The sequence below is a fragment of the Rhamphochromis longiceps genome, linkage group LG15 (assembly GCF_057381845.1).
Source record: "Rhamphochromis longiceps isolate RC_006_pf linkage group LG15, R_longiceps_female_GT1.1, whole genome shotgun sequence".
Classification (NCBI taxonomy): domain Eukaryota; kingdom Metazoa; phylum Chordata; class Actinopteri; order Cichliformes; family Cichlidae; genus Rhamphochromis; species Rhamphochromis longiceps.
In genome coordinates, this window is record NC_140571.1 from 31852054 (window position 1) to 32428769 (window position 576716).

General features: G+C 42.0%; 9 protein-coding genes, 2 long non-coding RNA genes and 2 pseudogenes across 17 annotated transcripts in view; 5 read left to right on the forward strand and 8 right to left on the reverse strand.

The window, feature by feature from the left end:
• The first annotated feature begins 5367 nt into the window (after positions 1 to 5367).
• cnih3 (cornichon family AMPA receptor auxiliary protein 3) lies at positions 5368 to 151423 on the forward strand. Of its 2 annotated transcripts, XM_085381894.1 has the most exons (7): positions 5368 to 5906; positions 44358 to 44426; positions 64453 to 64500; positions 114946 to 115058; positions 122083 to 122226; positions 122845 to 122900; positions 149908 to 151423. In XM_085381894.1, the coding sequence occupies exons 1-6, from the start codon at positions 5829 to 5831 to the stop codon at positions 122870 to 122872; spliced, it is 480 nt and encodes a 159-aa protein (XP_085238020.1). In that variant the 5' UTR covers positions 5368 to 5828; the 3' UTR covers positions 122873 to 122900; positions 149908 to 151423. The 2 variants fall into 2 exon arrangements, with proteins under 2 accessions (XP_085238020.1, XP_085238022.1); XM_085381896.1 differs by lacking the exon at positions 122845 to 122900.
• On the reverse strand, positions 42019 to 279796 carry LOC146652936 (uncharacterized). The gene is made up of 3 exons (XR_014907560.1): positions 279711 to 279796; positions 42881 to 43088; positions 42019 to 42261 (listed from the first exon to the last, which is right to left on the reverse strand). It is a non-coding gene; the product is annotated as an uncharacterized LOC146652936 (long non-coding RNA).
• LOC146652937 (zinc finger MYM-type protein 1-like) lies at positions 227503 to 231652 on the reverse strand. Its single transcript, XM_085383210.1, has one exon. The coding sequence runs from the start codon at positions 229957 to 229959 to the stop codon at positions 227557 to 227559; it is 2403 nt and encodes an 800-aa protein (XP_085239336.1). The 5' UTR covers positions 229960 to 231652; the 3' UTR covers positions 227503 to 227556.
• A 33988-nt stretch (positions 279797 to 313784) lies between the features above and the next one.
• LOC146652938 (histone H1-like) lies at positions 313785 to 316968 on the reverse strand (annotated as a pseudogene).
• Positions 316969 to 342762: 25794 nt separating this feature from the next.
• Positions 342763 to 347958, reverse strand: LOC146652939 (uncharacterized). Its single transcript, XM_085383408.1, has 7 exons — positions 347754 to 347958; positions 345090 to 345278; positions 344772 to 344956; positions 344421 to 344677; positions 343500 to 343620; positions 343140 to 343275; positions 342763 to 343033 (listed from the first exon to the last, which is right to left on the reverse strand). The coding sequence occupies exons 1-7, from the start codon at positions 347767 to 347769 to the stop codon at positions 342843 to 342845; spliced, it is 1095 nt and encodes a 364-aa protein (XP_085239534.1). The 5' UTR covers positions 347770 to 347958; the 3' UTR covers positions 342763 to 342842.
• A 13135-nt stretch (positions 347959 to 361093) lies between these two features.
• On the forward strand, positions 361094 to 364956 carry LOC146652940 (uncharacterized). Its single transcript, XR_014907572.1, has 3 exons — positions 361094 to 361244; positions 362370 to 362504; positions 363788 to 364956. It is a non-coding gene; the product is annotated as an uncharacterized LOC146652940 (long non-coding RNA).
• Positions 364957 to 394684: 29728 nt separating this feature from the next.
• rpl7l1 (ribosomal protein L7-like 1) lies at positions 394685 to 398664 on the forward strand. Its single transcript, XM_085382582.1, has 6 exons — positions 394685 to 394948; positions 395560 to 395668; positions 395802 to 395962; positions 396040 to 396177; positions 396268 to 396377; positions 398019 to 398664. Exons 1-6 carry the CDS (start codon positions 394824 to 394826, stop codon positions 398225 to 398227), a joined length of 852 nt encoding a protein of 283 aa, XP_085238708.1. The 5' UTR covers positions 394685 to 394823; the 3' UTR covers positions 398228 to 398664.
• Positions 398665 to 401884: 3220 nt separating this feature from the next.
• slc5a6a (solute carrier family 5 member 6a) lies at positions 401885 to 427016 on the forward strand. The gene is made up of 18 exons (XM_085381452.1): positions 401885 to 401991; positions 409113 to 409214; positions 410616 to 410858; positions 410969 to 411190; positions 411824 to 411889; positions 412903 to 412954; positions 413055 to 413122; positions 413363 to 413517; positions 413832 to 413972; positions 414079 to 414208; positions 414331 to 414419; positions 417384 to 417496; positions 418212 to 418279; positions 418536 to 418622; positions 418838 to 419007; positions 419173 to 419276; positions 420939 to 421060; positions 421146 to 427016. The coding sequence occupies exons 3-18, from the start codon at positions 410733 to 410735 to the stop codon at positions 421353 to 421355; spliced, it is 1923 nt and encodes a 640-aa protein (XP_085237578.1). The 5' UTR covers positions 401885 to 401991; positions 409113 to 409214; positions 410616 to 410732; the 3' UTR covers positions 421356 to 427016.
• Positions 427017 to 429131: 2115 nt separating this feature from the next.
• LOC146652943 (uncharacterized) lies at positions 429132 to 434516 on the forward strand (annotated as a pseudogene).
• A 3407-nt stretch (positions 434517 to 437923) lies between these two features.
• LOC146652944 (transcription factor 24-like) lies at positions 437924 to 441935 on the reverse strand. Its single transcript, XM_085382544.1, has 4 exons — positions 439943 to 441935; positions 439159 to 439314; positions 438870 to 439031; positions 437924 to 438407 (listed from the first exon to the last, which is right to left on the reverse strand). Exons 1-4 carry the CDS (start codon positions 440108 to 440110, stop codon positions 438279 to 438281), a joined length of 615 nt encoding a protein of 204 aa, XP_085238670.1. The 5' UTR covers positions 440111 to 441935; the 3' UTR covers positions 437924 to 438278.
• Positions 441936 to 442212: 277 nt separating this feature from the next.
• ephx1 (epoxide hydrolase 1, microsomal (xenobiotic)) lies at positions 442213 to 451706 on the reverse strand. 2 transcript variants are annotated; one of them, XR_014907629.1, is made up of 10 exons: positions 451525 to 451706; positions 446960 to 447151; positions 446673 to 446853; positions 446382 to 446600; positions 445474 to 445603; positions 445047 to 445261; positions 444758 to 444866; positions 444219 to 444341; positions 443747 to 444017; positions 442213 to 442683 (listed from the first exon to the last, which is right to left on the reverse strand). XR_014907629.1 is itself a non-coding variant. In XM_085382543.1 (9 exons), the coding sequence occupies exons 2-9, from the start codon at positions 447140 to 447142 to the stop codon at positions 443807 to 443809; spliced, it is 1371 nt and encodes a 456-aa protein (XP_085238669.1). In that variant the 5' UTR covers positions 447143 to 447151; positions 451525 to 451706; the 3' UTR covers positions 442214 to 443806. The 2 variants fall into 2 exon arrangements, 1 of the variants encoding a protein (XP_085238669.1); XM_085382543.1 differs by having other exon boundaries at positions 442214 to 444017.
• Positions 451707 to 452679: 973 nt separating this feature from the next.
• Positions 452680 to 471309, reverse strand: lbr (lamin B receptor). The gene is made up of 14 exons (XM_085381664.1): positions 471165 to 471309; positions 466401 to 466575; positions 465695 to 465910; positions 459748 to 459831; positions 458812 to 458998; positions 458415 to 458611; positions 458235 to 458289; positions 457790 to 457984; positions 457586 to 457689; positions 456573 to 456698; positions 456284 to 456452; positions 456101 to 456181; positions 455566 to 455688; positions 452680 to 454587 (listed from the first exon to the last, which is right to left on the reverse strand). The coding sequence occupies exons 2-14, from the start codon at positions 466569 to 466571 to the stop codon at positions 454427 to 454429; spliced, it is 1869 nt and encodes a 622-aa protein (XP_085237790.1). The 5' UTR covers positions 466572 to 466575; positions 471165 to 471309; the 3' UTR covers positions 452680 to 454426.
• Positions 471310 to 473984: 2675 nt separating this feature from the next.
• Positions 473985 to 576716, reverse strand: part of enah (ENAH actin regulator) — a 146392-nt gene continuing 43660 nt past the window's right edge. The window contains exons 1-15 of one of the 5 annotated variants that reach the window (XM_085383112.1): positions 571905 to 572075; positions 542436 to 542601; positions 537035 to 537212; positions 513052 to 513124; positions 495605 to 495951; positions 489149 to 489958; positions 486746 to 487080; positions 486082 to 486215; positions 485863 to 485911; positions 483915 to 483966; positions 483680 to 483746; positions 482608 to 482655; positions 480004 to 480088; positions 479152 to 479209; positions 473985 to 478540 (exon numbers count right to left, since the gene is read on the reverse strand). In XM_085383112.1, the coding sequence (XP_085239238.1) occupies positions 478503 to 478540; positions 479152 to 479209; positions 480004 to 480088; positions 482608 to 482655; positions 483680 to 483746; positions 483915 to 483966; positions 485863 to 485911; positions 486082 to 486215; positions 486746 to 487080; positions 489149 to 489958; positions 495605 to 495951; positions 513052 to 513124; positions 537035 to 537212; positions 542436 to 542601; positions 571905 to 571918 (2454 nt within the window). In that variant the 5' untranslated portion in view covers positions 571919 to 572075 and the 3' untranslated portion in view covers positions 473985 to 478502. Of the gene's footprint in view, positions 478541 to 479151; positions 479210 to 480003; positions 480089 to 482607; positions 482656 to 483679; positions 483747 to 483914; positions 483967 to 485862; positions 485912 to 486081; positions 486216 to 486745; positions 487081 to 489148; positions 489959 to 495604; positions 495952 to 513051; positions 513125 to 537034; positions 537213 to 542435; positions 542602 to 561837; positions 562049 to 571904; positions 572076 to 576716 lie in introns of those variants that run through there. The other 4 variants (XM_085383116.1, XM_085383113.1, XM_085383114.1 and 1 more) reach the window with 4 other exon arrangements.

A 576716-nucleotide genomic window follows, 5' to 3' on the forward strand; every position in this document is an offset into this window, starting at 1 on the left:
CACTTGCAATGCTAATTAACCGCATACATCTGTCCAAAAAACAAAACCGTTTTATTGTATTTTCGTACCATATTAACATTTAATGTCTTAAACACTTTCTTAAATACAAACAGGGTGTGTACCCTGTGTTAGCTGGGATGGGCTCCAGCCCCCCGGTGACCCTGATAAGGATAAGCAGAACAGAATGGATGGATAGAAATATGCAACTTAAACTGAGGTATAAAATAAAATGCTCTTTACTCTAGTTTTATTTTGGGATGCTTTCTTACATTAAACGAGTTCTGAGAGTGTTTTATCTGCTCAGTGAAGTAGGTTTGGTGTGTGTTCATGTGAATGTGTATCTGTATCTGTATTTGAATGTGTGTTTAATAAGCGTGCTAGTGAATGAGTGTCAGCATGTCGTTGTAAGCCTTAAAGAGCATGTGGGTTTTACTGGCCTATGTGTATTTTTATTGGCCTGCAAAAAAGCTTTTATTTTAAGATTTTCAATAATTAATATGATTTAATGTATTTTTATATTATTTTACTTTAAATCTAAAAATAGGGTTACAAAAGTGATCTACTACACCCCATGCCCCCCTTTAGACTCAGACCTGGTTATTGTGCTTGCAGGTATCACTGCAATTAAAAGCTGTCACCTTCAGCAAGCTGCCTAATTTTAGCACTGTGTCAGACTTAGGCTACGTTCACACTGCAGGTCTTAATGCTCAATTCCGATTTTTTGATCAAATCCGATTTTTTGTCTGCTCGTTCACACTACAAATAAAATGCGACAGCAAACGCGCTCTAGTGTGAACCCTCAAAGCGGCCCGCATGCGCAAAAGAAGATGTCACACACAACGCGCTCTGTTTGGACCCAGAGCAAACAATATTGTTTGACTGATGGCCCTTAATATAAAGACTTCGGACTTTACGTTTCCCAATTTTTGCTTTAAGTTATTTTGTTATTTACATAATAATGTAAATAACCTAATAATTATCCTTATTGCTGTTTTAGAGAGCGGTACTTCAAAGGATAGTTGCAGATTTCTGTCAGAATCTGCAGATTATACAGTACAAATAAAATGTTCACGTTTATCCAACGTTGTCTTCCCAACAGTTTCACTGACATCTACACTGGATGGCCAGGAAGCGTTCGCGATGTCTTCTCGGGCGCTTTTCCGGTGCTGATAATTGGCGTCTGTCTTGTGTCAGTGACGTAAAAGACGGATTTAATGCGACTTGACCGTTCAAACAGCAGTCGCTTTCTAAAACATCGGATATGTATCGGATTCAGTACCACATACGAAAGGCTACGTTCACACTGCAGGCGAAAGCGCATCAAATCCGATTTTTTTTTTTACCCTATATGCGACCCATATCCGATCATGGTATGGCAGTGTGAACGGCACAAATCCGATATTTTCAAATCCGATCTGAGTCACTTTGGCTACGTTCACACTGCACGTGTTAATGCTCAATTCCGATTTTTTGATCAAATCCGATTTTTTTGTCTGCTTGTTCACACTACAAATAAAATGCGACAGCAAACGCTCTAAGCGGCCCGCATGCGCAAAAGAAGATGTCACACACAACACTCTCTGTTTAGACCCAGAGCAAACAATATTGTTTGACTGATGGCCCTTAATATAAAGACTTCGGACTTTACGTTTCCCAATTTTTGCTTTAAGTTACTTTGTTATTTACATAATAATGTAGATAACCTAATAATTATCCTTATTGCTGTTTTAGAGGAGCAGTGCTTCAAAGGATAGTTGCAGATTTCTGTCAGAATCTGCAGATTATACAGTACAAATAAAATGTTCATGTTTCTCCAACGTTGTCTTCCCAACAGTTTCACTGACATCTACACTGGATGGCCAGGAAGCGTTCGCGATGTCTTCTCTGGAGCTGATAATTGGCGTCTGTCTTGTGTCAGTGACGTAAAAGACGGATTTAATGCAACATGACCGTTCAAACAGCAGTTGATTTCTAAAACATCGGATATGTATCGGATTCAGTACCACATGCGGAAGTGACCCAGATCGGATTTGAAAATATCGTATTTGTGCCGTTCACACTGTCATACTATGATCGGATATGGGTCGCATAGGGTCAAAAAATCGGATTTGATGCGCTTTTGCCTGCAGTGTGAACGTAGCCTTTCATATGTGGTACTGAATCCGATACATATCCGATGTTTTAGAAAGCGACTGCTGTTTGAATGGCCATGTCGCATTAAATCCGTCTTTTACGTCACTGACACAAGACAGACGCCAATTATCAGTGCCAGAGAAGCGCCCGAGAAGACATCGCGAACGCTTCCTGGCCATCTAGTGTAGATGTTAGTGAAACTATTGGGAAGACAACGTGAACATTTTATTTGTACTGTATAATCTGCAGATTCTGACAAATATCTGCAACTATTCTTTGAAGCACCGCTCCTCTCTAAAATAGCAATAAGGATAATTATCAGGTTATCTACATTATTATGTAAATAACAATGTTAAGATATTCATTGTGTGTACTCATGTTGTACAGTGTTTAACTGCATTTTGGTTACTGTGGTTTAACAGAGACAGTATTTTAGTTGTCACCACAAGGAGGCACTGTTTCATTGTAAGCGCACGGATGCTGCGTCATCACGCCCCTAAGAAAAAAAAAGTATACCACAACGAAAATGGTACCCATGAGGAAAGTTTTGCCGCGTGTTGATGTGGAATAAAGTTCCCAAAATATTAAGGACATTTTTGCCTCCGTCGTCATTTTCCTTCGAGTTGATCGCTGTCGATGCTGCAATACTCAACAAACAAAATAACTTAAAGCAAAAATTGGGACACGTAAAGTCCGAAGTCTTTATATTAAGGGCCATCAGTCAAACAATATTGTTTGCTCTGGATCTAAACAGAGCGCGTTGTGTGTGACGTCTTCTTTTGCGCATGCGGGCCGCTTTGAGCGTTCACACTAGAGCACGTTTGCTGTCGCATTTTATTTGTAGTGTGAACAAGCAGACAAAAAAATCGGATTTGATCAAAAATCGGAATTGAGCATTAAGACCTGCAGTGTGAACGTAGCCTAAGTTAACACCTCATCTGCTTATTATTTATGTGGCCTTGCTTCTGCAGCTTTACTTTTGCTGTATAAAACAAACGATGGATGCAGCAGCTAAAAAGTTCACTTTTCATCATGAATTTGTTGATCATGTGGTTTGATGCCAGAAAAAAACATTTTTCACTCCACCTGAGCTCACCTTTTCAGCAACAGCTCCGCCTCTTCACTCTTTTGCAGGGCATGCAGGCACCGCCTCCACGCTAAACCATGACAGCATCATACTCACTGCTGATGTTGTGTTATCAGCGTTTTTGTTAAAAATGGAGGCTGCATTGTCTTAATATTGTAGTACATTGTATTAACATGTGTGCTTCTAAACACATTTCTATTGCAGGTCTACTTTTAGTCACACATATGGGTGAAGTGCTTGCATTTAAATGGTAAAGTCAGAGAGCCACAGAGCATGCGTTAAACAAAGCATCAACACAAAGAATTTGCACTGATGATTTTTTTTTAAATTAAAAGCTCGTCCCAGCTCACTGATGCCTAGTGGTTGACAGGCTCAAGCTCAAGCACACTTATGCTTACACTTATGTAAGAAGACAACGGTCCAAAACACACTAGCAAATCCACCTGTGAATGGCGCAAAACCACCAAAATGAAGGTTCTGGTGTGACCAAGTGCTCCAAAAGGCATCAAAGCCACAAACACAGAAGCAAGAGCTTTGCTAGAGTGGCCATTAGAGGAACTGGAGATTTTGGGACTCCCCATTTGGCTTCATTTTTCAGGTTATTTTTTTTAATGCTTGATTGGAACCTTTCAAACAAAGATGCCACAAAGACCCAAGGTTTCACAGCAGTACATTGCATTATAATGAGATCGATTTTAATGTTGTGGCTGATTGGCCGATGGCTCAGTCCACTGTATCACTGGCTGATGTGCAGACTTCTCTCGGTGCGCTCCCGCCTGTCTTAACCAGTCGTGGCAGATGACTGTCCCTCCCTGAGCCTGGGTCCTGTTAAAAATGAGTTTTTCCTTCCCACTGCCACCATGTCCTTGCTCATGGAGGGTAAAATGATTGCTGGGGTTTTCCCTGTATTATTGTAGGGTCTCTAGGCACTTGCTTCAAGGCACTTCATATTTTAAGCCTTGAAGCAAGTGCCTTGTTGTGATTTGATGCTATATACATTGAATTGGACTGAATTTGTCAGTGTGAGTACTCAGCAGAGAGTACAACTGGTACAGACACAAACCATGATAACATGCAAGTCATCACCCAGTCACAGCCATTCTGTGCCAGACTGAGTTTAACACTTGCGTATAAAGGAGCTGTGAACACTCACATTCTTCAGCATGTGAACACACACCTGTGACAAATTAAACCATGATATCATTTTTCAAAAAGATTAAAATCAACACTGAAACTTACAAAAATGAAAACTAACTCTCAGCATTGGACCTTATCAAACATTACAATGTGATTTTGCTAAAAACAACTCAGAGAGCACACACCTGTTGTTTGCTTGCTCTCTGGACTTTTGGCTATTTGTCTGTGGCTTTAATAAATGAAGAAAAAAATAACGGATAACCCAAACAGCTGGATTCAACAATGGTTAACAGTCAGTCTGTTTTCTCAATATTATTATTAATATTTTTGCAGAGCAGCAGACAGCAAAATACCTGGTTGAGGGTTTTTTTCCCCATTAGGATTTAAAGCTTGCATTCTATAAAGGAGCCAGACGGTGGGGTTAGTCTCACAGTTTATCAGTTCTGCAGGCTGTGGCCTCATTAGTTTCTTTACGATAGAAATGACTTGTGATTTCAAATTAATTGATCATTTTAGACATTTATATTTTCACTATTACATGTGTTTGCATGTATTTATGTACATGTGTGCATGAGTCAGTACTTGCTTTAATAATGTGCACATTTTCTTTTTCTCTAAAGACCGTCCACGACATGAAGATGTTTTGCTCCTGTCCTTTTGTTTGCTGGTATGTATATCTGGTTGCAGCACTTAGCTGGTTACAGACTTGGTCGAAGGACAAAAATACTCTCACAAACACACAGCCAAACAAGAGCTAACAATTCACAGCGGTCACAAGTATTTAGCAAACAAAAAACGATGTGTATGTGTTTGTATGTGTGTTTGTGAGTGTGCGGAGAGGAATCTGCAAGCACACGCGCGCACGTGCACGCACACCGGGTGCTGCTCTTTTAAATCCACCTGTTCACAGCTCTTCCCTGCGCGCTCCGCTCGCTTCTGCTGATAGGTCTGTCAGGGTGAGAGCAGCGTTTATTGCCGCCTGTGTGCTGTGCACTGTGGCAGGGCTCTTCTCTAACAGCAGCTCAGCGCAGAGGCCGCAGCAGCAGGGCTCCTCCTGCCGCCGCTGAATGGATTACCTACTTATTCACCTTCCCCGAGTGGCTCTGCGTGGACACCTCCTCGTCTCGGCGCCTTTCTGTGATTTCTATGCTCACCGGGACTGCGACCACTGATCATGCACTGATTTGCGAGCAGCTCTGACTTCGGAGTCGCCTCGCTGCTGCTGGTGCTGCTGGGTGGACGCACAGCTGATCAGCCGGAGAGGGGCTTTCTGCAACAAATTGTTGCAAACATTGTGAGGGGCGAAGTCATGGTGCCAGCACCGCCTCGGCTTTCTATGGCACTGTGAGAACTTTCTTTTCATACACCCCTTGCCCCTCTTTCTTCTTCCCCCTTGCCTCTCTTTTGTTTTAGATGTTTGGCTGCAGGATCGTGCTTCCTCGGGAAATTATCCACGTTTCCCTTTTCAATTATGTTCACGTTTGCTGCCTTCTGCTACATGCTGTCTCTGGTCCTCTGTGTGTCCCTGATTTTCTTCGCAATATGGCATGTAAGTACCTTACACTGGGTATCACTGGATGTATTTTTTTTTTTTTTTGGGGGGGGGCTCTTCTTACTCGTTGTTGATGGCAAGGTGTGTGAGTGTATACTGAACTCGCAGGTGTACGTAACAGTGCTAGTTGGCTTTAGCTTTAGTTTACAATGTGAATTTAAAAATTTCCAGACTTTACACATCCCCAGCGACCCAGTTTCACACACACAGAAAGTGCCTGCATCCCTGTGCAGCATCCTCCAGATCAATTAAGCACACTTCCCTTCCAGATCAATTAGGGAATCTTGTAGAACGTTATCTCTCTCTCTTCTCATCTTCCTGCTCTCTTCATATCATTTTAATCAAGCATCGGATCAGCTACACACCAGTGCCAATATGGCTGACTGCATTGTGATATTTGAATAATCTTATTAGTTGCTCCCTGAGCAACATGTAGGGCCTTGTATAAAGACAGATTTGGGTCAGGTCTTCCAGCCTTTTGCCCCGGGTCTGTCTTTTACATAGACCTGATGCACTTGGGGTGACTGATCCTCTGGCAATTCCAGCTAATAGTTGGTGTGTCTGTCTGTCAGACAATGACCCATGTGTCAGCAGAAATAAAGAGTCCTAGACAGTAAGGGTACAGACACACGTAGTAGCACAATTAAAACTAAGTGATCATGCTGAAAACACCTTTATGATTCCTCACAAATGAAGTGTACTCCCCCGTTTGAAGTAGATGTCATGGTGGCAGAAACAGGAGCCAAGTGAAACAAAGCAAATGTATGTGATGTAGGATGTCATGATATACATGCAAAAGAAAAAAAAAAGGGTTCTATCGCTTTTATAGAATGCTTTCATCAGAGATATTGTTTAAAGCAAAAACAGAATTGTGTGACATTTTAGGTATTTAAACAAAGTTTTTAAAGGATCATAATGGACAGAAATGTACTCTCGTATCCTTCCTACATAGTGCATTTCATACTGGGCGAGGTACCCAGGCTTTGCCTGAATATCCACCAGGTCACCAGCGAACCACTTAGATGTTGGCTTATGGTTGGACTGCAATTTGGCAGTTTTTACAGCACTTCAATTGTTCCACATTTTGTCATGTTACAAACGTATTTCAAAACTGGTTAAATATTTACATACATGTTATATTTAGGGGGCTTTAACAAGAATTTCAAGGAAACGTTATTACTTTTTCATAATGGGGTATTATGACATTATATCATTCAGCTGAAATTATAATTTAACTATGCCTTAGGAACACATGATCTCACTAAAGACAGAAAAGACTAACACCGATGTAGCAACCAGACCCCATAGTGTGTCAGTTAGTGAAATTCAGTTTCTTCCGGTGAAGTAAATAAGTTCATTTTCTTTCAGCTTTGAAGTAAACAACTAAAGCATCTACCAATGTCAGTTTTTTCTACCAATAGGTTATTGCTGAGTGACATTCAGTGCCCTCCATAATGCTTGGGTCAAAGACACAAGTTTTGTAGTTTTGCCTCTGTCCACAGCAACAGTGGACTGTAAATCAACTATCAATATGTGTTTGAAATGCAGGCTGTCAGTTTTGATTAAGCGGGTTTTACAACGTAATGCATGAACAGTTTCAGAGATGCAGCCATTTTTTTAATGAGCAGAACCCAAATTTCACAGGCTCAAAACTGATGAGAGGCTAATATAAACATAAAGATTAAATGTAAAGACTTTGATACTCAGATGAAAAAAAACTTGCTGTCAAAGTCTCCCTGAAGTCTAGAAACCACGGACGTCACCAAAATGTGATGTTTCTTCGTCTTTACATTGGAGGGTTACCTACACACCTGTCAGCTCCTGGGTGATGTGCAGCACACAAACTGCTTTATATGTGACTTCAAAGAACTAAGATATTTCTAGTTTTTCTTGTGTATAGATCGGGAGTGTCAAACATATGGCCCCAGCGGCAAGAATTGGCCCAATAAAGACACCAGTCCGGTTCACTTGATGGCTTTGGAAAATGTGAACTGTATTTTCACGAATTTTGTAACTTTTCTGAATGATTGAAAACCATAGTAATTAACTAATTGATAAAAAATAAATGACAGAAAAGTTCCTTCTTTTTTACCATCCAATACAGAAATTTCTGAAAAAGGTGAAAGATATAGATGTCTGATATACTAGACCATAGATGTCTTCATTTACTTCAGCATTTCTTTGTCTTGTAGAAAAACTGACATGTGATATTTGATATTGCATTTCATTTTACATTGAGACATTTCAGGGATGTGAGGGTTCTCAGTCATCCAGGTCATGGTAATCTAAGGAGCTTGGAAAGAAAAGCAACTGGACTTCTTTAAGTTTCTTGAAGATGTTTCTCCTCTCATCCGAGAAGCTTCTTCAGTTCTAAGACCAAATGGTGGAGAGTCCCGGGTATTTAAACCTAGTGGGAGTTGTCCCTTGGGAGGCCTCCAAAAGTTGATCCTGTTCATCCGGACGTAGCGTTTTGTGGGAGAAATGTTTCGTCACTCATCCAAGTGACTTCTTCAGTCTCAGGTGACTACAGGTTTCCCCAATCTTATAAACAGTACATTTTTGAGAATTTGCATAATTAAAATTAAAGAACTGACCTCCCAGTCCATTGTTCCTCCACTGGGCTGGTTTCAGTCATTATGCAAATGTACTGTTTATAAGATTGGGGAAAACTGCAGTCAGCTGAGACTGAAGAAGTCACTTGGGTGAGTGACGAAACGTTTCTCGCACAAAACGCTACGTCCAGATGAACGGAATCAACTTTTGGAGATTTACTTACCTGGATGATTGAGCATGCATCAAGACGTCCCTTGGGAGGGTTGTTGACTTCGGTAGTGGGCCTCAAACTATCATGTGACTTATTGAGATCACCTGATGCAAGATGTGAGTGGGCGTTAAGGCGTCTGGGAAGGGATCTCAAAACTGGATTATAGATGGTAGACAGTTGGAGTCGAAAGCCACCGCCTTTGTTCAAAGATGGTCGTTCACAGTGGACATAGATGGCTTCTTTCACTCCTCTTTCAAACCATCTCTGCCCAAAATGTGAACATTGGCATCCTCAAAAGAGTGACCTTTGTCCTTTAGATGCAGATGGTCAGCTGAGTCTTGTCCTGTCCAGGGGGCTCTTCTATGTTGTGCCATGCATTTATGAAGTTGCTGTTTGGTCTGTCCAATGTAGAGGTCTGAGAATTCCTACCTGCACTGTACAGCATACACTATGTTGTTAAGTTTGCGTTTGGTAGTTTTGTCTTTGGGATGAACCAGTTTTTGTCTGAGTGTGTGGCTGGGTCTGAAGTACACTGGGATCTTGTGCTTGGAGAGGACTCCTGATTTCTCTGACAAATCTGCTACATAAGGGATGACAATATTGTTCTGTTTGTCTGTAGTTGGTGTCTGACCTTCTTTTCTGTGCATCTTTGCTGATTTCATGAAGGCCCAATTACGATGATCACATGTTCTTTTCTTAGAGCTTTCTTTACATGTGTGTTCCCTCTTTTTCCCTTCTGGCTTAGAGGGAACATTTTCTGCCCATTGTTGTAGGGTCCTGATTACTTCAAGTTTGTGTTCCAGAGGGTGGTGGGAGTCAAAGAGGAGATACTGGCCCGAGTGCGTGCAGGCTTCCTGTAAACTCCAGTGTTGAAGTTTCCATTCTCCTCAACAGTCCAAATATTCGCTGGTGAACTTTATGTTTCTATCCACTGAGTGTATGTGAGCAGTGAAGGCTTCTACTTCTTGGGTTTTGATATTGACCCAAGTGTCATCTTTAAAAGAGCCAAGAGCTTTACTTTCCACTTTCTTCATGTTCCTACAAGGCTGGCTACTATACGTGACCCTGGGGAGCCCATGGCACATCCATGTTTTTGCCTGCAGAAACCCTTTATTATAAAGCTCTCTAAAGCTATATGCATATGCAACTGCAGAGCTGTCACTTTCTGCCACGCCACAAAAACACATCATTAGTACTTAGAAACATTAAAAAGGTCTACAGAGGGACACGATCCACAACACATCCTTCAGTGTGTTGCCTGCGATGTAAATTCTGCACCAGTGAAAAGAAAGATCACAATTCAACATTTGCGTTCAGCAATAATAATCCAGTCGAAGCCTGCCTTATTGTGCATTCTGCTTAAGGAGGCAGAAACAGTGTGGAGATGCCTCCTCCAATAATTCCCCATTCACATTGCCATACAGACTTGCAGGATAATAAGCTGGGGCTCCATACTGTGAGGAAACATAATTAGGAAAAGGCTGTGCAGTGTGGGGAGTTGCTGAGCCAAAGCTGCATGTTAACACCAGCCACCTGCCAAAATGCTAGGGAAATTTGGCTCAAACTCTTCCTTCACTTCTATCAATCATTTTGGCAGGTGGCCATCTCTCAGTCTGTCTTTGTTTTTCAAGTTCTCATCTGGTTTCAAAGACAAAAGAGAAAAAAAATACTGAACCCTGGTGCCACAGTTGCTGCTTGGCCAAAAGGTTAGTTTTTAAAGCCCCGAGCAGCAGTGCATTGTTAAAAAGAGCAAGCATGCTGAGTCAAACTACCCAGGGTCAAATCAGGCTATAAATAAAACAAGCTAGTGTAAATGAACAGATAAAGACAGAGGCTGTGAAGCAGCCCATACATAAAGTACAATGAAAAGGGAAATAAAATAAGAAGTGAAACACTACAGACTCTGTCAACAGATAACACAAGTGATACACAGCAAATCCTGCATGTCCAAATTAAATCTGTCAGATTTGATTTCAACACTATTAAAGTGTCTATATGGGTCCACACCAGAGAGTGTTAATTTAACTCTTTTTGGAGAGTTGGTACGTTAACTCTGATTTAGTGTTAAACACCAAATCTGTCTGGAGTTGATAATTTAACACTTACTAATGCTAACTAGGTGTTAAGAGTTTATATATTAACTCTCAAAGAGTATTTTAGTTTAACTATGTAAGAGTTATCTTCTAATTAATTCTAAAAAGCCGGAATTTTACTGTTCTGAACTTCAAGAAATTTCTTTTGTAAATAAACATTTACTAAAAAGACACAATGATTTTTGAAAAACATTTATTCTGAACTGTGCACCAAAATTTCAAAACATTTTCTGAAAGATGACAATGTACATGTTCTCACTTTCATTAGAATTTTGTTTATCAAAAGGTCTGACATAGGTGAGCTGGTAAATGCAAATAACAGCATTCTCATCACTTTTTTCTTCAATACAATATGCATGTCCTTTATTCATCACTTTGTGGAACTTCAACGCACTTCTGCTCTCCCCCATATTCCATCTTCACAAGCATATGCTATGTGGAGATTGAATAAAAATTAGTTGACACTAATTAATGGCACAAGTAATCCAGTAATCAATTGCAGCACAGTAAAAAAAAAAAAAAAAAAAAAGCAATCCTCTTTGAGCCATTACTTGTGTAAAGTATTTTCCCAAAAGACAAGGACACAGGCAACAGGTAATACTGAACTAAATGTAAAACCTCAACCTTTTTAATTTTTACCTAAACCGTGTGCACAAAACTCTGGAGGGATCTAAATGTTAACGTAGAACCCAGTCAGGACATCTGCTACTGCTGTTTGCTCGTTTTTTTGTTTTTATGGGAGATCATTTTCAGGCTTCAAGTAACACCATTATACCAACATTTCACATTCTAGACATTGTTTTAGGTGTATTTGACCAAAAATTTGACTGAAAATTCACATGCAAGCTTTTTTTCAAGGCTGTGGTATTTGCCTGCAAACAATACCTTTCAGCTAGCTAAAACAGAATATTATGCTATCACCGAGCAACATGGCTAATGCCTTTCACACAGCTTTGTCTCAACTCTAAAGAGCCACAGAAGTAAAAGCTAATAATAATCGAAACAATCTTTGAAAAAATGACTTACCAAGCATGGCAAACAACTCAAATATGTAGAGCAAAATGTTCAGAAACGGTTTCACTTCAGCTTTGATTGGAGCCTATGGTGCCGGGGGCGGAGTCTGTGAATTTACTCTATTGGTGTCATCGCCCCTGTAGGAGTTCAGAGTTAAGAGGTCAAGAGTTAATGTTTCCATTGTAACACCTCCAGATTTGACATAGAAACACTCATTTTTAACACTCGATTTTAACTACTATCATTTTACACCTCAGAGTTACATTAAAAGAATGTGACTCTACTTAGAGTAAAATTAACTCTACTTTTGCAAGAAGACTACTAACACAAAAACATTTAACACTTTTGAATTTGCTGTGTAGAAGTAGACAGAAGTCGGTGACAAATAGCTGCACACAGATGGACTTCTGTCATTAATTGGCCAGTAAAGTCAGAGCTAATTAGTTATATCTACTCTAGTCATTCACAGGTGCTGATAAGTGCTCTTCCATTCACTCTCATTTATATTCATACTAAGTTACTCTGTAACATCTGTGTAAGTAAAAAAAAAAAGACAAAAAAAGACATGATGGCTATCTTTGGAATATCTATTATTATTAGTCACCTTCGTCTCCATGGCCATCTGTGGACTCACCGTTCGCTAAATTAAAGAGGTAATGAAGAAGGAACAGGTCCTGCCTGTGCAAAATTCTATTAAAACCGGTGTGAGACAAAGACACATATTGTTGACAGGTTTGTTAGATCACTGTTCCATTAATCAGACTGTATAAGTGCTTCATTGATTGGAGGTAACTCTATGAAATCACCCAATAACTGCACTGAAATACAAGAGCACTTAGAGCATGCAACTCCCCCCCCCCCCCCCCCCCAGAGTATGTTTTTTTTTTTTTTTTTTTTTAAATTATATTTTTATTACGATATGATGAAGTCAGCCTGTGATGTTGACATTGTGACATTGACTAAATAAAAAAAAAAAGTGATACAGCTCTCTCCATGCTCTTTAATGCATTTCTCAATTTTGTTTCTTGAATGTCTTTTAAAACTTTGACTTTGGGCGCTAACAATGGATGTCAAAGGTCGATCGCTTAGCCAACCTAGGTACTCATGTCCCCCAAGGGCTAGTATAAAGTTATGCAGCTTGAAGACAATCCATAAAAAAAATGTTGGTAGTATAAAGTTTTTCTGATTTTTACATTCGGTGAAAACAAGTTGAAAATGATATCTCGAAAACTTTGGACGCTAGACTGCTAACAAACTGACAAATAAACCCCTCCCATGGGGGGGGGGGGGGGGGGGGGTGTAACTGTAATGCAAATCGTGTCGGGTTCGTAGCCGAGAACTAGCTTTACTGTGTTGTCTGGGTCAACTTTGCTAGTGAGAGACAAAGAGGCTCCAATGGAACTTATTGTTTTGGAGGAAAACACGAAAAAAGTGTACAGTCGACTCTTAATAGCCTACAACTGGGCTCCTCAGGCACTCTTTTAGGCTGCAGTGGTTATTATTATATCCTACAACTGGGCTCCTGCAATGTCCCATTGCAGTTATCTACTTTCTTTGATGCTATTTTGCACCTATTCTCCAGCCAGTAGTACTTTTGTGTCTTTGGCAGTTGTTTTCTCATCTTTAACGGAGTATTTACCCTTTTTTTTTCACCTCCTCTATGTCACATGTCTTTCTCATTGTTGGACTGAGATGAAGAAATGTTAAATGTTACCATACATGTCCTATGGCCTCCTTAAAGAAGTGCTAAAGTTAAGCTGTTAACCAAGAGGTGATGAGTTTTATCCCACATGTGGGAGCTTTGATTTGCTTTTGTTCAGTTTAGTTTCATTTTGCTTGATGTTGTAAGTGTAAAAGCATGTTACCTGATCAGTCACAGTTTTTCAATGTATTTCAAGCTGGATCCTCAGTTTGGATGTTTCTTTTCTTAAACTTTGAGCTACCTTGCATGTGTTGACGCTCACACAGGTTTAATTATGTAATTTTAGTTAAATGTAATTATTAATTAAATACAATCATTCCCACAATTTTTTACTCCTGTTTGAAGGCTATGGCACATTTAATAAGAGTCAGAAACACACACTCAAAAAAATGCATTTGTCTATTTGGAATAACATATTTTTCTACTGATAATAAGTAGATTCCATTATTCTTGTTGCTGTGGGGCATAATGACATTTAGAACTGCTCACATCAAACCGCAATCAAACTGTTTCTCACATAAAATGTAACTCCACAGTTACCTATGGGAGCACTCACTGAAGTGATTATGAAGCCATTTTAATTAAAATACAAGGTGAACTGCAAGCTCCACTCTGCTTGAGCGACTCTCCTCCCATGTAACAGCAGCCCCTAATGAGTCATTAAAGCCTGAAACAGGCCAGGCGCTCCCTTGGTGCACCTTTGATAGATGGGAAAGCCCTGTGGTGCAGATATGATGGAGAGGTTACCCGGCAGTATTGCAAAGGTTGGAATGTCAAACTAACATCATTTTCCCCTCTCACTTAGGGTTTCTACTAAATTACAGCAGTTTAGTTTATTTGTGTGTGTAGCTGTCGAAGCACCAGGGACCCACCAGAGGCTCATAGTTTACTGTTTGCAGTAATTTCATTCATTTTGTCAACACTTTTTTGACAGAAGTACCCTTTATAACAATTTAACTGTAGTTGTATGGTAGCATAATTAGTGGAAAAATTAAAATGTTAGTAGGCATGATCATCAGTAATAAAAACATACTTCAGGATGTCAAGTAGAAGGGGAGAGTAGATACACATAATCAGTTTTCCATGACCTGGCATGGCCTGTAAATTTGTTGACTAGCTTTCCCTTAATGTAAGAGGCACAACAAAAATATATGTTGCAACTCTGTAAAACATCTATAAAATAATTGGGGTTTTTTTATTATACACTTCGTTGATAAAAAATAGAGGCCCTATTAGATTTAAAATTAAATATAAGCACAAAAATGGCCTCCATGTTTTAAGCTGTTTTCAGTCTAGTGCCAGCTAAAGCTAACCCCGTTCTGGTTAAGTAAGTATGTAACATTGATTTATAAAGCACAGTTAAACACAGCTTTCATTGTCCAAGTGCTGTAGAATGTTTACATATTTACACACAGTTATGTAAATACATTTAAAAAGTAATAAGTATAAGTAGAGAATACAGAATTAAGACATAATGACAAAACCAGAGGACAGCAGAGGATAAACAAAGCTACAGATATAACGATAAAGAGAGATTGGTGGGCTGGAAAGGCCAGAGAGTAAAGGCAAGCATTGAGCCTAGACTAAAAGCAGAGGTCTCTGGTGGTCCAATAGCAGCACATGCTTATGTCAAGTCGTAGCTAATTCTGCACCCACGGAGCAGCGACTGCAAAGGCTCTGACACAATTTTGTTTGAAAATGTAAGAGATTTTTGCAAGTGGATCTGAGAGACCTGAGCACTACAGTACGACGAAGTTTAGAGCAGCCAGCCTTTCTTTGTGTTATCTGGCTCAACAAAACCTGAAACCCAGATGGAGAGAACCGATATCACTATGGTGGTTATCAACTTTCTCTGATAAGCCAGGCTTTCTGCTCCAGACTCTGTGTACGCACATAAACATAGAGGGGTTTCACAAGTCATATAATTCTTCTTCTTGAATAAAGCTTACTCTAGTCAGAGGCGTTCAATTCAATTCAATTCATTTATATAGCGCCGAATCACAACAAAAGTCGCCTCAAGGCGCTTCATAGATACAGAGAAAAAACCAACAATCATATGACCCCCTATGAGCAAGCACTTTGGCAACAGTGGGAAGGAAAAAATCCCTTTTAACAGGAAGAAACCTCCGGCAGAACCAGGCTCAGGGAGGGGCAGCCATCTGCTGCGACCGGTTGGGGTGAGAGAAGGAAGACAGGATAAAAGACATGCTGTGGAAGAGAGAGGTTAATAACAGATAAGATTCAATGCAGAGAGGTCTATTAATACATAGTGAATGAGAAAGGTGACTGGAAAGGAAAAACTCAATGCATCATGGGAATCCCCCGGCAGCCTACGTCTATTGCAGCATAACTAAGGGAGGATTCAGGGTCACCTGGTCCAGCCCTAACTATATGCTTTAGCAAAAAGGAAAGTTTTAAGCCTAATATTGAAAGTAGAGATAGTGTCTGTCTCCCGAATCCAAACTGGAAGCTAGTTCTACAGAAGAGGGGCCTGAAAACTGAAGGCTCTCCCTCCCATTCTACTTTTAAATACTCTAGGAACAACAAGTAGGCCTGCAGAGCGAGAGCAAAGTGCTCTAATAGGGTGATATGGTATTACAAGGTCATTAAGATAAGAGGGGACTGATTATTTAAGACAGTGTATGTGAGGAGCAGGATTTTGAATTCAATTCTGGATTTAACAGGAAGCCAGTGAAGGGAAGCCAAAACAGGAGAAATATGCTCTCTCTTTCTAGTCCCTGTCAGTACTCTTGCTGCAGCATTTTGGATTAGCTGAAGGCTTTTCAGTGAGTTTTTTGGACATCCTGATAATAATGAATTACAGTAGTCCAGCCTGGAAGTAATAAATGCATGAACTAGTTTTTCAGCGTCACTCTGAGACAGGATATTTCTAATTTTAGAGATGTTGCGCAAATGGAAGAACGCAGTCTTACATATTTGTTTAATATGTGCGTTGAAGGACATATCCTGGTCAAAAATGACTCCAAGGTTCCTCACAGTGTTACTGGAGGCCAAGGTAATGCCATCCAGAGTAAGAATCTGGTTAGATACCATATTTCTAAGCTTTTCAGGGCCGAGTACAATAACCTCAGTTTTATCTGAATTAAGAAGCAGAAAGTTAGCGGCCATCCAGCTCTTTGTCTTTAAGACATTCCTGCAGTTTAACTAATTTGTGTGTGTTATCTGGCTTCATGGATAGATAGAGCTGGGTGTCATCTATGTCATGTATAATGTAAACAGAATTGGTCCTAGCACTGAACCCTGTGGAACTCCATAATTAACCTCAGTGTGTGAAGAGGACTCTCCATTTACATGCACAAATTGGAGTCTATTAGATAGATATGATACAAACCACTGCAGTGCAGTACCTGTAATACCTACAGCATGTTCTAATCTCTCTAATAGGATATTATGGTCAACAGTATTGAATGCTGCACTAAGGTGTAGCAGGACATGCACAGAGATGAGTCCACTGTCAGAGGCCATAAGAAGATCATTTGTAACCTTCACTAAAGCTGTTTCTCTGCTGTGATGAGCTCTGAAACCTGACTGAAACTCTTCAAATAAGCCATTCATCTGCAGATGATCAGTTAGCTGTTTGACAACTACTCTTTCAAGGATTCTTGATATGAAAGGAAGGTTGGAGATTGGCCTATAATTAGCTAAGACTGCTGGGTCTAGAGATGGCTTTTTGAGTAAAGGTTTAACTACAGCCAGCTTGAAGGCCTGTGGTACATACAGTGGGGCAAAAAAGTATTTAGTCAGCCACCGATTGTGCAAGTTCCCCCACCTAAAATGATGACAGAGGTCAGTAATTTGCACTTCAACTGTGAGAGACAGAATGTGAAAAAAAAAAATCCATGAATCCACATGGTAGGATTTGTAAAGAATTTATTCGTAAATCAGGGTGGAAAATAAGTATTTGGTCAATAACAAAAATACAACTCAATACTTTGTAACATAACCTTTGTTGGCAATAACAGAGGTCAAACGTTTACTATAGGTCTTTACCAGGTTTGCACACACAGTAGCTGGTATTTTGGCCCATTCCTCCATGCAGATCTTCTCGAGAGCAATGATGTTTTGGGGCTGTCGCCGAGCAACACGGACTTTCAACTCCCGCCACAGATTTTCTATGGGGTTGAGGTCTGGAGACTGGCTAGGCCTCTCCAGGACTTTCAAATGCTTCTTACGGAGCCACTCCTTTGTTGCCCGGGCGGTGTGTTTTGGATCATTGTCATGTTGGAAGACCCAGCCTCGTTTCATCTTCAAAGTTCTCACTGATGGAAGGAGGTTTTGGCTCAAAATCTCACGATACATGGCCCCATTCATTCTGTCCTTAACACGGATCAGTCGTCCTGTCCCCTTGGCAGAAAAACAGCCCCATAGCATGATGTTTCCACCCCCATGCTTCACAGTAGGTATGGTGTTCTTGGGATGCAACTCAGTATTCTTCTTCCTCCAAACACGACGAGTTGAGTTTATACCAAAAAGTTCTACTTTGGTTTCATCTGACCACATGACATTCTCCCAATCCTCTGCTGTATCATCCATGTGCTCTCTGGCAAACTTCAGACGGGCCTGGACATGCACTGGCTTCAGCAGCGGAACACGTCTGGCACTGCGGGATTTGATTCCCTGCCGTTGTAGTGTGTTACTGATGGTGACCTTTGTTACTTTGGTCCCAGCTCTCTGCAGGTCATTCACCAGGTCCCCCCGTGTGGTTCTGGGATCTTTGCTCACTGTTCTCATGATCATTTTGACCCCACGGGATGAGATCTTGCGTGGAGCCCCAGATCGAGGGAGATTATCAGTGGTCTTGTATGTCTTCCATTTTCTGATGATTGCTCCCACAGTTGATTTTTTTCACACCAAGCTGCTTGCCTATTGTAGATTCACTCTTCCCAGTCTGGTGCAGGTCTACAATACTTTTCCTGGTGTCCTTCGAAAGCTCTTTGGTCTTGGCCATGGCGGAGTTTGGAGTCTGACTGTTTGCGGCTGTGGACAGGTGTCTTTTATACAGATGATGAGTTCAAACAGGTGCCATTCATACAGGTAACGAGTGGGGGACAGAAAAGCTTCTTACAGAGGACGTTACAGGTCTGTGAGAGCCAGAGATTTTCCTTGTTTGAGGTGACCAAATACTTATTCGTAAATTAGGGTGGAAAATAAATTCTTTACAAATCCTACCATGTGAATTCATGGATTTTTTTTTTCACATTCTGTCTCTCACAGTTGAAGTGTACCTCTGGTGCAAATTACTGACCTCTGTCATCATTTTAAGTGGGGGAACTTGCACAATCGGTGGCTGACTAAATACTTTTTTGCCCCACTGTAACCGATTATTAGAGATAGGTTCGAAGAATTAATTAATGGCAGGACTTCTTTGAGCAGTTTTGTAGGAATGGGTTCTAAAAGACACGATGGTTTGGAGGAAGTAATTATTGAAGTTCACTCAGAAAGATCAATTGGAGAAAAAGACTCTAACTTAACATCAATGGTACTAAGAGTAGCTGTAGATAATATTACATCTGTGGGATGATTATTGGTAATTTTTCTCTAATGATAAAAATTTTATTTGTGAAGAAGTTCATGAAGTCATTACTAGTTAACATTAAAAGGGATGGTTGGCTCAAAACAGCTCTGACTTTTTGTCAGCCTGGCTACAGTGCTGAAGAGAAACCTGGGGTTGTTCTTATTTTCTTCAATCAGTGATGAATAGTAAGATGTTCTGGCTTTGCGGAGGGCTTTCTTATAAAGCAGCAAACTATTTCTCCAGGCTAAATGATGATCCTCTAAATTTGTGACATGCCATTTCCTCTCCACATTACGAGTCATCTGCTTTAGGGTACGTGTTTGAGAATTATACCACGGAGTCAGGTACTTCTGATTAGAGACCTTAGTTTTCACCGGAGCTTCAGTATCCAGAGTCGTACGTAGTGAGGAGGTGAAATTATTAACAAGATAATCGACCTCTGTTGGGGTAGCGTTCAGGTAGCTGCTCTGCTCTGTGTTGGTACAGGGCGTTGTCAGAGAATGATTATGATGATTCTAAATTGATAAAGAACACAAAAAAAGACAGTTGCAAAAAGAAAGATTCATGCTGCACAATATTCCTGGTAATTTAGGGTAATCCAACAAACAGTTTGTTTCATTTAGCATTTTTACTAAGGTAGAGCTTAATAATTTGCACATACAAAACATATTCCCCCAGCAGAGAATTAAAACATGCTGTAAAAAAAAAAATCAAAAAAAATCAATGAAAACAACGGGTTTCCAGATTATTTTAAATCGAGACTTGGAACATAACCTGCTCCAGCTAGGTACAGTGTTTTTGTATATAGTAAATAGTATATACTATGATTGCTCCATTCCTTGCTTTATTTCTTTTTTTTCTTTTCTAAGTTGCTTTGTCTTTATCTTGTAAAAAGAGTAACTTGACCTGGAAAGCTCTGTACAAGAATTCCAATGTGCATAGACTGTTGGTCCTGTGCGTAAATGGCAAATAAAAAAATCTTGAATCTTACTGTATGTGTTTGGCTAATTTCAAAGCAAGCTCGACATAGCTCGCCAAGCCATTAATCTTACTTCATAGTACACACCCCTGGGAGCTGAATGTAAACATAGAACACAGCTAATATAAGAACTTTAAAAACAAGCAGTAAAATCTTTACTGGTCTTAACCATCCAAATGTTTTTTTTCTGAACATAGGCTACTACCTTTTTTTTCCTGTTATAAATTTGAGTAAATGTCCCTATTGCCAGTCTTGGCACACAGTGCCGGCAATAAGTCGGACTCGTGATGGGCTCCGCCAGGGCTGCCCTTTGTCTCCGGTTCTGTTCATAATTTTTATGGACAGGATTTCTAGGCGCAGCCAAGTGGCGGAGGGCTTTCGCTTTGGTGGCCTCAGAATCTCATCTCTGATTTTTGCAGATGATTTGGTTCTGTTGGCTTCATCGGGTGAGGGCCTCCAGCTCGCACTGGAGCGGTTCGCAGCCGAGTGTGAAGCAGCGGGAATGAGGATCAGCACCTCCAAATCTGAGGCCATGGTTCTCAGCCGGAAAAGGGTGGAGTGCCCACTCCGGGTCGGGGATGAGTTCCTGCCCCAAGTGGAGGAGTTCAAGTATCTCGGGGTCTTGTTCGCGAGTGATGGGAGAAGGGAGCCGGAGATCGACAGACGGATTGGGGCTGCAGCTGCAGTAATGCGGACGCTGCACCGGTCCGTCGTGGTGAAGAGGGAGCTGAGTGTAAAAGCGAAGCTCTCAATTTACCGGTCGATCTACGTCCCTACCCTCACCTATGGCCACGAGCTGTGGGTAGTGACCGAAAGAACGAGATCGCGGATACAAGCGGCAGAAATGAGCTTCCTCCGAAGGGTGGCTGGCCTCTCCCTTAGAGATAGGGTGAGAAGTTCGGCCATCCGGGAGGGGCTCAGAGTAGAGCAGCTGCTGCTCCACATCGAAAGGAGCCAGCTGAGGTGGTTCGGGCATCTGACAAGGATGCCCCCTGGGCGCCTCCTGGGTGAGGTGTTCCAGGCATGTCCCACTGGGAGGAGGCCCCGGGGCAGACCCAGGACACGCTGGAGAGATTATATCTCTCGGCTGGCCTGGGAACGCCTTGGTATTCCCCCGGACAAGCTGGAGGAGGTGGCTGGGGAGAGGGAGGTCTGGGCCTCTTTGCTTAGGCTGCTGCCCCCGCGACCCGGCCCCGGACAAAGCGGATGAAAATGGATGGATGGATGGAATTTGAGTAAATTATAAATCTTGTCCCACTGAAAGAAATGAGAGTGATCTGTAATTTTCAGCATAGGTTCACTTCCACTGTGAGACACAGAATGTAAAGTGTAAAATGTGAAGAAGTCCAGGATATCGCATTGTAATTTATTTGTATATTGGTGCAGAAAATAAGTATTTGGTCAATAACAAAAGTTCACCTCAATGCTTTGTAATGTAACCTTGGTTGGCAATGACAGAGGTCAGATGTTTCCTGTAGGTCTTTGCCAGGTTTGAACACATTGTAGCTGGTATTTTGGCCCATTCTTCCATGCAGATCTGCTCAAGAGCTGATGTTTTGGGGCTGTCGGACTTTCAACTCCCTCCACAGATTCTCTGTTGGATTGAGGTCTGGCTAGGCCACTCTAGAACCTTGAAATGCTCTTTACGTAGCCACTCTTTCGTTGGCCAGGTGGTGTGTTTGGGATCATTGTCATGCTGGAAGATCCAGCAACATTTCATCTTCAATGCTCTCACTGATGGAAGGAGGTTTTTGCCCAAAATCTCACGATACATGGCCCCACTCATCCTTTCCTTAATATGGATCAGTTGTCCTGTCCCCTTTGCAGAAAAGCAGCCCCAAAACATGTTTCCACTTCCATGCTTCACAGTGAGTATGATGTTCTTGGGCTGCAACTCAGCATTCTTCCCCCTCCAAACATGGTGAGTGACGTTTATACCAAAGACTGACTATTTTGGTCTCATCTGACAATCCTCCTCTGAATCATCCAGTTGGTCTCTGGCAAACTTTAGATGGGCCAGGACATGTACTGGCTTAAGCAGGGGGACGTTTCGAGTGCTGCAGGATTTAAATCCATGACCATGTAGTGTGCTACTAATAGTAAAATTGTTATTGTGGTCTCAGCTCTCTTTAGGTCACTGGCCAGTTCCGCCCGTGTAGTTCTGGGCTGTTTCCTCACCGTTCTCAAGATCATTTGTACCCCACGAGGTGACATCTTGCATGGAGCCCCAGGTCAAGGGAGATTTTCTGTGGTTTTGTATTTATTCCATTTTCTCATAATTGCTTGCCTATAGGAGATTGGATCATCTCAGTCTTGTGTACAATCTTGCCCATGGTGTCCTTAGACTGCTCTCTGGTCTTGGCCATGGCGGAGTTTGGAGTCTGACTGTCTGAAGGTGTGGACAGGTGTATTTTATACAGATGATGAGTTCATACAGAAGTCATTAATACAGGTAACGAGTGGAAGATAGAGCTTCTTAAAGAAGTAGTAACAGTTCTGTGAGGGCCAGAATTCTTGCTTGTTTGTAGGCGCTAAATACTTATTTTCTGCACCATTCTACAAATAAATTCTTTAAAATCTTGGATTTCTTTTTTTTTTTACATTCTGTCTCTCACAGTTGAAGTGAACCTAGACTAAAAATTACAGACCTCTCATCTTTTTCAGTGGGACAACTTGCACAATCAGTGGCTACCAAATACTTTTTTGCCCCACTGGGTGATTCCAAAGCAAACCATGATGAAGCTGACTGTCATAGACTTAACGCTGCACAGTTGAATATTTAAGGGTGTCCTCCTGTAGGTCAACGCACCCCTGGCAGTGATGGAGGAATGTGTTTATTTCTATAACCCATTATACTTTTCACACTTAGCCTTCTGATAGCTATTTTTTTTTTTTTTTTTTTTTTTTTTAAAAACTGCCTCACACAAAGAGAATACTTGTTGAAGAAAAAGGTGACACTACACATCAGAGTTTCATGCACACTTCAGGATGGATTTGGAGGGGAGCAGATCAGCTAACAGTGCGCTTTTACCGCTGCACTGGATTACACTGAGATTTTGACAAGTACAGGGCATTCACAGGTTTAACAGGTGTTGCGTGAATAATTGTTCACACTGAAGAGCCACAATACACCCTCATCTGTGACTGTCCCTATGGTGTTCAACTGATGGAGCAAAACAATTAGCTTTTGGGGGAAGCTGCAGGAAGGAGAGAGTAGCTAATGGTGTTGGACAGAGTAGAAATGAAATGCACCGAGAAGAGAGGGTTTGTTTTACTTTCTCTGGATTAAATTGTGGGAAATTAGATTTTCAAGTGACAGGTTTATCTGTAGACACAGATGTTTTAATGTAGAGGGAAAAAAAGTGGAAATGATATCTGGCCAACTTTGGTTCTCCATGAAGCCCAAGCTTGTTCTACTGATCTGTAATACCCCTTGTCACGTGGCCGGGTGGCCGGTACTGAACAGGACTCAGGTGCAGAAACCCAGAGCGGAGACAGCAGATGATGCAACAATTTATTAGGTTTAAGTGCAAGAGAAAAACGTGGCAAAGACAAAAAAAACAGCGAGACGTGGAGTCTTGGTGCGGCGTGGCCTGGGGAACGTGGCTATGGCGAGGGAATGAGGCCTGAGATGCGGAACGGAGCTGAGTGGGGAACAGTCACACTGAAGGAAGAGGATATAGGAGTTAGGTAGGTAGTGAAGGCAGCTCTGCAGTGGCCAGTTGTAAGAGCAGCAATTCTTACTTGCAGTTAGGGACCTGGAGTGTTGAGAGGGGGGTGATGAAGATCCAGGGGAGGCTGAGTGGCGTGGAAAAGCTGGCCTGAGATCCGGGGCTTCAGATGGAGTGTGATGGCAGGAGGGCAGGCAGGTGAGGCACAGAGAGATTTCCAGAATGATTACTAGGTATCCTGAGTCCAGAGGTGGAGTGTGAGCCAAGGTGGATACAGCAACTGTAGCACAAGAGAGTCGTGTTAACAGGATGAATCACAGCAAGAACTTAACGTATACGGCCTGTTACCAACATGTGTTGATGACGAACTGGCAGTGAATGAACATCAACGTGTGGTTTAAATCCCTCTGGCTTGATTACCTGCAATAGGCTCCAGGTGTGCGGGAGCTGGAGTTGGCCCTGCCCAGGGGCGGATCCCAGGTCAGTTCAGGAGCCTTATGGAAATTCCAGCCACCCACCGCAGACCATGACACCCCTGACATGTACGTCACACGTTTGCTGGAGGATGCATTGGTAAAATCTTTTGAGGAAAGGGCCATAACACCACCGGAAGATTAATGGAAGGGGGATGAGGCAAAGTCTAATGAAGGATATAGGATATATAATGAAATACACAATGAAGGACTGACAAAGAAGATGAGGCCAGTCAAACACAAAAGCCCAATTCAGCTGCTGGTCAGGTGACTGGGGCAAAATTAATCTAAGACATGAAAAGAAAGGAAAATGGCAGATGCAAAGCAGTGAGCAGGTAGCAATGCAGATCAAAAGGAAACAAGGTTAATAAAATGAAAGTTCTTTGTTGAAAAGATTGAGTGTCCTATAGTGAGGGGGTGGGGGAGAGGGCTATCAAGCTCTACTAGAAGACAAGTGTGACAGCACTGGAGACAAAATGCAGAAATAGATCATTATTTCCCTCTTGAGACAAAATAGACAAATTCAGCCACAGTAAGTAAAGCGTTTTGTTATACGGCTGACACTTGACATTCACATTAACTTCCAATAGATAAGTTGTCTTAATCAGAAGCACGCTCTTTTGGCTGTTCCGCTCTTGACAAGCGGTTCCCACAGCAAATACTTGGATAGTTTTTTTGTTTGTCATCATATTTGACTCGGTGTAATGGCTTACGAAGGTGTGAAATGGTGAATTGTAGTATTAACAAAGACGTAAACTTGCAAACTCCGAACAATGAACAATTTGTCACATTTGCATTAGATCATGCAAATTTGACTTACCTGCTTGAGGGCCGGTGTCCCTGCAGGTTTTAAACGTGTTCTTGAACCAACACAGCTGATTTAAATGGCTAAATTAGCTCCTCAACATGTCCTGAAGTTCTCCAGAGGCCTGGTAACAAACTAATCATGTGATTCAGGTGTGTTGACCCAAGGTGAGATCTAAAACCTGCAGGACACCGTAATCTGTGCATGTTAGCTACTCAAATAACATGGAGGAAGCTGAATGAAAAAGCTACTGGAATTAGTCATTTGCTAGATGTCAAGCAGCTTTTTTTCCTGTGTGATTAGGAACGCAGTGTAGGCATGGTGTTTCTTTAAAACATTTTTATGACTTGGAAGGCTTCTAACTTTGAGGAAAAATATCTTGAACAAATTGTTAGAGTGATTTTTTATTTTTTGATTCATTGAGCACCAAAGAGCCTGGCAAGCTTGAATTGCTGAACCAGCAAGTGTTCATAAAGTACTCACGATTTAAACAGTAGTTCCACAATGGATTTTTGAATGGACAGCTCTATGGACAGCAGTCTTACCTAGGATGCCAATAATTAATTTTAAGACAGGGGAAACAAAAAGGCTCCATGCCAGAGAGTGAAGTAGACTGAGGGTATGGCTGAGTAGTCCAAAAAATAAAAAAAAATTATGCCCTACTTTCCTCCACTTCACTTTATAACATTTACATTGTTCGAACTATGAAGGAAGATTTAGCAAAAGGACAGAGAATCCAGCCACATTTACTCCTTAACAATGTCATGGCAGAGGCCACTACAGTATTTAGAAGATGTACTGCAAGATGTGCGTTTTATTGTGCACAAAGGTTTGGGAAGAGAATATTCGACTACAAATTGCCCTACAATTAGTCAAAAAAAAAATGGCATGTCGTATTTTGCACCTAATATGATTGTATTGCATTGAGTGGAAGAGATGTTAGCAGAACGAGTTTTGCATAGATGGATGGCTTAAAGCTGTGACTGCAGTGCCAAACCTGACAAAAAAAGTCAACAGTAATTTCGGATAATCCTAAAAGCTGGCAATAACTTACCACAGTGGACATTACTAATACAAATTAAAATGCAGAGAACCTGAAACACAACAATTAAAAAGTTAGTTAATATCACCTGTTACGTTCCCCTGAGGGGTCTAGGCGGTGAGGGGGAAGTAACAAAAAGTGTCCAGGTCAGAAAAAGGAGTCAAGGAGGCATAAAGGTTAAATTACAGAGTTTCTATTAATACTAACTAAAAGAGACGGACAAGCCACTATTACCGTTTAAAGAAACAAACAAAACTCAAGCATTAGTCAATAAAGTACAAAGTAAGCCAAAAAGAGTGCAGCTCTCTAGCTGAAAACCACACTAATGGCACTCTTGTACAGAGCTCACCTGTCCCTGGGCTTAAATACTTTTAATTACTGACGAGAGTCAGCTGCACAAAAGACAAAAGGTGGCAGCTAAGGCAGGAGAGATGGTCGAACACGCCCACACAGACAACTTCAGGAGGCGGCCCTGCTAGGGCCGTAACACACCCATAATTATGACTTATAGAGCTTGCATAAATATATTGTAAAAAGACTGGTTCTTGAATTAGCACTTTTCTACTCTGAGCACTTTATACAACTTGTTACACTCCAGTGGATGTATCAGGGAACAACATGGGGTTAGTATCTTGTCCAAGGATATTTGGCATGCAGACTGGAGCAGACGGGGATTGAACCACCAACCTTCCGATTAGGCGGTGCCCTCCTCTCTTACGCTACAACCACCCTTCAAACTGTTCATGGTCTTTTTATGAACTGATTCAGATGCAGATTACATTACAGGTTACTGTTTTATTACATATTATATTTTGAACATCGTGAAAACATCTTAAAATTTGCCTCAATTTGGAAGCTATTGGCATTCACTATGACCTTTCTCAACTGCTGAGCTCATCATCCAAATGATTACAGGTTGTGTACATTTCACTTAGAGTTTAGCACAGGCTCCAGTAAATTGGACAAATGAGGATTTTTTTCATGTTTAATGTGCCTTGGCACAACATCACACTGAAAAACTGCATAGGATGATACCATTGATTGTAATCTTAATGAAGCAAACAGTCAGCATGGTTTTCAGGCATCAGGAACCTAAGGCTAATAGAGGTTGTGTTCAGTATATAGCTGGGCTGCTCAGAATCGATCTGTCTGTTCATTAACCCCTGCTGGCTCCTCATCCATCATCCTGACTCCACTGTGTCTGTTGTTCCACTACACAGTGCCTGCTTTGGAGGATTTCAGGGGTGATCCTCGCCCTGCCTCCTTTTTCATTCCATGTCCTTTCTTTTTGGTTTTATTGGCACTTCTCTATTTAAAAAAATTTAGGTAGTCGGTAGTGTGAGGTTTTAAAAGTGTGCAATTTTAACAGTAGACTTTCTTCTTTCATTGTTTTTCTTTGTTACTCATTTGCTGTGTCAGTGATGATGTTACAGGAGCCTGGTGGCAATTTCACACAACCCACAGTACACGTCCCATGACATTATGAAAGTCTTATATGTAGTCTTGATTAGCGATGATCAGGTTTCCACAGTTTTTTGACTGTTTCCTTAAACGATCCTCTGGAGAGACTGCTTTAAACATCAAAGGAATCATCATCTCTTTGTGGGTATGTTTAGTTTGTGAATATTTCTCTGGGCAAAGTGATCACAGTTGACAAGGTAAAGTCTCTGAGGGCTTGTTGACTTGTACTGATTTTTCTTTCATGAAAAAGGAAAAAAAATCACTGCTGTGCATACTGTAATGTGTAACAGGTATTTAATTTCTTAATGGGTTTATTTTTAAAACTCAGCTCACTTATTCTTCAGATCACAGGGTTGCACAGCAAGTATGTTTTTGGAGGGGACTACCAAATGGAGCCTTACTGCTGACAAGTTGTAACTGGTACTCATAATTTTCATGTTATATTTCCACTGAATTAAAAAAAGAATTAACAGGTACATACAGTGGGGCAAAAAAGTATTTAGTCAGCCACCGATTGTGCAAGTTCCCCCACCTAAAATGATAACAGAGGTCAGTAATTTGCACCAGAGGTACACTTCAACTGTGAGAGACAGAATGTGAAAAAAAAATCCATGAATCCACATGGTAGGATTTGTAAAGAATTTATTCGTAAATCAGGGTGGAAAATAAGTATTTGGTCAATAACAAAAATACAACTCAATACTTTGTAACATAACCTTTGTTGGCAATAACAGAGGTCAAACGTTTACTATAGGTCTTTACCAGGTTTGCACACACAGTAGCTGGTATTTTGGCCCATTCCTCCATGCAGATCTTCTCGAGAGCAGTGATGTTTTGGGGCTGTCGCCGAGCAACACGGACTTTCAACTCCCGCCACAGATTTTCTATGGGGTTGAGGTCTGGAGACTGGCTAGGCCACTCCAGGACTTTCAAATGCTTCTTACAGAGCCACTCCTTTGTTGCCCGGGCGGTGTGTTTTGGATCATTGTCATGTTGGAAGACCCAGCCTCGTTTCATCTTCAAAGTTCTCACTGATGGAAGGAGGTTTTGGCTCAAAATCTCACGATACATGGCCCCATTCATTCTGTCCTTAACACAGATCAGTCCTCCTGTCCCCTTGGCAGAAAAACAGCCCCATAGCATGATGTTTCCACCCCCATGCTTCACAGTAGGTATGGTGTTCTTGGGATGCAACTCAGTATTCTTCTTCCTCCAAACACGACGAGTTGAGTTTATACCAAAAAGTTCTACGTTGGTGTCATCTGACCACATGACATTCTCCCAATCCTCTGCTGTATCATCCATGTGCTCTCTGGCAAACTTCAGACGGGCCTGGACATGCACTGGCTTCAGCAGCGGTACATGTCTGGCACTGCGGGATTTGATTCCCTGCCGTTGTAGTGTGTTACTGATGGTGACCTTTGTTACTTTGGTCCCAGCTCTCTGCAGGTCATTCACCAGGTCCCCCCGTGTGGTTCTGGGATCTTTGCTCACCGTTCTCATGATCATTTTGACCCCACGGGATGAGATCTTGCGTGGAGCCCCAGATCGAGGGAGATTATCAGTGGTCTTGTATGTCTTCCATTTTCTGATGATTGCTCCCACAGTTGATTTTTTCACACCAAGCTGCTTGCCTATTGTAGATTCACTCTTCCCAGTCTGGTGCAGGTCTACAATACTTTTCCTGGTGTCCTTCGAAAGCTCTTTGGCCTTGGCCATGGCGGAGTTTGGAGTCTGACTGTTTGAGGCTGTGGACAGGTGTCTTTTATACAGATGATGAGTTCAAACAGGTGCCATTCATACAGGTGGGGGACAGAAAAGCTTCTTACAGAAGACGTTACAGGTCTGTGAGAGCCAGAGATTTTCCTTGTTTGAGGTGACCAAATACTTATTTTCCACCCTGATTTACGAATAAATTCTTTACAAATCCTACCATGGGAATTCATGGATTTTTTTTTCACATTCTGTCTCTCACAGTTGAAGTGTACCTCTGGTGCAAATTACTGACCTCTGTCATCATTTTAAGTGGGGGAACTTGCACAATCGGTGGCTGACTAAATACTTTTTTGCCCCACTGTATTGGACAGCTGAGGCCAACACTACCCATACTGCTGAGCTTACCTCATACCTGTATTGGTACTCTTACGTTAAAGAAAGAAAAATCCACAATGGTCACTGAAATAACTGCTAAAAGTTAGCTAATGAAAATCAGACATTGCTTTTGAATTGTGGTTCAATAGAATTAAAATTATAGTACCCTTAACTTAATATTTCTTTTGCTGTCTGTCAGTGTGACTTCTGCACATGTCGTCAGATTTCCTGGCCTACTCCTTATGAGTAAACTGCTCTAGCTGTTTCAGGTTTAAAAGGTGCTTTCTCCAGACTACATGTTTCATGTTATAGTCAGATTTAGATCAGAGCTCATAGAAAAGAATTTAACCAACAATTTTGCCCATGTGCGTGTAAGGGGTTGTAAAATGATATTAAAAAAATAAAATGGAAAAGCCTGAAAGTAATCTCACAGGGAGAGCTTGCATAAACGCGGACCTAGCTCATATATAATATGAGGGCGAAAGGAGTGAAGTTTGGACATCAGTTTGGAAAGTCTGAAGTGGTGGTATGATGTACGTAGCCTACAAACATTAGTTGTATTGATAATGAGTTTTTAAGTTTTTTGCTTCTGTTTTGCTTTTTTGTTTTAGGTTTTAGTAGTTTTTTTTTAGTCTTTATAGTATTACGGTAGTAGCAGCATTGATTTTGAGGAAAACGACAACCAGAAATTATGCTAGCGTGAGTGTGCTGGCCTCACACTCAGAAGTTTTCTTGTTTCATGGAGCACAGAAAAGGAAATTGAGGTACTAAGGTGTTGTTGGCCAATGTGCAACCTAAACCTTATCACTATGACTTTTGTAACCCTATACAGATTCATCAATACAGAACAATACAACAATACAGAACGCATAGAAAAAGCATAATAGGTCAATTTTAGACACAAGTTTTTTAATGTTGTGTACTGACATGTAATTTTCAAAAGGATTTGCAGCCCTGTATTGAATGGCATGGTACAATTTGTTTAGTAAACCTGCCTCTCAGGTATATGCTTCTTTGGTGGCCTCTGCTTTATGGGTGTGACACAATAAAAAACCTTTGCAGTAGTGGCTCAATAACAGCCTGTAAGGCCAAGAAAGCAAGTGTTGCTGGAATCAGTGTTGCCATGGTAATATGAACCCTGCGAGTGGCAAAAAGATATTATTATTACAATTTCAATGAGCCTGCAATTACGTCAGATTCCTTGAACTATTCAAATAGTGTGGCCACACATGTGGTTTAATGTAAACAAATGGATACAATATATGTTTCATAACTATCACACGTGCAGTTCGTTTGCTTTTGGCACCTTGTAGAAAGTCCTGACAAGTGAACTGTGCATAAATAACAACACGCTGGTAGAAATGGTTAAAAAGGAAAAACTCAATTTCATTTGATCTCTTCAAAGTAAGGTGTGGTCGAGTGCAAATATGAGGCCACAGGGCATCAACAAAACTGACTTTTCCAGCTGTCTTGCCATGCCAAGGTGTTCAGTTCAGATACCGGCCCACTGGCTCAAGTGGTAGAAACTGTAACACACTGAGAGTTCAAAGTACCTAAAGTGTTATTCTGCAGGTGGGGAAAGCCCTATGTTTTGGTGCATCAGGGCAGTCGCACAAAATAGCTAACTTAATGAGCTTAATAAGTCACTTAATAGGTTCTATTAAGACATTTTTAATTTATTTTCTCTGTGGACAGGGTGTGGTCACCTGACCTGTGCTGGTTCTGAGGTTTATTTCTCTTTGCAGATTTAGCAACTATTTTCTAAAATGCACAGTGTTACATGATGTAGCAAGCCTGCTACTAAACTACTGCTACTGCTATTAAAGTACATCATAACTTTAAATTCAAAGTGATGGCTCCTACCAAAGTCTTCTAGAAGCACGTCCTGTTAGTTAGCAGCCATATTGATATCCTTCCGGTAACTTTTTTTGGACAGTTACTAAACTAAACTTTCATAACAATTGTTAATCGAACATAAATGACTGCATGACTGAACTTTGGATGCATGATAACTTTATTGAAAGTTCAGCAGTGAGAAGAAGAAAAAACAGGATGTGCACTGTATGGGTTGTCAGCAAAATTGATACTCAGATATTAATTAATAGTAAAAATCAACAATACTAAATTAAGATAATCATTTGCTATGGTATTGATAGCAACAGTGCCCTGTTTGCCTCCTCTTGCTGATAACTTTACACAGCAATGCGATGAAGAAAGCAAGGCCCACTGATCTTCCTCTCTCTAACAGCTAAAGTACTTAGCATTCATAACAGTTTAGGCGAAATTTCAGAGGTCAGTAAAGCTACTGAAACAGTTATCATAAATGTTGACCTATCCAGCATGCACTACAAGCAATTACCCGAAAGCCATATTAGCCATCTGGTATCAATAACTTAGCAACTAGGAGATGAAAAGTATAGTTGGGTAAACTGTGAATAATTATTGCAGAGCTGAAAGAGTCATGGATGGAACGTCTTTGTACAACTATTTAATAAAATGTGGTTCTTATTTTGTTGTAGCCATCAACAAGGTCAGTTTTAAAATGCAGGCAGTAACGGTTTCAATTTTACAGTGTTCTTTTAGAACTTCTTTATTTTAGTATAACTTATACCAACTTAACCCAAAGTTTATTCTTTACTTTTCCATTAATCGTATAGTTGTGTGAGGTATTGTGTTGTTTGTTGTACCCTTTTGTTTTTTGTTAGGTTCTGAAATCTGTTGTACCCTGCACAATCTGTAATGAAACTATCTAAATAATTTGTAAAACAAATTAAAACCTCCAGACTTGACATTAATCTTCTTTTTTTTAAAGTCATATTTAGGGAAATTTAGTTGAAAACGAGTTAAATTAACAAGTAAACAGTTAATTCTTTTGAGATATGATTTCTTCACCATTACTTCTTTTGCAGGATAGGGTTAAAATTTTCCATGTAGCATTGGATTCAGTATTGAGTATTTCCCTGGGTATTATTATTGAGTTTTAAATTCCAGCAAAGTCTGCTTGCGTATCGATCCCGCTTATCAGTTCCACTTGCACTTCCACTGCTGTACTACTTCTAAGAAAAGTGTTCCGTATAATATGTGTAATCACTATTTGTTTTGAGTGACGACCCCAGCACTGATGCCTACAAAGAGAGGAAATACCCCCGACATGCACAAAGATTTGACCACAGCATGCAAATAATTAGCATGAATGTCATATCTTTGACATGCTACTTAGCAACAGTGGTGTCTTCAAAGTGGAGCCAATGAGAATCGATAAGAGAATTGATAATGAATCAAATCAATGCATTATATCGATAATGGAATCGATAAATTCTTATTAGTTCGTATCACTAGTGATAATTCTAGTCGACTAACAGAACTACAGTGGGGCAAAAAAGTATTTAGTCAGCCACCGATTGTGCAAGTTCTCCCACTTAAAATGATGACAGAGGTCAGTAATTTGCACCAGAGGTACACTTCAACTGTGAGAGACAGAATGTGAAAAAAAATCCATGAATCCACATGGTAGGATTTGTAAAGAATTTATTCGTAAATCAGGGTGGAAAATAAGTATTTGGTCAATAACAAAAATACAACTCAATACTTTGTAACATAACCTTTGTTGGCAATAACAGAGGTCAAACGTTTACTATAGGTCTTTACCAGGTTTGCACACACAGTAGCTGGTATTTTGGCCCATTCCTCCATGCAGATCTTCTTGAGAGCAGTGATGTTTTGGGGCTGTCGCTGAGCAACACGGACTTTCAACTCCCGCCACAGATTTTCTATGGGGTTAAGGTCTGGAGACTGGCTAGGCCACTCCAGGACTTTCAAATGCTTCTTACGGAGCCACTCCTTTGTTGCCCGGGCGGTGTGTTTTGGATCATTGTCATGTTGGAAGACCCAGCCTCGTTTCATCTTCAAAGTTCTCACTGATGGAAGGAGGTTTTGGCTCAAAATCTCACGATACATGGCCCCATTCATTCTGTCCTTAACACAGATCAGTCCTCCTGTCCCCTTGGCAGAAAAACAGCCCCATAGCATGATGTTTCCACCCCCATGCTTCACAGTAGGTATGGTGTTCTTGGGATGCAACTCAGTATTCTTCTTCCTCCAAACACGACGAGTTGAGTTTATACCAAAAAGTTCTACTTTGGTTTCATCTGACCACATGACATTCTCCCAATCCTCTGCTGGATCATCCATGTGCTCTCTGGCAAACTTCAGACGGGCCTGGACATGCACTGGCTTCAGCAGCGGAACACATCTGGCACTGCGGGATTTGATTCCCTGCCGTTGTAGTGTGTTACTGATGGTGACCTTTGTTACTTTGGTCCCAGCTCTCTGCAGGTCATTCACCAGGTCCCCCCGTGTGGTTCTGGGATCTTTGCTCACCGTTCTCATGATCATTTTGACCCCACGGGATGAGATCTTGCGTGGAGCCCCAGATCGAGGGAGATTATCAGTGGTCTTGTATGTCTTCCATTTTCTGATGATTGCTCCCACAGTTGATTTTTTCACACCAAGCTGCTTGCCTATTGTAGATTCACTCTTCCCAGTCTGGTGCAGGTCTACAATACTTTTCCTGGTGTCCTTCGAAAGCTGTTTGGTCTTGGCCATGGCGGAGTTTGGAGTCTGACTGTTTGCGGCTGTGGACAGGTGTCTTTTATACAGATGATGAGTTCAAACAGGTGCCATTCATACAGGTAACGAGTGGGGGACAGAAAAGCTTCTTACAGAGGACGTTACAGGTCTGTGAGAGCCAGAGATTTTCCTTGTTCGAGGTGACCAAATACTTATTTTCCACCCTGATTTACGAATAAATTCTTTACAAATCCTACCATGTGAATTCATGGATTTTTTTTTCACATTCTGTCTCTCACAGTTGAAGTGTACCTCTGGTGCAAATTACTGACCTCTGTCATCATTTTAAGTGGGGGAACTTGCACAATCGGTGGCTGACTAAATACTTTTTTGCCCCACTGTATGTGGCTGCAGCATACCAAAAATGAGCTAGCTTGACAATATTTGTTACTGAACTAGGGCTGTTCGATTGTTACACCCCGGCCTAGGCAACCGGCGTGCAACTTCCACAAAAATAATCCCAAGACGAGATTTAAAGCAAGATACGACATTTATTTACATCACCAAACACAAGGCGCCAAACTATTTACAACGGGGGGGGGGGATCGCGACCATGACATACAGAAACACAGGGCTTAAATACATAGAAGGAGCAATTAGGGAATGGACCACAGGAGGGATACACAGCTGGGGCAAATAAGACCTGACGAGACAAGGAAACGTAATCTGAACACTAAGATAACACAGACTTTCAAAGTAAAACAGGAAACACATAACAGTCACGCCAAAACAAAACGCCTAAAACAATACACTGCCAACGCCGAACCGTAACATACCCCCCCACCCAAAAAAACAATCATTTAAAACATACAACCCCAACGAAAAATGTTTGTTCCATGTCCAGCCCATATGGCACCGGCCGCCGTCCCGCAGGCGACGCTGATGGCTGGACGGGTCCTCCAGTGGAAACGGAAAACTGGAGCGGGCCCTCGGATCCTCCAGCGAAGACAGACGAAAGGCTGGAGCGGTCCCACGGGTCCTCCAGCGAAGACAGACACGCAGCCCACCAGCTGCAAACACGGACACGCAGCCCACCAGCTGCAAACACAGACACGCAGCCCACCAGCTGCAGAAGGCTGGAGCGGTCCCACGGATCCTCCAGCGAAGACAAACGAAGACTGGAGCGGTTCCCCGGACCCTCCAGCGACGGCGGATGAAGGCTGGAGCGGTCCCTCGGATCCTCCAGCGAAGACAAACGAAGACTGGAGCGGTACCCCGGACCCTCCAGCGACGGCGGATGAAGGCTGGAGCGGTCCCTCGGACCCTCCAGCGTCGGCGGATGAAGGCTGGAGCGGTCCCTCGGACCCTCCAGCAAAGACAGACGGCTGAAGCGGTCCCCCCCTCGGACCCACCAGCGACGGCGGACGGCTTAAGCGGTCCACGGACCCCCCAGCGACTGGACGAGCCCCCATATGTTACACCCCGGCCTAGGCAACCGGCGTGCAACTTCCACAAAAATAATCCCAAGACGAGATTTAAAGCAAGATACGACATTTATTTACATCACCAAACACAAGGCGCCAAACTATTTACAACGGGGGGGGGAAGATCGCGACCATGACATACAGAAACACAGGGCTTAAATACATAGAAGGAGCAATTAGGGAATGGACCACAGGAGGGATACACAGCTGGGGCAAATAAGACCTGACGAGACAAGGAAACGTAAACTGAACACTAAGATAACACAGACTTTCAAAGTAAAACAGGAAACACATAACAGTCACGCCAAAACAAAACGCCTAAAACAATACACTGCCAACGCCGAACCGTAACATCGATATAACGATGTATATCGGATGACGATATAAAAACGTCTATCATTTCATTTTACGCTATCGTTTGTTTCGTGGTGTCGCTAAATAAACTGTTCATGGCAATATTTTTTCATCGTTTTGATGGCCACTGTAGTGGCTATATTAATTTCTTAAAGTTCTCTCATTCTCTTATATTTAATATAACCACACTACGGACGGACAAGCGCCTGTTTTTATGCGTGGTTGTTAGCAACAACGACGTTAAAACCATCGTGTGTCCGGTTGTTTATTCTCCACATAAACCTTTCACAATAAAGCTCAAGATCCTGTTGAGACTTTTCAAAATAAACTGAATCACACGAAAGAGTCTGCAGAGTATTTACGGATGAGAAGCAATAAAGAGCTGTCAGGTGCTAAAAAATAAACCTTAGACTCAAACGTTAGAACAGGCTTTTCCCCGCAGCACGCTGTGTTATAAATACTCACAAAGGAAATGGCAGCCATTACAACTTATGTCTAAAAATGCATCCTTTAATGCATCCGTTAAAACATTCAACTCCAGGTACACAACACCCAGCTGGAAACACTTCACGCAAGTCGAGCTGTCCGAGATTCACAGAATTTACAGAAAACGTTAAAACTTTGTGATTTATATCGTTATCGGGATGATAGATGTCTTATATCGGGATATGAGATTTTGGTCATATCGCACAGCCCGATACTGAACTGCCTATCTGATTTAAATTCACATTAACTGGTGCCAGAAGGCCTTTTTGGATTGTTGCAGCACACTTTAACCATTGCTTGTTTGTTACCTGTTAGCAACCACCGTTTCATATTTCTGTTATTACTGATTTTTGTTGTTTCTAAAATGAACGGCTACATGGTAGAATTAAAGCATGTTTTTGGTCGGGCATAACTGAAATTGCAAATTTAATTTGGCAAACAAATTAGGCTAAATAAACATTTTTTTTGCTCTCTTTCCCAGGAAAGACACACACAGCATGGTGTCAGTCTCTTAGTCGCAATGAAAGACACTGGAGAGTTTGGCATGGCAAAAGAAGAGCGGAGGGTGCCAGTTTGGCTGTTTTTGCCAGCCAACCCTAACTTCAAAGCACTCTGTTACAGTGAACATCCACATCAAAATAAAACTGGATTTGCAAAAACACAGCATGCAGTCACTGCAAAGGAATCACCCTTCGAGCATGTGACAAATTTGAGATTTGGTTGTGTAGTCTGCAGCTCAGGGGCAGATGTTTGTGTCTGATCATGACTGAGCAGTCTGAGATAAAGGGGGTGGAATTCTGTTTTCTGGTGTGTTTTCCCTTAAAGTTTCAGAACAGTCGATAGTAAAAATAAGCTCAGTCTTGAAATGTGGAATTTGATGCTCTGACTCTTTTGTCCAATGTTGTGGCTTGTATCAATAATAATAATAATGGATTGCATTTATATAGCGCTTTTTGGGACCCCTCAAAGCGCTTTACAATACCACTATTCATTCACTCTCACACACTGGTGAAGGCAAGCTACAGTAGTAGCCACAGCTGCCCTGGGGCAGACTGACAGAAGCGAGGCTGCCATCGGCCCCTCACCAGTAGGTGGCAGGTGAAGTGTCTTGCCGAAGGACACAACGACCAAGACTGTCCGAGCCGGGGCTCGAACCGGCAACCTTCCAATTACAAAGCGAACACCCAACTCTTCAGCCACAATCGCCCCTTTTATCAATGACAGTTTTGCTATATGACTAACAAAATTTGGCTTTACTGCTAAAATAAGTTTGTTAGGAGAAGAAACCAAAGCAGCCGTACTGGTTTTGGTATCTGTAATCCAAGCAAACAGAGCTTTGGTTTGGGTTCTTGCTCTGATCTTTTGCCTCACTCAAAGCCCTTTTTGCCCCTGAGTTGCTTCAGGAGAAGGTACTCAGTAAACAAAGTCCAAGCAATTTAAGCTTTCTTTGAAAGTTGCCACTTCACAAGGGTTCTTCTGCTGTCTTGCTCCAAACCCATGCCTCAGGCTTCTTTGCCTCAGGGCAAGTTGTTCTATCCAGGTTTGCTTCAGCAAATGACAGTGCTATCCTTTCTTCAGATGTTGAAGTTTTCATAAATTGCTTCTTCTCAAATGCCCAAACTGTTTACCTTGAATGACCCAGCCAGGAGCTATTTTCTCCTCTTAAACCGGCACACAAAACCTTCTAACGTGGTAAACGTAGGATTCGCTGAAGGAGTACAAGAGGTGAAACTCCAGATTTACAGCTCAGTCTAAGTTATATTTGACTGTACCTGCAGGTTAAAACTGAAAGATTTATATCATAGATACAAGCTACCAAAGTAAGTTCTCTTTGTAGTGTGGTTGAGGTCGCCTTGAAACGTTTGGTTTCATATAGTTTCTTTTTTAAACTAAATACATAAAACCAAGTGATTATTCAACATAGTGATCAACATCTCTGAAATTTGTTGTGAAATGATTTGCTGCACCAGAACCTCATTTGCTCTCCATTGAAATGTTTTTTTTTTTTTGTTTGTTTTTTTAAATCTGGCCTGTGCCGGTGTTTGAAAACCATTGAACCATCGATTCCAGGCAATTTGGACATATGATAGGACACTGGTTGGACACATCTCCAGAGGATTCAAAAAGAAGGAGAGTGCAAGGCACATCTGATAATGGAGGCAATGATAAGCACTTTATTAATATGAATGTGAATGGGTGGCTATGGCTCGTTGTGTACAAGTGTTTTGAGCACTCGGTAAGAATAGAAAAGCACTATATAACAGTCTGTTTGCTATATTGCTTTCAATTCAACCCCTTCCTGAATAAGAGGCGTTAAATTATATTTTGCATACAACCCTCTGATTTCTGGTGCATCTACCGGGTTTTTATTCTGTGAATTATCATCTAAGGATGACATGCACTCAGAACATCGAGTGTTTCTTCTCATATCGTGCTCATAAAAATGCATAGGTGATAATTTTCTGCTGCATGATGTGTAGTCTCTGTGGAAGAGTACATACTGTGCTTGGATTGATGTGTGTGTGTGTGTGTGTGTCCTCCATGAGGAACAGCCTGGGGGAAGCTAACGTGCTGTAACAGACCAAGGCAATGAGCCACAAACACTGTTAGGATCCACTGGGAAATAACATGTAAAGCACTGCCTTTCAGTGTGTGGGAGAGCCCAGGGAAATAACTAAGATTGGTGTGAACCTCTGTCATCACTGTTAATTCCCCGTACACACATTCACATGTGCAAACACATATGAAACTGCTTCATTGGTCTCTTGCTCATATAACATATAATGCATTGATAGTATTTTTATACTACACACACAGAAATCCAATTTTACTGACTCTGCACACACACACACACACACACACACACACACACACACACACACACACACACACACACACACTTGTTTTCATATCTTAGTGACCATATCTACAGGGTGGGCCATTTATATGGATACACCGTAATAAAATGGGAATGGTTGGTGATATTAAAGTCCTGTTTGTGGCAGATTAGTATATGTGACGGGGCACATTCCACTAGATGGGTGGTGACCATGGTGGCCATTTAGAAGTCGGCCATCTTGGATACAACTTTTGTTTTTTCAATAGGAAGAGGGCCATCTGACACATCAAACTTATTGCTAATGTCACAAGAAAAACAATGGTGCGCTTGGTTTCAACGTAACTTTATTCTTTCATGAGTTATTTACAAGTTTCTGACCACAGAAATGCCAGCACAGGCATCCAGTATCTGTAGTTTCAGGTGCTGCACATCTCGTATCTTCACACCATAGACAATTGCCTTCAGATGACTCCAAAGATAAAAGTCTAAGGGGGTCAGATTGGGAGACCTTGGGGGCCATTCAACTGGCCCACGACGACAAATCCAACTGTTCATCTAGGAATGCTCGGACTGGGCACCCATAATATGGTGGTGCACCATCTTGCTGGAAAAACTCAGGGAACGTGCCAGCTTCAGTGCATAAAGAGGGAAACACATCATCATGTAGCAATTTCAAATATCCAGTGGCCTTGAGGTTGAGCCTTGAGAATGGACCCACTATCGTACCCCATATACCACACCAAACAGCACTTTTGTTGTTCTAACAGTCTTGGAGGGATCCATCCAATGTGGGTTAGTGTCAGACCAATAGCGGTGGTTTTGTTTGTTAACTTTGCCATTCACATAAAAGTTTGTCTCATCACTGAACAAAATCTTCTGCGTGAACTGAGGGTCCTGTTCCAATTTTTGTTTTGCCCATTCTGCAAATTCTGTGCGCCGATCTGGGTCATCCTCGTTGAGATTCTGCAGTAGCTGGAGTTTGTAAGGGTGCAATTTGTGAGTAGCTAATATCCGCCGAAGGGATGTTCGACTAATGCCCCTCTCCAGTGACATGTGGCGAGTGCTATGCTGTGGGCTCTTGCTGAATAAAGCTAGGACAGCCACTGATGTTTCTTCATTAGTGACAGTTTTCTTGCGTCCACATTTTGGCAAATCCAACACTGAACCAGTTTCCCGAAATTTAGCAAGCAGTTTGCTAACTGTAGCAGGGGAGATGGGTGGTCTCGTAGGGTGTCTTGCATTGAAATCTACTGCAATGACCTGGTTACTGCGTTCACCAGATATCAACACAATTTCGATCGGCTCCTCACATGTTAAACTCTTCGACGTGTCAATGGCTGTGAAAAAAGAGAAACTTGTAAATAACTCATGAAAGAATAAGGTTACGTTGAAACCAAGCACAACATTGTTTTTCTTGTGACACTACCAGTAAGTTTGATTTGTCAGATGGCCCTCTTCTTAGTGAAAAAACAAAAGTTGTATCCAAGATGGCCGACTTCTAAATGGCCACCATGGTCACCACCCATCTTGAGGAGTGTGCCCCATCACATATACTAATGTGCCACAAATAGGCCTTTAATATCACCAACCATTCCCATTTTATTACGGTGTATCCATATAAATGGCCCACCCTGTACTTAACATAATGCTTTCCTTAACGGCTAACTCATCAAATTTGAATACCTAACCCTAACTCTTAGCCTAAACCTAACCATAAACTAACTTACACTAAAACCACATTTTCAGTCTCCAAAATTCTTTCAAACTCTTGAGGACGAGCATTTTGTCCCCATAAGGCACTGTTGGTCCCCAGTAGTAGCATTCCAAGTTTTGGTCCTCACAAAAATATCTAAACGTGGCACGCACACACTGATATGTGTGCTGTTGGTGTTCTCACAACTCACAGCTCTCCCATGATATACACGCACTGGAGACACAGAGTATCTCATGGATACACTGAGAAATACACTAATCTTTTCCAGCACTGTCACTTTAGCTCTCTCATTGCCTCATGAGGCCCAGCTAGTCAAGCAGTGGCATCTGTCTTTGTAGTGCAATTGCTTCCACTGCAACACAAAACACCAATTGAACTGTTGCATCGTTTTTTACTGCTATTCATCAATAGCATTGTTATCACTAAGAACTAAACTAAGACCTACAGTGCAGTGGTGGGTGAATGGCTTGATGTCACTTGTGGGTAGATCTGATTAATTATGGCAGATTGTGTGAATGATGATGAAGTTGAAGTGTTGTTTTCAAATGGCAGATGATGTAATACTCCAAACCCATACAAAATGTTTTATATTTCATTACAGTGTGTAAAATCTCACCACTTGATGTCAGTAGATTTCAGATTGCAGTCACCTGAGCTCTGTTTTCTTACCCTCCCAATTCAATTGCATAATCATTGCTACACAGCAAATCCAGCATGTCCAAATTAACACTGTTGGATTTGATTTCAACACTATTAAAGTGTCTATATGGGTCCACACCAGAGAGTGTTAATTTAACTCTTTTTGGAGAGTTGGTACGTTAACTCTGATTTAGTGTTAAACACCAAATCTGTCTGGAGTTGATAATTTAACACTTGGTGTTAAGAGTTTATATATTAACTCTCAAAGAGTATTTTAGTTTAACTACGTAAGAGTTATCTTCTAATTCATTCTAAAAAGCGGGAATTTTACTGTTCTGAACTTCTAGAAATTTCTTTTGGAAATAAACATTTACTAAAAAGATGCAATGGTTTTTGAAAAACATTTATTCTGAACTGTGCACCACAATTTCAAAACATTTTCTGAAAGATGTAACAGTATACATGTTCTCACTTTCATTAGAATTTTGTTTATCAAAAGGTCTGACATGGTAAATGCAAATAACAGCATTCTCATCACTTATTTCTTCAATACAATATGCATGTCCTTCATTCATCCCTTTGTGGAACTTCAACGCACTTCTGCTCTCCCCCATATTCCATCTTCACAAGCATATCCTGTGCGGAGATTGAATAAAAATTAGTTGACACTAATTAATGGCACAAATAATCCAGTAATCAATTGCAGCACAGTAAAAAAAAAAAAAGAAAAAAAAAAAAAAGGAATCCTCTTTGAGCCATTACTTGTGTAAAGTATTTTTCCAAAAGACAAGGACACAGGCAACAGGTAATACTGAACTAAATGTAAAACCTCAACCTTTTTGATTTTTACCTAAACCGTGTGCACAAAACTCTGGAGGGATCTATGCTAACGTAGAACCCAGTCAGGACGTCTGCTACTGCTGTTTGCTCGTGTGTTTTTTTTTTTGTTTTTTGTTTTTTTTTGGGCGATCGGTTTCAGGCTTCAAGTAGCACCATTATACCAACATTTCACATTCTACACATTGTTTTAGGTGTATTTGACCAAAAGTTTGACTGAAAATTCACATGCAAGCTTTTTCTCAAGGCTGTGGTATTTGCCCGCAAACAATACCTTTCAGCTAGCTAAAACAGAATGTTATGCTATCACCGAGCAACATGGCTAATGCCTTTCACACAGCTTTGTCTCAACTCCAAAGAGCCACAGAAGTAAAAGCTCATAATAATAATTGAAACAATCTTTGAAAAAATGACTTACCAAGCATGGCAAACAACTCAAATATGTAGAGCAAAATGTTCTGAAACGGCTTCACTTCAGCTTCGATTGGAGCCGTGCTGGGGGCGGAGTCTGTGAATTTACTCTATTGGTGTCATAGCCCCTCTAGGAGTTCAGAGTTAAGAGGTCAAGAGTTAATGTTTCCATTGTAACACCTCCAGATTTGACAGAGAAACACTCATTTTTAACACTCGATTTTAACTACTATCATTTTACACCTCAGAGTTACATTAAAAGAATGTGACTCTGCTTAGAGTAAAATTAACTATACTTTTGCAAGAAGACTATTAACACCAAAACATTTAACACTTTTGAATTTGCTGTGTACGGTGGCTGCTGTAGGACAAATAACTCTGTTGTGAGTTTAGACTTTCAGTCTGCTGTTTACCTCAACTGTCAATATGTGTCCATGTCTATTAACTCTGGAGGAGGCTGTAAATTTTGGTGAAAGGGTCTGATACGGGTTGATAAGTTAGTGTAGCTCACTTCTATGTTTTTCCTGGTAGCGGCAGTTACCATTTGTTAGGTCCAGTTAGTATCTGTTAGTTGATGTTAGCCTCTGTTAGGTGCTGTTAGCTGACATTAGTACAACTTTCTTTGAAGTGGATCAAAATTGTTGATCTTGGACACTTAGCGAATAATCTCTCCCACAGTGTGAGAATGTAATCAAACTGTTTGTCAGAGGGAAAGACACTGAGCTACTACTCATGGATGGATGGATGGATGGATCAATAATGGCTCTTAGTAAAAGCAACTTGGAGAGAGATGAGGTTTTAAAGTACAGAATATAATCTCCATGTCAAATGCTTTTCTGGCATTGCAGCAAGTTGACTAGTTTGTTCAGCAAATGAAACATCAAACTGCAGACATGTTGTCCTTACATAATTCAGATGGATTTTAAACATAAGTGGACTAATTTGCCTAATCTGTGAGGTTTTAGACCACGTGGAAATGCAGTCATCCAGTGAGCTGAAGACATTTTCAGGTCCTCTGTCTGTGTGCGTGAGAAACAAGGTTCAGGACTGAAAGTTCAAAGTATTTTTGGTGGAAATGTACTTGTATAGTCCTTGGTTGCTGAAGATATGAATCTCTCTACCTCGCTCTATCTGTCTGAAAAGCAATAGTGCTTTATGGTGAAGCAGACTAAAGAGATGTAAATCTTTGAACTCATACACTTTTCTTTACATTTTTTTTTCATTGTATTTGGAAAGTACTTATGATTTATATGGTTATGATTATGGATTATGATTATGGTTATGATTAATTTTACTTATTTAGCATAAAGCAAAGACAGTCTAATAACATTGGCACTCTGCAGCTCAGCTCGGTACATAAATCTACACTGCAGGCTGTTTCTGTGAAATAATGATGTTCTTTCAAAGTGAGAAATGTTGCTCTTTACAGTCCCTCTATCTTACTTGTTATACAGTGATCATTTCTTTCCCTCTCTTTGTGTCAGATAACAGCTTTTGATGAGCTTCAGGCAGATTTCAAGGTGCCAATCGATCAGGGCAACCCACTCCATGCGGTAGGTCTGCTTTCCCTGTTCATTTTTATTCATACACCCTTCTTTTACAGATTTCTTTTCATGATTATCTTACTGTCTGTGTGTTGCGTTATGAGAAAAAATGGAAAGTCCCGTATAATGCAAAAACATTGCAAGAAGTGGTTCTCAGTCTTTCCCAGTATATTTTGACTGTTTCTTCTCTGTTTCTCTTTCCATTAATTTCAAATCAAGCAGTTGGCAACATTCTAGTTTTGTATGCCGTCCTCTTCTCACTTCCTGGCTGACAAGCAGACTCCTATTATAAGACTGCAGGCCCAAGTGTTAAGTATGAATGACTCATCTTTTACAAAAAAACAACCTTGAATATGGTTATAAATAAAATCGAAGTGACAAGCCACAAACATAGGTAAATGTGGCCCGCCAATGATGATTTTAACAATGCAAGCCATTTCTAAACTGTCAACTCTAAATCCTCAACCCTAGATGTTTAATACAAGCTCATTGCTAGACACATGTCTATGGCAATATTTGCTGACTCACAATTATAAGAGGGATGCTAATCAAACTATATAGCTTGTGACATCATTACCTAAGCTTTCAACTGATTTCAAATGATTCTTCACCTTCCACTAACATGAAGCAATAATTCAGAGTAAAAAGCAACTGAAATATATATAAGCAAGGGTTTATTTTTAATCATGAAGGAAAATAAATGCAAGTAAATTTCACTTGACCATATTCCACTAAATGTAATGACTTTGCACTTATGTAACAAATTTGTGGAGTTTTTTTATGTAACAAAATCAGTCAAGTCAGCATTTGAGGCAGAAATTTATTTGAGTGTAACTTTTTGGTTTTTGTTCAAAAATATTTTCTTTCTTTACTGCAGGACTTTTGTAAGTTGTGGGAGATACTATCACAGCTTAATAGATTAAAGTTCCTGCTGAATCATTTAGAAATATGATGTACATTTCAGCTGAATATGTGATTTTTTTTTTTTTTTTAAAGCATGCAGAGACATCACTAAATTGTGTAATCGGCAGTTCTGATCTGGAAGCCCTTTCAGCAGGGCAGCATCATTTATCAGAGTTTTCCACAAGCAGCTTAACTTCAACCTTCCAAAGATGCAAAACATTGACAACCATTTTCTACACTTTACAAGTAAAGTTCAGATCTGTTGGTTGAGATTCTAAAAAAGATTTTTGTGATACTATTTATTTCAAAGAGGCTTTTTCGGTGCTCTGATAGCAGTTTAACGTGCTGGCATTATGGCGCATTAGTACACTCTGCTAACGTTTCCATAAAAATAACAAAGGCAATCTTTTAACTCAGAAAAAGTCTTACAATAATAAATTATTGTTGTCACATTAATGCTTTTACAAAAGACTACAGTAGAGTCTTGTGTAAAAATTATGAATAGAGGCTCATAATAATAGAAAAAAGTTAATACACAAAATATATAAATGTACACAATTTACATTTAAAATAAAAACAATAGAGAACAGAACCACAATAAATAACGTGAAAAATTTGCACTTTCTTCGTTTCAGCTGACCGTGAAAGTCTTTAATGTGCATGGCTCTTATTTGTGCGAATCTCTTTTTTCCTGCCCTCAGTTTTATTATTACTGCAGATCCACCTTAGTTTTTGAGCAGAAGTTAAACGGGTAAAGATCAGACGAGATGACAACAACTTATTATGTTAAAGAAGAGCAGAAAATATTCAATTCAATTTTATTTATATAGCACCAGTATCAATAGTCCCAGTATTTGCCTCAAGGTAGTTTGTATTTTAAGGTAAAGACCCAACAATAACAGAGGTAAAACCCACTTGGTGACAGTGGGAAGAAAAAAACTCCCTTTTGACAGGAAGAAACCTCCGGCATGACCAGACTCAGGGAGGGACAGCCATCACAATGGGCTGGCGGTTAGGGGAGGAAGACAGGAAAAGACAAGAATTACTAGTGACTAAATGCAGAGTGGTGTTTAAACACATGATCCCAAGAAGTGTTACCAAAGATATTGTAGTGTAAAAGAAGATGCCAGAGAAGTTCAGCTTAGTCTTTTAATTGCATCAGCTCACTTGGGCACCATGTGGCATTTTAGCAAATTAAATATGGAAAACTACATGCCAAAACTTACTGTTACAGCAATCGCAAAATATCTCCAAACTACTGATAGCTTTAATTTAAAACTGAACTGAATAGATGAGACTTTTACTGTTACTGATAGAAATCTTGCTTTTTGAGTGTGATGTGCTCTCCACATTTCAGACTGGTTCTTCCCTCATGAGAACCGAGGAGACACAAAGATACGAAGCTGCAAGCCAATCCCTGACAATGTTTGAAACTAATTGATTTGACTGTAAACATTAACTGTTTTGGACTTTTGGACTAACACACACAAAAAGAGCTTGAAGTTGGTCCAATCCCAAGATTAAAGATCACAAAGGTCATACACTTCCTGACTTGAGACTGACGTGTGCAGACAAGACATCTATGTTAACCTTTATGGCTTTCATTCTTCTACAAATGTGCCGCGTTTGAATTTTGTTACTGCAATGCTGTGATTAAAGGGGATCATTTTTTACATCCACATATATGCAGAAAATTATAGGCAGGAATAAAATCTCATGTAGGGCAACATATATTCAAAACATAGCCCTTTCGGATTTAGTTATATGGGTAAGAGTTTTAGGAACTCAGCGCCCAGCAGAAGCTTTACGATTGGTTGGTTTGTATAAATTTCTTTTTTTAAATCTAATTCATTCCCTTCTCTTTCTTCTTCCTCCCAAACATAAAATTATTCAGTGTTACCACTCCCAAAAGCAATCAGGAGACGTTGCAGAGAAAGATGTTCTTCGGGGTTGGTTAGCGTGGGAAACCTACTCTCGGTGAAATTGTTTCAGGATCAGTTCCAGGGCTCTAAACCCCTCTCCCCAGAGTATTCTGAGCTTTTACAGTTGGCTCTTAATAATGCACACTGCTATAGCACCAGCAGTGAGCCTGAAGGTGACATTGACTTAAAAGCTCTGGACTGTATAGCTTCTTAGGACTATTGACTTCTATACGTACATGCTTGGGGATGGGTGTCAGAAGCAGGGAGAAAAAGTTGCAGAAAGAGCAAGACTTCCGAAAAAAATTGCAAACTGGGTGAAAGAGTTTGAGATGGAAGCTGGTAGACAGAAAAGGGGAGAAATGGCTGAATGAGGATTTCGTAAGAGGCAAATGAAAAGGACTCTTCAGATTGAAAGGCATTTTCAAAACTCTGAAAACAGTGCATTAGACCAGATTTCCCCGCTCAGTACCACTTTCATATTTTGTCATATTTGCATATCATTATGCAATGCTGAACGTATCAAAGAAACCAGCGAGGGAATGGGTACAAAAGGTTCCATCTAATTTTCTCTTCCATTTTCCTTTCTTCTCTCACTCTCCCACATTTCCTTAACCCATCCCTCCCCCATTCTCCTCCTCCTTACATGAAACGCATCACTGCAGTCAATATTAACATGAAAATGTGGCCTTGAATTGCATGATTTCTTTCCAAAATACACATTCATTAAAGGCATTGTTAAAGTTCTGGCTACTCGTAAAAGTTTTTACGGTGAGTTCAACTTGATGTTTTAGTTTTCTGCTGGGTTCCCAGGGGCCTTGAAAATCTTAGAAATTTTGGGGGAACGGGAAAACCTCAGAACAGATTGTAAGAAAATAAAGCAACTCTCTCAAAATTACATTTAATTGATTAAGTCAGGAAATGCATAAAAGGAGGGGATGAGTGGAAGTGGGTTGCAAAGTGGGTATTCAACTCTTTTCAGGATAAAGTGTGTTAAAGAGCCACTGTATGACATCTGGTGCTTTCTTTTTCTTTCTTTCTGTGTGTGTAGTGTGTGTATTAATTTCTTTCTGGGGACCAAAAATTGGAGGTTTACGATACTTGTGGGGACCAACAGCCGTTATGGGTGACTAAGATCCCAGTCCCCACAAGTTTGAAGGCATTTTTGAGACTCAAAATGTTGTTTGAGTGTCAAAGTATCAGTTAGGTTATGGTTAGGTTAGAGTTAGGGAAAGCATTATATCAATGAGATGTCCCCACAAGGATATAGTGTGAGTGTGCACACTAATAAATTTAACTAGGCCATGTAAGCCTTAACTGAAAGGTTGAAATTACAATAAGACACAATACAAATTTTACTGAATAACTTACACAGTACACATAAATGTTTTGTTTTTTTCATTAAAAGGACTAAGAATACCAAATTTCCTACATATTTTGCACACATCTTGGTTTTTGGTATACAATAAGAAAACATTCTCTCATTTACCTTTCTGGCAGTTTGATGGTTTCATTCTGAACAGCCACACTTTTCCCTCCATCTCTCTAACACACACACGGCCTCTTACTGAAACTGTCCATGTGATCTGTCTCTCCCTAACTTTTGCATAATATCTCTCAGTTTTCTTTTCCTCCTTCCGCTCTATCTGTCTCCATCTTTCTTGCTTGAAACCAGCAAGTCTAATTAGCAGTTGCTGTCAGCCTGCTCCCTGAGGGAGGAACCTCACACTGGGCACATTCTTCATGCAGACACATGGTCAGGTGCTATCTCTCGGCATCACTGTCTATCCATCCCTGCTGCACAGTAAACTTTATGTAAAAGTTGCTCTCTTGTTGTTTCCCCTCTAACTGCCACACACACACACACACACACACACACACACACACACACACACACACACACTCAAATATGGAGTAGCAATCTGGGAAACTTGGAGGAATAAATTTATGAAAAATGTCACATCACATGGAGGAATGGCTTTTACCCATAAAACATATGGACTGTTTTTTACTGGAGGGTTTCTAAAGTTTTTTTTTCCAGAATTTGTATGTGTGTTTTTATCATTTTATGGCTGTTTTTCAATCAGGATAGCTTGTGAAAATGGAAGACCAGAATTAGGATTTTATTGAATTAGCTGACCTGCAGACAGCTGAGACTGAAGAAGTCACTTGTATGAGCGATGAAAAGTTTCTCCACTGAAAACGTTATGTCCAGATGAACAGAATTAACATTTTTGGAATACTAGTTCAGATCAAAGAAATAATTGGCTCAACAGATCTTTGGTCAAGGAAAACAGGAACAACCCTGGAGTCAGTGACAAATAGTAAGATGTCCTGGCTTTGTGGAGGGCTTTTTTTTTTTTTTTTAGAGAGTAACAAACTATTTTAAATAGAGATCAAATAGGTCAAATAGAGATCTTTTAAATCTTTTACTGCATTGTGCAAGAACTCCATGTGAGAAAGCATTTTCAAGTAAGGATCAAGTTAATGTGGGCCTACAGCGGTGTCAATTAATATGGGTATTTTCAGATGTTGCTTTATTGTACAGTCCCAACAACAAACCTGAATGCGCAAGTTGCAAGTTTTTTGGCATGATAAAAAACCTCTTGCAGGCAATGCTTCGATGGGTATTCAGAGTCAAAGCAACATCCACATGAATGCCAGAGCAGAACACTACATTGTAAAGATTTAATGTTCACTGGAGTACATATTATCACACAAGAACATACTCTGTTCTACACAATCCTAAAAAACAGCTTGCTTTGCAATTACTGTTAGGAGTTCACACATTTCAGTGGTGCGCACACTGATGCACACAAACACAGATGTCCTGTGAGGAAAACACATTTTACTATTCATTACATTGTTGCCTTAAGTGGAATTTCCTCCCTGTGGCCTCTGATGCCTATATGACTGACTATAGTGAGGCTCCTTGTGCCACCATATTCCCATCCACTATTATAAAGGGAATAACCTGTAGCCAGTGGCACTGATAAAATTGTCTGAGTTGACATCAGAGTGATAAGTGAGAAGAAAGATGACAAAAAGAGAAACTGGGATTTTGTGGCTTTTGAGTGTTTCCAATATTCATTTTTTGCTCAGCGTCAGCATCACACCTAGCATGCAGGCAAAACTGATGACAGCTTCTATAGCCTCTTCAGACTTCTTTAAATGCTACCGCAAGCCATCCAACACTTTCTCTCCGTTGCCTGTCACCTTTAGACACCTAGTGACAGGCAGAATTTAAACATTATGAACAAACTTCATCAGTTTATTAAGTGTACGCTAGGCAGGTCCTTTTAACATCCTTCAGGCTACAAGAAAACCATTTTAGGGTGTGGTAAAGTCATGGTTAGAAACTAGAAGATGTTCCCTTTAAGTATGAAAAATAGGTGAATAATACATATAAATGGGTAGCTGTGATGTAACTAGGACCCTTATGCTAAACAGGTCACTGGTGACCAGTGTTGGGTAAGTTACTTTAAAATAGTAACTTAGTTACATTACTAGTTACGTCTCTCAAAAGTAACTCAGTTACTTCAAGTTACTCGTTACTTTCAAAGTAACTAGTTACTAGGGAAAGTAACTTTGGTTTTACTCAGAATTCTCTTGTTAATGTGTTGCTTCCGTAACTGGATATCCAGCCAGATTGCCAGTCTTCTAGCTTGCTTACATGCCACAAGTGCACTGTGCCACCTACCAATAGAAAGGAAAAGATAATGTGCATATTTCCACAAGAGAAATCCCATGCCTGGACCGCCATTGACTGCTGCCATGATTCTAGCCTACGTCACAGTGTCACGTGCGCCTTTTACATCCAACACAAAAACTGCAGTCGTGGTGCTTTTGATTGTACTCAGAACTCGGAAATTCTGCCTTCTGAATAGGAAGATGTAGGTAACAACAGATGAGCTGCATACAGGGCTGGACTGGGACAACAAAATCGTCCCGGACATTTTGACTAGAGACTGGCCCACCATTATAGGAAAAATCATAAAGCCTTTGAATAAAAACAAACACTGTTGTGACAGTGATGCACACTGTTCTGATGGTATATATGCATTAATCTATCAATCGTTTGTTGTAAGATTCAGATAATTCTTTTTTAAAAGCTAGACATTTTAAATGAGAATAAGAAAGAAAAGTATTTCTTTGTGCCCACCTCTCCCTGTTAATGCCCTACCTGGCCCCCCTGGCAAAACTTTGCTAGATCCGCACCTGCACAGTTACCAGCTGTCAGCTACCTAAAAAAGGATCCTGGGGTTATTTGTCTCTCAGAAACAGTTCATAACTTCCCTTCAACTCATTCATGTCAGCTAAAAGGTAAACCTGTTTCTCCATCACCTGTTCAGCTCTGATGATTCAGTAAGGACATCTCCTGGTTTCATCGTCATGTTTCCCTCTCATCAGATGTACAGTGGGGCAAAAAAGTATTTAGTCAGCCACCGATTGTGCAAGTTCCCCCACTTAAAATGATGACAGAGGTCAGTAATTTGCACCAGAGGTACACTTCAACTGTGAGAGACAGAATGTGAAAAAAAAATCCATGAATCCACATGGTAGGATTTGTAAAGAATTTATTCGTAAATCAGGGTGGAAAATAAGTATTTGGTCAATAACAAAAATACAACTCAATACTTTGTAACATAACCTTTGTTGGCAATAACAGAGGTCAAACGTTTACTATAGGTCTTTACCAGGTTTGCACACACAGTAGCTGGTATTTTGGCCCATTCCTCCATGCAGATCTTCTCGAGAGCAGTGATGTTTTGGGGCTGTCGCCGAGCAACACGGACTTTCAACTCCCGCCACAGATTTTCTATGGGGTTGAGGTCTGGAGACTGGCTAGGCCACTCCAGGACTTTCAAATGCTTCTTACGGAGCCACTCCTTTGTTGCCCGGGCGGTGTGTTTTGGATCATTGTCATGTTGGAAGACCCAGCCTCGTTTCATCTTCAAAGTTCTCACTGATGGAAGGAGGTTTTGGCTCAAAATCTCACGATACATGGCCCCATTCATTCTGTCCTTAACACGGATCAGTTGTCCTGTCCCCTTGGCAGAAAAACAGCCCCATAGCATGATGTTTCCACCCCAATGCTTCACAGTAGGTATGGTGTTCTTGGGATGCAACTCAGTATTCTTCTTCCTCCAAACACGACGAGTTGAGTTTATACCAAAAAGTTCTACTTTGGTTTCATCTGACCACATGACATTCTCCCAATCCTCTGCTGTATCATCCATGTGCTCTCTGGCAAACTTCAGACGGGCCTGGACATGCACTGGCTTCAGCAGCGGAACACGTCTGGCACTGCGGGATTTGATTCCCTGCGGTTGTAGTGTGTTACTGATGGTGACCTTTGTTACTTTGGTCCCAGCTCTCTGCAGGTCATTCACCAGGTCCCCCCGTGTGGTTCTGGGATCTTTGCTCACCGTTCTCATGATCATTTTGACCCCACGGGATGAGATCTTGCGTGGAGCCCCAGATCGAGGGAGATTATCAGTGGTCTTGTATGTCTTCCATTTTCTGATAATTGCTCCCACAGTTGATTTTTTTCACACCAAGCTGCTTGCCTATTGTAGATTCACTCTTCCCAGTCTGGTGCAGGTCTACAATACTTTTCCTGGTGTCCTTCGAAAGCTCTTTGGTCTTGGCCATGGCGGCGTTTGGAGTCTGACTGTTTGAGGCTGTGGACAGGTGTCTTTTATACAGATGATGAGTTCAAACAGGTGCCATTCATACAGGTAACGAGTGGGGGACAGAAAAGCTTCTTACAGAAGACGTTACAGGTCTGTGAGAGCCAGAGATTTTCCTTGTTTGAGGTGACCAAATACTTATTTTCCACCCTAATTTACGAATAAATTCTTTACAAATCCTACCATGTGAATTCATGGATTTTTTTTTCACATTCTGTCTCTCACAGTTGAAGTGTACCTCTGGTGCAAATTACTGACCTCTGTCATCATTTTAAGTGGGGGAACTTCCATAATCGGTGGCTGACTAAATACTTTTTTGCCCCACTGTACAAACCCATATCATGACCAGCAGCTTTTTTGCAGCTGTGGCTCCAGCAAACATCAGCTGATACTAGAAATTAATATTAAATAAATTCTAACAACAGCTGATCAAGCTTAAACGTGCTGCTGTTGTTTAGCGCGACATCCGCTGGTTTCCTCTTTCGGCGCAAAGTGGGCGATAAATAAACAACAGAGAAAAGCCGATCAGCTGATCATTGATCAGTTTTCATGATTGAAGTAGAAACGGGAGAGGGAGGGGGAGAATGAAAGAAGAAGAGGCAGCTGTGCAGCAAAGACACAGAATAACTCCAGCTTTGTGCCTTTTTCATTGTAGCTGAATTACGGGACAAACTGTTCCTTTTCACCTCAATAAGAAACGCGTAATATTTTCTCTGAATACCAGACGGGACGGTTGGCAACTCTAATAACTTATGAACAAAATAAAGTTCAACATCATTAACTTCATAGCACCCACCCAGCTGTATAGAAACTCCGTCATGCTAGCTAGTACGCAGTACGGAAAAAGTCAGAATAACGAAAATAAACTCCACCTAAACTTGGTTTATATCTGACCCAGATAGACTGCAGGTCATAACTTCTTACCCGAAGTTCAGTTCACACTTGGACCGGCGGCCGCCTCGGGTCTCTTTTCCTTCTGCGTCCCCTTTCCTTCATCCACCTGCTGGCCTCCACCACTTGCTAATGTTACTGAATCTGTGGAACCTCCGCGATAGCCACCACATGAAGTAACGAGTAACGAGCCTATCTAAATCCCAGTAACGACTAACGCGTTCCTGATTTTGGCATAATAACTAGTTACCGTACTCGTTACCACAATAATAACGTAGTTACTGTAACGCGTTACTTAATAACGCGTTAGTCCCAACACTGCCGGTGACCTTAAACTGCTCTGCCTCTTAAAATGAAGGTAACTTTAATTTCCCCACTCCATCTATCCCTCTCCAACCCACTCTCCCCTTCTTTTTCATTTCCTGTTTATACTTCCATGCTGCTCGCTTGCTTGTCAACCAAAGTAACATTTCAAAGAGGCATCAGCCTAATTGCTTGCAAATGAGTAGACAGTTGTGGGGGGGTGGGGGGTGCACACATACACACATTACTGAACATATAATAGCAGAATATATTTGTCTTTCACACCCGGCAGGAGATGAAGGCAAGGGGAGACGGTGCAGAAGTGAATTGGACTGGTCCCTGATGAGATGCTCAGTTCCGGACATTAGCAGTGGAGATAATTGGCTATCAGACAGAGTCCGTCATGGCTGCTGTGGCTTGTTTATGTCAGGAAGATAGGACTATGTGCAACTGTCTCTAAGTCTAGTGATTGAGGTCACATCAGAGGACAGAGGGAGAGTTCAAATTGTCTGTTAATATAAATTCTTACCAAGAACTTTTCAGCATATCCTCAGAGTTAAAGTTCCCTCAGCTAAAACATCTTTATCTTATATTTTAAATTTCTAAATTAATTTTCTATAATCTCTATATCTCTATATAAAATGTAATTTATATTTAAAGTTTCCTTTAAATCCTTTAAAAAGTAGATTCCTCCATGCTTTTGCCTGTATCTGGAAGATAACACACTACTACCATAGACGGTGGTGATACTGTATCTAGAAGCGATTTCCTAACCACCATTAACCTGTTAACGTCCACCAGTGGACTTTGCAATCAACTGGGATTTTGTCTCATCCAGGCAACTTACGGCATTTTCAGTATTATGGAAAGGTAAGTTGTAGTGCAGATGTATTTGAGAGCAGGTTACGTTCAAGATTAGAGATCAGCAGGTATCAAATTATCACCAACCAGTCCTCCGGAATATAGTGTCATCATTCCTGGAAGATCCCTCAGACCCTCGTTGTCCAGGAGGGTCTAAAGTCCTGGCGTTTATTTGATAAGCATCAGTGAGTAATCTAGATTCTTAGACACAACTTTATTCATTTCTTAGCATCTCAGCATTTCTCAGAAGTATAGATGGAAAGTTTCATTACAAGTTTCATCAATCTGCAGTAAACTAACACTACAAATTGTGGATGAATTTCAGAATAATATTCCTGAATGTAAAAATATGAACACTCTGAATATCTTGGCATTGACATGGAGTCATGTAAGGTTAAAACAAACTCAGCCCTAACCCTCACCTCGTTACTGTTGATCTCATGGATGTTAAGAGCCTGAAAGGGACATGGCTGAAAATCACTATTGGATGACCGTAATCTTCATGTTAGGGATGCACTGATACCAATACCGGTATCTGGTATCAATACCACATTTTCTAAAGTACTCGTACTCGTTAAAAGTCCCCCGATACCGAGGACCGATACCATGGTCTGAGACCTGTCTATGTTTGAGCGGCATGTAAGGGGTTAATCACAGGCACCGAGTGCCCGCCCCCAGGCCCTGAGTGCCCGCCCCGGCTGCAGCTCAGAGCGGGGAGAAAGCGAGGCGAGACATATCAGCTGTGTGGAATTATTTCAAAGTGAACGAAGACGCGAAAACAAAGGCGGACTGCAAATTGTGCTCAGCGAAATTGTCCAGAGGAGGCTCTAAAGGTAGCGCATTTAACACAAGCAATTTAATCAAGCACCTAAAATCCCAACACAACAACGAGTACAAAGAGTTTACCCACGCTTATTTACCCACGCTTTTTAGCACAGAGGAGCATAGCTGATGCTATAGCAGTGGGACGGAAAATAGTTGGGCATTTTAAACATTCCACCTTAGCCTACTCCCGCCTTGAGGACATTCAGGGACAGCTCAACCAGCCAATAAAGAGACTGCAGCAGGATGTACAGATGCGCTGGAACAGCACGTATTACATACTCCAGTCCCTCATTGAGCAAAAGCGAGTGCACGAACTCCCTGGCTGTATCCCAATTCAGGGTCTGCAGCCTTAAAGTACGCAGCCTCAACGATCCTCAAGGGCCGCGTACTTAAAGACCGCTAAGGCCGGAAGTGCGAGGCTTGTGAAATGGGACGGTCTAGCCTCCGTTGCGCTGCCCAGGTTGCCTAGCAACCATGATATTAACAGCTGGAAACGTTTCATACAGCTTTATTTGACAGAAATGAAGGAGAAAATCATTTGTTCATTTGTTTGTTTGTTTCTACATGAGCTTTGATCATTCTCTGTAAGATTAAGGTCAGCTATTGAACGGCGTATATTTTAAAGTAAAGGCTTTAAAACCAAGTTTGTACAAACGTCATTAATGTCACATAACTTTGCCGACATGTGGCCAACAGTAATGTTTTAATGTTCTTCGTTATTAAACATTTGCACATAAATAAGTGACATAATATTCAGTACTTACTTAAAGTTTACTCTTCGGGCGACCCTGTCCACCGTTTTTTTTCAGCAAAATTATCCACACCCACCGCCGTGCTATGCATTCTGGGATATGTTGGGTCACGAAGTCTACACCGCCACGTTCTTAAAATTCAGGGAAATGAAGGACGCATTTGAGGGCCGCATTTCGAGCAGCCTTCGAATTGGGACAGCCTTCGTCGCGTCGCGGTGACGTAATCGGCCTTGAAATGTGGCCTTTAAGGCTGCAGACCCTGAATTGGGATACAGCCCCTGACTATCTCACCGCTCACCAATGGGCTCTTATGGAGACGACTGTTGCCATCCTCGCCCCCTTTGAGGAACTAACTAAAAAAGTGAGCAGCTACGACGCACTAGCCTCTGATGTCATCCCAGCTGTGACTGTGCTAGTGAGACTTCTAAACAGAGAAACAGACAAACAAATTTAAAATTAAATTTTGTTTTTTTTATAATTATTTATTCTGTAATATTTTGCATAGAAAATGCTTTTCATTTTAAATAAATGTTCTTAATTCCAAACTGGTCCCTTGTTTGTTTATTTGTTGTTAAATTATAGGACTAAAGCTGTTACCTGCAAATTTAGATCATGTTTTTATTAAGTAATCAGTATCGGCGAGTACTGAAATGCAAGTACTCGTACTCGTTTCCAAAAAAGTGGTATCGGTGCATCCCTACTTCATGTCCTCACCCAGCACTGCATTATTGATAGGAATGATTCTGTCATGGAAATCACTGCATGGACTCAGGATCACTTCCAAAGTCATTTACCATGCCATCGACAAGTATGTGTTAAAGTTCCATCAAGCAAAGAAAAACCTATTGGTGAACATGATCCAGAAACATCACCATCTTCTCTGTGCCAAAGCTCATATAAACGGGTTTGAGGCAAAGTGCAAACATTTCTGTGGTTCACAAGAATCAAAATGTAAAATTCGTTTTCAAATACAAGGATTTTCCTCCAAACTATGAGGGAGAGCAATCAGTTTGTTAGCAGTGTTCAGTTCAAAAGCCTCCATCACTGATGTTATGGGGATGCATTAGTGCCAATAGAACTGCCAGCTTGCACATCTGGAGGGCACATCAATGCTGAAAGGCATATACAGTTTTTAGAGCAATATGCTCCCATGCAGATCTTTTTGGGGAAAGGCTTGCGTATTTCAGCAAGATAATGACAAAGACCTAGACACGTTAAATGGACTGATTCTTATAAAGCACTTCAGCACTTGAAGTGCTTTATACAACTTGTTTCATTCATCCATGCTTTTTCTAAGTACTTTCTATCTAACATTCACACATATTCATAATCTGATGGATGCATCGGAGAGCAACTTGGGGTTAGTATCTTGCCCAAGGATATGTGGGGATCAAACCACCAACCTTCCAATCAGTGGATCTCCTCAGCTGCAGCCACTCCAGAATTGTTGATCTTTTAATTTCCAGAATCAGATGGATGTTAAATTCTCACCCCAACCAGTCGCAGCAGATGACCACCCCTCCCTGAGCCTGGTTCTGCCAGAGGTTTCTTCCTTTTAAAAGGGAGTTTCTCCTTCCCACTGTTGCCAAAGTGCTTGCTCATAGAGTGTTGTATGATTGATGGGTTTTTCTCTGTATGTATTATTGTAGGGTCTACCTTATAAAGCGCCTTGAGGCAACTGTTGTTGTGATTTGGCGCTGTAAATAAAATTGATTGAAATTGAATTGAATTAAATTGATGAGCAGATTGTGGAGAGTTTTTCAAGGAGTAGTCAAATAATTATGAGTATAAACAGCATCTATCTATAGAGGTAAAGTCCCATTAATCTTGGGAATGAGGTTCTTAACACCTAAATGCTATAAAGAGATACAATGGCCACCTTCATTTTCCCACCATGTTTTATTTATGTCCTACACTCTCATCTCTCGCTGTTCTTGCAGTGGTGTTACCTCAGAGCTGTTTGCAGCCTCCAACCCAGGAACCTCTGGTTTCATTATTTACAGCGCAGACATAAATTAATCATTTTCCTGAAGGAACCTCTGTTGCAGTCTGTACTTCTTAAAAATAATAATCAAATATTCATTTTACATCCTCATCAGTTGTAGGAATTGAGTATGTGAGTATTTATTACAAAGCGTGCTGCGGGGAAAAGCCTGTTCTAACGTTTGAGTCTAAGGTTTATTTTTCAACAGGATCTTGAGCTTTATTGTGAAAGGTTTATGTGGAAAATAAACAACCGGACACGCGATGGTTTTACCGTCATTATTGCTAACGACAACGCATAAAAAATCCGTAGTGTGGTTATATAAAATATAAGAGAAAGAGAGAACTTTAAGAAATTAATATAGCCACTACAGTGACCATCAAAACGATGAAAAAATATTGCCGTAAACAGTTTATTTTGCGACACCACGAAACAAACGATAGCGTAAAATGAAACGATAGACTTTTTTTATATCGTCATCCGATATATATCCTTATATCGAACAGCCCTAGTATGAAACCAATTACAGACTAGGGCATTGCCAAAGTTTTAGTGTCAAGAAGGTAGCTAAGTCCTGGCACTGGACAGCAATAGTTACGTCAAATATCTCATAACACAGAATTTTTTTACATGTTGATATGATGTTGATACATATGAGATATCACTGGCATATTTTAAGTATATGGAGCTCATGTCAGAGTGACTTGCTTAATGAAATGGGAAACTGGATTAATACATAAAATAGCACTGAACCTGGTAAATTACCAACAAATCTAGCTACAGTGATTTCACTCTTCTGAATGAAAGATGGCGCCGGTGAGGTCAGCTGCTGTCACGACTGCTCCGACCACTTTTTCTTTGTCTTTGTTTTTTAAGTTAGTTTTCAGCATTTCTAAATCGGCAAAATCATCACCATTGGGTACATTAGGTATGACAGTGACACTCTTGTTTCTATTGGTATACAATGTACTCACAATTAGAAGTTTTTAACTCCGGATCCGAGCTGGCCGAGTGAGATCTTGAGGGAGAACAAAGGGAAGCGGCGGCGGCCTAGAGGGAAGCGAGCCGGCGTCAGGAACAGGCTGAGAGCTCGTGCACACCGCACACCTCTGCCTGGCATCCTGCTCGCCAACGTCCAGTCACTGGAGAACAAGCTTGACGACCTCAGGGCCAGGGTAAAGTTCCAGAGAGACATTCGGGACTGCAATCTCCTCTGCTTCACCGAGACATGGCTGAACCCAGCGGTGCCGGACCACGCCATCCAGCCGGCCAAGTTCTTCTCGGTTCACCTCATGGACAGGACACGGGACGTTGTTCCTCTCACACGCTCCTGCACACCAAATATGGAACTACTGTCCATCATGTGTCGTTCTTTTTATCTACCTCGGGAATTTACATCGGTCATTATAAGTGCCGTTTATATTCCACCACAAGCGGACACGGTCACCGCCTTATGCGAGCTGCATGAGGCACTCACACAGCACCAGACACAACACCGGGACGCTGCGCTTATTGTGACGGGGGACTTTAATAGCGCCAACCTCAAACGCGCAGCGCCGAACTTTTATCAACACATCACCTGCCCCACCAGAGGTGTAAGGACACTGGACCACTGCTACACTACGGTCAAGGACGGCTACAAGGCACAATCCCGCCCTCCGTTTGGCAAATCTGATCATGCCGCCATCTTCCTCATGCCAAAATACAAACAAAGGCTGAAACAGGAAGTTCCGGTTCAGAGGAAGGTCGCGTGCTGGACGGATCAATCGGTGGCCGCGTTACAGGACGCACTCGATGACGCAGACTGGGGCATGTTCAGAAACAGCTCCGATGATGATGTCAATGTGTTTACGGAAGCGGTTGTGGGATTCATCGGGAAACTAGCAGATGATACCGTGGAGACAAAGACTATCACAACGTTTCCCAACCAGAAGCCGTGGGTAGATATCCAACATCTCTTTATCTCAGTCGGTGATCCCCACATGCTTCAAAGAGTCCATCATTGTTCCTGTCCCGAAGAAACCCCACCCTGCTTCTCTCAATGACTATCGCCCTGTAGCCCTCACCTCAGTAGTGATGAAGTGCTTTGAACGCCTGGTCAGAGACTTCATCATTTCTTCACTACTAGACACACTGGACCCACTACAGTTCGCTTACCGTCCAAATCGTTCCACAGACGATGCCATCTCTCATCTCCTCCACACATCACTCACTCACTTGGACACTAGAAGGGGGAATTATGTTAAAATGCTCTTCATAGACTACAGCTCTGCATTTAACACCATAATTCCCTCCACACTCACCACCAAGCTGGAGCATCTGGGACTCAGCTCATCTATGTGTCAGTGGATCTCCAACTTCCTAACTGGCAGACCACAGGCAGTAAGGATGGGCGGACATGTCTCAGCCTCGACCACTCTCAGCACTGGCGCCCCCCAGGGGTGTGTTCTGAGCCCCCTGATGTACTCTTTGTACACATATGACTGTGTGGCCACTACCAGCTCCACCACCATCATCAAGTTTGCTGACGACACTGTCGTGGTGGGCCTGATCTCTGATAACAACGAGACGGCCTACCTGAAGGATATTAGGAATCTGGAGAACTGGTGCCAGAGGAACAACCTCCTTCTAAACGTCAGTAAGACAAAGGAGCTGATAGTGGACTTCAGCACTAAGCAGGAGAGGAACTACCAGACCCCCGTCATCAACAAGTGCCCAGTGGAGAGAGTGGAAAGCTTCAAATACTTCGGACTTCACATCACGCAGGACCTGTCATGGTCCTGTCACATCAACACCATGGTGAAAAAGGCCCGTCAGCGTCTCTACCACCTCAGACGCCTGAGAGACTTCCAACTGCCCTCCAAGGTGCTCAGGAACTTTTACTCGTGCACCATAGAGAGCATCCTGGCGGGAAACATCTTAACCTGGTTCGGGAACAGCACCATGCAGGACAGACGAGCTCTACAGAGGGTTGTGCGGTCAGCTGAACGCACCATCCGCTCCGAGCTCCCTGACCTGCACTCAATCTACAGCAGGCGGTGCTGGACCAAGGCCAGGAAGATGGTGAAGGACCTCAGCCATCCCAACAACAGACTGTTCTCTCTGTTGAGGTCAGGAAAGAGATTCCGCTCCCTGAAGACCAACACAGAGAGACTGAAGAGGAGCTTCTTCCCGCAGGCGATACGGTCTCTCAATCACACCACCACACAATACTGACCCACACATATAGTTCTTACACACACACTGGACATTCTGGACATTGTTTTCACTTCATCACTTAAATCACTTTAAGCATATTTGCACTGCACAAGACATAATGTGGATTGCACAACACTGGTTAATACTTGTACAGCTGCTGTTATTGTGTGTGTGTATATATATATATTTATTTATATTTCTTCATACATTCTTATATAGTTCTATATTGTGTATTTTGTTGTACAGTTATTTTATTTTCAACTTTAATTTATATATTTTATCTTATTCTTTCCCAGTTAAATTTACCCTTCATTCTAATTTGTGTTGTACAGTTATTTCATTTTTAACCTTAATTTATATTTTATTCCTTCCTAGTTAAATTTACCCTTTTTAATTTTTCATATTTATTTCCTATCTTATTCATAGCTTTTTCCTTTTTTGTTTTCTTTAGGTCACGAGCAGTTGTCCAAGCATTTCACTACATATCGTACTGTGTATCACTGTGTACGTGACAAATAAAATTTGAATTTGAATTTGAATTTGTTCATTGACTATATTCTAATAATAAGCAATTCATAATAACAATAAGAATTCTATTAATAATGTTGTTGTTACTAATGATAAGCTCAAGTTCTGAACTAAAATTACATTCACAAAATGAAACTCCAACATTTCAAACAAATTACAGTGAATATAAGAATCAAAGTTAAGCCTCGGGCTGAATACAAATCATATTTCATGGTGTTGCTGTGTGTTTGAAATAACTCACCGCCAGAACGGACAGAAGCCACTTCTCACTGCCTCTGTGCGCGCGCGCACACAGCATCTTGTCTCTCTAAGCCTATGTCTTTCCAATGAGAGCCTTCTTCTGTCTCTGACACAGACACACACACACACACACACACAGGGAAGGGTTCTCGCTGACACATTTTTGCAGAAAAATCTAATTCATGTGCTCTCCGCCTGCAGTAAGCATTAAAAAATGTGGTATAAAAAATGTGCAGGTAGGTTAAAAACCGCAAAGGGCTTAAATTTAGGTCAAACTATGCTGTAAACAGATGCAGAGACTGCCCGTGGCTTTCAGTATGTGAGGAAGGATGACAATAAGCAGCGCTGCAGAGCAATGTTCATAAACTCTGTATTCATAGGCACCCGAGTGTGTTTTCACTCCAGTTATTTCAGCTCATTTTCATGCATTTTATTACCGTTTTTCTTATGTGGTAACTAAATATCGGTTCAGCTTTTGACATGCTACCTTTGATGTTCTGCACGTGGATAAATAATTTTTCATATACTTCATCATTCCCACAGAGCCTCTGTTGTTGACATTTGCAGACGGTATATGAGGCGCACAGATAAACTCAAAATGACTGTCCACAAGCACAAGCGGGCTGACACTCGGGTCAATACATGATTTATAAGCAGTCGGTATTTTGCATTGCTCCCCTGTGGACTTGCAGCACCGCCAGTCAAATGCAGGTTGCATCATCCATAGGAATTGATTAATATTTGATCATGATGTTAAAAGCAGTGGTGAAATAGCTGCTTTTAGAGTCAGCATTGTGGTGAGTGCTGATTTAAGCATCTTGCAGCTTAATATACAAGCTGAGAACACTCAAATATTAAAACTTATATAAACAAGTAGCAGCCACCATTAATGCTGGGAAAAAGCTCCACAAATCAGCTATGTATGAATGAATAACTTTCTCTATCAATGTGGAGAAAAAATGACCATAGTGCAGGAGAACGTGATCTCCAGACTATATGTTTCCTGTTGTTCAACTGGGTACAAATTCAAATGTTTTCAGAATTTATATGTTACCCACCACTACCACGTATCACAGGAGCATCAACTGAAGCCAAAATGCACAGACTTCGCCCAGTTCTTCTAGGGTGGATACCAAAGTCAAATAAAAGACATAATTTGTCCACTATATCCAGGACTGCCCTGGGATCTTCTCCCAGTTTTACATGACTGAAACACATGAGAGCTTCCAGAAGACATTCTGCTTTCGATTTGGGGGATCAGTGACTCTCCTCTGATCCTGAATGAGTGAGTTATATACTCTTAAGGTAAGGCTAGATGGAGGAAGCAATTAGAAATAAGTGAATTGAAAACTTTGTCTTCAGCTCTCTCTTCAACATAAGAGCTAAATTCATTGACCAATAATTTTCTCCAACAGATTTTTCTGTAGAAGGAAAATGAGCACATCTTAATTCAGTCATCCGTCCATCCTCTTCCGCTTATCCAATTCAGGGTCGTGGGCTGGGCTGGAGCCTATCACAGCTGTGATAAGGCAAGAGGCAGGGTACACCCTGGAAAGACTGTCAGTCTGTCACAGGGCTAACACAGATGGGCCATTTAGAATAACCAGTTAACCTAACCCCTAACTGCAGTCCAAAGACTTTAGGGGGAAGCTGCAGTACCTGGAGAAAACCCAGACAGACAAACAAGAACATGCAAACTCAACACAGAAAGTCCCTAATGGACCTTCTTGCTCTGAGGGAACAGTGCTAATCACCACGCCACCATGCTTCCCCACATTATCTTAAATTCTGTGCAGTAGCAAAATTGGGATAACCATTGATTTTTCACCTTCAGCACTGGCTCTCAAAAGAAGTGCAACTTAACAGTGCAAGGACAAATGTGCAGTATTTCTGTAGTTTCGTCTTTCATCATAACTTTTCCGTTTGCTCCTCTTACAGAGGGAGAGACTGCGAAACATCGAGAGGATCTGCAACCTGCTGAGGAAGGTAAGCAGTGAACAACAATTTTCATTCATCTTGTGCAAGTCCTATACATGGTCAGAAACAAAGCAGATTGGAGACTGGTAGGGAAGTGCACAGAATAAGAGGGAAAGAAGAAATGCATCTTGTAGTGAAAATTCCGTTTTCAGGTGACATCTGATACAATGTATCCAGAAAGCTTTCACAGCACTTGACTTGTTCCACATTTTTTTCACGTAACAGCTTTATTCCAAAATGGAATCAGTTCATTTTCCCAAAAAAATCAACACACAATACCCCCTGGGATGATCTGATATCCTCGTGTTGGTGTTGTTCCCAGACCATCATGAAAATGTTGTTCCAGGTTCAACATTGCAAGTGACCAATCACATTGTTGTGACGTTATTCCTTTGCGCGCCAAGCCATTCGTGCATTTATGAAATTCCAATGTTGCAAGGACAATATTAATTCTGCTTACTGTTTATTAAAGGGTTACGGTTAGGGTTAGGGTCAGGGTCCGTTGATCGGTGGACAGAGGCGGTTTCATGCAGCTTAAGTACAGTTTTTTGTTTTACGCTAGTTTTTCCCGAAGTCGCAAAAGTATGACGTCACAGCATTCTGATTGGTTACTTGCAATGTTGATCCTGGAACAACATTTAGTATGATGATCTGGGAACAACACCAACATGAGGATATCAGATCAGCCATACCCCCTGATGACACATTGAAAAACCTTTGCTTGAAATTCTTACATATTTATTGAAAATAGAAAGCAAAAATAAATTGTGTACATAAGTATTCAAAGCCTTTGCCATGACACTCAAAACCAAGGGTGTCGAACTCCAGGCCTCGAGGGCCAGTGTCCTGCAGGTTTTACATATCACCCTGGATCGCAACACCTGAATCAAATAATTAGTTCATTACCAGGCCTCTGGAGAACTTCAAGACATGCTGAAGAGGTCATTTAGCAATTTGTATCAGCTGTGTTGGATCAAGGACACATCTAAAACCTGCAGGACACCGGCCCTTGAGGCCTGGAGTTTAACACCTGTGCTCTAAACTACGCTCAGGTACATCCTGTTTCCACCAATCATCTGTCAGATTTTTCTACAACTTCATGGATGTCCACATGTGATAAATTCAGCAGATTGGAATATATTTGGGAAGCCACACACCTGCCTATCTGTTGTCCCATAGTCGCCAGTGCCTGTCAGAGCATGTATATAATATATTTTTTGGTTTCCAGGGTTGTGCATCACTGTTTTACAGGTTTTAAATGAATTTTTCAATTTGAACAAGGATGCTTTGTTTATTATCTTTCCTCGCAATGTACTGAAATCAAATGGTAGACACACATTGAAAGGTTCTGCATTGTGTTTTGCAGAGCTGTGCTGTCTGTTTCAGGTTTTGTGTGCCTTGAGGGCTCAGTATGAGGTTGAGAGAACTCCTCCCAGCTTCAGTTTGGCATCTGTTTCTCCCTCCACCTCTCTGAAACGCAAACCACATACTGTTTGAACTTGTGCATGCAAGCGTGTGTTTGTGCATATGTTTGTGTCATGCTGGAGGTTCACTGGCTGAACAGCTGATCTTGATCATCATTGTTGTTAACTCCAGCACCCAGCTCCTGCACTAGTCCCCGGAGAGGACATTTTCCCCTACAGATCATATGCTGAGATGGATAAACACACTGACATACTTACACAGACATCCAGACATGCTGTGCTTGGAGCTGTGACATACTGTGCAGGTAACAGTGAAGGTTGCTGGACACCATAGGCTGTTTAAAAAAATGGATGTAGCTTGTGGAACTAAAAGGGATAGCAGGGGATTTATATGTTGCAGTTGCAAAAACAAGTGTAGTTGTATAGAATGACCTTAGTACAACACTTTTCCTTAGTCACTGTTATTTATTTATCCTGTTAAATAACTGCATATTTTATAAATTCCGATTGTCAAATTCAGTATTGTCAATTAATTTCCAGAAGGACAATAAACCAGTGGTATGCTGTATAGGGCAGGCTTATTCTATGGTTTAAAAGCCGCTACTGTTAAATCACACATTGTCCCTTTTTGTATATAAATATATAAATCTTAATCTTGCTAGGATTTTGTTATGATAGCATAGTAACAATAAAGACTGTTGAATCTTCAGTCTTAAGGTGGAAACTCTATAAAAGGGGTTGTTTTTAACTAAATCCAATGCCTACACTGCCATTAGTGACCTTGGTGCATGATAAAAAAGTCATGAATCATAGTATAAAGCCTTTAAAGGCCACAGAGGCCTAATACAAACAGAGATATCCACCTCAAAAAAGTGGTAAAATCCATAGATTAACAAATGTATTTAATCTGTCAATACATTAATCACCATTTTGTCTAACCATTATTCAGCATATGAGGTGACTGACGATTATGCACTGGCTAGTGAACTAAAGCAAAGAGAAGCAGCAGGAGAGGAAATTCCTGCCAAGTGCCTCAGGCGACAGCTTCTGATTTCATACATTCAGACAGAATCACACATTATGAGTTACACGCTTTTAGAAACTATATTTCACTGTCTTGCATACTGTGCCTGTCAGCATGATTGCCTAAGGTCCTGATGCATGAGGATCTGCTGCATTGTGGTGCTTTTTAAATCCTTTTTTGAGAGCTCTTCTTTCCCCTTCGAAAACTGTTCAGTTCACACCGACTGGCACGCTCACAGCATGTTGGTCCTGACTGATTTGGCTAAAAGCTTTGGCTGTATTTCTTTATGTTGGCATATGCACTTGGCAGTTTTCACTGCACACATTCACAAGCAGGCACATGGACACGTGCCATTTTTGTTCTCAATGGAGTGTGTTGTGTTTGATGGGTTTTGGATGACTGGAAACCCATGCAGATGACAATAGCTTGAGGGGATGTACTGTGTTCTTGTGTGTGTGTGTGTGTGTGTGTGTGTGTGTGTGTGTGTGTGTGTGTGTGTGTGTGTGTGTGTGTGTGTGTGTGTGTGTGTGTGTGTGTGTGTGTGTGTGTGTGTGGTGTTCATTAGATGTGCTTTCTTGCGGCTTGAAGCCACTGCGTTGTCACAGCAACTGAGCAAACCTGAGCGTACTCATTAGTGCTCTTCCTTTATTTTTGGGTCTGTCTTGGGCCTTTCTTCTCTCTCTCCTCTATTTTAACATTATTCTACCTTTCTCTTTTTTATCCCTCTCACTCTAGCCTCTCCATCTCTCCTAGTCCACAGATTCACAAGTGTAATAATGAGAGAATGAGTGAGGTATTGCCGAATCAGCAAAGGCAATTTTTTCAATCCCTCTAGTAGGTACTCATCATAAATTAAGATAGTTTACAAATATCCAGGAATAGCTAATGCTATCAACACAATCAGAAGAAATAATGAATGTGATGTATTCCAAAAAAAGCCCTGCATTCAGTTTTTGAGATTGGCTCAAAATTTTATAATTAGTTGTCACATGATGGAACAGATTCTATGTAATACCAATTTTGTTGGAGCACAAGACACGATGACGATGGAAAAGCAGATGGGGAATGACAGAGATATCCTAGTCAATGGGGAAGTTAAGAAAGGAAAGTGTTGGAAAATGACTTACTGCCATCAGCAAAACCTCTCTGATAGAACGTTTGCTCGGAAGCAACGAAAGCAGGACCAAATGACTAAACTCTACAATAGTGTTCACCCCGGAGACAGCTCTTAAAGCAAAGGAATAAATGATGAAAATAAGCTGTTCTAGACTGTAAAGACTGTTAATGCTAATGTTTGCCATGTGCTGATATATACTGACAGTGGAAAAATTCCTACCAGAGGAGCGGTTAAACTAAATAGCTGTGAAAGGGATGCGTTGGATTGGCCTTTACTTGGAGATTATGTATCGGAATTTCGGGAGCGCGACCACGCCTCCAAACACACCTTTACCTACTAAAACACTCTCAAACCTAAAATGAGGACGTGGGCCCAGCTAGTGAACTACTTTAATGTTATGATGTTGTGACTATGATGCTAGCTGTATGGTAGAGCTAGACAAACAGGTAGCGGTAGCTGGTTTATGTATAAATACAGTGAATGATTGAAAGAGAGAAAAGGGGGCTTTATTTTGCACTCACAGAGTGAAGAGAAAGGTTACACCAGCGCTCTGAGTCACTGCGAACTGTGTGCACACAGAGAAATGGATTAACTCCACTGTATTTAATTAGTGAACTTAATTGGACAGATCACCAAAAGAGGCAAAACTGTTTTTCTTATTATTGTGGCAACACTTTTTTGACAAATATTTTATGCATATTTTTATCATTTATTTTACACACATATAATGAAAACAATGCAATGATTTTCAAATCTTACAAATGCATATTTTATTCTTATGTTTAAACTGAGGAAAATATTACCAAATATTTCAGTAATTGATACTAGGAAGAAACATTTACAAATTGTGGAACAATTTCAGAATAATGGCAGACAAGCGAATGCTTTTGGCAACATAGTGTATATTTTTACACAGCGTCCCAACTTTTATGGATTTGGGGTTGTTTAAAGTCAAATGATGCTGATTTAGGTTAGCAATACATCATTAAACAGGAATAGCACATATATATTACATATTGTTGTTGTCTAAAAGCCTAGTGTTGAGGCATCTGGTGTTGGATTATAAAGGTGTCATTAATAACAAAGACTTTTCCTGTACTTAAGCTGAGTTCATCTACATGTTCTACGGAATGCCTAAAAAAGCTGTATTCGGACAACTGGAAGAAAATAACTACCCAGTCAGGAGCAAACTTACTAAAAAGCTTCAGAGTTCAAATTGAGAGAATTGAATAAATAGGCGTCATGATAGGGTAATGGCTGGTGTAGACACAGCATGTTTTGTTTTGTTTTGTTTTGTTTTTTTAAAGTACAAGTATGTATGTTTTCTTTTACATGTGAATGCATAGCACACATAAACCACTGCATATTATTCTTGAAGAAGTGACTGTGCCAGAGCTCACTCATAATGACATCCAGTCTATGCAAAAGCACTCTCTAAAGCCACCAATATTTATCTCTATCACTAAAATGGTGAGCTGTCTGCAAGAACTCTGCATGTTATTGGGTTGAAGGTATTTGTAGAGTAGTTCCTTTGGCTAAGTTGCCACAAGCCATTTGTGCTTATTAGCATATTGTAGGTTAAATACCAGAGGCAACTTTCCATAAGAGTCAATCAGTCAGTGGTCTAACAAAGGAATGATGGCACTTATTTGCCTATTGCAGTCTACTGACATCCTGTCTGTATTAACATGACTCACCAAGCTGCTTCACATAGAATAACTCAAAACTGAGACTGTGATGATTTAAATGGTTTGGACTTGATGAAAGTTAACCCACAGTCTAACAGACACGGATACATGAAGCCAGTATAGCCGCGTCTGTACACACATAGTAACACATAACACATAACATACTTGTTACTGTCTGTTAATCTAAACTGCAATAAAAGCATTAAGTAGTTCATTTCTTGGCTGATAAGGTTAAAAGCAGATACAGTCAGTCTTTCTGTCCCTTCAAATTGTATCATTGGTCTCCAATGATTTCCTTTACTGGAAAATACAAAAACTATTTTAAAGGGCATTCAAAACTTCACTTCACAATGTCTTCGTTCTAAATAGATTAATGTCATCATTACTGTGATATCAGCAGCACAAAATGTGGACAAATCTCCCAAATAGTACCCAGTCCTGTCTGTGCTAAAATCTGCTTTGGCCTCCAACTACCAATACTCAAGGTCTGGGACAGGCGGGTCTGGGTTTTTCAGAAACTGCTGATCTACTAGGATTTTCCCACACAACTAACTGGGGTCCAAAAAAGACCAGTCTGAAAAATGTGTACAACTTCACATATATTTAAAGTTTAGCTTAGTTTTAAACTGCCTCAGCATGTGATGACCAACAGAGACATATGGGGAAATTAATAAAGAAAGAAAAATTATGCAACTGCCATACGCTAAACAAGTCCAAGCAACAACAATGCCATCCAGTCTTCTGCAGAAGAAAAACACTGTAAGTACAGGGCAGCACTGCAGAAACAGTGTAAGTTCCTTGTCAGTCACAATAATGAGCTTATATGCAAAATGCAGAGCTTCCTGCATCCCACACACTTTCACCGGGAAGGAAGATTGGGGAGGTGGAGAGAAGGGTGGAGACCTGGATGGGAAGGAAGTAAGAGATAAGAGGAAGAAAACAATTTAGCATAATAGCACTTGCCTTTATGCTGGAAAGAGTCAAGATTTCACAACTTTGTTTTGTATTTTTCTCTGTTATAATTAGATAGAATATTCCACATTTGTATTTGGTATTCAACAATTGTAAATCAATCTAGCTTTGTTAATGTTATACATATGACAGCTGGTAGATTTTGAAAGGTTCAACCCATTAAAAAAATAATTATTACTTCCTTTAATATGGCTAGGATTGGCCAACCATCCATCGGTCTTCTTCCGGCCTCCGGTCTTATTTGGGGCAGCAGTCGCAGGGGCAGCAGTCTAAGCAGAGAAGCCCAGACCTCCCTCTCCCCAGCCACCTCCAAAGCATTCCCAGGCCAGCCAAGAGATATAATTTCTCCAGCAGGTCCAGGGTCTGCCCCGGGGCCTCCTCCCGGTGGAACATGCCCCGAACACCTCACCCAGGAGGCGTCCAGGAAGCATCCTTGTCAGATGCCTGAACCACCTCAACTGGCTCCTTTCAATGTGTAGGAGCGGCAGCTCTACTCTGAGCCCCTCCCAAATAGCTGAACTTCACACCTTATCTCTAAGGGAGAATCCAGCCAGCCACCCTTCGGAGGAAGCTAATTTCTGCTGGTTGTATCCATGATCTTGTTCTGTAAAATTTGGCAAACTTTGGCATTTCTGAGAATGCACTGGTATAACAATTCTTATGCCAGTGCATTTTCAGAATTGTCATTTAGGATAATGTTTGTTTTGTTTTGTTTTTGTTTCCTTTGCATTTCTTCCATTTTGCTTCTCAGCCTTTATTTTAGAACTATTTCACTGTATCAAGTCCTGTTGTTATTTGGATCATATGCATTGGTAGGATACTGGATTGAACGACAGTAGCTAAAAGTTCATATGAATGTATTCCAAGAACCACAACAAGTTGCCTGTGAACTGTGGTTTTCTTTCTGTTTATAACTAATCAGAATAGATCAACCTCACAAGCAAATTTATGAGGGTTGTTAGATATTTACAGAACCTGCTGGCACCAAAAATGTATTGCAATTAAAAAATGGATCTGATTTATTTGTTTATTTTTCCCCCCAAAGTGATAAATATTGACATTTGGGGAGAAAAAAAACAGAACATTTCTTCAGAAATCTTTAATTCCGTCTTAGTTTGATTCCTCCACTGAGTCAAACATGGTAGCAAAATTCTTTCATGAGGTACAACCTCGATTCAATCATCTGTCCATCCGAATGCAGCTTGTAGACCTTTTCCATTCATCCTTCCATACGTACATAAGAATGCAGTTCTCTTACAAAGAACCTTTCCCAAACCACAGCACAAGGTTTCTGTAAATGGCATGGAAAGCAGGATTTCCAAACTGGAACACTGCAGACTTACTCTCAACAAGAATATCAACTCTGCCTGTCACCCTGCTGAAAGTTAACTCACTGTGGATTCAAGCCCAAGGCAGAACAGCACTCAATGCATTGGGAATATTTATTAAATAATCATGGGGGTTGCTTGGTTAACTGTTTTGCAGGCATATGGTGGGGCAGTAAGTTTCCATCTGCCGAATGAAACAAGATACATTAGTAGTTCTGCACATTTGCAAGTTATATGGAATGCAGGTTTGCCTTTTCTTCTTTTAAAGTTAAATTACTGTTTTCCCAGTCAAGCTGATAAGACGGCATGTGTCCATGAAGCCAGTTACATATTACTGATACATATATCGTGCAGTATGTGGCAGGTATAGAAAATCAGAACACTGGTTATTTAATTTGTCAAAAAAGTTCAAAGTAATGGATGGTGTTTGGTTGTAAACGGCATTGTGTTAATGTGTGACCAATCCCAGATTGTGTGCTAATAAAGGGTACTAGTGTCATTTAAGTTTGAATATGGTTCTAGCCATATTCAAACTGAACTAGCAACTTAAAAATTTTGGGAACATTTTTAAAATTAAAACCCAATGAGATCCTTTGTCACGGTTAGCGATGCAAATTGTGTGGAAATAGGAGTGACAGGACCCAAGTGCAGATACACGAAGATGAGGTGGGTTAAACAAAAAGCAAGACTTTATTGTTGGCTGCAAAAACACTTTCATTGTGAAAGGACTCTTTAATCTACCTACTGTACAAAAGGCTAGCAGAAAGCTGGGTTGTAATGTTGTAGAGCTTGTCATTTCATACAGACATGTGGATGCCCTTTGGCTTGCTGTAGTTTTCTTTATCTTAGTTGAGAAATAATATTTCTAGCCTAATATTTCAGAAACCAACTGAAATACTGCAAACTTGTTTTGGCATTCAGCACAATTATCAGTAACTTTTATGTCAGTTAGTACAACTATGTTAGCAAATCTATTTGCATGCTTGATTGAAATATTCTCATCCCTATATTTTACACAGGAAAGGAACTCAAAGTACATATGCAACAAGGTAAATTGCAAAAATCTACGCGTTCCCACCTCTTGCATGCCATCCTGTCATCACGCTGTCTTTGTAGATACAGACAGTACTCTTTTTATGCCAAAACCCAGTTTGCTCATCACGTTAGCAAATCTGGCCACTGATTAAAGTTTGTAACAGTTACTTTGACTGTCGTGATAAATGAATGATCTAAAAACTAACTAACCTCCCATCCAAATCTTCTTTTTTACACCATAACTATTCCTAATGAAATGATATTTTTTGCACTTCCTATAGAGTACAATTTACATTGGGTCCTCTTTCACGTTGACTTTCCCACACCTTGAAGACTGGTCCTAATATGTCCAAGTAATATAAAATGGGATTTTCATAGATCAATAATCTCATCTCTACTTGCCTTCCTTCTCTTCTACATGTTACTGATGTCTAGGTAAAGCTTGCTCCGCGTTCGAGTTAGGAAATGGTGATGCAGAGAAACTGGATAAGGAGTAATGAAGCTAGAACCAATGTGTGCTTCTAATGTTGCTTTTGAAGTTTACAATGCCTTTCTTCTTCACTTACTTTGACTCAGTCACTGTCCCTCATGCAGGTGACATCCATCTCCACATCTCACACTTGCCCTCCTTTGCTTTTGTACTCCTACACAATTTTGTGAGTATATATAAATATATACACGGCATGAAAGTCAGCATCTGTGTACACAGGTGCTGTAATCTGTGTGATGTCTGTTGTGTGGCCACTAAGGGCCTGTCCTGCATACTCAGATAAAACTCTCAAGTTTGTCAAGAGACTGAACACAAAGCAGCGATAGGTGCACTGCACTTATCTGTTTCTCGGATTCTAGACAGATAGGCAGAATTCTGAATTTACCAATAATCATTCAGAAATGCACATTTTGTATATCAAAAAAAGCAACTGCTCATGTAACTGCTAATTTCATTGACACTCCAACTGGTCATCCCTATTATGACTGGTTTAATTTTACGGTGTCTGATTTCACTTAAACTTTCTCTAGAAAACAAAACAAAAAAAGACCATTTCATGTACATGTGTAATAGTTTTGCTTGTGCCAACACGCTGTGATGAACAGTGTTGGGGAATACATGTACCAGCGTATTTAAAATACAAAATATGAGTAACTGTATTCTGTTACAGTTACAGTTTAAATAGGTGGTAATCAGAATACAGTTACTTTGTTGTAATAAATAGAATACACGGCGGTCATTTGATAATACGTTGTGTTTCGGAGTTTGGAAAAATAGCTAAATTATATAATGTCATTTTATGGCATTTTGTGCACTTCTGAAAAAGAAGTTGAAAAAAGAATAAAAATATTAGATCCAAAACTGTAAATGAAAGGGAAAAATCCCCCCAAAAAAGCAGAACATCTTCAGTGATTCTTAATTACATTTAGCTAATTACACCACTTTATGTTAAACCTTTACCCTGTGCTGCGGTGCCAGCTTTTTATTCTAACAGCAAAAGCTGGTTGTCAAAAGTTTCATCCATGATGCCGAGTGTAATTCTCTGGGTTACTCAGCTGTGTGCACATAACCCAACATGTAGTTTAGTAGGAAGAGCTGTCACTGTTTGAATATGTGTGAAAATGACCTTCTGCTTTTGAACAGCGAACCATGGTGGGAAATAACCTAACACTGACAGCATCCTGGATGCTGCTGCTGCTGCCTAGAAAACAGTTGTATTGTTTATACTGTATTCAGTGAAGATGGTACAGGTAGCCACTCACTGTCTAACAGCATGTTTACAGAAAAGCTGCCCTGTATATGTTTAGTCAGTCATACAGTAATATTACAGCAACAGTCACATACCAACTCGTTTTGTCTGCACGTATGAGCTTTTGCCTTGTAACTGTTACATTCATACATTCAGACTCCTTTGCCAACATCTGCTATAGCAGATGTGTTATTCTGTGTGATCATGCGGGGAGTGAGTTTCTCTACGCTTATATGTCCTCAAGCAAGACACTGAATGCCTTTCATGTCCAGCTCTGTTGCCGCCACTGACTTTTGATAGAGGAAAAAAAATCCTAACTAGGGTCCAAGAGAGCAACATTATCATTATGTGCGATTTGTAGTTAATTTGCTCCCTTAATGACACAGTGCTTCAGATCAGGGCCAAGGCATTCAGTGACAGAGGTTTAGCTGCATTACTGTTTCACCATGCTACAATCCCAAGGCTGATTTAAACAGCAACATATTCATAGTCATTTAAAGTCAGAAGTAAGGGTGCTGCTAGAATATGCGGGCCATTTGAAACAATGTTTCTCTGGGCTCTGGTTAATTACTGTAATTTGAAGATCCCAGTCGAATCTTTATTGGTCGTCTTCTTCAGCTGGCTCCTATAATCATTATCATGTTTTACCCAAATAGCAACAGCAGTGGACTCAAAGAGTGGTGACTATGTTCACCAATTCCACTGTGATAATGCCGTGCTTAAACCTTCACATTGGTTGGATGGTCATAGACTCTGACACTCTGAAAATACAGTGACAGACAAACAGATTAGTGCAGCGTCTGCAGTATTATAAGTGCTAACATTCACTTATGGTGAGGGGCGCTACGAATGATAGCAAAGCTGCCGGTCTACTGGTCAATCTACATTCCCACCCTTAACTATGGTCACAAGCTGTGGTGGTGATCTAAAGAATGAGGTTATAGGTAGATGGAGCGGAAATGAGCTTCCTCTAAAGGGCTTTCCCACAGAGATAAGTTAAGGAGCTCTGTCATTCAAAAAGGGATCAGAGTCAAGCCAGTACAGAGTCCTTCATATTGAACTGAGACAGTTGGGATGGTTTGGGCACTGGGATTGTCAGATATAAATGTTTTAGTCATGTCCAACTGGAAGGAGGATGGCTGGGAAAGGGAGGTTTGGGGATCTCTCCCCCGGTCAACTGGACCCAGTTAAGAGGCAAAATATGGATGGATAGAAGTAACAATATCACTGCACAGTTGGGATAATAGTAGAACTTTTGCTGTGACTGCACGGTTAGAAATATGCCTTAAAAACAGGTGTTTCACTTTTAAATGCCCTAACATCCCCTTTCCTGCATTAAGTAGTATCGTCAACAACAACCAGCATAACTTTTTCCAATATATGACAGGGTATAATCAGGTCTGCCAAAGTCGAGGGTGTGCAGAGAAAAGAGTGGGAGAGGAGGACTCATTAACTTGTCAGAGAGTCTTTGAATCATGGAGCAAAGAGACTAGGCGGGGGGGAGGGAGAGAGTAATGACTAGAAGCACTGACACTGTGAGGAAGCCCATTGCTTCCACACAAATTCCAGAATATTTCAATCAACAGAAAATTCTCACTGAAATGTTACCAGGAATTCTGTTCATATGGATGATGCCACCACAGTTTGCCTCCAATATAAATGTTTAGTGCGAGTTTAAGAAGCGATGCCATTTTAATTTTAAGGTAAATATTTATTGTCATTCCACTAATACTGTGCAGTGAAATGCTAGCTAGTACTAGCTTTAAGAACTAAACCGGGGTTTTAATGTAAAGAAACGGCATTAAACTTATTTATAGTTTGAGGGCCACACAAGGAATAATAACCTTTATTTTCTTTTAAGCATATCCCTACATTTTTCCTACAAGTAAATTCTGTTTCGGCCATTTTCACTAGACACCCTTATCCAAGAAGGCCCTGCCAGGGTTGAACAGGCCCCGGAGTGTCCCACTGGTTTATGTTAAATTGTTATTTCTCTTCTTCTTTCTTCTGTTTCGTTTTCTACAGTTTATTTTCTTCTATCTCTTCACTGCAACTAAGAAATTATACTTACCTCTTTAAAATTTATGGTGCCTCACTTCTTCAAAGGGATAGAAAAGGTGATAAAGAGAAGTAAGACAAAAGGGACAATATAGAGAGCAGAGAGGAAAGCCGGAAGGGGGGCGCCCGATCTGGCTTCCCACACCTCTCCGCCGGATCGGGCTGTACACTCTACCTCCCCACTGCCTGCCAGAAAAGGAAAAAAGAGCAGAGGGGAGAAGAGCAGAACATTTTTCTTTTCTTTTCTTTCATTGCTCCTTTTGGTTTCACTACCATGAGGTTAACTGCACAGTCCCCAGGAGGCCCTGAGACAGCTGTGTCACTCAAGCAGCGAAATTTCTAATGTTATGTTTTACCCTTTTGACGCCCCCTGTTGAGGCAGGTCCACCACGGGTTGCTCAATCTTGAGTGTGTGTTTTGTGGTTAGCTGACTGCCTTATCTGCCCAAGTGATGTCAGCCCTTTTTAGCCATAGTCAGTAACTGGTCCTCTCAGCAGTGTTAGCTAATTCTCTTATAACCTGCCGTTGTGCCTTTCCTCTGATCCCAATCTCTCTAAGCAGTTTTGCTATTGTACTGGCAACAAAGCCCACTTCTACAGGGCGCACCTTGATCTTCCAGCCTCTGTCCTCTGCCTCAGCGGACAAGTTGGCATACCGCAGCTTCTTACGCTCAAATTCTTCCACAATTGCTTCCTCCCATGGTACCGTCAACTCAATGACGTACACAAGTTTTTGGACATTAGACCAAAGGACAAGGTCGCAGAGTAGTTGTTACGATCTCTGTGGGAAAAATTAGCCTCTGATCCAAGTCCACTTGCATCTGCCAATCTCTGGCAACCTTCAGCGGGCCCAGGTCCAGGGTTGAGGGGGCTTGCCCTCGGCTTGTCTCCCTCCCGGACAAATGTTGATGAAAACTGACGCTCCTCTTGGTTCTTTTGCACTCAACTTTCTTGGCTAGACACCTGTGGACCTGGTTGTGTCTCCATGTGTATCTGCCCTGAGGCTAGTCCTACAACCAACCAAGATGTGCTTGAGTGTCCATGCCCGCTGTACACAGCGGGCATGGACATTTGGGAAGTCTGAGGCGCTTCTTACCGTAGGAGCTCACTAGCTTCTCTAGTCGATTGGCACGATTGAGTGAAACCTCGTACATTGTCAATGGTCTGGGCAATAACCCAAACTGGAAGCACCAGAGCTTCAGTTTCCCTGGGAGTGCTGTGTTGTTAATCCACTTGAGGTCATTAGCCAAGTTGTTCTTGGTTGTTCTACTTGCCATGTATCATTGAGGTCTGCATTATAACACCGTCTCAAGCTCTTTATGGGCTTCTCTAAGATTGTTGGAATTGGTTCTCCACTGATATAGAATTGCTCAGCTATCAATTTTCCTTTAATGATGGAGATGCTGCGAGATTTACTTGGCTTAAACTCCATTCTTGCCCATTCGATGTTTTCCTGGAGCTTCTGTAGCAATCCCCAGTACATGGTTTTGTTGTTGTAATGATGGCCATGTCATCCATGTAGGCTCTAATGGGAGGAAGACGAAAGCCACTCTTGAGTCTCTCACCTCCCACTACCCACCGGGATGCCTGCATGACCAACTCCATTGCCATGATAAATGACAGAGGGGAAATCGTGTAGCCTACCATAACTCCAATTCCCAGTTGCTGCCAGGCTGTGGTGGTGTTCTCAGCTGTAACACAAACCTGTAAATCCCAAAGTAGGTCTTGACCAGACCTGTGATGTGGTTTGGTATGCTGAAATAGTTGAAGGCCATCCACAAGATCTCGTGCGTAACTGACCCAAAGGCATTGCCAAGGTCTAAAAAGGCAACATGAAGGTCTTTGTTCTTTCTTGGCAGTGTAAATCTGGTGCCAGATGACGCTGGCATGCTCAAGACTTCCTGAGAAGAAGTAGATAGTCTTTGGGCCAAGACACTGAAGATCTTCCTCTACATTCAGCAGGCTGATCTGGCGAAACTGGCTGATGGATAAGGAGTTCTTCTCCTTAGGGAATATACCAGAATACCTCCTGCTTTTCGCCAAGCCTTTGGAATCACTCCTTTCTGCCACAGTACTTTCATCAGCATCCACAGGTATTTGAAGATTCGTGGGGTGTTTTTATAGAGCCATTAAGTCCTGGGGCCGATGCTCCTCTTGCCTGCTTCACTACCTTCTCCACTTCACTCCATGTAGGTGGTCTTGTGTCCATTTGGTGTTCAGGTGCCTGGATAGGTGGCATATCACTCGGAATAGTAACTGGCTCATGCCTCTGATCCTCAGAGTAAGTTTTCCTCAGATGACCTTCCAGGTCTTTTATGGGCATTTTGAGGCACCCGCTCTTTTCTTCGACAAAAGGGCCCTTAATAAAGTTCTATGGGTTGCTGAAGAACAGGGTCCTTGTCCGTTCTTTTTTCTTAAGTTGTCATTTGAGGTGTTCTTTTTTTCGTAGCTTAGTAAGTTGTTGCTTTATTCTATAGGGCAGGGCAGTAAGTCCCTCCCTTTCTGTCTCATAGGCCCTCCTCCACTGTTTCATCAGTTGTCTTCTCTCTTTCACTAATCTGTCAATTTTCTGCTGTCTCCTGGACTTTAAGTGGCTTAAAGGGCCTTCTGCTGTCTCTGAGTCTTGCTCTTTACCTCAAACCACTCGGCCCCATAGCTGTAGATGATGGTTCCCAGGTTCTATAACTTCCTTTGAACTGGACCCTTTTGTTGATCTACAGGGTGGGCCATTTATATGGATACACCGTAATAAAATGGGAATGGTTGGTGATATTAAAGTCCTGTTTGTGGCACATTAGTATATGTGAGGGGGCAAACTCCTCAAGATGGTAGGTGACCATGGTGGCCATTTAGAAGTTGGCAATTTTGGATACAACCTTTGTTTTTTCAATAGGAAGAGGGCCATGTGACACATCAAACTTATTGGTAATGTCACAAGAAAAACAATGTTGTGCTTGGTTTCAACGTAACTTTATTCTTTCATGAGTTATTTACAAGTTTCTCTTTGTTCACAGCCATTGACATGTCGAAGAGGTTAACATGTGAGGAGCCGATCGAAATTGTGTTGATAATCTGGTGAACGCAGTAACCGGGTCATTGCAGCCAATTTCAATGCAAAACACCGTACAAGACCACCCATCTCCCATGCTACAGTTAGCAAACTGCTTGCTAAGTTTCGGGAAACTGGTTCAGTGTTGGATTTGCCAAAATGTGGACGCAAGAAAACTCACTCAGAAATCAGAAATCAGAAATCAGAAAGGGGTTTATTGCCAAATGTTGAGCAGGTTTACAACATTAGGAAATTGCTGCGGTGCTTCAGTGCAAACATAGTGTCATAAATAGCACTTAAATAGACATGAAAAAATAAAAGTAGGAATAAGAATTAAAAGTGCTACGTAGAAAGATATGTGCATGAGATATACATGAGATATATACATGAGAATAAGAATTAAGAGTGCTACGTAGATAGATATATACATGAGTGCAGGTGGTGATCAGTGCCAAACATGGAATGATGCAGTGACACAGCGTAGGGTCATGTGTTAGTGGCGGGGACAGTCATATGGTTATTGTTCATGTGTCCAACAGCAGAGGGGAAGAAACTGTTCTTATGGCGAGAGGTTCTGGTGCGAATGGACCGGAGCCTCCTGCCTGAGGGTAGCAGGTCAAACAGACACTAATGAAGAAACATCAGTGGCTGTCCTAGTTTATTCAGCAAGAGCCCACAGTGTATCACTCGCCGCATGTCACTGGAGAGTGGCATTATTTGAACATCCCTTCGGCGGATATTAGCTACTCACAAATGGCACCCTTACAAACTCCATCTACTGCAGCATCTCAATGAGGATGACCCAGATCGGCGCACAGAATTTGCAGAATGGGCAAAACAAAAATTGGAACAGAACCCTCAGTTCACGCAGAAGATTTTATTCAGTGATGAGACAAACTTTTATGTGAATGGTGAAGTTAACAAACAAAACCACCGCTATTGGTCTGACACTAACCCACATTGGATGGATCCCTCCAAGACTGTTGGAACAACAAAAGTGATGTTTGGTGTGGTATATGGGGTACAACGATAGTGGGTCCATTCTTCATCAATGGGAACCTCAAGGCCACTGGATATTTGAAATTGCTCTCTTTATGCACTGAAGCTGGCACGTTCCCTGAGTTTTTCCAGCAAGATGGTGCACCACCATATTATGGGTGCCAGGTCCGAGCATTCCTAGATGAACAGTTTCCTGGAAAGTGGATTTGTCATCGTGGGCCAGTTGAATGGCCCCCAAGGTCTCCCAATCTGACCCCCCTAGACTTTTATCTTTGGGGTCATCTGAAGGCAATTGTCAATGGTGTGAAGATATGACATGTGCAGCACCTGAAACTACAGATACTGGATGCTTGTGCTGGCATTTCTCCTGCGGTGTTGCTATCAGTGTGTGAAGAGTGGGAGAAGAGGGTTGCATTGACAATCCAACACAATGGACAGCACATTGAACACATTTTATAAGTGGTCAGAAACTTGTAAATAACTCATGAAAGAAAAAAGTTACGTTGAAACCAAGCGCACCATTGTTTTTCTTGTGACATTACCGATAAGTTTGATGTGTCACATGGCCCTCTTCCTATTGAAAAAACAAAAGTTGTATCCAAGATGGCCGACTTCTAAATGGCCACCATGGTCACCAACCATCTTGAGGAGTCTGCCCCCTCACATACAGGGAGTGCAGAATTATTAGGCAAGTTGTATTTTTGAGGAATAATTTTATTATTGAACAACAACCATGTTCTCAATGAACCCAAAAAACTCATTAATATCAAAGCTGAATGTTTTTGGAAGTAGTTTTTAGTTTGTTTTTAGTTTTAGCTGTTTTAGGGGGATATCTGTGTGTGCAGGTGACTATTACTGTGCATAATTATTAGGCAACTTAACAAAAAACAAATATATACCCATTACAATTATTTATTTTTACCAGTGAAACCAATATAACATCTCCACATTCACAAATATACATTTCTGACATTCAAAAACAAAACAAAAACAAATCAGCGACCAATATAGCCACCTTTCTTTGCAAGGACACTCAAAAGCCTGCCATCCATGGATTCTGTCAGTGTTTTGATCTGTTCACCATCAACATTGCGTGCAGCAGCAACCACAGCCTCCCAGACACTGTTCAGAGAGGTGTACTGTTTTCCCTCCTTGTAAATCTCACATTTGATGATGGACCACAGGTTCTCAATGGGGTGACTTCTTTTATACCCTTTCTTGCCAGCCACGCTGTGGAGTACTTGGACGCCTGTGATGGAGCATTGTCCTGCATGAAAATCATGTTTTTCTTGAAGGATGCAGACTTCTTCCTGTACCACTGTGTAACCCAGTGTTAAAAACGGGATTAAAAGTATAAATAAATATTGATAAAAACAAAGTTAATTATAATAAATACTGATAAAAAGCATGTAAACATAAGTTTAATTAATATGTACATATGTATATGTAATGTATAAATGGTGTGGGGGCAGGACTTAGTCCTGTAGAGTGTGTTTGTCAGATCCACTGAGCGACCAATCATTGGCCGGTCTGACCCTCCCCCAGTCTGTGCGCTGCTCAGACACCTGTGTGTGCCTTCGTGTGCCAGTCAGATACGCCAGAGACACAGACGGTGAAAGATCAGTTTACCCGTGCGACGAAGAAGCTAGCTGGATAGTGAAAGTCCTTTTTTCGGCGAGAATAATAAGAGTGATACTGTATTCCAGAGGCCGTGAGCCAACGTGAGCACTGTGAAGCCCCGTGTAGCATTTGTTGCTTCGCATGGTCAGGTTTTTCCCTTTGCTTATTTGGATTGGATTGGTTTTGAGGACCTGAGAAGAATCGAGGATCCCTTTTCCAGTACTGGATGGCGAGCCCAGCCCAAAGAGCCGGATGAACTGGTAGATTGTAACCCGACTGGTTACAAACACACTGAGTGACTCGTGAACATTGAAAGACTGAAATTGACTTTAAAAAAAGACATAAAAGACAATATATCCTTAGGTCGACTATTTGTGGGGTTTATTTCATTTTATTTTGTTTTCAAGAAGAGCGCTCTACTTTTGTTAAATGTGCACAACTTTAATAATTGTTAATAAATGCAATTGTGTTTTCTGCACCTACTGTGTACAAGTCCTCTGTTGTCATACACCCTTGGCTCCTACGAATCTAGAACCTGTCTGATCTGGTCCATATTTCCCTTCTGTCCTTGTACTGTGGTTAAAGGTAACTATACTGCCGTACTACATGCAAAGAAGGCAAGAAGTAGCACTAACAGGTCTAGTATTGCACCACCAGTGTTACAACTGCTTGAAGAAGGTGTCTTCCAGAAACTGGCAGTAGGACTGGGAGTTGAGCTTGACTCCATCCTCAACCCGAAAAGGCCCCACAAGCTCATCTTTGATGATACCAGCCCAAACCAGTACTCCACCTCCACCTTGCTGGCATTTGAGTCGGACTGGAGCTCTCTGCCCTTTACCAATCCAGCCACGGGCCCATCCATCTGGCCCATCAAGACTCACTCTCATTTCATCAGTCCATAAAACCTTAGAAAAATCAGTCTTGAGATATTTCTTGGCTCAGTCTTGACGTTTCAGCTTGTGTGTCTTGTTCAGTGGTGATCGTCTTTCAGCCTTTCTTACCTTGGCCATGTCTCTGAGTATTGCACACCTTGTGCTTTTTGGGCACTCCAGTGATGTTGCAGCTCTGAAATATGGCCAAACTGGTGGCAAGTGGCATCTTGGCAGCTGCACACTTGACTTTTCTCAGTTCATGGGCAGTTATTTTGCGCCTTGGTTTTTCCACACGCTTCTTGCGACCCTGTTGACTATTTTGAATGAAACGTTTGATTGTTCGATGATCACGCTTCAGAAGCTTTGCAATTTTGAGACTGCTGCATCCATCTGCAAGATATCTCACTATTTTTGACTTTTCTGAGCCTGTCAAGTCCTTCTTTTGACCCATTTTGCCAAAGGAAAGGACCTTGCCTAATAATCATGCACACCTGATATAGGGTGTTGATGTCATTTGACCACACCCCTTCTCATTACAGAGATGCACATCACCTAATATGCTTAATTGGTAGTAGGCTTTCGAGCCTATACAGCTTGGAGTAAGACAACATGCATGAAGAGGATGATGTGGACAAAACACTCATTTGCCTAATAATTCTGCACTCCCTGTATACTAATGTGCCACAAACAGGACTTTAATATCACCAACCATTCCCATATAAATGGCCCACCCTGTAGTATAAGAGCCAGTTCCGAGTCAATGGTTTCCTACTCTCTTTTCTCACTGGATCTGGGCCACAGAATCTGATCTTTCCTACCTTCCATCTTCCTTTCCCTTGCTGGTAGTGGTTGGCTAGACTCAGTGTTGGAATATTCTGTCAGCTGTTTCTGGATGGGCTCTGGGCTGGAACATGGTGTTGATTGTGGCTGGCTTACATCTATACAAGAATGTGTTGCTAGCTGTTGGTGGCTAAACTCCAAGCTAGGGGCTGATACTAAACAGCTGGACCCTGAGCTAGAATCTAATATTGGATGTGGCTGGCTAAGCTCTAGACTGAGAACTGATGCTGGCTGGATTTGATTGAGTTCCATGTAGGCTTATTGTTTTTGTAAACATGTGGCCTGTCACATGTTTACAAATGTTTACATAATTACCGTATTTCCCGGACTACAAAGCGCACCTGAATATTAGCCGCACAAGCTAAAATCAGGGGAAAATCCTGTTTTGTACATAGATTAGCCGCACCTGACCAAAAGCCGCAGGTGTTTCAATGTTGACTTATCATATGTAAGAGAATATGCACAAAGGGAATTGTCAGGAAAGAGATGGCTGTTTGGAGACACACCCCTTTTATTAATATTTTGAAAAACAAGTTATGGGTACATATTTGCACATGTAGTACATAACAGTAACCTACAGCACACCAGAAAAATAGATTCGGACTACCTTTTAGGCTCAGGTGCAGTGACACAGCTTTAACAAGAAGAAAAGTCAGTCATTCACCACCATCTTTCTCTTCTTCCTGCGCACTAAAACCACCAAAGTCCTCTTCTCCAGTTTCGGATACAAACAGGCTCAGGATGGCTTCGTCATCCACTCTCCGCTTCCCTCCTTCGTTGTCACTTTCAAAACCAAAGAAATCCTCATTGTCAGTGTCGGAGTCCTCATCTCCATCATGCAGCAGTCCAGCCCTTCAAAATCCGGTGGTGATCGTGGATGTTTTCACACTTTTCCACGCTGTCAGAATCCACCGGTGGAGTTGGGCATAACTTGCTTTTCGCAAGTTTATCGCCGCTCATCGTCCACGCCTCCCGCTGAACGCGTAGCGCTACTTTGAAGTTTGTTTTTCGCGCTACTTCGTATGGCACTACGTTGCCTGGCGGACGGACATGTGACTAACATACCACTCTTGAACCCCGATCCTTCCGCCAGGCAACGTAGTGCCGTACAACAGCGGAACAAACAAAACAAATCGTCTTACGATATGACAAAAATCATGGACAATTCATAGAAAAGCCGCACCTGACTAAAAGCCGCAGGGTTCAAAGCTTGTGCAAAAAGTAGCGGCTTATAGCCCGACAATTACGGTAATTGTTTGAGCAAATACAAAAGCAATTTATATGCTTGTTAGTGAAACATAGTAGGACATTCACATAAAACATTTCACACCCTTTTCCAGCTCATTCATCATTTTTGTCCACATGTCCTTGCTTTTACTTCCTGTCACTACAGCATAACTAACATTGATAAAGTGGAACTGTGTAGTTAGTTTTATTCCGAGCCCACATTTTGACATTTGTCAAAATGACATATGTTTGGTAGCAAAAAATAAAAGTGTGAATATCCAGTCTCATCTACTGCTGAATAAATGTTCACGCAATCATTTTCTGCAGTATCAGTATAATTGAAATTCACTAAATCCATTTTGCAGTGATGAGTAAAAACATAAAATATGAGGAAATTATTTTAAAAAAAACTTTCGATCGTTGTATCAACACCATATGTGTCTGTGTGTGACTTATGAAAGACAAAAAAAAATCTTTACAACTTGAACACTCAGCCATTTTTTATTACAACATGCCAGATATTGAATATGCTTTAAGTTACATACTAAGAAAATCACTGCTGTTGTCTGAAAAGAAAACAGAGAGGCTTGGATTTATTGTAGTTTCCAAGATATTTGGTAGTATTTCCAAGAAAATCCAATCCTTTTTTTCATAGGGAAATCTCAAAATGACAAGCAGTAATTGGAATAAACAGATGTTTTTTTTCTCTATGTGCAGTTTTGTCTCAATGACCATTTTAATTTTTGTTCCAGCCGAAGGCAATATCGCATATGTCGCGAGTCTCAAAACTCCACCCGAGTATATGAGGGTTTTTAGAATATACAGAGGCCTGGGGCAGCTGTTCCTTGCCAACTCATGCAGAAGGAGAATTTCATCAACTCAGTTGCAGAAAGACTTCCAATTTCCTGCCTATCATTCCTGCCCTTGGGGTTAAAGGGCATCAGCAGAATACTGTAGTGGGCTCAGTTTATTTAAGCTGAATAAGAGCACACTTTGATGTTTCAGCTCAAGGGGAAGTGGACTCTCAGCAGTCCAGCACTCCATGAAAGCAGTTCTTGGGTTGGTCTGTCATAGTCTTGTCCTTATATTAATGATATCAGTATAAATAGTATCAATAATTTAGATTTAGTAATTCATCCAAGAGCATGTGTTTTAGATTAAAAGAAATGTATGCTGTATTGTAATGTTTCCCTTGCATTGTGATTATGCTTATATTCATGGATGATGGGATCATTTCTAAATAAAATTTGATTCTGTGCCCACCCAGTGTGTATATTTCGTCTTTAAGTGATGATGTATGAACTCCAAACTACTCTGCGTTTATTAAGGCTGTTGTGTTTTTAACATGTTTTAATGGTTTATATCTTGTATTTAATCTGAACAAGCCCTAAAAACAGTCCGTGATCACTGTCGGCCTCCCTCGGTTTTTATTACCGCTATTCATTTTAAAGCTCAGTTTTTAAAACCTTACGATGTAACTACAGCCCAGCAGCAGTATATTAATGACTAACCTCATATTGTGGCTGTATTATCTCAGTTGTTCTCCTGACTGAAGTTTGGTCTGTTTACAGCATCCTGCCATGCAATTGCATTTGTCCTTAACCTCACGTTAACTTTTATCAAGTGGAAAAAAGTTAGCGTGCATCCTCCAGCTTCACTGTATTTATTTTATGCTAACCATAGCTGTGTAGCTAGCCACCACGTAGCACATCATTATATACCAGCTAGTCCAACTTCAGTAACCCTACAAACGTCACTGCTGTTTAGTTTTCTGTCTTCATTTATGTCTGAAGTGATACTAGAGCTGTATGTTTAAAATTTTTCAGAAATCCCTCAGTCAGAACATGGTATATTATGTTTAGATGGAAACTAGCAAGCTAACTCCCTGTTAACTTCTAACTCCGTTAAACTTCATAAATTGTGTTTTCATGGATGCCTGGACGTTAAACTTAGACAGTTTGTAACTCAGTGATGCCGCAGTGTTCATTTGACTTTGGGACCTGAAGTGGAGTTTGGACCCAGAAATGGTTAATGATATCAGAATTAAAGACCAGATAGTGTTGCAGTTACATCTGTCTTTATCATGTTTTCAATTCCTACTCATTTTGTTAATTTCAGAAGTTTGATTTCTCTTTGTATATTATTTGTTTTGTTTTTGTTTTTTTGTTTTCTGTATTTACACTTTTCTGGTTCACCTTTATATGCATTTAATTAAATCCCTACCAGCTGTTTAATATCAGCCAAATTGTCCTCTTGTGTTTATCTGTTATTACTGTTGTACTGTTTTCTGTCTGAAACCATTGACTCGGGTCTCTAAGTTAATTTCCTTCTTTCATTCTGCTGCTACAGTTTTATCTAATTTCATCATTAAATAGCCTGGCATAGCTTTTTTGGCCTAACTGACACAATAGCCACTTATTTTTTCACATACACTAGGGGATGCTAAAGTAAGAAGCTCGAAATATGACATGTAAAAGCTTTCATTTAAATAACCTGCTGGCTTTTAGCAGGCATTTCACATCTTAAGTTTAATTTACCAAATACAACTGCTAACTAGACCAGATAAAGGTTAGTGATAGTACATCCCCACCTAACAGGAGCGTTCTGAATATGGCTTTAATAATCTGAAATCGGTTTGAGAAGCTAAAATGATCCATGCAGGTCTCTGCTACATGGCATCTCACAGGGATATGAATCATTTAAAGTTAGTAAAAATATACACATTTATTTGCCAAACTTAATTACAGTTCCTTTCTCTTTTTTTTTCTTTTTTCTTTTTGCCTGTCCCGTTTGGCTCTTTTGCCATCAGAATTGTTGTCTAAAGGCAAAGAAAGATGCCCAACGGATTTACTTTACCAAATTGACCATCCCAGCCTTGCCGTAATGGTCCATTTGATTCACCTTTTATTGTTTATTTTATTTTCACTTACTGAATACGGGACAGACTTGACTGGGGGAAAGAAGGGGAGAAAGAAAGAGGGAAAGAGAAACAGCTGAGAAGAGGGACGGGGGAGAAGGGCAAAAAAACAAAAACCAACAGAATGAGCAGAAAAAAAAAAGAAAAAAATGCATATATCAATCACCTGGATCACCTGCTGAGAAAGAAAAAAGAAAACAAGCAGAAGAGAACAAGAGTAATAGAATAAACAACATCACAATGATATATGGGAATATGACAGTAAATACTAAATATTAAACATTATTGTGCAGCACATAAGATCAACAGAACACAGTGTGCTTTGAGGTAGGAGCCAAAAAGGGTGTAGTTTGTGGGTGTGATCACCCGTGTGTACACCTGTGAGCATGGACGCGGTTGTTTTTTTGTTTTTTTTTAAAGGTTCCTTCATGTAATGATCTGCTAGAGGGTGTGGGGGGGCCACAGCCCCGTCCTCCAGGGCATGAAGCAGGTATGGAGGAGATCAAAACTCCAGACATCCAGAGGCCCCCAGAACACAAGAGACCAAGGAAGACCAACAGAGGGGCAGCCGCGCCACTGTCCCAGAAAGAGCTGAGGAGAGTCTCAGATGAGGGCTCACTCAGCAGCCGCGGAGCAGAAGCCAGGGGGAGTTGCAGTGACGCGCCCGTGAGCTCCGCCGGCAGCCAGCCGTGCCTGAGTGACCGAGCCCCAGGCTGAGAGGCCGGGGGCACCCCACCTCCGAAGTGGCCAGAGCGAGCCCCAGGCTCCAGGCCCCGATAAGCGGCCGCCAAGGAGTGAGCCGGTGTGTACCTGGACGCCCATCCCCGGACACAAAGAACCACCAATGCACCGATGTCTGAGGGAGTCCGCCACTGGCAGGGGACTTCCCCTGCCAGTGGCGGACTCCCTCAGACATCGGTGCATTGGTGGTTCTTGGTAGGGGGAGATAGGCCTCCAAACCTTGGAGGGCCTAAGATGTCCCCAGAGAGGTGGCGCCTGACACCCAACCTGACATATAGACACAGACATACAGGCACACACAGATACAAACATCCATTCCCACCCTCATGCTCTCATATGCACTTACTCCACACTCAACCAACGTGGAGACAGACATAAAGAGACGCTGTACACACGATCACACTCCCCAAGCGTACTCTACAAACCGGGTCTAGGTACCCTTGCCCCTGGAGGGGGGAACTGCACCCAGACCCAGGTGGTGTTACCCTTTTCCCTGCGGTGGGGGGAGGCAGACCGCCCCGACTCCGCAGCAGCAGGGAGGCCCCATACTCCAGACCGCAGTCGGACGGCCAACTCCTCCTCCTAGCCCCCCCGCTCCAGCAGGTTGCAGAGAATGGGGGTGAGAGAAGACTCCAAACCTCCCTCCACCTGCTCATTGTAGTGTTGATGCATGTGTGTTCTAAGGTGCATTTAAAACCCAGGAGGGCATGGAGCTACCTGCCAGAGAGCAGCAGGTAAGCGCATGGTCCCTCCTGCTAGCCCTCAATGTCTACGTGTATTTAAAATTGAAAGGTGGGCAAGGACGCCAGGGGTGGGGTGTACACCCTGATGGTACTTTGGATTCCGTGTATCGTGCCCACCCCCAAGATCCTATATGTATGTGTAATGAGAGTGTGAGTAATGTGAATGTCTAACTTGTGGGATAAAATTGAGGCAGAGGCAGCCAGAAGGGGACAGAGGGGGGGAGGGGGGGTAGCCTCCTCTGCACCCTGGTGACATACCCCTACTCCAAGGTCCTGCATGTGTGGGTGGTTGTGGTGGAGCGGGAAGAGGGAGGCAGCTGGAGATGGGGAGGGAAGGAAGGGATGGGCAAGTGACCCCTCCCTGGGGCCAGCTCCCCCGCTGACCCCAGTAGGCACCCCCATACTCCGCGACCCGCCAGGAAAAGGGGGCCCAGGCCCATCCAGACCGGGGCCCAGTGCAGCAGCGCCTCCCGGCCCCACAGAGCCCGGGACAGTCCACCCAACCCCACCACAGAGAAAACTGCACCCACCCCACCATCCACTCATCTTCCAGACTACATAAGACAATAAACACCCAGGCTGAGATCTTCCTCCACCTCTCCTGTATCTCCCCCTCCTGCAGAGAGAGCTCCTGAGGAGAGGAAAGCAAGATGCAAGATGTGACAATCTTCCCCACCAGTTGAAGAGCCCCCCAGGTGGCTCGATGCACCGGCGGCACCCTGCTCCAGGGCTGGGCCCCCATGCACCCACCCGCCCACAACCCCGGCAACACACCAACCAGGACCCAAGCCCCCGAGGCCCGGCCCGGGCCCCAGCCCAGAGACGGAGCACCCCCAGAACCTCACGCCCATCCCGGCCCACCCCCACTAGGTGATGGAACTGATCAAAGGAGCCCAGAGCAATTGATCTGATGTGGTGGCAGAGGCTGTATCAAGACTAATGTAATCGAATAGATAATTTCTATATTGGTTAGAATTAAGATTGTTTTTATTTTTCCAGTTCATGAGGACTGTTTTCTTGGCTATGCATAGGGCAGTGAAAACCATATGGGCGATATTCTTTTCTGAAGTGACATTATCTAAGCTGCCCAACAAACACACTAAGGGGGAAGTTGGAATGTTACATTTCAGACACTTCGATAAGTCTTCACATATCTCGCGCCAAAACTTCTGAACTGGTGGACAGAACCAAAGAGCGTGGATATAATTGTCCGGTGAATTGGTTTGGCAGTGTGAGCAGTTGTTGGTAGACGTAAAGCCCATCTTGAACATCCGATGACCTGTATAGTGCACTCTATGTAATATTTTGTATTGAATTAATTGAAGACTGGGATTTCTAATTAGATTAAAGGTTTTTAAGCAAATCTGAGACCAGAAGTTTAGGTCTAAGTTAACTGATAAATCCGCTTCCCATTTTGCAATAGGAAGTGATATTGATTCATCTGTTTTAGAAAGCATTCTGTATATTTTGGATAGTAATTTGGGGGTTTTAAGAGTAAGAAATTGAACCACACTTGGTGGTGTTTGTAGTTCAACTTGACCCGGTTTAAATTTCTTTTTTACTATGGATTTAATTTGTTGATATTCTAAAAATCTTTTCTTGTTGATCCCATATTGTGTAACTAGTCCGTCAAATGAAATAAATTCTGTTCCTTCTAGTATATGTTCTAAATATTTGATTCCTTTACCACTCCAATCTGAAAAGTTTATCATATTATTGTTTTGTAATATGTCAGGGTTGTTCCAGATAGGTGTACGTTTGCATGGGATTAATGAAGACGCTGTCAATTTTAGAAACTCCCACCATGCTGTCAGAGAAGAGCTGATGTTGATGCTTTTAAAGCATTCATGTCGTTGGATGTTTGAGCTGATAAATGGTAGGTCTGAGATCTCTAGATTATTGCAAAGTGCTTGTTCTACATCTAGCCAAGGTTCATCTAAGAGGGTATGTTTTAGCCATCCTGAGATAAACTGAAGCCTGTTGGCTAAGAAGTAGTGCTGAAAGTTAGGCAGTTCTAGTCCTCCTTTATCCTTGGTCTTTTGTAGTGTTTTTAAGCTTATACGTGGGGGTTTATTTTTCCAAAGGAATTTGGACATACATGAATCTAGAGATCTGAACCAATCTTGTGGCGGTTTAGTTGGGATCATTGAGAATAAATAATTTATTTTTGGTAAGACCATCATTTTTATAGCGGCAACCCTTCCCATGAGTGATATGGGTAGACATGTCCATCTAGCCAGATCATCTTCTACCTTCTCTAAAAGTGGGATATGGTTTAATTTAGTTAGATCTGCAAGCTTGGGAGAAACATTAATACCTAAATATTTTATATTTCCTGATTGCAGGGGTGTAGAAGAGGAATTATGGAGGGAGCAATTAATCGGTAGAACTGTAGATTTTGACCAGTTAATTGAGTAATCTGATATTCTTGCAAAAGAGTTTATCAATTCAATCACCCCAGAGATATTGGTTTGTGAATTTTGGAGAAAGAGTAACACATTATCCGCATAAAGGCTGATTTTATGTTCCACGTTCTTGCATTTTATGCCCTTAATTACTGAATTCTGTCTAATTGCTGCTGCTGCTAGTGGTTCAATAAAAATTGCAAACAGTGAAGGGGAGAGTGGGCATCCCTGCCTGGTGCCCCTCAAGAGACAGAAGCTGGAGGATGTCTGGTCATTTGTTCTAACACAAGCTGTTGGGGAATTATATAATATTTTTAACTGGTTTATGAAAGAGGATCCAAAACCAAATTTGTGTAAAGTTGCAAATAGAAATTTCCAGTTAACTCTGTCAAATGCTTTTTCTGCGTCTAAAGAGAATATTGTAGTTTCTAGGTTTTTACTGTATGAGTAGTCTATCAAATTAAGTAATCTACGTGTATTTGTTGATGAGTGCCTACCTTTTATGAAACCAGTTTGGTCAGGATGAATTAAGAGGGGGGTTATTTTCTCCAGTCTCTTTGAGAGAGCTTTGCAGATTATTTTAAGGTCTACGTTTATAAGGGATATTGGACGATAGCTTGAGGGATATACAGGGTCTTTGCCTGGTTTTAGCAGGAGATTAATGTTTGCAGAATTCATATTTGATGGAAGTCTGCCCTTTTCTTTAATTTCCACCAACGTTCTGTAGAAAACTGGTGCTAGAATCGACCAGAATTCTTTGTAGAATTCTGCAGGAAAGCCATCTGGACCTGGAGCCTTATTATTGGGCATACTTATCAGGGCTTCCTGGAATTCACTTGGTGTCAGTGGTGAATCCAGTGCCATTGCTTGAGTATCCAATAATTTTGGAAGAGTTATGTTGTCCAAAAACTGATCAATTTCTTTTTTAGATGGGTTTATTTGTGGTGAATACAACGTTTTATAGAAATCCCTGAAAATGTTGTTTATTTGTATCGGATCATATATTGTGTTCCCAGATGAATCTTGAACAGCACATATAGTTGTTTTTTCTTTATTTATTTTTAGCTGGTTTGCTAGAAGTTGACCGGATTTATTACTATGTTCATAATTTTGTAGGCGTAGTCTTTGTACTAAGAATTTTGTTTTTTTATCAATTATCTCATTTAATTCTAGTTTTGTTTTGCGTATTTTGTTCAATGTTTCCTGATCTTGGTGGGACGCATAGGCTTCTTCTAGTGATTTGATGTTTTTTTCTAATTCCTGAATATTTTTGTTTTCTTTTTTCTTTTTATGTGATGAGAAATAAATTATTTTACCTCTCATCACAGCTTTCCCTGCTTCCCATAGAACAGAAGCTGATGTTTCGGGAGTGTCATTATAGTCCAAATATGAAGTCCACTCTTTTTTAAAATATTTAATAAAGTCTTCATCTTTAAGTAGTGATATATTAAATCTCCAGTTTTTTCTTGGCGTAGTATTATTCTTGTGCATTAGTGTTAAAGATACAGGACCATGATCGCTGACAGCTATAGGGTGAATCTCAGTGTCTGAAATGTCGTTCAGCAGTGAGCTGCTGACCAAAAAATTATCCAGACGAGAGTAGGAGTGATGGACATGTGAGAAAAAAGTATATTCCTTACTGGTGGGGTGAAGGGAGCGCCATGCATCGCAAAGACCAAAGTCGCTCATATACTGTTTGATTATATTTGTGGACTGCCAATTACGCTGAGTTCCCGCTGTATTGAGCCTATCCATGTCTTCATTTAGTCCAATGTTGAGGTCGCCTCCAAGAACAAGTGTGCCATCTAAGTGTTCAGAGAGTGCACTGAAAAAACCGTGAAAGAATGAGGGATCATCAACATTTGGACCATATACACTTGCAATACATAGCTTTTTATCAAGTATAGATAGTTTAATGATTAAGAATCTGCCCTCTGGATCTATAACTGTATCGAGTACTGTGAAATTAATATTTTTATGTATTAAAATTGCTACTCCCCTTTGTCTAGAATTATAACAAGCTGAGAACACATTAGGAAACTCAGGTGTTTTAAGTTAATTCGAACCTCTAAGAGGTCTGTGGGTCTCTTGTAAAAGGACAACATCTGCCTGTAGTTTTTTGAGTTGGTTAAATATTTTTAACCTCTTTACTCTGGAGCCAGCTCCATTTATATTCCATGTAATGAACCTCAGTGTACCCATAGATGTTTGTGTATAACTAGGGATGTATGCTGTGTGCGTCACTTAGACAGGTGGAGAGAATACATCACTTGTTCATAAATAAAGAGAAGGAGAGAGAGAAAAAATGTGTGGCGAGATGCTCCCTGAGTCTGACTTTGTGTATGCATAGTTACTAATATGAGTAGGCTTGGCTTAAGTGTGTGTATCCTAAACGACTGTGTGCGCTGTCTGACTGAAGTAAATGTGCTGCCGTTGTGCTTCACGGAGACATGGCTGTCCCCCACCGTGCCGGACCAGGCCGTAACTCCGTCGGATTCATTCTTTGTGCTCCGCGCGGACAGAACGGCAGAGTCAAACAAAACCAAAGGTGGGGGAGTGTGTTTCATGGTAAACAGAAAGTGGTGTGATGCCAGGAGCATTTCTACTCTCTCCAGCGGCTGCTCGCCACATCTGGAGTTCCTGAGCATTAAGTGCCGCCCTTTCTATCTGCCCCGTGAGTTCACCTCGGTCATCGCCACGGCGGCCTACATCCCACCCCAAGCGGACACAGGTATGGCTTTGTCCGAATTACATGATGTGCTGAGCTCGCTTCAAAACAAGGACCCGGGCGCAGCCCTCATTGTAGCAGGAGACTTTAACAAAGCGAACCTCAGACAAGTCATGCCAAACTTTTACCAGCATGTCTCGTGTCCAACGAGAGGGGATCGAATTTTGGATCACTGCTACACGCCATACAAGCAGGGCTACAAAGCTGTCTCACACCCGGCTTTTGGGAAGTCTGACCACAACGCCATCTTCCTCATCCCCCAGTATAAACAAAGCATACGGAGGGAAGAAGTAACCACGAGGGAGGTAAAACGGTGGACTGCCCAATCAGAAGCTACGCTACAGGACGCACTCAACGACGTCGACTGGGACATGTTCAGAGCATGCGCAGTTGACATCAACGAGTTTACGGAAGTAGCAGTATGCTTCGTCAATATGCTAGCGGAGGAGATTATCCCCACTGCGAGAGTCACCACATTCCCAAACCAGAAACCGTGGATGGACAGATCGATCCGCACTGCAGTAAACGCCAGGACCGCCTCCTACAACGCGGGTCTCGCCACTGGCGATATGAGCGCCTACAAAGCGGCCTCATACGGCGTGCGGCCCGCGGTGAGAGATGCCAAACGCCGGTACCGGGAACGTGTGGAGTCCCACTTCCACCAGGGCGACACACGGAGTATGTGGCACAGACTACGCACCATTACGGACTACAAAGCCAGGGACACTGCGCTGATCAACGGTGACTCTGCATTCACCAACGAGCTGAATCAGTTCTACGCCCGTTTCGAGGTTAGCCAGGTGGCTAATGCTATCTACCGCCTGACTACCGAGGACAGTGACGTCATCAGCGAGAGACCGGTGACCAGCATCGCGGAGCATGACGTCCGAGCGGCACTGAGGAGAGTGAACACAAGGAAAGCGGCGGGGCCAGACGGCATCACCGGCCGTCTGCTGCGCTGCTGTGCTGACCAGCTAGCAGGTGTGTTCACTTACATATTCAACGAGTCCCTGGCGAAGTCTGTGGTCCCCACATGCTTCAAAAGATCCACCATCATCCCTGTGCCCAAGAACAGCAAACCCTCATCCCTGAACGATTACCGGCCAGTTGCACTGACCTCGGTAGTAATGAAGGTGTTTGAGAGGCTGCTGAAGAACATCATCTCCTCCTCCATCCCAGACACCACAGATCCGCTGCAGTTTTCCTACAGATCCAACAGATCCACAGAGGATGCCATCGCCCACGTCCTACACACCACTCTCAGCCATGTGGACAAGAAACAGGGTAACTATGTGCGAATGCTGTTTGTTGATTACAGTTCAGCGTTTAACACAATAGTGCCCTGCAGACTGTTCACAAAGCTGAGGGATCTGGGACTTAACAGCTGTCTGTGTGCATGGGTGTTGGACTTCCTCACTGGCAGAACTCAGGTGGTGAGGGTGGGCAGGTGCTTCTCCAACAGCATCACCATCAACACAGGAGCACCTCAGGGATGTGTCCTCTCGCCACTGCTCTACTCCCTCTACACTTCAGACTGTGTGGCCACCCATGGCTCCAACACCATTGTGAAGTTTGCTGACGACACAGTGGTGTTGGGTGCCCTCTCCAACAACAATGAGACGGCCTACATGGATGAAGTGAAGAATCTGGCATCGTGGTGCCAGGACAACCACCTCCAGCTGAACGTCAGCAAGACCAAGGAGCTGGTGGTGGACTTCAGAAGGGGACAGCACAGAGACTACAAGCCCATTATCATCAATGGAGCTCCAGCGGAGAGGGTGCAGTCCTTCAAGTATCTTGGTGTCCACATCTCCTCAGACCTGACATGGGCTGCCCACATTCAGGTCCAGACCAAAAAGGCTAGGCAGCGCCTGTATCACCTACGACAACTGAGGAAGTTCAGGGTCTCTCCAAAGATCCTCAGGATTTTCTATACAGGCGCTGTGGAGAGCATCCTCAAACAGAACATGACATCGTGGTTTGGGAACAGCTGTGTGAAGGACCAAAAAGCTCTCCAGAGAGTGATCCGTACAGCAGAACGCTGCTGCAGGATTGCTCTCCCCCCGCTTCAGGACACCTACACCAGGAGATGCCGGACTAGAGCAGCGCAGATACTGAAGGACCCGTCCCATCCTGGCAACAAACTGTTCCAACTTCTGCAATCTGGTAGAAGGTTCCACATCTTCCGGGCAAGGACAGAGAGACTCAAGAGGAGCTTCTATCCCCAAGCCATCCGTGCCCTAAACACACACACCCGCCCTCTCACATCATCTATAATTGACTGAGTCAGGACTCTTCCAGACACTAAACCAAGGCACAATGTACATTTCAATTCCTTTAATTTTAAATATGTTTATATTGTCTATCCTGTAAAATAGTCAGATGTCTATTCATATTAATGTACAGAATTCACCTGCTTGCTGCTACTACTGCACATTCACCCAATGTATATACTACATATATATATATATATAATTTTTTTCCTCTACACCCCCCCCCCCCCCCAATTTTTTTGCACATGTTGAGGAGCGTGTCAGGCTACATTTCACTGTGTGTTATACTTGTATAACTATGCATGTGACAAATAAAGAACCTTAACCTTACCCTTAACCTTGAGCGCATGGTGCGTATGTGTCGAAATAAAGGATGTTTGTGGATGAGTGTCGAAGCAGGTGATTGAGGCAGTGAAAGGAATAAAGAAAGAAACCAAGGACAGGGGTGAGCAGCATAAAACCAAGAGGGGGAAAAGAGAGAAAAAAAAACGTGAAGAAAAAAAACAAAAACAAAACATAAACATTCCAATTAAATCACTGACGGAGAGTGACGGTGTTAATTCTGCTATGAAATCACACTTTAAGATGCGATTTGATACTGGTAAGTTAAACAGATGTTAATGCAAGTTAGTGTGAGTGGATAGGGAAATGGTGTAGCTGATTCTTATCTGGTGTGAGGTTAATACAGCCACGGAGTGATGTTGGGGTCTCGGTGGAGCTGTCCGTCCACGTACAGCCGGTCCACAGCGATGACAGCGCGGGAGCCCTTCTGGATGAAGCCGCGTCGGATTGGGAAGAGTACCCTGCATCGTTGGGGAACTGGTCGTTCACACTGAAGTCCGTTCCTTTTAATACCCTGCCGCGGCTTTTCACATGTTGCTTTTGTTTGAAGTGGCCGAATTTGGCCACGATAGGACATGGTCTCCCGGCAGCGCCCGAATGGGGCCGAGGCGATGTACCCGATCGAAGACGATGTTCTTCACAGTGTCCTCCGGCAGCTTCAGGTGGGTTTTGATGAAGCTTTTTACCGTGGTCTCCGCATCCTCTCCAGCGGCTTCTGGAATACCAGAAAATACAAGATTATCACGCATGCTACGAGCTTGTAGATCGATAACTGTTTCTTTTATTTTTTTATTTTCTCTATTGAGCTGGGTAACATTATCTGTGAGACATTTCACCGACTCCCTTAGCATGGCATTTTCAGCAGCAAGCGTTTCCACCTGCTGCTGGCTGTACTCCAGGGATTCTCGCAAGCATTTAAATTCTCGGTGAAGAATCTCCACCAAGGACAGCCTTGCGTCGAAACTGGACAATCGCTTGTCGATTGACTCCAGTATGTCAGCAATATCTTTGCCGGCTGGCGATGTTGAGCCGGGGGAATCTGCTGGGCGTTGTCTTTTCGACGACGGCGTCTCAGGTTTGGCCGGGGAAGCTGCACACTGGGTCTTCTTCATCACGAGATCCTGAAAGCACTGATCAATATAATCTTGGAGAGCCTCTAAACTCTCCTCGTTGTTCTCCAGGGTGTTGGAGATTATTTAGACAAATAGTGTTAGTTATAAGACAATTGATAAGTGTATTTGGTAATACTGAAGCTTAAATGAATTTGTTCAAATCTAAACTACCATTTGCTTTAATTTTCCGCCAAAATCTCCGGCGTCTGACGTCAGTTACAACATGAGTCGCTTACCTTGTCCGTCACTTCCGTCACCTCAGTATTCTTCTTCCTCCAAACACGACGAGTTGAGTTTATACCAAAAAATTCTACTTTGGTTTCATCTGACCACATGACATTCTCCCAATCCTCTGCTGTATCATCCATGTGCTCTCTGGCAAACTTCAGACGGGCCTGGACATGCACTGGCTTCAGCAGCGGAACACGTCTGGCACTGCGGGATTTGATTCCCTGCCGTTGTAGTGTGTTACTGATGGTGACCTTTGTTACTTTGGTCCCAGCTCTCTGCAGGTCATTCACCAGGTCCCCCCGTGTGGTTCTGGGATCTTTGCTCACCGTTCTCATGATCATTTTGACCCCACGGGATGAGATCTTGCGTGGAGCCCCAGATCGAGGGAGATTATCAGTGGTCTTGTATGTCTTCCATTTTCTGATGATTGCTCCCACAGTTGATTTTTTCACACCAAGCTGCTTGCCTATTGTAGATTCACTCTTCCCAGTCTGGTGCAGGTCTACAATACTTTTCCTGGTGTCCTTCGAAAGCTCTTTGGTCTTGGCCATGGCGGCGTTTGGAGTCTGACTGTTTGAGGCTGTGGACAGGTGTCTTTTATACAGATGATGAGTTCAAACAGGTGCCATTCATACAGGTAACGAGTGGGGGACAGAAAAGCTTCTTACAGAAGACGTTACAGGTCTGTGAGAGCCAGAGATTTTCCTTGTTTGAGGTGACCAAATACTTATTTTCCACCCTAATTTACGAATAAATTTTTTACAAATCCTACCATGTGAATTCATCGATTTTTTTTTCACATTCTGTCTCTCACAGTTGAAGTGTACCTCTGGTGCAAATTACTGACCACTGTCATCGTTTTAAGTGGGGGAACTTGCACAATCGGTGGCTGACTAAATACTTTTTTGCCCCACTGTAATGCTGCTGAATGTAGCAGATTGAAGAAGGATAAGGCCATATGTTTCTCAGTTGGCAAGACAGCTCCTGTACATCTGTGGTTTTCATCTACAGTCAGCTTGCTCCATGCAGACAGGGCAGCAAGGAATCATGCCTGGATCATCAAGTTACAAGTTATTTAGACAACTTTGTTGGAAAACCAGGCTTTTAAGAATCAGAAAGCCTGATTCTTATGTCTTTAAGACAACCCAACCCATATATATATATATATATATATGTGAAGGTAACAGTGGTCCCCGTGGTAATCGGAGCACTAGGTGCGGTGACTCCCAAGCTAGGCGAGTGGCTCCAGCAGATCCCAGGAACAACATCGGAGATCTCTGTCCAGAAGAGCGCAGTCCTGGGAACAGCTAAGATACTGCGCAGGACCCTCAAGCTCCCAGGCCTCTGGTAGAGGACCCGAGCTTGAAGGATAAACCGCCCGCAGGGGCGTGCTGGGTGTTTTTTTTTTTTTTTTTATATTAGGGGTGCAACGATACACAAAATTCACGGTTCGGTTCGATATTTTTTCGATACAAAAAAAATGTTCATGCCTTTTTAATTTGTCATTTATTAAAATTATAAATATACAGTATATTTTAACTCAAAAGTACAGTTTTTAAATTTAACCCTAACCCTTGTGCGTGTTTTTTATTTTGACAGCGAATGCGCACCTGCGGACCACTTATGTGCACCCCTGGTTATATAGCTCATCATATTGCAGCCACAAAAATTATTTTGTCCATGAAACCATAAAGCTGCACTTTCTTTTTGCCTTAAAGTCTGATTTGTCATAACTTCTCCATTTTGTGGTAAGCTTTTCTTTGGCTGTCACTTCTTCACCCTGACCTGTCTGATTTGGCTCAGCAGAACTAAAATATATATCCTGCTGCTTTTACACACACACTCACATAACGCTCAGCGATTCTCTGCCCGATCAACCTCTCACATGTTTAAGCTTGCTGCGGGAGATTTCACTTGTCATGTTTGCATAGTAAGCTAACGATTAATAAGACGATGTCAGAGGAATTGGTGCACAAATTATCATGACTCACCAATCAGTACTGTCGCTCTCTATACACAGTTCGCGCGATTGCAAAGTGAAAGCAAAAAAACAAGCGCAAATTCAAACGCAATTTCAATATGTCACATATTGACAGTGGCTCACCGATGCCAATGACATAATTACCCAGCTACATTTCCGAAAGAATGCAAAAGCATTGACATATATTTTTCCTTCCTACAATAGCCCTACGGGCAGGGCAGAGATAGATTTTGGTAGCCTGACTGGAAAAATCACTAACCCCAGGACGTCGGGCTAGCGATATTGCGAGCCCTGTATCTGATTGAGGAATCACTCATCTTTGGAAAAGAGAGTTTATTACAGAGAAATGTCTCTTTCCAAAATAAAACCTATACTATACGCTTCTTCTGGGCTATATTCTCAGCAGCATATTAACCATATCAGGTCCCCATAAGGAGAATCATGTGCTAATGGCTGTCTAAATGACTCGGATAAAGTTAGTAGCATGCATGCTTGTTGTTTAGTCCATGACGCGCTTACCTTCAGGGTCATTCGTCACATGAAAACCAAAATAATTCCGAACGCCAGTTCTGAATGAGGGTGGGGGAGGTTCAATTTGCCATGTTGCAAGGAGAGCTTAACTTCTGTCTCACTAGCTTGCCCTGAGCTAAGTAAATCTGCTCCGCCTAGGCTGCACTGTCGAGCGCAGATCCACTGAGCGCTCAACACAGACAGCATCATCAGAAGGAAAGTTGATAAAATAAATTAAAAGTTTTGTATTGTTCTATACATATGTGTACCGAACCGAAAGCACTGTATTAAACGGTTCAATATTGATACGAGTATCGTTGCACCCCTAATATATATATATATATATATATATATATATATATATATATATATGTGTGTATATTAGTTAAAAGTCCGCTTGTTTACTCTACCTGTTTAGACTACGTTACCCATGATGCACCTCTGTATTGTACTTCCAGTTGGTGTTCAGTGCGGTTCTCCACAGTTGAGAGGTGTGTTGGCGGAGTAACGTATTTACTTGCATTCCTGTGTGAGTTAATACTGTGTGCGTGCTTACCATGTGAGTATTGTAAGATGAGAGTGATGCTTGTTTAACTTTATCTGTGTTATTTGTTAAGTAAGAAGCTAGTCCCGCTGCTATTGCTAAGATGTGTTTTTTTGGCCTATTACAGGCAGCCTTGGTTTCAGCCCAGATTTCATTTCATATATAACTTACTGTCAAGCATTGTAGTTGTAGGTGGATGTAACTTTTTACTATGGTTATTATCTGAATAGTTGTAAGTTGTAGACGTCCTGTTTGCCTATGTATATATGGGCCGGCAATTCAGTTATGGTCTTAGGGTCCCATCTAGTGGCCATATGGTTATGGCAGATTGTATAACATTAAGCTGGAAACCCACAGTATGGTATAAGTAGTATATGGTTATCCATAGTGGTTAATACACCTATTTGTTCTTTCTGTTTACAGATGACCACAAACACATACACACACTCACACCCCTTTTACCTACATACCAACGCTGTTCATCCTGTTGATGCCATCTGCCACCTCCTTATTAAAGTTATTTGAACTACATCACTGTGGAGTACCATTCCTTCTGTCCGAGGACGACTCAGTTGAAGCGTGATTGGCAATCAGTGCAAACATATATTACATATATATAGAGAGAGAGAGCAGGCCGATATGACCAAAAATATTTATCATGATATACGTTTGAAAATTTGTGATATAACTGACGATATATTGACACTAGACAAAATACTTTACATCTCCACAACTTTATTAGTGCAAAAAAAGCCCCGTCAATGTATTTTCACTTAAACAAGCAGCTGTTTTATATGTGCATTAAAGTTATATAAAAATTTAACAGTGCAAATGCAAATTCCTTGCTGACAGTTTAACCAAAAGGCATTTCCAGTGGAAATTGGCCGACATATCCTCAGCATAACCATGTATAATATCCACAAAACTTAAAAAGAGGTTATGCACACACAGTACAATAGGGGGCGACCGTGGAACAGGGGGTTGGGAAGCGCATCTCTAACCGGAAGGTCGCTTCGCTTCTGTCAGTCTGCCCCAGGGCAGCTGTGGCTACAACTGTAGCTTGCCTCCACCAGTGTGTGAATGCGAGAGTGAATGAATAGTGGCATTGTAAAGCACTTTGGGTGCCTTGAAAAGTGCTATATAAATCCAATCCATTTTTATTATTATTATTATTATTATTATTATTAATACGGTAATATTATGTTGAAGCACAGTATGTATCACTCCGCGAGGTTCCTGCCTACCATAGCCATAATCTATCAAGCGGTGGGGGTTCATAGCTTAGCAAAGTCGTACTAAAACATTTGACAGATTTTCAAGCACCGTGTACCACATAAAATCGTTTCGAGGTCAGTAAACACAACCAGAATTCCTTGATAAGGCACACGGGATTATATGGGACACTGTCAATTTTCAGAAAAATCAAAGGATTGATTTTAAGTGTGCCGTATTTTCCAAAAAACATGGTAATAACGACGGCCCGCTAGCATGCTCTACCAAAAATAGTGCTTTGTTGTGTATCTGACGGACGAAAGCTAAACCAGCTCCACACCACTGAAGTTGCAGCATTTTTACAAACCAATTCTGGTTCATCCGTTTCATTCAACAATCCGCTTTCACCCTTCTCATTCTCCATCGCCGCCATGTGCGCATGTGCGTTTTACCCATATTCTATCACGATATTTCATTTTCTTATCTTTGCCCAACATTATACCGGTATTACCGTGAACGGTATGATATGGCCCAGCCCTATGTGTGTGTGTGTGTGTATATATATATATATATATATATATATATATATATATATATACACAACACCCAGCACGCCCCTGCGGGCGGTTTATCCTTCAAGCTCGGGTCCTCTACCAGAGGCCTGGGAGCTTGAGGGTCCTACGCAGTATCTTAGCTGTTCCCAGGACTGCGCTCTTCTGGACAGAGATCTCCAATGTTATTCCCGGGATCTGCTGGAGCCACTCGCCTAGCTTGGGAGTCACCGCAGTGCTCCGATTACCACGGGGACCACCATTACCTTCACCCTCCACATCCTCTCGAGCCCTTGGTATTTCTCCAGCTTCTCGTGTTCCTTCTTCCTGATATTGCTGTCATTCGGAACCGCTACATCGATCACTACGGCCGTCTTCTTCTGTTTGTCTACCACCACTATGTTGGTTAGCCACCACCATTTTGTCCGTTTGTATCTGGAAGTCCCACAGGATCTTAGCTCGGTCATTCTCCACCACCCTTGGGGGCATCTCCCATTTTGACCTCGGGACTTCCAGGTTATACTCGGCACAGATGTTCCTGTACACTATGCCGGCCACTTGGTTAAGGCGTTCCATGTATGCCTTGCCTGCTAGCATCTTGCACCTTGCTGTTATGTGCTGGATTGTCTCTGGGGCATCTTTACACAGCCTGCACCTGGGGTCTTGCCTGGTGTGATAGACCCCAGCCTCTATGGATCTTGTACTCAGAGCTTGTTCTTGTGCTGCCATGATTAGTGCCTCTGTGCTGTCTTTCAGTCCAGCTTTGTCCAGCCACTGGTAGGATTTCTGGATATCAGCCACCTCCTCTATCTGCCGGTGGTACATACCGTGCAGGGGCCTGTCCTTCCATGATGGTTCCTCGTCTCCTTCCTCTTTCTTGGGTTTCTGCTGCCTGAGGTATTCACTGAGCACTCGGTCAGTTGGGGCCATCTTCCCAATGTATTCTTGGATGTTCGTTGTCTCATCCTGGACTGTGGTGCTGACACTCACCAGTCCCCGGCCCCCTTCTTTCCGCTTAGCGTACAGCCTCAGGGTGCTGGACTTGGGGTGAAACCCTCCATGCATGGTAAGGAGCTTTCTTGTCTTTATGTCAGTGGCTTCTATCTCCTCCTTTGGCCAGCCTATTACCCCAGCAGGGTACCTGATCACGGGCAGGGCGTACGTGTTGATGGCCCGGATCTTGTTCTTGCCATTCAGCTGACTCCTTAGGACTTGCCTGACCCTCTGCAGGTACTTGGTGGTTGCAGCTTTTCTAGCGGCCTCTTCATGGTTCCCATTCGCCTGCGGGATCCCCAGGTACTTGTAACTGTCCTCTATGTCTGCAATGTTGCCTTCTGGTAGTTCAATCCCCTCAGTTCTGACTACCTTCCCTCTCTTTGTTACCATCCGATTACACTTCTCCAGTCCGAACGACATTCCAATGTCATCGCTGTATAGCCTGGTAGTGTGGATCAGTGAATCGATGTCTCGTTCACTCTTGGCATACAGCTTGATGTCATCCATGTACAGGAGGTGGCTGACAACTGCTCTGTTCCGGAGTCGGTATCCGTAGCCAGTCTTGTTAATGATCTCACTGAGGGGGTTCAGGCCTATGCAGAACAGCAGTGGGGACAGAGCATACATATATATATATATATATATATATGTGTGTGTGTGTGTGTGTGTGTGTGTGTGTGTGTGTGTGTGCCTTAATGAAAATATGAAAAGGACCCTTCACATTAAAACTTTGCTCTCACGTAGGCCAACCTTACATTGACTGGAAAATGAAGGAGCGTGTGTGTCTGTGTGTTTTCAGAATAATATATGCTTATTTTTTTCTATTTGCTTCTTGGATGGGCCGCCAACTTTACTATACTATACTATATGGTCATATTCCGAAAATGGCATCTGGATAATCCAACCCAGCTGAACATGGGTCTCTTTATCATAGTTCAGTGTTATGGAAGCAGTTTTATGCCACAATTGTGGTTTTATTACATATTGTGCAACAGTAGAGAGGGAGAACGAGAGCTTGCAGAGATGATTCGGCACTGTTCATGCAAGCTTTTTCGTACTGGTTTCATCATATGAATCCAGGAATGAATGCATCTGGACTGGAGAACATCTCTATGGATTGTATTGTGAGGAAAACAATAAAAGTGTAAATTTCTTCAATGAGGAGTCAGAAATGGCCCTGTTCTTACATAGCACTTTTCTACTCTACCTGAGCACTCAAAACACTTTACTCAACATGTCTCATTCACACAAGCGCTTTTTTAATGCTTTTTCTGTGTGAGTGCTTTACATCTAACAATCACACACTGATGGAAGCATGAGAGAGTAACTTGGGGTTATTATCCTGCCTTCATGCAAACTGGGGCAATCAGGGATTGAGCCATCAACCTTTATCATTAGTTATATATTATGCACTACCTCCAGAGCTACAGCCACCCCACTGTACAAGTGCCCCAAGTGGTCACAAATGAATAAGCTACTGTTAAGTAGAATTTGTACTATTTCACCATTCAAAAATGTATACATAGTTATGTAGGTTTGTAGAGAAACTGATTACTGTGCCCTTGTTTTGGAAAGTACAGTATATGAGCTGTTGTAGTACAAATTGAGCTGTGTTTATTCAAAAATTTAATGTGTCCTACTAAAAATCCCAAATATGTCATGAATGACAAAAAGCAGCATAAAAGGTAGCTGGGGGAAGTAAATGGTTACCTTTGTGTTCTGCATTAAAATGAAATATCAAAAATATTTAATAATAAATATCACTAATTAAAAGAGTTTTGGTTAATTAAGAAATGGTTTTAGCCATTTCCCCTGTTTCAGTTTCCATAGCTGCATACTGTCTTCCGTGATCCCTTGGTGTAGACTGCCTGAGAGTCTGTTCACTGTTCCACTAAATCTGATAACCCTTTTGATATGATCATGGTTCTGTATCACTCCTTTCATTCTGTTTCTGAAGATGGAAGTGTAGCTCTTGGCTCCCCTAATCTCTGTCCCCATTAAACATTTTACTAATGAGTTTCTGCCTCTAATCTCTAGATTCAATGAACATTATGTATTTTGTAAATTATGGTGCCCATCAGTATTGAAGCTCTTTACCTCACAGTGGAAAGCATCTTGAAGCAACTGTTATTGTAATTTGATTGTGTAAAAAATAAACCTGTATTGGATTGGCTTTAAAGCATGCCCTTCTGGATGATAAAGTAGAGTGTGTTTTATTGTGCCATTATTGCATGCTATTCCATGCTCATGATGACTGACTTTAAAAAGCTAACATGGCAACAGCTAAATCTTTCTGCTTCAGTCTTTTTGCTAACAGATGGGTGTTGCTACGGTGGCTACATCCATCTTTTATATAAAGTCAAATATCAAAGAGTGAAACAGAGCAAAAACAATATAAGAATGTGATATGGTGAAAGTAACATCAGAGTCAGGAGCTGTTTTCAACCCACCTACCTAGATCAGATGGTTGAACTCAGTCACCGCATCAAATTCCAGTCAGTGAGTAAATCCCCGCATTGAAGTGCACTGTTCTGTGTGCTTTCAGACAGTCTGCTCAGCATAGTCAGGCGGGTGACAAACTAGGCGTCAGCATGACTGAGGTGATATGAAGAGTGGTGATACTTGCTCAGCTTCATCGTTTCCCTCTCGTTCTCATGTCTTTTATCCTCTGATTTATTTCCCTTATTAGCTGTGAGTATTGCTCTGTGACCTGGCATTCTTACCCTGCATCCCTCAGTGGGACTGCCTGAAAAGACAGATTTTCTAAAAGCTGTTGTGAGCGAGCACACTCCATGGCAGGTGGCCTCACTAATTGGACAAGGAGAGGTTGAGGGCGAGTTTGAGAGAGCCCTGACAGGCTCCACTTGGGTTCTGAAAGAAGCGTGGGCAGGAGTTTGCATTTACCACATTGGATGGCAAAATGCAGTAAGGCGTCTGGGAGCTATTTGCCTCGGCGTAGGGGTAATGAGAGGGAAATGGCGCCTGTAAGAAAATAGGCTGTTTTCCGGACAAAGTGACAGTGGATGGAAATACAATGGATGGAGACACAAGATGAATGTGTTTCTTACAAATGTCCACTCTAATATAATGACATCATGAGGTCTTGTTAAGGCCCTGGGCCACCACATTGTATCAGAGCAGAGTTTCAGCTTCTCTCCACCTTGTCATGGTTTCTCCAAGTTTCTTAAACCAGAGAAGAGCGGCTCGCCATTCTTCCCAAAGATATTTGGTAATTTGATGTGAACAGTGAACTCATAGGTGTTTTGATTCATTCTCATCAAAGCATTTACTGACAGTTGTACCCTGGGAATGGGTGCCATTTTAAGAGACCACTCCCAATCAGAATAGTAATGATTCATCACAGGATAAAGATCATTGATTAGTATTGATTTGCAGTAATACTTACTTCTAAGAGGACAAGTACAATACAGAAAATAATGCAGAAATAAACAGCTGGAGCGATGGCAAGAACTACCACTACCACCTTTGCTATAATACTCGTATCACAACCTACAACATAGTTTATCACCACGACTAAGTAGTGGTGTTCACTCAAGTGGTGTCTTTACGAAAAGTTGTTCATGTGCTGGAAAGTTAATAAATAAAATCCAATTGTTTCCCCTTTTTCAATTTAACATTAGCATTTGGTGGCCAGCGTGTTAACTTTTCCCTGATTTTTAGGTCCTCATTTTTAGGTCTGTTACTAATTAGCTGACATAAACTAATGTAAGTCTATTGGCCACAATCAACCAACTAACCCACTGATATAAGATGGCACTTGTTTTAAAAACTTTAAGCCCTTATATCCTAAATCCAGCTCCACAGACAGAGTTACATCACTGTTAGTTTTTGAGAGCAGGGCTCCATGATGTAACTTTGCCTTTATACATGTAGTGTTTCACGTCCACTTTAAGGCTACGTCAACACATACCCGGGTATTTTTGAAAATGCAGATTTTTCTATGCGTTTGCACCTTTCGTCCACACGTAAACGGCGTTTTTGGTCACTGAAAACTGAGATTTTTAAAAACTCCGGCCAGGGTGGATATTTTTGAAAACTCAGTTTTTGCATTTACGTGTGGACGAGAAAAACGGAGAAAACGGAGAAAACGCAGCGTCAAAGGTGTGCACCTTTTTTGACGTCACACTGTGCGCCACGTTATTGTTTCGGTGAAATGAATTTCTACAATTCTGTTACTGTTAATTGTATTCTCTGCAGTGTTTAAATGCTTACATATACACACACAGTTACTGTCCCTCCACACGACTCGGTTCTGCTTCTATACCCCATCCTTGTTTACTATTTCCCACCGAGGCTTCTAGACTTCTGATTGGCCAACATTTCTACAGGTTAGGAATATATCACCACCTGTTGCTTTGGCATGTTCCTAGCAGCGTTTTCCTTCATTTCAGCGTTTACGTGTGGACGGGATTATTTTTTAAAACGAAAACGGAAAATCTCAGTTTTCAAAAATACCCGTGTACGTGTGGACGTAGCCTAAAGCTTTACAAAAAAACCCCGCTAACTGTGATTATTCCTATGATATTTTTCTATCATTCTTTTTTAATCCCTTGATTCTTTTACACAATCAATATAACACAAGGGTCGGCAACCCTGGGCACGCGTGCCACAGCCGGCACGCGTGCCCAGGGTTGCCGACTGGGTTAACTGATGGCATGCACGACACGCAGTGAATTAATCTGAGAAGGTGCATTAAAAAATAAATGACCGGGCCAGCGTTGCACATCGCAAATTAGCTCACATAGACACATTAGTTATGCCGCTTCTTGATGACGATATCTTAGCTAACAACCCCAACTACCAGATTCAACTTGTAATTGGCTAAAAATAACATAGCCTACCGATGAGAGGGATGTTGCTAGCTGGCAGTTTTTTCAAGCGACGTTGAAATTTCTACATTCCGGCCTTCAAATGCTTCAGGAGCTGTCCGCTCAGCGCAGCATCAGCACCACGGAAATACACTGATACATCCGTAGACTCGAGACTGATCAAACCAGAAAGCTTTAATGAGCAGCTGGGTTTGTCTCACATTAACTGGCTGGACAAAGAAGACATCAAAATGCAGCTGATTGAACTGAAAAGCTCGACTCTGTGGGGGTCAAAGTTTACAGAACTACGAACACAGCTGGAATCCATAGCTGTGCGTGTTCATGGAACTTGCCTTTTCACCTGCTGGACATCACTACCTGACAAGTTTAACTGTCTTCAGAACATTGCAGAGGCCTTATTGACAGTACTTGGCTCTACATATCTGTGTGAGCAGATTTTCTCTCACATGAGTGTACTCAGGTAGCCGTCTGAATGCTGGACACTCGGAGACCTGTGTCTCTGAGTGGGAGACCAGAGATCACATTAACACGTGTATCCCTGTATTAACAAACATGCCATATTAGCCCAGTTTATTTTTCTTATCATTGTTGTGAGGAGACCATAAATAGCATTTGCATTTTCTGTTGTACAGTTAATTTGCTGTTATGAAGTTGCTATGGATAAAAAAGTGTCTTTTTTTGTTTCAGAATAGCTGATAACTATTCACTGATAGCTGCCAACATCTGCGAACAAATATAATTCTATAAAGCTGTTCTATATAGTGTGTAACTGTTAATATAGAGCGTTATTAAATGTATTGCTAATGCAATCATATGGCACATTGACTTCTGAGGAAATTTTAGATGGCACTCATCATCAGAAAGGTTGCCTACCCCTGATATAACACAATCTTTTTTCGTGGCAATTTAACCAGTTTTCTTGTGGTTCAGCAACCCTAATTTAACAGTCATTCAGTACTGACTGTTAGAAAATAAGACTGACACCTACAGAGAAAGCATGCTAAATCCTCTTTATGTATAGCTACATAGATAAATAGATAACTGTCGCTTTGATACTAGAAAAAATGTGATCAATCTGAGTTAATTTAGATCATCCTCATCCTATGTTTTTACAAGTATGTGAGGGATACTGGAGCTAAGGATAACTGAGAAATGAAAATCACACGGTTTATAATTATACATTCTGGGGGAGGTTTAGCTGAGTGGTAACTTCAAGGAGTGTAATTTCTGATGCAACTCTATAAAGCTGTTTTTAAACTTTCTAAATATGATGTAAATGCTGCAGCAAATTATGATGAATTCTTGACATACTAATTCAATCCAATGCAGTAGCTTTGCATATACATAGATATTCTATGTATGTATATGTATATATAGAAAACAAACTTCGAAACCAGTGGGTGGCATCATGATGGCTAAGCATTTTGAACCTTGACATTTTCTGTTAGGGTTTTTTGGCGCTAGAAGCAGCCTTATTAGTAACAGTGGGCGGATTTATCAGTGAACTCTAGGGAGCTTGACTAAGAAGCTTGCTAGTGCAATCATTCATAAACTGTACAGTTGCAGTGCACTGTCAACAAACACTTGCTAAATCGTTGCTTAATAGGAACTGTGCAAATACTACGATAGCATTCTTGCACACTGCAGCACAAATGTATTGGACAGGTTAGCAGCTCCAGTTAGTGGAAGGTGAGGCCTAGCAAACAGCTAGCAGCTACAGTTTCCTGTTTAAGGACACCTGTGAAACAAAGTGTCTACACACTGAACTCCAGTAATACAAGAAAAAAATCAATCAACATACAACATATAGTTGACATGAAAGGCAACACTTCCAATATCCAGGCTAAACAAGACTACAAACGTGCTTTTTTTATGCTGTAAACCAGGGGTCCCCAATCCCAGTCCACAAGGGCCGGTGTCCCTGCAGGTTTTAGATCTCACCCTGGGTCAACACGCCTGAATCACATGATTAGTTCATTACCAGGCCTCTGGAGAACTTCAAGAGGTCATTTAGCCATTTACATCAGCTGTGATGGATCAAGCACACATCTAAAACCTGCAGGGACACCGGCCCTTGCGGACTGGGATTGGGGACCCCTGCTGTAAACATTTCGAAATGGGAATCCATGGTGACTGACTCACTATTGGTGACAACTTCAAGTGGCAATCAGAAGAAGTGCAATCCTTGGCAGCTCCACAATGGCTTCATGTTTCAGCCCTGGAGACGGATGCTTGGTTGGACATGTGTTACAGGGGTGTTGTTTCCTACCAATGGTAATGTCACATATTGCATCTTCAACTTGTGCCTGTTATATTTTAGTCACAGCAATAAACATGTTCGTGCATTTGTGTATCCATTAAGTGTCATAGTACAAATGTCATGAGTGCTCTCTGCTCGGTGTGGAGGAAGCTCTACAAAGTGTTCACATGGGGGTAAAATCTAGAGCCCCATGTGAAGACTGACAAACAATGGATCAGATGGTTGTAAGGGTGGCCCCTGGGCTCCACAGCTAGAGAAACAGATCTCCAGTCCCTGCCAGGCAGTCCCAGATGGGTTTTCAGTCAACACATACACAGACACACAGAGCTTCATAAAGATATAGTTTGATACCCATTAGCATGTAATTTGATTGCATATGCTCCAACACACACATTTTTTTTATATGTGTATGTGAAGACATCCGATGGCTGATGAATAATGTGTTCTCAAGCGTACCCTAATGTTAACCATCACAACTCTATATCTGAACCCTAATTCTAAACAAAACTCAACCCTTGAGTGCATAGCGAACACAAAAATGGTGGCAATAGTCTTGATTTTTTTTTTTTTCAATTCAATTCAGTTTTATTTAAACAGCACTGAATCACAACCTCAGTCGCCTCCAGGCACTTTATATTGTATGGTAGACCCTACAATAATATATATACAGAGAGTGAGCAAGCACTTCGGCGACACAGGGAAGGAAAAACTCCCTCTGTGATATGGGTCAGTGTGTAGTTCATAATCCTCACTGAGGCATACAAACAAACTCTTTCTGTATTGTGAACACATTCACTGAATTCAAATTAATCACAGCAGAGTTGCCAACACTTTATAATGGGTTTAATAATTATCGCTATTTGCATTTCTCGTTATTTTTCTGCATTTCCATTCTGAGCCATGAAATAAATTATAAATCTGTAACAGATTCATGTATGTGGTTGCAGTAATGGCAATCTCAGTAGTAAGCTCTATGCACTTATGATTGTGAAAAAGCAGAAGCTACCATCACAGCAGGAAGCTCTACAGAGTTGTCATTGCTTCCCTTTCTGACATTGGCCCAGAGGGGATTTCTGTCTCTGGTTGGAATTGAACCAACTACCTTTTATTTGTAATGCAAATGGGTAAACCACTATACTATGTGGTCACCAAGTTGGATGTGACAGCACACAATAAAAAAAATAGTAGTTTATTAGGATGACAAATTCCTAAACAGCTGTTCATACAAATATAGCTGACTCCTCAGCTGACCTTGACGAAGTAGTTTGTGATCAGACCATTTGATTTAACTCTTTTGTTTGTCTGAATGCCCATTTGTAAGAATGTAAACAGATGCTGCAGTGCCTGGTTGCTGTTTTTTTTTTTCAGCTGTAGACGTTAGAAGGTCAACTAAATGTGTGTTGTCACCTGAAACAATTTTTGTGCAGTTTTTTAAGAATGTCGCCACTTTAGCAGCCAACAGGGTGTTCTAGTAAGAAAAAGAAATTAAAAACAAACAGACCAAAGAAAAGACTTGTTCACACTATCATGGCTACTGGTTTCTAGTGGGATTCCCCCAGTAGAAAAATCTGAGTTTTATACTTAGTTGCCAACCTTCTCCAGAAAGAGAGCTCTTTCTTAAGTTTGATCCCAAACAAATCTTCCAGCATGTAGAACGCCCTCCTGATGTTACCTGTAGTTTTCCTCTTGTGGTCAAATTCCTGTTTGCCCAGATATTTACACATTTGTACGCACAAAAAAACATTTAAATACCTTTGAGAGTATTCAGAATTACACATAATATATTTTATACATTTGTTCTGAGTTTACTCTTGTTTTACAATTTTGCGACCAGTGTCACACCATTAAACAAGGCCTTTAGGTACATTAAAATCCTTTTAAACATTGAGAGAACAGGAAAAAAGTTTTAAGTGCTTAGTTTTCCTGCGTGTCTTCTGCGCTGATGGATTGTGTTTATACTGTCATCTGTGCTGTCAACCAACATGAATTAAGGATTTGAACAAGAGGGCTGCTGTTCAGCTCAGTGTCACTCTTTGTATTTTAATATGTTGTTATCCCAGGTGGGAGCGGAGCGTGTGTGTGTCTGTGTTGTTGTCAATGTACAACATGAATGCTGCATTGGCATGTGCGTTGTGCGTTGTGTGGAGCATCCCTTCCCAATGTGTGAACTCGAATCAATATATTTAGGTTTTGTCTTAGCAGCATATTTCTGGTCTCCTGCACTTAAAGAGCTATTCAATGGAAATGTGTTTCTCCTTTATTAGGAAACGTGTAGCAGTCTGAATAATGCATCCTGAACACTGCCTCTTTATGGCAGCGTACTGAGCAATGTTCAAGGCCAGGCGGTTTTGAATTCATCGCCCTGTATGCTGTTAAATATACATGAAAAGTGAAGTGGCTTTCTTTGTGAATTATATTTCGTAAAGTGGTAAAAAGCTGCCACTGATTTCAGTGGACAAAAATACTGGGTATTCAGGTGTTCACAGGGATTTGCATGACAAGCAATTTTAGCCATGCTGATTGCACGCCAACTCCTTTGGCAGGCAAATATATATCTGTTTAGTTTGACCTAAAGTAACTTAAGTAACTGAACCACAAAAAGCAAAGGATAAATAAAGATACTTTGACATGTTAATATTTAAAAGGAAATTTATATGTATTTCAATATTTAACAATTATGACAATAACAATAACAACGAAGCTCTGCCATCACTATGAAATAACCATTATGACGCAAAGCTCTCCGTATTATGAATTGGGGGAATTGCATATAAGCAGATTTTTAATGGGTAAATATATGTTGGGTTAGGGTTTAAATGCTAACAATGAAGTGTTTTCCTGCACTGTTGGGAATTAAAATGATAATGTGGCATCTGCTCACCAACTGCCATTGTGTTTAATTAGATATAGTTCTGGACTATCACTCAGTCCTTGTCTTAAAGCAAATGCCACTCACCCAATATCTGATAACAATGGTGCCAAATAATGCAACAAGGAGACATAAGCCTGCTGAAAAGGTCTTTAACTTTAGCAATCGATTTTTCTCCTATTTCTCTCTGTCCTGTAGCTGGTGCTGCCAGAGTACTCCATCCATGTGTTGTTCTGCATCATGTTCCTGTGTGCTCAGGAGTGGCTGACTGTGGGCCTCAACATTCCCCTGCTCTTCTACAACACGTGGAGGTAACTATCCAATCCATCGTCCCGTGTGTATCTGTGTGAATGTGTACACTTTGCCCTGATTTTTCAGATGGCATCTTATTGGCTAAGGTTGTTTTGACCCAAAGACATTTGCATTAAAAGATGAGGCTTATGATTCAGATATTTTATTTTATTTATAAGAAAATCTGTTAGCAAGAGACTCAAGCAATGAATTTTTCACCTAACATATACAATATACAGTATGTAGCCAGACATTAATGTTTTATTTCAGCACTATTTGAAGTGAATCCCTTATCCTGCTGTTATAAATACTTACTACTGCACAATATATGTATAAATCCTGAGATGGAAACAGTAACCAACAGATGTACTTTTTCTGTCATTTGAGCAAAATTTCTCTGTAAACTACTTATACCGAGCCTTTAAAGAGAACTAAATAAATGATAATTGTATTGCGCAATAGTGGCAATACAACATGAATAAAAATGCTACTTAATGCTATAAACCTCTTTTATGTTAATGCACAATTTTCAACCATTGCTTAAGAAGAAGTCTTATAGTTTACCACTTTAATTCTACAACCCTTTTTTCTGTCTGGATGTACTCAAAGTACTTCTCTGTAGATGTCTTTGTGAAGCGTTTGGGCAGTTTTAAATCTCCTATCTAACGAATGTCATAAAATCTATAACTTTGCTTTAATGGTCACCAGGGATATTAAAAAAATACATATACAGGGTTTTCAAAACCTGACTGCTTATTAACAGCTCAGTACAGAGCGCCAGTTCATCCTACCAGAGCCGAATAAATGCCATGCAAATTCACATTACGAATACATTTATCCAAGAAAAATTAAAAGTAAACTTACCTCTTATTATTATGGTAAGGAATGATAGCAAGTAGATGTGGCCTTGACCACACAGTTAAAACTACCTTGAACCACAACCCCATACCCCAAAAATCTTAAACAACAGTCAAACAGTTAACAATGATCTGAAACCAAATCGTGTTCTGTTGTTTGACTTTTGTGGTAATCACAGTTTGTCTATAATGAACGCCACATTCAAAAATAAGAGTATTCATAAGTGCACGTGGCACCAGGAGAACCTAAGCTTAAGGTTAATGATCGAGTTTGTAATTGTATTATCAGATCTTCACGCGTATGTTCTAGACACGTGAGTGAAGAGAGGAGCAGAGGTGTCAGCTGCAGGGGAGAATACTGGACAGGACTGACACATCCAGATGTGAATAGTGAGGATGTGCTGGCCCCGGTCTGCAGGATCTTCAACTCCCACCTCTGATAGAACTTTGAAAGCATTCTGACAGAAGCTTGGTACGTTGAGTCTGAATGGACCATCTTCAGCACCTCTATTGCAGAGGTGACTTGAGGCTGTATGTTATGCTCCATGTTTTGGCTGTAATCTCCAGATGGTGGATACTGGAGGTGAAGAGAGCTGTCAAGCTGGAGAAGTGGTCCTGTTGAGCATGGCAACTTATGTGATTCCAGAGTGCAGCTCAAGGCAAAAACTCCAGTTAGGCACTAGCTCAGGGAAGGGGAAGGAGCTCCCTATCCACACTGTATACAGTAGGAATGGGACTCTGCTAACCTCAACCTCAAGAACATAGTCAAATGATTGAAGAAATACTTGAGCATCTCTTCAATCCCGCTGGCACTCCTTCGTAGTGGAAGCAGAGTGTGGAGACGAAGAAGCTGATTCACCCTTCACTGGAGGTGAAGTCACTGATGCAGTTAATCAACTCCTTGGTGGATGAACTCCCAAGGTGAATGAGATTAACCCTGAGTTTCCCAAGGCTCTGGATGTTGTGAACTGTCAGGGCGGACACCCCTCTGCAACACTGTGTGGATGGTGCCTCTGGATTGGCAGACTGAGGTGGTGGTTCCCCTCTTCAAGAAGGGGGATTGGAGAGCATGTTTCAACTTTAAGTGTATCATACTTCTCAGCTTGACTGGGAAAGTCTATGCTAGGGTACAGGTGAGGAGAGTCCATCTGTTAGTTGAACCAGCAATTCTGGAAGAACAATGCATGCTGGTCATTAAACACTGCACCAGTTCTTAATCCTGTGTAGGATATTTCAGGGTGCTTGGGAGTTTGCCTAACCAGTTTATATGTGTTTTGTGGAGAATGCATAAAACTGTGTCCCCCATGGTGTCCTGAGGGAGTCACAGGAGTATGGCTACAGGCTAGCCGATCCCTGTTCAACCATGGCCAGAGCTATAGCTGTATTGCCAGCAATAAGTTGGACTGCTGGAAATTGGACTGCTCTCTGTCACTAATTCTATTCATAATTTCTGTGTATGGAACTTCTAAACACAGAAAATGAGTGAAAGGAGTCTGGTTCAGTAATCACAGTGGTCATATCTGTGCTTTATCGATGAGATGGTTATGTTGGTTTCGTTGAGCAATGACCTCCAACTTGCACTGGGGCTATTTCTGGCCTGAGATTTGTGGCCAAAAAACGGCTTTGTGCTCCCTTTTTCTTGGACCACATTAAACACTCTCCTGATGATTTTATCGACTCAGTTGCTAGTTTAAGTCATTGATAAAACAGCATGATTTTTAAGGGTAATTGTGAGTGTAAGAAAAGAGGGTAAACCAAGGTATGCTGATTGGCTAGTGACCGTCACAAATTTTTAGAGATGGCTAGTATGGGACTTCACAAATTAGTGGATAACATAATGCTTGCTACGTTCAGATTTTCTATTTTCTTTCTATTTTAGTCCATGGTTAAATACTGCTTTTTGCAGCACACTTCAGAACCCTCACTTCATCACCTGAACAGAGTTTAATAGTCAGAAATGAAAAATCATGTTATACCGTGATACCATGATATTGCCTAAGCATAATTGACCATATTTTTGAGGACATCGGTTTTGTATAAGCAAATCCATATTTGTTGCAAGTACATTTTTCTTTGCTTTTCAAGACTCTTAAATGCAGAGTCTAAAAGATGAGTCACCACTCAGTGATTTTCATGTTTCCTTTGCTGCTCCCTCTTATCTGTTGTCATTTTTGTTGCTGGTCCTCCCGCTGGTTAGTGGGATAGAAATGGACTGCTGGCAGCATCATTGGTTCAAGCTCGTGTGCTCAGCTGGTTGACGTTACAGAAGAAAGGAGGAAAGAAGAGAAAACATTTTGCTATCTCATTAACTGCAGAGTTTGCAGATGCCCACCAGCTACTGATGTGTGAGCTGAAAGATGAGTAGACAGGGAAAGGAAGATGGGGAGAAAGTAGGGATTGGCAGGAAGTAGAACAGAGAAAGTGAGTGAGTGATGGGTGAAAGATCAATTATTGACAGGGTGATTCAGAGGAGAGTGAGGGATGGCGAGAGGACAGTAGGCTGTGGATGGGGGAGTGAATGTATTAATAACTACTGTAATGAGATTTCTCATAAAAACAGCTGATAGTAAGCTATTTACCAATACTTAAAGATGGCTTGGAACAGTTAACCATGTCATGGTTAACTTTCATGTCAGGTAGTTTCAAGTTTCTTTTGAGATTCTCACAAAACCTAATTAGTCTATCTAAATTCTAAAATCTTGGATCTTATTCTAGTCACGTGGTTGGAGAATTACAAATTTTCAACATTTGCAATTTAACCCCCAGAAAGCGTAAAGTATTTAGCTAGGATCTTGGACTGAGTCTGTAGAGAGAAAAGAAATAACTGGAGAAGGTTTAATTTTGTAACAAATAATCTTCAAATGTCAGAATTCTTGTAACTTAGTTGAAATAATCTGTAGGACTGCCTGTCTACTTTTCAAATTATCCTTTGGATGTTAAAGTCACAGTACAAAAGTAGATCTACATATGCTACAAGGAACATTAAGGCCTCGGTAGAGCAACCGTAATTACATACAGCCTGCAGTGATGTAACTGACAACTTGTCCATTCGTGAGGGATATTTTCTTGATTATTTAAAAACTAGTTTAGCATGCAATAATATCAATGTAGGGAGTTGTAGAGGGAATTCCAAGACAGCCTGGCCACTGTAGTGTTGTTGTTAAAATTCTTTGCTTGCCAGCTGAATCCTTCCCAAAGAGTGTGTCTGTGTGTGTGAGTTAGAGAGCAAGCGAGAGAGTGCTGTTTGTTATGTGTGAACAAAATTATTAACACCAAACATCTCTATGTCTAGCATAAAGGAAGAAGTGTGTCTCAAATGTTTTCATGTCTCATCTGTCACCTTTACTCGAGGGACTTCCATTTATTATTCAATTATTAATGATATTTTTAGTATGTAAATTAGCTATTTAGTAGACTCTTAATGATTACCCAGACATGTTCACCTCATCCTCAGTAATGTATAGTTGGGACATTACTGAACCCTTGTGTGGTGCTCATTTTCAAATGCATTGTTGAATATTTCATATATGCATGACATATCAGCAAACATATGTAAATATGTGAATTTACAATGTAATTCATTTTTGACACCTAAATGTACAACCATCTCAGAGCTGTAAATGGCAAATATACATGGATTACCATAAAGTATGAACATAAGCCATCTGTTAGCTTTGGTTCGAAGCAGAAATACCAGTTAAATGGTAAATGGCCTGTATTTGTATAGCGCTTTTCTAGTCCCTAAGGACCCCAAAGCGCTTTACACATCCAGTCATCCACCCATTCACACACAGGTGATGGCAAGCTACATTGTAGCCACAGCCACCCTGGGGCGCACTGACAGAGACGAGGCTGCTGGACACTGGCGCCACCGGGCCCTCTGACCACCACCAGTAGACAAAGGCTGAAGTGTCTTGCCCAAGGACACAACGACCGAGACTGTCCAAGCCAGGGCTCGAACTGGCAACCTTCCAATTACAAGGCGAACTCCCAACTCTTGAGCCACATAATGATGGCAGCTTCCTGGTTGGACTTCATTTCCCATTAAATCCTGCAAAACACAGCAGGAGACAGAAAAATAACCTGAAGCCAACTCTCTTATTGCAACTGGTCTGGTGCATTGTTACACAGCACTCCATGTTACAGATTGCTGTGCATTTATATCAGTTCTGGTGTCGTTTAAGGGAAAATTACCCCATCGACAATGTGCATCAGTAATAGCTCTCCCTTAAAGCAACAGGCAGCAATTCCTTACTCGTGTCTCGTTTCCTGTATAGAATATTTTTTCCATGTCATAATTTGAACAGCAATCCTGAAGTAGGTCTCACTGGAAAGCTCCAGGAAACATCTTACAATTCCCCTATCACACTAAGTTTTGTGTTCTGATTACACTGCACATCTTCTTTGTACATAGCTTTAAGGAAGAGAACTGTTAGTGTTCACAAGTATTGGTTATGTTAAAAGCACAGCATTGGGATGTGTAGATGTTGGGTTGAATTTTCTCTTTATTTTGTGAATCAGTCAGTAGGTCTCAGTTGAAGAAAGGAAAAATTAGTGGAAAATTCATATTAAAGTTTATATATTTAATCTATCTTAAACCAACCTATGTATCCATCCATCCATTCGCTTCCGCTTATCCTTTTCAGGGTCGCGGGGGGCGCTGAAGCCTATCCCAGCTGTCATAGGGCGAGAGGCGGGGTACACCCTGGACAGGTCGCCAGTCTGTCGCAGGGCTAACACACAGGGACAGACAACCATTCGCACTCACATTCATTCGCACATTCACACCTAGTGACAATTTGGATTATCCAATTAACCTATCCCCACAAGCTGCATGTCTTTGGACGGTGGGAGGAAGCCGGAGTACCCGGAGGGAACCCACGCAAACACGGGGAGAACATGCAAACTCCACACAGAAAGACCCCGGCCTGATGTTGGAATTGAACTCAGGACCTTCTTGCTGTGCGGCAACAGTGCTAACCACCGTGCCACCGTGCTGCCATATATTTAATCTACTGCTATTGAATTTGTTGTTAGCTTAATGAGCTACAGTAACTGAGTTGAAAAACCCCAGCCCTGATACTTTTAGAAGTGCATAACAGACCTGGGTGAAAATATATTTGGATATCTATTCAAATATGATGTCATATTTTGCTCATTTGTTGAAAATGGGAATTCCTGCAAGATAAGTCAAATTTCCTGGGATATTTCCAGAGTCAAGTAGCTGCTAAACCTTGCCTCCCTTTCACAGCTAGCACTGCTTTCCTACAATAATATGTAAAAATGTAACACTATTAATAACAGATAGTAAATCAAGGTCAGATTTCTTCCCAGCGTAGAGTGATTAGGAACATCCGTTTAAGCTTTCGTCAATGTTGTTAACTATCACGTCATAGCAGATCATTGTTTTCTAGCTAGCTTATTAGCATTAACACTAGTTAGCATTCTTTATTGAATTATTAGGTGCTGGACTATCATGTATCAGCTCTGCCATATCTATAAAAAAAAATCATCTTTTATTTCTATATGAATCACACTGGAAATGCTCACTCTGAGGCCGTTTAAAAATTACCAAATGGCAAAATACATGACTTTTGAAGCAGTAGTGGTTTTGACTTCCTCAGTAGATAATTTGCACATTTGTTAAAATTCTCTTAATGTTTTCTTCAAAAAACTTTGGATGCTAGCTGTATAAACTCATTTATAAATGTGTTTTACTTTGAGGATCTTATTATTTAACTCCAGCATTAAAAAGAGAAAAAATGCGACCAGTAAATAACTCTGACCCATCATGCTCGACTAGTTTCTAATCTTTTAGGTACCTTTTGATAAATGCCTTGATTTTTAAAGGTTGTGAGCAAGCTAGAATGTATCATTTGCTGCTAATAGGGCAGATAAATTCCTAACGCTTGACAGGTTTTTCATAGCTAGAATTAATTGTTAAACCATGAGCAATCACTATGAAGGGGAAAGGTTTATCAAAAGATTTGTTTCCATCAACATATTCAACTGCAATTTCACCCACGTCTTCTGCATGATGGTGTACCTCAAAACTCATCATGCCATCTTTTTCCATGCTGTCTTCTCCTCCACTTCCACCCATCATCTCTCCCACATGTCCCACCCCTTCTCACGTGGTCTGGAATGGGTCAACTACCCGTGGTGTGGTCTTTGCCCTCTGTGGTAGGTACTTCCATTCCCCAACGGACACTAAGGAGCTGCTGTACGACCCAGCGTCCGTGATGAATGGCGACACACTCAAGTTCTGCCTGAAGGAGGCCTGGTGCAAGCTGTCCTTCTTCGTCCTTTCCTTCTTCTACTATCTCTACTGGTGAGCACAGGGCAGGTGGTATGGGGAGATAATTGGATTACATGTAAATAGATTGCATTAATCTAATTACAACACATAAATAAGCAGTAAAACTGAACTGAAGCTACTTTTTAAAAAAGCTTGGGGAGAAAAGGATCAGTTGATGAGGTGTTTGACTTCCGCCCAGACTAAACATCAGCAGGTCATGTAACATTGGTTTGATTTCCCAACTGATGAAGCAATGTGAGTGCAAATCACTGAATAAAGTAACCATTTCTCCAGCAATCACATGCAACTCCCTGTACTCATATGACTTTGTGAAGTCCAGTTTGCCATGTCAGGCTAGTAATACTGCTAATGCATGTGATGTTAAGAGAATTTGATTCTTTACTTCACTGACAAGCACCACAATAATGCTGTGTGTAGCTGATGGGTAAAACTACTACATACTGGTTCAAATGTTGTTTGTGTGCAACAAGATAATTGATAATATTGATGATATATTCACATGTCTATTGTTGTATAATTTGTCTGCCATGTCCTGATGTTACTGCTAAAATCAATTTTCTTGTTCATGTCTAACGATGCTGTTATTATTAACCACGGATTCTTGTTCCATGTGTCATGTGGGTGCTGCAGTGTGTGGAACCTGGAAATATCCCTCTAATAGGTCTTATCAGTGGAAACACTTAAAGGTACAATCCTTATATTTTTTGATATTTCATTCTATGGTAGTATATTGAGGCAGAACAGCATTGTTGAGAAGAAATCTTGACCATATGACCACCCCAGTATTTGCCCTTTTCTCAATCTTGATATGTTGGACTGTGAATGGCTGTTGTGGTTATATGGATTTGATGATTTTGACCAGACTACATAAATTTTTCCAGTTCTAGTTATAGAACTCAGAAGACGGTTTTCGATGACAACTAAAGAAGGATTGCAACTTTAACATGGAGCTGCTCTTGTATGTGTGTGATAATGTCGCAACTTAACATTGCAGTAAGGTCCTCATCCTGTTGAAAAATGCCATTTATGTATCTGCTTGGGGTATAAATACTTTGCTAACAGCAATGTTTATCTCAGCAATACCACACAGGTAGAAAAGCAACATCATGAGAGTGTTGAACTTAGACTCTCGCACAAAATCCTGATGTTTGTTTTTGAGAATGGCTGCAATTACTCAACATATTTTAGAGATATGAGGCGATACTTATTGTCCTTAAATTTCCAAACACATTGAGCTATTTAAACACAGTCTATTTAAAGTTTCAATACATGACCAATGGGTAAATGTATACCACAGGCATGTGATTAATTGGATTAAGGACGTGTGCAGCATTTTGCCAATGCAGGCTTAATTTGGGAGAAATTATTAAATATCACTTCTTGCCCTTCCTGCCCTAATGCAGGACACATGGCATGAACCTAGTTATATCCAATAAGAAAAAGCTAATCTCAAAATTTTTTCAGTTTTAAAATATATCCAAGATCACAAAGGCAGTTGGATTGTAATGCATTCCCTCCTGGCATGAAAAAGAAAAAGAGCTAATGTGTTACGCTCACATGTATCCCATTCATTTTCATACCAGAGCCTACATCAGTCAGTAGATGGAGTAACTTGTGTGGAAGGTTCAACCAACAGAGGTTGTCTTTATTAAATAATATTACAGTATAGGGACAAACATTTATAGCAAAATTGGTTGGCTATCAAAAATGTATCATCATTTTTAAAATAACTGAATTAGGTGCCTATTGTTATAAAGACAGTGTTCATCTTAAAGTTTAATCATCTTGCTTTTTCATCTCACTTCATCCTGTCCTGTTCTAGCTCATATTGGACTGATCTGCAGCAGCAGCAGGTATTCTACAATACAAGGTGATGGTGGATTCACTTTCAAATCTAAAGCCAAAGACATATTGAAGAGAATTTGTCCTTGCCTCTTTTCCGCCCAAGATTTTTTGTGTGATTTCTGTAGCGACTTGCTGACCTTTATGATCCTCCCTGTTTCTACACTCTTGATCAAGGGTCCAAGGATTAAACAGTTTGTTTGTTACAGCATCAGGAAGTTCTGCTGAAAGCAAAGCAAGCCAAATTTGAGTAGGTTCAATCCGGTTGCATTTGGGTAAAATGCTACCCCTTTCCCAATGGCTAGCCTAAGAGGGAATGTATGAGGGAGAAATCTGTTACTATATTTTGAATGGCACTGGCTTATTAGAAATCAAATTGCACAAATTATGCGTCAACCAAAAGAATAAAACCTCACGAAACTATTACATTAATTTGTTTAAGTCCCCAGTACAACAACGGATTCTTGAGGCTAATAAAGTTTCCACATCTTCATGCCTACAAGGTGAGTGCGTGTAACATAAATTCATTGTCAATTAGATGAGTAGCAATTCTGAAACGGAGACTTTTTTCAGCCCTTTTGTAGTTACAAAAAAGAAGGGCTGGTGTTAACTGGTCAACAGCCTTAACAGTGGCATGTAACACTCTATAAGCAGGACTTATACAATGTTACAAAATTTATTTTTTCCACTTAAAATAGGATTTAAACACACAAAACCATCCAAGGAAGGTTTTATCTCCTCATTATGACTTATGAATCTCAAAATTACCAGAAAAAAAGGACATACTCTCCTTTTAAACAAATGCCATAAATATCTGGCAACTGAGAAGACTGCTGGACTTTTGGGTGAAGAATCTTGTCTCATTCTGGTCCAATATCATATTCTAGCTGCTCAACAGCCCTGTGTCTTCTTTGTTGTATTTTTCACATCATGATACCCCAAATGTTTTCAACTGGTTGACAACCTAGATTGTAGGCAGGCTAGTTCAGCAACCGACTCTTCTGTTGTAATAGACCCAGTATTGTGTTTACCATTGTCTTGCTGGGATTTGCAAGGCCTATACATAATCTTGAGAAATTTTCACAAATATGAACTAAAAAGTGCAAAACTCATGTTGAAACACTGTCTTAAACTAAGCAGGGGATTAACTTGAACTGACATCAATAATGAGAACATCAATAATATTATTTTGATCTTGCAATTTTTTTCTTGTTATGTGAGGTTTGAATTTTATCAAATAAAGCTTCATTTTTTTTCCATTTAGAGCTCTTGCTACATACTTGTAGTACTGTAGCGCTAAAGCTGATGACTGGAAGGTCAATGTGGCCCGTTGAAAGGATGGCCCTTGCAACAGAAATCACACTTCAGCTTTGTTTTAATGATTAAAAATAACAAATTCAAAGAGTAAACTCTAATGTTATATAACTATAGTGATGGTCTGCATAAAGAATTCATGAGGTTGAATTGAAAGTGAAACAGCCTGAAACCAGATCTGTGCAGCTTGTACCTGTTTCCGCGACCCTACTTTCTCCACTGCTCCCCAAACCCATTCTACTTTTTTTTTTTTTTTTTTTTTTTTTTTGCCTGTCCCGTTTGGCTCTTTTGCCATCAGAATTGTTGTCTAAAGGCAAAGAAAGATGCCCAACGGATTTACTTTACCAAATTGACCATCCCAGCCTTGCCGTAATGGTCCATTTGATTCACCTTTTATTGTTTATTTTATTTTCACTTACTGAATACGGGACAGACTTGACTGGGGGAAAGAAGGGGAGAAAGAAAGAGGGAAAGAGAAACAGCTGAGAAGAGGGACGGGGGAGAAGGGCAAAAGACAAAAACCAACAGAACGGGCAGAGGAAAAAAAATGCATATATCAATCACCTGGGTCACCTGCTGAGAAAGAAAAAAGAAAACAAGCAGAAGAGAACAAGAGTAATAGAATAAACAACATCACAATGATATATGGGAATATGACAGTAAATACTAAATATTAAACATTATTGTGCAGCACATAAGATCAACAGAACACAGTGTGCTTTGAGGTAGGAGCCAAAAAGGGTGTAGTTTGTGGGTGTGATCACCCGTGTGTACACCTGTGAGCATGGACGCGCTTGTTTTTTGTTTTTTAAAAGGTTCCTTCATGTAATAATCTGCTAGAGGGTGTGGGGGGGCCACAGTCCCGTCCTTCAGGGCATGAAGCAGGTATGGAGGAGATCAAAACTCCAGACATCCAGAGGCCCCCAGAACACAAGAGACCAAGGAAGACCAACAGAGGGGCAGCTGCGCCACTGTCCCAGAAAGAGCTGAGGAGAGTCCCAGATGAGGGCTCACCCAGCAGCCGCGGAGCAGAAGCCAGGGGGAGTTGCAGTGACGCGCCCGTGAGCTCCGCCGGCAGCCAGCCGCGCCTGAGTGACCTGGGGGCACCCCACCTCCGAAGTGGCCCGAGCGAGCCCCAGGCTCCAGGCCCCGATAAGCGGCCGCCAAGGAGTGAGCCGGTGTGTACCTGGACGCCCACCCCCGGACACAAAGAACCACCAATGCACCGATGTCCGAGGGGGACCGCCACTGGCAGGGGAAGTGGTGGTAGGGGGAGATAGGCCTCCATACCTTGGAGGGCCTGAGATGTCCCCAGAGAGGTGGCGCCTGACACCCAACCTGATATATAGACACAGACATACAGGCACACACAGATACAAACATCCATTTCCACCCTCATGCTCTCATATGCACTTACTCCACACTCAACCAACGTGGAGACAGACATAAAGAGACGTTGTACACACGATCACACTCCCCAAGCGTACTCTACAAACCGGGTCTAGGTGCCCTTGCCCCTGGAGGGGGGAACTGCACCCAGACCCAGGTGGTGTTACCCTTTTCCCTACGGTGGGGGGAGGCAGACCGCCCCGACTCTGCAGCAGCAGGAAGGCCCCACACTCCAGACCGCAGTCGGACGGCCAACTCCTCCTCCTAGCCCCCCCGCTCCAGCAGGTCGCAGAGAATGGGGGTGAGAGAAGACTCCAAACCTCCCTCCACCCGCTCATTGTAGTGTTGATGCATGTGTGTTCTAAGGTGCATTTAAAACCCAGGAGGGGTTGGAGCTACCTGCCAGAGAGCAGCAGGTAAGCGCATGGTCCCTCCTGCTAGCCCTCAATGTCTACGTGTATTTAAAATTGAGAGGTGGGCAACGATGCCAGGGGTGGGGTGTACACCCTGATGGTACTTTGGACTCCGTGTATCGTGCCCACCCCCAAGATCCTATATGTATGTGTAATGAGAGTGTGAGTAATGTGAATGTCTAAGTTGCGGGATAAAATTGAGGCAGAGGCAGCCAGAAGGGGACAGGGGGGGGGGGGGGGGGGGGGGGGGGTAGCCTCCTCTGCACCCTGGTGACATACCCCTACTCCAAGGTCCTGCATGTGTGGGTGGTTGTGGTGGAGCGGGAAGAGGGAGGCAGCTGGAGATGGGGAGGGAAGGAAGGGAGGGGCAAGTGACCCTTCCCTGGGGCCAGCTCCCCCGCTGACCCCAGTAGGCACCCCATACTCCGCGACCCGCCAGGGAAAGGGGGCCCAGGCCCATCCAGACCGGGGCCCAGCGCAGCAGCGCCTCCCGGCCCCACAGAGCCCGGGACAGTCCTCCCAACCCCACCACAGAGAAAACTGCACCCACCCCACCATCCACTCATCTTCCAGACTACATAAGACAATAAACACCCAGGCTGAGATCTTCCTCCACCTCTCCTGTATCTCCCCCTCCTGCAGAGGGAGCTCCTGAAGAGAGGAAAGCTCCTGCAAGATGTGACAATCTCCCCCACCAGTTGAAGAGCCCCCCAGGTGGCTCGATGCACCGGCGGCACCCCGCTCCAGGGCTGGGCCCCCATGCACCCACCCGCCCACAACCCCGGCAACACACCAACCAGGACCCAAGCCCCCGAGGCCCGGTCCAGGTCCCAGCCCAGAGACGGAGCGCCCCCAGAACCTCACGCCCATCCCGGACCCACCCAGGGGCAGCCAGGCTACCAGGTCAGTAACCCACGTCCGTCAGCACAGACCCTCCCCTAGCCCCGCTGTACGCAGCCGCGAGGAAACAGTCACCTGAGAGCCAACAGAGCCCCTAACGGGACATGACCGCTACCCCGGGTTGAGCCCCCCAAGGAAGATGCCTCCGGGGAACCCCCCGACGCCCTAAGCATGTCCCTACCCCCACACCAATCACAACAGTGAAGGCGGGACCAGACTATGACCCCCCACCCCCACTAGGTGATGGAGCTGATCAAAGGAGCCCAGAGCAATTGATCTGATGTGGTGGCAGAGGCTGTATCAAGACTAATGTAATCTAATAGATAATTTCTATATTGGTTAGAATTAAGATTATTTTTATTTTTCCAGTTCATGAGGACTGTTTTCTTGGCTATGCATAGGGCAGTGAAAACCATATGGGCGATATTGTTTTCTGAAGTGACATTATCTAAGCTGCCCAACAAACACACTAAGGGGGAAGTTGGAATGTTACATTTCAGACACTTCGATAAGTCTTCACATATCTCGCGCCAAAACTTCTGAACTGGTGGACAGAACCAAAGAGCGTGGATATAATTGTCCGGTGAATTGGTTTGGCAGTGTGAGCAGTTGTTGGTAGACGTAAAGCCCATCTTGAACATCCGATGACCTGTATAGTGCACTCTATGTAATATTTTGTATTGAATTAATTGAAGACTGGGATTTCTAATTAGATTAAAGGTTTTTAAGCAAATCTGAGACCAAAAGTTTAGGTCTAAGTTAACTGATAAATCCGCTTCCCATTTTCAGAATCAGAATCAGAATCAGAATGGGGTTTATTGCCAAATGTTGAGCAGGTTTACAACATTAGGAAATTGCTCCCTTCCTTCCCTCCCCATCTCCAGCTGCCTCCCTCTTCCCGCTCCACCACAACCACCCACACATGCAGGACCTTGGAGTAGGGGTATGTCACCAGGGTGCAGAGGAGGCTACCCCCCCCCCCCCCCCCCCCTCTGTCCCCTTCTGGCTGCCTCTGCCTCAATTGCAATAGGAAGTGATATTGATTCATCTGTTTTAGAAAGCATTCTGTATATTTTGGATAGTAATTTGGGGGTTTTAAGAGTAAGAAATTGAACCACACTTGGTGGTGTTTGTAGTTCAACTTGACCCGGTTTAAATTTCTTTTTTACTATGGATTTAATTTGTTGATATTCTAAAAATCTTTTCTTGTTGATCCCATATTGTGTAACTAGTCCGTCAAATGAAATAAATTCTGTTCCTTCTAGTATATGTTCTAAATATTTGATTCCTTTACCACTCCAATCTGAAAAGTTTATCATATTATTGTTTTGTAATATGTCAGGGTTGTTCCAGATAGGTGTACGTTTGCATGGGATTAATGAAGACGCTGTCAATTTTAGAAACTCCCACCATGCTGTCAGAGAAGCACTGATGTTGATGCTTTTAAAGCATTCATGTCGTTGGATGTTTGAGCTGATAAATGGTAGGTCTGAGATCTCTAGATTATTGCAAAGTGCTTGTTCTACATCTAGCCAAGGTTCATCTAAGAGGGTATGTTTTAGCCATCCTGAGATAAACTGAAGCCTGTTGGCTAAGAAGTAGTGCTGAAAGTTAGGCAGTTCTAGTCCTCCTTTATCCTTGGTCTTTTGTAGTGTTTTTAAGCTTATACGTGGGGGTTTATTTTTCCAAAGGAATTTGGACATACATGAATCTAGAGATCTGAACCAATCTTGTGGCGGTTTAGTTGGGATCATTGAGAATAAATAATTTATTTTTGGTAAGACCATCATTTTTATAGCGGCAACCCTTCCCATGAGTGATATGGGTAGACATTTCCATCTAGCCAGATCATCTTCTACCTTCTTTAAAAGTGGGATATGGTTTAATTTAGTTAGATCTGCAAGCTTGGGAGAAACATTAATACCTAAATATTTTATATTTCCTGATTGCAGTGGTGTAGAAGAGGAATTATGGAGGGAGCAATTAATCGGTAGAACTGTAGATTTTGACCAGTTAATTGAGTAATCTGATATTCTTGCAAAAGAGTTTATCAATTCAATCACCCCAGAGATATTGGTTTGTGAATTTTGGAGAAAGAGTAACACATCATCCGCATAAAGGCTGATTTTATGTTCCACGTTCTTGCATTTTATGCCCTTAATTACTGAATTCTGTCTAATTGCTGCTGCTAGTGGTTCAATAAAAATTGCAAACAGTGAAGGGGAGAGTGGGCATCCCTGCCTGGTGCCCCTCAAGAGACAGAAGCTGGAGGATGTCTGGTCATTTGTTCTAACACAAGCTGTTGGGGAATTATATAATATTTTTAACCAGTTTATGAAAGAGGATCCAAAACCAAATTTGTGTAAAGTTGCAAATAGAAATTTCCAGTTAACTCTGTCGAATGCTTTTTCTGCGTCTAAAGAGAATATTGTAGTTTCTAGGTTTTTACTGTATGAGTAGTCTATCAAATTAAGTAATCTACATGTATTTGTTGATGAGTGCCTACCTTTTATGAAACCAGTTTGGTCAGGATGAATTAAGAGGGGGGTTATTTTCTCCAGTCTCTTTGAGAGAGCTTTGCAGATTATTTTAAGGTCTACGTTTATAAGGGATATTGGACGATAGCTTGAGGGATATACAGGGTCTTTGCCTGGTTTTAGCAGGAGATTAATGTTTGCAGAATTCATATTTGATGGAAGTCTGCCCTTTTCTTTAATTTCCACCAACGTTCTGTAGAAAACTGGTGCTAGAATCGACCAGAATTCTTTGTAGAATTCTGCAGGAAAGCCGTCTGGACCTGGAGCCTTATTATTGGGCATACTTATCTATCAGGGCTTCTTGGAGTTCACCTGGTGTCAGTGGTGAATCCAGTGCCATTGCTTGAGTGTCCAATAATTTTGGAAGAGTTATGTTGTCCAAAAACTGGTCAATTTCTTTTTTAGATGGGTTTATTTGTGGTGAATACAACGTTTTATAGAAATCCCTGAAAATGTTGTTTATTTGTATCGGATCATATATTGTGTTCCCAGATGAATCTTGAACAGCACATATAGTTGTTTTTTCTCTATTTATTTTTAGCTGGTTTGCTAGAAATTGACCGGATTTATTACCATGTTCATAATTTTGTAGGCGTAGTCTTTGTACTAAGAATTTTGTTTTTTTATCAATTATCTCATTTAATTCTAGTTTTGTTTTGCGTATTTTGTTCAATGTTTCCTGATCTTGGCGGGACGCGTAGGCTTCTTCTAGTGATTTGATGTTTTTTTCTAATTCCTGAATATTTTTGTTTTCTTTTTTCTTTTTATGTGATGAGAAAGAAATTATTTTACCTCTCATCACAGCTTTCCCTGCTTCCCATAGAACAGAAGCTGATGTTTCGGGAGTGTCATTATAGTCCAAATATGAAGTCCACTCTTTTTTAAAATATTTAATAAAGTCTTCATCTTTAAGTAGTGATATATTAAATCTCCAGTTTTTTCTTGGCGTAGTATTATTCTTGTGCATTAGCGTTAAAGATACAGGACCATGATCGCTGACAACTATAGGATGAATCTCAGTGTCTGAAATGTCGTTCAGCAGTGAGCTGCTGACCAAAAAATAATCCAGACGAGAGTAGGAGTGATGGACATGTGAGAAAAAAGTATATTCCTTACTGGTGGGGTGAAGGGAGCGCCATGCATCGCAAAGACCAAAGTCGCTCATATACTGTTTGATTATATTTGTGGACTGCCAATTACGCTGAGTTCCCGCTGTATTGAGCCTATCCATGTCTTCATTTAGTCCAAGGTTGAGGTCGCCTCCAAGAACAAGTGTGCCATCTAAGTGTTCAGAGAGTGCACTGAAAAAACCGTGAAAGAATGAGGGATCATCAACATTTGGACCATATACACTTGCAATACATAGCTTTTTATCAAGTATAGATAGTTTAATGATTAAGAATCTGCCCTCTGGATCTATAACTGTATCGAGTACTGTGAAATTAATATTTTTATGTATTAAAATTGCTACTCCCCTTTGTCTAGAATTATAACAAGCTGAGAACACATTAGGAAACTCAGGTGTTTTAAGTTCATTCGAACCTCTAAGAGGTCTGTGGGTCTCTTGTAAAAGGACAACATCTGCCTGTAGTTTTTTGAGTTGGTTAAATATTTTTAACCTCTTTACTCTGGAGCCAGCTCCATTTATATTCCATGTAATGAACCTCAGTGTACCCATAGATGTTTGTGTATAACTAGGGATGTATGCTGTGTGCGTCGCTTAGCCAGGTGGAGAGAATACGTCACTTGTTCATAAATAAAGAGAAGGAGAGAGAGAAAAAATGTGTGGCGAGATGCTCCGTGGGTCTGACTTTGTGTATGCATAGTTACTAATATGAGTAGGCTTGGCTTAAGTGTGTGTATCCTAAACGACTGTGTGCGCTGTCTGACTGATGTAAATGTGCTGCCGTTGAGCGCATGGTGCGTATGTGTCGAAATAAAGGATGTTTGTGGATGAGTGTCGAAGCAGGTGATCGAGGCAGTGAAAGGAATAAAGAAAGAAACCAAGGACAGGGGTGAGCAGCATAAAACCAAGAGGGGGGGGGGGGAGAGGAGAAAAAAAAACAAGAAGAAAAAAAACAAAACAAAAAGTAAACATTCCAATTAAATCACTGACGGAGAGTGACGGTGTTGATTCTGCTATGAAATCACACTTTAAGATGCGATTTGATACTGGTAAGTTAAACAGATGTTAATGCAAGTTAGTGTGTGTGGATAGGGAAATGGTGTAGCTGATTCTTATCTGGTGTGAGGTTAATACAGCCACGGAGTGATGTTGGGGTCTCGGTGGAGCTGTCCGTCCACGTACAGCCGGTCCACAGCGATGACAGCGCGGGAGCCCTTCTGGATGAAGCAGCGTCAGATTGGGAAGAGGACCCTGCGTCGTTCCAAGATCTCTTTGGGGAACTGGTCGTTCACGCTGAAGTCCGTTCCTTTTAATTCCCTGCCGCGGCTTTTCACGTGTTGCTTTTGTTTGAAGTGGCCGAATTTGGCCACGATAGGACGTGGTCTCCCGGCCGTAGCCCGAATGGGGCCGAGGCGATGTACCCGATCGAAGACGATGTTCTTCACAGTGTCCTCCGGCAGCTTCAGGTGGGTTTTGATGAAGCTTTTTACCATGGTCTCCGCGTCCTCTCCAGCGGCTTCTGGAATACCAGAAAATACAAGATTATCACGCATGCTACGAGCTTGTAGATCGATAACTGTTTCTTTTATTTTTTTTATTTTCTCTATTGAGCTGGGTAACATTATCTGTGAGACATTTCACCGACTCCCTTAGCGTGGCATTTTCAGCAGCAAGCGTTTCCACCTGCTGCTGGCTGTACTCCAGGGATTCTCGCAAGCATTTAAATTCTCGGTGAAGAATCTCCACCAAGGACAGCCTTGCGTCGAAACTGGACAATCGCTTGTCGATTGACTCCAATATGTCGGCAATATCTTTGCCGGCTGGCGATGTTGAGCCGGGGGAATCTGCCGGGCGTTGTCTTTTCGACGACGGCGTCTCAGGTTTGGCCGGGGAAGCTGCACACGGGGTCTTCTTCATCACGAGATCCTGAAAGCACTGATCAATATAATCTTGGAGAGTCTCTAAACTCTCCCCGTTGTTCTCCAGGGTGTTGGAGATTATTTAGACAAATAGTGTTAGTTATAAGACAATTGATAAGTGTATTTGGTAATGCTGAAGCTTAAATGAATTTGTTCAAATCTAAACTACCATTTGCTTTAATTTTCCGCCAAAATCTCCGGCGTCTGACGTCAGTTACAACATGAGTCGCTTACCTTGTCCGTCACTTCCGTCACTTACCTCCTCTCCTCCTCATGTCTGAGAATTTTATCAAATAAAGCTTCATTTTTTTTCCATTTAGAGCTCTTGCTACATACTTGTAGTACTGTAGCGCTAAAGCTGATGACTGGAAGGTCAATGTGGCCCGTTGAAAGTATGGCCCTTGCAACAGAAATCACACTTCAGCTTTGTTTTAATGATTAAAACTAACAAATTCAAAGAGTAAACTCTAATGTTATATAACTATAGTGATGGTCTGCATAAAGAATTCATGAGGTTGAATTGAAAGTGAAACAGCCTGAAACCAGATCTGTGCAGCTTGTACCTGTTTCCGCGACCCTACTTTCTCCACTGCTCCCCAAACCCATTCTACTTTTAAATACTCTAGGAACAACAAGTAGGCCTGCATTGCGAGAGCGAAGTGCTCTAATAGGGTGATATGATACCACAAGGTTCTTAAGATAAGATGGGGCCTGATTATTTAAGACCTTGTATGTGAGGAGCAGGATTTTGAATTCAATTCTGGATGTAACAGGGAGCCAATGAAGGGAAGCCGACACAGGAGAAATATGCTCTCTCTTTCTTTTTTTTTTCTTTTTTTTAATTCATATTTTGGATGGACAGAAACATTAACAAATATACAACTAGAATAATCATACTGTCAGTTCTCTGTCCGTTCCTTAACAACAACCAACAAATAAGGACTAACAATAACTAAGACAAACAGACAAAAAAACAAACAAAAAAAAACAAACAACACCAGGAGAAACAAAATAATATACCGCCTCCTGGGAAACATCAGCAAAAACAAAAGCAATGGGGGCAAAACACCCGGGTGCCTAAAAACAAAACATAACCTTGACCACTGATGACATTAGACAATTTATTCCCTCTACTGACTTTCAAAGTAAAAAAAAAAAAAGACAACAAAAATACCAACGACACAAACCCCCCCCCCCAAAAGAACATTTATCACAATATCTAGGAGACATTGTCGATGTACAACAAAAAAGGACCCCAGACCTGCTCAAAAATATCTTCTCTCCCCTTAATTCTGTATATAACCCGTTCATATGATGCCATCTTAGACATTTGTTCAGTCCATTCCCTGAGAGAACAGGGGCTGGATGACTTCCAGTGCCTCAGTATTATCCTGCATCCTGTTATGAAAGCCAGACGCATCCACAGTCTCTGTTTTTTTGAAAGGATATTATTGTCAGGTAGCAGGCCCAGGACACATACAGCTGGAGATTTAGAAAGATTAAGTTTAAAAATATCATTCACCAAGTTAATGATCCCGTCCCACAAATAATCATTTTTCCGACATGTGTACAACATATGAACTAGAGTCCCAGCTTCCTCCTGACATTTCCAACAGGTGTCATTATCCACAAGCTTCAGCCTGACTAATTTACTGGGAGTACAGTAATTTCTGTGAAGCAACTTGTACTGGATAAGTTGAGACTGTGTTTCAGGTGAGCAAACATACCATGATGAAACCAGCGTCTTCCAACTGTCCTCTAAAATCTGGATACCCAGATCCTTCTCCCAACACTGCCTCAGTCCCCCCAAATTGGGAGAGTGTGCCTCTCTGAAGATCCCATAGAATTTGGATGCCCTGATTCTATTAATGCCAGGGGCTGCAAACATCTTCTGAATACTAGATGGAGGGTCTGGATTATTATTCAAAATGGTTTTAATACAGTGTCTTATTTGAAAAAACCTCCAAATTTCCCTTGGATCCAGATTAAATTCTCGTCTGATTTCTGCAAACGATTTCATGCCAGTCTGCCCAAATAAATCCCCCACCTGATTGATACCTGTCCTAGCCCAAGCCTCCCACCAGACCGGTTTCTTACCAATTAATATTTTCTTATTATACCAGATAGAGGCTCTAGCGGTAAGATAAGGGCTAATGTTGGTATATTGGTGAGCTCTAAACCAGGTCTCTTGCATGAAAGCCAATACTGGATCTTTAAACGGTACTGGTCTTCCCTTCTGAGTAAGGAAGGCCTCTAAAGACGAAGGAGCCACAAGACTTTCCTCAATCGCAACCCATGATGGAGAGGGAGAAAGCATAATGATACCAGACCATCTTGGACAATGCCAACCCGCCACTCTCTTTAGCAGCATATAATTTGGACCGATTAAAAGATGGCTTTTTGCCTGCCCACACAAAACCCTCCACACATGTATTATAAAGCTTTAGCAAATTATGTAACATGTGAAGAAAGTACTGAAGTTTAGGGGCAATAATCATCTTCACCAAATTAATTCTGCCCAAAAGGGACAGATTTATTTTAACCCAATTCTGCAACAGCGGACGAATGTTTTGAATCACTGGGGAGATGTTTACTTGCATTATGTTGTCTAAACCAGGGGTCAGTTTAATCCCTAAGTAAGTCAAACCCTCGGGCATCCACTTGAAATGCCATGAGCTCCTCATAACTGGCGGACACAGTTTAGAAATGGGCATAACTTCCGACTTAGACCAATTTATGGTGTAGCCAGAGATTACAGAAAAGGAATCAATAATTGAGGAAATTGCAGGAATGGCCTGTTCTGGGTTACTTGAGATCAGTAAAATGTCATCTGCATACAAAAAAGTTTTATGTTCTTCTTGACCCATATCCACCCCCCTAATTTTCTTACATTCACGTAATGCAATAGCCAAAGGCTCCAAAAACAGGGCGAAAATGAGAGGTGATAAGGGTGAATCTTGTCTAGTACCCCGACTTAACGAAAAGGAGGGTGACATTATCCCATTGGTAGTAACTGTAGCCATTGGATCTGTGTATACCACCTGAATCCACTGCCTAAAAAAGGGACCAAAACCGAATCTCTTCAACGTATAAAACAGAAAGGGATATTCAACTTTATCAAAGGCCTTCTCTGCAACTAAGGAGAACGCGACGACAGGGTCTAAATTAGTCCTGCTCTTCCAGAATATGTGCAATAACCTACGTAGATTATCTGCAGAACTTCTGTTTTTCACAAAACCGACCTGATCCCTATGCACCAAATACGGAAGAACTTTCTCAAGCCTAAAAGCTAGTATCTTAGAAATAATTTTTTCGTCCACATTAATTAATGAAATTGGGCAATAATTCCCACAATACTGTGGGTCTTTCCCTTTTTTATGTAATAACGTGATCACTGCCGATCGCATACTAAATGGTAGTCTCCCTCTTTGAAACGCATCTTGATATACCGACAGTAGTCTTGGAGCTAATTCGCCCACGAACACCTTATAAAAATCTGATGGAAATCCATCGTTGCCTGGAGATTTGCCCAATCTAAGACTTCCAATTGCCTGCTTAACTTCAGTTAGTGTAATCTTACCTTCTAATACAGTTCTTTGATCTTCAGACAGGCTGGGAATTTTAATAGAAGAGAAGAAATCTGACAGCCTCTGTTCCTCCACCAATCCATTAGAGGTGTAAAGCTCCTGATAAAATTTAGTAAAAGTATCATTAATTTCTTTTTTACTGGTGGTCAACTTATTATTATTACTAGGAACAAAAATAGATGGTATAAGGTTGCTAGATTTTATCTGCTTAACCCTGTGTGCCAACATTTTACCTGTTCTCTCCCCTTGTTCAAAATACTTCTGATTTAGACAAAACATTGCATATTCCGCTTTTTTCTCCAGTATAGAATAGAATAGAATAGAATAGCCTTTATTGTCATTGTACAGAGTACAACGAAATTGGAGTGCCACTCCCTTGGTGCAAGTTTCAATAATAAATATAAATGTAAAATATAAAAAGTACAAAAAAAACAATCGTAAGTACTCAAACAATAGTATGTACAATATATACAGGATAGCAGCATTAATATAATGACAGTATGAATAGCAGCATAATATAATGACAGTGACGGTATGGAATAGGTTCAATTGTTTTTGTGCTTATTTACTACGGTGATAGCTCTGGGAAAGAAGCTATCCCTGAATCTGTTTGTCCTGGTTTTATGTGACCTGTACCGTCGGCCTGACGGTAATAGTTCAAACAGTTGGTTGCTGGGGTGAGAGTGGTCCTTGATGATATTGCCAGCTCTGCTGAGGTACCGAGAGTTTGCAGTGACCTCCAGGCTGGGCAGAGAGCAGCCAGTGATCTTCTGGGCTGTGTTGATGATCCTCTGCAGTACTTTCCTGTCTGCAGCTGAGCACCCTGCATACCATGTTGTTATGCCGTATGTTAGGATGCTCTCTATGGTGGCTCTGTAAAATGTCACCAGCAGCCTCTCCTCCAGGTTGTTCCTCCTGAGCACTCTCAGAAAGTGGAGACGCTGCTGGGCCTTTTTAACCACCGCTGTAGTATTTGCAGTCCAGGAGAGGTCATCAGATATCTGCACGCCCAGAAACCTCATGGAGTGTACCCTCTCCACACAGCTCCCGTGAATGTAAAGTGGGGCCGGGTCTGCTCTGCCCTTCCTGAAGTCCAAGATAAGTTCTTTAGTTTTCGTGGTGTTCAGTTGGAGGTTGTTAACTGAACACCACTCAGTCAGTCTGTTGACCTCATCTCTGTAGTCCGACTCATCCCCCCTTGAGATGAGTCCAACCACTGTGGTGTCATCCGCGAACTTTATGATGGTGTTTGAGAGATGGGTAGGGGAGCAGTCGGAGAGCGTAAACAGGAGGGGACTCAAAACACATCCTTGTGGAGACCCGGTGCTGAGTGTGATGGTGCTGGACCGGTGGGGGCCGAGTCTGACAGACTGTGGTCTATTTGTCAGGAAGTCCTTGATCCAGAGGCAGATGGGGGTGGAGAGTCCCAGGTGAGACAGTTTCTGGACCAGGATCTCCGGGATGATATGATTGAATGCTGAGCTGAAGTCCAGAAAGAGCATTCTCACATAGCTTCCTCGGTGCTCCAGGTGACTCAGCGCAGTGTGGAGCGCTATGGTGATAGCGTCCTCGGTGGAACGATTTGTCCTGTAGGCAAATTGGTGGGGGTCCAGAGTGGGAGGCAGACCGGCCCTGATGTGCTGACAGACCAGTCTCTCAAAGCACTTCATCACTACAGGCGTAAGTGCAACAGGCCTGTAGTCATTTGGGCTGGCCACAGCTGTCTTCTTGGCGATGGGGATGATGGTGGAGGTTTTGAGGCAGGGCGGGACGGTGTTTGATGACAAGGAAAGGTTGAATATTTTAGTGAAGACTCCGGTCAGTTCGTCAGCACATGCTCTGAGAACCTTTCCATGTATTCCATCAGGACCTGCCGCCTTCCTGGGATTCACTGACCTTAGAACACACCTCACTTGGTGCTCCCTAAGTGTTAGTGTGCCAGTGCTGGGGGCGGGTGGAAGTGGTGTGGCAGCTGAGGGCTTGGTCGTCTCAAAGCGGGCGAAGAAACGGTTTAGATCCTCAGCCAGTGAGGCATCAGTCCTAGATGTTGCCTGGTTATTGCTTCTGTAGTTGGTAATGTGATTGATCCCCTGCCACATTTTTCTGGGGTCGTTGTCAGCAAAGTGATCTTCAATCCTCCTCCTATAGGCAGCCTTAGCTTTCCTGATGCCTCTACTCAGGTCTGCCCTGGCCGCCCTATACGCAGCCCTGTCCCCTGACTTGAAGGCAGTGTTGCGGCTTTTTAGGAGGGATTGCACTTCGCTATTCATCCAGGGTTTTTGATTTGGAAACACCCTGACCCTTTTGTTGACGGTGACATTGTCAACACAGTTCCTGATGTACGAGAGTACAGTGTCCGTGTACTCCTGGAGGTTGTGGCTGGAGAATAAATCCCATACAGTTGTTGAGAAGCAGTCCTGCAGTTGAGAAAGGGCTCCTTCAGGCCAGGTTTTTATTGTCTTTGTCTGGGGCTTTGTTTTTCTCAGCAGGGGGGTGTAGGTGGGGGTGAGGGACATGCAGAGGTGGTCAGATCCAGCCAGGTGGGGGAGGGGTGTCGCTCTGAAAGCATGCCTGATGTTTGAATAGACATGGTCCAAAGTGTGTTCTCCTCTCGTAGCAAAGTCCACAAACTGGACAAATTTAGGAAGCACAGTCTTTAGGCACGCTTTGTTAAAGTCGCCGGCGACAATAAAAACCCCATCGGGGTGGGCAAGCTGTTGTTTGTTTATGGTGTTGAGCAAGAGGCTGAGAGCCGTGCTAACGTTAGCATCCGGCGGTATATAAACAGCTATCACAATAACTACTGTAAACTCCCTCGGGATGTAAAAAGGTCTGCACGAGACTGCCAGAACCTCCAAATCAGGAGAACAGTGTGTGTGAATGATCCTGCTGTTACAACACCACTCGTTATGCACGTAAACACATAGCCCCCCTCCTCTGCTTTTACCTGAGTTGCTGTTTCTGTCATGCCAGTGTAGCGTGCGGCCTGCTAACTCGACTGCAGCGTCGGGAATCAGCGGGTGAAGCCACGTCTCTGTAATAAGAATAATGCTGCAGTTACGTGCAAAGCTTGTGTTGGCTATCTGTAGCTCCAATTCGTCAAGTTTGTGGGTGATGGATCTGGCGTTCGATAGGAAAAGGCTCGGAAGTGCTGGCCGGTGTGGATGTTTGCGTAGCCTAGCGTCTGAGCCCGACCGGCATCCCCTCTTCTGCTTTCTTTCCCTCCGTCGCCTTCTACGCTTGCTGGGCGGGCAGACCATCCACGGTTACCCTGGCGGTCTCGCTATCTCCACCAGGATGTTGTGTGTTCGCTGATAGTCGCCAGAAACAGACAAACTATATTTAAAACCTAGGTCAGTTAGGTTCTGGCGACTGTAAGAGATGGCGGCGTTGCAAACATTCAAAAATATCCACATTAAAAGTAAAAACGAGCACCAAACTGGAGAGCTAAGAGCCGCTGCACCCGTGCGCGCCGCCATCTTGTCATTAGTATACTATTCATCTCAAAATTAAATTTAATTAATTTGTTCCATAAATCCCTCTCTGGGTGCAGCATGTGTTGTTTTTCAAGCTCCTTGATATCCTGTTCCAGCTTCATCAGCTTGTCCCTCTCAACTTTTTTAATCAAGGAGCAATACTGGATAAGGCGCCCCCTCAAATAGGCCTTAAAAGCGTCCCAGGTCATTCCAACGTCATCAATAGAGCCCTCATTGTGCAACCAAAACTCCTTTATCATTTCCCTTATACATTCACAATGACCCTTATTCTTCAATAATGAGTTATTCAAATGCCACCTAGGTGACGGTTTAATATTATCACTACCAGAAAGAACAAGGTCAATGGGAGCATGATCCGAAACAGCAATATTACCAATAGAGGACCCAATAGTTTGACTTACCAGAGAACGGGACACCAAGAAATAGTCTATCCTGGAGTAGGTTGAGTGAGGATGTGAAAAAAAAGTATAATCTCTTTCTTGAGGATGAAGAAGTCTCCATATATCTACCAGGCTCAATTCCTCTGACATCACGTCCACCGCAACATTTACTGAGTCCTTACTTAGTCCAGTACAGGAGGATTTATTCAACAATACATCCCTGACCCGGTTAAAATCTCCCCCAATTACAATATTTGTATTACCTATAGTCCGCACAATGTTACAGACTTCATGAAAAAATTGTGGCTGAGGAGAATTGGGAGCATATATGTTGACCAATGTCATTTTCCGCCCCTGTAAACATGCATCCAAAACCACCCATCTACCCTCCTAATCTGTATAATGCTTAAAAACCTGAAAATCCAAGTTTCTTCTGATCAATATGACCACCCCTCTTTTTCTAGCAGAAAATGCACTAAAATAAACTTGCGCCACCCAATCTCTTTTAAGCTTTAATGATTCCGCCTCATCGAGATGGGTCTCCTGAATCAGGGCTATGTCTGTCTTTTTCTGCTTCAAGTATGTGAGGATTTTCTTCCTTTTAATAACATTATGACAACCCGCTATATTCCACAACATTATTTTATATAACTCCATAACACAACGCGAGCCAAGTTATTGTACAGATTTATCCAGAAGAAAATCCCATTTACCCATATAACAAATCTTAAAGCCAGTTACATGAGACAACCCAGTGGTCCAAAAAATAGGTCTATACAGGACAGTTGGCACCATACCATCAAAATGAACAACAAAACAAAACACAGTTAAAAAAAAAAAAAGAAAGAAAAAGAGAAGAAAAAAAAACACCATGAAATCGTTGGTCCGTGGCACTCAAAAATCCCATAATGGCATCCCTCCTCACGTCCCCCCCCCCCCCCCCCCAAACAAAAAAACCCTCACAGAAGTAAACTAACCCTTAGCTTATAAAATCCTCTTAAGTTACATCACCCGGAATGTTAGCCGAATCCAGGCCGCTCAGAAATTGCTTAGCCTCTGCTGGGTTGGAAAACTGATGATACTGGTTATCCACTGAAAAAGTCATAACAGCCGGAAAGCGAAGGGAATAGCCAATATTGCACTGTTGCAGCAAGCGGCGCGCCTCGTCAAACTTCCGGCGTTTTTCTTGTACCTCCTGTGCATAATCCTGGAAAAAAACAAACTCTCATGCCTTTCCAAATGATCTGCTTCTTTTTTCTGGCAGCCGCCAGTACGGACATCTTGGCTTTATCCCATAGGAAGCGAACAATGATGTGTCTCGGTCTGGAATCCGCAGCTGGCTTCGGAGGTGCTGGCCCCACCCGATGGATTCTATCTATTTCGTAGTAATCTCCCATCTCAATGTCCAGAGCCTCAGACAACAGATGCTTCACGCAATCCTCAAGATTACGGCCTTCGGTTCCGTCTCTAATACCCGATATTCTAATATTCTGGCGCTGTGAGAAACCCTCGAGCACCGTTACTTTTTCCTGCAGCCGCTGGTTCTGTATCTTCAAGTTCTTACTTATTGAGCTAGCTTTAGCCTCTTCATCCTCCAAACGAGAAATTCTTGTCTCTGTTTCGTCCACCCTCGCGCCTAGGCTATTCCCAGCTTCCTTGAGAGACTCAATTCCACCTTTCACCGTCGTCATATCTTGTGCTACCTGCTCAAGCAGAGATCTTATAGAAGTCAGCTCGGCCGCCACACCATCTTGGGAAGGACACCTGGCATCCACACCATCAGGTGTCTCCGCCATAGTAGTTAGCGAAGTAGCCTGAGTGTTGTGTGTTTTCCCTCGCGGCATAGTCGGATCGTTGCGTCTAAAGTAATGACTCTTCTGCCTCCTTCCACAGAATTTGCCAGGGCTGACCCAAAGTAAGACAAATGACCGGCTCTAACTTATTTTTAACAAGGTTTAGGGGGGGTGGAGTGCGCGCCTCCAACTTATGCTGCCATCTTGGGCGGGCGTACCACGTGACTCGGTCTCTCTTTCTAGTCCCTGTCAGTACTCTTGCTGCAGCATTTTGGATTAGCTGAAGGCTTTTTAGGGAGTTTTTAGGACATCCTGATAATAATGAATTACAGTAGTCCAGCCTGGAAGTAATAAATGCATGAACTAGTTTTTCAGCATCACTCTGAGACAGGATATTTCTAATTTTAGAGATGTTGCACAAATGGAAGAAAGCAGTCTTACATATTTGTTTAATATGTGCATTGAAGGACATGTCTTGGTCAAAAATGACTCCAAGGTTCCTCACAGTATTACTGGAGGCCAAGGTAATGCCATCCAGAGTAAGAATCTGGATAGATACCATATTTCTAAGATTTTCAGGGCCAAGTAAAATAACCTCAGTTTTATCTGAATTAAGAAGCAGAAAGTTAGCGGCCATCCAGGTCTTTATGTCTTTAAGACATTCCTGCAGTTTAACTAATTGGTGTGTGTCATCTGGCTTCATGGACAGATAGAACTGGGTGTCATCTGCATAGCAGTGAAAATGTATGCTATGTTTTCTAATGATACTGCGTAAGGGAAGCATGTATAATGTAAACAGAATTGGTCCTAGCACTGAACCCTGTGGAACACCATAATTGACCTTAGTGTGTGAAGAGGACTCTCCATTTACATGCACAAATTGGAGTCTATTAGATAGATATGATACAAACCACTGCAGTGCAGTACCTGTAATACCTACAGCATGTTCTAATCGCTCTAATAGGATATTATGGTCGACAGTATCGAACGCTGCACTAAGGTCTAGCAGGACAAGCACAGAGATGAGTCCACTGTCAGAGGCCATAAGAAGATCATTTGTAACCTTCACTAAAGCTGTTTCTGTGCTGTGATGAACTCTGAAACCTGACTGAAACTCTTCAAATAAACCATTCCTCTGCAGATGATCTGTTAGCTGTTTGACAACTATTCTTTCAAGGATTTTTGATATGAAAGGAAGGTTGGAGATTGGCCTGTAATTAGCTAAGACTGCTGGGTCTAGAGATGGCTTTTTAAGTAAAGCTTTAACTACAGCCAGCTTGAAGGCCTGTGGTACATAGTCAATTATTAGAGATAGGTTGATCATATTTAAGATTGAAGGATTAATTAATGGCAGGTTTGTAGGAGTTTTATAGGACCCACATCTGTTACTATATTACTATATTAACCCTTAATACAGAGAATATACTGAAAATTTACCACAGATGATGTAACACTCCATTATCTGCAGGACTGCAGATGAGCAGAAACTACATATTGTATTTTTTTTTACTGTGTTAGCTACTGGGGTGATATTTGAGGTTGGGGAAACAAACTACATTTCAATGAAGCAGAAGCAAAACATGTTAATTCACATTTATGTCACAATGTTCAATGAATTGTACCTGCCAGTGGACTAGAACTGATTTGATGTTTGCTGCTGTGATGTCTTTGCTATTCGGTAGCAAATATCATTAGAACCGACTGCTGAAAACTAACTGATACCATTCTCAGTCGACTTTTTGACCTCCTGTTATGCTAGAGAGAGGCATGACATGCTATGTAACCTAAACATGTTTTTAGCTTGATCTTACCTTATAACTGAACCCACAAGAGTGTACTCATGAAAGCACATACACCAACAGTTATATATTACTGTTGGAAAATAAATAAATAAGTAACCTTTATGATGTAACAATGCTATAATAATGGCTTGTTTGGGCTTTGTGCGCAGAAATGTTGAGAGGGTTGAGAAGGAAACTTAGAGTAGTAGAGTTGTCACAATACCAGAATTTCAAACTTAATATTGGTACTTTTTTTCATATCGCAGCTAAACTTTTGACCTCATCCTGCAACAAGAGAAGTAATGGCAAAGAAGCCATTTTTTGAAAAAGATAAGTTAATTTTCCACGAATTTTCAAAATTATAAATTAGATCAATTATCTGTGACATTTTTATCTGTAATGTATCTTACCTTCAGAATATCTAATAAGTAATAACTAATAAAGAAATGAAACAACACAATACATAACACATTTAAATCATAGAAATTTTTGTAGTAGAAAAGCATTATGAAAAAGTTAAAAATGAACTTTTGTGGTATTAGTTATGCTAAAATAAAGAAGATATTTTAAAAATGGTTTTACTAAAAATCAATTTTAGTATTGATTAATATCTCAGTATGGATTTTTTTCTGACAGCCCTAGTTGGAACAATAGGGTTAAAGGTCATAGGTCAAAGAAACAATGATTATTGGTTTGAATTGTGAAACAAAAAGTGGTCTTTCATATTGTTGATGTTTTCTTGACGCCATCCATCGATCCCAACCTCCTCATTTTATTGACTTGGCACATAGCTAAATCTACTGACTTCCCTGTCACACTAAATTTTCACAGCAAGAAAAAAGATGTGTTTTGTTGCTAAAACAGTTAATGGTAAAATGTAACTGTGGGTCATAATAGGTTGCTACAAAAATTACCTCTGGGGTCACCTGTTAAGTAGTTCAGTCATGTTGTGCATATGAATAAAGTATTGCAGCTATTTGTAATGAGCTTGGCGTGAGATCTCTGTTTCAATATTATTATAAAACTGTCCTTAGGATATGCAAACCTGCTCTACACTCTAATTAGACTCAGACTAATTGGACATTAACTTGTTAACACACATTGTTCCTGTCTAATAAGGCGTCTTTCAAAGGGCACATGTTCACCGCTAATTCAGTTTATATTATAAATGTCCAATTAATTGGGCATTTATAATACAAGTCCACCTCTCCTGGCATATGCACGGTAGCATATGCCAACAGCAAGTGTTAGACTCTTATTATTCTTCCTATTCTTTAGCTCAGTGTTTTCCATACTTTTGGAATCATGGCCCATATTTCACATTAGAAAAATCACACGGCACACCACCAAACAAAACCACCAGGTATAGCAGAAGTGGCCTGGTTTGTCCCCAGTATACCTTTTTTGCTTTCTTCTGACCACTACTCCTACTAGGGCCTTCATCTGGGTCGAAATTTGCTCCAGGACCCAGGTCCGATTGACTACTTTTTTTTATTCAAATATTCATCTATTGCTATTAAGTGCTGCGTTGTTTCACTCACAAGCATGACTATTATGTATTTTCTTTCCATCTTCTTCTGTTTTACTGGCAGTTAGCAACCAATTTAATTAGAGCAGCTAGTAGTACTGCCCCCTAGTAGAAGAGAATGTAATTGTTCTGCCCATTACTCACGTTGATCGCTTAGAGTACTAATCAAGCGGAACCAGATAATCTTCCATGGCACACCTGATCATTTCTCGGCACAGTGGTTGGGAAACACTGCTCTAGGCACAAACCATAGGCTATATGTAAAAGTTAGATGTAGCAGCCAATTGGTTTCTGAACATTGATGTTGTTTTTTGATCCAAAGTTACCATTTTTAGATTAGATTAGAATGCTTAGTGATCAGTTATCAAGTTTGGTAAGCTACTTATATCCAGATGGTGTATAGCACAATGACTGGAACAAAAACTGGAAGGATGCCCACGGACAGGGAACTGGGGGTATGTAATGACCGTCCATGGAATATGCGTGAAAATTCATGTGAAATCACTTTTAGCACGGAAGATTTGCCCCCCAGGAATTAAACTTATTTTAACTTTGAGGCAAGAAATAAAAATGGGAGAAAGAAAATACGAGTGATAATGCACAAGATAATGTGATAATGCACTACAAACTACAGCTACCCTTAATTCTGATCCTAAATAAATCCAAGTGAATGATATAGGGTAAATTTTCGCCCAGTCTACAATAGTTCCAAAGGGCAAAACAGTTTTTGTATTCGAGGCTGTAAACATATAATGCTGTAAAACTGGGCATTTTAACATGGTAGTCGTATGGGGATTCCCACCTGTTAGAGGAACACAGTTTCTGACACTCCAGCATTGGCTTCATTTCTCAGCTCTGGAGTTTCCAGATTGATTTAAATGTATAAAAAAATATTTGGGATGTAACTGTAAATCTATCATCCAAAAACACATATGTGAGCAGCTACAAATATAAAAGGTCATATTTTATCATTTACATTATGTTCAGTTTACATCTACTTTGGGTGTGAAAGGGAAAGACCTGTAATTGAAAGAGCTAAAAGTGTAAATATTAATAATGAAGCCAGTTCTCAGAGGTTTTAACAGGAGGAAGTTGGTAACTATTAAAGAGGAGAAATGAGGCCTTTCACGTTTGATATCTGTTCCTGTCTCTCGTTTTCTCTGAATCACTTTTTTCTCTCTCTGTCCACGGGTATTCATGAGTCAATTTAGCACACTTGCCTGCTTTTCACCACTAGAGATTAACAGAGGTGTCGAGAGCTGGCAAAGACTTCTGAGATGAACACAAATGTTTCAAGTTGTTCGTTACTGTCAACAAAGTGCTGATCTGTTCTTGTCAAGTCACAGCTCAATGAGACAAGTGTCAAACCCCCCGATCTGTGATTTGTGCTGCTGTTATGTCATTCAGCCCTTCTTTATTCTCTCTCTTTTCTCTAGGTAAACACAACAGAGCGTTTCTTCTTTGTGGTCAAATGAGGCCATAGTGCTGTATCTGCTCTACATTTGGTCACAAGCTCATCAGTGTTGTTAGCTGACTTACAGAAAAACTTTGGTGCAATCACTTTGCCACTTTCTTGCAAATGTGTGTTTGACAGCTTCTTTGTCCCATCCTCATTGCATTACATGATGCTCATTGGCTTCTGTTTTGTTTTTGTTTTGTTTTTTTATTTTGCATCCAGTGGCAACTTTTTTGCTGGCTTTTGGGAAATAATAAAAAACATGCCAGGAAGGATAGTTGTTTTTACATTTTTAGGTCATGGTAAAAACCTAAAAATGTGAATTTGTGATATTTACTGCAAAGCATTATGTTATTACTGCATTCAAGAAGCGTTTTGTCAAACATGTATCCCCTCCTTTTAAAGACAAGCTACTTTTTTCAGTTTGAAATAAATAAATATGTGTTCTTGTATTTCTGTCTGTGAGATATACTTTAATTCCATTTTTCTTAAAGGTTATGTGATGGTAGTTGAAAGACAAAAAAAACGCCCAAACCACAGAATATGATATTCTTACATAGCATGAATATACATATGTATTTTTGCTATTATTTCATTATTAAGGTTAAACATCACTAATTATCACTAAATGTGTTGTGTTGGTCTCAAACCGATGCACAAATTTTAATGAAACACAAACTGGAGGTCTCACTGGGATTTGGATGAATGCTAATATATTTTGGCCAGTTAGCACTACTAATTGCGTCATGACATATCAACCCTATTTCCTGGACCTACACTGCAAAAAGCTTTCGCCTTTTTAAGAAACTCCTAAATTTGTCAATTTTTCTTTGAAAATGGGTCCTCCAAAAAGTATTCAGTTGTCATTCTAGCCATGTGTAGCTTTTTATTAGCACTATTCAAGTATAGCACAGCTTTGAGCTAAGTTTTAGAGACTCATTGTACACAAGAGCATTCAGGTTCGTTGTCTCTGGACAGCAAATATTTAACACTTCAAAAAGACAACCACTCTCAGGCAAAGTCTAATTTCACTGGGACCTTTAAGATCAAGACTTTTTCATAACCAGTTATCTAAAGCACAATTGTATTTGTTTATATTAGCCTACTCAGAGCTTTGTAGCTACCCATGTAATACCAGCTAGCCCAAAATCACAAACCTCCTAAACATTGTTGGTATTTAGTTTTCCATCTTTGTTTTAATCCAAAGTTCAAGATTTCAGCCAGAATATTGTTCTTGATCTTTAGATGTCTACCCTGTTTTCCATGCTGGTATTTTCTAACTCCATTAAACCTGTTAAATCCCCATCGTATGAATACCTGGACATAAGTCTTTCTGGAGAGAACAGTCATCCTTATATAGTTTTTTTAGTTGAAATAATAAGGACGTCATACTTAAAGTGGATAAAAAGACTGATAACCATAGAAAGTATAGAAGGTGGACGTAGCTACTGTGACATCATCCAGTTTCTGAAGTCATATTTTGAAGCTTCATGATTAACATTTTCACCATCAGTATCTTGGTTTACAAAAAACAAATGTGGCAAGAGGGGTAGGCATGGCTAAACACAGGCTACTATCTACTCATTTAGACAGTAGCAATAGACAGTGGTTTCGTTCCTTATCCAACTATGATTGACTAAGCCCATAAACTCAGGAAGAAACATTGAAACAACAAAAATCATCTAATGGCATTAGCTAGTCAGACAGTAGTAAAGAGTCTGTCATTGACTTGCATCTTTTTAGGTCCTTTTTAGTGTACATTAAATTGAAAAAGAACTGTTATTTTGCCCTTAAACATTCAAAAGTCAGAAGACGAAATTAAGAGATTGATAAAACATTTATGGTCAGTTGAGTTGGTCTTCTTTAGATGTTTGAGATTTTGGTGAAAAAAGTTCAGGTAACTGAAAAGAAGACTAGAAAAGGTACCTTTGGTCACAAATAAACACACTCTTTCTCCTTAACTCAGACAAACAACCAAAATAATTCAAATTGTATCCAAAAGCAGCAGAGTAAGCTGTAAGAAAAAAGAATTAAGAATTAGTGGTCTCGCTTAATAAACCCTCACACACTGGAATGCTGGAATACTGAATAATTCCAAAACAAGAAATTAGATCATTTCAATATTTATGAAAGTTTCCTGTTTGCCTGCCTGTTTAATCACAAACATGATGACTCACTTCCTATTTCTTCCTGTCCTTTTTCTTCCTCTTCTTCTTCCTCTTGTGTTTCAGTATGATCTACTCCTTGGTTACCTCATAACAACTGATTATCAACAACTGGGGAGAAACAGGAACACCTTTCGAGGCATTTGATACGACAGGACTAAAGAACACTAAAAGACAATACATTTCAAAGTAGAATAACAAAAACCTTTTTTTCCCTTGTTGCTGTGAAGCCAAACATCGAACATACACGTGGTTGAAGCTTGTTTTCTGCTTCATACCCAAAAGAAGAAAGGACATGCTTTATCCTCAACTGTATATAAAAATTGAAAACTAAATCTACTGTTTACAGTTTGACTCCTCATAGCGAGACCCAAGTTAATCACTGCCTGGCCAATGTTTGTACCACACACACAAATACAAACATACACAAACACAAACAGCCACAGCCTCCTCTGGAGTGCTACTGTACTTGCTGTACGGTAACGGCGATGGTAGCCCAGAGGACGAAGAGCACAGTATTGCACAGTTTGTCTCAGGCACAGCATGGTGAAGCACTGTCAGGCCCAGCACAACTCACCGAACCCTCAGTCACTCCTCTTCGATGCCTCACCAACTGTAGCTTCACCGGTGAGCTCAGGACGAGGGATAGATGAACGGATCACACTGTACAGAAAAGAGAGATGAGTTCTTGCAGGTGGGGTTTTGGGGGAGTTGAGCAGGAGCACACGCGGTCTGTACGTAGCCTGTGGGATTTTCTTTCAAACATACGTGAATGGCTTTTGTGATGTGTGCATTTTGGTGTATTCTTTAAACAAAGGCATTTCAAATTGATCTTCAGCAAACGTATTCTCTTTACAGCAATGCCTTCTTAGTGTCGTCCTAGTGTTGTTCTATTGTGTAAACTTTTCGAAAACTCAAGCTAACAACTGAAACCTGGCGAAGCTTTGATAGGAGCACACATTCTTTACACAATTAGTGTCTTCAATCTTGCACAATGTGCTCAATATTTGGCTATATTAGAGAACATTTATTATGGTCTATCCACACAGGTGACGGTCTTCCAACATGTAAAGAACCTTTCAGCCCTATTTGAAGATAGGGAAACAATGTGAATCTTTTCTAGCTCTCTTTACACCTTGGACCAAAATATTGTATTTTTTTCATTTGGATTTATTTATTTTGTGACTGCTCATTTCCATGCTTTATTTTAAACATCAATTTCCAATGTAACTAATGCCAGGAGCAAACAAAGCAGAAGATGGGAAAGGTGCCTGATATTAATTGGGTTTTTCTCCCTGGTTCGAATGAAAGCAACTGTAGCAAATGATGTTGGCAAGAGGTTGTGAAGAGGCTGTCATGAATCACCAGAATTAATTCAGCAGGGCAGGTGGTTGAACCTGCATCATCCATGTGTAGCACAGTTTTCTAACTATTAAGAAACTCGTTAAACCTTCCCCACCATCTTTGCTTGATGAGCTTCACTTTGTAAAGTGGCAGCAGCAAAGAGCAGATAGGAATGCCCCGTTCTTGTTGTTTTCTCTTCTTCTAAGTCAAGCGTTTTCTAACGTAACCTGTATGTATGTGACCAACCAAGTTGAATTTAGATATTGTTTATGAAATAAAGTATTTTAAAATCTAAAGACTCAGTCATTGTACTTAAAGTGTTTTCAATGTTTCAGTGTTTTCAAATATTATTTCAAACATAATTTCTGTGGCATCCTCTCTGCATCATGTTACATTTGGCATATTGATTTAGCCTCGTTGCATCGGGACAGGAATCCCACCCCAGTTTGATCACCCAAATGAAAACCTTCTATCAGAAAAACAATAATACAGAGAAATTCACTTGATTTGTTCTGGTTTATGAAAATATACCATTTTACCTTCTGACTATACCAAAACTCAGTTATAACCCTAGATATGTCACTGGTAACCATTGAGGGATTTAACCATCTCATGCCTATTTTGGCTGCCTCCACTGCGAGTGTGTAAGCAGCAGATGATTTGCTCCCTGTCGCTAGCAACCTCCTGTGTCAAACCAATCCTCCACACGTCATCTTTCACAAATCTATGAATCTTCCTCCTCATTTAACATCCTTTATCTACTATCTCACCTTTGCACATGTCCAATCCGTCTGAGCCCTGCCTCTCCATCCACTTAGTTCACTTCAAATGAAAATCGTAACATTTCATAATTTCATCAGTGCCATCTCCAACCCATACATTATAGCAGGTCTCACTAGCATCTTATAAACCTTCTTTTTCACTCTTGCTGCTATGCTTCTATCACCAATCACCCCTGACACTTGTCTCCATCCACTCACACTGCCTACAGTCTCTGTAGGCAGTGTCTTAACCTCTCTTCTAACCTGTCCGGTGGTCAACCCTAGGTACTTCAACTCATCCACCTTTACTGACTCTACTCGTTGCATCTTTGCTGTTACACCTGTCTCCCTCTCATTCACACGCATGTATTCTGTCTTGCTCCTACTGACTTTCTTTCCTCTTCTTTCCAGGGCATACCTCCACCTCTCCAGGCTCTCGTCCACCTGCTCGTCCACTCTCTCTACAGATCAGTATCATTTGCATCATGTTACACAGAGACACCTGTCTGAATTTATCTGCCTTATTTGCATCATCACTGCAAATAAGAAAGGCTTAGACCTGATCCCTGATGTAATTCCATCTCCATTTTGACTGTTACTCCAGCTACACACCTCACCGCAATCTCTTTGCCCTCATACATGTCATGCACCACCCTCACATACATATCTGCCACGCCTGAACTGCTCATGCGGTACAACTGTTCCTCTCTTGGCTTATGCTTAGTTGGATCAAATTCAAATTCAAATTTTATTTGTCACACACACACAACCATACGCAGTATGACATGGGGGTGAAATGCTTGTAGCTGTACAATGCCCGACCATTAAATGACAGAAGAAAAGTTTTACAATATTTACAATTTACAGTTTACTACAAAAATTTACAAATTAACTTAGGAATTTACAGTAAAGAATGTGCAAATAGCAGAAGAGATTATAAAGATAAGGATTATAAATTATAGGAATTATAGGATTATAGGAAATGTGTGGTGGTGCGTGTGGTGACGTGTGTGAGAGTCCAGTCTTATAGTGACGTGCTTGGGAGAGTCCAGTCCTACACCTGGTTCAGGCCCCGAATAGCCTGGGGGATGCACAAACACTCAGTCCTTCTGATATTTTCTATACTTCTCCATCAATACTCTTGAAGAAAACATCACATCTGTTCAGATTATCAACATGAAGCCACACAAATGCTCAACAATCATCACCTCTCTGCTCAACCTAGATTCAGCAACTTTGCCATGGTCATGGTATCATGACTTTTTCCCTCTTGCTACAGCTCTGCACTTCACCCTTTACCTGAATTTCAGGAGTGGAACCACACCTCCATAGATACCTCTTCTGGCCAGGGAGCTGCCTCCAGTCCCCTCTCAGGCCTTCCCCAAGCCTCAATTCATGCTAACATCATCTGTCATCATCTACTAGAAATGCTGTCAAATTTAAATGAGGATGTGTCCCAGCTAGTGGATGTTGTTAAAAATTGGCACTTGATGCTTGTTATTCATCTGTTCATTCTCCAGGGTTGAGGAACAATTTTGTCAAAACCTCCACCGACTCTCTCCTTGACACCTTAATACTTCCATGGGTATGTCATCTGGACTATCTGCCTTATCATTCTTCCTAATCCTCTGCACTTCCTGATTTGTCTCCTCTGTCTCATTTGCTTTATTCAGCTCTTGATGAATACTATTCCTCCCATCTTCTCAACACAAATTTCCCTTTTTATCTTTAGTCACCCTAACCTGCTGCACATCCTTTCCATCTTAACATCTATGCCTAGCTAATCAGCCCACACATACATATATAAGCCTTATTCTTTGCTACACATCACTTTCCTGTACACCTCCCACCAGGCTTGTCTCTTTTCGTTATCTCCCCGACTATCCCATGTGTTCTTTGCTAACGTCTTCATTTGAATACTGTCCTGCACTTCCTCATTTCACCACACCAGTCTCGTTCTCCTCGAACCTCTTCCCAGAGAATACAACAAACACCTTCCCAGTAGTTTCCCTCGCCATTTGTGATGTAGTTTCGCACTCATCTGATAACTCTCCCTTAAAACCCAGAGACTGTCTGGGGTTTCTCCTGAACTCTGTGCAGCATTTTTCCTTCTCCAAGTTTCACCAAGTTCTCCAAGGTTTTTCCTTGCCACATCCTTTTTGCAAAATCCACTACACTCTGTCGTTCTGCATTTCTCTCCTTAACACCAAACTCACCCAACACCACCTTATCACCTACGTATCCATTAAAAGTATGCTTCAATCACCATTCTCTCCTGCCTGGGGACGCATCACTTCATTAAGCTTACTCTAGAATTATTCTTGCTTTGGCATCCAACCTGTGGGGCATGCACACCAACAACTTTCAGTATAACTCCTTTGATTTCCAGCTTCAAACAACTGATCCCGTCTTACAGTCTCTTCACCTTCACAACACTATTCACATACTTCTTTTTCCAGATTATCACTACTTCATTTTTTCCTTTCTATATACACCACGGTAGAACAGCTTAAATCGACCTCCAGTGCTCCTGACCTTGCTTCCCTTTCACCTGGTGTCTTGTACACAATATATCTACCTTCCCTCTCTCTATAATATTAGACAGCTTTCTCCCTTTAGCAGTCATAGTTCCTATATTTAAAGTCCCTACTCTCACCTACTTGCACACCTGGGATAGGCTCCAGTGCCCCCCGCGACCCTGAAAAGGATAAGCGGAAGCGAATGGATGGATATTTATTTCCTATCTTATTCATAGCCTTTTTTTTTTAGGTCACGAGCAGTTGTCTAAGCACTTTACTGCATATCGTACTGTGTATGACTGTGTACGTGACAAATAAAATTTGAATTTGAATTTGAATTTTATTCAGGGAATAGCAGAAGGGGTACACTGGCTTATGTGAGTGTGTCCCAGGCTGGGTTCACAGGAGATACTTGATATATTTTCTTTTTCTACTGAAAATAATAATAATATTTTAAAAAAAATGTTGAAGTCAGCAATATCCTCCTTCCCAGTAAAATCTCTGGCACGTAACTATAAAACAAACTGTTTCTGGCATCTTGCTGCGGTAAACCACCCCCTTCATCAAAGAAACACTGTGAGCACCTTAACATATAACAGCACAAACAAGGAAAGAAAATATTTAATTAAGATGCATATACATTAAGGTGATACATTTATTCACCAGAGAGAATTAAGGAGTGTTTAAGTCATTTAACAGTAAAATTCTGGTGTCCCAAGCACCTCAACACTTTACACATTTATATCCACTACTCATGCTCACACATTCTTTTGTTGGTCACTTGAGAACAGTTCAGTGTTTTCTATTAGGGAGCATGTAACAATTACTTTTCACAACTCACTAATCTTTCTATTTTTTCATTAATTCACTCGTTTTTCCCTGACCACATTTTAAAGAGGAAAAGACAAGAACCTTGTTGTACGGAGTGATAACTTATTTAATATTTAATTTCCTGCATTTAAATAAGAAAAAGGTGCAGTGCAACAATACTCAAGACAAAGGTACTCTGTTTTTGTTGCCAAGGGAAAAAAGGGAAAAAAATGTCCAATATTGGTATCATTTGTGACATGAAACCAATGCATATCCCATAAATGGCTTGGCCAGGAATGTATTATTTGATGCCCTGGGAATAGCAACAACCTCAATAAACAGGGTACTATCAAAATCTGAGACCAAGTTGTAAAAATCCAAAGCCTTAGTTAACTTATACTAAATCTCAGATTCAAGGTCATCTTCTCAGGATCATTTCAGTACAGCTGTGATCCCTCAGTAGAAGTTCTGCTGTTTCACTAATTGGTCAGACATTTTTCACATTTCACATTTTTCCTTAGCAGCTGCTGCCTGCCAGCATGTCACCAACCACTCTCTAGGCGTTTATAACTAAATAGATATAGTTTAGATAGATCTATTGTGTCTTGGTTCTGCTCCAGGTGTACCGCCTCACGTTGTCCCTTTCATTGTGGAAGGGTAACTATATGTGTGTAGCCAGATACCCTTCAGAGGAAACCAAAAATAACAAACCATGAATTATAAACAGTGTTAATCTGTTCTCTCTCTTAAAGAATAAATCCAACTCATTCATTGAGAATATTAATAAAGAATTGTTATTCTAGATGCTCAGACAGAAAAAGGACTGGATTAATTAGGATATTGCATGGGGACGTTAGTCCATTGTGAACCCTGTTACAGCACTATACGTGTTTCTGCCAAAAGTAAGAAGAAGAAAAATGAGCCTTGTGACGTCTACCAGCAGGTGTTCTATTATAGCCTTTCAATTCTGGAAACTACCCAAGACTAAATAATATTCACTGTTGTCTTTTACAATCACAGCCAAATAATGTTCTGTGAGTTGGCAACCTAATCCTTCTTCATGAATGATTTTTTGATGGTGTTACCTAATGACTCTTCAAGGATTGCTATAACCATTTTGAGGATTACGGTGTCCTGGGATTGTAGCATACCTTTAGCATATTTTGTTGCTTTAGATATTTCAGACTTGACTCACCTCTAAAACATTTCTAAGCAGTGTGCAATGTGCACACCAGCAGTGTGCTGGTGTCTAAAGGCTCCAGCAGTAGTGGCTTTCTTTGAACCAAAACTAGTTTAGTTTAGTTGCTAAGGTGAATATTTTTTCAGAATCAGAATCAGAATATTTTATTAATCCCTAGGGAAAATATGTGGGTTACAGTTGCTCCAGTACAGTAATATTAAGAAAAACAGAAACAAAAAACAAAAACAGACTAGACTGTTAGCAATACAATATGTTAAGATATTAGGAATAGTACAATATATACAAATCACCAAATAATAACATTTGATAATTTGATAATAGTAATAATTTACATTAAGTCTAAGTAAAGGTTGTTGTCATTGAAGGCAAACTGTTGACTTGCCTAGAATTACATGTGTATCTGCTGATATAGAGGTCATATTTTCTTTTCTTTTTTTTTTCTCCTCAAGGTTTCTTCCTGTTAAAAGGGAGTTTTTTCTTCCCACTGTTGCCAAAGTGCCTGCTCATAGGGGGTCATATCATTGTTGGGATCTATTCTGTAGTCAAAGGAGCTTGCAAAGAAAAGCGTCTGGACTTCTTTAAGTTGCTTGAAGACGTTTCACCTCTCATCCGAGAAGCTTCTTCAGTTCTAAGGTCAAATGGTGGAGAGTCCCAGATATAAACCTCCTTTGACTACGATGACCTGGATGACTGAGAACCTTCACAGACAAGCAACTCTTTACTTTTTAAACGATACCTACAGAAAATACAGAAAAGCTGATTAGGAAGGAAGTGAGTGGTGGCTAATTTTATATGTGAAATACAGACAGTAAGCAGGAGAAAGCCTGCCACATGTAATCAGAAATGTCAGCATTCAGAGAATCCATAAGACATGCAGATTTATTTTAATCTGTGTTTAGAATAAGTCTGCATCATATTTAACATGTAGAAAGAGTCTGGAGATTTGACCTGTTAGAAATAAAAAATATAATTTTTCTTCAGTGTACACACAGTCAACTGCACGTGGAATAACCTATGTATCAGCAGGGGTTTTGTGGGTAATGCATTTTGACAGGATTGCACATTGTGAAGCACATATGGCAATGACAAACTGCCCATCCAGCTCTGCAGGACAGTACAACAGCCACCTCCACCTACCTTTCCTCTGAGTCTGAGGATAAAGCTATCACAGGAGGAGGTAGTGAGCAAAAAAGGTGAAGGATGTGCAGAGAAAGAAAAGAAAAGAAAAACAACAACAGAGGAAAATTGTGTGACTAGATGGAAAACAAGAGTCCACCTCCCAGGGGTGTGTTCAGATGATATAACTGTTAAAAGGTAATTCAGGGGCAAAGTGGCTGAGTCAGAGAACAGCATTCAAAGAACAACAAAAGCTGACTCAAATGCTTTTATACAAAAATTCACAATGCTAGTTAGCACCGTTGGGTTGGAGACATTTCTTAGGAAGCAGAAAAGGCTGAACTGCATTTTACAAGTATGAACAGTCCTTCTCTTCTTTTTCATCTGTTATCTGAACAAGTGGCACTAGAGTGAGAGTAAGCATAATATGGTCAACAGATATTGATCTAGCCAAGGACCAGTCAGAATCCTTTCTTAGTACAAATGGCATCTATTCATTCAAAATTCTTCTGGAGGATGGGCTCAACACTTGACAGCCAGCTCAATAATGGTTTCGGGGGTTAATTCTGCAGGTCACTTGAAGTCCCATCTGCACAAAACTTAAATACATAGACTCCAGTGGAGTCACTCCACTCATGGACATAGTTCCAGTGCTTCTGTTTTGTCCGTCCTTTTCCATGTGTGTTTTGTTCCAGTAGCTCAGCTCTCAATGCTATATGCTGGATCCCCAGCATCTGAAGCATAGCTCATTAAGCAAGCCGGCGTCCTTATTGGTAGAGTTTTATTTAGTCCCTCAATTTGGGTGGCTGTAACTCAGGAGGTACAGCATTTCATCTGCTTGTGGGAAGGTTTGCGGTTCGATCCCTGTCTACTGGGCGTGGTCTGCTGGGGCGGCAGCATCTCTGCTGGGGACAGGAAGAGACTGAACAGGGTGATCCGAAGGGCCAGCTCTGTTCTAGGATGCCCTCTGGACCCAGTGGAGGTGGTGAGTGACAGGAGAACGGCGGCTAAGCTGTCATCCCTGATGGACAACATCTCCCACCCCATGCAGCAGACTGTGACAGCACTGAGCAGCTCCTTCAGTGGGAGACTGCGGCACCCACGGTGTGGGACGGAGAGTTTTCGCAGGTCTTTCCTCCCCACTGCTGTCAGACTCCATAATAAAGACTTTAACTGATCAAGCGCACACATCCATACATATGCAATAATACTAAGTGCAATAATCCTTTCTGTCATCGTTGTATTTTTACTCAGTTGTATATAGTATTTGTATTTGTATTCTATTTTTATCTTATTGTATATTTATTTTATTCTACTGTATATAGTATTTTATTTTATTCTATTCTGTACAGTTGTGTACTGTATTTATTCTTATTGTATTCTAATTTTTGCCTCATAACTCTTGCACTGTCCACTTCCTGCTGTGACAAAACAAATTTCCCACGTGTGGGACTAATAAAGGTTATCTTATCTTATCTTATCTTACTCCAGCCAAAGTATCCTTGTGTCAGCCGGTGATCAGCTGATCACGGGGCCGGGTTTAAAAGAGAGACGTCACCCACCTGTTCGCCCCTCAGACATCGTTCTCTTCATGTCAGGAGCTCCGAAACCTTGCCGACATCAGTCGCCGCCTGATTCAGCAACTGTGAGTGTTTTTCCTCTCGACTCTTTTTCTCATCCCGGCTCCGCTCGCTCTCCGTCTGTAACGCCAGTTCCGAAGCCCCGCTTCATGCACTGATCGTTACTAGAATAACTGCGTGTCTGTTCCAACCCACCGCTAGCCTTCGCTGCGTTTGGGTCTGGCCAGCACGCCACACGGGTACGCCGAATTACTGTGTGTAATCCGCCCGATCGTGACAGGATGTCACAGCAGAATTCGAATGGCGGAACAGCGGAATTCGAACGGCTGAAAGCCGAAGTATTATATCTTCACGGTGTGGTAGATCGGATGAGCACAAAGATGGAGTCTCTCACCGAAACTGTCCTCCAACTTTCCTCTTCCGTCACCTCGCTGCAACATCAGCCAGCGCCGGTGAGCGCTGAGCCCCGGATCGGACTACCAGATAAGTGGAACGGAGTAGACGGCCGGCCGGATGGGTTGCTCGCCACCTTAGACATGCTGTTTGAATGTCAACCCACTAAATACGCCACCGCCCGTGCAAAAGTTGCAATGTTAACCTCTCTCTTGTCTGGCCAGGCTCAGGAATGGGCCGCGGCTCTCTACAACAATAAATCTGCAGCGTGTAATGACTATGCCCTGTTTGTGGAGGAGTTAAAAAAGACTTTTGTTCCCCCGAGCAGTGAAGTGGAAGTGGAGTCACAGCTGCTTCATTTACGCCAGGGCAGTCGACCCGTCTGTTACTTTGCCTCCCAATTCCGTACCCTGGCCGGTAAGCTAAAATGGGGAGATGCTTCTCTACGCTCCATTTTTCTGGAGGGACTGGCTGATTACATCCGAGATGAGATGGCCGGCCGTGAGGCCCCAAAGACTTTGGATGAGGCCGTGGACCTCGCCCTGAAGATCGACCAACGAGTGATGTCGCGGCCACGCCACACCCCTCGGGCCTTCAAACCCTTCCAGCCTCAGAGGGCCATGTCTTCGCAGCCTCCTCCCCCCTCTGGAGGAGCTGCTGCTAGCCCAAGCAGTACATCCAGCGAGGAGCCCATGCAGCTGGGTGGGCTCCCCAAGAAGGAGAAAGCGAGACGCTGGCGTGAGGGTCTCTGTGCCTACTGTGGATCAGCTCGACACCGTCGTCCCCAGTGCCCACTACGTCCGGGAAACGACGACACCAGGTAGACTGCGGGGGAGTCCCACCTGGCCCTTCGCACTCCTCTGACCCCTCGCGTTTTCTGTTACCAGTATTATTTCACCTGAAACACCAACAGTTCTCATCTGAAGCCCTCCTGGACACCGGAGCCACTGAGAACTTCATCGACCAAAAACTAGCATCCCGACTTTCCGTTAACTCCTGTTGATCGATTTCTCCCGGTGACCTCAGTAGATGGGCGACCCCTCCAACCCTACCCGATCCAGTTCCAGACCCAGCCGGTTTGCATGCCTATTGGGGATCACCAGGAGGAGATCCGGTTTCTAGTAGTCTCGGCCACGTCCTCTCCTCTCATCCTTGGATACCCCTGGTTCCGTCAACATGACCCCCACGTCTCCTGGTCTTCCTGCCAAATCCTGGATTGGGGTCCCCAGTGTTCTCTCTCGGACCAAAAAGGACTCTAAGTCAGAAGAGGCCTCTCTTCCGGAGCCCATTGATCTGGATAAGATCCCTCCGGCTTACCACGACCTATCTGAGGTCTTCAGTAAGAGGCGAGCCTCTACCCTACCTCCTCATCGCTCCTACGACATGGCCATTGAGCTCCTCCCGGGAGCGGTCCCTCCCCGTGGTCGCCTGTTCTCTCTGTCTCCCGCAGAGAATAAGGCCACGGAGGAGTACGTCGCTGAGGCTCTCCAACAGGGCTTTATTCGCCCTTCTACCTCTCCTGCTGCTGCTGGGTTCTTCTTTGTCAAGAAGAAGGATGGCGGGCTCCGCCCTTGCATAGATTATCGGGGCTTGAACAAAGTCACCATCAAGAACCACCATCCTCTTCCTCTGCTATCCAACGCACTCGATTCCCTCTCCCAGGCCTGCATCTTCACCAAACTGGACCTGCGCAGCGCCTACAATTTGGTGCGCGTCAGGGAAGGGGACGAATGGAAGACGGCCTTCATCACCCCTAACGGGCACTGGGAGTACCTGGTGATGCCCTTCGGCCTCTGCAACAGCCCTGCTGTCTTCCAACATCTGATCAACAATGTCTTGCGGGATATGCTAGGCCGGTGGGCGTTTGCTTATCTAGACAACATCTTGATCTACTCCCGCACCGAAGTGGACCATATCCGCCATGTGAGGGCCGTGCTGAGCAGGCTGCTCAAGTACCAGCTGTTCTGCAAACTGGAGAAGTGCGCTTTCCATCAGCGGTCCACCACCTTCCTAGGCTTCACCATCTCCTCCGAGGGCCTGACCATGGACCCGCAAAAGGTCCAAGCCATGACCCAGTGGCCTCAGCCCTCCAGCCTTAAGCAACTACAGAGCTTCCTTTGCTTTGCCAATTTCTATCGGCGCTTTATCCGTAATTTCAGCGCCGTTGTCGCCCCACTGACATCCCTCACCAAACCAGCTAACCTGCCTAAACCCTTCTGCCTCTCTCCAGGTGCAAAACAGGCATTCCGAGACCTTATCCACCGGTTCACTACGGGCCCCGTCCTGCTCCACCCTGATCCTGCCAGAGATTTCGTGGTGGAGGTGGATGCCTCTGATGTTGGCGCTGGCGCTGTCCTTTCTCAACACGGCCCGGATGGAAAACTGCACCCATGCTGCTATTTCTCAAGGAAATTTTCTCCCACGCAGCAACGCTACGGTGTCGGCGACCGAGAACTCCTGACCATTAAGTGGGCCTTAGAAGAGTGGCGGCATTGGCTCCTGGGAGCGAAAGACCCTTTTCTGATCTGGACTGATCATCAGAACCTGATCCATATTCGTTCTGCCAAGCAGCTCAACCCAAGGCAGACCCGTTGGGCCTTATTCTTTGAGCCTTACAATTTCCACCTCGCCTACCGCCCTGGTTCCAAGAACGCTAAGGCAGACGCTCTCTCCAGGCAGTTCGCCCAGGATGGCCTCACGTCAGACCCGAGTCCTATCCTACCTTCTTGTTGCTTCGCTGCCCCCTTTCGGTGGCCCCTGGAGGACTCCATCCGGGATGCCCTGACCGCCGAACTGCCTCCGCCTGACACCCCTGCTGGGAGGCTCTATGTACCATCCCGGTGCCGTCAGGAGGCCTTGCTCTGGGCTCACTCCTCCCCGCTCTCTGGTCACCCGGGGCCTGACAGGACCCTCCAACTCCTCCGTCGTGCCTTCTGGTGGCCCTCCATGACTCGGGACGTCCGTGAGTTCGTTTCCGCCTGTGACACCTGTGCTCGGGCCAAGTCTACCTCCGCCCTCTCCCTGTGCTGGGATGTCCCTGGTCCCATGTTGGCCTTGACTTCGTTACCGGCCTCCCATCCGTGGATGGTCTTGACACCATCCTCACCTTTGTAGACCGGTTTTCAAAGGCGGTGCACCTGGTCGCTCTGTCCGGCCTCCCTTCCGCTAAACGGACGGCCGAGCTCTTCTTGGACCATGTCGTCCGGCTTCACGGGTTCCCCAAGGACATAGTCTCGGACAGGGGGCCCCAGTTCACTGCCAGGTTCTGGAAAGCCTTTTGCCGCCTGATCGGTGCGTCTCCCAGCCTCTCATCCGGCTATCACCCTCAGACTAACGGGCAGGTTGAACGGACCAATCAATAGCTGGGGCGCTTCCTGAGGTGCTTTGTCTCCGCCCAACCGTCGCTTTGGCCTCGTTACCTGTTGTGGGCTGAGCTGTCTCATAACCTTCACGTCTCTTCTGCCACCGGTCTCTCGCCCTTTGAAGTCTGCCATGGTTTTCATCCTCCTATCTTCAGCCATCAGGAGGCGGAGGTCGACGTGCCTGCTGCTGAACGGATGGTCCGTCGCTGTCGTCAGGCCTGGATCAAGGCGCGAGCTGCCATTTCCCGAGCCAACGCTCTGTACACCAAGCAGCATCGTCGCCGCCACCGCCCGGGTCATCCTTTTCAGTCGGGGGATTGCGTCTGGCTCTCCACAAGGCACCTGCGGCTCCGCACCGAGTCCAGGAAGCTCACTCCCCGGTTCGTTGGCCCGTACAAGATCACTGCCCGGCTCAACCCCGTGACTTATTGGAGGTGGTGAGTGACAGGAGAATGGCGGCTAAGCTGTCATCCCTGATGGACAACATCTCCCACCCCATGCAGCAGACTGTGACAGCACTGAGCAGCTCCTTCAGTGGGAGACTGCGGCACCCACGGTGTGGGACGGAGAGATTTCGCAGGTCTTTCCTCCCCACTGCTGTCAGACTCCATAATAAAGACTTTAACTGATCAAGCACACACATCCATACATATGCAATAATACTAAGTGCAATAATCCTTTCTGTCATCGTTGTATTTTTACTCAGTTGTATATAGTATTTGTATTTGTATTCTATTTTTATCTTATTGTATATTTATTTTATTCTACTGTATATAGTATTTTATTTTATTCTATTCTGTACAGTTGTGTACTGTATTTATTCTTATTGTATTCTAATTTTTGCCTCATAACTTTTGCACTGTCCACTCCTGCTGTGACAAAACAAATTTCCCACGTGTGGGACTAATAAAGGTTATCTTATCTTATCTTATCTTATCTTATCTTATTGTCTTCGGCTTCCGCCCGCCATGAAGGTCCATCCGATTTTCCACGTCTCGCAGCTTAAACGGCGCGTTACTTCCCCGCTGGCGCCCCCCTCCCCGGCCCCGCCCCCGCCCAGGTTCATCGATGGGGGCCCTGTCTACGCTGTCCGGCTGTCCATTGGTGGCCCAGGGACCCTAATTAAGATATTTAAAGTAAAAACAACTAATATTTATGTTCATCAGCCAAAGACATCTTAAGGTAATGGGTTTTTCATATAACATGATAACTCTTATCAGACACATGATCAGGACTGCTTTGCATGACATTTGAATGCACCTACCCTTAGGTAAATTGTTGGTTATACTGTCTAAATGGGTTATAAACCACAGCCATCTCATTAACAGACTTTAGATTTGCATAAAGGCCAGTTCTCTGGGCCCATTATTTATGTGGCTGTTGCTTTGGCAGTGCTTCATGCCTTGGGACGAAGATGTGTTGGAAATCTATGACAAAGAAAACCTGCACTGTCAAGGCTCAGGAGTCACACTCAAAAACCAGTGACCTAGAAAAGGTACAGCTCCTTTGCGTCCTCTGTCAGTCCATTCTACCAAAGCTGACTCACCATCCAATCTTCACAGTTTGGAAACCATGAACTCACACAGGTTATTTCTGCCAAGTCCTCTCAAAGAGAAAACAGCAATATGCATCAGTGAGCTTCTGTCCCATGCAGAGGAAGATTAAAATTGTCTCCCTTGCTGTGAAAAGTTGAAGAAACAGAGTTTTACAGACAAACCTCAGGTTCCAGATGGCTGAGCACAGTGTGCCAGAGCCGCAGGACAAGAGCTCAGTGTCATTTCACAGCTTTAAGAGGAGAGCTGAATGCTGGCAAGGATTTGAGGAAGAGAGCAAAAACAGAGGGAGGTGAGAGGAGGACGTGCAGGAGAGGGGGGTAATCCAAATACATCAGTCCCAGTCTGCAAAGATGCACACAGAAGTACACACAATGAGGGGCCAAAAGGTCAGCAGTGTGTGCCCAGTTTAATTAACATGAAATATATGGCAGTGATGTGGACAGCACCCAGGTGCATCCTGGGTAGACAGACTGTCACCAATCTGTCAGGGCCTGTCTGCCACAGTTTATACACACACACACACACACACACACACACACAAAAGAAAAACATCACACAGCTCGCTCTAGAACAATCAGGGGTCAGTTCAGTATGAGGACATGCAAAGTCACTTGAGCACAGCCCTGTAACCAGTTTTCTACAGAACATCACCATTTTTAGGGACTGGGAATCTGTTCTATTTACCATTCTTTATCAGTAGAACCCACTCCGACACTCAGCTACCTCATTATTCTTTGCCACTATGAAAGGAATGTGAAAGCTGGATCTGTCTCTGTGCTGGAGGTCTGGATCTGTCCGATGGTTTTCCTTCTTCTTCTCTTTATTTCTTTCACTGCTCATTCGGGGACAAAGCTCTCTTTTTCTTGGTCTTTCATGTGTTCCTTGCAACATGCATCATTGTATGCAGTATTTCATTTACAGCTATAACGTACTTCTATCCGATACTAGGCTTCCTCACTCACAGCAGCATGTCTCTCCTCAGTGCTGCCAAGTGAAGTGACCACAGAACAACTAAACACAGCAGAGAGGGGCAGAGAAAAGTGTGCTGGCATGAGAGAAGGTGTTTCCACAGACATGTTTACTTCCTGATGAACAAGAGCGACATACTAAACTTAGAGGACAGAAAAGTAAAGTATTGATCCTGTCATGCTAATACTAAACTGATATCAATAGCACCACTAGTATCAATACTATGGATATTTGAATCAATCCACCCACCCCTAGTGTCCGGCTGTGTAACTCTTAATAGTTCTATATAAACGCTTTGTGTCATAAGTAATTTCTTCATTGCTTCATTTGTAAAAAAATAAAAATAAATATGGGGTGGGGTGGGGGGGGGGCAGTACATATTAATAAAAATATCAATATAAATAACAACGCCAACAGATCACAGCAGATAGCCTCCCTCCCTGAGCCTGGTTTTGCCAGAGGTTTCTTCCTGTTTTTACTTCCTGTTGTCTTGTCTAAGCTTGTATTTATACAAGATATTTAATTAACTCTCGTTTTGGGAGTATGCAGGGTAGGTGCGACAAAGGAGGATGCTAGGGATAAAGTGAGATGGAGGAAATTGATCTACTGTGGCAAAACCAAGTATACCAAGTATAAAATGGATAAGGTGACAGGGACCTCCACAAACATTGGATCTCAACCCAATAGAACACCTTTAAAGAAAGAAAGAGGGTCTAATCCAGTACTAGCAAGGTGTTCCTAATGAACTGTTGAGTGTATATTTCTTACATTTCTAAAAACAAAAAGAAAAAAATGTTTTTGCTTTTTTTTTTTATAACATCACAAGTTTGTGTAATGCCTGTGCTGGTAGTGAATGTACGCTCAACAAAAATATAAACGCAACACCTTTGTTACTGCTCCCATTCCCCATGGGATGGACGTAGAGACCTAAAATTCATTCCAGATACACAATATAACCATCCCTCCCAAACAGTGGTCACAAATCAGTCCAAATGTGTGGTAGTGGAACATCTGCTATATTGAGAAAATCCATCCCACCTCACAGGTGTGCCACATCAGGATGCTGATCTGACATCATGAGTAGTGCACAGGTGTACCTCAGACTGCCCACAACAAAAGGCCACCCTGGAATGTGCAGTTTTTTGCGCTATTGGGGGTCTGGGGACCCAGAACCGGTCAGTATCTGGTGTGACCACCATTTGCCTCATGCAGTGCAACACATCGTCGCATGGAGTCTATCAGATTGTCAATTGTGGCCTGTGGAATGTTGGTCCACTCCACTTCAATGGCTGTGCGAGGTTGTTGGATATTCGTGGGAACTGGTACACGCTGTCATATACGCCGGTCAGGCACATCCCGAACATGCTCAATGGGTGACATGTCCGGTGAGTATGCTGGCCATGCAAGAACTGGGACATTCTCAGCTGCCATCTGCCCTGAACAATGTGAACCATGATTCATCCGTGAAGCGCACACCTCTCCAACGTGCCAGACGCCATCGAATGTGAGCATTTGCCCACACAAGTCTGTTACGGCGACGAGCTGGAGTCAGGTCAAGACCCCGATGAGGACGACGGGCATGCAGTTGAGCGTCCCTGAGACGGTTTCTGACAGTTTGTGCAGAAATTGTTTGGTTGTGCAAACCAATTGTTCCAGCAGCTGTCTGGGTGGCTGGTCTCAGACGATCTTGGAGGTGAACCTGCTGGATATGGAGGTCCTGGGCTGGTGTGGTTACACAAGGTCTGCGGTTGTGAGGCCGGTTGGATGTGCTGCCATATTCTCTGAAACGCCTGTGGAGACGGCTTATGGTTGAGAAATGAACATTCAATGCACGGGCGACAGATCTGGTTGACATTCCTGCTGTCAGCATGCCAATTGCACGCTCCCTCATTGCTTGTGGCATCTGTGGCATTTTGCTGTGAGACAAAACTGCACATTCCAGGGTGGCCTTTTGTTGTGGGCAGTCTGAGGTACACCTGTGCACTACTCATGATGTCAGATCAGCATCCTGATGTGGCACACCTGTGAGGTGGGATGGATTTTCTCAATATAGCAGATGTGCCCACTACCACACATTTGGACTGATTTGTGACCACTGTTTGGGAAGGATGGTTATATTGTGTATCTGGAATGAATTTTAGGTCTCTACGTCCATCCCATGGGGAATGGGAGCAGTAACAAAGGTGTTGCGTTTATATTTTTGTTGAGTGTAGTTTAGTTAGACACAGATGCTGGGCTCCCTGTGGGAGTGCTAATTACCAGATATGTTCCTCTCCTTGAAGCTGAGATGACCTTCAACATTGTTGCATTAACCACAAGCCTGGCAGAGCTCACACAATCACTGCTGAGAAATAGTTACTCTCCACTTTGGTTAGGAAGCTGGTTGTCTGTAGCCTCTAACACAGGAAACACTTTGGATGTCCAGGTCATTGTTCTCCATCTGCCTCTAGTAATACATTTACTTGTGCTTACTTGTATTTACATGTACTTTTGAAAACACAAAGTGACAAAGAGATTCACTTTGGAAAAATAAACATAGGAGTGCCTATGCTGCCAAGATACAAATACTTCACATATGGTATATCTCAAAAAATATGAATAGTTAATATATTTTCATATGTTTTCATATATTCTATATTCATTACATATAAAGTGAAATATTTTAAGTGTTTGTTTATTTTATTTTTTCAGAAATTAAATATCTTAATTTTTTTTAAAAGTATTTCCACCAATCAGTCAAAAAATGATTTACAATACAAATCTTGTCATTTTTCATCCGGCTTTCAGGAGGTCTTTCAAAGTTTTATTTGGATATTAGCTACTTTTTTACTCCTTTTTTTACTCTTTTTTTCATCAAATCATTCAGGCATAAAAGGACACCTCAAAGATGTCTGGGCATTTAAAATTTAAAATTGTATATTTCACACTTTATTCCTAGTCACAAAAATACAGCACAAAGATGATACCACAGTTTGTTAGGCATGAAATAGCATTTTTGCACCAATAAGGTAATTCTCAAAGTGCTCTTAGCTGAAAACGTCTCATATCTCAGCATGGTTTGGAGTTTGTCTTTAAGAAAATCTGAGGAGTTTTGTCCTTAATAAAAAGAGGGGAAATCCAGCAAATCAAGACACGGGACCTGAGAGCTGCATCTGTCCTTTCAGTTTATCCATGTAATGAAGCCTCACCAGAATGGTCTCATTTGAAAGGTGTCTATCAACTGAAGCAAGGAGAAAAGGCTAAACTATGTCAAATTACACAAGAACCTGAGTAAAATCATTGGCAACAGGTCTTATGGAGTGGTGAATCCAAACTTTAATTTGAGAGGCCTGTGAGTGTTAGGGATGGGTACCAGTATCCGGTGCCATTATGGCACAGATTCTGACATAAACGGTAGTAACCACACCGAAAAGCAACGCACATTTCAGGGCTTTATTTTGGTGCTTTTTTTTCCTGAGATGTCATACACTTTGGATTCTAGCCAATCATTTTACCTTTCCGAGTATAGTAGGCGGGCCCAGGTACGTACATTCTTTTAGAGCAGAGCTACAGATTAAAAATGCCCAAGGCGATGCGGTCAAATTCTGGCTGTACTTCAAAGCAAAAGATGCAAACTCAGCAGTCTGCAATAAGTGCTTTAAGGTGATACTGTGATACTGTCAAAGGAGGTAACACCTCGAATCTGATGAAACACCTGGCAACGCATAGCGTTTTTTTAAGCCGAGAAATGCACCGTATTTTATAGCTTGCTGCAAGACCTCACACCGAGCACATCTACTGCCGGTGTGGTGCCTGTTATCGGACCCGGAGTTAGCAACATCCCCCAAAAACCCGAAGAGTAGAGTCCTGGCCCGTAACCCTGCCAGTGTAGCAGAAATGATGACGGATGATGATGGCAGCAGCAGCCGTTCTTCTCTGTGTGAGTAGCTTAATGTTGTTCGTGTGTAAGCTAACCACGTTATTAAATTAATACATGTAAGGTGAACTAGCAAACACCTTCGTAGTTACATGCGGCTGTCTTCTTGTTTGATGGCAGATACTCCCTTCACCCTGGCCAAAAAGGCTAAAATGACCAAAGAAAAAGTGGAAAACAGCTAAACGTGAGAGGTTTTTGGACAAAGTTTGTGTTTTTTCCATTGATTAAGCACTGCTTCCAGCCAAGAGTGATACCATAAATCCCCTATAGCTGCAGAAAAGGCTAACATTGTTATCTTTTTACAAAAAAACAGCTAAACATGAGAGGTTTTTGGACCAATTTTGTGTTCTCCATTCTTTAATCACTGTTCAAGCACCGTTTAAGCTCCGGAACCGTTTCAAAAGTACCGGTTTGGTACTGGTATCGGATAAAACCTAAACGGTACCCATCCCTAGTGAGTGTCCACAGCCATCTCTAAAACATGGTGGAGGATTTTTCGAGATTTGGAGCTGCATTTCAGCCAGTGGTGTTAGGGACTTTGATGCCTTTGGTATATGGTACTGTCAGATTTAGTGCTACCAATTAACCTAACCCCACTAACTGCTGTCTTTGGACTGTGTGAGGAAGCCAGAGTACCCAGAGAGAACCCACGCGAACACGGGGAGAACATGAAAACTCCACACGGAAATGTTCATGTGCTGACTCAGCAGGGATTATTTTAAATGAGTAAAGTGGAGAATAATTATTTTAAAGCATTATAAATGTCTCAGAACTATACTAAATTATACTTGAAAACCTGTGGAATTGCAGGTGCCTGATTTGTTTATTTGATTTTGAAAGTGTCCCATACTCAAAAATGAATGGGCATGAATCTCGTTTTCACGCTCTTCCTTTTTCTTTTGACCAGACTGTAGCTGAGTAATGTCTCAGGAGAATGGGGGTATTCCAGGTTAGTATTTTTATGCTCTCGCATACACTTAATATAAAAGTCACTGAACTGCTGACCCCTATAAACAGGCTCCTTCCTTATAGGCTGAGGGGTGTTATTTATTTATTTATTTATTTATTTATTTATTTATTTATTCAGAGTTTATTTATTTAGTCCTCGTGGGGAGCTCATAGCAGCATGGACTTGGTCAGCAATGACCTTACCATCTGAATGTCACACCAGAAACTGAGACTTCATCAGACCAGGCAGATTTTTTCTTCTGTTCTCATGCAAATTGCAGCTCTGTTTCTTGCTGACAGAAGTGACACTCAGTGTGATCTTCTGCTGCTGTAGCCCATCTACTTCAAGGTGGGTTATGGTGTGCATTCTGAGATGCTCTTCGGCGTACCTTGGCTGTAACAAGAGTTTACTTTAGTTAGTGTTGTCTTCCTATTAGCTTGAAGTAGTCTGGACTCCTCTGAGCTCTGTGTCAACAAGGAATCTTTGTTCACAGAACTGTGGCTTTTTAGTTATTTTTTCTTTTTTGGGCAATTCTCCGTAAACCCTACAGATAGTTCTTTGGAAAAATCAGCAGTTTATCAAAGTCATTTAAATTACCTTTCTTTCCTACTCAGATGCACAGTTTAAACTTCAGCAGGTTGTTTTGACCATGGCTACATGACTAAATAACTGAGTTGCCAACATCTGATTAGCTGATTATATATATGGTTCAACTGCTCACTAACCCAAGTATATGGGTTTCTCTGTTGTGGTGGGTGGTCGTCACCCTTGACACTGTACTATGGTAAAATGCTTTAAGCTCTTTGAAATGTCAAATTGAAAAAAAATAATAATATACTAACCCAGTCTGTGTTACTGCTTCCAGACTGGGAGCCCTGAATTTTTCAGTCAACTCCCTCACTCACTTCACTTTGTGCACAGTGTGCAGGGGGAGGGAGAGTAATTGGGTCAATATCAAGTAACAGAGTTACACAGGACAGCCAAACTAGCTGCACTAGTGTTTCTATTGCTGAAATTATCTGTCTATTATCCAAGAACCCAATAACAAAAATATGACATTGTCTTCCACCAAGGTATTTTATGCGATTTCCCGAAGCACTGCTGCACATCATTTCTGCAAAGAGTGTTGCACAAGCGCTGTTGCAGATCGTCTACTGAGTCAGCATCCCGAAGGAAATACTGACTGACCACAGCACATCGTTCATGTCTTGCACATTAAAAGAACTGTACAAATTACTGGGCACTGAATCTGTTCAGACCATTGTCTACCACCCTCAGACTGACGGGCTGGTTGAGCAGCTGAATAACTTTAAAGTCTTTAAAGAATCATGGACTTTAAAGACTTTAAAGTCCATGATTCATAAGCTCATTCACCAGGATGTAGCAATTGGGATCACTGGCTAGATCCTCTGTATTTGCAGTGTGGGATGTGCCCCATCCTAATTGAAGACAACTGTGAGAAGGTCCAAGCCCAGCTAAAAATGAAATTCAGTACATTCTGGACCTGAGAGAAACATTACACAAATTGGGGAGGTTATCAAGAGAGAATTAGCTCCAGGTCCCGGAATGTCACCAGTACAATAGATGGGCTAGGCTCATTCAGTTTTCACCGGGAGACAAAGTGATTGTATAACTCTTTTCTTCTGGGTCAAAGTTACTCACCAAGTAGCAAGGACACTTTGTGGTCACTCAGTGAGTGGGGGATGTCAATTATGAAGTGGTCAGGATAGGGGAGGGGCCACACAGGTATATCACCTCAATCTCTGGACTTCACCACTCTGTACAGTTTGTACCATTTTGTCACATTCAAGGTTCAAGATTCAAGGTTCCTTATTTGTCACATGCATAGTTATACAAGTATAGGGGCGATCGTGGCTCAAGAGTTGGGCGTTCGCCTTGTAATCGGAAGGTTGCCGGTTCGAGCCCCGGCTTGGACAGTCTCGGTCGTTGTGTCCTTGGGCAAGACACTTCACCCGTTGCCTACTGGTGGTGGTCAGAGGGCCCGGTGGCGCCAGTGTCCGGCAGCCTCGCCTCTGTCAGTGCGCCCCAGGGTGGCTGTGGCTACAATGTAGCTTGCCATCACCAGTGTGTGAATGTGTGCGTGAATGGGTGGATGACTGGATATGTAAAGCGCTTTGGGGTCCTTAGGGACTAGTAAGGCGCTATATAAATACAGGCCATTTACCATTTACCATTTATAACACACAGTGAAATGTAACCTGACACGCTCCTCGACATGTGCAAAAATGGGGGGGGTAGAGGAAGAACATTATATATATATATATACACATTCGATGGCGTCTGGCACGTTGGAGAGGTGTGCGCTTCACGGATGAATCATGGTTCACATTGTTCAGGGCAGATGGCAGCTGAGAATGTCCCAGTTCTTGCATGGCCAGCATACTCACCGGATATGTCACCCATTGAGCATGTTCGGGATGTGCCTGACCGGCGTATACGACAGCGTGTACCAGTTCCCACGAATATCCAACAACCTCGCACAGCCATTGAAGTGGAGTGGACCAACATTCCACAGGCCACAATTGACAATCTGATAGACTCCATGCGACGATGTGTTGCACTGCATGAGGCAAATGGTGGTCACACCGGATACTGACCGGTTCTGGGTCCCCAGACCCCCAATAGCGCAAAAAACTGCACATTCCAGGGTGGCCTTTTGTTGTGGGCAGTCTGAGGTACACCTGTGCACTACTCATGATGTCAGATCAGCATCCTGATGTGGCACACCTGTGAGGTGGGATGGATTATCTCAATATAGCAGATGTGCCCACTACCACACATTTGGACTGATTTGTGACCACTGTTTGGGAGGGATGGTTATATTGTGTATCTGGAATGAATTTTAGGTCTCTACGTCCATCCCATGGGGAATGGGAGCAGTAACAAAGGTGTTGCGTTTATATTTTTGTTGAGTGTATATATATATATATATATATATATAGTATATACATTGGGTGAATGTGCAGTAGTAGCAGCAAGCAGGTGAATTCTGTACATTAATAAGAATAGACATCTGACTATTTTACAGGATAGACAATATAAACATATTTAAAATTAAAGGAATTTGAAATGTACATTGTGTCTGGGTTTAGAGTGTCTGGAAGAGAGTCCTGTCTCAGACAATTATAGATGATGTGAGAGGGCGGGTGTGTGGGTGTTTAGGGCCCGGATGGCTTGGGGATAGAAGCTCCTCTTGAGTCTCTCTGTCCTTGCCCGGATGATGCAGAACCTTCTAGCAGATTGCAGAAGTTGGAACAGTTTGTTGCCAGGATGGGACGGGTCCTTCAGTATCTGCGCTGCTCTAGCACGGCATCTCCTGGTGTAGGTGTCCTGAAGCGGGGGGAGAGCAATCCTGCAGCAGCATTCTGCTGTACGGATCACTCTCTGGAGAGCTTTTTGGTCCTTCACACAGCTGTTCCCAAACCACGATGTCATGTTCTGTGTGAGGATGCTCTCCACAGCGCCTGTATAGAAAATCCTGAGGATCTTTGGAGAGACCCTGAACTTCCTCAGTTGTCGTAGGTGATACAAGTGCTGCCTAGCCTTTTTGGTCTGGACCTGAATGTGGGCAGCCCATGTCAGGTCTGAGGAGATGTGGACACCAAGATACTTGAAGGACTGTACCCTCTCCACTGGAGCTCCATTGATGATAATACATTAAGTTCAAGGTGGTCCATAGGCCAGTAGCGCAAATGCTCGTGGCTGATTCCCCCCCCCCTCAGGTCGGGGCGAAGGGAGTAGGCTAGGCTGGATTACTTCCCGGCCATAGTTGGGCGGTGGAGGTATGTGGCATGGGTGTGGTCTATGGCTTTGCTGCAGAGGACTGGCAGTGCAGTAGGGTCCGGGGGGCAGTGCCAGGAGGCTGGCAGAGGAGCTGGGACTGATTTGGTGATCATTCATGCTATTTCAGTGGCCATCTGGGATTGGGGCAGAGAGTGGCGCCAGGAACAAAGCTGAAAAGCTGCAGAGAGCAAATTTGGAAAAGCTGAAAATAAAACAGTGTGTATGTGTTGGTCCTCCGTGTCACACTAGTGCATGTAAGAGACGTGATTTGAGAACTTACATCTTCTAATATCATTAACTTTTCTTTTTTTTTTTTAGCATATGGCAAAAATGCAAACCCAATCCACGCCTGGATTTTAAGAGGTTAACTATTAGCGTATGTTTCCTGAAAAACCAAAAACTCTTAGTCTGATGACATTGACTGATCAGAGCTAACTAAAAATATTACAGGACGTACATGTTTGTTCCTATAAAGGGTGTTCAATAAAGAGAGTTCAATAAAAGGTACACTAATTTGATTTACGTGGTTGATGATGCTGACTCCAGTTAATGTAATAACAGTTGGTTTTCATCCTATTTAAATTAAAGTTGCCAGTTGGATTAGATTCTTTGTTTATAAATTCCTCAAACACAAATTCATACACATTCACACACACCCACACAGGACACTATTATGATTTTCCATGAGAAGCGCATGTATTATTAGAAGTGTGCTTTGCTGGGTGTGTGCCAAGCTTTATAAGCCACACTTTGTATGGCTACAGTGTTGTTATTGATTCACCATTATTAGGAGAGAATTTCCTATATAGTTACAACTGTGAACAGAACTCTGCTTAAGTACTGCTTCATCCATCATCTGATCAAAGTGTTTATTGAGTGTTTGGCTCAGTTCTAGTGAAGACAATACGGTACCGGTCCGTGAGTCATTTGGTACCTGGCCGCGAGAGTGAGACTCGGGTGTGAAATGTATGGTTTTCAGGGTTTTTATCGGTTTTTATCGTTATTTTGTTATCATTTTTTTTCGTTAACTCTGTTTTCCTTGGTCTTTTCACGTGTGTTATGAATAAATATTCTTTTTTTCGGTACCGGTACTAGTTTTATTTTGTTGTATTTATCCGCGACACCTTAAAGGCCGGTCCGTGAAAATATTGTCGGGCACAAACCGGTCCGTGGCGCAAAAAAGGTTGGGGACCGCTGATATATACAGTATGTGTGTTCATGCTTCGAGATAACTACCAGAAATCTCAAGCACAGGCCGAGGGGGCAGTGTGGCAGCAATTTTTCACACCAGCGTATTAATTAATGAAAGACCAAGACAGACTTTTAATTCATTTGAAAGCCTGATGCTTAACATTGTCCACCCCAGCTGTGAAACTCAGAAACCAGTCTTACTTATTATCATCTATCTTCCACCTGGGCCTTACACAGAGTTTCTGTCTGATTTCTCAGACTTTATATCTAATTTAGTTCTGAGCTCAGATAAAATAATTATTGTGGGTGATTTTAACATCCATGTAGATGCTAAAAATGACAGCCTCAACATGGCATTTAATCTGTTATTAGACTCAATTGGTTTCTCTCAAAATGTAAAAGAACCCACCCACCACTTTAATCACACTCTAGATCTTGTTTTAACATATGGCATAGAAACTGAACATTTAACAGTGTTTCCTGAAAACCCTCTCCTGTCTGATCATTTCCTGATAACATTTATGTTTACAATAATTGATTACACAGCGGTGGAGAGTAGACTTTATCAAAGTAGATGTCTTTCTGAAAGTGCTGTAACTAAGTTTAAGAATATAATCCACCCACTGTTATCATCTTCAATGCCCTGTACCAACACAGAGCAGAGCAGCTATCTGAGCGCTACCCCAACAGAGGTCGATTATCTTGTTAATAATTTCACCTCCTCACTACGTACGACTCTGGATACTGTAGCTCCAGTGAAAACTAAGGTCTCTAATCAGAAGTACCTGACTCCGCGGTATAATTCTCAAACAGGTACCCTAAAGCAGATGACTCGTAATCTGGAGAGGAAATGGCGTGTCACAAATTTAGAGGATCATCATTTAGCCTGGAGAAATAGTTTGCTGCTTTATAAGAAAGCCCTCCGCAAAGCCAGAACATCTTACTATTCATCATGCTGGGCATCCTCTGCACACGGCCATAAACAATCAGAAGAGTCTGTTCAGTGACAGGTTGCTTCTCCCCAAGACAAGAACTAACAGACTTAAAAACTCCTTTGTCCCACACGCCATCAGACTGTTTAACTCCTCTCTGGAGGGGAGAGGGAGGGGAAACAGGAGGACAAAGGAACAAAGGAGGGGGGAACAACTAAGCTGTAGTGCCTCTTCACCTCACTGTACAATACCTTGTGCAATACTTTTTGTAAATAGTCAACAGTGCAATAGACTCAATACTTGAAATGTGCAATTCACTTGTATTTTTATTTTTTATTCCTATTTATTCTATTTATCCCCTTTGTATATTTTATTTATATTTGTCTCTGTATTTATATATGTGTGTGTGTGTGTGTGTATATATATATAACAATTCTGTAACTGTAACTTCGGTCGTTGCTGTGCTTTTTTTGGAAGTCGAATTTCCCAGAGGAACCCACCCGAGGGATTAATAAAGTTCTATCTTATCTTATCTCTTATCTCTTATCACTGATTGAAGAAAATATGAACAACCCCAGGTTTCTCTTCAGCACTGTAGCCAGGCTGACAAAAAGTCAGAGCTCTTTTGAGCCAACCATCCCTTTAACGTTAACTGGTAATGACTTCATGAACTTCTTCACAAATAAAATTTTTAGCATTAGAGAAAAAATTACCAATAATCATCCCACAGATGTAATATTATCTACCGCTACTCTTAGTACCATTGATGTTAAGTTAGACTCTTTTTCTCCAATTGATCTTTAACTTCAATAATTACTTCCTCCAAACCATCAACGTGTCTTTTAGACCCCATTCCTACAAAACTGCTCAAAGAAGTCCTGCCATTAATTAATTCTTCGATCTTAAATATGATCAACCTATCTCTAATCATCGGCTATGTACCACAGGCCTTCAAGCTGGCTTTAGTTAAACCTTTACTCAAAAAGCCATCTCTAGACTCAGCAGTCTTAGCTAATTATAGGCCAATCTCCAACCTTCCTTTCATATCAAAAATCCTTGAAAGAGTAGTTGTCAAACAGCTAACTGATCATCTGCAGAGGAATGGTTTATTTGAAGAGTTTCAGTCAGGTTTCAGAGTTCATCACAGCACAGAAACAGCTTTAGTGAAGGTCACAAATGATCTTCTTATGGCCTCTGACAGTGGACTCATCTCTGTGCTTGTCCTGCTAGACCTTAGTGCAGCATTCGATACTGTTGACCATAATATCCTATTAGAGCGATTAGAACATGCTGTAGGTTTTACAGGTACTGTGCTGCAGTGGTTTGTATCATATCTATCTAATAGTCTCCAATTTGTACATGTAAATGGAGAGTCCTCTTCACACACTGAGGTTAATTATGGAGTTCCACAGGGTTCAGTGCTAGGACCAATTCTGTTTACATTATCCATGTTAGGCACCATCATTAGAAGACATAGCATACATTTTCACTGCTATGCAGATGACACCCAGCTCTATCTGTCCATGAAGCCAGATAACACACACCAATTAGTTAAACTGCAGGAATGTCTTAAAGACATAAAGACCTGGATGGCCGCTAACTTTCTGCTTCTTAATTCAGATAAAACTGAGGTTATTGTACTTGGCCCTGAAAAGCTTAGAAATATGGTATCTAACCAGATTCTTACTCTGGATGGCATTACCTTGGCCTCCAGTAATGCTGTGAGGAACCTTGGAGTCATTTTTGACCAGGATATGTCCTTCAACGCACATATTAAACAAATATGTAAGACTGCGTTCTTCCAACATCTCTAAAATTAGAAATATCCTGTCTCAGGGTGACGCTGAAAAAGTAGTTCATGCATTTATTACTTCCAGGCTGGACTACTGTAATTCATTATTATCAGGATGTCCAAAAAACTCACTGAAAAGCCTTCAGCTAATCCAAAATGCTGCAGCAAGAGTCCTGACAGGGACTAGAAAGAGAGAGCATATTTCTCCTGTTTTGGCTTCCCTTCATTGGTTTCCTGTTAAATCCAGAATTGAATTCAAAATCCTGCTCCTCACATACACGTCTTAAATAATCAGTCCCCTCTTATCTTAATGACCTTGTAGTACCATATCACCCTATTAGAGCACTTCGCTCTCGCTCTGCAGAACTACTTGTTGTTCCTAGAGTATTTAAAAGTAGAATGGGAGGGAGAGTCTTCAGTTTTCAGGCCCCTCTTCTGTGGAACCAGCTTCCAGTTTGGATTCGGGAGACAGACACTATCTCTACTTTTAAGATTAGGCTTAAAACTTTCCTTTTTGCTAAAGCATATAGTTAGGGCTGGACCAGGTGACCCTGAATCCTCCCTTAGTTATGCTGCAATAGACGTAGGCTGCCGGGGATTCCCATGATGCATTGAGTTTTTCCTTTCCAGTCACCTTTCTCACTCACTATGTATTAATAGACCTCTGTGCATTGAATCATATCTGTTATTAACCTCTGTCTCTCTTCCACAGCATGTCTTTATCCTGTCTTCCTTCCTTCCAACCGGTCGCAGCAGATGGCCGCCCCTCCCTGAGCCTGGTTCTGCCGGAGGTTTCTTCCTGTTAAAAGGGAGTTTTTCCTTCCCACTGTCGCCAAAGTGCTTGCTCATAGGGGGTCATATGATTGTTGGGTTTTTCTCTGTATCTATGAAGCGCCTTGAGGCGACTTTTGTTGTGATTTGGCGCTATATAAATAAAATTGAATTGAATTGAATTGTGTAGTTCTAGACTGATATGTATAGTACAAACAGGTATATACATCTCCAGGCATACTAGTGTACATGTCACATTGTTGGGCAGCCTGAGTGTGAAGTACCTCGCCTCTGGGTAGTCTAAAATAACAAGAACATTCAGACTTATGCCTTCTGCATTCACATGCACAGACAAATACACACATATGTATACACACACTTTTTCAGATAACACTAGATGACAACAAAGCTTGGACCCTTCTTATCGTAAACACCTCTTAAACCTGTCACTTGAACCCAGAGGTTAGGGGGAGAACTTGGACCTGAAGCAGATTCAAGTACAGGATGTAATGGTAAGGTTTCAACGAGTTTATTTTACTGAAACACAGGAAATAATGGCCACAAAAAGGAGGGATTCTTGGCACGAGGAGAGCGGATCTAAACTGTGGGCAGAGGGAGAGATGATGAACAATGCAAACCTAAGGGGTGCGGCAACAAAGCGATGCATTGTCGTGGAGATCAGCGTCCAGAAAATCCTGAGCTGCTTGTAGTAGAGTGATGGAGAAATGTAGCGACTAGAAGCACAGAGAAGATAAGGTAAGTAGGAGTCTTTCACAAGGAACATGAAACGAGGTGGCCTGATACCAGCATAAGGTTAGCTGTCAAACTGGCGAAAGAGAGATGGGGACGATGATCTTGAATACTGTCACCTTGTGGATCAGGAATAGGTGAGCTGAGCAGGTGGCGAATACCGGGGAACACAGGGAGGGCATAGGAAAACACTGGAGCTCACCCAGACCATGGCAAAACCACATAATATCATTTAGTTCATCTCTGTGTGTTTCACCAAGTCAACAAACTGGACAAAACACAAACTGGAAGAGCGTATACTAGTTTACAGAGTTAATGATGTGCAGTAGTGGCAAATGGTGAACACATGGTGGGTAAAAGGCGCTGCATCATGGGAAGTCCCCTTATATAGCAACAAGGTCTGTTGCTATAGTTTCAGCAGCCTATAACCTGTTTCTATACGCTGCTGAACTTATAGCAAGGGCAACTTATTTATTCATGTTTTTTGATGGACAGAATTTCTAGGCACAGGAAAGTGGTACAATGTTTACAATTCAGTGTCTTTGTGCTTTTTGTGGATGATGTGGTTTTGTTGGCTTCATTAGGTGACCCATGGTCACAGGCTCTGGATGGTTACTGGGAAGAATGAGATTATCGATGAAAACTGTAGAAATGAATTTCCTCCCTTAGCAATAGGTACAGTATAATACATTCATTCATTTGAGAGAGACTCAAGTCAGAGCCACTACTCAAAATGAACCAGTTGAGGTGGTTTGACATCTGACTAGTACACCCCATGCTGAAGTATTCAGATCCAGGGTTATTATTTTTCTGTTTTTATAGGCTTTAAGCTTGGATCCATGCCACCATCATTTAAAGGTGACATCAATCAGTGGTGGTGTGGCTATTTTTACAGCCTTGAAAATATATTATGCAACCGAGTTTGAAACTTTAGTTTAAATGGGCCACCTAAACCTTGATGGCATTATGCAAGCTCAGCTGACACATAAGATAAATAAGAGTGCAGTATTACCGTCAGCTCAGTTCATCATAATATTGCAGCAACATCATACTACTGACAGGTGGCAACGACTTGTTCAGCAAATAGCACAACATGTTTCTGCCAGTGGGTTCTGAATTCATGCTCCCAAAGCCACCTACTCCACAGCTCCAAAGATGTTCACAAGCCAACAGATCTGATTGGACATGAACATTTTAACTTATGAGGCACCACATAAGTTGAACGTGATAAGAAATGTCAACAGATTATTTAGTGAAAATGCCAATACAAATAATTTCAAGTACAAACTACAACAAAAGTCCATTACCACCATATCTGACACTACTACAGGTCTGATTAACAGAAAAACACATCAGAGTTACACAGTTGTGGAGGTATTGTACAGACGACACAGGAGCTGTAACTTTCCATTGTGACTTTATTCATCTCCAAACTCCAACTGGACACATTGCGCCAACAACCAGCAGAACCACTCCTCCCGACCTGGGTGTGAGTGGAGCCCTCTGGTGGGCCACCACACAATTACAATTAATCTACTTCTTAAGGCAGAGGTTCCCAAAGTGTAGGGCCCGCCCCCTAGGGGAGGGATGCGGAGCCATTGCAGGGGGGGGTGGTATGGAAAAAAAAAAGAACGCTTGGACACTGCTAGCATAATGGACAGGTTTTTGACGGGGCTCCCACACAAACGCAAAGCAGGAGATGAAGCATAGCATTGCCAAATATGTTTCCAAACCAACTTCCTTCCAAGCCAAAGACTAGAAGACATGGTGAAGCATATCTTCCCTTTGGCTTCACCTGCACAAGTGCCAAGGTTGGTCTCCCCTGCAGAATTGGTTTTCCCTGCTGCTGGGCTCTCCAAATCACAGACAAACAGGATCCTACATTCTTGATTTTTAGTTCACAAACACTTCTCCAAAATGTCAGGAGATGTTAGGTCTTTAAACAGTAAAGTTACAGTGGGATACAAATAATATCAGGCTTATCCTGCCGTCATTTGTTCCCCGGTTCAAATCACGGACAAACAGTATCCCACAGCTGTTTATGTTTTTAAACCCATTTTGCACAGAGAGGCATTTTTTGAAAAATGTATTAATAACAATGTTGAATATTATAACACAGGAAAAAACAACTACACCTAAAATAATTACAGCATGATGCCTCTGCCTTTCTAAATGGAGGGACAGTAATTGCGTGTGTATATGTAAGCGTGTAAAAACTGCAGATAGTAAGATTAACAATAACAGTACTTTATCTCTATCTGCCATTGCAGAAATTTATCTCATGTAAACAATAACGTGGCGCACAGTGTGATGTGAAAAAAGGCACATACCTTTGACATTGCGTGACGAACTCTGTATTCCTCATCCACACGTAAACGCAAAAGTGGAGTTTTAAAAAATCTCAGTTTTCGCATAGAAACAGCTACATTTTCAAAAATGCCCATGTAGATGTGGACATAGCATAAAAGAGTTAGTAGTGTATTTTATTGCTACCTGTAATTTATTGCAATTTACTTTTATTTGTTTAATTGTTTACTAAATGTTTGAGGTGTGAAATAAACTGCAATGGAGTTTGAAAACAAAATATGGGTGTGTGTGTGGCTGGAGGATGTGTTTGTGCGTGGGGGCAAAGATTTTTCTTGTAAAACAAGCAAAAACAAGCCTAGCAAAAAAAAATGTTTGGGAACCACTGTCTTAAGGTAAAGTGTCTCTTGTTACAGCAACACTTTGTATATGGCTGGGTAAATTAGTAATTTATAGACAACAGCCTGTGTTTTTTTATGGGTTTTTAAATAAGATTTTCAAGGCAGTACATCACTTTCCCGTGTATTTTGATTACAGTGAAGATTTAATATTGGTTGGGCCCCATGGGATTTTCTGTTTTTTGGGGTTTTTGTTTTGTTTTGTTTTTAAATTGGCCACTTTACTCTTGACTTTAGGAATGGCTAGTCTACTGTAACTGAGACATCATGATGCATCATGATGTAGTTGAATCCATATCATCCCCATGGAATTGCATGATATTTTTGCAGTTACTCTTTCCAGTGTCAAAATCTTGTTTCCAAATGGAAGCAGAATTTCATCATGAGCTTCAGGGAGAAAAAAAGTCAACATTTCAGACTTTTTTATTAGGCATCACCTTTTTCATTTGAAAACATTAGCTCTACTGCATCAAGCGTAGAGGTCTGAGAGAGGGTGTGTCTTTGCCCTGAAATTATGGAGCAGGTCAGTCATTTTTTTGTCTTATAAAACCTCAGAAATAATTCTTCCCGCTCCAAGTTTTCAGTCACAAGAAACACTTGCTATGTGACTTTAATGTCAGCTGTCTGAGCCATAGTCACAATTAAAGACTTAAGGTATCGTTCTCAGGACTTCAGGGCCATAATTTCAGTTATCTTGTTGAGGATATCATGAGATAGCCATTTGTTCTACTTATGAACTGATCGTATCTTAATACACAAACTTACCATACACAAACTACTATTGAGCGGTACCTTAACCTCTTTGTCCTTTTCTTCTGCCCATCTCTCTCTCTTCCCTGCTATCCAATCCTGCCTAGCCCTTTTTTCTCTCTTTCCTATCATTTTCTCGTATTTTCTCTGTCATCTAATACAATGGAGCCGGGAACAAAGCCTCCTCTGAGAGAGTTGCCGATCAATTTCCCAGCCCTCGAGTATTGAATTGTGTCTTTGTGTTTGGGTAATGCGTCACAGTCAGCGACCTCTCTTCTGCCACTCGACCCAATGGTTTGCTGGAAGCTATTGCAGCACCTTACCCTCAGCAGTCTTTCACAACCTACTTCATCCTCTGGCACCACTGACACATTCAATTAAGCAAGCATTGTTGCTGTGAAGGAATTACACTTCAATAATTAGATATTTTCTCAAGCTGTAATACCATAAGATATCTCAGAACCCTATTAATAATCTGGGCGGGCAGCGTGAAGCGGTCCTCCCTCAGCTGCAGCTGAGACTCTTAACCTGCTGTTAAGCTGCTCAGCGGCCATAAGCATAAGGTTGAGGTTGTTCATGTCAGCTCCCTGCTGTGCCTAAGATATATTATAGTTCCATAGAGTAGTGCTAAAACTGTTCATGCTTATTCTACATTTCTATGCTACTGTTACAGATTCTGTTTCTCTTGAATTTCACAGGGGGAAAAAAAACACCTTCAAACATGAGGTTGTGCTTTGCATTAGTTATCAAACAGACTCCTTTATTAGTTTTTAACACCAGTAACGTATGTAGATTTATTGTGGTGAGCGTACACGTGCACACACAGTATATAAATATCTATGCATCCATCAATGGATCAGGAAGATAGGCCTCCAAGACAAGCTGTCAGCATCTAAAGAAAAGAAATCCTACCAGTGACTAGATATGTCTATGAAGGTTCTCAGTCATCCAGGTCATTGTAGTTTAAGGAACTTGGAAAGAAAAACGTCTGGACTTCTTTAGGTGGCTTGAAGATGTTTCACCTCTCATCCGAGAAGCTTCTTCAGTTACAGGGTCAAATGGTGGAGAGTCCCAAATTTAAGCCCTGTGGGAGTATCCCCCTGAGATGGATGATGGACCCCTTAATGATCCTCTTCCTAATCACATGACCCAAAGTGTGAAAACGGCTTTTCTTTCCAAGCTCCTTGGACTACCAGTGACTAGAAAAGGCCAGTCTAAAAGACAGCACAATTCAATTCAATTGTATATATGTAGCGCCAAATCACAAAAATCCCTTCAAAGTGCTTTATATTGTAAGGTAAAGACTCTGCAATTATAGAGAGAAAACCCCAACAACTAAATGAGCAAGCACTTAGTGACAATGGAAGGAAGAACCCTTCAGTGGAACCAGGCTCAGGCAGGGCCAGCCATCTGCCATGACTGGTTGGAGGTAATCCACCAGTTGGAGGTCTGATCACGGCAGCGCACGCCCTAAGCACCAGATGTATACAGGACCCATGTTACAGATGGTGCAAAGATGCCCCAGAAACTATCCAACGGGATGAAAGGTGCAGGGTGGGATAGTGTGCACTGACAGGCTCAACCAGCCTGTGATAGTGTGCAGAAACATCTGTACAAGTCTACCTAGACATTTTTTCAAAGGCTAAATAAATCTAATAAGGCAAACTTTTTTCTTGTCTTTTCTTTTCTTAAATTTTTGTCTTATAACTCTGAAATGAATAAACATAAGCTATGGTTTATATGGCCTTGTTGTTGCTAGGGTTAATTCAACAAGACTGTCTATATACAAGATAAATGCAGCTACAGTGATGTAACCTGTTAGCTTATGATAGTTATCATAGTTTTGAAGCTTCAACCTGAGCATTTCTCTGTTGGTGTGTCAAGTAAGGGATCTGACTGAGAATATGAGGTACACTCCACGCTCAGAGGATACCAACTTGTCACTCACAAAGTAGGCCCACTCTAATGCTGCTTGTAAATGAGACAATTTACAAAAGACCTGAAAATAGGTCTTGAGGCCTGTAGAAACAAACAAAACAAAAAAACAAAACAAAAATAACTTAGAACCAGACTTCCTTTTGCAACCAGAGGAGTCACTCCCTGCAGGACATTAGAAAGATTTAGGGCACTTGACCACCAGTATCACTTTTAAGTCTCAGAAGCTCTACAGCTAATTGAAGATGGCGCCTGTGTGTTTGGCATGCTGTCAACCACTCTTTTTTATTTGTTTGATTTTATTGTTTTTAGCTAATGTTGTGCAACATGTCAGTTCAACACTGTCGTATGATCGCCAGACTTTATTGGAAATGGGGTTATCCACCATAAGTTTCAGTTTGGTTTGGTAAAGATGGCCAGGGTTTTCTCCCTCCCTACCTGGAAGCAGTACCATTGCGCTGGCATCCCCTACCACTGCCACCAGATATGCGGAAGGTGGAGGTCGCGTCGTTAAGCTGAGAATCCGGATTTCTTACCTTCCTCACGATCTACGCTCCATTCATCAATCTTTTCCACGACTCTTGGTACCATCGCGTGCACTGGATCCTGTGGATTCCTGGTTGGTCCCCGTTGTCGGCTCTATCGGGAGCAGCCCTGTTAAATCATTCCCTCTTCGGCATCTGCGTTGGAGGGGAATGGACCAATCAAACCTTCGATCGGTGGATCTGGTTGTCACGGCCGTGGAGGTCTCCGAACCAGCTCCCCTCAGGTTGGGTTTAATAAATGCCAGATCTGTGGCGAATAAGACCTTCATCCTGAAGGATTTCTTTTCTTCCCATGCATTGGATTTCCTCTGTTTGACTGAAACCTGGAGTTCACCCGGTGAGTTAAGCGTTTTTTCTGAACTGCTGCCCGCCAGCTGTGCTTATTTTAGCGCTCCGAGAGCTTCTGGTCGTGGCGGGGGTTTAGCTGTTGTTTTTAAATCACACTTTGAGTTTAAGCAACTATCCTCATGGACACGCCACACCAGCTTTGAACTTTGCCTGTGTGAACTGGGCCATTCGCCTTCATTGCTGTGTGCAATAGTTTATCGGCCTCCTAAATATTACAAGGAGTTTTTATCTGAGTTTTCAGAGTTTCTCGCTGACTGTGCATCCCGGTATGACCAGGTCCTGCTACTCGGTGATTTTAAAATACATGTCTGTTGCCCAGGGAAGCCCCTGGCTAAGGAATTCATGGACCTGGTGAACTCTTTTAATCTTGTTCAATCTGTTAAAGGTGCCACTCAAGAACGTGGTTACACATTGGATTTGGTGTTATCATATGGGTTATATGTCTGTACCTTACATGTGGAGGATGCTGTATTCTCTGACCATATGCCCATTTTATTTGACGTTGTTCCTCTTAGTCCTGTTGTTAAACGGGCTGCACCTATGCGATGCTATCGTGCCTTCGGCTCAGATACTGCTGAGGATTTTTCAACACTATTTGAACAACTTGTGTCCAGTCCCTCTGAGTCGTCCTCCGTAGATGGATTACTCTCTCATCTGGACTCTGTTTGTAAATCTTCCCTTGATGTTGTTGCACCTCTAAGACTCAGGCAGTGTACACCCAAGGCCAGCCCTTGGCTAACCGATTTTACTCGAGCCATTAGAAGAGAATGTAGGAGATGTGAAACACGATGGAAAAAGGACAGGCTGTGCGTTTCTCTGGAAGCTCTTAAGACGAGTTGGAAAGCTTATCAGAGGGCAGTAAAGACCGCCAAAAACTCCTATTTTTCACAACTTATTGCTATTAATTCACATAACCCTTGTGTTCTGTATAATACCATTAATTCTCTACTGAATGCAGAGGATCATGTTCTTTTGCAATCTTCTGAGGTTATGTGTAATAGGTTTCTTAATTTCTTTGTGGATAAGGTTGCCAGTTGAGACCCTCCACTTTATCTTCTGTTGGCCAGGCTGTGCATGTTCCCTGTTTAAATTTGCTTATTGCTGTCCAACCAATTGTTCTACCTGAACTAGAGAAGCTTAAGAAGCCAGGCTCAGATATTTCAGTAATGTCAAATTTTAGACCCATCTCTAAACTTCCTTTTCTGAGTAAGATCTTGGAAAAGGTTGTTCACACTCAGCTGATGGATTATCTAAACAACTCTCATATGTTTGAAGTTTTTCAGTCCGGCTTTAGGCCGTTTCATAGCACAGAGACAGCTCTCGGTGGTTATGGTTATGAACGATATTCTGGTAGCGACGGACTGTGGTAAACACGTAGTGCTTATACTACTATTACTGCTGCATTTGACACGGTGGATCACGACCTGCTGATCTCTCGATTACAGCATTGTGTGGGCATTTCTGGCTTTGCACTCTTGTGGATAAAATCATATCTCTCAAACAAGAGCTTCTGTGTTAAGTTGGGCTCGTCATCGTCCTCTGTGGCCCCTCTGCCATGGGGTGTACCACAGGGATCTATTCTTGGGCCATTACTGTTTTCATTGTTTCTCCTGCCACTGGGTGCGGTCTTTCGTAAACATAAAGTTTCATTTCATCTATATGCTGATGATTGCCAGCTTTATTTTCCTTTCAGTCATTCTGATAGCTCCCAAATTAGACTCCTGCTTGATTGCCTTAGTGATGTTAAGCCATGGATGGCTCAAAACCTTTTAAATTTTAACGAACGTAAAACGGAAGCAATTCTGTTTGGCCCGAATCGTTCCTCTGATATCCCTGATGTTGACCTTGCTGCTCTGACCCCTCACCTGAAGAGCTCAATTACCAATCTTGGGTTAAAAATCGACTCTGCACTTACCTTTGATGGCCACGTGAATGGGGTGGTGAAATCGTCATTCTATCAACTCAGGCGTCTGTCGAAGGTTAAATCTTTTCTTTCAAGGCGTGACTTGGTGATGTTATCCACGCTTTTATAACCTCACGCTTGGATTATTGTAACTTCCTGTAGTGTTCTTTTTAACTTAAATACATACAAAATAATTATTTTAAAGCAAACATTAAAGATAAATGACATAAATGGCTTTGAGGCATCACACTCCCCGCCTGGCCTATGTGAGGCCACTATGAACTTGAATGAGTCCAAACAACAGTCCTTAAATCAGTCCTTAGGCAGAAGAAGAACTACTTCTGCAACTGGCCAAGCCAGGGACACTGCGCTGATCAACGCTGACTCTGCATTCACCAACGAGCTGAATCAGTTCTACGCCCGTTTCGAGGTTAGCCAGGCGGCTAATGCTATCTATCGCCTGACTACCGAGGACAGTGACGTCATCAGCGAGAGACCGGTGACCAGCATCGCGGAGCATGACGTCCGAGCGGCACTGAGGAGAGTGAACACAAGGAAAGTGGCGGGGCCAGACGGCATCACCGGCCGTCTGCTGCGCTGCTTTGCTGACCAGCTAGCAGGTGTGTTCACTTACATCTTCAACGAGTCCCTGGCGAAGTCTGTGGTCCCCACATGCTTCAAAACATCCACCATCATCCCTGTGCCCAAGAACAGCAAACCCTCATCCCTGAACGATTACCGGCCAGTTGCACTGACCTCGGTAGTAATGAAGGTGTTTGAGAGGCTGCTGAAGAACATCATCTCCTCCTCCATCCCAGACACCACAGATCCGCTGCAGTTCGCCTACAGATCCAACAGATCCACAGAGGATGCCATCGCCCACGTCCTACACACCACTCTCAGCCACGTGGACAAGAAACAGGGTAACTATGTGCGAATGCTGTTTGTTGATTACAGTTCAGCGTTTAACACAATAGTGCCCTGCAGACTGTTCACAAAGCTGAGGGATCTGGGACTTAACAGCCGTCTGTGTGCATGGGTGTTGGACTTCCTCACTGGCAGAACTCAGGTGGTGAGGGTGGGCAGGTGCTTCTCCAACAGCATCACCATCAACACAGGAGCACCTCAGGGATGTGTCCTCTCGCCACTGCTCTACTCCCTCTACACTTCAGACTGTGTGGCCACCCATGGCTCCAACACCATTGTGAAGTTTGCTGACGACACAGTGGTGTTGGGTGCCATCTCCAACAACGATGAGACGGCCTACATGGATGAAGTGAAGAATCTGGCATCGTGGTCCCAGGACAACCACCTCCAGCTGAACGTCAGCAAGACCAAGGAGCTGGTGGTGGACTTCAGAAGGGGTCAGCACAGAGACTACAAGCCCATTATCATCAATGGAGCTCCAGTGGAGAGGGTGCAGTCCTTCAAGTATCTTGGTGTCCACATCTCCTCAGACCTGACATGGGCTGCCCACATTCAGGTCCAGACCAAAAAGGCTAGGCAGCGCCTGTATCACCTACGACAACTGAGGAAGTTCATATATATATATATATATATATATATATATATATATATATATATATATATATATATATATATATATATATATAAAAATTTAAAAAAAACACCCAGCACGCCCCTGCGGGCGGTTTATCCTTCAAGCTCGGGTCCTCTACCAGAGGCCTGGGAGCTTGAGGGTCCTGCGCAGTATCTTAGCTGTTCCCAGGACTGCGCTCTTCTGGACAGAGATCTCCGATGTTGTTCCCGGGATCTGCTGGAGCCACTCGCCTAGCTTGGGAGTCACCGCACCTAGTGCTCCAATTACCACGGGGACCACCGTTACCTTCACCCTCCACATCCTCTCGAGCTCTTCTCTGAGCCCTTGGTATTTCTCCAGCTTCTCGTGTTCCTTCTTCCTGATATTGCTGTCATTCGGAACCGCTACATCGATCACTACGGCCATCTTCTTCTGTTTGTCTACCACCACTATGTCCGGTTGGTTAGCCACCACCATTTTGTCCGTCTGTATCTGGAAGTCCCACAGGATCTTAGCTCGGTCATTCTCCACCACCCTTGGGGGCATCTCCCATTTTGACCTCGGGACTTCCAGGTTATACTCGGCACAGATGTTCCTGTACACTATGCCGGCCACTTGGTTATGGTGTTCCATGTATGCCTTGCCTGCTAGCATCTTGCACCCTGCTGTTATGTGCTGGATTGTCTCTGGGGCATCTTTACACAGCCTGCACCTGGGGTCTTGCCTGGTGTGATAGACCCCAGCCTCTATGGATCTTGTGCTCAGAGCTTGTTCTTGTGCTGCCATGATTAGTGCCTCTGTGCTGTCTTTCAGTCCAGCTTTGTCCAGCCACTGGTAGGATTTCTGGATATCAGCCACCTCCTCTATCTGCCGGTGGTACATACCGTGCAGGGGCCTGTCCTTCCATGATGGTTCCTCGTCTCCCTCCTCTTTCTTGGGTTTCTGCTGCCTGAGGTATTCACTGAGCACTCGGTCAGTTGGGGCCATCTTCCCAATGTATTCTTGGATGTTCGTTGTCTCATCCTGGACTGTGGTGCTGACACTCACCAGTCCCCGGCCCCCTTCCTTCCGCTTGGCGTACAGCCTCAGGGTGCTGGACTTGGGGTGAAACCCTCCATGCATGGTAAGGAGCTTTCTTGTCTTTATGTCAGTGGCTTCTATCTCCTCCTTTGGCCAGCCTATTACCCCAGCAGGGTACCTGATCACGGGCAGGGCGTACGTGTTGATGGCCCGGATCTTGTTCTTACCATTCATCTGACTCCTCAGGACTTGCTTGACCCTCTGCAGGTACTTGGTGGTTGCAGCTTTTCTAGCGGCCTCTTCATGGTTCCCATTCGCCTGCGGGATCCCCAGGTACTTGTAACTGTCCTCTATGTCTGCAATGTTGCCTTCTGGTAGTTCAATCCCCTCAGTTCTGACTACCTTCCCTCTCTTTGTTACCATCCGACTACACTTCTCCAGTCCGAACGACATTCCAATGTCATTGCTGTATAGCCTGGTAGTGTGGATCAGTGAATCGATGTCTCGTTCACTCTTGGCATACAGCTTGATGTCATCCATGTACAGGAGGTGGCTGACAACTGCTCCGTTCCGTAGTCGGTATCCGTAGCCAGCCTTGTTAATGATCTCACTGAGGGGGTTCAGGCCTATGCAGAACAGCAGTGGGGACAGAGCATCTCCTTGGTAGATCCCGCACTATATATATATATATATATATATATATATATATATATATATATATTAGGGGTGCAACGATACACAAAATTCACGGTTCGGTTCGGTTCGATACTTTGGTGTCACGGTTCGATATTTTTTCGATACAAAAAAAATGTTCATGCATTTTTAATTTGTCATTTATTAAAATTATAAATATATATTTTAACTCAAAAGTACAGTTTTTAAATTTAACCCTAACCCTTGTGCGTGTTTTTTATTTTGACAGCGAATGCGCACCTGCGGACCACTTATGTGCAGCCCTGGTTATTTAGCTCGTCATATTGCAGCCACAGAAATTATTTTGTCCATGAAACCATAAAGCTGCACTTTCTTTTTGCCTTATAGTCTGATTTGTCATAACTTCTCCGTTTTGTGGTAAGCTTTTCTTTGGCTGTCACTTCTTCACCCTGACCTGTCTTGTTTGGCTCAGCAGAACTGAAATGCTTTTACACACGCACTCACATAAGCTCAGCGATTCTCTGCGCGATCAACCTCTCACATGTTTAAGCTTGCTGCGGGAGATTTCACTTGTCATGTTTGCATAGTAAGCTAACGATTAATAAGACGATGTCAGAGGAATTGGTGCACAAATTATCATCACTCACAGATCAGTGCTGTCGCTCTCTATACACAGTTCGCACGATTGCAAAGTGAAAGCAAAAAAACAAGCGCAAATTCAAACGCGATTTCAATATGTCACATATTGACAGTGGCTCACCGATGCCAATGACATAATTACCCAGCTACATTTCTGAAAGAATGCAAAAGCATTGACATATATTTTTCCTTCCTACAATAGCCCGACGGGCAGGGTAGCCCGACTGAAAAAATCGCTAGCCCCAGGATGTCAGGCTAGCAATATTGCAAGCCCTGTATCTGATTGAGGAATCACTCATCTTTGGAAAAGAGAGTTTATTACAGAGAAATGTCTCTTTCCAAAATAAAAGCTATACTATCCGCTTCTTCTGGGCTATATTCTCAGCAGCATAAGGAGAATCATGTGCTAACAGCTGTCTAAATGACTCGGCTAAAGTTAGTAGCATGCTTGTTGTTTTTGTCTTTGCACTAGGATGATGTCGGCGTAAATGTGCAGTCATATTCGTTGTGTTCCCACTAGTGCTTTCAGGTTAATCTCGTTGAAATGACCTTAACACCACAACACGGCAAATCTCCGTTAACGAGCTACCGCCGATCGCCCCGTGCATGGGGCTAGACGGCTAACACGTTAACGAGCTAACTGCGCTAACACACTAGTTCCCACCCATGTAATTGAGCATTGCATGGCACATCCAACATACTGTTTTACTTTAGTCCATGACTCGCTTACCTTCAGGGTCATACGTCACATGAAAACCAAAATAATTCCAAACGCCAGATCTGAATGAGGGTGGGGGAGGTGCCCTGCGCTCTTCCTTCTGACTATGCTGTCTGTGTGGAGCACTCAGTGGATCTGCGCTCGACAGTGCAGCCTAGGCGGAGTAGTCGAACGCAGATTCACTGAGCGCTCAACACAGACAGCATCGTCAGAAGGAAAGTTGATAAAATAAATTACAAATGTTGTATTGTTCGATACATATGCTTACCGAACCGAAAGCACTGTATCGAACGGTTCAATATCGATACGAATATCGTTGCACCCCTAATATATATATATATATATATAATGCTCTTCCTCTACACCCCCCCCAATTTTTTTGCACATGTCGAGGAGCGTGTCAGGCTACATTTCACTGTGTGTTATACTTGTATAACTATGCATGTGACAAATAGAGAACCTTGAACTTGAACTTGGACTAAGGAAGGTTCTTGTGTCACCTTGGTCGGTCGTTTTTACTTCAACCTTTCTCACATGTCCATCCTTCCCAGGAAAGGTTGCTGTGACTATGGCCATGGGCCAGTAGTTGCGGATGGTCTGCTTGTCCCTGAGGAGGACCAGATCCCCAACTTGAAGGTTTCTGCGTGTCACTGTCCATTTTTGTCTTTGTTGTAAGGATGGTAAGTATTCTTTGCTCCAACAGGCCCAAAACTGGTTCGCGAGTGCTTGAACTTGCCTCCATTGTTTTGTGAAGAGGTCCTTATCTGTGAAATCTCCTGGAGGAGGTGGAACTCCTGATTTCTGTGTGAGGAGCATGGCTGGTGAAAGAATGAAAGGTTGGTGTGGGTCTGTAGACACAGGTAGGAGTGGACGTGCATTGATGATGGCTGTAATTTCTGCCATTAGTGTTGACAGCACTTCATGGGTCAGGCGACTCTTTTGCTGCAAGAGCATTGAATCAAGGATTCTCCTGGCAACACCAATCATCCGTTCCCATGAGCCTCCCATGTGGGAAGCATGTGGAGGTCTGAAGTTCCAGCTACATCCTTGCTTACTGAGGTACCCCTGTACAGTATTATCCATCTCCAACTCCTTGCTAGCTCCAATGAAGTTGGTCCCACAATCAGACTGAAGTTCTTTTGCAGGGCCTCTGAGAGCGAAGAACCGCCTGAGAGCATTTATACAGCTAGATGTGTCCATAGACTTAATCAGCTCAATGTGGACGGCCCTTGAACTCAAACAACTAAACATCATGGCCCACCGTTTGCTCTCTGCCTGTCCTCCTCTGGTGCGTCTGGTTACAACAGACCAAGTTCCAAAGACGTCAAGCCCCACGTACAGTGGGGCAAAAAAGTATTTAGTCAGCCACCGATTGTGCAAGTTCCCCCACCTAAAATGATGACAGAGGTCAGTAATTTGCACCAGAGGTACACTTCAACTGTGAGAGACAGAATGTGAAAAAAAAAATCCATGAATTCACATGGTAGGATTTGTAAAGAATTTATTCGTAAATTAGGGTGGAAAATAAGTATTTGGTCACCTCAAACAAGGAAAATCTCTGGCTCTCACAGACCTGTAACGTCCTCTGTAAGAAGCTTTTCTGTCCCCCACTCGTTACCTGTATGAATGGCACCTGTTTGAACTCATCATCTGTATAAAAGACACCTGTCCACAGCCTCAAACAGTCAGACTCCAAACTCCGCCATGGCCAAGACCAAAGAGCTTTCGAAGGACACCAGGAAAAGTATTGTAGACCTGCACCAGACTGGGAAGAGTGAATCTACAATAGGCAAGCAGCTTGGTGTGAAAAAATCAACTGTGGGAGCAATCATCAGAAAATGGAAGACATACAAGACCACTGATAATCTCCCTCGATGTGGGGCTCCACGCAAGATCTCATTCCGTGGGGTCAAAATGATCATGAGAATGGTGAGCAAAGATCCCAGAACCACACGGGGGGACCTGGTGAATGACCTGCAGAGAGCTGGGACCAAAGTAACAAAGGTCACCATCAGTAACACACTACAACGGCAGGGAATCAAATCCCGCAGTGCCAGACGTGTTCCGCTGCTGAAGCCAGTGCATGTCCAGGCCCGTCTGAAGTTTGCCAGAGAGCACATGGATGATACAGCAGAGGATTGGGAGAATGTCATGTGGTCAGATGAAACCAAAGTAGAACTTTTTGGTATAAACTCAACTCGTCGTGTTTGGAGGAAGAAGAATACTGAGTTGCATCCCAAGAACACCATACCTACTGTGAAGCATGGGGGTGGAAACATCATGCTATGGGGCTGTTTTTCTGCCAAGGGGACAGGACGACTGAATGGACAGAATGAATGGGGCCATGTATCGTGAGATTTTGAGCCAAAACCTCCTTCCATCAGTGAGAACTTTGAAGATGAAACGAGGCTAGGTCTTCCAACATGACAATGATCCAAAACACACCGCCCGGGCAACAAAGGAGTGGCTCCGTAAGAAGCATTTGAAAGTCCTGGAGTGGCCTAGCCAGTCTCCAGACCTCAACCCCATAGAAAATCTGTGGCGGGAGTTGAAAGTCCATGTTGCTCGGCGACAGCCCCAAAACATCACTGCTCTCGAGAAGATCTGCATGGAGGAATGGGCCAAAATACCAGCTACTGTGTGTGCAAACCTGGTAAAGACCTATAGTAAACGTTTGACCTCTGTTATTGCCAACAAAGGTTATGTTACAAAGTATTGAGTTGTATTTTTGTTATTGACCAAATACTTATTTTCCACCCTAATTTACGAATAAATTCTTTACAAATCCTACCATGTGGATTCATGGATTTTTTTTTCACATTCTGTCTCTCACAGTTGAGAGGTGCAAATTACTGACCTCTGTCATCATTTTAGGTGGGGGAACTTGCACAATCGGTGGCTGACTAAATACTTTTTTGCCCCACTGTATGTGAAGGGAGGGCAAACCTTGAGACGTTCCGGCGGTAAGTCAGCCATACGTTGTTCTTCCGGTCTCCCACGCAGCTTCCGGCAGATTACGCATTTGTGTAGGACTGAATTGATTAGTCGCTTCCCACCCAAAATCCACAGTCCAGCTGCCCTTACTGCACCTTCTGTGAGATGTCAACCCTGATGTCTCACGGTGATGTCGTACGAGCAGTAAGGAAACGTAGCTGTCCTTGGGTAGGATTACTGGGTTCTTTTCTTCACACGTTAGTTGAGAATGTTTCAGTCTGCCTCCAACGCAGATGAGACTACTCTCCAAAGTTGGACTGAGTTTATGCAACGGGCTGTTTGTGGGCACCACTTTCTTTGCTTGGAGGGCTGACAGTTCCTTGGCAAAGGCTGGCATTTGTGCTGCTTGCAGAATGACATGTTTTGCTTGAGCTATTTCATCCACAGTACGAGGTAAGCGACATGTGTGCCATCCTGTACACCTGCTGTTTTGGTTTGAATGTTTGTGAGATCTTGCCACATGGATAAGGAAAGCCACTGCTCGCAGTAGAGAGGTAAAGGTGGAGAAACGGCGAAAGCGATCAGGGGTAAGTACAGGTTCCTTCAGATGAGTAGTGTAGGTGCGTACCTGTGGTCGAATCTCTGAGTCATTTCCCGGGTCGATGAGCTCAAACGTCTCACTGGTTTGTGTTGTTTCTGCAGATAACTGATGCAGGAATGAAGGTCCGGTGAACCAAGAACTCTGTGTCAGATGGGATGCAGGCAAAGATCTGGATGCATGGTCCGCAGGGTTTGCTTCCGTGCACACATAATGCCATTGTTCTGGTCTGGTAGATCGTCGGATACGTTGGACTCTGTTATGGACATATGTGTAGAAGCGTTTTGTCGTGTTACAAATGTACCCGAGTACCACCTTACTGTCCGTGTAGAACCTGACAGCATCCAATTTCAGATCCAGCTCCTCCCGGATGAGATCCGCCATTTCTACTGCAAGGACAGCAGCGCAGAGTTCGAGCCTCGGGATTGTTGGTTCAGACTGGGGTGCTAATTTGGCTTTGCCCATAACAAATCCTACTTCCACTTTTCCATCCTCCTGGATGGCTCTCAAGTAAGCAATAGCCCCAATGGCCATAGTTGAGGCATCTGAGAATACAAACAACTCTGTGCGCACAGCTTTGGTGAGCGAGGTTGATGTGTATGCACGTGGCACATGAAGCTCCTTTAGGACTTGAAGAGAATCTCTCCAGGTTTCCCATTTCTTCAGCTTGTCTTCTGGGAGAGGTGCATCCCAGTCAGTCAGTTCCGAACTAAGTTCCCTAAGAAGAGCTCGTCCCTGGATTGTGACGGGTGCCAGCATACCCATTGGATCAAAAACACTATTGACGGTAGAGAGGACTCCACGTCGGGTGAAAGGTTTGATAATAGTTGATGCAGAGAATGTGAATGTGTCTTTTCTGATCTCCCAAAGCAAACCCAGGCTGTGCTGCATGGATGCTGTCTCTCCGCTCAAATCCAGATCCTTGATGAGCGGGACACAATCTTCTGGCAGGAAAGCTCCAGTGACTGCTGGACTGTTCGATACAAACTTGTGCAAGCGGAGGTTTGATTCAGCAAGTGAAGCCTGAGTCCGTTGGAGAAGGTTGATTGCTTCTGCTTCAGATGGGAGAGACACCAAGCCATCATCCACGTAAAAGTGCCTTTCCACAAATCACTGTGTCGGCACCGTACTTCTGGGCACCTTCAGCAATGGCTCTTCGCAGACCATAGATGGCCACAGCCGGAGATGGTGAGTTGCCAAAGACATGAACCCTCATGCGATAGTCGATAACTGCCTTGGTGAGGTCGTTGTCCTCATACCACAAAAACCGGAGGAAGTTGCAGTGCCTTTCATGGACCAAAAAACAGTGAAACATTTGTTGGATGTCGGCGAGGATAGCTACTCTCTCCCTTCGAAAGCGTAGAAGGACACCCAAGAGAGAATTGTTGAGGTCGGGACCAGTCAGAAGCACGTCATTGAGGGAGACCCCGCAGTACTGAGCGCTGGAATCAAAAACCACCCTGATTTGGTTGGGCTTTTGTGGGTTGTATACCCCGAATGATGGAAGAAACCAGCACTCTTCATCTTCCCTCAAGGGTGGTGCCACCTCTGCGTGACCGTTGGCAATGATCTTCTCCATGAATGCCACATATTGCTTCTGCATCTCGGGTTTCTTCCTGAATTGGCGTTGCAAGGATTCAAACCTCTTAACCGCATGCTCTTTATTATTTGGCAAACGTTGCCGTGGTTCTTTGAACGGCAATGGAGCAACCCAACTACCAGTGTCATCTCTGTGGACATTTGTATCCATGATCTCTAGGAAGAGGATGTCTTTTATTGATGGGGCAGGTTTGTTATCATGTTCAGATTGGTTAAACACTGTGTGTCCTAGCATCCTCTCTGGCATTTTGTTAGACTTGTTGAAGCTTGGCTGTGTTTCTTTGACCTGCATGAAACTTGCACAGGGCTGAAATATGGAATGGCGACCGCTGTCTAGCACATGGGTCTTGAATGTGTCAACTGTTGGCTTATGCACATTACCTAGGCACACCTCCCCTATCACCACCCAGCCTAGATCGAGACGTTGTGCAAAGGGAGCGTTGTGTGGCCCGTTAACTTGCTGCCTGACCTTGTGTGCTCTAAGCACGTCTCTCCCGAGCAGCAGGAGTATCTCTGCTTCTGGGTCTAGATCAGGGATGATCTATATGGTGGAGATGAGGATGATGCAAAACTGCACCTGGTGTTGGGATTTCAGCTCGATTGTTAGGGATTTCAGGGCACTCAAGGAGTGGTGGAAGAGGTATGAGAACGTTGCCGTTCAACGACTCTATCTGGAATCCTTCTGCCTTCCTGCCATACGTTTCGATGACGCCGGAGCATGTTCTGAGATGGTATAAGAGTGGTTTGTTCTCCACACCAAACAGCTCAAAGAACTCTGGCCTGGCTAATGAGCGATTGCTCTGGTCGTCCAGAATTACATAAGCTTTAATGGCTTTGTGTTTTGAATGTTTGGGGTAGACCTTTGCAAGGCAGATCTTAGAGCAAGAACGACCCTACTGGCCGGGGCCACAAACCTCTGTGCAGCTGGTTCTAACATCAGTTACATTAGAGCCATCTTCTCCCTCCCCGCCGTTCTCTTGTGGTGGTGGAGGAGCCTTGGTGAGTTGAGGTTGTGGGCCAGGGTGCATGGCTGCATCATGATAGATGCTTTCACACTCTAAGCATTTCACGGAAGATTTGCAGTCTTTGGCAACATGTGAAGTTGAAGAACAACACTTGAAGCATATTCCTTTCTGTTTTAGAAAGGCCTTCCTGTCATCGATGGACTTGTTTCTGAATATCCTGCATTTTTTAAGTGGGTGCGGTTTATTGTGCAATGGGCAGTTCTTGTTAGGGTCGTTGTTGATTGTGGAGACATCTGTTTTGTGAACCGCGATAGACTTGTTGGTGTTAAAGCTCTTCATAGGTAATCTTTCTGGTTTTGTGGGGTTTGCGCCGTTGCTTTGACGAATAAAGCTGGGGTCATTTCGCTTCTTTGCCTCATGACAGACAAAGTTACAAAAGTAACTAAAGGGAGGGAAGCAGCCCTTATTCTCTTCTTTGTACCACGACCCAGATGACACCCACTTCTCCTGGAGCCCATATGGGAGCTTGTCTACTATGGGTCCAATACCTCTGGAGGTGTCTAGATATGACAGCCCAGTGAGGTATCCATCCTCCTTGGCGCCTTGTATCTCCATAAGCAAATCCCCAAGTTCACGTAATCTGATGTGATCTTTGGCTGCAATTTTTGGAAAACTGTCAAGTCTCTGAAACAGTGACTGCTCGATCATCTCAGGGGCACCATAGCAGTCATTCAGCCTCTCCCATGCCTTGCGCAGAGCCAAACCAGCATTACTCACATGCACTGAGCGTATGCATCTTATTTGCTGTCCAGACTCTTTTCCTAACCATTTGGTCATGAGGTCTAATTCTTGTGTTTCTGTAAGTTGAACCTCAGCCACAGCATTAGTGAATGAGGACCGCCATGCACGGAAATTCTCTGGCTTATCATCAAATTGGTACAGTCCTGACGTAACGAGATCACGTCGCGCCAAATATTGTGCCAGAGGGTCTGGTGGTTGTGACACGCTCACTGGAAGCATATGCCGGGGTGTTTGTGATTGAGCACCTATATACGTGCGAGGGTTTGTTCTTTCGACGTCGGTCTTCAATTCAGCTCTGGTCAGTTTAGACAGGTTTGTTGTGGGTGGATGCGTCCCATTATCCACTTCAGGCTTGGGCTTGCTATTGCTATGTTGGAATTCCGCTAAGCTTACAGGTGGATGCCATGTTCTGAAACTGTCTTGTGATTCTGCACGGTCTACAGATTTAACAGGTGGGACAGATACTGGTGCGAAGGTAGACTGATTCTGATCATTTTGAGAGCAAACATATTCACTAGTACGTTGCAATCTAAGCCTGTCTTCTGACTCAGATTTCACATTTTCTACATTTCCATGCATTTCTGCTACATCTTCTAACACCTGTGCTTCAGCGATGGCTGCGTCTGCTTCACGATTTAATGTTAGCACTTCCAGCTCTGTATCAATTCTAGCTGCTTCCAACTGATTTTGAGCTTCTCTAGTTTTCCTCTCTGCTTCTCTAGCAGCCTTTTCCAATTTTAATTTAGCCTCCTGGCTAGCATATGATGCTCGTACCTTAGCAGCTTCTGCTTTAGCTCTGGCGCGAGCCGCACTTACAGATGATGCTGATGTCACGTTGCTCCTGGTATTTGATACCGATGACTTGTTGCTTGCTGCCATCACGAACACGTAGGACCATCGAGTGCCGCCTTTTCACTGTAGTGTTCTTTTTAACTTAAATACATACAAAAGAATTATTTTAAAGCAAACATTAAAGATAAATGACATAAATGGCTTTGAGGCATCACACTCCCTTTTAATAGGGGTTGGACCGGGCACTCTGAAACGCCTGCAACTAGTACAGAATGCTGCAGCACGGTTTTTATCTGGTAAAAGGAAATTTGAGCACATTACTCCGGTTCTGGCCTCCCTGCACTGGCTTCCAATTGAATTTAGGATTCATTTTAAAAGTTCTTTTATAGGTTTTTAAATCTTTAAATGGTCTGGCACCTACGTATTTGTCTGATTTGCTGAAGCCCTATGTCCCCACTCGTTCGCTCCAGTCAGCTGAGCAGCTGTTGCTCTCACTCCCCAAATCACGGTTGAAACTGAGAGGAGACGGAGCGTTCTCAATTGTGGCTCCTAAGCTTTGGAATAATCTTCCTCTTCACATTAGGCAATCGACATCAGTGATGGTTTTTAAATCCAGATTGAAAACGCATTATTATTCACTGGCTTTTGATTCAGTGGTTGACTGGTATTTTATTGTTTTCGCTATGTTTATTATTTTATCGTATTTATTATTCTTATGGTATCTATTATGTTTCTGTTGTTCAGCACTTTGGTCAGCCTTGTGTGTTTTTAAAGTGCTATATAAATAAACGATGATGATGATTTATTTTTACAGTCTATGGTTGCAAAGGATGGTTATTATAAAGAATTACACGGATTTATGTAGTGAATAAAAATGAGATGTTTTTCAACACTGTACAAAATTGTAAGGTTTGTAAGGTTGTTGTTCTTGTGGCTTCTCCTGTTTGTTGAGAAAAGGGACAGATTAAGAAGTCACACTGAGCTGAATGGTGCGTGTTTGCTTTTATTTTTCAGTTGCTAAGTAAATACAACAGTCCTCAGTAGCTGGAGTCAAAGCAAGTGCACAAAGAAAACAACTCTGCTTGTGTGGTTTAAAAAGAACGACAAAAAAAATCCCCCACTAGCAATAAATAAATATCTCAGTGCTTTCATTCACATAAATCTCTCTTCTATTGTGTGTGTGTGTGTGTGTGTGTGTGTGTGTGTGTGTGTGTGTGTGTGTGTGTGTGTGTGTGTGTGTGTGTGTGTGTAAACAACTCTTTTGCTCTTACTTATTACACCATGACTCAGACTGATAGCTTGTTGTTGGCACACAAACTACCACATTTTAAATGCTTTGAATATAAAATATAATTCTAAAAGGACAACAATTATCCAAATACATTATTATCAGTCATTACATTAATTATTGACTTTTTTAACGCTTGCCTAAGTAAAAACAGTGGCTGCTTGTTCAGCTCAGGAGGTAGAGCGGGTCATCTACCAGCCACAAGGTCAGCAAATCCCCCCCCCCCCCCCCCCCCTTATATGCCTTTTAGTTTTTATGTAAATGATACAGTAAAAAAAAAAAAAACAGTGTAGCAATTTGAAACAATAGAAATGACTGCAGTTCATTTTCATTTTAGAGTTTATTTGCTGGATGTTGCATCGGTTTATTTTCTACACAAGCACCAAGTTACTAAATTAAACTGGAAAACTTGTTTGTTTGGGGGTTTTTTTTTTTTTTTTTTTTTGATCTGTTAGGGTTCCAGGTAATTTGGCAAAACTAGGCTCGGGGAGCCCCCAAGCATCTGGAAATATTGGCAATATATTAGAAAACCTAGAGTTTCAGTTACAGTGGTCCTGCTCTTTGGAAAAAGCTGCCTGTTGACCAGAGGTCAATAATGACTGTGTCAACTTTCCAAACATTTTGTTCTCACAGGCATAGATTTAATTCTGTGTGTGTTGGGGGGGGGGGGACTTCAGTGTATCAGAGGTGTAACAGTGGTGGAATCACACAGTGATTTCAAAAGCTGATTTGCCCAAAACAGAAACATTTTCTTTGTGTTAGCCATGCTGCAGAAGCCCTGCAGCTTGTAACCATGTAATGGTTAGATGTGTGCCTGAAGTGCAGAAAGAGCAATATGTTGGGATCACAGAGTCACATTTCAAAAGCTGGTTATGTTTTATATTTTTCCCCAAATTCTGTTAGCATGTAACTTCACCCAAGACACATGTAAGTGTGTAATGTAGCAATATACCCGCAACATATACCCTCATTATAAAATGACAATGCTGTGATTACAAAATTAAGGTGATGTTTTTTCTTCTTCCAGCCATGAATTGAATGAATGAATCAATTCCTTGTTGTAGCTTCCGGTCTGGAAAATATAAAAAATTTTTCCATAAAAGGGCTTCCAGTCCAATGTTACAGTCAAACATTGCTGTCAAATAAGGCTTCAGAAGATGGAGTGCAAAGCACTCTGTGGCCCAATCCTAAAGAACACCCTGAGGCCTAAACACTAGATGCTGATTTTGTCATTCCCCCTCAATTGTGGTAATTGGGCTCACTTGTGTTCTCTCTTGACACGTGTCAAATTTTCGAATTTTTAGAGGGCATGAAACTCTTCTGTGAAAAGACAGTTTCTTCAACTTACCTGCATTCTCAAGCTGGTCGTAATGTGCCTGGGGAAATACCTACAGTTATTTACCTGCCTGCCCACTCTCCACCGCGGACTCACCTGGTCTGAAGCTTTAATTTTTCAAAACTCCAAAGTCGTTTAAAACTTCAAAAATTTTGGTCCGTGTTCTTAAAGTCACACAAGCTAGAATTTTAGAGGCAATTAATGATTAGCCAACAAGCTGCTTGACCAACAGCTGAACTGGCTGGCAGAACGTAACAGCTGACCAGTAAACAGCTATCTGAGCTTGCACACTGGTGAAACTGGGTTAAATGTAGCCAATGGGGACAACAGCTGAGGAAGTCAATGGCGTTAAAAATCTACTTCCCTAATGGTTTTGTATGTGTTTGTTTACATTTTGTATTTTTTGTTAGCCATATCTACCCAACCCAGCTCATCTGCCACCATCTCCCGACCCTCATTCTGTTAATCACCCCTAGGGTGCTTAAGAACCACCTTCTCTCCATATAGTGTGGAAATAAGGCTCTTCCATGCTTTTTCTGCAAAGGGCAGAGAGCTCCAGTCCGACTCAGACGCCAGCAAGGTGGAGGTGGAGTACTGGTTTGGGCTGGTATCATCAAAGATGAGCTTGTGGGGCCTTTTCGGGTTGAGGATGGAGTCAAGCTCAACTCCCAGTCCTACTGCCAGTTTCTGGAAGACACCTTCTTCAAGCAGTGGTACAGGAAGAAGTCTGCATCCTTCAAGAAAAACATGATTTTCATGCAGGACAATGCTCCATCACACGCGTCCAAGTACTCCACAGCGTGGCTGGCAAGAAAGGGTATAAAAGAAGAAAAACTAATGACATGGCCTCTTTGTTCACCTGATCTGAACCCCATTGAGAACCTGTGGTCCATCATCAAATGTGAGATTTACAAGGAGGGAAAACAGTACACCTCTCTGAACAGTGTCTGGGAGGCTGTGATTGCTGCTGCACGCAATGTTGATGGTGAACAGATCAAAACACTGACAGAATCCATGGATGGCAGGCTTTTGAGTGTCCTTGCAAAGAAAGGTGGCTATATTGGTCGCTGATTTGTTTTTGTTTTGTTTTTGAATGTCAGAAATGTATATTTGTGAATGTGGAGATGTTATATTGGTTTCACTGGTAAAAATAAATAATTGAAATGGGTATATATTTGTTTTTTGTTAAGTTGCCTAATAATTATGCACAGTAATAGTCACCTGCACACACAGATATCCCCCTAAAATAGCTAAAACTAAAAACAAACTAAAAACTACTTCCAAAAGCATTCAGCTTTGATATTAATGAGTTTTTTGGGTTCATTGAGAACATGGTTGTTGTTCAATAATAAAATTATTCCTCAAAAATACAACTTGCCTAATAATTCTGCACTCCCTGTATTCCTCCACTACCAGCCTGTCCTTTTTCTTTCAGCACCTCCAAACCCATGGAAACCAATGCCCCAGAACAAGACTAAAGTAAAACCTAAACTGTGAGAAACTAAAAAAGATTCTAAGGAACAAAAACCCTGGGATGAGAAACCCAGAACACAAAACATAAAAACCTGAGACAAAGAACACAGAACCGGAAAACAAACGACATGACTACTAGAGTGACATGAAACATGGAGACAAGAGTAACTAAGCATGAAAGGCAAAAAATACAAAAGCTAAGAACTGAGAATCACAAAAAACTAAAGAACCGAGGACGCTAGAAACACAAAAGACCAAACCCTGGTAAACACTATATCAAAATATATTAAATAGTCCAAACATAATATACCTTATGAGCTTATACCCTAAAATTACCAAAAATTGTACTGTGCCACTCTCATGGATGACATATTCACAAGTTGCATGGAAAATAATATAATAAGTGGACTAGTGATACCATCTTCTAGTTTTTGCAGTTTATGGTAGGACCTATAAGATCCATGAACTGGACAGAAGAATACAAACTGGTAAGGTCAGAGGAATCAGTCACTCCTTTTAAAAGTGATATAATGACCCAGGAATAAGAGACATATATGAGATAGAAGATGTTCATAAAAGATGTCAGTGGTACATATTACAGGTTACTTAGAATAGCTACATCATTATATAATAAAAAGGAAACAGTCCATAAAACATTATAGAACAAGACATGAGTATAATGGATAACAAAGGGTCTTCAAAATTCATGTAACAAGAACAATGTTTTGCTACAGAGTCAAATTCAATTTGAAACAATAGCTTCCAAAGACATTTCAACTTCAGTGTGTCTGCACACACGTTACAGAACGTTTACAATATTTTTAAATAAGCAAGTTATACTGGCTGAAGTAAAAAGGTTTCAATTGGTTAAATGACAGAGGGAAAGATTCCTGTTTCAATATCTCAACATGACACCTATTTAGTTGCTCTTACCTCACTTCCACTGGGACTATGCATGTGTCCGGGTGTGTGTGTGTGTGTGTGTGTGTGTGTGTGTGTGTGTGTGTGTGTGTGTGTGTGTGTGTGTGTGTGTGTGCTGAACGTGTCTCAGCAGGATCTCCATTTTGCTCTCAGTGTGTATCTCCGGTGTTGGAGGAAGACCTTTAGATTAGCTTTTACCCAGCTCCACATGGATGCAAGCGTGTAAATATTAACAACCTCAGCAGGACACAACAGCCTGACTGACATCCACAGACTGCATGTTTTCATCAAGACTGTTCCAATCATAAAGTTCAAATCTAATCGTCATTATGCATAAGTGACTGGAAGCAAGAAAGCTTTTTGATTGATAGGTATTTTGTGGATTAGCTTAGGTAGCCAGCGAGTAGCATCGCGCACCTACTGTATGATATGCCCTTAGCTGAGATTTCAAAAGTATTTGTTTAATATATCCCCAGGTGTATTGCTGTACTTGCCTTTATTTTATGGCTGTCACGATTCTGGGTCTTATGACCCAGTGTTTTGAGTTTTAGTTCATTTTGATGTTTTAGTTTATGTAAGCCCTTCAGGTTCCTAAGTTCATTTGTTATCATGCTTAAGTGTTTCTAGTTCTTATTATTTTCCCCTCGTGTTTCCAACTATGGTAAATCTCCCCTGCTCTTCATGTCTTTCATGTCTGTGTCTTACATTGTGAAGTTTGGGTTGTCATGTCTACGTCTCATTATGTTTCCTGTTTTATTGTGAAGAGGTCTGGTGTTTCTGTGTTCATCGTGTTCAGTTTTACTCTTCCCCTGTGGCGTTGTTATGTTCATGTTGATCTACTGTGCCTTTCTGTTCCATGTTTCAGATCCCTATGTTCTGTCTCCCCCAGTCTGTTAAGTCCACATGTCTTGAGTTCCGTCAGTGTGTTTCCTGTTTTACTTTCACAGTCTGTTCTATGTTAATGTTTCTAGTTTTGCTTCCCTTGCCTCGTCCTGCTTAATTACTCTCAGCTGTGCTCTCCTCCTGTGGCTCATCCCCCTCGTTATCCCTCAGTGTATTTAAGCCCCATGTTTCTCTTTGTCAGTGTTGCGTCCTCCATCATAGCTGTGTGATTTTTCCCTGTGGCTCCTTGTGCTTTAGTTTTTCCCAGTTTAGTTTATTTTGTATTGTTTTTCGTGTCCCACTCCACGCCAGCAATAAAGCTGTGTTTTTTGAGTTTACCTTTTGTCTCTGTGAGTTTGCGTTTGGGTCCTACTTTTGCCTGCACACAGCCGTACTGTGACAATGGCCATACCCTTCTTTGTTTTCTTCCTCTTCATATTTAGGCTGATATTGAATACATTCAGAAATTGAAAACAATTACAATTTGGAGAACAGGAAGAATATTACTGTTGTTCCACAGAACTCAAATGGCAGTCTGAAAGTCATTTCATGCAAGATCAGGGACAAGTCCTTAGAAATATCCAGCAACAACAAACTTGTACCTAGTAATATTTCTACTAAAACTAAAAAACTACTTACTATTACCAGTGCTCCTCTGTGTCAGTTAACAATCCTACTTGAATGGTAAATGACTTTTTTTTTTTTTTTTTGTCTTATTGACTAGTCAGTCTACATTTGGCCCAGTCACACAGACCTACTAACCATTTGGCTGTAACCTGGCAACCACTAGTTACTAGTGGAAAATGAGTACTCCCCAACTGGTTGCCACTGGTTGCTGAACGTTGCTGACAGTCACTGTGAATTCAATTGCTAAACCCAACAGCAAGTTGCCAGGGGAAAATTAGTTAGTAGGCTGTAAAAATGCTTTTTGATTTTTGTAAAACAGGGCATTTTAACATGAGTCACTTAAAAAGCCAGCCTCAAGTGGTCAATAGAACTGCACTTTTTGCCACTTCTGCATTGACTTTATTTTCTTGTAAATTTCCGGGCTGTTCTCATTACGAAGGCATAGAAAATGCTATTTTCACGACTGCTTCTACTTTTCAGTGCCAAAACACCAACCAGTAACTGAGAGTGAATGTAAAAAGCAAGAACAAAAAAACTGAACTAAATGCATAATAACAAAAAATGTTTTAAAGGGTCATAAACTGAGGTCTTCTGACTAATAAACCTGCAATTAGCTCACGCTAGCATCACTCCTTCAACCCTTTAGTGCAGACTTTGAAGATCTCTGTGGTAAAATTAGTGTTTCTCTATGGAAAATATTGGTCCAATTTAAAGGCAACACACAGAAGACATCTTTTGGGTAACGGTAAGATCTGGCAAAACAACACTGACGTCAACATATTTAAAACCCTGGGTTATGGTGGCAGAACATGGTTTTAGTGGAGGTATGAGGACAGGGATATTCAAAGTTTTGTTTGAAAGAGGGAAAAATTTGTTTCTGTGCACTCTTCAGGGCAGTGAGAATGCATCATTGTACATCTAGTTAGTTCCAAACCCCAAACATCTTCAGTTCAGCTGCTGTTGCATCACTACGCACCATCTGCTGCATTTTAAATGATGCTCTCAAGGCTTTTTGCATCGGCTGTGTTCTTTTTCAGAGAAGCTGTGTCACACAGCCTCCAGCTAAATAAGATAAGGCTGAAGCAGAAGCCTGTGAGTATCTCAGCAGCCTTATCAGTGCTATAACACAGGGAGCAGTGGCACCCTCAGAAATTAATCATAGTTGCTCGGATGATGAATTTTAATCGAGGGTGATAGCAAGATTAAGACCAGGTTATATTTCAGTTTGCTTCATGGATTAATGCTCCTAAAGGGACAGAGTGTAACTTTGTGTGGTTTTGTGGTAGTATGTGCCGTTTGGCTGTGTCTCCTTTGTCTCACTGGACCAAATATTGTCTCACTTTTTGGTGTTCATTGTCAGTTTTTACAGGGGATTTTTGTTGTTTGTGTTGCCATTTTTTTTTTCATAAATTTGTGGTTTATAATGTCAGTTCAGCTAGACAACTTGGAATCGACATAATCTTGAGAAACACCTCCATGCAGAAACTGTCTTATGTGGGAAACAGGGTAACGTATGATGCTGCACAGAGACTATACTGTGTTTGAAGTCAGAGCATCTGTTGACTTTCATTTAAAACCCCTCTTTCTTTGTTGTACAATTCCTTTGTGGATTTCATTTAGGATTCTTTGAGCCTATTCACAAATCACAACTGCAACATCATATTCAACATCATGCCGTCATACTCAATCACATTTGTCATTTGGTTGTAGCCCCTAGATGTTTTAATTTTGTTCCCATGTGTAACGTTCCGTTTCCTCTGTCAGTTCATGAGCCAACCAACAACGCTCACACATCCGCATAATGTTTTTCAGCATACAGCTTAAAATATTGTACACATCATTTGTTCTGCCATGCCCATATGCCAACGGTTTCCATTTTTGTAGCTTTTAAATAAAATGAACAGCTGCCCACACCTCTTTCCAGAAGAGAGCTGTCATGGATACCCCAGTGATATTGAGATAGAAGAAGAATGAGCATACTCCTCGAACGCTCTTTGCTGTGGCTGTCTCCTTTGTTGCCATTATATCTGTTCAGCAACTGCAATTAAATGAGATGATAACTGCCTACTCAGCCTGCTAGTTAGAGGAGGAGACCGCCTACATATGACACCAGCAGATAGCAGCCATTCACTGGACTGATAACGTCCTAAACTGTTGGAATATTGTATTCAATCATCAACAAATCCTCTGTTTATGCTTACTTGAAATATGAACATGTTTTGTTTACATTTGGGAAAGGAATTAGGCCTTGTATGCGTGTGAAGCACTAACCACTGTAAAAAAAAAAACCTTTTATTAGAAAAAAAAAGAAAAAATCAATTACAATAAAACCTTCAACTTAAAGTTAAAGCTCAGCAAACCAACACTCCAATTACCTTGTAGCAGAAGTGGGAAATTGTTAATACGTTTACTGCAACATCAAAGACATTTTTCTTCTCTTGTGAACCTGCTCTTTGGTGGATTTAGTGCATTAGTTCTGAGCCCACTGTGTAGTCTTTATCTCAGACATTAATTTCATGTCTGCTCACCACAGCTAGTCCAAAGACAGAGAGTAATAGCAGTCTGATAATGTCACACATTGATCTTACCTATCTTCTTGGTAATAGCAGGAGCTGCTTTTATGGTCTGCAGAAATTTGTGTATTGTCAGTTTTTTATATATATATATATATATAGATAGATAGATAGATAGATAGATAGATAGATAGATATAGATTTTTTTTTTTTTTTTCTTGGAATGAATGAGAAAAATGAAATGAATACATTGGGAAGATGGCCCCAACTGACCGAGTGCTCAGTGAATACCTCAGGCAGCAGAAACCCAAGAAAGAGGAGGGAGACAAGGAACCATCATGGAAGGACAGGCCCCTGCACGGTATGTACCACCAGCAGATAGAGGAGGTGGCTGATATCCAGAAATCCTACCAGTGGCTGGACAAAGCTGGACTGAAAGACAGCACAGAGGCACTAATCATGGCAGCACAAGAACAAGCTCTGAGCACAAGATCCATAGAGGCTGGGGTCTATCACACCAGGCAAGACCCCAGGTGCAGGCTGTGTAAAGATGCCCCAGAGACAATCCAGCACATAACAGCAGGGTGCAAGATGCTAGCAGGCAAGGCATACATGGAACGCCATAACCAAGTGGCCGGCATAGTGTACAGGAACATCTGTGCCAAGTATAACCTGGAAGTCCCGAGGTCAAAATGGGAGATGCCCCCAAGGGTGGTGGAGAATGACCGAGCTAAGATCCTGTGGGACTTCCAGATACAGACGGACAAAATGGTGGTGGCTAACCAACCGGACATAGTGGTGGTAGACAAACAGAAGAAGACGGCCGTAGTGATCGATGTAGCGGTTCCGAATGACAGCAATATCAGGAAGAAGGAACACGAGAAGCTGGAGAAATACCAAGGGCTCAGAGAAGAGCTCGAGAGGATGTGGAGGGTGAAGGTAACGGTGGTCCCCGTGGTAATCGGAGCACTAGGTGCGGTGACTCCCAAGCTAGGCGAGTGGCTCCAGCAGATCCCGGGAACAACATCGGAGATCTCTGTCCAGAACAGCGCAGTCCTGGGAACAGCTAAGATACTGCGCAGGACCCTCAAGCTCCCAGGCCTCTGGTAGAGGACCCGAGCTTGAAGGATAAACCGCCCGCAGGGGCGTGCTGGGTGTTTTTTATATATATATATATATATATATATATATATATATATATATATATATATATATATATATATATATATATATATATATATATATATATATATATATATATATATATATATATATATTAATTAGAATAAAAATCAGTATGTCCTATTTCACCACAATAACAACAGGGAATATTGTGTCAGTCATCAAATGTGAACATAACATACACCAAATCTTAGTGGTCCTTCTAGGGTTAGGGTTGGTGTTCAAATGCTAAGCAGTTAAAAGATGTCAGTTTAGTTGTTCTAGATGATTTCCTGGAAAATAAAGTCTAAGTTACGTCTCTGTAGATGCTGGGCCAAATTACCTAATGGGCATTCTACCCATTCTACAGTGAATATTTAAGCATTAAAGGTGCCATAATTAAACCTGGTGAGTCACATGAAAAAATTGATTCTCAAAGTGATCACATGAAGATAACTCATATATTTAGAGACTACAACTCCCATATATGACAGGTATCCACATGTATTTATTTAGTTTAGATGAGCAAATGCGGTTGTCTTGGTGGTCTTCTGTCAAAGGATATTTGCTGTTTGTGTGACAAACTAATAAAAATATAAAAAGCATACAGTACTTAATTGAGATGTAACATTTTAACAACAAAAGTCTAGATAACCCCTCCCCTCTCCCAAAATGGTTTGTTCCAGCTCGGCTCTCCCCTGCTCTGGCTCTAGCGCCGTTGCTGCCAGAGTTATAGTGGCTGAGACGCAGCTGAGCGGAGGCGTAAGTGCCTGGCTTAAAACAGGACATATTAGCTGCATTTAACCTTCAGTTACTCTTTATATAGTTAGGTAGGCGTCAGGCCATGTTTCTTTTTAGCTGAAAAACATTACACCCAGGTAACCTGCTGTGTTGAAAACGTGTTTCCCGACTATGTTTGCTACTAGTGATGTGCGATACCACTGATTTCCTTTCCGATCCGATACCAAGTAATTTTCAGGGTGGTATCGGATCAGTATCGATACTGATCCGATACCGATACTTTATACAAAAAAACACATTTTATTTATTGTATCTCAAATTATAGCGTCATAATGATTACAGGGCATCAGATTACTTGTTCTTATCACTTAATAATGCAGAGTTCATCATATAGAAATGAAACAACTGAAGTTGTGCGCCATTGGAACATGTTGCCTGTCTGCAGCACTAAAGGACTCCATGAGAGAGGTCTGTCTCGCCCTAGCAGCACCAGTCCCTCTCCTCCTCTTCAGTTCATCTCAACATACGCGCCTCATATTCTGTGATGTGATTTACTCTGAGGTGTTTGACAAGGTTAGTGATGTTGCCACAACCATACATGCCAACCCTCCCGATTTTTCCGGGAGAATTCCAGAGCCACCATTCTCCCAAATTTCCACCTGGACAACAAAATTGAAAAACCATATTGCAGAATTCATAGCACGGCCGAGCCAATTCCATTTTTCAAACATTGGCGGCAGCTACTTAGTTTTAATATTACTCTTATTTCTCTTTCTGGGTCACAAAAAACCCCCAACTTTTAACATGCTTTCAGGTGAGAATGTAGCTGTGTAAACTTCAAATATCTGAGCCGATCGACACATCGTTTTCAAACCCCTGCGACCTTTCGCTACTCGGGTTAAACATGATATATAAGTCACTTAGATAACTTAAAAATGTTATTGTTTGGCTTTTTCAGTGTTTTATTGGTTCGCGAGTAAATCGGTTTGGCTGAGATTAAAGTTATTAGATTAGATTAAATTAAATTTAACTTTATTAATCCCTCGGGTGGGTTCCTCCGGGGTTTTCACACAGCTGAATAAACATCAAACAGAAAACTAATTAAAGAAAGTGTGAGACAGTCGAGAGTTTACGCCAGCGCCCGGTTATATTTTAGATCAGCGGTCCCCAATCCCCGGGCCTCGGACCGGTACCGGTCCGTGAGTCGCTTGGTACCGGGCCACGAGAGTTGAGGCTCAGGTGTCAAATGTATAGTTTTAAGGGTTTTTATCGGTTTTCAGCGTTATTTTGTTATCGTTTTTATCGTTTACTCGGTTTTCCTGGGTCTTTTCACGTGTGTTATGAATAAATCTTCTTTTTTTCGGTACCGGTACTAGTTTTATTTTGTTGTATTTATCCGCGACACCTTAAAGGCTGGTCCATGAAAATATTGTCGGGCATAACCCGGTCCGTGGCACAAAAAAGGTTGGAGACTGCTGTTTTAGATAGCAAGGAGCAGACGGCTGAGTTTCACTCCACCAAGGGAACTCATGACGTACTACCCGGCTTTCTTTAGACGCAAAGGGCGGGTCCTCAGGTGGAAGCAGCCTCTGAATTTGGACACCCCCGCTGTTTCCGGACAGGCTAATAATAACGGTGACATTTAACGTATTTTATCCAATAAATAAACACTGTAAAATGTATTTATCACCCCCCCTCCCCAACAGCCCTTTTGAATGTCTCCCTAATTCTGAGGTCTCAAGGTTGGGAAAGTATAGCCACAACACCTCACTCTTGGAGCACTTTTTTGCCACATGTATCGCAAACCATGTCTCAGCTGTTTGTGGAGGTAAAATACGTCCGCACAATTACGCTCAGCCATTGTTGTGAGACATTTATACAGCCGTATTTCGCACATGACTATGAAAGGCGGAAGAGGAAGTAGTTCCTTTGAATGTAGACAATCCGAATGTTATAGTTTCTTTCGATATTTTAATAATGTGAGAATCGATTCTAGAACATAAATGACTGGTATCGGAGGAATCGATATTTCAGGATCGATCCGCACATCACTATTTGCTACCCTACAATCTGTCCTACTCTGTAGTAAAATCAGCGATATTTGACCGTCCTGTTGCTCCCATTGAAATGTATACAGCCTATTTAAAATCTAAAACTTACCATTATCCGTAGCCTGCTGCTGTTACCACTGTCCTGTTTGAAATGTAATGAGAGAAACTGGTTATTTTGTCGTATGTGCATGTGCCAATATTGAACCCAAGGTACTAACTAGCTAACTGTCTGGATGCCCGTTAACCTTATAACTCCTGCGTGTGTGTGTGTGTGTGTGTGTGTGTGTGTGTGTGTGTGTGTGTGTGTGTGTGTGTGTGTGTGTGTGTGTGTGTGTGTGTGTGTGTGTGTGTGCAGAGAGACAGCCAGGTTTGTATTGGATATGAGGAAGTTTTTCAAAAAAAGGAGCCACATTCAGGTAAAAGTGTAAGATCAAATGATCCATCAATAAAGGATAATGTTGGATCAGTGTTTCAATATTTATATCCTTTATTAGATGTACATGTGGTTTGGTTATTTGCCTTTTGGTTGAAAGTACTGAGAGAGGACTTTTTTTTTATTAGTGATCTTAATAGTATTTATTTTTTAATCTAATTGAATACAATCTATTTGTGTATGATTGTCAGTCCAAAGAGGGAGAGAGGAAAGAGGAGAACATGAGGAGAAAGTACAAGTTTAGGAAGAACCAAGTAAGAAAACAGACAGGGAGTACTAACAGGCAAAACAGAAACTTGTCATATGCTGTGGGAGTGTCTGGTCGGGCATGGTCCAGGTTCCTGTCATCCGTCCTTTGGGGTGGAGTTGGCCAGCTCATCACCTGTTTTCAATCTCCGGGGCTCCACCTAGAGGGTTTTTAAGCCAGCACTGCCTGCCACTCCTCGCCTGTTCGTCCTGCTACCATCTGTGGTAAACTTGGCCTCCTCTGTGCTCAGACTCTGTATACCTGGATCATGGTTTAATGTGTTTTCTGTCTCCTGCATTCTTCAGATTCATCACCCGTCGCACTCACCAGTAGTGCTGGTTCCGTCTCCATCCTGTTTTTCCGTCTGCTCGGAACCCAAGGACCACATACACAACTTCTTCTCAGCCTGCCCTTCAGTCCATACTCTCCACCTCCTTGGACTCTGGACCGGACTCTCCCCACTCTCGATCCTCTCTGGAATGCTCCCATGGCAGCCTTTTTCCCCGCTTAATAACCAGGGTCTCCAAGTAAGCCCAAGACTATCCACTGGCACTCCATACCTCTGTCCCTTACTCGTTTGTCACTCAGTAACACCTTTCTCCTGTGTTTACAGAAAGTTCCCGTTCGAGTTCACCCTGTGCTCTACGCCTGTTTCCCCGCCCACGGATTTCCCTTAGTTTCTGCGAATGGTTTCTGTTAAACCCAGTTCTGTTCACGTTTTTGTTCCTTCTAATAAATTATACATAGTTCGAGCAATTGAGTCTGCTTTTGAGTCCACCGCATCCTTGTTTGTGACAAAACTGTTAAACTGGCAAAGAAAAAAACAACTAATTTTACTCGTACAATCTGGAAGTTGTGTTCTCCCTATATTAAAGCTGCTATACAGAATCTGCAAAACAAACTGGGTTGTCAGCCCTGGCACTGCATTACTATATTGAGCTTCAGTCAGAGGAAGTCACGGTTGCCAAAAACTTTTTGAAGCTCAAGAGTGAGGCTGGTGCCATTCCAGATATGTTAACATTGTACAATCTTCTGGATAATCAGATCTTCCCCACACTGAAAACTGTCATTCAGGTTGCCCTAACAAACCCAGTTAGCAGCTGGAGCTGTGAAAGGTCTTTTAGTGTCTTGAGTCAGCTCCATACCTGGCTGAGAAGGACCATGGGTCAAAGCAGACTCCAGCACCTGGCTGTGATGTCAGTTGAGAAAGAGATGCTTGAGAGACTTGACCACCAAAATGTGATAGACAGATTTACCAACCTCAAGTTGAGGTGACATAGGTTAAAAGAAAAGAAAAAATCTGCAGAGCCATAGTAGTATCTGCAGTAAAGATCTTTTCATACATTGTATCAAATTCAAATACACAGTGGGCCAAAATTCAAAACTGGAACAAAGTCGTGGGCTAACGTTAATATTTATTGAAATATATTTATTCCTCCAGATATAAGAATGAATCTTTTCTTATGGACTCAAACATGTTTTGCTGAAAAACTGAATATGGAACAAGCAAAGCTTAATACTAAACAATATATATATATTAGCTGTATAATACCAGTAGGCCAGCTCTAATAGTAATTTGGTATGGCTTCGCGGGCCAAATGTAATTAGGCTGCGGGCCAAATTTGGCCCGTGGGCCAGAGTTTGACACCTATGGTATACATTGTACTATAGGCCAAGGTGTCTCCATTTTTCTAATTTTTTAATAATATTTTGTACATTTCAAGGACTTCTATTTTTGGAGTGTATTTTTATGTATCTGTATTATATTATACATACACATTAAAAGTGAATCTCTGTCCAAAAAATGCACTCAGTTTACTTTTTACTCACTGTGAGCATCATTCATTATTCTCCCGCAGTAATTAAGGTTAGGATATGTTTTGGGTTTTTTTTTAAATTCCAATCCATTTTTCTTTGGCAGCATTTAAATAACCATTATCAGATTTGATGGTTTTGTTACAGACTTTTCAAAAAGTGTTTTGCTTTTCTTTCACAAATATGGGGATTGAATTGTGTTAAAATGTACAAAACTATCATGTCATGTTTTGTGATGAGGACCCAGGCACAGAGAGACTTGGTGAATTTAAGAATCTTGTAATTTAATAAAGAAATTTGAAGACTTTCCCAGAGAGGAAATTATGATGACTGATAATGGAGATGAAGACAACAGACGATGAGGACAGGGAGGAACAGGGGTTTAAATGCACCAAGGAGACAATCAGAGGGAACTCGGGACAACTGGAGACATTTAAGGATGCAGGGACTGACGGAGACAGGGAAGACGTCTCATCGTGGCGAGTAAAGTTTACCTTGTCTGGATGGGCAGCTCTCTGGGTGCTCAGCACCCCTAAAGCTCTGATCCTAGAATTGCCCCTGGTGTCAAATGAATCCTATAGTCATTCCTAGATAAGTGTGTGCAACAGATGGCAACTAGCAGTTTCACCAAAGCCGTAGTCAAAGGTTTCTAAATTAAAACCAGTAATCGAAAATATCTGAGGCAATCCATAATAATGTGACACCACTATTTTTAGGCAGCTGAGCTAATGACAGCTACGAGGGCTGCAGGACCACTGGCTGAATCAGACTTTAGAGTGTTTATCCAGAAGCTAATGAGAGTTCATGTTTTCATCACTGACTGCACTGTGCGTAGTGCAGAGTATAGATAGAAATGCATAAATTAAGCTAAATGCCCGTGTTTGTGTTAGAGACCACATCATTATTTGTTGAGTGTTCACTCTTCATTAGAGAAAAGTGGAGGAGAGCTGTCCTGTGCACACTGGGAAATCAGAGCAGGTCTTACTGGTTCAAAGAGCCCAAGAATGAAAGTAATGAAACAAAGAGACACACTCACATACCCACACGCATCTGTTGCCTCCCTAAGACGATGACCAGAGGGGCAACTGGTTTCCTGTTTAACAACGTGTGGTGCTGTGATAAAGAATTTAAAAACGGACACACGTTGAGCTGATGTCAGTTTAACAACAGGAAGCTATTTTCAACTCTCTACACTCTCCCCCACTTAAAAGAATGTCTCCTGACATTTGTTTCTTCATGTGTGGACCCATCAATGTATGAGTGTGGAGCCATTGTGGTAGTACGGCTGGGAATAGATGGGGTGAAAGAATGATGGGATGCCTTGTGTCAACATCCAGGGTTGGCTAGCTGAAAGGGTGTTCATATCTGCCCTCCAGTGGCAGTATGATGGCTGACCCAGTGCGTTGTACGTGAGTCTTTCCGCTGGTCTTCCCCTCCTCTGTGACCTGCTTAAATAGTCATTTTCTCTAGTTTCTCCATCCATTTCCTCCATTTCTTTTCTGCTAACTCCTCAGCCTCCACAACATCTTGCTCTCCCCCATATTCTGGCCTGTCAAGAGCACAGAACTCTCTTGCTGTTGCACATAGCTTGGGCTGACTTTGAGAATCCTGCTTTGGAATGACAGTTTCCTGTTGCTGAGGGTGCTCCTGTTGAATAGCAGGTCGTTGTTGTTGTTGAGGGTTCACAAGCCTGTAGCATGGAATCCTGCTCCGGAGGTCATGGCTCTGGCTATACCTTATAGACTGGTCCATCTCCACCAGGCGATGTACTATCTTCTCCCAATAGGCGTGCAATTTTCCTGGCCCCCCTCTCTCTGACAAATTTTTCATCAGTACTCTGTCACCTGGCTGGAGAGTGATACCTCTTACATGTCTGTCGTACTGCTTTTTGCTTTTGGCTGAGGACTGTTGGCTGTTATTTGCAGCTATTTGGTAAGCGACTCACATCCTCTCGGCCCACTTTTGGACAAACATTTGTTGGTTATGTGCCTCAGTGTCTTTCCCTTGATGAAAAAGTAGGTCAACTGGCAGCGGTGGAGTCCTACCATAAAAGAGAAAAAATGGAGAGTATCCTGTTGCTTCATGTCTTGTGGAATTGTATGCGTGCACGATCTGAGGCAGATGATCTTTCCATTCCTCCACATCTTGCTGCATGTACGGCCAATAGAACCGTTCTCGGGCAAGATGGATCACCCTTTCAGAACCTACATGCCCCATGTCGTCATGTAAGCTTTTCAGTACCACTGATTTGAGCTGTTCAGGGAGGACCAGTTGTGAGTTTTGGTTTGTTTTTCGGTAGAGTAGTCCATTTTCTACTTCTAACTAGTTCCACTCAGAGCAGTCTCCCTGTCTGTTTAGACATTGTTTTTTTCTCTTTTTCATTTGGAGTCCAAGCTCTCGGTTTTAAAAAAATAACTTCTTTAATAGCTGGATCTGCTTGTTGTGCAGCTCTAATATCTCTAGGAATGATGCCTGAAACACTATTGTGTGGTAAGCTCACGGAAGTCAACACACAGGCCAAGACTGTTGTCTTTTTTTTCACACACAGAGCAGAAACAGACTTCCTAATCCACCCCATGCTAGGAGATTTTGAATATACTCCTTCACCTCCTTAAACAGTGGCTGTGGAATGGAATTGTAGCTTTTTTGAACTAGAGTGTCATATTGATTTTGAGCTGTAGACCAGGGACACACCCAATGTCTCCTTCATCATGAGCAAACACGTCTGATTCCTCGTAAAGCATTTGCCGTACCGTGCTCTGGTCAGGCTCAGGCAGGTGATCTAAATCAACATTTGGATGCCATCTTTCTTCCACACTGCCAGCCCTGCCATTTTCCTTCCCATTACTTTGTTCCTCACTGGTTGGACTTGCTTGGGTAGCACACAGAAGGGTGTCATTGTGTGGTTCTCCAGGCCCCTGCATAGTTGGATGGATGTTTACAGGCGTACTTTCAACAATTTCTTCAATGAATCCTAAGACTGCTTTTGGAGGTAAAAAAAAAAACATCATGCCTTGTTGAATTCGGGATTGGTATTCTCACTATTTTTGAGGCGCAAGCCGGCACATCAACAAGCACAGGAGATAACTGCAACCCATCTGGCAAGCGACTGTCCACATTCGGCTCAAACAACAGAAAAAGCTCTCATGCGGCATTTCACCTGACAGATCTGACTCCGCAGATGGTGAGTCCCTTCTTTCCAACTCGTAATACTGGACATTATGACTCTTCCAGGGGGTGCTTTGTGTGAACCACCGAAACAAGACTTTCAGCATTACTCAGAGACTCACTAAGTTGGCGTCGTCTCTTTGATCACCATCCCCTGCAATCATTTCATGTATCACATTGAAGCCTAATAGCGGGCTGCTCAACCCTCCTCGACTTACTAGCATGGGAACATGAATAGAAACTGAGCCATGTCTGCTACTTGTGATCTCAAGAAAAACTTCTATCCACCCTTCAAACGGTACATCTGTCCCATTAGCTCCAGTGACTTTGAGTGGGTGGTCTGAGAAGAGGCTTTCCAGTGGCCTAATTGTCACATTTGGCAAGGCTTTTTGCACCCAAGATTTTTCCACAATACTTACCTGGGCCCCACTATCCAACAACATTTGAAGTTTGACCCCATCTACACTCAACAAAAATATAAACGCAACACCTTTGTTACTGCTCCCATTCCCCATGGGATGGACGTAGAGACCTAAAATTCATTCCAGATACACAATATAACCATCCCTCCCAAACAGTGGTCACAAATCAGTCCAAATGTGTGGTAGTGGGCACATCTGCTATATTGAGATAATCCATCCCACCTCACAGGTGTGCCACATCAGGATGCTGATCTGACATCATGAGTAGTGCACAGGTGTACCTCAGACTGCCCACAACAAAAGGCCACCCTGGAATGTGCAGTTTTGTGCACTATTGGGGGTCTGGGGACCCAGAACCGGTCAGTATCCGGTGTGACCACCATTTGCCTCATGCAGTGCAACACATCGTCGCATGGAGTCTATCAGATTGTCAGTTGTGGCCTGTGGAATGTTGGTCCACTCCACTTCAATGGCTGTGCGAGGTTGTTGGATATTCGTGGGAACTGGTACACGCTGTCGTATACGCCGGTCAAGCACATCCCGAACATGCTCAATGGGTGACATGTCCGGTGAGTATGCTGGCCATGCAAGAACTGGGACATTCTCAGCTGCCATCTGCCCTGAACAATGTGAACCATGATTCATCCATGAAGCGCACACCTCTCCAACGTGCCAGACACCATCGAATGTGAGCATTTGCCCACACAAGTCTGTTACGGCGACGAGCTGGAGTCAGGTCAAGACCCCGATGAGGACGACGGGCATGCAGTTGAGCGTCCCTGAGACGGTTTCTGACAGTTTGTGCAGAAATTGTTTGGCTGTGCAAACCAATTGTTCCAGCAGCTGTCTGGGTGGCTGGTCTCAGACGATCTTGGAGGTGAACCTGCTGGATGTGGAGGTCCTGGGCTGGTGTGGTTACACGAGGTCTGCGGTTGTGAGGCTGACTGTTTTACATGTGGCAAAGGGTTGTAAGTGTTTTCTGTTGCCACATTCACTAACGGTGTGAGGGCTTTCTCCAAACCTTTGGCCAAAGATGACACTATACTCTTGTATAGCATTGCGATTGGCCTGCACCTCTGCATGCACCTGAATGGCATTCTGTTTGTCACTGTCCAGCTGTGATCACCTCGAGTATAAAGTCGTCAGTCACATTCATGTCTGAAATATGTGGTTGAAGATCTCGTCTAATGTATGAGCATTTTTCATTCATCCCCTGGTAAAGTGAATGAAGAAACACTCCCTGCACGAGTTTGCTGTCATATTGAAAGTCTGTGTCTTGTTTAGAAGCAAACATTATACACTGCTTGACCCCCATTAGTCAATACATAAACTGTTGTGGGCTTTCTTTGTCATGTTGCTTTGTGTTACTTAGTTCCTGGAACAGTTCAGTACTGCTCTTATCCCTAAAGTGTGCTTTAAGGAAGCTTTTTAACTCAGCCAGGGTCAATGTGTCTTTGGTCATGAGCATGTCCTTAAAGGTACCAGGCTTAATTATCTTGAGCACCGTTCTTAAGACCTCAGCTTCTGAGAACTCTTCACCCAGACCTTCATCAACATGTTTACATAGACAGTTAAAACTCAAAACAGAGGCTGAGGCTGAGATTTGACCACCATGTATCTTAAATTCTCTATGTGGTAACAATGCGGTAACATCTGTCAGCTTTACTAAACCAGTTACAGGATCAGCAATCACTGATCTTGGGACCATTGTTCCCTCTAATTTTTCATGTGTCTGAGCGAACACACAAACTCCCTGAGCAGTCGCTTGGACCACTGTGAGCAACAGTATAGGTGTACACTGTGCTCACGCCAGCATCGAATCCATCCAAGTTAGATGGTTTATTAAAATAATCAAATTACAGCATTTACATTTATGTTAGACTATGTTTAATTAACTGCTTTAGCCCACTTACAATGAAAATTAAAAAAAAAAAATCTTGTTCATGACCTGTGTAGTATGTTAAAACTATTGGAAGTACAAAATAACTTGAACTCCAATTTTGAAAACACAACTTTCTTTTCTTTCTTTCTTTCTTTTTTTTTCTTTTTTTTAATAAAGTCCTGACTTGTATTATGAGTCTGTGGTCTGGGAGAGAGTCCTGTAACTCTCTGTCTGCAAAATACAGTATATAAGGGCAGGGATGTTTACCTAAAAATTCAGCCAAGGCGTTTTTTTAAATAAACATTTCAAACTATTTACAGCGCAATCAGGTGTTCTGCATCAAATTTGATGCCACACAAATTATTTGTGCCACTCCAAAACATTATTTCTGTTCACTACGAGATAAAGGAGAACAACAACCTGATACCTACAGGCCTGACAACAGGAGATGTATCACTCCTGTACCATCTGTAACATTCAGTAGTCGCCTCATTGTTCTGACACACACAACAAAACTATTGGCTACACTACACACTAACTACACAAGATTTGCGCTAAACTTTGAAAATCTCTCACATCTCAAAACACCACCATCACTCCTAAAACTTCCCCCTTCCTAAACAACTAAATGCCATGTTGCCATATCATTTTTTTTGATTGGTCGACATGGTACATTTTTTGACCAATAGGAAAGGGTGGGGGTTTTTTGGTGTTGTTTTTGCTCACAGGTGGAGAGTGCTTTTGAGCGTTTTCCTTATAAAACGCCATTTTTACCGTTTCTCCCCCCAGTAAATATAAACATGGTTGTACACGTTGTCATTAACGTGGCTTCACTCCACTCCTGTCAACAACGTTGATTAGCTGCATATATACGAATGTGAATCGCATTATTGGCTGGGCTATGGGATAAGGTGGCATCGTTCTAATCCCATATGGGAGCAGCCAGTCACTTACTGACTAACACTGCAAAACAGAATTGTTAAAGTATTAATTTTAATTTTAGTTCAGGCTAGATTTTTTTTTTTGTGCGCAACGCAGATTTTCTGTGCGCAGAGACCGTGCCAGCAGTGCGCAATTGCACACGCGCGCAGCTTAGAGGGAACATTGGTTGGGACTTATTCATTACTGATGCTACTACTGCTGGTTCAGTCTCTGATACAGAAACAGCATCCCCTTCATCAGATGCTTGACCAAGTTCACCAGTTACCTGGGGTGTTTGCAGGTCATCAATGAGGTCACGAAATGCAAGCAGGCAAAACATGCCCTGATCTTCGAGGCTCTTCAGTCGTTTACTTCGCAGAAAGTCAACGATAAAGTCAAAGAGCTCCACCTCAGTCGCATCCTCACCGGGACATCTTCCACCTCTTCTTCTTGACACAAAACTGCAAGTTTTTGTAGCAGGTCCCTGTTAGCGACTCTGGTCAGCTGATGAAGCTGGTTCAGGATCTCCCACTGTAGGTCATGCAGAGTGGCCATGTCTGGATACCTGATGTCAATTGTTACTAATGCTGTTCATCAGAGGGATATGGATCCCGCAATTCTTGGCTGATTAGCACCTGACCGCCATGGCGCTAATCCCGGACTAGCCCCCAGAATTGTTGCCTCCCTAAGACAATGGTGCTGTGATAAAGAATAGAAAAAGGGGCACACGTTGACCTGATGTCAGTTTCACAACAGGAAGCCATTTTCAACTCTCTACTAATCCACACTGTACATGTTTAATAAACAGTGGATCATTGTCTTGGGCCAATTTTTGGATTTACAAGTTACAAGTAAACATGTAACAAGTAAAGTTTACAAGAAAGTGAAATTATATAGCAAGTCTTTTTTTTAATAATACAAAATTGATATAACATGCTACCCCATAATAACAAACTGAGAAAAGTTTGCTTGAAATTCTTGAAAATTTATAGAAGCTATAACATGTATGTAGATATTCATAGCCTTTGCTAAAGTTTGCTAAAGCACCTTTGCCAGCAATTCTCTATGAGTATGATGCTACAAGCTTGACACCTGAGCCTATGTGCAAGCAGAGCTCAAATGAAGAGCTCCAAGTTAACAGCAGTTCATTTATTTACAGAGACTCTTAATAACAGTATAGAAAGATCAAAACAGTGGTACAGTCCAGTCTCTGTGAGGACTTCTTCGAAATCCAAACAGAATCCAAATCTGTCCCAAATCCACACTAGAGCCAGCTCACAACACTGTGTCTGGAAATCTCCAAGTAACCCTGGGCACAAAGACAGGCAGGTGAGAATCTCTATTTTGCAGGCAAGAAAACACAAAGACAAAGGTTAGGAGCCAGGCTGCACTAAATGTTTCTCTAGAAACAGTGCAGCAAAGGCTGACTCACTATTCCTTTTGTATGAAGCAGCCCAGACAAGGTCACCAGAAGAAGATGTGCAATCAACGCCAGGTGTGTGAGCCAGAAGGCGGGAGACCAGACCGGTCCCAATAATGCCCATGAACCACACACACACACACACACACACACACACACACACACACACACACACACACACACACACACACACACACACACACAGGGAAAAGGGAGAGTGGAGACATGACAAAAATAAACAGCAAAATGGCAGTGAGGGCTGAGGGACAATCGGATTTTTGGACAGAACCTCTCAAGCTCAGGTTGGATGAGGAGTAGCAGTGCACAGTCAGTTTTCAGAACTCTCCAGAGAGATTAATTGGGTTAAAGTCTGGGCTCTGGCTGGGTCATTCAGGACATTTACTGAGGGGTCCTGAAGCCAGTCCTTCTTTATGTCGGCTGTGAGCTTAGGGCCATTGTCAATTCAATTTTATTTATACAGTGCAAAATCACAACAACAGTTGCCTCAAGGCATTTTATATTGTAAGGTAGACCTTACAGTAGTTCAGACCGAGATGAACTTTCTCCCCAGCCCTTAACAAGACACTAATCTTTTCCTATTTTTAGGCGAAGTGATGCATTTGACAAAGGTGAATGTGAGAACTGATTCAGTCAAACAAAGGAATGAAAGTCTTCTGAGGAGATATTAAAATTACAAAAATTACAATAAAAATCCATGCAGTGATGGGCTTTTGTGCAGAAAGTGGGAGCAGTGGATTCTTCACTGATGTCTAAAAAGGATGACTGACACCAGTCTGGGATTTTTTTATGATGTCGGCATTATCAGGGTCCTCACTAATGAAAAAATAAATAAATGCTCTATAACCTAGTTGTCAGTGAACTTAGTAATCTTACAGTGACTTTCATATGTTAGTTTTTAGGACAATAAAAGAAGTAAGGATGCAACCATGAGGGGACATGGCAGAGGAAAAATAGAGCATGTGATCTCCCATCTATCTTCATCAGTGAGAGTTAAAAAGATCCACTAGCCAAAGAAAAACACAAAAATACACCACAAGAAAGTTTCAGGAATTTACATTTTACACAACTTTTACATGGATTTTGGCCTCGTAGTTTTTGTGTTGGGTATGGCAGAACGGTGTAAATTCTATAATTAAAGGGTTGGTGGAAACCTAACAATAAACAATTTGACAACTACCTGATGGATGTAAAGAGATTTTAACAACTGCCAACTCTGATTTTAAACTAAAATATTGGTCAAAGCCAGGCTTGGCAAAAGAGATTACTTAATCCAAGCGAAGTGTATGAGTGGTTGACAAGACCGGAACTTTTGCTGTATTTGCTATTATTCTATATAAGGATGTAGCCTAAAATCTCATGGAGCCAAGAGATCCATATTGCCTTTACCAGAGTAGTATGTAGGCTGGAGAATTTCATGATTTTGAGGATGTTTGATGTTTGTAGCCCTCAAAAGTGACAAAAAAAACAGTAATGGATAAAATGAAAAAAAATTTATATCCACTTACTGTGCAGGTAATTTAAAGACTGCAGTGTACGTAGTGAAATAACTGTAACTGTAATGTGAGTCCTGAATTTAGGACTGTATTACATTGTGGCAACACAGAAAAAATAATGTGGTTACTGTAATGTGTTACACTCAGCAGTGCTTCCATTGCACATAAAGCTAAAGTGTATAATATAGCAACAATAATGCAATTAACGCCACACTGCACTGGCGACGTTTCACGTCGCTATTACCTTTCCTGCTTAGGTGAATGTAACAAGGCGGCCATTGACAGTTGCATTTTCAGTGAGGACGACTGACAGGGGATTTCTTTAAATCACCCTGTAATTCTTCAGCTAAGACACCTGAGTTAGAAAACACAAAGAGACTGCAGTCGTTTTTACACGCGTGGGGAGCAGCAAACGCACCCTGCAACTGCGCACTGCTGCCTGTGTACTTTTATTTTTATACATGTCTGTGTGTGTGTGTAAAAGTAACAACGTCACTGACTGTGCACAAACCCAAAGCAACGGGTTATTTCCCCTTTCTACATTTGTTCTCAAAAAGAGGAAATGGTTCAGTAGCTGAATAAGTTCATCAAAAGTTATTAGGTGAAAAGTCACATAGACATTTAGATTGCTTAAACAACAGAAAAACACATTTCATGAAGCTGATCAAATTATATAAAAACAAAAATCTCTTGACAGTCCCTGCTGTTGAACAGAGAATGAAATGTACTAGTCATCAGTAAGTAACTACTTGTCTTTCGCATTTTCAGTTATTACATCATTAGCTGCACTTCATCTTCATCTTACAAATAGGAAAAGAAGTCTTCATGATCTTCATCGTTTTCGGTACATCTGTTCAACAAGTATAACACACAGTGAAATGTAGCCTGACACGCTCCTCGACATGTGCAAAACAATTGGGGGGGGGTGTAGAGGAAGAACATTATATATATATAAAAAAAAAAAAAACACCCAGCACGCCCCTGCGGGCGGTTTATCCTTCAAGCTCGGGTCCTCTACCAGAGGCCTGGGAGCTTGAGGGTCCTGCGCAGTATCTTAGCTGTTCCCAGGACTGCGCTCTTCTGGACAGAGATCTCCGATGTTGTTCCCGGGATCTGCTGGAGCCACTCGCCTATCTTGGGAGTCACCGCACCTAGTGCTCCGATTACCACGGGGACCACCGTTACCTTCACCCTCCACATCCTCTCGAGCTCTTCTCTGAGCCCTTGGTATTTCTCCAGCTTCTCGTGTTCCTTCTTCCTGATATTGCTGTCATTCGGAACCGCTACATCGATCACTACGGCCGTCTTCTTCTGTTTGTCTACCACCACTATGTCCGGTTGGTTAGCCACCACCATTTTGTCCGTCTGTATCTGGAAGTCCCACAGGATCTTAGCTCGGTCATTCTCCACCACCCTTGGGGGCATCTCCCATTTTGACCTCGGGACTTCCAGGTTATACTTGGCACAGATGTTCCTGTACACTATGCCGGCCACTTGGTTATGGCGTTCCATGTATGCCTTGCCTGCTAGCATCTTGCACCTTGCTGTTATGTGCTGGATTGTCTCTGGGGCATCTTTACACAGCCTGCACCTGGGGTCTTGCCTGGTGTGATAGACCCCAGCCTCTATGGATCTTGTGCTCAGAGCTTGTTCTTGTGCTGCCATGATTAGTGCCTCTGTGCTGTCTTTCAGTCCAGCTTTGTCCAGCCACTGGTAGGATTTCTGGATATCAGCCACCTCCTCTATCTGCCGGTGGTACATACCGTGCAGGGCTCTGTCCTTCCATGATGGTTCCTCGTCTCCCTCCTCTTTCTTGGGTTTCTGCTGCCTGAGGTATTCACTGAGCACTCGGTCAGTTGGGGCCATCTTCCCAATGTATTCTTGGATGTTCGTTGTCTCATCCTGGACTGTGGTGCTGACACTCACCAGTCCCCGGCCCCCTTCCTTCCGCTTAGCGTACAGCCTCAGGGTGCTGGACTTGGGGTGAAACCCTCCATGCATGGTAAGGAGCTTTCTTGTCTTTATGTCAGTGGCTTCTATCTCCTCCTTTGGCCAGCCTATTACCCCAGCAGGGTACCTGATCACGGGCAGGGCGTACGTGTTGATGGCCCGGATCTTGTTCTTACCATTCAGCTGACTCCTCAGGACTTGCCTGACCCTCTGCAGGTACTTGGTGGTTGCAGCTTTTCTAGCGGCCTCTTCATGGTTCCCATTCGCCTGCGGGATCCCCAAGTACTTGTACCTCAGAAGATTACGTGAAGTACCCTCAGAAGGTCTGCTAGATGATGTTAATATATATATATATATATATATATATATATATATATATATATATATATATTAGTATATACATTGGGTGAATGTGCAGTAGTAGCAGCAAAAGCAGGTGAATTCTGTGCATTAATATGAATAGACATCTGACTATTTTACAGGATAGACAATATAAACATATTTAAAATTAAAGGAATTGAAATGTACATTGTGCCTTGGTTTAGTGCAGTGGCGTGCACAGACATTTTGGGGGGCAAGTGCTCCAGGGGGAAAAAAGGGCACTTTTTGCATATGTGGAAAACCTTTTCTTTTTATAATAAAAAAATCGCACAGGTTAAATGCAATTTGACTTTTATTTCAAAACATTCTCTAAAAATCAAAAATCACACCACAAAAAGATTAAATCTGTATCCAACTCTAAACTATATACATACATATTCTCAAGTGTCCATTAAATGGAGTGTACTGCTCTAAAGAAGCATCCTTCTTGGTGCCATGTCTTTGTAGATGTTGATGACCTCGTTGTAATTGATCTCCACATCTTTCTCAATGGCCAACAAGAGGAGATCAGACAACCTTTCTTCTCCACACAAACTTCTTAGTTTATTTTTGATTATTTTTAGCTTTGAAAAGGATCTTTCAACTGTCGCAGTTGTCACTGGTAGTGTTGCATAGATCTGAATCATTTTGACAAAGGCAGGAAAGATCAGCTGGCCATTGTTTTCCCTCAGTATCAGAAATATTTCTCTGAGGTCTTTTGAACTAAAGCTGGAGTGGAAGACCTTTAATTCTGTTTTGAGCTGGTCCTCATCTTCTCCATAGAATTCACAGAGGATGTGGACAGCTTCAATGGCTTCTGGGTTTGGTGGGCCTACCCAGTTAGCATGCACAGTTAAGGGCTGGAGGGACTGAATGATTCTGGCCGTTGGGCTTCCAGTATTGTCCCCTTTGAACCTCCTGTTCAGTTCCCCAGTCATGATGTCCAGAAAGGTGAAATATACACCACTCCTGAAATATGCCTCCACTGACTCAAACTGAGCACCTACTTGAGACACTGTGGTGCTGTGTTGGAAACGCACTGGAACTTTCCGCTTTCTCTCCTGACCAGGCACCACGGTAGGTACTGGAATGTTGAAACTCTCTGCCTTCTCTGATGCACATCTAAATATCTCTCCAAATTTCTCCTCAGACCTCATGGTTTGCAATGTGTGAAGCACACCATCAATTACCTTGTAGGCAGTGGAATGGTCCAACCCTTCTTCCTGCAGAGAATCTGATGCCAAAGCAGTGACTTCGAATACTGGTGTGGTGATTTCCATGCAGAGAATGAACATAAAATTAATGGCATTTCTGTACATCTGAGCATCACCTTGGGCCAGGTTAGGTGGGTCACTGTCACTGATGTCATCAAGGAGCATCAAAATGGCTTTCAAATTTCTCTGAAGTGCCTTCAGTGCTTTTTCCCTGCAAGCCCATCGAGTATCTGACAGCTGCTGGAGCTCCATAACACGTTGTCCAGGAAAGAGAGACTCCTGAAATTTGACCAAGGCAGCATGACGCTTTGGGGAGCCTGAGCAAAAGGCATACAATTTCTCCACCAAGTTGAAAAATGTCACAAAATGCTTGCTGGACTTTGATGCCTCCACTAGTACCAAATTGAGGCAATGGGCTTTGCAGTGCACATAGAGGGCCTTCTCATTGTGTGCACGGATTCTAGCTTGGAGACCTTTATACATGCCACTCATGTTGGCTGCTCCATCATAGCCTTGACCATACATGTTCTTCATCTCTAGGCCATTCTTTTGCAGAAGCAAGAACACTGTATTCTCCAGCTCCTGGCCTGTAGTTGTATCAACATTGCACACTTCGATGTATCTCTCCTTTATTTGCATATGATGAAAATATCGCACAACAAATGACACTTGCTCTTTGTGTGAAACATCAGAGGTTTCATCAAGTAGAATGGAATACATTTCAGCCTCTTTTATTTCACGTTGTATCTCCTTCCTGATGTAAGTTCCTAGTGCTGCAATGATGTCATTTTGACTTCTGTTGGAAAGCAGTGACACCTGGGGCCTTGTCTTGGTGGCTTTAACTGTGGCAATTTTTTCCAAATGCATTTTCAGCACACTATCGTAGCGGGAAAATACATTGACTAATTCACGAAAATTGCCACGGTTATCACTGGACTCACTCCCATCATGACCTCGGAATGCTTGTCCATGACGTGCAAGATACACTGTTAGGTCAATTAATCTTGTCAGGATTTCTTTGTTTGTCTGCCTCTCTCGCTCTCTAACTTCCACCCCTTTTACGTCTGAAACATCAAATGCAGACTGAAGGGCCTTTTTCTGGAAATTGATCCATCTAACCATGCTTGTCATGTGCATCTCTGCGCTGGAGTGTTGTTTGATTTTTTCAAGAGCAGTACTCCACTTTCTGATGCCATCAGTTGTCCAGGCTGTTCTGCTTTTATATTTTTCATCCGAGAGGAAAAGCCGACAACTAAAACAATGCATTGAATTAGCAGTGGGTGAGTATTCCAGCCACACATTAGCAGAAAACCACTGTTTCTGGAATGATCTCCCCTCAGTTTTGGGGTAAGGTATATCAGGCTGACATGGGCCCACATTGCAGCACATTGAAACGTATCTGTCATTGCGCTTTATTTTAAATGTATGGATGTGTGTTGGATCTGTTGGGTATTGTAAAGCTGCTAACTTTGACATTATGTGATCGATCGGTTCTTCCTCATTGTGGTCTTCAGAGAGCACTACATCAGTGTCTGTATGCCTAACTGAACCTGTTGCTGCATTGGTCGCGGCTTCATCTGTTTCTATATCTCCCTCTTCTGCTATGCTGGTAGATGGCATAGAGCTGCTTCCCTGCTGTGACTGACTACAATGGAGCAATAATAATAATAATAGTATTATTATTTATCATAATAATAAGCTTAAACAGATAGTTTTAATAATAACCCATACTGCAAGTCTTGTAACATAGAAATAACTTTCGTAGGTACAAAATAATAGTTAGCTCAATGCCTGCTGATTAAGTTCATTAAAAACTAAGTGTGAACAGCTTTTAAGATTTTTCAATAGAATTAACTGCAAGGAGCAGGTTACATTAAAACATTAAAATAGAACCTGACTCTGCCCTTGACTCTGACCTTTCATCTTCATTTTCCTTTGCTTTCATCCAGGAGAGCAGAGAACTGCTTCCCTGGGCTGCCTGTTGTAGATCCCTTTCTTTCTCCTTTCTCAGCCTCTCTTTCCTAGGCATTATGCTTGCTGAAATTAGTAAATAAATAGACCAAAATGTATGAGAACGAATAAGACTGACTGTGGTCATTACAAGAACAGGGCAGAATGGTCGTTTTCACAGGCAATTGGGAACTGCCTATTTTTCCTTTAGCAAATTAATGTGTTAATGTTGCCAATATGTTACACCAAAAAAAATTAACATGTCTAACCAGTGCTTCTCAAAACTTTTAACATGCACCACCCCCAACACCGTACCCTTCAAACTACCAATAACAACGTCACTGTTCTGTCACAATCAGGTCACAACACAGTGCGTAAATGTCTGCGAGCATCGCTGAGTCAGTAACAACCAGTTAGGCTAAAGACTGCATCTTTAGACAGTTGGACGGTGTTCTAACTTTCTCACAGGAGACACCTACTAAAGACAGTCAAAAACATTAATTTCAATCTTACCAAAGTAGGACAGTAGTTGACGTTAGTTATGGAAAGGCTAATCCACAAAAACGGAGAAACGTCCATAATTCTATTATTCATAATCATGTCAAGGTTTTAGGTTTTTCTGCAGTTCCATCTCTAAAAAGTGTGATGTCTTCCCGTCACTGACTTCAGTTTGAAAACTTTGTATTTATTCACAGATTTCCGTGAGATCATCCTAAAATTTGTAACGAAAAATGGGCTCAAAAGAGCCCTCTGCCTAACGGCATGTAGCCTATAGCATAACGTGATATTTTCAATAGTGTATGCAAAAAGGTTGGAATTGATGGAGAGTGGGGTTGCCTAAATGGTTTAGGTTACATTTTAAATGTGTCGTTTTTTTGTTTATCCATATGGATGGATGGAGGGGGCAAGCTGGCAAAGTTTGTCATGTGCAGTTTCTGACAGGCTACTTCACAACAAAACAATTGCAGGTTGGTCTTAGAGGGCAAACAGAATAATTTCACTCGATTCATGGGTTACCTGACTGGTTGGGAAGGGAAAGAGCTGCCGTGTTGTCCGCCGTGGCTCCCAGTCGCTATAGTTAGCCTACTATGCCTACTCCAAGTAGTCCTATGTCATGCCGCTGCTACACGCCTCACAACAAATGAACTGCAAGCGTGTTCACGTGACACGGTGACAGTGAAAAAGCGACAGGGTTCGGGTGTCTTTGAAGAAGGGGCACAAATCAAGCCATTATTTTCACACCTTTTTAAATCGCGCAGCTTTAAAAAAATAAAAAATCACGTCTTTCAAAAGGGCACTTTTTTGGACTGAGGGCAAAAGGGCAAGTGCTTCAGCACCACCTCGTCTCTATCTGTGCACGCCAGTGGTTTAGTGTCTGGAAGAGTCCTGACTCAGTCAATTATAGATGATGTGAGAGGGCGGGTGTGTGTGTTTAGGGCCCGGATGGCTTGGGGATAGAAGCTCCTCTTGAGTCTCCCTGTCCTTGCCCGGATGATGCAGAACCTTCTACCAGATTGCAGAAGTTGGAACAGTTTGTTGCCAGGATGGGACGGGTCCTTCAGTATCTGCGCTGCTCTAGTCCGGCATCTCCTGGTGTAGGTGTCCTGAAGCGGGGGGAGAGCAATCCTGCAGCAGCGTTCTGCTGTACGGATCACTCTCTGGAGAGCTTTTTGGTCCTTCACACAGCTGGTCCCAAACCACGATGTCATGTTCTGTGTGAGGATGCTCTCCACAGCGCCTGTATAGAAAATCCTGAGGATCTCTGGAGAGACCCTGAACTTCCTCAGTTGTCGTAGGTGATACAGGCGCTGCCTAGCCTTTTTGGTCTGGACCTGAATGTGGGCAGCCCATGTCAGGTCTGAGGAGATGTGGACACCAAGATACTTGAAGGACTGCACCCTCTCCACTGGAGCTCCATTGATGATAATGGGCTTGTAGTCTCTGTGCTGACCCCTTCTGAAGTCCACCACTTGGTCTTGCTGACGTTCAGCTGGAGGTGGTTGTCCTGGCACCACGATGCCAGATTCTTCACTTCATCCATGTAGGCCGTCTCATCGTTGTTGGAGATGGCACCCAACACCACTGTGTCGTCAGCAAACTTCACAATGGTGTTGGAGCCATGGGTGGCCACACAGTCTGAAGTGTAGAGGGAGTAGAGCAGTGGCGAGAGGACACATCCCTGAGGTGCTCCTGTGTTGATGGTGATGCTGTTGGAGAAGCACCTGCCCACCCTCACCACCTGAGTTCTGCCAGTGAGGAAGTCCAACACACATGCACACAAACGGCTGTTAAGTCCCAGATCCCTCAGCTTTGTGAACAGTCTGCAGGGCACTATTGTGTTAAACGCTGAACTGTAATCAACAAACAGCATTCGCACATAGTTACCCTGTTTCTTGTCCATGTGGCTGAGAGTGGTGTGTAGGACGTGGGCGATGGCATCCTCTGTGGATCTGTTGGATCTGTAGGCGAACTGCAGCGGATCTGTGGTGTCTGGGATGGAGGAGGAGATGATGTTCTTCAGCAGCCTCTCAAACACCTTCATTACTACCGAGGTCAGTGCAACTGGCCGGTAATCGTTCAGGGATGAGGGTTTGCTGTTCTTGGGCACAGGGATGATGGTGGATCTTTTGAAGCATGTGGGGACCACAGACTTCGCCAGGGACTCGTTGAAGATGTAAGTGAACACACCTGCTAGCTGGTCAGCACAGCAGCGCAGCAGACGGCTGGTGATGCCGTCTGGCCCCGCCGCTTTCCTTGTGTTCACTCTCCTCAGTGCCGCTCGGACATCATGCTCCACGATGCTGGTCACCGGTCTCTCGCTGATGACGTCACTGTCCTCGGTAGTCAGGCGGTAGATAGCATTAGCCGCCTGGCTAACCTCGAAACGGGCGTAGAACTGATTCAGCTCGTTGGTGAATGCAGAGTCAGCATTGATCAGCGCAGTGTCCCTGGCTTTGTAGTCCGTAATGGTGCGTAGTCCGTGCCACATACTCCGTGTGTCGCCCTGGTGGAAGTGGGACTCCACACATTCCCGGTACCGGCATTTGGCATCTCTCACCGCACGCTGCACGCCGTATGAGGCCGCTTTGTAGGCGCTCATATCGCCAGTGGCGAGACCCGCGTTGTAGGAGGCGGTCCTGGCGTTTACTGCAGTGCGGATCGATCTGTCCATCCACGGTTTCTGGTTTGGGAATGTGGTGACTCTCGCAGTGGGGATAATCTCCTCCGCTAGCATATTGACGAAGCATACTGCTACTTCCGTAAATCTGCTTATTATCTATGGGATTACAGCCTTTAAACAAGGTATATAAGACATTTAGATTGCTTAAACAACAGAAAAACACATTTCATGAAGCTGGTCAAATTATATAAAAACAAAAATCTCTTGACAACGACGGAGACACAGTATGGCGGAAGCAAGAGGCATTTACTTGCCCACGTATCTCTATAGCCATGACAATCACTGGCATGTCAAGCCTTCTAAGAGCACTGACAAACACTGTCCTGTCTAATGACAAATGACAGCCTTAAATACTTTCAGATGTTTAGGACTAAACCATTATTTTTACTGTCAGGTGAGTTTTCCAAATTCTGACATTTCACCAACATTTTACAACACACCCTTTTAATAAACAAATATATACATACATTTTACCATTCTCATATGATTTTTTTATTTTTATTTTAACCATACACCACAACTATTATGAAACCCATGGAGAGAGATTCCCCACACTCCCTTAACTCATGGCCTCTGCCGGAACCTTTAAATGGTGTCTGGCCCCTTGGGGAAACATTTGCCCAAACACCCTGGACCCTACAGAAAAGACAGGTGAGTAATCACATCTCAACAGCAATTTCTTTGCGCCAACCTTTACCTCTAGACTTTGTTTTCCTTAATAGTAGACCTGACAGACTTTATTTGCTCCCAGTAACAACTCTGTCCTCCTCACAGACAACCACCACACTTCTTAATGAGGACCTGGAACAAAGGCTACCTTCTAGTTATTAAAATACTCAATAAATATTTAATAAATAATGTGCAAATCAATGCGATGTGCGATGTAAAATAAAGTGCCAGTTAAAATGCTTTCACTAAAGTGCAAAGGTGCTCCTAAAGTGCTGTACAAGTTACAATATGATACTAGTAAGGAAGTTGTCTTTCTTACAGCGAACAACAAAATGTACTCTGCTGGTTCACTACTGGATAAGTACATATGTTGTGACTTTGTTGAACTTTATTTGATTTGATTTGATGACAGCATATTTTGGTTATTGTGGGTGATTTGTTGCTAGCCATATGTTTATTGAGCTGTTGGTTATAGAGTTGGGCTTCTGCTAAGAAAGAGCGTTTACTGTATGTTTTCATTGGGGGACTGCATTTCCCGGGATCCTTTGAGGCAGAAGAGGGAAGATACTCAATGTTAGCTAGAAAAAGAAAAAAGGTTTTCGAGAAGCCATTATGTTTTGTCTGTTGTACACCTCCTTTTTTTTAAGTCTCAGATAAACACTAATATTTCTACATCTTATGTCCATTTTTTGACTAAATAGATTTGCCACAATAACATATATGCACAGACACACATTTAAATGCAGTTATGTAAAATTACAGACAGTAAGAAGAGTAAAGGCATGCACTCTTGTGTCCAAACAAATGCATACTGTACGTGCACAGATGTTACTAAATATACAAGGATATTTGTTATATCAAATATAAACCAATACACATGGCTTGGTAACTCAAGCTCACACACACAGAGAATGCACAGCTGGTAACAGAAACAGAACTGACAAATTATTTTCATGAAGCATGACACATCCATTTGACATCCCACCATAAAAGAAAGTGCTTAAGCATTTTTGGCTGGCCAACACCAAGAGCTGCAAATACATTTTCTATGGAGCTCTCTGGAGCATCCCCACACCCTACAGTTTCTGTCCTCATTTCAAAGAAAACATGGAGAGATTGAGGGGAAGAGACAGAAGCAGAGGCTGGGGGTGGAGCAGCTGATTTTTATTACATTTGTCTTCTTTTTGCATACCAACAAGCTGAAATAGCTATGGTCTAGAATTTCTTTTGAAATAATCTTCTCATGTCTTCAAAAATACATCTTAATCTTTCTGTATTGCAACAGTGAATAATGTTCCTTTGGCCCAATTGTATTTAGAGCTAAGTCAAGCTTGTGACAGTTACAATTTTTTTTATACACCACCACAAGTTATTTCTAATCAAGCAATAAAGATGTAACTTATGTGCATACTTTCAGCTCTGATTCAAAAGGTGTAAACTTAGGAATGACAGCCTTTTTTGCAGCATACAGTTTCCCATTTTCAGAGGCTCAAAAGTGATCGAACAATTTATTAATGAGCAGAATGAAGCAAGATGCAGATATGAGCCGTTCACTAAAGAGCAAGTTCAACATACCCAGGGTATCTTTCTGATGTCCCTGCACGAAAATGACATGCACAAATTGAATAGAGTATTTCTCTGCAAATACAAGCTCTATATAAACAATTTTGGTACCAAAATAAAGCTAACAATTGTGAGATTTCATCAAAGGTGTAAATATTATAGCATTTGTCACCGTGTCAAAGTTACTGAGGCTGAAACTTACAACATAGATTATTTCCCCACCTAATTTATTTTTGATTTGATTGCATATGACCACTTTGAAAATATGCTTCGGAAGACAAGTCCAGAAATCCAGTAATCAACATATGAACATGTGAAATTTGTGCTTCCGAACTGAAACAGTGAAAAGTTATAGCACTTTTAATGAATAGATAGCCAGGTGTTTCACCATTCAGCCCATTTTGGCACCACCTGTCAGTTGAAATTTCTTAGGTACTGAACAGCAGAAATTATTTAACTTTATTTACATGCCTAAAAATGTATGTTTCTTATATATTTCTTGAAGAATTATCAACAAACTCATGTACATTGGGCATTTTTTTTCTCGTGCATTATCAAGTTTTGGAAATGTCCATTTTCCCTTTAAACTGAGGGGCTGTAACTTTGTATTGGCCAATTTGCATGATTGATCTTTTCAATCATTTGAGCCAATAGGATCACGGTAACGTCGCCATGTTTACATCAGTTCCACGAATCACAACTTGCAAGCCAAAAATAGAAGAATTTACGACAGGAAGATACAAGCCTGACTACACTTAACCAGTATCCCTCTGATCTCACACACTACTTCAGGCTTTTCCTTCAACAGAGAGGTGACATGTCGTGTTCCCATAGCCAGCCTTGGGCTACATCCACACGTACAAGGATATTTATGAAAACACAGCTTTTCTATGTGTTTGGGTCTTTCATCCACACTTAAACTGCGTTTTGGATCACTGAAAAAACTCAGTTTTTGCGTTTACATGTGGACGAGGAAAACAGAGATTTAGTCACGCAATATCAGAGGTGTGCGCCACATTATTGTTTACATGAGATGAATTTCTACAATGGCGGATATAGACAAAATACTGTTGCTGTTAATCTTACTGTCTGCAGTTTTTATACACTTACATATACACACGCAGTTACTGTCACTCCATTTAGAAAGGCAGAGGTGTCAGAGTGAACTTCTGAGGTGGCTCTCACAACCCAAATCTCAACACTAATGTTGTTGTCGGTTTTAAATTAAATTTTTTTTTAATTGAATTTATGTATGCCGTATGCATTTTGTCCATTCCTAAATTGCCAGTCTACCACAACCATATTTCATTCACAGCGCTATGACTTATGATTATGAGTCACTAAGGCGAATGTAAAATTTCAGTTTCTTTCTTTATTGAATAAATTCCAGTGGAACAACAAAATTCGAAATACTGTCTTTACTTACTAACATTTGAAATGATGAAGGCACTTCATCTAGTAACAAAATTAGCTGCCTTTCCAGAAAAACACAAAAACTGCATGTGTGGATGGGATTTTAAATTTTTTTTTAAAGAAGACAGAAAATCTCAGTTTTCAAAATTACCTGTGTATGTCTGGACGTAGCTTCAGAGATCTGATCGCCACTGCTCCCGCCCTTGACCACCAGCCAATGCACAATCCACACAAGCACTATGGTTCCTCTTGTGGGTGGTGGGCTCACAGGAGGGCCCCCTCAGCCAGCCCTTATGGGTTAAGACCTATCCTTACCTTAAGCTCCCTACCAGGCCTGACTCCAGGGTGGGAACCCAGAAATCCTATCACCAGCAGGGTGAACTGGACTTCATCTGACACATCACCTAGGACAACCTAAAAAAAAAGTCATCAAATCACTCCACCATAGTAAGGTGGAGAGGAAAAAACAGTCTTACTGTATGTTACCCTGGCCAGTTACTTTTGAGCCTCTGAAATTGATAAACTGAGTAAAAATAGATGTAGTTCATAAACAGTTATTGCAATAGTTTTGTTAAAGCCTGTCGATTAAAGCTGAAAATCTGCACTTCAACCACACCTTGATTGTTTAATTTAAGATACACTCTGGAGATGTAGGAGGTAGGAGTTACACATGCTGCATTAATCAGTTATAGTTATATCTCAGAAATACATTCACAATCCACCACATGCTGAGTTCCATTTCTCTACTAAGATTTCAGTTTCCAGATCTTTCTTGCTAAAAAATAATTGGCATTAAAACTAAATTACAACAGAGGCATGAAAAAATAATGCCATCCCTAAAAAGAAGAGAGGCATAATGAAAGTAGAAACACACACACAGTAATCTCACTCTGTTCTTTTTCATCTTAACAGCTTTCTGTCTCAGTTTCCATCCTTGTATTTCTTTCATTTTCTCAACTATCTTCTTCAAAAACAGCGGTGGATTTTAAATCGACAGAGTTACACAATCCAGTTGTTAAGTGATGACGTGACGAAACCTACTTCCGGGCCTAAAGTAGTCTGCGTTTAATATGGCTTTTGTGTTGTTAACATGTTTAATGTTTTGTATTTTCTTCTATTTAATCTCAAAAAGCTCCTAAAACAGTCAGTGATCACTGTTGACCTCCCTCGGCTTTTATTACCGCTAATCATTTATTTAAGCTCAGTTTTTAAAACCTTAGGATGTAACTACAGCCCAGCCCATGCAGCAGTATATGAATGACTAACCTCGTATTGTGGATGGATTATCTCAGTTGTTCTCCTGGCTGAAGTTTGGTCCTTTTACAGCATCCTGCCATGCGATTACATTTGTTCCTGACCACGAGAACACTCACGTTAACTTTTATTGAGTGGAAAAAAGTTAGCTTGTTTATATTATGCTAACATAGCTGTGTCGCTAGCGGTCACGTAGCATATCATTATATACCAGCTAGCCAAACTTCAGTAACCCTACAAACGTCACTGCTGTTTAGTCTTCTGTCTTCATTTATGTTGGAAGTGATAACAGAGCTGTACGTTTTAATTTGTTTCCAAAACCCCACAGTCAGGACATGCTATATTGTATTTAGATCGAAGCTAGCGAGCTAACTTCCTGCTAAATTCTAACTCCGTTAAATGTTATAAATTCCGTTTTCATGGATGCCTGGATGTTAAACTGAATTGTTACACCTGGTAGAGCAGAACGCTGATCATTTTATTAAAGATGAAAGACTTTAGACAGTTTTTCAACTCTCAGTAATGCCATAGTGATCGTTTGATATATGGACCTGCAGCGCAGTTTAGGCCCAGAGACGGCTGGTGACGTCAGACTGAACAATCGGATAGTCCAGATTAATCTGCATGACCAGCTGTGATTCCTCTGACACATGTGACCCCACTGATTTTAGTTTTTCATAGTAATAATACCATGGTGTACTCAAGCAGAGGTCTGTTATACTGACCTCCTTCTAGTGATCACCTGCTTGTCTGATAGGGAAAATGCATTCATTGTGCGTGTGTGTGTGTGTGTGTGTGTGTGTGTGTGTGTGTGTGTGTGTGTGTGTGTGTGTGTGTGTGTGTGTAATTTTGGATTAGGATGTACACCTTCTTATCCACTTCAAGGTGTGACTCGTGAATGTGTGACTCGCTGGAAAAGCACGTGATGTTTAATGTGCAATTTCAGAGGCGATCAGGAGCTTTAATGATACGGAATAATTGGGTGACAGGCGCAAGAGATAAACGAGGGGCATGCATCACCAAGGAGATAAACGTTATTCTCTTGCAAAAGTAGAAATAAAGGTTCTGTCACATCTAATGTATGCCCACAGAAATTCTACGTTTCCAACTGAGATCCCATGAAGTTAGCTCATTGATTTAATATGTACACAAAGAACCCAGCTAAGAAACATTTCACTGCCGTTATCAAGTATGAATCACAACTGAAATGCGAGGACGGAAGAGTTGAAAACAGAGAATAAAAGGAAGATACATTGCATGAATATAAATGAGAAGAAGAAGTGAAAGTATTAATTTACCCCAATTACTACTTGATTGCTACTGGATTGTCCTTTCAATTTCCAAAAAGCAAGCTGTGGCTTTTGAACTGATGAGACCATTACTATTGAACTCTAACATGTTGTTGACTCTGCCCATATGGAAAAGATATATATAAATCTTATAAGGTTTGTATTTGTCTTGTGTGAAAAGCATACAAGAGTGAAAACATATAAGATATAAGATCCCTTGAAAAATTATATAAATGGAACTTGTATGTTTTGAATACTTGTATGTTTTGGATACTTCCTAAAACAATATATGAAAGTAATGAGATTAGTAAATCATATAAGCCTTATATGATTCACTATATCAAGCAAGCTAAAGCTGATGCAAGTCTTTTATAAGTTTTTCCTATTTCTTTTCCCATATGGGTGGTTACAGTATAAAGTTTGTGTTGCTTTGTTGCATATCCTTTTTGTTTCTACTGGAATTCTTTTCTTGAAATGAGAAAAGCTCAAAAGATTTGTTGTGCCGAAACCTGCAATAAATGTATGACAGCATGATGTGACTACTCTACATTTCTTCTTTACTTTCTAGAATCACAACAGAACTCTTTAGTATAAAACAGTATTTGTAACTGCTAACTGGTCATGTTTTATACTAAAGAGTTCTGTTGTGATTCTAGAAAGTAAAGAAGAAATGTCTACTTGTGTAACTACTGACTTGTGTAACACTAACCACTACAAATTTTGTTATCATTAACCAAAAGGTGGCTAATTCTTAAAAACTGTCAAAAGGAAACCAACATGAGTAACTTAAATTTGTCTAAGAGCAAACCTAACTTGAAAATAATTTTGTTATATTGCATAAAGTAATAAAGAAATACTTGAAACGCCTACCATTTGTTCCAGAAGTTAATTTTATATCAACACAAACATTTTTTTTTCTTTTTCAAACATATTCCAAAGCTATGATATCACAAGAATGTTATCACTGACATTATTATGATGATGCAGGAAAAAATACCAACACAGCAGACGTGCATTGAAATTTTATTTACTGATGGATGTTTTATCATGTAACTATTATTTTTAGACTTTAACATGTAAATCAGAAACTTGAAACATTGATTGGTGCTGATAAAGTGTTGATTGAACAACTAAAATAGTACTACAGTAATAACAATAATGATTTTGATGAAAAGGTGAATTGAGTCACATTGTTGCTGGTCTCAAAAAAGCACAAATGAAGCCCTGATTATTATGAACTCAATGGTGTATTGCAATTATGTGGTGTGTGTTTATTTAGACGTGAGAATAACAATGAAGCATGAATCACAGAATTTTCTTGCATGTGTGTGTGTCATTGCCATTTTTAAAATAAGAAGCCCCCCAAGGTAGGAACCTTACGATTCATAAGAATGTTACTATATTAAAGGGAGGAACTAAAATAGACTTGATTCTACAAGGACATATGCATAGGACATATAACTGTTACCATTGTGTGTAGTACTCACACATTAGTGAAGTACCTGGTAGCCAGGAGCCCAGAAGCTTTTTTTTCTAGTGCTTAAGTAAAACATACGCATTCATGTCCCTGAGTCACACTTTTCCATCTGGTCAGGGGACACATGCTGCCCACGTTCTTTACCAATTGGCACAGCAACCCCCAAGAAGACTCTCATTCATAGTAGCCCTGTGCCAGGATGAAAACACATCCGACAGAGTGCAATGCAACATCTAGTCCTTTACTTGTCACTTTAATCAGTATCGGCTCCAATATTCACTAAACACACATCAGGTGATGCTCACGTTTTTAGAAATGGCTAGAGCAAATGTTTAAATTTCAAATACAGCACTGTTGCCGCACAGCAAGAAGGTCCTGAGTTCAATTCCAACATCAGGCCGGGGTCTTTCTGTGTGGAGTTTGCATGTTCTCCCCGTGTTTGCGTGGGTTCACTCCGGGTACTCCGGCTTCCTCCCACCGTCCAAAGACATGCAGCTTGTGGGGATAGGTTAATTGGAAAATCCAAATTGCCATTAGGTGTGAATGTGCGAGTGAATGTGAGCACGAATGGTTGTCTGTCCCTGTGTGTTGGCCCTGCGACAGACTGGCGACCTGTCCAGGGTGTACCCCGCCTCTCGCCCTATGACAGCTGGGATAGGCTCCAGCGCCCCCCGCGACCCTGAAAAGGATAAGCGGAAGCGAATGGATGGATGGATGGATGGATGGATTGGGCTGTTAGGATACTTGAGTAGACACCCAGGGGTAGAGCAGATCATTTGTTTTTTGTTTAATAAAAATACTTTATGAATGTGTGTGTGATTGGGTAATTGAGAGTTGTAGTAGAGAGCTCAAATTGGCAAGAATTATTGTGGATTGGATTATTATTGTGGATTATTGCAATGCCAAACTACAATAACATTCTCCCGCTGCAATGAATCAGTTAAATAAAACATGAGCCATGTGACTCACTACTTGTTCCACGTGACACATCCCGGTCTCACCAACACTTTCTGATAGTCATGACCTTTAATCTATTTGTTTTGCTAAGCCTGAATTTGGTTCCCTTAAAACATAATCAGTCCATTCTTAAGGTCCTTCCATGAAACCCATTCATGTGTATTGCCTGCTCCGCGTAATAATGATTTCCCGCTGCACCGAGCAAAGTGCAGCCTGAGCAAGGAGTACTTGCACATGCAGTGGTCAAAGTTTGACTGGTTTGAACTTTGACCGTTGGGCACTGTGACGTACCTTTATGCAACCAATAGAAACAAAGCCTACCACACCATGAAGGAAAAATTTCTGGTGAACTTTTTGTCACAGGTTTACATTCATATACAGGGACCTCAGCAGCCTTTTCAACTGCTCTGCGGACCTCGGGGGGGAAAGAAGTGTAGTAGAAACGACACACTCTTCACTAATCGGGACAGTTACAAAGCTTTCTTCTTTATGAATGAGTGACATATTTTAATTAACATCTGAACATAATACATAATACAGTCTCAGAGGATAGAAAGTCAGAGAGATACATGTTTTGAAATGACAAAGAGCAGGCCGCAAAAAAATGACTTACAAGCAGAGCACATCGGTCAGCGCAGCACGTCGCGTCCGGATCTTCATATGAACTGGATGAAATTTGATTTTCTCTCTTGGAATAAATTATCCGAGCTATAAAGGAGAATGCAAACCAAAAACGTTCAAAGTAGTAATTCCTTTTTCTTTTTTTTTTCTTTTTTTTTTCTTAAATAAACATTGTCCTTAAGAAGAGCAACATCTGACTTATAAGTATTTTTCCTTCTACTGTAATATTTCGGACACATATGGAGCTTGAAGGTTGATGAATACCAGGGGAAGGGATTACATGCAAAATGGTTTCGTACATGAACACAAGAATTTCACCTTTAATGCCCTTCACGTTCTTGTGTCTACATATTTATCCATATCCTCTCCTCTTTCTCATCCTCTATCGTGATTCTTGATGTGTCAACAGTACAAACTATGTAATTTAAGTAATAATGGCTCGTATATGTACACACACAGATGTAATGATGGCACCACTCAGTGGAAGCGTTTGTCATAATGTCAGCATTTATAACTGCCTTCAAAGACCTAAAAAAATAATAATCATTCAACGCTTAAAAAAACAAAAAAAACAACAACCCTCAAATTGAAAACAAATTAAAGAGCTTGAAAAGAACTACTGTGACAAAAACATCAAGAGTTTGGATTTGCTTTTAACTGACAAACAGGAAGCACAATCAGTTCTTAATATTTGAATCAAATGTGTTAAATTTGAAAACACAATGCCATAAACACAAAGATTCAATGTTTTATTTTATTTATTTTTTTAAATCTTGAGAAAACGTTTGCGCTCATAATTTGAAATGCTGGAAAACTACAGTTAAAGATAATGATGTCTATAATTATTTTTGTCTAAACAAGCCACTCCACAATTATTCATGTGGTGCATTTTCACAGCTGCACCCATTCCAAATGCATCAAGTTCAGTGTGTTAGTCCGTATCTAGCATATATGTGTCTGCAATTTTGCGTAGTGCATGCTCTCACTTTGCTCTGTTGCAGATGTACTTACATGTCATTGCTCTGCTTCTCGTGTTGTTTCAGCCTGTTTGGGCAGCATTCAGCTGCTGCGTGAATCCTGTGACAACAATGATTAGTTGGCACAAAAGACCAGGGAACTCAGGTGTCCCATATGCTTTATGCTCTTATATTCTGCTTACTGTTGTGTGAATCTGGGAGTGAACAAATTGACAGTGGCTGTGTCCCAATTCAGGGTCTGCACACTTGAAGTACGCATTTTAAGTGCGGTTACGTCACCGCCACGCGACGACGGCTGTCCCAATTCGAAGTGTACTTCAAATGCATACTCCAAATGCGCCATCGATTTCCCCAAATATCAAGCGTGGTCCGGTGCACACTTCGTGGTCCCATATATCCCACAATTCATAGCGCGGCGGTGGGTGTGGATAATTTTGCCGCAAAATACGGCAGAAGGGAGCGGCCGAAGAGGTTTTTTTTTTTTTTTCCCCAAACTTTATTGAACTTATAAAGCGAACAGTAAGTCATTCCAGTTCAGTTTGTACAAGGCAAATAAGAGTAACAATATACAGTACAATGAAATAAGGATAAATAAAGGATTAAAAAAAAGGAGAAAAAAAGGGGGGGGGGGGGATGTGACAGACTTCATAACAACTTTGTACTTGAAAGTTGTGACAGCTCATTCCTTAAACATTTCTGAATGAATTTCAATCAATGATAAACCTTTTTTGTTGGAAGTTAATTTAAGAGAGTTTAAGTAATATTCAATCAAAAACAAATTGAATGATGGGGTTGAGTTTTGAAATTTACATTTATGTATATGGAATTTCCCTAATAAGATGGCGCGGCCGAAGAGTGAACTGTCAAAAGTACTGAATATGACGTCACTTATTTATGTGCGAATGTTTAATAATTAAAGACAGACATACATACAATCTGGCAATACTATAATATTTGCCATATTATATTTACATTACCACAGTGAGATGACTTTAGTCTCATGAACAACATTAACTAATTGTTATTTACTAACTAATCTTAAATGACTGTTCAGCACAGAAATGAAGCCCAACAATCATGTTTTACAGTCCCGTGGTCTCAGCCTCAGATACTCAACTAATCAAAGTGATGTCATGACAAAAATGAATGACCAACAAAACATTTTTCTCCTTCATTTCTGTCAAACAATGCTGTACGTAACGTGTCTCGCGGTTAGTATCATGGTTGCTAGGCAACCTGAACAGTGCGACGAAGCGTATACCGTCCCATAAACAAGCCTCTCACTTCCGCACTTCTCGTACTTATAGTACGCACCCTACGTAGTACGCGTAGTGCGCGTACTTCAAGCGTGCAGACCCTGAATTGGGACACAGCCTGTGTGTGTCTGCTCTGTCAAATTTGTTGTAGTTACAGTGCAGGCTTTCAATACCAGGACGTCCATTTTAAGTTTGCGTGCGTGCTGCAGACAGCAGGCACAGTTATGCACGATAACTGATAGCATGTTGAAATATGTCTGTTCCGTTCATGTCTCTGCTTTTGGTATGTCTGATTTATGGCAGAATGCAGCCACTTGAATGCTTAAAATGGATGCATATGTCGGTAAGAAAGTGAAGGTGATGCAATTTAGTCTGGGTCTTGCATTTGGTTACATGTTATTTATTCATTCATCTAGAGATGACAGGGCACATTTGTTTCCGTTTTTGAAAAAAAAAAAAAAAATTCAGTGCAAGAGCGTCAGGGTTGGCAAAATGGCTTATTTGTACTCCATACCTGATCATTTTTCTATAAGACTAATAACCCACATGAAATTGTAACTTATGAATGCATTTGTGCATGAAAAATTGTTTCACTGAAAAAAAAAAAAAAAATGCTGTATTATAAGTAATAACAAAAAATACATCATAATACATTTATGTGGCAAGTGATTTCTTGAATAAACCACTTGCCACATATGGGAAGGAATCCGTGTGTCATAACCTAAAAAACACATTTTTTGCAACTATCCAGTTTTTAAGTGATGACGTATCAATCCTTCCGGGTCCAAACTACTCTGCGTTTATTAAGGCTGTTGTGTTTTTAACATGTTTTAATGCTTTATATCTTGTTCCATTTAATCTGAACAGGCATCTAAAAACAGTCAGTGATCACTGTCGGCCTCTCTCGGTTTTTATTACCACTATTCATTTTAAAGCTCAGTTTTTAAAACCTAAAGATGTAATTTCAGCCTAGCCCATGCAGCAGTATATTAATGACCAACCACGTATTGTGGATGGATTATCTCCTGACTCAAGTTTGGTCTTTTTACAGCATCTTGCCATTTGTCATCCTGCATTTGTGCCTAACCACCGGGAACCCTTGCGTTTAATTTTATAGAGTGGAAAAAAGTTAGCGTGCATCCTCCAGCTTTACTGTGTTTATATTATGCTAACCATAGCCGTTTTGCTAGCCACCACATAGCATATCATTATATACCAGCTAGCCCAGCTCCAGTAACCCTACAAATGTCACTGTTGTTTAGTTTCCTGTCTTCATTTATGTTGGAAGTGATAGCAGATGCCTGGATGTTAAACGTGATTGTTACACCTGGTAGAGCAGCCATACTGATCATTTTATTAAAGATGAAAGAATTCAGAGAGTTTGTAATGCTCAGTGATGCTGCAGTGTTTGTTTGACTCTGGGACCTGAAGTGGAGTTTGGAGCCAGAAATGGTTAATGATGTCAGACATAAAGACCAGCTAAATCTTTAGTACATTTGTTTTATATTATTTAGTCACATTTTCAATCATATGTTAAGGAGGGAATGTTCTCTGCTGCCTCCATTTCTACCTGGTCGTGTTTCTAAGGTAGAATCACTGTGGTGATCGCTTTAAAGTCTCTTTGTACACTTCATCTTTGCTTTGTGTTCATTCCTAAATACTAAGAAAAATGTTGTGCGTGTGTGTGTGTGTGTGTGTAGCCTAAAGTCTTAACTCTAATCTTAAAAGTAGATGGTGCATGTCTCCCAAAACCAAACTGGAAGGCCCTGATGAGGAGCTAGTTCCACAGAAGAGGGGCATGAAAGCTGAAAGGACTCCCTTCCATTCTACTGTTAAATACCCTAGGAACCAAGTAAAAAAGCAGTCTGAGAATGAAGTGCTGGCTTGGGGTGATATGGAACTTCGAGGTCTTTAAGATAAGTCAGCAAATGTACAGGTATACTCTTTGAGACAAAAGCGTCAGACAGACTACACCCCTCAGCAAAGAACAACCCTGTAAAATACCAAGGGTTAGATATACTCCTGCCCAGATGGAATTAATAGTACCAGAAGAAGTCAAGTTTGTCTTGGGAAGCAAATTCAATATAACAAAAATATGTGGCTCAGCAATCTGGGAAAGCAGAACTACAAACAGTTCATGTAGTAAATGAACTGCTGTGAAGCAGGGGATTTAAGACCTGAAGCTATCTTTACATATAGCTTTGCTATAAATGATTCCACAATGATCTTACATGTCATGCTGAGATATGAAAGAACATCCAATCCCTTGTCTTCCAGTCCTGTGATTGCAACCATAACCACACCAGGCTACTCACATAAGTTTTTGGCAGCTTTAAACCCACAAAATGCTATTTGGAAGTTAACTTTTTTTAATGCATATTTTGTTAGGGTTAGGGTGATCAATGACGATGACTGATGAGTAATGTGCACTGACCGCTTAATATCCACCAGATCTCCAGTGACCTGTTTAGATTCAAATCTAACCTGTTGTCAAGGCTGCGACGGCAGATGTGTGGAGGTGAGGAAAGGACCCAAACGAAGGCACTGACTGAAACCTGAAGACACGGAAGGAGAACTTCAGGGAGATGACATGAGGAGACAACACAGGCAGAACAGCAACAAGCAGAGGGAAACACCGGGCTTATATACACAGTGGGGTAATCAGGGAATAGGAGACAGAAGGGAAACACAGCTGGGAGAAATAAGGGCTAACGAGACTAGGGAAGCAAAACCAGACACAGTCACATAAGACGTGGACCTTCAAAGTAAAACAGGAAACTCAACACACACGCAAAGACACAGACTAAGAAACACAGGCTTTACACAGAGACGTGACGTGAAAACAGAGAACAAGGAAACCAAAACCTAGGAACTAGAAATCAGAAAGCATAACCAGAATAAACTAAAACACCAGATAATATTAATTATCACAAAACACTGAATCATCAAACTTAGGGACCATGACACCTGTGATGTTTGAATTTTCAACTGTACAACATACCTAAATAGGTCAAATTCATGAAACAAACTTTGTATTCCTGTGATTCAATCAATTTGATCATCAGCCATGTTCAATCTGAAATGTACATCATCATGAAATAATGAAATGAACAGTAACCCCAATTAAACCATTATGTGACACCAGCAGTCACATTTAAGGAATGAAAGAAATATGGCTTAATTAGTTGCTTTCTTCTTTCTACTTGTTGAAATGCATTTACGGTGAGATTATAAAACATGTCAGTGTAACATCTGCCAGGTTGCTGGTTACATGTTTGGGGTTAAGGGTATGGCTAAAGTCATACAACTGCATATGATAATCTTACATTTGTCACGGACCCGATTCCGGGGACTTGGGGTCCGTGAGCAGTGTGGACCTTTAATGTTACTATTGCTGTTATTGTTATTGTTGTTATTGTATTGGATGTATGTTTGCTGCACTGTGCTCTTGTGTTCCATGCTCGTGTGTGTCTGCGGGTGTGGCTGAAGGATGAAGGACAGCCACCTGCAGGCCTGATGGGCGTGGCCCTGCCGGCTGCCGGTCACGCCTAGGTTCTCACACACCTGCTTCTGATCGGGCTCGTCGGGGGAGCTACTTAACAGAGCGATGGAGCGCGAGATACCAGCACTTAGGGGAAGACACGTCACGGGAGTCGAGAGAGCACTTTGGAGATTTATTGTGTGGTGTACATTTACCTCACTGTAAATAAACCCACTGCTCATTCCACTAAGTCCAGCGTTTGGGTCCTTTCTCCAACATCCCCCCATGGTCTGCCAGTCAGACCGTGACAACATTAAAAAAAAAAACAGTAAAAACTTAAAGAAATTACAAGAAAGCTAGCCAAATGTTGAAGAATAAAGATCATCATACTAAACATTTAGTTTCATGTTCGTTAGAAGTCAGTTCTAACAGTCAGTGTTTTTCCTTAATATACTGTATTTATAAGTATGTTTTCATCTGCCAGTGAATAAAACATTTATTTCCTAATTTCCAAAATATAAAGAAATCAGGATGGCTCAAGACTTTTGGACAGCACTGTACACAAAGGGAAAAATATAACAGTTATCTTTTTTAAAGCTTAAAAAGTACAATCTTGTAGGTTCTGAAACCCTGCTTCTTTATCATTTGACTTAAATGCTACCTAACCTCACACCTAAATGGTTCCTTGGTAGCCATGTGGATTTTGAAATGTTAATCTTATAACAGCAGTTTCAAACAGCAGTGTGAAAATGGACTGTGGTACTGATAAACAGAGAACCATCTCCTAATTCTGCTGCTCCCCTTGGCTTTCATCTGTTCGCCGTTCAGCCATTAACTCGTGTTTTTCATCTTGCTTCTTTTGCCATTTCAACAGCAGACAGCCGTTTTCAGTGAAATGTTCTGACACTCTCTATAAAGTATGTGCTCAGCGCCAAATGGCAGACAGAGATGGAAGTAAACATAGTCATTTAGGAGCTAGTCTAAAACAGAGCATAAAGAGGGTGAATATTGTATTTTAACCAACACAATAGTCAGCACAATGTATAAATAGTCAGCCATTTAAGACCATATTCAGTATATTATTTTAGATCAAACTTGTTAAGGCTGGCTTTCCCAGTTTAAACAACTACTCTGAGGTGTAAATTATTCCAACCCAAGCACCACCACTAAGAAAAGGACACAAAAAGGACCTTTATTTGGCCCTTGATTGCTATGACCTTTGGAGGCAATGGTTGTTCCCCGTGGTGTTGTGGAAGAGGTGCTGTCCCAAGCGTCAATGCTTCATGTATGATATTCATTAATGATGTGACAGTGGAGCATAAGGTAGACCAGCAGAGTGGCGCAATGTCCGCAGCAAAGTGAATTTGCTGATGGATGCCAAGCTAGCTGGTTTTCCCCACTTTCAGCAGTGCATAGCATCCTGCTACTTCTACCAGCAGTGACATTATCAACATTATGGCTAACAGCCATCCATTTTTCTAATATTTGGAACACCCAAATTTCCATTTGAAAGTTCATTCAAAATGTATTACTATATGGCTTAAAAAGAAACTAGTGCTAGTGATCTGGTTGATGTTCAGAGGTTAACAAAGTAATTATTTACAATGAAATAGATGTTTCAGAATCTTTAAATAATTTCCCCATTACGATGTTAGAATGTCTGTATAGCAGAATGTGAATATGATTTATAAATAATTTCATTAACAAAGATCATTGTTATTATATTTAAGTCATTCTAGTTTTCCATACATGATCACATACTAGTAGCCTGATGACTATTTATGCCATCTGTCATCCATAATTGCTGTCTACATGCCTATATGTAGAACACAGTTAGACAGCAGATATTGTGACATCAAAACATTCTTTTTGGCCTTTTTTGTTTTGTAATTCTTACAGTTCAGTCATTTCAGGGCTCTTTTTTGCTCTGCTTTAAACCGCCTGTCTTCTGAACAGCCTGGTCTAATAACTCGTGTTCTAAGCTGTGTGGGTTCAGAGAGCCCAGGAGGGACATGTCACTGTGGCTGAAAATATCAATAAAGTTTTATTGGTCTGCAAGGACTGGATAAGAAAATAACAAATTATAGAACGCACTCTGGCACTGGAGTTACACGGCATTACATAACAATGCATAAAGCTAAGATTTAGTTGGCACGTTGGAAGGGAAATTTAGGACAGGACACCTACCGTAAAGCAAATGACTGGCCTGATAACTGACAGCATACATGAAAACATTTAAGGCATCAGTCTACTGGAAATTTAAAAGCATGGATTACCTTAGATATAATCGGTGTAATCACCAATCTAATGAAATCTTGCTCGTGTGACCTCCCCCTCCATGGACACACTGAGCATGCAAATACAAAATAACAAATAAATATGAAATAATGGGTCTTATTTTTCTGACAAGGAGAATATCTTTTGGCCTATATTAGAGGTTCTTTATGGAGCACACTGGACACAGAAGTTAAACATTGGGCCAGTAGGCCTTGATTGAAATCATTTCTGCTTTACATTGTTACAGCGATATGCCAAGAGCCAATCCTACAGAATATAGCCGTGGGTAATTTAAATGATTCTAAGATGACAAAGTTTACATTTCGGAATGATAAGTACAAAGACTGCCAGTTGCTAACATGGATATTCTCAGATTGGATGGTATGGGTGACCAAATTGTTGAATGTAATTTAATGTTTTAAATGCGCAAGTTGCATTTATGAAAGAATATGAAAGTCACACAATTTTTTCTATAATGTATATATTGTGAGGATTTCAATACGGAGATCATTTGGGGGGGGAAACGTGATTTTTACAAAGAATTTAATTAAGCAATTTGGCAATTAGACTCTAATGGTCTATCATAGAACTGAACCCCAGCTGTGAGTTAGGACAGAGTCCCTAAGAATCTAGTAGTTGATGAAGATGGAAGCTTTAATGGGGCTCAGAGTGACCAGGTTGGGGCACTGATAGGAGGAGGCGGATTGCACAAATTAGAGTGTGAAAGACAGAATAGCCCTGAGATTTAAAATATACAGAATGGAGGCTGATTGGCTCATGGAAGATGGGCAGGAAGCTGATTGGACTAGAACAGAGTAATGATTTCATTATTAGTCATTATTATTAGGGAGCTGTCACTTGGTGTTCCCTCTCTCTGCGGTAGAGTATCACTTCCTGTTCCAACACACAGTCGTGTTTTTGAGTAGCTTATCTGCAAAGCAAATTTAATTAAAAAACTTTAGATAACTTATTTTTTCATAGTATAATTTTCACGTGCTTCACCCGAAGCACTCTCTGTGTGTACTCTCTCCCTAATTTATTGCCAAAGTATTCACTCACTGTGTCTTTACCGTTTCGCTAGCTTAGTTTGTAGCATGGCCTCTTCACCCGTCCCTCCTGCACTTTCCTGCTAATTGTGTCAGATGTTTAGTTACTTCTCAGCCTCCTTTAGCAGTAATGATACTTGTAATAAATGTAGCTCTCCAAAAGTTGATTCTGTTCATCTGGACGTAGTGTTTTCAGTGGAAGAAACATTTCATCACTCATCCAAGTGACTTCTTCAGTCTAGAATAAATGTAGCCTTTTTGCAGCTCTGGAGGCCAGGATTACTGAAGTGGATACTCGGCTTCGCACCCTTGATACACCTGTAGCTAGCCAGGCCCCTGTAGCCGGTGCAGCCGAAGATAGGGTAGGCCTTGCTAGCTGCCTCCCGGCAGGCACCGAGTAACCAGGGAAAGATGACCAGTGTTGGGAAGGTTACTTTTAAAATGTATTCCAGTACAGAATACAGAATACATGCCCCAAAATGTATTTTGTAACGTATTCCGTTAAGTTACTCAATGTGAGTAACGTATTCTGAATACTTTGGAATACTTAATATATTGTCATGCTTTTTACAACTACATGAATGTTGCTATCACATCCTGCAAATCCTTGTTTGTTTTTCTTTACCAATTAACTGTTAGGCCCAACTTAAGATAATATATGTAATATAGAGGAGCAAAGACTTGGGTATGTTTGTATAAGCTGTTTTGTCTTCTTAAAGATAATAAAAAAAAGCACAGTCTTTCCTTATCATTTTTTTTATTTATAAAGCTGACAAGTGGAAGACAAACATAAAATATGCCATTGAAAAGTATTTACTGTTATGGTCACCAACATCACTTAGTTAAAACAAAAAGTAGCCTTGCACAAGGAGAAAAAATATCAGCATTTTCAATGACTGTTTTCTTATTAGGACAAAAAAAGGCAATATATAAAATTATACTCAAAAATGAAAAATATATTATTTTGGCATTTACTGTCAATATTATTCTTCCACCAATAATTTTAAATTACAAAAGATTTTTCAATACAACTCAGATATTCAAACTCAATGTAACAATGAGAAATTACATTTTAAACCTTACCCCTAGATATAATTTTTAAAACAAGACATATGTTTTAATGCAACTGAGCAACATTAACTTATGGCCATTTAACAAAGGCATGCAACAAAGAACTGTCCAAGGTGTCAGTGCTGAACTGCTTGGTTGAAAACCTTAATTGGCCACAAAAATCAAATAATTGGCGAACAATTGCAGTAAACATATGAGGTGCTGCTTTTTGAATGCATGCCAAAAACAAATACTAAAGACTACAAAATACTGAGGTTGCAAGCCCTATCTGTGAACAATATCAAGATAGTTTCAGCAGACTACCTACATCTGTTTCGCCTAGTCTATAGTCCAGTAAAGGCGGTTGTAACGCAGCAAGAGCACCTGTTCAAAGTGTTTGTCTGTCATGCGGTTACGGTGTGGGGTGAAAACAAGTCCTCCGTGGCTAAAGAGACGCTCGACAGGAGCACTTGACGGCAGAGTTGTATTGTATTTTAAGAAGAGGGCTCTGATCAATGGATATCCCTTTAATGAGGTCAATGTCTTATCTGAATCTTGAAGATACCTCTGTACCTCATCCTCCGCTGTAGAACAGGTCACCTGTGTACTCTGAAAACTGAAGAAGCTGTCGTCATCATCTTCCGGCTCATTTCCCACTGAGGCATGTCCAGTGGTGCTGGTGTCATTAGAAGGTTCTGTGTTGAGGAGACGGGCCTCTTGGACCATTGTTCTTCTCATGGATTCTCTCTCATCATCAGCAAGCCACCAGAGTCGAAATTTTGGGATGGTGGATGCTGCCATCCTTGCTTCATGGGAGGCTAATACAGCTGCAAATCGAGTGTCAATTGCTTTGATGATTGCTAAGAGGATGTGAGTTGAAAATTGCACTTGTGTCAACTTTTCAGATAACTTGGCTTTCAGACTGAGAAGGGTGGGAATCACATATCCGAAATAGCAGTTCTTTTCCCCCTGGAGCAGGTTGACTGAGTAGGCAAGTGGTTTCAGAATGGCTGCATACTCTTTGAGAAACACTGTCTCTTGAGGATGCAGTTTTGCCACCTTCAGTTGTTCACAGATTTCATTGAGCTGACTTTCAGGTAGATTCATTAGCTTCTCGATTGCATGGTATTCTGAGCTCCACCTAGTCACTGAAGGTACAACACATCTCATTTGGGCAATTTCTTCAATTACATCAGAAGCACCTGATGAGCGATGAGCCTTATTCCAGATGGCTGCACATTTTGCCTTTGCACTCCTATATAATTTTCTGGAAACACCCTGCTGTGAAGCAGCTTTATCAAGGTCAGTCGTGGCAATGAGATTTAGTGTGTGTGCAGCACATCGATGGTGTGGTGGCAAAAAGAAGTTCACCTCCTCGTGTTCTTGCTCCTCCTCAAGTACTGTAGTGACATCATTAAATTGTACATCATCTGTGTCTTCCAGATCATCTTCTGTTTCTGAATCTCCATATTCATTGAAAGCTTTTACAAAATTGCTCCCATTGTCTGTGACTGTAGCACTAACCTTGCCTTGGATTTGGAATTCAGCATGAACCTGACTTATTTTGGCGGCAATAACATCATAAGTGTGATGGCCTCTTATCCTCTCACATGCCAGTGCAGCAGACTTGCGATCCAATGTGTCTGACTCGACCCAGTGACATGTAATGCCAATGAAACTTCTGTGATGCGCAGTCCAGATATCTGCTGTTGTGCACACATTTTGAGTATGTAGAAGAATTTCAGTTATTGCTTCCTTCATTTTTGGAAAGGTTTTCTCAATGTGAGTCATCAATGTTTTTCTGCAAACAGGACTCCTGCCCCCACTTAGTCCTTCAACCATCTTACGGAATGAGGTGTTCTCAACGGTAGAAAAGGGCTGCACTTCATTGACTATGAAGTCAAATATCAAGGAATTTACTCTCCTTTGGGTGATGGCTGGAGTGCTAAGGATGGCTTGTTTGAGAGGAGGAGGGGCTGTGTCTTTGCCATCATCAACATGATCCGATGTATTTGCTTTGGGTAAACTGTGTATAACCCTGGGATGCATCCTCTGGAAAAAAAAAAAAAAAAGAGAGAGACCAACCAAAAAATAAAATATTACTGATGAAGAAATTGTTTTGTATTTGAGATCACTGCAAAAAGGTTGGGCAACTGGACGAATATCTCGACTATCAACAATAAGTTGAGCCTTTCGCCGATTGTTTTTACAAGAGGAATTTTTTAATTTTTTTTGCCCATGAGTAAGTATAATAATAATAATAATGTTGGTTGAAGGTAAGAGAAGCAGTCAATGGAAAATATAATAGTGGTGTTTTAACGGCATAAACAAATGCAGCGATTCATTTACTCAAATTCATAACAGAATGAAAGAAAAGCAGTAGTCTATCTTCAGAAAAAAAAAAAAACATTTAATTTAAATAAACAAACCACAATGGTGGGGAGGGATACAAAGAAACTGACTTCTTTTTCCACTTTAACTGTGTTCCAGTGTTTATGTCTTAGATACTCGACCAAAAAACAAATAAGTTAAAAACCAAAATGTCACTTCCAGCGACCATAAAAAAATATCAGAGGTAAAGTTGTGTTTTTTGTGCAATTTGGTGCATCTCGAATAAATAAATGAATAATCCAAAAAGTAGCTATGTTAATACAGAAACTCCAACAAGAAAAAAAGAAAAAATATCCCCCCCAAACTAAACTTTCTATTTATGTTCTAAATGCGCAAATCAGTCCGTGCATTATTACATTGCTCCGCCCATTAACAAGTCACCTGCACGATTATGTTGGTTATCGTTTGACTGACGATTGTCGGTTGGAAAAATTTTTAATCTCGCCCAACCTTAATGTCCACCCTACTGTTAATCATTTTGGGATGGCTTTCACAACTGCACACCATAATTTACAGCTCGTTAATGCTATCCATCAAGTTTACCCGTCTATGAACTAACGTTAGCTAATGCCAGCTAACAATGTTAGCTAAAATCACAGCAATATTATATCGAAGCTACTGAAGTGGCACATAGCCTAGGTAGCTACCACAACTAAAATAAAATATTTGCAGTATGTTAACTTTAGTTTTTTTAAAATAACTTACTTTCAGATGTTTTCTTAGGTTGGAGGTGGAGTCTTTTGACGCAGAGAGCATCTTCTTCGCTGGCAAGCAGAGTTTGCATTGCACTGTGAAATTCCGCCCATCCCTTTCTTCTTTGAATATGAAATGTTGTTGGAACTTCCAACTCTGAAACGCATTCCTGCCCAACGTGCACTGCTGACTCTGTTGGCTGGCTCCGGCTGGCTCCGGCTCCATTGTTTGACTAACGCCACCAACAGGACGCTTTTTTTTTTTTTTTTTTTTTACAGCCTCTTCTCGCGTGTTTTGTTTGGGTTTTGAGCCGCAATGCGCGGCGTGGAATGACCAAAATTACAGAGGACCGCCGTGTATTCCATTTATTTCAACAAAGTAACTGTATTCTAAATACCACCTTTTTAAACGGTAACTGTAACGGAATACAGTTACTCATATTTTGTATTTTAAATACGTAACGGCGGTACATGTATTCCGTTACTCCCCAACTCTGAAGATGACGGCTGGGTGACGGTGAGGAGGAAGCATAGTCTTAAACTGAAGCCCCAGGTACACCACCAACCTGTTCATGTGTTTTTCCCCACTCGGCGACATACTCTGGTAATTGGCAATTCTGTTCTGAGACAGAATCACCTATTGGAAAAGTTAGACTGGTGTATTCCTCAGTAAAGATGTTAAAACATGTTATCTAATGTTATTCTAAAAACATTCATTAGTGCTGGTAACAGGACGCTCAGTTACTTATGAGTTCCATTATAATACACCCTAAAGCTTGACCCTCTAATCTTTTCAATTTACATAATTCCTCCTGAACATAAAATCTCTAAGTTGAAATAATCTTTCACACCTCTGCAGTTGAGCTGTTAATTTGTGGTTGTTTTCTTAAACTGAAACAGTGTTTGTGATTTCAAAATGACAGTGACAAACTTGGCATAGAGTGTAGTTAATGGGCCACAACAGTGACGCAGGCTGAGGAAAATACTGGCTGGCACTCCAGCTGGCATGACACAGCAACTGGTGACATAGTGAGAGGACATCAGGAGTCATTTCCCCCACAGGACATGACTCAGCACAAAGTTACAGGCTTTTCCTTTCCTAATTTCTTCCAGGAAAGATGTGAATATCTCACGATGCGTTTACACTGCATATCAGGCTGTAGCAAAGCACAGCAGCCCCTCTGAGTGACATTCAATTACTGCAGGCCCTTTGGTGATGTTTTTACATTTTCTTCCTTGGACGACAGCACTCTCATTTCCATATGAAATTATACCATCGGTTCTCTTGGCAGCTGACTGCGGCTTGATGTTTTTCTTTTCTGCTTTTTTCACACTTTCCTAATTTCCCAAGCTTAGCTGAGCCAAGAGGGGGTCCAGGGGAGAAGTTCAAGCAGCTGCTGGAGCCATGTGAGCATTTCAAACTTCATAAGTTTGGATGAAGTCTGCTTGAGATCAACAAGCAGCCCGGCTTTATACTGATTGGGGGGAAAAAAGAAAAAGAAAATACATTCCAGTGCTGCTCTGCTTTCTGGAGATAACAGCTTTTACAGTAGAAGTCAGCAGGTGGCTTTTTTATCCTAAACAGAAAGTTTGGTGGTGGGCAGAGTTCTGGATGAATGACCAGCAGCAAGTGCAGTGTTTGTGCATATGTTTTTAATGTTTGTGCTGAAGCTTTTTTTTGCAATTGTATTCTCCTCACACATGTATGTTATTTTGTATGTTTTGACAGGTCACTCATATTTATCCTCTATGCGGCAATATCTGACAAAAAAAACTATGTTTAAAAGGGAGAGTGAATCTGAGGGCTGCAAGATATCCTTTGCATCCTAGTGGTAAAACCCATGTCAAGGGAACACTGTTGCTAGGTAACTGCCAAGTAGTTGATGTTGCAAAAGACTTCACCTGGCTCTTTTTTCAAAGAATATCCAAAGATTTTTTTTGCAGGAATGAGTCCTAAAATCCATAGGTTACCATTTTTGTGATTTCTGTTCCCTCTCCATTAAATAAAGGTTTTTACATGCAATAAGGCCTGTAGCTAACACAAGGTTGAACGCTTTTCACATTTTCTCCTACAAAATAAAAGAGAAGACTCGACAGCTGACATTGTATTGTCCATGTATAGTTTAAAATGTCCGCATTTTACATCTGCTGATAAAAATTAGCTGATGGGAAAGTACCAAAATCAAGTACAGTTCCAGTTTTACAGAAGTTCATGAATTTAGAAGGACACCGGTGTATCATTTTTGTAATTCAAGTTTACGGTCCTTTGAGGACTCAGTCCAGTGTCCTTGGTTACTAGCCCAGTTCTCAACAAAATCATGTTCTTTCATTAGCAGTAACATTAATCCGAAGTGGGATTAATGTTGCTGTGCACAGTCCCTGCAGTAACACCCATTGACATTACCTGACCACTGCTCTCGGGTTACTAACATTCCTAATATAGAGATGGCATGTTCCGTCTGGTATCTGATGTCACACTTTGAGCTTATGACTGTATCACTAAATCATCAGGACATTAATATGAAGGAACGGTGTATAATTCCCATTTTAGGTCCTTTTTATACCTTTGTATATCAAACAACAGTGTGAATAAGCAGTTGTAATGGGCCGGAAATGTTGCAAATATTCTCATTAACATTTACAGTTAAGTACAAACTAATGGAATTCCACACAATACAAACATGCATGTACTCTTAGTTTGTATCCCTTCCCTCAGAAGGAGTACACACTAAGTAACAAGAGAAACAACATCAGTAGGGATGGGTATCGAAACCCGGTTCTTGTTGAGAACCGGTTCCCACTGTTTCAATTCCTTGGAATTGTTTGCCATTTTTGCAAACGATTCCCTTATCGATTCCAGTCGCCCCAAATGACGTCACCACGTTGCGGAGCGTCATTTACCTGAATGAATGTCGTGTTTTTAATTCCGCTCCGGACTCGTGAATCTCAACCCAGCAGCAGCGGTAATGTTTTAGTGTTATCGCAGATTGCCCCGTACATGGGGCTGCACTGCGTTAGTGCGGTTAGCTCGTTAACACATTAGCGACGTCCAGTAACGTCATTATAACAAGATTAACCCTGACAGCTGCTTAACCAGGTGAAGGGACACTTTCTCTCGGTTGAACACGGAACACACACGCACACATACGCATGTACACTGACACAGACCTACACTCACCCTCCACCCCCCTCCAAATGCCTTCGAAACACCAGTATATATGGTTGGAAGGGTAAGATGGAACGGACTGGAACGGTTCGCAGCCGAGTGTGAAGCAGCGGGAATGAGGATCAGCACCTCCAAATCTGAGGCCATGGTTCTCAGCCGGAAAAGGGTGGAGTGCCCACTCCGGGTCGGGGATGAGTTCCTGCCACAAGTGGAGGAGTTCAAGTATCTCGGGGTCTTGTTCGCGAGTGATGGGAGAAGGGAGCCGGAGATCGACAGACGGATTGGGGCTGCAGCTGCAGTAATGCGGACGCTGCACCGGTCCGTCGTGGTGAAGAGGGAGCTGAGTGTAAAAGCAAAGCTCTCAATTTACCGGTCGATCTACGTCCCTACCCTCACCTATGGCCACGAGCTGTGGGTAGTGACCGAAAGAACGAGATCGCGGATACAAGCGGCAGAAATGAGCTTCCTCCGAAGGGTGGCTGGCCTCTCCCTTAGGGTGGGTGAGAAGTTCGGCCATCCGGGAGGGGCTCAGAGTAGAGCAGCTGCTGCTCCACATCGAAAGGAGCCAGCTGAGGTGGTTCGGGCATCTGACAAGGATGCCCCCTGGGCGCCTCCTGGGTGGGGTGTTCCAGGCATGTCCCACCGGGAGGAGGCCCCGGGGCAGACCCAGGACACGCTGGAGAGATTATATCTCTCGGCTGGCCTGGGAACGCCTTGGTATTCCCCCGGACAAGCTGGAGGAGGTGGCTGAGGAGAGGGAGGTCTGGGCCTCTTTGCTTAGGCTGCTGCCCCCGCGACCCGGCCCCGGACAAAGCGGATGAAGATGGATGGATGGATGGATGGGTAAGATGGTGCTGGCAAGGCTGGCAGCCTTAACCCAGTTTCCCTCGGGATGAATAAAGTATTATCAATCAATCAATCAATCAATCAATATATGCGTGTTGCATCCAGTCAGTATATAATTGTATCTTGCTAGTCAAGCTTGCTAGCATTAGCTGTTAACTTCAAAATTATTCAAAATGTGGATCCCAAAATCTGTGGGTGAAACTAGAACTACTTTCATTGAAGGAGGGTATTTGCGTTTGGGAACTTTGTCTGGTTCCATTTCTACACAGGACAGAAAAATTATCATGAGCAAACAGTATAGTTTAGCATTTATTTTATAAATCTGCTGCTGCGTCATTGAAATGTAAATATCTGAACATATAAGTGAAATATGGGCCTATGGTGTTTAACAGTTTATTAAAGACTTCATTACAGACACACTAGAAGACTGTCTAACTATGTTCAAATTACTTTGGATGCATCTGAGCTCCACTCTAATTATTTACTGGTGACAAGAGCACAGTGAGTGGCTAATGAACAAATTTAATGAAGCTTTTTTTGCTCATGGACTCAGTCGAGTTAGTGGAACAATTTGCCTGAAAAGCTCCCAGCGTCATCTAAATCCACTGTATGACACACATTACTGAATTCTGTTCTAGCTTTAATATTTTCATAAAATACTAAAACCATTCAGATAAATTAAAAAGGGTAGTACTGGTAGCTCAGTTACCAGTATTACCCTCAGTGACCTCACTGTTTAGCTCCAGTGTGCCCAATACACGGCCTCCACACTAATGTCAAAGAGTTTGTGACCTTCACCAGATGAAAGAAAGGTCAGAGTGGCTTTTAGATGATGAGATCAATAAATAGCAGGTGCACCATTTCAAAAAGTGTACTACTGGAGCCATGCAGTCACTTCCAGATATAGATTAGCCCACTCTGTTTATAGAGGGTGGGTATAGAGGGTATAGTGTTGACAACACCATGAGTTATTTACCTTTTTTATGCCTGAATGAATCAGAGGTCAGTTATAGGCGGCTTGGACTTCTTTAAGTTTCTTGAAGACGTTTCTTCTCTCATCTGAGAAGTTTCTTCAGTTCTAAGAGTCTCCACCCACCCGGGGTCTATTTAGCATTTAGACTGCTAAATAGACACACACACACACACACGTCTATTTAGCATTTAGACTGCTAAGCACAATGAATCTGAATAAGAGCAATTTTTAACAAATGTGCAGTATGACTCTATAATCTATTTAATGAAAGCAATGTCACAATGTCATAAGCCAGAGAACCAACAGGAGGCCCTCATTGTTCCTAACCTTGTTTAAAAACCCTGCAACCTGTTTTTGTTTTGATTGAACAAAAATCTAATAAGCATCTGTTTATAAAGTTGGTAAGTTCGGCAGCTTGGTGTAGCACTTTCTTTGAAGAGCTCCTGTGTTTATGATGAGTCTGAGAAGCATTGGTGTCTGGAAATGGAACTGAAATTATTACACACTGAGTAACACATTTTTCTCCTTGTGTCGTCAGATTTGAGAAATGCAGAATTTCATATTATTATTTCCCAAACTTACATTGTCGTTGGCTGTCGTGGCTTTTGACACGAGAAGGGGATTTTTTTGTGTGTCTTGAGTCAGAATCTGGAGTTTAACAGTCAGACATCTCACCATCTGCCTGGTAATAATCAGTTTCTCGCTGCTGATCAGCAGCCCTTGTAATCCCCGACAGATATGAGGATCATTTTGTGCCATGAAGTCGTAATGATCTCAACCCCCACCTGAGCTCAAGCATCTTGTGGTATAATTGAAGTTGGGGAATAGTGGATTCACTGCTGTCTTGGTGATATTATGTAACCTCTGTTTGCCAATGCCTGGCAGTGTGACTGACTCAAGCTGACATCAAGTTGCCATGCAGGCTTGTCCTTGCGTGCACCTTTCTCTGCCACACCCGGCAGTGGCGTGCACAGACATTTTGGGGGGCAAGTGCTCCAGGGGGAAAAAAGGGCACTTTTTGCATATGTGGAAAACCTTTTCTTTTTATAATAAAAAAATCGCACAGGTTAAATGCAATTTGACTTTTATTTCAAAACATTCTCTAAAAATCAAAAATCACACCACAAAAAGATAAAATCTGTATCCAACTCTAAACTATATACATACATATTCTCAAGTGTCCATTAAATGGAGTGTACTGCTCTAAAGAAGCATCCTTCTTGGTGCCATGTCTTTGTAGATGTTGATGACCTCGTTGTAATTGATCTCCACATCTTTCTCAATGGCCAACAAGAGGAGATCAGACAACCTTTCTTCTCCACACAAACTTCTTAGTTTATTTTTGATTATTTTTAGCTTTGAAAAGGATCTTTCAACTGTCGCAGTTGTCACTGGTAGTGTTGCATAGATCTGAATCATTTTGACAAAGGCAGGAAAGATCAGCTGGCCATTGTTTTCCCTCAGTATCAGAAATATTTCTCTGAGGTCTTTTGAACTAAAGCTGGAGTGGAAGACCTTTAATTCTGTTTTGAGCTGGTCCTCATCTTCTCCATAGAATTCACAGAGGATGTGGACAGCTTCAATGGCTTCTGGGTTTGGTGGGCCTACCCAGTTAGCATGCACAGTTAAGGGCTGGAAGGACTGAATGATTCTGGCCGTTGGGCTTCCAGTATTGTCCCCTTTGAACCTCCTGTTCAGTTCCCCAGTCATGATGTCCAGAAAGGTGAAATATACACCACTCCTGAAATATGCCTCCACTGACTCAAACTGAGCACCTACTTGAGACACTGTGGTGCTGTGTTGGAAACGCACTGGAACTTTCCGCTTTCTCTCCTGACCAGGCACCACGGTAGGTACTGGAATGTTGAAACTCTCTGCCTTCTCTGATGCACATCTAAATATCTCTCCAAATTTCTCCTCAGACCTCATGGTTTGCAATGTGTGAAGCACACCATCAATTACCTTGTAGGCAGTGGAATGGTCCAACCCTTCTTCCTGCAGAGAATCTGATGCCAAAGCAGTGACTTCGAATACTGGTGTGGTGATTTCCATGCAGAGAATGAACATAAAATTAATGGCATTTCTGTACATCTGAGCATCACCTTGGGCCAGGTTAGGTGGGTCACTGTCACTGATGTCATCAAGGAGCATCAAAATGGCTTTCAAATTTCTCTGAAGTGCCTTCAGTGCTTTTTCCCTGCAAGCCCATCGAGTATCTGACAGCTGCTGGAGCTCCATAACACGTTGTCCAGGAAAGAGAGACTCCTGAAATTTGACCAAGGCAGCATGACGCTTTGGGGAGCCTGAGCAAAAGGCATACAATTTCTCCACCAAGTTGAAAAATGTCACAAAATGCTTGCTGGACTTTGATGCCTCCACTAGTACCAAATTGAGGCAATGGGCTTTGCAGTGCACATAGAGGGCCTTCTCATTGTGTGCACGGATTCTAGCTTGGAGACCTTTATACATGCCACTCATGTTGGCTGCTCCATCATAGCCTTGACCATACATGTTCTTCATCTCTAGGCCATTCTTTTGCAGAAGCAAGAACACTGTATTCTCCAGCTCCTGGCCTGTAGTTGTATCAACATTGCACACTTCGATGAATCTCTCCTTTATTTGCATATGATGAAAATATCGCACAACAAATGACACTTGCTCTTTGTGTGAAACATCAGAGGTTTCATCAAGTAGAATGGAATACATTTCAGCCTCTTTTATTTCACGTTGTATCTCCTTCCTGATGTAAGTTCCTAGTGCTGCAATGATGTCATTTTGACTTCTGTTGGAAAGCAGTGACACCTGGGGCCTTGTCTTGGTGGCTTTAACTGTGGCAATTTTTTCCAAATGCATTTTCAGCACACTATCGTAGCGGGAAAATACATTGACTAATTCACGAAAATTGCCACGGTTATCACTGGACTCACTCCCATCATGACCTCGGAATGCTTGTCCCTGACGTGCAAGATACACTGTTAGGTCAATTAATCTTGTCAGGATTTCTTTGTTTGTCTGCCTCTCTCGCTCTCTAACTTCCACCCCTTTTACGTCTGAAACATCAAATGCAGACTGAAGGGCCTTTTTCTGGAAATTGATCCATCTAACCATGCTTGTCATGTGCATCTCTGCGCTGGAGTGCTGTTTGATTTTTTCAAGAGCAGTACTCCACTTTCTGATGCCATCAGTTGTCCAGGCTGTTCTGCTTTTATATTTTTCATCCGAGAGGAAAAGCCGACAACTAAAACAATGCATTGAATTAGCAGTGGGTGAGTATTCCAGCCACACATTAGCAGAAAACCACTGTTTCTGGAATGATCTCCCCTCAGTTTTGGGGTAAGGTATATCAGGCTGACATGGGCCCACATTGCAGCACATTGAAACGTATCTGTCATTGCGCTTTATTTTAAATGTATGGATGTGTGTTGGATCTGTTGGGTATTGTAAAGCTGCTAACTTTGACATTATGTGATCGATCGGTTCTTCCTCATTGTGGTCTTCAGAGAGCACTACATCAGTGTCTGTATGCCTAACTGAACCTGTTGCTGCATTGGTCGCGGCTTCATCTGTTTCTATATCTCCCTCTTCTGCTATGCTGGTAGATGGCATAGAGCTGCTTCCCTGCTGTGACTGACTACAATGGAGCAATAATAATAATAATAGTATTATTATTTATCATAATAATAAGCTTAAACAGATAGTTTTAATAATAACCCATACTGCAAGTCTTGTAACATAGAAATAACTTTCGTAGGTACAAAATAATAGTTAGCTCAATGCCTGCTGATTAAGTTCATTAAAAACTAAGTGTGAACAGCTTTTAAGATTTTTCAATAGAATTAACTGCAAGGAGCAGGTTACATTAAAACATTAAAATAGAACCTGACTCTGCCCTTGACTCTGACCTTTCATCTTCATTTTCCTTTGCTTTCATCCAGGAGAGCAGAGAACTGCTTCCCTGGGCTGCCTGTTGTAGATCCCTTTCTTTCTCCTTTCTCAGCCTCTCTTTCCTAGGCATTATGCTTGCTGAAATTAGTAAATAAATAGACCAAAATGTATGAGAACGAATAAGACTGACTGTGGTCATTACAAGAACAGGGCAGAATGGTCGTTTTCACAGGCAATTGGGAACTGCCTATTTTTCCTTTAGCAAATTAATGTGTTAATGTTGCCAATATGTTACACCAAAAAAAATTAACATGTCTAACCAGTGCTTCTCAAAACTTTTAACATGCACCACCCCCAACACCGTACCCTTCAAACTACCAATAACAACGTCACTGTTCTGTCACAATCAGGTCACAACACAGTGCGTAAATGTCTGCGAGCATCGCTGAGTCAGTAACAACCAGTTAGGCTAAAGACTGCATCTTTAGACAGTTGGACGGTGTTCTAACTTTCTCACAGGAGACACCTACTAAAGACAGTCAAAAACATTAATTTCAATCTTACCAAAGTAGGACAGTAGTTGACGTTAGTTATGGAAAGGCTAATCCACAAAAACGGAGAAACGTCCATAATTCTATTATTCATAATCATGTCAAGGTTTTAGGTTTTTCTGCAGTTCCATCTCTAAAAAGTGTGATGTCTTCCCGTCACTGACTTCAGTTTGAAAACTTTGTATTTATTCACAGATTTCCGTGAGATCATCCTAAAATTTGTAACGAAAAATGGGCTCAAAAGAGCCCTCTGCCTAACGGCATGTAGCCTTATTGGATTGGCCGTGAGCCCCGCCCCCCTCAGGGACTCCAGGACCGCGGCCACCCGCAGCACATGCTCCGCCCAGGTGTCGCTGTGGATGATCACGTCATCCAGGTAGGCGGCAGCATACGCCGCGTGCGGACGCAGTACCCGGTCCATGAGACGCTGGAAAGTGGCCGGGGCCCCGAACAGGCCGAACGGGAGTGTCACGAACTGGTACAAACCGTACGGAGTGGAGAAGGCCGTTTTCTCCCTGGCCTCGGCAGACAAGGGAATCTGCCAATAGCCCTTGGTTAAGTCCAGCGTCGTGAAAAAGCGGGCCGTGCCTAACCGGTCCAGGAGCTCATCGACCCGAGGCATGGGGTAGGCATCAAAGCGTGACACTTCGTTCACCCTGCGATAGTCGACACAGAACCGTATAGACCCATCCTTCTTCGCCACCAGAACGATGGGGCTACACCAGGCACTGTGCGACTCTTCTATTACTCCCATCCTCAGCATTTCCGCCAATTCCCTCTGCACGATTTTTCGCTTATGCTCCGGGAGCCTGTAGGGCCGTGAACGCACCGTCACGCCGGGCTGCGTCACGAACTGGTGCTCGATGAGGGACGTCCGGCCGGGCAGGGGGGAGAACACGTCCGCAAAACGCTGTTGCAACGCGACAACATCCGCTCTCTGGGCCTGTGTGAGATGGTCGTCACAAGGGAGGGAGGTGGGAATGATAGAATTTGGCACCTCAGGCCCCAACTCATCTCTCTCCTTCACCAGGCTCACCAGAGAAGCAGTTTCGACCTCTCGCCACTGTTTGAGGAGATTGAGGTGATAAATCTGCGCGGCTCCTCCCCTGTCCGACCGAGCGACCTCATAGTCCACGTCCCCGACACGCCGTGTGACCACAAAGGGACCTTGCCACTTGGCGAGCAACTTCGAGCTGGAAGAAGGGAGTAACACAAGCACTTTATCTCCCGGTGAAAATTGCCTGAGTCTAGCCCCTCTGTCATACAGGCGTTGCTGACGCTGCTGAGCCTGGAGCAAATTCTCCCGTGACAACCTCCCCAAAGTGTGGAGTTTTGCTCTCAGGTCCAACACGTACTGAATCTCATTTTTGGCGGGGCTCGGACCGTCCTCCCAGCTTTCTTTAATCAGGTCGAGCACCCCACGTGGCCTCCTGCCGAACAGCAGTTCAAAGGGAGAAAATCCCGTGGAGGCCTGGGGCACCTCCCGCACTGCGAATAACAGAGGGTCTAGCCAGTGATCCCAATTGCGTTCATCCTCGTTAATGAACTTCCGAATCATGGACTTTAAGGTCTTATTCAGCCGCTCCACCAGCCCGTCAGTCTGAGGGTGGTAGACGCTGGTCCGAATAGATTTAATGCCCAGTAATTCGTACAGTTCCCGCAGTGTACGAGACATAAACGACGTGCCCTGGTCAGTTAGTATCTCTTTCGGGATTCCGACTCGGGAGATGACCTGAAACAGTGCCTGCGCCACACACTTAGCCGAGATGGTGCGCAGCGGAACTGCTTCCGGGTACCGCGTTGCGTAATCCACCAGGACTAACACAAAGCGGTAACCGCGTGCACTCCAGTGAAACGGCCCGATGAGGTCCATGCCGATGCGCTCAAACGGGACCTCAATGAGGGGGAGAGGGCGCAGAGGCGCTCTCGGTATGGCCGGCTGATTAACAAGTTGGCAGTCCGGGCAGGACGCGCACCAGCGGCGCACATCCGCTCGGATGCCCGGCCAATAAAATCGGGCCGTTATTCGCTCCAGAGTTTTCTCGTAGCCCATATGCCCTGCCATGGGGTTATAGTGGGCCGCCTGGAAAAGTGTTTCCCGGCGGCCCTGCGGCACCAACAACTGGGTGTGTGTTTCCTCAGTCTGAGTGTCACGACTCACTCGATATAAACGGTCATTTAATAAGACGAAACGCGGGTAGGTCTGCGCGGCCTCAGGGCGCACCACGTGACCATCAATAGCCATCACTTGGTCAAAGGCTGAGCGTAGGGTGCCGTCACGAGACTGCTCCAGTGGGAAATCACCCATGGGGGACACTTCCGGGGCTCCTCCCCCCCGGAGTCGGTGTCGGACGACCCCGCGTCACCGCTGAATGCCGCGCACACGCTACACCCCGCTTCCGGTCGTGATCGCACCCCCGCGTACTGCCCCAGTAGCTGATGAAACCCCGGCCAATTGGTACCCAGAATCAGGGTGTGCGACAGGCGCGGGCTAACCGCCGCCGTTACCCTATGTGTATGGCCCTTGTATTTTAGCAGCAGCGGCACCATGGGGTACCGGTGCACATCACCATGAACACACCTCACCGCCACCCATTCTGCCTCCAATAATGCCCCGGGGCGAACCAAGCCTTGGTGCACGAGGGTCTGTGTGCAGCCCGTGTCCACCAACGCCTGGCGTATATCCCCTCGAGTCCTTACCCGAATACTGTATGTCCCTCCTGGACCAGGGGAGGGTGCTGAGGCGCCAGCAACGCGGAACACCTGCCCCACTTCCATAAGCGGACAATCCCTCCTCAGGTGTCCCGGCTGCCCGCACTTCCAACACCCCGGCCCCGGCGTTTGTGCTGCCCTCCGTGGCTCGGGGGCGGCTCCACTCGGCTTGGTTCCCCTGGATGGCACCGCCGCCGCAAAAGGGTTAGTGGGGCTCAGCGCCGGCAGCCGCTCTGCCTGCCCTGGTGCCGGCACACGGCGCCTCGGGGGCCGGCACTGGGGCCTGTTTGTTCGGCCTCCGTCCGGCGTCCCCGGGCTCCCCTGCTCCAGCGGCAAGGTGGTCCTCCGCCAGCGTCACCGCTACCTCCAAGCTTGCGGGCCGGTGGCACCGGACCCATCTCGCCGTCTCCGCTGGCAATCCCTCCGTGAACTGCTCCAGCACCACCTTGTCCACCAGCTTCGTCTCGCCCTCCGATGCTCCCGGCTGCAACCAGCGCACCGCCGCGTCGCGCAGCTGCCGGGCCCAGGCGAATGGTCGGTCCGTTGTAGCCAGCCGACAGGCCCGGAACCGCCGGCGATGGTCTTCGGCGGTGAGCCCCAGCCTGTCCACCACTGCCAGGCTCACATCCGGGAAGCTGCTCCTCGACGCCGGAGGCAGACTCAGAGCCGCTGTTTGTGCCTCCCCAGACAGCAGGGGAAGCAGCCGCGGAGCCCACTCCTCCCGCGGCCATTGGCAAGCCTCCGCCGTGGCACGGAAGGTCTCCAAAAAAACCTGTGGGTCGTCCCCGTCCCCCATCCGGGGCACCGCCACCGACAGTGGCGAGGGCTTCGGCATGGCAGCGGCCCCGACCAGCCGCTCCAGAACTTGCGTCTGTCGGTCCGTTTGCTCCCGCAGCGCGGCCAGGTGGGCACGCTGGTCGGCCGCCTGATCCCGGCTCATCGTCGCCATCTCCGCTAGCATCTGCGGCAAGAATTGCAGAGGCTGGGCGGGTGGCGCGGCCTGTGGGTCGGACATTCCCCCACCGGCACTTTCCTGGGTTTCGGCACCACTTGTGGAGTACACCAGGCACAAATACACGCACACGCAGGTATGTACTGCCAATTTCCACATTTATTGACGTGTTTGTTTTGACAGCTGAATCAGTCGCACAGCCTGACAGCTCACGAGCCCAGCTGATCTCTCCCTGGCCGCTCCTCCCCGTCTCACTATAAAAACACAGCGGAGGGAGACCATCATCAGTACATAAACACCATCAGCTGTCCTTACCGGCCTCGCAGCGCCGCCCTGTTGAGCCTTCTGCTCCACTCCTCCCCTGCAGCTGCGCCCGGGGCCACGCCTCCGCCACAGTTACATTTTAAATGTGTCGTTTTTTTGTTTATCCATATGGATGGATGGAGGGGGCAAGCTGGCAAAGTTTGTCATGTGCAGTTTCTGACAGGCTACTTCACAACAAAACAATTGCAGGTTGGTCTTAGAGGGCAAACAGAATAATTTCACTCGATTCATGGGTTACCTGACTGGTTGGGAAGGGAAAGAGCTGCCGTGTTGTCCGCCGTGGCTCCCAGTCGCTATAGTTAGCCTACTATGCCTACTCCAAGTAGTCCTATGTCATGCCGCTGCTACACGCCTCACAACAAATGAACTGCAAGCGTGTTCACGTGACACGGTGACAGTGAAAAAGCGACAGGGTTCGGGTGTCTTTGAAGAAGGGGCACAAATCAAGCCATTATTTTCACACCTTTTTAAATCGCGCAGCTTTAAAAAAAAAAATCACGTCTTTCAAAAGGGCACTTTTTTGGACTGAGGGCAAAAGGGCAAGTGCTTCAGCACCACCTCGTCTCTATCTGTGCACGCCAGTGACACCCGGTGTATACAGTATGTGTGTCAAATAATCAGACACTAACATTGTTGCACAAAGGTCTGTAGGTGGAAAGATCTATCACACACAAAAAAGTCACATCAGTCGGTTTTTGATCTGCTAGCTTGATCATCTCCAAAAGATGCCACTCAGCTGCATGTAAAACCGTCACATTCTGCCAACAGCTAAATGAAGGGTGCGTTTAACTAATCCACTCATTTAGCTGCTCAACAGTTAGTAGGCCATTATTAGTGCTATCCTAACTGTTTTAACTATTTTATGTATTTATTTCAACTGTATGTAGTGCACTATAAAATCCGTGTATGGCAGTGTATAGCAGCTATTGTAATACAGGATCTGATCTGATATACACTTAGTTATATTGCATTTTATTATTTATATCTGTTTGTTTGAATTTTGTGATGACATATATTTAATTTCAGTGTGTTCTTTTGTTGAGTTCTGGTGTTTATAAAGTCAATTTGAGTACAGAGAACTTTGATCTTAGCGTGCGTTATCCCGCTGAAAGCAGCACTATAAGGAAATTCCTCTGACCTCCTTTATTAGAGGAAAAAAGCTCAAAAGTCAGACTTGTTAAATTTAAAGAAGCTATGTCCATTTTAAATTTAGCAGAAGAAGAGTACACTGTGGTGTACTCTTCTTCTGGTGTACTCAGGTAGCCTGTGGCATTTAAGAAGACTCAACAGGTACCAAAGAACCCAGATACTATCCCCAACCCATTACACCACCACCTGTGCAAAAAAAGTAACCTCATTTTCTTTTGCTGGCTAAAATTATTGCCACTCACTGTGGTCTTTGGCTATTTTAGCTTTTGTCTTTTAAGAGTTTCGTTTTCCTTAGGGCGAAAAAAGGAAAACTTTACCCTTCAAATTCTTAATGAACATTTCATTTTAAATATTAAAATGTCTATACTTGCAGGAGCAAAAGTTTCCTTTGTACCAGCTCCAAACCTGGTAAGCATTAAAAGTGAGTTTGTGAATAGGCTATAAGCCCTTTCCATATGGTGATTTAAATCAGAAAATAGAAGCAGAAAATGTGCATTTTAAGTTAGAAAACAAGTAAATAAATAGATTAAGGAAGGACGACAGGAACAGAGAGTATCGGCAGTGGCCAACTGCATTAAAACACAATATTTTGCTTTCATGAATTTAATGTTTGACCCATCCTGGTATTGTATATAGAGAACCCAACAGTTCCCCTTATTTTTCACCCTAGTGTGAAAATAATCATCCATCTGTCCATTTTGTTCCACTTACTGTAGCCAATTCAGGGCTGCACCTCTGCTAAATTACAAATTAAAGAGGTGCAACTGCAGCTCTACAGTGTCTTGTAGCTCCTGCTTCCAGTTACCCACTGCAATATGATTTTTTTTTTTAGATTTGAATATCAAGAAATGAAAGATGTAGGAATCTGTACTGTTTGTTTATTAGTTAACACAACAGATCTAACAGTCACTATTCAGTATAGTCAGCATGGCCTTGTTTAGTAGCTGGAAGATAAATACATTTGAGACGAACAGTGGTGTGTGTAAGGTGCATTTCAGGCAACTGTATTACTGCTGAAATGAACTAAAAAGATTAAAATGAAAAAATACCAGTTTTGCCACCCACGCATCCATCATTTTTGTACATTAATATTAGTGCTTTCACTAATTTGGTGACTCCTCGTGCTGCTAGAGACGGCACCACCCGACTTTTGTGATCAGCCCCAAGTGGTCATTTCTAGGAACTGCATACCTATCAGAGGTAGGCAAAAGTGCAGATATTCTAAGTAGAACTATAGATACTTCTGTTAAATAATACTGAACCAACTTATTTACTCCAGTGAAAGTGAAAGAGTACATGCTGGGAAATGTGATCAAAGTAGGAAAGGAAAAAGTAGATCTTTTTAGAACAATTGTCAGGGTCCTGGGTCGGAGTGACCCAGGATCCCTGAGCAGTTATGAATTATATTATTAGTGTATGTATATTTGGTGTTGCTGTCCTTCTCCCTGTTTACGCGTGTGTGTGTGTGTGTGTGTGTGTGTGTGTGTGTGTGTGTGTGTGTGTGTGTGTGTGTGTGTGTTTCTGCGGGCGCCTTCAGGCCTGGTGGGTGTGGCCCTGCTGGCGGACTGGCCACACCCGAAGCCACACACCGGCTGCTGATCAGGCCTCGTCGGGGGAGCTACTTAGGAGAGTCATGGAGCTCCCACCGACGCGGGATCATTGTGTCAGACACCACGTTAGTCATCCAGTTGAGCCTAGTTAGTTAGTTAGTTAGTGTGTGTTTATGCCCGCGGTTGTATGTGTCCTGACGGCTGCTTCTATTGTGTCCCCAGGAGAAGTGTGGAGCACCAGACAGCAGCCAGCATGAGGAGTGCTGAAACACAGGAGCGGAGAGTAACAATACAACATGCTAACCTGTTTATCCTTCTCTAAACTACAGATGCAACATATGAATAACACAAAGTTAGTGTCACTGAGCAAACCTTATCTTAACATCTAATCTCTCTTCTTCCTTTCCTTTCCTCTCTTTCTTACATCTTTCTCTCTATCTGTAAGCAAAGTTAGCTGTCTTTCTTTTCTCTCCCTGTAAAACAGAGCAGCTGTGTCTTTAGCTAGCAACACACTGTGCAACAGAATTCACAGTTAGTCTGTTTGCTGATGTTTGTTGAGCTGATAGAAACTTTGCATTTGCAATTACCTGACAGTTAAAAAAAAGTTATTCCTTTTATAACCACTAATTATTAAGTATAGAGCGGCTCCTCCCCAACCTCCTCCACCACAGGTACAACATGCCCAGGACCCTCTACAGTTAGCGGATGTCGGAGTGGAGGATGCCATCCTGTACCTCCTACTCAGAGCCCACTCACACCTGGACAAGGGAAAAGGCACGGTCAGGATCCCGTTTCTTGACTTTTCAAGTGCCTTTAATACAATTCGGCCCTGTCTTCTTCAGGGAAAACTAAACAGGATGCAGGTGGACCCCTGCCTGGTCGCTTGGATCTCCGACTACCTCACTGACAGACCGCAGTACGTCAGGCTAAAGGACATCACGTCTGACACTGTGGTCAGCAGCACAGGGGAACCACAGGGAACTGTGCTGTCCCCTCTTCTCTTCAACCTGTACACCTCTGACTACTGCTATAACTCTGAATTATGCCATATTCAGACGTTTGCGGACGACACGAGGTGTATCTGGGATGAACAGGAAGAGGAGTACAGGAGTCTGGTGAGGAACTTTGTAACATGGAATCACACAAACCACCTGCAACTCAACACCTCAAGGACCATGGAACTGGTTGTGAACTTTAGGAGGTCCAGACCAGGTCCACTGCCAGTTCAGATAGAGGGAGTAGAGGTGGAGGTGGTCAACATGTACAAGTACCTCGGGATGTGGGTAGACAACAAACTGGACTGGTCATGCAACACGCACCACCTGTATAAAAAACGCCAAAGCAGACTGTATTTCCTCAGGAGGCTGAGGTCTTTTAACATCTGCAGGAAGCTCCTGAAGATGTTTTACCAGTCGGTGGTTGCCGGAGCACTGTTCTATGCTGTGGTGTGCTGGGGGAGCAGCACAGCAAAGAAGGACTCATCCAGGCTGGAAAAACTAATCAGGAAGGCTGGCTCTGTGGTCGGCATGAAGCTAGACACTCACACACAGTGTTTCTTTAGTGTCCTTTTCTCTGCAAAGTGGCAGAGAAAAGGACACTAAAGAAACTGCTGAACATTATGGACAATGCTGGGCATTCTCTGCACACGGTCGTAAATAATCAGAGGAGCCTATTCAGCGACAGGTTGCTTCTCCCAAAGTCAAGAAACAACAGACTTAAAAACTCCTTTGTCCCACACGCCATCAAACTGAGGGAGGGAAAACAAGAGGACAAAGGAGGGCGGAAACGACTAAGTTGCAGTGCTTTTTTTCACTGTGCAATATTCGCAATATTTTTTCTTATGTTCAACTGTGCAATAATCACTGTGCAATAGACTCACTCAAATGTGCAACCCACTGGTATTTCTATTTATCCCTATTATATATTCTGAATTTATATTTGCATAGGTTATCAAAAATATCTGCATCTAAATTACTTCAGGGTTGTTTTAAATTAAGCCACATTGATGTTTTGCCTAGCTCACTTATGCACCTATCATACATCATACATATGTTTCTATCATACATCTATGATAGAAACATATCCATCCAATAAGCTAACAAGTTCAATTTCATCATAAAAATAAAGCTGTACTAACAGACATCAAACTAAAAGGTAGATCTGACAATATCGGTCTTAATGTATACTTCATTGATCCCCGTGGGGAAATTCCTCTCTGCATTTAACCCAGTCGCTCAGTGAAGCAGTCGGCTGCCATTGGGCGCCCGGGGAGCAGCGTGTAGAGATGGTACCTTGCTCAGGGGTACCTCAGGGTAGCTGTTCAGGAGACTCGAACCCCTGACCTTCCGATCACAGGGCCAACGCTTTACCGACTGAGCTATCCCTGCCCTTGACTTGTGATTTTATTTTATTTCTTTATTTTTTTATCGGCTTGCAACAGCAGAAAGTCTCTCTGTGATGACATCTCAAATACTGATTGGCTGAGGCAGTTGCTGCCTCTTGGGTAACGTCCAAATGTTGGTCTCAGAAAAACAGCTACTTGGCAAATATCAGGATTTGCTGGGCAATGAGTGAAAAACTGACAAAACTGGTTGGAGAGGGTAGATTTCAGGTTTGTTAAGAGAGGTTCAAAATAAAAAGAAGAGCAAGAATTAGGCATTACCAGTGACACAGTTTGAATCTAATTGAAAAAAAAAAACAGATTGATAGAGATGGACAGAGAGAGCCAAGGGCACCAAGAGAAAGTGTGCCAGATGCAAACAACCACCTACAGCGATGTCAAATGATCCCACTCCCTTTCCGAGTGTCTCATATCTGTTTTCACACAGGGTGGAACAAAGCTAGCAGGAACAATCAAAAGACAGAGATAGGGAATGACAGCATGAGAGCAGAGGACAGAAAGACAAACACAAGAACAAGAAGGAGGGAGGCAGATGGGCAAACTGAAAATAGCCAAAAGGCATAACAATAGAAGACTCTTCCAAAGCATCCTGAGCAGATCCTGGGACCATTAGTATACACACTGGGATTTGTGCAGTTTGGTCCCTTGTAATGTGACAATACATGTGGACTCACAACAGGAGAATTTGTCAGGGGAATAGGTTCTAACAAAGAGATGAGAGAATATTTGCCCTGAATATCATATGTGGTGCGTGGACTGTAAGATAGAGACATACGCATGGAGATACACAGAGAAGCTCCAGCTACAAAAGCTTTTGATATGTCTGATACAATGTCCTTAAAGGCACGGCCACAGGGGTGAGCCAGAGATGCAGCAAGAACAAAGAGTCTAGAGAACAGATGGAGTGAAGGAGACAGAAGGAAGCAAGGAAAGACGGAGGATGAGGAGAAGAGGGGAGTGAAACATATCAACTGTATGGGAACCAGAGGAAGCCATGCTGTGTTTCTGCAAGAACACATGGAGTTGCTCCTCACAGCAACTCATCAAAAGCAGCAGCTTTTTGATCTGAATGCTACACACACACACAGAGAGAGAGAGAGAGAGAGAGAGAGAGAGAGAGAGAGGTATTTTCTTGCAGGCAAGCAAGGAAAATAAAAACTTACTGAAAAGACAGCTTTACCAGTTAAACCTCCACCATTTAAAGTTAAGTGGTTTTAATGGTGGAAAGCTCTTTTCTTTCCCCTCAACCCCCAACCAACTGCCAAAGGTCTTTTCCTGTTAAAAGGGAGTTCTTCCTCCCCATTGTTCTCCAGTTCTTGCAGATAGTGGAATATGTGACTTGTAACATTGTAGGGTCTTTTCTGTGGTGCTGTGGAAATATAATTGAATTGAAGTGAAACATTTGTCTTTGTGGAGAACAGATGTAGAATAAGACATCCCTTTACACATAAATGAATGAAATAAAAAAAAGGACCTATATTCCAGTGGCCTTTGCCAGCTCCTCAGATAACCAGATCAATGTGACGTAACACTCCTGACTACTGCATTATCGTACTGCTTTTGGATGGTGGATCAACATATTTAACAAGTAAGATCACTGTGTAAGACACAATGATACATAACCCTTAAAAAATAATTTACATGCAGATAAACACAATTATTTTAAACTGTTTTTGTTTGTTTTTTTTAATTCCCATCTGTGCTGTCTAATATTAGTCTGTGGATTGGATATTCCATTACACAACCAAATAAAGTTTCAGTCATGTATTCAAAAACCCAAAGATTTGTGTTTGCATCAAACAAGTCAGTAGGTGTGATTTTAAAGATTAAATGAATGGTGAAACATTATGATCTAATATCCAAGACATCTTTGTACTGTGTTGTACTGCCTAACCACCAGTCTGAACCCTGGAGAGAGTGGAGCTAATGAGTGTGTGTGAGTATGTTTATTAAAAATAACAATGTGATGAGGGTGAGGATGTGGTATCTCCTTTACCCTCTTAATATACTGGGCAAGATGTCTGACTGCATAGTTGTGGACCCGTGTCTTATGAAAGCCTTATTATGTCTATCCTGACTCCCTGAATGAGGAGAGAGCCAGATCCCGGTGATCTCTTTGTGCCTTATTTGTGCAGCATTTTGAGTCCTCACAGGTTAGAAGATCAGAACCAGTGATTGTTTCTGATGTTTTTAATGACTGCTTGGAGAGATTTTCTCTCTGTCTAGGTGGTAATCCCAAACCAGATAGTGATGGTGAGAACACTCTCCACAAAATTCCTGCTTGGATGAGGGCCTGATGTCTCACACAGGCTTTTCTCAGCAGCCTGATAAAGTACAGCTGCTGCTTTCTTTTTATTTTGTTGTGTGCCAAAACTGTGGACTTATCTTGGACAGTTTGTACCACAAAGCAGACCATATTTTTTCTGAAAACAGAACTTCCACCCACCATACAGCTTTTGTGAAAGGGGAAACTATTCATAGAGAAAAATAACCAAGCAACATGTCAAGATTTTTTATTTTATTTTATCAAAGTCAATTAATTTGTATAGATAATTTGTCCTTTAAACAATCAATGAATTTGTAATTGTAAGTCAGTGGTAACTCATTTAGGGTTAGGGTTTTGGGTTTCAGTCAGGTCAACATCCACATCTTTTGAAGGAATTTTCACCTTCCGGGAAAACCAAATTGAAAAGTTTTTAATCTAGAAAAATAATGATACCAAAATCTGTGTATGCAGCTTCATTTGAAATTTAACATAATCTAGTCTCTGGAATAACAACATTTGAATGCCTATTTAATATTTGGCTAAAAGAAGATGCAACCCTAACCCTAGATCCCATCGATCTGCTTAATGATAGTACGTTTGTGCCACAGGAGCGACAGCTGATTGGATCATCCATTGCTGTTGATATTACATTTATTTTAAACTTCAGTGTATTCACTCAGCAACTGCTAAGTGTGAAAATCAGATCAGAGTCCACCATGGACCATGGAAACTTAAAAGACACTGTTACAAAAGGACATCATCAAATGGCAAGTGATTGTTTTTAACTGTCAAGTCCTTCTGACACTTTTCCCCATGTGATAACTGATGGACAGGAAATTGCAAACAGCTTTTAATGTGTTAATCTCTTTGGAAACACCCCACCATCCACCTGTGATATATTTTTCTAAGTTTAATGCTCTTTTCGTTGTTGTCAAAGGAGCTTGCAAAGAAAAGCGTCTGGACTTCTTTAAGTTGCTTGAAGATGTTTCACCTCTCATCTGAGAAGCTTCTTCAGTTCTAAGGTCACATGGTGGAGAGTCCCAGATATAAACCTAGTGGGAGTAACCCCCCCACAGAGGGACAAAAGGACCCCCTGATGATCCTCTAATCGCCTGAGCCAAGATGTGAAACTGGGTGTGGGTCCCAATCAGTCAGGGTTTCGGGTGTGTTCATTGTGAAACCTGGCCCCACCTTATCATGCGAATTCCTGAGGTCAGATGGCCCAGGATGTGAGTGGGCGTTAAGGCGTCTGGGAAGGGATCTCAAAACTGGATTATAGATGGCAGAGAGTTGGTGTCGTAAACCACCGCCTCTGTTCAAAGATGGTCACTCACAGTGGACATAGATGGCTTCTTTCACTCCTCTTTCAAACCATCTGTCCTCTCTGTCCAAAATGTGAACATTGGCATCCTCGAAAGAGTGTCCTTTATTCTTAAGATGCAGATGGACTGCTGAGTCTTGTCCTGTGGAGGTGGCTCTTCTGTGTTGTGCCATGCGCTTGTGAAGTGGCTGTTTGGTCTCTCCAATGTAGAGGTCTGAGCATTCCTCGCTGCACTGTACAGCATACACCACATTGTTAAGTTTGTGTTTTGGCGTTTTGTCTTTCGGGTGAACCAGTTTTTGTCTGAGCGTGTTGCTGGGTCTGAAATACACTGGGATGTCATGCTTGGAGAAAACTCTCCTGAGTTTCTCTGATACACCGGCTACATAGGGGATGACAATGTTGTTGCGTCTGTCCTTCTTATCCTCCCTCGCTGGTGTCTGGTCTTCTTTTCTGTGCCTCTTTGCTGACTTTAAGAACGCCCATTTAGGATAGCCGCATGTTTTGAGTGCTTCCTTTACATGTGTGTGTTCCTTCTTTTTTCCTTCAGGCTTAGAGGGAACATGTTCTGCCCGGTGGTGTAGGGTCCTAATTACTCCAAGTTTGTGTTCCAAAGGGTGATGGGAGTCAAAGAGGAGGTACTGGTCCGTGTGTGTGGGCTTCCGGTAAACTTCGATGTTGAGTTTGCCGTTCTCTTCAATGTGCACAGCGCAGTCCAGGAAAGGCAAACAGTCGTCCTTTGTGTCTTCCCTGGTGAACTTGATGTTTTTATCCACAGCGTTAATGTGCGCAGTGAAGGATTCCACTTCTTGTGTCTTGATTTTGACCCAGGTGTCGTCCACATATCTGTACCAGTGGCTGGGTACTCTTCCTTTGAAAGAGCCAAGAGCCTTCCTTTCCACTTCCTCCATGTAAAGGTTGGCTACAATAGGTGACACGTTGTTCGTTGTTGTTTTTCGCCGTCTACTCGGTAGATTTGTATTCTTTTCCTTTTCGTTTTTCCTTTTCCTAATTTTTGTGATTTTCGGACTTGTTTTTGACACTTGACATGACCCCAAGGCTCACCAGGGACTCCGGCTTTTCCGCTCCGCTCCCAATGAGTACTTTCCAGAGGAAATACTGCGTGGACACGGAAATCAAAACACTCACAATAACAAGGTAACCAGGAGGGGGTTAACGAAGAGTAGGGTGAGAGCCAGACTCAAGAGGGAGACACACAAAAAACGAGCGCTCCCATCCATTATCCTTGCTAATGTGCGGTCTCTCCACTCCAAGCTGGGCGAGCTGCAAGCCTGCGTCAACCACCTGCATGAGTACAGAAATGCCTCCGTTCTGACATTTACAGAATCGTGGTTAAACAACAGCGACGGTGACAGCACGCTGCACATTGATGGCTTTTCACCATCCCTTCGTATGGACAGAGACCGCGAACGCACCAGGAAGCAACATGGTAGCAGCGTGTGTCTGTATGTAAACAACAGCTGGTGCTCTACAGTCACTGTGAGGGAGAAGCTGTGCACTACAGACATTGAGCTTCTGGCTGTTTTCCTGCGCCCCTACTACCTCCCCAGAGAATTCCCACAGCTTTTCATCATCTTGGTTTACATCCACCCCAGAGCTGATGCAGCCAAAGCCACAGAGTACTTCAGCAACACTCTGTATATACTGGAACAATTATCACCGCACTCTCCCAAGTTCATCCTGGGTGAATTCAACCACTGTTCCCCTGACAATTCGCTTAACCATTTAAGACCTACCATAGAACCAAGTCCGCCAGAGCTTATATTATATTTTTACATGCTGTGGAGCCATTTTTGGGAGCATTTCATATTTGGACTATAATGACACTCCCGAAACATCAGCTTCTGTTCTATGGGAAGCAGGGAAAGCTGTGATGAGAGGTAAAATAATTTCTTTCTCATCACATAAAAAGAAAAAAGAAAAAAAATATTCAGGAATTAGAAAAAAACATCAAATCACTAGAAGAAGCCTACGCGTCCCACCATGATCAGGAAACATTGAACAAAATACGCAAAACAAAACTAGAATTAAATGAGATAATTAATAAAAAAACGAAATTCTTAGTACAAAGACTACGCTTACAAAATTATGAACATGGTAATAAATCCGGTCAATTTCTAGCAAACCAGCTAAAAATAAATAAAGAAAAAACAACTATATGTGCTGTTCAAGATTCATCTGGGAACACAATATATGAACCGATACAAATAAACAACATTTTCAGGGATTTCTATAAAACGTTGTATTCACCACAAATAAACCCATCTAAAAAAGAAATTGATCAGTTTTTGGACAACATAACTCTTCCAAAATTATTAGACACTCAAGCAATGGCACTGGATTCACCACTGACACCGGGTGAACTCCAGGAAGTATGCCCAATAATAAGGCTCCAGGTCCAGACGGCTTTCCTGCAGAATTCTACAAAGAATTCTGGTCGATTCTAGCACCAGTTTTCTACAGAACGTTGTTGGAAATCAAAGAAAGGGGCAGACTTCCATCAAATATGAATTCTACAACATTAATCTCCTGCTAAAACCAGGCAAAGATCCTGTATATCCCTCAAGCTATCGTCCAATATCCCTTATAAATGTAGACCTTAAAATAATCTGCAAAGCTCTCTCAAAGAGACTGGAGAAAATAACCCCCCTCTTAATTCATCCTGACCAAACTGGTTTCATAAAAGGTAGGCACTCATCAACAAATACACGTAGATTACTTAATTTGATAGACTACTCATACAGTAAAAACCTAGAAACTACAATATTCTCTTTAGACGCAGAAAAAGCATTTGACAGAGTTAACTGGAAATTTCTATTTCCAACTTTACACAAATTTGGTTTTGGATCCTCTTTCATAAACTGGTTAAAAATATTATATAATTCCCCAACAGCTTGTGTCAGAACAAATGACCAGACATCCTCCAGCTTCTGTCTCCTGAGGGGCACTAGGCAGGGATGCCCACTCTCCCCTTCACTGTTTGCAATTTTTATTGAACCACTAGCAGCAGCAGCAATTAGACAGAATTCAGTAATTAAGGGCATAAAATGCAAGAACGTGGAACATAAAATCAGCCTTTATGCGGATGATGTGTTACTCTTTCTCCAAAATTCACAAACCAATATCTCTGGGGTGATTGAATTGATAAACTCTTTTGCAAGAATTTCAGATTACTCAATTAACTGGTCAAAATCTACAGTCCTACCGATTAATTGCTCCCTCCATAATTCCTCTTCTACACCACTGCAATCGGGAAATATAAAATATTTAGGTATTAATGTTTCTCCCAAGCTTGCAGATCTAACTAAATTAAACCATATCCCACTTTTAAAGAAGGTAGAAGATGATCTGGCTAGGTGGAAATGTCTACCCATATCACTCATGGGAAGGGTTGCCGCTATAAAAATGATGGTCTTACCAAAAATAAATTATTTATTCTCAATGATCCCAACTAAACCGCCACAAGATTGGTTCAGATCTCTAGATTCATGTATGTCCAAATTCCTTTGGAAAAATAAACCCCCACGTATAAGCTTAAAAACACTACAAAAGACCAAGGATAGAGGAGGATTAGAACTGCCTAACTTTCAGCACTACTTCTTAGCCAACAGGCTTCAGTTTATCTCAGGATGGCTAAAACATACCCTCTTAGATGAACCTTGGCTAGATGTAGAACAAGCACTTTGCAATAATCTAGAGATCTCAGACCTACCATTTATCAGCTCAAACATCCAACGACATGAATGCTTTAAAAGCATCAACATCAGCTCTTCTCTGACAGCATGGTGGGAGTTTCTAAAATTGACGGCGTCTTCATTAATCCCATGCAAACGTACACCTATCTGGAACAACCCTGACATATTACAAAACAATAATATGATAAACTTTTCAGATTGGAGTGGTAAAGGAATCAAATATTTAGAACATATACTAGAAGGAACAGAATTTATTTCATTTGACGGACTAGTTACACAATATGGGATCAACAAGAAAAGATTTTTAGAATATCAACAAATTAAATCCATAGTAAAAAAGAAATTTAAACCGGGTCAAGTTGAACTACAAACACCACCAAGTGTGGTTCAATTTCTTACTCTTAAAACCCCCAAATTACTATCCAAAATATACAGAATGCTTTCTAAAACAGATGAATCAATATCACTTCCTATTGCAAAATGGGAAGCGGATTTATCAGTTAACTTAGACCTAAACTTCTGGTCTCAGACTTGCTTAAAAACCTTTCATCTAATCAGAAATCCCAGTCTTCAATTAATTCAATACAAAATATTACATAGAGTGCACTATACAGGTCATCGGATGTTCAAGATGGGCTTTACGTCTACCAACAACTGCTCACACTGCCAAACCAATTCACCGGACAATTATATCCACGCTCTTTGGTTCTGTCCACCAGTTCAGAAGTTTTGGCGCGAGATATGTGAAGACTTATCAAAGTGTCTGAAATGTAACATTCCAACTTCCCCCTTAGTGTGTTTGTTGGGCAGCTTAGATAATGTCACTTCAGAAAAGAATATAGCCCATATGGTTTTCACTGCCCTATGCATAGCCAAGAAAACAGTCCTCATGAACTGGAAAAATAAAAATAATCTTAATTCTAACCAATATAGAAATTATCTATTCGATTACATTAGTCTTGATACAGCCTCTGCCACCACATCAGATCAATTGCTCTGGGCTCCTTTGATCAGCTCCATCACCTAGTGGGGGTGAGGGGTAATAGTTTGGTCCCGCCTTCACTGTTGTGATTGGTGTGGGGGTAGGGACAGGCTTAGGGCGTCGGGGGGTTCCCCGGAGGCATCTTCCTTGGGGGGCTCAACCCGGGGTAGCTCTGTGGCTCTCAGGTGACTGTTTCCTCGTGGCTGCGTGCAGCGGGGCTAGGGGAGGGTCTGTGCTGACGGACGTGGGTTACTGACCTGGTAGCCTGGCTGCCCCTGGGTGGGTCCGGGATGGGCGTGAGGTTCTGGGGGCGCTCCGTCTGGCTGGGCCTCGGGGGCTTGGGTCCTGGTTGGTGTGTTGCCGGAGTTGTGGGCGGGTGGGTGCATGGGGGCCCAGCCCTGGCGCAGGGTGCCACCGGTGCGTCGAGCCACCTGGGGGGCTCTTCAACTGGTGGGGGAGATTGTAACATCTTGCAGGAGCTTTCCTCTCTTCAGGAACTCTCTCTGCAGGAGGGGGAGATACAGGAGAGGTGGAGGAAGATCTCAGCCTGGGCGTCTATTGTCTTATGTAGTCTGGAAGATGAGTGGATGGTGGGGTGGGTGCAGTTTTCTCTGTGGTGGGGTTGGGTGGACTGTCCCGGGCTCTGTGGGGCCGGGAGGCGCTGCTGCACTGGGCCCCGGTCTGGATGGGCCTGGGCCCCCTTTCCCTGGCGGGTCACGGAGTATGGGGGTGCCTACTGGGGTTAGCGGGGGAGCTGGCCCCTGGGAGGGGTCACTTGCCCCCCCCCTTCCTTCCCTCCCCATCTCCAGCTGCCTCCCTCTTCCCGCTCCACCACAACCACCCACACATGCAGGGCCTTGGAGTAGGGGTATGTCACCAGGGTGCAGAGGAGGCTACCCCCCCCCCCCCCCCCCCGTCCCCTTCTGGCTGCCTCTGCCTCAATTTTATCCCACAACTTAGACATTCACATTACTCACACTCTCATTACACATACATATAGGATCTTGGGGGTGGGCACGATACACGGAATCCAAATTACCATCAGGTTGTACACCTCACCCCTGGCGTCGTTGCCCACCTCTCAATTTTAAATACACGTAGACATTGAGGGCTAGCAGGAAGGACTATGCGCTTACCTGCTGCTCTCTGGCAGGTAGCTCCATGCCCTCCTGGGTTTTAAATGCACCTTAGAACACACATGCATCAACACTACAATGAGCGGGTGGAGGGAGGTTTGGAGTCTTCTCTCACCCCCATTCTCTGCGGCCTGCTGTAGCGGCGGGGCTAGGAGGAGGAGTTGGCCGTCCGACTGCGGTCTGGAGTGTGCGGCCTCCCTGCTGCTGCGGAGTCGGGGCGGTCTGCCTCTCCCCACCGCAGGGAAAAGGGTAACACCACCTGGGTCTCTTTATGTCTGTCTCCACGTTGGTTGAGTGTGGAGTAAGTGTATATGAGAGCATGAGGGTGGGAATGGATGTTTGTATCTGTGTGTGCCTGTATGTCTGTGTCTATATATCAGGTTGGGTATCAGACGCCACCTCTCTGGGGACATCTCAGGCCCTCCAAGGTTTGGAGGCCTATCTCCCCCCATCACCCCTTCCCCTGCCAGTGGCGGACTCCCTCAGACATCGGTGCGTTGGTGGTTCTTTGTGTCTGGGGATGGGCGTCCAGGTACACACCGGCTCACTCCTTGGCGGCCGCTTATCGGGGCCTGGAGCATGGGGCTCGCTCGGGCCACTTCGGAGGTGGGGTGCCCCCGGCCTCTCGGCCTGGGGCTCGGTCACTCAGGCACAGCTGGCTGCCGGCGGAGCTCATGGGCGCGTCACTGCAACTCCCCCTGGCTTCTGCTCCACGGCTGCTGAGTGAGCCCTCATCTGGGACTCTCCTCAGCTCTTTCTGGGACAGTGGCGTGGCTGCCCCACTGTTAGTCTTCCTTGGTCTCTTGTGTTCTGGGGGCCTCTGGATGTCTGGAGTTTTGATCTCCTCCATACCTGCTTCATGCCCTGGAGGACGGGGCTGTGGCCCCCCCACACCCTCTAGCAGATCATTACATGAAGAAACCTTTTAAAAAAACAAGCGCGTCCATGCTCACATGTGTACACACGGGTGATCACACCCACAAGCTACACCCTTTTTGGCTCCTACCTCAAAGCACACTGTGTTCTGTTGATCTTATGTGCTGCACAATAATGTTTAATATTTAGTATTTACTGTCATATTCCCATATATCATTGTGATGTTGTTTATTCTATTACTCTTGTTCTCTTCTGCTTGTTTTCTTTTTTCTTTCTCAGCAGGTGACCCAGGTGATTGATATATGCATTTTCTTTTTCTTTTTTTTTCTGCCCATTCTGTTGGTTTTTGTTTTTTGCCCTTCTCCCCCGTCCCTCTTCTCAGCTGTTTCTCTTTCCCTCTTTCTTTCTCCCCTTCTTTCCCCCAGTCAAGTCTGTCCCGTATTCAGTAAGTGAAAATAAAATAAACAATAAAAGGTGAATCAAATGGACCATTATGGCAAGGCTGGGATGGTCAATTTGGTAAAGTAAATCCGTTGGGCATCTTTCTTTGCCTTTAGACAATAATTCTGATGGCAAAAGAGCCAAACGGGACAGGCAAAAAAAAAAAAAAAAAACAAAACACCGCTATTGGTCTGACACTAACCCACATTTGCTGGATCCCTCCAAGACTGTTGGAACAACAAACGTGATGGTTTGGTGTGGTATATGGGGTACAACGATAGTGGGTCCATTCTTCATCAATGGAAACCTCAAGGCCACTGGATATTTGAAATTGCTACATGATGATAATGCATTATGCACTGAAGCTGGCACGTTTCCTGAGTTTTTCCAGCAAGATGGTGCACCACTACATTATGGGTGCCAGGTCCGAGCATTCCTAGATGAACAGTTTCCTGGAAAGTGGATTGGTCATCGTGGGCCAGTTGAATGGCCCCCAAGGTCTCCCGATCTGACCCCCTTAGACTTTTATCTTTGGGGTCATCTGAAGGCAATTGTCTATGGTGTGAAGATACGAGATGTGCAGCACCTGAAACTACGGATACTGGATGCCTGTGCTGGCATTTCTCCTGCGGTGTTGCTCTCAGTGTGTGAAGAGTGGGAGAAGAGGGTTGCATTGACAATCCAACACAATGGGCAGTATAATTAAACACATTTTATAATTGTTCAGAAACTTGTAAATAACTCATGAAAGAATAAAGTCTTGGAGGGATCCATCCAATGTGGGTTAGTGTCAGACCAATAGCGGTGGTTTTGTTTGTTAACTTTGCCATTCGCATAAAAGTTTGCCTCATCACTGAACAAAATCTTCTGCATGAACTGAGGGTCCTGTTCCAATTTTTGTTTTCACGCCGTTTCTTCCCTCGCTGCATCGCAAGAGAAAATATCCGTTGCGATGTGGATGAGAATTTATGGCCTGACAGAGAGCAGCGCGTCGGTGGCCAGGGGGATGAGGATGGTGGCCAGGAAAGAGAGGGTGACAATGGCGACCACTGAAAATATTACTGTACTATAGTTCTGAAACTTTATTTACAGTATGGTAGGCTAGATTTTTTGGGGGGGGTTTTTGTTTTTTGTTTGTGTTTATAACTGTTCACATTTACAGAATCCTGTATATGTTTTCTTTTCACAGTATGTTCTCTAATGTTAACATTTCTTTGTACGAATAAAAATGTTTACAGTTTCCTTGAGTATGAGTGGTTTATTGGAGGCTGATTTTACTGTAAAATCTTTTAGTTTTAAACTATGCTCTGTTAACGCCCAGCTTCAGTTAATTCAATTTAAGGTTGTCCATAGACTGCACTATTCCAAAACCAAATTGAACAAGATTTTTCCTAACGTTTCCCCCAAATGTGATAAATGTAAACTTGTGGACGGTACTCTTGGCCATCTTTTTTGGTCCTGTTCTACGCTTACAGCCTTTTGGACTAGTATTTTTAGTTTCTATAGCACTGTTTATGATAGGCAACTGTATCCTGACTGTCTTATGGTGATCCTGGGCTGCTCCGGCAACTCCTTGGCACTTCCCTTTGCTGTTCAACAGGCCCTCATGTTTGGTATGGTGATTGCCAAACGTCTGATTCTGGGGGAGTGGAAATCTGCCTCCCCTCACTGCTTCAAGAGGTGGCTCGAGGAGATGGTCTCCTGTTTATACTTGGAAGAAATTCGGTTCTCTACGTCTGATTCCATGGAGAAGTTCAGGAAGATATGGGGGCCCTTTATAGACTACATTAAGAAGGACAGTTCACGCCCTGGGTCCTGACCATGTTGTTTTAACTGCTTTCATTCTGAGCTGTTGCCCATAACTGTTATTGCATAATTGTTATCGGCTCCTCAGCGATCTTTGTATTTGATCTTGTGGATTGGACTCACTGGATTGTGAGTTGTTTGACATGTATACCAGTTGCTTTTTTTTTCTTCTCTGCTGTTCTTAATAAGTGCTGGCCGTGTACCCTGTTGTGGGGTTTGTTGCTCTGTTTTTTTTGTTTGTTTGTTTGTTTGTTTGTTTGTTCTTGTGTTTTGTTTTTGATTTTTTTTTTTGTTGTTATTGTCTTTGTCTGTGTTCCTCTGTCCCACTGTTTGTGAATGTGTAAAAATTTTCAGAATCAGAATCAGAATCAGAAACTTTATTGTCATTGTCACGAGAACAACGAAATTAAGAATGGTCCCCGATCATTGCATCATCCCTAGCAATATCAAAATATAAATAAAACAATAAAATTCAATAAATAAAATAGATAGAATACTTAAAATACTAATAAGATGTAACAGTAAAACATTCACATACATTTCCACACACATGCTTCAGACCGTGCATAGATTAACACAAGAGTGGCGTGATGGACATTTTTTTTGTAGTATTCCGATGTGTTATTGCAGTTGGATAACAACTGTGTTTGAGTCTATTAGTCCTTGCTCTGATTGCCCTGTACCGTCTGCCTGAGGGCAACAGTTCGAACAGGAAGTGGCCAGGATGTGAGGTGTCTTTTATGATGTTTTGGGCCTTTTTAAAACAGTGGGCGTTGTGTAGAACTTCCAGTGTGGGGGCGGTGTTAATGATCCCTTGGAGTGCTGTCCTCTGAGCCCCTGTGCAGCTAGTGTACCAAATACATATGCAGTAAGTTAGAACACTCTCAATGGTGGCTCTGTAGAAGGACACCAGCAGTCTCTGTGTGATGTTATTCCTCCTGAGAATTCTCAGGAAGTACAGTCTCTGTTGGGCCTTTTTCAGCAGCTCGGAGGTGTTCACACTCCAGGAAAGGTTCTCCTCTATATTGACTCCCAGGAAGCGGAAGCTTGCCACCCTTTCTACACAGTCCCCATTTATGAATAGTGGTTGGATCTCTGCCTTTTTCCTTCTGAAGTCTATTATGAGTTCTTTGGTTTTTGAAGTGTTGAGGAGGAGGTTATTGGCCTTACACCATGACGTCAGCTGCTCCACCTCGTTTCTGTACGTAGACTCATCTCCCTTGGAAATGAGCCCCACCACTGTGGTGTCGTCTGCAAATTTCACAAAGATGTTGCTGTGGTGGCGAGGAGTGCAGTCGTGTTGAAACAAATTTTGAAACTTGCATAAATAAATACATAAAAAAACTCTGTAATTTTAAAACTGTGTATATACTGTATATACTGTGTATTTATTATCTCACTCTTATTGCCTGTTTATGCCCTGTCCTTATCTTCAACATCATGCTGCTCTGTTGTATCTTAATTGCCCCTTGGGGATAAATAAAGTCTTCTGATTCGGATTCTGATGTCACATTCTGATGTCACACAAACTTAACAATGTGGTGTATGCTGTACAGTGCAGCGAGGAATGCTCAGACCTCTACATTGGAGAGACCAAACAGCCACTTCACAAGCGCATGGCACAACACAGAAGAGCCACCTCCACAGGACAAGACTCAGCAGTCCATCTGCATCTTAAGAATAAAGGACACTCTTTCGAGGATGCCAATGTTCACATTTTGGACAGAGAGGACAGATGGTTTGAAAGAGGAGTGAAAGAAGCCATCTATGTCCACTGTGAGCGACCATCTTTGAACAGAGGCGGGGGTTTACGACACCAACTCTCTGCCATCTATAATCCAGTTTTGAGATCCCTTCCCAGATGCCTTAACGCCCACTCACATCCTGGGCCAGCTGACCTCAGGAATTCGCATGATAAGGTGGGGCCAGGTTTCACAATGAGCTCACCCGAAACTCTGGCTGATTGGGACCCACGCCCAGTTTCACACCTTGGCTCAGGCGATTAGAGGATCATCAGGGGGTCCTTTTGTCCCTCTGTGGGGGGGTTACTCCCACTAGGTTTATATCTGGGACTCTCCACCATGTGACCTTAGAACTGAAGAAGCTTCTCGGATGAGAGGTGAAACGTCTTCAAGCAACTTAAAGAAGTCCAGACGCTTTTCTTTGCAAGCTCCTTTGACTACGATGACCTGGATGACTGAGAACCTTCACAGACACCCAGTCTTGTGATTTCCCTGAGAGGATTCTGGCCTATGCAGAAAGGTAGTGTGGACAAAGCATCTCCTTGGTTATATCCCACACTTGATGGTCACTTGTGGTTAGCCTCCAGTGTTGTTTGACACATCCCCATTAAGGTCCTGATGAAGGCTCTTAGGGTCCTGTTGATCTTGTATAGGTCTAGACATTCCAGGGTCCAGGTGTGGGGCATCAAGTTATAAGCCTTCTTGATGTCAATCCAGGTAGTGCACAGGTTGGTCAGCCTAGTCTTGCAGTCTTGGATGACTTCTCTGTCTTCTTCTCTGGTGTTTCGTTCCTCTGGTATTCTTGCCAATTTCTTTCTGTGCCCCACTCGTGTATTGAGCCATGTGCCTCTTCATCTTAGCCATGTGGTACTGAGGCAGGTTACTGGCCAGTAGTTGGATGGGGCCAGTCCCTTATGGGGGTCCTTGGGGATCAGGACTTTCTGACCATTCTGGGTGTCTGTCATCAACTAGCAGCTGCCAACAGCACACTATTTTCATCTCTTTCCCACTTGTGCCTTCTTGTTCCAGTAGCCCACTTCTCACACGGACGTTCTTAATCCATCAACGTCCAGATGTGGTATAGCTTCACTATTAGGGATCCTTACTGGATACAGACGATAGCTAGACAGACAGACAGACAGACAGACAGATAGATAGAGAGAGAGAGAGAGAGAGAGAGAGAGAGAGAGAGAGAGATACAACGTAGTTGTGCTTTTTGATAGCACCTCAGTGGACACAGATGGAATTTTCCGCCCTGCTAGCCAGAAATCCAGCCTGAATGTCATATATCTTACATCTGCAGACAGGAATGAGATGAGCTTTCCTTCTTTTATGTCATCTGTATCTATTCTCCACATTTCCTCACACCAGTTTGACTTTGTTGCTTTCTTGTGTCTGCCGTCAGCTTACTATTGCATTTTGTTTCTTACTTTTATTGTTATCACACAACTGCAGTGTGACTGTATATTATTTTGAAGTGGACTCTGGAAAGAAGAGCTGCCATTGCTACTGCACATCCTCTAAAGACAGATCTATTTTTCATTCCTTTAATCAGTCTCCCCATATGTCTGTCTTTTTCTTTTTTCAGTTTTTAACAATGACTGTGTCCAAAATTCACCATCACTTCTAAAAAATATAAATAAAAAATAGAAATGCAGCTTGTCAACATCTGATGCTCATGCTCAGGAAATCCCACATGGAACAATAAGGATTTTTTCCCATTCTCTAATCCCCGTCCTATCCTTATAGGGATAAAAAATAAAAAACCTTTAAAAAAAAGAGAGAGAGAATAAATAAAACCCTTCCTACACATTCAGTCAGTCACTGCAATTTTGCTTATCATATGTTCGCCTGCAGTTATTTGAAATCAAGCTTCTGGTCAAATACCACTCTATTTTCATTATCTGTGAAAACTCTGAGTTGCTTCTGGTCATCTGCTGACAATTATGAGTGGACCTACATTTTCAGGTAGATAACAGATTCTATACTGGACTGTATGAAGAACCTATCATACTGTATGTATTTTGGATGTTACTTTGTCGTCGATCTTCACACCTTGAAGTTATGCAGGATACATTCTGCCACTTCCTTTTATGTCACGAACAGTGGGACTGATACTATGCCCTTTGGGTTTAGCACCATCTACACAGTTCTTCACCTTACTTCACTCGCCTTCCACCTCCTCACTAGCTTCTTGTGTCACATCAATATCACACCTTCATTCTCATCATAATATCAAACAGTCCAGTGAGAGCGTATCAGCTCAACCTTGGGCTGTATACAAATGCATTTGTAACCCATATTTAAGTATGGCTTGGATAAAATGTACCAAAACGAAGAAAAAAAAAAGACTATTGATCTTAGAGTTTAGAGACACATTGGTGTTGCAATTTGTGAGCCAGCAGCCAGGAGATATTGTGGAACTGCATGAGACTCATCTTATTAAATATTGCAACAATAAGAAACAATCAAAACCGAAGTCTGGTAAAATGGAAATAGTAGTTAAAGAGTCGTCTGTGAAGGTTCTCAGTCATCCAGGTCATCGTAGTCAAAGGAGCTTGCAAAGAAAAGCGTCTGGACTTCTTTAAGTTGCTCGAAGACGTTTCACCCCTCATCCTAGAAGCTTCTTCTTCTCCGTAGAACTGAAGAAGCTTCTCGGTTCTAAGGAGAACTTCTTCACAGTCTAAGGTTCCGACCCCAACCTTAAACCAAAACCTGATTGATCTTAACTTGCCGACACAACTCTATCCTACACTTGAGCTTAATCCACAGAGTGTCCAGCAAGTAGTGGTTGAACATGTAGTGCGCAGTAGTGAAATGCCTTCACACTCGCCCATGCCAAGTAGGTTTAGAGCCTTCTCTGGGCGCATCCCCCACCCAAACAATGAAGCAGATTACAATACATGGCGCACAAGTATTGAAGTTCTCATAAATGACCCAGCCATTTCTGACTTGAACTGCACACAAAGAATATTTGACAGCCTTTTGCTGCCAGATATCACAAAGCATTTAGGCCTAGATGCTAAAACCTCTGAGTACCTGAAAGTACTAGACTGCATTTGGAGCTGTCAAAGATGGTGATGAGCTTTATGCGCGATTTATGAACACGCTTCAAAATAAAGGAGAAAGACCATCAGCCTATTTGCAAAGATTACATGTTTGTCTGACAAAAGCTATGCGGCACAGGGGTGTCAGTGCGTCAGATTTTCACAAGCAGTTGTTAAAGCAGTTCCTTCGTGGCTGTTGGGAGGACAGTCTCATCAGTGACCTCCAGTTAGGAGAAAGAAAGGAGAGTCCACCTTCGTTTTCTGAGTTACTCTTGCTTTTACACACTGAAGAAGAAGCAAGCGCCAGTCGGCAGTATGAGACAACATCTTGGTCAGAACAAACCTGGCCCCAACAATCCAAAGCAATGGGTCATGTCAAATGTACAAACAATAAGTAGCAGTGAATCAGACTTTGATGTGTAAAAGAAACAATTAGCTGATTTGAGTGCACACTGCACAACTTAACAGTTGGAAAATGGAAAACCAAAAACAAAATCAGCCCAAGCAATCAAAGTCAAAGTGCAAGACAATTAATGCCAAAGTTGAGGCCTGTCCCGTGAAAAAGAAGGTTTAAAACCAATGCAAAACCGCACCCTACTGCACTGTACTGCTTTTACTGTGGTGAGGACGGACACATTGCCTCATCATGTGAAAACGAACCAAACCCGTCCTTAGTTGCCAGAAAGAAAAAACAACTGAAAGAAAGACAAGCCAGTTGGGAAGCTTCAACTGGGGCCAGTGACGAGCCCCATTTATGGTAAATGGTAAATGGCCTGTATTTATATAGCGCTTTACTAGTCCCTAAGGACCCCAAAGTGCTTTACATATCCAGTCATCCACCCATTCACGCACACATTCACACACTTCACACAAATTTAAACTAATTCCAGCCTCCAGTGTGGAACAAGTAGGGGCTTCAGGAGACAATTCTCGTCCCAAACCACAAAGGGCCTTTTTAAAGAAAGCTCAGTAAAAAACACAGTCTGTAAGCCCCCAAAGGGTTTGGTTGGAACCAGAACTTCTGCTACTGTCATCATTGCTGGCAAAGAAACAAACTGTCTATTAGATACAGGGTCACAAGTGACAACAGTACCTCAGAGTTTTTATGAGCAGCACCTCTCAGACTTGCCTATAAACCTGCTGGGTGATCTCCTGGATGTAGAGGGTGCAAATGGCCAATCTGTCCCTTATTTAGGTTATGTAGAGCTTTCAATCACTTTTCCTAAGGATTTTGTGGGTTCAGGCATTAATGTTAACACCCTGGCATTAGTTATTCCTCCTCTGCGAGCTGAGGCGCGAGACCAGATTTTGATAGGTACAAACATTTAGATGCCCTTTATACTGACCTTCATGAGTCCAGTGCAAACTTTCAGCCAGTCCCCTATGGTTACCGAGCACTCCTTAAAATCCTCAGAATGCGCCAGGAAGCAGCTAACAATTGCAGTCTTGGGTGTGCAAAATTAACAGGTAAACATCAAACTATCATGGAAGCACGGCAGACGGCAGTTTTGGAAGCCTCAGTGTACATCCCCAACTCCATCAATGAGAAATGTGCAGTTGTCGAACAGTCATCAGCCTTTCCCTTGCCCAGTGGTCTGCTTGTGTTGACTGGTCTTGTTAACCTGCCAGCCAAGCAGCCCTGTATAAGGGCTGCTTGGCTGGCAGGTTTTATTACGACTGGGCCAGTCGTAATAAAAAATGAAACTGATTCCGACATAGTTGTCCCTTCAGGCCGTGTGCTAGCCAACATTAATACCAGAGCCCTACACAAAGAACAAACAGAGGTCTCAAACCCCTCAGACCAGTCAGAAGATCCTTCTCAATCTAAAAAGATCAGTGTTGACTTTGGAAATGACTTACCTGCTGGATGGAAAGATCGTGCATCAAAAATGCTAAATTCTATGCCCGAAGTGTTTTCGCAGCATGAGTTAGATTTTGGACACACGAAAAAAGTACTGCACCATATCAAGCTCAGTGATGAAACCCCATTTAAATCCAGACCCCGACCAATACACCCACATGATGTGGAGGCTGTGAGGAAACACCTCCAGGAACTACTCGATGCAGGAGTAATACAGGAATCTGAATCCCCATTCACCTCCCCGATCGTAGTTGTCAGGAAAAAAGATGGTTCTGTTCGCTTGTGCATCGATTACAGGAGGTTAAACCTCAAACCAAAAGGTGCGTACGCACTCCCAAATCTGGAGGAAGCATTTTCCGCTCTGGCAGGGTCAAAATGGTTCTCAGTCTTGGATCTCAAGTTGGGATACTGTCAGATTGAGATGTCAGAGTCAGACAAGCAGAAAGCCTTGTCACCAATGCACCCTCCACATTTCAAAGGCTCATGGATCAGTGAATGGGTCCGATGAATCTTAAGGTCCTTGTCTTTATTGACGATCTCATTATTTTCTCATCATCCCTTGAAGAGCATGAGCAGCGCCTGAAGAAAGTCCTGTTGAGATTGAAAGAGTTTGGGTTGAATCTGGCACCCGAGAAATGTAAATTTTTCCACAACTCTGTTAAATATCTCACCCACATAGTTTCAGAGCGCAGGGTTGAAACAGATACAGAGACTCAAAAATGTCAAGAAGTGTTTGAACAGATCATTGGTAAGCTGACCTCAGCCCCAGTGTTGGGTTTTGCAGACCCCAAACTCCTGTATATCCTCCACACGGATGCTAGTACCATTGGCCTTGGTGCCGCTCTGTACCAACTTCAGGATGGGCAGTTGAGGGTCATAGCGTTTGCTCGCAGAGGACTTTCAAAAAGTGATATGAGATATCCGGTCCACAAGCTAGAATTCTTGGCTGTCACTGAAAAGTTCTCAGACTACCTTTATGGTACAGAATTCACAGTAGTGACAGACAGTAATCCATTAACATACTGTACATTCTAACATCTGCAAAACTGGACGCGACGAGTTACCGTTGGCTCTCAGCCTTGTCCACTTTTTCATTCCAACTTCAGTACAGGGCTGGTAAACAAAGCATAGATGTGGATGCGATGTCTCATCGCTCTCATTGTAGTCCAGGTGATGAAGGAAAGTGAAAGGATCGAGCAATTCGCTCTCATTCACCTTAGCAGCGATGACATAGAAACAGTCCCTAGAGGGGTCGTACAGACCATCTGTGAAAGACACTCAGTTAATTCTCTAGACCTGGATCCAGAGTCACTTAGTTGAGTCTTTAGCCCTACATACTACTGCTGTTCCTGAAAACTTTGAGGAAGTAGGCGGGGGGGATAAGTTGGCAAACAGATGGAAGGATGATGTTTATTTGGTTCTGAGAAAAGCAGGTGAACTACCAGTCTATACAGTTAAACCAGAAGCGAAAGAAAGACCAGTCTGAACATTACACAGAGACTTGCTCCTCCCCTGTAGTTTCATACCTATCACAGAGTCAACAGAAAACAGTTCCCGAAAGCCCCATGCTCGGCGGAACACAAGGGTTGTTCAGGAGGATGGTGACTCAGAGTCTGAGTACTTACCAATACCTACCTGGATACCCATGTCCTTTTCTGCCAAGCCACCTAAAATGTCACCAGCTTTTGCTGTGCCCCGTACTGAAAGTGTACAAAGACCGTTTTCAGCTTATGATGAAACCAAACGTGTCAGCCCAATTGAACAAGACAATCTAACCGAACATGACAATTCCACCGGACATGACAATTCCACCAAATGTGACAATCTCACGGACAGAGACAAACAAACAGGGGAAATTAAGGAAACTGAGAACTTACCCGAGCATGCAAACATACCTAAGTCCAGTTTGCTGGAAACCAACATTCAAGTTGATGATCCCGTGGAGAAAACCCAGCAAACTAGTGAACAAATCATGCCCAGTGAAAATGAAACAATGCTAGAGCGTCTCAATGAACAAGAAGCAATTATAAATGAGCAGCCTAGTTTACCTGGTTCACAAAATAGCTCTCGGGAAAGTCATGGCGTTCTTCGCCGATCTCAAAGATCACATCAGAGACCAGAAAGGTTGCAGTATTCAAAATTAGGTAACCCCTTACTGTATGTTGTTAATGCAGTACTCAATAGCCCAAACAAAGCCATTTCAAGCTCTATGCAGCTTAGCTATTTAGATGCACAGGGACGTGCATACCATCAAAGTGGGGAGGGTATAACCCATATTTAAGTATGGCTTGGATAAAATGTACCAAAATGAAAAAAAGGACTATTAATCTTAGCAGTTATACTCGGTTTATAGTGAATAAGCCATAGGTTCAGCAGTGAAAGAGTTAGCTGTTCTGAAGTAAATGTGAGTTGCTCTAAGCCAATGAGCTGCTGCAACGTGGTGCAGTGCCCCACCCGGCATCTCCGTCTGAGAGAGCACAGGCTTTTCCTCCTCTCTCGCAAATCCTCCATGAGCATGCTAGCGAGGAAAAATAGACGGAGATTCACGCATTTGAAACTGATGCACAGATTAATATGTGTTTTACTGTTTATTTTCAATTTGTAACATGGGTAACGTTACAAATAGTACATCTTAGGTAATAGCAAATTGTGAATTGTGATTATTGGCCTTAAGATTTAAGGTGTAAATATCAACACTTCACCGAGTTCTTTTGATTCCTCAGAGGCATCCAATGGAAGACAAAACACTGCTCAGTAGACCAGTTAACACTTTATTACTTCTAGAAGGGAGATGCGTCCTGCATGACACGCTGCCACAGATCTCAAAATGGTGGTGTGCCCCTAACAGTTTTATTGCAGAATCTCTCTCATTCTAGTCTAAACAACAGTGTCTCAGTAACTTTCCACTAGCGCCGGTCCCCTCTCATTTACATTTTCCTAGGCAAGCGTGAGCGAGAGTCTGCAGCTTTCTACTCCCCAAGGACACTTGGTCTCATGCCTTTATTTTTCAGGGCTGTGTCCACTTAATACTACACTATATAACTTTATAACACTTATTATTAATGAAAAGCATAACATTATTGAGGCACTGCAAATTATTTAATCCCAACATTACATGGGAACTTAATATGTCCTATAACGCTGTCGTTGACAGGTCAGGGTTTTTTTTTCCTTTGTGTTCTTCCTTTCGATGCATTGCAACGGATCCTGTAATCGATGGCGAGCCAATCCCATTGACGGACCAATTGACAGAGTGTGGTAGGCCAGCTGCAACAAAAAAAAAATCACACCACGCCACTTTGAACTTACTGTTCCCCTTCTTCACACACATCCCCCTGGACTTACGGACGGTTTATTTTAAGGACTTTTCACGGACTCTATACATCCCCACGAACAAGAAGGGAAGTGGGTGTGGGCGGTTGAATATATTTTTCCAACTCAATGGTTGTTGCAATCAGCTAACAAAGTATATGAAATTGCAGATGAATGTTGCCATTCGGATTCTGGTAATTGAAATTGTGGTTTATCTTGAATCAGAATCAGAAAGGGTTTGTTTGCCAAATGTTGAGCAGGTTTACAACATTAGAAAATTGCTGCAGTACTTAGTGCAAAACATACTGTCAGACAATGCTTAAATAAACATAAAAATTAAAATTAAAAGTGCTGAGTAGATAGATATATACATGAATGCAGGTGGTGATCAGTGCAAAGACGGAATGATGCAGTGAACACAGTGTAGGGTCATGTGTTAGTGGTGTGAACAGTCATATGGTTATTGTTCATGAGTCCAACAGCAGAGAGGAAGTAACTGTTCTTATGGCAAGAGGTTCTGGTGCGAATGGACCGGAGCGTCCTGCCTGAGGGGAGCAGGTCAAACAGACTGTGTCCAGGGTGAGAAGGGTCAGCTGTGATCCGAGCTGCACGCCCCAGTGTCCTGGAGGTGTACAGGTCCTGCAGAGATGGGAGTCTGCAGCCAATCACCTTCTCAGCAGAGCGTACAACACGCTGCAGTCTCTGTTTGTCCCTGATAGTGGCTCCAGCATACCACACGGTGATGGAGGAGGTGAGGATGGACTCGATGATTGCAGTGTAGAATTGCATCATCGTCCGTGTTGGCAGGTTGAATATTTTCAGCTGCCTCAGGAAGTACATCCTCTGCTAGGCTTTCTTTATGACGGAGGTGATGGTGGGCTCCCACTTCAGGTCCTGGGTGATAGTGGAACCCAGGAAGCGGAATGAGTCCACAGTGGTGATGAGGGTGTCAGTCAGGATGATGGGGGGGAGTGGGGCTGTGTGCTTCCTGAAGTTCACAATAATCTCCACTGTCTTCTGGGCATTCAGCACCAAGTTGTTGTGGCTGCACCAGGACACCAGACGTTCAACCTCCCTCCTGTAGGCAGACTCATCCCTGTCCGAGATGAGTCCAATAACGGTGGTGTCATCTGCAAACTTGATTAGCTAGACAGACTGGTGGGTGGAGGTGCAGCAGTTAGTGTACAGGGAGAAGAGCAGAGGAGAAAGAACACAGCCCTGAGGGGAGCCCATGCTGATGGTCCGGGAGTCCGAGACATTCTTTCCCAGCCTCACGTGCTGCTTCCTGTCCGTCAGGAAGTCAGTGATCCACCAGCAGATGGGATCAGGCACATTCATCTGGGAAAGCTTGCCTTGGAGATGGTCTGGAAGGATGGTGTTGAAGGCAGAGCTGAAGTCCACAAACAGGATCCTGGCATAGGTTCCTGGGGAGTCCAGATGCTGCAGGATGAAGTGTAGAGCCATGTTGATAGCATCGTCTACAGACCTGTTGGGGCTGGTGGAGGTGTGAAGGCTGCTTGATGGCTCGTCAAAACGGCAGTAAAAGTCGTTAAGGGTGTTGGCCAAGAGCACGTCATCAGTGGAGTGGGGGGTTTTAGGCTTGTAGTTGGTGATATTCCTAAAACTTTTCCCCACAGAGGCCAAGTCATTCTCTGAAATCTGCTGCTGCATCTTCTCAGAGTGCTGATGTTTAGCAATGTCCACTTCTTTAGTGAACCTGTACTTGGCCTCTCTGTAGCAGTCCCTGTCTCTGCTTCTGAACGCCTTTCTCTTTTCCAGCCACAGCTCTTTGAGTTTAGGAGTAAACCAGGGTTTGTCATTGTTATAACTCACCCTGGTGCGTGATGGCACAATGCTGTCCTCGCAGAAGTGGCTATAGGAGGTTACAGTGTCCGTAAACTTGAACTCTGATTTTACATTTAGAAGGGTGCACCCAGGTAAGGTTTTTTTAAGTGATTACTGTGATTGTACCACATGGTTGTCATTGAGGAAAAACTGGTACAAAAAAGGGATACATTTATTTGAAATGTTTTTGTATTTTTGTTGTTAATTTTCTCTTTTTTCTTTTCTGAATGAGTAAAAATACATGAGCCGGCATTTTCTTTTTCTTTTCTTTTTTTTCTTTTTTGTGTCCCGTTTGGATCTTTAGCCATCAGAATTGTTGTCTTAAGGCCAAGAAAGATGCCAAGTGAGCCGGCATTTTCAAAACTCACAGTTGCCTGAGTCTCATTCAGTTTGCCTCTCCTGTACGTAGCCGAACCTACTGCTCCAAAGCAGTGAGCTCTTTTGCATCAAATTTGGGTGAAGTACATTTTGATCTAAGAGTTTACAGACACATTGGTGTGACACATTTCATTCTGGTTTAGAGTAAGAATTACACCATGCCTTACTGTTGTTTAAATATGGAATCTTGTTTGTCATTGAAAAAAAAACCCATCTCACATAGATCCACAGACCAGAATTTCCATTACCATTCTCCTATTGCTGATCCTATGTCCAGATAAATGAGGAATACATCGCCCTGTGTTTGTGTGGTTTCTCACTGTCTCTTTGACTATCCTCCGATGTTCCAAAGACATGCATGTGTTAGCTTCATTGCCAAACCATGAGTATAAATCATTTTCTGGCTCTTTGTGTTAACCCTGTGCAATTTACATTGTAGATTCTCAGTCAATGCATCAAAACTATGAAGGAACACATATGGAATTGTAGTGAACAAAAAAGTGGGAAATAAATCAAAACATTTGTCAAAATAGCCACACCTTTGATTACTGCTTTTCATACTCTTGGCATTCTCTTGATGAGCTTCATGAGGTCGTCACCTGTAATAGTTTTCCAACAGTCTTAAAAGAGTTCCCAGAGATGCTGAGCACTTGTTGGCCCTTTTGCCTTCACTCTGCATTCCATCTCATCCCAAACCATCTTGATTGGGTTAAGGTCAGGTGACTGTGGAGGCCAGGCCATCTGGCTTAGCACTCCATCACTCTCCTTCTTGGTTGCATAGCCTGGAGGCCTGGAGGTCCAGTTTTCAACTGGATGATCCAACAATTAAATGATTATCCAACTAAATGCAAACCAGATGGGATGGCATATCGATGTGGGATGCTGTGGTAGCGATGCTAGTTCAGTGTGACTTCAGTTTTGAATAAATTCCCAATAATTTAACCAGCAAAGCACCTATAGCGGCAACCTTTGGTCCCTTTTTACCGCTTGTGCAGGACGTAAAGGTTCTGACTCGTGCTTTTCTTGAATCGCTTAGTCAAAGGAGCTTGCAAAGAAAAGAGTCTGGACTTCTTTAAGTTGCTTGAAGACGTTTCACCTCTCATCCAAGAAGCTTCTCGGATGAGAGGTGAAACGTCTTCAAGCAACTTAAAGAAGTCCAGACGCTTTTCTTTGCAAGCTCCTTTGACTACGATGACCTGGATGACTGAGAACCTTCACAGACATATTGAATCGCTTATATGCCTTTCAGTAGCAAAAAGAGGCGAAGGTAAAATGGGCAAAACATTTATTCTCCATACAAACCGAAAAATACAAACAAATGCCTCTGGTGGGAGCTCCGTTTACATTCCCTTTATGTTACAACAAAAACAACATTAAACGGCGATGGTCAGAAAACTGTTGCTCCACGTCCTGCTTACTTGCCTAACCTTTCCTCCCCCCCACATGCAGGCAAAATACACACCCCCTTTACCACATCTATCAACACTTTACAACAACACAAAAGACTAACAAGGCACTTTTAATTTATGGAGCACAGCATATTACATTATAACAAAAAATGATCAAGATTATAACACTCAAAGATCATGACAAATACTTAAATATGGCCTGACGTAAATGAGTAAAATATTGGCCTGAACTGTCTAAGCTCCAACAGCACCTCCGCACCATCACACCTTCTCCATGCTTCACAGTGCGAACCATGAGACCATCCATTCACCTTTTCTGTTTCACAAAGACACTGCGGGTGAAACCAAAGATCTCAAATTTAGACCACAGCACAAATTTCCACTGGTCTAACTGTCACGACCCAGACACAGGTAAGTGGACTCAAATGCAGACACCACACGGAGGCTCGGAGGTATAGTGCAAACAAACAATTTATTTGGCACTCAAAAAATGGCACACCATGAAGGAGGTAAAAGAAACAAAAAATGCTATACGTGAACTAAGGGCGAGAGGGAAAACATAGACCTCTGAACATTGGCTACCTACTAACATAAAGTTTCTGATTATGGTACTAAGAATCTGTAGCTACAAACACACTGTGATTAGCAAGGGCTAGCAGATAAGCTGTTACCAGGAATGCTGAGAAAGTAAACAAGTGTTGGCTAGACCATCTCCAAAATAATTGTTAAACCAATAAACACACTGCGTGCGCAGCAGCAAAGCCAAAAGGAAATAGTCTCTTTATTGGGCTGGGCACGTTATTTGGGATTTTCCGGAGCAGGCATACAAGGTAACGGGTCACAGGGTTTCTCTGAGTCACTGTAATGAAAGGAGTGTAGAGTCAATGTGCGCCCCACGCAGCAGTGCAAGAAGTGGTGGCAACAAAGTACATAGTCTTACTTGTCTGGGTTGATGGCGAGGCTAGGAGGGGATTAGTGGTCCAAGTGAGGCTAAACCAGTTCGTGTACACTCACTCTGAAGTGTAGGGCAGGGAGGCAGGCAGGTGAATAGCGCCGAGAATAGTAGCAGGCCAGCGACGGGGAGTTGAGTGGTTACAGGCAGCAAGATCAAATCCACTGTGAAGGTGTGTTAGCTGACATTCCGGCGAGGAATGTTTGAGAACGCTGGTCTTAAGAGCCTCCCAGAAAATTACACACAGGTGCCACAAACGAGGGGGTGTGGTGACTCTGCCCAGTGATGGATTTACTGGCACGCAGGAAAACCCAGCACTCACCCGGACCATGACACTAATGTCTATTCCTTGTGTTTCTTGGCCCAAATAAATCTCTTCTGATTGTTGCGGTCCTCATGTGAGCCAATTTCATCATAGCGCTTGATGGTTTTTGCAACAGCACTTGGAGACACATTCAAAGTTTTAGCAATTTTCTACACTGTCAGCTGTGTACCAACCTGACTTCTGCACAACACAACTGATGGTCTCAACCCCATTAGGAAGGCAAGAAATTCCATAAATGAACCCTGACAAGGCACACCTGGGAAGTGAAAACCATTTCAGGTGACTACTAGGGGTGCAACGATATTCGTATCGATATTGAACCGTTCGATACAGTGCTTTCGGTTCGGTACGCATATGTATCGAACAATACAACATTTGTAATTTATTTTATCAACTTTCCTTCTGACGATGCTGTCTGTGTTGAGCGCTCAGTGAATCTGCGTTCGACTACTCCGCCTAGGCTGCACTGTCGAGCGCAGATCCACTGAGTGCTCAACACAGACAGCATAGTCAGAAGGAAGAGCGCAGGGCAAGCTAGCAAGACAGAAGTTAAGCTCTCCAGATCTGGCGTTTGGAATTATTTTGGTTTTCATGTGACGTATGACCCTGAAGGTAAGCGAGTCATGGACTAAAGTAAAACAGTATGTTGGATGTGCCGTGCAATGCTCAATTACATCATCCTAGTGCAAAGACAAAAACAACAAGCATGCTACTAACTTTAGCCGAGTCATTTAGACAGCTGTTAGCACGTGATTCTCCTTATGCTGCTGAGAATATAGCCCAGAAGAAGCGGATAGTATAGCTTTTATTTTGGAAAGAGACATTTCTCTGTAATAAACTCTCTTTTCCAAAGATGAGTGATTCCTCAATCAGATACAGGGCTTGCAATATCGCTAGCCCGACGTCCTGGGGCTAGCGATTTTTTTCAGTCGGGCTACCAAAATCTATCTCTTCCCTGCCCGTCGGGCTATTGTAGGAAGAAAAATATATGTCAATGCTTTTGCATTCTTTCAGAAATGTAGCTGGGTAATTATGTCATTGGCATCGGTGAGCCACTGTCACTATGTGACATATTGAAATCGCGTTTGAATTTGCGCTTGTTTTTTTGCTTTCACTTTGCAATCGCGCGAACTGTGTATAGAGAGCGACAGCACTGATCTGTGAGTGATGAAAATTTGTGCACCAATTCCTCTGACATCGTCTTATTAATCGTTAGCTCACTATGCAAACATGACAAGTGAAATTGTCATGGTCCCTGTGCCCTGCTGGTCAATCCTCTATTGGGCAATATGTTTGTGGTTTGTTTGCTCTCTCGCCCTCTCTCTCTCTCTCTCTCGCCACGGCGATGCTCACTGCGGGCTCCCGCTGCTGGCCCACACACCTGCTCATCACCACACCGGCCGCTGATCCCAGCTGATTACTGCACTACTTAGATGGCGAGTCTGCACTAGTCTTCGCTGGATCGTTGAGCTATCAGTGTCAGTTAGACTTGTGTTTCGGCTAACCTTCACCTTGAGAATTTCTTATTATTATCCTGCTAACCCGACGTTTTTTGTGTAGGTCGTTTTTGGAACCCGATGCGGAGAGGAGTGATTGAAGGGGGAACCTTTTGTACAGAAAGTGTGGAACACCCTTCTCCCAACCCTGTTTCCCACGGACCCTGGCGACCCGGACCCGTTTCCCCTGCACGTTGTATATAGCCACTTGGTGTATGTGTTCACTGTAAATAAACGCACTGTCCTTCGCTTAAAGGAAAACCCTGGCCTGCGCCTGAGTCTCTTTCGGAACCCTTAACAGAAATCTCCCGCAGCAAGCTTAAACATGTGAGAGGTTGAGGATATATATTTCATTTCTTCTGAGCCAAATAAGACAGGTCAGGGTGAAGAAGTGACAGCCAAAGAAAAGCTTACCACAAAACGGAGAAGTTATGACAAATCAGACTATAAGGCAAAAAGAAAGTGCAGCTTCATGGTTTTATGGACAAAAGAATTTCTGTGGCTGCAATATGACGAGCTAAATAACCAGGGCTGCACATAAGTGGTCCGCAGGTGCGCATTCGCTGTCAAAATAAAAAACGCGCACAAGGGTTAGGGTTTAATTTAAAAACTGTACTTTTGAGTTAAAATATATATTTATAATTTTAATAAATGACAAATTAAAAAGGCATGAACATTTTTTTTGTATCGAAAAAATATCGAACCGTGACACCAAAGTATCGAACCGAACCGAACCGTGAATTTTGTGTATCGTTGCACCCCTAGTGACTACATCATGCAGCTTACTGAGAGAAGGTTTGCAGCACTGTCAACAAAGCAAAGGGTGGCTTTCAGGAATCTAAAATGTAAGATATGTTTATTTATCAATTTTTTTCTTCGCTACATAATTCCATATATCTTTCTTCATATATTTGATGTATCCATTATGTAGAAAGTAGTACAGGAAAAATATGAAATAAGAAGTTGTGTCCAAATTTTTGACTGGTATAGAAAAAGATTTTTCATCATTGTTACGTCCCCACTTAAAAGTCTAGGCGATGAGGGTGGGGGACAGTAACAGTTAGATCCAGATGGAATGAAAAGAACGCCAGGCAGAGGTATTTAACATAAAATAGATCTTTATTGTAGGCAAACACCTCAATAATCATATAAATGGCAACAACAAAAGGAGACAGCACCGCTGCTTTAATGAGAAATCAGGGAGGTCAACCCAAAGTGGTAATGACCACTTCAACAAAGAAAGCAACAATAAGGCTTCAACAGAAAGAGACAGCAACGCTGCTAACAAACAATATCCGGGCAGGCCACACAAACTAATGAAGGCCGCCGTCACTCATGGGCAATCACTGCTCAGTTAAGCACTACTCACACACCAGAGCCACACACCAGAAGGCTGGTCACACGCAGCAGGCTGTTCCACACCTAAGCCAGTAGCACACTCTGACCAGCACAGAGGAAAACCACCTCTCCTTCCTCTTCCACACTGCTCTTCTCCAGCTTATATCACCCCTGAGGGTAATTGGTTGTAACGAGAGCAGATGAGCAGCAGGTGTGACCTAAAGGAGAGGGCAGGGGCAGAGAGAGACAAGGGGAGGGGCCAGAACGAAGGAGGAGGAGAGAGAGAAGACAACACCACGCCCACACACTCCCACAGCCTCCCAGGATGTAACATTCCCCCCACCCTAAATCCACACTATACAAAACACAGAAGAAACTCATCACTATGCACTGCGTGAGAGTGCATCAGCCACCAGATTTTCCGTCCCTTTCTTGTGCTGGATAACCAAATCATAATCCTGCACCAGCAAAGCCCAGCGCATTAGTCGTTGGTTGTGGTTGTACATGCGCTGGAGGAAAGTGAGGGGGTTGTGATCTGTATACACCGTTACCGGAAAGGAGCTAGAGCCCACATACACAGTGAAGTGCTGCAAGGCCATCAGCATCGCTAGAGCCTCTTTCTCTATGGTGGAATAGTTTAGCTGATGGCGCTTGTACTTTACAGAGTAGTAGCAGACTGGGTGACACACACCCTCTGCGTCGTCTTGTAACAGCACCGCACCAGCTCCGGTGGCACTGGCGTCGACTTCCAGCTTGAAAGGCTGAGAGAAGTTAGGGGCAGCCAGAACTGGGGCGCTGCAAAGGAGGGATTTTGCAGACTCGAATGCGTGCTGGCATTCCCCTGACCACTCAAAAGGGACTTTGGGGCTACATAGCCTTGTCAAAGGGGCCACAACTACCGCAAAGTTCTTGCAAAAACAGCGGTAGTATCCAGTCATGCCCAGGAACCGTTTTAACTCCCGCCTAGTGGCTGGGGCCGGGTAGCTGAGGATAGCCTCGACTTTTGCCTCCACTGGGCGTACCCGCCCGAAACCCACCTGTTTCCCCAGGTACATGACTGTCGCTTTGGCGAACTCGCACTTAGCGAGATTTAGAGTCAACGAGGCGTCAGCCAGTCGCTGAAATACTGATCGTAGGATGGCCACATGCTCTTCCCACGTGGCTGTGTATATCACTACATCATCCAAGTACACATTACATTGAGGCACATCTCCTACAACCAGCTGCATCAACCGCTGAAATGTGGCCGGAGCGTTTTCCATGCCAAATGCCATCACGGTGTACTGCATGAAATGGTCGGGTGTGACAAATGCAGAAATGTCAGAGGCTCTGGGGGTCAAAGGCACCTGCCAATATCCTTTAAGAAGGTCCAGTTTGGAAATAAATGTGGCAGGACCTATGTTATCAAAGCAGTCCTCCATACGAGGAAGTGGAAAAGAATCGGCGACAGTCACTGCATTTACCTTACGGTAGTCTGTGCAGAAACGTGGGGTGCCATCAGACTTGGGCGTAAGTAAACATGGAGAGCTCCAAGGGCTGTGACTCTGTTTCGCCAAACCATTCTCCACTAGATAACTGACCTCCTTCCTCATCACCTCGCGCTTTCCCATAGGGCAGCGGTACGCGTGCTGTTTGATTGGGGTTGCGTCACCAACATCGATATCATGTTCACAAACATTAGTACGCGAGGGCACATCACCAAAGAGAGAGGGGTAGGAGTGCAATAGATTAAGCACATCTTCGCATTGTGAAGGGGACAGATGAGACAAGTGGGCCGTTACTTCGGCTAAGTAAGCTGAATTCGCCAACCGTCCACACTGTTGTCCCTCAGAAAGTATATGCAGATCGTCGTCAGCACTGGCCTCTACACTCAGCACGGTGGCGGAGACAGAGCTGGAGGTTGCCGCACTGTCAACAGTCTCATGGGTTTCCCTACCATGGTAGGGTTTTAACATGTTGATGTGGCACAGGCGTGTTTTCCTCCTACGCTCTGGGGTACTGAGAACATAATCTGTCTCAGACACTTTCCTCACTATGACATACGGTCCCGCAAAACGGGCCGTAAGAGCAGAACCAGGCACCGGTAGCAACACTAAGACCTTGTCCCCAGCCTGAAAATGCCTTTTCACAGCCTTTCTGTCATGCCACGTCTTCATGCACGCCTGGGCAGTACACAGGGCCTCTTTTGCTAATGAGGTAGCACGTTGCCAACGATCCTTACATGTTTTCACAAAATCTGCCACGTTAGTTTTTGGAACACCCCCACTAAGGAACCTCTCTTTCAACATCTTTAGCGGGCCCCGCACCTCGCGGCCAAACACAAGTGTAGCTGGGCTGAACCCTAAGGACTCCTGCTTAACATTGCGTATTGCGAACAGTACAAAGGGGACACCCTCATCCCAGCTTCTGCCCGTGTCATGGCAGTACTTTTTTAGCATGGCCTTAAGTGTTTGGTGCCAACGCTCAAGTGCACCTTGCGACTCTGGGTGATAAGCACTAGACACAGAATGAGAGACGCCCAGGGAAGCTAAAGTCTGTTTAAATGCTCGAGATAAGAAATTAGTTCCCTGGTCTGTTTGCACTGTTTTTGGAAGACCAAAGGTGGTGAAAAACTTGATTAGCGCCTTAGTAATGTTTGCAGTGGTGACCCTCCGCAGAGGAATTGCTTCGGGGAACCTTGTGGACAAACACATTATGGTCAACAAAAACTGATTGCCTGCTCGTGTTCTTGGCAACGGACCAACACAATCGACCAAAACATGCTCGAATGGCTCACCAACAGCAGGTATTGGACATAGTGGGGCGGGGGGCACAGTTTGGTTTGGTTTGCCAACCAGTTGACATGTATGACAAGTATTACAATACTTCGCAACATCTGCCTTCATCGCCGGCCAGAAGAAGTGCTGCAGAATACGGTCATATGTTTTAGTTATCCCCAAATGTCCTGACCATGAATGGTCATGGGCTAATTGTAGCACGTGCTGACGCAAACTAGCCAGGACCACTATCTGTTGGACTACACTCCAGTCCTCCCCTGGCTTTGAAGTCCACCTGCGCATTAGCAATCCATCACATACAACAAATGTCTGCTTCCTGTCTCCTGTCAGATGATCACTCTCATCTACGGCAGCAAAACATTTGGTTAACGATGGGTCTGCTTTCTGAGCGATAATAAGGGCCTCCCGTGTGAGGAGAGGGGGGGCTGCGGGTTCAGGAGCAGGCTCAGCCACTTCTTGAGCCAGTTCCTTGGCATCAGGACCCACCTCCCCCTCCGAGGGCATCACATCCATCTCCAGCATAGAGCCGACCACTGACCCTGACAAGTCAACCACTTCTCCCTGCCGATGGGCCTGTGACCGGGTAAGAACACCTACGGGAAATACATCCGGGTGCTGCCGGTTTAAAACATCTGGCAAGGGGCTTGGGTCAGGGGTCTTTATGACCTCTGGGGTAGGATAAACCTTCCCGCCTGCAATGTCATTGCCCATTATGAAGTCTACACCATCAATCGGGAAGCAAGGACACACAGCTACAGGAAAAGCACCACTTATTAGGTCACTCTGCACCCAAATTCGATGGAGGGGGGCTGGCACATAAGTCATTCCAACGCCCCTAACAATAACGTCAGTGCCGCTGGCGGTCTTTTCATCAAAGGCAAGTGCACTAGCCAGTATGAGGGACTGTGAACCACCTGTGTCACGTAAAATGGTCACAGTACGCCCATCTCCAGGCTTACCAGAGAGTGACACCGCTCCTTTGAAAATGAAAGGTTTAAAACATTCGTCAGGCGTTTCAGTGCTAAGTGGTCTGCTACCAGGAGAAGCGTTTTTAATCAGCCCTATCCCTTTTGGTTTACGTGGTGTTGAAACTGGCTGTCTCCGCCTGTAGGCCTCGCAGTCGGCTATTAAATGGCCGGATTTAAAACAGTAGAAACATTTCCGGTCTGACCTGGGACGAGGCACAGGCACCTCTCTCCTTGTGTCTTGCTCACCACTAGCACCGCTAGCCTTTGCTAGTATGTCGCGTCGCTCATGCTTAACAACACTGGTTTTATGGACGAGTGCAAACTCGTCAGCCAGGGTTGCGGTCTGCTGCAACGTAGAGACCTTCTGCTCGTTCAGATATACCGCCATCCGCTCGGTGACGCAGTTTTAAAATTCCTCAATGAGAATTAATTCCCGTACCGAAGCTAGGTCTGCAGCTTTACAGGCCATACACCACCAATCAAAGAGGACACTCTTTTCTCTTGCGAAATCCAGGAAGGATTGACCCTGCACCTTTTTCAGCCCCCGAAATCGCTGCCTGTAAGCCTCGGGGACTAGCTCATAGGCTAACGGGATTGCACTTTTCAGTTTGTCGTAGTCCAAGCTGCATTCAGCGGACAACGAGGAACAAACTTCCTGTGCCTTGCCCACCAACTTGCACTGTAGCAGGATGGCCCACGCATCCCGCGGCCAACGCAAGGCTGTCGCTATCCGCTCAAACGATTCAAAATAAATCTCCACCTCAGTGTCACGAAATGCAGGGACCAGACGACTATTCCTTCCTACATCAAACTGAACATCTGTATGTGACAGCAAAGCCACCACAGGAGGGGTGGAGGCCTGCTGGAGTTCCAGCTGTCGCAGCTTGACCTTCGTCTCCGCCTCCACTTTCATCAGCTCAACCTCTCTAGCCCTAGCCAGTTCTGCGTCCAAACGCCTAAGCTCTACCTCCCTCTTCAGCTGGAACTCTCTCTCACGCTGCTCCTTCTCCAGCTGGAGACGAGCCAGACGGATTTTGAGCCTAGCATCCTGCTTAGAACCCTCTGATGACTGGGTGGAGAGTGGATCAAAACGGGGCAGCGTCACTAGCCCCCCCTCGGGCAACCCCTGGTCCATAGGTGTAGACACTGATGGTTCTACAACCTGGCCTGGAACGTGAGGCGCCGCACTTGGTCCAGCCGGACCGGGTGTGCTCGGGGGTTCTTGCATTACAACCACCCTCTTCTCCAACAACCCGGACACCAGAGCGGCTTTCAGCTCGGCTTTGCGTAGACCAGTGGAGACACTGATCCCGTAATATGTAGCCAACTCATGCAGATCCCTCTTCCTACAAACATCCAGCAGGGCAAGCGACAGCTCTGCCGTAAACCCAGCAATATCAAAAGTGGCCATGAAAACTCAAAACGGCCTGCAAAACACAAGCAAACCACTAAAGGGCTACACACAACGCCTTCACTACAGAACTACACACAGGCGAAATAAAAATGTGTTGTGTCAAGTCAACCATTAATTAAAAAATTCTACCCACACTCCCCCCAGTCCTGCCTACTCAGACTCTAGCCTGTCCTAGCTTCTGGAGCGTACCAGGCTCGAGGCCACTTTAAAGGCAAATCATCAAGTGCCACAGGCACCGACAAGCCTACCCCCAACAGAGAATTAATCCCCACCCGGGTTTGCTCCGAAAATAAAAAAGGCAAAACAAAAAACGAGTGTCCGAAGGAAGAGCAAATGCTCAGCTAGACACTCCCCTGTGCTAGCCGGGGAGAGCAGCAGCTAGCCAAATGACCTTCACACAACACACAAACACCTGTTCACACTTGTAATCAACCCAATTCCTTTCATTGGAATTGGGTTGATTACAGCCCCCACTTTGTTACGTCCCCACTTAAAAGTCTAGGCGATGAGGGTGGGGGACAGTAACAGTTAGATCCAGGTGGAATGAAAAGAACGCCAGGCAGAGGTATTTAACATAAAATAGATCTTTATTGTAGGCAAACACCTCAATAATCATATAAATGGCAACAACAAAAGGAGACAGCACCGCTGCTTTAATGAGAAATCAGGGAGGTCAACCCAAAGTGGTAATGACTGTTAGGTTTGTAGCATAAACCTATTCGCTGGAACGTTAAGACAATATAATTACACTGCTAAGCAAGACACAAATAGGCAAAGTTCTTCATGTTACTCGTGCACGGGAGAGAACCGGACAACCGCTTGACTCCAGTTGGTCTCGTCCGTCCTCCTGTAACACTGCCCTTTTATTGAGGTTACATGAATATGCATAGGTTCATTAACATACGACGTCTACATACAAACAAAGAGTACCTTGCCTGTGTGTGTGTGTGTGTGTGTGTGTGTTGCTGATCAAAGGGTTAAACATCCTTGGTCAGGAAGAGGGTAGCCTCCCCCTCACCCTAGATGGTTCATCCTAGATAACACGGTGAGGAAGTCCTGCAGTTCATCTAAACAAAGAGCACTTAGACTAGAACAGACGTAGCTACGTTAATCCTACCATAAAACAATAAGACACGGTATGACCTCTCATGCTCCCAAAGTGCTGTCTAATACACACAAAGTTTGCAGACTATCAAGGATCAAAACCTCTACCAATCTACAACTAATTACAAAACTCTAAGCATATATAAGTAAATATTTCTAAGCATAAATGACAATCAACAATACAAATCTAACATTTCCCCCCTTTTTGACCTTTATGCTTAAAAAGTTCCCAGGTATGAATACCTCATGTCTGACAGTTTCAATGCAAACCTTTTTATACTCAGCATATGTCAAATCACCCTAAATTACTGAAAAGGTACACAGTTTAATAAATGTATTAGCAGTTACCCCATTCATTGAGCTCATCTCATGGCAAACTACATCTTACGAGCAACCAAAGAAATTGTTAATTTAATAGTGAAACTAAAAAAGTAACATTTTCAAAAACATCTCAGCTTGGTGGTGCTTCCTCCGGGTGTGCACATCACATGTCTCTCTGCAGAGTGGTTTAAGCTCTGCAGGGCGTCATGAATGTCTCTTCCAGTTGTTTCCATCACTGTCCATAGGACCAGAGTCCAAATGTATGTAGAATAGACATTCAAACATACCAGTTGGTTTTGTTGTTCGTCAACATGGGTCTCAGCTATTTCCAAGCTGCAGACCTCTCAGCACTCTAGTTTTATGGCCTCTTACCAGCCCCCATCACCTGACTTCAGACCTTCGTCTTGTGAGGGGGATATTTATGACTCCTTAATTGTCCACGCTCTGCAGAGAAACACCTCTGTGGAAAGGGTGCAGGGTTCAGTTGTCTTACTGCTGTTATGATCCCAGCAGCCTTCAGAGTGTCATCGTATGCACAGTATAGTGGCACAGCATTAGGTGATGTTCATAGGAAACTGCTGTCATCACCACCATAGCTTCTGGTTCCTGTGCTTTCATAGAATCATGATGTCATCCCCGAACTCCTTCTGCGCTGTCGATGGAGCTTGGCACGCTCCCCTCATCCCACGAGTTTTCATGTTCCAACGCTGCTGAAGGTTTAAGGCAGAGCACGTCGTACACCTTAGTTGTCTTCCTCAGCGTCAATATTGAATCTTTCATTTTATTTAAAATCTCCTGGAAGCTCAGTAGCACAGCTCTCTGTGTGATGTCTGCTGTGCTGAAGATGATCTCTGATCCTCCTGAAGCCTCTCTCCTGGCCTCAGCTCCCATCTTGTGGACAATCCTCTCCTCTATTTTGCAGGCAGTTTCATGGTCCTTGCTGTGGCTCCAAGGTCTGATCTCATGATGGGCCCCAACCAGCTTGACCTTTGACCTCAACCACTGCCTGGCTGTCGGCTATGCCTGGAATGGTTCACGCTTCTCACTGGGCCTCTGAAGATTTCTCAGGAGATTACTGCTGCACCTGTATTTCCTTGCTAAGAAGAAAAACTTCTATTTGGAGAGCATGTCAACAATCATCAAACCACATTCTTTAGTTCAGTGAACTTCACTTATAGGCCATCAAAGCCTCATCTGAACATGGATGCACCACTTGCATAGGTTTAATATTTGTAAATAAAACGGCTAATCACACAAATCACTGCAACAATAATAGTAAACATTGTTTAATGTTAATCCTTGCACTCCACCTCTTGACGCATGGACATTCCCATGCGTCAACTCACCAAACCTGGATCCCTGTCTTAAAGAAAAAGATTAGCTAGATCATGTCCCAGGCAACATCAGGGCATCTCCTCTGGAGTAGCTCCGTAACCCTGCAATAAAAGATGTTAGCGTGTGTTGCATATTAAGTTTGCTTAACACCTGGCTCTCCCAGGAGCCTGCATACACACCATCACGGCCTGGAAAGCAAAATCTGGAAGTGAAATCAAACTTCATACCTGTAAACAATTGTATCATAAGAGTAATAAGCATTCAACATCAGCAAGACAAGTGTCATGTGCAGGTTTTCTCAAATCAGTAACTACAACTATTACCCTAATTCACCTCAGACATGGATTATCCCATGTACTCTGTTAACATTAATGTAATCAGTGACTTCTCTTAAGCAAAGTCACTCCACTCATATATTATTATTATGGGTTCAAAAGTGGCCAGCAAATGAGCCCATAATAAACTATTCCATAAATACCGTAATCTCTTATTTGTTTTACCCATGTCACTTGTCCGCTTCAGCTGAATCTACTACAGCATTCTCAAAGAAACAAACATTAGCAATACACATTGACTGTGGTCAGACGGAGGTCAGACACAGGTCAACGGATTCTAGAGGTGCCATAAAACACCATTAAGTTAACACTCGCTGTGGAAACAGTAACACTGGTCTCATCACAGTATGTCTCAAACTATATTAATTTCTCCATCAACATATGCCTGTAACTACAGTTTTCTTCACACATAAACCCAGAAATCTCGTAGTAGAGAAACATTAGCCAGTATTCCTATAAATCACATGATCAAACACATGAAGAACCGTAATGCTGTAAAAACGAAAATGCAAATGTTAGCGCTTGCGCAGGCGTATGCATACTTTGTCACAGATATCTCTGTGAGCACACAAGCTAGTGAATGACGCACACATAGTAAATTCACAGACACAGAAAATGGCATTTAAAATGTTAAATCATCATGCAACCTCGAGTGTTGCTGTCATCTTTCTGCTCCTGTAAAGGGAAGCACACACAGACTCATCTGCACCCCTGCCAGGCGGGGGTCAACTTCACACAGTCGTGTTACATCAGTAAAGTCTTGTCAGCTTTTGTCAGCTTTTACCAGTCAGTCAGTTTGTTTTCCTTTCACTCACTCATTCATGCATTCATTCTTTCTTTCTTTGCTGATAGTGGAACCTATCGTCGCATTTAGTTTCCACTCTCAGCAAAATGACGTCATTTCAAAAAGAAAAAGAAGAACTTTAGTTTGGATTACATCGCTGAATCCTTTTGGACTGGGACTGTCATTTAATAATTGTCCCAAATAAGTGGCTTTCTCCAGAGTCCATTTAAATGTGGAGAACTCACTTGGCACAATTTTCTCGACGACGTGTAGCACTTTTAATTCCCGACGTGCAGATCTGCTTAAAGAACAGAGATTATCAAACAAAACTTTCAGTGCACTGTGAAAGTATCAAAATAAAAAGGCCTTGTTAAGTCATGACACAAGCTCCTCATCTCAGGAGGGTAAATCATACCATTAGCATGGTTTATCATACCATCATACTAATCGGCAGGCTCAACTTCACAACAAAAGAAAAATCATCAGCTAGATTCACTCCAAATCAACCATCAGCTGCACAACACACAACATAATCCTAATGTCTTATTAGCTATGAGTTTAATTACCAGGTCTGTGCTCTTCACTCATTTAGGCCACAGATCTATTTTATTCAATTTTCCTTTTCCCTTCATCATAAAACATGTGACATGCTGTCATGCACTTCACAAAACAGTCTGTTCTGACGTATTCAGAGTTGTGTATCTAAATACAGGATTCACTCGCACATCAAAGCAGGAAACTCAGTGTTTTAGAGTCTCTACTCAACACACAACAACTCCAACACATCTCATTCACTCATACTAGAATTCAGTCACCTTTCATTAATCTAAAACCAATCAACTAATTTGCATATCAGCTATTAACCCACTAAGTTGACAGGACGACAGAAAAGCATGTTCAAAATAGTATCACAAAAGACAATTTCCCTCATACAGTAAATTACATGTGCTGCCTCAATCAAGCAGGAAGCTTCTCCCAATTTACCATTTTAACAACTAAATTTATTGTCTGATCACTGGTTGGTCAAACCAGGATCTTTTTTCTCACAAAAGTTAAATTGTTGTCCTGCAACTTGGAGAGTCAATTTTTTTTCTTTAGGATAAATTCAGCATTTGATAACAAGTGTCTGCTAAATTGACACTATTGTAACACTGATGAAAGATAACAAGCTAATTTTCATTACATGTGTTTGTGTTATTAGGCAGGTCTAATGCATGTCTGTGGAGCTGCATCTCCAGCAGAGCATGTTCTTAAAGCTGCCTTTCCTACACACTTCTCTGCTATTATTTAATCATTTCTTAACTAATGTGCTATGAGTCTTCATGAGTCATTTTGTGTTTGGAATTGTTAGTAGGGTTAATGCATGTTCTGCTTGTGTGTGTGTGATTTTGTATATGTTTCTATTTTCGCAATGTTTCAGACTCCGTCTCAATTTTCCAACTTAAGCAGTCAGTTTTCTTTTCCCCAGGTTTGCTAACCCAAATTTTGATTTCCCACATTAAATAATTCCTATGTGTTCTCACCTAGTCTTCTCACTCTGTTGTCCTCTCCCACTTCAACAGTCCAACAGCCGGCAGTTCTCCTTCAGCTTTGTCCTGTGTCCCACTGTCTCTTCTTGCCATTTTACTCCACAGGTGGCAAATGTCAAACTCCAACTGTTCAGTTCTCCTCAAACGTTTTCTTCACATGCACAGTGAAGTCACAGCCACTCTCACTATTGTCCTCTGATGCGGTTGACTTCGTGCTAGTGGCTGAAGTGCTGCTGCTGCTGCCTTCCTGGGCGACTTCTTAGCAGCTGCTGCCGGTTTCTTGGCTTTGGCCGCGGCGGGCGTCTTAGCTTTGGTCTCAGTAACCCTGTTCATCTTGAAGGATCCGGAGGCCCCGGTGCCCTTGGTCTGCACCAGAGTGCCCTTCGCCACCAGACTCTTGATGGCGGTCTTGACACGGGCCTTGTTCTTGTCCACATCGTAGCCTCCGGCAGCCAGAGCCTTCTTGAGGGCGGCCACGGACAGGCCGTTGCGCTCCTTGGAAGCGGCCACGGCTTTCACAATCAGCTCGCCCACGCTGAGGCTGACCTTCTTGGGCTTGGAAGTCATCGTCTTCTTCTTCTTGGCCTGAACCTCGGCGCAGGGCGCAGGGCGTGTTTATGATGGAGCCTTTCCCACCACAGCGCTGGCACGTTGAACGCATCATGAAGGGTCCATTTCTTTCATGTCGCTAGCCAGCATGCTAGCTGCATGTGGCTTGCCCGAGTCACTCAGTCCTTTTTGAGCATTTCAACATGCTGCCACCGCCATCTTGCTCGCCCCTCCGTGGAATTCATCCAATCAGACAGGAAGATGGGTTTGCTTTCTTCTGCTGCTGTTTATCCACATTGCTGCTGCTTTGCTGGGACTTTTTGTGCTCAGGACTTGCTGCTGTCTCTTTATCATGGAGCTGCATTCCTTATCTTCAGGGAGGAGTGAGCTCGCTTGTGAGGTTGAGAAACACATGGCACTGTAAATAAGTCAGCCAGAAACTTGGCCTGCATGTTTCCAATGATGTTAAACTATAACTTTCTTCCGACCGCTGCATGTGGAAAATTGATTCAGGTCTGCTTTTCACCTGAAAGTGACAACTAAGACATTTCATTATTATCATCACTGCTTAATCAACACATATCTCTCTCTCTCTCTCTCTCGCTCTGTGTTTTTGTGAACAGTCCTTTCTTAAAAGCAGAAAATGAAATTATAGTTGTTTTTTTTTGGTTGATCAACACAAAACCTTTTTCCTATGATTATTTTTTTCTACAATATAAATTCTCCCTCTTATTCACTCTTTTTTTTTATTTTTTTTATTTACAATAGCTGGTGACCTGCAAAATCACCGCTGTCACTCACAATCAAAGGCAATTACTCTTGCACAGTGCACAAAAACACTGTGATGTCAGACACATTCACACTCACTTTGTCATCTGCAAAAATAAATCACATGGCTGATGATATGTGCCATGGTGATCCGTAAATATGATCACCAGTTTATTTAACTATTTTTCAACCCAACAAACAAATAATCAAAAACATGATGCTGATGTTATGAACACTCTACACACAAGTCAAGATGCAGGAAAACTGCTCATGGAAACGTTGCACACTCCAGTTATCACAGTTATCATAGCGCTGTTTCCCTCTCTTAGAGTAGTTCTCAGACAGCTCTCGATCTGATAATGTGTAGCCTGCTCATCAGCTCAGAAGAAAAAAAAAAACTGCAACGCAACATCACACAGTAGTTGCTCTGCCCACAGCGGCAAAGTCTTACACTTTCATATTCAACTCAGCTTCTCCATCATGTACTTTTAGATGTTTCATACAGGGTTGAGCATATTAGTTGTTTTCACAGATGTGCTCTATATCTCAACAATGGCTCATAATAAGACGAAAGTCTTCCACACAGGTCAAGTGCCTCTATGCACTTCATTAGTTTAAATATTTACCTATATCACTTCACCTCACATGTCATCGTACTGAATTTAAGCAATCACAAGCGTAATGTAGATGACTTTTAACAACTATCCACCTCAATTACGTCTATGGTCTGGCACACAGGCTGAAGAGTTAACGTTTTGTGTCAGCAAGGGGTGGAGGGACAGCCACCCACCAGAGCATAGCTGCTGATGTGGGCTGGCCTTCTCCACACGCTCTTCAAGGCTGGTGTGTTTTCTGAAAACTTCTAACATTTTAATCTCTTCCATTTTTAAGCCTGCGATTAACCGCACGGCTCAGGTCCGCGTGAAACCCGCGTGACCGCGCTCGCGTGAACCCGCGCAGCTGTGGAGCCGTCGCTCTCTCTCTTTTTTACATAAATACTTTGTGCTGCCAGGAGCAAAGTCCAGCACAAACGTCTGTCTCCCTCCGACTCACTCTTGGTTGCTTAGAAACCCATGATAACAACAACAGTCGGTGTCACAGACCACATGTTCTGCTCCGCACACACTCACACACAACAACAACAACGACGACAACAATGACAACGACAACAAAAACAACACAAAATAGGCCTATCGTCCAGCACAGTCTGGACCCCGCGGAACTTCTCAACGCCCCACAAAGCGGCGGAGAACTCACCTCTAGCCACACAAAGTAGCGAGGAACCTCTTGCTCCACAAAGTAGCAAGGAACCCGGGTATCGCTACACAAAGTAGCGAACTTCTCAACGCCTCACACAGTGGCGGAGACTGCACAACGACACGGTTATAGAGTCGGCCTCTTCTCAACGCCTCACACAGTGGCGGAGACTGCACAACGACACGGTTATAGAGTCGGCCTCTTCTCAACGCCTCACACAGTGGCGGAGACTGCACAACGACACGGTTATAGAGTCGGCCTCTTTAAACTTACTTGGCGTTGCTTAGAGTGTAATATCAGCCCGAATCCCGCCGACCGTCATTCATCGAGGAGAAAAGACAGACCGCGAATCCACAGGAACTTCCTGGCTGACGTCAGTCTTTCAGCGTGCCTCTCCCCCCCTCGGTGAATGCGATTCCAGGGCTCCGGCTCTCGAAGGACCAATTAATGTTAGGTTTGTAGCATAAACCTATTCGCTGGAACGTTAAGACAATATAATTACACTGCTAAGCAAGACACAAATAGGCAAAGTTCTTCATGTTACTCGTGCACGGGAGAGAACCGGACAACCGCTTGACTCCAGTTGGTCTCGTCCGTCCTCCTGTAACACTGCCCTTTTATTGAGGTTACATGAATATGCATAGGTTCATTAACATACGACGTCTACATACAAACAAAGAGTACCTTGCCTGTGTGTGTGTGTGTGTGTGTGTGTGTTGCTGATCAAAGGGTTAAACATCCTTGGTCAGGAAGAGGGTAGCCTCCCCCTCACCCTAGATGGTTCATCCTAGATAACACGGTGAGGAAGTCCTGCAGTTCATCTAAACAAAGAGCACTTAGACTAGAACAGACGTAGCTACGTTAATCCTACCATAAAACAATAAGACACGGTATGACCTCTCATGCTCCCAAAGTGCTGTCTAATACACACAAAGTTTGCAGACTATCAAGGATCAAAACCTCTACCAATCTACAACTAATTACAAAACTCTAAGCATATATAAGTAAATATTTCTAAGCATAAATGACAATCAACAATACAAATCTAACAATGACCACTTCAACAAAGAAAGCAACAATAAGGCTTCAACAGAAAGAGACAGCAACGCTGCTAACAAACAATATCCGGGCAGGCCACACAAACTAATGAAGGCCGCCGTCACTCATGGGCAATCACTGCTCAGTTAAGCACTACTCACACACCAGAGCCACACACCAGAAGGCTGGTCACACGCAGCAGGCTGTTCCACACCTAAGCCAGTAGCACACTCTGACCAGCACAGAGGAAAACCACCAGAAACCTCTCCTTCCTCTTCCACACTGCTCTTCTCCAGCTTATATCACCCCTGAGGGTAATTGGTTGTAACGAGAGCAGATGAGCAGCAGGTGTGACCTAAAGGAGAGGGCAGGGGCAGAGAGAGACAAGGGGAGGGGCCAGAACGAAGGAGGAGGAGAGAGAGAAGACAACACCACGCCCACACACTCCCACAGCCTCCCAGGATGTAACAATCATGTTGTATTTCAGTTTCTTAATATAATATACACAATACAATTTTATTTATATAGCACATTTAAAACCAAAGGTAGACCAAAGTGCTTCACAATAATGCAATAAGTCATTGATATAAAACATTAACAAAGTACAAAAACAAGCACCAGTACAAATACTAACAGATGGGAAACACTAATTAAACCAGGAGTGTGGGCTAAATAAAACAGATATCGGGCCTCAGTTCAGAGATAGGGTCAATTCAAAATATAAAATATTACGTTTTCAACCATGTTTTGAAAGATTGAGTAGAGTCCGAGGCACGAATAGTAACAGGAAGACTATTCCAGAGGTTCGGTGCAGCTGAGACAAAAGCACGATCGCCCCTGTCTTCAGGCAGGACCTAGGTTGGACCAAGAGTAGTTGACCAGATGATCTTAAGGCTCGACTACGAGTATACAAGCTAAGAAGGTCGGCAAGATAGCTAGGGGAGATGAAGGATAGGTTGTTTAATAGTTGCACTAGTCTTAATAATATTTAAGACTAGTGCAATGGTGTTGTTGTTATAGAGCAGGCGTCAGCAACCCTAGGGTTGCTGTCGTGCCATCAGAAGGGTTAACTGATGGCACGACCATAGCTGGACTGGCCATCGGGCATACCAGGCATTTGCTCGGTGGCCCGGTGACTTTTCTTTTCTTTGTAACTGTCATGGTCCTGGGTCGTTGACCCAGCGTTTTGTGTTTATTCTGATTTGTATTAGTTTAGGGTTGAACCTGTAGTTTGGTGTATTGTCAGCCCTACCTGTGTCTGTCCTTGGTGCTCTGTTCATGTCCCCGTGTTGTGTTGTAAATCAGTCTGTGTTTCCTGTTTTACTTTGAGGGCTCGTGTTCTGGATTTCCTGTTCTGTTCTGAAGGTCTGTGTCTGTTGTCATGGTGTTCAGCTTGTCTCCTCCTGTCCTCATGTGTATTAGGTTCAGCTGTTCTTCCCTCCTGTGTGTGATTACCTGATTACCTTGTGTGTGTATATTTAGTGGGTGTCGGTCTGTGTTGGTGGTCGGCTCGTCTGCGTTCATCCATGTATCACTGCGTTAAATGCATTCATCTGCCTGCATTACTCTGCGTCTCTCTGCCCCGCACTCCTTTGTATGGTCTCAGGTTTGCTCTTTAGTTTCTCCCAGTTTAGGTTTCCGTTTGTAATTGCTCATGCTGCATTGCCTGTTTTTGCCACCTCCACCTTGTAAATAAACATCACTCGTATCATCAGTTTGCTGCATTTTGGGTCCTCCTTTTCCTCCACACCACACGGCTCACTCCGCCAGCCGTGACATTACGAGCTGACCAAACATGGACCCAGCAGCATCCGCTCCTTCCCAGGAGTTTCGGGAGGAAGTAATCGACACAGTCGCAAGGTTGGTCAACCGGTGGCTCGAGCAGGAGGGAGAAGAGTTCCACCGCGCTGTAGAAGCCAGGCTACAGCAGCTAATCTCTGCTCACTCCTGGCTGCTGGACTCTCTTCACCCGCTCGCACAGGACTTCATACTCAACGAACTGCACCTTCACCCACCAGCCGCTACCGCTTCCCAACCCAGCCCGGCGGTGAAGATTTTGCCCGGCCCGCCGGAGGTTTTGCCCGGCCCGCCGGAGGTTTTGCCCGGGAGGAAGCGACAATCACGCCGTCGGCGCGTCGCCCCACCGCCGGAGATTAGGACTTCGGAACTGCCGGCTGTGGTGAGTGAAAAAGACACTCCGTCTGTTTCGCCAGCTCGAATGACTGTTTATTCCGGGGCTGTGTTTGTTGAGCCAGCTGCCCAGCCGGTAGCTCGGTTAGCTGCCCTGCAGCCGCTACCTCAGTTAGCCACTCAATCGCCACCTCCATTACTGTCACAGCCAGACCTATTAGACACTTTGTTACAATCCATAGCTCAGTCAATAGCTCAGTTGGCTAGAGACTCATCAGCCTTATTATCAGCCCAGCCGTCATCTTCGCCTACTCCTCCGGTACTACAAGTTGAGTCCATCCAACCGGAAAAGCACTGTTTTTCACCTGTTCATGTCAAGCAGAGAGACACACCACATAACGCAGTAGTCAGTCCGCAACAGCTGGCCAGCCCAGAGACTGTGACGCACTCCAGGGCCTCCCCAGAGGCTGGGTCCCAGCCCCCGGCCGACTCTGGACCCCTGGAGGTTAAGAAGCCAGCTGAGGACTGCATCCGGCTGTCGCTGCCTGAGCTGAGTCAATGGTCTGTGCAGCTGCAGTCTGCTTTGTGTTTGCCAGAGGCCCGTGCGCCTGCTGGTTCTGATCTGTTCCTGCCAGAGGCCCGTGCGCCTACTGGCTCTGTTCTGTGCCTGCCAGAGGCCCGTGCGCCTACTGGTTCCGTTCTGTTCCTGCCAGAGGCCCGTGTGCCTGCTGGTTCTAAACTGTGCCTGCCAGAGGCCCGTGTGCCTACTGGTTCTGAACTGTCCCCGCCAGAGGTCCCCGCGCCTGCTGGTTTTGTCCTGTGTGTTCCAGGGGCCCCTGTGCCCACTGGTCCTGAGCCTGTCTCGTCAGCTGGGGGGCCCGAGGAGCCCGTCCAGCCTCAAGACTCGTCAGCTGGAGGTTCAGGAGAACCGAGCCAGCTTCCTGCCTCGTCAGCTGGGGGGCCCGAGGAGCCCGCCCAGCTTCCTGTCTCGCCAGCTGGAGGGTCCGAGGAGCCCGCCCAGCTTCCTGCCTCGTCAGCTGGGGGGCCCGAGGAGCCCGACCAGCTTTCTGCCTCGTCAGCTGGGGGGCCCGAGGAGCCCGTCCAGCCCCAAGACTCATCATCGCCGCCAGCTGCAGCCTCTGTGTCTCCATCCTCGCCAGCTGCGGCCTCTGTGTCTTCATCCTCACCGTCGCCTGGTCCGGCTTCGGCATCCTCGTCAGCGTCGCCTGGTCCAGTCTCCTCATCGGCTTCAGCGTCGCCTGGTCCAGTCTCCTCATCAGCTTCAGCGTCGCCTGGTCCGGCTACCGCTTCAGTCTCGTCTGGTCCAGCCTCTGCTTCAGCTTCAGCTTCGCCTGGTCCAGCCTCTGCTTCGGTCTCGTCTGGTGCTACGAAGGCCATGCCGCCATCGGGTCCCAGACTGCCGCCTCGACATCAGCGGTTGTCTGTCAGGCCGCGGGTGGAGCGTCATCGTCGATACGGACGACCTCCTAGACGCCGCCGCTGCCTTCCGCACGGTCGGCCTCCAGACCCGTGTCATCGCCGCCGTTGCTGTCCGCACGGTCGGCCGCCTGAACTTTGTCCCCGTTGCTGTCGGCACGGTCAGCCGCCTGACCGGTTTCCCCGTTGCCGCCGCTGCCGTGTGCACGGTCGGCCCCCTGAACTGCCTCCGCTCCGCCGCCGTTGCCTTCCGCTCGGTCGGCTTTCGGAGCTGTGTCGCTGACGTGGCCGGCCTCAGAACATGAACTGTCCTGGACTTCTGAGCTGTCAGCCTCCGGGCCGGCCTCCTGAACTGTGTTTTTGTTCTTGTGCTCCAGCACGTGTGTTTTTGTTTTGGACAATTCCCTCGGTCCGCTGGAGCTTGTTTTGTTCGGTGTTGGTCCCTCCGTCCTGGGCCCCCGCCGCCCGCCCTGGGTTGGTCGTTTGTTTTTGTTTTGGGCTGTCTGGAGCCAGCCCTTGGAGGGGGGTACTGTCATGGTCCTGGGTCGTTGACCCAGCGTTTTGTGTTTATTCTGATTTGTATTAGTTTAGGGTTGAACCTGTAGTTTGGTGTATTGTCAGCCCTACCTGTGTCTGTCCTTGGTGCTCTGTTCATGTCCCCGTGTTGTGTTGTAAATCAGTCTGTGTTTCCTGTTTTACTTTGAGGGCTCGTGTTCTGGATTTCCTGTTCTGTTCTGAAGGTCTGTGTCTGTTGTCATGGTGTTCAGCTTGTCTCCTCCGGTCCTCATGTGTATTAGGTTCAGCTGTTCTTCCCTCCTGTGTGTGATTACCTGATTACCTTGTGTGTGTATATTTAGTGGGTGTCGGTCTGTGTTGGTGGTCGGCTCGTCTGCGTTCATCCATGTATCACTGCGTTAAATGCATTCATCTGCCTGCATTACTCTGCGTCTCTCTGCCCCGCACCCCTTTGTATGGTCTCAGGTTTGCTCTTTAGTTTCTCCCAGTTTAGGTTTCCGTTTGTAATTGCTCATGCTGCGTTGCCTGTTTTTGCCACCTCCACCTTGTAAATAAACATCACTCGTATCATCAGTTTGCTGCATTTTGGGTCCTCCTTTTCCTCCACACCACACGGCTCACTCCGCCAGCCGTGACAGTAACGGTATAAATAATGAAAGGTGGTGGATTGGCCGGTGTGTAAAAATAACTTGTTTGGTGGTGGCTATGGTGGAGCTTCCACAGATTCAGTAAAATTAACAAGTGGTGGAGGCCAGGATGAGGGAGAGGGGAGGCAGGAGGAGGAGAGACCCGAGTGTCAGGTGAACTGAACTTCAGGTAAGAAGTTATGACCTGCAGTCTATCTGGGTCAGATATAAACCAAGTTTAGGTGGAGTTTATTTTCGTTGTGCTGACTTTTTACAGTCAGTTACAATAACTCGTACTGCGTATGATGGAGTTTCTATACAGCTGGGTGGGTGCTATGATGTTACTGATAGTGAACTTTATTTTATTCATAAGATTAGTTAGTAGAGTTGCCAACCATCCCGTAAAAAACGGAATCGTCCCGTATTCAGAGAAATTATTACGCGTTTCGTGTTGAGCTGAGAAGGGACACAGTTTGTCTAGGATGGAAAAAGACACAAAGCTGGAGTTATTCTGTCGTTACGCTGCACAGCTGCCTCTTCTCCTCTCATTCTCTCCCCCTCTCTCTCCTGTTGCTACTTTAATCATGAAACTGATCAATGATCAGCTGATCGGCTTTTCTTTCTTGTTTGTTTATCGCCCACTTTGCGCCAGAAAGAGGAAACTGCCGGATGTCGTGCTAAACAATAGCAGCATGTGTATGCTTGATCAGTTGTTGTTAGAATTTATTTAATATTAATTTCTAGATGTTTGCTGGAGCCACAGCTGAAAAAGCTCCTGGTCATGATATCGGTTTGGATATGTGAAGAGAGGGAAACATGAAGATGAAACCAGGAGATGTCCATACTGAATCATCAGAGCTGAACAGGTGATGGAGAAACAGGTTTACCTTTTAGGTGACATGAATGAGTTGAAGGGAAGTTATGAACCGTTTCTGAGAGACAAATAACACCAGGATCCTTTTCTAAGTAGCTGACGGCTGGTAACTGTGCAGGGGCGGGTATAGCAAAGTTTTGCCAGGGGGGCCAAGTAGGGCATTAACAGGGAAAGGGGGGCACAAAGAAATACTTTCTTATTCTCATTTAAAATGTCTGGCTGTTATTAAATAATTATCTGAAGCTTACAACCAAAGTTTTTATCTGACATTAAATGTATAGAAATCATACATATACCAACAAGATTGTACATCACTGTCACAACAGCATTTGTTATCATTCAAAGGCTTTATGGCTTTAATACCTGGTGGGCCGGTCTTTAGTCAAAATGCCCGGGCTGTTTTTTTTTTTTTTGTCCCAGTCCAGCCCTGGGCATGACACGCAGTCTGAGAAGGTGCATTAAAAAATAAATGGCTGTGCCAGCGGTGCACATCGCAAATCAGCTCGCATAGACACATTAGTTGTGCCGCTTCTTAATGGTAGCTAAACGTATCTTAGCTAACAACCCTGTGGTGGGGCGTGGTCTGCGGTGCCGTGCAGGGAGGGCGGATGCACCTGCACGGCATCCTTAATCATGCCCGCCTAGTTAAAAACACAGGGACTCAGGGGTTTGGGTGTGTTGTGGTGAGATGTAAATAAAGATGGCTCCGAATGATACTCCGTGGTCCCGCCGTGCCATATCCTCGCCACAAACCCCAACTACCAGATTCAACTTGGAATTGGGGACGTTGTTAGCTTTCCACATTCCGACACTTCAAAAGCTTCAGGAGCTTTCCGCTCAGCACAGCATCAGCACCGTGGAAATACACGGATACATCCGTAGACTCGAGACACAATGCATTTTTGGGACTTTCAGGTGTATGAACCAATGTTTTATTTTCTGATCAAACCAGAAATCTTTATTGAGCAGTTAACTGGCTGAGTTAATGCCAGTTAATGCAACATGGAAGCAGCTGGAATCCATAGCTGTGCGTGTTCATGGAGCTTGCATTTTCACCTGCTCGACATCACTACCTGACAAGTTTAACTGTCTTCAGAACATTGCAGAGGCCTTATTGACAGTATTTGGCTCTACATATCTGTGTGAACATTTTTTCTCTCGCATGAAGAGTGTCCTCAGGTAGCCGTCTGAATGCTGGACACTCGGAGACTTGCGTCTCTGAGTGGGAGACCAGAGATCACATTAACATGTGTGTCTCTATATTAACAAACATGCCATATTGGCCCAGTTTATTTTTCTTATCATTGTTGTGAGGAGACCATAATTAGTGTTTGCATTTTCTGTTGTACAGTTCATTTGCTGTTATGGAGTTCTTGTTATGGATTTGTTTCAAAATAGCTGATAACTATTTGCTGATAGCTGCCAACATCTGCAAACAAATATAATTCTATAAAGTGGTTATATATATAGTGTAACTGTTCATATAGAGCGTTATTAAATTTATTGCTAATGCAATTATATAGCACACTGACTTCTGAGGAAATTTTAAATGGTATAGAATGTGGTTAGGTTGAATGGATTTGTGACAAAACATTGGCATTTTAAAAGGATCAGTGGTTATGTAAGATCGTGTAACGTTGATAAAGCATGCATTTTAACCCAAACCATCACTTTTCCTTTAATTCAGTACAGTCAACTCTGTTACTCCATTGCCACTATAAAAAAACTGTTTGTTTGTTGTTTATCTGTGTACCACTTGCTGCAGTACAGTCCAATGGGTAACATCAGAGGGTTAGGTACAACTAATCTATCTGGTTGTTTTGAATATAAAATAAACGATAAGCTCTTTAATATAATAAATATGTAAAGCAGAAAGTGGAAATTAATTATTTTACTTTCATTAGAATGACTGTGACCATGTTCATAAGGCACACAGGAAGTAAACGTCCCCTTCATATACAATACATCCTTTGATGTTGATAAAGCTCCCTAGTGATCAGCAGGGGAGACCTTAGCTTTGTTTTGTACCCAGTAATCTCCTCCCACTGGTGTCATTACAGGAGGCAGCAGAGAAAATCCTCCACTCTATTTTTAGTCTCTGCTTATATGCTCTGCTGCTCTGTCTCTGATTGGTATTCCTGTCTATCAATTCTATCCATCTCTCACTCAGCTGCCCCTTCATTCTTCCTCACCGCTTTGCTGTTGCCACATCAGTAGCTTTAGTCTGTCTCTGACTTACTACTCCTTCTTCCACCCTGTCCATTCTTTCCTTTCCACCAGTGCAACGCTCTTGTCTGTGCCTCTGAAAAATGCTGACAGACATGTTTCAGAAATGGCTTTTCCTTGTGAAAAATCCCACTGGTCAGCCAAATGCTTAGAATAGCTAAAAGAGCAAATATCTCCTGCTGGTATAGCTTGATGACATATTTTTGATAAAAGTTCTAGCACAGAGGCAACTTCCCAGCAAAAGAGAGAGAAAAAAATCAAGGGAATACATGACACCACAGCATGTAGTGAAATTCCATGTAGCCTAAGTGAAGATAAAGATTGTTTATCCATCTAGCAAAAAGTCTTACACTATCTTTCTCAGGCCTTACTGAGGCACCACATTTGGTTACTTGTATTGAATTACACTATGATGACAGCTGTGCACTATACACACACACACACTATATATAAACACCCAGCACGCCCCTGCGGGCGGTTTATCCTTCAAGCTCGGGTCCTCTACCAGAGGCCTGGGAGCTTGAGGGTCCTGCGCAGTATCTTAGCTGTTCCCAGGACTGCGCTCTTCTGGACAGAGATCTCCGATGTTATTCCCGGGATCTGCTGGAGCCACTCGCCTAGCTTGGGAGTCACCGCACCTAGTGCTCCGATTACCACGGGGACCACCGTTACCTTCACCCTCCACATCCTCTCGAGCTCTTCTCTGAGCCCTTGGTATTTCTCCAGCTTCTCGTGTTCCTTCTTCCTGATATTGCTGTCATTCGGAACCGCTACATCGATCACTACGGCCGTCTTCTTCTGTTTGTCTACCACCACTATGTCCGGTTGGTTAGCCACCACCATTTTGTCCGTCTGTATCTGGAAGTCCCACAGGATCTTAGCTCGGTCATTCTCCACCACCCTTGGGGGCATCTCCCATTTTGACCTCGGGACTTCCAGGTTATACTCGGCACAGATGTTCCTGTACACTATGCCGGCCACTTGGTTATGGCGTTCCATGTATGCCTTGCCTGCTAGCATCTTGCACCCTGCTGTTATGTGCTGGATTGTCTCTGGGGCATCTTTACACAGCCTGCACCTGGGGTCTTGCCTGGTGTGATAGACCCCAGCCTCTATGGATCTTGTACTCAGAGCTTGTTCTTGTGCTGCCATGATTAGTGCCTCTGTGCTGTCTTTCAGTCCAGCTTTGTCCAGCCACTGGTAGGATTTCTGGATATCAGCCACCTCCTCTATCTGCCGGTGGTACATACCGTGCAGGGGCCTGTCCTTCCATGATGGTTCCTCGTCTCCCTCCTCTTTCTTGGGTTTCTGCTGCCTGAGGTATTCACTGAGCACTCGGTCAGTTGGGGCCATCTTCCCAATGTATTCTTGGATGTTCCTTGTCTCATCCTGGACTGTGGTGCTGACACTCACCAGTCCCCGGCCCCCTTCCTTCCGCTTAGCGTACAGCCTCAGGGTGCTGGACTTGGGGTGAAACCCTCCATGCATGGTCAGGAGCTTTCTTGTCTTTATGTCAGTGGCTTCTATCTCCTCCTTTGGCCAGCCTATTACCCCAGCAGGGTACCTGATCACGGGCAGGGCGTATGTGTTGATGGCCCGGATCTTGTTCTTACCATTCAGCTGACTCCTCAGGACTTGCCTGACCCTCTGCAGGTACTTGGTGGTTGCAGCCTTTCTAGCGGCCTCTTCATGGTTCCCATTTGCCTGCGGGATCCCCAGGTACTTGTAACTGTCCTCTATGTCTGCAATGTTGCCTTCTGGTAGTTCAATCCCCTCAGTTCTGACTACCTTCCCTCTCTTTGTTACCATCCGACTACACTTCTCCAGTCCGAACGACATTCCAATGTCATCGCTGTATAGCCTGGTAGTGTGGATCAGTGAATCGATGTCTCGTTCACTCTTGGCATACAGCTTGATGTCATCCATGTACAGGAGGTGGCTGACAACTGCTCCGTTCCATAGTCGGTATCCGTAGCCAGTCTTGTTAATGATCTCACTGAGGGGGTTCAGCAGCTGGATAGCGTAGTGGTTAAACTACACGCCTTTGGAACAGAGGATCGCAAGTTCGATTCCTGCCTGGGGCGTCTGTATCCAGTAAGGGTCCTAAGGCTAGACCCCCTATGCTAAGCAAGCCTACCGCAGACATGAGCGAGACAGATAAATATGAAGGCATGCCGGCTCGGACGTCGCCCGGATCAACAAGGTCCGCGTCAGGTGTTGAGGAACCAGGGCACCCTGACGAAAAGTGGGCTACTGGAACAAGAAGGCATCGGTGGGCAAGGGACGAAAACAGGGCGTTGTTGGAATGCTACTACGCAAGTAACCCCGGCGGAAGGGGCTACATGAATAGGATGAGGGACCTATGGATTCTTCTATATATATATATATATATATATTAGTGCTGTCAATAGATTAAAAAAAATTAACTAACTAATCTCACAATTTTCTGTTATTAATTGCGATTAATCTCAATTACTTTATTAATAGCCTGGCTCCAATTACATTTTTTTATTCTTTATATTTTAAGTAATTATCGTTGTTCACCGAAGTCCAGTGGTCTCCGGTGAGAGCGACATTCCTTACTTGCACAAGCTTGCTGGACTGCTGAGCCCTCTGGTCCCCATACAAAGTGTGCAGTCTCGACACAATGGTTCCTCTCGAGGGCAGATTGTAACACTCATCTCCTGATGCAGCACGAATGACTTCTCTCAGTCCATCATCTTCTACTATGCTAACTGGTCGGCAGTTTTTAGCTATCCAAACAACCAAGGAATTGGTTACCTTTTCTCTCACATTTTTTGTTATTCGTCCACAAGCACCATACTCCTGAAGCGTAGACTGGCGAGGTCCCGTAGAGGTGGATTCAGTTGGGTGTTTTGCTCTCAGGTGATACGCCAGTGATGAACTGCTTCTGTGGTACTTGAATTCAGCGTTGCAAATTGTGCATCTTACTCTCGTTTTGTCCAACAAGCCATCAGGCAACTTCTTAAAGAGAAACTTTCCACCCAAAAGTCCGCCCTCGTCCATGCTTGTGTGTGTTAGCTAGTGTTAGCTAGATAGTAGCATGGTGTCACTTCTTCTTCTTCTTCTAATCATTTCTGTCAGGCCAAACGCCAGCATAGCACACTGTTGCCCCCTCCTCCAGAGGTGCTCATGAATTTAAAGGTCTTAGATTACAGGAAATTAATAAAAAAACAAAATCAGCGTTAAATTTTTTTAATGCATTAAACATTTCGCGTTGATCTTAACAATTAACGCGATAATTTTGACAGCACTAATATATATATATATATATATATATATATATATATATATATATATATATATATATATATATATATATATATATATATATATATAGGAATTGGCAAGAATACCAGAGGCGCAAAACACCAGCTACTGGTAGACAGAACAATCAGCCGAGACTGCAAGACCAGACTGACCAACCTGTGCACTGCCTGGATTGATTACAAGAAGGCCTATGACTCAATGCCCCACAGCTGGATACTGGAATGCCTAGAATTGTACAAGATCAATGGGACCCTAAGAGCCTTCATCAGGAACTCAATGGGGATGTGGCGTACAACACTAGAGGCCAACTCCAAGCCCATAGCACAAGTCACCATCAAGTGCGGGATCTACCAAGGAGATGCTCTGTCCCCACTGCTGTTCTGCATAGGCCTGAAACCCCTCAGTGAGATCATTAACAAGACTGGCTACGGATACCGACTACGGAACGGAGCAGTTGTCAGCCACCTCCTGTACATGGATGACATCAAGCTGTATGCCAAGAGTGAACGAGACATATACAGCAATGACATTGGAATGTCGTTCGGACTGGAGAAGTGTAGTCGGATGGTAACAAAGAGAGGGAAGGTAGTCAGAACTGAGGGGATTGAACTACCAGAAGGCAACATTGCAGACATAGAGGACAGTTACAAGTACTTGGGGATCCCACAGGCGAATGGGAACCATGAAGAGGCCGCTAGAAAAGCTGCAACCACCAAGTACCTGCAGAGGGTCAGGCAAGTCCTGAGGAGTCAGCTGAATGGTAAGAACAAGATCCGGGCCATCAACACGTACGCCCTGCCCGTGATCAGGTACCCTGCTGGGGTAATAGGCTGGCCAAAGGAGGAGATAGAAGCCACTGACATAAAGACAAGAAAGCTCCTTACCATGCATGGAGGGTTTCACCCCAAATCCAGCACCCTGAGGCTGTACGCTAAGCGGAAGGAAGGGGGCCGGGGACTGGTGAGTGTCAGCACCACAGTCCAGGATGAGACAAGGAACATCCAAGAATACATTGGGAAGATGGCCCCAACTGACCGAGTGCTCAGTGAATACCTCAGGCAGCAGAAACCCAAGAAAGAGGAGGGAGACGAGGAACCATCATGGAAGGACAGGCCCCTGCACGGTATGTACCACTGGCAGATAGAGGAGGTGGCTGATATCCAGAAATCCTACCAGTGGCTGGACAAAGCTGGACTGAAAGACAGCACAGAGGCACTAATCATGGCAGCACAAGAACAAGCTCTGAGCACAAGATCCATAGAGGCTGGGGTCTATCACACCAGGCAAGACCCCAGGTGCAGGCTGTGTAAAGATGCCCCAGAGACAATCCAGCACATAACAGCAGGGTGCAAGATGCTAGCAGGCAAGGCATACATGGAACGCCATAACCAAGTGGCCGGCATAGTGTACAGGAACATCTGTGCCGAGTATAACCTGGAAGTCCCGAGGTCAAAATGGGAGATGCCCCCAAGGGTGGTGGAGAATGACCGAGCTAAGATCCTGTGGGACTTCCAGATACAGACGGACAAAATGGTGGTGGCTAACCAACCGGACATAGTGGTGGTAGACAAACAGAAGAAGACGGCCGTAGTGATCGATGTAGCGGTTCCGAATGACAGCAATATCAGGAAGAAGGAACACGAGAAGCTGGAGAAATACCAAGGGCTCAGAGAAGAGCTCGAGAGGATGTGGAGGGTGAAGGTAACGGTGGTCCCCGTGGTAATCGGAGCACTAGGTGCGGTGACTCCCAAGCTAGGCGAGTGGCTCCAGCAGATCCCGGGAACAACATCGGAGATCTCTGTCCAGAACAGCGCAGTCCTGGGAACAGCTAAGATACTGCGCAGGACCCTCAAGCTCCCAGGCCTCTGGTAGAGGACCCGAGCTTGAAGGATAAACCGCCCGCAGGGGTGTGCTGGGTGTTATATATATATATATATATATATATATATATATATATATATATATATATATATATATATATATATATATAAATTTCACAGGAGAGAATCTGTGCTAAAAGTTTGAAGAAAACTATTCCAATTCTCTTTGAATTTAAGCATATATTCTTTGTGTTTATTCTGCATTTACTTCATTATATTGCATACATGTCTGTTACAAGCTTAAATATAAAGTTGAAAAAATGCATGTTCTTTATTAATAAATGCAGTATTTTCATACACATACAACCAGAACAGGACATACATTGGTTATGATCCATAGATAGACCACACCTAATGGGTTGCCTCCCAAATTTTTTTATGGAGGTGGCCATTTAGGAGCCACTAAAAATATTCGGGTGGCACAACAAAAACAGAAATTTCCAGTTTTATTATGCTGTTGTGCTGTTGTCAAATATAGGTTTACTTGAATAATATGGCAAAAAAAGAGAGAAAAAAAAAATCATATCCCTAGTTCCTTTTCATGCTATCAAAGTTGATGTCACTGAAAATAGGTAAATATGAAAACTAAACAAGGTTTTGAAATCTATAATAATCTGTTTTAATTGATTGATTGATTGAATGGAAGTCCCAGCTTTCACTTTAATGATTCTCAGCAGAGATGAGCAGAAACGGCTTAAAATTCACTCTCCCAGAAAAGAGTGGGGGGGGGGGGGGGGGGACACTGGGGAGGCGAGCAGATTTTGGAGGGTGGCCCTGCCTGCCCCCTTGGTTGCACCCTGCACACCTAACCACAACTTGTCACATAACAGCTGCTTTGATCGGTACCTCTTGTTGTCATACTTTAAATTGCAGGGTATCACTTTAGTCTTTCTCTTTGTTTGGTTGGTTTGTCGGTTGGTCGGTCAGGCATAACCACATTGTATCTGCATGTGCACATCTCTGCAATAACCTATGTTAAAAGTTCCAAATTAATATAATCAAAACTCATGTTTAGACAACTGGTGTAAAAGCAGTTTTAGATTCTGTAATGAGTGTGGTACACCAAGACCAAAGGCTTATGGTTATTTTATGTTTCTTCCACTTCTGAATAATCACAACAACAGCTTGTCAAGCTTCTTCCACTCCATTCCAGCCTTGTGCAGGTCTACAGTCTTGTCCCTGACATCCTTTGACAGCTCTTTGGTCCTGTCTGTGGTGGTGGAGAAGCTGGAATGGAAGAAACTATGTGGGCAGGTGTGCTTTATACCAAAAGGAGCTGAGATCAGGAGGATCTGTAATTGATTGACTGATTGATTCCAGTCTGTGGCAACCAGAACTCCGAATGGGTTGGATCAAATATTCATTTGTCATGGTCCTGGGTCGTGCGACCCGGTGTTTTGTGTTTAGTCTATTTTGATGTTTATTGATTGTTTAGGTTCATTAAGGTAGTCCAGCCATTTGTATATATCACCCTTGCATTACGTCTCCCTTGCCCTTCGTGTGTTTATGTCTGTGCGTCTTGTACTGTCAAGTTCATGCTGTCAGTATTGTCACCTCCCCCTGTACTACGTCTCCCCGGTTCATGTCTCATGTTTCCTGTTTTACTTTGAAGGCCTGCATTCACTGTCAGTGTATTCAGCTCACTCCTCCTGTCCTGTCGTTAAGTTCATGTGTGTCAGCTGCGTTCCCATGTGTGGCCACTTCCCCTGATCATCCCTCATGTGTATTTAGTCTCTGTGTTTCTTACAGTCTGTGTCGCGTCGTCTGTGTTCCCACCCTCCGTGTTTCCATGCCCGGTCTGTTGTATTCTAAGTCATAGCCTTACCTTAGTTCATTCCCAGTTTAGGTTTCTGTTTAGTTATTGCTTTTGTGCTGCCCTTATTTCTTGTTTGTGTCTCTTGTGTTACCAGCCACAATAAAAGGCTCGCCTTCTGTTAAAGCTCACTCCCGTCTGCTCACTTGTGTACGCACCTGGGTCCATTACACGCATTCTCCACTCGGTCCATCACAGCGGACCGTGACATCATTTCACTCAGTTATATGCAAAATAGTTTATAACTTTCATGTAACGTTCCTATTTAGCATGTGGCTAAAAATAACCTTTAATCTTCACCATAGTGTGGTCACCTATGGAGCTAACTTCTCAACATCTGAACATCCACCAGATCACCAGCTATGTTTCATTAGGATTATATTAAACGTTTGCCACATGCTAAGTGCTAATAGATTCAGAAACTAGAAGGCCATCCAAATCGAGTCTCATACACGCTTATGGCAGTCTGTTATATAATTTCCATCTGAGTATGCCATAGGTAAAAATTCCATGTAATGGCATGAAAGTGAGCCTAACCCTGACATTGCTATCACTAATCCTCATCACTAGACTAGTGAGCTGGATGTTAGGAAGATATTTCTTTCAAAGTTGTGCTTTCTGCAATTACAAATGGGACACTTTGCCAGAGAAAACAGGATGAAATTTAATATCTCCCAGCAGCAGCAACCTCCTTATTTTCCTCAAGGCTCTCTCTTTGTGGATAACCTCTACATAGTGTTAATTACTTCAGTGTTGCTCCAAGAAACCTTGTCAAAGATAAGGTCTGGAAACTGCTGACACAGGCTGATATGACTAATGGCTAGCTTTGAGACCAAAATCCTCCCTTCCTCATTATCATTCGCTCTATTTTCTCTTCTAAAGTCCCAGTTTCATGAGAGCATCCCCTAAATTATATATAAGTTCATAACAGATGAGTAGGCAGTTGTGATGAGATGTGTGTGACCGTGGAAAAGTTGTGGTAGAAGTGATTTTGACTTGAGCTGTTGAGTTAGTGACTGACATTTGAGGCAACGCAAACACAGACCCTCAAATCAAAATCCTGTTTGTTTTTCTTGTTAACAGGATTCATCTGCTATCCTCGCAGCTGACACACATGAACTGTATCTAATCTCTCAAAGCTAATTCAATCCACGTCAAAGAATCTTCAGGATGCATGGATGCATCTGTGAGGATGCTGTGAAATAATCAGCTTTGGACAGCAGAAAAACGCATGAATCATCCAGTATTCTCATTAGAGAAGGCCCACTCACTGAGCAGCACTTCCTGTTTGTCTCTGTGGAACTTTTGGCCTTATATGGCCTTAAGATTTAAGGCCATATATACTCCAAAGAAAACTGAATCATGATCATACAGATTGAGAATTTGATTACAGTAGCATCTTACTACTCCTTCTGCAGGCTTTGTGCTCAGAAAAAGGAGACCAAGGCTTTGATTGAGCCACATGACTCAATACCCTACACAAGTATCTAAAACCTGTAATCGAGCATTTTACATTCAACATTCATAAAATACTATTTTTATTTTTTCGTTTGGGCCCCAAACCTTTATGGGATCCTGAATTACCTTTGAGCTAAAAAAAGAAAAAAAAGATCTGAGTTAAATAGATAAATGTTGTTTGTTTTGCTAACTTTAAGTTTTATAGTTACGGGAGTTTGGATGACCCACATGTCTGAGTTTGAAGTGCAAAACTGTGCTGCTGTCAGCAGATTCTCTGTCTACCTCTTCCTCTCTCATTAGCAGCTCTCCCCACTGCCTGCAGAAGCTCATTATTGGTGCTGAGAGTATTGATTATGGAATTGGTTCAGTGGTACAGCTTCAGTCCAATTCCCATGCCCCACTTTGTTTGGCTCTGTCTTCTACAACAGAGCCACAAGTCAGGAGAGCAGGAGCTCTGTGGCCACATTTATAGACAAAAGTTACTATGTGCACAAAAAAGCTTCGGAGTAGTCTCTCTCTTTTTCTTAATAATAAGTTTGTGAGAGTTTCTGTTTTGTGTGTGTGTGTGTGTGTGTGTGTGTGTGTGTGTGTGTGTGTGTGTGTGTGTGTGTGTGTGTGTGTGTGTGTGTGTGTGTGTGTGTGAAAGAAAATCTCCCCCACACCAGTGCACCTCCCCTGTGAACTGTAGCTACAAAGTAGGGTGGATTCATGCATCCATGCTATTTATGCCAAGATCTGACACAAGCAAATTTAAGCCAATATGACATTACACATCACCTTCTCATGCATTGTAATATATATATAATTACACACACACACACACACACACACACACACACACACACACACACACACACACACACACACACACACACACACACGCACACACATATATATATACATATATGCTGATCACTCTCGCATCTTTCTGGTTCTTTTACCATGCCAAAATGTAATTACCATTTTTACAAACCACTTAAGATTTTGCAGGGGTTTTTTACTAGGGTATGAAAACAATGAAAGATGCCATTTTAGACCACAAATGTTCATGTGTGTACATTTAATAATACTATATGATGAATATATTGAACATGGCTGTACAATACGAAAACAATAAATTTGGACATTTTAATGTGGCGCGGCACAATGATCCGGTGCTCTGTCACCTCACAGGAAGAGAAATCTGGGTTTGAATCCACTGGCGGGCTGTGTGTAGTTTATCTCCTCTCTGGTCTCCCTTTCCTTGTGTGAGTTCCCTCCAAGTACTCCAGCTTCTTCCCACAGACTAAAGAGTTATGAATGTGTGTATGTGTATGGATATCTATCTCTTTGTGCTACTCCTGCAACACACTGGAGACCCTTCCAGAGTCTACTCTGCCTCAATGCTTCCTGCAACCCTGAATTAGATAAGCACATGAATGGATGATCAAAAGGGACATACAGTGTAACAGTGACAAGCAAAACCAAACCTTGCCTTAGCTGCAGATTCATTGACCTGATACGGAGACTGTAGCTCCGAGGGATGCGAATAACCTGAAAGTCAAGTAGTTTCAACCCAAGAAAAGCATTAAAAAGTGTGTGAAGTGAATGAAAAACTCTAAGGTGCCCTTGAAAAGTTATTGAAAATTTTATCAGTGTACTTTTGCCTTTCCAAAGAGCATAACATATGGCTTCAGCTACCTCAGGGTAGAAAATAACAGCATGGTGTAGGGCACTGCCGTTCAAGCAAGGGTGCCTCACGACAGGAAGCACCCTTACTCATTAAAGATCATTAATTCATGTTTTTTGTTGTTGCGGTCATTAAAACCAAGCCCCAAGGGAAATGAGTTTCAGAGCATTAATGCAGATGTTAAGCGAACACGAAAGAAAATACTTATGAACAAAACAGTGGGAAGGTCACAGACTGCAGAGCCTAAAAATATATATTTTTTAAATGTCTCAAACGAGCATGTCTCCATAACTCAGCACACTTTTAGTGAGGTAATTTTATATACTGATAAGCACGGTGCTGCAAGTGAATGGCAATTTGTTCAAATGGTGGGGTGCTTGGTGCCCCAGCTGTCTACTGCACAACTTGTGTTGGTTTAAGAGCAAAAATCAGACAAAACACTCTGTTTTTAAGTTTAATTACTGGGAGGCATTGTTTGGCTGCTTGTCTGACTATGATACTGAGGATGACTACTCACATCACCAGGTTCGTTAACTTTCAACTGTCGAATGAGGCTGAGGGGTTATTTGGGGGTGAAAAAATGATGACTTCATACATTTTTTTGTTCACTACCAACTTCGTGGCTTTAAATTTTATTATCTCCCGCTGCTGGTTATTCAAAGCCTGCATGCGTTAATGCAACTTCTGCAGAAGTGTCATTTCACATTTTAGAGAGAATAGGATGGAATGGACACAGTGAACGCATTTTGCTGTAATACTTGGCTAAATTAACAGTTATGAATGCTTAATGTGCAGTTGAAAGGGACAAAGCTTATAGCATTGTCACCGTGCACCATTGCAGGCATTTCCATCGCAACAGAGGTCTTAATTTATCCTTTCTGACCACACTGACCTAAGTATTATTGCACCCCTCCCGCCACCCCCCTGTGTGCGTCACCAGAGCCTGTGTTAGTGCCCACACCCCTTCAAACTATGTCCCCAAATTGAATCTTGGACATCTGCAGCTTCACTCTGATCGAGTTACTTTGTTTATTGCATCTTATGAGTTTTCCCCTTCAGCCTCTGCAGCCCGTCATCCAGCAGGTGTAATGCTGCCGCTGTCAAAAGTGTGACCTGTAGTTTGTGTGTGTGTGTGTGTGTGTGTGTGTGTGTGTGTGTGTGTGTGTGTGTGTGTGTGTGTGTGTGTGTGTGTGTGTGTGTGTGCTTGGTTCATGGGCATTATTGGGACCGGTCTGGTCTCCCGCCTTCTGGCTCACACAGCTGGCGTTGATTGCACATCTTCTTCTGGTGACCGTGTGTGTGTGTGTGTGTGTGTGTGTGTGTGTGTGTGTGTGTGTGTGTGTGTGTGTGTTTACATCACCTTGAGACTGCTGTGTGCTGGTGCTAATAGTGTTGTGTGACTGTTGCCTAGTTTGCTTTACAAAAAAGAAACCCTGTGTGCAAGCTAATGACCATTAACACCAGCCTGCAATGTTAAGACATTCCTTTCCGTCTGCTGCCCTTCAAACAAGAATTTTCTTGTTGATGTGCATTAGCAGTTAAGCATGTGGCTGCCAGCTCGGTAGGTGCCACATAGAGACAGCATATAAGCATTTAACATAAGACTGGGTTGCCATGACAACAGGGGAAAGTAGTGGTGGTGTTGAGATGCTGTAAAGGCAATTTTTAAGTTGAGTGTCCTCAAAATCATCCGTCACTTTCTTGTCTGTTGTTACTACAAGCCGTAAGCAAAACGGTTTTTTGTGTTGAGCGTTGCTCACACGCTTTGAATGCATCTAAACAGCCTTTGATTATATTCACAGAAAACTGGGTTAAATTGGGATTTGTGATGTGGGGATGCTACGAGAATGAAAAAATAGACACAGATATAGATATCACTTAATAGCAAACATCCACATATATAATTAGAAATAACTGCAGTTGAACTAATTGGTGTAGAAAACAATGGGTGAGCCCTGTTACCTTATTGAGATAAAAAGTGGCACAGCACTATATATAAGAATATACCTTCTATTGCAATTAATAGGGAAATTAGCTATATACTGTTTGCTGTAGCAGGTTGTAAACATGCTTTTTAATCCTATGAAGTTAGGCATGTTAACATGGAACAAAGTGAGCATCGATTTGCTTTTGGAGCCAGCCTCAAGTGGCCATTTGAGGAACTCTGGTGTTTGTCGCCTCTAAGCTGAATTCACGCCCTGGTTCTGCTGGAGGTTTCATCCTATTAAAACGGAGTTTTACCATCCCACTGTGCTTTCTCATAGTGTTTTTTCTCTTTATTGTTGTACCTTCACAACAACACAAGACAGGTCAGAGGAACAAAAGTGATTTTAAAGACCTGAAAACTGTCTCTGAACATCACCATTTGTTGAATTTTAGTGAGGAGACATCTAGGACTGCACATTTCTTATGCTGATTAGGGCTGATCCTGCATGTTGTTATTTTGCACTATTACCCAGAAAGACGTGCAAAGCACAGTCACGTAACAGCCTGTGATTTCAGCAGCAATGTGTTTGCTGTATTGCTTAAACCAAAGGCATGCAGACTGTGAGCTGAATACAAACACAGACTATAGTGATTGACTGTAGTTGTGCCACAGCAGCAGGACTGTGCTAAACCACACTCTGCTGAAATCCCTGACCAGACAATCTCCACTGTGCTCCTCTCTTCATTCTGACAGCTGTAGCTCGGCACGGTGCATCTCACAGTTTGTAGCTAAGTCAGTTTCTCTGTCGCTAGATAGGCCCATATAACACTTGCTGGAGTCATAAATGAGTCATAAATTTATAAAATATGGGCAAACATCATTTGTAAGAAAGGCACGGCTTGTAAAAGAAAAACTTTCTTGCTTATTATTGAGAAGCAAAACAAAAAACTAAAGAAATGCTTTACGTTTCTTAAAGTAAAACTCTTTGGAAGATAGGACTCAAAAAGCGATATATATGGCATATTGTTGATGGTAAATAGCAATGTTGAGCCCTGGCTTTATCCGCAATTGCTTTCACTCCATCAAAAAACAAAATAACCTCTTTCACTTCAAATGTTATTCTCTGATTCTTACACCTGGAAAGCTATTTAGCACCTTTTGACCCCTCCATAAGCCTCATCTGCCTACTCCTCTCTTTTTGATAAAGACTCACATAAACTCCAAGAGGAAGGCTGATGTTTGAAGCTTGTCCTTGAGTAAAAAGTCCTATTCACCATGTCCTTGTCCCAAAGCTCCTCAGTTACTGCTATTGGCACCTAGATGTGGCGACACACCAGAGTCTAAGGTGTGTACAGACTGAATGCAGAGCGGTGCTAATTAAGCCAGAAGCCCCCATGTTTGATTTTTTTAAATATATCTCCACTTCCATGTTTCCATCCATAATCTGATCTACCACCATCTCCATCTGCTTTGTCTCTCTCCCTAACGTGGATGGAATCTGACGAGTGCATACATGTCTGAGAGCAGCAGGGATGAGGAAGGCTGCAGTACAGCAGTACATCCTCCTAACGAGCTCTCTCTAAAAAGGGTAAAGGCAACTTTGCTCCCTCTTATTGCCCTAAGGCTCTGGAATAGTTTGCAAATGTGTAAAACAGTTAACCTACTTAGTGATGACCTTAAGCTTTGTTAATTTTGATGGGGTTGTTTTTTAAGTGTTCAACCAAAGTTGTGACTAAGACAAAAAAAAATACGTGTCAAAAATCTTAAACTAGAGTATTTTTAAGACACATATTTTTAGTGTTTTTTGTCCTGTATTTTCCGAAAAATGCACTTACCTCTCAGACTGACAGCTTTTTTGTAGTTCCTGAAGTGTAAGTATATAAATATAATAAGAACAGAGCCCTCGGCTATGCGGACATTCTTCTGCGGAACCAGTTTCCAGTTTGGCCAAGGTGGTAAAAAGTATTTCTTTGGAAATAGAAAAAATAAATTTTCTTTCAGCTAATGTTTTGCCAAGCTAATTGAACCTCATATCGATATCATAATAAAATAATATTAATACAAAGGAATGCAGACTTTATCTCAGCTTCTGCTCTAATTATAATGAATTTGCTCAGCTTGAACATCTGTTATGTAGAACACAAGCAGAGAAAAACAAAGGCAATTAAAAACATATATCTCTTTGCTGTTGCCTACACTGCAGATGGGTGACTTTGCCTCCAGACATTAACTGCTGACTAATTTTTCTTTTTAAGTGGGATTTGGCATGGGAGGTACAGTATTTTATATATGGGCTGTGATCAGTTGAGCTGTGCTGGCGCTTTTTGTGGATTTATACAACTGGCCCTCGCAAACATTATAGTATGATGCTATGGTAAATTATATTGTGACACAGCATTCCAGTCTGGCATTCAATTCTATCCTATGACATTTGTTTCAGTTCTCAAATAAACTGTCAAATATACAAATGTATACAATTATAGGATTTGTATTAAATATTTTTAAACCCCATATGGTAAGCAGATGTAAGATAAGATAAGCTGATGTAACATGAGCTATCACAGCTGATTTCCCACCCCTAAACAGCATAAACCTAGTGTAGGTGGAACTCAGTGATTAAATTGAATTTGATGTGTGCTATCCTTCATGTAACCTAACACTGTTCATGAGCAACACAGCTGCTCTGCACCAGTCTAGTACAGTGCACTACTGTAAACCTCACCACAGTACTGTAAACAGTAGCCTGTACTTATCTGCCAGGTATTTTCATGCAAGCTTTGATTAAAAAAAGTTAATATACTTTAATTTGCTTTGCAGGATGTTTCACCATATGAAAACTGGCATAACTTCAGAAAAACATTATGTATAGTGTCAATATATGTTCACAATGAATGAGGACATTACATGCAAACAAATGACTATCTTCATATTAAAGATCGAGCATAAAACTTGGCACACACACATTTATTGAAATTGAAAATATGATGCAACAGTACAAACGGACTGAGTTTCATGGTCTTAGAGTTTGCATAGTTTTGGGGTTCAGTGTCATCCAGTCCAAGGATATGGATATGGTGCTTTTTAGGCTGCACAAGCAACAAATCTTTGCAACCGGGTAATTGGGCAAAAGCCTAAACAAGAAGACTTGGGGTCTCTATGTGCTGTTTTAATGTGCTGATGCACATTAAAATGAAGACGAGATTACAAATCCAATAACTTCTCATTATCTACAGCTGTCTTCACTATTACATTAAGCTATACAGAATCCTAGCAGTGTCTATCCAAATGCCTTTTTTTTCCTTTTTATTTACATAAACTGTAACAGATTAGAGAAACCATTCCCTGGAATGTGATTAATGTAATCTCTTTATACGTAATCCATCACTTTTCAAACCTGCAAAGTCTTTTTAAGACAAGCAATATGGAATTATAATGTTAATCTCACAACCGGTGATAAGGGTTAGTACTTATTCGTTGCATGTGGAAATAGCACTGATAATGCAAATCTTTCCGTCCCACAAATAGCTTATACCTACAGGTTTAGTGATTTTAAGGTTTTTACCTGCTATTAAAGAGACCATGATAAAGCAAAAAAAAAAAAGAAGTAAGGGTCAAAGTTGAGGGTGGCTGTGGCTCAGGAGGTAAACCAGGCAGGCTGGCAGTTATTTTGCCAGGCAGGGCAGGCGATCTTCTAATCCCTGGGTTTTCCAGTCTGCATGTCAAATAATTTTGGGGCAAAACACTAACCCCAAGTTGCTCTCCATCGGTTTGTGAATGTGTGTTAATGTTAGATAGAAAGCGCTTATGTAGAAAAAGCATAGTTAAAAGTGGTTGTGTGAATGAGGCAAGTTTCATAAAGGGCTTTGAGTGGAAAATTTACCATTTACCCAAATTGGAAAACATCCAACACCACTTTTGTGAGAAACCTAAATAAAGAGTAATATTATTATTATATTATGTTATTATAAAACAAAGCATCGCAGTCTTAGTTTAAAAGTGTGGCATTTTATTCTAGATTTTTAGCCATTTAAAGCAAACATGATACAATATTTTAGAGAAAGACAGTAATATATTGCAGTTTAAAAATATCATAGAGGGTTATTCTGCCACCCAGTCTACTCAAAAAAAAAAATCTCTATGAGTCCCAGCCCACGCTGTGATCCTCATCTATACTGTTAAGTGTGACAGAGCAGTTTATCAATTTGCAGGCTGCTGAGGCTCTTATTTCTGAGCTCTTGAGGAGTCACGCACTTTGGGCTGTGCCGTGGTGAAAGCGTGGCCTTGGTGTCACCCATCCACCGCACCAGTGGGCTAATGTTACAGTCACACTGCCAAGGGTTGTCATGGAGGTACAACTTCTTTAGAACTAACACAGATCAGAAAAAATGATTATCACGACAACAGCATCCTGCCGCCAATACTTGTTCCTGGGAAAATAGGACAGGGAAAGGGCATGCTGGCAGTTATCTTACCAGGCATATGGGTGAACATGTTTCCATCCACTGTCTTCAGGCGGTTTCCGCTGAGTGCCAGCTGTGAAAGCTTGGGCAGGTTGATGAACACATCAGAGGGCAGAAGCTCCAACTCGTTGTTCCTCAGGTAGAGTTCCTGGTTCAGTGTTTAGCATGTTCATAATTATTGCTCGAGGAAATAGAGCAGGTTTTTGCAATTTAAGTTAGAAGTGTTATCACACTAGCTATTATGTGCAAGAATTAGTCAGATCAGGGTCTGCTGGGTAAGACATCTAACTGCTATATACTATATGTTTAAAAAAATGAAACTGAGTCTTTGATTTTTCTTTTGTTTTTATGTATACCAGAAAAACATGCTACCTGCAAGTTGCTCAGGCCATCCAAAGCTGTTAACGTCAGGGTAGATAGTAGGTTGTTGTCTAGAACCAACATCTCCAGAGATTGCAGGGGCTTGAATGCCCCAGAAGGAATGGTCTTCAGACTGGATATGGGGGGACAGTTAGAATCTCTTCAGAAGTAAAAGTACACTGTGAAACCATTGAATTCAAAACCCTTTTGGAAATCAAAGTCACCAGTATATCTAATATCTAATATTTGATACCCTAGCAACATCATCCCTACACATAAACCATAATTCAACACTCTCTGTGATATATCAGTAAAAATTGGTATGTTTTATTTTTATGTTTTGGACTCTTACAGTTATTCCCCCTCTGTCTGTAATGTAGGTATCATAAACTCAAGAATGCTTATATTCACACATGAAGCCATTTAAGCTAGTAGGATAAGTGCTAACCCAAAAGCATGAGATTATGTATTCTTTCCTTGTCATTCTTTAATCAAGAAACCTTTTTTGGTCTAATCATTAAAGAGATAACAGAAGATTATCTCTTTTATAATTTCTGCACCGTTGGTTCAACATTCATTTTGGAAATATTTTCAACCATGATGTAGAGAAAACCAGCCAGCCAACAGTTCAACATCAAAACATCTGCTTGGTTCCTTTGCCTTAGTAGTAACTAATTCTTCAGTTCTAGCTTACTATTAGCAGTAGTTGCGATATTGTTTATTGGAGCAGCTGAACTAATATTTTTTTGTTCTCACTTCAGTTTTGAGGTTCCAGATCCTAAGGCTATTTAAGACCAAGTAAATCGTAATGATACTCTGATCAGAAATATCTCATAACAACACACGGAAGTGAAGTTTGTTTCTCACTGATAATACCTGCACTGGAAAAGGTAACTACTAGATGTATAATAGCATGGCACATGTCATTGTGACCTGTTGTTGTCCAAGTTGAGGAACAAGAGCTGCCTCAGTCCACTGAAGGCCTTGGGAGAAATCTTCTGGATGCGGTTGAGGGAAAGATCCAAAACTTTGAGAGCAATCAGAGGTTTGAACGCATTCGGTGGGAGGACTGTCAGTGCATTGAGAGTAAGGTCCAACTCTGACAGGTTTCTCATGCCAGCAAAAATCTCAGGTTTCAGGATGCCAATCTGGTTCTGTCCCAACATGAGGAAGCGGAGGTTTAGGAGGTCCTTCAGACATAGAAAACAGTTGTTGTTGTTTTTTTTTTGTCAAATTACTGTAATATTAATGCTGAAAAGTGTGCTCCTCTCCAAAAATCTTTACCTGAAACCCCCTTGGTGGAAGAATGGATATGTGGTTGCCATAAAGATTGAGAAGCATCAATTGCTTTGCACCGGAGAAGGCCTGGGGATGGATGGATTTTATGGCATTTCTCTCCAGATTGACGCTCTCGATCTTTGGAATTGATCTCAGAGTATTTGCCTTCAGGTTGGTAATACCATTCTCACCTTTTGGCAGCAATTAAGAAGTCAGTTATTGATGAAATCAGGTCCCATTATGTTTCCTTAAATGTTAGATAGATTAATGCATTCCTTGAATGTCAAAAGGATCTTAGAGAGGATTTGATTAAAATGTACACACCTAGTTTAACAATCCAAGCATCAGAAGGCAATTTGGAAGGAAAAGCTCGAAGCCCCCGCTTATGGCAGTTGACATCTGATTTTTCTGGGCCAGACTTCCTGGAGCATTTGCAGACATCAGGGCAGGAATCTATTGCCTGCACCATCCATAGCATTGCTAGTATCAGCCATGCTAAGTGCTCCATCCTTCCTTTAGAATCGTACAGAAAAATATTATTTTAAATTTAAACTTAGTTATTAGAAACAATATTTTCACCACTACACTCTTAGCAGTTACAAGGCCGTTGGCTCCCATGTAGGTTTAAGGTCGCATTTGTTTTAATCAATACTAACTAGGTCAGTTGAACTTTAACTTTTACCAGAGCATATATGTAATGGCTGCACTTCTCCCATCTCTGCTTGAAATGAAAACTATGCTTAAAATTGTTGGTTGATTCTAGCTGTGATAATATGCTACAAAAGCTCTTGAAACAATAAAATTACAAAAATAAATTCCTGGTTCCTGACTTGTGGTATAATAACAGAAATTATTGTATGTGCTTTTCATCCAGTATTCATCCGATTTGTCGTTCATACAGTTACTATATCACACCTATACACAACATCTGGAACAGGTCTGGCAGGTTGAGCTAGAAATGCACATGTGTAAAATGTTCATATATATATATATATATATATATATATATATATATATATATATATATATATATATATATATATATATGTGTATATATATATATATATATATATGTATGTATATATATGTATATGTATGTATATATATATATATATGTATGTATATATATATATATGTATGTATATGTGTGTATATATATATGTATGTATATGTGTGTATATATATATATATGGGGTGCAGCGATACTCGTATTGATATTGAACCGTTCGATACAGTGCTTTCGGTTCGGTACGCATGTGTATCGAACAATACAAAATTTTTAATTTATTTTATCAACTTTCCTTCTGTCGATGCTGTCTGTGTTGAGCGCTCAGTGGATCTGCGCTCGACAGTGCATTCTAGGCGGAGTAGTCGAACGCAGATTCACTGAGCGCAGGGCAAGCTAGCAGACAGAAGTTAAGCTCTCGTTGCAACATGGCAAATTGAACCTCCCCCACCCTCATTCAGATCTGGTGTTTGGAACTATTTTGGTTTTCATGTGACGTATGACCCTGAAGGTAAGCGCGTCATGGACAAAAGTAAAACAGTATGTTGGATGTGCCACGCAATGCTCTATTACATTGGTGGGAACTAGTGCGTTAGCGCAGTTTGCTCGTTAACGTGTTGGCTGTCCAGCCCCACGCACGGGGCGATCCGCGGTAGCTTGTTAACGGAGATTTGCTGTGTTGTGGCGTTAACGTCATTTCAGCGAGATTAACGCTGACAGCACTAGTGGGAACACAACGAATATGACTGCACATGTACTCCGACATCATCCTAGTGCAAAGACAAGTGGAAGCAGACAAAAACAACAAGCACGCATGCTACAAACTTTACCCGAGTCATTTAGACAGCCATTAGCACATGATTCTCCTTATGGGGACCTGATATGTTTAATATGCTGCTGAGAATATAGCCCAGAAGAAGCGTATAGTATAGCTTTTATTTTGGAAAGAGACATTTCTCTGTAATAAACTCTCTTTTCTAAAGATGAGTGATTTGTCGATCAGATAGATTTATTTTTTTATTACTTTGTTGTTTCAGCAACATTAAATTTAAAAACTGTACTTTTGAGTTAAAATATATATTTATAATTTTAATAAATGACAAATTAAAAAGGCATGAACTTTTTTTTGAATCGAAGAAATATCGAACCGTGACACCAAAGTATCGAACCGAACCGTGAATTTTATATATCGTTGCACCCCTAATATATATAGTTATTGTGGAAACAGTAGTCAGTCAGCTTTTTATTTCTCATATTTGGATTCAGCACATAAAAATCCATAAGAAATAACACCGTTTATCTCAAAACCAGATAACCTCTTAAAACCTGTTGACAACTAAAGTCTGATGCTTTGCCTCATTTGCCCTCATAAGTAGAAACACTCTGTTCTTAATCGTATTTAGTAATTGTTTTTTGAAAAGTATATACTTACAAATTTTATATTTTATCATTTTATATTAAAACTGTGAACATAACACTGAGGCAGGATTCATTATTTTCATCAAAAGAAAACCACTGAGTAGAAAACAAACTTCAGAGAGAAGCATTTCAATACAGGTGATTAAAAGAAGGTGTGCATGAATAACAGGGATGTGCCAGAGTGTCATTTCAAATAGAAACCTGTAAATCTATTCCAAAAAGAATTATTGTGAAAAATAAAAAGGTATGCAGACAATCAAAAATGCAGCTAATCCCATTTATAATCCTACTGTGTGCAAAGACAATCCCTTCAAACTTCAAAAGAAGGCAGAGCAGCAAAAACCAAGTGCCCACAGTGACACTTCCACACAAAGAGCTGCTTTTCAGCTGTAAAAAGAAAAAAGACATCTGATTATCATTTCAAATAACTTAACTGACTAAGGTGAATCTTTTCTCTAATTAGACTTGAAAGCTGATCTAAACTTGGGGGGGGGGGACTGTAAGACAGATAAAGCCATTTGAAAAGTAGTCAAACTGGTTTTATCCTGCTGGGTGCCACTTACCTGAACACTCTGTCATCTCAATTTCTAGGCAATGCCCAATCCTCCTCAAGTCTGACTGCTTTGTTTTCAGCTCTTAAACAGTACAAACTTCACTATAAAAGCCTCTGCTGTACACTGTTATATAAGAACAAGGTGCCAGTCAAAGAGAATTAGTCCAGCAGTCTGTGGCCTTTCTTCCAGTGGGCTTTAAAATCTGATTTGTAGGTTCACAATTTATATACTACTGATTTCAAGACTCTCTCTGAGCTCTGAAGCAGGCAGATGAAACTATGCAGCATATGAAAGACTTGCCAGTGTGATGGTGTGGGAACACAGCCTCAGCCGTAGCAGACGGTGAAAAAAGGGTGCGAAACTCCTGGAGCTGCAAGCTCTGCAGAGTCACAGAGCACAGAGAAAAGTGGCATCTAGACATTATGGCACCTATCCATGTTTCACTGTCTGGTCTACATAGTGTCTGTGTGTGTGTGTGTGTGTGTGTGTGTGTGTGTGTGTGTGTGTGTGTGTGTGTGTGTGTGTGTGTGTGTGTGTGTGTGTGTGTGTGTGTTCTTGCTTTATTTGTGTCCTTGTGAGAACCAACTTTTGACATTCAAAGTCAGGATAATTTTAAGCGTATTCTTATAAAAAACTGACACCCTTTTTTAGTAAAATACATGACAGAATTTATTAATAGACTCATTTAGATCATCAGATTCATTCGCATGATATCACATGACTGTTGAAGAATCTTTATTAATGTAAAAGAAATATCACTTAAAGCACTTGTGGGAACACATCGGTCATAAGAACATTTTCAGCTGCATGCTTTATCTTCAAGGCAGCAGCAAAAAAAACTAATTAAAAACTTGTATTCATCTCTATGTAATTGAGTTACGAGATCACACAGTAATGAAGCACTATATAAGCAAGGTAATTGAAATATTTTAATAACCATAGCCACAAGGGTTCTTCGTGGTTTTCATCACAGTTAAAGATCTCATGCTGGCAGGGGTCACAAATCATATGCAGATATTTGATAATGAGCTTTAAAAGCAGGTTGATCATAACAAGGGCATCCATGCTATCACTTACAGTTTATGTATGGATTTATCTTTGTTTCTGTGAGTTACTGAATAGATGGAGTTTATATGAAAATGTGTTGTCTGTCAAAATGGAAAAAAAGGAACTAAATTATAAAGTATTGCCATATGTTATATACTGTGCTTTTATAAACTAAGGCTACGTTCACACTGCAGGTCTTAATGCTCAATTCCGATTTTTTGATCAAATCCGATTTTTTTGTCTGCTCGTTCACACTACAAATAAAATGCGACAGCAAACGCTCTCTAGTGTGAACGCTCAAAGCGGCCCGCATGCGCAAAAGAAGATGTCACACACAACGCGCTCTGTTTAGACCCAGAGCAACAATATTGTTTGACTGATGGCCCTTAATATAAAGACTTCGGACTTCACGTTTCCCAATTTTTGCTTTAAGTTATTTTGTTATTTACATAATAATGTAGATAACCTAATAATGATACTTATCGCCGTTTAAGAGAGGAGCGGTGCTTCAAAGGATAGCTGTAGATTTCTGTCAGAATCTGCAGATTATACAGTACAAATAAAATGTTTACGTTGTCTTCCCAACAGTTTCACTGACATCTACACTGGATGGCCAGGAAGCGTTCGCGATGTCTTCTCGGGCGCTTCTCTGGCGCTGATAATTGGCTTCAGTCTTGTGTCGGTGACGTAAAAGGCGGATTTAATGCGACTTGACCGTTCAAACAGCAGTCGCTTTCTAAAACATCGGATATGTATCGGATTCAGTACCACATACGAAAGGCTACGTTCACACTGCAGGTCTTAATGCTCAATTCCGATTTTTTGATCAAATCCGATTTTTTTTACTGCTCGTTCACACTACAAATAAAATGCGACAGCAAACGTGCTCTAGTGTGAACGCTCAAAGCGGCCCGCATGCGCAAAAGATGTCACACACAAGGCGCTCTGTTTAGACCCAGAGCAACAGTATTGTTTGACTGATGGCCCTTAATATAAAGACTTCGGACTTCACGTTTCCCAATTTTTGCTTTAAGTTGTTTTGTTATTTACATAATAATGTAAATAACCTAATAATGATCCTTATTGCTGTTTAAGAGAGGGGCGGTGCTTCAAAGGATAGCTGCAGATTTCTGTCAGAATCTGCAGATTAAACAGTACAAATAAAATGTTTACGTTGTCTTCCCAACAGTTTCACTGACATCTACGCTGGATGGCCAGGAAGCGTTCGCGATGTCTTATCGGGTGCTTCTCCGGCGCTGATAATTGGCTTCAGTCTTGTGTCGGTGACGTAAAAGGCGGATTTAATGCGACTTGACCGTTCACACAGCAGTCGCTTTCTAAAACATCGGATATGTATCGGATTCAGTACCACATACGAAAGTGACCCAGATCGGATTTGAAAATATCGGATTTGCGCCGTTCACACTGTCATAGCATGATCGGATATGGGTCGCATAGGGTCAAAAAAATCGGATTTGATGCGCTTTCGCCTGCAGTGTGAACGTAGCCTAAGATCTGTTCTGACTAGATAAATAATAATGCCAAAATATATTATTTACTTGCATTTTTTCACTTTTCTTACAAATTGGTCTTCTTATTACTGCAAAACAGGAGACCCAGTACGGTCAAAAACAGATTTCTGACAGTGCCCTATGCTCTGAGCTAAATCTACAAGAACAGAAAGACACCCACAGTGTTGGTACACTACAAAGTGTTGATGTTTGTGTAACCGGTGTGATTCTGCGTTGTGTCTGATAAAAAAGGTAAAAGAAAGAAAGACCTCCAAGTAAATAATTTGCCCACTCCAGCTCCTCTCCCACAGGGGAATTGTAGAAAAAGGGTGGCATTTATTTTTACATTAAACATAAAATATGCATTTACACGTAACATATTTGACATAAGATAAAACAAAAACAACATGAAATCTGACATACCTGATAAAAAAGGTAAAAGAAAGAAAGACCTCCAAGTAAATAATTTGCCCACTCCAGCTCCTACGACCAAATACAGACAGTGGGGAAGAGGATTAGCTCAACCCACCACAGCTCCCAAGCTAGCAAGGAATACATATTCATGCTATCATTTATGGCGCCTAAAACACATTTATGACACACACATACTACACACTTATAACATCTTACAAAAACAGGCTCAATAATGACAATAACTGAATTAAAATCGCAATCATAAACATCAGGGTGGTTAAATATGAATTATGTGTGCTTTAAGGTGCTGGAAAGAAATGACACCCACCTCTCCCACAGGGGAATTGTAGAAAAAGGGGAGAGGCAAAAGGGGTACACTGTATTTATAGTATTGCACCAAAGAAGAAGAAAAGAATGAGGAGGGGCTCTAACTGATAATGAACACAACTACAGGCTTGGAGGTCCTAAAAGTCAGGTATAAAAGGAGAAGTTTGGGGGTTTAGAACACATTTTGTGTAATTATAACAATGTTATTTATGACTCTGTTACATTCACCCCCCAAGAATTACACAAAATCCTAAAGGGTACACCAAAAAAAAAATATAAACCCACAATAACAGATACAGTGGCCTCAAACAAATTCACATCGCATATACAATGAATTAGATCAGCAACATAGCTTCCTCCAAGGAGGATAAGAGACCTGAGACCTGCTCGGCGCCTAGCAAGATCCCAGGACTTTCTATAGACAAAATGAGGTGCCATTTACACCACACAAAACAGGCCATAATATCTATTGGCGTCACTATCAGACTGCACAGACTGACAAAATACAATGAACTCTGTGCCTGTATTATTCTTTTCCAAAAACAATAGCAATGAAAAACATACAGAAATAAGCAAATTCACACATCAATAACCGCTGCTTGAACAGGTTCAACACCAAGGAGTGTTTCAAGTTGAGCCATTGATTCAATCAAGCGACGAACTGGTTTAATGATTCTACCAAAACGTGTGGTAAGTCCTTGATCCACGTCCACATTTTTGGGTTCAAGAGAATGAAAAGTGTGGGACGGGAAAGCAGCAGGGGAGCCTGGGGAGGCTCCATCACCAGCCAGCCCACCAAGATCAGAAACACCCATTATGGGAGGGGTCCCATGAACGCCATCTTCGACCGGGTCAGCGGCAGATTGCTGATGGATCCATGATAGTGTGCGGTCATCACACTCGCCAATGCTGGAGACGGAATCCACAGTCCAGGTGGCAGGAGGTACAGCTCCTGTGCCCCCAAAAGATGTCACAGACCCATCCAGGTCAGACTCAGCGGGGCCACTGACAACGCTCACAGCAGGATGTGCAGCATCGTCATTCAGTGTTGTGTCCAAGGGCAAAAAGTTAACTTGAAGGAGCAGGTTGCGATGCACCACACGCTCATGACCTTCTTTGTCTCTGATACGGCAGATGTGAAGAGCAGGATCCAAGTCAACTACCGTGTACACAACAGGTTCCCATTTGTCAGAGAGCTTCCTTTTTCCTCTGACTCCCTTGTTTGCCAACAACACCTGGTCCCCTAGTGAAAGAGGCAGACCCTTCACTTTTCTGTTGTACTGGTCAGACTGGTGTCTCTGCTCCATTGTGCTGTGTTCCTGGGCTCGGAGCATGGCAGAGCGCAGGTCATCCATCAGTGACTTGACATAGGTATCATAGTCACAAATGGTGTCATCATGAAGGACATCCCGAAACATGAGGTCAACTGGCAACCTTGGCACCCTCCCAAACATCAGGTAGAATGGCGCAAAGCCGGTGGTCTCGTGTGCCGTACAGTTATACACAAACGTCATGGACTGTATCATCTGCGGCCATTTCTGCTTACATCTGGGGGGGAGGGACCGTAACATGTTTCCAAGGGTGCGATTATATCTCTATGTGGTACCATTACCCATGGGGTGGTATGGTGAAGTGTGGGATCTGGCAACGCCACCCAAAACCAGAAGCTCTGCAAGCAGCTCACTCTCAAAACTAGCTCCCTGGTCAGAGTGAATGCGCTGAGGGAAGCCATACACACAGAAGAATCCATCCCAGAGCTTTTTAGCGACTCTCTTAGCTGTCTGATCCTGGCATTGGAATGCATGTGCTAATTTTGTGAAGTGGTCAATAATCACAAGGACATCCACAGACTTGTTGTTGCTGTCCTCAGCTGACCAGAAGTCAATGCACACAAGTTCCAGTGGAGCACAGGTCTTAATGCTTTCCAACGGGGCCCTAGCTGCTGGCTCTGGGGTCTTGCTGAGAACACACCTGCGGCAATTTCTCACATGACCGCGCACATCCTTCTCCATATCATACCAGAAAAAACGCTGACGAGCCAAGGAGAGTGTGCGAGGTTGACCTTGATGACCAGCATTGTCGTGTATGCCAGACAGCACCACTTGTTTTAGGGAGTCAGGTACCACAAACTGGAATCTCAGTGTTTGGTCAGTGGGTCCCTCACGACTCTGTAGAGGACACCATTGAGGAATGTGAGCTTATCCCATTGTTTCAGGAGCCGCAACGTATGTTGGTTCTCATGACAGCGCTCACGTCTGGAGGGTCTGCGCTTACGCTCAACATAGCGGGCTACTCCGGAGATCACAGGATCCCCTGTTTGATGAGACAGGAGATCAGCACGGGACAGCGCATGAGTAACATCACAGTCAGGTGGACTGATGGAGGTTAGGTGACCAGCGAGGGATGTTGCACGCTGGCGAGAAGCAGACTCCCACTCACAGAGCGAAGACATGAGAGAAGACACGTCATCAGTTGACAGAGACACATCAAGCACAGCAGAGGGTGGAGCACTGCGTATCGATTGAGGTTGACAGGTCAAACGGAAGGCATCTTGGACACTGGCATCTTTCACACCACTGACTTGCTCTAGCAGCTCAAAGTAGGGCTCCGACAGGAGCCGCTGGGCCAACGGCCTCACAAACGGTTCCCTGCTCAGGGTGTCTGCCACAATGTTCAGCTTTCCAGGAACATATTTGATCTCAAAGCAGTATGGTGCAAGCTTAGAGACCCAACGCTGTTCACAGGCATCCAGCTTTGGCTTAGTCAGAATGTATGTGAGAGGATTGTTATCAGTCCAGACAGTGAACCGATGACCCTTGAGCCAGTGGCTGAACTTATCGCACACAGCCCACTTCAGAGCCAAAAATTCGAGCCGGTGTGCTGGGTATTTGGCCTGACTGCGGCTGAGAGACTTACTAGCAAAGGCTATAGGTCTTGCTCTCTCCTCACCAGCTGGCACCTGGGATAAGACAGCACCCAGCCCATCCATGGAAGCGTCAGTTGAAAGGATGAATGGCCTCTCAAAATCAGGATGTGCCAGCACCGCACAGCTGAGGAGTGCACCTTTGAGTCCCTCAAATGCTTTCTCACAAGCAGGAGTCCAATCTTGAGGGGTGAGCTTGCGAAAAGTTCCAGGTTTCCGACTCCCATGGCAGCCTTTAGTCCTCTTCTGACCGGCAGTTAGAGCAAAGAGTGGCTTCGCAATACGAGAGCACCCTGGAATAAAATGCTGGTAAAACATCACCATGCCAAGGAAGGATCTCACTTTCCTCTGAGAAGGGGTGCAACCGTCACCATCCATAAGGTCAGTCTTCCGAAAATTGGCGATAACCCTCACTTTATCCTGATCAACCGAGACACCACCAGCATCCACGACATGACCCAAAAACCTCACAGAGCGTCTGAGAAAGTGACATTTTTTCTGCGCCAGCTTCAGATTGCTGGTCCTCAGGCGAGAGAAAACAATCTCAAGACGTCTTAGGGCCTCCTCTTCTGAAGGCGCAAACACCAGCAGGTCATCAAGATAACACAGGAGGCTGGAAAAGTTCAAATCACCAAAGATGCTGAGCATCATCCGCATGAAAGATGCTGGGCTGTTGCATAGACCCTGGGGAAGTCTGTTGTACTCATACAGGCCAAGAGGTGTAGTGAAAGCAGTGTACCGTCTGTCAGACTCATGGAGGGGAACGTTGTAGAACCCAGATGTGAGGTCCATGGTGCTGAAGAAAGCATTCCCACCAAGGGCAGCAAGACAGTCAGCCTGATGGGGCAGTGGGTGAGCATCCTTAATGGTTTTGGCATTGAGCCAGCGGAAGTCAGTGCATATCCTCAAGTCACCTGACTTCTTCCAAACCATTACCAGTGGCGAGGCGTATTCGCTGGTGGACTTACTGATGATGCCTTTCATCTCCATGTCTGACAGCACCTCTCGCAACTTGTGATAGTGAGCCGGGGGTACTCTGCGATAGGGAAGCCTGAAAGGGCGGTCGTCAGTGAGGTGGATACGATGGACAAAGTCTTTCACCTCACCACAGTCCAGTTTGTCTCTAGAGAACACATCTTGGTAAGTCAACACAAGCTCCACCAATTTCCTCTTCCACCCATCTGACACTTCACAGCCCTCAATATCAATGTCAGCCAACCCAGCATCTTTGAGTAGCTGTGCAGAGTCAGGCACAGAGTCTGATGAGGGGGGAAAACTGGTATGCTGGTCAGTCAGAGTCTCGCAGAGACCTTGAGTGATGGGCAGGTCCTCCACAGCAATACAAGGAAAGACATCCGCAATCTTAGCATTGCGACGAAGTGTCACAGGGCTCTCTGTTGGGTTAAGGACTTTCATAGGGACCCAACGATCTCCCCACATGGGTGTTATAATGCGCCCCACCATTATGTTCTTTGGAGTGGAACGGGCTGACGTGGGTTCCACAACGACAGTACTTCCTGGAGACACGAGGGCAGAAGGTGGCAGCTTTCCCCAAACTACATATTCTTTTTGTGGCAGGAGAGTGACACTCTTCCGCAACCTGACTGTACCTACTTTATCTGGCAACACAGGAGCAGACCACCGTGAGATACAGCTCAGCAACTGCAGGAAGTCTTCACAATCAGTGCCAGTGTAATTGGAGTTAATAAGCTCCCAGTACTTTGTATCAGCCTTCATCTTCTGAATGATGGGCCGGATCACATTGCTCCCCACGATGAGCTCATCTTTTTGCCCAGGAACCACAAATGTTGGTACAAGAAACCTAGTCCCATATACTTCAATGTCCAAATCATAGATGCATTTCGGTTGTGTGAGAAGGCCACCGCAACCAACCAGCACCACATTTTCAGGGATATGCTGCGGAATCAGAGCAACACCAGCGGCTCTTAGCTTGCTATCAGCCTCTTCACTTAGTGTGCATGACATACTTCCTGAATCAAGCATGCTTGTCAGGGAACACCGGCCACTGACCGACACTGGAGTGTAAAACAACTCACTAGCCCTGCCAACTCTTTGTGAACCCATAATAACAGTCTTCTCATCAGAGAGGCTACTACAGCAGTTAACATATATGGCTTCTGGGTCTGTTGCATTTCTGAGGGTTTCATCAACACTGCCCATGCTACCCCTCTCGTTACATGGGCTGGCTAGTTTAAAGCAGCATCGGTGGGAGGAGGGACTGAAACGCTTGGTTTCTGGTGCAACTGTGGGCATTCACGCCTCATGTGTCCAGGGTCAAAGCAGCTGTGGCATAGCTTGTACAGCCTACAATGCACATGGGTTGTGTGTTCATGTGAGCCACACACTCTGCACGAAGCACGATGAGCATTGCGGTGCCCATGGGAATGACCTGTGGGTTGTGGGCACCTAGGACCAGTGGCTAGTGATGCAGTGCACATGGACAGAACCTTGTCAAACAGTGCTACCATCTGTTGAACACCTGGCTCAGCTGGAGGAGGGCCAGAAACTGGCAAAGATGGGGGCATGACATGTAGAGTCAAAGGAGGACAAGCAGAGGGCTGCTGCACACTTACCATGCCATCAGAAGAGAGAGGCTGACATGTGGCTGCAGAGGGAACAGAGGGCATAGGATACGAGGCTGGCTCATGTGTTACTGGGACTGCTTGAGCACCGCTGGAGTGGGGCTGGCTGTTAACAGCGACAGGGCTCTGATGCGGGATGGACAGACTTGCTGTATTATGAGACAAAACACTAGACTGTCTCATTTTCCTCACATAGTTGTCCAGACGGCTCTGAACCTCAGCTGCAGTCCACTCCTCAGGGGCCTTCAGTTGAAAAGACAACGTAAGACTGTGGTCAGGACAGTGATTAATGAACATCGAAACAACCTCACTACTGGGGTCCTCTACCATCTTGCCGCGCCTGCGGAGACACTCATCAGCAGCATCAATAGACTTGTTCAACCGGATCCAGTAATCCATGGCGTTCTCACCTGGACGTGGCACAGTACTGTAGAAATCTTTCATGGGCAGGCTGGAATATGTCAAGTCGCTGAAGTTAGACCTCAGTATGTCAAACACAGCAGTAATAGGATCATTCCGATTCAACTCAGGGCGGCAACGAAGTGACACCTTGACCACATCTCTGGCTTTGCCAGTTAGTCTAGACATTAATATGGCAAACATTTCTTCATCTGTGTCACAGCTGATTCTGTGCAGATAACATCTCATCATGTCCTCCCATTCACCGATGGGAAATAGATCTGTGTTGTCACCCTTGAAGTATGGTGGAGCTTTGGTGTCTGACTGAACAACAACCTTCAGCTGGGACTGGTCATTGCAGCTCGAGGGCACATTCTGGGGAGACTGTGGCTGGGTGGGGGCTGGCTGGTGCATAGAGTTAAGAGAGGATGTGATATTTTCCCCAATTTGCTTTGCTAAGTCAGTGATCAAGCTGCTCAACATGTCACTAGTGACAGCCTGGGTGTGTGTTTGGCATTCGCAAGCAGCTGGTGTGGAGCTAGCTGCTGGTATTAATGGTGAGTGCATCACTGGCTGGTCTACAGTGTGGGCACCAATACCCGGGACTACTGGCCTACCCCTCCCAAAAAACTTTGGAGCAATCTGATGACCCCTCCCCAAACCAAAGGTCATATTACTCCCCGCAGAGAACAGATCAGGCAAAGCGCTATCCACAGTTTCCTCACTTAACATGTTGGCCCAAGTGAGATATCACTGTTCAACAGCAAAAAAAAAACGAGCCTAACCCCCACACACAATTATGCAAAACTTCACAAAACAATGAAATGTGGGGAGAAGAAAAAAAACATCAAAGAATCAAAACACCATAGAAAATAAAATGTTGTTTTCTCCTCTCAATTAAAACAGGCTGTAAAAGCCAATATCAATAGAGAAAAAAAATTACAATCCGTGCCTGTATAATTTGAGGCAACAATATGAAACAGTGACAGAAATGATCACCTACGTATTTGCCCTTTAAGTTCACACGTGACAGAGATGCCTGCAAGCCAAATTACGGGGCATCGATCACACGCGATATAAAAACCTGTGAGTCAAAGCGCAGGGCACAGGATTCTGGCACACAGCTGCAGAGAGGAGGCGGGAAAACAGCGGCAGCAGAAGGAGGAGGGGTGGATCGCGGATTGGCGATGTGACGGGTCAGCGGCACCAAGTGTAACCGGTGTGATTCTGCGTTGTGTCTGATAAAAAAGGTAAAAGAAAGAAAGACCTCCAAGTAAATAATTTGCCCACTCCAGCTCCTCTCCCACAGGGGAATTGTAGAAAAAGGGTGGCATTTATTTTTACATTAAACATAAAATATGCATTTACACGTAACATATTTGACATAAGATAAAACAAAAACAACATGAAATCTGACATACCTGATAAAAAAGGTAAAAGAAAGAAAGACCTCCAAGTAAATAATTTGCCCACTCCAGCTCCTACGACCAAATACAGACAGTGGGGAAGAGGATTAGCTCAACCCACCACAGCTCCCAAGCTAGCAAGGAATACATATTCATGCTATCATTTATGGCGCCTAAAACACATTTATGACACACACATACTACACACTTATAACATCTTACAAAAACAGGCTCAATAATGACAATAACTGAATTAAAATCGCAATCATAAACATCAGGGTGGTTAAATATGAATTATGTGTGCTTTAAGGTGCTGGAAAGAAATGACACCCACCTCTCCCACAGGGGAATTGTAGAAAAAGGGGAGAGGCAAAAGGGGTACACTGTATTTATAGTATTGCACCAAAGAAGAAGAAAAGAATGAGGAGGGGCTCTAACTGATAATGAACACAACTACAGGCTTGGAGGTCCTAAAAGTCAGGTATAAAAGGAGAAGTTTGGGGGTTTAGAACACATTTTGTGTAATTATAACAATGTTATTTATGACTCTGTTACATTTGCAACTGTCACAGTTTGCCTAAACAACAAATAATAAAAATATGGATAATACAAAACTAATTCTAAACGTGCTGCCTGTGACAGAAGAGTTATAAAGAGAAACGTTTTAAGGATACATTCCCTGAATACATGTGTGCCTGCACATTCACTCATACACAATGTATTAGTTTAAATCTGTGAATAATTGGGGGTAATCTAACTCAGCTCTGCATGTGCTTCTGAAGTGTAAATGGACTGGTTATTATATAGTGGCTTTCTACTCTACCTACAACATGCTTCATTCACCCAAGCATGTTCTTTTAGGTATTTTGTATGTAGCATTCAAATTCTGATGGGTGTCTTTAGGGCCTGCTATGTTACTGGGATATTTGGCATGAAGTCTGACACAGACAGGGATCAAACCACTAACCTTCCAATTAATAGTTGCTCTATATCCTGAGGTCTGAGCTTGGAAAGGAAAGTGTCTGGACTTCTTTAAGTTTCCTTGAAGCATTTCACCTCTCATCTGAGAAGCTTCTTCAGTTCTAAAAGCAACTGGTGGAGAGTTCCAGATTTTAAGCCCTATGGGAGTGTCCCCAAGAGAGTCATGAACCCCCTGTTGATCCTCCACTTAATCACACGAACCAAGGTGTAAAAGCAGGTGTGGGTCACAATCAGCCAAGGTTTCAGGTGAACCCACTGTGAAACCTAGCCCCACCCTATCATGTGATTTATGGAGGTCAAATGGCCCAGGATGTGACTGGGAGTTAAGGCGTCTGAGAAGGATCTCAAAACTGGATTACCTCCTGAGCTACAGCCACCTGGGAAAATACGTTGGGTAGGTTGAACAGTTGTGGAGCAGGCCGAAGACCAGAGTAGACTGGGAGGCAGACTCTTCAGACACCTACTATGAAACAAGCTCCCAAAGTGGAATAAGTGGACAAACACCCTCCCTACTTTCAAGATTAAACTTCAAACGTTCCTTTTTGATAAAGCTTACAGTTGGGGCTGGGTCAGGAGACCCTGAACTGCTGCTGGGAGTTTCCTATGCATGATGCCCTGACCATTTCTTCTTCATTCATCCTTTCCCTTTCCGAATGCTTGTCTCTCCCCTGACTCCCAACCAGTGAGAGCAGATCACTGTCCCTCCCTGAGCCTCGTTCTGCCAAAGGTTTCTTCCCATTAAAAGGGAGTTTTCCTTCCCACTGTCGCCAAGTGCTTGTGTGTGTGATTGCTGCGGTTTCTTTCTTTACCTTACAATATTAAGCAGCTTTAGAGTTCTGCTCAACCAATTGGTAGAGCACATTTTCAGTCCCTATATCTAACTGAGGCTTTCACTGAAATTGCCATACCTTGTTGAGTCTTTTCTACCAATTGGTTTACATCTGTAATGCCAAAAAAGAATCCACCAGAAGGCACTGTGAATGGAAACTGTTGGCTCTTCTTATACCTCTCCAACCAGGAAGTCAGAAACAAAAAACCATCCAACATATTTTGAGTTTTTTTGATGAAACTAAGATAGGAAGATATAATTTTTTTTTTATATATGATAGTGTTAGAGGACTTACTAAACAGATGTATGTCACTTGACAGCATTAAAAAAGTGAAATTAAATGTTTAAGATTTTTTTTTTAAAAGTGCTCAACCAAACGGTTGATTTGTTCCTTTATGGTGCTACTGCTAACATAACCTAAATGTTACTAAAATTGATTATTTGCCATAAAATCAGGCCACTAGACCCATTTTGTTTATCCATTGCTATTCATAAATCACATCAAGTGTTAGCACAGCAAGAATATGCTGAAATAATTTCCTCAGTAACTCATTTTTGTAACTTTCTGAGTTAATGTTAGTAAATATTGTAAAAATCAAGAATAACACGTGGAAATCACAAATATCACAACTGATTACCCTTTTAACCAAATTACAGTAGTTTTAAATTAATATTACTAAATTGTCAAAATTATAATTTCATGTTTAACAAGTACTATATGGACGCGAAACAATTATATGGCTAAAAATCACATGGTCCTGTGGCATGATACTCATGATACCATCCATCTTCAACCACAGTGTGTTTGAGGTCATGGTTTCATATACTGTAAAAAAAATCCGTAAAAATACAGTACAATCTACTGTATAAACGTGAAGGAATTTTCCGTATTAGTCATTTACAGGTATTTTTCTGTATTTCTCAACTACTGCAATGCATTGTGGGAAAAAGAACCTGAAAAGGAGGGAAAAGTAAGCGCAAGAGCAGCCATTAGGCTTCTTTCAGGCTTCATCTGGATTTTGGATTCTGAAGTTGGAGAAACTGCCTTCAAATTTCTGTGGTAAGTATTAAAACTCATGTTTCGTTTTATTAAAATAATGTTTTTCAAAAGACTCCATGTTTTTATTTAGAAAGAATTGTTAATTTATTTGTTAACTGGTTTCGGCTGTCTCCAGACAAGTCAGGAATATTTTGCTGACTCATTTTTTAAAATAATTGTTATTTAGGTTTAACATGACTTAAGCTTTATTTTAATTAATGTTAAAATAATTTTTACTGTGATACCACCAGTTTTGCCCTTCAGTGGCTGAACCAGTTTTCATAAATATTATAGTTAGCTGTCTGTGTCTCTCTGGGTATTACACAGCTGTGACTGCTAACTAGCTAATTAGCAAAAGTCAGCGATGTGGATAACTGGGAAAGTGAGAACTTCATGGTTCTAGAAATTATTCTAGGACTCTAATAAGTACTGTATCAATACCTGTGTTTTACAGTTGGCTCTACTGTACACTTTAAAGGGTTTCAGGCAAAGTTACACTAACCCTAGTTTAAGCCTCAGACCTTCCTGGCTGACGCTAGCAAATGCTAATGTTAGCCTCTGATTTGGGCTGCTAAAGTAAAGACTTTTAGCTAGCTGACCAGCATAGATTATTTCGGTGGTTAACAGACTGTAGTGGTAAAATTATTGAAAGTATAGTTTCACCTCAGCACATTTACAATTACAGTATGTCTATTTTGTAGCACATAGAAATGTTTAGTTAATATTTACAGACAGACACATTTTCCCTGTAACTGTGTTTTTACTCCAACATTTGTTGAAAATGTAATTTATGAAATGCTGAGCAGCATTTCTTGTATGTGGAATATTTTTGTCACCCCACTGTGCTAATGTGATTAAATACTAAAAATTATTACTAAAAAAATTCAATAATAAATCAATAATAACTATTTCTTGATTGAACTATAATGTAAGCGCAGTGCTGGTGTGCAGGGGCTCTATATGCCTTGTCTATATCAAGCTTTTAGCCAAATATAAGCAGAGATATTTGTATCTTTCTTAAAAATCCAGATCCTTACAGATTATTTGAGAAATGGATCAACAGCTATCACTACTTGAAGCACTTTAAGTCCTGCAGTGGAAAAATATCCCTTATTTCACCTTTGATCACACACTTTGGTTTTCCAGTGCAGAGCAATGGCCAAGAAAAGGAAAGACTTCCCCGAGTGAAAAAAAAGATGAAGATACAAGCTGGTGATGATCCAGAGCAGCTGGTCTCAGGAAATGAAGAAAAACCCTGATCACCTTCTCTACAAACACAAGGTGAGTTTAATGTTGTGGTTGATTTAGTTTTTCAAGGTATGTATGTTACTTTAATTATAAACTGCTTTTGTTGCAACAGAATGGTGTTATGTGTATGCAACTCTACGTGAATTATAATCCTTTGTAGGGCTGCGTGATATGACCAAAGTCTCATATCCCAATATAAGACGTATCTCTCCTGATAATGATATATATCACAAAATAGTGCATTTTCTGTAAATTCTGTGATTCTCGGGCAACTCGACTTATGTGAAATGTTTTCAGTTGGGCGTCGTGTACCAGGAGTCGAGTGTTTTGACCAATGCATGAAACTATACATTTTTAGACATGAGTTTAAATGGCCGCCATTTTCTTTCTGAGTATTTATTAGACGGCGTGCTGCAAGGAAAAGCCTGTTCTAACGTTTGAGTCTAAGGATTATTTTGAGCACCTGACGACTCTTTTTTGCTTTTCATTCGTAAACTCTCTCGAAACTCTTTCATGTGATTCTTGTGTAGGTGGTTAAAGAGGTTTGTCGTGTTCGAGTGGTGGTGGGGACCAGTTTGTGGCATAATTTGCATAGTACAGTTTTCTGGGGCGTGTCAGACTTTTCATAACCAAACCATGTCCATGCTACAGAGGTAGCCCCTCATTTAACAATAAGGTCCTCGATTTCTTTTGACTGGTCCTTCTGGTTCTGCCTCATCCTTGCTGGCCATGCTGGTATTCTCTGTGCCTTCATCTGCGTGGTGACTGTAAGCGCCATTTATAGTTACTTGATGTTTTTATTTGAGGTCATTTGTTTGATGCATATTCTGAAATTTTATGTTTGAGAATAATGTATATCATTTCAGTTTAGTTTGAAAAGTCTCAACAGAAACTTGAGCTTTATTGTGAAAGGTTTATGTGGAAAATAAACAAGCGGACGGCGGAGCCACACGATGGTTTTATCCTCATTGTTGGTAATGAAAGTACACGTAAAAACAGTCACTTGTCCGTCCATAGTGTGGTTATTTTAAGTATAAGAGAAGGAGAGAACTTTAAGAAATAATATAGCAACTACAGTGACCATCAAAACCATGAAAAAAATATTGCCGTAAACAGTTTATTTTGCAACACCACAAAACAAAGAATAGTGTATAATATGAAACGATAGACATTTTTATATCGTAATCTGATATATATCGTCATATCGCACAGCCCTAATCCTTTTTTTGTTTATGTTGTTTATGCTCTAGGTAAAAAAAAATTATAAAAATACAAACTTTTTAAAAATGTCTTGTTGTTTCTCTTTTTTTCCTCAGAATAAATTGCGACTAGTCTCAATGGCTGACACGGAGGAGCAACACAGCGACACGTTAACTCCGACTGCTGCAGTTCCTGTATGAACTGAGCAACTCTTAAAATCCAAGGAAAAGCTGAGTGTATTTTACTTAAAGCTCAGATGGACCTTGATGTACTAACATGCAGGCTGCATTCAGGACTTTGTCACACTGTTATATGAAGAGCGGTAACAAGACTTTGTAGTAATTTGTCTTACTATTGTCTTATTTGTTGTGATTTAGGGTCTGTGCGCACAAGCAGAGGTTTTTGTTTGTAACTGTAACCTCGTTTTCAGAGCCTTGTCTAACATTTAATGGTCATGAAATATGTCAGACTTTTTCCTCTACTTAACCAGCTTAGAGAATTTGAACACCGTGGAGAAAAAGGTGTGCATTAAGGATTTTGAACTATGATGTTTAAGTGTTGTCACTGCTGAGGATTCGTGGACACAGATCCTTATTCACTATGCTGCTGTTTACAGTTTTAACTTTTCATCAGAACAAGCACTTCTAATTATACTTTGCTCCTCACTGACAAAACAAGTCCCGTAAATACACTTTTATCTTTAAGTTTGGGACAGTAATCTGTCTTAATTTATTATGTGTTGTAGTTATCATATGGGGAAAAGTCCTGTGGTTATCCATCAGTCCTGTTCGAATAAACCCAAAGTTCAGGAACATCTTCTTTAGATCTGTTCAGTTGTATTCATGTGGCACCACTTAAACAGTCAACAAATTTTGACTCAAGTATGTTATATTGTAAGGTAAAGAGCCCAAAGAGTTAATCTCAGACAAATGTTCACACAAATGTGAATTACATTCACTTCATTAATGAAGTGAATGCAATTCAGTAATCAAAGGTGTTTGGCTATAACTGACTACATGTGTATACTGTATCATAAGTGGACAGAGATGGATGTAAACCACACCTTAACCATTTGGCTGAGGCAAAACTACCACAAGGCAGTGATTCTAACTAAAAGGTACTCTGGATATTATTAAATGTGAACATGTCGTTAAATATGACATTTTTTGTTTGTCAGGTGTCCTGTTTGAAGAAAACACTTGGTAGCCACTTGAATGAATGTAAATAAACACATTTACATGAGGGCAACCTGATTTCAAGGAAATAAAAATGCTCAAATTTGAAAGCTTGTGAGTTATTTTGTTCATGTATCAGCTGTTTAGTAGTTTTATGACAAGATGGATGCTGTCATTATATTTAAGTATAGTGTTTGAGTTAAGGAGAATAAAAGAATATTTAACATTAATTGTACCAATGTTGTTGTGTACGAAGCACAAATTAATTTAAGTTTTAATTTATGAATTTTTGAGTACATGGTGTACTAGGTTGTAATTGCATAGAAATGTACGTTTAAGGATATAAAGAACTATATTTAATGAGTTACAGTGAAAAGAAGTGCTTGGAAATAGTAATATAAACAGAAATTTCAATTTTTCTATTAACGGAAAATATCAGTTAATGATACAGAAAATATACTGTGAATAAACTGAATTTTCTGTTTTATAGCTGAAGGAAATGTCCGTAAATAGTACAGAGAGTATACTGTAAATCTACAGAATTTTCCGTTTTATCATTTACAGAAAGGTCCGTCAAACCTCCGTAAAAAAACAGAAAATGTACTGGCAGAAAATTACCAGGACATTTTCTGTTTTTCTACGGAATATTTTTTTACAGTGTGAAGCCAACAAGGCTGGCACTCTCCACCAATATATTGCCAACAAACCAGATGAGTGGGGCTTTAAATTGTTCTGCCAAGCAAGTTCATCTGGCATCATCCACGACTTGCTGTGTATCAAAGGGGATCTACATTCTTCAATGCTCCCCTCAGTGAAAAAGAACAGAAGCTACCTCTAGGGGCCAAAGTTGTAAAAAAAACTGTGTGCAAACCCATAAAAGAACCTCAGCTCTTCACAAGTTTCAGCTTGGTCCAGAACTTGCACACCTCCTTGGGTGTCAGGTCCATTGGTACTGTATGACCAAACAGCACCGTGGAGCTCCCCTGATGGCAGACAAAGACCTGATGAAGAAGGGCCATGGAGCCTGTTATTACAGGTCTGATGAAGGTCTGAGTGCAATAAAATGGTTTGACAAGAAATGTGTCAACCTTCTAAACAATGCCTGTGGGTTCATGCCTCTTTCATCGGTCAAACGGTAGAGCAAAGAGTCCAATGCAAAGATCACCATTCCATGCCCATCACTCATCCCTGTATATAATTAGCATATGGGAGAAATGACGCTTTCTGATATGCTATTACACCTGTATAAGGCAAGTTATAAGTTACAAGTTAAGGAGATGGCATATTCCACTGTTCGGCTACATCCTTGACTTGAATACCTGGTCTACAAGAGAGACTGTGCCCTACTGGACCAGTAACCGATGGCTCTCAAAAGGTTTCCACCTGGCTGTGTCTGAACCAAGTTAACAAGCCAGCACCTAGAGTTGGACAACCATGATTCAGCTCTCCAAGACTACAGAATAAATGCTACACCCTAACACCCCAACGATCAAAACCACAAGCAGCTGTGCTTGATTTGCACTGTTTTAGGTTTTTATTTTTAAAACAAACATGATTTTGCACAGTAGAATTCAATCACAAGTGGCCTGAATGTGAGTATTTTGTGCTGTTACACATTTTTCACATTTGCAGATTTAAAAAATATGCATTTTGTTGTTTGATAGAATACTTTCTTTTGATGGAATGAAAACAGCAATGTTCACTGGCATGCTACTAGAAATAAACTGTATCCAATGCCCTGGATAGTTTTTGTTATTAATTTAATTATAATTTGGCCCTTTATTTGATTTTTTCAACTGTATTATCTAATGTACTTGTATTTGCATGACATTTCATACTTTTACCATTAAGTGACATCTCAACCATTTGGTAGAGATTAACATTTTAAAAACTACAGGGTCTATTGAAAAAAAATTATTGATTGTGGTTATTACTCACACAAATCAATAAGAAATGCAAGCAAAAATGTTTCCATTGTTTTTTTCTTGGTGTGGATCTCAAAGGGTTAAGGCAACTGCTGTTGTGAATTTGGGCTATATAAAAAGAACTGATTTTAACTGAGTTTACACACAGAAAAGTTTGAATTATTAGCATTGGTATTTCCAAATATAGCATTACAGTAAGGATGAGGATGTTTTCAGAGAGAACTAAAATCATGTAGGAGAACAGTTTCTGTGTAGATATATGTTTTCTCAGTGTCTTCTGTCTCACAAACAGGAATGATTGGATTAAATGCTGGGACTCTTTTGCCAACTGCCATAATACTGTGCTGTATTTACAGAATTGATATCATGCGATGACTATGGAACGCCAGGACTGCCATAATGAATTAATTAAATACACCATTAAATAATTAATTAAATGTGGCAATAATTAATTAAAATTGGAATTAATTAATTAAATAAATAGTTATGATATATGTAATTAATTAATTATTGACACATTTAATTAATTATTTATGTATTTCACGTTTTAATTAATTATTGACACATTTAATTAATTAATTATTGACATATTTAATTAATTATTTATGTATTTCACATTTTAATTAATTATTGACACATTTAATTAATTATTTAATGATATATTTATTTATTTCATTTTGGCAGTCCTGATGCCTGGCTCTCATCATGAAATAATTTTATCTGTCAGCCTCACCCATCAAACTCAGGGGGCGGGGTTAACGCTGATCGAGTCAAAACCATTGCTTTGGCCTGGTGGCCATTGTTTCTAGCACACAACAACCGGCATGTGGAAGCTAACAGAACTGAGCTTTGAAAAACCCTGTTTGTGTGTTACCAAATACCGTTTTAATATTTTTTTAGCCGAGAATGTAGTGGTTTAATCTTCATGTGTCTGGTCGGTTTGTCAAGATACAGCCTCTTTGCAAAAGTGTTTCGATGATTTCGGAGATGTCGTCCCAGTCTCACGGCAAAGCGTGGGATAGACCCGCTCGCCTCGCAAGCAATCCCACCGACAAAGCGCAGGCCCCGGTACACAGCTGTAGTAACCCCCGCTGACTTCTTTTACTGAGGTTATATTTATCGGTGTTTTATTTCCTGAAGTTCTTATGTGTCCTATGTGTTTCAGTCGCCAATTCTGAATTATAACTAACATTAAAAACATGTTTAAGGAGGAGAGAGAGCAAATAAATCTGTTTAACATCTGATCTTTGGGTTTTTGTTCAGTAATCAGCGTGACCTGTGTATAAACGCATAAAAGAGATAACGTTGGTGTTTCCGTCATGTAGTAACTGCTGGCTTTAACTGTACAAAGGTTGTTCGACACTATGAAACATATACAGACTTCATGATGTTCGGCTAATATTTTTATTGTGAATATTAATCATGCTGACCTCGCTCTGTACACCACGCAGCGAGGTCAGCATATCCACGATATCCTCAGCTCCATGAGTTAACACAAAGTTTCCCAGCTGACTATCTAACTGCCAACTATTCCAGAGACGTGAAAATATACAGCATCAAGAAAAGTGTAAGAGACTCAGCAGCAGATTAGAATAACAGTTATACATTTAATAAATCACCAAATGAATCCAAGAAACGAGCAAACCTGTTCCGACAATTTGAATTTGTATTCCCTCAGCTGCAGACTCGCTGCTGTTTAAATGTTTGAAAAGGAAGATTAGATATAAAAAACGTCAAACATAGACTCAGTCTGCCTTCACATTTGATATGAGGCCAGCACGTATAGTGGCCTCAGCAGGCTATTACTGAAATACACGTGCTATATCATAAACTATGATATAAACAGGGAGGTCCTATTAACATGTTTAGTTTTAAAGGACACCTTCCTGCCTTTAGTCTCCTTCATGAGCAGTATTCGTTTTCTTCTAACATCCAGAAGTCTGCACGATGTGTTTCATAGTTTGTAACAAGCCTTTGACAGGTAAACATAACATGACCGAAAAAGCAAAAAAAAAAAAAAAAAAAAAAAAAAAGAGAGAGAGAGAGAGAGAGAGAGAGAGAGAGAGAGAGTGTTGACATAAGAAGAGAAAATGCTCTCAATTATGGAGACAGGCAAATGGTTCATTTATGTTTGATGTGTGTTTATTCCTCCCTAAATATCGTCGGTGAAGTTCGCCATGCACGTCAGATTTTCCTGCGCATTTTTATACCTCTGCCAACAGAGAGAGAAAAAAAATCACATTCTAACAGACAGCTGGTGCTTAGAATACAGTTGAATAACTATTAAAAAACAGATGATATTTAGATGATAGTTCAGTCTAACACATGTACCAGTGAACCATTAAACGTCTGTGAAACTATGCAGTTATGAAACGTAACTTTAACCTCAGCCAAACCGATTTGCTCAGTTGTAAATAAAACAGCGAAGTAAACGTGACCCGACAGACAGAACCTGAGTGAATGAAGTCCAGCGTTTAACCACTGAGAGCTAAAACTCAGCTGAGGTTTGAAAGCTGTGTGCCGGTGATTGGACATCAGCCGCTGATAAAGCTGTTCGCCTATAAAGTGCTCTGTAAGGAAACGAGCTCCAGCAGCTCTGCGCTCGGGGAAAATACTATATTTACTTATCTTGTGCAGTTAAACTGTGACTATCACCAGGTAACGTAGGCGTGTTTCTTGAATTAGCAGCAGGTGTTAAACAGCTGACAGATGAGGAGGAGGATGCATGCAGGTAAACTGAGGGTCTGCTGAGCTGATCGCTGGTTTCGTGAGAAAAATGTCAGCTCGTTCTTTATGTTACAGAAGCACAGAGACACAAGACCAGGCGGAAAGAGACGATCGTTCGGTGAAAATGAGAATCTGCGAATGCAACATGTGGAACACGGAGAGTGGAATATGTAAACAAACCGGTTAACGTAACCCCCTCGGTGCACTCTGCATGCTAACTGTTAGCAGAGCTAGTGAAATCTCTGAAAACATCTGAGCACTTTTGCAAGCATGTTCTATGTTGACAACCTGACCAGACATACGGCGTGACATTCGCGGCTAAAACACTGTTAAAAGTGTAGCTGGTGACAGAAAAACGGGGTATTTTAAAACTACACCACCACCATTGCTGCCTGTGATTTGATCTGCATTCTGGGATACCTGGCTGCCCCAAGTCTACACAAGCAATCGATTATCTAGGATCGACCTGTTTTGACTTACTTTGCACGGCAACCAATCAAATGTTAGAGAAGCTGCATGGGCAGCGTTAACCCCGCCCCCTGAGTTTGATGGGTGAGGCTGACAGATAAAATTATTTCATGACGAGAGCCAGGCGCCAGGACTGCCAAAATGAAATAAATAAATATATCATTAAATAATTAATTAAATGTGTCAATAATTAATTAAATGTGTCAATAATTAATTAAAATGTGAAATACATAAATAATTAATTAAATGTGTCAATAATTAATTAATTAAATGTGTCAATAATTAATTAAAATGTGAAATACATAAATAATTAATTAAATGTGTCAATAATTAATTAATTACATGTGTCATAACTATTTATTTAATTAATTAATTCCAATTTTAATTAATTATTGCCACATTTAATTAATTATTTAATGGTGTATTTAATTAATTCATTATGGCAGTCCTGGCGTTCCATAGATGACAACAGGACAGTCAGGTATTTTGAACATCCTTTGCTGTGACAGTTAGTGACACAACTGGTGCCTCAGCCATGTGTATGAGGCAGCTGCTGCACATGGAAGTAGGTCAGGACAGTAATTCCTTATGAGAGGAGAAAGCAGAAAAACTGCCAAACATGTCACTCTCTGTTACACAGCAATGAAAAGACTAAGGACTGAGGGTAGAGAGGAGAAGGGAGGGGGACAGAAACAGAGAAGGAGAAAAAAGAGAGAAACAGAAGGGAAATGGAGAAGATGGGAGAAAACAATGATGGAGCAGAAGGCAAGAGGCAAGAGAGCAAGCCAGTGAGGGAGTGGGAGGAGAATGCGAGGATCAGAGTGAGAGGAAAGAGAATATGACTGTACGAGAAGAAACCATTGCAGAAGAGTGATAGGTTAAGAAAGCGAGAATAAATAGAGCGGTGGGGGAGAGCACGGGCCAATGCTGAGCCGTGCAGCACGACATTAGGATTAATCGAGACTCTGTGGAAAAGAGGAAGCAGATGGACAGCTGTGCTGACTGGACTGATTCCTTTGTCAGAGAAAGAAGAAGATGAAAGATCTTTTTCAAACCTGGCCAGCACGCACACGCACACACACCACAGTAGGCGAGCCATCTGGAATAGTGTCATTAGCCAATCACAGAGATAGAGACGGAGACAAAGCAGATAGGAGGAGAAGCAGAGAGGTGAGAAGGGAAAGAGCAGTACTGTGTGTGTCTGAGTGGGTGTGTAATACAAGGGCACAGAGGCAGCTTATACAGCAAACAAAGATATAACCAGTGAGAGAAGTTAGTTCAAGCTGATTTTTCCAACTCATAAGCCAATAATGATTTGAGTTTTTAATTATGGGTTATGGGTTTTTTGGGGGGTTTTTTTGGCATATCCAGAGCTTTTGCTAGAAAAGTCCAGTGGTCTGAGATCTGTTATAGTGGAAATACAAGTGTTATCAATAACATTTACAATTACTTTGTTCTATTCAGATATTCCAATAATTCAATGAGAGCTTGATCCATGAACAAACCCTGAGGTACCCCTGAGCAAGGTACCGTCCCTACACGCTGCTTCCCGGGCAACCAATGGCTGCCCACTGCTTCACTGAGTGAATGAGTTAAATGCAGAGAGGAATTTCCCCACGGGGATCAATAAAGTATAAAGTATACATTAAAGACACAGAAACAGAAGCACAAATGCACATAGTGTGTGAGTATGTATGAGTTTTTGGACTGCAATGGACTGTGGACTGTGATGGTCACTATATTTGGTTGAGAAGGAGCCATGCTAAGTTATCAACTAATGCTAACAAGTGTGGTTAGCAAGCTGCAGCCATAAAATGTATAATACACAGACATACGTCTCTGATCATTACTATTAAATAATAAAATACAAGAATTCACTCCCTGGAGGGCAAACTTCTTGGATGCTCTGTAAAACACAGCAGGCCATGTTATCTGTGAGACACTTCTACTAAAATGTTCCAAAAAGACCAGGAGTACAAACAAACCATTAAACAGCAGTCGAGATATTTCACAACCAGAACGTAATGGCATAGTAGCTCATGCCAGCTCAAACTAACACATAAACTAATAAGAAATCCACAAATGTGTCCGTTACCCTAAGAAAATGTGGGGGAAGACCCATTAGGTCAGACCTTCCCAAAGTGTGGGGCCCACCCCCTAGGGGGGGCGCAGAGCCATTGCAGGGGGGCACGGCATGAAAAGGGAAAAAAAAACAAAAAAAACAAAGCTTGGACACTGCTAGCACGGGCTCCCACACAAACGCAAAGCAGGAGATGAAGCATTGCTGAATATGTTTCCAAACCAACTTCATTCTAAGCCAAAGACTAGAAAATATGGTGAAGCATATCTGCCCTTTGGCTTCACCTGCACAAGTGCCAAGGTAGGTCTCCCCGGCAGAATTGGTTTTCCCTTCGTCAGGAGCACGCACTGGGCTCTCCAAATCAGGGACAAACAGTGTCCCACATTCTTGATTTTTAGTTCACAAACACTTCTTGTAATAACTAACTACTCCTGACATTTTAGAGATGTTAGCTCTTTATACAGTAAAGTTACAGCAGGATAAAAAAAATAATATCAGGCTGTTCCTGCCACAATTTGTTCCCCCTGTCTAAATGCCGGTATGGGAAACAGTATGTTTATGTTTTTAAACCCATTTTGCACAGAGAGGCATTTTTTTAAAAAGGTATTGATAGCAATGTTGAATATTATTACACAGGAAAAAAAAACAATTACATGCAAAATAATTACACTGTGATGCCTCTGCCTTTCTAAATGGAGGGACAGTAATTGCATGTGTATGTGTAAAAGCGTGTAAAACCTGACGATAGAGACAAAATACTGTTAATCTGACTATCTGCTATTCTGCAATTCATCTCATGTAAACAATAACGTGGCGCACAGCGTGACTTGAAAGAAGGCACACTGTTAGCCTTTGCAGTAATTTCCATAGCTTAGTACTGCAAAATCAACAGTAAAAAACTCTAAAGGATGTTAGCAGTTTAGTACTGTAATTTGCATGTAATTGTGGGAAAATTCCATGCGAATACATTATTTTTACGGTAACTCACCGTACTCATGGAAACAGCTGTAAAATACAGCAAATGTAACAATTGGTGATGTTACTGAGATTATACTATTACACCATCCAGATTTCTGTTGTTTTCTACTGTAGATCTAAGAGTAATTACTTAAATCCTCATTCAGAGTGTATTACTATAAAATGTGATTCACTGTGAAAGTAGTATAACATATAAACTACAATATACAGCATCATTTTTAACTTAAGGAGTAAGTTGCAGCCACACTAAAATTTAATTCCTTGAACTGAATGGAACCTCATATATTAATAAATGTATTTGTTTAGTCAAACAATGTGAAACATTAGTAATACTATTAGTTAATAGTATACTTGTACGGTTAGTATTGTGATAGTCGAGTATATTTTAATTATACTCTTGTAGACATTATGACATTATGCTAGTACAATTATGGTGAACAAAAAGTACATCTAAAAGTTAATTTCAAGAATACTGTTATGTACTAAAATGGGGGCCAATATAGTCCCAAGAAGCATTATTAGTATACGTACTAGGTAAGGTATACTTGGGAAATATAATTGAAGTATACTTATTTTTTGTATGGCCAGTAGGGCTGGGCGATATATCGAGTTTTTTAAAAATATCGATATATTTTTATACGAGATATAAGATGTGACAATATCTTTTATATCGATATAGTCTATGTTACGTTATAATTGTGGAGCCACAAGTTTGCCTCTCTTTCGTCCGCTTTTGTCTCTACACAACGTTACTCGGCCTCGCCTCTCCTTCACTGAACACAGCTCCCCCTCCTCCCCCATTGCTTCACCTGCAGGCAGCAACAAGATGGACACGGCAAATCTCCCTTAACGTGTTACTGCGCATCGCCCCGTGCATGGGGCTGGACGGCGTCAACGTGTTAACGAGCTAACCACGCTAATGAGCTAACCACGCTAACGCCATGCACGGCCTGAAATCCTTTCATTTTCTCAAAAATCGACAGCGCGCCCTATGTATGAATCTGGTTGTGCTTGATGACCGCGAACCGATTTTATGTGGAACACGGCGCTCAGCAATCTGTCAAAAGATGTTTTAGTACGACTTTGCTAAGCTACGGAGCTGCACCGGCTTGATGGATTGTTGGAGCATTACGGGTACCGAGGAGCCTTGCGGACAGTGTTGCCAACTCCTCAGTAAGGAAAATCGCTATTGGTTGTCCTAAAAGTCGCTAGAAGTCGCTAAATGACGTCATCGCTTAATTTGCATAATTGGTCATGCTAATCTAATTGTAACCTATGTTGTTGGAGAGAGAAATAACATTGTGGAAGAGACATAAAGTGAGTAAAAAACGTCCTAAATGCATTTAGAGTTTATTTAGAACTACAAATTAAATTTCTTTTAGCAATTATTGTTTTTTTAATCTCACAATTCCAACCCTGCTCCTTTACCCGGGCTTGGACCGGCAAAAGTGACCCGAAATAGGCACTCTGGTGGAGTTACTTTGTGTGTGTGTGTTTATAAGTAGTTTTAAACCTTGTGATCCACAAAACAGCATAAGAGTAAAAGAAGAACTGACTGCGTTACAGCACCCGCTGCTTGTTGAGAGTAAAAGCAATACGCGCTTTCACGTCTTTTTTTAGCGACTTTTTTTCTAAAAAAAAGTCGCTAAGGGGTCTGAAAACTCGCTAAATATAGCAACAAAGTCGCTAAGTTGGCAACACTGCTCGCGGAGTGATACGTACTGTGCTTCAACGTAATATTACCGTATTGTGTGACAGGTGCGATAGCCGACACCACACCTTCACCTGATGTACAACGTGACGTATGACGCACACGTCGGGTATTCACTTTCTAAACAACAATGGGGATAGAAAATATTGCTCGAGGTGGTTAATGCTCCTTTCGCTGGTTGCCAACCACCATTAAATAAGAAACAAGAAGAAAATATTGATCTGCTTCTTCTAGTTTTACACGTTTAAGACGCAATTCAGACTCAAACAAAGCTGCAAAGCAGGAGAACAACATGACCATCAACTATTCTGTGCCACAGATCCAGTTCACTGCAGCACAGAGTGATGATGAGACCGTTAACATGTGCAACTTAGAAGTGGTCAGAGGTAACTGGATGTTCAATCGGATTAAATGCAAGGTTGAATGGATTATATCTGAAGATCATATGCTATTCGTGATAACTCTGCTAGACTCCAAATTGCTCATCCATGCAGGAGTATCTCAAAATTAAATGAAACCACTTAACACTTTTTCCCTAAAAAGGACTGACATGGGACACATTAAAGTTGGATCGGAACCAGTTAATCAGTCTGAAGGTAAGTGTGTTTTTCACTCATTCGAGAGAAGTCCGAAATGCGTTCTTATTACTGTTTGTTTTGACTTTTAAGCTACCCTACCAGGATATTTTCATTCAAATGCTAAGACAAAATGTCAATAGCTATGAATGTGGAGACTCAAAAGACTAGTTAGGTAATAGTTGCCGATGGATTTATGAGACTTGATAGAAACTTGGACGTTTGCAACAGGTGAATCGGTGAACTACCGAGGTTGCGCCCAAATGCTTAAAGCTGTTAGCTGGTCAGTGTTTTCAGGTGTGCTTGTACTACCTGTACGGTGTGGAGTGCTGACTAAGTCATGTTAAACCCATTAAAGCGTCGAGCTCAAATATCTTTTCATTTTTGTGCACTGTTCTCTTGTAGGAACACATTTTCTGTTTATTGAAGCCTTTTGTGAATAATTTTGATCATGTAAAAACTGGGAATTGGTCCCTATTGACAATACTCTTATTTTTTTGCATTGCATATGTCATTCAGGAAAGGTAATTGGTCACTTGTGGCGGACCACCAGGTGGCTCCACTCACACCCAAGTTGAAGGGAAGTGTTGGGGTGGAGATTTTGGCGCTCAATATATGTGAAGTTCTGAGAGAGTTAATAAAGTTGGAGTGAGACACTGAGACCTCTCCTGTCGTTATTACATTACCTCCACACACTGAACTTTTTCCAACTATGTGTATTTCTAAATTTTGTGGCTTCAGTGCACGCAAATTTATATTGTTCAGTTTGCATGTTAAAAGCTTGCCAAGCACCCCAAGGCTGATTATGCTTGGTAAGAAGTCATTTATGAAATAGAGCTGATTAGACCATATTAAAATTTCTGTTTGGCACAGGAGCTTTTCGTGGACACAGGTATCCAGTCTCTGTTTTGTTAGCTCAAATTTCTGTAATTTCCTTTATAAACCAAGGTTGTTGGACATGTGTCTCAGTGAATCCAGCAAAGTAACAATATCAAATTTCACATTACATATTATTGATCAACATAGTAGTCTAGCTACACCAACAGCAAAAATACTGAAGTCAATACTGTAAAGTTTAACAGCAGCACAAACTATAAACTCCAAAATAACCATACAGTTGATTCATCTCCGGTAATTTAATTGGTCTGACTCTTTGCTAGGTGTGTTTAATGTAATTCCCAATTATGTACAATTATAATATGTTAAAACGGACTTATGTACATAAGGCCATTAATAATTAACTGTACATAGCTATTTGCTTTATGACTATCTAGACAGTGTGAAGAAGTGAAGTATTGAAATTATTTTATGTTGCATAATGACAACATGTTGCCCCTATACATTTAAGGACAAAGTTCAATGACCGCCACCTGCTGGATGGTGAGTGCAGAGGGGCGTGTAATTGTTGAGCTGGACAAAGAGAACATCTTTGCTGATGCAATGTCAGTCTTCTTTGGTTCATTCTATGTATTGAACCTGGAATACCAGGAGTCAGCGTGTGCAAGGTTTTTTGTAAGGATAAACCCTGAAGAGGGAACAAAATGTACCTCCAAGGTTGGGATGAGCAGAAAGACTGCACTCAGAAAAATAAAGGTGCCAACTGGAACCAAAAGTGGTTCTTTAGACTGATGCCATAGATGAACCTTTTTTGGTGCCACAAAGAACCTTTCAAACAATGGTTCTTTGAAGAACCATTTCTTTCAGTGGTTCATTGAAGAACCTTTAAAGGTGTCCCAAAGAACCATCAAGAAATGGTTCTTTGGGACACCTTTAATGGTTTTTCAAAGAACCTTTTTAAAAATGGTTCTTAAAGAACCATTTTTAAAAAGATCCTTCAAATGGTTCTTTAAAAAAAACATTTTAAATCTTTCAAAATAAAATGTATCACAAATTGAATTTGAGTAGGGTAAAATAAATACGAGCACAGCATAGACATATATTAATGGTTTATTGTCATTTTGTAGTTACCAAAAGACAAAAAGGCATTTTAACACTCAGCACAACATCACTACTAATACATGTCACATATTAGTGTTTTAAACAGTAATAATTAAACATTTTTACTATACTATAAATAAATATATATAAATACTGTATCTATAGATAACACAATTAATACATGTATTGTTTAATTAATAAAACATCAGAAAGTGATAAAACACATTAGAAATAGCAATAGCTTCATAACAGACCAATAAATCAACACATTTTCATCAGCAGATGCTTGCATGTTCAATAAAAATATTTCAACAAGTTTATGATTAAAATGATCAATGAACTTCAGCCTTACGCCATGTAATGTACGTTTCATGTTGTACTCATGGTCCTTTGTTAGTCCAGTTTAGGATAATGTCTCTGACGTATGTATCATATCAAATATATGTCATATCAAAACAAGCCCACACCTGCAGTTGTTTCAGTTTTTCACTGGTGTTTCCTGTCAGCTGGTCAACCTCACTCAGGCGGACATCCATATCAGCCAACCAAACGACAAGTTCCTCCCTTTGTGCTTCAAATCCCTCCCACTCTGAGACAAGGAGCTGAAAGAGAGAGAAAAGAGTCAATTATAAAGAAGAGAGAAAAGTGAAACCCTCCTCAGAAGGTCTGACTCGCATACCTGCAGTTGACCTGTGATGGACCAGTTGGATGTTCACGTCATCCCTCGCCAATGCCAACAGCAGAGTCTGCAGGGTGCCCTGGAAGAGCTGAGTTAATGTTCGACTCCTCCTGGTCAGGCTCTCCAGCTGGATGAGCCGAGGTCTCCCCTCTTGCCGCTGCCTCTGAACACAGAAACACAAATTGCATCTGAAGCAGGAGGTGCAGATTTTTTGTGTTATTCTTTTCTAAATCCAGGCTAGATCACGTGGAGGTATTTGGAAAACTTTTTTGGCCAGTGGACGACTGTTGTCTTGCAGAAAGTCAAATCAAACATATGCGATACACAATCAATTCACAAGAACACATTATAAAAAACAAGTCCAGTTCTTGCCTGATTTCAAATGAATTCTGCATCAAAACAGGGTAAAACGAGTGTTTGCAGCAAATATGAGCACAAAGCCTCACTTTGTACAAGCCTGCTATTAAAGTTCTCCTCTATGCAGACGACTTTCCTGTTTTCAAGGCACAACTTGGATCTGCTGTACGAATCTTATGGATACACACTAAATGAAACAATAGCGTGCATGACTCCAGATTCTGATCCCTCATCCTAATATGGTCCCAACATAGCAACAGCAATAAAGCAAATGTTGAGGCTTCAAAATACAAAGTCCATAAACCAATGGCTGACATGGGTTTTATCATAAGGGTGATAAATATACAGATTTCAGTCTGTCTTAGAGATTTGATGTTCATTTAACTGCAGATGCACTACACGTACCTGCTCCATGGTTTTTCACAACATTTTGCACATCACTATTTAATACAGGAAATAGGTGAACTAAAACAAGTCATCTTTCTTTGTGAGAGGACCATGTTAATGAAACAAACCTCAATGACATCATAGGGATCTCTAAAGATGCTCCTGCTGCTTCTCTTCTTCCTCATCCTAAGCTTCCTTCTCCTTGTCCTCGCCTTCCATCCAATTGTAATTCAACCTAATTGTGTTTCTCCCCCTCCTCTTCCTCATTTTGTTGGAGCTGTGAACACAATGTGAATCTGGATTAATTTGTGCAAACAAGAAAAATCTACAGCTTTTTGGTCAGAGGTGCTCTTGTGATTTAAGCCGGGTAGAGTAGATTTATGTGTTGATGCTACCTGCTTCAGCTCTGGCTGCTGAGTGATATTTACACCCTGGCTGGATTACAAACTTTAACCATGTGCTGAACTTTGGCCCGGCGTTGATACCTCTTGTTAGTATAACGACCTCTTCTTAGCTTGTATGTATGATGTATGATGGTGGATAAATGAAATATACAAAGAAAATTTAACTATATTACAAAAGAACATCTATCTTGGAAACATCAAATGACCGGAGCATAACTTGTCAACTAGTCCAAAAATAAGTTATGCAGGAACAGTCAAAGACACACCTTCTCATGTCACATTTCTATTCATTTCTATATTAGACAATAAAGAGTTATCTAATCTAATTATTCATTCAAAACACTTATGCATAGCTGTATTTTATACAGCTCATACAGAATTCAAAGTACAGGTTCATGTGAGTATTTAATGTACGGCTCAGATCTACAGAATTTCAGAGTTTCTAGAGCAGACACAGAGCTCACATCACAACAGGCTTCAGGCGCCATTTTAGTGACTTTAACAATATATTACATTTTAATTTCGGTCTAGCTGACATTAGGTTATGTACGCAGCACGCAATTGAACCACATATTTTAGAACCTTTCGCTTCACATGGGACCACTGTGAAGCGAAAGGTTGTTCACATTAACCCTCATGTCACAACTTTCCTCCAGTGGCTTACTGAATTTGAGTGGAGAACTTCAAATTAGGTAACTGTTTTTGCCATTTTTAGTGAATTTCTTGTATAATTTAAGTGACCAATGTGTTGTTACCCATGTCTCCACAGATGATCCATGGCTCATGCTTTCTGGACATTTACACAAGACGAGCAACAATGAAGACAAGCTCTCTTGCCATCTTGCAAGACGCTGTCTCTGTCCAATAGGTTTTTTGAGTGCAACAGTTTTGATTTTTTTCCCTTCTTTTACCCGTTTGTTAAAAATTATTTCAGCTACTTACACTTTAATTGTCACATGTATTGGCTCACCCTACAAATCAATGAACTCAGTTCACAAAGCAAGATCAGGGTTCAGTGCAGGTCAGTCAAGTTCCTTCACACCACACACGCTCATCCATGTCCTTGTGGACCCTGTTTTGTGCATTGATTTGGTGGTGTGAGCCAGTATTTTGGACAAAGTGTATATAAAGGCAGAAGTGTGGGGCTTGATATTGTATTCATTACAATTCAATTTATTTGTATGGTGCCAACGAAATGAATGCCAAGGCACTTCACATTGTAGGTTTAAGACCCTACAAAATATAACTAAGAAAACCCAACACTTGAGCATGTTGTCTGCCATGATATGGATATGACATAATATCATTATTGTTTGTACAACCATATGAGAAAATAATGGATTACATGGTTTAGTAAAAACAAGTGCTTCCTCAATGAAAATATGTTTTCAGTTCTTTTCAGTTTTTGATTTTGGAAATGTGTATTTCAGCAGGGAAAAATCAGAATTGAAATAAAGTGGTGTAAAGCACATGAATTATATTTTGTGTGTGTGTCTATCTACCTATCCATCCATCCATGCATCCATCTAGCCATCCAATTTTTTTGGAACCCTCCAGTCTCTTACAGTATGTTACTGTTAATTAAAATTACAGTAAATTACGACCTGTTAAACAGTAAATGACCGCGTATCCTCTAGCAGAGATGAATATTTTTGGTACTGATGATGCGTGATAACGGTAAGTTACTGGTTAATATATTGCAGTTTATTACCTTGCAGCGGGCTTACAGTGACATATCGTGAATAAACGGTAGTATACCAATTTCTTAATCACAGTATGATGTTACTTTGTTGACGTAATTTATGACATAACGGTATCTCACTGGCGTCACTGTCGCCAGTGAGATACCGTAAAAAAGGCTACAGTGCGTTACCATAATTTGTCCAAGAGTATTATACCATACCAGCAAAAAACGGTATCATCCTGCAGAACGGTAAGCTACCGTAACACAGCGTCACGGTATGAGCTGGCAACAGTGACGCCAGTATGTTACCGTAAAGTGGCGATGAAAAGTCTAACAGTGCACATAGCTTTAACATTGCATGAAGAACTCTGTATTCCTCGTCCACACATAAACGCAAAGAAGGTTTAAAAAATCTCCGTTTTCAGTGATTCGAAACGCCGTTTACGTGTGGACGAAACAGCTGCGTTTTCAAAAATACCCGTGTAGGTGCGGACGCAGCGTAAAAGAGTTAGTAGTTTATTTTATTACTACCTGCAGATTACTTGTATTTGCTTAATTGTTTACTAAATGTTTGAGGTGTGAAATAAACCGCAATGGAGCAAAATATGGGTGTGTGTGGTTGGAGGATGTGTTAGTGCGTGCGTGTGTGCGCGCGAGGGGGGGGGAGGGGGCGCGAACATTTTTCCTGTAAAACAAAGGGGGGCCTAGCGAAAAAGGTTTGGGAACCACTGCATTAGGTGTACACTCTAGGAGGAAAAGTGATTCTTGTGAATTGTGGAAGGCCAAATGTGTCGCCACGGCGTGAGCTCACCGGACCTTGAGCTAAAAATAAAATCTTTTACATTCAGATATTAGGCTTCATTAGGTTGATGACTAATAATACTGCAAGGGTGCTAGATACAGTAGCTATCCATATAGTATTTGTCAAGATGATTAAGTGTGGAAAACGTGATGGCCCAATTACTGCTAAAAATAATCAACATACATCAGCCACTTGCAATTCCTTAAACTGCAATCTAGTAATTTAAATAGTAGCTTTTCTTTCTGCTTTATATATAATGTTACAGCAGTGCAGCAGGGGATATTGATATTAAACATGGCAAACAGTTTTTAAAAATGTGCTACTATTTGTGCAAATCCCTGTGAGCCAAAATCTCATACACTTTGTTCAACTCTGTGTATGATGTCAAAGAACGTGGCTATCCATTATTTGTTACCACTTAGAGACATCTCACTTTAAGTGACTCAAGTAAATACAAAAATGAATTTATGGATCTACAAAGACGCATGATGGGTCCACTCTAAACAGCATTGGTCACAAAGGTAAAGTCCAAGGACAGTCTGGGTAAGTCAGAGTGAAAAATAGATAAATAATAGAGTCAATAAAGAAAGTAAAGAGTAGCAGCAGCCTTCTTCTTCAAATTCCAAATAATTAGTATAATTTTGGCAGTACTTTCCATAACTGCAAAATTCAGCTGTTGTTCTCGTTTATCGACACAAATCAATGGGGGAAAAAACATGCCCAAAATGGCTACTGTAAAAATATAAAAATGGAACACTGTAAAGTTGGAAAAGAAGTGACAGACCAAGGAAAACAATTAAAGAGAAGCTGGAAGGAAGGGTTGAGGGAAGAGCAAACACACAGTGCTGATGATGGCTGGCTGGTAAATGCCTCCCTCTCTCTCCACGCAGCCATCTGAAGCTGTTTACAGCCACTCAACCCACAGCACATGGCCATTCGTTTTGTATGGCGAGCTTCCAGTCGAAGCGTTTCTTAACAATGGCCCAATGCCATCAGATTAAACCTAACAGTGATCAGATGGCATTTTTATGGAGGAGCCCATGATTTGAGGTGGCTTCCGAAAGCATCGCTGTCAATAACTGGCTGCTGAAAGAGGAATGGATGCACCGAGTGCTTATTGATGAAACGACTTGACTTTACAGAGTCAATACGCTACAAATGGCGACAGTAAGTAATTGCCTTCTGGAGCACACTCCCTCAACATCAAAGCCATGGAGCTCATGAATTTATAAGGTAGTGCTCAGGTTTCTGACAAACCGCCCAACATACATGAACATGAATGATGCTCTCCCCGTGTCGGGAGGCAGGTCATAAGGGAGCAGTAAAGTTTTTAATTTGTAGTCTAAAACCACGCTAAACATCATTATTGCAGGAAAATGCCAGAAGGGGCTATGACTGCACCAACGGGAGAAACTCTGAGGATAGTATCTTGTTAGTAAAAGCTTCAAATGAGGTCTACAGTCAGAGTCAAATGTCACCACTGCAACGTATGAGGTTTAAAATAACTTGCACTGAAAGCAAGCGCCAAGGGAAAAATTACTCCAACAGTGCATTTGGTTTGTGTCGCTATCACTAAAAGAGGAGTGAAGGAATGCAGCTCTTATACACATATATGAAATATGTAGCAATATTAATATTCTGCCCTACGCTATCATCTCTTTTTCATATATTTAGGTAGCACCATTCAGTGAATGTCAGAATTTGAACAAAGATCTTCAGGGACACTGCAGCAAGGTCAGGACTGGCGCTGAGAAAGGCAGATAATGTGAAAAACAGCCAGAGCTCCGAAGCTCCGACTTCCTTTTTTTACCCGCAGCTAAACACAACATGGATATGAAGACACACAGAAAAATGACAAGCAACATGGAAAGGAAAGGAAAAGGAAGCCATGTTTTTTAATGTGCTGTTTTGCAGTTTAAGGAATTAAAAATGATCATGTAACCAGACACATTATAAGACAAAGGCGTGGCCCTCAAATCAAAAGATGTGCATGTTAGGTTAACTGGTGATTCTGAATTGACCAACAATGTGACATAAACATAAAGTATTTGAAAAAGATACACTATATGAATGCAAAGATAAACAGCACTGACTTGTAGTTTAAAGTGCTTTGAGTGGTCAGTGACACTAAAAAAGTGTCATGTAAAAGCAGGTATATTACAAAGGGGTGTCTGGGTTAGGTGACTAGCGGTAACCACGGAAAGTCAGTGAATGAAAAAACTTCTGTTAACACAAAGTGGAGTGTCTGAATCAACTGGATTACTGAGAGCGGAGGATACTGTTGATTGACACATCACACTGTGACAAAAACCTGAAAAGTTGTATTGACGTATATTTTTGGATGCTTATTATAGTCATTGGTATGGAATTTCTAATCTAGACATCAATGAGAAAGCTCACAAGTGAATTTATTAGCATTAGCATGATAGAAAGGTTGCATATGATTGCATTTGTAGGCAATATACCCTACCACGCTAGCTACCAAGTTAGCAAGCTTCGTATATTAAAACGTACAACAGAAATGTTGATGTGTGGATGAGGTTGTAGCAGGTAAACAGATTGCTGTAATTAAGCTTAGTATTTCTAGTTTTTCTTAAATTCTTGGATGTTAAAATTTGTAGTTTTCTGCTTGAACTGGCAGTGGGGGGTGGAAAAGATGCATGTATATTTGCTAAAAATTAATGTGTCTTAAATCATTGGTGCTTTTTCATTCTTATTCTCTTCTAACTGCAGTTCGGACTTAAACTCCTAAGATGTCAGCGCATGCATTCTCTGATAAGATGATTTGGGTGCTAACACCAGGTCTTCTGGGCAGGTTTCATATGGACAGATGTTGACCATAATGACACTCGAGCAAGCATGGTCAACCTAATTGCCTATTCCCCTATTGAACACCGGCTCAAATGATGAGTCGAATCAACCATTGCCTATTTAAACAAGGACCCTAATTGTTCCCTGCAGGCTAATGGCTCATCACACATTAGACTCCTGAGCTCTGCTACCTCCCAGGTTAAAAGTCTGGGACCACTGAGTCTGCGGGGCACAGTAATGAATACATATCATCACCAAGGTAATGGGAAGCCCTGTGTTCAACGTGGGTCTCCAGCATCCCCTACTGGAAGTTGGTGTTTAGTGCTTCACACCCTGGTTTCAGGGGATTTGAACACTTTTCATAGGTTGTAAAATGAGATGCTGTGACCATGGCAGAAGCACCTGGCGGCCTTTTGCACTGCAGTCTGAGTTTCAGCTTTGTGCCTTGTTTTGTGAGCAGAAAGGTTTCCGTACATGTGCAAAACAGGAGCATTTCAGTTTAAGATTTTACTAACCCTGCTGATACTGGCAACTCCAGGAATTTTCAATAGATAATACATTTCAAATAAGGTCTCATAGATTCATTTTGGCATTATAGTTTATTTTTTGTTGTGAAAAGTTGTAACATTTGGTCCAAATAGGTACAAATTTTAACCTAATGTAAGAGGTTAACAAATTAGCATTTAAAACGTTTTAACTCCTGCTCTTTTGAATCTCCATTAATAAAAAATATTTTTTAAAACCGGCTTACCTGAGCTAGTCTTATTTTGACACCCTGCATTACTTGTTGTTTTTTATTTATTATTTCCTGTTACCCCTTCATTAATATAATATATATTATTTTAGAAACTGACGGTTTGAACATCAGATGGCTGCAGCTGCTCTGCTCACAGGCAGAAAAGTGTACCTGTGATGACTACAATAGTGATATCCATTCTCACTGACATCATATATAGCCAAGAGTAAAACGAAACTGTAGATCAGTCTGGCTCATGGTAATTAGTCATACATTCAACATCTCAAAATGTGGCCATAGTTGTGAACATTTTACTTACATTTTGTAATTACAGTTAACTTACCTGAACACTATTGTTATATCATAAAGCTTATTATCATTATTTCTTAAAAACTATTCCAGTAACAGATTAGCAAGCTTCTGTGTGGTTGGTGCTTGCTTACACAGCCGTTAGCACAGATTGCTGCATAAATAAAAAGGAAAATCAGGCCATGCTGCATATTATGTAATAAATGTGTCCATCAAATACCTCATTATAGTTTGACTCATTCTTGTGAAATCATTCAGTGCTATCCACCATGCTGACGCCTCATATCTTCAAAAGGCACATGTGACGAACAGCCTGATTGTCCCATCTGCTGCGTGTGCATGAAGGAAATATGCAAAAAGAGAGCCCGAATGTATATAGCTGTGTGTGTATGTGCAAGTGCGTGTGCACATACACAAAACGTGCTGTACCTGTGTGTATGTGATTTAACACCAGGGAAGGCCTTTTTGCATCGTGTCAAAGCTGTTTGCTTGCACCGCCTGTCACTGTGCTGTCTCTGGCAGTCATACACAAACATCTCTGAGCTCAGTGACTCATCCTACTGCCAAGAAATGGAAAAGATCATATTTTCAATATCCTTTTTTTAAGTTGGCTCTAAAAGTGAGTGAGTCCCTATAGGCTCCTATTTTAAGATACTTTAGCATAGAAAAAACACATTTACCACCACAAATGTATTTATTTATTTAGTCTCTATTCAGGATAAAACCATTTGATGTTAACTTACCTGCCATTTTGAATGTGTGACATCACATAAATGGCAGACCTATAGATATCTTTACAATGGCTTTGGTTGCCCAATTTTGAATGGGCAATTTTTAGTACCATTTCTCTAGTATCTAGCAAGTATTTGCTGACAAGTCGGTATCTTCCATGGAAACCACAGGTGATACAACAATCTGGGAATGGGCAAAGCAATTACAAGCAGGTTTTTGGTGCAGCACTATGGAATTACATCTATGTTGAAAATTCAACAATTAAATTAAATTAAATTTCTCTTGCATAATTTTAAAAACCCACGCACGTAGAACTCAGAAGCCACGCACACAAAGAAACCATCGTGTACGCAAGAGTGACAACGGACAACTGTTGTTTAACAGCATCCTATTGGCTAACAACTTCTCAAACATATTTTCAGGAGATGGCTGCCCCTCCCTAAGCCTGGTTCTGCCAGAGGTTTCTTCCTGTGAAAAGGTTTTTCCTTCCCACTGTTGCCAAGTTCTTGCTGATGGGTGTCATCTGATTGTTGAGGTTTTCTCTCTGTTATCTTTATATAACAGTATAAAGCCCATTGAGATGAACTGAATTTGGACAAGAAAAAAGACAAAGAGTATAACAAGAAATCAAGGTCACCTGACCAGGTGGCTGAATTGCGCCTGTTCACATTGTCATGGCTTAAAAAGATGTTTAAATAGAACAAAACCACTGTTAATGTGAACAGTAGCAACTGTGATTTTCTTTTTATCACAAGTCAAAATATCTGCTCTATATTGTTTTGAAAATTTATTCTGCACATATAAATATGGGGTACTTTTCATATGGATTATATTGAATATAACTGTTTTAAATGTTAAGTGGTGAGAATTGTATTATCAGTTATTAAGCAGGACTTCATAAACCACTGTTAACAGCACCTATTGTCCGTACAATGTCATTCAAACTTCACATTTTCATTCATTGTTCCATAAGTCATGTTGCCACTGATTGTCAATCGAGTTAATGTGTAATTTGGCTTAGCTCAGCCTTTTCGCTTGGTTTCCTTCCTTAAGATTGACTTCCAGTTGCTCTCAGGCTTCAGCGAGCAGTACATGGATCAACCCAAGGTGTCATGGTGTCCCAGTCTTTATATTTTTGATGATTAATATTCTGTGATTTAGTGGTTTTTCATGGTTTAGTCTTTTGTATTTCTAGGTCCATTAGTTATTCATTAGTATTTTGGTGATTTCTAGTCTTTAGGGTTTGTTACTGCGCCTCCCCTGTGTTCCTTGTGTTGCATCTAGTTATCCTGGTTTCTATGTTCGTGTATTTCCTGTTTTACTTTGACAGTCCCATGTCCTGTGTTAGAGTATTCTGTTTTGCTTCCTCCCTGTCTCGTGTGTGTGATTAGTCCCAGCTGTGTTTCCCTCCTGTTCCTCATTCCCGCGTTACCCTCTTGTGTATTTAGTTCTCTGTCTTCCTCTGTCTGTTGTCGGCTTGTCTGCGTTTTTCACCCCGTGTTTCCAGGTTTCTAGTTTTATGCAGTGTTTTGTATTTAGTTTTTCCAGTATAGGTTTCATTAGCTCCATTCTAGTCTTTCTTTGCTTTTTGTTTGTACTTTTGCTCAGCCAAATAAAAGGCTTATTATTTGTTCATCACCTCACTCTGCCTCCATTGTCTGCTTTTGGGTCCATATTATCCTCACTCCACCCCGTCTGCCTCTGCAGATGTGACACAAGGGTCAAATACATCTTAGGTCCTGGGTCATCTCTTTGTTATATTATATCCTATAGCCCAAAGATATAATTTTCAGATAAGGTTCATCTACTTTAGAGAGCTTTCTAGGCCTGACACTTATGGACAGCTTTGTGGCTTTGGCTCAGGAGGTAGAGCAGGTCATCTACTGGTGTTTCAGACTCTGGTTGTTCTAGTCTGTATCCCAAAGTATCCTTGGCCAAGATACAGAACTCCCAAGTTCTCCAGTTCTTTCACTGCAAACCACTTAGGTGTAGAAACACATGAATGGGTGAATAAGACATGTTGTATGAAGCACTTTGAGTGCTGAAATAGAAAACTATACAATAATAATTCCATTTACCACAACTTTTTAGGGACACTCAGCACACCATGCAGATATATAGCCAGTTTTTAGCTTAGGAATCACCTGGAGTAGATTTTTATATGCCATTCAAACTCTACTTAATTATATATCTTTGTGACAAGCTGTTAGTTTAAAAGTGCCTAAAGACACTATTTAAAATGGGTTCTTTGCATTCTTTGCTCAAGACCACTTTAAAAATACAACAAAGTCTGGTTCCTTTGAAGCAAATTACAAACTGAGGGTGGCTCGAGACTTTCACACAGTAATGCATGTGCATCTATGCCTGTGAGAGGGAGAGCACAAAAAATAATCAATAAAAAATAATGTGTTATGCTTCACACACTCCTGACTTCAAAGGGACTTTAAAATCAATTAGCCTTGTCATAACCACCTCCGCCTCCCATCTATCGCTCTCTGTCCCCCACCCTAGAACCCCCACCCCAAACCACTCTGAATATATGCACAGACCTTAACCTGAATATTGTGATAAAGTACAAACACAGCCAGATGCAGGCTCAGCAGTGGTAGAGCCGCTTCTCTTTGAAGTCTGATTAAAGTGACTATTGTGCTGCATAATGAGACTTGCGCTGACCTTTGTGGAATAATTTGGCTTTATTAATTCAAAAACAAAAATTATCTGAGACTTTGTAGTGTGTGTAGGGGGTGTGCATACATAGTGTGTCTGGGATTTGAATAACACAGTAAATGCATATTGCCATGGGAACCATCTGACAGTTTACCTAGGGCAGCTTCTCTGTCCTTACAAAAGGTAATATGATACGGTGGGACTGCACTCCATTTGTCCAACCATTTCAAACTGTCCCATTTACTTGACATATTCAGAATATGTGATGTGCGACACATCATAGTTCATAATTTGAAAAAACTCCTTATTCCTGGTCAACAAATATTGGTGATTACTCTCTTTCAAAGCTGGAGTAGTCAAAATGTTCCTGCTAAAAAAAGATAAATGTGTGCGCACAGACCCACAGAGCATTATAGTATCACATCTTCATGTCCCCTTAGTGACTTTTAGCTCAGTGTTTTTGCAAAGAGCTGTGCATACATAACGATGAAGCATGCTAAAATGACTAATTGCTGCTGTTAAAAAATATTTTTTCTTGTATTCCGTCTTAATCTCAATCATATGAGCTTTAGTGGCAAATACAAGTTAGAAAAATGTGCACACGTCCACATCAAAAAAGTGAAGTGGGCCAAAAAGCATGAAAGTAAAAAACTAAGCATCTCACTACAGTTTTACCTTTTTATTGCATATACTGCATGAACTGCCACAGTTCGTGCAGAAATCCCAGCTTAGCAGAGAATGTTGATGACTACTCAGGTTTTTACCCTTTATCTCCAGCTGGGGTTCTAGGTTTGATCAAGTCAGCTAAAGCAAAGAAGGCCTAAGAACCTAAGAAGTACAAAGAACTACTTTTGTCTTCTCTGTGACTGCTGCTACGCAGCACAAACTCAGGCAGTAGCAATCCACATCATCAGATGAGCCATATGCATTTCTGCGTTCTGATTAAAGAACAGAGTGTTTAACACCTACAGATTACCAATCTACCACAATGCCAGTCACTTAAGGGTTGGTGGCATTCCCTTAAGTGACTGGAATTTATTTATTTATTTTTTTTGTAATAATACACCATTGCTGTATACATCTGACTCTGATTTTTCAAAGGGACAGTCCAAAAAAAATTTGGACTGACTGAATTTTAAAGGTGAATCAATGCAACCAAATTTTATGTATATATGTGGTTATGTTGTGTATTGCTTTAGCTCACCAGTTGCCCAAGAGATCATACATAAGATTAAGTGTAGTAGCCTGGGTTCAATTCCAACCTGAGTCTCTTTGTTGTGTGGCTTCCCTTGAATTCCTTCTTCTTCATTATTCTCATCAGATTAAGGCAAAAAATAAAAAATGTTGGTGTATTAACAGCATATATCAGCAATTAGTTTTTGAGTGTGTATAGGATGAAAAATAACTTTCAAAATTAACTGTGCAAACCAGCAAAAGTGAAGATCAGAAAAACAATCAACCACCTTAAGAACAGAAAGATACCAGAGACAGAAAAGAACCAACATCTTCTGAGCATGTCTCTGTATGTGAACACAATACAACTCCAGCATGGATACTGACTTACACAACACCTCGTGGAAAAAGCAGTTGTTGCTAATATTGCTATTGTTTTTCCATTGAATAATACAATGCCAAAATCCCAATTCCAGTTTACGGAGCCGTGGCTCAGGCAACAGACTGGGTTATCTACCAATCAGAAGGTCTGTCATTCGCTTCCCTGCTCCTCCAGCACTATCAGAGGTTAGCAGGCGTTCTGGCAAAGATTTGTTGAGAGCACTGGTCTTAAAGGCTGATGAGGCTCCACCTAGAGGTGGAAACCGAGAGCTAATAGAAAAACAGCCACTCACATGGACTATGACACAATCCTTCATACCCTCTCCATGACACGCTGGATAGTCGGAACACTTTCAGCCTCAAACTCTCCCTGTGACACTTGGACTATTTTCACTATTTTCACTTTCACATATCTTGTTTACATTGTATACAGCATAACTTTAGAGTACATATTTAACATGTTGCATCTTCAACAGAGTACCTTATTTTTATTTTTCTATCTTTCATATTTATAATTTAATTCAGTGTATGTAGCAAAGCAAATTCTGATGCTGATCTGAATCAAAAGCATTGTAGGGCAGGCAGAACTTTGTAAATTTTATGTAGATTTTTTTAAAAGTAAGTAAGTGTCTTTTGTCGAAGAAAATAAATAAATAAAGAGGAATGACCTCCGTGATCAGGTTATAGCCGCATCAAACTTTCTGAGCAGTGCCAGAGAGAAGGTGTTGTGTTACTCATACTTGCCCAATAAAGCTGATACAGATGTGTGCAGAATATCTCTGTTGTTGCTGTACTTTATAAAAAAAAAATTTAAAAAAAAACTAAGCAGTAGGGGAGACCGGGGATAGTTGTAACATTTTTGACATTTCTGTCTGTAAATTGGAGCTCTGTTAAGGTAGTGGATTCAAAATGTAATGCAAAGTATTTACATGTCTCTGCTATTAAATAGTGCAGCTATTTTCTCTGCAGCACAATTACCCATTGCATGGTATGGTCTCAAACACAAAGAGTGAAATGTTACAATTAACCCCATAGTCTGGGTTAGTTGTAACATATCTTGGGGTGAAATGTAACACAATGAAATAAGGGTACTAACAAAACATTAACATGTAATCTTTGTTTATTCAACACATGAATGCACTTAGAGCCATTTATGTAGCTCTGTGTGTGTGTGACAGAATGCCGAAATCTAGCTTTTGAACATATTCCAACCCCCCAAAAAAGACAAATTATGGAATTTTCTGCAACTGAATATTTCATTAATTTTGGTTGGTCTTCCTTGAGTTTGGCCTCATTGGCTCAGTGGGCATTATAACCTACAACTCTTGCACCAATTTTGAACATAACAATGAAGCTGAAAAAATGTAGTTGTTCACCAGCATCGCAATTCCATTACTTTTTATCATGGCTTACCTTGGTGTGGTTTTCAAAGTGCTTCAGAAAGATGAGGAAATCTGTTTCTTGCACCCATTTCCACTACCAGTACTTCCTACTGGTCCATCTCTGACACAGAGGTCTGCATAATGTATGTGTGGGAACACAAACAGTGGAGGAATTGTGTTGCCAATGGCATTAACCACATATACAAATGCGACCAGTGAACCTCTCTCTGCTGATGTCGTTGCCCCAACTTGTTTAATATAAGTTAAAGTAATAGTGTGGTAAGTTTTAACATCTGCGTTATTGTTACAACTGACCCAGACTGTTGCTGTTACAACTGACCCAGACTCCTATAGCCATGAACTAGCTAACATTACAGCCAACGGCTAAAACATTAGCACTAAAGACCTACACAGAATATATCCCCATAGACATACAAATAACATAATTTAAGTTTGATGAGTTTCGCTGCAAAGCAGATAATGCTATTAGAAATTGAAATAAATGGGAAAAACGTACTTTTTGGCATACAAATTACTTTTTTTCGTGTTAAATTGTCTGTGTTTGACAAAATGTGCTGATTTTCCACATGTGATAGCAGAACTGAGTTGGGCATGCACAGGATGAGTCACATCATTTGAAACTTAGCCCTGATTGGAGAAATTGAAAGTGTTACAACTGACCCATGTTGCAACTATCCCCGGTCTCCCCTATTCAGGTCACTTTAAGCAATGCTTAAGATGGCTCACTAGATGGAGCAACACGCTCAGACCTGAAACTGCACATATTCAAAAAGTAGTTCAGTTCAGTTATTTCAGTCAATTATCAGGGAGAAATTAAACTGAAGGAAATCACAGTGCTGACACAGTCATACGAGTTTTGAACACAAAAAAGTGTGTCTTAATGTGTGAGCCAAGGTTATTATAGTTAACTTAAACTAAATAAAAACATTTAGTTTTTATTTTTATTTTAGTTCAATCAAACTTAAAGAAGTTCACTTTTGAACCTATATAAAAAGGTTTGGTTAACTAATTGATCCACAGTCAATACAGAACATAATAAAGTAACCTCTATCATCTTCTTGATGTCACTTTGAGACACAGTGAGTCTCTCTGCTACCATAGTTACTCTACCTGTACAGGGACTGTCCAGCACATAACAGCAGGGTACAAGATTCTAACATGCACGGCATACATGGAAGACCATATACAAGTGGCTGGCACACTGTATAAAATACAGGAACATCTATGTTGAGTATGGGATATACATGGACAAAATGGGATATACCCCACAGGGTGGTTGACAATGACCAGGCTAAGATCCTGCAGACTTACTGATACAGAATAAAAAAATATTTTATTCAAAGACATTTTTGGTAAAAAAAAATGTAGGCCCTACTGTAGACCCATCGCCCACAGGAGGCATAGTAGGAGTCTGTTGCAATGTATGCCAGGTAGCAGCCAAGAGCAGTGACTCTGCCAGACAGATCTCCAGCTACCCAGAATGGTTCTTGGGATATGGAATGTCACCTCTCTGAATGGGAATAGCCTGAGCTAGTATGTGAGGTTGAGCGAAACTGACTATAGTCAAGCTCGACTCAGTGCACGACTTGGGCTCTGGAACCAGTCCCCCGGAGAGGGGCTGGACTCTGTTCCAGTCTGAAGTTGGCCATGCTGAGAGGTGGTGGGCTGGGGTGGGTATCCTTGTATCCCCTTGGCCTGACGCCTATATTTTGGAGTTTTCATCATTCGACAATAGGGTCATTTCCCATTTCCCATTCAGGTCCTGAATGCCGTTTATACTTATGCCATATTTTTTAAGTGATTTCATGGACTTTGCTACAGTGAAAGAATTAGGAAAATAATTTGTGTCATCTTTTCATTTGATTTTATGTGATGTGTTATGTGTTAAGTGTTCATCCTTCTTAGAGTATTTGTACAACCTTTCCACAGTATAGCAGCTTTAGAGTTTAAAGCCCGAAAATGTGACACGTAGTGCTAAAATGCATCTTAAAGCACGTGTTTTGGATGCCTACACCACAGCTCTGTCTTGTCCTAGGTCTGAAGCAGTTTTTCTGAACAGTTTAACCCTGGAGAACCCATGGGGTCAAATTTGACCCCATGGTTTCCCTAGTAAACCAATGGGGTCGGATCTGACCCCATAGGTTCTCCAGGGTTAAAATATTTTCTGAAAACTGATTATTCAAACTGATATCAAGGCATTTGGAAAGATGTACTGTATGTCTCTTTACAAGTGATATAAAGAGAATATCCTCTTTTTAGAGTGTCTTTGAATTCAACCTATGTAGGTTAATTATTCTCATTTCCACGTGATATCCTTTTGTTCCTAAGACATTACCAGGTCCATATCAGTATAGATATCCTTCTCTTTTTTTTGAGCAGTGTATAAAACACTGAAACCAAAATGGTGTGTGGGAACAGAGAGGCATGGCTGAATAAGAGACAGTGTATGCTTTATTCACACTGACTAAATAACTCAAACGATTAATATATGAAAATTCAAAAGAACTTTATTTTAGACTTTCATGCAAGGAAGGCAAACCTTAAGTGGTCCTGATAAAAATATTTGTGTAACCCTAGGTCATGCTTGGTGTTAAAAAAATCTTTTACTGTCAGATTTGCATAGATGCAAAGTGAGACAAATGTTTGTGTGGGTTCTCAGCCATCCAGGTGATGGCAGCATTGAGAGAGATCTTGACGAAGGAAACTGGACTTATAAGAAGACTTATCTCATCCAAGAGGCTTCTTCGGTTCTAAAAACAAAAGGTGGAGAGTCCCGGGAATTTAAACCCTAGTGGGGATTGTCCCATTTGGAGGCGGGTGCCTTCCTTCTTGCAACCAATCTGCAGCGGCACAACACGCCAAGTTACAAAAATTAAACCCGGAAAAGAGTAAGATGTGGGCGGATCGATCGAAATGCCGACAGCATCGATACTAGCATGATGGAATGGATGCTTTAGCTTCGTATTTTGAGGCATGTCTGTGCAAACGGCCGTGGCGTCGTCATCACCCCCAAAGTGTGGCTTGTGCCATCTTGTGGCATCACCTTAAAAATGTCAGATCTACACATGATGCCATCACCCCCAAACATCGGCAGTGGGAAACGCTGTGGCAGGTCGAGGCACCATCTGCTGACGTCATTTGTCCGCGACGAGGAATCTACGATGGCCGAATCAGAGTATGTGTTTGATTTTATAATCGTATCTAAGTCCATCCGTTCGGTTTCCTATGTGTAGATGTGCTGATTGTGCTTTTTCCTTTAAGTACGAATCTTAAAGATTCGATTAAGGTATCTATTTAGAAGGATGATGGGTGAAAAAGGCGTATCTTGAGGAGCTTACTTTCACATGGAGCTAAGTGTATACCGTCGGTGACTCGAAGGTAGCTCCGAACTGAATAAGTATACCCATGGCCTCCCGACCTGGCGTCACCCCTAAAATTTCTGGGTCAAGCTATTTGAATTTGTGTCAGACAATTCTGTTCTCCCGGCTGTCCTAATACAAGGACGCAAGAAAAGCCTTGGGACCTCAGGCTAACTAGGTCCTCATAAACACTATGTGTTTTTGGCGAATCAGTCTTAAACAGACCTATTATACCTGTCATACCCCAGTAACAAGTAACCTACCGTGGTAACACTGAAAAACCAAGTTTTAGGTGATTCCTAACAAGTTTTAGGGTTACACCTGAAGCTACTCAAAGCCTCCAGTTCTCCACAGCACAATCCTGTGACTGAGCCACGTTTATTTAGTTTGTCCAAAGCTTTCTTCTCTTACTTTTTGTTCTCTTCAGGACAAAAAAGGCAATCAAGTTGGTTCCAGAGTATCTTCTGAAAAAGAGGAAGGCATACCAGGCAATCAAAGCCACGCAAGCCAAACTCGCACTGCTCGAGAAGAGAAGGGTAAGCACTGATGCCCATATTACATATATACAATACAATATATCCAAACGTCATGACCGTGCTTTGTAGTTAAAAGCTGTATGGAATTTATGTACTGTTGTGCATTCATGTGTGTATTTCTGTAATGCTGTAGGTGACTAAAGGGAAAATCAAGTTCAAGCGTTTGGAAGATTTCTTAAAGGAAAGCCACACACAGCATCGGGATGACACCCGCATCCAAAGGGTCAAACAGAGACCAGCTGAACCACTGCCTCCAGCCAAGAACAAGCTTGCCTTCGCCGTCCGCATTAGACAGTAAGTACTGGAAAGCAGACACAGGCTTCCAGAACCGGCCGACAGTTTGTTTAACCCGACTGGTTCTCTCCTGTTAGGACTAAAGGTGTCAGCCCTAAAGTGATGAAAGTGATCCAGATGATGAGGCTGAGGAAGATCTTCAGTGGGAGCTTTGTCAAAGTTAACAAGACCTCCATCGCCATGATGAAGATGGTGGAGCCTTATGTGGCGTGGGGGTGAGTGCGTGAAACACAGTGTGCTTTAGAGGGTAATGCTGGCTTGAATTTGTGTTCAATCCTCTACATACTGGGCTGTGTGTCGGACAGATTTCCCAACCTGAAGTCGGTTCGTGAGCTCATTCTGAAGAGAGGTCAGACCAGGATAGGCAGAAGGAGAGTTCCCCTCACAGATAACACCTTCATCGAGGAGCACATGGGTGAGTCACTCACACTACACTCCCTCCCCACTCACCTGCAGTCGCAGTGCACTTCATTTCAGCTGTGCACTCTCTCTCTCTTTCCATCCCTTCCTCTTTCTCTTCCTCTCTTTCTCCCTCTCTCTCATGTTTTCTTTTTTATCTCCCTGTCTCTTCCTCCTCCCACTCCCTCTGTCATACTCCATCTTTCTTTCAAGTGTTATGTAAAATAAAATACATGGTTCTATTTTTACTTCTTAAATTATCTTTAAGATTGTTTTTTGTAGCCATTTCCCTCAATGCCGGGTTTCGTGGCGGTTTTAATTTTCATGAATAAGACGCTCTCAGGACTCATCGAGTGACGCCACTGACCAGCCAGTGGGCTGTATGCAGTCTGACAGCATCACATTTTAGTACCTGGTCAGATCGCTTGGAACCCCGGGCAAGCAGGTGGCAAACCGTGCTGAGTTGATCCAATTAGGTACTAACAGAAAAGGGGCTATGATGTCCTCTAGAGGGCAGATGAACATAGTTGTGTGTATCAAGGTTTTGCACTCATGATCAATAACAACGTAATGTTAGCTTTCCTACTATCACATGTGATAATTAGAAAGGTCCATGACCATCTGGTAACCACCAGGTGAGTATATCCCAACCAGTTTTGAGTGGTTGATGGAAGTTGCTGGGGAGATAATGGCTAAAGCCCCAGTCACACATGCCTACATATGGTCAGTGACTCCCTGGAAACCATCTGTGTCTATATAATAAATGGGTACTTCAGGTCCAGTTAGGGAAAATCTCCTTGTGATCTTGTGATTGCTTTGGTTGGCAGCATATTGCTCTGATCGCAGTTTGAATAGAAGTGGTGGACTTGTCTACAAACAGCATCTAGCTGTAGTGAAACAGCTCCGGAAATGGAGAAGGTCCTTAGAAACATGTTTACTGTAACACTGAGACACAGCTTTCACTTTGAGATGAACCATGTCTATTTCTGGTTTGCATTCCACTTTTTCAAATTTTACTACTACCATGCTTGGAATTGGGAAGTATTTGCTGACAAACATGAGATATTACTGGCAACCATGGCATTCTCCTAGCAACCGGAGAAATTAGTACAAGGTTCTTGGTGCCGCACCATGTTTGTAACTGATTTCACCCAGCAACAGTGGCTGTCTGTAGTACTGTCATGCAAGGACGTGAGTTGTCAAAAAGCTGTATGTAATTGGCTTTGCAATTAAAAAAGTGTGTAGCCGCAGCCTTTTATCACGATACACATAATTGCCCACTCATTTCGTTCCTGCCCATCTCAATGGAAAGTTGCTTATTTTTTATTAGTTACCCTTTCTTGAAGCCGGGCCCATTTTGCCCACTGCTCATTGTTTTTATTCACAGATATTGTTTTTATTGTGCTAACAATAAAGCACACAACCTTTTTCTGCTTTTGACTCTAATGGTAATCAGAATTTGCAAAATACAGATATTATGGATGAAAGATTATAGCTAGCGGCTACGTCTCTCTTTTAGGTACAGTCTGTGGGATATAGCTGCTACACAGGCTGTTTTGGTTTTTTTTTGTTTTTTTTGTTCATGTTGGCTGAATATGAGTTCAAATTCTGCAGGAATCGGCTTTAATGAGCTTTCTCTGCTCCTCTCGGCCCACAGGTAAACACGGAATTATCTGCTTGGAGGACCTGATTCACGAGATCTACTCTGTTGGGAAGAACTTTCGAGCTGCCAATAACTTCCTATTGCCGTTCAGGCTGTCAGTGGCTCGTCACTCCATCAAAGACAAAGCTGGGCTCCTGAAGGACCTGGGAAACCCAGGGTACCGTGGCACAGATATCAATGTAATCATCAGACAGCTGAACTGAGGGGGAGCACGTGCAGGATGGACACTGGGTTGGACATCAGTTTCAGAGACACTGTACCTGTTGAGGAGCAGTTGTCACTTCTTTGGCAGAGAAGGTCTTATTACTCGTTCTGTGGAGGCTCTTGCCTTATCCTGTATGAATTATGTTAAAATATTAAAGTTAACACATACATTAAGATTCCTCAGGTTCTCTGAGGAACAGTCAATACTTGCTACTTACGCAAGGTTATTAATGAAATGATCTAGGAGGGCTGTTCTCCATGCTGAAGCCAGCAGCCCACCTGCTATAAACTCTTATGGGGTCTGTAACCTCCAGTGTCAATAGGTTTAATGTGTGCAGCATGCTCACAAAACTGATTGCTGTTATTGAAGAGGGTGATGGATGGTATTGATTTATGTTATAATACTTTGTTTTACAATTAAAAAAACTAAACTAAATGACTGTTCGTGTGATGTTTGTTGAGGTGTTTAACGCACACGTTAAACGTTAAACAGAAGCTTGTACCACACAAGGGAAAAGAAAAAGACAAGTTTTTGTGTGACGAAACTGAAAAGGTGTCTGAGGAGGAACATTTTTTTTGCAGTGTTTTCTAACAAGTGGCGAACAATTTAGAGGCTCAACCACCCCAGTTAGTCCAGATATGTCATCTGGACTAACTGCCTTTCCACTTTTCAGTGTCTTCATAAACTTATACCGTCGTATACCTTCAACCTTTTAAAGCCAGCATACTGTAAACCATCATTAGCTACAATCATATTGCAATTTCTCCAGATATAGTAGTTTTTCTAGACAGCTTGACCATCATTTGTGCAAACTCATGGTCTGAGATGAATTTTTATATTTTTGGGGGTTTATATAAATGCATTCAGGTCAAATCTGAGCATTTTGAATAAAAGAAAAAAAATAAGCTTAACACAATAAGGAAAATTTACAACAAGGAAAAAACCAATTATTCCTTTGTTGTAACAGTGTTTCAATTCAGTTTTATTTATACAGCACCAAATCACAACAACAGTCGCCTCAAGGCACCATAAGTATCTGTTTAGATACCATATTTCTAGGAACTTTAGGGCAAAGTACAATATGTTAGTACAATAACCTCATTTTTATCTGAATTTAGAAGCAGAAAGTTAGAGTTCCCCCAGGTCTTTATGTCTTTAAGACATCCCTGCAGTTTAACTAACTGGTGTGTGTTGTCTGGATTCATACATAAATAAAGTTGGGTGTCATCTGCATAGCAGTGAAAATGTCTGCTATACCTTCTGATGATACTGCCTAAGGGAACCATGTATAATGTAAACAGAGGAATGGGGTCTAAAAGACACGTTGACAGTTTGGAAGAAGTAATTACTGAAGTTAACTCAGAAAGATCAATTGGAGAAAAAGAGTAAATGAATATCAATGGTATTGAAAGTAGCTGTACATAATGTTACATCTGTGAGATAATGAGTATTTTTTCTCTAATGGTTCAATTTTTATTTGTGAAGAAGTTCATGAAATCATTACTAGTTAACTTTAAAGGAATGGGTGGCTCAACAGTGTTCTGACTTTTTGTGAGCCTGGCTACAGTGCTGAGGAGAAACCTGGGTGATGATGAATAGTAAGAACTTCTAGCTTTATGAAGGGCTTTTTTTTATAAAGCAGCAAACTATTTCTCCAGGCTAAATGATAATCTTCTAAATTTGTGATACGCCATTTCCTCTCCAGCTTACGAGTTATCTGCTTTAGGTATGCATTTGAGAGTTATACTAGGGAGTCAAGTACTTCTGATTTGAGGCTGTCTTTTTCACAGGAGCTACAGTATCCAGAGTCATACATAGAGAAGAGGTAAAATTATTAAGAACATAATCGACTTTTCTTGGAGTAGTTCTTGGTAGAACTCTCCCAGGTAGCTGCTGTGCTCTGTGTTGGTACAAGACATGATGATAACAGTGGGTGAAATGTATTCTTAAAGTTAGTTACAGCACTATTAGAAAGTGGCAGAAATGTTCCTGGTAATAAATCGCATACTGTTTAAAGTTGTTTATTTCTCCTTAAATGCTGCCACATATGTAAGAAAAATTACATTTGTGGGTTGCACCTGTGACAAACTTGCCAAATCTTCTCTGCCAATGAAAAACAGCTTCATCTGCTACTGATTGTGTAGGTCACACTGACATGAACAGCACACTCAAGCTGATCTCACATGTGTTCAGTGGGATTGAGGTCAGCATTGTTATGTTGCCGACACCAGAGCAACAGCAGTTTGTCGAATGTACTGGCTCACTCCTAATAACCCTGCAACTTTGTTTTGCAGAACACCAGCTTTAAGTTTTCCTATGGTACAGTCCCTATCCAGGTCAGTCAGATGTGGTATTCTTGGAGCAGACACTGACCCTGTAGCAGACACTGACCCTGTAGCAGGGTCCATGTTCACAGGTGTTGCCAGCTCGGCTAACCTGATTGTCATCACCTGGGATACCCGAAGCTCAGAACAAGAGTCAATATCAGAATAAGCTGTTTGGCATTGGCAGAAAAGACTTGGCTACTTTTGCATGGGAGCAACCTACAAATGTGTTTTCCTTACATGTGGGGCACCATTTAAGAGGAAATAAACAGGCTAAAACATAATGAACCAAACACAAATTTCCTTGCTTTTAAATTTTTGTGCTAAGTTTATCTTTTCGTGCCTGTGTTTGAAGCCAAGGGAATAAAGCAATCAGTTGATGTTATGTACCCTGACTTTCTACAGTATCATCCCTCCTCTGTAGTGCCACCGTTAATTCAGTGAGGCGCATGAGTCACCAGCCGGAAGAGGGGACAGAGATGTGTGCAGCTGCGTATTTACCAATGCGCACTGGGAGCAGTGAAGGATGTCATGGGGTCCGTTTTGATGAATGTCAATAATGCATTGTCTGAACTCGGAGCGAGCGTGTGTCATCGGGGGTATGAATACTGAGAAAATGTCTTCATACTAGCTTTGGATATGGAAAAAGACAGGTAGGATACAACCGTGTGCGTGTGCTCTGTGGGGTGAACGAGGGATATGTCAATGAGTCGGCAAAATCAATCAGCTGCCATTGCCATGGTGATCAATTACCAGCGATGATGACGTGCCCCGGTTCCCCGGTACTGTTGCGGCTGCTCACTGGCATCACGACAAACATCGTCATCATGCCCGAAATGACTGCAACAGTTACAGTGCTCCCATGTTCTGTTGCCTCAATTCATTCCAGGTGGAAAACTAGAGCTCTCAAATCATAGTCTAATATTTAAAGATTTCTAGAGTGCCAGAGCAATCTATTCCCTTCACAGATTTTAGAAAGACTAGTTGTATTGGATTTGGGAAAGGGAAAGAATGGGCTGTGAACGTATTTCAAATAATTGCAAACCATTCATTAGCATTCTGATTTATTCTTCACATTATTAAAGAATTCTTTGGGTTGTGTCTCAGTGGTTTAAATAAAGTTGCCACTGCCAAAGATCTTTATAAGAGCGGCGTCAACAAATTAGCAGGATCTTGTATTTAAGTACCGTTAAGTACAAAGTTGACATGATGGAGTATTTCAATTTTATGAAACTACTTGTGTAACATATTTAGTAGATACCCGGCAGTAATTTAAACCCAATGAAATATATGGAGGTGGTTAGGTTTAATTTTAGTTTACGGGGAGCACGTGAAGGCATCTAGTGTCAAGGATAATGGGAGGTCCTACTCATGAAGTGGCTTCAACCCAGTGATGTGTTGCAATTAGAGCAGGTTGCCAGCGAAGACTCGTCCACAGGTAAGCATGCTGAGCTAATAAATTCACTCAAGAGGAAATATTATCAAGGGGGACTGGTATTCGCTTGTTTAGCTGTCGCCGAGGGCTCTGACAGAGCCGGCTATCAGATTAGTTTCACGTTGGTGCACGCGGTACCAATGTGAAGTTTAGGTCAGGGTGACTGGGAAACAAGACCATGTGGGCGCACTGATCAATATTTACCTGGCTTCGTCTGCTCGTGCTTCTTTAGGGTTAAGTAATGTCTCTTATAGCTATCCTGAAAACAGAACTGCAGCTACGTAGCAAAGGTGAGCCGATTTGGCTAGCTGTGTGGCAGGCAGCTGGAATGAATAAGCGCGTGGGGAGTCTGTAGCCTGCTAATGTGTCCGTGTTTGCGTTTCCAGGTTAATGTTCCTTACTCTGCTGGGAGCAGCATTAAGTGGAAGGTTTTACGTGTGTTTTTATGTTTCACACTTAGCATAACAATACAGCAACCAGCAATTCCACTCAATGTACTGCTTACGGTGGCTTAATTACCCTGTGACGTTCACGTCACTATTAACGTATTCTGAAAATTGTCCGCTCTCAGGTACTCAGAGATAAGTACGGCGAATAATTGTGTTAACGGAGCCTGTCTCTTAATCACAATTTTTATAAGTCAACTACAACATCATAAAATATTACATTACAAGAGATCCCTGAACTGGAATTTGATAACTCTGCATTTTTGTTGGGTCTAGGGTAATGGATGTGTGACAACCGTTGTGATTTGACGCTGTATAAATAAAGTTCATTTGTAACGTATTTATTTAAGGACATTCTTCTTTTGCTGCCACATTTAAAGTGTCGTCCAATCTAAGGGTCCGGTTTTCTCAGCTTATCTGTTCTGCATTGCACTATGCACTTTATCTTTGTTGCTTATAAAAAAACAAATCCACTGTCTCCAGTCTCCGCCCACCCCCTCTTACCTTGATATCTGTGCTCGTGGTGATTCTTTTACAGAGCAGATCAGGCTGTGGCTCAAGGTTTAATGATTACTCACATTATTGGGCTTTTAGGGTAACTGAGATACAAACTCAGCTGGAGACTGTGGCTGCACAAATTCCAGAGATGATGACAGTAGACCAGCTGTGCCTGTGTGTAAACATGGAGCTTGAACATGTACAGTGTCTCTGAAAGTGATGTATTTTTTTTAATGGTCAGTATATGCAGTAGTTGTGGATTACCTAATTTCTTATTGTCATAACCTCATATAACTCATGGTCCAGTAGACAAAAGAAGTTAAATATATTTACCAGAACACGCCATTTTTATCCACGAGTCATTTTTCTTATTAAGTTGAGGAATCCTGTGACCTTTGTGCCACTTTTACAACTGACTTTTATATCAAGTGACACACTCAAACTAGGTTTGATCACTAACAGCAATGGTGATTTGGATGGTGACTTGGGCAATATACTTAACCTCGAGTTGCTCCCTTTGCGTTCACTGAATTTTCAATTTCAAATTTATATTGCGTCAAATCACAACAACAGTTGCCTCAAGGTACTTTATATTGTAAGATTGTAGATTGTAAAAACCCAATGATACTACAAAGAAAGCCCCAGCAATCTGATGATTAAAACTAACATACCCAAATCTTATTTAGCCTGTCCGCAGTTGCTACTCCTATACAAGCCACTTTGCAACCCATTTCTGCTCCACAGTTCGTCCTTTTTGTCCTGTGTCCGATTTAATAAATGTTGATCTTTTGTATGCTGGTGTCTTGATGCTGGTTTCACCACCTCCAGCATTTCATTTAATAGGGGCAGAGGTCTTGGAACATGTCAGGAAATGGAAATTGGTGTTTTCTCTTCACTGAAATGGTCCTCACTGTCCAGATAAGTATAAATTTAGAAAGTCACTTGGAAAGGACAAGTTGCACTGAGTTTGGTCAGACTGTCCTTGGAATTGCCTGAAATCAAATTTAAAAAAAAAAAAAAAAAATCTGTTGGATGAACAATCAGTCGGATTTTTCTATTGGAGATTATGTATCTGAATTTCAGGAGCGGGACCACACCTCCAAACACGCTCCTTCCAGTTGCCATCTATATAGGTTCCCCCCAGTTCTGCAAACTGTTGATTCTCGTTTACGTACCCCATCCTTCCTCTGTCCTTGTTCTCAATTCTTTAACTTCTTCACTTCTATTTAGTAGATTTGGATTTGCCAGGCCCGGGAGCCGTTGCCAGTCCCCTTCGAGGCCTTCCCCAAACCGCAGCTCAATTCATGTCCAAGCATTCACCTTTACCTACTAAAACACTGTCAATCCTAAAATGAGGACGTGGGCCCAGCTAGTGAATTACACTACAAAGGATAATAGGACATTGGTAGTATTCTTCCCATTTGCCCTGTAGTCCCTATTCTTAATATCCTGTGAAACCTAAGTTGCTTTAAGAGGAATGTTTGTGTTGAACTCTGTCTGATGAGGAGAATGAAAGCGCGTGGGTTGCTTTTAAACGGATTGTACAAAGCATTGGCCCTATTCAGGCGTTGCTCCTGTACAGATGCAAACCTTCCCAGGCTCACCCTTCCTCGCACCACCAAAAAGCAGGTTTCCTTTTTTTTTCTCTACAATTCACACACTACACAAGGATGATGCCACCAGCTCTGCTTAGACTACCTCACGTAATGTACAATCGTTGTCCCATTGTTGCTAGGCAACCACGACCTCCATGACCTCGTTGTGGTGTTTTGCGTAAGATGGCACAGCCACCGCTGAAAACGCACAGGCACACAGAGCATGGTCTGTAAATGGCCTGTATTTATAAAGCGCTTTACTAGTCCCTAAAGCATGGCTAAATAAATAAGTTTGCGAGATAAGTTCACTGAAACCGTGTACACCATATAAAGGAATTTTCCCATTTTGAAGTAAGTAGGTGAAATAGGCGTTAGCCAACTGGTGCAGAAGTAAATTTCTTGCCATGAGTCTTCCTTCCTATTGAGCAAGCCATTAACTGTACACTATTCAGACTGGAGTAGCATGTGGGGTTGCTGTCAAGTGTCCGGTTAGAGGCCACATAAAGTGAACGTTCTGAGACCCACACAGCATAATTGCAGATGGACATGCAAATGGTTGTCCACGCAGAACTTGCGTAACTCAAAAAGTGTGCACAAGTGTAGTCATCAATTTCTAGTGAACTCACGGACAGGAAAAGTACAGTACTGTGCAAAACTCTTGAACCAGCCCTCATTTCTTTATATTTTACTTCCAAGGACCTAGACCTTCTTGTATTTTCATTTTTTTTAAGCACTGGTGTGGACAATAATTCTTCGGTCTTTCGAGCTTTTTCTTTGGACATTGGCTGCTTTTTCAGTCATTTTCAAACCACTCAAAGAATGAACCAGCATTGGCAAAGAACCAATTTTAAATAGTATCTTTCGGCTTTTTATTAGCAGTCTGCTACAAAAGGACATAATTTATTCCAATTTCTTTGGTTGAAAAATCCCACAGATAACAGATGAGCATAAAGTAGTCTTGGACCAATAAGACGATTCTGAAAAACTATTAGTCCAAAATTTGGTAATCTCAGCCCAAAAAAAGAAAAAATGGAGAGAGAGCTGAGGATAAAAGTAGCACCAGGCCTAGAAAAACTATCCACAGCATCTGATAGTCATATCCTAAAGACATGACTTAAGGACTGGAGAAATGCTGAAAATTGAGTTGAAGCTGTGTGGGATCATCTCGACAATGTACAGAACAAAAGACCGCCAACATTCAAAGAAGAGCCTAATATAAAGACCTGAGGGGTGGCTTTAAACTTTGCACATTACTGTGTAATTTAGGCTTTGCGGTGGTTCAGCTGGTGTTTATCACAGAGATTCCTTCCTGGTTTCCTTTGGTGACTCTCCATTGTCTTTTCTCTTCGTCTTCTCCCTCTGATTTCTTCTCCCACTAGGTCTGTATTCAGACCTAGTGATAGCTGTGCTGCTCCTCTCTTGGACTTGGGCCTACTGTGGCTGAATAACAACCCCGGAGTAACTAACCTTGGCTACTGTTTGTCAAACTTAAATGTGATTTTTAAACTAAATCAGCAGATTAGCTGTTCTTAAAGCTGTTTTGTTTTTGTTTTTTTATCTTTCAGGGTTTTTTTTATCATTTTTATTCAAGATCAAATATGTCTTATCTTTTACAGTTTTTTGAATATCTTATTCATGCTTTTATCACAACTTGCTTGAACCACTTTGCATGGGCCGTACCAATGCTTCACTCACATGCCTCAGTCATTTCCCACATCCTGGCCTCCTGCCACTGGCTCTTCATTTTTTTAGGGTCCATTTTAAGATTTCATTTGGTTTTAAAACTTTTAAAGGCTCAGTTACAACTTGCATTTCTGAGCTGTTGACTCTGTACATCCCCTTGAGGTTGCAGAGGTCCATAGACCAGCAGCTCCTGGTAATTCCCAAAAGCTTGATTTAAAAAAACAAAAAAACAAACAAGCTGACCAGGCTTTTTCAGGTGTAGCCTTTAAACTTTATAACCATCTTCCTGCCCATGTTGGAGTGCCTCACTCTTAAAACTCATTTTCACTCTTTGGCTTCTAACTCAGAATGACAGCACTGGTTACTACCTTGTAGTTTTTGTTTTTATTGTTTTAGTGTTTTGCCATTTGGTATTTTTGTGTTATGCTTTGTCATGCAAAATAAAACTGGATTGGATCATGTATGGGAAAAGCCTGGTATTTTGCACATTGTAAGCTCAGTTGATAGCAAGCACTAAATCTGTGCCGTAAAGGTCATTTCATGTGGATTCGGGTACTCTGATGTGAGACATTTGGATAGCCCCTGCTCATGTCCCATATGGAAAAGAGGTAGAGAGAGATCTATCTATCTCTCTATCTCTATCTCTATCTCTCTCTATCTATCTATCTCTCTATCTCATATAAAATATCGTTTCTACTGTATCAATAGAATCACTACTTAAAACCTTTTAAAACTGCATCTACTAACTGCCTGGTGGGCATTTGAATTTGCAAACCAGGATGAACTGTTACGACAGATCTTTATTGCTGTCATGAGTTATTCTGCTCTGTTTTTATACTTGTACCTTTGGTGAGTAGCTTTGCATGATTCCAGTTCAAAATGATCCTCGTTATACTGAGCCTTCTTGAAACCCCTCATTCACTGATTTGAACAAGCCGTCAACAAGGTTGTTGCCCTCGTTTTGCCTCTTGCAATCAGAAGAGCTGTGCAGCTGAGATGAGCATATAAGCAATATTTGCTTTCTGTGATATCATGACTGCAGCTTTCTTTCTTGCTGTGCAGATTGCTGAGGAACAGTATAGCTTTATCAGTTCTTCATTTGCTCAGAGTTGCCCTCAAGCTTGCAGCAGATCTCCAGAGCAGAGCAAGGGCTGCTGTCACCAGCTGTTGTGCCAGACAGTAGAGTTGGAGTTTGACTGCAGTGTGAGAGATTGGAGACAATGGAATAACAAGCACAATAGAAACCTGTCCAGCCTTCCCATAGGGAAACAGAAGAACAAAGGTAGCTGTTTACAAGCTACTTAAAAACAAGAGCGCAATAGTGAGCTAATCATGTTACTGTCCTGAGCAGATGAAGAAATAAAAATAAAAAAATATTCTTGGGTGGCCTGCATGTGGGCAACACTGATATAAAAGTGACCCATTTTGTGTTGTGACATTAAACAGCAGCACTGTAACTCTGCTCTGCGTTATGAGGCCTTTTGAATGAAACCAGCTACACTGGCAGCTGCTTCTGTTCCCAACCTGTCACAGCTGTGTATATTAGACATAATGAGCCACTGGGATATAAGTGGGATTTAAGAACATGTTTTATTGGCCAGTGTTTGATCAAACCAGCTGAGACTATTACACAGACGTGTGAGTGTGTGTGTGAGTGTGAGTGAGTGAGTGAGTGAGTGAGAGAGAGACTGGACTGACACACACACACCTTCATACACCAAGATGCTTTCTGCACAATGCTCAGTCTTTTGCACATTTCTATTGCACTTATGTGTCTGCACTGTCTTTGTTTTGTTTGCAATTTTTGCACATTGCACTTTATATAAACCTGTGTTGATTGTCTGTTATGTTATATGTAACACCACAGTCTTGGAGGAATGTTGTTTATTTTCATTGTGTACTGTACCACTGCACATGGTTGGAATGACAATAAAGCCACTTGACTTGACTTGATCTTTAAAGACATTCTCACACATCTAGTGTCACTCCGGCTAATCCTTCCCGAGCTTGTCTTTTAAAAGTTGCTAGAATGGAAACAAACAAGCGCTCCAGCCATGAAAAACTCAGTAGCCCCATCTAGATCTTTCACTACTTGTCATTTGAAACATTTGAACTTCAGGTGCCATTTACTGCTGCCAACATATGAAGATGTATCAAGTAGCTTTCTGAAGAGCAGCTGAGCAGGTGTCCATGTGAAAGTGGTATTTGTGTAAAGGCAGACAGTGACATTCCAGATGGAAATCTCATAATCCTTGAAAAGCAGTCGGTGTCAACAATGCTGGCAGTTTCCTAAAGCACCACTTTTTCTTCTCCTTTTTTTTTTTTTTTTCTTTTAGTAAGTTGCTCTCACACATTCTTTACTATCTGATCAGACAGTTAACCTTTGATCAGCTGTTGGGTGACACATTAGACACAAACAAAAACTGATGTTTCCACACAGCAGGACCTCATGGTTAAACTAAGTAATTGAGACTGACAAAGTCTCGCTCTTTGCTCTGTGTTCTTAGCCCGACCTTTTTGCAATCAGCTGCCTTTCAGCTTTTTCTTGTCATAAGAAGTGTGGGATAGTGCAGCTCAACACGCTGTGAGAAAGCAACAGCAAGAAAGAAAAGCTGGTTTAATATGTAGAGGAGAGGGAGGAATATTTTCAGTTGAGCGCTGCATGGAGTGAAAATGCAGGGGGAGGAACAATGGGAGAATCATTTTTTCAGCATTAAACAAAGTACAGGGAACACGATTGTGTGTCTTGTTAAAGCATAATAACATGTTGGATTTTATTTGGTGAAATTAATCCTTATATATTGAATCCTTTGTAATAATATTGTGCGAGATCATTTGTCTTACTTGCTTCACAGGGGCTGCTTTTTTAAAAACATACAGAGTTTCTCCTCTGTCTTCACAGTTCTCATGTTTGACTGCTGTGACAAGGCAGGATACGTCCTCCAGTAAACCTTAAGTGAGGGTGTTGAGTGTCTGTCAGCCTGCAGCAGCTCAGTCTCAATAGGTACAGTCATTTCTTCTTTTCCCATAATTTTGTTTGTGGTATTTGTTTGTTTGTTTGTTTGTTTGTTTTTTTGATACCTAAGAATTGCATTAAGACTGACACAGAAACGGTTACATCATGATGCATAGATATTAAATCTTAGCAGACGAATAGAAACCACTCGTGTCATATGTAACTCAGCAGGTTAAACTGTCATAATGAGTATATATCAGGCATTTATTTGCACCATAGATGGTATAAAAAGATAGCTATATAACTTCCAGATCTGAAAAGTTAAACCAAAGCACAATTGCCTAAAACCTGCTGTTCTTAGTGGGCACCAGGAGATGATTACTGTTGATGCAAATGGATTTATGGGAAAATGGGCCTCTGTCCTGACCTCTGTAAATATCTCACTGTTGAGTTTATCATGGGCTCAGTCACACATTTCTGCTCCTGTTGAATAAAATATTAGGTGCATTTTATAAATTTTGCTATTTCTTAGTGTCATAAAGGAGCATATTGAGGTACCATATGCTCATTGGTGAATAACTTGTGATTAATTAGTTGCCAGTGAGTGTGGTCTTACATCCATCTTTTTTTTTATTTATGGTTGATGCACACCCTCGACGGAGAGGCCAAAATGTTTCTGGAGAAGTGCTTGAGAGATATGTGAGGAGATCTCATAAGAAATTCCAGCAAGCCCAAAGCCGGCCCTACTCAGGCTTCTGTGCAGAAGATTATGATTCAAAGAAAACTGAAGAAATGTTAATGAATTTCAATCCTTTAAATTCCAGAAAGCTAATAACAACTTTGAGTGAGGGAGAGTGTGGGGACTCAGTGGAATAAGTATTACACACTAGATGAGACAGTATCCTTTCACTAGCAAGAGCAACTAGTTATTGAATGACTAACCTGAACTGTGTCTTAATGGAAACTTTCCAGACCAGATTCTCCAAAAAGTTTGTTTGTAAAAAAAATAAAATAATAATAATAATAATTATAATAATAAATAAATAAATAAAAAATAAAAATGTAAAAGCACCAGACAGCAGAGCATCTGGAAATTTGAATGGTAATTATAGGCAGTGGATCATCTCTGTATCAGCATGGATGAGTGTTAGAGCTGGCAGTAATGCTGGAGTCTTATTTTGAGATTTGTTAGTCGCACCAAAGCGAAACATCTGTATACACGGTTTTTGCAAAATTTTTACAAACCACGCACTCCTGTTTCTGTTCAAACCCCAACTCTTTGTTACCAAACTCACAAAAACTGTCCCTTCAGATTTGTTATTTTTGCATACAACATCTCGATGCCTCTGCGGCCTCAGTATATTTCTGAGCTGCTGCCCATGCTTCCTCCAGGTTTCAAGTTGGATAAATAACTTTACATCCTTTCCTACTTCCTCTTGTTTTCTCCAGCTCTCAGCAGGTCTCCCTTTGGGTGAGGTGTTCTCTCTGACATTGTCATCTCAGCCTCTCAGAGGCTGTGCTTCCAAAGGCCTTCACTCTCTCAGCCCCTCCACGTCTGTGCTCATCATGGGGGAGGTGGTGCAGATGCACTTCACCACGGTGGACTATGTCATTTTTGCCTTGCTGCTGGTGGCCTCAGCTGGCATTGGCCTCTTTTATGCCTTCTCTGGGGGACGCCAGCGCACAACACAAGTATGATTTTTTTTTTTTTTTTTTTTTTTTTTTTAATTGAAAGAGTACAAAGTCAATTTTCCTTTTTAAATGTTAATAAAGATTTGTGACGCCTGTGCTGTTTGCCACAGGAGTTCCTGATGGCTGACCGCTCGATGAGCTGCCTGCCTGTGTCCCTCTCCCTGCTGGCCACGTTTCAGTCAGCTGTGGCCATCCTGGGTGCTCCATCTGAGGTGTACACATTTGGGACAGAGTACTGGTTTCTGGGATGCTCCTATTTCCTGGGTCTTCTCATTCCAGCTCATGTATTCATACCAGTCTTTTACAGACTGCGACTGTCCAGTGCTTACGAGGTATTCACAAGAACAGTTAACATGATTACACACCTGTATCTGGCCTTTACTGTTTGTGTTGTCTTGTTTTTGCTTTGTCATTGTCGTAAGTTTCCTTGGGTTAATCTCTTATCTCTCACACACACCGTAAACAAGACAATGAACAACCATCAGGCACTTGTAGTTTGACCTGACTTGGTCTCTGTTTTCTAAAATGATTATTAATTGTAATCTTTTTTTTCCTCTGCATTTTTCAGTTTTGCACTCTCTCAGCACACTTTTTTTTTTCTATTTTTGCCTTTCTCAAGTATGATCTCAGAGCTTAACATTCTTATCTGTCTTATCTGTGTTACCCCTGACACATTCACATCAGAGAAACAAATGTCCTTGCCTCAAGAATCTACGTCTCTCTTTATCTAAACTCCACTCACTGTTCCTCTATTGAGGCTTCTGGTGCTTCACTACAAATTAACTGGACAAATGACTGATGTCTAAGCCGAAGATCAGAACTTAAACAACCATTTCTGATCCTCAGTAAACATCTAATGTGCTGAATGCATATTACAGGCTGTCTCTGAGATGATATGTGGTTAGATTTTTGATTTTGCTCTTTTTTTTTTTTTTTTTTTTTCTTTTACATTCTTTCTTCGACAGTATCTGGAACTGCGATTTAACAAGACTGTTCGCATATGTGGGACTGCGACCTTCATCTTTCAGATGGTATTTTTATGGTTTATTTGTGAATCCTTATGAATAAGTGATGTTTTAATGTGCAATAGATACCCAGTGAAAGCTTAAATCATCTGAAACAGAGATCATATATTGCAGATTATTCTACATTTATATATCTACAGTAACTAGTAAACCGGTATTACAGTTGTCTTTAAATCAGTCTTATTGCTTTGAGCTGTTTTTAGTCACATCATCATGAGAATTTCCAGATGCAATGCAAAATCTTTACCCACCCACTGCACTGGATCACACAGCACAATCAGTTAACACTGGGCTTCACAGTTCAACTTTATGTGCTATTTAACACCGGTAGCTTGTGCCAACAATTAATAAGGAAAAAAGAAATAAAAATTCTAAAAACTCCCAACAGACCCATGGTGAGTTAGTTGAGTCTGGGGATGCGTTAGAGTAAAGGTGTTGTGGTTGTGACACCAGTGCTCGCTGTACTGTGAGATAATCATTAGTCTCTGTGTACGGCAACATCAGGCTCCACATAAAACATTGTTTTCCTAACTTTGTATAATCTAACAAAATTCAAGAATAGATCTCTGATAATGGAATTTGTTAGTAAAACAATAAATGAAAAGCGGACCAAAATAAACAAGAACCACTCCAAGAGTTCAAACCTCCACCGAGGCAGCTCACTCTCTAGGCGGCGTAATATTAGATATTGATTTGTGAATTTGACTGGCTCATTGCAACACCTTGATACTTTACTTTTCCAATCGTTTTTTTCCCCAACAATTTTTCCAAATAAACAAAACGCATAAGAACAGAATACATGAAGAATAGTTTTCTTTGTCTTTTCTTCAGATCATGTACAGACCTTTAGAGTGTAAGACCATATCGTTTATCTTTTAAAAGATGACCCAGGCTGATAAGCCTGCCCTGTACAGTGTATTTAAAAGAGCTTTATCAGTGAACTCCAAAATATGACCTCTGAACTGTGTTCTTTTTCTGGGAGCCTTACTCTTCTATATTGTTGGTTTCTTCCTCTGCAGGTCATTTATATGGGAGTAGTCTTATATGCTCCAGCACTAGCTCTTAATGCAGGTAATGCATGGGCCATTACTTCATTTTTCATGTTAGGTCACACCTAGAAGGTTGGACAACCTGTTGCCGTGTTCAATGTTTTCGTTCTGTTCAAATGCAGTGACAGGATTTGACCTATGGGGGGCAGTGCTGGCTATGGGATTGGTGTGCACTCTGTATACTGCTTTGGTAAGTCTAAATTCACCAATCTTAAGACACATTTATCAGTTTGTCATTTTGACAAAACAAGTCTTTTAAAAGATTTTCTCCAGCTGCAGCTTATATATTTCATAAGAACAAATCCTTACTAAGCAAGGGAGTGAAAAACACTGGAAAAAGCTTAGGCAAACTTAGGAAGTTCAGATGAGATTACTTGTAATGATGAACATTATGGTCCGATGTTAATCTGCTACTGTTCCTGTCTCCCAGGGGGGGCTGAAAGCAGTGATGTGGACCGACGTGTTCCAGACGGTGGTCATGTTTGCGGGCCAACTGGCAGTCATCGTGGTGGGGACTAGTCAGGCAGGAGGAATAGCAGAGGTCTGGAGGAAAGCCATCAACGGTAGCCGTATTTCTGGACTAGAGTAAGTAGTTTGCATATTTGAAAGGCAACTAAATTAAAGGAGTTCTGCTTCACTCAATGACACCAGGTAGAAAACAGGAGGTAAAAATGGAATTCACTGATTCGCAAATGTCACAAGTCCATATTTTATTTACAGCGGAACATAGAAAGACAAAAAAGAATGAGCTGGAGTCAATAATCGCATGATCGGGTATAAAAAGAGCTTCTTAGAGAGGCAGAGTTTCTCAGAGGTTCACCAATCTGCCAAAAGTACTGCCTTTACATATTTTGGAACTACTTCTTGCAAAGGAGCTCTTTCACTCTCTACCTTTGTAGCCTGAACCCCAACCCTCTGGAGCGCCACACCTTCTGGACACTTGGTGTTGGGGGGGTCTTCCTGATGTTGGCTCTGTACGGTGTGAACCAAGCCCAGGTCCAGAGATACCTCAGTTCCCGCACAGAGAAAGAAGCTGTCATGTGAGTAACATGAAGTTGTCAGAAAAAGCTTTGCTAACGCCTTCTGTTTAAAAACCACTAAACCCTATTGATAACCATCTGTTTGTCACCCATCGTGCCTTTCCAGGTCCTGCTACGTAGTCTTTCCATGCCAGCAGGTTGTCCTGTGTTTAGGATGTCTCATGGGTCTGGTCATGTTTGCTCGCTATGGAGAAGACAGCCCTCTGGATAAGGGTTACGTCACGACTAATGATCAGGTGAGCTCTTATTTCATCTTTAAAAGTATCAGTAAATTATTATTAATGTTTTAGATCTAATGTTAAGTTTCTTTTTTTTTTTTTTTTCTTCTTTTTTTTTCTTTTTTTTTTCCTTTTTTTAGATGGTGCTGTACTTTGTGATGGATGTGTTCAGAGATCTGCCTGGGCTTCCGGGGCTGTTTGTGGCCTGCCTCTTCAGTGGAGCACTCAGGTGATTAACCCAAGAACCACGACTGATGGTCGGGATTCACACACCCTTACACACTCTGTGTTATGACTGATTTAAGGTATTGTCATCTATTATCTCTTAATGTTAAAAATCATAGGTTACAGAGCACATCACATGTTGTGTGAATCCACGTTGTATTCACTTTAGCAATTAAGCTAACAGAATATATAACAGGACATTTGATTCATGGAGAGATTGTTTGGTTTCTGGGATTAAATCAGAACTTCAGCTATCTGTCCCTGGTGTTTACCAGATGTTTATTCAAACTAATTTGGTAGCCTTTTTGACTATGTTCATGAGACTACTCACAAAAATCGAGATTAACCACTACCAGATGGGTGCAGAATAGCCATAGTACAGCAAGCTGGCTAACCTAATCTTACTTGCTAACATCCATAGCAAAATCATGTGTCTGTGGAAATTCTAGTTGGCTAAACTACTAGAATAGTGTGATCCTTGAGATTAACTATATATGATGTACAAAGGTATATTGACTGCAGTTCACTATGTTATTAATTGCACTGGTGTCATTATTAACAGTTGTTTCCTGGAAGTTTTTCAGAGCACTTTAAATAGAGGTCGTGTTTCTTGGATTCGTCTATTTATTCGTGGCACTGATGACACTGCATACAGGGCTAGATTTTTGTGGCATTCTGCTGTGAAAATGGTATAAATGTATTTATTTTTTTAAGTCTTAAATTGTGTTTTTAAAAAGTGTTCTGCAAACTTAAAAGTAGATGACCGCTGAAAACTTGGTCGCAATCCTTCCTGTATCAGCTTTTATAGCTGGTTACTACCTTACCACCCAGGCAGAACTACAAATGGTGTTTTAACTTATTCATGTTATTTATACAGTGGGGCAAAAAAGTATTTAGTCAGCCACCGACTGTGCAAGTTCCCCCACTTAAAATGATGACAGAGGTCAGTAATTTGCACCAGAGGTACACTTCAACTGTGAGAGACAGAATGTGAAAAAAAAAAAATCCATGAATCCACATGGTAGGATTTGTAAAGAATTTATTCGTAAATCAGGGTGGAAAATAAGTATTTGGTCATAACAAAAATACAACTCAATACTTTGTTATTGCCAACAAAGGTTATGTTACAGAGGTCAAACGTTTACTATAGGTCTTTACCAGGTTTGCACACACAGTTGCTGGTATTTTGGCCCAGTCCTCCATGCAGATCTTCTCGAGAGCAGTGATGTTTTGGGGCTGTCGCCGAGCAACACGGACTTTCAACTCCCGCCACAGATTTTCTATGGGGTTGAGGTCTGGAGACTGGCTAGGCCACTCCAGGACTTTCAAATGCTTCTTACGGAGCCACTCCTTTGTTGCCTGGGCGGTGTGTTTTGGATCATTGTCATGTTGGAAGACCCAGCCTCGTTTCATCTTCAAAGTTCTCACTGATGGAAGGAGGTTTTGGCTCAAAATCTCACGATACATGGCCCCATTCACTCTGTCCTTAACACGGATCAGTCGTCCTGTCCCCTTGGCAGAAAAACAGCCCCATAGCATGATGTTTCCACCCCCATGCTTCACAGTAGGTATGGTGTTCTTGGGATGCAACTCAGTATTCTTCTTCCTCCAAACACGACGAGTTGAGTTTATACCAAAAAGTTCTACTTTGGTTTCATCTGACCACATGACATTCTCCCAATCCTCTGCTGTATCATCCATGTGCTCTCTGGCAAACTTCAGACGGGCCTGGACATGCACTGGCTTCAGCAGCGGAACACGTCTGGCACTGCGGGATTTGATTCCCTGCCGTTGTAGTGTGTTACTGATGGTGACCTTTGTTACTTTGGTCCCAGCTCTCTGCAGGCCATTCACCAGGTCCCCCCATGTGGTTCTGGGATCTTTGCTCACCGTTCTCATGATCATTTTGACCCCACGGGATGAGATCTTGCGTGGAGCCCCACATCGAGGGAGATTATCAGTGGTCTTTTATGTCTTCCATTTTCTGATGATTGCTCCCACAGTTGATTTTTTTCACACCAAGCTGCTTGCCTATTGTAGATTCACTCTTCCCAGTCTGGTGCATGTCTACAATACTTTTCCTGGTGTCCTTCGAAAGCTCTTTGGTCTTGGCCATGGCGGATTTTGGAGTCTGACTGTTTGAGGCTGTGGACAGGTGTCTTTTATACAGATGATGAGTTCAAACAGGTGCCATTCATACAGGTAACGAGTGGGGGACAGAAAAGCTTCTTACAGAAGACGTTACAGGTCTGTGAGAGCCAGAGATTTTCCTTGTTTGAGGTGACCAAATACTTATTTTCCACCCTGATTTACGAATAAATTCTTTACAAATCCTACCATGTGAATTCATGGATTTTTTTTCACATTCTGTCTCTCACAGTTGAAGTGTACCTCTGGTGCAAATTACTGACCTCTGTCATCATTTTAAGTGGGGGAACTTGCACAATCGGTGGCTGACTAAATACTTTTTTGCCCCACTGTAACCCTCGGGCTGAACCCAGTACTTTTTTTTTTTTTTTAATTACGAGTTTTGGCAATATCAAGTCAGGCTGGCAAAGGCTATGCTGCTTTATCAAAATGTCAAGCAGCTGTTATTCATTGTGTGTGTGTGTGTGTGTGTGTGTGTGTGTGTGTGTGTGTGTGTGTGTGTTGTACTTGTAGCACTCAATCACAAGGCATGTCATTACCCTTTTAAGTTGGTTATTAAACAATAAAATCTAGTATATAAAAACATATTGAGTCCATGTTAACACTTTTACATGCATAGTTATCAGCTTTACTTTGATGTGCAGCCCAAAAAAATGAGTATCAGCAACTCTCACCTGAATAGATCTCACTGTAAAAGTCAGGCGTATGAGATGATGGCGTTCTGGTTCCTGGAGGCTTGTGCAGTGCAGATGTGTTTAAGCCACCCTTAACTTTCACTTAAACCGGTTTGTTTGTTTGATTGTTTGTTTTCTTCTTCTAGCACTATTTCGTCAGCCTTCAATTCCTTAGCAACGGTAACTATGGAGGACCTGATTAAACCTCATTTTCCAAATATGACTGAAAGCAAGGCCACGCTGCTGTCCAAAGGACTCGGTGAGACAAGTGGTGGAGTTTTGTTTTCTCATCTTTGCTCTAAACATGCAGTTATGTTGGAGTTCAAGTACTGTTGTGTGACTTTAATCTGGGATTGTGTTTTTGTTTGGGGTAAAGAATAATTCACATTTTACTTGCATGCTTAATGGATTCGAGCGAATATAGCCCTTTTCTACTCTACTGCAAGCCTCGTTCATTCAAGTGCTTTTATCTAACATTGACACTCCCGTGGACACATCAGGTCTGACCCCCCCACTACCTTCTGAGCCAAATGCTTTTATTCTGGTATTAGTAGTAGATGTTTTCATTTTACTTGAGTGTACTGGTGTTGTTTTATTATCTTAATGTCGGCGTATTCTACTCCATATTTTTAGAGTAGGGTATCTAGGTCAAGAAATCCTTATTTATTCTTAACTAGGGTTTGGTGTAGGCCCTCATTCACGGTCTAAAACGAGTATCAAGTCTTTCCCTGTTCTAGACAAAGCTGCTGTGCTCATAGCCAGAATTGTGCTATCAAACAATAAAAATCATAGCAGAGAACAGACTCAGTCTGCAGCAATCTGAAGTCTGATCTAGCAATTCACATAAGTATGTGTGTGTGTCTTTACCAGAGTAAAGATGCCATACAGTCCATGCTTTGCTTTTTACTTGTGGTTCTAAATACTTGAAGTTGGAGGTGTAACCACTGTGTGCTTGTTTTTCATCTGCTCCACAGCCCTGGGTTATGGTCTGGTGTGTCTGGCTATGGCCTACATTGCTTCTATAATGGGATCTATGCTGCAGGTAACTGTTCATCAAAAAGTTTGAAAATGCTTTATTACATTTAAGTGAATTGAGAAGTTTTGGAAAGTGAATGGTGGTAATCATGGCACTGGTTTAAAAAAAAAAAAAAAAGACTATTCATACAAGACAGTTGTCAACTTTCTGCAGAATATTAAAAGCAACAACACAGAGACACTAAGTATTTAGTATTCATTATTGTGATTTGACCTACAGTTTGTTTGTTTGTTTTTAATTAGTTCTTCTTGTGTGTCCTCAGGCAGCTTTCAGTATCTTTGGCATGGTTGGCGGACCCCTGCTGGGACTCTTCTGTTTGGGAATGTTCTTCCCCTGGGCAAACCCCATTGTGAGTCCTGTTTTAACTTGGGGCTACTAATAATTCAGTGTCTGTGAAGGTTCTCAGTCATCCAGGTCATCGTAGTCTAAGGAGCTTGGAAAGAAAAGTGTCTGGACTTCTTTTGGTTGCTTGAAAAGACTACTAATAAGTCAGTGTTTGAAACGGCTTTTGTTGTTATTTTTGTGGTCACACATAAATTGACACTGCTTCTGTCCTCCTGTCAGGGTGCAGTGGTTGGGTTGGTATCAGGCCTTGTCATGGCTTTCTGGATCGGCATCGGGAGCTTTGTGATGCGCATGTCTGTTCCCACGCCAGCACCTGCACTCAACGCCACTGCTCTGCCACTGTTTGATAACATAACTACCACTGTCATGAACACCACAGCCAAGTCAGGGTAACACATTTCATCTCAAGATAAACCACTTTAAATATGGTTTAGTAGTGTTGAGTGCTGGTTGATTGGTGTTATAAATATCAGTCAGCATGGACAGTAGGGCCAGCAAGAGGGAGGTCATTTAAACTGTTGTTTTTTTGTGTGTCTCTTTATTCCCTCTCTCAGGTCAGCTGGTGTGAAGGCACTCTACTCATTGTCCTACATGTGGTACAGCGCTCATAACTCAGCCACTGTGGTGGTGGTGGGACTGATAGTTAGCCTGCTAACAGGTATACACATGTAGCTGTAGTCTGTGTCACAAATGGTTTACATCGTCTGTTATATAACCTTATTGTTTCTTTCCTCTTTTCCACTAACCCAGTGGACACCTTGATTCCCCAGCCAACTTGGCCAATATAATGACTCTGCCATTAATGTTAGAGAATTGGCTCCATTTACAGGATATGACTAGCTAGGAAAACTTTAGCATTAGCCACTTTTGTGTTACAACTCTAATCATAAATTATTATTCTGCGTCATTATATTTAAACCAAAAACTGATTTTGACCAGTACTAATTAATAATTTAACATTAACTTTGGGATTTTTTTTGACCTGTGAAATGACCAATACACTCATAACTCCCACATATAGGTGTGATGTGCTGTTGACTAAATGTTGTCTTAGCTAGCGTAGCATAATGGAATTGCGTATTCATTGCACCATGTTGGCATTCTGGTCATATAGCTAATGTGTACACTATAAGAACCTTTGCCCATAAAGCATATGGATGCTAGTGTTGGAAAGGTTACTTTCAACACTACAGATTACAGAATACATGCCCCAAAATGTATTTTGTAACTTATTCCGTTATGTTACTCAATGAGAGTAACGTATTCTGAATACTTTGATAATATAATAGGTAATCCATTTTTTTTTAAACTACGTGAACGTACTATTGCTGTGTGAATTATTACTTTTACTGAAGGTTACTCGCCATACCAACACCGACTAGATTTTTAAATCTTAATATAAAATGAGTAACAGTAGGGTGGACGGCTACAGTAAGGCTGCACTTTTTGCAGCGCTCTCGTATAGAAAACTGTTTCACGCGTATATAAAACATGTCCGTAGTAAAGGGACCTCTGGCTAATACGTTGGGCTCGTAGCCGAAAACTAGCTTTACTTTTTTTTCTGGGTCAACTTTGCTAGCGAGAGACAGAGAGAGGTGTTGAAAGGCTGCTTCAACAAAACTTATTGTTTCAGAGAAAAACACCAAAAAAAAGTGTACAGTCGAGTCTTAATAGCTTACTTACAACTGGGCTCGTCAGGCACTCTTTTTGGCTGCAGTGGTTATTATTATATTTGCATACTTCCATCTCCCGCTTCTGGTCGATGACAACTCGTACTTTTCGACTCTCCTTTTTCTCCCTCCTCGCGCTCACAAACACATAACGAGTATGGCAGTCCATTCTCCCTGCAGCACGGACTACACTGCCCATTCTTTAGATAGCCCTAAAGAATGCAGCTTCTATTGCCTTCATATTAAATCATTTTTGTGAATAATTCTTTAAAATATTTCAAGTAATATGCCGCAAGTAGGGGTGACATGGGCCACGAGATTGAGACACAGGCATTAGAGCCTCTTAATGCATGTTTTGTTTGGGGCGTGGAAACCAAAAATAGAGAGGGCATAGTCGAACATATGAAACAGGAAAATACAGCCGTGTAATCCCTTTATTTCAGCAAAGTAACTGTATTCTGAATACCACCTTTTTAAATGGTAACTGTAATGGAGTTACTCATATTTTGTATTTTAAATACCTAACACCAGTACATTTATTCCATTACTCCCCAACATTGTTTATGGGTTACAGAAACTGTGTGATTTCTTCTGATAAGGTCCAGTCAGCCTCTTCTGCACATATCACCCTGTTACTGTCATCATACTAGGGCCTATGAAAGAGAAGGAGCTGACCCCGGGCACAGTGTACCCCGTCCTGGGCACGCTGCTCTTTTTTCTGCCCGACCGCTACAGAGAAAAGCTTTGCTGTATCACTCCTCTGGCTCAGAAGGTAACCTCATATTTCCACTTGTTTCCACTTTTGTTCGTCTTTCAGTATTTGTGCTTTCAATAGTGTGTTTACCCTTGTTGGCCAGCCCACACAAAGCAAGACACAGCCTTATCAAATGGCCCAAAAGGACCGCAACGGAGAAGCTTATTCCAAAGAAGACACTGTCACAGAGGAGAAGGAGATGGAGAGCGACAGAGCACAGACGGAGGAGGACGACTCGGAGGATTCGAGGGCTTGGCCCTCGTGCCGGCTGACGGCTCACACGGTTCACACGGTTCAGGAGACAGCCTTGTGATCCTCTTTTTCTTTTTTGATGCACAAATACACTTTCAGACCAACTGCTACTCTGTGCAGTCTCTCTCTCTTGGTGAGAAGTGCAACAGATTTAAAAAAAAAAAAAAAAAATCAGCAATGATTCTGTGGCACTAAATTTGAGTGTTGCTACTCACAATTATTTTTCTTAAACAACTTCAAATGAGCTTCTGCCAGGCTGGAACTGAGCTTTGGAAGCACAGGCATCAGCAGAACTCCACCGGTTATTCTCCATTTGTAACAGGCTTTTTAGACATGTCCCCACAGGTTCAGTCTGAAGTAACAGACTGGGCGGCTTTCATGTTTGTGCTCGACAAAAAACAGAGAATCAGCTAGTTAACAGATACTTAATATAAAATGTGTTATTTTTATAGAGATGCTGGAAGCACAAATTCTAGAACATGTACAAGAGAAAATAATAAAAGTAAAACAGACTGAACTTTAACAGAGGGCAGGGCTCTAGAGTGCGACCAATTTGGTCGCAAATGCGACCAAATTTTTCAGTGGTGCGACTAAAAATAAATATTTGGTCGCACAGGTGCGACCAACTGTTCCGGTAACGAAAAAAAAAAATCTCTGCAACTCTCCGTGTGGTCAACAACAGACACACATTATGCCCCTATCGTGGACTAAACCAATCAGAGATAGTCAGGGGCGGGACTTCTCTGATTGGCCGTGGTCCAGTTGAAAGTGCAGGTGGAAGAGAGAGGTGAGTAGCTTGAATAAAGCGATATCAATTCATTAACGGATTCCACACAAAGACCTAAACACGGAGCGGACCTGACACATCAGAATCAGCTTCGTCTTTCTCGTCTTTCTCACCCGACAGCCCGAACACGGACACGCTGTCGGAGCTTAGCGATTCTTCGGGTCCGCGCTGTGTTTACGTCTTTTTGCGCTGATTCTGAGCTGCAGGTTTTGCCTCTCTCCAACCAAAATTCACCGAGCCTGCAGCAAAAGAAGCAGCAAACTGCGCTTCACATTTGATCAATGTCGTCATGAATTCCCTCTGACGTTTGCTGTTTTGCTTCCACCACGATAAAAATCACACTTCCTGCACAGCTCTCTCTCTCTCTCTGTACTTCAGGAACAGTTTCCCGTCTCAAATCTGTTTTCTGCATTATTCATTCGCTTATTACCCACCAGTCTAGCGTTGTTTACAGCGCTTTTTCTTTTTTCACTTAAATGACCTCGGACAAGAAAGCCTAATTTCTGCTGTTCAATACTGAAGAAATGTAAATTTCTTAAAATTATGCAAAATTGCAGAATATTTTTAAGGTTATCTGCTATAAAAAGCCAGACCAGGAAAATCTCCTTCATGTTTTCCTGTGTTTTATTCTCAGTTACTTTCACACAAAGGCATCTGCTGTGATTTTCACAATTCTGATGAAGTCTCATGTGTATCAGTACTGATAAATGATCAGAATTATAATATTTCTGACTGTCTGAGGCTAAATTGAATCAAATCAGGACTTTGAGAACCGGAATTGAATGGATTATAGAAATCAGTGATGATACTCAGCCCTAGTGAGCAGCCTAGGCCTGAGAGAAGTGGATGTAGCTGTGGGTAATAAGAAAAGATGAAAAGAACTATTGATAACTTTTTTGTTAAGTTAAGGCCTGATCTGTCTGAAATTCATAGCCAGTGCTCTGACACGGTGCCATCAATATTTGAATGCTGAAAAAGCACAGTGTATCCAGAAAACACATTATATGCTGCAATAAATGCACTGCCCAAGTGTCCCCTCTCCCCACGGCCTTTCAGCAGCAGACAGCAGCAAACAGGTCGTCAGAGGAGGCCAAGATGATGATTAAGTTTAACATTTTCTACAATATTGACAAAGCACTTTAAGCACAAGTTTGTTAGTTAATAATTTAGAAATTAATATTGTCTGTATGGACTTCCCCCCCCCCAAAGAAAGTGCACATGTAAAACTGCGGTGTTAAGCGATGCGGTTGAAAAATTTGAGTGCGCCTAACTTTTGTGCCGGTACGCCTAAATTTTTAAAGTTAGGCGTACCGGTGCGCCCATGTCAAAAAGTTAGTCTAGAGCCCTGGAGGGCATGACAGGTTTGTGCTTCTATGATAGTGTAGTGTCTTAACAGGACCTCTGTTTGAATAGTCACCTTCTAGCTGCTAATGTAGATGTCTAAATATAAGTCCGTTAAAGTAGAGCTGCGAACTCTGATGAGGGCAGAGAGGGAGTCTCCAGCTGGCAGTGAAATTGGATGGAGCTCAGTAAATCCTTAACTTTACTCCAGTGTTCCTACACTGGGACAATATAACCTGCTCAGCGTATTTAAAAGAGCCCAATATCATCCATAACCTTCACACATTTAGCACTACTTTTATGTTCCAGTTTAAAATCCCAGTCAGTAAATGCACTGAATACTAATTGTAGTAAGTAGTCGTTGTGCTCTGCTGCGTCAGATACACAAAACTGCACAAACACTCCCAGCATCCTTTTCTGATGAGCTGCTTGAAGAGATGCTGATAAATATAAACAGTAGTTCAGTTTTTTTTCCACAGTTTTAATATGAACTTTAATCTTGTCCAGAGAAGACTTTAAATTTAAAAATTTTAATGTTTTGAATTTGATGCCAGCAACCAACTGACAAAAGACTGGAAAGCTTGTGTGATGCGTGAAGAAAAACACAAACACGCACACCTCTAGCAGAACACCTCACAGTTATCCATCCATTTTCTCCAATTACTGTGGAGGGACTGGAGCCTAGTTGCCATAGGGCTAGAGGCAGAGCACACCCTGGACATGTTGTCAGTTTGTTGCAGAGCTAACAAAAAAACGACAGACTATTTCGTATCCTGCTGAGCTGCTATGATGGTAACTTGGTTTGGTTTCATTTTGTGTAGTTTTCCGGTGAGTGTGATTGCACATATCCAGGTTTATCTGTCAGGATCTGTTGGAGTCCTGCTAAAGTGCCTCACTGAGCGAATGTTTTAGCTGAACTCCTGTTAGCTGTGTTTCCATGAGCTTTGCATGTTTAAGCACAAGTAGCTCAGTGTAGTCCATTACAGGAACTGTGGACAGTTCTCACAGTTGCTTATAGATTCACCTCTGCCCCCATCTGATGGCAGTATCGCTCCAAAGCCATCATGGACCACAAGAGAGTAACGTAATGTATTTAAAACTGATGGGGTCGCTGCTTAGAACTTTGTGTCGAGCTTCTTTTAAGTGCCCGTTCTTTTAAATTCAGGTTGCTGTCGTTGACAGTGTGTGATTAACATGAGTAATATTGTGTATAGTTGAATATTTTCATTATCGATGAAACTTTTTGGAATCCCAGAATTCTTGGCCATCATCATTTAAGTGTTTGAAGTCATGTCCTGGTGTTAGATGTCTTTGCGTGTCCAATGATTCTCAGTCAGTACCGTCTGTGCTCTTCCAAATGGACACAAGTTCATTTATTTGCCATGTTTGCTCGGCCAAAGTAGTCTGGCATGTTTCCAGAGAGTTCACTTGAAGCATGTCTACACTGTTTACCCACATCCCATTTCAGTAGTCCAGAACTAAGACTTGGATGTCTTGGTTGCCTTAGAAAATCCTGGAGTTAGTCCAACAAATGATTAGACAAAGGTTAGAGACTCAAGACCACCGTAACTCCTGTCTGATGGAACTCTGGCCCCTTGTAAGCAGCTGTCTGTTTACAGAACCAGCATGTTTGTACCATCATCCCGAGACTTGAATACCTCGATTTATCCAAAGCATATAGAATATGAATTCATTCTTTCTGATTTGTTTTCCGTTTTGTTTGTTGTTGTTTTTTACCAGAACATGTATTTGAGGTCATGTTTGTATATTTTTGTAATTTCACACAAAGCCTATCCACATTTCTTGACGTGAAATGTGGAATTCTATATGCAAGAACCATAAAAAGGTTTTTGTGAATGTTCGGCAGAAGTGGGATGTAAAATACATGTTGGTTTGTTTTATGGGAACAAATGATGTTTGTCACGCTGTTTGTTGTTGGTGTGTGTGTTTCTGCATGTGTTTGTGTGCACTGCTTCCCAAATTCTGCCAGATTCGCAACAATTTAAAACTTTTTTAATGGTTCCTATAATTGTAGAACTACTTGATGACGTATAGTTTCTTTATGATTGCGTAGTATCAAATCCTCCTTCATACCTGAAATTACTTGAAGTGTGTGCCTGGAGTAATAAACGCCCTTTATGATGTGAGGGATCAAAGTTCAAGTGTTGGTGTGCTGTATTATTATTATTATTAATGCTGTTAAATGTGTCATTTCTAGGCCTGGACAGGGTGCAGCACTGTGATTATAATAAATACTAACATGTCTAATAAAGCACAAGAAGTCAGTAGTTCTGCTACTTGAAATGTGAGCCTGCAGCTATCAAGCCACGTGAAACGGGTTGGAGGCAGCGTTTGTAGTTCTGGAGATTGAGTTTAAAACTGAAAATGTCGATGCGCGCTCCTCTCTGGCCTTTTTCCAGTGAAACGGCAATGGCACTTAGTAATTTCCTGAAACAATAAATATTGTTTGGAACAATATTTATTACATTTGTTTTCCCATCAACAAGAATTCTTCCTCTTGTGTATTCCAAAAAAGAGAGAACCTCCATAAGCACTGGAGCCCACATAACTCCTCTGCTTTGGCTGTGCCTTCATTTGTGATAAAGTTTTTTTTTCCAACTCAATGTATTCTTCATGAATTTAGCAGGATTCTACCATATTGCAGTCTGTACTCAAACATCTGTCCAGGAGTGGACCAAAGTCTGCGTATTGCAGAAGTGAATTTGATCGAAGAACAGACGGCTGCTGTCAACAGCAGGAGTGTGATGCTAAACAGACTTTTTTATTATTATTATTAAACCTGTTGTCGTGATTCACTGTTTTTCAGATGTATGATTATTAGATTTCTGATTGAACTGAGATGGCATAAAAAAATGATAAATTAAAGAATGTTCATGGTTGTGTCTGTCAACTTCATTGCTGTGAAAATTAACCTAATTTTAGTGGCACTAATGCAAAACCTCATCTTCTTTCTCTAGTAATTAACACACCTGTTGAAATGGAAGGATTTGTAGCTTCAGCTTACCTGTGTTTTGTTATTTAACTATACACATTGAAAATACAAAGACATTATTTATATGCACTGCTAAATACAACAAGGGAACTATTGAATCAAAGTGTATTGAGTCAATAAAACTTGTAGGGTGTGGTCAGAAAAGTATCAGAGGGGTTGTTAATCAGTGTTAGTGAAATGAACAACAGGTGCGCTAGAGCAACGGTCCCCAACCTTTTTTGCGCCACGGACTGGTTAAAGCGCAATATTTTCACGGACCGGCCTTTAACCCTTCAAAGCCGGTCCCGGTAGCACTGCAACCACATAAGCTAGCGCAATAATTTTTTTTGCATATGAAACCGGATTTGTTGTACTTACATCTGATGCCATCAGCTTGTCCTAGGTCACAGTTTCCTTCCACATATAGCTTTGCAAAAACTGCAAAGCTTGCAGCAACAAAAACATAATATTCCAGAAACACGCTTTGCCATCCGATCAGCTGTTTGTAACACTTCCTACGTCCATCAGCACGAACTATCGTGTCATCCATGTCCTGCCCGAAACCGGAAGTGACGTCATTTTGCGGAAATGTAGTTTTTTACTATCAAGGCCTTATGAGCCTATACTGGTATTTTTAAAAGTTATGTTTGACTTTATGACTTTGTGTGTCGTTTCTGGGATGCTTAGGACTCATATTGCACTGCTGGAAACTGTTTATTTTGATGCATATGCTGCTTTTTTTGCAAATTTGCATTATTATATTTATTTTCGTTTTTCCTGCAGTGTATAAAAATTGGTGTATTTCAAAAATAAAACTATGAAGACACTTAAAATAAATTTCCTGTGGTGGGAAACTATTTTGTGCAACTTTTTTGTACTTACAGTTTTGAGGGATAAGCCTCTTAAATTTCTCTAACTAGAAATATATGTTAAAAAAACAAAAACGATTTTAAATTTTTTTTGTAGTTTATTGCACTTTCTTGCAATTTATGTAGTTACTATGCACTTAATGCAGACATATTATTAAAATTTGGGCTATAACGGTTGTATTGATGTATGTCACACAGTGGAAAATTGTGTTTTTATATTTTGTTTTGGATTAGACTGTGTTAGTACATAGTGTCGATTTTATTTGCATGATTTTATTGTAATAGTGATATTGAATGTTTGTTTATTGATATTCCTATTGCATGATTTTATCCCCATATTTATAGTGTGTGTTTAGTGTTGATTGAACAATGTTGTTTTTTTTATTTTTTTATTTATTTTTTTATTCCACTGTGGATTAAGCGGACAATTGTAGGCACCTGTGAGGTGGGGGCGTTCCCCGAGGTGGCCTATCAGCCGCCAAACTGACTTAAGGGAGATGGTGAGCGCAAAGACTGAAAGAGAGACACACGAAAAGTGAAGAGCTGGAAACAAAACGTGTGCAAGCCAGCTTATGAACAGAAGGACCTCCGGCCTGACTGTGGGGCGCCACGAGACATTCAGCGATCGGCCAGCATAACCCGGCGATCCAGTCCCGACGGACAGAATAGCGACCGTGGGAGGCGACGCGTGAAATCCACAGTAGGGCAGGGGTACGCCTCTGCCTGCATCTGTGAGTATCGCTTTCCCACTGTTGGGCGCTAGGAGTAGCTTTGCCGGGGAAGGGTAACAGCGGCTGCGCCGACAACGTTGCTGGCCCGTGTCTGTTGTTTCAGGGCGGAGCTACGAGGGAGGCCGTGCGCGGGTGTGGAGAGTGGCTGGACTGCACGATCGCGCACCGTCAGGTGGAGATAGGAGCCTCCTCCCTGGTCTTCTGCTGGCGAGATTCCCCATCCCGGAGAAGGAGTTCCTTTCCTGTCTCTTTCAGCTCAGGAGAATTTGCCCGCGTGTTGCTGGACTGTGAGAATTAGGACCCTGGGGGGAGTTTTTAGCATAGGGAAAAACATTCATTCAGCTTTGTGTTTTTAGTGTTTAAATCATTCCGGCCGGCCGGGTTTTTAGCGGGTTGCAAACACTATTTTTATTGTATACGGGGATTTTAGCTTGTATTTGTAACTCTGGCTGTGGGTTGTTTTTTTTTTTTTTGTTGTTTTTTTTATGGAAAATAAATGGTGTGTTTGAAGCCAGCTAAGTTTCTGTGCTCTGAGCGCTGACCCACTCACTCCCCTTTCTGTTTGTATGTATACAGACGTGGTGGTGAAGATTTAGGTCCACCAGTTTAGCGGCTACATGTATATCAACTTGAAATGCTCCCAAAAATGGCTCCACAGCATGTAAAAATATAATATAAGCTCTGGCGGACTTGGTTCTATGGTAGGTCTTAAAGGGTTAAGGTGTCGCGGATAAATACGACAAAATAAAACTAGTACCGGTACCGGGGAAAAAAGCAGATTTATTCATAACACACGTGAAAAGACCCAGGAAAACAGAGTTAACGATAAAAACGATAACAAAATAACGCTGAAAACCGATAAAAACCCTGAAAACCAAACATTTCACACCTGAGCCTCAACTCTCGCGGCCCGGCACCGGTCCGAGGCCCGGGGGTTGGGGACCGCTGCACTAGAGGGACAACAAAGACACAACCCCCAAAACAGGAAGTGTTTTACAGGTGGAGGACAGGTGGTTTTCACGAGTTTTGCATTTGGCTATGGTCAGTGTCACTGCTGGTAGTATGAGGCGATACCTGAAACCTGCAGAGTATGCACAGGTAGTCCATTTCATCCAGGATGTCTGTGTGGACCGAATGTGATGTGCCAGTTTTCAGCCATACCACCCTGAGCATCATCTCAGACGCTAAGCAGGGTCAGGCCTGGTTAGTACTTGAATGAGAGACCGCCTGGGAATACCAGGTGGTGTAAGCTTATGGGTGGCTGTAGAGCAGTCTGCAGGCATGCATTTACTCCAGAGATGGCAAATTTGTTTTCTTTAATGGCCACAGTGGAAAATAAGAACCACAAGAAGAGCCAGACACAATTTATATGACAAATGGCATGGTTTTATTTAATCAACAATGTATGCTCAAAATCTAAATGGGAAGAAGAATTTGGTATCAAGTATTAGATATCGCAACCACAGACATTCAAGAGGAAGAAGGTTTGCAGAATATCCATAAATGCTCCTACAATGCAAGACACTGATTCCATTTAAAGCTTTACATCGTATACACTTTTCAAGAGAAAGGAGAGACCTTCAGGGTATATTTTATGTAACCTACCTGCGAGAAATGCTCCCTAACTGAAGATATGTTGCCACAGTTTTGTTTTTTGTCCCAAGGTTAAAAAATATTGAGTCGACATCTTTGATTCAATGTCTCAAATTCTTCGGAAAGAAACTTATTCTCACTCGCTGGAAGAAGAGAGATGCACCCTCTTTAAAGCTCTGGCTTAATGACCTTGCAAATACATTACATGTGGAACAAATATGAGATACTCTTTCTGACAGACTCTCCTCTTTCAGTAAAATTTGAGCACCTCTACATTTCTGCAGCTATAACCATGTTATAGTTTTTTGGCTTCTCATTATGACAAACTAGCTGGGACTGGGGTTGTGGGCGTGTGGGAGGGTATTGTATCATATTAAGTCATGTTTTGTTATATTTTGTTATGCTATGTAATCTTAATGTACAAAATATACAAAATAACAGAGCTAGTATCTGATTCTGTAAATTCCATTGTCATACAAATGTGAACTGCTCAATAAATCTTGAAAAGAACATTTATAACATTGAGTGAAACAAAAGTATGAAATCTCTAAACTTTGCACATATGTTCTGTTTCATAGAGCTGAACATGACAATTTGCGTTGAGTATGAAAGAAATGAAATTACATACAGATACAGCCTTTGGGTATGGAACTGGCTGCACATAAAAACAAAAGCTTTAATTTACAGCTCCAGCTCTCTCAGACTGGGCACAAAGAAATATAGCCTGTTGTTCTGCAGCTGCATGCCTCTTTTAGTTCAGCAGCTTCCAGGAAACTCTTCCAAGATGCCATATCTTTGCTGGTGTGTGGATTCATCAAACAACAATAAAAAAAGTCTCTTGGCACACTGACACACAGGACTCTCCTTACACAAAGTATGAACAGGGCACACTTTCTGTTCAGAGCAGCTCGTATGTAGTTGGCTAAAATTATTGTGTAATGCGAGTAAGCTTGGTGATTTGGCCTGCTTTCGACTCATGGTTTACTAAGTTGTCTGGTGTTGGCTTAGTTGCTTATTACATGGTCTAAGTCAGCGGTCTCCAACCTTTTTTGCGCCACAGACCGGTTTATGCCCGACAATATTTTCATGGACCGGCCTTTATTAAGGTGTCGCGGATAAATACAGCAAAATAAAACTAGTACCGGTACCGAAAAAAAGCAGATTTATTCATAACACATGTGAAAAGACCCAGGAAAACAGAGTTAACGATAAAAACGATAACAAAATAACGCTGAAAACCGATAAAAACCCTGAAAACCAAACATTTCACACCTGAGCCTCAACTCTCGCGGCCCGGTACCGGTCCGAGGCCCGGGGGTTGGGGACCGCTGGTCTAAGTATTGCTATGTGATAGGCGTTTTTCTGGATCTCATTATCTCAGCTGATATTAAGCCTCATTAAGCCATAAAGTTTAGCTGCAGCTCTTAGTTTGATAAGGCTTATACTCTCAGTACTTACTGACATGCCTTACTGAGCCTTTCAGCTTAAAGGTACAGTCTGTAATTTGGGAGGTTATTTGGTAGAAAAAACCCAGTTTGCAGTTTGTGGAAGCTGATGTGCTCCCCCACTGCATTTCAATATAGTGGCTGGGGAGGACATCTGTATCCTGACTAATCGCATTTTATGTACGTGGCTAGAAAAAAACAGCACTGACAGAAATGTTAAGCTTATCCTTAAAAACTGAGAATGCATCAAGAAGATCCTGAGGTGAATCATCTCCAAAAGTTGATTCTGTTCATCTGGACGTAGCGTTTTCAGTGGGAGAAATGTTTCGTCACTCATCCAAGTGACTTCTTCAACCTCAGCTGACTGCAGGTTTTGCCAATCTTATAAACAGTACATTTGCATAATGACTGAAACCAGCCCACTGAAAGAACAATGGGCTGGGAGGTCAGTTCCTTCAACATGATTATGCAAATTCTCACGATCATTGATCAACAACCACTGACCAAAGACCACTGATCAATGGCCATAAGTGTCAGCTGAGACTGAAGAAGTCACTTGAATGAGTGACGAAGCGTTTCTCCCCCTGAAAACGCTACGTCCAGACGAACAGAATCATCTTTTGGAGATTTACTTACCTGGATGATTGAGAATGCATCAAGACATTTTAACCCACTTTGGCAAGGACTGCCTAAAGCTTGTACGTCAGTATGAGCAAACAGCATGTAAGAATGTGGATTGCAGAAACCACCTGAGATTCAGCCTCAGATGCAGACAATACAGGATTACTCCTAAAAGTCTGCAAATGAGCTCTTCAGTTAAAGGCTTCCGGGCAACAAAAATCCTCCAGAGGGCACAGCACCAGCTGCTTAATCTCACGAGGAGTGGATCTGACAAAGACTTACGATTCTTCTAGATGAAAGTACTCTTAAAAAGGTGTTTGATTTCACTGAGAAGGCTCGTCTAGCACAGCACAAAAAGTCTAAAACCAGGCAACAAAGGAAGTTTGACTTACTTGTTGTACGTCAGGAACCACAGCAAAATACAGAGAGTGTCCTCAATGGCCAGAACAGAGAAGGATGCGACACCGAGGATGTGAACAAGTGGGTGAAGAATTTGTCTGACAGACAGCTCACCCAAACAGAGAAAAACATCCTTGCTAAAGGGCTGAATTTTGCTGTCACGCCAAGACAAATCCCGCTAGTGGAACTGATCACAGCCACAGAAACAGCAATTTGAAACAACAATATTGCAGAAGTGGAAGCAGAGCAACTACGGACAAAGGTTTTGGCCTGTCTCAGCAATGCAAAGCCCCCAGCATCCAACATCAGCATGGAGAAGAGGAAGACACTCACATCACTTAGTAATAACAACAACATTATCATCCTTCCGACAGACAAGGGTGGGTGCACAGTATTGCTAAACCAGAAAGACTATCATGAGAAAATGTTGTCACTGCTCAGTGATGAAAATACTTACTGAAACAATACCCAGGAAGTGGTTACAGGAAGAGGGTGATATATTGTCTGAAACAGTTAGAACGAGACAATGCTATTGACCGGACCTCGTACCACAGGCTATACCCAGGGGAATCTACACCAAGTCTGTATGGTTTACTGAAGATACATAAACATGAAAGTACATGAAAATACATCAAACACCCTGGATTTCATTGAGAAGGTGAGAGATGTCATTATGGAGGCAAATGAAACAATTGTTTCGTACGCCGTTACATCTCTCTTCACTTGCATCCCAGTCACGGAAGTGTTGGAGGTAGTTTGTAAGAGATTACAGGATGACCCCATCCTCAGCAACAGGACCACTCTCAGCATCGACTAAGTGTGTTTGCTTGTGGAACTGTGTCTTCGTTCAACCTACTTCACAAACAGGGGTCAGTACTACAGGCAGAAACATGGGTGTGCCCCAGTTTCACCCATCGTGGCCAATTTGTACATGGAAGAAGTGGAAAAAAGGGTTCTGTTGTCCTACCCTGGAAAATCACCAAGTCACTGGTTCAGGTATGTGGATGACACTTGGGTGAAAATCAAATCTCACGACGTACCACAATTCACGGATCACATTAACTCGGTGGATCAACACATCAAATTCACCAGGGAGGATATGAAAAGTGGCAGGTTAGCCTTTTTAGACTGTGAGATTTCCATCAGTAATGGGGGACATCTAAAAGTTGATGTGTACTGGAAACCTACGCATACGGATCAGTATTTAAGGTCTGACTCTCATCATCCACTGGAGCATAAACTGGGTGTCATCAGGACGCTACAACATAGAGCGAACACCATCCCCACAGACACAGCGGCCAGGGAAGCAGAAGAACAGCACATCAAGAAGGCCCTGAGTAAATGTGGTTATCCCAGCTGGACTTTTGTCAAAGCTGGGAAGGCTCCAAAAGAAAGCTCCAGCCGATCCAGGAGAGAAGGACCAGCGCTGACTAAGCGAAAACCTGTAGTGATCCCGTACGTGTCAGGAGTATCGGAACAGTTGAGACGCATTTTTTCCAAACACCGCATCTCAGTGGCTGTTAAACCCCAAAACATGTTGCGCCAAAAATTGGTCCACCCCAAGGATCGGGTCCCTCGACACAAACAGAGTAACATAGTGTACGCTGGTAAGTGCCAGGAGGATTGCCAGGATTCATACATCAGGGAAACCAAACAACCTCTGGATGGCGAAGCGGATGGCACAACACAGAAGAGCTACCTCCTCAGGCCAGGACTCTGCAGTCTATTTACACCTACAGGCCAGTCGACACTCTTTCAGTGATGAGGATGTAACATCCTGGACAGGGAGGAACGCTGGTTTGAGCGCAGAAAAACTCTGCGGAAGTTAAAAGCACAGTTAAATATAAAATTAAAGAGAATGAAAGATGTCCTGTTAATTATTAGATCATGTATCCAGGATTAATCCTGCAAGTTTAGCTTGGTGATAATTCACTTATGCTCAATTGTAAGCATAACTTTGAGTTGAGCATTGTGTTATCTGAGACTGATCAAATGTGATCCAGAAGCAGACGCTGAAGCAAAAAAGAATAATTGCAGAGCATCATGCTTTTCTTCTACTACCCCCCCCCAAATCTCCCTGTCTTATTATTTCCTATCCATTTTTTTTTGCTCTCTTCTCCTGTCCTTTGTTCTTGTTCTGTATTTATCTTTTATCCCACTCTCTCTACTCTCACACTCTTCTCCTCTACCCTCCCTTCTACTCCATCATCCTCCTCTCCACTCATCTTCTTCCTCCTCCTGCTCATTGTGATCTCCCTGGACTTCCATACAGTTCCAGCAGAGGTCCAGCCAAAGTAAAGGGGAGTGTGGCCTCAGAGCTTCATAAATCGAGCCCGTAATCAGCATGTACCGGCCATAATGAGCACAAGATAGTAAAAATATGTCTATTATCTCCCAGCATGAGGCGGTGAGGGGGTAGACACTTTGGATACACACTTTGTTGAAGCTCTTCCAATGGCATAAATAGCTGTCTTTAGAAGGAAGCATGGACAAACACACACACACACATACAGAGTGTACTTTAAGGGCTCTCACTGGCCTGTACATGGAGTTGTTCCATCGAGTGTAGGCGTTCTGATGCAGTGTATGTATTACTTTAAGTACACCTAAGATAAAACCACCATCAGAAGAGATGGGACACCATCTAAACTCACACATAATAAATGAACAGAATCCAATAAAATTATTTTAGCCCCATCTGTCCATACTTAAGAGAAAATATTGTAAAACCAAAAAATCTAATTATGAGTTTGACGCTCATTCTGATATTGATAACAGCAACACATTTTTAAAATGGTCAGACAGAGATGGCAAAAAACAAGACAGCAGTTGGAACATCTCACCTTTTTTAATAATAATGTAGCAAACAATCTGTGGACGCCATCATCTACAGCACATAGTCTAAAAAAGAATCAAATTACAGAGGCAATTTCTTGTACACACTGCAAAAGGCCCAAAGCCAGGGATGAATGGACTGAAGAGATGTAGGAAAACTGTCCTCTGGGCTAACCAGCTACACTCTGAGTTCATCTTTGGAAATAATGGGCATGTCCTTCGGGCTAGAGGGGAGAAAGACCACCCAGCTCGTTGCCAGGGCACAGTTCAAAGCCTATGGTTTTATGGGGGTTATTAGTGCATATGGTTCTGGTAACTTGCTCATCTGTGAAGGCCTCAATAATAATGAAATGCTGTTTTTTCAGGGAAGGCCTTGCTTATTTCTGAGGGATAATGCCAAATAGTCTTCTGCACATATTACAATTTTTTATTTTTTATTTTTTAAACTACAGCAAGTTATTTACTACATGTCCAAACATTTACAGGGTGTTGGTGAAAGAAAGGGTGGCAAACTGGTACATTTCCCCTTAACTTTTGTGAAGAACTTCTCTCAAGATATTTATGGACAGGCAAGCCTAGAACACAACACCTCCATCACGGTGGAGTAACAACAACTAGAACAGACTGCATTTAGGAAACTTTAGAAGTTATGAACCGGTCACCGCAGATGGCCGCCCCTCCCTGAGCCTGGTTCTGTCGGAGAATTCTTATTGTTAAAAGGGAGTTTTTCCTCCCCACTGTCGCCAATGTGCTTGCTTATAGGGTGTTATGTGATTGTTGGGTTTTTCTCTGCATGTATTATTGTGGGGTATACCTTACAGTATAAAGTGCCTTGAGGCAACTGTTGTTGTGATTTGGCGCTGTATAAATAAAATTGAATTGAATTGAATGAAGCAGTGGTTAAAATATAAATTCTGAAATAGATGACATTTAAGTGCAAGCACTGATATATGTTGTTGGGTCACTTTGGATGTGGTCAGTGGAAGTGAAAATCCTGAAAGTAGTTGAAGAAGTTCAGGTGGAAATGACATTGTGGAGGTCTTGGTTCAACTCACTGGGTTGAGCCACAGGTTGTAAGGCTAATGCAGAGGCTCACTTGCTGTGTGTCTTCTCCTGGTCTTCCTTTGAGCTCGCGCTCTTCTTTCTATTATCCTGCACCAATAAAGGCTAAAAACTTTAGCCTTTATTTATTTTTTACAAAAAAATTAAATAAACTACATCATGCATCAAACAAGTTAACAGTGGGTTTAAAAAAAAAAACTTATAAAATTAGACTTTTGACATTTTCAGAGCTGTGGTCCATGTCCTTTAAAGAGAAAAGGAAGTGTTGATGTCGGTTGATAGAAAAACTTTCCTACAACAGCATGAGCATGTCATTATTCACTGTTTCCAGGCTAACTTAAATAAAACATTTCAAGGGTTTGAGTTTGTTTTTTGACTTTTTTGCACACTCACAGACTCACGTTGTTGTTGCTTTACCAAATAGTCCAGCTTGCCCCTCTATAACCTCTGATGTAGTAGTCAGAATGCGGCAGCTCCAAATTAGTCATCGCTACACATGGGAAATCGAGGAGACCCCCCCAGCCAGCCCCAGACAGATTTATAGAAGTAGCCTTGAACGTTGGGCTGTTGCTTGTGGAGCTGAGCCCATTTTGTTCAAGGGGGAGACGCTTCCAGTTAGTCTTGTCTCCCATCTGTACTACACCCGACAAACATATCCACGTGACTTACTGGTTCAGGTTCTTATTTTTAAAATGACATCGTGATCATTCAGCACAAATATGAGTCAGTGAAATATGACTTGAGTGGGAAAAAAGTGGGGAGTGTTTTTATCTCAAAGCGTTGTTCAATCACAGCACACTAATGTCAGGGGAGGTTGTTTTTTTTAATGGGAGAATGTCTTTGGATATCATACGATTGGGTTTTAGTCAGAAATAAAGTTATTATAATTGCACACAGAGTATATGATGCTGAATCTCCAGAGTAAAAGATCCAAAACGTCCATAAACGATTCTGAAATTTCACCTTCCTTTTTTTAGCTGCATTTGTTTTGTTTTGTTTTTTCTGGGGGGGGGGGGGGGGGGTTCAAGGCGCAAACAGATATACAACATCTGCTTCTCTCTTACCAAACGTCTTTTTTTAACTGTGTGATGACCCCAGTGCACTTGTCACTGCTTACAACAGACTGGAATGATTTAGTTTGAAGTAAGTCCAGCTGTGCATGAACCTGAACAGATCACCAGTTGCTAAAGTCTCCAAATAGGAGCTTCCCAGAAACAACTTATTTATATTTGAAACTGTAATTGGTAGTTGTCACATTTCGTCACATGAACAGAGGACTGTTGGATTTGTCTTTGCAGTATTGTACAACTGTGTCGATCAGACTGTGGGTGGGCCTCACTGGTGGGGCAGCTGGATAGGGGTGGGGAGAAATAAAAGTGAATTCATGTGATTTTTGTAGCAAAAACATATAATAAATAGAACTTTATTTCACTTCTATTCAACCTGGATCCTTTTCCATCGTTACTGTTTACTGCAGTCTTAAGAACTCTTAAAACTTAAAAGTTGAGGGATGGAAGGTCGGTGAACAAGCTGCTGGTGGGGGTCTGGTGGCACTCTGGACATTTTGAGTGATATTCACTTTACTGCTCAGTAACTCTACAGGCTCAAAAACACCACAGAGCTATTCTGGAGTGATTTCTGATAATTACAATCGCTGTGTTTTTATGTTACAAGGAGATCATCTGGGGTAGGTCGAGCATGGATGGGATGAGTTGTATAGGAGGTCTTACGCTACACATTATTGAACCTGCGTGAACCGTTAAGAGTCGCTGCTGTCCTAGTGCAAGTAAACGGTTACATTCTGTGGCACTGCTGTAATGAACACTCAGTGATCAGACCCCCCCCCCCCACGCACACACACACATTCAAATAATAAAGTAGGAAAACCTCACAAACGTAGACTTTATTTTTTTTTAAAAGAAAAAAAAAAAAAAGCAAACAGGTGACTCTTCCTTGCAGGGAGAATATGATTTTTTTTCCACAAACACATTTTATTTTCTGTTTAAGACACATGACCACATTTAATTTAAAAGAAAGAAATCCAACACCAGAAAGTAAAAACTTAGCTGCAGGTTCATTAAAGTTCATTTAACTTCCGCATTTAGATTAAAAAAAGTAATTTGACAAAAACATCATTGTTTATATGTAACATAAAAATGTCTGCCTTGCTCGTCTTTAAGCCCACGTCAGCAGCGGTGCACCACATCCTTTGAAATTTGCCCATCTCTGCACATGAGTGTCTTTTGATGTCTCCTTTGCTACCAATAGCTGGTTACGATTAAAGATATAAAACAGCATAAAACAGGCTTTCACTCATCGTCTCCTTCTAAGGTAGGGCTCAGTGGGTGTGTCCTGTCCTGTCCAGGTGGAGTCATCTGACTGGCTGACAGCAGCTCTCCCACACTCCCACAGTAGAGCAGAGAACGCATGGGCCATTTCTGAGAAGAGACACACATTTATCCAGAGTCATGCTGGACGTCTGATCACAGGCTTAATCTAAGAACAGCTACACATTCTGAAATTCTGTACATTCTATATTTGAAACAGCTCATTACACTCAATGTGTGAACAAGCCACACTTGTTCAGTCTTACGGAGACAAACGTTAACATTTAACATGCTAACTGATGCCTGGAGATTCTGAGGTATAGCTCTTACTTCGTGGTACTGTGTTAACAAACACCTGAATTTTTTAACAAGCGCTAAAGGTGCATCTAGGAACTGCAGAGAATCCTGTGAAAACCTCTTTTACTCGACTGTAGCTAAAAGTATTTTGCGCAGGCACAGTGAACAGATTATTGACTAGTGATGGCCAATTAGCAAGTCTTCAAGTTGTATAATATATGTGAGTAAGACAATAATGGGCATAGCATGGAAGGCAGTGAGCTGTCACTTTCTAACCTTAACAGGATGCAGGTATCCACCCGGCCTTGAGGCCGTGTGCTCCGTTAGCATCCCTCCTTGGTCTAGGGTCTCTGTCAGGTGAGCTATGTAGTTAGTAGCCAGAACCAGAACATCCAACTTTGAGAGCTTGGTGTCAGGTGGGACTGAAGGTAGAGCTGCCTGCAAAGAAGGGAGAAGCTGCTGTGACAGCCTCTTTTTCAGCCGTCACCAAAGACGGGCGTACAGCAGAACTACTGAGAGTGCAGTGTAACGTAACAGCTCTGAGGCAAGTGTGTGTGTTTTGTACCTGCAGAGTGTGAAAGGCCTGCCGCAGGTTGCGTACTCTGCTCCTCTCTCGGGCTGCGTTTTCCGGGGAGTGCTGAGCCCTCAGCGCCCTGTTCAGGACCGCGGACCCACAACCAGAACCGGGGTTTGACCTGGACCCGCACACTGATTGTACCTGCTGCAAAGAGCACGCCGAGAACCTGACATTTCTGCAGACTGATTATCAAGTATTACTAAAAGAAACAAAAGCGTTCTGATTTTGTGACTGCATTATTGCTGCTCTGACAGTGTACAAAACACTGCTGCTCTCTCTTTAAGTTCTGCATTAATGGAGAAGAAAACAGGTCAACCTGCAGGACAGACCCAAGCAGTCACAAATATTTCATCAGCACACATCCACACATGATCGCTGCCGCTCGCATGTAAGTCAACAAGGTTACACAGTGACTACTTTGTTTGTTCTCCAAGCGCCCTTCTCTAATTGTCTGGGTTTCTCTGCGTTTCCATGTCACTACGGTTAATACAAACTGATTGAACCAGACCTCAGAAGAGGGAAGCTCCTCCACACATTGTATGAGGCTGTGCCACAGCTGAGAAAAATACTGACTATATTTGGCTACTTTAAATAAACACATATTTTAGATGTTCTCATGAAATTCTTCATATCATGCAAGAAAGGTTTTGCACTCTCCCACCAGCTGCTGGAAGTGATCAATCACTGCATTGCATAATTTGTCTGCAAAATCAGGGTCATGTTTGAATTTGAGAAGAGGAAAAAAAAACCTGGAGCATTATTTCAAACTCACCCACTTCTTGGACTCCCGACTGCTGCGTACGCTCAGCTTGTGTCCATGCGGGGAGGCTGGGCTCTGGGACGAAAGAGGCTGCCGGCTCTGCGGCTCGGCTGCACAACCAGAAACCAGCCGGTGGTTTTCTGCAACCAACATGAGACCTTCCAGAGGATTCGCTGCCATGAGTGCTGCCAAAGTGCTGCAGTAGATTCCCTTCAAGTCTCGAGAAATTAAATTACATTCAGTGTGTTTTCATTGGACGGATGAAGCTTTATTTTCCAGTGCTGGAGATTGCTATGAGAGATACTTTCTTTTCCTAGGTACTTTGCTGGACCCAAAAGAAAACAGAATCTGAGGTCATCCCTTCATCTAGTGTGAGCACATTTTTGAAGTCAAATCTGGATATGAGATGTGACTAGTTAAGTGAAGAACAGCAGAAATGCTCATCTGATCTCATGAAGTTATTAATGAGATGATTTCCCGCTGCGGGCAGCTCCAAGCTCCTCTGGAGAGTTCATGAGACTTCTGTGGGACACCAGTTCCACCCAGACCCTTAAACAAGGGCTGCTTCTCTGCGAATCACCATCCACCCAGAGACATCCTCCCAAGTCTGACCGTCTCTATCCCTCTCTCACTCTGGCTTTCCGTGAATCTCTGCTCGTTTCCTTATCGGGTGAGGTAATGTGGGGAACTTCATGTGGTCCTTATCTCAGCCGCCCGGTCATCCTGATCCTCCCATGGCTGCTTGGTTGCCAAGAGTTCCAGGCAGGCAGGCAGTCAGGCCTGGGGGAGTATTGCTCTGGGAGGGTGTCCTGAGCCAGGGCACTGTGGGGGCCTTGGGAACCTCAAAGCTGTGCTAACAGCTGGAAACAGAATTCTGGGGCAGCGCGACATGGGATGTAACGGAGCAGTGAGAAATACATTTATGGCCTTGGAGTACTTTTGACTTGAACAGTCATGAATCTGATTTTGTGGCAAGCTAATGCTGTACATCACACCAGCAAGTGTTTAGGATTAGCAAGGTAGTCAGAGCTGTCAAATCCAAAATCTTGGGCAACCCTAGTAGTGAGGCTCAGCTTCCTATTCCATGTAAGAAACGGAGAACTGAGCCTGAAATCAAAATCTGCCTTCGAGGCTTTTTGCTCAAAGGTTTTATTCTCACAGAGAAGCACGTGACACGCAGCAAAGGTCACCCAAGCTGGTTAGCAAGAACAGACACAGCAGGCATGTGGAGCATTTCAGCCCTCGTCTGGATTACTGAAACTCAGAACTGGATAAGCTTTTTAATAATGCAAAGCTGGACAAGCACATCTGCATAACTCACTTATTAGATCCCACAAACACAAAAGACTGTTTAAGAAAGCGGATTACATAATCTGATCATTTTACATTAGAAAATGATGTGAATGGAAATGAAAAGTTAGAAAGCTTTCTGCTGAAACTCACTCAAGCTGGTGAATACAGGCCTCAGACAAACACACTATAACTACGATAAAACGTTTCAATACAAAGAAATATACTGAACACACAAACTCATGCACAGAGGCTGGAGGAACACCTTTTGGCAGCACAGAAAGATTAAAATATTTTCTGAAGAGGTCAGAGTGACTTGTGAAAAAAAAAAACATTCCACTAGAGCCAAAGACATTTGGACTTGGGTTGCTTACTGAAGAACACAATTATAATTACAACAAACAATGAAGCTCAGTGTTAGCCAAAAAGCACGGATTTGGAATAAAACAAAACAATCTGGGCTACTTGTTTTCCCATTGTTGACAACTAAATATATAATTTAGTCTGATATCTGGAGGTATCAGACTTTTGAGTTTGTTTGCAAACTGTTAAATATTTAATCCCAGGTTGCAGTTTTCAGGCTTCACATCTTAACCAAAGACCACCTTGAATAACAGCTTTTTAAAGGCCCTCCAACTTGTTAAATAATAAAATCTTATGCACAATTACAATAAAGTTAATTTTGGACAAAGTGGTAATGTAACCAACACTCCCATTAGCTACCATTTCCAACCACAACTTGAATTATCACACGTCCAGACTGTGTAGACATGTGGGACATTTTAAACATTGTCTGAATTACAGAATCCTAGAACTGCAAAATGAGCTGCAGACTGGGAGCCAGTTTGGGTCTGTGGCTTTCGTACATTTCTACACAGAAGAAACTTCAGAAACGTGCAAACACACAGTAAAGTTTACACATACTTCTCAGAATGAGTCTTTAGCAGTGGAGCTGTGTCAGAGAGTCAAAAACTGAAACTGAAATACAGAAATTTAAAGCAGCGTCAGTTTTATTGGGTTTAAAATGCAGCCAGAGGTCAGTCTGGTGATTTTGGAAAGGCAACATACACAAAATTGCAACTTACTGTTCTGAATTTGACATCTTTATTGACTTTTAAAGGCAACAGCAGATATACAAGGAAACTCTTAAAGAGACATCAGGAGCTCTGATTGTGATTTAACTCGTTTTGCAGCACTGTCACTATATTGTTAGGCCTCGAATGAGGAATTTCTAGTCATGATAGTAAAATATATATTTTAAATTAACTTGCACCAACATCAAGGTGGGGTAAACTGCCGCCAATCAAAAGCTAACTGACACAAGATGTAAATCTGATGCACGTTACAGACCCTGGCAAGTAACTCCAAGGCAGTAAAGGATCATCTGCGTAAGAAGTTGTGGAATGTCGCAACAGACGTCTGACTTCAAAGGTTTTCAACTTCCAAGTTAGTTTTAAATGACTCTGAAAAAAAAAAATTAAAACATAACCTGAAGCTTTAAGGCAATCAAGTGTTATTATTGTTGTGGCTTAAGTGCAGAGGTTTCGTGCTATCAGTCAGAGGAATGCCTGGCACCTTGTTTATGCTGTCAACACAATCCCACCATGTGCCCCCTAACCTCCCATCTGCAGCTGCTTAGAAACTGTTCTAACAACTACGAGGCTGAGAAATGCTGTAAGGAAGTTAGAAACTAGTGAACGGACCCCTGGATTCATGGAGTGGGAAGTTGCAGAAAGACGCTTTTCTTTCCAAGCTCCTTAGACTACGATGACCTGGACGACTGAGACATCACAGACATTAAAGATGGATCCAACCACTGTCACATCACCCACTACTTTGTAGCTATTTTAAACCTTGACTTCAACCTCGCAACTATTGCCATCTTGGTGTTTTTAAACCAGACATCATGGGGCAGGGTAAATCTGACTGAGAAACTGAGAGACTCTGCACAATCATTATTGCAGCTGTGCGATTTTACCTTGTTTTGTTACCTACTTTACTCCAAGTAGATCAAAGAGAATGCAAAGATGCTATCATTTTATATTTAACAAGACATGAAACCTTCAGTTGACACCAAAAGCCTATCAGTAAAGTTTTTACTGAGTGCATGTATCAAGTGACAAGCTGTGCGGTTTTTCCATAGACTTCTATACAACCAGGATCATTTCTTTAATCAGATTTGCCACCCCCTGCTGGCCTTTAGCAAGAATGCAGGTTTAAGCTCTAGTTTTCACCAGAGACTACATCCAACTTTTCCATAAATTTCATAAAAATAAACTGCAAGTTTAAGAATGAAAGGTGTAGCCTTAAATTCTAAACAGTAGATTGAAAACAAGCTGTGATTTTCATAGTAACCCAACCTCTCAACAAATTTTCAATTTCAGCCACCACTCATTATTTCACCATTAACACTGTATATGACTTTATCATAGTGTCACTTAGAGAGCTATCCTATCTTACAGAATCCACTTCAGATAAGAAATACAAAGCTTAGACTCTGATTCTAGATGAACTATGTCCACTTACTGCTCAGAACTTTGTCCCAGCTGATGTCTATTCATACTTCTGTATTTGTCAGTCCACCCTCTACTCTTTCACCTTCCCTTCCACAATCTTTGTGAACTTCTGGATGTCCTCTGCCATCAGCTGGGGCTCTTCCATAGCAGCAAAATGACCACCGCGGTCCATGGGAGTAAAGGTCACAAGTTTACGGTACTTCTGTTTGACCCACAGCCTGGGCGTGTGCATCAACTCGTTGGGGAAGCAGGCGAAACCCGTGGGGACATAGACTGGTATCCTGGGAGGAGACGGTGACAGTTGTGAATCAGCATTAGATTTTACTAAACAAGTCAGTCATTCTGAATATTTCAAAATTAGGTTTTTAAATGACAAAGTTGGGTGGCACAGAGCTGTTAAAGACTGTTAACAACAAACACCTTTCAACCAATAAGATGTTGCTGATGTGCTTTATGGGAATTTGGCATTTGTTCTCACTTACTTTGCATGTGGAGCATCAAGACCTTGGCCAAAGTTTTCCTTGTAGAACCTCATGGAGGAGATAATGCAGCCAGAGGTCCAATAGATCATGACGTTTGTCAGCAGGTCATCTAGAGAGAACTTCCTGCAACACATGACCCCACTGATATAAGACTACTGACAACTGAAAAACTAAGGAAACAAGCCTATTTCAGAATAGACAGCACTGCTAATACGCATGCTACTACTCAAGTTCACAACTTCTTATAACCTTCAATCCAATTTTATTTATACAGCACCAAATCCCAACACCAGTCGCCTCAAGGTGCTTTATTTTGTAAGGTAGACCCTACAATAATACATACAGAGAAAACGCCAACAATCAGACGACCCCCTATGAGCAAGCACTTTGGCAACAGTGGGAAGGAAAAGCTCCCTTTTAACAGGAAGAAAACTCCAGCACAACCAGGCTCAGGTGAGGGGCAACCATCTGCTCCCACCAGTTGGGATGGGGTTCCACTAATATTAGTGGGACATATTCTAATATTCTGCTGTATTCACCGTGTGAGTCCTCCGTCATCCAGGTTCCTGAAGTCATGGCTCGTCCATGTGGAGAACTTCTCCAGAATGTAGGCAGCTAGACCCACTGGAGAGTCATTCAGCCCTCGACCTCAAGGGTCAGAAAGTAAAATATAATTCAATGTACACAAAATATTTTAGGAATCTTGAGCAAATAAAATAATTTGAAGGGAGATTAGAAGTATATTAAGTAAAGGAAAATGCAACCAAGCTCCCCAGTCAGACTTGAACTGGGTTATGCTGCTTGAAACCATCTTCTCCAAGTTCTTACCCACAGTGTCAGGCTTGGTGGCCTGGATATGCATGTAGCCAGTCTCTTTGATGGATTCTACCACCAGTTTCTCCATGCAGGGAAATAATCGCTGAATATCAAAGTCAGTGAAGCCAAACAGCTTAGGGAAGTGCCGGCCAAGCATCATGGACAAAGCCATGGACAGCCCTGGCTTGGAGGGCGGGGCAAAGTTCAAATGCAAGCCTTTGACAGTTCTGGGGGCGAAGCAAAAAAAAAAAAAAAAAAAAACTGCTTACAAAAAAGATGTCCAGAAATACAAAAATGTTTGCATGCCTCACAGAGGTCTACTGTTCTTTGAACAAGTATACTACAGAAAACTATCGCCATGCTCAGAATTTGGTGTAATATTTCTCAATAAGACGTCATTTATACCCAGTACATTTGGTGTAGCTCTTGTATCACATACTTGGGTTCCAGCTGAGCCATGTTGGTGGTGACCAACCAGCCCCAGTCTCCAGCGTGAGCGTAGTACTGCTGGAAACCCAGACGCTTCATCAGTTTGTGGAAGATACGAGCCGCGCATACCGAATCAAAACCTGTTCACATGGAGGCAGAGTTAGAAAACGCAGCATTCTTGCATTTCCTTCACACTGACTTTACTAACGGTGAATTCCAACATTTATTTTAGTGCTGCTAACCACTGACCATCCTGTTTTCTCTACCAGCTGGCTCACTGGCCAGGTCTCTCTGATCTAATCGTGATAACTGATATGAATCAGCTGAGAGGATCTCATCCTTACAGTCAGACCAACTGCAACATTTAACATCTGGAGCTCAGCTGTGAGCTAAAGGGCAACTCCAATCTAGCTGTGCAAGAGGTTCATGAGGCACTACACTAAAATTGGCGAGTACTGCTGCCACCATCTGCAGTCCAACCACTACAGTTGAGAGACACAGTGGAGAAGCAGCTAATTATGTTGCTCATTTATAAAAAGTGCATGTGTGCACATATGAAAAAGTGCCTGATTTCTGATTTCTTATTTTTTCACTCTGCGACCTCTCCAGGGTCTGGGATAGGAAGATGATGAAGGTCCCTTCTTTCTTACTTAGCTTATTAGGGTCAACCTGGATTTACGCTGTTTTGTGTATTTAATGTCCTTTGTACACTTTGTGACTGCTTAGGGTTTACCAATTAACAAAAATACTACCCTGCACCCAACTTGTATTAACAAGTTGGGTGCAGGGTAGTTTTTTTTATTTCCCCTTCAACAAATATGGTTATTTTAAAGTCTTTGACCATGATAAAAGACTCTAGTGATACTGTTACAACAGTGATGATGGGATGTGGCCAAAGTAAAGAAATCCCAGGCTCACCTTTCTTATGTGGTGCTTCAGAGAAGCCATACCCTGGAATGGAGGGACACACCACCTCAAACACGAGGTTGTGTGGGTTTGACAGGTCTGTGAGCAGAGGGATCAATCCATAGAACTCATAGAAGGAGCCAGGCCAGCCATGGACCATAATCAGTGGAACAGCACTCGTCCCTTCTGGCACCTTTTTGGGTTTCACATGCAGGTAATGGATATCAATGCCTGGACAGATTTTTAACAGGTTAGAGACAACCAACAGTATTCTTCTTCATGAATGTGGCAGCTTAGTCTCACCCTCAATCTTGGTTTTGAAGTGAGGGTACTGGTTGAGCTTGTCGACCTGCTTCCTCCAGTCAAACTCATTTCTCCAGTAAGACACCACCTTCTGCAGGTACTGCGAGTTGAAGCCATAATTAAACTGGCTGTCCTCCAGTGAGGGAAAAGGACGAGTCAGATCAATCCTCCTGTAGAGGTCCTGACAAGAAATAAGAGAAGATGTACAAGTCTATTTGTGCGAGGTGGAATTTCTCAGCAGCAAATGCACCATCTATCCTGTGTGACCAACTGAGAGGAAAACTAACCTCCAGCTCTTGATCGCTGGTGGTTACCCTGAAGGAGCGGATAGTGTCGTCCTCCCCAGCATCACGGGGTGCTCCAGAACCCCACCAGCCATCCTCTGTTGTTAGGACCTGATTCTTACTCCTCTGAACCAGGAAGTAGATCAGTCCACCAATCACCAGAGCAAGTAGGACCTCTGTGAACATGATGAGAGTCTGCAAGAATGAATGACAGACAGGACAGAGGAAAAAAATGAAACAACATCTACACCCAGGCATCATTTAAGGTAGTAGCCATGAATCTGTCATCTATAGACTGTACTATGCTGTACCTGTATTTTGTCACTTTGTCCAAAAATAGATAATTCTTTTTTAAAAAGAAGTAGTTTGCATCCATCCACGTTAAAAATGTGATCAATTTACTACTGCACAACCCCCTTACTCTTATTTTGAATTGAATTAAATTGATATACCTTTATTAGTCCCACAAGGGGAAATTTCATAAGGCTGCCGACCTATTGCATGCAATGGCGGCACCATCTTACCCTCCAACCATACATACATTACACAAAACATCACATGGGAAAGACAGGTCAGAGAGGTATAACAATGGAAAATGCACCACATGAGGAAAGATAAGGAGAAAAAAATAACTCCCCCCAGACTGAGCTCCAACAGGGAGATCAGTTTGAGAACAGAAAAAAAAACACCTCTGCACAAAGCACATGAAAAAACTCTTAATACACCAAAGAAACACATGACAAGCAACAGGGGTGGGTAAAGGGTGCAGCATCAGAAGGGAATAAGTGTCGAAGGCGTTTGGAAAGGGAGGGGGGATGAGTGTGTGCATATCAGTGTATATGTATGTGTGTGCATGTCCAGAGTTCAGCTGAGACAGTGTCCTTCGCCCTGCTAGGCTAAGTAAACAGTCTTCCAGCCAACCCAGGTGGCCTTGCATGGAATGGGAAGGAACAGACTCAACACAGTCGTTATCAGGGAAAGTTCAGTCACTGCTGAATTAGTCCAAATCCTGAACTTTGGTTCATAAGGATTACCTGCACCAATGCTGACCCCATTATTGACAACTTTGGCCGGGTTCATTATCAGAATCAGAATCGTGTTTATTGGCCAGTATATGTGCAGACACATACAGGGAATTTGGTTCCGGTAGATGGTGGCTCTCAAGCACAGCAATGTAAATCACACACACACACACACACACACACACACACACGTGTCTATATATACACATTACACATACATACACAAAGCTGTGTAAACAAACTATAAATAACGAATCTAACTTACATACATGAAATACAGAAATGAATGAGGTGGAATGAATACTACAAAATGTACATAAGGTGCAGTTGCAGTCTGGCAGTGGGAGCAGTGTGACAGGTCAACTGTTAAGAAGGGAGATGGTGAGGGGAAAGAAACTGTTCCTGTGTCGGGTGGTCCTGGTCTGCAGGCTTCTGTACCGTCTGCCCGTTTTCTGGTTCTTGAGAGGTACAGATCCTGGATGGAGGGCAGGGGGGTGCCGATGATCCTTTCTGCTGCCCTTACAGTCCGCTGCAGTCTGCTCCTGTCCTGTTTAGTGGCTGCACCATACCAGACTGTGATGGAGGAGCACAGGACAGACTCAATGACTGCAGTGTAGAACTGGATCAGCAGCTCCTGTGGGAGACTGTACTTCCCCAGTTGTCTCAGGAAGTACATCCTCTGCTGGGTCTTTTTGAGGATGGAGTTGATGTTGGTCTCCCACTTCAGGTCCTGGGAGATGGTTGTACCCAGGAACTTGAAGGTCTTCACAGTTGACACAGGGCTGTCTGATATGGTGAGGGGGAGCAGAGTTGAGGGATGTCTCCTGAAGTCCACTGTCATCTCTACAGTCTTAAGAGTGTTCAGCTCCAGATTGTGCTGACTGCACCAGAGTACCAGCCGCTCAACTTCTTGCCGGTATGCAGACTCATCACCATCTTGAATGAGGCCAATGACAGTGGTGTCATCTGCAAACTTTAGGAGTTTGACAGCCGAGTTCTCTAACAATATACAGCATTGTACCACTCCTTGGATCCTTATATTTTTCAAGGAAAATTGGAAGTGGGCGCGTTGATTTGTTCATGTGCAAATTAGCATACCTCAGCCTTTTCTCCCTTTTTCCTTTCCTTAAGAATGGCTGTATGACAGCCGCCCTTCTAATGAGACCAGTTCTGATGAGGCTTCAGTAAACAATAGATGGATCAACTGAAGGCCCAGATGCATCTCTCATCTCTCAGGTCCTGTCTCAGGTCTTTGCTAGATTTACTTACTATGAGCACGATTTTCAGATACCTCTTACCTACTGTAGAGTGTCTTGTGACTTCTTATTTTATTGTATACTTATCCAGTTTCCTCAGATTTTTTAAAGGACTAAGTGCACATGTGCCAAGACTTGTAGCTCTTTAGGAATCACCTTGTTGGTGGAAAAATACTATGTCTGTCAACTGTGGCATCGTTGACAATTTTTATAGATTTAACTGAAGAAATGGGAATAAATTATGTGTCTTTTGAACAAGATGCTGGGAACAATGTGCTAATGATGCCATTTAAAATTGCTCTTTGCCAAATTAGGTGTCTTTTTTGGCAATTAACTCCATTTACAGTGGTTTAACACAAAACAGCAGAAAATGTCCACAGAACTTTGAAAGATCTTCACTTAGTGGTGTGCGATACTGCATATTTTGGTATCGATCCTATACCAAGTAAATTCGGGCCAGTATCGCCGATACCAATACCGATACTTTTCAATAAATAAGGTGTATGGCTCATTGAATTGCTAAATCGCAATTAATTTTCATAACCTTAAGTGTTTTTTGTGATGTTTCCTTTGGTATTACTAATTAGTTAAAACCCAGGACATAATTAGGAGAAATAATTTATTTATAATTAAATAAAAAACGTTTTATTATTGTGGCAGCTCGTGGTCTGCGATGCTGCTGCAGGTGAGATGGACTCACCTTCACTGCATCTACAATGATGCCTCGCCGGCTTAAAACCTGTGCGCTGCTTGTGCTGTTGTTGTTTTTGGTGTTGATGTGTACAGCTGGCAGCAGGAGGGCTGCAGCCATTGAATGTAGGCTACTGTTACAGCAACCGTGTGGACAGCGCGCGGCTAGGGGTGAGCAGGAGGCTGGCGCGCCAGCGGGACCTGCCTAGCTGGAGACAGAGGTCGAGGTGCGCGGGGGTCCTGCCACGCCTGAGGGCGGCGTGCTGTCCACTTCGGCACGCAGGCTGCATAGTCCTGCGTGCCGGCCGTCTGCCCAGCTGCCTGTGAGCCCCAGCTCACTTCCACGCCTGCTGCGGCGCCGCTGCTGCTTGTCATGGGTGGTCATCAGGTCAGCTCCGGGGCTTCCGCTGGAGGCGCGGGCGACCGCCAGAGTGGACACTTCCCCGTCGCTGGGCTGGGGCATGGGGCGCCGATGGTCCGGGCCAATTCCCTCGCCTGCTCGCGGGGTGAGGTGAAGTGGGCGAGGAGGGTATGTGGCAGGGCATGTTCTGCGATGCTGCTGCAGGTTTGGTGGTGGTGATGTGTACGGCTGCTAGCGGGAGAGCTGAAGCCGTTGAATGTACTGTTACAACAACCGTGTGATTATTGTAAGAATAAATGATGCTGCGAAGCATGAAAATGCCATCGGGTCTGCCGTGGTGGCGATCTTTTTTTTTTAATCTTAAGTGCACGCAAACCAGTAAACAAATTAAAACAAATACTGTTGTTAAACTAATACAAAAATTACAATTAAAATTCTCAACAACAAAAACAAAAAATATAATTAATATGTAAACAACTTAACAAACCCCAAAGTGTCTAAGTCACATCACGTGTCAGTGCAACACCGAAACATAAGAGTGGGGGAGAGGGAGCAAAGTGTGCCTGCTCTCCGCTGACACAGGAGCGGTGAGTCCAGCGACCTGGTTGTTTAGTTTTTGCCGAAAGCACAGCGTTGTAAGTGAGCAGAACTCAAAGTAAAGAATCGATATCACCAGGCTAGTATCGATCCGATACCAATGCCGACTTGGGATCGATACTATCGATATTTGGATCGATCCGCCCACCACTACCGGACACATCAGTGGCAGCTAACACGGGCCAGACTGCAATCCACTGGTGGAAAAGTCTGGACTGAGACCCTGTTTGCGTGTGTATTCATTCAAAGAGGATACACTGTATAAAGTTCAGCATCCCTGGTGGCTGTTAGCCCTTTTAGTCAAATGAAATAGGTCTGTTTTCTCGAACAAACTACCCCATTCACACGAACACTGCAGCCAGAAATGCATCTGCCGCTCTAGATCCATCCAAAAACGCTACAGTGTGGTCAAGCTACGAACACAGATTAATGACTATTTTTTAATATTTTTAAAAATAGATAAACAAAATAAATGATACAACTTGTTTATATATGATATTTGATATTTTGCTCACAGGTATTATCATAAAGCTATAAGTCACTAACAAAAACTGACGACACAGTGGGAGCTTTCCCACGCACTATTTATGTCAAAGTTAATCTCGTCGAGCTCTTTACTGGAGGTATGCGAGGTGGCCGTACCTTTTAGGTTGTTGGTCGCTTCTTCTTCTGCTCATAAAATCAAAACAATTCAGCAGTCAGGAAAAGTAACATAGCTCTTCGCAGTTTTACTATTAAAGGTCCGGTCCAGAAGGCTGCTCGCTGCTGGCGGCGCTTTTCTGCTCCACTGCGAAACCAGCGTTTTTTTTCCCGCCCTTGTGTCCCTGAACTGAACCAGAGCTGAACGCAGCAACAGCACGAAGCGGGAGCAGGCAAGAACTGACTTTTGTCCTAGAAACCAAATGCATGTGGGGATATCAGGAAGGGATCATGGGAGTTGTAGTATTTTATGGGGAAAATCTTTTTAAATTGGTTGGGAAATAAAAAGCAGGGGGAAATGGAATCCGGGGTTATGATAGTCAACTGAAACAATGTTCCCACTTTGCTGCACAACAGGAATAATTCGTGCTTTCAAAACTGAAATTAAATGACATTTTAATTCCATTCAAGGCAATTCTTGTCTGTGATCAGGACAGTGGAGCCTTCCGGTGTCTCAATATAACAAGTTCTAGGGCTCTCATCTTTTCTCATCTCTTCCCCAGAAGATGGCAGGCATGAGGGGGCAGGGAGCTTGGATTAAATGGGAGAATCCAATAAAATGAAGGCTCACGGTTTGTTTGTTTTTGTTTTTTTGCCCTTTATCACCGTTCCTCTTCCCCGCTGTTTTTCTTTCTCCCTTTTCTTTCCCTCAGTCATGTCTGTCCTGTGAGTAGCAAGTGAAAATAAAATAAAAAATTAAAACAAAGGTGAATCAAATAGACCAATACGGCAAGGCTGGGATGGTCCATTTGGTAAAGTAAATCCGTTGGGAATCTTTCTTTGCCTTTAGACAATAATTGTGATGGCAAAAGAACCAAACGGGACAGGTGAAGAAAAAAAAAAAAAAAAAGAAGGCTCACTTGGACAGATATCCAATGCAGAGCCCTAGGACGTCAAATGTCTAATCCAAGCTGTATGTGACATCTCACCCAGCCATACAAACCTCCCGATATGGAGCAAGGCTGAAACACCTTCCTGTCCAGTCTGTTCTGGGAGAGAGACACTCACTTATGTCTCATTAAAGCCAGCCACCAACATTTCTGTTAATATTGCAGATGCCCTCTTTTCAAATGAAATAAACAAATACAGACAAGAAAATGAAATACTGTAATTCTTTATTTCATGCCGCAACATTTGTACAGATTAGCTTTGTCCCAGTTGCTGTCACAGAACTGATAGGCAGCTTCCTGGACTAGTTAATATTCTTATTTATTGCTGTCATATATCAAAATACATCCAAAGTATTGCTCACCAGTCACAGTCAAAGCAAACAAGTTTTGTATTACCACAATGGGTCCTGGAGCAAAGAGAATGGTCAACGTCTCAAGGATCAGACTTAATTGTTTTCCCCTCTCTAATCAGGTGAAGAGTATATACACCTTTCTAAAACCCTTTACTCAATTCTGAATTTGTCTAGAACCATGGCAGATCTAAGTGTGGAAACAGTGGCCTACAGTGGTCAAAATTAAAAAGCAACATTAAATATCTAATGAGAAACATTACTGGCATTACTACTTTTACTTACTTTAATTAAAACATGATTAAAAAATATTTACATGGTATTCAGTCAGAACAGCATAAAAAAAAAAAAAAAAAAAAAGCTACCCAATGGAGTTATCTATTGCTACTTGTATTATCGCCTACAGTTGCACAGGCATAAAAATACTTAATTTGGATTTGAAAATGCACAGGTTACAAATGCTTACACAGTCGACTGCTCCTCATGTTGTCACAGTATAAACTTCACTAAGTGGTCACTGTCAGCTGACCTGGCAAGTTAAAGCTTGAAAAGATAAAAACACCAAATTGATGTGACACTGCAGAGAAATCATCACCCAGAACACGATGAGGCAAACATCTAGAAATAACTGTGGGAAATGTGGGGAGGTGAAAAAAAAAAAACAAACAAAGTTCCATCACCTGTGATGTGGACACTTGCCACATGTTCATATTAGAAAATTACATATTCACAAGTTTATGTCATGTAGCTGTGACATTACACTCATAATTACACACACTGCCTCCCAGAGAGCACCAAGGAGGAAGAAGTGGACAGTGAGTGAATCTGAGGTAGCAAAGCCAAATTTAAACACTTTGGAAGTGATCACGCAAAAAGAAAGAAAGAAAAAAAAAAAAAATGCTTTGACGCATTAGTGCATTTTTCTCAAAGCCTCTAATACCATTTTTACAATTTCAAATCAAAACTAGATCTCTCTATAAAAGTATTCACATCAAAATTAAGACAAAACTTTTCTAATCTGACTTTCTGACAACATCCCTGGTCCTGAGAAGAAACACGAGTCCTAGTTCCACTGTACAGCTTATCAGAGAGGGGTAGCATGTTTCCATCCCATCCTTCACAATATGCACAAGCCACAGAATTCCTAACAGGAAGCCATACTTACAAAATCATCTGTATTAGCCAAGCTGATGCTGTAAAATTTTTAGAATTGGGGCACAGTAACATGTCCCAAAAACATAAGCATAAGCATGTGGTGTGTTATTCTTTAAGTATAAAAACAAAATATGTATATACAAAAATATACATCCTAACAAGACATTCCTAGCAGAGGCGTTTCATTTTTCCCCTCGTTTTGTAAACTTTTATGTATACATTTTAATTTTTTTTTAATTATAAAAAAGGCAATTTTCAAAAACTCAATATCATGATCATCAAAAATTCAGTCCTCCTTCAGTTCAGAATTAAGCAATCAAAAAAATAAAAAGTACAAAAGGTCAAATCGGTCAATCCATTCATATTTTGGGAGCCTTCACACAGCTGTTTATACTGGGTTTAAAACAAACAAAAAATGTCCTCAGCTCTGAGTGTCCAGGGTCGATTTCCTCAGTAGACGCGGGGGATGATCCGGTAGCGGACAGTTCTGCAGTACTCGTCCCATGCCGAGCCGTACTTCCTCCTGCACTCGCTCATGTCACGCGAGTCTCGGTGTACAAGCAGGATGATGAAGTAGATCATGTAGTACCACGGCAGGAGGTGGCTGAAACCTGCAGTGACAAAACATCGCTTTAGCCTGACTGTACTCCAGAACATTTTTTTCCCAAGTTAATATCAGAAACATTAGAGAGACACTCAAGACAAATGGAAACATTCACAGATTAACTACGACGTCCAGGGAAAAGTTAAAAAACTTTTGGAGCAGAATTGAGTCTTTAAACCAGATTACACCATGGCAATGTGCAGTTTTTATGTCCCTGTGAGGATTCAAACTAGTACCAAACATCACATTGTGTTCACCTGAGGGCAAACCAACACAATGAGAGACTGAACTACTTACATGGGCACATTAATTTCAACATGAGATTTTCCCTTTGCACACATCACAAAATGAACAACTGAAATAAATAATAAACACAGAATTTCAAAACTATTGAATAGATATTTGATGCCATGAGTCTCTTGAAGAAGTCTTCTTCAAGAGAAAAAACACTGACAGAGCTACCAGATAAACAGGTAAAGCTTTGAACTCTGTGGTGCAGGAAGTAAAGATGGATGGCAGTGGAGCTGCTTTGTTTTCCCACTTAAAAATTATTAGTTGGATTGTTGCAAAACAAATATGTAATCAAATTTACTGACAGCCCACTATGTAAAGGAGCTGCAGTTTACCATTAGTTTACAGATCACCCCCACACAATGGTCGCCCCTCTCTGGGCTTGGTTCTGCAGGAGGTTTCTTCCTGTTAAAAGGGACTGCTTCCCTCCTATTGTAACAAAAGTGCTGGCTCACAGGGGGGCTGTCTGATTGTTGGCGTTTTCTGTTTTATTGTTGGGTCTTTACCTTACAATATAAAGCACCTTAAGGCGACTTGTTTTGATTTGGTGCTATATAAAAATGACATGAACTTAAAAATAATAGGGTGCTTCTGTGCTGCTACAAACTCCTCTGCCTGTCCTGCTCTCGACTTGTTTTGTATTTAGCATCCTACATTCTTTATTACATTAACTGTAAATGCCAAGCAAACTCACCACAGGGTAGGGACCAGGCCAGAGCCATGATGAGGTCTCCCAAATAGTTAGGGTGGCGAACCACTCCCCACCAGCCAGAGACCAGCAGACTTTTCCCTGTAGCTGTAGGGATCGTTTTCAAATCTGGAGAGACAACAAGAATAAAAAGATGACTGAATAGTACCAACATGTACTGAGAAACATGCAATAACTCATTTGTGTTTCATTTCATTTTCTCTTTATGTAATGTTGATAATTAAGATTTAGGCCATTCTAACACTGCATGAGATTGCTGTTTAGACTGACGAGTATTATAAACTGAATGAAAAAAAAAGGACTGGGTACCATGTGGGCAATAGAACCCCATCAGCCTTCAACAGCTGAGGGGTTAATTTAAAAAAACAAAAAACACAATCAGAAAAAAAATGTGTATTTAGTGGACCATTTCATCTTAGTACTATTACCTCAGACAATAAAGAATGTTCATCAGGAAAAGAAACATGAGCCTGTTGCATAAACGAGACTTAATTTGGGATAAGCCCACAGGAGAACTTACGGGACAGTTTAGGGTTGGATGGGTTTCTCCTGAAGGCATTCTTCTCAGAGTTAGATTTTCTGAAGATATAGAAGCCAATCACTGAAATACAGAGAGAAAAGGACACAAACACCAGAATGACTCAGCAAAATATTAAAAACATATGAAGAGGGTGAGTGAATTCAGTTTCATGCTCTCCCTCACATTTGAGTGTGACGATGGCTATGACTGCTGGCAGGCTCAGGGCGTTGGGATGGAGGACCAGGTAATACGCTTGCAAGGTGTACGTAAAAGGAACCCACACCAGATCACCAAAAGCCAACATGAAGCCAAAACCATCATGCATCAAGTCCATGGTGGTCAGGATAGCCTCCTGGGAAACAAACACATTCATTTGGTCTGAACAACAGATAGACTGGCAAGTTTACAACCTGTGAACCTGACCAGTTACTTCGTGTAAAATTGGCATAGAAAAATACTCTGCTGAGCTTACCTCATTCCAGAGGCCGTCCACCACGTAGAGCAGCTGGAACAGGTTCACTAGGATCATGGCATATGATGGAGCATCAAGATTGTGCTTCTTCATCTCAGCCAACGCCATGGCAAAGTTGATCAAACACTGCACACATAAAACACACAGAACTAAAATTATTAGGAAAGATTCCTGATCACCCGTAATGCAGAACTGCCATTTGTGGAGAACGCAAAAAATGTTAAAATGTGTGGGAAAACCTAATGCTGAGGCAGCATCAAAGCAGCATACTTTAAACTACTGAGGTTTTGTAGACACATGACCACCAACCAAGTGACATTAACTTTAGCTGCCATTTTGGACATGTAACAACAAAGGATGACATGAATAAGGCCATATTCACGCAGGTGTGACCAGTCAGGGATACCCCTGAGATACAATATTATACCAGTTTTCCTACCAACCAGTGGTTGCTACACATCCAATACGCCCAACAACTCTTGAGTCACTTGCGAAACCACAAAAGTCCACTGTTCTGTCTCTCCCTACCCATCTCACCTCATATCTCCATAAGTGTCATCAAGATTAACAACCTTTCCACTCCTTGTACTCTTTATAGCTGCCCTCACTTCTTCATTCACTAACTGTCGTTTATCGGTCTCTTATGTATCATTTTCTTTATTCATGAACTCCTCAAAGGACTCATTCCATCTTCTTAACACACTTTACTTAGTCAGTAGTACATTTCTATCACTTTCCCTAACCATCCTAACCTAAACTTAAAAAAATAAATTTAAACGATTCAAAGATATTCAGCTCAATATAGAAGGAACGTCTTTCTTCTTTAAATCAAATCTAAACTGATGCTCTAATTTAACCCTACAGCAGCAGACAGACACAAGGAACTCTTTTAGTAATATCAGATGACTTAAATTTAAAAGGTATTTCCCTGGATGGCCAGCAGAGAGCGCAATGTGTGCTTCAGACTAATTTTAAACAGATGAAGCAGAACTAATGAAACAAAGACAACCCACCCAGCCAATGAGTCCAGGGCGCATCTCACAGAAGAATTTCAGATCAAAGTTTTTGATGCGGGGATTAAGTTCACGTCCTTTGAAAAAGTCATAAACCACATTGCCTGGAGAAAAGACAGAAGCAAACTCAAGGTCTGCTGATTTACATAAACTGGCAAATTAAACAGATGAAGGGGCACAACAGAATGTACGCAATCTTCTTACCCGAGTTTCCCCCCAGTGCCAGCTCTTCTGAGGCGGCATAGCGAGAGCGAACATACAGGTAGATGCTGAGCAGGACGGAGATGATGAAGGTGGCAGTCGCCAGCTGGAGGAAGTGGCTGTGGATGTAGGTAAGATCAGCACCCTGGTGCACTGCTACTGCCACCACTATAGCACTCACCATTATGGCAAAGAAACCTGGAGGTACACACAGAGGCCGAAAAAAATATACTGAAGACCACAACTAGAATAATAATAAATATCATGACACAAATAAATGACTATAGTTCTTTACTATAAACAGTGTAGCACAAAAAAAAAAAAAAAAAAAAAAAAAAAGGACAGAGACATTTATTGGTTCAGATGAAGCTACAGTTACAAATGAGTGATCGTCAATGACGTGACTTAGTAGTATGTTCTTATTGGGAGTGGCTTCACACAGACTCACCATTGGTTCTGTACTTCAGCCTCACTCCAGACCTCAGTGGCATGCCCTCACTCAGCTAGAGAAAAAGAGACAAACACCAGCAGCACTTTAGTGGAGCCACTTGGAAAAAGACAGATTGAAGTTGAAAGCCAAACATCAACTTAGGGTTTCTATTTAAAAATTTCAGATCTTCTCACTCACTTTTCCAACTGGCAGGATGTAAAGCAGTGCCTGAAATAAGATCCAGAGGATGACAAAGCAAAGAGCCTGGGCATCCCAGAAGGTGTCAAGTGGAGGCAGAGGAGGGGGGGCGTTGATCAGACTGGGGTCCGTTAGGTTGCCTTGAAGTATTACAAAGAGAACCCAGGCTGGCAAGAAGAGCAGCCAGAAGTACGCTCCTGTAGGCAAGACAAGAAACAGCAGGAATATTAACAATATCAGTTTGGTCAGGTTCAGCTTTTCCTCGGCATCTCTACCACCATGCTCCGATAGATAGTTAATTTTTTGTGTGTCTAACTGATTACAAATACACAGAGTTCGTACAAGCTCACAGAAGTGAGGCTGTGGCATGAAAATGCATTTTTTCCCATCCTCCTACCCATCTTCCCTCCAAAGTCGAGTGGGGCGGAGGGGATGGTGGATGGGGCTGCAGCCTCCTTAGCCTTTTTTTCTGGCTGATCTGGTTTGGCTTCAGCTGGTTTGGCATCTCCGTCAGCCTTCCTACGGCGTAGATTATAAGGGCCTTGGTTTTTCTCAGACTCTGCCTCCACCTTAGCTTCAGACTTCTGGAATAAGATTTTGGGTTATTTAGAATTGGACACAAGTCAACAATTCATATTAATACAACTCAAAAGCATAACAATTTCAGCCAATCAGTAGGATAATGCAATCCAACCATTTGCATCTCATACAGAGGAAATCGATAGAACAAGAAACAAAGTTACTAATATCGAAATATCACAACACAAAACTGCCTACACCTACAAGCCTACACTACTACCTACACTGACAAAATACATGAATGAAATAATTAGGAGATTAAGTGTCTTAGCCCAATAAAGATCATTGCCATTTGCTGCTATGAAAAGAACATCTTTTTTCCAGCCAGAAAACAACAAATAAACTGTCAGAAATCTGCAGTAAATAAACATTAAAGTCAAAGAAGAAAAAGTTTTATATCTTAACTTAAATGCGGCACAGATTACTGCACACAGGACTTTAGACTGTCAGAAACAGGCACAGTAAAGAGGCAGCACATGCTAGTGCAACATGTGACTAGTTAAATGAAGTACAGTCTTGTGAGAGGAGCCCCCCCTCAGAAAACATACATGGGCCCCCGACGTGCATGCATCATGACATTCCATCAGCTGCAACTTACCTCAGAGCCTTTTAGTTCTGTTTAAAACCTTTTCACTTGGAGTGGTCTGCACAAATGTTCTTCTATGAGCCAATTATTTTGAGACACTTGAACCTTTTTAAATAAAAGTTTTGACACGTTTTTTGGGTTTTTTTTAAATTGCAAGACAAAACTCACCTCAATCACTTTGCTAGCAGTGTTATTCTCCTCTTTCTTTTCATGCTTATTGTTGCTACTGTTCTCTGCTGCCTTTGTCTGTTCCTGCTCAGCAAACAATGGAGGGTGATTGATGGAAATGACAGAGACAAAAACAAAAGAAAATAAAAAACAATGTGAGGAACATACAGAGGGAGTGTGATTGTGTTATGGTCAAACACCAGAATGAATGACTCACAATTTCCCCACAAGGACAAGGTACTGATGAATTAGGACATTTGATAATGGACTGGATCTTGCCAGAAATCTGTGGGCTATTTCACAGTTAATGGGACAACTTCTGTACCGCACACATTTTTTAAAATGTATTTTGGGTAGGGATGTTCCTGGCAACAAATCTACAGTTGTCTAAACGAGGGGAAAAACCCAAACATTTGCATTAGTCCAGTCATCACGTTCCTTGTTAACCAAATCATGTTTTAAGTGTAACTGAAATGTGTGTCACCTGAATTTCCATTCTAGTATTTCACACCCTGGTGCATAATTTGGCCAAATCTGTGGGCACTATAATGTCTTTGAACCGGTAACTTGTGTTGTACATTAATAAACTAAGAATATTTTTATCTGTCTGGCATTAGCAATGGCAGCAATGTTTACATATCTAGTTTTGCACATCCTTTGTACAAGGAGAATCCACAGTACACATTACAATCTCATGCTATGGCACACTAAGTAGCACTCTCCACAAAAAAGAAATATATAAATAAATAAATCACTACAAGTGAAATAATATACTCATGTGGCAAAGTGAAATAGCAGAACTTCATTAAGCACACAACCACTATCAACAAAAAAAATAAAAAAAATTAAAAAAAATGAACCCATTGGTCCAGGACCTTATGAAAGATTACTATAACTGAAACTGAAAGCAATGTAGACAAGTGCTGCTCTTAGCGTGGAGACGACTGTCATCTAGTCACAGTTCACTTTTATCGTTGCAAGCGTCTCATGAAGTACTTAGTGCGTCCTTAGCTTTCTGCTTCTTAATTCTTCAATTTCCAACTCCAAATATTATCTGGACACATTTTTGACTGATTGCATCGTTTGATGGGTGTCAAGTTTTATGAAGGGTGACTTTGACAAGACTATGTCTGTCTAAGCAACCCACTGGCAAACGGCATTGCAGTGAAATGATTGATATAATGATGATAATAATAATAATAATACATTTTATTTATAGGCACCTTTCAAGACCTTCAAGGTCACCTTACATTAATACAAAATAATTAAAAACAAAAGGTAAAGACAACAAAAAACAACTATAAAAGCTAATTAAAGTAAAAAACAGAATAAGACTGAGGCATGATGAAGTGTATGCAATTCTGAATAGATGGGTTTTAAGATGTGATTTAAAAGTAGAGAGAGGGAGTTTGTAGTCCAGAAATCTGGTGGATGTGTTCTAAAGTCTCACGGCAGAACAACTAAAGGCTCTGAGTCCCATGGTAGTCAGGCGAACAGGTGGAACAGACAGAAGGGACTATATAACACTGATATAGTCAGGTAACTAAAGAAGAGACTCTCTATATGTAGTATGTCTTCATTATAACAGTTACCTGCATTTATACGCTTTCTGCTGGCATTCTTCAACTTCTCCTTATCATGTTTTTGACAATCACTAATATTCTATAGTGCTCCTCCCCTTTGAGAGTGTGGACGCTTCATCTCTTTGCTCTTGAATGCTTTGCTTCTTATATTGATTTTTATGCTGATTTTTTCCCTTTTTTTTATTATTAATACTGCTATTACAGTATTATTAAATACTGTAAACTCTCTGAATGCAGCTGTATTCATCAGTGGACCTGTACCGCCGGTCAGAGGAGGAGACGAGAGATTCAGCAGGTTGTTTACACTGAATAAATGGCTTATATCAGCATGTGCTGACCACTCAGTGCACTTTATCGACAACTTTAATATTTTTTGGGAACGCAGGCATCTGTTCAAAGCAAATGGATTTAATTTTAACAAGTCAGGGGTGAAACTGTTCACCTCCAACTTGTTTTATTCCATACGTCATCCATCCGTGCTTGGTGCCAAGGCTGAGATAAACGAGGAGTTATCTCATAAAGAGGAACAAACAGTACTCCAAGAACAGACAAAGCCCAGCAGAAACCTTGAGGAGGAGCTCCATTTGCCCCCACCCGGGAAGAGCCTCAGAAAGGAGAGACATCCATGGCATCTGAGGAAGAGCCTCAGAAAGGAGAGACATCTAAGGCAAGAAGAGGGGTCCCTATTTGCCTCCAACTCTCTCAACAACACCAACAACCAGGACAAGGGACCACGACCTTCCCCAGTCCCCCAAACCCCTGACAGGCCATCACCCTCCTCCCCCTCCCTTTCTCCCTCCTCCCCACACCTGAAATTCACTGAGGAGATGATGGAGCGGGTCAATGCTGGGCTCAGATCTACCCCCCGTCCCAATCCCTTTTTGTCCCCCATAAACCCCCCACCAGAGCGGCCAAAGGTTCGCCATCGAGCCCCACCCTCAACAGAGCAATCGAAGTCACATTGCCCAGCCTCGCCCCCCTTAGTTCCTCTTCATGCCCTGTCTCCGCAGTCTGATGTGTGATGTGTGAAGGGTCCGGGCTGTGAGGATTATGGCAGTGATGACTTTTCCCAGGAGAAGCTGGGACCCTGTTTATTAGAAGGTTTTAAAATTTCTGTACTTTTAGGTGACAGGAGACATGTGGCCTGGTCAAAACACAGAGAGCTGCACTCTAAAAGATCTTTAAACATAGTAAACATACCTTGTGTGCCACAGACTGCTCCCAAACACGAGGGGACAAGTAATACCTCTAAAACACTTAAGTTGGCTTTATTAAACATTAGATCTCTAGCTGGGAAAACATTTTTAATTAATGATTTAATCACTGAGCACAGCCTTGATTTTATGTTTTTAACTGAAACTTGGTTGGACCAAAGTAACAGTGGAGCTGTTCTCATCGAGACGACCCCTCCTAACTACAGTTTTATCAGTGAGGTCAGGGCGAGCAGGAGAGGAGGAGGGGTTGCTGTCTTATTTAATGAATCATTTCAATGTAAGCAGCTATCTCCTGGAAGTTTTCAGTCTTTTGAATATGTGGCTTTACAGCTGAAGGCCCCATCCAAAGTTGTGTTTCTTAATGTTTACAGGCCTCCCAAATACTGCACAGACTTTTTTAATGACCTCAGTGAACTGCTGTCTGTGATCTGTGTTGATTTTGACTGTGTAATTATTGCTGGGGATTTTAACATTCATGTGGACAACCCTCAGGACAAAGGGACTAAAGACCTGAGTAACACTCTGGGCAACTTTGGGCTGACTCAGCATGTAACAGAGGCCACACATAATAGAGGACACACTCTTGACCTACTGATCTCCAAAGGCCTGAGCATTTCAAAGGTTACTGTGTCTGATGTGGGCCTGTCTGATCATTACTGTGTTTTCTTTGAAAGTAAAATCTCAGCCCACACAAATATATCAACAACAGTGATCACAAAACGGTGTATAACTGAACACAGTAGTGCAATTTTTAACCAGGTCTTCCCATTAACACCTGACCTGCCCAGAGGGTCAGTCAATGAGCTCGTCAATAGCTTCAATGCTAACATGTTAAATGTAATGGACACTATTGCTCCCATTAAGGTGAAGGTTATCTCTGGAAGGAAAAAGTCTCCATGGAGAAACTCCACACTGGTGAAAAATGAAAAAAGAGAGTGTAGGAAAGCTGAGCGCAGATGGAGAAAAACAAACCTCCAGGTTCATTATGACATTTATAAAGAGAAACTTCACAATTATAATTTACAACTGAGGAATGCAAGGAGGTCCTACTTCTCTGACATCATCACTAAAAACAGCCATAATGCTCGCGTCTTATTTTCTACAGTTGACAGGCTAACAAACCCTCCTGTGTCAGTGGCAGCTGAACTTCATTCGACCATGGCCTGCAATGACTTTGCCAAATTCTTCACTGAAAAAATCCAAAAAATTAGACAAGCAATTGGTACATCAACAGCAGATCCAGGATATGTACTGTGTCCACCAAAAAACTGTTTAAACACCATGAAACAGTTTCAACCTATTAACAGCAAAGACCTGGAGGACATCTTAGGTCAACTGAACAACTCCTCCTGCTGTTTAGATGTCCTGCCAACAAGTTTTTTCAAAAAGGTCTCAAAGACTTTAGAGTCAGACCTGTTACAGATCGTCAACTTTTCTTTATTATCAGGTGTGTTTCCAGAATCACTAAAAACTGCTGTAATCAAACCTATACTGAAAAAGGACAATCTTGACAAGACACAAATGAACAACTACAGGCCGATCTCAAATCTCCCGTTTTTAAGTAAGATCATTGAAAAAGCAGTTTCTCAACAGCTCAGTTACTTCTTAAAACAGAATAATTGCTACGATGCCTTCCAGTCAGGTTTTAGACAGAACCACAGCACTGAAACCGCTCTGACAAAAGTGTTTAATGACATATGTCTGAACACAGACAGTGGAAAAATGTCAGTCCTAGTTTTACTGGATCTCAGTGCAGCATTTGATACAGTTGACCACAACATATTACTCAAACGACTGGAGAACTGGACAGGTCTTTCAGGAACTGTACTAAACTGGTTCAAAACATACGTAGAAAACAGGAAATACTTTGTATCAATAGGTAACTTCACATCTGAGCAGACAAGTATCACATGTGGAGTTCCCCAAGGTTCCATCTTGGGACCCCTTCTGTTTAACATCTACATGCTCCCACTGGCACAGATTATAAACAACAACAAAATAAACTATCACAGCTATGCAGATGACACACAAATATATATCACAATGTCACCAGGAGACCGAGGCCCTGTACAGGCTCTTGGTAAATGCATTGAGGAAATCAATGACTGGTTGTGCCACAATTTTCTCCAGCTAAACAAAAACAAAACTGAGGTAATAGTCTTTGGCGCCAAAGAAAAACGATTACAGGTCACCAGAGAACTTCAATCTATACATCTAAAAACCACAAACCAGGCGAGAAATTTGGGTGTAGTGATGGATGCAGACCTAAACTTAGAAAAACACATTAAGACAATAACAAAGTCAGCTTACTATCACCTCAAGAATATATCAAGGATAAAAGATCTGATGTCTCAACAGGACCTGGAAAAACTAGTCCATGCATTCATCTTTAGTAGGCTTGATTACTGTAACAGCATCTTTACAGGTCTACCTAAAAAAAAAAAATCAGTCAGACAACTACAGCTCATTCAGAACTCTGCTGCTCGAGTCCTCACTAAGACCAAAAAAGTGGACCACATCAGTCCAGCTCTGAGGTCCTTACACTGGCTGCCTGTCCGTCAGAGGATAGACTTTAAAGTTCTGATGCTGGCCTATAAAGCTCTGAATGGTTTAGGACCAAAATACATCAATGACCTCCTGACCCAGTATGAACCATCCAGATCCCTCAGGTCATCTGGATCCGGTCTTTTATCAGTTCCCAGAGTCAGAACCAGACACGGAGAAGCTGCATTCAGCTTTTATGCTCCTTATATCTGGAACAAACTCCCAGAAAGCCTCAGATCAGCTGAAACACTCAGTTTATTTAAATCCAGGTTGAAGACTCACCTGTTCTCAGCTGCATTTGAATAAAGCACCAAATCCACACTTTAAGCTTAAATTTCAAAACTTACATTTAACTACTGATTTTATCTACTGTTCTGATTTTATCTGTTTTGATTTTATATACTGTTGTTTGTTTGTTTGTTTGTTTGTTAACTAGTTAGTTAGTTAATTTGCTTGTTTTATTCAATTTTAAATCATGCTTTTTATTTGTTCTTGTTTCTAATGTCTCTGTAAAGCACTTTGAATCACCTTGTTGTTGAATTGTGCTATACAAATAAACTTGCCTTGCCTATAATCAGACAATGACAAGGCAGCATAAGCACTTACCACAGGGCTGAGCCTCACTTCCACTGTATCCTTCAGTCTGGTATCTCTGCGAGAAGACGGTGTACTCTCTGTGATTGCTGTTGCAGCGACAGCTGCCGCTGTACGAGATGACGAACGACGTGTGGTCCTTGCCGGGGAGCGTGAACGGCTGCGACGGCGGGCTGGTGAGCGGGAACGAGAGCGAGAACGGGAGCGGGTCTGGAAACCAGTGACGCTCTGAGGGAAAATAACAATCGGGAGGAGAGAAAAAACTGAAAGGGGACTGCTATACGTTTATCATTTAAAAAATGTTGCAAAGATTAAAAACTGAGGCTGAATTTTCACAGAGCATCATCTTACAGTTGAAATATATTCCTGACCATACCCACGACAGTTCTAAAACGTAACTATTAGTAGAATGCTACAGACATTACAGCTACAGTGATCCCTTTTACATGACTTAATAACTGCATACCAGTATCATCACTGATTAACAATCCAGTCTGTGTTTTCTCTTTTATCTTTCCTTTAGAACAAAAATATAACTAATTTAAAGCATTAGCGCTTCATGGTTTGAACCTACACCCACAGTGGTTAATGTGCAGATCTGACTTCAATGTTGAGAAAAGAAAAAAGAAAAAGAAAAAAAGAATTCACAATAAAGCACTCAGTGAAACCGAGTGAAGAGTCAGCTGCAGTTCACAAGAGCACGTGACTCTGATCCTACCTTAATGTCTTGCTCCTTGAGCTCCAGCTCTGTACCATCTTTGTAGATGACAGTGTAGAGCTGGCTTTTGGAATCAAAGCCCAGCACCTTGACCTGATAGTACAGGCTGCTGCCGGGCCAGCGGCCCATCACAGTGTCCCCTTTCTGGTACTTCACAGTAGGCATCTTCATTGACCTGACAAGGAGTTAATCAAAACAGAGCACGAGTTCAGTACAGAAGGAAGTACAACAAGCAGGGGAGAAAGTGGCTGAAAGTGAAACAGAGAGGACAAGAGAGAGGAGCAAAGAGACTTGACCAAACTGATAGGAGATATCAGGAAAAGCAGAGCAGGACTAACTTGTTAAATAATAATTAATTTAAACCTGCCACTGGTATTTACAGTAAGGCTCAATCATTTGAAGGAAAAAAAAAAAAATAAAAAAAAAAAATGGCCTCGTCACTGCAGGCGGCCCCTTCTGTCTCCTTTCGTACCACTGAAGCACAGCATATGAAAGACAACGAAGCTTGAAAGACAACAATAGCAGCATCTCAACATCTCAGTGCTTTCACTTTTACTTGACAGCTTTGGCAGCAACTTTGAACTTTTGATAAAGTGCAACGGTGGCCAGGCAATACATCTGTAGTGACTGATCTTAAATATCGTTAGTCATCTTAAGTTACTCTGATGCACCACAGTATGACAACGGTCTCAAAAACTTGAACATTCTCACAGAATGTGCTTTGCAAACACAGAATGGAGCAGCAGCAGCAGCAGCATCGTGTTAGTGAGGTCCTGTTATGAAGCAGAATATTTTCACATAACCATCTTAACATTCTGAAGGCAAGAATGACAAGCCGATTTGCTGGATCCAACCAACAAATCAGACATTGTACATGACCGGTAAGCAACCTGTCATCCATCTACATGCAGTGTTTTTTGCTCCCTCTGTGTTTATTTTTTTATCCAAATTCTATAAACCACACTAAATGCTCAGCAGAAAAACACACCTAAAATACAGCATTATTACTAGTTACTCAGCTGAAAAGAAGACTTTTAGATCATCACTGCACTTATCAGTCTTATATTTCTCATGACCAAATATCAAGCAGATGTGAGAATAATGATAACACTGTCACATGGAGGAAAAACAATGAAGAATGTGGATTTTATAACCTAGTAATAAAAAGTTCTTAAAATGTGCTCTTAAAATGAGAATACGAGCTCTTCCAGTGTAAAAAACACAGCCTGTGGACACAGAGTGTAACCAGCTTTATCATCTTTCTGGACACTAGACCAGAATTTACAACATTAACAGGGTGATATATTCAATTAATCCTGTAACTAGCATTTAAAACCAGAAACCCAGCACTAAAGTGTCTACTGAAGTGACAGCAAACTTCCGTAAAACCACTGATTTCTCTCCCCCAGACAGAGTCACTGCCCCCTGCTGGATTTACAAAGAATCCAGGTTTGAGGCTTTTCTGCACCAGAAGCTTAGACCATCTTTTATATACAGCCTATGTTTGCAAAGTACTGCAGGAAATATAATTCATAATGTAACTGCACAGTGCAATTGTATTGAGAAAATATTTAAACCAAAGATGGAGAAGATGTTGCTTAGAGCCGTGAGTCTAAACACGAACTTAATTAGAGGACGAAAAATAAAATTCCACTATAACTACAACCTGACCAGAGATAACTAGCCTGCTGTGGCCACTCACCAAAGATTTATGCTTCAAAAGAATTAAGGCAAAACATATCTAACCTGAGGACATCATAATACAAGGCTACATCCAAAGTTAAGGCTAAAACCCCAAACTACACAGGAATACAAAAAGTCCACCCTGTCATCACTTCTGGGGTTTTTTTGTTTTTGTTTTTTTGGCAGATGTGTGAAACCATCTTGGCAGAACAGGGGTGGTGCAGCAGCTTTCTGAGGTCATCCTCATATACAGAGGTTAAATGCCATTTTTGGCAACCAACTGTCAAGCTTGTTTCCTGTGTCTCCATTTATCCACCCAGTGATGTTATAGATATTCAGTTTACAATTTCACAATTGTATTAACTAACACTACGGAATGGCAAAATCCAACAGGAGTGCTCATCACTGGACACAAAGAGGAGGGCCAGGCAAAGTCAGCATTATAGAACATCAGTGACCTGGGAGGCTCAGTGTCTAGAAAACCAACACACTACTGCAGAATTGCTGACAAGTCTGTCCCTGCGAGGTTTATCCAGAGCTGTCTGTCCCAGTGGGTCGCTCCATTCAAGTCACAGCAACAGGCAAGGAATTTCACACAAACTGTCTCTGTATTCATGAATTTACTACTTTTGACCTGAACACGTATTCACTGGTTTACCTTTGCTGATAACCTCTTTAGGCAGCAAATTATCAGAATGCAGTTTAACTCTGTGACTTCTAATATTTAAATACTTATTTTATGGAAATAAAGCGTTTTAAGTTGTTTATTTTCCTTTGGTAGAAGTCAAGATATTTTACAATTGCAAATAAATAAAAACATTTTTTTAAATCCTGGTTTCCCTTTCTCATTAACCATTTTCTTGATAATAGTCTAGTACTGAAATGTTGAAAATTGCATATATTTCTTCAACAGAATAATGGATCAGTACTTTAATAACCACATGAAAGGAATGCCAGACTTTACAGCATTCAAGAAGAGTTTTGGTTTCAAGCTTTAATCCCGATCTGTTCTGATAATAGTTTCAAACCACATACCCCAATGACAGCCAATGTCAGCAGTGATGCTAATTAAAATTCCATACTCCAGTAAATGGCATGTAGGATGTGCTTTGAGTTATTTTTGTTTTGTTTTTTTAACTTTACACAACATTTACTGAGATGTGACTGTCTCTATTGGTATATTATTGTATTGTTCTGAATGTCCTAATCTTACAATCTGAAACTAAAAAGTGAAACTAATAAAAACTGAATTAAAACCTTTGTAAATATTACAAATTAAATTGAAACAAGTACATTCACCAGGAATCTATCTGAAAGCAAAAAGTCAAACTATAGTGAAACGAAAATTAAAATATAAAATATAATAACTCTTTGAAAGTTGTACTTTCTACCATCAAACGTCAGAAATTAAGCATGGTGTACCCATCAATGAAATACTTTTTCTTCAACTTGACAATTAGTCTCTTGTTTGCCTTTATAATCACACAGTAACTCCACTAACTTACAAAGGCTCCAACTGTCCAATCACCACCGTTATAACAAAAAAAAGCAGGAAAAGTGATAAATTTCCACTGCTAACTGATCGAATCTTCGAAAAACACAAAAACCCACAGCATCTGCGCAAACACCCCATCTCACAACAGGACACACCCAAAGTATGTCCCAATGCTGCTTTCCTGGCTCGCGTGCAGGCTTCCATATGGGATATGTGGTGTCTCCTGACTGAGGAGAGTTCCCCCTCAGATCCCCCCTTTGGGCTGATGAAAGGATATGGCTATAACGTGGGTGGGGTTTAAAATAGAAGACAGGCAGCCACCCTATCCACCCCTCAGCTTTGTGCTGAAAACTGCCCCACCTGGTACGCAGTCCATTTGAAATGTAACATGCGAGTCAAGTTGTAAACTCACACCAAAAAGTTAGATAAGTCATCTAAAAGGACAAAGGGTATGTACTCGAGCATCTCTAGAGTAGGTCAAACCGAACCGTTTTATTTTGGTCCACATAAAAGGAAAGGCAGATAACCCACAGCAGCACAAACTTTACTCGGACTATTAAGGCGCCATCAAATGTCATGTTACTGCAGTGTGTAGACATACTGTAGTTCACACAGTCTTATACTGGTAAAAAGAATACTGAGTATAAACCGTATCACGACCGCACTCATGTGGCTTCAAATGTTAAAAAAGGCGCACTTTTGTATGCATTTTCCTCCTTTTTCACTCCCTTTAAATATATGCATTATACAATTATATACATATGTGTATGTGAGATATGACATACATGTGAATAACTGTCAAAGCGCCGCTTTTACTGATTGCTTTAACTGCAGTTTTTGCGCTTGGGCTAGTGGGGTAAGCGACACTTTTCACGTACCCTCAGATAACATAATGGTTTTTGCCAAAGTGCAGGAGCTGTTTCTTTAACGAAATACGCTAGCTTAGTTAGCTTCGAGATAGCGCGGATGCAACTACAAGCGACAGAAAAGGAAAGGAGGGAAAACGTCATGCATTCAAATACTTCTGGCGAAGAAAGCAAAAGCACCCGCCATAGAAACAATACGTGGGCACGCATGAATAAGTTCGGCAAAGCTAAACTCGCTGACGATAACGCAACAAACCCTTTAAAAAAGGACACACAGGCAGCTGAAATTACGACTGAGTTAAACGTTCACGTTACGATCGCTTAAAGACTATGTTTCACTACCGGGCACCGTCTAATTTCTGAACTGTCTATCGTTAATCTGCTTGTTGGCGAATAGCCCGAACAGAGGTGGGTAGTTAAATTCGCAGTTCCGCTTACCAAAACCGACAAACTCTAATAAAAACTTGACCTATCGAAGAGCAAGGTTACCACCACACGTTAAAACAAATTCGTCCAACTAATTTTTTTGGTTGTGGGTTTTTTTTCCCACTTCAACCAACAGAAACAAGATAACCTTTCAGAAATTAGCCAAAGCCTACAACGCCGTTATACGACCAGCTTGAGTTAGCTTCGGCTAAGCCCCAGTTTCCCAACAAAGAGAAACGTAAAGAGTAGTTGCTCTTTGCATTGCCAACACATGCAATTGGAAGACGGACTTACCTTAATATTGTGCGAATAATTCCAGTAAGTACAACTGCTTAAAATATCCCGATCACGACGACGAATTAATAAATTAAGCTTAATATTTTTAAAAACGAACTTTGCTAACGTTTGACGTAGAACTCGTTCTCCCTCCCTCTTCGGGCAAAACCCACCAGTGACTTCAAAGGCGCGAAGGCTTTCGATTGGTTAGTCCAGCGTTCATTTCAAACGACTCTGCGATTTCATTGGCTGTCGGTGGATTTTAACTGTGTTGGGATTGGCTTTGAGAGAGTCACGACTACTTTGTTTACCGGTATTAAATTACTGTCAGACAAAACAGCGGTATTGACAATAATATCCCAAATTAAACTGTGTATGTATAATATGAATACTTTTTGCTTCATAAACGCGAACATTCTGGAGGGCATAATGAAAATTATTATTATGAGACTAACAATGTTGGAATAAAAATAGTATTAATATAAACGTATTTTTCAAACTGTTAATACTTAACAGTTGCTATTTTTGTTAGTACAGCCTACTTTAACTGATTGCAGTAACAAAAAAATGCGGTAAAAGTGAATGGGAATCATTCACTTAATTCTCACTTTGCCTTGTCCAGGCAAAGGCTCTGGAGACACATGCTTTCACATAAGTCACCTGTGTGACATTGATTTTAATGCAGAGTTTATCACGATGCATTACAAAATCTCTGCATTTAAATTTACACGAAAATTGCATCACTATTTAGCAGTTAAGTTTTCTGTCATCAACTTCTTTTTTGCTGTAATAATGCAGCAACAGAAAACCCTTAAATCTGTGAGTCATAATGCATTTGCTTTCTCATCATAAAGATACCAATTAATTTTAGTACCCCTTCAAAAAGGTTTGGGCCTGTCTCCAATGGAAAATGACTAGGATTATAAAAAGTAAGGTTTATTTAAGTCAAGCATAAGCAAAAAGTCATGCTTATCAAATGTGTAGTCACTCACTAAAGACCTATTTTAACATGGGGAATAAACCCCCTGATAGGTCTTACTGAACCAGCTGACAAAACTGGAGTGAAAACTATTTTTATTTTTAAAACAGCCTGTCCAGTTTAAAGTAAATTTCTTGCACCTGTTTAAATATCTGCCAGATTAAAGAGAGTTGATTACAGTATGCTGGACTGAGTATTTCATATGTATGTATGTATGTGTGCTGAGGAAGATTGCCCCAAACAATGGTAGTGAAGTGAAGCAGAAATGGTGTCTGACAGCAGAAGAGCATGACTTATTTGCATGGGGGAACCTGACAGTTGACACATTATTGGCACCTGCCGCTCAAAGCTAAAGCTCATTAAGACAATAAGAGGAAGAGGGCTTGATTTCGAAAATTCAAACTCGCCAATCAAGTCACAGCATCAGTGTTGTCTCATCTTCCTCGTCCTCATCTCTGCAGCTCGGGGTGTTTTCCTGTCTTAGTGCAGCTTTCGCCACAGCACGGCTCCTCTGTGGCTGCAAGTCAAAGCAAACCTCAAATGAACTGCAGATGCACTGGCACAGAGCGCTGTATGCTCCACCCACAGGAAGCATGGCTGTGTATGTTGTAAGGTGAAGCTGCACAGGAACCAATAAAAGAGGTTTATTCTCTAAACCAGGACTCTTGGTGTAACCCAGAAAATGTATGAAGTTATTAAACTCCATAATCAAGTACCATATACCATAATCAAGATGAACTCTGATAACTAGACGCCTCTGCAAGTAACTAACAACAATCCCAAAAACGTGATTTTGCACTTAAAAAAAAACTTTAAAAAGATGTGAAGGAGCCACATCTTGCAAAGAGTTTCATTGTAAACATTTTCCTTTGACACAAGAAAAACCACAACTTGCAGTGTTAGGTTAAACTTTTAGTCTTGAGATTCCTGTGGCCATCCTTTCACGCAGCAGCAGTTTGACTGAGCTCACAGATGTCAGTGGCACTACAAGGAAGAAAATGTGCACAACATGCAAGCTTTCGATAAGTGAGCTCATTTTTAGTTAGTTTCCCCTCTTCCTGTTCACATCTGCTCAGTGTGCACGTGAGACGACGTGGAGCAGTCAGACATTATGTCACTTGACAGGCTGTGAAATGGTGTGCAGCAACAGATCTGGGAGGAGAAAAAGGAGATCGAATGCTGATTTCTGACCAAGTAGTTGGAATCTGCTCATTTCCACTTCCATGTTTCCATTGTTGAACTGCATTAAGATTAGTTTTGTATAAGTTGTTGTTTTATCATAAACTGGGCTTTGGTACTTTATTCCTCTCGAGCCGTGAAACGAGCCGTTTCAGCCAAAGTCTTTGTAGAATAAGAAGCATTTATTGGGGCGATTATTCTAAAATTTATTTCAAGTAACTTTTATTTCAGTGCATGTACAGGATCACCAGGCCAAACTGATAAAAACTGCTTTCAAAGGTGTGCTGACTCAGGCCACCCTCATTAAGTCTGTTTCGGATTGTTTGGTGGGACACATTCACAGTGTCCTGCTGAAGGTCATTTTGTAGCTGTGGCAGTGCTCACCCTGTTCCTTCATGTATATCAGTATAATCTTGACTTGAAGTTGACCCATTAGAGCATTAACTTAAATGTTCCCATTCAATTTTCCTGTTGACTCCTGGGGGAGCATAGGTCCGCAACAACCCCACGCCAACGGACTCTGTTCTGGGCTGCTCTCTTTAGCTGGGTCCACGTCATTCCGACGGCCTTCGCTTCGCTCTCGACAGATCTTCTCCACATCTGTTTGGGTCTCCCCACAAAATGTTCCCATTAAACAGTGAAAAATAGTTGAAATCAGTGATCATTTAAAAAGAAATCAGTTCTAGTATTGTATTGCAATTTTTATTTCATTTGCTCAAACAAAAACAATATGTTAGCATGTAAGAAAAGACTAGACATGAGAACAGTATGGTACATTTCAGATGATAAAAGAATACGTCTGGAAACCCCTCTACAAAACTTACTTCAGTCAGTCATCTCTGCCATTATTCCCACAAATTCACAACTTCCATTCCCTCAGCTGGATTTACAAAGTGTTTCCATCATTGAGCAGACCTCACAGCCAAAACCAAAACGTTTTTTTTTTCCCAATCAGAGATTTCCAAGCATGTAAAGAAAGCTAAGCTGCTGAACACAAAGAGTTTCTGTGACATTTAAAATGGCATGAGGGAACACAGAACACTGCAGCCAGACTCATTGGGACTTCCAAACAGGGCTTCAGGTTTACAAAAAACTAAATCACACACACTGAAGATCATCTTTGAACCCTCGTAGGCCTTGTGTATCAAAGTTTGATTGTACTTCTGAGCTGTAAGAGAAGCAGCTTCACAGCTGCATGGAAAGAAGTCATGAGTTATGTTGAAAGCAAACAGAAAAACACTTTGTTTTCTTGGAGGGAACAGTACCAAAGTGATTGAAACTCTCCCTTTAAAATCAACTTGACCATGATGAACAAAGAAAGAAACTGCAGATGATCATAATGACAGTCCCATAGATATTATTACTAGTCAACTTTAAATCTTTGACATATTAAATGCAACTTCGGAACAAGGCACAAACTACACAGCTCCACAAAAGAGAAACTTTTCTTGATCAAAACATTTCCACTTCCATTGTGACATGTTTCTGCTTTTGACAAAATCATTAAAACCTAAAATAAAAAGGCGACTTTTCTGAGATTGATCATGTTTAGCAGGAGACCGTCAGGGTTAAAATCCTTTGGTGAGAGAGCCACAATGTTGGTGACAGAGGCTCTGAGCGACAGCTGTCACGGTGGATTGCTTTGTTTGTGTGTGGGTTTTTTTGTCTTAAAGTGCAATCGATGCTGTGTAAACACTCTTGGTGAATGAGTTGATGAAACAGCCTTTTTTTAAGTGGATAAACCTAAACTGTCTCGAAAAAAACATTCCTCCATGGATCACACCATGTCCACACATGAACTGAAACTGCTTTCATATTGTGTTCACAGTATTTTCGAACCAATCTCAAACTGATGACTGTAACTGAAGAGGAAAATGACATTTCTCAAGTGTGTGATGCCTGATCTTATGTAGCAAAGCTATAACATCAAAGCCCTTAAACAGTTGTGTAGAATGAGATCCACCAGAGGCGCCAACATCCACTGAAAGACATGATTATCAAGCCATCTGTTGGGTTAAGTAGTATAAAAACTGTGGTGATAAGAACAACAACAACAACAACAAATTAGCCAGTTAACCCAAAGATTCTTCTAAAGGGGGCATGGCCACATATTTTACACACAGTTTGTTAGACGTGCCATTAGAATTTTGAAGATGGTGTAATGGTTTCTTTGGTCTGGTAGGAATTTCAAAATTCTTCCTCATGAATTCATAATCAGGTCCTCATGGTCATCTCAGCCTGCACTACAAAGCAAATCTGGCATTACAATGTTGGAAGTGTGCCCTTTAGATTCATCATGCAGGTAGCTGGTTCATCGAAACTTAAGGCTTCACTCGCACTTAATTTTTCAAGTGCCAGCTAATGACATCATTTGCGAGGCAATGAAACCATCATGAAAAAAAAAAAAAAAAAAGAGTTGCTTGTGCAATCTGCATATTTGCAAAGTTGCACAGAGATAGCTAGTTTAGTTTAGTTAAGCTGCATTAGCCTGCCTTGTGAGTGAATAGTTGTTGTCAATATGACGGTAGTGTCTGCAAAGATATGTCCCCAAAGGACACGAACAGCCACTGTCTGGCACTAAAGCAACCTCTCCACATACGAATACTGCCTCACTGAGGCTAATGGAGTTAGCAGTTAGCGTTATCTAAGTTAGCCGCCTGTCACCAACTTCTACAGAAATGAGTAATTGCTTCACTTTGATCCCAAACAGCATGTTTCACTGGTCTGCTGCTCTTTTGGGATATTTACATCATTTTGCTTGCTACCAGCAGCACTGAAACATGTGCACAATATGGCTGGCAGGTGCTAACAAGTTTTAGCAGCCCTCTCAACAGCACACAACTAGCAAAGAATCACCAAGCCAGATGAGCACTTGATGTTACCCCTATTCAAAGTGAAAAACGGGTGAGAATGTTGGAAATGTGACAGGTGCCCAAGGGAGCTAGCATTAGCTGTCACTAACTTAAGTAAACTAGTGATTACTCAGTGCAATTATCAGCTTTTCCATTTGATGTTAAATTACAGGCTGAACAAGCTTGTTTGCTCAGGCGTTTTTAGAATGTAATCGAAACATCGCAAGCGACACACTGCATCCAAGATTGTGTGGGCAACACAAAATGTCACAAGTGAGAGTTGGAGTCCAGAGAGACGAAACCTGAAATGTGTGTGGGATTGCTGCCTAGGAGTGACCTGTGGAGATGGTATGCTGCTGCTTTTTAAGATCCCATTCTGATGCTTGCAATATACACTAAAGACGCTCACGTTAAAACGTCACCCCCTCTTGAATGCTTAAATTGGCTCCTGCAGAGCACACTGTGGCTGTTAGCTAGCCAAGAAACTCGATTACGTTTTGGAAATGGCCACTCTTCAGGATCTCATTCAGACAACAAGAGTACAGAACCATACCACAGACTTTCATCCATTGCCTCAACCTGTTGCGTTGTATCTTGAAGCTTTGTTGGGACATCAGTCTCTCAGCTCCAAACATCTCTCTCTTTTACTGATTGTACTTTAAGCACTGAAGCTAAAGACATGCTGAAAGTGACAGTTCTATCTTATATCATAGCATGATAGGGGTAAATACAGTTTGTCATTTTAAGGATTTGACAGCAGCAGGAGAAAAAGGCAAAGAAAAAAAATGACACGGTAAGCACTGGTGAAAGAATGAATGGCACATTCATGTCCTTGCATGGACACAATCTCTTAGATTTTTGGGTTATCCGGTGCACCTTTTGAAAAAAAGTTTAATTTTATAAATGTTTTGAAATGAAAACAGAACAAACACCCCCCCTCCAAAAAAACCCAACAAAAAAACAAAACTAATAATAAAGTTCACCTCCAATGTGGCTACAGATACAGTATCCTAGGATTTATAGAAGAAAAATTCTGAGTGTGTTGTGATATAGAAATGAATTCCATGAAATGATGTCTTACAGTGTTGCGCTGTTATTCAATCACATCAGCTTTCAGCTTTACAGAAAGGTGGTGGTGACACAGTAACATCCAACAGGGGCCCAGAAGAGCCCCCCCGCAAAAAAAAAAAAAAAAGGAGACACTGAAATGTTTGGTGGTGTTTAGGAGCAGGGCTGTAAAAATAGATGCTACACTTATTGCTTGTATTAAAACTTGTGACGGGTAATGTAAATTCGTGGCAGACCTGTGACCTTCGCCGTACTAAGAAAACAAACATGCTAAAACAAAAAAACCCCACAACAGACTGAGAAGGATGGATGATAGAGACTCGTTAAATCAAGGGAAGGGGAACACCTATCTATACGTCTGGTCGAGGCGCATGGCAGGTGAATCAGCACTTCTGTTCAACAGGTAATGTTTGGTAGAGAGCTACAGGCAGCTACACCCCTCAGTGTCTCATCCACCTGCCGCTCGACGACAGAAAAATGACAAAAACGCTCGCTTTGGGAGGGAAACGGTGCCTCTGATGATGACTTCACAGATGAAGAGACGGGCCAGGGAGCATCCTGTATAAAGACTGGATTATTGAGCTACTCATATGGCCGTAGATCCACACTGAAACAGACGTTGGTGGAGAGATTTTATTTGTTTTGTCTAACTTTTTCTCTCTTTTGTATATGTTCAGGTTAAAATAATATTTGAGGAAGACGAGCTTTACAGTGTCCTGCAGTGTTAGCCTCCACCAGAGACTGTCAGTCCTTCATACGCAAACACACGCTACCCCTATGGCATTATGGGAGAAAAGTTTTTAAGTTTCCATCCTTCGGCTCTCTGCACACTCTTGATAAAACTTTTGACAGTGAGCAACTTGTGGTTAATGCAGTATCACAGAAGAGTTCACTATTGGATTTATTTTCTTCTTATAGGAGGACAAACAGAGAGGAGCCATCTTTGCATAAAGACTTTCGCTCCTCTGTCCTCCAGGATGCCCTCAGCAGGAAGGCGAGGGGAGAGAGGGGGTTGTGAGATGGGGCAGTGGGAATACGAGGCTTTGCAGAATGGATTCTGTGAGTCACAGCTATCAAAGGCTACAAATCTCCTACCACCACCAGCCTGTCTGACACTGCTCCGCACCAGATAATGTCCTCTCTGTGTGGTAAAATGATTTTTGTCGTAATCGCCACCGTTTTTTGTTGTTTTCCATTGTTATATTGTCATGTCTTTAAGTTGACCGGTGTTGTCTGTCGGTTCTTGTGTGTGTTTCTGAACGGGGAAGTCAGATTCCTCTATGCTGTGCTGGACCTACCCAGCTCCTCCCGGATTGCTGAAACACAGAACAAAGACACGGCCACATTCTTAACGTGGATCACAATAAACTAAGCCAACAACTGCAGTTCCTGTAACACTCACTCAAGGCTGGCTTCAAGGGTGAGTCAGTTTCCCCATGTTAAAATACCCAACTTTCGGTGAATCTTTGTAGAAGTGAAAGAATTGGAGCAAAGAGTTATGAACCACCACACTTCTCCAGCGTGTTTGTGCTGTTGGCACCTATTATAGCAATGCCAATAGAATTTAAAAAGTATGAGCTCCTTTGAATGTACACACCCAAGAAGATGATGCTCCAGTCGTGGTGAATGAAATTATAGTATTTTAGTTGTCAGTCAATTAAAACTAACAAGCAGATATCTGTATCCTTACATCACACTAGGTACACTGCAAAACACTGCTAACCAAACTTGCTAGCTTGCTAACTTGCTTAATGGACAAGTTAGACCTTCTTGTCAAAATATGATCACTTCTGGCTCTCACAAAATAAAAAAAAAAAGTTTTTAAACAAAGTGTCCAGAAACCATTACTGCACTGTCGTGTTTAGTATGGACTCACTACAAAGCCTTGCTGGTCTTTCTGTAGGATGACTAAAGTGGTGATAATTACCATCAATGAGCTCTTCTTTTAGTTTTGACAGCTCCTTCCTCATCTCATCAAGAATGTCCTAAAAAAAAAAAAAAAAAAAAAAGTCACATTTTCATATAAACATGATAAATGTCATTAGACCTCAGAGACGAGCTTGTCTTGTGCAATTGTTAATTTTGCCCCCCCCCCCCTTTTCCTTCTTTTACTGTGGGTATGCATCCTGGCAACTGGTAAAAGAAGCTCCCATCTCAACTTTACATAGTAGCTAATCCCTTCTTAGGTAATCTCTGTGGGATTAGAGCTAAAGACTTACTTAATGACACCAAGATGCAAACAAAGTGACATACACAGTATGGAAGGCGTACTAAAATGATGAGCCTCAAGTTTGACCTATAACTTAACCCAGGCTTACTCAGTGAGACAGTGAGTGTGGTGAGTGGGTCTGTGGGCTGTCACGTCTGTGGCCAGTTGTAGTGACAGATATGCAGAACTCTGACAGACTCTTTACTTATCTAAGAGGCTCATTCACAAGGTCAGAGGGAGGAGCTGCCTTCTAACAGGACTGCACACACCCACACTACCACGCACTGAACTACTAACAGGGCTGCATAAATAATGAAGAAACACAGACCAAGGTCAATAGACGCTCCAGTTCCAAGTTCCATTTTACTTTTATTTTACAACAACAGCACTATACAGCTGACTTGCTTTAATATGAAAACTTTGTGGAGCAATATTGATATTGTCGGGCGACTTTTGGGCCACAAGGAAAAGAAATTCAGTCACCATATACTGCAACAACCTGAAAACCACAATCACAGTATCAAAGGGAATATGCAGAAATAAAATCTGTGTCTAAAAATGTCTACTTACCTGTTTCAATCTATCATAGTCAACAGCTTCTGTTGGCACACCATTGGCACTTAAGGATGCAGTAGGTGTAGGAGTGGATTTAGGTCTATGAGAAAAGACAAAGAGCATAAAAACTACTTGTAAGATCATAAAGCAACACCAGCTACTATGTGATTTATGAGTAATAAATGGAGGTTTTGAGCTCAGTAAAATCATTTAAACCACACAATCTGCCCTCCTACAAGAATGCTGACTCTTGTTTAGCTGCTTGTAAAGCAACTTGAGTAAATTACACCATGAGAGAAAACAGCAGTCGAATAAATATGTCTCAAACTGTATTTGAATCTATTTTATAGAGGAGGAACCATAAATAGTTGAGAGGATAACAAATAAAAACAAATCCGATGTAATATTTGACATCATTTACATGACAATAAACTCTGCAATCAAACTTGTCTGTCACCACAGGCAGGAGATTTATTAGTATGCTGAACTGCACACTGAGCATTTTCTCTTTTGTGTTAGTCCGATATAAAATGCACATAAACACAATTAGCAGCCAAATCCTGGTCGATGCATGCACAAACATTGGATACTGTACACAGAGACATGCAAGGGAATACACAGAAAAGCAAACACACAGTTCTCAGCCACCTATCAAACTGAAATAAAGAGGGGGCAGGTCCAGTTCATGAAATATACTATAATTATATGGAAACTGGATATTAGACTATGCAGTATGGATAGTTTAATATCCATACTGTGAATACACCAAAATATTAAATTCCTTATTAATTCACTAGCACGTTCTGATATGACACAGACTCAGTATTAAGAAGCTGGCAGGTTAAATACTGGGTGCACTGGATATTTGTCTTCTCACATGTTCCTCTGTCAGCTGATGTCTAGGAGAGTTAAGGGCGTGACATAGTCACTCATACCAGATATCCCAAGAATGTGGTTGAGCTGAAGCTTCTCTGGAAAGAATAATAGTATAAAATTCACTGTGGAGAACTGAAAAACTTATAAAAAGGTTATTGCTTCCAGAAGACATTCCCTTACTTTTCCCACAGCTCTGGAAATATTGAATGTGTCCGTTACAAAATAAAGCAACCTCTGTTTGTCTAGACAGAGATTAGACCACATTCGTAACAGTGCAAATACACTTTACTACCCCTGTCTTTTTAAGGAGGAAACCTGAGGTGTGGCACAACTTCCCTGGACCCCCCCCACACACACACACACACACTTAAAGGAAGGAGGAGGATACCAGTAATTAAGAGAAGGCTGGTATTGCCCCATACACCATGTGAGGGACAAAAAACATTCAGAGCAGCCAGTTACTTTCAAGATAGGACACGTGACAGGAATGAGAAGTGAAGGAAAAGGAAGTGACCTAAACAGCAGGTCATTAGGTAGCTATGGGACTGGGAAAAATTCGGAAACTGAGATTGTGGTGTGTTTGTGTTCCTTTTCATGCTGGTCTCAGAACAGAAGAAATGGTGAAGGTAAGAAACAGACTGAGGAAGATAAATCAGTGCGCACACATTATACAACATTTACACAATAATTAAAAAAAAATATTAAAGCAAACAAATTAGTGTTTTGCAGATGATTTGGTGTATGTGTATATTGTGATTTACCTGCCCAAATGCTGCCCATCACACAGTAATACAAAATATAAAAAAAATATATATAAAAAGTAGCTACCCCTGGCTGTAGCTCAGGTAATACACACCACTACCTGAGCTACAGATACACATTCACATCGGGATGTGAATGTGTATGAATGTTATATAGGGAGCACTTAACAGTTTAGAAAAAGTGTTTGTGTGAATGGGTGAATGAACGAGTTGTATAAAGCGCTTTGACTGCTCAGAGTAGAAAAGCGATATATAAGAACCAGTCCATTTACCATAACAGTAAAAGTCAACGTTTTTCTGGTCAGATCAACAAAAAGCTCCGTGCAACACTACAGGGTCTGACAAGTGACAATCTGCTCAGCTCAGCTCTCTGTGGGCTGCATATGAAAGTCAATTTTATTAAGCTGGAATCAAAAACACCCATCTGGTCTTCTCTCTTGTGTACACACACACACACACACACACACACACACACACACACACACACACTTACACTTATCTGTCAGAGCCTGCTGGAACTGTTCTGGCTCTTCAAAGATAATACTCTGCCAAGTCTACTCTACACTGGGTGGACACACATTTTTGTGTTGGTCTGTATGATAGGGTGGGTGTACAGTATGTGACGGACACATATGGATTTCCCCATTTAAAATAAATTAAGTTCTGAGAGCAGCGGGCACACAGCATGCAAACACAATGACTAGATTATATTAGAAACCCATCATCCAGACGCACACTGATTTAGAACACACAAATTGGACCAAATGGCACGTATTAAACAACAGACGAGCAGTCCCGGCCCCCTACAAGACTGATAAATGTAGTAAAGAACACAAAGACGGCACACGATTCAGTCCAAACATCCAAGCACTTCGAAAGAACTCCTCTCCAACCAAATCGTCACAGCAAACCTCAACTTTAAAGGAAGTTTGATTTGAAGAAAAAAAGGTTCTCTCAAACTTTTCAGGGCTTTTCGCTCTACCTGTTGGAGGAATCTGCTCCCATGGGATTCCTCCACGGAGACTCTCGTCTGTGTGAGCAGCAGAAACACTGACTTTACAAATTACAGTGTAAAACCTATATATGTACTGCAAAACGCCAGCCTAATGGGAAGGCTTGTGTTAATAAGTGGTTGTGTAGATGTAAGAAAATACCTGGTAAAACCCTGATATAAGTTATGTTTACTTAAAGTTTCTTGTGGAGTTCCACAAGGTTCAATACTCGGCCCCCAAACTGTTTATACTATATAGATGATATCTTATTTGTTACATGTGTGGTGATGTCACTTATTTCAATTACTTTCTGCTGTTGTGGAAAAAGTCTGAAACAGCTTCTCATTTCTGTGTAAAGGAAATTAAAATGTACTATAATTCAGTGATAAAGTATATTTAAAAAACAAAACAACAACAACAAAAAAAAACAAAAAAAACAAAACAAAACAGAAAACCCAGAAACATGTGGAACCGCCTTTGGGTGAAAAGTTCTGAGTTTGATCCTTTTTTGTATCTAATCTGATTCATAACTGTTGTTGTTCAGGCTAATATTAGTTAATGCTAGCATGCCTGCTAACACAGATGAAGTATATTTTTTGATACATAAAATATGGTCTTGCATGGTTAAGGTTGACTAATTCATCCACCACACACCTTCATCTGGTTATGGATGTACACCATTTTTATTATTTGGGTCACTACTGTGTATGAAAATATGTGGTAAGGATGCCATTACATTCTCACCCGTTCATTCTCACACACACGCTGGTGGTCTTATGAATCTGCACATAAAGGCCAGGATAAGCTTTAGTGGTGTTAGCCAGCACTAAACGGCCCCAGCAATGCATCATGCTAAAGCTAGTTGATGCTTATGCTTCAATATATCCTTGTATAGTTTCAGAGGCTAGGAAATCATGTTTAGCTGTGTCACACTGCCATTCAGTTAGGAAATGATCGGCATTCATATCCTGGGTGAACTTAATAAACAAAAATTTAATTTAGAACATAAATGTACTTGTAATAAACAAACATTTCAAATGGAGATGCAGGAAGACACTGTACCTTCCAATAACTGGAGATTTGCTACCATTCATGGTGTTTGTTCTTTCCCATGGCTTCCTGGGCATGTCTGGAAAACAGAAAACAAAATATAAGAAATACTGAAACCAAACATGAACCGACATTAAGATCAGTATGCCTATAACCTAACGAGATTAAAGCTAGCTGTAAACCTTGTCACCAGTTTCAGGAAGATGCTCGTTAACTGCTAATGCTGTTGTCTTCATTTAACACTCACCTGGTGTGCTACAAGCTGACACTTTAGGGGTCGTATTTATCTCACCCTCCTCCTATTGGGCACACAGAAACAAGGTTTAATGAGTCACAATAAGGATCAAGAACAGGTCTTGTGATGGAGTGTCTACACAGAATCACAGACATCTTTTAAACAAATTTAATCTGTAACACCAACACAAACTCAGAATTTTATCCTGTCTTCCTTCTTTCACCCCAACCAATCGCAGCAGATAGCTGCCCCTCCCTGAGCCTGGTTCTGCTGGAGATTTCTTCCTGTTGAAAGGGAGCTTTTCCTTCCCACTGTTGCCAAAGTGCTTGCTCATAGGGGGTCGTCTGATTGTTGGCGTTTTCTCTGTATGTATTATTGTAGGGTCTACCTTACAAAATAAAGCACCTTGAGGCGACTGGTGTTGGGATTTGGTGCTGTATAAATAAAATTGGATTGAAGGTTATAAGAAGTTGTGAACTTGAGTAGTAGCATGCGTATTAGCAGTGCTGTCTATTCTGAAATAGGCTTGTTTCCTTAGTTTTTCAGTTGTCAGTAGTCTTATATCAGTGGGGTCATGTGTTGCAGGAAGTTCTCTCTAGATGACCTGCTGACAAACGTCATGATCTATTGGACCTCTGGCTGCATTATCTCCTCCATGAGGTTCTACAAGGAAAACTTTGGCCAAGGTCTTGATGCTCCACATGCAAAGTAAGTGAGAACAAATGCCAAATTCCCATAAAGCACATCAGCAACATCTTATTGGTTGAAAGGTGTTTGTTGTTAACAGTCTTTAACAGCTCTGTGCCACCCAACTTTGTCATTTAAAAACCTAATTTTGAAATATTCAGAATGACTTGTTTAGTAAAATCTAATGCTGATTCACAACTGTCACCGTCTCCTCCCAGGATACCAGTCTATGTCCCCACGGGTTTCGCCTGCTTCCCCAACGAGTTGATGCACACGCCCAGGCTGTGGGTCAAACAGAAGTACCGTGCCAAAGTGCTTGCTCATAGGGGGTCACATGATTGTTGGGTTTTTCTCTCTGTGTATTATTGTAGGATCTACCTTACAATATAAAGCGCATTGAGGCAACTGTTGTGATTTGGTGCTGTATAAATAAAACTGAATTGAATTATTCATTTTATATTAAACCAAAAACCTTTGCGATCAAGACAAAATAACAGAGTGCAGAAATTAAATGTTGTCAACTGACCAAAAAAACAAAAAACAAAAACGCTCCCTTAAAAACTGACCACATATCTAGAGGCACAAGTTTGGAAAGCTAGAACGTGGCTGTTGCTATATGCAGGTAGAAAGCACTAGATGATTTGTAATTATAAGCAAGAAGTTGACTCTTAAATGCCTTTAAATACCTGTGCGCAAAACATTCATATTGGCCTCCCTACTTCCACTGCCCTTATTAAGCCTGGCAGAACCATGACCAAAGCTTAAAAAAACAACAACCCCCCCCCCAAAAAAAACAAAAAAACAAAACAGGAAACTAAATCAAACAAACATAAAAAACCCCCTAAAAGGCTAGATTTTCTCCATAGAATCATGTATAAGTAATTAATATAATACTCTAGGAATAGAAAATAGTATGGAAAATGTTCAATGTTCAGCTAGAATTCAACCATGTCAAGTGCTATTTAAATAGTGATTGGTTTATATCTTTATTAATATATCCACAACTCAAAACACTATTTTCTGCAATTTAGGTAAGTACTTTATGACATATGTCAATAGTAACAGACAGGTATGTAGAACATGACATCCTCTAAAGACATACAGACTTTCATATCGAAAGTACTCAGTGATCAAGGAGTGAAAATACTCTGAAATAACCAAAGCACACTGAGGAGCTATCGTCTGACGATAGCAATAATGACATTTTGAAACAAAGTCAAACACAGGACCATAGCATGACAGGGGCTTAGACGATGGTTCTGGTATTACTTACTGATCTCTGGTCAGGTTCAGGTGACGAGCCCTTCTCCGCAATTCTTCTCCTGTAAGATGTAAAAAGCCCAGGCACAGTGAGGAGGGCTTAAACACTGATCGATATCAAGTCTCATTTCCAAATTTAAAACCACTAATTGCCTATTTTCAGAAATTAGGACAAAATTTGCATGGTGAACAGACAAATCTGGTTTTGGATGATAATATCGTGCGAGTGTACCTCCTGGCCAATAGGGCGCTCATCTCCTCCATAAGCCCCCCTCCTCCAGGAAGTGGCCCGTTACCTCTTGTCTCTGATTTAGCCCCTGTGGCCCCCATCATGGCTGCTGCCAGAGCTGCCCCTGCATCATCACTCTGAAGGGCCACAAGCAAAAACACATTTGTGTTCTTCATAAACAGAGAAGGTATTTACAGTGTTTGGGAAATAAATAGAATAAATGAAAAAGGATTGATGTTTTTAATACTCATTTTATATCAGAAAAGCTATGTTTTTTAAAGAAGTACAATACATATTTTACTCAAAACACAAGTAGCCATGTAGTCATTGGCAGACAGTGAGCATTACATGAAGTCCTCCTGTGAGCCCTAATGAGATGTGACAGATGGTGCGTGTGTGTGTGTGTGTGTGTGTAAGAGAGAGAGAGAGAGAGAGAGAGAGAGAGAGAGAGAGAGAGAGAGAGAGAGAGAGATCATGTGTGAACATGGTGCGTTTGGATAATGTTTTAGTGACTGTGAGATTGTGTATGATGATCGGGGGTGACCGAAGTGCATGCATATGCAACCGGTTGCCTTCCTAATACTTATACACTGTATCCTAAATGGTTCACTTATGAAGACGTGTTAGTCGAGCTTTCCATTGGTCCATTAACAAATCAAGCGCTCACCCTTGGCACTTTGCGCAGCTTGGCTCCAGCGAGGGCAGCAGCCAGGCCTGAGAGAGGGCGGTCCTCTGCAGGAGAGAACAGTCCGGTGGGAAGAGGTGGTGCTGGGGGTGGTGGTGGAGCTCCGGGAGGGGGAGGGGGACCCGGCGGAGGAGGTGGCGTCCCGCCTGGAGTCAGTGTCGGAGGGAGTGGAGGAGGTGGCGGGGGTGGAGGGTGGCCGCCGGGGGTGGTGGGGGTGACGGCCGGGGTAGCAGCCGCAGAGGTCACAGTGGAGCCGGGTGGCAGGGGTGGAGGTGGGGGAGGGGTGGGGGTGGTCAGCCCTGGAGTCTGTCCCACGTCTGTTAGGGACAGGGGTGGAATAAGGAGCAGTGGGGGATGGGTGAAGACAGAAAGACATTTTTCAGAACAATTCCAGACACAAACCTGCGGACGGCAGGATGTTTGCATTAAAACTGATCACACTCCAGCGATTAGATGGATCTCTGGGGTGGGACCACACAAAATAGCATGATTACATTCCATATTGTTAAAGCAATGATTCTGTGTTACCTCTACTTTCCCTGTTTTATGCTTAAGCAAATCAAATTCCTTTTTTTTTTTTGAAAGGGGGAAGGGCAAAAGCTCTTTGGGGAAGCGCACGAAAAAACAGGAGGAAAAACCCTATTTTCATGTTGTCTTTAATCTGACACTGGATAGTTAAGTTGACTGTTAAATGATGAGAAAATGTATTGAAAATGGATTAGGATGTAGACTGAACTATCACTAAACTATCACTTTTGAGGGGGAAAAAAAAACCCCAAATAGGCAAAGTAGTTCTATTTTCTTAAATATGATACTGACTTATGTTTGTATATCTTTGGCTGACATTTAACTGTCATATTTCATTTTGACCCTGCTGGCTACGTGTTAGCCACAGGTTTTCAGATCAATTATTAATTTGAACTGCATTACTGGAACCAAACTGCAGGATTTGTTGCCAGTGTGTCCCTACTTTTCAACATATAAAAGGAATGATGGCATGCAACATCATACTAGAGCAAATTTGTTTTATTAAAATGTGGAATTAATGACTGGATTTGCGTTTAAAGGAAGGCAGCGTGCCAAAGGGGTAAGTCAGATATCACAATTGCTTTTCATGGTTTACTGAAAACCCAATTTGGACCATTTAACATTCCAATAAACAGAACTAAGACATGCAAGCCACACTAAACATTCAATTAAACAAACGGTTTGGTGCAATGACATACATACACATACAAGCATGCATGTACACACCAATGCATAATAACCAAAAGACAATTATGAAAAGGAACTTGGGAAGAAGCATTAATTCATAAATGAGTCTCAAACAACCAGATGTTTGCTTTATGTGGGATAGTTTGTGCGGAACCTATGGTATGATACAAGTAATCCAGCCTCTTTCGCCCAATCATTGTGATGAACTCTGAAATATTTGTTGTTACTTTACTCTGAGTACAAATCAGCTCCTTTGCCCATCTTTACTTTTAAGCATATTCCCTACAGGTGCACCAATCAGAGCCTGTCTCAAAAAAATTAGATCAGGTATATCAAAGGTTCTGTGTTTGCTGCACCTTGTGTCAGAAGGAGCACGCCCATCACTAGTGGGACAATTAACATAGTTAAGAGGAAGCTAACAGCTGCATTTCAAAGTGACACCAGTTTTTCTTTTCTTTAGACTTTTTGACATTACCCTTTAAATCAATGACAGTTTTCCTATTAGCTTCTCTCTTAATGTTTGGTGCATTCCTAATATTACAGAACAAGTTCATGTGGATAAGATTTGAACAGCACAGTCGATGTTCCACTGATCAAGTCGAGTGAGCTTCCAGCTGTGCCTGCTTAGAAATTGGCTTCCAGACCCAAAGTAAAAAAAAAATCAAATTATGGAGAGTGAAAGGTCAAATGTGTGTGAAGCTTGTCTGAGAATGAAGAAAAACAAATCAGGCAAGAGATGAAGAAAGCAAGAGTTTTACGCAGGTCTGTCAAAGACACAGACATGCCATGCTGAACAACAACACATTTCATATCCAATGAACAGCCAGCCAGCACGAGGACATACACAGGCTTTGTGAGACTGACAAAGAAGCTAGAAGTTGGAAAACAATAGCTGTTACACATTGAGATCCCACAAAAGTTACCATAGTGAATATTTTAATATTAGAAATTGTAACCAGACTGAGTTGAGTTACAGCAACCAGGAAAGGCACAATTTTTCTAAAGAAAACTCCTAGATCAGTCTGTGTCACAGGACTTACTTTGTGTTGTAGCCAGATCAGTGACAATGTAACAACCAACCCCTGTTAGAGTGTGAGTTGCAAGCAGTGAAAGACAGAGGGGAGAAAAGCAGTGAGAAAGAGAGAGCAGAATCCAGACTGGAGGCCTTACCCTGGGGCTGGGGCTGACAGGAGGAATCCCCCTGAGCCGATTGGGGCTCTGAGCCTGCGGCTGTGTCCAGCTCCCCTGGCCCCGACAGACCCAGGCCCCAACAGAGGTGTTCAGCAGAGGCAGAGGTGGCAGCAGCAGCTGCAGCAGCAGGGGGCGCTGTGGAGGGAGAGGGCACACCAGGAGCCTGGGATGAGGAGGGGGGAGACGAGACTGAGGAGGAAGACGGAGGGGGAGCTATGGGCGAAGGGAGAGGGGGTGGGGTAGGCGGGGGAGGTGGTGTTGGGCAGGTAATGCTGAGGGGGGTGTGGCCGTGTGGGATGGTCACAGGAGAAGGTGCGGGAAACATGGGTGGCCCATTGGGGGATGGCGAGGGAGGCTTTTGGGTGAGAGGGGATGGCGCGGCAATCGGGATCAGTGGCCTTGGACCGGTGGCCTTCCCCGGGGGGCTGCTTATCATGACCGGAGGTGAGGGAGGCAATGGAGTAAAATTGCACGCTGACCACACCACAGACTTGGGTGGAGGAGGAGTTGGAGCAGGGGCAGGAGCAGGGGCAGGCGGTGGGGCTTGGGGAAATGCCTGCTGTCGCCGTGGAACTGTGGCGTAGTGAGGCAGGACAGGATGGAAGGCAGAACCGAGTGAGGTGGCAAATCGGGAGGCTGAGTGCCTGAGTGGGGGGGTTGGGGGGGTTGTAGTGGAGGATGGCGACTGGGTCCCAGGAGATGGGTAAGTGGGCGTGGATGGAGATATGGGCGTGGAGGGGGTCCTGCCGTACTCCTGAGGTGTGGGGGTGCACAATGTGCTTTCGAAAGCTGGACGTGCGAATTGGACAAAACCGAGGTTGAGGACAAGACAGGACAGAAGCGGACAGAACGAAGGAAAGAAGGCAGGAAGGAAGCAGCCGTCGTGCACACAGAAGGGAAAGACAGCAGGTGAGGAAAGATAGACGGAAGAAGGGAGGGAGGAAAAAAGAGAAGGGGGCAGATGAAGCAGAAAAAACCAGCACAGAGCTAAACTAAAGTTTTCCTCCAGCTTGTGTGTATGTTCTTAGGCTAAGGTGATGCTACTGTGTTAGTAAACAGGTGTTAGCACTGAGGACACAGGCAGAGATAGAAAGCTTTCAGACTTCTGCTCACTGAAAGAAGAGGGAAAGAATGAACGTACTGAGGACAACAATCAAATGACAGCTTACCACTCATCTCACTCTGATATCTCACATAACAAATCCAAAGTATAGACGAATATACCAATGTCATAAAGACTATTCAACAGCAGCACAAACAGGTCCAGATAAATGAATTCTAGACATTAAACAATGAAAATTTCCTGAAATGTAATTGCAATAGTCATGCATGAATACAACAACATTAATATGATTAGCAGAACTAGGGGCTTGTCCGGGATAAGGTGATGAAAGTTATATGGATAATCGTACTTTTGAGCAGTGTGATAGTTGCATGAAGAATGATTCTGTAAAGCTGCCTTCACACATGCACCTTTCACATTTTAGGAAGAGTCAGGCTGCACTGTTGATAGTTTAATGATTGTAATGAGTATGCAGTATCGTCATACCTACATAATAACCAGAGATGGGCAGTAACGCGTTACTTTACTCGTTACTTGAAAAAAGTAAGGGATTACTATTGCAAAAACGGTAATTAGATTACTGTTACTTTCCCATAGGAACGCTGCGTTACTGTGTTACTAAAACCGTGATTTTTTTCGAGAATGTCTCATGACAGTGACGTAAGCGAGTGCGACGTTCGTGACAACAGCTGTCTGCAGATCAACAGTGGATAATATATCGAGTGCGGGAGAGAGTATGAGCGTGCAGCGTTTAAAGCGTGGAAGCACTGACCTTACTTTGAGTTTGATTCCATAAAAAGTGACAAAAACATTAGCGTCCGTTGTGCGTGGGAAGAAAACTTCTTTTTACAGCGAAAATAATCCCCTAAACTTCCAATCAAGCACCGAGTAGCTACGACGTAATGGGAAACTCACAGAGAAACTCGTGGATTCTTCCACTGACCGCCGCGGCACACCTGCACCAGGGTAAACCTCCGCCTACGCCACTCCTGCTTTACAGGTGAAAATAGAGCAACAGGACCGCTAGTCTTTGATTTTATTTATTTTCTGCTGTGTTTTACTTGTATCTATTTGAAAGAGTGAGTGTAAACACAAAAAAAATAAAAAATTATGTGCTGGAATGTGCAGAAAATAGGTTTAAATATTAAACAAATTTCTTCCAGTCAGAGAATGTTGCATATAATTAAATTTTTGCTTGATGCATAAAGTTAAACGATTAAAACTAATAAAAGAAGTTTTAAAAAGGGACCTTTCCATTTGATTACATTTTGTATGATGGATTATGCAGAAAAAGTAGAATTGGGCTGAAAGATCTATCGCTTTATCACCTATTCAGGTTGTCAATCGTGAAACTGAAGTAACTAAGTAATTAATTACTTTTGAAAATAAGTAATCAGTAAAGCAACGGGATTACTTTTTTGGGGAAGTAATTAGTAATTAGTTACTGATTACTTTTTTCAAGTAACTTGACCAACACTGATAATAACAGACCCATCTTTCTCATTTGAAAGACAACATTCTGAACCCAGTTCCTCAGCCTGGAGATCTTCCAGTTTGTAGTATACAGATGCATAGCTTATATGTCCAAATCAGAGTCTTTACTAGTAGATGGGATGCCCATATTGTAATTGGTGTCCATTATTTTTTAAACTGATGTTTTAAGAACAAGAAAGGGATAATACATTAAAATGTAAAGAAAACAAGAGTCAAATTGAGCCTGAGGCCGCTTTTACTTCTTTCACTTTAGAAAGTTAAGAAAATATTACATTTTGATGAGGAACCAGACCACAAGTATGCTTAGTTTATTTTTTCTCACCAACATTCATTTGTGTTGTTGAGAGAACAAGCACGCCACCCCCCCCCCCCAAAACAAAAAAAACAAAAAACAAGGCAGAAGTATGATTGGACTCAATGGGCCTACTATAGACTGATCTAAAAATTGCAGCAATAAAAAAAAAACCCATTATGAATGGAACATCAGGCACATTTAGATCAAGTAAGGTTTTTTGATTTTTGAATGATTTGATTAATTTTTAAATGTTTTTAAATATTTTGAACTTTTTGATCACACCTCATATTGCTTTAATGGGGTGTAGAAGCACATCTTCACGTCAAAAAGGAACAGTATGCAATGAATTCACATTAAATTCCCTCTCTTGTTCATTATGCATCTTAGCTTGGTCCCACCCTGTCTAATTACTTTGATTTTGCACCTCTAGTGCTTAGCATAGCCTAGACTGTGTTCTCTGTGCCTGCCATATGTTTTCAATGTTTGTGGATGGTGTAATCCTTACATCACCTTCTGCTCTACTTCACTTTACACGTGCTGCAATTCCACACCTGTATTTCCTAAGTTTTGCGAGTGGATTTTAGGTTTTTGCTCAGAGTAATACTGTGGAAGGGAATATTCACAAAAGATAATTTTGTGATTGTTTTTTATTGCAGATGTTAGATGTTCATATTAGCACCATTACTTGCGTAACCTCGGTTCTCAGAGTAGTACGAGTGAAAGTATCATGGGAAGGGCCTTCCTCATTGGCCGGTGATTGCAACGACCACGTTGGGCAGAATAGCCCACCTAGAGTTGTGCTAGAGTTATTATTCAAGATAAGCCCCTCATCTAGCTTCGCTTCAATGAGGACAGCTACTTGGTGAGAATTCTCACTCATGCTACTCTGAGAACCTGGATTACACAAGTAATCTCAAATTCTCAGACTCTCGCATTGCCAGAAATGCTCATCACTACCAATTCGCAAATAGCCCATCTATCCAAGTGAGGACCCCGAGCTTGTAATTAAGTGTTGCTTTTGCTACATTTTCCAAGGCCATGAGTGCACTGGTTGCCAGACTACTAGTATAGTAGACTGGCGCCTGCAACCCCCAATTTATATAACCAAGAGCAACTGCCTCCACAATCAAATGCAACATCCATTGGGTTTCAGCAATACCCTGGTCTGCCCTTGAGAAAACCAGAGTCCACGAAGAGTACATTGAAAGTGCATGAATGTTACTGACATGTTTAGCAGATGCTAAAGCTAGCAGCAAAACTGTTTTCAAACAGATGTTTTAAATCAACCTCCTGCAGAGGTTCAAATACGGGGAGGGCCATGAAGCCCAACACTGCTAAGTCTCAGTGGGGTCAGGGTTGCAGAATCTTCAATTCTGCAAAGAGGTATATGTGCATGTAGAGTTGGAGCAAGGAGTGTTGTGACTGTGAGATGAAGGGCTCTACTGAAACAGAATTCATCTTTCAAAATGTGAAGGGACACCTAATTAAATCTGTCATTGCCTCTCACAAGGCACCCAGGTCCACTGTCTAAAAGTTCTGTGAGCCCATTTTCACAGGACTATTTTTTATATAGAGTTACTGTAAATACTATATATTTTCTATATTAAGTTAAATTTAATTTCTTAATTGGACATAGTTAAAAAAAAACCCAACTTTTTTTGCTGAAAAAATATGGTTCTACCACCATCTCATAAATTGGCAAACTTGTTTCTAAAAAGAAGAATTTAGAAAAAAAAAAATCATACAGCACAGCAATCACACAAGTTACAGCTAAAATCACACAATCAGCCCAAGTTCCTGTTAGATTCTGATTTGATTGTGAGATAGCATCCTAGTAGCTCCCTCACAGTCACTGCAGTGGTACTTCAGATTTTGTAAACAGCAATCACTGCACCCTGTTTCTTAGTGTTATTCTGCATGACATGTAGGGCTTTTACATGCACGTACGCACACACCAACACAAACATCCAACCCCAGGGGGGTTTCACCAGCATTCGACATGATGATGTATTTTTAGGCTCTGAGTCAGGCCACTGAACTCTGCCTGCCTCTGTGTGTGTGCTTATGCATGCATATGGTAATTGGCCAAGCGTGGCACTGAAGCATGCCATCCAACACAGCCTTCCCCGCTGACCCAGAGTTGGATTATAGGAACTTTCATTCTTATCTAACAACCAAGCAGCTCCAGTTTAGAACGCATACAACACTAGGGTGGCGTCTACCTACACCTCTACCCTGCTGCTCAATTTAAGCAGTAATTACACTTGACTGCAAATATTTGCACTCATTCTCTATGCTTGACTGAGGTGATGTGTTTGTTCAAAATTATTTTCCTCAGTCTCAGAGTTTATAAACTGTAGAATTTTAATTTGTGTATGAGCTGGCAGCACACTTTCTAACATAACACGCTAACTGTTGCATTCATGTGGAATCTGCTCACAGCGCCTGGCAGATGAGATTACTGTAACTCAGCACCAATGAGACTAGATGAAAATGTTAAAACAGAACGCTTCTCTTCATTCTTCAATACATTTCCTGTATTTCAAGTACTGCATCTAGTAACCTGTTTTGGAACATTCGGAGCGTTTCTACTGGAAAATTATCAACTGCTACTTCCGAGAAATGGACCAATTCTGCTTTTCCTTACTTTTAGTCATATGTGTACTGTTCCAGAAGTGGATGTTCATATTAAACATTGCAAAAGGGTCCAGTAATGAGGTCAGCATATGCGTGCAAATTCCTTGTGAGCCAAGTGCTCAGGCTTCAGACTGATGTTTCTAGCCTTGACGCTTTATGACATCAATGCGAGTAGGCATCCCAACATGGTCATCTCAAACACACAATGCTTCCTGTGAGCACAGAGGCCCCTCCCAGCTGGCTCAAATTTTGTTTCCAAGCTGCAGCCAATCAGAAGGAGACTCTCTTAAACTCTCTTAAATGGAGGGAAAGGAGTTAAAAGGGATTAACTCCTTTCCCTCCGAATGAGGCTTCATTAATGAAGCCTCATTCAAAAAGTCACCATGAATACAAAGAAGACTTGGATATTTGAGTGCACTGCTAATGGACTTGATTCACCCACAGTGCAATGCAAAAGCAGGCACTGCTTGCTGCTGGAAAACTGAGTTGTTTTTTTAATTGGGATGGATGGATAAGAAGACAAAAAACAACAACCCCCCCCCCAACCAAACAAAACAAAAATATGCATTGTGGTTAAAGTATAACAAGTCTAAATATCACATCATCACTCAGATCATGTACCACTTTTAGGGAATTTTGTTTTATACCAACTGAAAACCACCACGCGTATAAATAAACTGTTAAATATTAACACAATAATGACACTGTATGAAACTGACACAAAAACTTCACTAAATGTTCAAATAACAAAAATGACCATTTTAAAATGTACTTTGGAGAGATAACTGAAAGATAACGCTTGTCATTGACTAGTCTATATTTACTGTGAGCCTGAGACAAACTGCTCCTTGGACAGAAAACAGTCACATTAGTAATATTGTAGTAGTAAAATTAGTAAAATGAAACCAGTGTGCGCAGCAGCAGAAACACAAAGTGGATTACTCACCAGCGTTGGAGATGCGTCTCCCTCTCTCCCAGTCCTGCTGCTCTCTATCCAACTGCTCCTGCTGCTCCTTCTCCAGCCGCTCTCTCTCCACCTTCTCCCTCTCCATCAGTTCACGCTCGGCACGCTCCTGCTGCTCCTGGCGCTCCCGCTCAAGTCGCTCTTTCTCTGCCTGCGCCTCCCTCTCCTGATGCTCCCGTTCCTGACGTTCGCGCTCCTGACGCTCCAACATCTCTCGCTCCAGGCGCTCCCTCTCTTGGCGCTCCCGCTCCTGACGCTCTCTCTCCTGACGTTCTCGCTCCTGGCGCTCCCTCTCCATCTCCTTCTGTTTCTGTGCCTCCTGAAGCTGCCTGGAGGAGCAAAAGAGATGCAGGAAAATGATGCAATTTAAAAAAGAAAAAAAGAAAAAGAAAAAAAAAGAAAATCATCTTTCAATCGCTTCTGTTGTCTTGGTCAAATTTCTCCAAATAAAAAAATAAATAATTTTTTTTTATTTGAGCCTCTTTGAGTCTACAATCAAATAATGTGTGCTGGTATTTATTTTTTTTTTTTTTTACAATGAACAGTTAGCTGTGGAGATGGGTTAAAAAACAAACAAACAAACAAAACAGGATAAAATGCTATGAATGAGTTTGATGCACATATTCACCATCATTACATAACACGTATAGAATAGAATAGAATTCAACTTTATTGTCATTGCACATGCACAGGTACAGGGCAACGAAATGCAGTTTGCATCCATCCAGAAGTGCTTTAGCCATGATATAGATATATTACAATATATATTAGCAATAATATAGATATGCAAGTATATTACAGAAATGGGTCATGTCATATGATAACAAATTTTCCTCGGTGCAATAACCATGCTGTTCAGCCAACTTCGCAACTTCACCCAACTTCGTTAAAATCTGTGCGCATTAAAAACACACACACACACACACACTGACTGCCTGATGTGAAAGCCTGCTGCACAGAGCCAGGTGTGCCTGTCAGAGACACAGAAATATCAAAACTCTCACTGTGGCTTTTTCCCCTCACCTAAAATCTTAAAATGTGACCTTAATACTGTGTTCAGCACAGACAGTGGTTGCAGACTCATGTTTAGCCACTAGGTGTCAGCAGAAGGCAGCAGCAGAAGAACAGGGAAACAAGAAATGAACCATTTAAGCCATGTGAGCCAGTGTGAGCACTTCTGTGTGCCTGCATGTGGAAATGAAATCAAGTGCAACTTAAGGAGGCCATTTTTAATTTGCTATAGCTGAGATTCTGCGCAAAGATCGCTGCAGGTAAACCATTCAGTTTACAAGAATATAAAAAAAGAACACAATAGGAAAAACTATCATGTTTGAAAAATAAAAACTAATACTTTAACACCTTTTTAGAACCTTAACTAGAAGGTAAGACCAAACAATATTTAAATGGTGCACTATAATTAAACAAAAAAACAAAAACACAGTGAACTGATAAGAAAAAGAAGACATTTTGAGACCTTTTCTCTGATTTCAACCATCAGATTTTCTACTTTGTGCACTGGGCTACTATGCAGATTGTAGCAATGACTCCATGAGGATGTAAGCACAGACTCAGTATGCTGTGCAGCAGAGCTTACTGGGGGTGTAAGCTGATATTGCATTAAAAGGTTTTAAAAAGCACAATAGTTACAGGTTAGAAAAGTGTAAACGAAAAGACGAACACCAAACTGTTAAATGGAGGGGAGCTTATGGCCTCCAGTATCCAGAACCCTATGGAAAAAGCCCATATTTGTAGACCAGTTTGGTCTACAAAAATGGTCTGCCTCTCAGCGCTCTGTGGTGCTACATTTTTTTATTTATAATTCCCTTTTTGGTCCGATACTACAAGGTGTTAGTGGACTGCCTCGCGGTCACCATTAAGCCATATGGATTGCGTATTTGAAGACTTGCTCTTCTCTAGAGCAGGTTATGCTCAAGATAAGAGATCAACACACAGCCCCACCCCCCAGAGCACTTCTGAAACATAATGTCCACTCCAGGAAAAGCCTGTGGAGCTCAGTAAGTAAAAAGAGACTGTCTCAACACCACTTCACACCAATGAGACTTCAGCTGAAAGAATACAACTACACGCTAAAAGGAGGAGTCCTTTTACATCTAATTTCATTGTAATTACTGACAAATAAGAGCGAGGAGAATTCTGCAACCATATACGGCATGCTTTTCTCCCTTTAAATAGACTTTAAAAAGTGAATTTTAAATAAATACAATTCTTCAAGCTATACAGTGCTTTTCCAAACAATCATACAGCAGTTTTTACACTCTATAGTGTGCTTTTACCAACACACACACACACACACACTCACACCGCGCACATGTTCAGTCTGTATCATGTGCTTAGCTTTTTCAGATGATAGTTTTTCTTAGGATGAGTGAAGCCAGATAATGGCCATGTTGAACTAGCTTCATAGGACAGATCCCTGCTCCATTGAATGCATATGAAATCATGTACCAGAGCCATGCAGCACTCTGATAGACTTTTGGGTACAAATAAATAAAGTGTGTCTGTGTAGGGTGTGAACTGGGGGAAAGTACAAGAGATAAAATGCGAGGCAGAGAGCAGGTGCAAACAGCGGGAAGGTGTAATCTGTCAGGTTCACACACACACACACACACCTTTAATTTCATTGGAAAGCCTCGACTGTGTTGTCATAGCCTGATTTACGGGGTCATAAATTATACTTGTTGCAAATAAGTGAGCGTTACATTCATAAATTACACAACCAAGAAGAGAGATGGTGGGAAATTAAGTTAAACGCCAAAGGGCACTCCCCTCTCCCTTTCTCTCTCACTCACACACACACACACACACACACACACACACACCAAATGAGACGCTGTCACATCGCTTGCCCTCACTCATCCTGTTTTTCTGAAAGCTGACTCACAGCTAAAAGTCAATCATCAGCACAAATGCTGCTTAATGCAAACTCCCTTTGCTTCCATCTGCCGGAGGGGTACACAAAAACTGCACTCGGCCTAATGCACTAACACACACACACACACACACACACACACACGGAGGAAGGTTTGGATTTGTGCTCTCACACAGTAGCATATATGTTGATTGTTCACTTCTAAGCCAAGGCAAGCAGGTGACTTCAGTTACTATAACAAGAAAAGGGTGACCGACCTAACACCTGTTTCAAATCCTATATTTACCCTTTTAATTTTAAACTGCAGATTTTGAATTCTGCACAGCTTCCCAGGTAAGGTATAAAATGAGACCAGATTCACCTTCTACATAATATGACAGACAGAATTAACAACTGTTCACAGTGGAAGCTTACCTGGGATCACTACAGTCAAAAGACAACTGAAAGTAATTTAAATGTGACAGCACAGCTCTCTTCTGGGACTTACCCACTCTTCTGTGCTTACACACTCACTCGTCACTTTGTTAAATATATCTGTTCAACTGTTCATTAATGCAAATATCAAATTAGCCAATCAACTGGCAGCAACTCATTTAGGCATGCTGAGATGGTTAAGACAACCATCAGAAGTTCAACGTGAGCATCTGAATGTGGCAGAACTGTGATTTAAGTGTTCTGTGGGTAAAAACGGCTGGTTGATGTCAGAGGATAAAAGCCAGAGTACTCTGAGCTAATAAGAAAGCAACAGTAACTGAAATAACCATTCCCCCCCCCAAAGGTATGTCTCACACTCAATATTCACTGATGTGCAGCTGACAAATTAGCAGCAATTGTGTGATGCCATAATGTCAGTGTGGACCAAGATCTCTGATCCCATCGCCTTGTTGAATCTATGGCATCAAATACTGAATCAGTTTTGAAGTCACAAGGGCTTCCATCCCAGTACCATCAAGAGATACTTACACAAGCGGACAATGAGTGTATGTGGAAAGCATAAGATCCAGAGAGCAGCAGTCAATGACAACAGATATGTATGTCAGCAATGAATGAAGTCAGGCGCTGGGGGTGAAGGTGGGTTGCAAAGCAGCTTGCAGATGTTAAATAGCTTTTAAAGTAGAAGTCACATTCTCCCAAATATGGTGATGCAGAGCTTTATGTTATGTACTTTCACCACATCTTATGTACTCACAGGCACGCCCACACACACCCAGATGCATTGGGAACAATTAGTATCTCTCCTGGTAACACAGACATGCAAACTTAAGGACTCGACCCTTACATAACCTGCTCTACATCCCGAACCACCACCAACCTATATGAGGCAACTGACTGCATTACTAGCTGCAAAGTCAACTGAGCTCAACTTTGCAGCCTGCATGAACTAACGCTGCACGCTCAGTTTTATTGCTGGTAATTTAGAAGCTTGATCCAGACAGCTGTGATCTATGATACAGAGAAGAGTTAACAGGTGAATGATTTCAGTGTTTGGCTTCATTATGACTGATTCAGACCTCAAGTAGTACTCCGTCTCAGTTTGGCTGTGATGTGCCTGCAGAGCTCTTCAGCACCTTACTAGGATTAGCCTGATCAGTAAAAAAGCAAAGAGGTGAAAAGATCAAAGTAAAATCTCTTCCTTCAGCAGTGGTATGAATGAAACATGGGTTTCTCCCATTTTCCACTAGCAGAGAGACAGAAAACACCAAAGGATGGAAAGATGGAGAGAAAAGAATGATAGAAGGAAAAGGTGGAAGAAAGCGAGCCCATGGAAAGTTGCTCCCTCCTTAACTCCCTTGTCTGCCTGTCACTCACACACTTAAACCGTCCCAGTTCTCACGATGTCTCAGTTGTGCATTGATGTAATTACAGAAAAACGGAGCAAACCTGGATTCATGGCCAATGAAAGTGCAGCACAGCCATGTCTCTGAGGATTTCAGTCTTCTCTGGAGGCTTTCCAGATCTACAATAATCTACACTCTGATGGCAAATTAGTCCCTGTGGGATCCTCAGCGCTGCAACAGCATCAGAATATCTTCGGGATTAAAAATAACTCATGATGTCATGGTTGATGGCAGTAAAAGAAGTTTCATCAGGAAGAGGTCCACGTTTTTCATTCATTTTGCAATTTTCTGTGTGATGATGGTCAAAGTGCTAGCAGCAAAATGTTAGCAGGGAAGTAGGCACCTGGTGCAATTTGTCAACCAGCAATGTTGGAAGTTATCTTAAAGCCTTTCTCTGTTCTAAATCCATATGTGCTTTATTACTCAGACAGGGAAAGTGCAGAAATAATCCTCTGTGAAAAGGATGACTGCTCCAATCAGCTGCTGTTGAGATGTTTGTGGGTACACATGAAAACACCTACGGGTCACTCCTAAAGCTTCATGATAATTTAATAGTTTGCAAGATTTAATTCCATCTGGTCCTAGAGATTAAACCAAAACACTGCCTGATGGTCAGAACATGAACAGCCTGGCAGTGATGCAACCCACTAGCAGGACTGATTATAACAGTTCAAAGACCTTCTGTAGTGGGTCCTTGGAGCCCTTATCCACTGGTAACTACTGTGTTCAACTGCTAAGAATTAGATTTACAATGGTTCTCCCAAAAACACTGCTCACATCATGTGTTATTAGTAACAACCACAAGTTATTTAAGATGAAGTTGTTTTGTGTATTATTTCACTCCATTTCTGTCAGAATTACATCTAAAATTGTAAATTACATCATACAGAACCATACCTCAAAATCTACATGTTTTATATTAGATATTAGTTAAGTTACAGCAAATGGAGTGTTAAAAAATTTATACCAACCAATCACTGAATCCAAGCACAGTGGTTTAAAAAAAACAAAAAACAAGTCTTGAACTTTTCCCAATACTGGAGGTGATCCAGTGCAGCAAGTTTGTGCAGCAAGTTTCCACACTGCTAGCCTCTCCCAAGACTGTAAGCTAAAGAGACTAGGTGATTCACTGGAGAGTACACCAACTGTCGGGACAATGTGCAGCATAATAAAGGTTATCTTTATCAAGGGACAAGTTCCAAATTAGAAGTAAGAATATTCATAGCCAACATTTTACCTTTCAGCCTCTTTTAAAACTTCTTAAACTCATTTCGAGCTCTATATTTTTATTCTGGGATAGTAGAGAATAGCTTGGCATAAATCACAGTCTAGACAAATCCCGATTTAGCTGGTTGAATTTCAGATCCCTCACTGAAATTCTGATTAACTGACCCTACAAACAGAAGGTTTGAACTGCAGGTGGGTGGGGCTGCTGCGCTTACAGTTGTATTTTTACACATTTTTAACAAAACGTTCCCATTGAAGAGTGTGAAGGGTGTCTCAAGACCTTTGCACAGTGCTGTATATATGAGAGAAAATAAAAGCAGACTAGTAGCATCTATGCTACAGAACTGTGTTCCCACAGGGACTTTTGTTGTAGGGGTACATTCTGACAAAGAAACATGAACTCCTAGAGATAGTGTAATTTGTCTTGTGTGCTCTCCCTCTGGTGACGGAGGTGTACTTGCTGAATCAGTTCTAATTAGAGCGAAGAGGCAATCTCAGCTCTGCTGTCAGGGTTGGAGTTTGTTTTGTTGTAGTTAAATGCCTCTGCTGGTGTTGATGAATGTCTTTAGGCTCAGAGGATATTCACGCTCTTGACTGGTGCAACTTTTTGCCCAGAAAAGGACATGGGAATCATGACTTTGACGTTTCAGGTCTCCAGCCTGAACATACAGGTTTCAGTGCAGGGCCATCCCTTTGTCTAAGTGCGATAAGTAGTAGTGTGCCAGCAGCTGGACAAACGTATACACAAATGCTAAAATTTATGAACGTAACACACGCACACAGCATTCTTCTAAGAGGGAGATCATGACATTCCTACACAGTGAGCACACCAACTTAAAATATCCCATCTGGAGAGACGTGGTCATGAAGAGTGTGAATGTGGTTAAATGTGTGTTCTCTTGTATCTGTGTACGGGAGGGAGCAGAGCGCCTGTAGTCTATCAGGGGGACACCTTTGAGGTTATGACACAGTGTAGCCTTTCAGCTGATGTCATGTGATAATAATAAGCACATTCCTGTTCAGTGAGAGCAGCTTCTCCCACAGCCGGAACTTCAAGCACACTCACACTCTTTCATTAATAGCAACAGATGAGGAAATAGCTTTGTCACAAACGCTTTTATGGACGGAGAAATGAGCCTAGTGAAATTCCTGTTAATACTGATACACAGTCAGTGTCTGTTAATGGAAATAAATCCATAATATAAAGCAGCCTGTGAATCTGGGCCAGTTTACAATTAACCTTTGCAAATGTAAAATGTTACTTTAGAAACTAATAACTTCTGTTTCCGGTTTAGTTGTCATTCCATAAATTCTTTAATTGCTCCACTCCACTGTAAATAGTTTCACAAAATGTATCAAAAAGCACATCTATCCATTCAGCTCATATTCTAATGTGTGAAATTTCCTCCTCATAAGCAGAGGTGAATAGATGGATGGATGGAATTCCATTAAAACCATCCAAACAGCACAAACACAGTGACAGGTTCAGTTTAGTGCCTCTGATTGGCTGTGGATAACAGGCATTACCTGCCAGTCAAAACAGTCACACACAGTTCTAATGAAATTTAAATGGGTGATTTACACCCCAAATAACTTTAACTCTTTTATTTACCAGATTAAACAAGTTATGGTCATGACTGAAGTCGGGCATTTTTAAACATGGAGTCTATCAGGACTGATGTGATTTTGGAACAAGCTTCAAGTGACCGTTGGGGAATAGCAGTTTGCATACTTTGTGTGGTTCAAAAAAAATCTTTCCAAAGTTTTTACAGTTTTCTGTCTAGGAGGCAGAGTTCAGCATCTTTTCTCTTTTCCAGAAATCTTTTATGGAATTCCATTCTGGAACTGACAGCGTTTAATAAAGCAGAGTATGTCGTCACTTCCAGGAAACCGATGTAACAACTACCACATTAAATTCCCCTTTCTATACAGTGCTGTCTTATTTCCTGTCTCCAGTGGATGAATCAAAAAACGAGCTCCCCTTCCCTCCGCATCCCTCTATGCCTCGCAGGGAAACGTCACAGGATTCAAAGCTGTGAAAAGCCTCGTGCACCGTTTAACTGGCGTCTCACTCGCCTCGTGACAAGCGTTGCTGGGAAACCGTTGCTATGCAAGTGTGGGCGGTGGCGCGGCCTGAATCTCGGCATGCACGTACATGCATATGCACACACGTTCCTTTCGTCTTTGCAAAAACTTTGAGATACTCAGGAAGTCGGGAAGGATTTGGGATGATATTGAAAACATCAAAAGGCTTACAGTCAAAACAGAGTCATGAAACAGAGGGAGAGAGCTGCACAGGCACAATGCAAACAGCGATAGAACAGGATCTGCAGTCAGGCTGTAAGGATCAAAGAGCTGCAAATGTTCTCAATAGGAGTTAATATTTTTAGTTAGGCAAGAAGTATTAAAAAAAATTATAAAGACTACTCTTGATGAACTAAAACTAAATAAATAAAGAAGTATATATGGTGGGAAAGTAGTATAGGTCAAAAACAAATCAGTCTAAAGTGAAAGAAAAAGTTTGAGTCACCATCATGTTCAGCTTCATCAGTATTGGACAGGAGTCCCTATAGCAGTCGCAGCGTGGAGGCTCTTCCACACCAGCCCATCACACAATCATTACACACCATTTCTGTATTTCCAGCAAGCTCTAACGGACAGTAACTGAGTGACTATTAACCGAATACCTTAGTAATTAATTAAGTCTGCGACACAGCTCGCTGAGAGCGACACTTTTTGAAGCAGCATTTAGGGCCGTCACAAGCTCCCATTTTTACAGCATAATAGGTCCACTTTAACAATGTGAGGAGAAGAAGCCAACAGAATGAGGGCTTCTCCTGCCACTTCTATATTCTTGTTAAACCATGTCATGTTTTTATTATTGACTATAGTGGTTATCCAGAGAGGGAGACGTTTCATTATGTCCCAGAATACTGGAAAACAAAGAAGCTCACATTCTGTCAGCTTTAATCAGATACAGAATAACTAAATAAAGCTAAACTGAGAGCGAATTAACAGAAAAATGTCAGTGTTCATTTAACACTGTATTATATGTATTATGTATAACACAGTTATCTGTAAAGAGAACCTTAACCACATCTGTGTAACGTCAGCACAATCTGTCCGAGCAGAAGAACACCGCCTGTTTCAGATGATTTATTTTTGTTTTACTTCATCCTGAATGACGAGTGATTTTATCCACTGGCTGTAACACTCGAAATATTTATCTGTACAGTCCTTCATACTGAAATATTGTATGAATATTTCAATCTGTGGCTTTAAGACATTCGGGTGTTTAAACATCGAGCTGAAAATGATGTCACAATCTGGCTTTGCCATTTTGCCACAAGTGACAACTGCACTGAAACTCCTGGGACACTCAAGTCTGGCAAAATCTGCTGGCCAGCTGGAGTCAGCGGCTTGCTTGATTGGCTCACAGGACAAGGAAGTGTTGTCTGAATGGACAGGAGCCCAGATGGACCATATGGACCTACTCTATGAAGAATCTAGTCCAAATGTGCAATATACACATAGACACACTCGATGTGTCATGTGACCCACTGATAAAAGAGCCCAACCCTGCTATCAAAGCAATCGGTCTTTGAGTTTTGAGTGTGTGCTTGCATGCAAAGAGTGTGGATTAATATCCAGCACTGTCATTTGAGAATATCTACGGATATCAGCACAGGTTTGTGAGAGCGCTCGTTTCCACCAGCAGCTGCTGTGCTCTTACCTTCGAGCTCCTTCGCTAACAGCTAACAGAACCTGAGCAAAAACACACATGCATCTTTATCCTCTCCCATACTTCCATCCTCTCTTTCATTCAAGGCGATGCAACACATTTCCTCTTTCGCTCTCTCCCCCGACACACTCGCTTGCACCCACACAGCACACGGCTATTTATAACACAGCCTATTATTTCCAGCTCGTGTCTTTTTAATCTGAGGGTAGTACCCTGCATTTCTGAACAGGTGGTTCAGCTTCACTTTTTCCCTTAGCTGCAGAATGAATACATGCAACAAATCACTCACTCCTGAAGTGGCATTGTCTGCTTGCTTTCATTCATCTATGTATTCATGAAAAGGAGGAATACTAAGAGGGGGGGGGGAACGACAAACAGGGAAACGTGCATCATTTTCCCCTCCTATCATGTGACTCAGTGGAAAATCCCATCACAGAGATGTTTGGATATTCTGGCCTTTCCACAGTAGAAGGATCTCAGTGTTTGCTTCTCACACAGAGCAGAGACCCACAAGTGAGCAAGACAAAGCCACACTGATGAGTATGGAATGAGTCTGAATGAACATGTGTGGTTAACTGAGGAACGAGGTGGATCTCAAAATGAGGCAGAGAGGAATTTGGAGAGGGGGAAAGACAATTTCAGTATATCCACACTCTCAATTTCTTTATTCACTCCCAATCTCTATCATTCACACAGCACAAGGCTGAATGATTCCTGATGAACAGCAGAGAGCAAACTGAAATTAAATATTAGCTCCTTTGATGATAGTGTCTGCAATTATTCATAACAGACATGAAACAGGCTGGATGAGACAAAGGTGTCAAAGACAACTTATAAGACAACATAAAATAAACGTCAGTGAAACTTATGAGTGGATTTATTTCTCCAGGTTATTATTTTTGTTTAAGTGCTTCCCAATAAAGATTAAAAATAAGATAAATTACAAACAGGGAGTGAAAGATGAAAAACTGAAGGTGGTGAAACACTAGCTCTCTCTTCAGCTACTTTAGCCATAGTCTGATGCTATGCTAGCTCTTCTTTGGCATAACCTGACCCCGAACTAGACCCAGAAGTGTTTCCTTAATAATGCTGTAAGATGCTGGCCTATCAAGTTAGTCTACCAGTAGAATAAGAGACAGAACCTCTGTGATTAATCTGCATCAAAATGTCAGTAAACTTCCTGCTAGGATTACAAATGTTGAGCAGTTTTTGAGATGTGAACTTGGCCACCTTATCAAAGTTACAGCCAGTAGTCAAGGGAAGCAGCAGAGGCGGTTTCCTAATGTGGAAGAAGTGAAAAGTTGTGAATACTTTCCAAATGCACAGTATAGAGCTCAATGAGTTAGAGCCTGTTATTGAAATAGGACACCACTGAGGCTGTTTGTGACATTTGTTCCCTCAAAAACCCCTCCCTTCTGCAATCAAGTGTAAGTGGTTTTATTAAAAAGTGGAAAAGTTTAAGAAACACAGCAACTCCTGACCACAGACCAAAGATATAAAGTTAGAGCCTGGTTGCTAGGGCTGCCACGATTAGTCGACTAGTCACGATTACGTCAATGACAAATTTAATAGTCGACACGTCGTTTAAAGCCTCGTGAGATCCTGAAAGACGCAGGAATAAGTAGTAGGATTTAAGAGTGTAATAATGGATTGAAACAGAAGATGGCAGCACTCCATGTACAAGGATGCCAGCTGCCGTTAAACCCCGAAGAAGAAGAAGCAACTCCAGTATCATAGCTGTATCCTTCGGAGGCCACATTTGAGGGCCGATTACGTTACAGCGACGCAACGAAGGCTTTCCAAATTCGAAGACTTCTGCAATTCCCAGATTTGAAGGATGGGTCGGGCATATCCTTTGTGGCCCAACCTATCCCAGAATTCATAGCACGGCTCAGCCAATTCCAGTTTCCAACAATGGTGGCAGCTACTTAGTTTTAATTTTAATCTTATTACTCTTTCTGGGTCACAAAATAAACTTTTAACATATTTTCAGGCGAGAATGTAGGTGTATAAACTTCAAATATCTGCCCAGTTTATCAAGACATCACATATTTGTAAAAGTGCTCCTACGTTTTCGGAGACATCTAGACAGGGTTCAAGGCTCACTAGAGCCTGCGAGATAACTTAGATAACTGAAAACTGTTGTTGTTTGGCTTTTTTCAGTGTTTTATTTGTTCCTGAGTAAATTTGTTTGGCTGAGATTAAAGTTACAGTTTTCACATAGCTGAATAAACGTCAAACAGAAAACTGATTAAACAAAAGTGTGAGATGGTAGAGAATTTACTCCAGTGTCCTGTTATATTTTAGATAGCAAGGAGCAGACAGCTGAGTTTATTAAAGTCCACTGAGACAATCTGCAAAATTCATTAAAAGTTTAATAAACTATCATCTTGTCTTTATTTTTAGTTAGCACATACCTTAAACACTTCAAGCTGTAAGCTAATGATAGTTATATAAGCGCAGATGCACGCTGATGCAATAAGCTGTATGCATGCATGATCCGATTAGTTGACTAATCGCAAAAATAATTTGTGACTAGTCGACTATTAAATAGTCGTTTGTGGCAGCCCTAGTGGTCGCAAGTGCTGCAAGAGTCATCAGTCATCAGTGCGCTGCAACTTGATAACTACAGTTTATCAGTCAAACATCCTCTGGCATTAATGTCAGGTGACAGTGCCAACCACTACACCACCATGACACCACATGTCCTTAACTTTACCTAATTTTAGGTGGCCATAGCTCTCTAGCATTGCTAAAATACTGTCTGAAACCACATCAGTCTTCCTGATGTAGAGCCTTGGCTATGAATATGAGCCATAGTTGATCCCACAGCAACACAAGCTACCCGCTGAAGTTTAGAAAATTTAGAATTAAAAGGCTCAAAAATGGCTTTTAGATTGCCATGGATTAACTACGGGTGTGTCTACAGTCAGATGAAAACCACAAACCTTTCGAGTGATTAGCTGAAGTAGGCAGGATGTACAGTGGAGGTAAACAGAGCCAAGACTGAATTCACGTGTTGGACAGTTTGGTCAGATCAGCAAACACTACAAACTGACCCTACAAATTAAAATCCCATGATGACCGTTTCACAGATGTTCCAATAAACAGTCAACAAAACCAGCTGGATCACAGAGAGTGGTATAATGAGGGGATGTAAGACAGCCATCTGTTGTTCAAAAAGTAATATTTGTAAACCCAAGAGTCCAAAGCTTGCAGTGAGTTTGTGTTTCTTTTAATAAAGCAGAAAGGTTAGTACTAATGTGCATTTAATTTTTACACTACTCTCCTCACATCGCCTCTTCTCCCGTCACCGACCCCCTCGCTTTTCTCAACCTATGTTCTCTTTGATCCACACATCCTTTGCACACTCTTCCACGGGCTTGACAGTAGCCTCTGTATCATAAGATGACCTCCGTCACGTTTTCACTTCCTGCCTGTCTGTCATCTGCTGCTAAGTGTGGAATGTGACTGGAACTGGGAACAAGAGCATGGAAGGGAAGGTAAGAAGGAAGAGATCGATGACAGCAGGCAGAGACAAAACGGTAAAAGAGAAAAGCAATAGGGAAGTAGGAAAAAAAGCAAGAAGAAATGGAGGGGACGCCAGCTGCCAGATTCAAGTTCCCCTCCAACACAATTAGAAGTACTGAGGCCCACTTTCACAGAAATCACTGCACTTTTCCATTTATTTCTAATAATGAGATAAACTAAAACAAGTAATCTAATGTTTCCTTCCACTATGGGAAGAAGTTTGGTGGGTGGCCATGTCAAAAACACCATATAGATTATTGCATTTTGCATGTGTCTGCAAGTCTAAGTTCCCTTTGAATTTTGCAGGAATGCAAAGATGATTTTGCAGTATGTTGGAAAAATCTGTCTTAAGCATTACTGGACTTGCTGTGGCAGCCGGTTAAAAAGGTGCATGTAAACAGTCTAAGTAGTCTATGCCAGAAGCACAAATGCAACACCGTTCTAATCAAATTACGAAATCCCCCCCCCCCCAAAAAAAACAAACAAACAAACAAATAAACAAACAAAAACAAAACCCCAAAACAAAGACCCCAGTTCAGCCAAAACCCACATTTACTCAATGCCTTCACTGTTTCGCAGTACACAATACTTTAAAATAATGACGTGTTCAGCAGGATTGGAGTTTGGTTATTTGGAGAATCATCACATTTGCAATGTGCTTGAACACCTGGATTGATCATGTTTCAAGTGTTACACATTTCACTTTGATGCCCCTATTTATTTCTCACTTCACTGTTAACTCCACGTAGTTGTAATATGGTGTTGTTGGTTGACTCATGTGGCGCATTAAGACAAAACTATTAAGACAGCCAAGGCGTCTCAAGAATTGCTCTGCCTGTGAGAGTGCTGAACAGGTTCTGAACCTTAGCCAACAGCTGTGCTCCATTAATGCAGCCCGGTGTGTATCCATGTAACTGTGTGTGTAGCTGTTCCATGGTTTCTATATTACCTCAAGAACAAGTGGCCTTGTATGGAGAAGAAAAACAAGGTTTTGTTTGAGTGTATGCGCGCATAAGACTGTATATCCACAGCATTCAGAGGCCTTATGTTACAGCTGAGCTTTGCTGGTGTCACTAAGCACATAAAGATGACAATTGTTATTCTCTGCCGTTAATCATTTTAAAACAATAATACAGCCCAATCTCTGAGCATAGCTACTATTTTACCATTTGTTTATACTTAAATTTGGCCCACGGCTTTAAACTGTTCCCACAGACTGTATCTAAAAGATGGACCTCACCCACTGATGAATAATCTTATTTTATTTTCTTGATTTGCCATCACATTGCACGCTCAAACAGAAGTGACTCAATCACAAGAAGGTCTGTTCTAATTCCCACCTTGCTTTATCATTGTTCTAGGCATTAACCAGGGCCTTACAAACTTAACTTACGAAATAATCACCACTGTGTGCATAAAAATGCATGGTATGTCCTTCAATATCAATCATACAGATTATTCAATAACTTCTGTAACAAAGTAACGACATAATGGCTTGATCAGTATGAGGAGAAGAAGAGAGTGCAGGCAGAGTGGACATTGGTGTCAGAGGTGATCTGTGACAGATGGTAGTGAGACCTCACCAAAGAGAAAGAAGGAAAACTAAAAGTGGCAAAGTGTAAATGTTAGGATTTTTACTGAGTGTGAACAAGATGGACACAATTAGAAATGAGCATGTCAGAGGGACAGATCGGGTTCAGAAACTTGGAGCTACTGTTAGAGAGGCTAGGTGAGATAGTTTGGACATGTGCAGGAGGAGGGAGTCTGGATAATATAGGCAAAAGGATGGCGCAGATGGAGCTGCCAATCAGGAGGAAAACAGGAAGACCACAGGATGGATGTAGTGAAGGAGGACATGTAGAGGGTTGCTGGGATACGTTGAGATGGAGGCAGATTATCTGTTGTGGCTCCCTCTGAAGGGAGCAGCCGAAAGCCAACAACAATGAAGACGTAGCAGTAACTAATCAGATTACTGGATTTAGAGAGCAGGGAGGAGGAACGTAGTAAAGCGATGAGTTGAGAAAGGGAAATTATGTTTGGTGCAGTAAAGTGTGGTCAGACCAGAAACAACGGTCTTCTTCTGCTAACACAACATTAATTCTCTTTACAAGCATCTGCACAGACAGCATGCTAACATGCTAAAACAAAGTTAGAAGCAGCAAAGCAGCCAAAGCCTGATCTTCAACAGGTAACAAAAGCAGTGGTTAGTGTTGTAGCATCCATTTCTACCTGTCCTGTTCCTACAGCAGGAATAGGACCTGGTTTACAACTTTGTTGACAAAGATCCTGTGTGCATCCTCATTAGGACAGGGACATGTGTCAGCATGTGGGAATATAAGCTTTAGGCTTATATCAGCAGTCCCCGACCTTTTTTGCGCCACGTACCGGTTTATGTCAGGCAATATTTTCACGAACTGGGCTTGAGGTGTCACGGATAAATACAACAAAATCAGTACCAGTACCAAAAAAACAAAAGATTTACTCATAACACAGGGAAAAGACTAGAGATGGACCGATCCGATATTACGTATCGGTATCGGTCCGATACTGACCTAAATTACTGGATCGGATATCGGAGAAAAATAAAAAATGTAATCCGATCCATTAAATATCACGAAAGCAGCTCACAAAACTTGCGACACGCCGTAACTCACCTCAGAACGTTAGCACGTCGGAGCAGTATGCATCACGTGATAGAGCGGCTGTGGCATGCAGGACCTGTGGTGGTCTGGATAGCATTTGGAGCTTCGCTAGCAACCCGGCATTTCATCTCCGACAAAGTTATCCCCGAGAGAAGTAAAGCAAGTGTGTAAGTCCATCTCTGAATGTTTGTAAAGCATTCCTGCATTAAGCTTAACAAGCGACTGCCTCTTCTTGCTGCTACTTCAATCATGAAACTGCTTAACGATCAGCTGATCGGCTTTTCTGTCGCGAGTCCGTCTCTCTTGTTTGTTTTTGGCCCACTTTGCACCAGAAAGAGGAAACCAGCGGATAAACAACAGCAGCACGTTTAAGCTTGATAAGCTGTTGTTAGAATTTATTTAATATTACTTTCTACTCCAGGATCTTTTTCTACGTAGCTGACGCTGGTAACTGTGCAGGGGCGGATCTAGCAAAGTTTAGCCAGGGGGGCCGATAGGGCATTAACAGGGAAAAGGGGCCACAAAGACATACTTTTCTTTCTTATTCTCATTTAAAATGTCTAGCTTTTAATAAATAATTATCTGACACCCAAAGTTTTAATTTGATGCAAAATGAATAGAAGTCCATTACTGTATATAGTGACTATTAAGTCTAATATATATATACTGTATACACCCTAGTAAGCTATAGTACTTTTTCCTTTGGGAAGGTACCATCTGTGCAGTCTGCAATTTTGTTGAAGAAAGATGTTGAATCTATTTAATATTTCTTGAAAAATAATTGATTTCTGTGCATTTTTTTTCACACTGCATCAAATTAAGGTTGATTACGTCGATTAAGCATCATGAGGTGGAGCGTGAGGGGTGGTTCCCTATTTTTTATTTATTTATTTTTGTTGTTGCTGGGAGTTGGAACCCTATTAGTTAGGTTGCTTAATATTTATGCTAAGTACTCTTTAAAATACCAGAATAGGGAGGATGGTGTAGGTTTAAGTTTATTAGATTGATCAGTATTGCTGAACTATGAAATATTTTTTTTTGCATACAGGTATAACAGAATAGCTTTAGTGTAGTTGTTGTTTTAAACTTGAGTATGAACTTATACAAAATGCAGCAAGATATTTAAAAAACAGCTTTGTTGATTAAAAAACACTATATCGGATTCATATCGGTATCGGCAGATATCCAAATTTATGATATCGGTATCGGTATCGGACATAAAAAAGTGGTATCGTGCCATCTCTAGAAAAGACCCAGGAAAAGGGAGTTAACGAAAAAAAAAAATCATGATAAAAACCCTAAAAATCATAAATTTCAAACGACTCACGGACCGGGGTTGGGGACCGCTGGTTTATATCATTACTGGTAATTATGTGCCATTATATTCCATGCCATGGTACAGTGTAACACAAAAGTAATGTAACAAGTAGTGTGAAGAAGTACTCGCCAGGTAGCGATTAATATCATGTATTACTTATTTCAATACATGATATGTAATGCATTACTTAGTGTTGGACCCTGCATTATGACAGACTTTAAGCATGAAAAGTAGTCCTTACCTCCTCTGCAGGTCCATCTCCTCTGGTGTGGGACCATTCTGAACCTGGGGGCCCTGTCTGGGCAACGTAGGACCTGTAGAGGGCAACACACACACACACACACACACACACACACACACGGCAACTGTTAGACATTTAGCTCACATGATCATTGTTCCAGTCAAAGCCTCTGACCTATCAAAATACAAGGTTTTTAAGGTAACCTGTGCAAAGAGCTGCTCAGAGCAGTTCATAGTGAAAGCAGGGAGATTCTCCTGGTTGCCATAGTAACCAAATTATCTGGCAAAATATCTGCAGTTTATCTGGCTTCTGTAGCTCTCTGGTGGCTTCATGTCCTGTAAAGCCATTTCTGGCAGACACTTGTTATTTGCTAAGAAAGGGAGGTAAATACTCGGAGCTGGACTGAAGCGCCAGGTCTGAGAGAAGAAAGAGAAAAAGCAGCACCACGAAGAAAAAACAAAACTAGCACCAAAAGGCTTTGTGGAATCTTTAACACGCTCACGTTTCATATTTGATCCAAACACGCAAACACTCAGTGCTTCCACATACATCTGCTACACTCCAGGTTCAAGTCATGCCACCACCCCACCCTCTTCCTGTAGGAACATTTGGATGCAGAGCAGTTCTCCCTTTCTTTTGTTAACTGAGATGCATCTCAGACTCCCAGGGGGGCTTTGAGCTTTCAGTGTGTCCAGTTAGTTTTTTTTGTTTGTTTTTCCAAAGGAAACATCATCACAATAAAGAGCAGTGTGAAAAATAACAGGTACTTTAAGCTTAAAATAAAAGTAATAAACAATGATATGAGTTTCTGCAATGAAGTAAATTCAAAGTGTAGATGATGGAAATCACAGAATTAGCCCTGTTTCATTTGAAACACTGAATTTAGAACATCCAGTCATTTTTATAAAAGCTCAAAACCTTCTGAACAGAAACCGTCATGTATCCATATTAGTGTGTACCACAAATACTACAAGTTTCCAGTCATTCAGAGAACAATCGCCACCATATTACCCACTTTTCTCTTTTATCAGCCATTTTTATAACCAAGCAGGTACAGCAGGTGTGTGTGAGAGTGTGTGTTTGTGTGTTTTGTATACAGACGAAGCAATAGGAACTAGTCAGAATCATGCGAGCCGAACTGAAGACAAACACAATTTTCTGAGAATCTGCCAAGTCTGTCTGACAGTGACCTATCATGCTTTTATTCTTGTAAGTGTTACATTACAAATGCAGTTTGAAATGATCTGCGGTAATTTTAAAATGACTCAATATCAGTGCAGCACCATGGGTCAACCATATTACGACGCGGCTGGGGGGAAAACGTAGAGCATCACAAATATGATTCCTGCAAGGAAGGACCAGTTTGACTATTATTGATCTTTTGAGGGGTAACATCAGCACCTAAACAGGAGAAAAGAAAGCTATTAACCAAAAAGGCTAAATCTTTATAACTACAAGGACTGCTTTTTTCAAAGAAGATATTTATGATTTGTACAAAATGAGTAATCTAGCTCTTCTAGACAGTAAACATCTGTTCACACAACAACAACACAGAAAAAGGTCTGATTGGAATAAGCAAGCCGGTCTTGTTAGATCCCATCTCCAGTCTAACACCAATGGCCGTCGGCCACCGAAAACTTCAATATTAATAAAATGCAGAAGAAAATGAACAGCATCCCCCACAGGCAGGGAGCTGTGAACACAATATGCAGCATCTGCAATTGCAAGCAGGTTTTGTCTGATTGGCTGCCCCTTATAAATGGGAAGTAGGTGGGTCTTCTGTGCCCAGAGCCATAGCTGTGTGCCTGAAATGGCCAAATGATGGCCTCTCTGTGACTTCATGCAGATCTGAGAGTAGAAAATAGAACATTTTTTAATTGTTGTTTAATAAAAAAATAAAAAAAATAAAAAAAAGGTAAAACAAATCCTGCATGAGTGAAACACTGACAGCTCTGTGTACTTTACACTCACTAATGAGCTAACTTTTACCTAAAGAGGGGCATTAGTCAGAAGGACCAAAGTGGTGCTGTGTACATAAAACACACACAGCAATGAGAAGCTTCTGGATCTGCACGGAGCAGATTTGAGTGTAATTAGTATTCAGCCAAGTCCTGACCGTATCAACAGACCGAGACAGAAAGATAAAAGGGGCTGAATCTGGGCTGCAACCAGGCTCATGACTGCATCTGAATACCAACGTGCTCACACACATTGCCTCTACTTAACACTGCCATTGGTATTGACAGCAGCTACTTTTCCCACAAGGGGAGAATACGAGGTTTGCCACGTCTGTGTCAAAGCAATCAGAGCACAGGAACAACAGCTCTCTTTATGTTACTTCCTTTTCTTCCACTTGCCTTATCTCAGCATTTTTTGTTCAATTTCAGACTTTTAGGTCATCTGCAAGAAATGGTGAAGGATTTTCTGTCACCATAAAAGGCCACTTGACAAAAGAGTATCCAAGCAGAAATAGCCAAATATTTGGAATACAGATTATAGAGTTAAAAGGGGAGATATGAGTCAGCGTGGTGCCATTAAGGCCTTCATTTATCAGTCGTAAATACTAGCTGTTTGTTTTGAGGACAGGTCCATACCATAAAAAACAAAAAACCTACTTGATTAAAATATGACTGATCTCTCCTTCAAGGCCATCTACTAAACACTTCTGGACCATTTTAAGACGTTAAATCAAAACTGTGACCCTTCAGCTTGATTCATTTTTTCCATTTTCCAGAAAGCAAAAAACACAAAAAAGACAATGGAGGCAAAAAAAAAAGAAAAGAAAAGAAAAAAAGCTGTCCGCAAGAGATGGCCCAGAACGCAGTTCAGATCATTCACATAATTTTATGTGAGTGTTCTCCCAAAGACACCTCAGGGTGTTGCAGTAGAAGCTTGGATTGCCACAAACACCCAAGTGGAAGACTGTGGGCATGGACAAAATCCTTTGGGGTGCTCAACTGGATGGGATGTGGGAAATGTGGAGAATGTGCCAATGCCTTGGGCTCTGGTTCAAATTATCATGAGATGCTCCTGTGCAGTTTGTGTGTTGTGATGGAGAGCCGCGTCTATCTGGGGAAAACTGCTGCCTTCAGGGAACCCCTTTGCTTTGGAAGTACAAATGTACTCAGTTATTTGTTTGAACCCTGCACTGTCACAACACGTAACACTGATATATTCACCTACATCCAAGTTATCTGATATTTACGACACTGTTTTTGTTACCTTTTTGTAAGTTGATTATATAAAGCAAAGAAAGTTTTATTTTTCATTAAATTCCATTAGGCATTTGAATTTTTTAAATTTCTAAATCTTCCAATTTAGCTTTCATATTTGTGAGGAAACGCTGGTTTTACTACAGGATTTCAATAGCTGGATAAATTATAGAGAGTCTAGTCTTTATTTACGCACTCAGAAATGAGATATGTAGATTCCAATTTAAAAATTATTTGTTTGAAAGAAAACTTAGCATGGTGACACGTTTTGGTGACACCCCAAGATTTTAGCATTTATCTGGTGCCAGTTTATTACCAAAGAAAAAGAAGAAACCTTTAACCTCGGCTCAGCTAACTAATGCTACCACACCCTGTCATCTACGCATAGACACAGACAATCATACGCTCTCATATTTACACTTATGGGCAATTTAGAGTTACCAATTAACCTAACCCCACTAACTGCATGTCTTTGGACTGTGGGAGGAAGCCGGAGTACCTGGAGAGAATTCACGCCAACACAGAGAGAACATGCGAACTCCACACAGAAAGGCCCTAGCCTGATGATGGAATTGAACTCAGGACTTTCTTGCTGTGAGGCAACAGTGCTAACCGCCCTACCACCCCAATTTTTGAACCTCTTATTTTTATTCATGAATTTAAAACAGGCTAACACAGAGTGAGACATAACCATTCACCATCACAACAGCAGCCATTTGTTATATTGGCCAACTGAAGTTATATTAGTAACTTCACTATCAAGTTTATCAGTCAGATATGTTTTGCTAGTTTAGTCCCTGGTAAATGGATCTGTATTCACGCAGACCCAGATGGATGCACTGGGGCTACAGTACCTTGTGTACAAAAAAAAACAAACCCCATGGAAAATATCAAAAAAATAATCCACAAAACAGCAAGGCTGCGAAAGGTGAACCGCATCAAAGAGAGGGACCACTGTATTTATGAGAGATGTGAGTTTGCTAGTCCTGAGCAAGAAATGCAGATCAACTCCTAAATATTTATTTGTTGAAATCACACATGAAGACGAAAACATGTGCTTAATTTTTGGAGAGCAGGTTTCTGTGAGGATTACTTAGAATCGCCATTACAAGACTAAACACACAGAAATACAAGAACCTTACAGATGCAGAGCAGAGACAGACAGCTGAAGGACTGCTAGCAAACCTGCAAACACAAGGACTTTTTAACCAAACTTTATACATCCATTTACCATAAAACTAGCTAAAAACTGTAATCCATTCTTTGATGGTGGCTGTTGCAGTAAAAAGAAGAAGGAGAAAAAAAGAAGCAAGAATATGGCGCTCTCCAGGTAACAAGTTACATCGGGGCTACTGTGGGAACTTGAGCGCTTCAGTTGGAAAACAAAGCAGGCAATTTTGACTTTTCCTCCTGTTTATTTGTGTAATAAATGCAATAGTCTGAGAGCTGGCAGCCATGTACTGAATGAAAGAGGCTTCTACAGGAAGTCATTTGTTCAGAGGTAACATGCCTGGATAGGCTCAGCTGAAAACTGGCATGATAATAAATACCTAATGTTGATTCTAAAACTTAGAAGACACCTGATTTTATATTTGAGAAAATAACTACAGGAGTTATAAAGAGTGGCTAAGCTGTGACTTCAGATTCTGATTTATGTAAAAAGCACAAAGCACAGAGCGTCCTTAGATTGTTGATAAATATCACAGAGGGGGAAAGGATTAGCACAAGCTAACATGGTTTGTGTGTGTTACCATCAGGATCCCAAAACTGAATATCAAAAACTAACACAGAAAATAGATGCAGCTTAGCACTTAAATAACAAACACAATGCTCTTAAAGCTACAGTGCCTTAAAAAAAAAAAAGAAAAAAGAAAACACTTCAGAGACACTTTAATCCCTGAACGTCAACATTGTGTACTGATTATCCCCAGCACAAAGTAAATCTGAACAAGACTGATACAGAGCACTTTTTTTGTTACCACCTCTGCATGTAGCTATCCATCTACTGTGATCCAAATCATCTCATCTTATTACCATGATGATTTCCTTCTAGTCCAGTCTTGAAATATTATCAAATGAAGGCAGTCTATATCTGCAACTGCTGACATGGTCCCTTGTCTCCATCTTCCACTGCCTGTGGGTGTAATTGTGTTACTGTCTGCTCTAATAGAGCTTATGTGCTAATGACAAGACTCAGACAGCAGCCTAGCAGGGCAACAGCCCCAAAAGCTGCTCAGGAGGGATGACTTTAAATCAAATCACCGGGTCAGACGCTCATTTAGGCCTCGTTTTCTCATTAGACCAAGCTTTTTATTACTGTATCTTAGTATTTAACTATTTAGCACAAGGAAGGCAAACGCCAAACCTGCCGGTGCTTGGAATGCTTTCTCAAAACACAGCCAGCCTCCCTTTTTGTCAAATGGATCGTCTCCTTAGAGCTGAAGTGATCCAATGACCCCAGACAACAGCACTTGGGAAAGGCTGGGAAAACAGGCAGAGAAAAAAGTAAAGCCAAAGACAAGTAGGAGGTTTAACAAAAAAAACAAAAAAAAAAAAGCAGTATATCATTAGATCACCATCAAGGTCTAAAACACTTTTTTGGAAACAAGAGTATTGGCAATGTGTCATCTCAGCAGGAGTACAAGGGAGATAATAGTTTATAGGAGATAACAGAAAATCTATAATTGCCATCCACTCACAAATCTGATAAGTAACTTTTCTTGAGCAACCTTGAAATGTCCTGCAGATACACACAAGTACAGTAGCCACTGACGGCCATCACTCCTGTATACCTACATGAGGGCAGCGTCATTGTGGGCCTCCTCTGGCAGCAAACGTAGCGCCACAGTCCGTGTGAGGCCCCGTCTGAACCGTTGCCAGGCCTCAGAGTCACTACCACCCTGCTGCCAGCTCCTCTTGTACAGTCCTGGGACGTCACATATAAAACCATAGCTCGGGCTCTCCAGAGTTTCCTCTGTCAATTCCTTGTGCCTTAGCTGTGCAGTGCCCACAGTGAGGGAGGTTTCTAACGCAGACTGATGCTTACGAGCAAAAGTTCCGTCAAAAGAAGACTCCTTTTAATAAAATAGCAGTGGCACAAGTTCTTTATTCTCTGCAGTCTGATGTCCTGATATCCCAATATCCGGACGGTGCAACTTTAAAAATGATGCTGGAATGCTGGGTGTGGTTTCTCTTTGTGCCAGTTCTCCAACAGATTAGAATTGATGGAAACAAAAGGAAGAGGGGAGGGAGGGATATAAAGTAGGAGGGAGGGATGAGCATAAGAGGGAGTGAGAGAGAGCAAAACTGCTGGAGATTCAGAGTGAGTAGAAAGAAACTGATGGGACATAAAAGGAAGATAAAGAGGCCAAAGGAAAAGAAATAGACCGGGTGTTGTGTACGTAATGTGGTACGATGGATTCCCTACCTGATGGGTTGGTCCACCGGTTTGTACTTCCTGGATCTAATCTATTATTTATGCACTGGATACAGAGAAGGACACATGCTGCTGCTCTCAATATCATTACCAGCATGTGCATGGAGATGTAGAGGGACTGAAACTCCACGGTTTGTCGTTTCACATAAATGTAGAATACCTAAATTATTCATTCAGATGACAAGAAATGGCATCAAACAGAAAGGCTTAGTTCACCCAAGTTAGAACACCATATAATGTCTAGACCTACAGACAGAGTGGATTTTCTTCTGTGAAATTCTCAAACGGACTAGCCACAGAAAAAAGTGTAACAATTAGAAAGACCTCTTTGAGCAAGCACCTGGCGACAGTGGGAAGGAAAAACTCAGTTTTAACAGGAAAAAACCAGGCTCAGGGAAGGGCAGCCATCTGCTTCGACTGTTTAGGGAGGGTGACTCCATGGTCATGATGACTCCATGGTCCATCCTGGACACCGAGCTCACACTCAAGCCCTAAAGACCATCCAAATAATATTTATAATCGATAAACAAAAGTATTTATAGCCTGTTGTCTGAGCCTGGAGTAGAATAAACATCAGTCTCAGTTCTCCAGACATCAGTCTGAATACAATCCAAACACCACTTTCAATATACTAGAAGATTTTTTGTTAGCCCATAATAAAAATAAAGATCAGAAATGTACATATTAAAGTTCTGGGTAGACAGAAACATCGAGGTTTAAAAGTAGTTTGGCTTAGTCAGTAGTGATATTAATATTTACCCCCCAAGCACTTGCTTATGATGTTTTGTTGCTATTTATTCACACACTTTGTGTCTGAGGAAAAAAAAGATACTGTTTTCAGTTCTATTGGTGAATGCCATTTAATGATCATTTACCAACGACAGTATCAGCCAAGCATCAGTACGGCTGCATCCCTGCTATGAACCAAGGTAACTGAAAGACAGGTAAGTCTGCTATTTTCTTCCATTGTGTTGGAGGCAGAAATCTCAGAATGATGGATGAGAAATTGTGCAAACAAGATTAAAACAGCTGTTTTGCTTGCTGGAAATGCAACGCTAGTCTGACAACCGTCTGACCTGAGGATGTCAGGGTCTGCACAGGACGGGGGTGCAGCATGGACTACAAGTCTACAATTAAGCTGGTACTAAACCAAGGTGATGTATTACTGGAAACAAACTATTTTATTATTTTTTTGAATCAATGACATGGTAACGATATTATTTTTGAGCTCACAGGAATTAAACAGCAATATTTCAGTCCTTTCCGATGTTTTATAAATCATTTATAATTTATAGAATATACTTCATTTTATTGACCAAACAAATAACAGCTGATTAAACCTCAATTTAAAACAAAAAAAACAAAAGCAGGAAAAAAAAAAAACTGGTTTTTTTTTTTTGGGGGGGGGGTTTAAAAAGTCAGGTTGAGCAAGCTTAAACTTTTTTGGTTCTATCCTCCACGTCTCATCAAAAATGAATATGGTGATTACCTTTTTTTTTTTTTAAAAAACCCAACCTTAGCATTAGTTATCGGAGCTATCTGATATGATCTGGACACAAAACACAAAAGTAAAGGGGGGGGGAAAAAGGTGCCATCAAACCTCGCAACCATCCCGTTTATACAAGTGAGGAGCTGACACTGTCAACTGCCAATAGGTCAAGGTATTTCTGTAGTGTATGTGTCTGCAGTGGACAAGCATTTATTCACTTCATTTCTCTATAAACATGTCCATCCGTCAAACCCTTAGGCACCAACATGCTAAAAAGCACACGGGGTTATAAATAATCTATGAAGCTCCGAGTTTCTGCTTTGGTACACACTTTGATCCACAGAGCCTTACGGTGTCACGAGGTCCTACATTTTTTAGCACACATGGCTACAGGGAGAACCAAAGCCAACAGCGTGTTAAGATACAGTCAGAGACATGCTGCCCTGGAAAACCGAATGAAATTCGAAATTGAAACTGCCTTCACACAGTCAAAGGTAACATGTAAGACAAATGTCCACAGCCAGCTTGATTTAGACTGTCTGGCACAAAGCTCAGACAGCAGGATTACAGGGACAACTTTTTACACACCTAAAGCTCACAGCGTCATATAGATCATGATGTCATCCTCCAAGGTCTGTTGTCGGGTAAAGTGGCCGCATCTATAGCCCATGCAGTAAGAGAGAACACGGCCGATCTACAGAAGTACATTATTCTAATCAAATCAGATTTTGGTCATATTTACCAGCTCAGAGCATTGAACTAACTCCATAAAATCGCTTCCATTGCATTTGCTTAATTCTGTTTACCACCCATAGAACAATAACAGTTTACTGAACTGCGTTTGAGTCCAACTGTGTAGCCAAATACGTATGCTGAGTGAAGCATTGTGTCTTCTGGCCATCATGAAAGGATGCAGGTGTAAGGTGCTTCAACAATATCTTGAATATCTGTCTAGTCATTACATCCTTTTTTTTTTTTTTTTTTTTATCTCCAGTTTGTTCTGCGGGTGTCTGCAGTTCTCCTACTGGCCAAATGCAGGCAGGATTGAGAGAGTTACTAGAAAACTAAGTATTTGTGACAGAGCCGGGAATGTGCCGTCCGCCTCAATCTCGTGCTTCCTGCTGAAGTCTGTGTCTTCGGAAAAGGAAGGTGAAATGGTTCTCCATCAATAACCATTATATTAGATAGCCAAGTAAATGGCTCATCTGGCACATAAACCTTTAAATTCTCTGCGTGGCTTCCAGCTTTCCTCATCAATTGCTCTGCCGCTGCCTGTCCAATCCCTTACCTCTGTTAACCTCATCCATTACTTCATTAATTTAAAGCAACCTTGCCATGACCTGATTGGATGGCTGACATTACACTAAGCAGGAACTTAAAAGCTCATAGATGCACTCCACCATCAAAAGCAGTGACTTTCAAGCTATTGGTTACTGGGATTCAAAAGCCTTCTCTCTTTGCAAAGCGAAGACACCAGAGTGAAATCTCTTCTTTGAAAATGGCTGATCCAGATGTTTCGTTGCTGCCGTTTTAAAAGATTTTAAAGATTTAACGTGTTCTTTTTATGTGTCCAAATTTAAAAGAACTTGGGCCTCTGGAAACCCCTGTTAAATCATTGACAAATTAAAATCTGAATTTGTGAATTTCTTCTTGATTTCATTTTTTACCATGCTGTTCAAGGTCAAGCTTAAAAGCTGTTACTCCTTAAATCAGAAAAACAACTTAAAAAGACAGGTGTTAGGAGTTAGATTCACACAGAATTTGCATCATTACAGGACCTCTGACTCAATCAGAGAGAGTACATTAATTATTATGTTAATTAGCGACAAATCCTGTTACAGACAGACGTGCAGGAGATTTAAGTAGCTGCGGGTCCAGGCTGAGCTGAGCCGTCTCCATCTGTTTCTGTATCTCCAACTCACTCAATGTGTCAAAGGATTATTTTGGGGCTCGTGGGAGTCACAATGTCTAGAGGGGCAGTAGGGTAATGATATCTATACCTCTGCTCAGCTACACATTTCAATCACCACCCCTTGAATGACTGCTGGAAATCCAATTCCAACCCAGTGCTCTGTCAGAATATCTGAGTGACAGGGCAGGGATGATTCTGAATCCATGTCAAACGACAGGGATCATCTGTCAGTGTGACACAACCTACAAACATGTACTTAATATAGTTTCAGATCTGCCCGGCAACCTGCAGAATCAAGGGTTATGGTAAACACTTGGAACTAGGGGAAAGCAGGGGGTTTGACTTAGAGGGGACCAGATGATCAATTCAACAACTGGATCACATAAGAAATTATTAACTGGTCAATCACTTCCCTCTAAATGTTAATTAAATGTAACTAATTTGTTGGTTGCAGACTCGCATGTAGAGCCAAACTGTTTGTGCCAACCTGTTTGGATGTAATGCAATGGCCCATCTACAGCAGGATGGAACCCAATGGTCCTGATCCAAGGACAGAATGAGTTCCACACACAGATAAAGGCAGAAAACAGGGCTGGCTTGGGTGTTCCTGTAAAGCTGCTCCCTCTACCTTACCCACGAGAATCTTTCACACACACAAAACCAATACTGTCATGAATTATATATTACTGAATGACTCATTATAGCTCGACAGGCTAATGGTAGCAGCAGCAGCAGCAGCAACAAGGATGGATCAGTTTGGACAAGAATGTGAGAGGAAAACACTACCAGACAGCAACAAAGTAGCTGTAGTCACATGGAGTGTTCAGTCACCTCCCCCCCCACAGTCTTCACTGTGAAAACTTGAATTAGAGAACGAAGAAAAAACAAAACAAAACAAAACAGAAATTAGAGATAAGCCTAAGTGGGGATGAGGAATGCAGCACAAGAGGGGGCAGCTGTACATAAAACTGCTTCATCAGCTTCTCCGGTAAAATGAGTCTCCGATCATTCAGAACTGGCAGTGAGTGCTCAAAAAGTGCCGAAAGGCTCATTTTGTCAGCATTAAATGACAAGAAATGGCAGCAGATTATTTTAGACTGAGAGAAGAGAGCATTCTGTGGGTAAATAATAAGACCTATTATCTATCTTCTTTTTCTTTTTTTTTAATTCGATATTTCATCATGTCAGAGCATTCCTCCAGTCTGCGACATCTTATGTGTGCAGGAACGTCGAGTTTCTTTTCCATGACTTGGAGTTGGGACACCGCAACAAAGTTTGCATTTTTTGGTCTAATTTTTGCTATTTGAATCTAAGAAAGGTTTAAAGACAAGCCAGCAGTGGAGATCCTTTAATTATACTACCACTCTGCTGATACCCTCCCAGCTCCTACAGATTCACACAAATTGTATTTAGCACATGATTAATGAGTAACAGCTGAATGACACAGATTCGCTTGACGCAAGGAATCTTTGCATTCCATGCTATAAGATTAAAGCACATATGACTTTGTGGGAATGCAATGATGAGCAGGAAATTTGGCACACACCATATAACTGGCCATTAACCAGAGACCAAAAGATGGAAACTTATTAGTGTGACTCAAGTCTTGTGGTGTCTGAGGATGTTTTGACCATCTGAGCTGAAAAATGATGACAGCCATAATTACAGCGTGGTTGTTTGGCTTTTTAACTCAAGTGTTTTGTTTACTTCCTCGTGAGTTTTGGCAAAGTTGAGCAAGATTTGGTTTCGGTGAGGGTTTTCTAGATTCATTATGATGTTTCCACTGAGTTGGGCCTGTACCCAAAAGAATACATGCCTTAAAGCTGCATATTCTAAGTACTGGTCTATATTCTAGATAAAGTAAGCAATGTTTCTTCCTGCTTAAAGGCCAATACTAACTGGTTTCCCAAACTATCATAATATTTATTGTAGTGATAATTAGAAACTATTACAAAGTTTTACACAGTAATATTCAGCCAGTATAGTAAAATTGCAAGGATTCCATATTAGCATGCCTCCGTTTATGGTAATTTTTTTTTTCTTTTTTTCTTTTTTTTAAACCAGATTTCCCAACCTTAGAATTAAAAAAAAAAATGGCTGTAGCTTCTAAATCTGAAAAATGAAGAGGCAAGTACTGTTGAAAAAAGAAGTCCAGTTTTATAGTAAACTAGGAAAATGGGGAAAAGGGCTGTGAGCACTTAAGTACCACCAACTTGAGTGAGGGAACAGGAAGGGAACTAAAATAGCTCATTTCAGACAGTGGATGATTAAGGGGGTTGCAAATGCGAAGCTGCTATAACAAAGTGAACAAATGAAAATATGGAGCTGAAGAGGAGCATGAAATATCCCGTGTAACATTTGTTCAGAGTCGTCTTAGGTTAGTTGGCTTCGCACTCTGTACTCTGGAAGCCGGTCAGTGGGCTTTTTGGTATTTCCGTACTCATAGCTGTGTTTTTATGCTTGGACGGCCTGTCAAACAAATCATTACATATATCACACCCAGCTGGCAAACACAAAGGAGGACTTGTGCTGTGGCTCACATGTACAATTAAACTTGTTTCTCTTTCAAAGATCATGAGACCATGGCAACTATGGTCAATCTTCCCTCCAGCCTTTTGACACTGTTGCTACACGACAACTAGAGCACAGCTTAACCAATGAAATTACAGGAGAGCTCTGCAGCCAATCAGGTTTCTGCAGAGTCCTCACTTCCGACTGACATGTGTCTGAGACTCATGGGACAAAATGCTTAGACACGCTGAGAAGGCGGCAGTGGAATATATTCATGTTTGACTGTTCATTTAACTCGACGACAGTAATGACATGATGGTTTACTGATGGATAAATCTTTGTGCCCATAACAGGTGTTCTATTAAAAAGCATATGAAATATAAGCAGTATTTGCAGCTTCTTTAAAACAACAGCAAACAGAGTGTTTGTCTGTTGTTTTTTAATCTTGATAAACAGCTCAAAATTAATTTTTAAAATTTCTTTTATTAATAAAAAAAAAAAATCGTTTGTAGTTTTACAAAAATACAAACGATTTTGCCTCATCATGCATAATCTAAAGACCAAACAGAGGCACGCAAGACAACATAAAACAGCCAAGCAGATAGGTGCTCCGGTTCAACACTTCTGCCAGGCTGACTACTCACTCCTGAGGATGATTTGAGCGCGGCTGATCTTCTGCTGCTCCTGGGGGAATCTGTGAACTCTTGCTGCGGCCGGCATGTCTGCGGATACTTCTGCAATGTATTTCTCTTTTTAAACTCTGTCACTTACTCTGTCCTGTTGCACACAACTTTCCTTTTGCCTCGGTCTCTCTAGTCCAGCTGTGCAGTCGTCTGCAAACTCGCGTTTGATGCCAGAGACCATGAGCTCATCGAGAAATAGAGGGGGGGGGGCTTCTGATGCAAGCGTGATCACACGCTGTCATGTTAAAACAAGAAAAACACATGCCAGACTGGTGTGGTGGACAGTTGCTGGGGGGAGTGCCGGACCCCAAAATGTTTACGCATTGCTCTCACTCATCCGTGACCTGCAACCCCCCCCCCTCCCGGTGGTCCAGGGACATACAGGCTGTTTCTATGAGATGAGGGATGAAATGTGCCTTTCTCTTCACCTCCAGCTCTCAGGTTTCACCCCCTCCTCTGCAACAAAGGTTTCACAACATCCAGAGCCACATGCTCTATACTGCTGGCAGGAACAGTGAGGACTCAAAATAAATTGATGAGCCGCACTTAGCAACTTTTCACACATCTCTGTGGAGACAAGCTTTTGCCAACTCCAACTGTGGCTACCCAGACAAAAAGAGCAGAGAATACAACTCTACTGGCAAGCCTGCATGAACGCTTTAACTGCCTAACTGCTAGCTTTTCTCTCCTCCATTTGGTGAATGTACATTTACTCAAGGTAATGCTCCATTAAAAGAACAAGCCAGGGGCAGAAGCTTTAGGAAGGTAGAAGTAAAATCCATGCTCTAATACAAAAAGAAGATATGCACAGAGTTCAAAGTTAAGCCTTAAGTTTTGAAAATAGAGGAAAAGAAGTCAGAGGATAAACAAAAAGGGGAAGAACAGCGTCTGTACAGTGAACATATCCCAGATGTGTTTTCTTTATCTGGCTTCACTAAACCTGACACTAAACTAAACTAACATCAGCAATCAAGCTGCAAAGTCACACAGAGGTGTTAGCAACTGGATGTGTCAAATCAGGGTTTTCCCCAATTAAGGTGTAAACATGCTTCCATTAAAAGAGGCAATGTTGGAAGCATATGACTAGTCATAAGGTCAGAGGTCAACTGGCAGCTGACAGAGAGTCAAAAATACATATAAATGACAACAGAGTGTTGTAATAATGTCTGTGTGTGCCAAGTGCTTTGAGTGGTCAATAATCCTAAATAAAAGAATTAAAAACAAGTCCTTTTGAAGACAGGAAGGACAGCTGAAAAACAATGTGACAGTTTGTCATATTTAATCAGCTGCATACCAGTCAGTATTTAATGGACTGACAGCAAACACAACAACTACGAAAATTGAAATTCAAACCAGTAAGTAGTGCTTTATCATACAGATTTCCAGGATCCACAGAAGAAGGCAACACCAGGCTTTGGGAAGAAAAAAAATGTAAATGAACTGATGACTGACAGGAAGACGAAGTACACACACAGATGAACCTCTCTCTTCACTACGACAGACCGGTACAGCGTCTGCATCACTGCAGCCACAGCACCGATCAGTCTGTTGATCTCCTGCTCCCTTCTCCCGTCACTCGCGAACAAGACCCTGAGACACTTATACAGATATAGATGGGTTTGTTTTTTTTATACATGTTGGTATTTTCAGGAGATATGACTGACCAACTAAAAATATTACAACTGTAAAAACCTAAATTGGAGTGTCAGACTGGTCCATACTGACATGACATGAGTCCCACAATTGTTTGTCAGCTGCACATCTATGTCATCATCTCCTGATCCATCACACCTCAAAGGTGGCAAGTGATTTGGGTGAATAGTTGCCTCCCTTCCTGTAGCTGACAAGCGTGGCATGCGGTGTGGTCTTCTGCTGCTGTCACCCATCAGATTCAACATGCTGGGCATTCAGAGATACTATTTTGGGGTTTAACAATGGTTATTTGAGTTGTTGTTGCCCTCCTATCAAAACAGTCTGGCCATTCTCCTCTGACCTCTGGCATCAACATCCTAGCGACGTTTGTGCAGGAAAAGCACAGACAGGTCTAATGCTGGTCGCTTTTCGAAGCAGTGAGTTGGTGACACGCAAGTCAGGATGTGACAATGCTGTTTTTCTAACCCTTTATTCAAGAAGGCTATATTTAAAAAAGGAAAAAAAAAGGATGCATGCATCAACCTATGACCTCATGTCCACCTTTAAGTCTGCAATTCTCTGCTCAGACCTGACAGAAGCGGATTACCAGCCAGACCACAACACACGGCTGGCAAGTCTGTGACCCATCCCTCCCTCTCCTGATCCTGGCCTTCCTTCCCACCCTGCTTTGGCCTTTTTAGGAGAAAAGGAATAACAGATAAACTATGTGTGGGCTGTCTGCGCCCTCACTTATCCACATGTGAGCTCACTTTTAGAACAGAAGCTGGTCCAAGTCAATATCCAGCAGTGAGGTGACGAGCTGGTTTCAGTGACGTAAGACGGCGACAGAGTCGAGTGTGCGGTGTTTGCAGAGGTCACCCGCAGTAAATGCGCATGCCTACTGTATACAACCCATCATCAAAGTGATGAGTGTTTGCCTTTATTTTAAGTGCTTGTAGACACGCACATTTTCCACATGGCAGCAGTGAACCATATCCATTCTCTTCCCTCACTCGGAAACTATTCTGTGCTTTGTTCAATCTCTCACTCACACATTCCTAGCCTCAGATAAAAACACACATCACATAATTCACTCACCTGCATGTGTGGGAATCCTTAAATAACTAAAAGTGTGATGCTATTGGGCAGCTTTGTTGGCCAAACAGCAACAACGTATAAACTGATTTCCTTCCTCTCTCTTAATCCTCCGAAACAGCTGAAATCGTAATCTTCTCTGGCTATGCGGGTCAAGCTCGACTTCAAAGACATACATCAAAGCATGTCCTGATCCGGAGAAGCATTTATGGGAGGAGGAAATCAGTTCTATCTCTGATAATATTGAGCATGGGCTGCAATTGTAGAGCATCTCTTCATTAGAAACACTGTGGAGGGTTCTCAGGGGAAAGGAAATAAATCAGTGAAGTCATGGAGGGCAGAGGTCATCCTCACATGGTTTCCACATGTGCCAAGATACTTTAATCCACTGTCAGGGCTGATTTATCTAGGGTTTAATGCATGAATCCTTGCTATAGCTAAATCGAGGCACTTGTAATATGATGTTGTCCCATCATCAATTCATATGTTCTATATTTCTGGCTTCTTGCTAAAGTTTTTGTACACTTAGATACATTTTCTTTAGAAGCACTCTCAGGTTATGAACCCATCTTTTATTCAGTACATCTAAAAAAAACAAAAACAAAAAAGTATCCAAATTAGCTATTCTCTTTGTTCCTAGGACTCAAAGTGATGGAGATAAAACTGGTGTCATGTGATAGAACTTGTGTATTGAACTGAAACGACTAGTGTTTAATCTGCCTGCCTTCTCAACAGGAGTATTTTAGATCGTGCTTATGGCATGCTGTTCCAACAATCCTGGCTTGTCAGTTGATCTCTGTATCAGCAGTGATGCTGGACAACTGTAACTTCTAAGAGCCAGAATGAAAAAAGTTCAATCTGAAGAAAAATAAATAAATAAACTAGCAGCACCAAGAAGAACGAGATGGTCCTTTAGCAAATGCCTCATGGAAGTAGTAACGAACTAAGTATCTGTGCCATATAACATGATTTGGTCCTCATTACCTTTGCATACACAGTCTGCTGCACTATTTGTTGGAATATTCAGTGGTTTTTGCTTTCTGCTCTTGTCAGATTGCACTCGGTGGCAGCAAAGGAGACACAAAGTTTAAATGCAAGTAAAAAACTAATATGTCTGGACTAAAGTTCAGTTCCATCCACCCTAACTTGTATCATAAGTATTAAAGTATCAGTTGGAATAATTTTTAGTCTTGTTTACGTGAAACAAAAATTGAGCCCAGCGATAATTTGTTTGGGTAAACGGCAGTTGAGATCACAAGAGTTTACCTGGCGGCTCAGCTGATACCCTTCTACACCTCAAATAGAGTGTTAGGTTCTTTAACCCCACGCAGCCTGCCCGCAGTTACAGCTACTGCAAGCCACTTTGCAACCTAACTAAACCAGAGACATCTCTGCTGCAGTGTCACTACTGCAGATGGAAATAACAGCCTTCTTTTGACTGAACGGGTCCTGACTAAAACACGAGAGCAAAAGCAGCTGTGCAAATTAGTCTGACTGGAAAAGCTAGCTTCAGTGACTATGCTCATCCTGCTGCTTGTCTTGTTCCAATTAAGTGTGCTCACTGGCCAAGGCCGCGCCATACGATTTACATCTCCACTGATTACTCAGTAGTTCCTGTAGAGGATCAGGTCACATGTTTCCACCATACTGTGAAGCACTTTAGGTAAAAGGTTAGACAGCTAGTTATAATTCTGCTGAACTTTATATTTGAGCTGCAAAGCAAGTCAAAATTTTAAATTCTTTAAATGTTCTTTTTGTCTTTGTTTATTAAAGTGGTCATGGTATGTCACATACTGTACACCACATCAAAGAAAAGCGATTTAGAACAATTATTAAAATGGTTAAAAGCTTCCACTGTATGACTGCCATGCACATGGTAATATCAGTGATCCCACTCTGAGGGCAGGGCCCATCCACCCACTGAGTGAGTGACGGAGGGCAAACCCTATGTGTCGCAGGGGGCTGTCAGGTCCACGGGTAAATGTGGCTGGAATAGGCGCCACTGAGTGCAGCTGTCACGACAGAAATACAGTAGCAAAACAGTGGGGTGAAAGAGGAAACCCTCTGGCTTCTGTACGGAGCTGACTGCACCACAGAGGGGGGGGGGGGGGGGGGGGGGGCAATGTGAGAAGAATGAGAAAGACAGAGGGAGCAGAGAGGAAATCAGGCGAGTGAAGGAAAATTAAAATGTTAGAGAATAAAGCAAGCAGCAAAGGAAAACGCTGGAGGCTGAAGTCTTTGGCTGTGCCGTTTTCTCATAAGGCTCTTGTGGGGGTAAAATACACAGCAGAGAAGTCTAGTTAGTTTCAGCCATCTTGCTTCACTTAAATGGTCCGGCTAACATTCCAGCTTTGTGATACGATTTAAGGTGATTCAAGTGCATTTAAAACTAATGTGTATACAACCTGACAAGAAAACAAAGATTATATTTTTATAGACCACAGTTTGGTCTGAGCTTCATTATAGTGATACTGTAAATTAGCATGCTTGCACATCCAACTTAAAGTTTTTTGATCCGGTGTAACACAGTATTATGATTTTAATCACAGTTTTTTTTCTAAACTGCATTGAAATAGATTTCTAAGTTTTAGACATACTACAGCACCATAAGACACTTTAGGGGATCAAAACTTTCAGTATTTGAAGCGAGCAGGAGCAGAAAATTCTAGCAGAAGCCTCTCAATAGTATCACCATTATACACCATCACCAGCTGCTTCTTATACAAACAAATCACAGCAACATTTCTGCACATCTGTAGTTGTTTCACTCTAAAACTCAAAATGGTAATCCCAAGATAACTATAGTATATACTCGCCCAGCTGTGTTTGTCTTTAATTTTCTTTCTTGTGATTAATGACTTCTGTCACTCATAGTTTGAATGAGCATTTCTCAAGGAAGCAGCAACCACGCTGAATATACACAATCACTATATGACTGCAAAATACAGATAAAAAAACATGGTTAAACTCTCAGAGACACTGCATTAGTACTTTTTTTAATGTAACAGTTAATGTAAAATTGAAGAGCTAAAAAAAAATTAATTAATTAAAAAAAGCCATCAAGATACATCCACTACTTTATTGGTAAATGGTAAATGGCCTGTATTTATATAGCGCCTTACTAGTCCCTAAGGACCCCAAAGCGCTTTACATATCCAGTCATCCACCCATTCACACACACATTCACACACTGGCGATAGCAAGCTACATTGTAGCCACAGCCACCCTGGGGCGCACTGACAGAGGCGAGGCTGCCGGACACTGGCGCCACCGGGCCCTCTGACCACCACCAGTAGGCAACGGGTGAAGTGTCTTGCCCAAGGACACAACGACCGAGACTGTCCAAGCCGGGGCTCGAACCAGCAACCTTCCGATTACAAGGCGAACTCCCAACTCTTGAGCCACATGAGCCACGTTTTATTATCCTAAAACGCTTGGATGCCAGCACCTATTGTAGGAAAAACAAAACACGACCCTCACAGTTCTACACAACTGTCCACATTTAGCCTTCCTCTGGTCGTATTAGGGATGACAAAATCCTGGCAATTCCCTTCAGCTCTGTTAAAATGTGTCCTCATGTCATTCCACTCTCACTCTAAAGTCTGTTCTGTCTCTCTCACGCAAACACACCACACATGTCTTAGCCCCATTAGCTTGATGAGGCGCATCTCTATCAGGTTAATTAGTGGATGGGATTAGAGTGTGATGAGAGGCATGGCTTAGGGAGAGGGGAGGGAGCATGGAGTAGCATCTGGATGCTGGGATTGCAAAAATACAAACAAGCTGCAATTAAAACCATCTTTTTTGTATTAAAATGAGGTGCTTTAATACAACGGATGTTTCTAAAGTAGGGAAACATCCATCCCTTCCTACATATGCGCGAACGTAGACACGCAGGAAGTCAGTGGAGCGAGTGTGTGTTTAGAAAGCCAAGGTCATGGAAGTTTGAGCCTGCAACTATTTGCTGGAAATTGGATTCAGCATGAATGTGCGTGCTGTGAATATGGGGCGTTTCTTGAAGTGAACGAGGCCGTTTGTGTTTTGATCAGATCTGGGGTCGATATTCAATGTTTGATAAATGAATTTCTTGCGAGAAGTAACTGCTAACCAAGCTCAGCAATGCTAAAAAATAAATAAATAAACCACCTCATTAGCATTACCTCCTGGCTGTGCTTTCAACTTGAAATGAAAATCACGTTTCAAATGGGTTTGTTTTTTATTTTTTCACGTTTCAAATGTTGACTTCCCGCAACAAATTAAGATGTTTTACTCTAATCGTTGCTTCTGGAAAAAAATGTTTTGTTCACTCAAAAAACATTTTTATTGTTGACACATGTTTTTTAATCCTTTTTTTTTTTTTTTTTTTTTAATCATTAATCCCATGTGCTACACCTTCGTGCCTCTTAGCATTTCATATCCAAAAATTGCTCTTGCCTGAAGAGTTGAGCAGAAGCACAAGTTAGTGGTTCTACTTCCAGTAAACACAGGTCCAAAAATGCAGCAGGAGCTGGAGTTTAATGCTACATTATTAGATATGTGGAAATCTCTCAGTGCTCTGTACAGGTACAAGCTCTGAACTAGTGTTCTTCTTTTCAAACATCTTTGTTAACATCCCTCCTTTGGAATGCTCAAAAGAAATAAAATTCATCAGCGGTCTCTGTTTTAGTGGAGGCTCAACATGTTATGAATACAATCAGAGGATGAAACCTCTGAAACGGAATTAATATGAACAAACTACTGGCAGTGTAAATGAGTGGGCTCTTGACATGTTATATTTGTTATGTTACAAAAATATTGAACCCCAGTGTGGGGAGTTGAAAGCTGCTTGCTCAACTTGGCTGACACAGACATGCACAGGCTGTATAATATACAGTGGGGCAAAAAAGTATTTAGTCAGCCACCGATTGTGCAAGTTCCCCCACCTAAAATGATGACAGAGGTCAGTAATTTGCACCAGAGGTACACTTCAACTGTGAGAGACAGAATGTGAAAAAAAAATCCATGAATCCACATGGTAGGATTTGTAAAGAATTTATTCGTAAATCAGGGTGGAAAATAAGTATTTGGTCAATAACAAAAATACAACTCAATACTTTGTAACATAACCTTTGTTGGCAATAACAGAGGTCAAACGTTTACTATAGGTCTTTACCAGGTTTGCACACATAGTAGCTGGTATTTTGGCCCATTCCTCCATGCAGATCTTCTCGAGAGCAGTGATGTTTTGGGGCTGTCGCCGAGCAACACGGACTTTCAACTCCCGCCACAGATTTTCTATGGGGTTGAGGTCTGGAGACTGGCTAGGCCACTCCAGGACTTGGCCGGGCGGTGTGTTTTGGATCATTGTCATGTTGGAAGACCCAGCCTCGTTTCATCTTCAAAGTTCTCACTGATGGAAGGAGGTTTTGGCTCAAAATCTCACGATACATGGCCCCATTCATTCTGTCCTTAACACGGATCAGTCGTCCTGTCCCCTTGGCAGAAAAACAGCCCCATAGCATGATGTTTCCACCCCCATGCTTCACAGTAGGTATGGTGTTCTTGGGATGCAACTCAGTATTCTTCTTCCTCCAAACACGACGAGTTGAGTTTATACCAAAAAGTTCTACTTTGGTTTCATCTGACCACATGACATTCTCCCAATCCTCTGCTGTATCATCCATGTGCTCTCTGGCAAACTTCAGACGGGCCTGGACATGCACTGGCTTCAGCAGCGGAACACGTCTGGCACTGCGGGATTTGATTCCCTGCCGTTGTAGTGTGTTACTGATGGTGACCTTTGTTACTTTGGTCCCAGCTCTCTGCAGGTCATTCACCAGGTCCCCCCATGTGGTTCTGGGATCTTTGCTCACCGTTCTCATGATCATTTTGACCCCACGGGATGAGATCTTGCGTGGAGCCCCAGATTGAGGGAGATTATCAGTGGTCTTGTATGTCTTCCATTTTCTGATGATTGCTCCCACAGTTGATTTTTTCACACCAAGCTGCTTGCCTATTGTAGATTCATTCTTCCCAGTCTGGTGCAGGTCTACAATACTTTTCCTGGTGTCCTTCGAAAGCTCTTTGGTCTTGGCCATGGCGGAGTTTGGAGTCTGACTGTTTGAGGCTGTGGACAGGTGTCTTTTATACAGATGAGTTCAAACAGGTGCCATTCATACAGGTAACGAGTGGGGGACAGAAAAGCTTCTTACAGAAGACGTTACAGGTCTGTGAGAGCCTGAGATTTTCCTTGTTTGAGGTGACCAAATACTTATTTTCCACCCTGATTTACGAATAAATTCTTTACAAATCCTACCATGTGGATTCATGGATTTTTTTTTCACATTCTGTCTCTCACAGTTGAAGTGTACCTCTGGTGCAAATTACTGACCTCTGTCATCATTTTAAGTGGGGGAACTTGCACAATCGGTGGCTGACTAAATACTTTTTTTGCCCCACTGTATGGGTATAGTTTCCTGGTCTAAAAGGTGAAACCATGTTAATGTGCCTTAAATCTGCAATGTTTTTAATGGCCACCAAGACGCAAAATCTGTGGTTTCAGTCCGATAGCAGTTTGTGAGTCCTCTACTGGGCCATGAGCTCAGTCAAAATTTTAATGGGTTTATGGACCTGAAAGTCAGTAGAATGTGCAGTTCGACCATCATTCCTTCTTTACACATGGATTCAAAACAATAAGATTGTTAAGAAATCAGTTTTATCCCAGTTCTTTGTATTCCTCGAGCATCCAGAGATGGCACCGGACTCAGTAGTCATTTTCACAAAACTTTTATTCATCTTTATTCATCTTCATTTAAGCATGCACTTCTAGAAGACAAGGCCGGTGTCCCTCTGCAAAAATCTTCAACCCTTTGTTAGTTACAGCCAGCTTTATAGAAGCGACCCCATCATAAAACCCCCTACAGTGTGCTGCAAACTCTGTCTGTGTCTATGTGCACGAGCACATGAATGCCTACATGTGCGCGTTCCCACGTGTCTATGTGAGTGCTCGTGTGTGACTGTGTGCGCATACCTGTGTGTATGTGTGAGTGCACATGAGTGAGTGTGCGTGTGAATGTGTGTGCGTGACAGTTAAAACACTGTGGGTGTAGGTAACTCCCTAGGTCATAAAACCTTTCTCCCTTCCAAACCACAGTTACAAATGTTTAGACCCCCACCTTAAAACATCCTCTGGGGAATTTCCACTCAGTGGGGGAGAGGCCTCCTACAATCTACTCCTAAGTTCACGACACAGTGAGGCCTTTATTACTTTAAGGGCAGTATCAATGTCTCTACAATAGTTCTACATTCTATGATAACACATTTCTAAACTCTAAAATAAGCTAAACATTCTACAAGATGAAGTAAAAAGTCATCTGAGGCTTCAAAACAGTAATTCAAAAACAAGTGTCTGCCTATATCCTCTAAGGACGACAGTCAAAATGCTAAATTGGAAATGTCCATCTTTTATATACAGTATAGAGACAGGCCAGTTATTGGTCAGCCTGATTAGAGGGGCTGATATTCAGAACATTTAAAATCACTGGTGTTATTTTGAAATCATGAAAAAAAAAAAAAAAAAAAAAAAAGGATCATGGTGGCTAAACCTATGCAGCCTGCAAAAGAGAAAAGGTATGCTAGCAGCTAATTTAGCAGGCTGCTAATGACCATGTGACGCTCTCATGCCATTACATCTGTTACTATTCTTTGTTTTGATTTCTTTAAGAAAGGGAAATCCACATGTAAAATGCAATGTGAAAACAAATCTACAGAAGCGTAGCTCTCAGTACAGAGAGAACACGACAAGAAATATGACTATGATTTCTCCAAATCCCGACAGCATGCAGACACCAATATATCGTCATGTTTGCCCATCTTCAGGAATAACAGCACCAAGTGTAAATGCAGATCTGATCTAAATAAAAGCTATAGCTGAATCCTGTATCAGGATAAGCTATATAGTTTGTGCATGCATAATTTAGATATTCAGTTATCATGTGGTGGAGCTAGAAAGCATGCATGCTCAGGAGGTCTCACCTGTGTCCTGCGAATTAAGCACCTCCAGTGCATGCATCATGGCACTGGCAAATACGTTTGCATCCTCCTTGCTACCAAAGTTGAGGCCGTAGACTTGTCGGGCATCACGCCACTGGTGGAAGGTCTGTGTGGCCTGGTTGTACTTCAGCCCCTTGGGAATGGCACAGTTTATCACCACCTGCAGACATCCGTGAATCAGAAGAGAGAGGAAACGGAGACAAGACAGGAGAGGTTTATGACTTCAAGTCTGAAGGATCATAATAATAATAAAATAAAATATCTCCAATTAAAACACAATATGTCAACCTTGTAACACTGTCGCCTGTTATGTTGTTTAAAGTCACTTTTACTTCCTCGTAAGTAGACTTTATGATCCCCTCACTCTGTGTCTAATTTAAGGCACTTTAAGTGTTCACATCTGAGGTTTTTACTGTTCGGGGCACACAGCCAAACAGTAATGCCTCAAGGTACTCCCAGTTAAATAAGACCAATAGGGAGGGGTCCCAAACCATTTTCCCTAGAACCTAAAGGAACTGTCTGAACATTTTCCTTTTTCTACTCACATGCAAAGTCAAAAAGTATTTTTAGAAAAATCAAACTTTTGAAGCAACAAGGGGAAATTACTCACATTTGACTTGTGTATTGGCTCATATCACAGTACAAACATATTCAGTTCCATCATCAGAGTGCCTACACAGCTGAAGCCTAAAGTATCCATGTGGTCCATATGGATAATGTGTGTATTTTTAAAACATAGTTAGGATTCTGTTTAGGCTTGAAGTCAGGGATATGACTTTAGTATTTTATTCGTTAAGTTTTTAAAAAATTGATATATTTATCATTATTAATATTATTTATCATTATTATTTTAGCAATATTTCATTCACTGGAGCCTGACCATCAGATACTGGCATTTTAAGACAGACAGACACATTTTAAAAACCACATATGGTGAATGATTATTCTTTCAGACCATAAACCATATGGTCTATAGATACAACAGTGTCCAAATATGACCTTTTGTGGCTCAAAAGCAGCCAAAACTTTAATATCATGGCTTCAGTTTGCACAGTTGAGAAACAAGTGGTGATGTCACAATGGGTGGCAGCATTCTCCAAGTTACCTTTAATTTCAGTCATCAAGAGGAGAAAGAGTCATGAGTCCAATACGATTCCTACTTCATCCTAAAAATAACATTACAATACTGTTTTCCCCCCTAACAGCTATGCTTCTGTGGCCATCCACAAGCTCCAACACATCCAGAACTCTGCTGCTCGTATTATCACCAGGACCCCTTCCATCCATCACATCACTCCTGTCCTGCAGCAGCTTCACTGGCTCCCGGTCAAATATTGCATCAATTTCAAAATACTCTTGTACACATTTAAGGCTATTCATCATCTCTCCCCTCCATATCTCTGTGATCTGGTTCAGATCACCATCCCATCTCGGTGTCTCAGATCTTTCTTCTTTCTCTCTCTGTCCCCTCTCCCCGTCTCGCCACCATGGGGAGCAGGGCTTTCAGCTGCTCTGCTCCTCGACTCTGGAATTCCCTACCTCCTGATTAAAAAAAAATATATATCATTTCCTTCTCTCTCTTTAAGTCCAGACTCAAAACTCACTTGTTCAAAATAGCTTATCCCGCATAACCTCTCCACTCTATTTTAAATTTGTTTTTATGTGTTATGCTTTTATGATTGTGTAAACTGCTTGCTTTTATTACCGGTATTCTGCTGTGTACAGTGTCCTTGAGTGTTCTGAAAGGCACTTTCAAATAAAATTTATTAATATTATTATCATCATCATTATGTCCCTCTCTATAGTGTCTTTGCTATGTCCGTCTTTTACAGTTACTGTATTTAAGATTTCTGAACCAAACAAGCTTCTAAAACCTTTGAGAAGGCTATTAAGGCTTATTAGTATACATTATTTGCAGTAGATTTATTGGATTGTTAGCATGCTAACTTGCCTTCTCTGCTGTTAAAGTCCAACCTCTTTTTCCCCCACAATGAAAGCATTCATATTTGAAGCATCATAATCAGCATTATCAGTGAATTCACACACACACACACGCTTCATTTTGTTACAGTTCATCTGATATAGCGGATATACCCTGAAAAGATGTGTAATGCGGTTTAATCTCATAATCGCTGTGCTATCTCTCGTCCAAACTAATAAGGAGAATAAATTCAAAACATTCCCCAACAGGGACCCAGCAGCTTATCACACAGGGCTTGGTGGTGTGTTTTGATTTCTGCCGCATCCTGATTTAAATGAAGGATTACTGTACTGTACTGACACTAGGCTTAAAGGTAATATTGCAAAAATACTTCAGAAGACGATACTGCTACTTTGGCAAAAAAAAAAAAAAAAACAGCTCTATGAGTGCTAATACCTGTAATCAATCTGCTCATTTATAAAGAAACAAGCTTTAGCACCAGAGCAGACATTTATTTGACTATGGAAATGGTCTGTTGTCGATTTTTGAGTTTTTGCTAATGTGTCTCTGGTAGGCAGGAAAGGATTCCCATATTTGCTTTGTATTGTTGATGGACTGGATAAGATGACAAGCAGCAAATGTGAGGAGGAACTGTGTAACTGCAAATGTTTTGTTGTGGATGGCAGTGAAACAAATAGAGGAAATGGTAAGATAGGCAGTGCCACACAGTGAGAAATCAGGCTGAAGCCCAAGTGTGAAGCGCCAACACAAACACAGCCAGTCCAGCCTCTGACTCGTCCATGTTTTTACAGGCCTCATAACTGAGGATGCGCACACTCCAGCCAGTCAATTTTTAGCACGTCTGTATTATGAATATGAAACATGTGTTCCCTGATATTAATGAAAATCCACTGTCTAAACGCTCCAATTTGCTTTATTAGATATGTTAAAATTCCAAATGGTTACCAGATCGGAGGTTGGAGGAATGGGAAGCTGCCATAAGCATTGTTCACTAGCCGAGTTTTTATACACAGATTTTGTGGCATTCCAGAAGAAAGATAACCAACACCAAAGGTTTAGTGCAATTTAGTGCGAATGTGCAATAAATGCACATGCAGAGCACACTGACAGCTGTTTGCAAAGGTTTGCGCAATAAACACAATTCTGAACTCATACATTCAGCTCATCCCTCTCACACATTGCATTTCCTGCAGGAATGTTTGCCTTTTCACAATTCCACAGATTTGCCCCAACTTTTGCATATAACTGTACCCACTGTGCCTCAGCTCTGATTGGGATGCTTTCATCTAAACTGAGGATTATTGTCAGCTTCGGGATTATTGCTCTGAAGCTATGAGCCATTTGAGCTAATCTGAGTTTCTTTCTGCTCAAATGTCCTCACCAGGACTCTGCTGTGTAGGACTAAATCATTATGTGTTCATACATGCATGGCTTGCTGTAATAAATATATGATGGTTACTTATTCTTACTGTTGGGGTTTGTGTGTGGGTGGGAAGTGAGTGGGGCAAACTATATGTTACGTTCTGGTCCCGGCAAGTAAATAAACGTAACAAATAGTTTGCCCCACTCACTTCCCACCCACACACAAACCCCAACAACGACACCTTTTTTAAGTATTTAAGCAGCCATTTATTTTCATCAGCAGTGAGCAATGCCGAAACAATAAACAAAACTCCCTATAAAACAATCCCTAGTCTTCCCTACACCAAAATAAAAAGAAGCCCAAACAAAAGACAAGTCACTTACCTAACTATCTAACGAAAAACAGGAGAAAACTTGTTCAACAAAAGAAAACGGCTTCTCACGCCTACTAGGCTGCGACAGTGAAAGTTATACAGCAAAGGAACAAAAAAGTGACCGCCACTGGTTAACTTATTTACAATTATTTACATGGCAAGGCTAGAGGTACACGTGAATACTCCAGCCTGCACTACAATGACACAACCCACAACTCTGTGACCGAGTCAACGGGGTTCCAAACAGCACTCCCAGGTGACTGTCATCCGGACGTTAAGTACTGGAGGTGGTCCATCAATTATCCAGTCGGAAGGTGTGTAGAGACTCCACCCAGATACCTAGCAGCCACGCCCAGGTGTCCACCTCCTAGGAGAGAAAAAAGGGAAAATACCGCCACCATCCTCCGGTGGGAGGCACAACACCAACAAACACATCACTGGGTCATAACATTACAAATAAAAGCTAACCAGGCAGCACGATGTGCTGACATGCACAGAAAAAAGAGGAACAAGATGGTCAAGAAGAAAACAGTTGAAGACTCAGAATACAGGTTCAGTGGAAAGTCGAAAAATATTATGGCAAAGTGCAAGTAACTCAAGGTTATTTCCATCCTTTTCTGTTGTCACTGAATAAAGAAACCATGTCATTCACGTGTGAATCTACTGAAACACCCAGTGGGTCACAGCATTTGGCTGTTGCTCTCTGAACCTGGTTCTGCAGGAGGTTTCTTCCTGTTAAAAGACAGTTTTTCCTTTCTACTGTCAACCATGTGCTTATTCATACGGCTCATGTAATTGTTGGGATTTTCTCTGTATTACTTAGTCTTTACCTACAACATACAATAAAATAAAAGGCAACTTCAAGCAGCAGTTGTTGAGATTTGGCACTGTATAAATAAAATTAAACTGAACAGACCAGTAAAGACAGCATTATAAAGTATAACTCAAATTTGAGCACTCAAGTAACTTTTGCAGTTTTTTTTCCACTGAGAAAATTTACGTAAAACTACAAAATAACTACTTAACACTTTTGATTAATAATAACTAAAGTAATTGTAAAATACTATCACATAATAAAACTTAAATTATTTCTACGTGTGACGTTGCATCTTGAATTGAGATTTTTAAACCAGGCACATTTTTCCACCATGTAAGCACATCAGTAATTCATATCCATTGTTTGCTCTTTGTGACACACTGATTCAAACTATCAAGTGTTCTAGTGACACTTGATGGAGTCATTCATTTGCACATTGCACGTCACACCTTCCCTGCTAGGATCTTGTTTTTTGGTAGTCTGCTGCAGAAATTACATCACAACGTGATTCTTTTTTAATATGTATAAATATTTATACTAGTATCATTGCAGATGATATGATACAGCACAACAATCTTCAAAACTAAAAGGTATATTTGTAAAAGGGCTCCAAACAACTACTGGCACACAAATCAACATGAATACTACTAATGCTGGAATGTCCCAGCCAGGGCAGGACTGGTCCAGCGGATGGACAGTTCTGTCTTGAAAAGGATCTGCTGCCAGAGGACACAGTCGGAGGTCAAAAAATGTAATATCAGCACTATATCACTAACGCAAATGTGATAATTGTGTCATTGTTTTTGTATGCTTATAGTCACAGACCATTTCTCCTTTTCAAATCTATATATACACTGTGATAGTAACAGCCCCGTCTCATCCACTGACCTGATGATCTTGGATCTTGCGTCCCACTACACGGAAGGCGTTGTTGCCCGTGTGGTGGTAAATGTGGACTCTGCTGAAGCCTGTAGAGCCACCGGCTGGGACCCACTTCTTATTGGCATCGTCATACACCATGACAGCAGCTCGCGCCTGGCAGATGCTCTGTTCACTGCAGGGACAAGAGACATAGAAAAGTTTATTCTACCATTTTAGAAATCCAATCTTTTTCAATCTTCCTTTCTTCTTTGAAGCAAGTTTTGTGAAGTGACCAAGTGCTTGGGACTGCAAATACAAAGATGACCCCACAGGTATAAAAGCAAGAAACTGAGAGCAGAGCACACAACACCAAAAACAGACTGTAAAATGAAATTAACTAGTGAATGTTTCATTGGCTCCACAGCTCACCAATAAACTTCACTACTTCAAGCCTAGCTGTAATCCCAGCAGATCAGCTGATGGCTCAGCCGGTACACTTCCACACAACATCTCATATTGTGAATGTCATTTCAGTTTTAGTCTGTGCACAACTGATTCTGCCTCTGCAAGCTGCCTGGCAACCCGCTCCCACCTCAGCTCTGACTTTTATACAGTGATGGACCTAATCAGTGTCATATCTGCTGTCATTGTTGCTTGCAGTCCTAACTAAACTAACTTTGTTGTATTAATAGTTTGGTATGTGGGGGGGGGGGGGGGGGGGGGGGGGGGGGGGGGGTGTTTGCGCGTGTCTTCTCAGTAATCATTTTCTCCCTAATTGCCCCTATGTATTACATATCTCACCATCTATCCCTTTTTTGCTGCCTAGCCTGACCTGTATCCACAATGTAAGTTTGTATATTGTATGTATGGTCGACTAGGTGTGTCATTTCAGCTGCAGGCAACTGCAACCGACAAAAACAGCTTATCCGTATCCTTATTTATTTATTTATTTTTTAAAATCGGTGTTTAACATGGTTCATACTCCTCCATAATCAAACATAGCAGTCTAATATCAGTTTAATTAAACATACCAATTCTCAAAGGCAGCAAGCAAATGCCTTCATTAGTGTTACTGATCAGTATTAACTAAATTCCCATGAACTTGGTCTGCAGTGCACAGACTAAAAGTCCACAGCCCTTCAGATGCCTCCAAGCTCCTCAGTGACACATTAGTAATCATCCATCTAGAGATTCTCTTAAACCAGCAAACAGCAAACCCAGACAGTATCCTACTGGTTGTCAAACTATTTCTTTATTATATACTGAGGTGTCAAAACTCGTCATTAAGGGTACAGGGAAGGAGATCAAATGTCCTCTTTACAGGGGAAAGAGTTAAAGACTGGCAGTGAGGGGAGACTGCTCATTTGAGAGGAAAAAAACTGCCTCCAGTCTTTTCTGCTGCGATGGCTACATCTGCTGCCACACAGCTGATTTAAGGCCTGGAAACTCTGCTGTGCTCACTTTTCACTGTAGCTATGCAGCTTTGGAATTGCACTTTCTGTAGTGGACACATGAACCTGCCTCCAAAATCACTCCAGAGGCTATCATGTTGAAATGCCCAAATTCGGCTATGAAATGTGCCTTTTTCAGCCTGATATAAAAAAAAAAGAAAAAAAACTGTTTTTGCCTCTATGGACAGTTTCCACCTACATAATAATGGTACTGTGGTTTTGTTTTACATCTCATCAATCTGGTTTTACTTGAGGCTTAAAGTTAAGAGCTGTGGAGGCTTCTAATGACAAGTGTGTCTGCACAGTCAGATGTAGAGACAGCGGTCATTCAGGCCTCAGCACTGCTAAGTGTAGGTGCATTGGAATTGGACAGATTTTAAATGCAACTTGCCAACTAGGCTTGCTAACATCAGCTGAAACTTGGCTGCTTGCAAAACACACATGCTAGAGTGAGATGGAAAAATGATTTTCCTTTAGCACATCAAAAAGAAATCTGTTATACAAGCTTCCATATAGCGTGGTGACATGTCCTGGTAATTAATAAGCTAGGATGTAGTTTTGTATCTGCTCATATTCAAGGTTTGCTATAGATTATTTTGCATCCATGCAGTTCGGAAACACACAAGCTGTTATATCATGTTTTTTTCTTTTAAAGGTCAAATTTAAAAGCAGCACAAGCCTGCAGTCTTCACGTTAACTACCCTGCCTTATAAACGTCAATGTCTATAAAACACCATCTCATTGGCTTGTTATATATACAGTGGGGCAAAAAAGTATTTAGTCAGCCACCGATTGTGCAAGTTCCCCCACTTAAAATGATGACAGAGGTCAGTAATTTGCACCAGAGGTACACTTCAACTGTGAGAGACAGAATGTGAAAAAAAAATCCATGAATTCACATGGTAGGATTTGTAAAGAATTTATTCGTAAATCAGGGTGGAAAATAAGTATTTGGTCACCTCAAACAAGGAAAATCTCTGGCTCTCACAGACCTGTAACGTCTTCTGTAAGAAGCTTTTCTGTCCCCCACTCGTTACCTGTATGAATGGCACCTGTTTGAACCCATCATCTGAATAAAAGACACCTGTCCACAGCCTCAAACAGTCAGACTCCAAACTCTGCCATGGCCAAGACCAAAGAGCTTTCGAAGGACACCAGGAAAAGTATTGTAGACCTGCACCAGACTGGGAAGAGTGAATCTACAATAGGCAAGCAGCTTGGTGTGAAAAAAATCAACTGTGGGAGCAATCATCAGAAAATGGAAGACATACAAGACCACTGATAATCTCCCTCGATCTGGGGCTCCACGCAAGATCTCATCCCGTGGGGTCAAAATGATCATGAGAATGGCGAGCAAAGATCCCAGAACCACACGGGGGGACCTGGTGAATGACCTGCAGAGAGCTGGGACCAAAGTAACAAAGGTCACCATCAGTAACACACTACAACGGCAGGGAATCAAATCCCGCAGTGCCAGACGTGTCCCGCTGCTGAAGCCAGTGCATGTCCAGGCCCGTCTGAAGTTTGCCAGAGAGCACATGGATGATACAGCAGAGGATTGGGAGAATGTCATGTGGTCAGATGAAACCAAAGTAGAACTTTTTGGTATAAACTCAACTCGTCATGTTTGGAGGAAGAAGAATACTGAGTTGCATCCCAAGAACACCATACCTACTGTGAAGCATGGGGGTGGAAAGATCATGCTATGGGGCTGTTTTTCTGCCAAGGGGACAGGACGACTGATCCGTGTTAAGGACAGAATGAATGGGGCCATGTATCGTGAGATTTTGAGCCAAAACCTCCTTCCATCAGTGAGAACTTTGAAGATGAAACGAGGCTGGGTCTTCCAACATGACAATGATCCAAAACACACCGCCCGGGCAACAAAGGAGTGGCTCCGTAAGAAGCATTTGAAAGTCCTGGAGTGGCCTAGCCAGTCTCCAGACCTCAACCCCATAGAAAATCTGTGGCGGGAGTTGAAAGTCCGTGTTGCTCGGCGACAGCCCCAAAACATCACTGCTCTCGAGAAGATCTGCATGGAGGAATGGGCCAAAATACCAGCTACTGTGTGTGCGCAAACCTGGTAAAGACCTATAGTAAACGTTTGACCTCTGTTATTGCCAACAAAGGTTATGTTACAAAGTATTGAGTTGTTGTTGTTGTTGTTTTGTTATTGACCAAATACTTATTTTCCACCCTGATTTACGAATAAATTCTTTACAAATCCTACCATGTGAATTCATGGATTTTTTTTTCACATTCTGTCTCTCACAGTTGAAGTGTACCTCTGGTGCAAATTACTGACCTCTGTCATCATTTTAGGTGGGGGAACTTGCACAATCGGTGGCTGACTAAATACTTTTTTGCCCCACTGTATCTGTTGTCTCAAACCCAGTCTGACACTAATGACATCATCATTGTTTTCTCACCTAAAGCCAAATATGGTGGCCTATGATATCATGAACCTGTGTGACAATTTACACTCTGAATACAAGCAGGCAAAAACGCAGAGGTTAAGACGGGAAACGGAGGGAGAGCTTGAGAGACAGGAAGTGTAAAAATGACAGGCATAATTGCTTGGGGAAGGGTGAAGGAGTGAAAAGAGTCAGGGAGGAAGTGATGAGAACAGGCCATATACACATCCTCAGAGAGTCTGCGTCAGTGTTAGAAATGCATGAAAATAGAGGCTTTACAGTGAGAAGAAAAACACATCTCGGAATGTAGACCACGAACGAGGTTCACACACAGACACACAGGAGTGCAAGCAGTCTCCTGCATATGCCAGAGCTACTTAACATGCATCTCACTCCAGGTTTCAAAGAATATTCTGTGGAATTGAAAAAAAAGAAACTTCCCGAGACTGCTGCAAAGCATTTATCGCCAGTGTGTATTGTGGGCTTGTTCATACACCCATGCCTCTCCAAAGTACACACAAGGACACACATGCATGAGGTTCAGGCATCCATATGCACAGCTCCCCGCATTTCCAGCTCTCACAAACACTTTCACGCCTCTGCTCAAATGTGCTTCATCATGGTCGAGCTGTGGTAACACCCCACAGAAGCTGATGAACTTACAATATGATTTAATGTCAAACCTCTCTGAAGATGCACCGAGACTTCACACCTCAGCCCTCACCTTACATCAAACTAGTAAAAGCTCTGAGCTCAAACACACTGGAGCTGGAAATAAAGACAGAACCATTCATTCACGATCACTGCAGATTTTTCAATATTCTACGGGCAAATTACTCCAACCTTACGTCTCTATTATACTGGCCAAACGGAGTAAGAACGATTAACTTTTCTCCTCTGAGGCTCACAGCAGCAGCAGCTACAGTGATTTCAGCTGGGATTGGAAGATAAACCCACCCCTAGTCACTGGTTTATGTGCATACAAGTATTCAGACCGCACACATGCCTTTAAATTTCCAGTTGCATACTAAAAACTGCAAAGAGGGATGATACATTTCTGAAAACACCAAGTTTTCAGTCTCATGTGCTAATTTACTTCCTCTTAAAAACAAGGATTTGTTTTAAAGAAGCAGCACTGTAACCAAGTATTCAGTATTGTAATTGCTCAGATGATAAATTAACAGTTTTTAGACCTTCAGTCCTTTATGCTAACAGATAGCATAGTTGGGTTGGTCTGGTAGCTGGGTCAGACTAGTCAAAAAAAAAAAAAAAAGTTGCCTAGTCTGACGAGTTTCCTGTCCTGCTGTGACATTTAGATAGTAAAATCAGAAGTTTCAGTAAATAATACGAAAGCATGGATGCATCCTGACGTACATCAATGGCTGAGGATGCTGCTGGTGTGGAGGCGATTTTCTTGGCACACCTTAGTACCAAACGAACATCGTTTAAACACCACGGCCTACCTGAGCGTTTTAGCCAACCATCTCCAATGATCACTGTGTACTCATCTTCTCATGGCTGCTTCAAGCAGGATAATGCACCATGTCACAAAGATCAAATCATCTCAGACTGGTTTCTTGAACATGACAATGAGTGCACTGGACTCTAATTGCCTCCACAGTTACCAGATCGCAATCCAATAGAGCCACTTTGGGATGCAGTGGAATGGGAAATTCACAGATGTGCAGTCCACAGCCTTTTGACGGTATTGTGTCAGCATGGACCAAAAACTCTGAGGAATGTGTCCAGCAGCTTGTTGAATCTTTGCCATGAAAAATTAAGGCAGTTCGGAAGGCAAAGGGGTCCAATCTAGTACCAGCAAGTGACAAAGTGAGATTTTGTTATTTTGTGTCAGTTTTCTTCTTGCTTTTATTTAACAGGCAAGTTTAGTCAGCCTTACTGTTTGGCTTTAGCTTTAATTTACCTTATGATTATAGCATTTCATCATCTTTACATATAAAACCATTTCAGACTCGCTTATATACGGGAAGTTAGGAATGATTAGGACCCCCCAAATGCTATGACTTCATATCCCAGGACCTCCTGGAATTGTACCAATGGATTTGGAATTGGGAGAGTGACTGAATGTAGCCATTCAAAAGAGGCACTCTGAACCTCACAACTGAGCAGTAAAAAAATAATGAGAGCACTGGTGCATATTTTGGTTACTGTGGTCACTTTGTTTGGCCAGATAGGATGTCACATATTATCATAGCATAAAATAAATTCAAGCTCAGGACCACTGCAGACCATAGCCTGCAGGCTTTAAGTCATAAACTCTCACCACACTGGGTGCGCATGTCTATGCAATTTCTCAACATTACATTTTTGTGTGGTGAATGTAGTACAGCTTGCATGTGTGCGATTCGAAGAGATTTTGTGTTGAAGGTCCAAGTGCTCTTTGCAACCAATGTGAGCAAAGACAAGGAATATGTGGAACCAAAAGAAAGAAAATGTGGAGAACAGATGAGCAGACATGACACAGTTGCTTTCTCCTAATTGGTCCAATCTCTGTAGGATAATTACTTTGACAGTTATGGTTCTTTTAAAGCAGACAGTCATCAGAGGAAGAACCTGTAAAATGCACCCTTATTTACATTAATAGCAATCCTAACTGAGATTGTACATGAGTATGTACATTATGTAGTGGTGAATTGTCTTTCGTCTTTGCAGCCAATTCAGTGATATGTCTCAGACAGTCACAGTGAAATGTAAGCTTTGATGGTTAAGTACTTGACCGGTGTAATCTAGTCCTGTTGACCCTCCTCGTCTCCTTGTTAACCCTTCCACTAAATGTATCAGCTACCCTCTGCCTGCCTCTCTACTGAGACTACACTGCTACACTCTGTGCCTCTGTGCCAACATGACTGCAGAAAGAGCCATGCTTTTTCCTAAAAAGGAATTCCTAAATGCAACTACAGATTAGATTTCTGAGATTTATATTAAGTTAAATGTGCTTTATAAAATGTTCTTCTTGTCTGAATAGCAACCAAACTTTGGCACATGGATACATTTAAGTCCAATGGTTGGATCCACTGGTTCCCATCTATATCGGATATTATAATGTCACCTTGCTACCTGGCAGCCACCTACCAACGGGCTAAAATCAACAGTTTACTGACGGCTGGACATTCATGATGTCCAGCCTCCGGGAGTGCTGACCACTTGAGGATAGAGAGCAGAGCTCATGATTCAATTACAGGAAGTCGTCCAGCTCCTGAAGCAGCAAAGAAGCCCCAGACGTCACACTAGAATAGAATAAAATAGAATACTGTCATTGTACATGTACAATGAAATTATGGGTGCTCCACACCAACTGTGCCAGAATAAAATATAAATAGTAGACAGCAAGAATAAATAGCAAACGGGAAAAATATATACACAAGAGGGATAAATAAAAAAAATAAATAAGGCACACATTGGAGAGCAAAGTAGTTGCAAAGTGCTTGGAAGTAGTGCAAAGAAAAGCGCTTGTCTGAATAGCATCTGTGAGTGGCCTCAGTGATGGGGGTTGCTCAGACCATGGCTCAGATTGGTAAGGTGTGTGGGCAGGGGTGGTGTAAATTGTGTGGGGTGTGGGTGGGGGGATAGTCATTGAAGCAATGGGGGCCATGAAGCAATGAAGCATATCAAGTAGCATTAGCTAACAGTAGCTTACATTAGCTTAAATGACCATCTAATTAACCAGATCTGCTTAGTTTAACAGCTTACTTTATGAGCTCCTTAAATTTCACCATGTTAGATAAAATACCAAACTACAGGCTAAAAATCTGAATGCTCTTACAGACAAACAACAGTTTTACATATATGTGGATACTATTTCCCTGTTAAAAGGAAAAGCGAATAGTGACACATCAACACACACACCGACACACACACAAAGAGGACAAATGTGCAGATCTGACAAAAATAGAAATGGAGAGAATGGGAAATGAAATGAGAATATTTTCATCTCCTTCATTAATGTTAATGAAGCTCTGAGTTTGGAGCAGTTCTGACTTCAAAGAGGAACAGAACAGCTCCAGGGTATTCACTACCATGATGTCACATCCTGCCAGGATTGGGGTGGGTGAGGTACTGTGGGTTTACAGAGAGCAAAGGAGTGCAGAGGAGAGAAGTAGAAGACAAAAGCAAAAGGGAATCACTGATTTGGCTCCTTCTAACCCATGGTTGTTGAACTAAGGTACTGAAGACTGGAGCAAGTCAAATTTCTGATTACCTGAAAATTACTGACTCAGTCCATCATTACTATGGCTGGAAACTGCGACTTTTTCCACAACTGATGGGCCAGCGTTATGTAAGCAGCCGAGTGACTAATCTAAATATAGAAAAAACCCAAAAATGGCCAAACTAAAAATCTCATTCAGTGCGTCTGCCAGTCTGACAAAGCCAGGAGCTGAGTGATGAATTCATTTGTGTCATTGTGCCAGCTATACAGAGCCTTATGATTCACCATATGTGGAGTATTACTGTGGTATCAGTGTGCTGATCTCTTCACAGTAGGGCTGGGCCGTATCATACCGTTCACGGTAATACAGGTATAATGTTGGGCAATGATAAGAAAATGAAATATCGCGATAGAATATGAGTAAAACGCGCATGCGCAGTGCCTTTGTTTTCATATGCACATGGCGAAAAAAAGCATGGTGGCGACAGAGAATGAGAAGAGCGAAAGCGGATCGTTGAATGGAACGGATGAACCAGAATTGGTTTGTAAAAATGCTGCAACTTCAGGGGTGTGGAGCTGGTTTAGCTTTCATCTGTCAGATACACAACAAAGCACTATTTCTGGTAGCACATGCTAGCGGGCCGTCGTTATTACCGTGTGTTTTGGAAAACACGGCACACTTAAAATCAATCCTTTGATTTTTCTGAAAATCGACAGAGCCCCTTATAATCCCGTGGGTCTTATGTATGAATTCGGGTTGTGTTTACTGACCTCGAAACGATTTTATGTCATACACGGCGCTCGAAAATCTGTCAAATGTTTTAGTATGACTTTGCTAAGCTACAAACCCGCACCGCTTGATGGATTGTCAGAGCATTACGGCTATCGTAGGCAGGAGCCTCGCGGAGTGATACATACTGTGCTTCAACATAATATTACCGTATTGTGTGTGTATAACCTCTTTTTAAGTTTTGTGGATATTATACATGGTTATGCTGAAGATATGACTTTAATGCACATAAAAGTTCTGGTCATGTCCCAGCAGTAAGTGGAGAACTAATTATGTAGTGCCACACCAGGCTCACCAAAGAATAGCAACTACATCACTATCACCAAGTCCAACACAGTGGAGCTGTAGTTCATCATCCCACAGATGCTCGATTGGATTGAGAGTAGGGCTGCACGATTTTGCATAAAATGAGAATCACGATTTTTTGGCTTAGAATTGAGATCACGATTTTCTTTTCCAGTATAAATATTTATTGCACTTATTAACTGCACATCAACTTCGTAACAGTTGAGACTGAACATAAAAACAACAAATGTCTCACGTTTTGTTGTTGCCGCAAAATGTTGTACTGCTTGAAATTCCGTCTCCACCGTTGCTCGACGCTGCGTGTATAGAGCAGGTAGTGCAACAATAGAAAAATAGTTGCGGGACGGCACTGTGTAGCGTTTGTCTAGGGTGTTGATCATTTTCCTAAATCCCTCGTTTGCACAGTGTTGATGGGAGCCATATCTTTGGTCAGGTGATAAGTAATAGCCTCCGTAATTTCTTTGTGCCTGCGGGAGTTCGACGGGTATAGGGAAGCGCTGTATAAGGTTCCCGTTATTGATGTTTGGGTGGTTGACGGGACGGATTTTCTCCTGTCACTTTCTCGTCATCCCTGACGTGCTCTCAGTTGTTTTTTTCCCTGCTAATTTTAGCATCACACGGCACAGCTTCTGTATCACGTGGCATGAGGCTCCGCCCTTGTCATTTGTTGAGCAGGAAGAGTGAGCACTTGTTTTCATGCAGATTACGTCCCGGATCAGAATGCGGTACAATCGTCGTCTTTTTTTTTTTTTTTTTTTAAATAGTTGTCATTTGGAAATGAGATCGCACATAAGTATGAATCGAGATCGCGATTTTCTAACGATTAATCGTGCAGCCCTACATGTGAGCCAGGAAATCCGTAGGCCAAGTCAACACCTCAAAGTCAATGTCTTGCTGAAAGAGGCCACAGCCATCCAGGAGTACCGTTTCCTGCAGACTAGGAACACCCCAGAAGAGCTGCAGTTTAGGAGACAACAACAATCACATTCTGGCCATTGTCAGATTCACTCAATCCTTACGTTTGTCCATGTTTCCTCCACTTAACACATCAACTTTGAGAACAAAATGCTCCGTGATACATCCCACCCACTAACAGGTCCCATGATGAAGAGACGATTAGTGTTATTCACTTCACCTATCAATAGTTCATAGTGTTATGGTTGATCAATGTGAGAGATGGAGAGTGGAAGTTTGCAGTGGCTGCAGTTTTTATACAGCTGCTCTTATCGAACATTCCACTTCACTGGTCTGATATAAAATTCAGATTTCCTCATTAATGATACCTTGCTGATATACAATGACTGTTTGTTTACAGTGTTCATTATTTCCGAGTTACACCAATGAGGTTAATTTCATTAAACTCTGTGGTATTTTTTGGCCTGAACAGATGTATAATCATTGAGACTACACTTAGCTGCTCAGACTCAATCAGCCTTCAAGAGACAAATTAACAAAAGGGTGCCCCTGACAAACACAAACACACACACACTTCTCAGAATAGATTCATTAACATGACTCACAACAGAGGCATTTCTTCATTCTGCCTCCTCCTCTCTCTTTAAACTGACTTGCTCTCTACAGTTTGCCCCATTTGGCTGACAATAAACTGAGGCTCTGGTCTGAAAAGCCAGAGTCAGCCGTTTTCAAGGTGGGGGAGGATGATAAATCCTGTGAAGCTGAAACAAAACTTGCAAGCTGAACCAAAATGAATGTTAGGGAAAGCTTTTCCAAGCTTGGGCGTGGAATCCAGCGGGAGTCCCCGCTGTGAAAATGCACATGAGGAGAAGAATAAAAGACAGAGGTATACTGGGATTGGGAAAGCCATGAAGGTTGTTAAGGCAGAAGTGCAGCTGGCTATAGACAGAAGGAAGGAGTTCAGTGTAGAGGGGCTCTAGGGAGCATCCCAGCCACATCTGCATCCTTCCTTTTCACTCAGCAGCCTGGACTAACTTTTAGCTCACTCTGTGTTGTTGTTGGGTTTTTTTGTTTTCTTTGTTTTCTTTTTAAACTCTCTTTCTAACTTTCTGTCCCACTAACTCAATCTCTTGCTGCCCTCATCTAAACCCTCTTTCCCTCTCATTCTCTTTTCTATTTTATTAGTCAGCCATCGACTACAGTGTGGAGCAGAGAGCTCCTAGCTCATATGGAAGTGATCAGGAGCAGACAGGGAGGGAAGACGGAGGCCCGCAGACAAGAGAAAGATCCTGTTCAACCACTGGGCGCAGTTACAGTACCAGTGTTTAGAGGAAGAGAAAATTAAGAGATTCCAGTGGACTCCAGACTCTTGGGGGTATCTGAATATGTCCAAAAACCTAAATCACCCTAATCTAGACAAGAAGTCAAATAATTTTCAGAATGGATTTGCTCCACATCATATTTGCACCAAAGACTTTTGACATGAAGCTGCAAACAAACAAGAGCAGGAACTGACGATGTTCACACACATTCAGTCCACCTCACTTCTCCTAAACAACTGTGCTTATATCAGACAATAAAGGTGATCCATCAGATGTACTTGTATTACACCCACCTTTTAAACAGGAAACGCCAAACAGGAGAACGTCAGCTACCTGATATGACGTCATGACATTTTTCTGAAACCATTCAGCATGTTTCATAAATGAGATTCAAACTTGAATCAATACATCAAATTTAATGGCAACATGGAAACCCCCTTTATCACATCAGTCAGCGTTCAGAGGAAAAACCAAAATCGACTTGTGAAACCTTGTTAATCAATTAGAATAATCAATACCCGCAGATTTGATATTTGTAAAGTAAGCATGGGTCCACACACACACACACACACACACACACACACACACACACACACACACACACACACACACAATCATAGAGCAATGAGAAAATACCCTCTGCTCTTAAGTGTGAGTCATCCACTCTACTAGATGAGGAAAGAAAGAGATGGATCAGGAGAGGACCACCATGTGGCATGATAGCTGTAAAAACACCTGGTGTGTGACAAAGGAGCCATCACTACTAGTGACTATATATAACCCAGTACAGCCCACAATGATGGTGTGCGTGTGGGGCAGCTAGACTGCACTAGCCCTGCAGCCAGATATGAACAGCCACAGCAACATTCAGAAATTGAGCAAGCAAAGGTCAGCGTCTGGCCAGTAATTTAAGCAGGAATCAATAAAGAGATACACTCGTCATTTATAGATGTTGTAAATCCTGGAAAGGGTTTATAAACCCAATGCTGAAAAAATGACTAAAATGACAGGCTTACTACTAGGGCTGCACGATTCTGCATAAAATGAGAATCACGATTTTTTTGCTTAGAATTGAGATCACGATTCTCTCACGATTCTCTTTTCCAGTATAAATATTTATTGCACTTATTAACTGCACATCAACTTCGTAACAGTTGAAACTGAAAATAAAAACAATAAATAAACATAAAAACAACAAATGTCTCACGTTTTGTTGTTGTACTGCTAGAAATTCCGTCTCCACCGTTGCTCGACGCTGCGTGTATAGAGCAGGTAGTGCAACAATAGAAAAATAGTTGCGGGACGGCACTGTGTAGCGTTTGTCTAGGGTGTTGATCATTTTCCTAAATCCCTCGTTTTGCACAGTGTTGATGGGAACCATATCTTTGGTCAGGTGATAAGTAATAGCCTCCGTAATTTCTTTGTGCCTGCGGGAGTTCGACGGGTATAGGGAAGCGCTGTATAAGGTTCCCGTTATTGATGTTTGGGTGGTTGACCAGGACGGATTTTCTCCTGTCACTTTCTCATCATCCCTGACATGCTCTCAGTTGTTTTTTTTCCCCTGCTAATTTTAGCATCACATGGCACAGCTTCTGTATCACGTGGCATGAGGCTCCGCCCTTGTCATTTGTTGAGCAGGAAGAGTGAGCACTTGTTTTCATGCAGATTACGTCCCGGATCAAAATGCGGTACAATCGTCGTCGTCGTTTTTTTTTTTTTGTTTTGTTTTTTTTTTTTTAATCGTTGTCATTTGGAAATGAGATCGCACATAAGTATGAATCGAGATCGCGATTTTCTAACGATTAATCGTGCAGCCCTGCTTACTACTCTAAATTAGCAATGAGAAACTGGAGAAAAAGCTCCTCAAGGAACAGCAAGACTGAAAAATACCCCAGGAAGCTAACATAACCCTTATTTTTAAATATCTACAAATGAGCCAGAGCTTTAAAATCCCATGGTTAATGCAAGGTGGTTTTGGGCCACGAGAATATTTCCATAGTTCTAGTAGCCGTTACAAGCGCCAGCCCCTTTCTGGGAGTAAACTGCAGCATCTGAGTATTATTGTAGTTCTTACAACTCCATTTTTAGCTTTCTTGGTATAATGGTAAATGGACTGCAACATATAAAGTGCTTTCTGCTACTACTTTTCTATTTTGAGTATGTCTCAGTCATCTAATCAAACAGTGCTTTTTAACATTTGCAGACACACACATTGATGCAGGGTTCAGCATCTTGTACAAACTTTTCCAGCAGTTTCAACTCGTAACAATTCACCTAAACATGCTCAAAGAAGACTCGAAAAGGCTGAGCTACACTTTGTTTTAAGTAGTTTAAGATGTCCAACTAGGCTAAATAACAAAACATGTCAGTAATCCAACTCCAACATCCAAATTTATTTCTAGCCAACACAGTTTAAAGTCACAAAACATATCAGATGTTCCACACTGCACTGGCTTCCGGAACCAGGCCTACGCATTTTATCTCATGGTCATTACACAGCTAATCACAGAAAATGTTGTTACCGTTAATGACTGTTAAAACAAACTTCTTTTATTCCATTTTAAAGCTATATTACAATACAACTAGTGTCGTCACTCCCTTGATTATTTCCAAGTCACCTAAAGATGTAAAACATTATCATCTGCTAATTACCTGAACCCCTGACTGGACTATTCAAGTTCCAGTCTTATTTAATGAGTTCTAAGGCCAGGTCCACTGAATCCTTTTGGATTCAATTAGGCTTTGTGTAAGTCACTCACAGAAACCATTAGCTGACTGAAGAGCGTGATCCTCAGAGGCTTCGGCCACAGGTGGCACCAATCCTCATCCCACCACACAAACACGCACATCTTTTATTAGTGGCTCATCCTTTTCAGTGTCATCCCCTCAACAAGCCCATTTTGACCTTTCCTTAAATTAAACCGCACACTTTTTCAAATGGGCTACATTACAGTCAAAGAACAACGCTCAGACACATTTGGCTGACCTATTAGTAAGGACACAGCAAATAGAGACAGAAAATTTTACACTTGGCAGAAAACAGGCTGTTTCAAGCATGCACTATTGAACATAACCCAATCCAGATATCGAGTTCTCCAAGGTGTTTGTTCAAGTCGCTGTATATCACTTATATCTAGTGGTTTTTACAGGTAGTTTCCAGGGTTCAGACTGCGGCCTAACTGGGTGCCTGGCACATTTTACAAGGGTCCAATCACAGTTCTATTCACACACGGACAGGGGACACATTGATGGCAGAGCAAGTCTGCACTGAACTCAGCTTTCACTCCTCTTAAACCACTGAAATAAACAACTGCAGCCTTCAGGTGCAAAACTGCAAAGGTCTGGTTCAGCAACAGTCACATCACAATTCTGGTTTAATGTCCACAAAGTTCATAAAATACCTCCAAACTTCTGTTTCTTTGCCAAATACTCCCACAGGACTGGTTTAAAAGCCACAGAGTACCCTTTGTTTAGGTGAAGCTGGACATAAGGCAGTTATGCACTATGCCTTGGAAACTTTGAAAGACTGTCAGAAAGTCTGAAGATCTAATGCTCAAGACAACTTGAAAACATACAAGAAAGTCTGACTCCTTTGAAGTGACAAAGCAAACAAAACCAAGTATAATCTGTCTAATTCAGAGTTAGGGTCAAACTCAATCCCAGCAGATTATCCGATCTCACTGCCAATTAATACTTAGTGCCTCATATGATCCCTTTCCAGAAAACCTATTAGCAAATCTCAGCAGGTTCCAAAATTACAAAGCAACTCTGCAGGTCACCTCCACACAGGCTCCTGCTGTTCATGCATATTCTGCATGTACTTGGAAATCCCAGAACAGAGTCATAGTTCAGAGTGTAAAATATTTCAAATGTAATAATCTTATTTTTTGCAAAATTATCCAGACTAAAAGATCACTATTAATTTCTTAATAACATGGCATGTGAATGGAGAAGATGCTCATGAGGACCATGAAATAACACAGAAACTTAAAGAAATTCAGCATCTGCAGTAATCATGCTAAGCTCTCTAAACAGGCTTAGTTTTAACATTAACATACAGAGCCAGGTTTCAATCAGCTCTCCTCCCAATCACCTACTCACAAGCTCACTATGGCTGGTCAAAATGACCTTTGTTCTGATTTGAAGGCTTGTAAAGTCAAAGGTCAACTATAGGTTATTATCCCAGCCCTGTTTGTTGAGTTATATGGTCCATATCTGGATCCCTTGGTCCATTAGGCGATTTGAATACATTCGGTTTAATTCATTCATTTTGTTTCCCCAACTTTAAAATAAATAAATCTTCATTTCATTCCATGAAAACAAACAAAAAAAATCCAAATGAACATAACATTCGTGCTACTGAGCCAAACTCAAATGTTGTCTGACATTTTAGCAAACAATCATCAATAAATAAACAGAGTCTTCATGTTTAACATCACGTTGCAACTGCTAAATCACCAATGTAGCTACTTGGATCCAACCAAGCCCTTGGGGAAGAAGGCACACAGGCATGAGAACAGAAAATCCTTCAGTCAACTCAGAGTTGACTCGAACACACTCCGACAAACTGAGATTCGAAAACAAACTGCCCAAAAAAACCAAAACCAGACCTTCTGCATGTGGATTTAAACATCTGGTTTTAAAAAAAAGAAGGGCATCAGACTTTACACAGGTCGCCATTATTCACCGATTCAGGGTTTAAAACTCTATGCATCACATTTATTATGAATGCAGCAAAAACAAATGATCACAATTATTTAGGGGGACAAGCACGTACAACACTAGCATCCATTAGTACAATACATCCACAATGTAGCTAATACTAATCAATTATCTTCTCTTGATAGTTACAGAAAACCAGAACCGTAGCTTTATGCTCTACATGACATGTAAATTAAAGTCCTTGTCATGCCTTCAGTCTGTGCCAACCATTTCTTAAAACTTTAAAGAAGTCTGCACAAAGGATCAATTCCTGAACAGTTTCAGTTTCTGTTTGTGGAAGCGAAGGGCCCAAAATAACAGACGGCTAGCTTAAACAGATGGTGGCTTATGGATGAAGTGAGAGGCTGCAAGGGCCATTGTAAGTTAAAAATGATTCGGTGTACTGTGAATCATGCAAAGAGAGTAGAGTCAGAAATACACTCAACAAAAATATAAACGCAACACTTTTGTTACTGCTCCCATTCCCCATGGGATGGACGTAGAGACCTAAAATTCATTCCAGATACACAATATAACCATCCCTCCCAAACAGTGGTCACAAATCAGTCCAAATGTAGTAGTGGGCACATCTGCTATATTGAGATAATCCATCCCACCTCACAGGTGTGCCACATCAGGATGCTGATCTGACATCATGAGTAGTGCACAGGTGTACCTCAGACTGCCCACAACAAAAGGCCACCCTGGAATGTGCAGTTTTGTCTCACAGCAAAATGCCACAGATGCCACAAGCAATGAGGGAGCGTGCAATTGGCATGCTGACAGCAGGAATGTCAACCAGATCTGTCGCCCGTGCATTGAATGTTCATTTCTCAACCATAAGCCGTCTCCACAGGCGTTTCAGAGAATACGGCAGCACATCCAACCGGCCTCACAACCGCAGACCTCATGTAACCACACCAGCCCAGGACCTCCACATCCAGCAGGTTCACCTCCAAGATCGTCTGAGACCAGCCACCCAGACAGCTGCTGGAACAATTGGTTTGCACAACCAAACAATTTCTGCACAAACTGTCAGAAACCGTCTCAGGGATGCTCAACTGCATGCCCGTCGTCCTCATCGGGGTCTTGACCTGACTCCAGCTCGTCGCCGTAACAGACTTGTGTGGACAAATGCTCACATTCGATGGCGTCTGGCACGTTGGAGAGGTGTGCGCTTCACGGATGAATCATGGTTCACATTGTTCAGGGCAGATGGCAGCTGAGAATGTCCCAGTTCTTGCATGCCCAGCATACTCACCGGACATGTCACCCATTGAGCATGTTCGGGATGTGCTTGACCGGCGTATACGACAGCGTGTACCAGTTCCCATGAATATCCAACAACCTCGCACAGCCATTGAAGTGGAGTGGACCAACATTCCACAGGCCACAATTGACAATCTGATAGACTCCATGCGACGATGTGTTGCACTGCATGAGGCAAATGGTGGTCACACCAGATACTGACCAGTTCTGGGTCCCCAGACCCCCAATAGAACAAAAAACTGTAAACTTCCAGGGTGGCCTTTTGTTGTGGGCAGTCTGAGGTACACCTGTGGACTACTCATGGTGTCAGATCAGCATCCTGATGTGGCACACCTGTGAGGTGGGATGGATTATCTCAATATAGCAGATGTGCCCACTACCACACATTTGGACTGATTTGTGACCACTGTTTGGGAGGGATGGTTATATTGTGTATCTGGAATGAATTTTAGGTCTCTACGTCCATCCCATGGGGAATGGGAGCAAAAACAAAAGTGTTGCGTTTATATTTTTGTTCAGTGTATACAGTGGGGCAAAAAAGTATTTAGTCAGCCACCGATTGTGCAAGTTCCCCCACTTAAAATGATGACAGAGGTCAGTAATTTGCACCAGAGGTACACTTCAACTGTGAGAGACAGAATGTGAAAAAAAAAAAATCCATGAATTCACATGGTAGGATTTGTAAAGAATTTATTCGTAAATTAGGGTGGAAAATAAGTATTTGGTCACCTCAAACAAGGAAAATCTCTGGCCCTCACAGACCTGTAACGTCTTCTGTAAGAAGCTTTTCTGTCCCCCACTCGTTACCTGTATGAATGGCACCTGTTTGAACTCATCATCTGTATAAAAGACACCTGTCCACAGCCTCAAACAGTCAGACTCCAAACTCCGCCATGGCCAAGACCAAAGAGCTGTCGAAGGACACCAGGAAAAGTATTGTAGATCTGCACCAGACTGGGAAGAGTGAATCTACAATAGGCAAGCAGCTTGGTGTGAAAAAATCAACTGTGGGAGCAATCATCAGAAAATGGAAGACATACAAGACCACTGATAATCTCCCTCGATCTGGGGCTCCACGCAAGATCTGATCCCGTGGGGTCAAAATGATCATGAGAACGGTGAGCAAAGATCCCAGAACCACACGGGGGGACCTGGTGAATGACCTGCAGAGAGATGGGGCCATGTATCGTGAGATTTTGAGCCAAAACCTCCTTCCATCAGTGAGAACTTTGAAGATGAAACGAGGCTGGGTCTTCCAACATGACAATGATCCAAAACACACCGCCCGGGCAACAAAGGAGTGGCTCCGTAAGAAGTATTTGAAAGTCCTGGAGTGGCCTAGCCAGTCTCCAGACCTCAACCCCATAGAAAATATGTGGCGGGAGTTGAAAGTCCGTGTTGCTCGGCGACAGCCCCAAAACATCACTGCTCTCGAGAAGATCTGCATGGAGGAATGGGCCAAAATACCAGCTACTGTGTGTGCAAACCTGGTAAAGACCTATAGTAAACGTTTGACCTCTGTTATTGCCAACAAAGGTTATGTTACAAAGTATTGAGTTGTATTTTTTTTTATTGACCAAATACTTATTTTCCACCCTGATTTACGAATAAATTCTTTACAAATCCTACCATGTGAATTCATGGATTTTTTTTTCACATTCTGTCTCTCACAGTTGAAGTGTACCTCTGGTGCAAATTACTGACCTCTGTCATCATTTTAGGTGGGGGAACTTGCACAATCGGTGGCTGACTAAATACTTTTTTGCCCCACTGTATAGAGTTGGAAATGAGCACTACTGCCCCCCTTTACCTACACCTAGTTTTCCAACAGACATAAATCTGGGTTAAAAGTTTCATTTGATCATTTGTAATCATGCTGAAGTGTTCAGTATGTCAGATTTTGGTTCATGATCCTAATTCTGAAATTGACTAGATAACTTGATAAGAGCACACCAAATCAACAACAATTGTCACTGGTGAAGCATGAGGCATTCTCTTCCCATCGATCAAAAGTGAGCAGCAGTTTCCGTTTAAGGTTCCTATAGAAAGAGCACAAAAGCAGCAGGACTAAGTCTGTGACAACAGATACGTACCGGTGGATTTCCATTTTGGAGGCCAGTACACATCTCTGACTGAGGATGAAGCTGGAGGCTTTGGACTGTGGACCAGAAGACTGGATCTGCATAGCTGCCCACAGCCTTCCTGCTTAAGTAACTCAGCCAGCCCCAAGCGTGACTTCTCCCCTACCAGCCCTTTCCGGCTCTTGTTGCAGTTGCTTCAATTTTGCCAAAGTAATATCCCTGCTACCAAACAGCTCTCTTCATCATGCAAAGCAGGGTGCCAGCCACCCCCCTCCCCCTTCTCTTTAAAGCCCCCTTCTCAGGGTGATTCTTTCCTTATGCGTACATGCGACGACAGCAAGTCAGCCAGCAAGTCGGCAAGCGAGGGAACCGTCTAAACAGTCAGCCAGCTGTGTTTTTCCCATGGCAGCGGCACCAGCCAGCAAATACGCGCACGCTTTGGTCTTGGCTTTTCGCCGCCGTAGCGACAGCAGAGGTATCCAGGCAACAGGCTCCTGCACAGCCCACTCCTGCGCTCCTGTGGAAGAGGCTGCTGTGGAGAAATCCACACGGCGGGATCCAGCAGTTCACAGCGGCTCAATTCAGGAGGTTGCAAGCGGGGGCTGGGGCATGAAGGGAGGTATCCTTTACATCTGTCGCTCTCCTTCCCCTCGCCGCTTCTGCTACATCTATCTCATACCTTTTGTCTCTCACTTGATCACCCCTTCTTTCATCTACCCCTCCCCTCCCTCTCTACTTTATCGCTGTGACCATCCACACACTCCCTCTCTCACCATATACCCACCCACCCAACTCTGCTCTCTCACTCTCCTAAATAAATAGACTAAAGAGAGTGAGCAGCCAGATGCAGTGATGTATGGCGGATGTGGAATAAGGATTAGTCGAATATTTCCATCTCTGTTGTCACAGGAGGCAGACATTCACAGCGACCACGCAAAGTTCTTCATTTCTTTATTCAGTGTCCTGGCCTGCTTCGGCACAGCTAAAATCCTTTCTTTCACTTTCAGCTATCATCAGCTGGCATTGTGCCGAACAATGTAACATCAACATACATACGTTATGAATCTACCTAACAAGTCAAAATGACCCGCATTGGCGCTCCTAATCAAACATAATATTGGATGGAACATGCGACAGCTTTCTATAAAGGCTCATGTGAAGTAGAATCTGTATATACTGTGGGGGGGGGGGGGGGGGGGGGGGATTTTCAGCCGACATTTGGGCTTTCCTGCTGTGCTGCGATTCGCTGTTCTGCAGCCTGTACCAGGTTGTATTGGTTGCTATGCCAACTTTTATGTTAAATTGGGAATTTGGGAGTCTTTTTTCCCCCTGTTTTGTTACAAGTATTAAAAGGAGTAGAAGAGCAGATTCACAGCACGCAACCTCCTGCCAGAAAAGCCCCAGCTTTGAACTAGGAATCATTTTGCAGTGAAGTGACAGTACTAACCATCGGACAAACATGCCAACCAAATTAACTTATCAAGTAGTTTACAGCTGGAAACTGAACCTTTCACCACCTTCAGTGTCCAATCAATTTGGGGCATTTATGTCTAGAATTGAGTTTCATAAATTTGCAGGGCCGATTTCATGCTCATTTAGAGATAGATATGTGCCTTTCATCACACATATCTTTATTGGAAAAATTATTTTTCCTTAGGAACAGACTGTAAATGAATATAAACAAGAAAAACAACCTCTGCCTTTTTTCCATTTTAAACAAATGTATCAATGTATTTCTACTATACATGATTGACAGTGCCTTTTCCAGTCCTGAAGATGTGTCTTCCTGAGCAGCTGTCGTGATAAATGATCGACTTGAACACATTTTCCTTTTTTTCAGGGTTAAAATTAGAGTCGTGCTTCACCCTGAAGGCTACAAACTAATTCAAAAGTGGATGTAAATACTACAAGAGCTGAAAATAAAGGACTTTTTAAAAATTATTTCCCATTGGACAGCTGGCTTGACAGGCACTAAATCAGCCTCAATAAAGCAGCGAATTTCTATCAGCGCAGAAGGGCTGACATGTGCTTTCAGGGCAGGACACAGAATGTATAAAAAAAAATACACTGAGACAGACACACAAACACAAAATACACAGGGTTCCAAGGGCAGACTGTACTCTTGGAGGTCGGAACAACAAGAGCTGGAGGAGATGCATATATGCGCTTTGGTTCAGCACATGAAATCAGACACTGAGGCAACACTGAAAAACTGAGCACTTCAACACAACACAGGCATACAAACATACGCTGTCATTGTCTCATTTATAAAGTCCGATATACAGCTTTAGATTAAAAAATAAATAAATATGAAGACGTATATAATTACATTAAAATTCCGGTTCGTCCATAAAGTACAGCTGCCAGTGTAAGACAGAACTATTAAAGGGAGAGGTAGCATGTGCCCTGGAAAACGGGGCTTGACGAATGAAAGGTCTATGCAGAGAGCAGTTTGTCACACTCCACTTAAGCACTGAGTCAAAAGCTGCCGAAACCATGCTCACACATCACAAGCTATTACAATCCATTTGGGAGGGGTGAGGAGGAGGAAGAGGGCAGTGTGAGGCACCTGTAATAAGCTATCAGTTATTTCTATCTGAACACCCGTTACAAATGACTTTGGCTGATCACTACAGCCAGTAGTGACTTTGAAAACATCCAGGGTTGTAATTTGGCAATTAACAACACTCTCAGAATTACAAAAGAGGCGAGGTTATTTTGTTCAGAAACACTCCAAACTGTGTGTTTACAAAAACTTCCAGAGAACAGAAAACAGCAGCAAAACCCAGCACTGAACAGCGTAGGCAACAACAACAGATACGCCTTTAAACAACAGTCATATCAGCATAAAGGAGGAGGAGGGGTGGAGGTGGGTTGCCAAGAGGCTTATAGATGTGCAGCAAGTGTGGAAACCTTGTTTAGGGCACCTGTTCTGGTCATTTCCATCGCCGCAGTTTTATATTTAGACTCCAGTTAATTAGCTTTGAATGACTGGCAGTTCAGCTTTTTCCCATGTATTTATCTTAAACTGCGTCTTGGTGCAGTACCTCTGCCTTTACATTACCCGATTATGCTTCACTGTTTCACAAATTGAAAGATTAAACAGCAGGTGGGTGGGACTGCTGTTCTCAAAGCTGTGGCTGCATGCCTGAGATGACCATAGTAGGGATATCCCTCTCTATAATATCACAGCCAGAAGTAGAGAAGACATGAATAAATTTTTTTTTTTTTAAAAAAACAAAAACTCTGAAGCCTGAGCTTTTGGCTCACATGGATAACCTGTACACATGCTGAAACTTCAGCCAACTTAATATGAGCATCCACCATGCCAACAATGGACAAAAAAATATGGAAAAGCATAATGTGCCTTTTAAGACTTTAGTTGTATAGAACCTTTAGTAATACTGGGATCCAGGGAAACGGGAAAAGGTGAAAAGAGGAGCAGTGTAAGCTCTGAAAAAGAAAGAAATGCTGCAAATAGCTCTACTAATAGAAAGAGAGAAGGAGAAGAAAGAGATGAAGTGAGCAGCACATCTCGTCTCCCCCGAGGCCTGATGCCATTTCAGGTTGTGTCACCGCAGGAGGCTGCCGAGTACAGGTGGCTCAAATGCCACAGACAAACATACACACAGCTCATAAACCGCAAGCTACGTCCCACACAGTTATTTCAAAAGCTAAATAAAACAGCGACGTGCACACATTGTACTGTATACACTGAAAAGAACAATGCTAACAGATTGTATACCACAAAACTCCCAAACTATAGCTACACCACAACGGCTTCCACAGTGTCAGTTTCACAAAGTCTTACATTTAATACAAGAAGAGTGAGTAATGAAGACAAATATTTAGCAGTCATCAACAGAGCCCAGCTGATGCAGGATTTCTAAGGCTGACAGAGATACCAGTATTTGGAGATGTCAAAATACCGGTTATACCAGCTGATGTAACCAGGCACACAACACAAAGAGATTTGCCCAACATTTGTTAGCTGTAGTTCGTCTGGGATAATATGAGATTTTCAATGTTTAAAAATAAACTTGTGTTACTGATACAACAAGTCGTGGATTACTCATTTACTGCTCGGATCAGCTGGTTGTTGTAGCGATGTTTGAAATATCACCGGATGCCCTCTAGTGGATAAACTATTCAACATTAACTACGACAAAATCGTTGAACTGCTTTTGCCCAGTCTCATTTTCCTTTTTAAAAATTTTCTGTCATAAGCATTTTACATAAGCAGGGTGTTTTTTATGACTGTGCGGGTTTGTTCCTGGAGAGCTTAAATTACAATGCATCAATTATACATGTGTGAAAGGCAACGTAATTCATGCACAAGTAGTATAACCAGAATGACTACTAAGCTGTCTGTGTCCACAACAGAGTACAAGTCAAGTTTCAGTCACACCAGCTTTACACATTGTAGAGACACCTGTGAGTCGAGGCACAGGTCACAGTGACACATTTTAACAGAGCAGCTAGTGTTTCCTCAGAGCAGAGTAACGATGAGTCAGGGGTGGATAAATGGCAGTAGAAAATGAAATTAAGAATTAAGACCTCTATTGTTTGCAAATGTCCAGTATTAAATCCCCCAAAGCTGCATGATTTACCTTGGCTTTTTCAAAGAAATAGAACAAAAAAAAAACAAAAAAAAACCAAAAGTATAAAATCAGTCAAATCACAGAATTAGATGGTACTTTTACTTATTTCTAATCATTAACTATACTCTGGAGAGAAGTCCTCCTCCCTTTGATGTTAGAAATTAATATTTAGAGGTTGTGACAGGATCCAGCAATGATTCCAGAAAATGTATTTTTTGAAAGTAACATGAGTTAAAGTAACATGAGAAAGTAACATGTTAAAGTAACATGTTAAAGTAAGTTAAAGTTACAAGTTAACAAGTTAAACAAGTTAACAAGTTAAACAAGTTAAAGTAACATGAGTTAAGCCCATCTTCAATATGGACAAATAAAGCAGGGTTTTCATCAAATATGAGTATTTACTTTCTACTTCTAATTTAAATGAATCCAATCTGGAGATCACATGATCAAACGTACAGTATCAATCGTAGCAGTTCTCCTGCTGGTGCTGAAACAGCCCTCCTCTCTATTTACACTCAACAAACAGCCTCCTCTTCCTAATGTGGGTGTGTGTCCGTGTGTTACTGAGGGACGAGGATGACATCATCAGGCTGGTCAGCAGTACTTTTTGCCTCAGCAGGCAAGAGAGGGGGAAAAAAAAACAAAAACAAAACAACTATAGCTGACTAAGAGGAGAGGAGCGTGAGGAAGAAAGGGAGCTTTAATTTTTTTGTGTATCTATCTCTCTCTCTCTCTCTCTCTCTCTCTCTCTCTCTCTCTCTCCAGTTATACTGCAATAGGTATAGGCTGATGGGGGATTCCCATGATGCACTAAGTGTTTCTTCTTCGCTCACTATGTGTTAATAGACCTCTTAATAACATACTTGTTATTAATCTCTGGCTCTCTTCCACAGGATGTCTTTTGTCCCATCTTCCTTTTCTCTCCCCAATTGGTTGCTGCAGATGGCTGCCCCTCACCGATCCTGGTTCTGCTAGAGGTTTTTTTCCTGTTAAAAGGGAGTTTTTCCTTCCCACTGTCGCCAAAGGGATGTCATATGATTGTTGGGTTTTTCTCTGTATGTATTATTGTAGGGTCCTTACAAGATAAAGCACCTTGAGGCGACCGTTGTTGGGATTTGGTGCTGTATAAATAAAATTGAATAGAATTTTCTGAAACTGTCATATGTAGGAGTATTATAGGAGTATTGGAGAGATTTCGTTCATAGCAGACTGCCATGTTCAAAATAGTTCAATTGGTGACTAAAGCTCCTAGAAGAAGTCAGTTTTGGGATTACCGAGAGATCAAGGCAGGACATTTGAGACTGAAAATTTTGGACAGTAAAGCTTCAAATTAACCATAACACAACAACATTTTATGGATCATTCTACAGCCCCAGTCTCCCAGTTCACATCAGGAATTTTCTTATGAAGTCGTGAACACTTGCTTTAACTTAATGGAGTCACACCTAAACTCCAAATGCTTTTAGTGAGGTATGACTGGCCTTCTGAGCCTAATACCTACATTTGTATGATTCGCTGTATGTGTAGTCTGAATGGGACTTGTTATAGTGCACAGGACAAGGCTTACAGTGAGTTGTATGTGAAGCTGAACACTAAGGAAGGAGAAAAGGATTTGGAGTAAGGGGATAGGGAGAGAGATCGAGCTGGAAAGGATGTACAGCAGATTTAAGGTTAGTGATGGAGATGTACTAACAAGTGAAGACAGTGTGCTGAGAAGCACATAAGAAAAGGAATGTCGGTAAAAAAAAAAAAAAAAAAAAAAAAAAAAAGTGGTGATGAGGATGATGAGTGGAAGCAGGTGGTACAGACAACATACCTGTGGAGGTACAGAGGTGTGTATGAGAGAGGGCAATAGATTGTTTAACACAGTCTTGTAGAGTGGGAAGATGCATGGCCTTCTCTATAGTGTGTTGTATCAGAAGTGCTGTAGTAATTACAGATGGATAAAAGTGATTCACTACACAATGAAAGGGAGTAAAGAGAGGAACTGTGGATGAGTCAGAAGTGGCAGAAAACTATGTGCAGGTGGTGCAGGGCATGTATGATGACAGAAGACGATGTCTACAGCAGGAGTGACAGATGGTTTCAAGGTGGGGGTGAGATTACATCAGGAATCAACAGCTTCTGGTGATGGACAGCAAAACAGATAAAGTCAGACAGGAGTCTACATGGAATATTATGTTCACGACAACGCTGCTCTGTAGACAGAGTAGGGAGCAGGTGGAAGAGAGCCTGGAGAGGTGGAGGTATGCTCTGGAGAGAAGAGGAATGAAAGTCAGTGGAAGCACGACAGAATACATATATGTAAATGAGAGGGAGACCGGTGCAACAGCGACAAAACAGAAGTAGAGTTAGTTTATGGTAGTGAGACCTTGTATAATGTGGAAAAGATGGCACTAACAAAAAGACAAGAGAAGCTGAAGGTGACAGAGTGGAAGATTTTCTTTAGGAGAGAGCAGGATGGAAAATTAGAAAATAGATTTGAAATGAGTGTATCATAGTGACAGCTAAGGCTGAACGCTCTGGAAACAAAGTGAGAGAGGCAGGGATGGCTTGAGGGACAGACACCCCCGTTATACTTCATGAAAAAGTTTAAATAAAAGGAGCATTTGGTACGGCTTGGAAACAAATCACTGAAGTTAAAAACTTTAGCTGAAAGCAACAAAATTTAAACTTTGACGATTACATGAAGTTGATCAAATATTTTATTACTGTTGGTTTTGTTTTTCCAAGAAAATCTCTAACATGAACTACTAAGTTTAGTTGACTTGGTGTGTGGGACAATCAAAGTGTCACGGTAACTCTGAGTACACACTGTCAAAGAAAATTAAAAATTACATGGCTGCTAGTCTCTGCTTGGCCAACAGTCTTTGTTTCTGTATTATGACAGACAAAGTTACAAACAATATTGTCATGAGTGACTGAGTCAGCTTTGTAAAGACTAGTGATTAGTAAAGAGGAAGATGAATTAATGTGGTACCAAACAGTTTCCCAGGAACATCAGGGAGTGTGACAGACTAGAGGGGCAGAAATATAGCAAGAGAAAAGACAAGAAAGCTGGATCATGGTGGAAACCTCTTGTGCTGAGCCAATCAAGCAGTTTCGTGTAATTTGGGAAAAGGACCCAAAACAAAAACAAAAACAAAAAAGCCCCACACACCCTGCTGCTGAAACACAGACATGCATGTCTCTCAAGGGATATGAATGGCTAATAAGCTACAGATCAAGTGGCAGGCAGGTACGCTAAGACTGCTAAGGAGGTCTGTCCACAAGACAAACTAGTGATATCAGTGGTCCATTTAATCCCAGACAATATACGAGTATAGTCACGGTTCTCACAGCACACAGGGTGTGAGAACACTGCCGCAGTACACAGATAGCTTCGCATTACTGCACAGACGGCAAAACTGAGTGGAATACAGCTGAAGAAAAACCAGCCTTTGTCCTTGCATACCTCTCCCAGGATGTTTTCAGGTACACTGAAAGGCACATGGATCATTTTACATGAGTGGACCGAGGAGAAAAACCTGAAACCGACAGTGTTCAGCAGAAGGCGGATGCTGGGTGGGGACTTTTTTTTCATTATTTTGGTATTCTCATCTGCACCTTGACCTTCTGCACCAAACTGTGGCACAAACCCCAGTTTTAGAAAAAAAAAAGGATCAAAGTGCCTCACAAAGAAAACACTAATCGACTGAGTGTTTTACTCAAGAGATTCAGCATTCAGCAGTTTTGTACCATGTAAAAGTCCTCTGTTTGAATTCTGCTGTCATCCACTCTGACATATTGGACCCAAGCCTTCTCCAGCTAATGGCTATATGACATTCAAGCATATTACAAGCTGTTTAGCAATAGTTCAGTTCAGTTCATTTTTATTTCAAACATTTCAAACATGTGCCTTCACAATCATTACAAACTATTATTCCATTATTTGTTTGAAAAGGAGTAGGCAGAAGTATTTACTTATTTGTCCCTACCCCCTCACGTTTTACCTCTCATTCATTTAATTGTTTTTTTTGTCTTAAATTAAACAAACAACATATGCAACAAAAATAAAACAAAACAAAACAAAACATACATAAATCAAAAACAATAGCAAAGGATAAAGAGAGTCACTGCAAACTTAGACACATAAGTAAGAATGCACCAGGCACACACATCAGATTTTAGGCATAAGAGTTAAAAGGTATCAACATCAAAGGAAAAAGTAAATATCAAAAGACATTTTTATGATAAATAAATGCCATTTGTGAAGTTACTGAATAATCAAGGTTACACTACTGAACAAAATTATAATGACTATGATTTTTGGCTATAACCAAGTAGCAAATATATTCAACATGAATATCTGGAGTTTAACAGCAAAACTGTTTATTGGTCTGTGAAAATTCCAAGATAAAGCAGTTTGCTTTTGTTGCCTTCAGTGGTGATTTAGGTCTGAGGTTTGAAGTACAGACATAACAGAACAGCACGGTGCTGTGTGGGGTGGGAGCATAACTCTGTGTTGCTGTCATTTGACCTGCAATGCTTCTGATGTCCAGCCTGGACAATGATGTCATTGTTGCTGGGTGAACCATTCTAGAAAGAAAAAAAAAAGAAAAAAAAGAAAAATGGGGCAGCAGGTGATCTGCAGATGGATGCCAAGTCAAATTTGCAGTGTTGTGAATGTGGGGACATTGAACAAAATACCAGTTTAAAATCACTCATTTAGCTACATTACCTCCACTTATTACAGTGAAACACATTTTGGAAATCACTTTGATGCTGCCAAGCATCCAAATGAAAATGAAGGGAGACGTGCTCAGTGGAACAAAGGGTATAAAAATGATGTGGCGAGCAGATTCACAGGGCACAAATCAGCAGTCCTCACACTAATGAGACAGCAGATATTTGCCAAGAGGAGGTGAACTATCACCACAGAGATAAAATACCCCGAGTCACCATCACATACATTTTTAACAACAACCCAAGAAGGACAAGCCTGCAAAGAGGTTTTTAGAGTCCTTTAGGAAAAACAACGGCAGCTCTAGAAGCAGCAAAGGAGAAAAGTACCCTGTCACCACACGAAGAGATGAATCCTATCCTGTAACCGAGCTCCAAACTCCCTCTGATTGGACTCTGAGTTTAACAGCTACTGCAGTTCTATAAAAAGGAAAGCTCCTCAACTGGTGAGAGCAGCTTTTTTAGATGGGGGGGCTCCGAATAATGAATGAATTTGTGGATGCTGATAACAGCTGCAGTGAGCGTTTCAGCTGAACTTTGAGTGTCCATGGTAAATGGCAATGGTTCAGCCAGACAGGTAGACGGGCAGAGAGACTGAGCTCCACAATAATCACACTTCCCTGAGCCTATACTACAAATACTTGCCAACTCTGCTTTGGAGATGATAATACTGTAGGTAAAGACATAGAAAATGGTTAATATGGTTAACCCCGAAATCCTACATCGGCTCCATTGCTATGGCCGGCTGAAACTTACGAATCACGAGTCATCCTGGCGTTGGTAACCGCTCAATCTGGCACTTCCACCAACTGTACAAGAAAATCGGTCGCTGGGAAAGTTTGGTCTAGTGTCCACTTTCTCCACAGGCTAGCTGACTGAGCAGCTGCTTTGGCCTGGCTCCACGACTGACTTGACTCCACAAGGGAGAAAGTGAGAGTGTACGGGCATCCACCCAACCACAAGGCCTGCTGGAAGTAACCCCCTCCCCATTTCAGCCCATACACCCACCCGGACTCACTCACCTCACAGGAGCCTGGGCTAAAAGTGGAGCAGCTAGGTGGGGGCATGTAGGGAGTGTAATGAGTCAGGGGTTAAAGAATCTTTTTCTACAGTCCAAAAATAGATACTGTGACCTGCACACATCAGCTTAGCTCATGTGGGGGACTGTCAATGGTCTCCCAATTCAAGGTTCAACTCCAAGACATGTTTTACCATCTATTACCAAAGAAGGAACCTGAAAACGAGCGTTAAAATCCTTATATAGGTTTTTAAAAACCCGGACAAAAAAAAATAAAATGTTTTTTGTCAAATGAAATTAATCCATTGGATTAGACTTTTTATTTATATTCTTAGGATATCCAGTCAGGTAGACGTTCTGCAAACAGAAGGACACAATCCACAATTATGTGCCGATATCTGAGAGTCTTTGGGAGTTTTCCCACTCTGCTTACAGTTTAAACAGTCTGATTGGAAAGTGAAAACAAAACAGACATTTGTGCCCTTCTACATCTCTTCAACAAGTTAGACCACCTGCTAAGGCCATTCCAGTCACAGAGCAGCTTATGTTTTAACGGCTTTATAATTACACAAAACCACAACAAAAAAGAAGGAAAAACAAACAAACAAAAAAACAAAAACAAAAACAAAAAAACACCACACTTGAGGTCTACAGAGGTGCTGCTGACATTCTGCCTCTGCTGCATCACAGAAACACACGACATAAAACTAGTTCTTCCTTCCCCTCAGAGTGAAACGATGCAGCAGGGATGTCTCCATTCAGCACAATGACATTGCACATTAGGGAAAGCACAGCTGCGACTGTTAATAGTAGTTTTCTCCCCTTCCTGCGTTTCATTAAGCCATGACAGAGCCAGCATGCTCAGGTTCATACTCAGGTTGCTGAAACTAAAGGGTTTTTTTTCCCTCCCCTCCCCCCTCTAATCATTTTTCACTGACAAAATACTGAACTCGGGGAAATACGCTCATAAAGCATTTCTAAATTAAAAACAGTCAACTGTCTTTTCCCCCAGGTAAACTCACAGGTAAACACTGCAGCAGTCATCACACAGTAGGTTTAATGCCTTAGATCATACATCTTAGATCATCTCTAGAGCATCTAAAGCCCCCTCTAACAATCAGACCACTAAAGACTGTGACTTGCTTCAAGTGCACAAATGTGAAAGTATACAGAAGTTTCACTTTTCCCATATTTCAAACTTTTCTATGTACAAAGAGAGTTCTTGTACAGGGGGGCAGATCAATAGGATTTGACATAACCTAGATGGTTTGAAGGAAGTCTGAAGGATTGAATTGGAACCTTTCATCGATTCAACAATGCACATTTGAAACTCAATGCGAAAATCTCAGAGTTGCCTACATTAAAAAGTAAAGGCCTTCAAAGGCCATTTGCATGAAAGTATGTGAACATTCTCAGCCTTGAATTACTGTACTCTGCTATTTAGGGGGCCTGATTGCACTGAAGTACAGGAATGATCTGAAAGCTACTAGATCAATGAAACTGCAGGAATAGAAGTCCTGTGTTTGACCTCCCACTGCCTGACAAAGCATACAGTCGGAGTGTTTCACTCTATAGTCCTCAAAGGAAAGGTTCTATGGACAATTCTCAAAGGTGCGTCAGGTCAATATTGAACCCATTTTTCAAAGAGTTTTGCAAAACTATTGATATTATTGACGCCCACAGATACCAAGTGAGCTGCAGTTGGCATTCAATTGCTAGTTTTAGCACGCAGATCATTAGTGTACTATTTTGGAGCTAGCATCGACAACTGGATTCTGCACTGTGTACTACATTGCATCTATTTTGTGCAACAACTTAGAGACCAGCTACATGTTGTATATCGGAATATCAAAATGATAATATAATTTGACTTGGGTGTGACACAGCAACCATGAACACACGAGTGGAAATTAGTCATCTAGCTTCCCAAATTCAAGCTAACATGACCCATTATATTAACCTGTGTATAATGTCACATTATACTGGTTTAAGACAACAACAGATCATTAGCTTAGGCTGTTTTGGATTCAATCTGAAACCCCGCTTTTTGTCATTTGCTGACATTTGTGAACTCCTACCATTCTGCTATTGTCAGATAACGTTCATTATTGTTGACACTACGAGCTGAAGTAAGAGTTGACAAAGATTATGTTTTTATGATACCGTATTTTCCGCACTATAAGGTGCACTTAAAATCCTTTAATTTTTACAAAAGTTGGGAGTGCACCTTATGTATGAATTCTGGTTGTGCTTACTGACCTCGAACTAATTTTATGTGGTATAGGCGCTCAAAAATCTGTCAAAAAACGTTTTAGTACGACTTTGATGAGCTACGAAGTTGCACCGCTTGATGGATTGTCGGAGCATTACGGCTACCGCAGTCAAGAGCCTCGTGGAGTAATCTGGGTCCAAAACTCCATCTACTTCAAGTCCCAAAGCCAAACGAACACTGCGTCATCAGTGAGAGTTAAAAACAGTCTAAATTCTTTCATATTTAATAAAATGATCAGCGTTGCTGCTTTACCAGGTGTAAAAATTAAGTTTAACATCCAGTTTCATCTAGGAAGTTAGCTCACTAGTTTCCACCTAAACATGATATAGCATGTTCCGACTGAGCGATCTCTGAAAGAAATTACAGCTCTGCCATCACTTCCAACATAAATGAAGACAGAAAACTAAACGGCTCTGAATTTTTTAGGGTTATTGAAGTTGGACTAGCTGGTATATAATGATGTGCTGCGTGATTGCTAGCGACACAGCTATGTTAGCATAATATAAACACAGTGAAGATGGAGCATGAATGCTAACTTTTTTCACTGGATGAAAGTTATCGGGAGGTTTCCCGATGGTTATTGACAAATGCAATCGCATGGCAGGATGCTGTAAATGGACCAAACTTCAGTCAGGAGAACAACTGAAATAATCCATCCACAATACGAGGTTAGTCATAGGGCTTTTCAATATAACCATATCTATCAGATGACGATATGAAAATGTCTATCGTTTCATATTACACTCTCATTTGATTCGTGGCGTCGCAAAATAAACTTTTTATGGCAATAGTTTTTTATCGTTTTGATGGTCACTGTAGTGGCTATATTAATTTCTTAAAGTTCTCTCTTTCTCTTATATTTAAAATAACCACACTACGGATGGACAAGCGACTGTTTTTTATGCATTGTCGTTAGCAACAACGATGTGCGGATGTGTTAGTGATGTGCGGATCGATCCTGAAATATCGATTCCTCCCATACCAATCATTTATGTTCTAGAATACATTCTCACATTAAAATATCGATATTTTAGTAATTTAGGTTAAATTTGTAGTTTATCATTAACAGGAACACAGTGAAAAGAAACCATAACATTCGGATTGTCTACATTCAAAGGAACTACTTCCTCTTCCGCCTTTCATAGTCATGTGCGAAATACGGCTGTCTGTCTCGCAGCCCCTTGGCGTGTGCACTCACAACAATGGCTGAGCGTAATTGGAGTCATGTGCGAACGTATTTTACCTCCACAAAAGCTGAAACGTGGTTTGCAATAGTGATGGGATTTATGGCTCCTTTCAGAGAACCGGCTCTTTCGGCTCGGCTCACTAAAAAGAGCCGCTCTTCAGGTTGTGTTGTTGCTTTAATGAAGTTATTATTAGCAATAATATAAAATTATGCACAAAAGGAAATACTAATGTTAAAAAAAAAAAAATTTAAAAAAAAGGTTTTATTTATATATGTTTATATATAAATATATGCGGTGGCCCCTAGAGACAAAACACGTACAAACTCCAAAAAGCACGTACAAATTCCAAAACAGTTAACTGAACTTCCAAAACAGAGCTACCTAGATCACTTAAATTACACAATTGAAAGCATATGTGTATTGTTTGTGTATTTATACACAGGCACTCATATATATTCAAATAATTAAAAAAAAAAAAAAAAAAAAAAAAAAAAGTTCATTTACCTGTTACTACCACACACCAAATCCGGTCGTTGGTACTTCCTGGCTTGTGTAGCCACTAGGTAACAAAAGCTCAACACTGCACCTAGCATTCTGGAGCACTTCGGTTGTCTTTTGTACGCGTTTTGGAGTTTGTACACGTTTTGGAGTTTGTACACGTTTTGTTTCTAGGGGCCAACGTAAATATACTTTTATTTATTCACTCCACATAAAATGTAATAAATAAATCATAATACAAAAACCAACTATTCACATTTCAACTTTTAACTATTTAAATTTTCAGCTTTTCCCTTTTAAACAAATTTAAAGTGAAACAACACAAAACACTGCAAACCACAACACAAAAAATATAATTAATATAAATGAAAATATGAAAACAAAAAGAACATGCATATTCTCTGTCATATGGGTTTCTGAATCCTTTATGATCCTGCTCTGTTCCTGTGCTACTGCTAGTTTAACTACCGCCCCTCCCCCCTCTTCCCAGCTCAAAGCACAAGGCTCGCATGCGGAGTGAAGCGGGAAAAAAGTGCAAGAGAGGGTGAGAGAAAGGAAAAAACAAACAAACACAAAAACAAAAAACAAAACAC

What these genes read in the sequence shown, in the direction of transcription:
- cnih3 (XM_085381894.1), top strand. Translation starts at nt 5,829, where the DNA reads ATGTTCACGTTTGCTGCCTTCTGCTACATGCTGTCTCTGGTCCTCTGT. An exon ending in AGGGCAACCCACTCCATGCG is followed by an intron (nt 44,427 to 64,452) that starts GTAGGTCTGCTT and finishes CTCCTCTTACAG; the next exon opens with AGGGAGAGACTGCGAAACAT. An exon ending in TCTGCAACCTGCTGAGGAAG is followed by an intron (nt 64,501 to 114,945) that starts GTAAGCAGTGAA and finishes TCTGTCCTGTAG; the next exon opens with CTGGTGCTGCCAGAGTACTC.
- LOC146652937 (XM_085383210.1), bottom strand. Translation starts at nt 229,959, where the DNA reads ATGCCATCTACCAGCATAGCAGAAGAGGGAGATATAGAAACAGATGAA.
- LOC146652939 (XM_085383408.1), bottom strand. An exon ending in ATGGCCTGAGCAACTTGCAG is followed by an intron (nt 343,276 to 343,499) that starts GTAGCATGTTTT and finishes ACACTGAACCAG; the next exon opens with GAACTCTACCTGAGGAACAA. An exon ending in CATGTTCACCCATATGCCTG is followed by an intron (nt 343,034 to 343,139) that starts GTAAGATAACTG and finishes GATCTGTGTTAG; the next exon opens with TTCTAAAGAAGTTGTACCTC.
- rpl7l1 (XM_085382582.1), top strand. Translation starts at nt 394,824, where the DNA reads ATGTCAGATCTACACATGATGCCATCACCCCCAAACATCGGCAGTGGG. An exon ending in CACTGCTCGAGAAGAGAAGG is followed by an intron (nt 395,669 to 395,801) that starts GTAAGCACTGAT and finishes GTAATGCTGTAG; the next exon opens with GTGACTAAAGGGAAAATCAA. An exon ending in GAGCCTTATGTGGCGTGGGG is followed by an intron (nt 396,178 to 396,267) that starts GTGAGTGCGTGA and finishes TGTGTCGGACAG; the next exon opens with ATTTCCCAACCTGAAGTCGG.
- slc5a6a (XM_085381452.1), top strand. Translation starts at nt 410,733, where the DNA reads ATGGGGGAGGTGGTGCAGATGCACTTCACCACGGTGGACTATGTCATT. An exon ending in GACGCCAGCGCACAACACAA is followed by an intron (nt 410,859 to 410,968) that starts GTATGATTTTTT and finishes TGTTTGCCACAG; the next exon opens with GAGTTCCTGATGGCTGACCG. An exon ending in ACAGAGAAAGAAGCTGTCAT is followed by an intron (nt 413,973 to 414,078) that starts GTGAGTAACATG and finishes GTGCCTTTCCAG; the next exon opens with GTCCTGCTACGTAGTCTTTC.
- LOC146652944 (XM_085382544.1), bottom strand. Translation starts at nt 440,110, where the DNA reads ATGGCAGCGAATCCTCTGGAAGGTCTCATGTTGGTTGCAGAAAACCAC. An exon ending in GTCGGGAGTCCAAGAAGTGG is followed by an intron (nt 439,315 to 439,942) that starts GTGAGTTTGAAA and finishes TGCTCTTTGCAG; the next exon opens with CAGGTACAATCAGTGTGCGG. An exon ending in GATACCTGCATCCTGTTAAG is followed by an intron (nt 438,408 to 438,869) that starts GTTAGAAAGTGA and finishes GTCTCTTCTCAG; the next exon opens with AAATGGCCCATGCGTTCTCT.
- ephx1 (XM_085382543.1), bottom strand. Translation starts at nt 447,142, where the DNA reads ATGTTCACAGAGGTCCTACTTGCTCTGGTGATTGGTGGACTGATCTAC. An exon ending in ATGGCTCAGCTGGAACCCAA is followed by an intron (nt 445,262 to 445,473) that starts GTATGTGATACA and finishes CTTCGCCCCCAG; the next exon opens with AACTGTCAAAGGCTTGCATT. An exon ending in CTTGATGCTCCACATGCAAA is followed by an intron (nt 444,018 to 444,218) that starts GTAAGTGAGAAC and finishes GTCTCCTCCCAG; the next exon opens with GATACCAGTCTATGTCCCCA.
- lbr (XM_085381664.1), bottom strand. Translation starts at nt 466,571, where the DNA reads ATGAAGATGCCTACTGTGAAGTACCAGAAAGGGGACACTGTGATGGGC. An exon ending in TCAAGGAGCAAGACATTAAG is followed by an intron (nt 465,911 to 466,400) that starts GTAGGATCAGAG and finishes ATTTTCCCTCAG; the next exon opens with AGCGTCACTGGTTTCCAGAC. An exon ending in AAGTGAGGCTCAGCCCTGTG is followed by an intron (nt 459,832 to 465,694) that starts GTAAGTGCTTAT and finishes TTTGCTGAGCAG; the next exon opens with GAACAGACAAAGGCAGCAGA.